This window comes from Rhineura floridana, chromosome 3 (genome assembly GCF_030035675.1).
Source record: "Rhineura floridana isolate rRhiFlo1 chromosome 3, rRhiFlo1.hap2, whole genome shotgun sequence".
NCBI classification, from domain to species: domain Eukaryota; kingdom Metazoa; phylum Chordata; class Lepidosauria; order Squamata; family Rhineuridae; genus Rhineura; species Rhineura floridana.
Window position 1 is genome coordinate 144,772,173 of NC_084482.1, and position 576,716 is coordinate 145,348,888.

Here is a 576,716-nt window from a genome sequence, read left to right on the forward strand (position 1 = left end):
CTTTTCCTGCTGATTTGCAGCCAATCAGAGTGAAAGGAGGTGAGTCAGCTACTGAGAAGTCTCTCTTCAGTAGCTAACACTCTCTCCTTTCATGCTTATTGGCTCCTATCAACGCCTGTTGATGTGGGAGGAGGCATTAACAAGAATCTCATTCTCAACCCAGAAGCAAAAGAAAAAAAAGGAGGGTGTGTGGCTGTGACTATCATGAAGGAACCCTGCACTTCTGAATTTGCGACTTATGTTACAATGTACCTTCAAGTCGATTTTAACTTATGGCGATCCTATGAATCAGTGACCTCCAATAGCATCTGTTATAAACCACCCTGTTCAGATCTTGTAAGCTCAGGTCTATGGTTTCATTTATGGAATAAATCCATCTCTTGTTTGGCCTTCCTCCTTTTTTACTCCCTTCTGTATATATGTATGGACTGATTGATTGAAGGCCTACTGAAGACCTTCCTCTTTCAACAAGCATTTTAAGCAGAGACCCTATCCCAATCTGTTGGAATTGCTTTATAATATATTTTTAAACCTTTTAAAAATGTTTTTAAAGTTTTTAAAAATGTTTTTAAAAATGTTTTGTTTTAATATGCTTTTAATGGTTGTGTTTTAATATATTTTGAAATGTTTTTATGATGTTTTAAAGTTTTTAGTGCTTTTGTTTGCCACCCTGGGCTCCTACTGGGAGAAAAGGTGAGATATAAATAAATAAATACTTTCATCAGCATTCATTTCAAATCATTACGGGTTTCTGCTAGTAGTATGGTATCGTCTGCCTATCTTAAATTATTGATATTTCTCCCTCCAATTTTCACGCCTTCTTCATCTTGGTCCAATCCCGCTTTCCATATGATATCTTCAGTATATAGATTAAACAAGTAGGGTGATAAAATACACCCGTCTCACACCCTTTCCGATCGGTTTCTCCATATTCTGTCCTTATAGTAGCCTCTTATCCAGAGTATAGGCTGTGCATCAGGACAATCTGAGCATTACTGCTAAGGAGACGCTCAACAGCCTGTTTTTTTCTTTTTTGGCATGAGCACGCCACGAAGAGATCACACGCACAGCCAGCTCTTCTAAGAGTAGTCAACCGCGTTTACGCGACGGAAGGCCTAGTTTCCAGGAGGACTTGAACCCTCCCCCGTGCTTTCAAGACACTCAAGGGAAGGAAGAGGTTAAAGCCGCGGCGCGCTTTTTTCTATTTGCAGAGACTAGTCTAGAGCTCGCCTCTCCGCTGCTTACGGTGCGGCTCAGCCTGCATGCCTGCCTGTCTCCTTCGCTGCGTCTGCCTCACCAAGCCTCTTCCTCCCTGAGCAGCAGGTGGCGGCGGCGGCGGCAGCAGGCGCGAGAGAGTTAACCCGTAGCGACGGCTGTGCACTGAGGCAGCGGCTGCGGGAGAAGAGGCGGCGACAACAAGGGGGAAAGAGGGTGCAGCGGCAGCAGCAGCGCCGGGTGGCGGGTTGCTAGGGATGGAGAGCGCCAGTGTCACCCGGATGTGAGTGTCATGTTGGCCCAAACTCGAAGAGATTTGCAAGCAGCGGTGGCGGCAGAGAAGAACCGGCGGCGGTAGCCAGAACGACCCCCCTCCCCAAGTCTTTTCCTCTCGCTAGTTCGCACTACCGCTATGGGGACAGCCGGATAGCGGGCAGCTCAGCGCAGGGCAGGATCAAGACGGAGGGGGGCATCGTCGCGCACCTGGCTTGGAGCGGCGGCAGGCGGGGGGGGGAAAGGAGCGCCCGCGTCTCGGACCCCCCGCAGAAAGTGACCATGATGTCCCAACAGCAGCAGCTGCTGCTTGATGGTAAGAGCTGCTTCCCGAAGCAGCAACAAGGGCAGTACCAGGAGGAGAATGCCTTGGGATTCAACCGCCAGGGAGTTGGGGGATGTTGGGAGAGAGATTAGAGAAGGGAACCGCGGGGGTATTAAGGGCTGGGGAAGGGGAAGGGGAAGGCGAAGGGAGGGATGAGGTCAGGGGGTTATGGTAAGCTGCGGAGGCGAGCCGCCCTGGATGTGCTTGCCTTTTCCCCTACCCTCTCTCTCTCTCCCGCTTCCCCTTCCCGTGGGGGCGCGTTGCATTGATTTCGCACGTCTGCCTTTTGCCTCGAGGTTGGGCTGAGACTGGGAAGGGAGGGCGAGAAGAAGGCGACGTGACGCTTTCGACGGAGCTTTGTCCTGGCGATGACCTGGGGTGTTTGGACGTGCGGGATGGCCAAAGGGGCACGGCGGCGAGGTGAGCCTGGGCGACAGGCTGTGCTCGCCGCTCACCTTTGCCGGCAACCTCTGCCTCGGTGGCTCTCGCCCTCCACCTCCCTCCCCCCTTCCCCAAGCGTCGAGGGAGAGACGACATATGGGGCTCGTGTATGTTAATCGCCTTTGCAAACAGGCTCAGGCAGGCGCTGATGCTGCCGCCGTCGCCCTCCCCTCAGCCCCCTCTCCTTTTCTCCCGGAGCGAGCTGCGTGGAAATGATTCATCTTGCCTGAAATTGACGGGGACTTTGAAATTGTGTGCGCGCGCTTCTTGCGCGCGCCAGACTCGCACATGCGGACGTTCCCCGGTGGAACCCACTTGCTTCACTTTACAGAGGTTCCCTTTGCCAAGGAGAGGGGTTAAGTTAAGAGGTCGGCCGCCTTGTTTTCTGACATCCCATAAAAATAGAAAGAAGAGGAGATGTAGTGCAACTTGGAGGGGGAAATGATGAAACGGTTCTAGGAGAAATAATGGTCCCATGAATCTGACAATGTTCACTGTTGCATCACATGGGTAGGTGAGGCAGGAACTCTTCTCCTTGGGAAACCTAACAATGCACCCAGCTGTTGATGTGACAAGTGCAATCTGATGGGTCACCTACTTGTCACTCACACTGCTTGGTCAGTGGGAAACCATCTACATCCAGGGGTTACTTCCTCCCTACCCCCAAGGGAGCCATCTTAATCTCCCTCCCCCTCCATCTCTGTTTTGCATGTAAATCTGTGTGCACACTTGCACACAGTGCTGGAGTTGACACAAGAAGCTACAACTGGATCCTTGCAAGTGTATTATGCAAAGGAGCACAGGACACGGGTCTTGCCTCAGTAAAGGGGAAAAATGCATTTGTAGGGATTCAAGCCACATCTCTGTCTGATGAGCAGTGATCACAATGTATTACATTCATTCGCAGCCTGGGCAAAGCTTCTCTTTCTCTAATTTCCTGTGCATCCCTCCACCTTTTCGTCCACATATATCCTCAGTTTAAAGCACAATCTGAAAAGGCTCCTTTCTGCAAGTCCCCTTGGTAGTATCAAAGATCCCTTACCCCTAAGATCCCATTTAGACTGTTTCTTCCAAATAAACTTATTTACTTGTAAGCTTTAAGGGAATGCCAATCTCCTTGCCATTATTATTCTATATTCTAGGATCAAAAAGTATTTGATTTAAGAGCTAAGGCATATACAAATTTGTTCATGCATGAAAAAACATTGATAAATGGTGGATAAATAATAAGCTATGGTGGAAACTGAATGACTATGTCAAGCCAATGTGTGGCATTTGTGAAGAAGGTAAATTCCATTCTAGGGATTGTTAGGAAAAGGGATTGAAAATAAAACTGCCCATTTCATAATGCTGCTATACAAATTTATGGTGCAAATATGCATGGAACACTCTGTTTAGTTTTGGTTGCCACAGCTCAAAAAATATATTGTAGAGTTGGGAAGGGTTCAGAACTGGTTGGAGCAACTCTTCTATGAGGAAAGGTTACAACATCTGGGATGTTTTCGTTAAAAAAAAAAAGACAAGGGAGGACGTGATGAAAATGAAATGGACTGCCTTCAAGTCGATCCCGACTTATGGCGACCCTATCAATAGGGTTTTCATGGTAAGCGGTATTCAGAGGGGGTTTACCATTGCCTTCCTCTGAGGCTGAGAGACAGTGACTGGCCCAAGGTCACCCAGTGAGCTTCATGGCTGTGTAGAGATTTGAACCCTGGTCTCCCAGGTCGTAGTCCAACACTCTAACCACTATACCACACTGGTTCTCTCGGAGGACATGATAGGGGTATTTAAAATTATGCATGGAGTGGAGAAATGGGATAAGGAGACATTTTTCTGACCCTCTTATAATATGATCTGGGGTCAAATAATGAAGCTGAACTTTGAAAAATCCCAGACAGACAAAATAAAGTGCTTCTTCACACAGCATATAATTAAACTATAGAACAAGATATATTAAGAAAGATGTAGTAGTGGCCACCAACTGGGATGGCTTCAAAAGAGGATTAGGCAAATTCATGGAGGACAAGGCTATCGGTGGCAACTAGCTTTGGTGGCTGTGTGCTACCTACAGATTTGGAGGCCCTGTGCCACTGAATACAAGTTGCTGTGGAGTACAAGTGGGGAGAGTGCTGCTGTGCTCAGGTCCTGCTTGTAGGCTTCCCATAAGCATCTTATTGGCCACTGTGAGAACAGAATGTTAGGCTAGATGAGTCTTTGCTCTGATCGTACAGGACTCTTCTTACGTTCTTACCTTAACATCTACATCTTGCAAGCAATAAACAAGTCCTGCAGTGTCACATGCTGTGTTTGCTTATAACTTCATCTCTGAGCACCTGTGCTTTCCCTTGGTCTTTCAGTCCCATCTGTCTTCCTTTACAGGTTAAGAGAACACTGAGTTTATAGGGGCAATGACCACTATGGGGATCAGGATACACTAACCCCCTGCTATTCCTATCTGCTTTCATTTGGATTTCTCATTATCTACCTTACTTAATTTACAGCAGGGCTGGGCAGCCTGTGGCTCTCTAGATGGCCAGTGGTCAAGGATGATGAGAGCTGTAGTCCAGTGACACCTGGAGGACCACATATTAGCCACTCCTGGGTTAGAAGGAGTGGTTAGAAGTGACAAGCTACATATGGGTGGGATGACACTGTATGGGGAAAGTGGAGAGATTGAGGATGTAGACAGGGGTATAAGACTGGGGCCAGACAAGCACTGGGATGATAAAGAGGCAATACCTAAAGCAGCAGGAGAAAGGAGGAGGTGGCTGCTGCATATATAAGTAAACAACGAAATTGTGCATTCACCTTGACTTTGCAACAGGTTGGCGCTCTCTGAAATGAATGAATTAAATATTTAGAATGTACAAGCAGAACACAGCTGGTATAGCACAGTGGGGAGGAGAGCCTGGCTGGGAGTCCAGAGTCTGAGTTCAAATCCCCGCTCGTGTCTCCTGAGTGTCAAGGTCCAGCTAAAGATCACCCCCACAGTGAGTGGCTCAGAGTTTACTTGCCACCTGTGCAGCCGTGGGCCAGCTGCATAGTCCCAAAGAGCCCAGTTGCCCAGCTGGCAGTTGCGGACAAGGAAGGGGCTGGCTTGTGCAGCTGTGGCAAGCTGAGCAGGCCCTAGCCAGCTGGGAAGGACTAGCCTCAGAGGGAGGCAATGGTAAACCCCCTCTGAATACCACTTACCATGAAATCCCCATTCATAGGGTCGCCATAAGTCAGGATCAACTTAAAGCAGTCCTTTTCTATTTTTTTCACAAGCAGAACAGAGTCTGGTGTTCCAGTTTTACTTTTGGTTAAACATGCTCACCATAATTTAAGCTTTGCAGAAGGTTGACAGTTAAGAATTAAGACTTTAGTTTTTAAAGACATATAACTTTTTAAAAAGGTTTATTATCACTGACCCCAACATTAGTGTTGCCTCCAACTTGTAGACTCTATGCATTCAGTATATATGTGGGTCTGGGGGTGGGGAGGACTTCTGAAAAAATGCAAGCTGCCTTGATTATACACCTGCACTTGTGACTGAATAAGATCCAAATGTCAGTACCCACAATTCTGTCTGTCATGCCACCATTCTGTCACCTTCTAATTTGACCAAGAAACAGATTTCAGAATGGTTTATTCTTTGTAATATTTATTTATTTATTTTCATTATTTATTCAATTTGTATCCCACCCTTCCTCCCAGCAGGAGCCCAGGGCAGCACACAAAGCACTAAAACACTTTAAAACATCATAAAAACAGATTTTAAAATACATTAAAACAAAACAGCATTAAAAACATTTTAAAAAAACTTTAAAAAAGGGTTAAAAACATTATTAAAAAACATATTAAACAATTCTGACACAGATACAGACTGGGATAGGTCTCAACTTAAAAGGCTTGTTGAAAGAGGAAATTCTTCAAAAGGCTCCGAAAAGCAGCTTTAAGGTTAAAATCTGGACTTTAGATGGGAGAAATCAGGTTTTGTTCCTTGCTCAAAGGTGTCTCTGAGTATGGCCCTTAACTTTCTGACATATATGTCTGCCATTCATTCTAATGGGACACAATAAACTGCTGAACTTGGGACACTATTGTAGTGAGGGCAAAATCTATCTTCTGCCCCAGACACTGGGGGCTCGTATGTATGTATGTATGTATCTCTCTGTCTCTCTCTCCCGCCCTTCCTCCCACTAGGAGTCCAGGGCTTATCTAGCTTGCTAGTTGTTATCAGGTGGTCACAATTTTGGTTGCCACATTGATTACAGTTTCCTCTCCTACTGCTGCAATTATCTCTTCCCTTGTATGTGCCTTCACATTCCCAAAGGAATCTCCAAAATCTGATCTGAAGAAATGCAACATGAACAGATAAGACATACCCATCTCCCAAGCCTGAACTTACTAGAGAGGCAGTGGTGGCCTCTGAATTCATGCTGTGCTTTGAAGGCAATCTGAGTTCCTTCAAAATGTAGCACAAAGCCATAGGCAAGAAACTCCTCCTTCTAATTCCTCTGTACAAGTCAGTAGCCTCAGGAGAGGAGGCAGTTGATAGCAAACAAAAGTAATGCTAGGTAAAATGTATGGATCCATAGTTCTTATTCACTAATAGGCAAACAACCTTGCAGTTTAAGAACGTACCTATAGCCAACAGATATTTCTATCAAACTTTAAAAAGCAGGGAAATTGGGCAGTAATAGTGAATGCACCAGGGGAGCAGGATACCTCATCTCCTCTCTGAGATATAGTACTGCCCTATAAATTTGTCAAAATACAAACACAATTTGGGTTGGTGTTTCACAGTCCAATCCAGTTCTTGTGTAGCTTGGAAGAATTTGGTAATGTGTCTCTGAGCAGGTCTCCTGCTCTCCTGGTGCATTCACTATAGCTGCCCAATTCCCCTCCTTTTTAAAGTTTGATAGAAATGTCTGTGGTCTATAGGTATGTTGCCTAAGTGAATTTCTCTTATTTTTTAAGAGGTAAGAAATGGGATCCTGTGCAAGTTTGCTGAGAATGGATTGATCATTTGTATGCTTATTGAGTTCAGTGGGATTTACTCCCCTGCAATCATGCTTAAGATAGGTGAAACTGACTACAGGGGATCAGGAGGGGGAGGGAGAGAGGCGTAGGCAGGAGGGGGAAGAGGAGGGGAGGTTTGATCATTTGCATGTTTATTGAGTTCAGTGGGATTTAGCAGTCATGCTTAGGATAGGTAAACTCCCATGCAGTCATGGTTAGGATAGGAGGCCCGGAATGGGCAGTGGAGGAGGAAAAAGGGAGGAGAGGAAGAAGGGAGGAGGAAGGGAGAGGAGAGGGGAAGTAAGGGAAAAGCAGCTCTGATCATTTGCATGCTTATTTAGTTCAATGGGATTTACTCCCATGCAATCATGCTTAGCATATGTAAAACTGACCGGGGGGGAGGAGCAGGGGGAGGGGAGAGTAGAGGGAAAGAGGAAGGGGGGAGAGGGGGGCAGAAGTAAGGGGCAGGGGGGATTGGAAGGGGGGAGGGGTGAAGGAAAGGGAGGGAAGGGGCAAAAGGGAGGTGATGGGAGGGAGGAGGAGGGGAGGGCAGGTTTCATCATTTGCATGCTTTTTGAGTTCAGTGGGATTTACTCCCGTGCAATCATGCTTGAAAATGAAATGGACTGCCTTCAAGTCGATTCCAACTTATGGCGACCCCATGAATAGGATTTTCATGGTAAGCAGTATTCAGAGGTGGTTTACCATTGCCTTCCTCTGAAGCTGAGAGGCAGTGACTGGCCCAAGGTCACCCAGTGAGCTTCATGGCTGTGTGGAGATTTAAATCCTGGTCTCCCAGGTAGTAGTCCTAGGATAGGTAAAACTGACTATGGGAGGAGAGGGGAAGGAGGGGATTGGAAGGGGATGAGGGAGGGAGGGGTGAAGGAAGAGGGAGGGAGGGGTGAAGGAAGAGGGGATAGGAGGCAGGGCTGTGGAGTCGGAGTTGTGGAGTCGGAGTCGGAAGCAATTTTGGGTGGAGTCGGAGTCGGTAGAAATATACTGACTCCTGCTTCAAAATAAATTTTGATTGACAATTTAAAAAAAATATACATTCAAAATGTCAAAGAAGCTTCCCATGAAGTCAGCTGTAGTTGAGCATTTTACCATAACTCAAGATGGAAAACATTTTGTGTGTCAGTGTATGACACAGGACCCAGATGAAGACAAATGCTGTGATGCCAAGATCAGCGCATATTCAGGCAGCGATAAGAATGCTCCTATGAGAGCTTCCAATTTAGAAAGAGATTTACAGCCCTTTCCAGGGCTGTGGAGTTGGAAGCAATTTTGGGTGGAGTCGGAGTCGGACAATAGAAAAATAGAGGAGTCGGAGTCGAAGGTTTGGCGTACTGACTCCACAGCCCTGATAGGAGGGAGGAGGAGGAGGGGAGGGCAGGTTGGATCACTTGCATGCTTTTTGAGTTCAGTGGGATTTACTCCTGTACAATGATGCTTAGGATAGGTGAAATTGACCTGGGGGAGGGGCAGGGAGTGGAGGAGGGCAGGAAGGGGAGGGGGAGGAAGGAAGGAAGGAAGGAGGGAGGAGAGGGAGGAGAGGAGATTGGATGGATGGGCACTGGACATAGGAAGACATTGTGAATAGCATTCTTTTTCAGGGTTATTCTACAGCAGGCACATGTAGCGTCCCACCCAAATTTATACCAAAGCTGCCCCTGGCCACATCCACACCAGACCTTTATATCCCTTTAGATAGTCATGGCTCCTCCCAAAGAATCCCGGGAAGTGTAGTTAGTGAAGGGTGCTGAGAGTTGCTAGGAGAGGCCCTGTTACCCTCACAGACCTTCAATCAGCTCGGCGGACTGTTAAACCATTCTGGCCACTGGAGCTCTCTCAGGGGAATAAGAGTCTCCTCTCAGCACCCTTCACAAACTGCACTTCCCAGGATTCTTTGGGAGAAGCCATGACTATCATAAGTGAAATAAAGGTGTGGCCTCCTGATTGGGCCAGCCCAGCAGCTGTTAGTCTGGCTTTTAGAACACTGACAGTTGGTTCTTACTGCGCGTGCCCGATATCATTGAGTTCAATGCTAAATTTCTTAAATTAAATCAGCCATGCATTTTTAAACGTTTAAACTGCAGAAGATGAAGGTCAGAGTATGGGGCAAGGTCACTAATAGGATTACAGGTACTCTTTGAACATGGCTGATTTTTAATGAATTTCAACAGATTATGAGAACTCTGACAGAAGAAAGTCTAAAAGGGGTCTGGTTTTCTCTCTCTTTTTTTACACTTTCAACTCTTGATTCTCTCTGACTGTTTTGTGTATCGCCATGAAAATTTAGAGGGTTGTCAAGCAAGCGTTTCTGAGTACAGAACTATAAGTTTTATAAGGTTTTGTTTTAAAATGAGCTTTTGAAGAGCACCAGAATGGCATGGGGGGTGTTTTCAATTTAACATTGCGGAATGAATGCAAAAAATCCATGCTTTCTATAGTATACATCTACTCTCATGGAAAAGATAATTGTCTTTTGGGGAAAGTGTGTTCAATTGTCACAGAAATAAAGCATTACTATCTTAATCAAGAAGGAATTTGTACTTATATTAGAAAACATATTTGTTTCTTTTGTCAGCAGGGATACATTCCAGTTTTTGTAGTCTGTTGAAGCAAAGTTTCAAGATATTCTTGAAGCAAAGTTTCTAGATATTCTAGATATTCTAGATATTCTAAATGACTATTCCCTAGACCAGTTGGTCATGGAACCGACCAGAGGGACGGCAACCCTGGACTTAATCCTCAGTGGGGACCGGGACCTGGTGCGAGGTGTAAGTGTTGTTGAACCGATTGGGAGCAGTGACCGATTGGGAGCAGTGACCACAGTGCTATTAAATTAAACATACATGTAACTGGCCAATTGCCAAGAAAATCCAACACGGTCACATTTGACTTCAAAAGAGGAAACTTCACAAAAATGAGGGGATTGGTAAAAAGAAAGCTGGAAAACAAAGTCCAGAGGGTCACATCACTCGAAAATGCTTGGAAGTTGTTTAAAAACACTATATTAGAAGCTCAACTGGAGTGCATACCGCAGATCAGAAAAGGTACCGCCAGGGCCAAGAAGATGCCAGCATGGTTAACGAGCAAAGTCAAGGAAGCTCTTAGAGGCAAAAAGTCTTCCTTCAGAAAATGGAAGTCTTGTCCGAATGAAGAAAATAAAAAAGAACACAAACTCTGGCAAAAGAAATGCAAGAAGACAATAAGGGATGCTAAAAAAGAATTTGAGGAGCACATTGCTAAGAACATAAAAACCAACAACAAAAAATTCTATAAATACATTCAAAGCAGGAGACCATCTAGGGAGACGATTGGACCCTTGGATGATAAGGGAGTCAAAGGTGTACTAAAGAACGATAAGGAGATTGCAGAGAAGCTAAATGAATTCTTTGCATCTGTCTTCACAGTGGAAGATATAGGGCAGATCCCTGAACCTGAACTAACATTTGCAGGAAGGGATTCTGAGGAACTGAGACAAATAGTGGTAACGAGAGAGGAAGTTCTAAGCTTAATGGACAATATAAAAACTGACAAATCATCAGGCCCAGATGGCATCCACCCGAGAGTTCTCAAAGAACTCAAATGTGAAATTGCTGATCTGCTAACTAAAATATGTAACTTGTCCCTTGGGTCCTCCTCCGTGCCTGAGGACTGGAAAGTGGCAAATGTAACGCCAATCTTCAAAAAGGGATCCAGAGGGGATCCCGGAAATTATAGGCCAGTTAGCTTAACTTCTGTCCCTGGAAAACTGGTAGAAAGTATTATTAAAGCTAGATTAACTAAGCACATAGAAGAACAAGCCTTGCTGAAGCAGAGCCAGCATGGCTTCTGCAAGGGAAAGTCCTGTCTCAGTAACCTATTAGAATTCTTTGAGAGTGTCAACAAGCATATAGATAGAGGTGATCCAGTGGACATAGTGTACTTAGACTTTCAAAAAGCGTTTGACAAGGTACCTCACCAAAGGCTTCTGAGGAAGCTTAGCAGTCATGGAATAAGAGGAGAGGTCCTCTTGTGGATAAGGAATTGGTTAAGAAGCAGAAAGCAGAGAGTAGGAATAAACGGACAGTTCTCCCAATGGAGGGCTGTAGAAAGTGGAGTCCCTCAAGGATCGGTATTGGGACCTGTACTTTTCAACTTGTTCATTAATGACCTAGAATTGGGAGTGAGCAGTGAAGTGGCCAAGTTTGCTGACGACACTAAATTGTTCAGGGTTGTTAAAACAAAAAGGGATTGCGAAGAGCTCCAAAAAGACCTCTCCCGACTGAGTGAATGGGCGGAAAAATGGCAAATGCAATTCAATATAAACAAGTGTAAAATTATGCATATTGGAGCAAAAAATCTGAATTTCACATATACGCTCATGGGGTCTGAACTGGCGGTGACCAACCAGGAGAGAGACCTCGGGGTTGTAGTGGACAGCACGATGAAAATGTCGACCCAGTGTGCAGCAGCTGTGAAAAAGGCAAATTCCATGCTAGCAATAATTAGGAAAGGTATTGAAAATAAAACAGCCGATATCATAATGTCGTTGTATAAATCTATGGTGCGGCCGCATTTGGAATACTGTGTACAGTTCTGGTCGCCTCATCTCAAAAAGGATATTCTAGAGTTGGAAAAGGTTCAGAAGAGGGCAACCAGAATGATCAAGGGGATGGAGCGACTCCCTTATGAGGAAAGGTTGCAGCATTTGGGGCTTTTTAGTTTAGAGAAAAGGCGGGTCAGAGGAGACATGATAGAAGTGTATAAAATTATGCATGGCATTGAGAAAGTGGATAGAGAAAAGTTCTTCTCCCTCTCTCATAATACTAGAACTCGTGGACATTCAAAGAAGCTGAATGTTGGAAGATTCAGGACAGACAAAAGGAAGTACTTCTTTACTCAGCGCATAGTTAAACTATGGAATTTGCTCCCACAAGATGCAGTAATGGCCACCAGCTTGGATGGCTTTAAAAGAAGATTAGACAAATTTATGGAGGACAGGGCTATCAATGGCTACTAGCCATGATGGCTGTGCTCTGCCACCCTAGTCAGAGGCAGCATGCTTCTGAAAACCAGTTGCCGGAAGCCTCAGGAGGGGAGAGTGTTCTTTCACTCGGGTCCTGCTTGTGGGCTTCCCCCAGGCACCTGGTTGGCCACTGTGAGAACAGGATGCTGGACTAGATGGGCCACTGGCCTGATCCAGCAGGCTCTTCTTATGTTCTTATGTTCTTATGTTCAAAGTCTGTTGAAATGACTTTACATGTTTTGGATTAAAAGAATAGCTGATGTCTGCTGTTTCGTTCACAGCAAGTGAAGACAGTATTACCAAACAATCAAAGGGAATAAGTTTTATTAACAAGAAACTGAACTTTTTTGCCAATTATAAAATTGGCTTGATTGATTTGAATACAGCTTCTTTAATATATCTTGAGGATTCACGATGTGTTAACTTCATGAAGTGGCAAGACATATGCTAATGTTTGTAATGGTGATTCCTACGCCTTTTAATCATGGTAGGAAGCATCTGCTGACTTTTTTTTTTAAAAGAATGCTTCAAAATAAAATGAAATTTAGTGTTTCACAAGTAGTTTAATATGACTGGGTTATTTAAAACCAGGTTAATGCATTTTCTCCCTTTTTCACAGAAGTAAGCTATGCAAATAGCACCAAAATTCCTCTTCCTGGTGACGGACCAACTCTCCAGTCGAACTGCTCAGCACCATCCAGGCAAACTGTACTATCTTGGCAAGCTGCAATTGAAGCTGCTAGACAAGCCAAGGCTGCCCAAAGCATGAGCACCACCCCAACTGAACCTGTAGGATCTCTGTCCCAAAGAAAACGCCAGCAATATGCCAAGAGCAAAAAACAGGGTAATACATCCAACAGTCGGTCAGCCCGTGCCCTTTTCTGTTTATCCCTCAATAACCCAATCCGAAGAGCCTGCATTAGTATAGTAGAATGGAAGTATCCTTTTGATGGAATTTTGTTTTTACCATCTGTTCTCTGAATACTCCAAAGTGTGTCAAAGACATCATGGACTTGGGCTCAAGCTATACATTACACAGAATTCTGTAGTTGTTTTCCTAGGTTGTTTTTTTAAAAAAAGCTAATTAGATTGGGCAGAGAAAAGTTGCTTAATCCTTTCTCCTTTTTCAATTCAAAATCAGTCTCCCCAAGTCACTTTTTTTCATTTGAGGTTATGGTGGCAAAATTTTCTCTTTAGATTTTGGATAATATATGCTTATTTCTCTATGAAATCACTAGGGTTGCCAGGTTCAAGGCCTGAGACTGATCCTGTATCTTTAGGAAAAGAGAAAGTCAGCCAAGTGCAGGTGTTCTTGCAACCCTGTAATGGGAAAAACCACAAGGTGGAATTCTCCCTTCCCCCTGCACAACTTTTAAAGATACAGAAGACCTCTTGGTTGCCAGGCCGCCTCCAAGAGGTCTTTTGTATCTTTAAAAGTTGTGGAGGGGGAAGGGAGAATTCCACCTTGTGGTTTTTCCCATTACAGGGTTGCAAGAACACCTGCACTTGGTTGACTTTCTCTTCTAAAAATACAGGATCAGTCTCAGGCCTTGAACCTGGCAACCCTAGAATCACTCTTGTCATCTCTTTCTCCTAGAGTGATTGCACATATGACAGTGAAGGCATACAAGTATGCTTTAAAGTCTAAACACATGCTGTGATGCAGCTATAGCCAAATATAATTTGCATTATATTTCCAACGTCCAATACAGTCAGTGAGAATTGAGAGTTGATTGGCTCTTGCAGATCACTCCTGTATGTAGTAAGTGTGTGTGTGTGTGTGTGTGAGCTCACTCTTAGGTCAGTGTGATGAGGACTACATCATTCATTTGTTCCATGGTGATTTACATACGCGATCATTTGGTGAATCTGTAGATGAAGCAAATAGAAATTAAGGGGGAAAGCATTTAGATAAATTAGGGGCCCTTAATGCCTGTTTCACCTTGGGATAATTGACCATGCCCTTATGGTCCTTCCTTATATCAAATATTCAGGAGTGGTGAAGCTTTCGTGTTCATCGCACGCATGCAGAGATCCCAAAGCGATCCTAAGTGACTATAATGATTTCAGTAAAGAAAAGAAAAGCAAACTACATGAGACTAAAGTCAAGCCTATTCCTACTTTGACAGACTATGGAACTTGCAAGTAGTAGATATAAACACTGAACATTATTTCTATGGGTCAAGACACCAAGATGTAATTTTTACAGTGGCAAAATCGTAACCTTTTAGAATTAAAATAATTAACGTTCATTTCAGTTAGGAGGAAATACAACTTAAATAGCTACTGCATGGAGAATATAGTGGCTAATGCTCAAGAAGTCTGTTTTTTACTCCTATGAGTTGGGCCTGAAAAATAGGTTTAAATTTTGCTTGAAACAGCACAGAGGCCTCAAATTTAGCTTTTACAAAGATTTCATTTAGTGATGTATATCAGAGTGAATAAAACATGCGGCCCTCCAGGCCTGTCCATTTGGCCCTTGGGACATTTGCTGGTTGGAGCGTGTCCTTGAACTCTGATAAATGCTGCTTGGTTGCCTAGATGGAGGACTCATATGTCAGTTTGTATAGAAACTAGCCAAGTGTTCAAAGGTAAAATTTGCATTCATTGCTTTATCTTCTTTTGTCCCTGGTCCTGCCTGTTACTGGGGGCATGTGGCCTCCAGAAATGCCTAGATAGAAATGCGGCCCTTGGTCTGAAAAAGCTTCCCAACCTCTTATGTATATTTGTAAAATATCTCTGATCAAGTAATAAATCCCAAATGCAGAACGAAGAGACAGATACTTGTGACATTTGGGTAAGGGTTTGTGTATTTTTCTGTACAAAGCCAAGCAATATATATTCATATATCCAAAATTATTTGGAGCGAACGTTTGTTATTGTCTATGAGGGAAAAACACTTCTAATGGCGGAGGCCTGACTTCCTGGTATTGTCATGTGATCTCTTGGGTCAGAGCAGAAGCTGTAGTACCCTTGGACGCCTTCTGCTTGGAAAGGCTGTATTTTAATGGTGGAGCACTTGCTCAGTTTGATGCAACTGCAGAGTCAGTCCTAAGTACTGTACCTCCAATTAAATTATATATATATATATATATATATATATATATATATATATATGTAAATGATCTCTGCCTCAGGCTCTGGAGTACTGTACTGCTAGTGGGTCTCCTCATCTCTCAGAGTTGACTTATATGTCTGTGTGGTATATGCCAGCCCTTTCAAAATGCAGCCATTTTCAACACGCTTTTTAAGTAGGGACCTTATCCCAGTCTGTGTCTGTGTTGGAATTGCTTTTACAGGTATTTCTAAAGTTTTTTAAAGATGTTTTATTTTAAGATGTTTTAAAGTCTTTTGTTTTTAAGATGTTTTAAGGTGCTTTTTAGTGTTTTTGTTTGCCACGCTGTGCTTCTTCTGGGAGGAAGGGTGGGATATACATTTAAATAAATAAATAAATATTGCTTCCTACTTTTGCTAGAAGGGGCAGATTCTCCTTCCATAATGTTAAATATTGGCAAACATCACTGTGATTTTGTTCTACTGCTGTGTGCATATGCAGGTTCCATTAGCAGTAATAGTAGATATAGACTTAGGAGTAAGCGTTTCTCAAATGGTGATTGTAGTGATTCAATATTACGTAATTAGATTTTAAAAATTGTTCATGTAAAACAGACTGTGCAAAAGAATGCCATGTGCAGCTTGTTACCAAAAAAAGAGGGAACTGAAAGGTCATGTGCTGAAAATCACAAACATGTCAGTTTTACTTCAGAAAAGTTTATTGTCCTTTCTATAGAAATTAGCAAGGAGTTAGACTGGGCCTTATATGTATATATTACAACACTGGATGTTCCTTAACAAGATGCTTCAGACCGTTTGACATATTTATATTACTGGCTATTTTTGCCAATTGTGTGGCCTTAGCTGTTTACATCCCATTCCCAGAAGATGATTCTAATTCAACAAATCAGAACTTGGTAAGTATATTTTTTGGGATTTCCTTCCTGTATTTGAGTGGCTGTTGTTTTTAAATAATACACAAATCTTTTTAAAAAAGAAAATTGTAGAATGAATTATATATTTAGTCAGGTGGCGGTATGAATGAGAGTCAACATTTTAAAATGTATTTTACTGCTTTGGTTGCCGGTTCCAATGCATGGTCTGGTTTTTGATAATGTTAAATTCTAAAGGCCGTACAAATACATTGTAAGGAAGACAGAAATTGGATTTATATCTTGTTGATGTTATGTGCTGTTTGCCCTCTCAGTGCTCAGCCTTCATGTGAACTTTTACTTCCCTATTCATTTAGTTTCAGTTCTTTTCATATTTTAATAGAAAAAGCATAGTAACATTGAATCGTTTATAATGTCAATAGAGATGTACATTTTAATATCTTATTCTAGAAGAAGAATTTGTTTGGAAATACTGTACATGATTACATCCCTAACTGCAAGATTGAACTTGGAAAGAATGTCATATGCTGTTGCTTTCAGTGAGATTTTTAGTAGAAACTGGCCCATGTAAATGTTAAGTACTGCAGTAGGTATTGATGCTTATATATTGAAGTAAATGGCCCTGGATCCAAAGGTGACCTTCTGTTAGCAGAAAGTCTCTTCTGCATGTGGAACTACTGTTTCCAATCTAGCAGAAAATGTTTGTGTGAGAAAAGTGATCCCCAAATCCAAAGACATTCTGTTGTGCAAGTTCTTTCTCCGGGCTTTGCATAAGTTGTATGTCAGGATCATTTTATGACCATCTAAAGTTTATATGTGACAGCCTGTATCTTCGTGACCACCCACGTTTCTCATACTATACTAAAATCTCCCCGCCTAATATTATGGCATTGTTTTCTAGTGACTTGGAAAACTGTGACTTAGTGGTTAAGGTAGCAACCACCTCATGTTGGGACTACATAATTACTGTTTCATGTGGGGGAGGTTTTTTTAACCTATCCCCATGTGACAATCATGCCTCATGTGAAAAATTTCCCATGTCAGATAGCAAGCTAGTTTTTAAGCCTTCTGGGTAGTATGTTAAGTTTTTTTATACTGGAGGGAGGGCCTTTGTAATACATCATACATATCCTTTTAAGGCAAAGCTGAGGTGGTCTAAAGATCCTGTGTGAGCACATTATCATCCCAAATAGATGTGAGTAATTATTTAAATTCTGGTAATCTCACTTGCTTGAGTCTGTCATTTTCTCAATGTTTTAAATATACAGTAGGGCCCCACTCATACGGCGGGTTACATTTTGGACCCCCGCTGTAAAGCGAAAACTGCTGTAAAGTGGAACCCATTGAATAGAATGGTGCGCGATGCCTGAAAACTGCCGTAAAAGCCGAACAAGCGCTGTATGAGTGGGGCTTTAGTCTAATTGCGTCTAATTGAGACCACTGTATTAGCGAAGCGCTGTAAAGCGAAGCGCTGTAAAGTGGGGCCCTACTGTAGTAAAATGCAATGTACTGCCTTCAAGTCAATTCCGACTTATGGTGACCCTGTGAATAGGGTTTTCATGGTAAGCAGTATTCAGAGGGGGTTTACCATTGCCTTCCTCTGAGGCTGAGAGGCAGTGACTGGCCCAAGGTCACCCAGTGAGCTTCATGGCTGTGTGGGGATTTGAACCCAGGTCTTAGTCAAACACCTTAACCACTACACCACATTGGCTCTCTTAAATATAGTAGTGCATATCATTCCTAAATTAGTATTTTTAATAGTACTGTGAAGCACTTCCTTGGTATCTATTGAATAAAATATATAAACCAAACTGGAAGAATTCAACATTTCTTGATAATATAGTTTTTGCATGCTTATATCTCAGTTTGAGATTATGTATACAAATAGTGTTGGTTTGTTTTTCTTTTGGAAAATTTTTGTGAGTGCAGTGTTCTCCACAGTGAAGACATTTGTTTGAAGAGCTCTTTTTAAAAACCATTACCTGCTTTCTTATAGAATTGCTTCTGTCTATATGTTTATTCTTATTTTACTAAGCTATGACATTTAATAGCATGAGACAACAAAAACTGGGAAAACACAACATAATTCAGGTCAATGTAAAGAACAATCTATGCAGCAATGTATCTTAGCCAATGAACAGGCTGTTTTTGCTTTCACAAATTTAGGGCACAAATCTCTGCGTTGCTGTCAATCCACTAGGTGGTCTGTGCTAATACAGTAACTAATATCATAAAGGATTACTTGAAGTGGGTAAAGCATTTGTCTGCATCAGAGGCTGGCAATTTTATAGAATTTTAGCTGGGTCAGTTTTATCTGGTTTTTAAACAAAGTGTTAAATTAAATCTTTTTGCCCTATTCAGGAGTGAATTTAAATATTTCATTTTTATATGCCTTGCTTTCCTTTTTAAAAATGTTTCTGAGTGTTTTTTAAACAAAAATATGATGTATATTTATCACAGGGGTTTACATTGGGTTTTGGCAATAGAGCTCTTTTTGGACTGTGTATGCATTGTGCAACAGCACATTTTACATTATATCTTGGCCGTGCACAAATCTTTAATGATTGATTTGAGCAATAAAGAAAAGCTAACTGGGTACAATTTATTTGAATCGATTACTGTATACAAAGTTATTCAGGTGAATGAAGAACATTTTTTAAAAAAAGTCCTGTGATGTGTAATTATACAATATGTAATAGATAGCATCTGTCATCATGAATGGCATATGTTTTGTACAGCAAATTTTACTCAGTGTAAATGGAGTCTGCTGTCCATGGATGGACAGGGCACATTGTGTCCAGACTGTTAGGGCTTCATAGTCCTTTTATTTGACAGCTCTATTCTGAGTTAGCTGAGTATCACCCAGTCTGTGGATTTCAAAGTAAAACAACAACCGGGAAACAGATTGGTAGAGTCCTGAACTTTAGAAGGAGACATTCAGTAGGCCATTTACAAAACAATATACGGCAAGAATATGCCAATGCCATTATTTATGCCTTGGATGTAAATATGAGAAGTACCTCTTTTCTAAAATATATGTTTTAGTTTATGATGATTGCACTCTTTGTCTTCATTAGGAAATGAAGACATTCTGCTGCATATTGTATGAAGTGTAAAAAGGAATCGCAGAGGTCTGGAGCATATTTTTTATCTTTGCCTTTGAAGTGCAGTGCCAGTACTGATAACAGTGCCAGTGAGGAATTCACTTTAGTGGAGAATACTAGTCTGTCAGCTTCTCTTTTAGGTGACTTATATGGCATATTATAAAGTTTAATCCATTTTCTATGAAAGGCAATCAACATAGTATACAAGGCAGAGAAAAAAATTAATTGTACAATCAATTTTTACTTTTTGTTTAAAATTGATTGTCACAGTAAATGTTGGATTAATACAAATTATGACTGAAAACTTTTATAAATAAAATGTACATGAACTCATCTAAGGTATTTTGCAGTAATATACCTTGGAGACCTTTGTAAACTAAATGATGACCATATATTTTTGTAATACAGAAAATGCCAATTTGCTCTCCATTTGCTCTTCATTAGTTCTTTGTTGAGAGATTCTTCAAGAAGAGGAATTTGGGTGGGTGATTTTTTTGGCTGGACCAGTTGTTTGCAAGACTTTTAAGGCTGCAATCCTATACACACTTACCTGGGAGTAAGTCCCATTGAACTCAATGGAGCTTACTTCTGAGTAGACATGCACTGGCTTGCAGACTAAGGCTTAATTGGAGATACACACTTAATTGGAGATAGGTCCCATAGAGGTCAGTGGAACTTATGTCTGAGAAGACATGTATAGTATTGTGCTGTCAGTAATGTAAAGTTTAGATTGCTGTGTTAAAATCCAACTCATGCACCTGTGAATTGATGAAAGCCAACCAGTGAGGGCATAATGGAAAACTACATGTAGCATCACCAGCTTCAGAGCGCTGAACTTCTGCAGTGGGTAGGTGGGGATAGGAATAAAACTACAAATAAAGGAAGCTGATTGCTTATGCAAACGTCAGTCTGTTGTTGATATCCATCTGGACATTTGGATGGCTTATATGTTTAACTTAATTTTCTTCACTTTTTTTCTTGCTTTTTCAAATTTGTATATAAAAATAATTAAAAAGCTGATTGCTAGATGAGAAATAGGAACTTGACTGAAATATGATAATGTCTGCTATAACATAAGCAGAAGGCAGTTTGGCTTTCAAAATCAAATAGGATGTTATATTCACTAATAGGCAAAAAATCTTGCGGTTTAAGAACATAACTATAGCCAACAGATATTTCTATCAAACTTTAAAAAGCAGGGAAATTGGGCAGCTATAGTGAATGCACCAGGGGAGCAGGAGACCTGGCCCTCCTCTCTGAGATATTGTACTGCCCTACATATTTGTCAAAATGCAAACACAATTTCGGTTGGTCTTTCACAGTCCAATCCACTTCCTGTGTAGCTTGGAAGAATTTGGTAACACATGCTTCTGAACATATATCGAGTGGTTTCTCTGCTTTTTAATTGGGGAGGTAAGAGATGGGATCCTGTACAAGTTTGCTGAGAATGGATTGATCATTTGAATGCTTATTGAGTTCAGTGGGCCTTACTTCTCTGCAATCATGCTTAGGATAGGTAAAACTGACAATGGGGAGTGAAGCCTGGAGTGGGCAGGGGAGGAGGAAGAAGGAAGGAGGAAGGGAGAGGAGATAGGAAGGAGGGGAAAGGCAGGTCATCATTTGCATGCTTATTGAGTTCAGTGGGATTTACTCCCATGCAATCATGGCTAGGATAGGTAAAATTGACCAGGGGGAGGGGAGATTAGACGGAAGGAGCAAGGGGGGCAGAGAGGAGGGGAAGGGGGAGGGACGGGATTGGAAGGGGAGGGGTGAAGGAAAGGGGAGGGAAGGGGCAAAAGGGAGGTGATGGGAGGGAGGAGGAGGGGAGGGCAAGTTTGATCATTTGCATGCTTATTGAGTTCAGTGGGATTTACTCCTGTGCAATCATGCTTGAAAATGAATTCGATTGCCTTCAAGTTGATTCTGACTTATGGCGACCCTACGAATAGGGTTTTCATGGTAAGCGTGTTTCAGAGGTGGTTAACAATTGCCTTTCTCTGAGGCTTAGAGTCAGTGATTGGTCCAAGGTCACCCAGTGTCCATGGGGGAGGAGGAGGGAAGGAGGGGATTGTAAGGGCCTGTGGAAGGGGAAGGGAGGGTGAAGGAAGGAGGAGGGAAGGGGCAAGAGGGACGGGGGAGAAAGGAGGAGGAGGGGAGGGCAGGTTTGATCATTTGCATGCTTTTTGACGTAAATGGGATTTACTCCTGTGCAGTCATGCTTAGGATAGGTGAAAATGACCTGGTGGAGGGGCAGGAAGGGGGGGAGGAGGGCAGGAAGGCAGGAAGGGGGAACAGGAGGGAGGGGAGGAGATTGGATGGGTGGGCACTGGGTAGAGGGAAAGCCCCTTTCCTTTCCAAAAGGAAAACATTGTGAACAGTATCATTACTTTTCAGCATTTCCCTTTTTAATCTACAGCAGGCACAAAAAATCTCCCACCCAAACTTAAACCAAAGCTGTACTGGCCACATCCACACTAGACAGTCATGGCTTCTCCCAATTTAACTTTAGGCAGTCATGGTTTCTCCCAAATAATCCTGGGAAGTGTAGTTAGTGAAGGGTGCTGAGAGTTGCTAGCAGATGCCCTGTTCCCCTCACAGAGCTTCAGTCAGAGTGGCTGACTGTTAAACCACTCTCGCCACTGGAACTCTGTCAGGGGAATAGGAGTCTCCTCTCAGCACCCTTCACAAACTACACTTCCCAGGATTCTTTGGGAGAAGCCATGACTGTCTTAAGTGAAATCAAAGTCTGGTGTGGGTGTGGTCCTCTGATTAGGCAAGCCCAGCAGCTGTGAATCTGGCTTTTAGAACACTGACAGTTGGTTCTTACTGAGCATGCCTAACATTATCATTGAGTTCAAGCCAATATTGCTTTAATTAATAAAAAATCAGCCAGGCATTTTTTTAACTTTTAAACCGCAGAAGATGAAGGTCAGAGTATGAGGCAAGGCCAGTATTAGGATTACAGGTACTCTGTGAACATGACTGATTTTTAATGAATTTCAACAGTTTTTGAGAACTCTGACAGAAAAAAGTCCAAAAGGGGTCTGGTTTTTCTCTCTCTTTACACTTTGAACTCTCAATTCTCTCTGACTGTTTTGTGTATTGCCATGAAAATTGAGAGAGTTGTTAAGCAAGCATTTCTGAACTCAGGACTTTAAGTTTTGCAAGGTTTTCTTTTGAAATGAGCTTATGGGAAACATCAGAATGGCATGGGGGTATTTTCAATTTAACATTGTGGAATGCAAAAAATCCATGCTGACTATAGTATACAGCCACTCTTGTGGCTGTATAATGACATTAAGAAAGGTATGATAAAGCCAGGAAATATCATCTCACAGTTTCATAAACCCAAATATGTAAATGCTGTGTGTGCAGCAATGTGTTTTTTATCTTAAGAAGGATACAGTGGATTTGTAGTAGGATAACAAAGATGATGTGAATTTCAGAATACAATTCATATTGGATATGGAATTGTTAGCCTTTCTTGAAGTGTTATTAGTAGTGAACTGATAAAACTAGTAGTCCATTGACCTAATCCAGCTGGGGCAATATGTACATGGAAGGAGGCTTCTGTGATCATATTTTTTGCTACATGAAGAACCATGTGTATAACCTCTTTGATCCGTCAGCTGAGGTGTCACCTTTTTTAAAAAAAAGCCTGGTGATCCGATGTTTTGGAGGAAAAGGTGGGGAGGCTCCCCCTTCCCTACCAAACTACTTATTATTATTTTTTAAAAAGCTCAGTTTGTGCAGTTCCAGCTGCTGTGTGCTTTCTTCATTGGACTAGAACAAGTAGGTTCAGAATTGACAAAAATACTTTTGAACAATATGCTACAGAATTTCCTGTTAATAACCATTGCCATAGAAAATTATTTGCCTTAGAGAATTGCTCCAGCTCTTCTCTTTCCTGAATTCCATGATTTTGTCCTCGCTTCTTATCTTTGGGGTGGAGTGAGATGTTATGGAGGTACCTGAAGAAGTATGAGCTTCTGATTTTATCATATATTTTCTCTGATGTGACTTAGGATATACCTGTATTACAAATTGACTGATTTATTTATATGTTCTCTTTCCACAGTGAGCTGTGCCCAAGCGCATTCACTTATCAAAATACAAAACACTGGGGTAGGGGCAGGAGAAGTCCGTTTACAAAACATATCAATAAACCCAAATAAGACAAATCAACAATTTAGCAAACATGGAAAAAATTCAATACTGCAAAAAGAAACAGTCTAGATTTAAATATAATAATACTTCAGTTAACAAAGTAGATGCGTTCCTGGACATTAATTTTTTAACAAGAACTTTGGTACCAGAGGTAGGAATAACATGGAAAGAATAGGGGTAGGTTCCTACACTACAAAAAACAAGAGCAGTTCAACATGTTTCAGCAAAGTTTTTATTCAAAACTAACAATACGCATGTCTGAAATGAAACAACCAGGTCAGGTAATATAGACCACTTGAAGGCTTCTTCCAAAACGCATCCAGGGATGCCTGCCTTGTCTTTTTTCTTTTATCATGTAGCATCTTGCTACAGCAATCTAAAGCTTTGAGCACAGCTCTCCTCTCCATACGCTTGAGCAGGCAAGGGGCAGCTACCACCACCATGTGCTTGGTTTCTCTCTCTGTGCCATCCTTTCCTACATTCAAGCATATGCGTCTTCAGTAAACATTGATTCTGGGGTACCCAAAACACTGTTTACTGCAGAGGTGCCTGCGCCATCTGGCGAGGAGTGCCATTCCAGCCACGCATGAGAGAGCTGTCTGCAGCAGCCGCAGCCCAGTAGACAAGCCACATTCTGATGTCAGAGTATGTGCTCCCCCTCTGCACCCCAGAAAAAGACTTTGTTAAAAGGAGCTTCTGGAGGATTTGTTAACTACTGTATTACTGTACATAAGAACAAGAAGGAAGTTAACAAACAATAAAGTTCTAACTGCTGATTCAGGTCTTATTGTAGCCTGGCTTAAGTTCAGAAGGGAGGGGGTCCTCTCAACAGGCTAGATGGCTTACAGCTGGCTCCCTCTTCTCTCCTGCAGAGGAGACTAACAGCAGTGAAAGGGAAATGCTGGGGCGGGCAGTGATGGTAAGTCCTCTTCTCTAGCTTGCTGGAAGTTCCGGCTGCTGGTGCAGGTCTATCCTAGTACAGTAGGGCCCCACTCATATGGCGGGTTACGTTCTGGACCCCCGCTGAAAAGTGAAAACCACTGAAAAGCAGAACTCATTGAATAGAATGGCGCGCGACTCCCAATAACTGCCGTAAAAGCGGAACAAGCGCCGTATGAGTGGGGCTTTAGTCTAATTGCATCTAAGTGAGACCGCTGCATTAGCGAAGCGCCGTAATGCGGGGCTCTATTGTATAGTAATCATAACACCTTCCTCCCAAGAGTCCTGGAAATGTTAGTTTGGTGAGTGTGCTGATAATTTTTGTTAGAAATTCTTAGCGTCTCATACAGAACTATAGTCCCCAGAATTCTTTGTAAAAAAAAGTCTTAACTATTAAGAGTGCAATCTAACCCCCCCCTGGCCCTCACAGGCCGGGAGGAGTGCAGATAGGGAATGGGTGTGTGTGTGTGTGTGTGTGTGTGGGAACTGGTGTGATAGCAGACCCAGTTGTATCCAGGTGGACGTAAAGCTACTGCTGGCAGTTTTCCTGATGGTGGTAGCTAAATATCTCTTAGATGCAAAAAAGAAGACAAAACTCACAGGCGTAAGTACATGTGTCACAAACTGGAATAATTTAAATATTGTAGTAGAAATACCTATGCATGGAATACTGTACTATGCAAATAAATGCAATTTTAAATCCAGTTTGCTTTAAAGATGATTCCTTTGCATTGGCTTTTGTGTGAGAAGACATCTCCTTTTCTTTACTCTGCATTGTACTCCCTGATGAATAGACCTTCTGGGATAATTAGTAATATTCATTAGGCCTTATATTGAAAGTCTGTATTGTTTAGGGTTGCCAAGTGTCCAGTTTTCAGCTGGAGACTCTGGTTTTTGGTGGTCCTCTGCAGGTGACTCACCTTAATCTCCGGACCCTTAGCTTTCATTTTTTTAAAAAAATTAAATTTCTAGGTGGTCTGGTTCAAAAGATATAAACCAAAATGTCAGCTTCCCCCCGCAACTTCTGTTAGTACCAGCTGCTCTAGTCCCTGCCCTTTCAGGTTTTTAGCCAATAAGTGACGTCAGGTTTGTGATTGACAATAGCAAGAGCTAACCTCATATCAGGTTCTGGGAACAGTTTTTTTTTCCTGCTTGTCTCACATCAGGAATTCAGTAAATATATAGCTTTTAGCAGCATAAAGAGTACTTTCTCTGTACAGGATTGGGACTTGCTTCTGAGTAAACATGCATAGGATTGCACTACAATAGACGATCACAGCAGGATCTTGGTAGACATAAAAGTGTACATGCAAGATTTTTTAAATTACTTGCAAAAATGGTATATTATACTTTTCAAATGTCAATTTTTCAAATAATTTTTGAACAGAAGTTTAAAAAAGTATACATGCTGCAGTGTTATACTTTTCTAATTAAGGAGTCAAACAAGTTTAAATTTTATTGGACTGTGGAAGAGGGCGATTTACTAGTCTTATTCACAATCTGTTTTGAAAACAATTTGTTTTGAAAACCTTTGCAATACGATTTTTTTCTGGGAGTAAAGCTGCAATGCTAATTCCAGATACCTGGGAGTTAACCCCATTGAATTCAGTAGGACTTACTTTTGTGTAGACTTGGTTAGGATTGTGCTGAAAATCAGTGGGACTTTTGAGTGAACACGGAAAAGATTGTGTTGTAAATCTTTGTCTCCCTCTCAGATCCTTTTTTTTATTATTTAAAAACACAGTTAGGCAGGGCTTACTTAGGTGTCACTGATTTTATTTGGCAGGAAACTAATACTTATTTTAAAAAAAATGTTCTGCAATGGCCAACTGGTTTCGACAACAAACTATTTTATGGGATGTATGTATTTTTACATTTCCAGTGTGTGCATTTATGGAATATTTCCAACAACTCTTTGGGGTAGCGTTGGAAACCAAGGCAGTTTGCAACAAGAAATTAAGCCATTTAAAATCCAATAACCGTAAAACAAATATAAAACAGTTGCAAAACAGCTTAAAGTGGCATGATTCTGAATTTTGGATTGGGTGAGTGAAGTTCCTTATCATTGAATTGCAGTCCCGTGCATGCTTCCCTGTCTGAGTAAGCCCCATTGAATACAGTCTGAGTAAACATGCATAGGGTTGCACTATCCTGTCTTTACGGGTTGTGTAAATAATAAACATCTTTGACATTCATGCTTATATAAATATTTCTTCATACTATGTCTTGATCTGTATGTGATTTCACACTGTGGTTGTAAATTATTATTTACAAATGATTATTTCCTCTACATTTTAAGTGTGCCCTTCTTCCTTGCTGTGATCATGGCCCCCTTTGTTGTTTTCACCCTGCGGGGCAGATTAGGCTGAGAGATGGTGCGTAGCCCATGGTCACCCAGTACACTTTGTGTCTTATTTCCATTTTAAAATTTAATTAAAATGATTTATATGTAGGCAAAGCTTATGAGGTAATGCAGATCCACATAATACATTTAAAGCACATCCAACTTGCCGCCCTGGGCTCCTGCTGGGAGGAAGGGCAGGATATAAATATAATAATAATAAAAATAAAAAATGAATAATAATAATAATAACAACAACAACTTGCATTTAAAGCACATGACTTTCCCTAAAGAATCCTGGGAAGTGAAATTTCCCCCTCACAGTTATAGCTCCCACCACCCTTAACAAGCTACAGTTCCCAGGATTCTGTGGTGGGATTCACATGCTTCAAATATATGTTGAATGTGCTTTAAATGCATGGTGTGGATCTGCCCTAGTATGCTGTGCATTCATTAGTGAATTGAAAAGAACAATAAATAAAATTTAAAAAATATGTTTTTAAACAGGGCTGTAGCTCAGTGGTAGGGCACATGCTTTCATGCAAAGGTCCAAAATTCAATCTCTGGAAGAGACTATTGCCTGGAATCCTGGAGAGCCAATGCTAGTCCATGTCATCAGGACTGAGCTAGATGGTACCAAATGGTGTGACTCGGTATAAAAGAGGAAAAAGACCCAAGGGCCACAGTGACTCTGAAATTTATTTATTTTATTTACAACATTTATATACTGCTTTATACTAAAAAAACCTCAAAGCAGTTTATAGCAGGAATTAAAACAATACAATTATTGGCAAAAACAGATAAAGACAGGTATTTAAAAACATTCAAAATAATAAAACCAACAATGAGTTAAAAGAGATAGAAAAACATAATAGCCTCTACATGTAGGCTTGCCTACAAAAATGTTTTTAACAGGTGCCAAAATGAGTACTATGAATGTGCCTGCCTAATGTAAATAGGCAGGGAGTTTCAAAGCATAGGTACTGCCACACTAAAGGATCCATTTCTTACAAGAGCAGAACAAGCACTATGTGGCACCCGTAACATGGAAAGCACACCTTGAACTTGGCCTGGTAGCAAATCAGCAACCAGTACAGATTTCAGAGCAGAGGTATTATGTGCTGATAGGGTCTCACTCATGTCAGCAATCGTGCCACAGCATTGTGCACTAACTGTAGCCCTCCAGGTCAGGTTGGGCTGCATGGGGATTTCTGTGACCTTGGCTAACTGGCTGTCAGGACTTTTTTAGTTTTAGTTAGGAAGCCTGACTGGTTGTGGGATGCTGAGTTTTCTGCCGTACTCATAGGAATCTTGTTGTGGTTGGTATGGTATTCCATTTAGGAAATCATCACTGTCTTTTGTTTTTGTTTTTCTATTAGCATTTCAGTTAACCCTGATCCGTACTCCCTTACATCCATAGGAGCAACAACAGTGGTTCCATGTGGTCAGCTCAACCCCCTTAAACCCACTGATGATGTACCTTGTTATTTGCATGATGGTTTTTTTCTTGCCCAATAGAGCTAAAAGAGAATTCACATACTGGGAAGTGTGACTTCAATTGCTGTTGTTTCAATCTACTGCTTGTGAAGGTAGACCAAACCATGTGTGTTTTCTCTCTGTCAGTTATTACTCACTGGAATTAGCTTGGCTGTCAAAGTGAGTTTATAGCAGCCCACAGAGTAGGCAGGAAAGAGTAGAGAATCTTCTTAACTCTTACTCATTTCTCACACCTTTCTCTGCAGTGAAGGGTCAAGTCTGTAAAGAGGTTTGGAGCAGCCATGTTAAAAGGCAGGCAGGGCATTCCAGGCGGGGTTGCTAATCCTGCTTTGATATTGATATCATTGCAGAGGATCGCTAGTCAAGTTTTGCCAACAGCACAATCCTAACAATATCTACTCAGAAGTAAGTCCTGTTAAGTTCTATGGGCTTAGTCCCTGAGTAAGTGTATTTAGAATTGCAGCCTTCAGGGGCATCCATCTTTACCCCTGAGAGCTCCCATCTAACATCGCCACAACATTAGGCTTCCTTCTTCCTACAATGGCTTTCTGGTGACTGGCTGGGCCTGAGGGCACAAACCTCCTTGCCAGTAGCAAGTAGGCTACATTAAATGTTCCTTACCCAAGCTCTCTAAGCAGGTGAGAAGGAATGATCCCATCACTTCAGTTGGACCTAGAAACACCCTCATTTACCTAAGATTTCTATCTTAATTTCCAATCAGAGAAATTTTTTTTGTTTGAGTGGTATGCTCCAAGCAACTGTGGTTGATGCTTAATGTATCATGCTTAATGACATCACTAGAGCTGCCCGCTATGACATCACTAGGGCTGCCCCTGAAACCTCAGGGTTTCGGATGCTTCTGACATGGCAACTCTAGTACTGCTTAATTTGGCCTTGCTGTTAGTAAAGATTTATACTGAGTCTGTGGAAGCAGTATTCATACTATCTTAATTAGATTCTCCTGCCATTGAATTCAGTCCCTTTGTGTTGGATTCTATGCAAAAGATAGCTCTGTTTGTACACAACATTGTATTCAGGAACAAAACAGTATGTGAGCTCTTACTTGGAATTTTTCCTGTCCCTCTTTCTGTCTGGAATCTATGTCAGAATCAGATCTTATCTAAGCAGTGCCTCTTAACTCTGCCTTATAAGCATTGTTTTTAGCTTTTCTGACATCTCCCTTGGTTGTCTTCCCAGATTTCCCTTAGCTGTGTTGTTTCAATGTGTGCCTCTTTACTTCTTGTATATCCTTCTGCTTCTCACTCTTGGTCATCTATCCTTCCTCTAGCCATATTATTTATTCTTTCTGTTGTGTTCTGGGGCAGTGTCCTGAATTTTGGCTGCTCAGCAGCGAATCTCTCCTCTGACAGAAGTAAGATTAATTAAATAATGTAAACAATCTGTATAACTGGATTAGCATCTCCTACTATGTTAGTGGAAGCAATATTCTCTATGACACAGCATTTAAGAGGCCATTCCATGTCTTTGAAGGGCAGGGATAGCTAATGAGGTGCCCTCCAGATGTTGTTCGACTACAGCTCCTATCTTCCCTGACCATTGGTCAAGCTGGCTGGGAGTTGTAGTTCTGCAACATCTGAGGGGCACCAGTTGGAGTAGGTTGTGCTAGAATCTCAAATTTGAAACTGAGGTTCATATCCACACTTGCTGATAAAAGTCTTAGATGACCTTAGGCAAGCCTCAGCCTAACCTAGTTCCAAGGATAAATTGTTGCTCAGAGCACCTCCAAAGAAGTACATAGTATAAAGAAAATAAATGAATAGAAGCATGAGATTAGGCAGACGTAGTATGCATTGCTCTTTCTTCTCCAAGTCTGAGTCCTAATGATTATAGGAAAAATATTCACAGCTTTAAAAAGAAAAGAAAAAAGGATAACTGCAGACTGGTAAGACTGGTAGCCTTCCTAATTTCACAGTCGTCTTAGGACTTGGTCCCGGATAATATGCATTTTGCATTCTTCAGGCCATCCATGCCTTCCTTATGGGGCATCAAGACTGACTCGGTCCACCTGTTGCCTTAACTAATAGTGCAACCTTATACATGTCTATTTAGAAGTGTGGGTTGAATATCCAATGCAGCGCTATGTGAATATTCGGTCAGTGCAAGGATTTCTGTTTGCGCAATGGAATGTTCTCCTCCTGGCTTCATGTGCACCCTAAATCTGTTCTACAGGTTTCTCCACCTTCTGGAGCAGATTTGGGGAGGACATGGGTGTGATGTTCTTGCTTGTAGGGTAAATATGGTAAGTGCTGTTTATATAGAAGACATATGGTAAGTGGAGTGAAAGAGGAGGGGGGAGTACATGAGCAGTAGAATGCTGGATGATTGGCTGAGCGTTTGAATGGCTGGGAGTATAAATGGAAGAATGACAGTTGAATCCATATGCTTGTGAAACATTCTAAAACTAATCTTGTTATTTCTGATATTTAATAAATACTTATTTGGTTTACCAAAGGCCTGATCCTTGGCTGGGGGATATACATACCAGAAGGGAGGGCAAGGTAATTACCAAGGCTGAACAGAAACAGTATCTAATGGTGGCAGCGGTAAAGGGAGGATTAATAACAATTCAAGTATCCAGAGCAACCCAGAGTTGTATGCGTTATCTGTAAAGATACAAGGGGGTTGGGAACAGCATAAGCACGCAGTCACAAAAGTAACCAGCTAGAGAGAGACTCAGGCAAAGTCTCTGGAAGTATTGGTTATAGGACGTGACTGGTGGTGCTGCCTAGCAGGGGGATCTAGTGAGATCTGTGCTAGAGCGGAGTGAGAAACCATATAAAGGACGGTCCGGACTGGTGGTATCCCTGGTGGTGCCTAGTGAAAGGCAGTAGCCACAAGCAGGTGGGAACCTGACAGGGAGAACCAGGGAAGGACGTCACAATGGGGCAGGGGGAAAGTCCCATTGTGCAAGTGGAAATCCTTATGCTGTCGTAAGGATGAATGCTACCCTCTGTCTCATTGAGTTCAATGGGGCTTACTCACACTTAAGTGAACACAAACTAAGTGTGATTAACTTCTGAGTAGACATGCATGGTATTGTATTGTAAAGTAGCTATTCTTATATTTTATATGCTTAGATTCACCGTCAATGTCATATAGTGTGAACAATAAGTTGGCAAAATATTAAATACTGATAATTTTTGTTGTGGTAGGCACTAGCAAGGAAAGCTACAAAATAAGATGTTGCTTCCTATTATGCAAAAGTGAAAGCTATGTCTATATTGCAGCAATTTACTGAGATCTAGCATATCCACAGTGAAATTTAGCATTTATATTGCATTGTTTAAAGTTGTTGTTAGATTTATTACCCATCCTTCACCAGAAGGTCCCAGATGGATTACAACAATGTAACATACAACATTAAAAGCAGTTTAAAACAAATTACAATCACAACTAGAGTAGGTCCTAAAACTATATTTTATCTTTGGATCCTCACAGTTTTCCGTATGCCAGTATTACTGCCTCCATATTGGGGGAAGGAGCACTGAGCCCAAAGCTAACAGCTTGCAAAAGGCCAGCCACTGCACTGCTATCAGAGCAGAGATTTGAGCTGGGAATTTACCACTGTTAGCTCTATGATATATTGAGGTATAGTGCCACTGTGGTGTAGCTGTTAATGCTTTGGACTGGGACCAGGGAGACCACAGTCCAAATTCCCACTCAGCTATAAAGCTCATTGGGTGATCTTGGGCCAGTCACAATTGTTCAGCCTACCTTACAGGGTTGTTGTGAGGATGAACCATCTTAAGCTCCTTGGAGGAAAAGTAGGATATAAATGTAATAATAATAAACTAAATTGCCATGATTGCAGTGGGGCTCATTAATTTTTACCATATTTTAACCAACAAATCCCAGCAGATTCACTTGCTTTATGTCTTGATTTGAAACCTATTGGAAGACAAGAGGAAAAAAAGATTTGAAGCAGCAATAGTTTGATGGGATGAGAAAAAAATTCCCTCCCCTTTTCAAAATAGGTTTTTAACAAAATCACAAGGCCTCTTTTTTATCTTCTTTTATCATCTGTATTTGAAATCCTAGAAAATCGTGGTCTAATTCTCGGTGCCTATGCCTATGCCTATGCCTGGGCTATTCAATTTTAGACTGAAGAAGGAGGCTTGCATCACTCAACTTTCCTTCATAGAAAACAATCCACCTGCATAGAAAACTGGCAGGGTTAGGGAGAAGGCCAGCCTTCTTGCTGTTTCTTTTATGGCAAGCATATTTGCCTGGCTTATGTCTTTTCTCATATAAAGCATGTAGCAGCTGTTTGATAAAATCGGCTTATTTTTTTAAAGCCGTGCTTAAAATTCTTATAATTGTATTTATTTGTTTTTAGAATTTATAAATCACTTATCACACCCAAGATGATTTGCAGGATATAAACTCACCCATTTGCAGCATATAAACACGCACACACGATAAAACCTGTATTTTTAAAAAGAGAAATGAGACGAAAGATATTAGCAAGCAATTTTTAATGAAGATACAAAGCATTCTGTTAGGCTAACTTACCTTCTTGTTAGGCTGCAAAGCAGGGGTGATGACAGGGTTACACTTGTGTCCCTATATTTTATTTTCAGACTTTACAAATAAAAGGAGATTGATAATCTCAGCAGTTTGGCCATTTATATAAAGGTTTCCAATTTTTCAAAAAAACCCTCTATACGTGACGTTAATCACGTACTCTTGAGTGTCAGTGTTTTTCTTTTACAGATTTCCAGGACACCTACCCACCCATGATTAGGACCATGGTGTGGTGGTAGAGGAATTTTAACCCTTTCCCCTGCTGATCTGGATCAGGCTGTCCACACTTGAAATTTTTATGTGTGTGTGGGAACTCCCATTGGAATGGGTGGGAGTCTCCCCCTCCCCAAGTGCATATTGCAAGTGTTTGAGTGGGTAGTGCTATGGCTTGAGACTGCACTGGGGGGCTAAGGATTAAAGCCACCTACATCTGATGCCAGGGTCCTGATTTGAATAGGGCTGCCATGGTGGCAACTTGTACAAGAAAAAGCTTGCTTGCATTCAAGGGCAACTTATGTGAACAACAAGGCTATAGGGATGGTTCCTTACATATAGGCAAGATAGAAGAAAAACTATTTAAAAGCATGCTGTCTTCACCACTGGCTCAGTTTATTTTATGTCTTATCTACAACTTGGGGGTGTATCTTAAGTTTCTCAGTAGCAATTTGTACAAACTTCTTTTTTTTAATTAATTTTTATTCAAATTTTCAAAACCAAAACAATACAAAAAGAAAAAACACAAATCCATAACTAATACAATAAAAAGAAAAAAAATATATATAAAAAAATTGACTTCCGATTTGTCATAGTTCAGCTATAAGTCTATAATATATAACAAGCCTGTAACTTATAGATTATAAAATCACCTTCCTCCAGCGGTTATCTTAATTGGTTACAAATCTCATTAACATCATATCATTTTATTCTTCCACAAAAAGTCAAAGAGAAGTTTCCAATCCTTAAGATATATGTCCATCAATTTTTTTTCTAGATAAACATGTCAATTAATCTAACTCATCAAGTCTACTAAGTCCAGTAATTTCAAATCGCTCCTTCCATTATCCGTATTGGTTCCATCTTCCATCTTCCATCTTTATGCGCCCAATAATCTTGCTGTCATAGTCATATAATAAGAGTCTGATAGGAATTTCCTTTTTCACAAATATTTTCTTGCCATCAGTTCCGAACATATCACTGAAGTATTGTTGCAAAGCCGCATCTCTGTTCCTCTTTTTTATATGATACACTAGCACATCTCTTGAAGATTTTTCCATTGACACAAAACAGGGATTAATTCTGTTAGCTTTCTCCATTTCAAGTTCCATCAAATCCTTCCAGTCCAGGAATTTTTTTGAACCGATAATATCTTTATCTCCAATCTCTTCAATTCCTTCAGTGACAGCGCTGAGTTCCAAACCGTAATATTTGTCTCCAGAATCCATCACAGCCAGGAAATCCAAATCTTTTTCCATATCCATATTTAATCCAATCTCCATAGTTTGAACCTTGCCTTTAATTTCTCTTTCATCCTTTTTTGGTTTTCCAGATCTATCTTTATTCTCCTTTCTCATAGAATCCTGAATTTCTTTCAGCTCCTGTCTCATTTCGTCAAATTCAATTCTCCATGCTTGACTATTTTTTCTCAGTTCTTGTTTTATTGAGTTAATCCCATTCATTATTTTCTGAAACATGTCTAAAGATAAAGTCCCTTCTTGTACATCCATGATCTTCTTAATTGTCATTCTTAAAGCCAAAGGAACAAAACTCCTTCAATTTTCAATGTCCCAAGCAAAGAGCAGTTTATTTCTTTATCCAGTTACAAAGGAGTTAATCTTTCAAACCAACTGGCGTCACACTCTAGACAGCCCTTATCTCTTATATGCCCAGAAGTGCAAAAACAGCTTTAGTTCACAGCGTCCAAAAAACTAGTAGCAGAAAAAATGAGCAGATTCGTCAAAAAAAAAAGTAGATCAGAAAAAATAGTCCCAGACATATATTACACCAAAGTCTTATAAGTCAAAAAGAAAACCCTCATCCGTTGTAATCTTTATAATGCTATTTTCCATGTCAGCTTTTTGCAATAAAAAAAAGATAGGCTATTTTTATTTTCTTCCCCCTTAGTTCCGTGAGTAAAAGAGAAGGAAAGTTTTGGCTCACCCAGGTTTTCTTAATTGCTGATTCTTTGACAAATCCCTTTAGCTGTGTAGATAAAAAAGTAATAAGCGTAGACAGGAGGATACTTGCCTGTTAAATCGTTTTCTTTAAAAAAACAACGGGTCACTTTTTCAGCTGAGCTAGCTATAAATCCTCGCTCCATCCGAGCTGCTGGAAGACCTTCTTTCACAGACAATTCTGACGAATTCCAGTCTCCAACAATCACAACAAAGCTGTGTGGAAAATCTCACGTTTCTTCCTTATCCGGAAGAAATTATCCCCAGTCAAAAAAGACCCTTCTGACTGGATTTAAAACTGAAAAAAGTTTCATCCAAGACGGGAGCCGTCTCAGAGGCTGCACAGGCGGAGGGATCCTCCTGGGAAGTCCCTGTACAAACTTCTCAAAAGTTCCTTAGGTTTTTTTTTTTACAGTTTAGCCCTGCAGGTGAAAACTAATGTTTCACAGCCTGTCCTATCTTGCTGAAAGCTGACATTTATAAATCTCCATTATTCTGTTATTTCTGGGTTGGAAAATTGGGAAGGGGAATGAAAGCAAACCTAAGGGGGTAGTAAATTACTTGGCTCTAATCATTTAGTGCTGACTCCTAAAGCTGTGGGTAAGAATTTAGCATGCTTTGATGTGAGAAAAGGATAGCAGAGGCTTATGAATCTTGACATTCTTTCAATTGTCCAGTGTAACAAAAATGCAGCAAGACACATTTATATTTTATTTAATTAAAATATGAAATATTCTGCCCTTCAGGAAACATACCTCTATGGTAGCTAACAATAAAATGAATAAAACAGTGGCATACTCTGAAAAGATGAGCAGCATTAAATACACATATTAAAAAGCCCTGGGCTAGCGAAAATGTATTTGCGTGTCACCAGAAAGACATAAAATTTGGCACCAGGTTAGCCTCTCCAGAGAGAGAATTTCACAAATGACTTGCCAGCATTAGTAAGGCTCTCTCTGTGGTTACCACTCACCAGTTTAAAAGCTTTTCAGTGTGGATCTCAACATTTAGGAAGGTCAGGACTGGCCCTAGACATTTTTCTGCTTGATGTGAAGCAGCAAATTCCCTTCCCCTTCCTACCAAAGTCAAGGTGCATAATGCATAGTACCCATGGCCAGCCACAAGCACATCTCCCATTCCCTAGCAACACAAATTCAATAGTAAATCAAATCTTTCACAATTTGCTACCTTTTCATAACACCCAAAATCAGCTGCCTGAGACAGTTGCTTCACTTTGCCTAATGGTGGGGCCAACTCTGAGAGGTCCTTTCTGAACTTGAGCCACACAATCCCATAGTCTCACCATGCTGGCCAGCAATTTAGCTGTATAGTCAGCCTAACGTAGTTGGTGTAGAGAAAAAGCAGAAAGCATGGAATGAAGCACATTGCCAGCCACACTGCCAACATTCATGGCAATACTGCTGACTTATACCAATCATGGAGTGGCAGACTTCTAATGCTACCATATATCACTTAATATTTCTTGACTCTCCCTTGGGTTCAGTGTGTGGGTTTTGACTTAAACCACCTTTGAAGTTGGTATAACATTATGTCAGTGAAGGGTGGGTTTGGATCCAAAGAAGTGTAGGATATGGTGTATGTCATCGTCTCTCCTGTCACATCTTGCTCTTTCTGCTGGCAGAGTTGTGCAAACAGTATAAATATACCAGCAAGGAGTTGTGCTGGCATGCCCACAATGTTACAGAGGCAGATCTTGACTGGGAAAGGCATAGCCCAAGACAACACCATAATAGCAGAGCTTCCAGCATAATCTAAGCTGCCTCACCTCCAGCCAGTGAATCTGAAGTATGGGACTGCATCTTTACATTTAGTAACTGAATTTGTGAAAAAAAATGCTACTAACAAAGATGATGTTAGAATGTACAGTTGCTTCTAACCACAATGCAATTATACGTGCTTGAATGAAAATTCCTTCACAAGGTGTAAAAGACTACACAAAGCAGTGAACAACACTTGCCAATTATATCTAAAGTACATGTAATTATGTAGTTAGATAGTGGCCTTGCTTTGGCTTTTAAGTTATCTACACCATAAGACCACCTACAAAGACAACTGCACTGTTTAATTTTCCCCTTTGCTCAAAAAGGGAATGGGATTTGTATATTCAAATGCGCCCCAGAAAGCTTAGGCAATTCCAGCACACTGAATAATCATTTAGTGGTTCTTTCTGAGGAGGGATCTATAAAAAATAACCATCTTTGTTGATGCTGAAAGTTTTAAGGTTCTGCAGGAAAATGTAGAATTGTGAGGGAGAGATTAGGCTTCTCATAAATCACAGAAAGAACAGACACACTGATGCTCTTTATCTGAAATGTAAACAGCACAAGGTTATAAAAGCACATTTTGCATGGACATAGAAAAACCAATGCAGCTATCAGTGAAAGTAAATGAAGCATGATGTGATATTAGCACCAGTCTTGCAAGCTTTAGTTCTCAATAAACAAGACACTGCAACAGCTGAATAAGCAACGCATAAACCAAATGTTTCAGAAAAACTGGACTTCCAATAACTTCCGCATTTGGTTGCACTACTAGGCTTCTTGGAAACCCCAGTCAGTGGCACATTTCTTCTTGTTTGATGAAACGATGCTTGCTAAAAGCATGTATCTCACACCTGTAGTCTGTGATTTGCAGTGGCTTTTCATCTGGTTTCCAGGTGCAGCTAAGAGGGTTGAATAAGATTGGACAAATGGTTCCTGCCTTTTTCTGTGTGATACTGAAAGAGCTGAATACAAAATCGTTACTCTTAATGGAATGGTTCAAAGGCCATGAAGGATTTTTTTTATTTGTTGTTGATAGTATGGAAAACAGAAGGAAGCCCTCCTGTTTCCTGCCTCCCCCCCCTCCAGGGTGCTGGAAGAAGTTTGCCCCCTTGCCCAGCCGCTACCATGCCACTTGATCATTGCTGGCAGTTGCTAGAGTCAGGTATTTTGGCAAAACCTTGCAAGACTTGGGGAAGCTCTCTGTGGTGCTAGCAGTAAGTAGTGACCTAGAATTAGGAGTGAGCAGTGAAGTGGCCAAGTTTGCTGATGACACTAAATTGTTCAGGGTTGTTAAAACAAAAAGGGATTGCGAAGAGCTCCAAAAAGACCTCTCCAAACTGAGTGAATGGGCAGAAAAATGGCAAATGCAATTCAATATAAACAAGTGTAAAATTATGCATATTGGAGCAAAAAATCTTAATTTCACATATACACTCATGGGGTCTGAACTGACGGTGACCGACCAGGAGAGAGACCTCGGGGTTGTAGTGGACAGCACAATGAAAATGTTGACCCAGTGTGCGGCAGCTGTGAAAAAGGCAAATTCCATGCTAGCGATAATTAGGAAAGGTATTGAAAATAAAACAGCCGATATCATAATGCCGTTGTATAAATCTATGGTGCGGCCGCATTTGGAATACTGTGTACAGTTCTGGTCGCCTCATCTCAGAAAGGATATTATAGAGTTGGAAAAGGTTCAGAAGAGGGCAACCAGAATGATCAAGGGGATGGAGCGACTCCCTTACGAGGAAAGGTTGCAGCATTTGGGGCTTTTTAGTTTAGAGAAAAGGCGGGTCAGAGGAGACATGATAGAAGTGTATAAAATTATGCATGGCATTGAGAAAGTGGATAGAGAAAAGTTCTTCTCCCTCTCTCATAATACTAGAACTCGTGGACATTCAAAGAAGCTGAATGTTGGAAGATTCAGGACAGACAAAAGGAAGTACTTCTTTACTCAGCGCATAGTTAAACTATGGAATTTGCTCCCACAAGATGCAGTAATGGCCACCAGCTTGGACGGCTTTAAAAGAAGATTAGACAAATTCATGGAGGACAGGGCTATGAATGGCTACTAGCCATGATGGCTGTGCTCTGCCACCCTAGTCAGAGGCAACATGCTTCTGAAAACCAGTTGCCGGAAGCCTCAGGAGGGGAGAGTGTTCTTGCACTCAGGTCCTGCTTGCGGGCTTCCCCCAGGCACCTGGTTGGCCACTGTGAGAACAGGATGCTGGACTAGATGTGCCACTGGCCTGATCCAGCAGGCTCTTCTTATGTTCTTATGACTGCTGGAATTGTGGTAGCAGGTGATGGGGTGTGGTGTCTGTTTTGTCTCAAGCAGCAAAATGGCTTGGGCCAGCCCTTGGCTTTCATTAGAAAGTGCATATTGCACACTTCAGTGGGTTGTTTTTCTTAACTCCTAGCACAACATAAGCCATAACATCAATTCCATTTGTGTTATGTAAAAAGCAAATGCCTGGCTCTATTTATAAAATTTGTGTTCATTTAATGTGGTTTAGTAGTTTGAGAGCTGTATTTTCTGGTGGAAACCATAAAAATTATGAGGCAGAAGGATAGGCTGTCCTTCACCAGTGGTGTAAGTGCTTCAAGCAAGATGGCATTTTTGCCACTCGGTCACTCAGAAAAATATAGTCCTTTCATAGAGCTCATGTTCCCTAGAGGTGCATTATGCTTATCAAGCACATTGTGGTTGCATCTTGCACTCTACCATATCTATGAGGGCACTTTAAAAATACAGATCTGCAGTTAATTTCAATTATGTTGCTTAACATTAGCTATTGTAACCATTAAACTGAAGTGTATATTGACATTGCTCAGGAAAAACTAGAGATTTCAAAGTTAGATTATTTTGATATTGGGAAGACTTGGTTATTTCATACAATACTGAAAGACCTATGGTTAAATAATGTAACAGAGATGTATCTTTTCCAAACAGTATTCACTTTTGTTCCAATTGGTAATGACTGTTTGGCTTATAGAAACTGCTTATCTCAAGCTGAAAATGATGACTTTCTTTGTAGAAGCAGCTGGGAAGAAGTGTTTGCTTTGTAGAAGCACCGTATGCATGCTCTACCCCTCCCTACATTACACAAGACATATGGTAATGATACTGGAAGCTATTGTTCCATGTTGTTTGAGTCATGGATGTTCCAATCACATGAACTGTCTAGATCACATAGTTCACTTTCCACATCAGCATCCATTGATAATGTTGCTGCTGATCATTTCCCAAGTGATCATACGATACCTATTTGAAAGTTTGAAAACATTCTTGTTTACCCAGGCATTTGATGGTTGAAGGAGACTGTTCCTGGTAACCAGGATATCACTGGATGGAAAAATTATTTATCTGCATTCGGGGTTTTTTGTTTTTAGAATGTTTTAACTGTAACTGTTTTCAGAATGTTTTTAGAATGCTTTTTGTTGTTGTTAAATTGTTTTGTTACCTGCCCTGGGCTCCTTTGGAAGGAAGGGTGGGATATAAATTAAATAAATAATGAGGTATGTTAGTAATGCAACATGGAGCCAGATCACAGTATGGCAGTGGTATTTCAGTGGCTATCATGGCACAAATGGAGATATATTGATGGGTTCTCAGTTCCAGTTAGGGATGCTGTTTTCTGGAGGATCCATTCTTCACTACGTATAGGGAAGCTAGCAGTCATGTTAATTCTTTCAGTTTTGCGTTTTGGCACCAAGGCACCACAATTTAGCAAATTCAGAGGTGCACTTCATCTAAATGCTAATACATAAGCCGGCTGGCTGAGGTGGCCTGGGAGACCCAGTGCCTGCAGGAAGAAGAGACCATCGCCCAAGGGAAGGAGAGGCTGTTGCTACTGTGCTGCTGCTGCTGCTGCTGTGGGACCACCACCTCCACCACCCTTCCCTGTGGGACTTCTGCCTGGCAGGACCAGGCCCCAGGTACCCAGCCAGCTAGGACTGATTCTCACCACCTGTCCCTCTTTGGAGGGATACATAAGCCAGCTGGCTGAGGTGGCCTGGGAGACCCAGTGCCTGCAGGAGGAAGAGACCATCGCCCAAGGGAAGGAGAGGCGGCGGCGGCGGCGGCGGCGGCGGCGGCGGCGGCGGCGGCGGCGGCGGCGGCGGCGGCGGCGGCGGCGGCGGCGGCGGCTGCTGCGGCTGCTGCGGCTGCTGCTGCTGCTGCTGCTGCTGCTGCTGCTGCTGCTGCTGCTGCGGAACCACCACCTCCACCACCCTTCCCTGTGGGACTTCTGCCTGGCAGGACCAGGCCCCAGGTACCCAGCCAGCTAGGACTGATTCTCACCACCTGTCCCTCTTTGGAGGGATACATAAGCCGGCTGGCTGAGGTGGCCTGGGAGACCCAGTGCCTGCAGGAGGAAGAGACCATCGCCCAAGGGAAGGAGAGGCTGCTGCTGCTGCTGTTGCTACTGTGCTACTGCTTTTTTTTTTGCTTTTTTTTAAATTAATTGTATTTGTGTGGTTGTTGTTCTGTGTGTTCTGTGTGTGTGGATTAGTGTGGTGTGAATGATTTGTATGATTGTTTTGTGTATGTGTATTTGTGTATTTGTATTATGTGCCTGGGAGAAAGGATTCCATCCTTCGTGGGGGGACTTTCGGGGGCCCCAATTAACGTAGTGACGGGTAATGGGAGGTATGGTGTTAGGAGGAGAACTGGCCAGGTAAGGGGAACTCATCCCAGACAAGTTGTGTCTGTGCCTTGTTCCGGTTCTCCTCTTACCCACAGGATTGCTGGTTGTCCTATCAGCCAGCTCTCGGATCTCCACGTGCTGCTCTTGAATGCCAGGTCGGTACATAATAAAACCTCCCTTGTCCATGATTTAATTCTGGAGGTGAGTGCCGATCTGGCATGTATAACCGAGACCTGGGTGGGTGATCAGGGAGGAGTTGCTCTTTCCCAGCTTTGCCCACCCAGGTATGCGGTTCAGCACTGTGGTAGATCTGAGGGCCGGGGAGGGGGAGTTGCTGTGGTCTATAGGAGTACTTTCCCTCTCACACAGCACCCTGTCCAGGTGGCGGCTGGTCTGGAGTGTCTCCACCTTGTATTGGGCCAGGGAGACAGACTAGGAATACTGTTGGTATACCATCCACCTTGCTGCCCAACAGCGTCCTTAGCTGAGCTGACGGAGATAGTCTCGGAGGTACTATTGAGATCCCCTAGACTTTTGGTACTGGGGGATTTCAATGTCCATGCCGAGGCTGTCTTATCTGGTGCAGCTGAGGACTTCATTGCCTCCATGACAACAATGGGGCTGTCTCAATTTTCTACTGGCCCAACACGTGTCGGGACACACTCTTGATTTGATCTTCGCCACTGGTCATGGAGATGGTGATCTGGAGGTGGGATGTTTTTCATCTACCCCATTGTCATGGACAGATCACCGCTTGTTGAGATTTAGACTTACAGTAGCTCTTCCCCTCTGCAAAGGTGGAGGACCTATTAGGTTGGTCCGTTCCCGGAGTCTAATGGATCCTCTTGGTTTTCAGAGGGCCCTGGGAGATTTTCCGGCTGATAAGACTGGTGCTCCTGTCGAGGCCCTGGTTGCACTGTGGAATACGGAGATGACTCGGGCTATTGACACGATCGCTCCTGCGCGCCCCCTCCAATGTAGAGCTCATACAGCTCCGTGGTATACCCCGGAGCTGAGAGTGATGAAACAAGAGAGGAGGAGGCTGGAGTGCAGATGGAGGCGAACTCCCAATGAATGTAACCATGCTTTGGTAAGTGCCACCAATAAGTTGTATATGAAAGCGGTAAGGACAGCGAAAAAACTTTATTTCGCTGCCTCTACTAGGTCATCCTTATGCCGCCCAGCGGAGCTTTTTAAAGTTGTGCGGGGGCCCTCACGATATTATAGAAACATCTGAAGCCCGCTGCAACGAAATTGCTGGACACTTTCAAAATAAGATTGCTTGCATCCGTAGGGACTTAGACTCCGACGTTGTGACAGATGAATCCAGTGAAGTGTCCGGAGCACGGCCTTGTCCTTTATTATTGGATGAGTTTCAGTTGGTGCAGCTCGAGGAAGTGGACAAGGTGCTTGGAATGGTCCGGGCAACCACGTCTGTTCTGGATCCTTGCCCATCTTGGCTAGTGAAAGCTAGCAGGGCTGGAACCACCGGCTGGGCCAAGGAAGTGGTTAATGCCTCCTTGAGAGAGGGAGTAGTCCCTAGTAGCCTCAAGGAGGCAATAGTGAGACCTCTTTTAAAGAAACCTTCCCTGGACCCAGATAATTTGAACAACTACAGACCGGTGGCGAATGTCCCCTTTTTGGGCAAGGTTTTGGAGCGGGTGGTTGCTAACCAGCTCCAGGTGCTCTTGGATGAAACCGATTATCTGGATCCGTTTCAATCCGGTTTTAGGCCCGGTTTTGGCACTGAAACAGCCTTGGTCGCCCTGTATGATGACCTTTGTCGGGAGAGGGACAGGGGGAGTGTGACTTTGTTGATTCTCCTTGATCTCTCAGAGGCGTTTGATACCATCGACCATGGTATCCTTCTGGGGAGACTCGCGGACTTGGGAGTTGGGGATACTGCTTGGCAGTGGTTCCGCTCCTACTTCGCGGATCGTCGCCAGAAGGTAGTGCTTGGGGAACATTGCTCGACACCCTGGACTCTCCATTGTGGAGTCCCTCAGGGGTCGGTTTTGTCCCCCATGCTTTTTAACATCTACATGAAGCCTCTGGGTGCGGTCATCAGGAGTTTTGGAGTGCGTTGTCATCAGTATGCTGATGACACGCAACTCTATTTCTCCTTTTCATCTTCTTCAGGTGAGTCTGTTGATGTGCTGAACCGTTGCCTGACCGCGATAATGGACTGGATGAGAGCTAATAAACTGAGACTCAATCCAGACAAGACTGAGACACTGTTGGTGAACGCCTTCCCTGCTCAGATGGTGGATGTGCGTCCTGTTCTGGATGGGGTTACACTCCCCCTGAAAGAACAGGTCTGTAGTTTGGGGGTCCTTTTTGACCCTTCCTTGTCTCTTGAGGCTCAAGTGGCCTCGGTGGCACGGAACGCGTTTTACCATCTCCGTTTGGTAGCCCAACTACGGCCCTATCTGGATGGCGACGACCTCGCCTCAGTTGTTCATGCTCTGGTAACTTCGAGATTGGATTACTGTAATGCGCTCTACATAGGGCTGCCCTTGAAGACAGTTCGGAAGCTTCAGCTAGTGCAGAATGCGGCAGCTGGACTATTGACGAGGACCAGTCGGTCTTCGCACATAACTCCTGTTCTGGCTCGCCTGCACTGGCTACCTATTTGCTTCCGGGCGAGATTCAAGGTGCTGGTTATGACCTATAAAGCCTTACATGGCGTGGGACTGCAATACCTGGTGGAATGCCTCTCCTGCTATGAACCTACCCGCTCACTTCATTCAGCATCTAAGGCCCTCCTCCGAGTACCAACCCATCGTGAAGTCCGGACGGTGGTTACTAGATCTAGGGCCTTTTCTGTGGTGGCCCCCGAGTTGTGGAATAGCCTCCCCGAAGAGGTATGCCTGGCGCCTACATTATTATCTTTCCGGCGCCAGGTAAAGACCTTCTTATGCTCCCAGGCATTTTAATCATTTTAATATTTTTATCTTTTTAATCTTGTAATACTAATCCTTTTTATCATCTTATATTTTGTTTAATTGTATTTTGTTTTCATTGTGTCTTATATGTTTTGTGATTTTATTATTATGATGTATGTATTTTATCCTATTCTGTTTACCGCCCTGAGAGCTACTTGCTATGGGCGGTATATAAATGTAACAAAATAAATAAATAAATGTTAAGAACCAGGGATGGGTAGTTTTATCTACTGGCAGTGTTGCGACCGATAATTCTGTAACAGAGCTTTCCTGAACTTTTTTTTGGGGGGGGGTTAGGTAGCAAGCAAGCCCTTGAGCTCCTCTTTAAGTACAAGCGGGGTTGAGATCCTATCTATTTTTTCTTGGGAGAGTACAGTTCATGGGATCTGCTGAGTGACACATGTGGGTGTGTTTCTTAGCTTCTTTGGTGGTCTGGAAGCCATGAACGTGCTTCAAGGAAATGACAACTTTAGCAAGTTCTGAAGTTGTTATCTCAGACTAGAAAAGTGGATGCTGGAAGCAATTTTTTTGTTCTTAGTAGTGGCTCCACAACTGTGGAACTCTGAGATCAGGCACACCTATTTCTGGTGGTCTTTATTTGGGCCTCAAAGATCCATTTTTTTCTTTGGTGTGTAATTGGCTAGAATAAATGGGGTCATAGATTGGAGCTGGAGAATTGGTGATATGGCTATATTTATTAATTTCTGTGCTTATGTTTAAGCTATTGAGATGAACTGAATATTTCAAATGTTTTTATATTGTACTTTGGAATTGTATTTATATATGTGTGTGTATGTGTCATAAGCTGCTTTATGGAGAATGTTTTTGAAACCCAACCATAAATCTATTTGTTTATGTAATGAATAAAATGAAATGCTAATTTCAAAGCATAATATAAGTATCCAGCATTTGATCCAAAAGGGGGCCATGTTCTGGGTTCTTAACAAAATAAACTTATGTGAACTGTTCCAGCTGGTTGGGAATGGTACCACTTCAGCCAAAATTAGAGGGCATACAGATTGCAATGGATATTTTTAGAAGCCCTTTATAGAAATATTACTATTGATCTACCTAAAATTATATTACATATGAGGCAGCTGAAGTAATCACTTATGTACATGTGCAATATGTGACGTGTGTAGGTAGCAATGGAGGAGAATGAGATATTTACTTGCTTGCTCAGGTCCTGCTTTCGGAAGAACAGGATACTGGACTAGATGGGCCACTGGCCTGATCCAGCAGTTAACAGTTGTGAAAAAGGTAACTATCAGGCAGCCTTGAGGCAATGTTTTGCCCTCTCTAAAACACTCCAACTGAAAATATTTGCAAGAGAATATTCTCCATCTCCTCAGAAACACTCTAGCTGAAAATATTCACTGAATAACCACTTTTTCCTGACCTTTATGCAACTGCCAGAACATAATTCTGATAGCCTTTGGCAGATTTGTCAGTAGCAACAAGTTGAGGAACTGATTGCTTGGTCTGAGAAGACATGTAGGAGGGCATGACTGATAAAGAGAAGAAGGATTACAGTTGTCTTCGAGTTCTTTGCTCAATTTCTGCTTTGATGTGAAACCAGTGGCAGTTCTTGTAGGTCTCCCTTTAAGATTGTATCAACTTATCTACAGTTACGGCACTTCGCTTTATGGTGCTTCGCTAATGCTGCGGTCTCAACTAGACACAATTAGACTAAAGCCCCACTCATGCGGCGCTTGTTCCCTTTTTACAGCAGTTTTTGGGCGTCACGCGCCATTCTATTCAATGAGTTCTGCTCTTCAATGGTTTTCGCTTTTCAGCGGGGGTCCGGAACGTAACCCGACGTATGAGTGGGGCCCTACTGTAATAAAATATAGGCAAATATATGTGCTTGTATTTTTTTTGAAATGGAATTTAATTCCTGTGTATTTTTTTTGGGGGGGGGGAATTAGAACCAGAGAGCTAGAGAAGCCCTTGCAGGCCTTGTAGTCCAACTTGCTGCTTGATACAGGAAATCCAGTGCTAGTGCATCCACACCAGATAGCTCTCCAGCTTCTGCTTGAAGACATCCAGCTAGAGAGAGCCCTCCGTCCCAAGATAATTGGTTCTATTGTTGAATCACTCTTACTTTTATCTACCTTAAGTAACTTAAGTCTATTAGATCTAGTACTCCTGCCCTCTGGGACAGGACAGAACAAGTCTTTTTTACTTTTTTAAAAAAAGATAGCCCTTCTCAGTCTTCTGTTCTCCAGGCTAAATGTACCCAGTTGCTTCAACCTTTTCTCACAACACATTTTCCAAACCATTAACCATCAACCATGTCGATCCTGTTCCAATTTGTCTACATCTTTCTTAAAGTGTGGTGTCCAGAACTGAACACAGTACTCCAGATGAGGTCTGACCTCTGCAGAATAAAGTGGGCCTGTTACTTCTCATGACTTGGAAATGATGGTTCACTGTGTTTTAGAGCAGCCTTCCCTCTAGGTGTTTTGGACTACAACTCTCATCAGCCCCCTCAGTGTAGCTGTCCAACAGCTGCAGGTCACTGTGGAGATGTGTAGAAGGTCAGGACATTTCTTTTTTCTGCTCCTTTCAGTGCCAAGTGGCTTGTCCATTATTCAGTGTGGCTTTGACAACTCTTTGATGGTATTGCCTGATGAAATTGCTGAAGTGAAGGAGGTTTGGGTTTGGCCAAAATAAAGATGGGAGTCCTGGAAAATGGTATGTATGTCACTTTACGGTCCCTGAAGAAAAGTTGGGATTTAAGTGACATAATTCATTGGTGGCATCTAACACACAATAAATTGTCTGATCCTTTGAGGTCTGTGAAAAACAGGAGCTAATAGGCCTCATGCGTTCTCTAATTCTTCCCCATGTAAGAATACCGGGGGATGCCTTTTTAATGGAACAGACAAGTTCAAGAATCAAGTACCCCAGGGAAAGCTGAGGAATCTCTTGCTTCAGACATTCTAAAGAAAAAAATTCTTGGGGTGGTTAGAGTAAATGCTTGTTGAGTGCGTTAGATGACCTTTTGAGAGTTTTTTTTTCTGGTTTATATGATATTTAATCTGCTGGCGAGATCTGAGTGTCCTTCCTGCTGCAGAAACAAGGCATTGTGCCAAATCTTCCCTTTGTCATCTTCAAGGACTAAGGCAGAAGTTGGTTGTCTGGGGAGGAAGAAGCATGTTGAAGCTTCATATCTGCCTTCAGGAGGAATTTCCTTTTCACTGAACAAGCAGTCCTGAATGGGCTACTTGCAAATCCAGATGGGTTCTGCAGTGAGGAGCTTACAGCGGCAGAGTTTGCTGTTATACATGATTCCTTCTGAAAAATGTAGAGACAATGAGACAAAAAGATAATTTCAGAAGAAATGTTTCCTTTTTCTGATTATGCTTCCATCATCTTTACTTGCAATCTGTAGAAACACCCAGAGCAATGCTAAAGCTTTAAAGGTGGTTTTAGAATGCGCTTGATTATATCCAGGGCAAAGCAATAATTTGCTGATGTTCAGTTTTAAGTTTATGATATACGTTATTTTCTATCCAAAGGGAAAAGTGAGAATTGCATGGTTGTTCCTTGACTTAACCAAGTGGTGCAGAATAAGTAAAAAGCTTAAATCATTTTGGAAGGTGTTCTTATTTGAAGGTGTTGAGGCTCTCTCTACGTGGAAGTGCAAGACAAATGAAGCTATGTCTGCCTAAAGAGGCTTTCAGCAATTTAACAACCTGAACCTGCCAGCTGAGCAATGAATTTCAAATGGGGAATGCTTGACAGGAATTTTTTTTTCAGCCCAATCAACTCGGGCATGACAGAGAATTCTGTAAAGTGTGTGAAAGAAGAAATGTAGTATCCTGTAAATATTTGAACTGAAAATTGTTGCTGAAATGAAATAGAGAGGCCAACTTTTTTAAAAAATCTATTTTCTCATTTGTATGGTGCTTTTTGCGTAAGGACCACCCAGTTCCTTAATAGATAATTACGTAGTACTCATTTTGCTGTTCTAACATCATACAAGTTGAAATGGACCAAATGACAAAAGTATCCTGAAATATGGGACTGAATGCTTTTCTTCAAACTTGGCTTAGAAAATACTCAGGTTGTAAATTTGCCACTTCTTCCTTACCAGTTGCCAACTTAAAGCTATCAAACAAAATATAAATATTGGGTTGTTTATTTTTGGGGGGGCAGAATCTTTGATGGAGAAGATTCTGACCAGAAACGTGTGTGAGGTTGCCGGCAGGGCTCAACAGATAGCAGGGCAGCAGCTCTATGCTAAGAACACCTTCACCTGTCTCTCGTAGCCTACCTGGGGCAAGTATGTTAATAATCCCACAAAGAGCATCCTAGTCATTGCTGCTAGGTATGGATTGGGCCTCCCTTGTGGTCAGCACAGATGAGAGTGCTTATGAGTCTTTGGCCTGCAGTGGCCATGGGTTGAGTGGAGTACCTGCCTTTGGCAACTAAGAGCTTACTCGTGTGTGAGGATGAATGCCTCCCCATGTGTGTGGGATTCTTACCTTCACTGGTTAGGGGAATGGGGAAAGAAGATTAAAACAATATAGTTCAGACAAGACACAGTATATACCAACAGGGATGAGGCAGGAGACAGGGGAAGGCATTTGCAGCAGTTATACAGTACAATACAGGATGCATTGCCTCTTCCCTTGCCAACCTATGTGGGCTGCTCTGTACTGGCACCCCTAGTTGTTGGAGTGGAGTTTGGTGTTGGGTGTTTGTGTCTGGAGTACCAGCCTTCTCCAGCTTAGTCTCCTCTGGATATTCTTATGCTCCAACTCCTACCAGCCCAAAACTACATGACCAATGCCAGGGATGATGGGAGTTGTAGCCCAAAACATCTGGCACCAGGATACAGAAAACTACCTTATACGAATTACCTTACTAGATTTAGTTGAAAAGGTGAACTAATCTTAAGTCATATTAGTTTGTATTTGTATCTTTAGTAAAGCTTTTCTTGAAGTCATTGGGATTGGCCATTTTATTTTAAGTATTTATCATAGTTTTTATTATAAGAATTGCAGAGCAGTTAACAAGCAATAATATAATGCCTTACCCGCACACCTTGCCCGGCCGCGCCCTGTTTCAACAACCTGGCCGAGGATGAGAGTTTCCTGTGCTGTGTTTTGGGCTGTCAGCGAGGGACCCCTGGGTGCAGCAGCCGCTCTGCCAGGACGTGTTCCCAGAGTCGAGCCTGCCGGCCCCCGCTGACCCCGACCATATGCAGCATCTCCATAGCCTCATGGTGGCTAAGAAACCCGAGCGAGAGGCGAACGAGAGGGGCAGAGTGTAGGGAGAGGAGGGCCCCACGCAACTTGCTCACCAGGATGCCTCATGGCTTCAGCAGCAAAGATGTGTTTTGTTTCCATGCCAAAGCTGATCCATCTGTGAGCTGTTTCATCGCATCTGCTGAGCTACTAGCTGCCCTTGCCCTCTCCAGTAGCCACCGTGCTATCAGGCCACCTGCTTCCATTCCAGCTGGTCATGATAAGCACTGTAATTTGAGAACTGCTGCCTGAGCATGCTTTTCTTTGTTCTTCCCTGTCCCTTTTCCCTCATGTGTCGTGCATCTTATATTGTTAGCCTAAGAGCAGTTATTTAACTTTTGTAAATTGTATTTTGTAAATTGTATTATTTTATTGATGTATTTTATATTGTATTTTTATATTTGTGTTTTTTGTAAGCTGTTTTGAGGGCTTTGGCCGAGAGGCCGGGTATAAACAAACAAACAAACAAATAAATAAATAAATAATGATAACAACTACAAATAAAGTAAGACCCTTAAAATTCAAAGGAACCATTTCATCAAAACTCATCTATTTTAGTTTAAACAATTATTCTAATAGGTACAATTAGTGATTGACACTCACAATTCCTTTCTCTAACTGTAATCAGATCAAAGGAGTGGTAACACTGCTGTATATGACCTTCATTCACTCCAGAGAGGGGTTGAATAGGAACAAGAGATATATACTTTTAAATTTTTTAAAAAATGTATAGGTTGGAAAAGCTGGTAAACTAAGAATGACCAGATGACAGATAGGTAGCAGCAACCAAATATTGATCTCATTGCTGCTGTGGATAGAATACCTGCTTCATTCAAACAAGGATATTTGTTATGTAATCAGCTTTGGAGTGTGATAGGCACCTCATTAATTAGCAAGCAACACCCATACTGGAAAATGTACATATTTGCATTTTGCTAATACGTTTTCCTGATGATGAATATGTAATTGAAAATAAATGAAATAACGTTGCATTTATGTATATTTGCAAAATGAGGTTATGCTGAAAGGAAGTCAGCTGAATCCCCATGTTTGAGCAAAATACAGATCAAGTAGCAGGAAGAGTTAGGTGAGGGGTCACAGGCTTTTGTTGCCTCTAGCTTTTATGCCAGTGCTGTCAAGGCAGTGCAAACATTTACTTTCTTTTGACAGCTTGAAAAGGTCGTAGTTTTCTTCTTTATTTATATGAAAAAATGAAAGTTTGGGTATTGTGGGGGAAATAATAAAAACACTTGTAGACTGACCTTAAAATGCTGAACCCTTCATTACTGTGAATAGAGAAGCCTACTACTGTATAGTTATCATTTCTTTCAGTACAAAGAGAACCTTTCACAGAACCTTTTGTGTGTAAAAATACCTCAGACATATATAGCGATCTGAGAAAAGCTTAAACAAGATTTTTTTGGTACCTCCACATTAATTATTTATCTGTCCCACAGAAATGTTGTGAGATTGTGGGCAGTTCCCATAGGCATTTATATAACTTAGATGGTTAACTACTTGGTCATTCAGCACTTGATGACTTGACATCTGAAAGTGTGAATTGACTTAGTTGAAAAACATTGTGTCTGAGGTGACACTAAGTGATATCAGAGTTCTTATCTGTGACTCATTCATTAATACATGCATACGAATGATGAAAATGCTCATGTAAAACAACCCTTAGTAGTGTTTATAAACTGTTATCGGAACTAAGGTCCAGGTGGCTAGTGCTATTTGTATACCTCTGGTTACACCCGTGTTGCTGCTGCTATTATTACACTGGTCAACACTAATTTTATTGCCAATGATGTTTGATCGATTTTAGGGTAACTTTGTGTTGCTGATTCCGAATATGGCATTGGTTTTGCTAGATTGGCTCTAATTTTTGAGATAATGGATGCCCCCATTGAAAAACATAACAAATTCAAAAAATTTAATGGTCAGGCATAGCCTACCCACAAATGACATGGAAACTGTCTCAAATCATACAAAAGTAAACACATGAAATACCTAATGGTGGTGTATTCAGTACAATAACATTAAAATGAAGTAAGCGGATTCAGATAATCACAATTAATGCATAGAAAAACGCTGCGTGTACGATTTTCTTTTATGTGGGACATCAGGACAATCACGTTGGAGGCTCCAGCAGTAGTCTGCCATCATGTGTCTGTCCCATCTGCCTTGATACCTTTCCTCCATCACCTTTATATCCTGATGGAACCTCTCCCCTTGTTCCTCACTAAAATCACCAAGATTATCCGGAAATCTGTGTAAGTGGCTATGGAGATAGTGTACCTTTATGCTCATATTAGTACCCAAACGTTTAAAGTTAGCGAGCATGTTTTGCACCAATTCTTCATAATTGTCTGCTTTGTGGTTACCCAAGAAGTTCTTGACAACTGAGACATAACTGCACCAGGCAGAAGCTTCAACATCATTCATAAATTTAGTGAAATTCAAATCATTGATGAGTTTATGAATTTTAGGACCATCAAAGATTACTGCTTTTAGTTTTTCCATAGTCGGTCCAAGGAACGATCTACAAACGTATTTGAAGCAATCACCATCTTTGTCCAAGGCCTTAACAAATTGCTTCATCAGTCCAAGCTTGATATGGAGTGGTGGGAGAATGATTTTTTCTCTGACAACCAATGGCTTGTTAATGATGTTCGCTGCACCTAGTCATGTGTTCCCTTGAAGGCCATGTCACTTTTTTCCAATGATCTTGCTTTGCCCTACTATCCCACAAGCAGATGAAACAAGGGTGCTTTGTGTATCCACTTTGCTGCCCAAGCAAGAAGTTCACCATCTTTAGATCAACACAAATAGACCACTGGTGCTCATGATAGCAGAGCTTCTGCAAGACCATTTTGATATTTTCATATTCTTCTTTAAGTTTTGTTGAGTGAGCAATTGGAAGAGATGCATAGCGGTTACCATTGTGCAATAAAACACATTTCAAGCTTCTGGTGGAGCTGTCTATAAAAAGCTGCCAATCTTCTGGTCGATAATCCAGTAGTCCCATTTGGAGAAGAAGTCCAGGAATGTTATTGCAGTATACAAGTTTTTCATCTTTGCTGAAGAATGGAAGAAGTCCCTCCTCTCTTGTCCAATAAGCTGTTATGTTAGCTTCCGGCTGTAGACAGTTCTTTTCCATTAGCCTGGATGCTAAAAGTTCAGATGCTTGCTTTGACAGACTGAGGTCTCGTACCAGATCATTGAGTTCTTTTTGGGAGAACTGCTCAGGTGTTGAAAAGCTTTCTTCATATCCACTTCCAGGGCTACCACCTGTGCTACACTCCACGTCCAGCATTTCTTCAACATCTGACAATGGAAGGTCAGGCAGTGAGGTAAACACTGGTATGGGAACGTCTTCGCTGTGTGGCACAGGTCGCCTTGCTGAGTCCAAATCAGGATACTCCCACTTATGTTTCTTGTAGCGACTGAAGCCTTTCACATTCACAACACAAAAATAACAATCATCGTGATGGTTTTGCGGCTCTCTCCACACCATAGGCACACCAAAGTTTAAACGTTTCCTTTCTCCATTTTTCCACTGTCGTAGGCACTCTACACAGGTTTTGCAAACCTTATAGGGAGCCCAAGACTTACCTTGATCTCCAAGCTTCACTCCAAAATAAGCAAGATATGCTTGTTTTACAAAGTCAGTGATGTTTTTTCTTTGTTTTTGCAGAGTATATTCGCCACCAGGGCCGGCTTCAGGAATGCGGGGGCCCTTGGGCATTAGCCTGCCCTGGGCCCCTCTGCTTCCCTTCCGCGATCCCGCGGATCACAAGATGAGCTTCCGAACCGCCCACCATCCCCCGCCATCCCCCGCGCTTCACCTACCTTTCTCTGCTGTTTGTGCAGGGTTGCCATCAATAAAGATGGCGGCCGAGGTTTCCGTAAAGGACTGAAGCCTTTGCCGCCATCTTGGTTGATGGCATGCAGCACGTGCATTGCTGCCATCAACCAAGATGGCGGCAGAGGCTTCAGTCACTTACGGAAACCTTGGCTGCCATCTTTATTGATGGCAACCCTGCACGAACAGCCGAGAAAGGTAGGTGAAGCGCGGGGGATGGCGGGCGGCTCGGAAGCTCGTCTTGCGATCTGCGGGATCGCGAAAGGGGAGGGGAGGGACCCCCAGGGGCTCCTAGAGCTGCGGGGCCCTCAGACCAGTGCCCAACCTGGCCGCCCTTTGGAACCGCCCTGTTCACCACAAACGTAGCAGAATGCATTAGGATTGTTTAAGCAGCCTCTTTGTGATGAACTCATATTCCTCTTCAAAAAAAAAAGTATCAATATGATATTATATGCAATGGATAAACTTGCAAAACAATGTTCAAGAGTAAAAAGACAGACCAAACCCTGCTGCATATGTCAGCAGCTACAGGTCGTATTGGGGTGCAATCAACATTATCTCAAAAACTAGAGCCAATTCGGCAAAACTAATGTCATTTTTGGATTTAGCACCCCCAAAATACCCTGAAGTCATTCAAACATCCTTGGCAACTAAAACAATTTTTTTTTTTTGGTTGGGCTGTGTTATTATTGTTGTTGTTGTTGTTGTTATTATTATTATTATCAACCACAATTATAAGTTATGGAAAAGCAAAACAGTTCCCAGACAGTGCTATGAGATGAGGAGGGGAATAGAAGTTTACATCTTTGTAAACATGGTCTAGGAAGGCAGAGAGAACCTCGGGGAGAGAGAGAGGTGACGAGACAGAGGTGACAGTTTAGAGTACGGAGATCATAGCATATTTTTCCTGTTTTTCCCCTCTCTTTCCCTTCCTATTTCATTCCTTCTGTGATATGCCGTACTGTGTTCTGCTGCCCTGATACAGTGACATGACAGAATCTCTAAGTGTATTAACAGGCACCTATTCTCAGTTGTTTTGTGCCTAATCAGAAGTGTGAAATCAGCTATTCTTGTTTGTGTATCAGCAAAATTAAAGCAGGTACCTTCAGAATGTTCTCAGGTGGTGCTTTCTGGGCATGTGTCAGTACATGGCATTTCCCCTCCCACCTCTGGTTCTTCCAGGGCGTGCTGCTCTTCTGTTTTTTACTGAAGGGTTACAGTTCAACTTAGCATTATTTCCAAGTTGTGCGGCCAGTTGTAAGCATTACTTGCTAGTTATGTTTTCAGATGTAGATGGTAGCTGTGAAAAGAATGTAAGATTTGCTTGTCATTGCTGAAGTATTCCTCAAAAGCATTACAACAAGAAGGGTGCGAATTCGTGAAGTGGAACAGTATTGGACTTTAGCATGTAGTCTTTCAAGGGAGAGTCAACAGAGACATTTCTGTGTCACTTCATCAGCATTAATGTGTGACTTTTCTAATGTAAAGAATAAGAGTTCTACAAGACTCTTTTATTCACTCATTTATATTGCATGATGTGACAATTTCAGGTGACAACCTGTGCTTGCAAGTAACATTCTTTATATATATATAATTAAGAATTCCTTTAAATGGCTGAAAATAATTAGAAGGAAGCACTCTTTACCAATTATTTTGTGCTATATTAACATTTAGAAAAATAATATAAGAAATAAGATTTTCTTGTGATGCATGTTGGAATCCCAGTTTATGATTTTGAACAAAGTATTTCTAGAATACTTTTCCAGAATGTAGCTTTTTATAAATCACATGGTTGGTGCCTGCAGTGTTTCTTATATAGTATCTAAATACATGTCAACTTTGTATAGCCAGATGTCTGTTTTGCAGTCTCAGAGTCTATTAACTGCAAAGGATGGTTTATTTATTCTGTGACCCTGCTTTCGGGCGATTTACTTATTGTTCCAGCAGGTTTTGACCACATAATGTTTGGTTAGCTATAATCAAAATAATATTTCTTAATTTGTTAATTTTAATTTTGGATATTTGTAATATATAATGAAACTGTTGAAGAGGCAGCAGCAATTCATTTTATTTGACATATTGTTCAGGATATAAATGGAGTATATCGATAAATGTGCATAAAATAAACTTTGTTTCTTTTAAAAATATTGACTTGATTGAGGCCAAAAATTAAGAGGCTATTACTAAGAATATTCAGAAATGTTCTTTCCCACCTTTAAAAAGTCAGACTGGGAACATTCTTCTATGCTATTACAGGAAAGCATAGGAGAATGCATAAAAACAACTGTAATAATATAGATTATGTCTTGTTTTTATGTAGAGAATGAACAGGCTGCAGTGTGGTTCTGTCCAGCCTAAGATGTTTTTTGGGTCTGTCTTCAGGAATATAAATAATGGGGCTTAGCGGATGATAGAAAACCAGTCATAATTCACTTTGTATGTGATATGGATATTTAACGTTTTATGGCATTTGCCCTTAGTTCACTTCCTTCCTTTTGGAGGCTAACAAAATAAAAATTGAATAAATTACTTTAACAAACATAAAAATCAGATAATGACACAAATCATAATAATCTAATAGAAAATATTGGTTGATGCTTTAAGCCTTCTCTCTACAGCTGACCCTTAATATTCTTTCATAATAGTAGCAGCAATGACAAATGAAGGGCCGTATTATAAAGGTACCTAATTAATTTCCAGGTTATTGGAATATTCAATCCATCCAAACCCCCATATTCACTATGGCTGACTCTGGCATAAATAAATGATGCTGTAGGGCAGGTAGACCCACATCTAGCACCTGTTGGCACAGTGTGGATGCAGCTTACCATACCTATTCGCACTCCTGCTGTGGCACTGATGATAATCCAAGGAGAAAATGATCACTGTACTGAGTTGATGGATTCCTTCTCCTGTTTCAGATACCAACAGACTGTCAGGATGTCAAAGCCAGCAATACTGTTCATCTGTTTGAACCAACCAATAGAAATTATGAATAAGTTTAATTGGTAGAATCCAGTTGCAGTAGCAGATGGTAGGATGGGGCAACAGTGCTTATCTGACCTCCCGGCAGTGAGGTTGGTGCTGCTTACTGGGAGCGACAGTGGAAGGGGAAAGGTGGCAGGGAAGTTGGCACTGTGCAAATGTACCACCAGGAGCACTGTGTTGGGCCTGCTGGTGTGTTTGCTCAGTGCTAATCTCTCTGATGTCTTGTCCCTCCAACCCTCCCTCTGTTAAGCAGCAGTGACCCATCTGTCTGCAGGTTAGGTCAGTGTTGCCAACCCACTTCACTATCCACTACTGATCCCATGTGCATCTCTTGGCAAACAATTCTTTTCCTATTAGTAGCAATATTAAATATAATCATGAGCATTCATTGATCCTGTGTACTATTTAGATTTTTCCGGTATTTTGGTATCTAAAATATACAAGCCCTTTTGGAGACTTACCACATCCTGTGTTGAGCATTGATCAAGCTTATACAACTATTTCATTGATTATTTGTTTTAAATTTTGTGAGTATTACATATTTGGTGCTTTAAAATACTGTTAGCTGCCTTGAGAGTCCTTGACAGAAAAACAGGAAAGAAATGTATTAACAACAACAATATGAAAATAGTTGTGAAAGCCATTGGTTAAAATGTTTATCCAGTTCCAAGTGCCATGCACCAGCCCTGGTGTTAGGATGCATTTTGATTCGGTCTGCAGTATCTTCCAACAGAGATTGTGCTAGCTTTTATTGGTTTTATATCTGACATTAAAGGATAATAGTTTATTTTCATATGCTGGTTATGTAAAAGGCACTGTGGAGTGGAGAGGGTGCTGGAGACAGTATTACCTAATAAAAATACCAGAAATGTTCTTCAATTTTCGTCTGAATAGCTTATTTGAGATGTACTTCTCATCCCCAGATTTTAATAGACCATTAACTTTGCAAGGCATATTGACATTTACTGCCAGTATAGTTGTGAAGTGGCTGAGTTGTCTCTACATATGGGTGGAAAGAATAAAAATAACCCTTTTGAGTATTAGAAATCCTGTGTTTTACTAGTTTTCACAATACAAAAGTCATTTATTTTGAGGGTGGGGAAGCTAAGCTATGTGTGTTAGGGGAGAACTCAAATCACGATTTGATAATCTCAGAAACATTGCAAAATCTGTTTGGGTTGTTATTGATGAACAAAGTGGGCAAAGCCTGGGAGTTTTAAAATATTATTTAGGCAAAACTTTATTTTTTTTTATAATGGGGTATTTGAATGGGACTTAACATGTTTTCTTAATTTATTGTTGCCCTGCCTGAGCCTTCAAGAAGTGGCAGGCTGTAAACATATCCCATCGTATTAAGGTTGGGCAAGAATTCTGCTGAATTTAGATTTTGCACATGATTTTTCAATGGTCCGCATATTCTCCTCTTTACAGAGCGAACTTGTCTGCTCCAAACTTCAGCAGTTTTCCCCCAACACCACATTCCCCCCCCCATAAATATTCCCTTGAATATATTGTTCTTTTATTTATTTTATTCATAGCACAGGTTTCCCTCTATCTCTCTTCTCTGCCACCCCCTCTCCTGGAATAATGCAAAATCCAAGCAGATGCAAGCAAGCCATGTTTTCCCCATGTTAAGGACTCAGGGCTTTCCAAGAAGGAGATGTGAGGGGGTGGGCACTCTAAGCTGCTTTCCTCCTTTCCGTTCCAAAAGGAAAACAGCCAGTCTCTGCATGCTAATGTGAAAACTGTCCAGCCTCACTCATAGTGGAAGAGTGGAGGAAATATTGATATTTTGAAAGAAAATGGGAGTTGTATGAACTATCCCATGTCATAACATATAAAATTGATTTAACAGTTGAAGTGCTTTCATGCATGAGGGCTGTATTTCCATTTTCTCTTGCTTCAGTTGCTTTGTGATGTGAATATAAAATCCTAGTCGGCCAGAACCTTATTTGTCTTATAAATCTCTCCCCCTCCATGATCAGACATTAACATAAATAATATGAGAAAAAGTCAAAGGCAATACAAGTCTTACTTTTGAAAAACAGCTCTTAGGCTTCAGTCCTGGGTGGGCTTACTTGAAAGTAACTTCATATGTAAATTAATGGGACTTACACAGTAGTGTAGTGGCAAATTCAGCAGGCAGGGTCCCTTCATGACAGTCACAGCCATGCCCCTCCCCTTTTGGTTGTTGCTGGGTTGAGGGTTATAGTGGTTATATAATGGTATTACGATATCGACAATTTTCAATACCTTTCCTAATGATCCCTAGCATGGAATGTGCCTTTTTCACAGCTGCTGCACACTGGGTCAAAATCTTCATTGAGCTGTCCACTACAAACAAAAACCTTCATTGAACTGTCCACTACAAACACAAGGTCTCATTGCTGGTCATTCATTGCCACTTCAGACCCCATGAGCGTATATGTGAAATTAAGACTTTTTGCTTCAGTATGTATAATTTAGCATTTGTTTACATTGAATTGCATTTGCCATTTTACTGTCCATTCACTCAGTTTGAGAGCTCGTTTTGGAACTCTTCACAATCGCTTTTTGTTTTTACAACCTTGAACAATTTTGTATTATCAGCAAAGTTGGCCACCTCACTGCTCACCCCTAAATCATTTATGAACAAGTTAGAAAGCACAGGTCCCAATACCTATCCTTGGGGGACCACTTTCTATATCCCTCCATTGGGAAAACTGCCAATTGGTTCCTACCCTCTGCTTTCTGTTTCCTAGCCAGTTCTTAATTCACAAGAGGACCTCTCCTCTTGTTTAGCTAACCAAATGCCAGTTTTGAACAACATGGTATCAAGAAAATAAAAAGGGATCCTACTCAGTGGCATTCAAAGGCATTCAAAGATTTGTGGTTGATCCCTGGGCCTCTCACAATTTTGGCCATAAGTGACATGTGAAGTAGCACACTGGTGACCTACTAAATACACCTCTGAGGAAAGTTGCAGACACACTACACACAAGCATTTATTTGTTTGAAAACTACTGGCTTTTTTTAAAACAATGCAAACCTTTAGTGGCTCAACTCTTAATTTGTGTGAGGAATGCAGAACTCTTTGAAATTGGACTAGGATGCCCGCAATGTACTATATGAAACAATTTCTTGCTTTTATTATGTGGACCTAGTGTACCTGTTTCATCCATCTCTGTTTGTTTTTACTAAATAAGATTCCTCACTCTGAATTCACTTCTGGCATGGTTCACCTTGTTCCCTGCTTGAGCCATGGTGTAGATCAGAGGTTCACAAAATGTGGTCCATGGACCCCCAATACTGTGAGCTTCAGTTAGGTGGTCCATGGCAGTAACTGTGCAGATGGGCGTAACTACATGTGCCTGAGGAATGGGGTATGTGTGTGTGAAGAATGGCGGGGGCAGCAGCTGCTCTGTTCTTAGAACCCGGCAGTCTGCTTGGAAGATGAGCTGGGGTGGGGTGTTGAGAGACTCCGCTTTCCTCAGTGGAATAAAGCTGTGGCTGGTGGCAAGACGGGGAAGGTTCCAAGCTGGAAAAAGAGGCTGGTGAGGCACTTGAAAGGAATGAATGATCACTATATGGGCAGATGGAGGATGAATGCTGGTTCTGGTCTAAGACTCAAGCTGACAAATATTGCACCAAACATTGAAGAACGTTGCTTAACACAACAGGCACATCCATATTGATTTTTATTGTGTTTTTATTGGTGCTTTTATTTCTTATGGTATTTTATGGTATTAAAATTTGAATTCCATATGATTTTTTTAAAAAAAAACTTTAGCATATAGCACAGTTCATTACAACTACTGAACAACAGGCAGAAAAATCATTAAGTAGTCCACCAAGACCCTCAGCAATTTTCAAATGGTCCAGGGAGCAAAAGCTTGGGAGCCATTGCTGTAGATTATAGAATCATAAAATTGGAAGGGACCTCAAAGGTTATCTAGTCCAACCCCAGATGCAGGAAATATGTTGCTACACCATTCCTGACAGGTGGCCATCCAGTTTTTGCTTAAAAACAAATCTTGCTGATGTAGGCTTATAATGTACATTTAGCTCTAGCAGATCCTGATATGTGATTATCTTCAGTACCTGTTCCTGCTCCAGTATAACAAGAGCAGTCTGTATTGTATTTCACTGGTAGTAGTGAAGACTCTGATGTGATTTTCTTGATTTGGTGTGATGTTACAGAATGTCCATAATTGTTCCAATTGCTCAGGAAACAAAATAGTGACAAAATAGTTCCCACCTTCTGTGAGAACTCAAGAGAAAGTTATACAATTGCCTGGGATTATAACTTCACACAGGGCCTCAGAGAGAAGGCTCTTTGGAGGACAGATCTAGCAAACTGACTGAGAAATAAACTCAGAAAGTAGGGAACTTGAGGAACCTAGCAGCTGAGTAGCCTGAAGGCACAGGGCAGCCTTTCCCAACCAGTGTGCCTCCAGATGTTGTTGGACCACAACTCCCATCAGCCTCAGCCAGCATTGCCAATGGTCAGGAAAGATGGGAATTGTGGTCCAACAACATCTGGAGGCACACTGGTTGGGAAAGGCTGGCACAGGGGAATGTAAGCAGCTGGCTTTAATTACAGGATCCTGAGGGAAGGGCAGACAGAACAGAAAAAGGTCTGAAGAAAAGGCTCAGGATTGTGCATTAGGATGCCATGGTGGCATAGAAGGAAAGGTTCTCCAGCATTGTGACCTGGGAGTCTTAAGCAGAAAAGAAGTGGGATGGGATAATGTGCAGGATTTCACATATTGATATGAAACTAACTGCCCAATTCTTTAGCTCTAAGCTTCTGGTTAGTAACTAAAATCGCAGATAAGGGCAGAATATCTTCACTTCTCTGCTTTCCTGGTGCTGGCTTTTATGCGTTTAAAAACTGCTGAGACTAACCATGTTTATTATTTACTCATTGAGTTGAATAGAGCTTTTTCAGTTGTGACCCCCACCCTGTGGAACTCCCTCCCAAATGATCTCCGCCATGCCCCTTCCATGATGAGTTTCCGCAGGGCCTTGGAGACCTGGCTCTTCAGGGAGGCTTTTGGGGTGGGCTAGATTTTATCTTCATTGTTTTTAGATTTTTAATGTCTAGGTACTGTATGCCTATTTTGTACGTCGCCCAGAGTGGCTGGACAGCCAGCCAGATGGGCGACTAATAAATTCAATAAATAAATAAATAAATACTTCAGGTAGATATACTAGGATTGCATTTTAATGTAAGCATTTGACCAAGTATATAAATACTTCGTTATTTTTAAAGTCTTTTCTTCATTCTGGTTATTAAACTTATAACATTTCAGTTTCTCTGGGATGCTTAAAATGTTTTTTGTATAAGATGAAGCAAAAATTTCTCAAGCTTTTTAGCTGACTGTTTGCAAGAATATAAACAGTTCTTGACAGTTTGCAAACTTTGAGTGGTACAAAATGATAAAAAAGCCTTTGTGGTTGAGATACTGTCATAAACATGTTTTGTTTACTGTTTTTACTTTTTTTTGTCAAGACTCTTTTAAAGTATTATTTTTGTAAGTATTATAGTAGTCTAAAAAGGTAATGGGAAACATAGCATTAATATTTTTGCCCAAGCTAACAACCACCTTTATCTAGTTAAATTCCATTTTTTTTAAGGAATTGGGTTCATAATGTAGTTTGCTTTCTGGTTGCTCATCTACTGTGCCCACTGGTCTGTGCATGCTGTTGCTTAACACCAGATCAGTGTACAATAAGCCCACTCTTCCATGATTTGATCATGGATGAGGGTGCCAATCTGGTGTGTATTACTGAGACCTGGGTGGGTGAGCTGGAAGGAGTTGGTCTGACCCAGCTTTGCCCACTTGGATACTTGATCATCACAGGCTGCTGGAATGGGGTGGGGTGGGGAGTTGCTGTGGACCACAGAACGTCCATCTCTGTCTTGGACCTGGTGTCAGGCCAAGGAGACAGTAAACTAGGGTTGCTGCTGGTGTACCATCTGCCCTGCTGCTTCTCTCACTGAGCTGACAGAGGCCATCTTGGCTGTGGTGTTGGAGGAGCCCAGAACGATAGTCCTGGGTGATTTCAATATTCATGCTGAGATAGCCTCTGGTGTTCCAACTTGGGACTTCATGGCCTCCATGATGACCATAGGGCTGTCTCAAGTCACTGGTCCAACACATAGGGCAGGGCACACCCTTGATTTTATTTTTGCTCCAAAGGGAGGAAGGGATGGTCTGGAGATAGGGAGGATGGATGTTACCCTGTTGTCATGGTCAGATCACTCCCTGGTGAAGTTTGGACTTGCAGCTCCCCTCCTCCCCCACAGAGGTGGTGGACAGATCAAGGTGGTCTGCCCGTGGAGACTAATGGAATCCAATAGATTTCTGAATGCCAAGGGGAGTTTCCAGTAGATAGAGTAGGTGACCCTGTTGAAGCCCTTCTCATGCTGTAGAATGAGATGCATTGGGCTCTTGACACAGTTGCTCCTGAGTGCCCTCTCTGGTATTGTGGAGTCTGTTTTGCACCTTACTACACCACTGAGCTAAGGGCAATGAAACAGGCCGGACAACAGCTAGAGCACAAATGGCAAAAGACATGCTGTGAGGCTGACTGGGCGTGAATGAAACAACATAACCATGCCTACCGTGTGGCGGTGAGGGCAGTGAAGAAGGCTCACTTCTCTGTCTCCATCACATCCTAAGTAGCCATCCAATTGAGCTTTTTTGTATTGTCTGGGGTCTGGTAACATCTACACCAGGAAATTGAGTTCTAGACCCTTCGAAAGTCTAATTTGAATTGTTTGCAATGCACTTTGAAGGTAAAGTTGCTTACCTCTGTAGCACTCTTGATGCCCCATCCACTTTTACTGTAGTCCTCAGTAAGGTGTCCACTGCATCGTCTGCTGCACCTTCTTGGGATCGGTTTCACTTGATGCATCCTAATTATATGGACAAGATAATTGAGATGATGCGACCACCAATGTGTCTTCTTGGCCCTTGCCCTTCTTGGCTTATTAAAGCTTGCTGAGGAGATATGACTGAGTGGATCCAGGGTGTAGACAGCACTTCTTTGTGGGAGGAAGTGATCTTAGTCATCCTGGAAGGGATGGTGATCCTGAAAAAGCCCCCCTGGACCCATTGATGTGTGACAACTACCGCCAAGTCACAAATACCTTCCTTCTGGGAAGGTGATCGAGAGAGTTGTGGCATGCAATTTCAAGTACTCTTGGATGAAACAGATTATCTTGACCCATTCCAATCTGGGTTCAGGCCTGGTTAAGGGACTGAATTGGCCTTGGTCACCCTGATGGATGACCTTTATCGGGAGATGGACAAGGAGGAGTGCGATCCTGTTATTCTTACTTGATCTCTCGGTGACTTTTCTTACCATTGCCCATGGTATCCTTCTGAACTGACTTGGTGACATGGGTATTGGAGGCATTGTTCTACAGTGTTTCTGATCCGATCTCCAGGGTCGGTTTCAGAGAATAGTATTGGGTGATTGTCTTTCAGCCCCCTGGCAGTTGTGATGTGGGATACCACATCTTGTCTCCATTGCTGATTACCACCTATATGAAACTGTTGAGAGTCAAGTGTCAGCAGTATGCTGATAATACCCAGCTGTATTTCTCTGTAACATCTGAATCAGGAGAGGTCATGCAAGCCCGGGACCAGTGCCTGGATTTGGTTGTAGGCTGGATGAGTGTCAATTAACTGACTATGAATCCTAGCAAGACAGAGATGCTGTTGGTAGGTGGTTCCTGAGTCCAGATAATTGACCAATTGACTGCTTTGGATGGGGTTGTACTCCCTCTGAAAGAGCAGGTTTGTAGTCTGGGGGTGCTCCTGGATCCATCTTTGTCACTAGACCTCGTTAGAAGCAAGGTGACCTCAGTGGCTAGGAGTGCCTTTTGCTGACTTTGGCTGATAAGACAGCTGCAGCCATCCTGGACCACCGTTGTTCATGCACTAGTAACCTCTAGCCTGGATTACTGTAATATTACCACCTTGAGGTTGGTCTGGAAGCTACAGCTGGTGCAAAATGCAGTGGTGCGACTGCTCACTGGGGCATGGTATTGACAGCATGTTACCCTGCTGCTGAAAGAATTGTACTGACTGCCTGTTAGCTACCAGACTATGTTCAAGGTACTGGTTTTGATGCAGAAAGTCCTATACAGCTTGGGACCAGGATACCTGAAAGATCATCTTACTCCTTTTATACCTAGTCGGTCACTGTGCTCTGCATGTGAGAGCCTCCTGCAGATACCATCTCATCAGGAGGTTTGTTCCACATAACACAGGAAGCAGACCTATAGTGTTGTGGCACTTCCCCTTTGGAATTAATTCCCCTTAAATATTAGACAGCCACCATCTCTGTAGTCTTTTCAGTGCCTACTGAAGACCCTTCTCTTTCAACAAGCCTTTTAAGTAGAGACCTTATTCCAGTCTGCATCTGTGCTGGAACTGTTTTTAAGATGTTTTAAATAGTTTAGTGTTTTATCATTTGTTTGCCGCCCTGGGCTCCTTTTCGGAGGAAGGGTGGTATATAACTTTAATAAATAATAATAGTAGTAGTATAGGAACTCATGGCTTTTCACGTGGCTGTTAGTGGACAAAAACAGCGTTTAGCAAATAAAGGGGAGGGGGCAAAGTTCTTGAATCCTAGGAATAGCTGACTATTGATAAGCTGTTTGGAAAGGAGATTTTTACCACTGCTACTTAAATGCATAGGCTTTTATGACTGTTGAAAAATGTATCTGGGCTCAATGGATGAATCTAGAAAACCTGCTTTCAAATTCATTGATGCTGCTGATTTGGAAAATATAAGATCGCTCAGATCTGCATGATTCAATAGCATAATGGTGGGGAAGAATAAATTATTATTTCAATTACATGTACTTTGGCTTGGTTACAATAAGGTAATTTAAAACACAACACAATGCTTCTCAAATGAGTCAGTTCACACATTCAAATGTTTTGAAATTAATTATTGAGAGATCAAATAATGAGTATGACTATTTGAACCAGCCCACAGTTGATTCTTAAAAGAATAATAGCCTTGATGTTGTCATTAATGTTGGTGCAGCACTGCTTGTTTGACAGGTTGTTGTGTTTATATCACTGTTCTTCCCTCTATTGTATATAGTAGTTTTGTCCAATATCGACCAGCTGTAGACACTCGCAACTGCAAGGCAGCTCTGCCCTGAGAGATTTTAAGGCAATTTAAGTTAGTAGATTTCCAGTGTAAAGTTTCTACTATAGAAATTTTTATTTTGGCAAAAAATTCATATTGTGAAATGAGATTGTAATTCAGGGGTCTGAACTCTAAATGTACATTAAACTTGTGTCATTAAGGTTGTTGGCGAGGAAGAGAATGGCCCATTCTAAAATACAGGTGTAAAATCAGGTTTGTTTAGAATCAATACTAATTTCTCCATCATATAGCAACTTAACTGACATTGGTAGAATTACTGCATAAGGAATATCTGTTAACAGAGCAAGCAAGTGACATTTTTAAAAATTCTTTTTTATATATATCAAGTCAAGGGACCATTGGAAAACATTATTTTTGACAATAAAGTTCCTGTTTATGCATAACTTATTAATGATAGTAAAATAACTGCTAGATGTTTTACTACTGTGGTTTTCAACCACTTGTCTGTGGGCTGGTGCCAGTCCACAAAGTACTTTCTCCTGATCCTTGGCAAGGGAGTTTATTCAACGTCCTGATATTTGTGCAACCCTCTTTCCTCTCCAGAAGCATTCAGAGCCCAAGCCTCTTGGCACTAGCAGATTAATTACTGGAAAGGAAGGACACTGCACTGCAAGTGCAGCAGACTCTTAATTTTTTTTATTTTAAAAAAGGTCAAACTTATCTGCATGACATATGCTCCGCCTGCTCATGGAAGCCCAACACTGACTGATTTAGTGTTCTTGACAGCATGATTGGAGCAAACCCAGCTTTGCTTTCACAGGGTTATGCTTGCCTCATCCTGAAATCCTTCACCTTCCCTTTCCCCGTGCTCCCCGTTAACATATTTTGGCAGGAGGAAACCAGGGGAGAAGGTGGGTTTGTGGCAGCTTCAGGAGCTTCAGTCCTCACACAGTATCTTTTCACACTAGAGACTGGAATGGGACTGCAAGTCTCAGAATCCTTAGCGGGGAAAACTGGCATGCTGTTCCTACTGAGGACAAGGGCCGTGTTCACTTGGAATATGTGCAAAGCCTCTTTTTAGGGTGACCTCAGGGATTCTCATGCATCCCTTGAGAGGACAGCACACTGCCTTTTTTTTGTTAACCACACTGTTTATCAACATTGTGCCAATGTGATTGCAGAAATTTTCACTGATAACTTATTTCTGAATCTGTTTTTGATTCTATTCCAGAAAATGTTATATCTGGAGCATCCTGTAAAATATCTCCCTATTCCCGTAAATAAACTTTATCATAATATAGAGATTCAGTATTTTAATTTCAGGTAGTTGCAAATTGAAGGAAAATTATATAGCATAATAAATATTACGTTGATGGGGACTTTCAGATGTAAATTGTTTGAGACTGTTGAGTTGCCAATATCCTGGATAGAAAATGAGGCTTGTGGCTGCATATATGGAATTAGGGAACCCAATGTATTGCAATTAGAGCTTAATGGGAGATGGAGGGGCCATTTTATAAGCTGCTTTACCCCTCAGAGTTGTTCTGCTTTATCCTTGTAACCAAGCTTATAAAATCACACATGGCCAGCTATTTCATATTGGATGGTTTTTAGGTGAATGAGCCTTCCTGGTAAAACAAATATGCTGATAGACTTGCAAAGACATCAGTGCTGTGCAGTTGCCATGATCTTTGCCTTATACTCTTATGCACTGATATGAGGAACTTGAAGCAGTAGTCAGATGGTCTTTATGTAGAACAGTTCTGTATGCAAGATATTTTACATAATTCGTGTGACAATAGTATTATAGTTAAGATTATTTTGAATTTTTGTAATCATCTAGGAGAAGTGTAAGTTTTGCTAAGTCATTTTTAAAGAAAAGGGCTCAGAACCAACTCCTGAAGGCAGTGAAGCATTTTGTAGAAGGTCTGATTACATCACAGAAATTTGTTTTGGTTAAATCTTTTAAAGTTCTGTGTTTATTTGAAGTGTCAGATCACAAAGTACATTCCATGGAAGCCTTCCCTTGCTACTCGTTTATTTTTCAGGGGAAAATGCAGAGCATAATCCACCGAGAACGTCTGTTAAAACATATTCTTGCACAAGTCTAATTCATTTCAATGGGGCTTGTACACAAAAAGTCTTGTAACATCTGCCAGCAACTCCAAAATATAACAAAGAATCTGGTGGCACCTTAAAGACTATTGGATTTATTGGGGCATAACCTTTCATGGACTAGAACTCACTTGATGAGGTACAGTTATGAAGTTGCAATGGTAAACCTGGCTGTAGCTTCAGCCTGTTAACACTTGTGATTTTGAGCATAGCTAGCTGGATCAAACCTGATAATACCAAGGTGATGAAAGCTTGAATATCAGTTGGGTGGGAATTATGAGGGATGTATCTGGTTCCTGTCCAAATGGAACCAAGGAGAAGTAAAAATAAGCCCAAAGGTGTGTGTGTGGGGGGGAAAGTTCTCTTCATAATCTTATTTTTGATGTGTAAAAATACAATTTTTTTAAGTAGGTGGGACCTGTTGAAGGGGTTATAAAATTAAATCACAATTTAAATTAATTCTTAATAGTTACTCTGTTGTCAGGTAAAGACTTAATTTTTTTTGTCTATTTATCAAAACGAGCAGAGGTAGGGGACCTCCAGCCTCTGGGCCAGTCATGGCCCCCAAGGGGCTCAGTTTGGCCTGTAAACCATGCCCACCAGCTGACATCACTAGTGAGGGAGGGTGTTTGAAGACACGCTCCCATCTGCCTATCAGCTGATGACCAATCAGAGAGCTCCTGCAGTCCCCTCTGCACTTCTCCTTCAGACTGCAGAGGTCTGGGGCATTTGAGAGGAGGAGGGGCATTTGAGAACATGCTCCCATGCACCCATCAACTGATGGGCAGATGAGAGTGTTTTTAACCCCCTCTGAGTTTGAAAGCCCCAGGGTTTGCTTTGAAGTCCCAAAACTGAGGCCTCAAAGGGAAGCTGCCCTACCCTTCATTGAACTTTGGCCCGCCTCGGGTTGGGGAGATGAAGATCTGGCCTTCCAACCGGAAAAGGTTCCCCACTCCCGTTCAAGAGTAAAGAATTTATTATAGCATAAGCTTTTGTAGGCTATCATTCATGTCATCAAATGCATGTAATCCTCATTTGGCAGGAATATATGCACAGGGGCATAAAGGAAACAAATGGAGAAGCTGGAGTTAAATGGCAATGCCATGCAAAAAGTGCAGTATGTGAATTTTCAAATATTAGAACTTAAAAGTATTTAAAACAAGCTGGATGACTGTTCACAACAACAGGAACACAGTCATCTTGATCTGGGGTAATTAATCTTTCTTGGGCAGAGGGCCGCATTGACTCATGATCAACCATTTAGAGGCTGCCTGACAAAGTGGTTGTGGCCAGGTCTCGTTTTTTAAAGGAAATATTGGGGGAGATCTTGGGGGACACAAAAGCCTCAGGGGAGAGTAGCCATAAATCCCCCAAACTGAAGGGCTATGGGGCAGTTTACATTTAGAATTTATTTATCCCTGCATTTGTTCTTGGTGGAAACAGTTTTCATTAAGCCAACTCAGGGCCAAACTAAACGATATATTTAAATACATGTATATTATCTAACATATCTGACTATTCAGTTTAAACAGCATCTATGCCCTCCTTCCAACTACAACTTGGGACTATGGCATGCATGGGAGGAAAATTTGTAACTTAGGAGTGGACAGCCTAAGGCCTGGGAGCCAAATGTGGCCTTCCAGCTCTCTCTGTATGGCCCCCAGGACTCTGCCCAGGCCACATCCTCCCAGGTAATCCTCTGCACTGTCCTTGCTCTTTGCCACACTCTTGTGATTTTACCTGGTTGGAATGTGCCCTTGAACTGTGATAACCTTGCCTGGCTGGAGGATGGCGAGTGGTATGTGTCTGACTACACCAGCTTTCGCAATATCTACCAGTAATATGTAGACTTTGGAAGATAGCCCACAAAGCAATGTGCTCCTGAAGCTAAAAAACGTTCCCTATCCTTGGTTTAATTCTTCCTTCCTATGGTGTAGTTTTCATGAAAATCACCTCCCTCTCCCCAGCTGGTATTCACCCTGGGAGGGAAGCTGCTATTGACATAAATGGAAGCTTCTTTTCCTAGGGGAAATAGCAGCTTGGGGGGGAGGCATCAAAGAGAGATTTTTCATACAATGGCCTGGAGGAGAAGAGTTAACCCTCCACGGTGCACGAGGGTTCCAATCCTGAGGCTGCTATTTAAATAACAAAAATCAGGCACATTAAGCACCTACATGCATTTTAACATTTTGTAGAATTTGACTCTCACATGCACTTGTGGGCTTCCATTCTAATTTTTGCATAATATTTGCATTATGTACATCCCCCCCCCTTGGCTAGCTAGTAAAGTGAAATATTGACTTCAACTTTACTTCTTCACAGTTAATACTTTTAAAATCTTCTACTGTTTATCTCTGGTTTTGGCCTCTTACTATGTATTTTTGCTGCAGCTTTTTAGGAGAGGCAATATTATCAAGATGTATGCATGGTAATTTGTTTATTCAAAGCATTTTCTTTTATCCCACTCTTGTTAAAAAGGATGTCAGAGCAGCTTATATGTTACAGTATTGATTTGAAAGTCAGCCCTTTGGAAGTCTTTATGTAGCAAGATACTCCCTCAGTACTAGACTGGGAAAAACAAATAGACCAACAATTGTCCTATTGTCCGACAGGTCTGTACCAAACGTCTTTCTCTCGCCCTCCCTCTGAAGGTCCATGATGTGATGAGTGCTGAATGAAAGCACCATTAGTTATAGATGCTCTTCTCTAGCTGAATGACATTCATTTCTGTCACTGCCTGTGTCCATTGCTTACCTTTGTTGCGCACCACCCCAATCTCCAAGTGGAAGGAGATCTCTAGGGTCTCTCCACTGAGTGTATCTGAGAGGCTGAGACAAGCCACAATCTGAGAATTTTTGCCAGCTAACAGTGCAGTCCTTTGTGGGTTTACTAAAAAATAAGTTCCACTGAATTCAATGAAACTTACTCCTAGGTAAGCATGCATAGGATTGCCGTGAAAGTTCTCATTGTCTTACCTGTTTGTTCTCATAAATCTTAATGCCAGTATCATTTTATATGGTTAATGTCAGTTTAAAGTCAATTTCATATCCACAAGGCTTCATCAGATATTGACCTTGTACTCATAGTCTAGAAATGCCAGTCAGTTTTCCTCTAGGAGGTGCTTGCCTTCAGGTAATTGTGTTGCATCTCCTTCAAGAGGGGAAAAAAGAATTATTGTGTGTATAATATTGTATGAGCTGGGCATGCCATCATAGATGCTTATGCATGAAGGCCTACATTACTTATTTTCCCCCCTTAAAGAAAAGAGGAACATATTGCACAATCAAGCCTACATGTGTTCAAGACCTACACCACACATTACCTTATACATAGAGGGGGTGAACATTCCCACTGTGTCACCACACAGAGATAATCAGTCAGATGAATGTATGAACCAGCTCTTTGCTGCTGTTGATTCTGGCCAATATTCACACACTGCCCAAGGAAAACACAAATTAAGGATAATTTGTCTTTATAAATGCTCTGTTGGAGATCATTCTTTTGTATGTTTGACAGTTCCACAGCTGATTACATTTTTTTTATCTAGAAAAATTACCCTAAAAAGAACATTTCCATTGATTCTAACCAATAGGCACATAGTGCCCCTAGGAAAACATATATTAAAGATGTTTTTTCTTCATAAATGATCTTTGAGGTAGTTCTTTTGCATGCTGTGCCACCTCCGTAACTCATTTTAAAAAAAACAAACCTGGAAGAATTGCCTCAATAAGAGTATTTACATGCCACTAACAATTTATCAGCTTGGATTTTTAATACTGAAAGGAAAATAATATCATAAAGATTATGATGATATATCATGAGTAAAAGAAATATACAATGTGCAGCATTAACACTGATTCAAATGCATTATCAACTGAATTTCAGTATTTAGGCATACTGGATATTAATTATGTATATAACAGATTTTTACAGATTTCAGCTTTGTCCTTTCCCTTTAGGGAAAGCCTAAATTGTTTGGCTCTTTTTAATTCAGGAAAAAAGTGACCAAGAGGGGGACATGTTAGAGGTTCATAAATTGTATGAGTGGCCTGAACAAAGTTGATAGAAATTTTTCTTTCTCTTTCTCATAGTACTAAAACTTAATGCCATCCAATAAAATTGATTGGCAGTAAACTCAGGAGAGACACAAAAACGTATTTTTTATGACATAATGAACCTATGGAACTTCCTGCCATGTGATGTGGTAACAACCACTGGCTTAGATAGGCATCATGGATATATGAATCCTCCAAGTTAATGCCATTTGCTAGGGAGCTACGGGAGAGAGGACTACTGCCTTCATGTCCTGGTTGTAGGCTTCCTGGAAACATCTGGTTCTTGTTATGTGCCTTCAAGTCAACTACGACTTATGGCGACCCTATGAATCAGCGACCAACAGCATCTGTCATGAACCACCCTGTTCAGATCTTGTAAGTTCAGGTCTGTGGCTTCCTTTATGGAATCAATCCATCTCTTGTTTGGCCTTCCTCTTTTTCTACTCCCTTCTGTTTTTCCCAGCATTATTGTCTTTTCTAATGAATCATGTCTTCTCATTATGTGTCCAAAGTATGATAACCTCAGTTTCATCATTTTAGCTTCTAGTGACAGTTCTGGTTTAATTTGTTCTAACACCCAATTATTTGTCTTTTTCGCAGTCCATGGTATCCACAAAGCTCTCCTCCAACACCACATTTCAAATGATTTTTCTCTTATCTGCTTTTTTCACTGTCCAACTTTCACATCCATACATAGAGATCGGGAATACCATGGTCTGAATGATCCTGATTTTAGTGTTCAATGATACATCTTTGCATTTGATGACCTTTTCTAGTTCTCTCACAGCTGCCCTCCCCAGTCCTAGCCTGATTTCTTGACTATTGTCTCCATTTGGTTAATGATTGTGCCGAGGTATTGATAATCCTTGACAAGTTCAATGTCCTCATTGTCAGCTGTAAAGTTACATAAATCTTCTGTTGTCATTACTTTAGTCTTTTTGACGTTCAGCTGTAGTCCTGCTTTTGTGCTTTCCTCTTTAACTTTCATCAGCATTCCCTTCAAATCATTACTGGTTTCTGCTAGTAGTAGGGTATCGTCTGCATATCTTAAATTATTGATATTTCTCCCTCCAATTTTCACACCTTCTTCATCTTGGTCCAATCCCGCTTTTCGTATGATATGTTCTGCATGTAGATTAAACAAATAGAGATAAAATACACACACCCTTTCCGATTGGGAGCCAATTAATTCTCTATATTCTAATAGCCTCTTGTCCACAGTATAGGTTGCTCATCAGGACAATCGGATGCTGTGGCACCCCCATTTCTTTTAAAGCATTCCATAGTTTTTCATCATCTACCCAGTCAAAGGCTTTGCTGTAATCTATAAAGCACACAGTGATTTTCTTCTGAAATTCCTTGGTCCGTCCCATTATCCAACGTATGTTTGCGATATGATTTCTGGTGCCTCTTCCCTTTCGAAATCCAGCTTGGATGTCTGGCATTTCTCACTCCATATATGGTAAGAGTCTTTGTTGTACAATCGTGAGCATTACTTTACTTGCATGGGATATTAAGGCAATAGTTCGATAATTACTGCATTCCCTGGGATCCCCTTTCTTTGGAATTGGGATGTATATGGAACGCTTCCAGTCTGTGGGCCATTGTTTAGTTTTCCATATTTCTTGACAAATTTTTGTCAAAATTTGGACAGATTCAGTCTCAGTAGCTTGTAGCAACTCTGTTGGTATGAATCTGTTCCTGGTGATTTGTTTCTTCCAAGTATTTTAAGAAGAGCTTTTACCTCACATTCTAAAATTTCTGGTTCTTCATCATATGGTTCCTCCATGAATGAATCTGTCATCCTGGCATCTCTTTTATGGAGTTCTTCGGTGTATTGCTTCCATCTTCCTTTTATTTCATCTCGGTCAGTCAGTGTGTTTCCCTGTTGATATTCAACTTCCCTACTCATGGTTTAAATTTCCCTTTCATTTCTCGAATCTTTTGGAATAGGGCTCTTGTTCTTCCCATTTTGTTGTCCTCTTCTGTTTCTATACAATATTTATTGTAATAGTTTTCTTTGTCTCTACATACTAGTCGCTGTATTGTTGCATTTGGTTCTGACGGTGTTTCTATCTCCTTTTGGTTTTGCTTTCCTTCTCTCTTTAACCATTTGAAGAGTTTCTTCAGTCATCCATTGAGGTCTTTCTCTCTTTTTAACTAGAGGTATTGTCTTTTTGTATTCTTCCCTGATAATGTCTCTGACTTCATTCCATAGTTCCTCTGGTTCTCTGCCAACTACATTTAAAGCCTCAAACTTGTTCCTTATTTGATCCTTATATTCTTCTGGGATGTTATTTAAATTGTATTTTGACATTATGATTGCTTTGTTGTTCTTCTTTAACTTTATTCTGATTTTCGATATGATTAGTTCATGATCTGTGCTGCAGTCTGCTCCTGGTCTTGTTTTTGCAGAAAGTATGGAACTTCTCCATCTTCTGCTCCCAATTATATAATCAGTTTGATTCCTACATTGACCATTTGGTGATGTCCACGTGTACAATCATGTTTTCGGTTGCTCAACACTCTCAAACCCCCTCACCATGTTAAGTAGGGGGAAGAATCTGGTTAATTACTGGGATAACAGTAATTAACAGTAATTAAGTCTGTCACAGGTTAGACTGGATGGACTTTGGACTTTTGGTCTAATCAGCAGCGCTATTTTACATTCTTATGGCCTTCTGCATCAAATCCCTCTGAACTGGATTGCCTTTATTGATAAACTGAGGGTGAAAGCTGGCTTGTAAATATTCACTTATCTGACTTCCTCTGCTGAGCAGGAATTGACTCCAGGTGGCAAAGCAGTGTAGCTTTTGTGGATTGGAATTTTCTTTTTTCCATCTCAGGCCACTGATATGCGGCAAATGAATAACACAGGAATGTATGGGATCTGGGCTGCTAATTTTTTAATGATCTAGTAACTTGTTGTGGACTTCTTATATTTACAAGTGTGATCAAAGAATGGTTACTTCTGCATGACCTCCCAGTGGAACCCAGACTCAAAGATCCAAGTCCAAAATAATATCCATTGGGTCTTATTGGCTGTTAGTCACAATGTATAATTATTGTAGAATATTCAGCTTTGGGTATGCATGGGGACAGTCTCAAAGGCATGATGGCTTTCTATGGCTTAATTGAGATAGACACAAAGGTACTCCTTGTTGATGGAACAGCACTCTTTGGTCTAATCAGTTTTCTATGGAGGAAGAAACTGAAGTCTTAAAATATGTTAGCATTTTGGTGAGGCAGCTCCTATTTACAAATATTTCAGCACTGGCATAGTATGTGTGGGAGTACCATGGTACTGATAGTGTGAGCAATTTTCCTTGTAAGACATATTCATCTTTCTATAAACACCAAATTAAAAAAACAACACCCTGCTAGGTTTATAGATTTGCTTCAAGATTTGTTTCTTTGTGTATGAAAGCACCATGACATGAGGTTGGTACTCTAAGGAGAAATGAAAAAGATTAATGTCATTAAGAGAAAGCTTTCAAAACATGCAGCACAATCTTAAGCATGCTTACTAAAAAATAAGTGTCACTTACATGTGCATAGGGTTACAACTGAAGGCTTGGATCCAGTGTTCAGTGGAAGGCTGCTCATGGAATTTTTCCACTGGAGAAAAAAAGGTGATATTCACCAAGTCATCTTTCCCCCTACAGCCTCCTGTGCCCCTAACAAACTGCTGTGGAGGAGGGCTGAAGCACTCTGGAATAGTGTGGGGGGCTGCAAGGGGCTGCAGGGGGAATTGGAAAAAATAATTTTCTTCCCCTCTTTCTTCAGTGGGAGTTCCCACTTGATCTCAGTCTCTTCCATAAATGGAAGGAGTCCTGCTCTCAGAAGGGCACTCTGGATCCAGCTGAAAGTATAAAAGGTATAACTAAAGCTAATTTAAAAATTCTATTGAGCACATTAATCTCTAGAATACTGAATATATTAGATCATTATAGAGTATATATTATGCCATTGATGATCCTTCAAATGAATGGTTTCACATGTCAGGTGTAGGCCAGTCTGGTACAGTAGGGCCCCGCTTATATGGCGGGTTAGGGGCCAGGCCCCTGTCGTAAAGCAGAAATCGCCGTAAAGCGGAACCCATTGACTATAATGGGCTGCGTCACACGAAAATGTCGCAAAATGCCGTAAAATCACAAAATCGGCTTTAAAACAGGGAATTTCCCCTTATTGAAAGCCGCCGCATCCGTGGAACGCTGCAAAACAAAACGCCGGTAAGCAGGGCCCTACTGTATATATTTATTTGGAAGTATGTCTGAATGTTCAACAGAGCTTACTCCTTTGAACTTTTTCAAAGGAGGCTCCATTGAACTTAGTAGGACTTATTTCCAAATTTATTTCTTTATTTCAAGTATGTATACATTGCTTTTCATCAGAAAAGATCACAAAGGAAAACAAAAATTAAAACAAAATACTGTATATAAACATCAAAAGCCATAAAATAAGATTCCACTCATTCAGTACACTTCCTCTCAACAAATTCTATTAAATCTCAAATCTGTTAACACAGCCATACCTAACCATGTGCACGCTCACTCACATTCTCACACTCTCAGCAGTTAAATTTATTTATTTTATTATTGCATTAATATCCCACCTTTCCTCCAAGGAGTTCAAGGTGACATACATGGTTCTCTTCCCTCTCCATTTTGTCCTCACAACAATCCCATGAGGCAGATTAAGCTGAGAGATTGTGACTGGCCCAAGGTCATCCAGCAATTTTCATGGCTGAGTCGGAAGTTGTTGGGTACTAGTCCAGCACTCTAATTACTACACCATATATTACTCAACAATCCGCTGAGAACAAAATACTGCAGTATCACACTGGCAGCCTAACACTGTGAGGCTAAAACTAAATTTAATCTAGGACTCCACTAATGCTAATAATAACCTCATGCCATTCATCCAAACACTCATTTACATTCATATAAAAAAATGGAAATGGATTGCCTTCAAGTCGATCCTGACTTATGGCGAACCTATGAATAGGGTTTTCATGGTAAGCAGTATTCAGAGGGAGTTTGCCATTGCCTCCCTCTGAGGCTCAGAGGCAGTGACTGCCCCAAGGTCACCCAGTGAGCTTCATGGCTCTGTGGAGATTTGAATCCTATTCATATAAGATTATTGTATATGGCTGAAGAATGAAGTTCTCATCCTAGTCTTCAGCCATCAGCTCCCAGCTCTCATTTGAGAAGCAGTCATACTCTAACCCAGGGGTGGGGAACTGTTTTCAGCCCAAGGGCCGCTTTCCCATCTGGGCAACCTCCTGAGGGCCATTTGCCAGTGGCAGGCTGGGCCAGAGGCAAAAGTGGGTGGAACAATTAATGCTAATTTTATTTTTTGTACATTAAGCTAATCTCTACACATGCTTGTACGCCCCTCTCTGTTTTCCATCCAGACATCCTCACACCCAGCCAAAACATAATGATAAACATGCATAAGAGTAGCCATGAGTCTCTTAAACAAAGAGGTCAACAGATGGAAGGCTTTTTGTGCTTTGTCTATACGATACTCTTAAAACTTTCCTCATTTTAGAGCACTTTATTAATTAGTGACATCTCATGGTTTTGCTTTCCTCCATTCCCTATATATGATCAGAAACGTTACCAAAACAAAAAGCAAAAAAACAAATCTAATTCAGAGACTCAGATGTTCCAGTTTTTTGTGCTATGACTATAATGATATTTTTAACCCAGGAATGCTTAAAAAGAGTAGAACAGGATACAGGTAAACAATAGCCCTCCTTAATTATGCCTCCTCTTTCTCCCAAAAAGGAGAGAATGAATTAGCAAATGCAGAAACTGTTCAGTCAGTATCCCTTTTCCCCAGAGGCATTATCATAACATAGTGTGTGTGTGCTTTTTGAGTACTGCAGTTTCAGATGGATACACATGAATTTTTCACATATGGCAGGGTAAACCATAACACATTGCCTTTTCCTATGTTGTGGTGGTGTATTTGTGTAGAATAAAATAGCACCTTGGAAGCAGCCTGGACTGAAACTGGAAAAGAATGTAAAATTTGTATTATTACTTTCTGTTGGTGTGAAGGAGCTGCTCCTTTTGAGAGGCATGGGGGGGATCTTGGAGAATTGCTTTGAAATGACTGCAAGGGGGGCAGCTTCCTTTTTTTCTTTTTCTTTTTTGCTGGATTTAGCCATCTCCAGTGTACACGGGTTATGCTTGCAATGGTCACTTGCGTTTCTCATAGCTTCCTCCCCATGACAAGGAGTGATACTGATGAGTGCTATTTCACTGAATAGACATTAAATCCAGGTCTAAGGCATTCTTAAGGGGCTCGTGTGAAATGAAATAGCTGATCATTGCCTGTTAGTGTAAATATTAGTACTGGACTAGACCACACTGCTGAGTCCAGCTTTAAAGAGATGTGTGATTGCACCAATAGGTCACTCTTTTTAGCTCTTAAGTATATGGCCAAATTCCAGCCCTGCTGGTGTTCTGCATATCTTACTGAGGCTCCATTCCAACAATGGTACCTCAGTTAGCACCTAGTTCCTCCTTTTCTCCTCTGGACAATCATTAATGATGGCTGAATGGAACTCTTTTAGCCAGCTGTCTCTTCCTAAGCTTTAGCTGGTGGATTTGTTTCCCTATTCACTCTTATGGGAGTAGGGTGTGAAGGCATCTCAAAATTCAGAGAGAAATAAAATTCAGAAAAAGAACAGATGGTGATAATTATGTCTTAACAATGGCCAGCCTACATTTCACTTCTCTATAACATCACTTTTAAAATTCCCCCATCCAACCATGTGTATATACATCTGCCAAACCAGGATGCAACTTCATGCATCTGATGAATGGATTGTAGTCCATGAAAGCTTGTGCCATTTTTTTTAGTGTTTAAGGTGCCACTAAACTCTTGGTTTTGCTGTAAAAGACTAACATAGCTACTTCTCCGGAAAACATAAAAATCAAATAACCTAAGAATAACAATTGGTAGATGAATTAGCTAAGTTTGGTTGATAAATTGGGAAGAGCAATTTTTCCTAATTAATATTTTCAGCTTAGCATTGAAAGGATCACTTTTTAGAAACAATTTTGCATTTTATGCAGCATTTTCATTATAGGAAAAGGAAAAATGAAATCTTAAAGAAGGCTGTTATTTGAACATCAAGCTTTCTTTCTAGTGTGCTGCAACTTGGGAATCAACTTCTTAAAAGGCCAACTAGACACCTCATTACTCACATTTAAAATGCTTTTAATTTCTTCATTGTTGTCTTCTGCTTTAATTCACATTGTTGAGTGCTTTGAGTAGGTTTATTTTTAAGTGTAATGTAAATGTAATAATTTTTGTTTGTTATTTTATGATTTATTATTAATCTGCATTTTCTACAAGGAGCTCAAGATGGCATACATAATTGTTCCTCTCTCTATTTTTCCACATAACAACTCTGTTGTGAGGTAGGTTATGCTGAGAGACAGTGATTGGCCCAAGATCTCTCAGTGAGCTTTATGACTGAGTCAGGATTTGAACCCTGGTCTCCCAGGTTCTAGTCTAACACACTAACCATTGTACCACACTAGATCTCTGAGTCTCTCTCATACTGTTAAAATTCTAAGTTCTTGAACATTATCCATTATCAAAAAGGAATCTATAATGACATTTTGGTAATTAGCGAATTATTTTTTCTATTAATATCAACTACAAAAACTTTAACAGATGTCAAATTGATGTTGACATAGGTTCTCTTTAAAAGAGTGACACCCATTCCAATAATGTAAGTTTTCTGAATTCATCATTTGTACCTTACAAATATTATTACTATAGTAAGTTTCAAATTACAGTTTCTAGTTAAATTTACAGAAGCTGCCTTGAAACTAGGTGACCTGTCACTGTGATTGTCAAGGTATTTATTGCACCATTCTCTTCAAAGAAGGTGAGACAGGATTCAATAAAGGGAAGTGCATCTGTATCCATAGCACTTTGACAAATGAAAAGCAACATCAAATATCTTGCAGTGTCTTTTCTTTTGCCATTGTGGTTTTAATCTAGTTTTACCTCTTCTGGTATAGTTCAGTCTCCCTCTCTACCCCTTGCCCCTCTCTGAAGTTAGACAGTGCTATATAACTTATTGACAATATGTTTGCAAAGGAACAGTTTAACTTGACTTGAGTCAAGACACACACTTCACTTCTGGACAGTCACTCAACCTTCAAGAGAGGTTTTTTGGGGAGTGCAGAGGCCTGTATTGGGGTCAGGGACCTGGAAAAGTCCACTGTGTGTATAGAGTTTCAGTCATCCTTCTGTGGATCCTATCCAATTTCCCCCCTACAAATACTACACCAGAGAAAAGGACAAAATTCTCTTTATAACTCGCCCTTCCAGCTTCTAGCATAACAGATTCCCACTGGGTTATGACCATTACCTACTTCATTTCATAAAGACATTAAGTACTTTGATGAGTAAGCATATAATTGTCTGCAATGTTCAGGTGATAGTGTAGGGGGTCTTTGAGCTGCCATAATCACACAAATTGTGGTGGAACAGCGGCAGACGTTTCTGAATGAGACTGATTATCTGGATTAATTTCAGTCTGAGTTCAGACCTGGATTTCGGACTCAATCAGCTTTGGTTGCCTTGATGGATGACCTTTATAGAGAGGACAAGAGGAGTGCAATCCTGCTACCTCTGCTTGAACTCTCAGCGGTTTTCAGTACCACTGGCCATTGTATCCTCATGGACCTGCTCCGTGGGATGTGTATTGGTGTCACCATGCTTCTATGGCTCTGTTCATACCTGCAGGGTCATATCCAGAGAGTAGTATTGGGAGAGTACACCTTGGCCCCCTGGTGTTTACACTGTGGAGTGCCATAGAGTACTATTTTGTCCCCAGTACTTTTCAACATCTACGTGAAGCTGTTGGGAACTTTTGAGCAAGGTGCCAGCAGTGTGCTGATGATACTCGGCTCTATTTCTCCATTATGTCTGAATCAGGAGAGGCTGTGAAAGCCCTGGACCGGTGCCTGGATGCAGTGGTGGACTGGATGAGGGTCAATAAACTCAGCTTGAATCCTGGAAAGATGGATGATTTGTGGGTAGGTGGTTCCTATGTCTGAGAGATAGGTCAATTGCTTGTCCTGGATGGGGTTGCACTCCCTCTGAAGGAGCAGGTACGCAGTTTGGGGGTACTCCATGATCCATCTCTGTCACTAGAGGCTCAAGTGAGCTCTGTGGCTCGAAGTGTTTTCTGCCAGCTCCGGCTACTACACCACCTGCGACCATTTCTGGACTGTGACAGCCTGACCACAGTGGCCCATGCTTTGGTAACCTCATGCCTTGATTACTGTAATGTGCTTTATGTGGGGCTGCCCTTGTATCTGGTCCAGAAGCTGCAAGTAGTACAGAATAGAGATGTAACATTTCCGGAAATTTTGAAGCCATGGAAAAAACCAGTTTTTTTCAGGAAAATAATGGAAATTTTTGGAAAAATTGAAAAAATGCAATATTAGCACTTTTTACAGTTTGAAAGTCACTTTGTTACTTCAGGAACATCAAATGTAATTATGTACAAGATTTGGCATAAAATTATCACATTTGGTATATTAAAAGTACATTTTATTCAAACAATTATTACAAATAGAATTTACTTTTTAAAATTTTTACTTTTTTAAAAATAAATGGATCTACAAGATCCTGAACTGTAAGGAACCTCTTTCGTTTTGCCAGCTTATGAGGAGCAGGCAAAATTTTTTAATAACAAAGAAAATCCGTTAGTTCTCCACAGTGTCAAGCAGTCGTAAAGCATCCATTCCCATAAAAAGAACTGAGAAAAAGGGGAGGGGACCAAGATTCAATGAAACATTTTATTCATCATGCTAAAATAAAACATTCCATAATCAATTTTTCTTCATTTTCTTCATTTTTTTGGGAAAAAACCAAAAAAGGCTTTGGAAAAGAACTTCCCCCCCCAAAATTTTTTCCAGTTTTTTTCCAGGCCTTCACATCTCTAGTGCAGAATGCCACAGCCAGACCTTTCACAGGAGCAGATTATTGGCAACATGTTATCCCACAACTGGAAGAGCTGCACTGGTTGCCGATTTGCTACCAGGCCACATTGAAGGTCATTTGAAATGTGGTGTTGGAGGAGAGCTTTGCGCATACCATGGAACGCACATATCATGGACCGCGAAAAAGACAAAGAATTAATTGGGTGTTAGAACAAATTAATCAGAACTGTCACTAGAAGCTAAAATGACGAAACTGAGGTTATACTTTGAGAAGACTAGAAAAGACAATAATGTTGGGAAAAACAGAAGGGAGTAGAAAAAGAGGAAGGCCAAACAAGATATAATAATAATAATAAAATAAAATTTTATTTTTAGGCCGCCTATCTGGCCGAATGAACGGCCACTCTAGGCGGCGTACATAATTAAAAATACAACATATAATACAGTTTTAACATATAAAACAATTATAATCCACCAACCTACATCTATACACTGTAAACTAAAACTATCTAGGAGACCTGTATGCCCGCTGAAACAACCAAGTTTTCAATCCTTGGCGGAAACCTACCAGGGAGGGAGCATGGTGAAGGTCGTATGGCAGAGAGTTCCAGAGGGTGGGGGCCACAACTGAGAATGCCCTCTCTCTGGTCTGCACCAGCCTAGCTGTCTTAACTGGTGGGACCGAGAGAAGGTCTTGTGAGACAGATCTCGTCAGGCGGCATATTTGGTGATGCTGGAGGCGCTCCTTTAGATAAACTGGACCAACACCGTATAGGGCTTTAAAAGTTAACACAAACACCTTGAATTGGGCTCGGTACACAACTGGTAGCCAGTGCAGATCTTCCAGCACTGGGGTGATATGATGGCGGCGGCTGTTTTTAATCAACCGTGCCGCCACATTCTGTACCAGTTGTAATTTCTGGACCGTCTTCAAGGGTAGCCCCACGTAGAGCGCATTACAGTAGTCTAAGCGAGAGGAGACCAGGGCATGCACCACCCGTGGGAGCAGATGGACCGGAAGGTAGGGTCGCAGCCTCTGTATCAGACGTAATTGATACCAAGCTGCCCGGCTCACCGCTGACACCTGAGCCTCCATGGACAGCTGGGAGTCAAGAATGACCCCGAGGCTGCGAACCTGGTCCTTCAGGGGCAATCTAACCACGTTCAGCGTCAGGTCAATATCTCCTATCCTTCTCTTATCTCCCACAAGCAGTACCTCGGTCTTGTCGGGGTTCAGTTTCAGCCTGTTTCCTCCCATCCATTCACTTACCAACTCCAGGCACTTGGAAATAGTCTCCACAGCCAACTCCGGTGAGAACTTAAATGAGAGATAGAGCTGAGTGTCATCCGCATATTGGTGACACTGCAACCCAAATCTCCTGATGATGGCCCCCAGCGGCTTTACATAGATGTTAAATAGCATGGGAGAGAGGATAGAACCCTGTGGCACACCACAATTGAGAGGCCAAGGGTCTGAAACCTCCTCTCCCAATGCCACCCTCTGGTGCCTGTCAGAGAGATAGGAACGGAACCACCGTAGAACAGTGCCCCCAATTCCCATTCCCTTCAGGCGATCCAGGAGGATACCGTGGTCAACGGTATCGAAAGCCGCTGAGAGATCCAGGAGGATGAGGAAGGAGTGTTCTCCCCTATCCAACGCCCTCCTTAAATCATCCACCAGAGCGACCAAGGCTGTTTCAGTTCCATATCCAGTCCTGAAGCCCGATTGGAATGGATCTAAGTAATCTGTTTCTTCCAAGTGTGTCTGTAGCTGTTTGGCCACCACACGTTCGATCACCTTGCCCAAGAATGGTAAATTAGAGACTGGGCGAAAGTTGTTGAAATCTTGGGGATCCAAGGAGGGTTTTTTCAAGATGGGCTTTATTACCGCCTCCTTGAGGGCGGATGGCAATGCACCCTCTTCCAAGGAAGCATTTACCACCGCCATGATCCCTTTGCTCAGTCTCTCTTTGCAGCCCACAATGAGCCACGTGGGGCAAGGGTCAAACAAACAAGTGGTCGGTCTCACAGTAGAGAGCACCTTGTCCACTTCCTCAGAGGGAAGAGGCTGAAACCGATCCCACCGGACCGGATCGCAACTGATCGCCTCTGGCCCGCTTCCTGTGTCCACGGCATGCGGAATTAAGCTCTTCAGGCGATCGATTTTATCAGCAAAAGGTTTTGCAAATGCGTCACAGGAGGCTTTAGAGTGCTCCATGGATTCCTGGGCAACTGGACTGACCAGGCTTCGGACCACTTGGAACAACCTCCTGGGACAACATTCTGCGGATGCAATAGAGGTAGCAAAGAAGCCCTTCTTTGCTGCCTTTGTTGCCACTTGGTAGGCTGCTATTGCTGCTCTAACCAGTGTCCGATTGTCCTCGGAGCGAGATTTCCGCCACCGGCATTCTAGCCGTCTCACCTCCTGCCTCAAACCCCGCAGTCGTGGTGTATACCATGGTGCGGTCTGAGTTCTATTCAGGGGGAGATGATGTTTTGGAGCCACCCGGTCTATTGCCCTGGTGAGCTCCCTATTCCACTCTGTCACCAGGGTTTCGACCGGGTGGCCTTCAGACAGCTCCAAATCTCCCAGCGCATTCAGGAATCCAATTGGCTCCATCAGGCCTCTGGGGCGGACCATCCGAATTGGTCCCTGTCCCCTGCGGAGGGTGTGTGACAGTAAGAGGTCCATTTTCACCAGATAGTGATCTGACGATGACATGGGGTTCGAAGAGATAGCCCCCATTTTCAGAGCACTACCACCCCCTCCAGAGACAAATACAAGGTCGAGAGCATGACCAGCTACATGGGTAGGCCCACAATTACTAAGGTGCAGTTCCCAGGAAGTCAGGGTTTCCATGAAATCCCGAGGGGCTCCTATGAGATCCGTCTCGGCATGCAGGTTAAAATCCCCCAAAACCAAAAGGTTGGGGGAGAGAACCCGCACAGCCGAGATAACCTCTAGCACCTCGGTCAGGGAGTCAGCTGTGCAGCAGGGTGGGCGGTACACAAGAATCCCTAAACTGCCCTTAGGGCCCAACCTCCAGTACATGCAATCAACAAACTTGGTCTCATGGAGAGGGGGTCTGGCAAAAATCAAGGACCCCCGATAAATAACTGCCACTCCCCCTCCCCGCCTACCAATCCTCAGCTGCTGCGCGTACTGGAAACCGGCTGGACACATGGCCCCAAGCACAGGAGCTGAGGCCTCGTCCAGCCATGTCTCCGTAATGCATATCAGGTCTGCGTTCTCATGATCCATGATCATGTCATGGATGAGAGATGTTTTCTGATTCCATAAAGGAAGCCACAGACCTGAACTTACAAGATCTGAACAGGGTGGTTCATGACAGATGCTCTTGGAGGTCACTGATTCATAGGGTTGCCATAGGTCATAATCGACTTGAAGGCACATAACAACAACAACAACACCAGATAGAAGGTTGTTGTATTAATTCACAAAGCCCTAAACAAGTTTGGCTCAAAGTACCTTCAGGACCACCTGACTCCCTATGTTACATCTTGATCACTGAGGTCTTCTGATGAGGCAATGTTAGTGGTTCCTTGCGCCCCTGAGGTTTGGTTGGCCTGCACAAGGGGCCAAGCCTTTAGCATGGCAGGCCCTGCTCTATGGAACATCCTAACAATAGAGGTTCAGTAGGAACTATTCCTTCTTTCTTCCAGGCATCTCCTGAAAATGGAATTTTTTAAACAGGCCTTTTAATATGAATTTTCTTTTCCAACCAGTGTATTTGTGGATGCTTTTATTGCTGTTCTTAATGATGTTTTATTGGTTTTTCATTCTAACATTATTTTGTAATCCCACCTTGATATACCTTTATGAAAAGTGTGGCTTATAAATATTGTAATAAGTAAATAAATTGTGAGAACGGTGTGTTCATTCCATACATGATTCATGGGCATTTTCACATGATCTCAGCTGGTTCACAAGTCTGCCAACAATCCTAGAAATACCTACAAGCTATCACTGGTGGGAATGTGGGGCATCAGCTGTATGAACTGGCCCTTTGATTCATTATTTAATATTTGTGGGAGCAGTTCTGTCCATATAAAATACGATGATGTTGATGATAACATTGGTGTAGTGCAGCCTTTCCCAACCAGTGTGCCTCCAGATGTTGTTGGACCACAACTCCCATCAGCCTCAGCCAGCATTGCCAATGGCTGAGGCTGATGGGAGTTGTGGTCCAACAACATCTGGAGGCACACCGGTTGAGAAAGGCTGGTGTAGTATATAGCCAGAAACTATTTCATTACACTTTTAAATTTCTTTCATATTCATTGTTTACAGTTTTCAGATGGTTAAAAAGAATCTGAAGTGAGCTGTGTAATGTGGCTGAATATTCCTGAAGGAGGAAGTAGGTGTCTGTTACAATTAATGTGAGCAGCTTCTATAACCCTAGAGATATGACCCCTTGTTACAGTAAATGTGATAAAATGAATTATTTTCAATTATGATGAACTTAATTCTGTTCCATTAATTATGACACACCTCACTGGGAGCTTGCTGCTTTGATGCTGCTAGTAATAAAATAAAACAAAGCTAGAAACTGGGAATTCAGAAGCCTAGTTGAAAAGCAAAAGCACTAGATTTCCAGAGCTGTATGCACTGTCTCACATGTCACATGAGTGTAAGAAGAATCCTGCGAGGTCAGACCAAAAGCACACCTAATCTAACATTCTGTTTCCCACAGCGGCCAACATGAGTCCTATAGTACTCTCCTGCTTGTGTTCTCCAGCAGCCCCAGTATTCAGAGGCATGATGCTTCTGAATCTGCAGAAAGTATATAGCCCTTATGACTGGTAGCAGTTGATAGCATTATTCTCCATGAATTTGTCAATTCCCCTTTTAAAGCTGTCCAAATTGGTGGACCATGTCTTGCGGTGGTGAATGTTGTAGTTCAACTATGCACTGTGAGAAAACTGCTTCCTTTTCTTTCTCTCCTGAATCTCCCACCCTTCAGCTTCATTGAATGACCCTGGGTTGTAATATTATGAGGGAAGGAGGGGGGGGGAAAGGATCTCTATCCACTTTCTCTATGCCATACTTAGCTTTGCACGTGCTATGACTCTGGAGTCTAGCAGTGACCAGGATACCATCAGAGCAGAGCCTACAGTGCCACCGACTGAAGAGCTGGGCCAGGTTCCTGTTTCTGTGTGTGCTATTTCTGACCCGTGGATGGTGGTTTGCCTGGGGCTGGAAGGCAGGAACCTGCTGAACCAGATATCACAGCAATAGGGCCCATAGAACTAGATCTGCAACCCTCACCGGCACTTTCCCTCAGGCCCAAGGAACTCAGCACCTCTGACACTACCTCATCACTCTCAACAGGGCAGTGAGCACCCCAAGTGGGAGACTATGGAGTGAAAGAAGCTTGTTTTTAGGCCAGGAAACTGCCCCTTTTAAGAATTTTTCCTGCTACAACAACGGGGATGCAGCATAGAGGGAAGTGATCAGGAGGCAGAGAGTATAAAGGACGCCAGTTCACCCCTAGATCTTGTTAGAGCAAGTTGCTCACTAAGAGGTCTTCTTGTTGCTGCAGCAACCAGCCTGCTTTGTCCTGTGTGCTCCTCCTCAGGACATGACACCTGTCTTGTCTTGATAGTGCTGCCACTATCAAATCATCAATCTGCCGCCCAGCAGAGCTGTTCAGAATTGTCCGGGGACTATTACACGCTGGCCCCAGGGACATGGTAGATCCATCTGAGGCCCACTGTAATGAATTTGCTAGGCACTTCCAGGATAAAATCTTTAGCATCCGCCAGGACTTAGACTCCAGTGTTATAGCAGGTGGATCAAGCGGGGTATCCAGGGCACAGCCTTGTCCCAATTTCTTGGATGGGTTTCAGTTGGTACAGCTTGAGGACGTTGACAAGGTGCCTGGACAGGTTCATGCAACCACTTCTGTGCTAGATCCTTGTCCTTCTTGGCTAATAAAAGCGAGCAGGGATGGAACAGCCGGCTGGGCCAGGGAAGTGATTAATGCCTCTCTGCGAGAGGAGATGGTCCCTGGCTGCTTGAAAGAGGTGGTAGTGAGACCACTCCTGAAGAGACCCTCCTTGGACCCAGAAAATCTTAATAATTATAGGCCGGTTGCAAACATTCCATTCCTGGGCAAGGTCCTTGAAGGAGTGGTGGCAGGCCAGCTCCAGACACTCTTGGATGAGACCGATTATCTGGATCCATTTCAGCTGGGATTCAGGCCTGGTTTTGGCACGGAAACAGCCTTGGTTGCCCTGTATGATGACCTCTGTCGGGAGAGAGACAGGGGGAGTGTGACTCTGTTGTTTCTCCTTGATCCCTCAGCGGCTTTCGATACCATTGACCATGGTATCCTTCTGGAACGACTGACTGAGTTGGGAGTGGGAGGTACTGCATGGCAGTGGTTCTGCTCCTACTTGGCGGGTCGGCTCCAGAAGGTGGTGCTTGGGGAGCATTGCTCGGCACCCTGGACTCTCCAGTATGGGGTTCTGCGGGGGTCAGTTCTGTCCCCCATGCTCTTCAACATCTACATGAAACCATTGGGTGCGGCCATCCGGAGCTTTGGAGTGCACTGCCATCAGTATGCTGATGACACACAGCTCTATTTCTTCTTTTCATCTTCATCAGATAAGGCTGTCAATGTGCTGAACTAGTGTCTGGCTGCGACAGTGGACTGGATGAGGACTAATAAACTGAGGCTCAATCCAGACAAGACTGAGATGCTGCTAGTGGGTGGTTCTTCTGACCCCATGGTGGATGTTCAACCTGTCCTGGATGGGGTTGCACTCCCCCTGAAGGAGCAGGTTCATAGCTTAGGGGTTCTCCTAGAAGCATCTCTGTCACTTGAGGCTCAGGTAGCCTTGGTGGCACGGAGTGCCTTCTACCACCTTTGGTTGGTGGCCCAGCTACGCCCTTATCTGGACAGGGATAACCTGGCTTCAGTTGTCCATGCTCTCTAACCTCCAAGTTAGATTTCTGCAATGTACTCTATGTGGGGCTACCTTTGAAGATGGTTCAGAAATTGCAGCTTGTGCAAAATACAGTGGCCAGATTGGTAACAGGGACCAGACGGTTCAAACATATAAAACGATTCTGGCCGGTTTGCATTGGCTACCTGTATGTTTCCAAGCTCGATTCAAAGTGCTGGTTTTAACCTATTATGCCTTACACGGCTTGGGACCACAATACCTGATGGAACACCTCTCCCAACACGAACCCACCCGTACACTACGCTCCACATCCAAGGCCCTCCTCTGGGTGCCTACTCTGAGGGAAGCTCGTAGGATGGCAATGAGGGAGAGGGCCTTCTCAGTGGTGGCCCCCAAATTATGAAATGATCTCTCTGACGAGGTGTGCCTGGCGCCAACACTGTTATCTTTTTGGCGCCAGGTCAAGACTTTCCTCTTCTCCCAGGCATTTTAGCATGTGTTTTTAAATTGTTTTTTTTTAAATGTGTTTTTAAATTTGTATATTTGTTTTTAATGTTTTTAATTGTTGTAAACCACCCAGAAAGCTTCGGCTGTGGGACGGTATACAAATGTAATAATAATAATAATAATAATAATTCTTGTGAACAGAGTAGAGGGTTTTTTTTTAAGAATCAAGCAGTAAGTACATTTTGTTAAATAAAATAAATAAATATCATATCCACCCCTGCTTGCTTGTTTTCTAAAATAAATAACCCCAAATATTACAACTTTTTCTCATAGGGGAGTTGCTCCAGGCCCCTTAACATTTTAGTAGCCCTTGTCTGACTCTTTTTCAGCTGTACAATATCCTTTTTGAGGTATATCAACTAGAACTGGGCACAGTATTGCAAATGTGGTTTGACCATAGATTTGCAGAAAAGCATCACAATATTGGTAGTGTTATTTTGGATCCCTTTCCTAAGGGTCCCTAACATGCAGTTTGCTTTTTTCACTGCTCCATGTTTTCATGGAGATATCCACTATAACCCCACTCTGTTTTTTGGTCAGTCACCACCATTTCAGACCTCATCAGTATATATCAGTATATTAGCCAACAAATCCAAGAGTGCATCACTTTCCATTTCATTGCATTTGCCGTTTGAATGCCCATTCCCCGAGTCTAAAGAAATCATTTTGGAGCTCGTCACAATTCCATATAATTTTTACCTCCCTGAATTATTTGGAGTTATCCACACACCCAGCCATCTCACTGCTCACTCAAACTCTAGATCATTTATGAAGAAGCACCAGACAAGATCTGAACAGAGTGGTTTATAACAGATGCTATTGGAGGTCGCTGATTCATAGGGTCGCCATAAGTCGTAATCGACTTGAAGACACGTAATAACATCAGTAGCTGAGCTACCACTGGCATAGCTCTGGGCATCTCTGGAGAACTCTTCTCCTGGAGGTCCCATCATTTCTTGGTACTTTCTTCAATGTAAGTTCTCTTATTCCGTAATTTGTTTGTTGATTACATAGCTATTTAATTCTAAATAACTTTTTGTCACGATATTTACTATTTGGATGAAACAGTTGAGCTGTTAGAATGTGACTATTTTTCACTTCACGTCCAATTGTTATGCTTCATTTCCTATCTTGAAGCTTTCAGTGGAGAATAAAAGATGCCCAAGGCAGGTCAACCTTTCATTTCTGCAAAAAAGAGATGCCATCTGTTTCATGCTGTGTTAAGTATTCCATTGGAATGCATGTAAAATACAGCCTTCAGCATATCCTAATTTTGAAAAGAAAAACAGTAAACAAAAGAAGTAGCATTAATTACCGTATGTTGTTGTTCTATAAATAAGTAAATCCCACAAAGCACTCAGAGTTATCTGTTAACAGTCAGAGCTACTGGGAGATACTTGGTATCTCACAGATTGAGCCCTTAAGGTATTTCTCAAAATAAGATTTGTAATGAACAAAAAAACCAAAAAGGAGAGCTTAATTTTTTTAAAAAAAGAACACAAGCACAACGGACTATAGTTTGAGTTCAGTCAGGGTGATTTTTATTTTATTTTATGCTTTTGGCACATCTGGAAAATTGTGATGATGTAGTGACTAAATATATTTGTATGCAATAAAAATTGTATAGAAAAGGTACAGCTTATGCAATATAAATCATGTTGTCTTCTCTCTTTCTCACACACAAATACGCCATGCTCTCCATGATCTCTCCCTCTTTGCCCAAGTGCATCTCTTCCCCCCTGACTGTACATACTTACACACACACATTCCTTTCTGTGTTTGTTATTAGAAAGAGTGATAAGCGTGTGCACGCACACACAGGTACATCATAAACAGTGAAGTCAAAATGCCAGAAGTACAGGCTGTGACATTTTTATACAAATCTTAAATTTAACAAGAGAAGCTCAGTGATCATTCATAACAGCACTGGTGGCCGATTGTACACTCTTCCTAATTTTGCTTTGCTCAATTTAACACCTCTGGTGATGTTAAATAGTGGTGGTGGGGAAAAGTTGAGTTGGAAGCTATTCATTGACACTGGGGAATCAAACACTAACAATTAGACATCTGAGAGAACAATTATTAATCTTAAAAAGATTTTCCAAAGAAGTATAATAAAAAGATAAATACTACAAAACCTGTACTTGAAAAATTGTATCTTTTCTTTCTCCATTGTATTGGCTAAAGACATCTAAGCAGGGTTAGTGCTATCTCTTTCCTCTGTTTCTGCTAAACCTATTGATATAAACCTGTTGTATTCTGATGCTAAATCCTATTACAGGAAGTATAAACTCCCTGCATCTTTAAAAATAACATATCTAGAACTGCCAGTACCTTACAGAATGAAAATGGAGTGCTCCATTCACATTAGTTTCATATAACAGCATGAATATCAAACTGTAGAACCACCAAGCCTAATTTCAAAAGATGATACAAAAAGCCACTGAAAATTACCATTTTTATAGTGGTGATGTGTTTTTTCAACCTCAGACTTTAAGAAAATAAAGCTGAAGACACCCTGGAAATAGAAGACTAAGTGTGTGCTAAACCTCCTTGAGCAAGGGCTGGTGGTTACCTTATATCTTCCTTTCAGCTTTTAAACGTGTATCACAATTATGGTTGGGATCCACTTGTTGTTGCTGTTTCAACTGCATTCCTTTGAACTGATACGTGATTCCTTTCTGTATTCGTTTATTGCTATCTTGTGAAGGAAAGGAAAGCGACTCTCAGTCCAAAAATCCTCCTTGCCAACAACAACTTGGAGTCTAATCCAGCTGCAGCTATGCCTGCTTCCTTGGAAGTTAGTCCTATTTAACTCATTGAGGCTTACTTCTGAGGAGGCATGTATAGGATTGCAGTATTGAACATACTGGCTCTGGCTGTCAGTCTCTTTCTCTCCTTCTCTCTGCCTTCTCTCTCTCCTGCTAGCTTCTTACTCCTGAATTTTATTTGATCCTCCCCCCACCCCTAGAAAAGCAAAGAGCAGGCTAGTCGGTTTCACTATCATGTTAGTAAAGGAAACTGCAAAGCAAAGCAGTTTAATGTTATATTTGGAATTTGCTGTGCTGTTTTTTTTAAAAGAAATTGGTGCCAGGAACAACTGCGGAAACTTGCAACATTAAAAGTTTGGTCTGCATAGCTGGTGAATCTGTGAGCTGTGGGGAAAATCCTGTACCAAATTTGATTTCAGCAAAATTCTCGCCTATCCCTAATTGCAAAACAAGTAACACTAAAGGAGGGGCAGGCAAGCTGACTGTTTCTGGCCTGGAAAGGGTCTTGCTTCTCACCTGGCATAATACTTTGTTTAACAAGAAAGAAGTTGTAATTACATGATAAATGGATGAACCTTTGTCCATAGAAAGGCTATATGAAGCTTAAATCAGGAGGAGTCATTCCTAATATTTCCAAAATGGCAGCCAGTTTTGGAACTGGTTTTGGGTGTTGTATACTAGGAAGATTTTTCTTCCTGCTATCTCTGGAATGAGTAGCCTATGGATGCACTGCAGTGTAGTGCAGGGCTGCATAAACCAGGGTAAAAGGATAGTTGTGGCCTGTAACTTTTATGCTGTGTCTTCCTGATGTAATGCAAACTGGTGCTCATTAGTATTAGTATTTGGGGAAGAGTATTTTTTTTTAAAAAAATGAAAATAGTTGTAAAGGTGTTAGGGCTTTGTGCAGGGAGTATTGCTAGGCTTGGTTTGTCATCATGCATTTCAATACTTTGTCACATTTGACTGTCATGCAAAATATACCCAAGGATTTTTCATTTTAAAATGCAGCAATTTTTTAAGGCACTTATACCCACCCCTTAGCAAAGGTCTCTCAGAAATCAGTTCTAAGATGGTCCTTGCTCTTATGCTCACATGACATAAAAACACATGACACAGGAGGGGAAAAAATGAATGGGAGAGCGGAGGCTAATTCGTAAGAGTTACAGTTCTTATAATGCAGTTATATAGTTCAGTCTATGCAGATTTTGGCATTCTAGAAGAACAGCAACTTACCAATGTCAGTGGCAGTATGCATGAAATACAGTATTTACTATGAATGTGTTTAAGGAGTTTGGATTAATTGACAGATAAAAATAGCACAAATGGAAAGCTCTCTAGCTTTCACATGATGGGCTCCCTGTGTTATACTAAAGTAGAGAGGCCAGGTGGTGGCATCACGAAGGGTGTGTCCATACTACCAGTGTTAATGCTGATGTAGGTTGCACAGATCTGTTTTTTTCTCTGTGTGGTTCTGTGCATGTTTTGTTATCAGCCCATGGAGAACTCTTGGCAGGATAGGTCTGAGGAGGGGGAGGAGACCTGTGATCCAGCAGTGGAGCTCAGTGGTCTCCGAGTGACAGATGAGGATGCCGGGAAGGGGCAAAGTGATCTGCCCGTTGACAGCCCATTTCCGAGGCGTCAGCAAACAAGGAGGAAGAACATTTATTTATTTAATTATTAATTATTTGATTTATATCCCGCCCTTCCTCCCAGCAGGAGCCCAGGGCAGCAAACAAAAGCGCTAAAAACACATCAAAACATAAAAACAGACCTTAAAATACATTAAAACAAAACAACGTTAAAAACATTTAAAAAAAAAAAGCTTTAAAAACATCTTTTAAAAAAGGGTTAAAAAACATGAGTTGTCAATCCTCCCCATTACCCTCTTTTCAGCAGTTGTTTCACCTCCCCGCCTGCCTCCTGTTGCTGACCCAGCTCCGGCGCTGAAGAGGATGTCGCAGGTGTAGTCGGGGGATGAGGTGGCCAGATTGTGTCTCTCTCTGTTGCCTCTGATGCACTGGAGGCTGTGCAGGCGCAAGCAGAGACAGCCTGTTAACCAGCCCACTTGTAGGAGTGCCTCATTTGCTTGCTCAGTCCTGAGCTGGAAGACAAGCCTGCCCCACCCTGCATTGTGACTACTGGCACAAGTAGGCTCGCGTCCCCCATCCTACATTAGAGGGACTCAGGGAGTGTGTCAAGTGTTGCAACGTCTTTGCTTGAATAGTAGTAGTTCTTTGGAGTGATCTTAACCCTGTGCAAACTATAATCTGATCTATGCTCCAATCATGTGCAAAACTGGATTAAAGCTGAGGGTTCTGCATCTGAGTGTTGGTGGGAACCAGAACTCTATTTCAGTGTTTCCCATCCATGCTAGTGGACAGTACTCGATGGAATGTATTTGCACTGTGTGTTGTTGCTCCTCCCCTCAATTAGTGCGTTACCTAGCACTAATTCAAGAAACCTGAGGTCCGTTGTGTGCACGCATGCAGTTATTTGCTTACTTGTGCACACAGCCAATTTTTTAAATTGATTTTTGAGATACACCAAACTTGAACAAAACTGCAGGTTAAAAAAAAGTATATGTTCTGCCCAGTCCCACCAGTAGCTCACCCTCACTGAGCTCTGAACACCCAAGGTTCCTAGTGGGCACACAGACAGAAACTTGTTCACCTGTGTGTGCAGCCAGTTTTAATTTTTGAGATACAAGTTTTCTGAGTTGCCCAACCAGAATTGCACAACACATTGGGTTAAAAAATGAATGTAAAAATCATTTTATGTCGCAGCTTGCCAGTGGAAGCCAAAAGTCACTACACACATGAACAACCCCCCCCACACACACACACACGATGCACCTCAGTACATCCACATTTGGATAACATGCAATTTTATATTGAATTATTTTTTTATGTAACACTTTATTAGTGGATCAGGAAAATCCAAATTAAATGGGGCAACAGTACAGTCTGCCACGTGAATGAGGACAATGTTGTGTGAATGATGTGAACGAAAAACATGCACACATGGGATGTATCAATCAAATCCTCTGGAGGAAGGGCAATAGCTCAGTGGTAGAGCTCAGTATCTTTCAAGTTTCAGTCCCTGGCATCTCCAGGTAGGGCTGGGAGAGACCCATCTGAAATCTTGAAGAGCTATTGCCAGTCTGTGTAGACAGTACTGAGCTAGATGGACCATGGGTCTCGCTTGGTATAAGGCAGCTTCCTGAGTTCCTATTTTGAACTGCCATGTGTATAGAGCTTTAGAAGCCTATAGTTATCTTGGAACAGGGATGGACAGACTTCAGGCTTGTCGGGTTTGCTTTTTTTTACTAGAATCTGAAGATCTACCATCTAGAGCCAGCTGCAAAAAGCACACAATCAGAACAGGTTGCTTCTGAGCAAATTGCGAGCCTAGGGATTTATTTTCAGAACCAGAACTGAACTGAGCTCACAGACCTTTTGCACAAAGTCCATTCCTGGTTAGCTTTCTTCCTTTCATCAGCCTAATTTAGGTGGGGAAATTAATTTTTGTTGTTGTTATTGTTAAATGAGAGTCTGCACCAATCTACTGGAAACAACCTAGAGATCTTCTAGCAGATCCTGATCGATCTTCTGTCCACCTCTTCCTTAGAACACCACACTTTAAATTTCCTGCAGACTCCAGTTTGTTCCACATCCATAGCTGTGATCATAAGATGAGATGATTTATGAGAACACGAAAAGCACTGGCCAGATCAGAAGCTCTCGACTCACCTCTCACTGTGTAAACAGCAGCAGCGTTGCTATCTCCTGTAAGCCTTGGTGGATGGAACCTGGAGTTTCATAGGGATACACAGAGATCTGTGAATTACCCAAAAGGCATATGTCTATAACTCTCAGCAGTTCCTTGTCCATTTAATCAGGGTCAGATTAACTAGTCTTGAATTCATTATGCAAGTCCTGATATTGTTTTTGTTGTTGTTCTCAGCTTCATACTCCCTCTGCAGTTGTGCAAGCAACTAGACTCTAATGGGAACAGAACTATGCATATGCAGTGTTACATTGTCGAGTCCTTAACTTGTGTACCAAGGCGTTACCATTTAATCAGCACCATTAGAGTCTTATAATAATAATCTCATCTATGAATCACTTCTCATGAGGCACCCTGAAGTAATTTACAATATAATAAAACACATAGAAAACAGTTAAATATATAAAAACAGTTAAAACAATTGCATATATAAAAATAATTTTTAAAAAACCAAATTTGTGTTTGTGTATATGTATTAGGGATGGAAAGATCTGTCAATTTTGGTTCTCTCCATTTCTAATTTTTCCTATCTTAAATTCAGTTCTCTACATTTCTGGAGCATGCTTTGAATTGTTTTTTTTAAATCCTCATGAAAATTCACCAGCATTTTAGTTCAAATTTCTCCTAATAAACACATTTTTGTTGGCAGTTCTGACTGATGTACACATTTTTGCAAGCAATGTCTTGTCATATATTACATTTGTGTGTTCTTTTCACCCAAATCTTCATTTTTATGCATACTTTCATTTTTATGCATACTTTCCCCAAACATGTATTTGCGTAAACATTGGTTGATTGGCAAACTACACTTTCGCCTAAGTGCAAATTTCAAATGATGGCTTTGTTTCTGTTCTCATATTGTTTCGGAAAGTGTGAATTTGATAGATTTAGCTTGAAATGCAAACTGAATCAAATTTCTTGCCCACTCCCACCCCCACAAAACAAGTTGAAAACAACAACAGCACATATATAAAAGCAATTTAAACCTAGTACAGAGCTGGGATAAAGATCTCCATTTAGAAGGCTTGTTGAAAGAGGAAGGTCTTTAGCAGGCACTGGAAAGACAGTAGAGAAGCTGCCTGTCTGATATATAATGGGAGGGAGTTCCAAAGGGTAGGTGCTGCCACACTAAAGGCCCAATTCTGATATTGTGTGGAACAGACCTCCTGAGAGGATGTTATCTGCAGGATGTCTTCATTGGTTGGGTATGTGGAGGGTGAGACCATTTTTAAGGTATCCTAGTCCCAATCTGTATAGGGCTTTGTACACCAATACAGAGCTTGGAAAAGTTACTTTTTTGAACTACAGTTCCCATCAGCCCAATCCAGTGGCCATGCTGGCTGGGGCTGATGGGAGTTGTAGTTCAAAAAAGTAACTTTTCCAAGCTCTGCACCAATATCAGCATTCTGAACCCATTCTGGTAGCTAATTGGCAGCCAGTGCAATTCTTTTTATAGCCGTGTAATATGATTTTGATATTGCACTAGCTACAGCTTCCAGGTGATCCTCAAGGGCAGCCCCACATCAAGTGCATTGCAGTAATCCAGTCTGGAGGTTATCAGTGCATGGACAACAGTGGTTAGTCTATCCTGATCCAGAAATAGTCATAGTTTTCTTACTAGCTGAAACTGATAAAAAACACTCCTAGCTACGGAGGCCTATAGTGACAGAGATGGACTTGAGGAAAAACCCCAGATTATCCAAATCAAGTAATTGACCAATTATCCAGTCAGAAACCACTCATCCACAGTGCCATCATCTTGCAAGGATTCAGAGTCAATTTACTGGCACTCATCCAGCCCACTGGGCCAGGGTTTGTATGGCTTCTCCCAATTCAGACATTACAGAGAAATTGAGCTGGGTATTAGCATATTGATGACATCGCACTCCATATATCCTAACAATTGCCCCAGTGGCTCCATGTAGATATTAAATAGCATTAGAGACAGGATGGTACTCTGCAGCATCCCATAGCTTAACTGTCAGGGGGCTGCCAATCACCCTATGCTATTGTTATGGGTTTTGTGGTTGAGATGGATAATTTCTATGAGTCCCCTTCCAGCCTCTGATTTGGAATCCTGTGCCTGGGGGTGAGAAACTCACTCTGCTGGTCAGATTAGTTTTTTTTGTTAACTAATAGAGTGGTCAGGTGGGTTAATGGGTCTATCAGGTGCCCATCAACTGGTGAATGGGCCAGAGAGATCCTTTTGTCATTGAAACTCTTCAGGAGAGCTGCCCCCCCCCTTCTGGGGCTGAGGAGAGGCTTGTGTTTTTTGTTGTGTCTGAGAACGGCTGGGAACTGGAGGCAGGCAGACTGGCTCTCTGCACCATGGCTTTGGGGTGCCTCCTGTAACCCTGATGGAAAAGCTTGATATTGGACTGCTGATGCCTTGAATCCCTCCATCCTAAGCTCAGGTTGGAATGTGTGTAAATAAATAAACCATATTTCATAAATACACCACAGTCTCCGCTGACCTTCTCCCCAAGGAAACCAAACCCTGGGCAAGCTCAGGGACCCCTAGAAATCTCACTGCTCGGAGATTGGGGTGGTGCGCAACACTATTTTCTGAAACTGATCCTGGAGATAGAACTGGAACCACTGTAAAACAGTGCCCCCAATGATCATCTGTAGAGCCCGTTCAGGAGGATACCATTGTCAATGGTATCAAAGGCTGCTGCAAGATCATGTAACAAAGTCATATTCCCTCTGTCTTTCTCTTAAGAAAGATCATCCATCAGAATGAACAAGGCTGAATGAACATAACCACTCCTGAATCCAGCTTGGAATAGGTCAAGATAATCAGAAGACAACTTCATTGGATACTGCCCCTGGAATTCAAATAACAGTTCACAGCAGCAAAATTATTCCAGAAAGTGGGAAACTATTTTGCAAGACAAAAACAGGAATATGAACAGCATATACAGCACACATCAGAAACATAAATGTTAAGTGATAGGGGATATACCTGTTTAATAACTGCAATTGGAGGAGATTTCTATATTGATATATGTTGTTGAAGTTCACTGCCCTGATTTAAAAGCATGGATTTTTTTTATTAACCACTAAAATGAAATAGACCACTAATGGAAGATTTTGAAAACACAAAGATAAATGATGACTGATGTGCACCATCTGCCTGGGGAAAAAACATTTCTTACTGAGAATTTAATTTCTGCTAAGCTGATTTGCTTATAAGAAGGAAGCAAACCCTTTCCTCTGAGGAAAATGAGGTTTTAATATCTTCTGACAAATTATGAAATAGCAGGATACACAATGAGATAACATTTATTCCATAGATTAGGGTCAGTGGCATCTTTTGCATTGATATAAGAACTTTGGGGGGAATCAAAAAATCCTGGTGTATGATCTGTGAGGCCCTCCAGAGTAGTGCTATGCACACTAGTTGTTGGTGGCATGTACTGGCTTCCTAGAGCTTTCCTGCCAGCTGAATGTATTTGATTGGTACAGTATTGGTTGCCTTTTCATGGACTTGGAGCTTGAATGCTTGGCGGTAGTGGTGGAATTTTGCTGTTTGAGAGAGTGATGCATGCACCTTCATGATGTCATTATTAATAGCATGATGTGTGAACTGCTTCCCCTGAAAAATAGGATGTCTGCAAATGTCATATGACACGAGTGCTGTGTTGGCAATTAACAGCTTCTGATCCACATGTAATTTGTTACAAGGTTTCCTGAGTATTTCTTTCCCCACAGTCTTCATTCTTACACTGGTGAAAAAATAAGGTTGAGAGGGAGTGAGAAACAGTCCAAAACATAAAAACAAGCTGGGATGATTGTTTCCTCAAAGATTGCTTCCTCTGGACATGTCTTCGGTCACCCTGATGCTATACCTTAGATTGATCCATAAATAAATATGTAGGGTTGTATTTATTTAATGTAGCACTAAGGAGATTTTTCTGTCAGCTCAAGTAAATCTGCTTGCCTGATGGAACAGTCTGTCCCTGTACAGTGTTCTGGGAGTTCCTCCTGACCATCCAGAGCAGATTTGGGGAGGGCATGGAGGCAGGAGAGGGAGTGATGTCCCATTGTGCTAGCAGGAATCCTGGCTTCCACTAGTGTAAGGAGTTAGTTGACTACAGACCACAATATTTTCTCTATTTATATACTGCCGGATAAAAGTTATCTGAGCGGTTTACAAGTAACAAATTAAAACCAGTCTAGTTGTTCATCACTACATCAGACTGGGGGATTTTCAGCTTATATCATAGGGCCAAATGAAGGGTAGAAACATGCACTGTTCTGCAGGTTCCAGTGCATCTCCACCTCTTTCTTTTGAATACGGGGGCACACAATGCTAGTCAGACCCCATCCCTATTTATTGTAAAACCTGGTGGGAGCAGCTTGAGTACTCTATTTAAAAAACCTCTGTTTCAAAGAGACTTCGTATCTGATCGATCGATCAACCCGTTCCCCCTCCAGGTGTGGCTAAAGGAAACACTGTGCTCTGGCGACTAGTGTGTTCACAGCCTAATTGTGACACACAAGATCCATGCATACAGTAGGTCTTAAAAACTGTAGCAGCTGGGGGCTAGTCGAATCACGATCACATAGGAAGCTGTCCTATACAGAGTTAGATCACTGGCCCATCTAGCTCAGTATTGTCTACACTGACTGGCAGTGCCTCCCGGATTTCAGACAGGATTCTCTCCCAGCCCTACCAAGAGATGCCGGGATTAAACCTGGGGCCTTCTGAGCGAAAAGCAGATGCTCTACCATTGAGCTATGACCCTTACACTATGGCTCGTCTATGATCCTTGTCACAATTTACCTTCCTAATCTACCTGGAGGATGGGTCTGTTGCACAGTACCCAACTGAAGATGACCTGCCCATGCTATCTGCCCTGTGGGACAAAACATAGCTTTTGTACCACATGCTACTATGGGGCAAATCACAGCTCTGGGTGTGGGATTTGAATAGGGGGGAAGTATGGTGACAGAATAACACTCATCCTGGAACACCACAGCCCTGTTGGAAATGTTTCTCCTAAAGAGACTGTTATAGCAATTATCTTCAGGTATTGTTGGGCAGTGAGGAATGTAGATTAGTACAAAGAGCATAGATTTCTGATTGGAAGAGTGAATGGTTTGACATTGTGCCTTGTGGACCCAATGAGAGCCAGTCCAAAATGTGTAACAGAGATGCTACATCCCTCACACGGTGTAGGTTTCACATGTCATCTGTATCATGCCAAATTTGACATAAGAAGTATCTTCCTATGAAAATCCCCATTTCAGAAATGCAGAATTTCAGAGAGAGAGAGAGAGAGAGAGAGGAAATAATTTAGTATTCTCTCGATGCCATTGCTGCTGAGCTCATTTTTAATATGGGCAGTGATGTTTCAGGTCACTTTTCAAACCAGTGACTTCTTATGTGAAACTGGGGGTTTCAGGCTGGGGCATGATGGTGTAATGCCTAGCCTTTATTCTATTCTACTCAATAATTCTACTCAAATTATTTTGTAATTATATATGTGTAGTCTGGGTTTTGTCCATGCCTCAATGAACACATGTACTGCCTCCCCAACCCCCACAATTTATTCCAGTTCAGTATCACAAAAAAACTTAGTTTTCCACTGAAATCTATATGGAAGCTGTTATGGCTGGGAAGGCTTCTATTTCTGGACCAGAGTGCCAGAACAGACTGTTAATTTGATGAAATGAAAAGGAATCTTACACCTGGTTTCTAAATATTTGTACTGCTGTCATATCTGTTTGCAACACAGTCACGATGGTGCTGCTGTGCTGGTGTGATGTCATATTTTACGAAGTTGTCCTGGCAGTGTGCCCTTATGCTCCATCACAGCACTTGTGTATCAGCAAGCCATGTTTTAACAGGGGTTGTGTCTTTACCAATCATTTACAGAAAGGGTGTCACACTTAACGTTGTTAGACTACAGTCCCCATAATCCGTGGCCGTGGTGGCTGAGTCTAATGGGAGATGGAACCCCGTAACATCTGGAGGGCCCTAGGTTCTGCACTCCTGGCCTACAGGCTGATGGGCTGAGGAGAGGTCACTGTAATGTTAATTATTTCAGCTCAGCATATTTGTTATTTTATATATCAGCAGATTGGAAGGAAAGTTAACTTGCGCAACATTAGTGTCTATATAGTATGTGTATTGTTTTACTGCATTTAAATAGAATAACTATTAACTTAAAATGCACTCAAAGTTTATTCATATATATGTGTGTGTTTATAACAGCTGGTATAGCTCAGTGGGGAGGAGAGCCTGGCTGGGAGTCCAGAGTCTGTGAGTTCAAATCCCCGCTCGTTTCACCTGGGTGTCAAGGGCCAGCTAAAGATCACCCTCACAGTGAGTGGCTCAGAGATTATGTGCCCTGCCACCTGTGCAGCCGTGGGCATGCTGCATAGTCCCAAGGAGCCCAGTTGCCCCCCAGCTGGCAGTTGCGGACAAGGAAGAGGCTGGCTTGTGCAGCTGTGGCAAGCTGAGCAGGCCCTAGCCAGCTGGGGAGGACTAACCTCAAAGGGAGGCAATGGTAAATCCCCTCTGAATACCACTTACCATGAAAACCCTATTCACAGTGTAGCCATAAATCGGGATCAACTTGGAGGCAGTCCATTTTTCATGTATGTGTTAATGGTGCTGAGGGTTGCATTTGGTCCTCTTACTGGTATGTAGTGATCTAAAGTTAGATGGATATTATTGGACTGTTTATTATTTGTTAGTATGCCTCAAGCATTTTGGCGAGACAGCCCATACATTTTTTAAACACAAAAACAATACTTTGGTTCTGTTGATGATTACTCTGTTATAATTCATTTCTTTTGCAGGAAAAAGTAGAATATGCCTTCCTGATAATTTTTACAATTGAAACATTTTTGAAGATTATAGCATATGGATTATTATTACATCCCAATGCATATGTTAGAAATGGATGGAATTTACTGGATTTTGTAATAGTAATTGTAGGGTAAGTCTGATTTTTAATATTTCAGGAAATTAAAATGGCTTGACAATGGTTCTGTATTTATATGCTTATTTCTAAATTAGTGACATAATAAATAATTCTCTTCAGTTTTGCTCGACTTCAGTGTTGATGTCAAATGCTGGGATGAATTTTGGGTAATATGATTTGAGTTGTTCTTTTGTGTGGAAGCTGTTGGTATATGATTTGAACTTGTCACCCAGCAAAATACAACAGGTCCAATTTTCTGACTCAGCAGCATCTGTAACAGTCTGTGCAGGCCATTGACATCGTAGGAGGTGAGCAATAGTTCAATAAGAAAGATGTGCATAAAGCCATGTGAATTCTTCTGTGGTACAACCCCACAAACATGTTTCTTCCTAGATACAAAGAAAGGAATTGGGTGGTGGTAGCTTGACACCAGTGTGAAATCTGATGTATTTGTTTGTGTTGAAAGCTATCTTGTAGTGCTTCAGAGAGTGAAGCATGTGAGTCACCCTGAGCAGTCTCTCAAACTGTGACAGAAGCTTTTTACCATTGAATCATTTCTTTTTACAATTTAATATACAAATAAAAATTTCACATTGACAGCTGTATAATTCAGATGTTTTTTTAATTAGTTATAAGGATTTTAAAAAAACTTGTAGTTTCTTGCAAAACAGAAGATGATAAAACATCTTAATTTCCCCCCACCAGATTGTTTAGCGTAATTTTGGAACAATTAACCAAAGAAGCAGAAGAGGGAAGCCATTCGAGTGGTAAATCAGGTGGCTTTGATGTAAAAGCCCTAAGAGCCTTTCGTGTGTTGCGACCTCTCCGGCTTGTGTCAGGAGTGCCCAGTAAGTCATAATCTATTTAATCATTTTATTGCAATTATTTTGTTGCACTTGTAAGGTCCCCGCTTATTTTCTCTGAAGAGTGAAATATGATGATATAGTAAATGTTGCCTTTCCTATCTGATTAATTAGATAAAGCCTGTTTTGAGATTGAAAAAAGTTTCCGAATTATATGTATGACTATTATAAAGGTTTGCTAAGGAGGAAAAGGAATCAGCATTTACTTCATCTTGTGGCCTAATCCTTTAAATTAGGTTCCAAGCTAGATGCTACAATAAAAATGCAGCAGCCTCTGAAAATGGCAGTCATGTGCATAGTTCCCCTCTGTAAGGCCTTGCAGAAGTTACCTGTTTCCTGACATCATATTGTTCTCCATTTCTTTCTTCTGGCTTCACATTGTTACCTGCTACTGCTGTGATGTGCAGAAACACAAAATGCTATGACATAAGAATATGGTAAACTCTACTAGACCATACTAAACAGATTGGGAGAACTAGACACATGGCTGCTATTTTTGGTGTTAATGAATATGTTTCACATCTCTTTTGGACTTTAGGCAGGTCCATATGGGAGTCTCTCAAGGCCCCACTTTGATGTCAGAGCAGCAGAATGATCCCCTCAGAAAATTAAGCCAGTGAAATGACCACAGTCAGTGAACCACGTTGATTCTGTCCCACTTTCCCTTTAACTCCTAACCTTGATAATTCATGTGCATGAATTTTCACACTTCCTTCCCTCTGGCAAACATTTCCAAATGCATTTGTCTTCCAAGGGGTCCTGTATAGCTTCTGCAAATCCCAGCCCTTCTAGCAATTCTGAGGTGTGTGGTAGGGCACATACTCAGTGTGTGCAGAGTGATGGTTGAGATTGTTGGGCCTAACTGTAATCCTGCGTGAACTGTAGAATGTGCCTAACACTGCCCTTCCCTGGGTCTGCACTGCAGGGAAATATTGGGCAGCTTTTCCACCACTTGATATTTTCATAGTATTTGGAGGGACCTTGGAGGTTGTCTATTCCAGCCCCCTACTCAGTGCAAGATCTGCAGTGCAGGATGTAACTACAGCATGCATGACAGATGGTTGTCCAGTCTCTGCTTAAATACCTCCAGTGGAGAGCCCACCACCACTTGAGGTAGTCTGTTCCACAGTTAAATACCTCTTACTATTAGGAAATTTCTTCTAATGTTTAGCAGACCCACCAATATGCTTCTGAGGAGGCCCCCCCTCCCGGCTTCCCAGGAAAATAGTGGGCAACTGAAATTTGCTCTCAGGACTGAAAGCTGGACCGCTAAAACTGTGAAGACTGCTAAAACAAGCAATTCAACAAAATGACAAGCATATAATGCTTTCCGTTTTATTGCCATTCATTGGTGCCTTTTTTTTAGAATGTTTTGGATTGAATGAAACCTATCTTCTTCTCATCTTTTGCTTTTAACATTTGATCCAGAAGCAAGGTTATAATGCTATTTATTAGACCATAATCTGTTGCCATGGAAATTATGGTAATTGGTACAGATTTAGAAAAAATTACTTCAATGGAGGATAAAGCTATTGTAGGAAATATGCTTTGAGTGGGAGAGAGCCTTTTGGTCAGATGTAAAATCCTGTCTGCCAACAGACCGATACCTCTAAATTTGTATGTGTACTTCTCTCAAACCACTCAAGGGCTGACCTTCCCCACTTTCTAAAGTGACACTAATTTAATTAAAATGTGTGTGTGTGTGTGTGTTTAAAAAAACTCAGCTTGTATTACCGTGCTCAAGGGTGTCCATGCTTACTGTGCATACCTTTTTAGAAATGATGTATACACTTCTTCTAGATTAGGGACAAACTCCACCCTCTTAGACCAAGTAGTCATCAAGACACCAATCCAAAGCCCTGGCTGGATCCACTTCCACATCTGAAAACCTGCTGCTTGTGCCACCCATGGTGAAAGGCGTGTGTGTGTGGAGGTTAGTTTTTTTTTTTAGTGGTGTCAGCTTCAGGCAGGCATAGTAGAGTGGCCTGGATCATGTCACTTTCCAGGAAATGGGATAGGTTTGAATCCATCATCTAGCTTTGTTCTGCCTCTGTAACACCCTGTTTTACAGTCTTACGATAGCTACCCCTGGGGGAAACAGTATCTGCAGTAGCATGCAGTCCATTCCACTTTTGATGGATTCAGCACATGGAAGAACACCTCTGCAAGCACATCCTGGCAGAGGAAAACCTCCTCCTCCTCCTCCCTCCCAACAGTGCATCTCAGGGGCTAGAATTGCTCTGCAAGTATGGATTCTCTCTCTCCCACCCCCTTTTTCCAAGATTACCCAGGGGTTGCAAATTTATACCGCAACCTAAGTGTCACTAAGTGTTAAGTGTCAGTTTTCCAAAATAATTCCATTTTACTTGGCTAATTGAAAGTGAAATCAAGCCACCAAAAATAAGTTACAGTAGAAGCTCATTATAATGCAGAGGTTGAAGGACAAAGGACATACCCGTGTTATAGGGTTTCCATGTTATAACGAAATCCATGTTCTGTAAACAGTATTTTACATGGGGGACATTGTCATCCCGTGGTACAGTTGAATATGTGGTGCAACAAACCGCTTTATAATGAGCTTCTCCTGAATTTCTACATACTTGAAGAACGATTTATTTCCTTACTTTTCTAGACCATCCATCAACCAAAGTCCTCTGGACTGATCACATAAATAAATAAAATACACAAATATAATTCAATCAGTAAAGCAGTCTCAGTACAAATAATACGTAAACTCCAAACCATACCAAAAACTACATAAAACTGATCAACATAAAAGTAATATAAACAGCCTAATCAAACAAACAGAGGTGTGCAAAGGTCTAAATGCACTGAAATACATCATTAATATCAAAATGCCTGGGAGCTTGTAGGGCATATGGAATATTGAGGTGTCAGTTAAGGTAGGAAAAAGAAATGGGGGAGGTGGAGAAAGAGGAATTAGCAATTTCAAGTCACGTGTGTCATGAGATTAAAAAACAACAGCGTCCCCTCCCTGGACTATACAGGGATGTTTCAGGAGGAAGAAAAGGAAAAAGACCACATTTCATACTGTTCAGACCCCCTCCCCTTTATGTAGCTGGAAAATGCTCAGGGTTGTATCCGCTGAAATTATCTCAAGAAGTTCTGCCTGTGCAAGGGAACTTTCTCTCCCCATGCTTCCCCCAAATCTGTTCTGTGGTCCCTCCAACTGTCCAGAGCAGGGGGAGGTTTTTGGGGGGGAACGTTTGCGTGTTTGTGTGTGTGTGTGTGTGAGAGAGAGAGATAGACACACAGACAAAGGGCAGGCAGAAGTCCTTGAGCTAATGGGACAACTTGGATGGCTACAACCCTCAGCTTCTGGGCTGGTAGCCCCAAACCTTAGTTCTCTTACACTATCACATCAGAAGCTACATTATACCTAGCCCACTGGGAGCATCTTTGCAAGGTCCCAGGTAGAGATATTTTACATCACTGGCTACCTGATCTTTTTAGCAGAGAAGAGGAAGGCCTCATGGGATTTGAGGGGGAAAGAGGTGTCTTTTTTCTCTTCCCTCCTCATGAAACTACCCCCTCCCCAGTCCTGAACAGAACTGCAAGGCTCCTTGCTGGTTGGAGCCCTGAACAGGAGCATTCCTCTTAGGGACTGGGGAAACATTACAGTGCTTTGCTATTATTTATTATTTAATCAATGTATAGGCTGCTTACTATATAGGAAAATATGTAGGTCAACTTGTTAATTTGTATTACAGAGAGGCAGGTGAATGTTTTGCTAGACTTTTGAAACCGAACCCAAAGTTTTAAGAACTCATGCTGAAGTTTCTGGACTTCAACAATTCTGTTAATGGAGTACCTCCAAACCTTTGTCTATGAGTGGTAGGATTTTGTACTGAGGCAGCCAAGTGTTTTTTTTATGAACATGGCCTTCTATTTGCCCCCTTGTATAAGTTGTTTCTAGATGGATTGATTCCCTAAAGGAAGCCACAGACCTGAACTACAAGATCTGAACAGGGTGGTCCATGACAGATGCTATTGGAGGTTGCTGATTCATAGGGGCGCCATAAGTCATAATCGACTTGGAGGCACATAACAACAACGTATGTTGTTTCTAGTTATGTGACTTTACAAAACAGCATTACTTCTTGTGTGTGCTTCTTGTGTTTTACAGGTTTACAGGTTGTCCTGAACTCCATTATAAAAGCCATGGTCCCTTTGCTCCATATTGCCCTTTTGGTATTATTTGTAATCATAATCTATGCTATTATAGGATTGGAACTTTTTATTGGGAAAATGCACAAATCATGTTACTTTGAAGATTCAGGTGAGTAAAATACGCTGATACTTCTAACTGAAACAGAATTGTTTTATTTTAAATCATGGGCTGAAAAAGAAATGATGCTCCCAAATGTTAAAAATACTGTTAACCCTGATTTTCACTTTTATGGAGGATTCAAAAGTAAGGGTAGTCAGGGCTAGTTTGTACATTACACAGAAACAAGGAAAACTGGGACACTTTTAGCTTGCTGAAATGCACGAAGTAGGACTCATGGATATTGCTCTGGAAGAGATTCATGTAGTCTCAAGGGCTCCCTACTTCACATGCCACAATAGATACTGGGAAAGCAGATGTATGTATTATTCCCACTGCCTCTGTCCCTTTTCACTGCAGAGTATGAACCCCCATTATCAACCTCAGACTGAAGTACAAGGAAGCTACTACTTTATTAAGATAAGTTCATGTTAAAACCATTGGCCAGTTGGTCTTGTGTAGAGTTAATTTTCACATTAGACTGATGCAGCTTTTTGTTACCAAAAGTAGGAAGCAATACTGAGGTGATTAATAGAAACACTAGACAATTAGAGATGCTACAGAGCCAGGGATGCTACAGGGCATCCTAAATCTGAATGCTACCCGCCAGAGTCCAGTAGATCAATATTGCTATTTGCAGTGGAAGAAGAGTAAGTTCTGGAAATCTAATTCTCAGTCCATAGGCTCTATATGACACAGTTTGCAGTTGTTGTCTTTCACATTAACTCTAGAGCAGATAATCGCAAACCTGTTCAGAATTAGTTTACATCATTCATAGTTTCACTGAATAGATGTTTGCGTCATTCTCCTAGGTTCAAATAGGTATGAAAAAATAAGGTCTACTGACCAGTGGTGGCTAGTGCTCATTGGGACAGGTAGGGTGGAAGGAAGTCAACAGTAGGTGGAGCCAGAGCCAATGACAGGTGAAACCAGAGCCCAAGGAAGCCAAGTCCTTCCAGTTTTGTCCTCATCCTTCTCCCAGCTGAGTACTGTAAGGCATCTCTGAGGCTAAGGAAGGGGAAGCTGACAGCCAGTGCCACCCCCTGGACTAATTGTAAGTAAGAAGGCAGGCAGGTGGGGTTGGCTGATGGCAAACTGAGATTGATGGGGCAGTGCCCTCTTCACCCTAATGGGTAAGTCTACTGACATAGATGTAGGGAGTCACTAATGTATAGCAGTGTAATATTGTATAAGGTGAGTTTCTACCAGGAGTCTACATAGTGCAGATTTAAAATAGACCAAGGATGTATCCAAGAACTGTTTCGTATGTAACACTGAGAAGGAAGTGACATGGTCCACACACATTTTGTGATCAGTCACTGATTATACTGCTGTCTGCTAATTTCTTTCAGTAGGAGCTGAGCCTGTTTTATAATCTCAGAGCTCAACTGCTTCAGGACTCCAGCTCAAAACATCTCTGCTTTCTCCAAGTCAGATGTTGAGAACTTCGTATACTGAAATGTTTTTGATCCATTTTTAGATATATTAGCTGAAGATGATCCTGCACCTTGTGCATTCTCAGGGAGTGGACGTCAGTGTCCCATTAATGGCTCTGAATGTAGGGGTGGCTGGCCAGGACCAAACGGAGGCATAACCAACTTTGATAATTTTGGCTATGCAATGTTAACTGTGTTCCAGTGTATAACTATGGAAGGATGGACTGATGTCCTATATTGGGTAAGTAACCAGTGACACTTTGTATGTATTTGGAAACAAGCTTCTGTGTGTAAAGGAAAATTACTGTGCTTTGAAGTATCTTGTCAGTCATAAATGTTTGTGAACCAGCCCCATGAAAGAAACACGGCTGTAGTCTTCTTCCTGTCATGGGATTTTCTTGGATTCCTCAGGTTAAAATGTCATATTGAAATGTGTTCTCTGTACATTTAATTTAAAGCAAATTCCAAATGTGCAATTTGAATCTTGTGTTTCTGTGCTTTTGAATAATATGTTTCATACAAAGCTCTACTTTTATGAAGGGATTTTCTGATTTTTTTTAAAAAAGCTGACATTTAGTATTTTTTTGCAGTTACAATTACGTATCAGCATGTTCTCAAATGGATTTATATAATTTTAAGTTTATAAGCCATTTAGTAAAGATACAGCATATGAAATATAATCAAAACCAGAGATTAAATTACTTCACTTTCCTTAAGAGGACAATGAATCATGTCCCAGGTTTCTAGAGCGGCTTGCTATGAGAAGATGTAACATAAGGAGTGCTAGTTAACAATTATGTCTACAGACTTTTAATGCTAGGTGCTATATTTTTATGTAGCTACACATATGTATTCATACTAAGCATACTAATGCTACTCAGTATTTTTTACTATGCAAGTATGCATTCCAAAGACCACTAACCTGGAGGTCCCACTGAAAACACCAGGATTAATAAACATACTTTCGACCAGTACATCAGAATCAGTTGAGGCCTTGAAAAGGTTGGGACCCTAATATTCAAAGTTATGGAGAAGTTATGTTTAATTTTGCAGAAGTGTGCTTTAGTGTTAGAGTAATTATACTGTAAGTCTAGGTAATAGAAAATCCTGTGACAAAACGTTATACAAAATGTTAATAGCACAAGCCTATGCATAGTTATGTAGAAATATGTCCCACTGTGTGTAGTGGGGTTTACTCCCTTGTGAGTTTATTTAGGATTTCATCATAAATCTAGGAATTCTGATTGGTGGTTGCATTGAGAATGGGATGGCCTGTAGGTATATCACCAGTCAAGTCTAGCCTAGCACACCATACTGTCCCCTAGCCACAAACATCATTATGGGCCCACTCATCACTCCCCCTGTCTTGTTTCTGACCAAGATGCATCTGGACTCTCAGCCTCTTCTAGAACACTACACAAAGAGGGTGGGGAATGAACTATAAATACTAACACACCCTGTCACCCAGCTAACACAATGTGTTGCCTTGTATTGACATGTTAAAAGCAGGCACTCATGTATAGGGTGACAAAGAAGGCATGAGTAGATGCCACCTCAAATATGACATCTAAGGTAATTTTCAAGGTCATGTATCACTGCATAGCATAGCTTAGGCTACTTTCGGGAGAACTGTTACAGCTCTTAAAGTAATGGACCGATTTAGACACACTATACACCAAATTAAAGGTAAGAAGCTGGCCAATCCTATAGTAGTAGAGCTCTGTCATTATGAGTGAATTGCTGTAAGGGTTAAGCAGCAAAAAAGCTGGAAATTATGGTAAAGACATGGATTCAGACTATAGAGCTATACAGTTGTTTGAAACTTGGTAGCCAACTTTTCTATAACATAATGCATGAAATGTCCAAATTGGATTGATAATTAAAGCAATTTGCCTGTACCTGTTAATGTTACAGTTCCACTGCTATTATATATTTGGTGGCCTATCTCTTTCCCTTCATTTTGGTGTATAACGGTTGGGGAACTTCAGGCCCAGGGGTCAAATGTGGCCCTCTAGGCCACTCTGTCCACCTTTTGGGACTAGGGTTGCCAGGTTCAGGGCCTGATCCTGATCCTGTATCTTTAGGAGAAGAGAAAGTCAGCCAAGTGCAGGTGTTCTTGCAACTCTGTAATGGGAAAAACCACAAGGTAGAATTCTCCCTTCCCTGCACAACTTTTAAAGATACAGAAGACCTCTTGGTTGCCGGGCCCAGCCTCCAAGAGGTCGTCTGTATCTTTAAAAGTTGTGCAGGGGGAAGGGAGAATTCCACCTTGTGGTTTTCCTCATCACAATGTTGCAAGAAGACCTGCACTTGGCTGACTTTCTCTTCTCCTAAAAATACAGGATCAGTCTCAGGCCCTGAACCTGGCAACCCTGTTTAGGACCCTCCTTAGGCCATGCTTTCTCCTCAGGCCACACCCCTTCCTGGCCCTACTTATATCCTCCTTGAATGGTTTGCCTTGCAGGGAATGTGTTCTTGAACTGTAATAATTCATCTTGCTTGCCTGTGTGGAAGATGGAAAGATGCATGTGTTCATGTCAGTGTGGAACACTTTGACATTTTGTGTGTAGCTGGAATGTAGCTTACTGTACAAAGGTAAGAGCCACACTATTGCTCCACCCACTCTTGCCTCTGGGCCCACCCATCACTGGGATGCAGCCTTGGAAAGTTCCCTTCAAGAGAATGTGGTTCTCAGGCTGCAAAAGGTTCCCTGTTCCTCAAGTATAGTGTGTCCAATCAATCCATTACCTTCAGCACTGCAACAGTTTTTGAGGAAGTAGCCCAAGTCATGTATTGCAGTGGTATGTGGCCTCGAAAATGACCATGGCCATATTTGAGGGTGCAACCAACTCACATCTTCTTTGTCACCCTATGCACAATTTATTTGGCATGGGTACCTGCTTTTAACATGCCAGTGATGGTACAAGTTAAAAAAAAATCACATTGTGTTTGGCCTGTTATAATATATGTAATATTTGGGTGGTGAGAATAATTAACTGAATATGTATTTTATTATTTCATAGCACCTGAAATAATAAAATACATATTCAGTTTATTATTCTGAAGCAAAATATTGATTAACCTATAATGTCATTTTCAATATATTTTATTTCTACTTTTTCTGATTGGCACAAGTTTAGCAAAATGATGTCACATATTTCGATGAGATACCCTGTCCTCATGTACAGAATTGTTTTGTTTAAAATACAGCTGCCCAGTATGCACGTGTGCAAATATCAAGGCAGCTGGCAACTGTCATTAAGGTAGAAGCTGTTGTGATATATGGAGGATTGTTTTTGTGACCAAAGACAGTCTCCTACTGAAGGTGACAGAAGAACAGCCCTAATTCTAAGTGTTTATGCAACCCACAGGGATTTAATTAAGTAATGCCATTATTCCCCATGTGGCATTAACTTCTAAAGTAGATTCTGCCACCCATGGAAACAGAAAATAACTATTCTCTGTGTTTACATATTCAGCAACAAAAACAATTGGCACTGATGCTATTCTTGTCTGCTGCTGCCATTTAGTTATAGACTAGTGAAATATCTGCTATTAGGTGGAAGGGCCTTTATATTAGAGGGAATTTTGAGAGGAAAGCGTACAGTGTATCTTCATGCTTGGTACTCAGAAGTACATTACATCACCTCACGCCCCAGTTCCAGGTCCTCACTATAACATAAGTGTAGAATTGTATTTTTTTTTTTTGCCATAGCAAAATAGACAGTCATTTACTTATGTGAGAGAAAGTAAAATGAATGGGGACTAAACCCACCATTTGCCTCTAGGGCCCCCAAACTGAGGTAAATAGCAAGTTTTGCTTCCTTGTGCCCTCTGTCCCAGATTGCAGCCCATTTCTTTTGAGAACTACGGTTGTCCTCTCAGATACAATGTATGAAATGCAGAGACATGGGGGTAGAACAGAAGCTGAAGCTAGGCTATACTCAGGAGAACTAAAATTAGAATAACAGAACTATTAACAAATCTGAAGTAAAGTAGTTACTCTGGATATTGTTTAATTTTATTATTGTGATACAGGAAATCTGAGAACCATTCACTCTTCCTCTGATTTTTCCTAACCAGCTCGAGTCTAAATGTGTGTACGCTATAGCCCCCACTTGATGTGTTACTCACACGAAGGGTTACTCACGTGATTATGGGTCAGTAGAACTGCATCATTTGCCCTGCACTTGAGGCTGAACAACTTCTCACCCTGCCTCCATCATTCACAAGTTAGGCATAGATGGAAAGCCTAAGCTCATAGATCTCTATACACGGAAGTGTTCCCCATGCAGATGTCCATGCCTAATGCGTGGATGTTGGGGGAAGCCATACAACCTTGGAATGGATTCAGTGGCATGCTCCTTGATTGCATGAGCACCCCTTCACATGAGTAATGTGTGAAGGGGGGGATTTGTGTACTTTATCATCTTCCATCTAGTATGAAATTTGAGAAAGCACAATATACATGTTCTGCCTTCATTTGGAGGCTTAAAATTAAATCTGTGCAGCAAAATTAAGAAATCCAAGTGTGCTGAAGTTCCATGTACATATTTTAAATAAATTTAAAATATGGTCCAGTAACAAATACAGTAAAGCAATATGTTTCAGTCCTTATTTTTAGGCGGAAAAACCCAACTTGGTATTTTATAGTGTTCAGATTTCTGAATGACAATACAATAACTAAAATTTCCAAATAGTGTGTAGTACTATTCAAAATTAAATGTAAGCCAGTTTCGTGTAAATAAGATTACAGAAAATATGTTAGTTGTTGTTTCTGGACACAGTAAGAAATGTGAAGGCCTGGAAAACAACCCAGAAAAATTCGGGGGGGGGGGAAACCCTTACTTTCCCCATCTTTTCAGGAAAAAAAACCCAGACAAATTTGGGAAAAAATTGAAAAAGTGTTTTTTTCTGAATTTTCCCAGTTTTTCTCCAGGCCTTCACATCTCTAGACACAGTTCACTGCAAAGTTATCGTGTGCAAGCTGCACTGAAATGCAGTGAAAGAGCATTTACTTGAGTGAAGCTGCTGGCCAGCAGGTAAAGACACCAAAGGTAGAGGGAACCCACTAGAGAATTCTAGGTGGTCACCACCCTGAAATTCTAAATAAGAAAGCACTATTCAGCTATCTCAGTAGGAACTACAGAAGCATACAGAATAAGTATGTGAGACAGAGACTACTGTGGATAGCTTAGTAACATTCAAACATGCAGATGATATATTACCAGAGGAAAAAGAATAAATATTAAGAAGTCTACTACTTAGAAGAGAGCATTGAGGTATGATGATTAAAATACCAGAGTTTCAAATAAACACTCTAGCATGTTGAGCCCTCCTGGACAGAAATGTGTTTAAACTGCTTTACAAGGAAATATCTATCCCAACAAGAACCGAATGTTATGACATGATTCCTTGTATCTTAGGTTTATGAGACACCTAACAGTGTCAGAGAAGCATGGAACTACTATCTTGTAAGAAATCACTGTGCATCTTCCCAAATATGTACTGACTCAAAATGCCATGAACTGTGTTTGGCTTCAGATGCCCTGCTTTCTTACTACAAGAGGGCTTTCTACAATATCTTATGTGACTGGATGCCACCCATGTGAACTTGTGTTACTTGAAATAGTCCTGGGGCTCTGTGGCCAATCTGCTTTTGGAAGGTTTCCAAAGTGTGTTTATTAACTAGTGTTGGTGCCACTCCCTGGCATCTCTGGACAGTTTTAGAGCCCCAACTTCCTAACAGGGCCCACCATTAATGCCTCCCTTAAGCCACCCATTGAATATTTTCTGGTGCTTTGATCAGCTGCCATTTTAATTTCCCACAGTGCCCCAAGTGACACTACATCAGGGCCATTGTGGGAACTTGAAATGGCAACTCATCCCAGAAGGTCAATGTGTCTAGGAGAACTGTTGCCTGCCACAAGGTAAAGACACAAATGGAGGAGATCCACAAGAGGTTGCTTTGCCCAGGGGGTCCCTGCAAACCCAGAGTTAGCTTTGGTGATTAAGTGGCTACAGAGCCCTTTGCAGAGGATGCAGATACATTAGGTCCCGTTGCGGTATTTGCTTGATGCATAGGTAATCTTGCATAATGTCTGTTTGAGTGAATTCTGCTTTGTTCAGCTAAATTTTATTTTTGCTGTGCTTTTGATCAACAATCAAAAGAGAGGACTTGCAATGTGGAAATGGAGAGTTTTAGGTGACTTTTTACTGAGCACAGGATAACAAGAATTTCCTATTAATGGCATTTAAAAAATAGGCCTGTAATACGTATGCAAGAAAGTGAAAATTAACAAAACCAAACAAAGGGAACACACAACGTCTAGCAACATGTCAAGTCCAGGGGTACAGAACCAAAGTGATCTGTTAATTATAGCCACCATATAGTATGGTCTTTTGCATACTGATCCCAGTGATTTAATAGCTAATGCACTAAGGCCTGGGGCTGGATGAGAAGATGAATTATGGTTTATTCTATTTGCTATAGCTTATGTCTCAGGTTGAAAGCCCTTGATACAGTTTAATCAATGGTTAGCTGGCTGCAATAAAATTGTGGACTCAGTAGGTAACTGGGTAACCTGATCTGAGTGTGGACTATAACAGCCTGTCACAATACCTTTGTGGCATATTTAAAAATCAGTATCTCACTTAATTACTTAAGTTTTCTAGAAATGATTTATAAAACTTAATGTAATATATGTGTGGTAATTAAAATAGCATCTAAGCAGAGCAGATGGTCATTGCAATACTGGGCTGCCATAATTGATTAGGAATATAAAAAGTCAGTGTGACATCCAAAATTTTAGTGGGTGCACAGCATCTGACTGATGTCATTTTGTTTGTATATGATGAGTTGAGTTTGCCAGGTTATTAATGGCTTCTGCTTTCACTCTGCAGAATTGCAATTTCCCACAGATTTGCCATACAGTACACATTAAGGCAACACTAGATGTTTCAATGCTCCCTGCCTCTCCCCACACCTCTTCCTAGAAGTGTGGAATATAATACAATGTGTGAGCTACGTGTTATGTTAAACCTGTACTTTTGTGCCAAGGGCAACTTCCCCTGCCAAATAGCAGCTTCACGGGATGATTATTCTTAAAACAGTGGCACAGAAGGAAAGGGCTTTAAAAAAAACAAACCTCCCTGCTTACCATAGACCAGATCCTGATTCCACTCCCCTTGCTGCTATTTAAAGAGAAAAAAACTAATGCGCAATGCCAGACAATGTGTTTAATGTCACAATAAACATTAGAAAGCCAGTGCAGTGTAGTGGTTAGAGCATTAGACCTAAGAGATTGTATTCAAATACCCACTCAGCCGTGAAGCTCACTTGGTGATCTTCAGCCAATCACTGTCTCTTAGCGTAGCCTCCCTCACAAGGTTGTGGTGAGGATAAAATAAGGAGTGGGAGAACTCCTTGGAGGAAAGGTGGTATATAAATGTAATAAATACAGAAATAATATAAATATAAGTTTAGCTAGTACATTATTAACTGTTGGAGGTAGGGATTAGAGAACACACAGTGTGGTGATGATGATATATTGTGCGCATATTATCAGGAAGAGGAGAGAAGGAGACGTGAAGTGGTGACAATGCTATGAATTTTTTTTTGTAATATCTGCTTCCTCCCTCATTGCACTAGCATAGGGTACAGATGAGAGAGAACTTGTGGTCTGGTTGTGTTCTGAAGTCCAAGGAGCCATAGGGAAGATGCTAGGCCAGTTTTGCTGGCTGATAAGCTGTTGGTGAGCTGTTAGTTTTGAAAGGCATTCCCTTTTAAACAAGCTTGATAGGTGAGCCTCTGGGATCCCAGGAGCAGAGCCCTTTGAAATCAGCAAGGTTTTCAGAAACTGGCTGTCATCCTCCAAAGAGTGAGGAGCTGGCCGGAAGGCTTTGAAGTCTGTGTTCTAGGGTTAGCTGACCTACTGTGCAGACATCAAAGCTTGCTGGAACAGCTTGCACTATTTCAGAAAACCGTGATTTCCAAGGCTATTCTAGATGCTGCCAGAAGAACCAGCAACTTAAATGCCAATTGAAATGTTGCAAAACCAAGTAAGAAAGATATAGTTTCTACTCATGCAAAGGTTGTAAAAAGTGGTTGAGGTGGAAAGATACTTAATCAGGCATTTAGTAAAATATTGATATAATTCTTAGAAAGCTTAGAGGCAGTCAGAAATGTCAATCAGCTGCCCTCTGTCTGAAGCAGTTGCTCTTAAAGATGAGTGTCTGTATAGTAATGGAAATGAATGGTTAGAATCCAGTTTACAAATAACATAAAGGGAGGAGCATAGAAAGCTGCCTTCTACTGAGCCAGACCACTGGTCATCTAGCTCAGTATTGTCTACCCTGGCTAGTAGTGGCCCTCTAGAGTTTCAGGGAGCAGAAAGCCCCAGTTCTATCTGAAGATGCTGGGAATGGAACCTGGGACCTTCTGCATGCAAAGCAGATGCTCTACCTTTGAGCTGTGGTCTTAGGCAACCATTGCAAAACACTATATTATATGAAATGAAATGGACTGCCTTCAAGTCGATTCTGACTTATGGCAACCTTGTGAATAGGGTTTTCATGGTAAGCGGTATTCAGAGGGGGTTTACCATTGCCTTCCTCTGAGGTTGAGAGGCAGTGACTGGCCCAAGGTCACCCAGTGAGCTTCATGCTGTTTGGGGATTTAAACACTGGTCTCCCAGGTTGTAGTCCAACATCTTAACCACACTGGCTCTATATATCTGTTTTTAAGATGTTTTATCACTTGTTTGCTGCCTGGCTTCTTTGGAAGGAAAGGCAAGAGATATAGAGATGTAAAGCGGCAAATAGGCATACGACTGAAGATCACTTTGATGGTGACTATAAATTTAATTGGAATGACAAAAACATTCTGTCTGTAATTTTTTAACAACATGCGGAAATTATTCTCCATAAATTTTGCATACATATTAAAAATGACTTTTTACTAGATTTTTTAAAAAATGCTAAAATTGGATATAGATAGAATTCCTCCATTATAAAGGGGGTTTGTTACCATTATTGGTAGCTGTGAAAACTTCTTATAGGTTTCTAGACATTCTAAGAAAGAGCAAAGAATAGCTGTTGTTTATAGCGAAATATTACATTATTAAAAGATTGGCAAAATTGTGTTAGCATGGAGGAGGAATGTGTCAGCTGTGATGTTATGAGCAGTGGTGTCTGGTGCCCATTGGGACCAATAGGTCCGAAGGTAGGGAGACCAACAGTAGGTAAAGCCAGAGCCAATGGTAGGCAGAACCAACTATTTCTAGTTTTAATCCTGTCCTCCCTGCTGAGTCCTACACAGGATCTAAGAAGGAGAATGCTAATACAGTGCTGGTCTGGTTGCATATTAGAAAGCAGGCAGGTGGGGGCTGGCTGAGGTCTGTTATGGCTGAGCCTGCACTGGTTATGAGCATTTTGCAGTGGATTCCTGTGGCTAGTGCAGGGGTGTAGTCGTCCAGGGAGTCTTAGACCCCTTACTTTTTTGGGAGCAGGGTCTCAGCAGTGTCCCTATGTCTCCAGCATCCTGTGATCCAATCATCATGAAAGGGGAGTGTGTTAGCCACTGAGAAGAGTTTTCTAACATGCTTCATTATCCTTTCCTGCTGATTGGAGTCAATCAGAGTGAAAGGAGGTGAGTCAGCCATTGAGAAGACTCTTCTTAGCAGCTAACACTCTTCTCTTTCATGCTGATTGGCTCCTAGGAACGTTTGTGATTGTAGGAAAAGAATTCACCAGGATCTAATTCCCAACCCAGCAACAAAAAAGGGGGGACAGGAGGGGGAGGGGCTGTAACTATCAGGAAGGGACCCTGCACTTCTGAATTTGCCACTGCACTACTGGGCTAGTGCAATCATGTTCCATGCCAAACTCCAAATAGAAGAGTGCATTCTAACTTCTGGAAAGACCACCTTTTGCTAGAATCAAAATATCACAGATTGGGTGCTGGGAAATGCAACTGCTCATCAACAAAGTTGTCACATAGGATATTCTACAGTATGGCTGCAATGTTATACACATTTACTGTACCTGGGAGTAAGCCTCATTAAACTCATTGGAACTTTCTTCTCAGTAGATAAGTATAGGTTTACACTGTAAATGAGCAATAGTGATGTATTTTATTGCACAATGGACTTGTTCTGTCAGTGCAAGGAGTTCTGGTTGCGCAACAGAACTTCCCCTCCTTTTCCTTCTGTCATGCCCCCCATCCCCTAAATCTGTTCTGGGGATTCTTCTAACTCTCTGGATCAGATTTGGGAAGGGTGTGGGGCATGCACAAGGGAGGAGGGGGAAGTTCCACTGTGCAAGGGGAAATCTGTTGGATTTCACCCATTTGCTTCATTTTAGGGGGGGTCTGGGTTTCAGCTTCTAAATTCCTTGATTCAGTTATTTATATGTCTAGAAGACCAAAAAGGCTGAACCATTAAATAGAATTTTGAACTTTTAAAGTTAGAGTTAAATAACAATGCAGTGTTAAACAATTAAAAAAAAAGACAAACCCAAACCTGTTTCCCATGCTGTAATCCTTGATAAACTAACCCTGTGCTTTACTTGTACCCTTTCTTGCCTTGCAAGAGCCACAGTACAGCCAAAGTGTCTCTTGGTTAACATTTAGTAACTACTTTCCACATATTGACACTTATGTCTTCTAAACTAGACTTTAAAATGTTGATATGTAAGAGAATAAGTTTTCTCAAATAAGATCCATATGCTGAGTTCTAACATTTTCTACTGTTTTATAATAATTTTTGACTGTGCCTTTGGAGTGTGGATGAAATGTGGCTGACACTTTGCTCCTCTTTCTCCAGTTATGTCCCATCATTGGGAGTTCATTTCTCTCATATGTGTTGCTTCCCCACTAACTGTTTGCTTTTACAAAATGAAGTTAAACTGTTTCTATAAGATCATATTATCTCTTACAGATGAATGATGCTATGGGATTTGAATTGCCATGGGTGTATTTTGTCAGTCTCGTCATCTTTGGGTCTTTTTTCGTTCTAAATCTTGTTCTTGGTGTATTGAGCGGGTAAGCATACACCTTTTTCATCCTAGAAGCAGAGTCCTGCGTTTGGTTGCCATGAACACATAGGTATATTATGAGATCAAGAAAATTGGGAATAAGATTTTTAAAATGAAACATAAGGATTTTATTTTTAGAGCAGCATCTATCCCTCAAAGGTAAATACAGCGTACTATAGGCAGGGCAATTTTATGAAAAATAATAGGCAGATGTAAAAAGAAAAGAAATAGGAAAATACCTGTAAATAGCAATTAATTAATCACTATCTTAAATTCCAATTAAAAAATCCAAACCTTTATACAATTATCTACTCCCATAGGGCATAGATTCAGAAACGTGTGAATTGCTGTGGTTAAATAGAATCTAGATATTTTAAAGTTGTTTAAAAAACTTAAAGGCTCTATTACATCATTTCTTCTTACAAAAAGTAGCAAATACATGTTTTCATAGTATTTCCAATATTGATAATGGTGAATTGCAGTGTAAAATGCAGAAATGGTATTGGTACATTGAATACCTATGTGATCTGTCAATTGCAAAAGGACTCTGCTGTGTAGTAAATAGCTGAATCATAATGTATTTCCTTACATTTTACAGGTAAATGATGCAATAGGATGTGAATGGCCATGGATCTATTTTGTTAGTCTTATCATTCTTGGCTCATTTTTCGTACTTAACCTGGTTCTTGGTGTACTTAGTGGGTAAGCAGTTAGATTAACCTTGTATATTCCACCACAGTGTGTAAACTGGCCTATGCATTTGCTCAAGCTTCACAGTGATGGCTTTTCTGCATGTGCCTTGGACGGATACGTCATTTTACCAGCATTTGCTTTTCTGAATGTCTGAACTTTGCATTTCTGTGTGTCTATGACACCCTGTGTTTGCAGTGCTTTCCAACACCCCCACCCCGGAAGAGTAACTAAATGAAGTAATAACTTCCTTATATGACTTCCAGTAGCTAGATTATATCATTTTGCACACAAGTGATTGATAACACATGTGTAAGCATAGATATATTTAAATACTGGTAAAGGCTTTTGTTCATTCTGAAAGCCTAGATTCTGCATTTGAAAAGTTTATCTAAACAAACACATCCTTTGTGTAATTACTAATAAGATATGCCTGCTAGCAGGTGCTTTATGTTTTCTATTTCTATTGACATGCATTTCAAAGCCTTTGATACCTCCTGTGTATTGGTGGAGATGTCCTACTTAAAGAGAGTGAATGTAATCCAGAGCACTAGACGTGCAGTCGGGTTTCATTGTTGGCTATTAAGGTTACAAGCAGTGCAAGCCACTATATTTCTGAAGCTTTTTGCCTGTATTGTAAGAAGAGCATGGCATGGTGGCGGCTTCTTCAGGATGGTGTCTGCATAACTGTGTAAAGGAAGATGTAGTTGTGTCGGCACAGTAAAGACCATTGCCTTTCATCTTGCAGCTTCAGCACCCCAAGCCACTATGATCAACAACACTGGCAGAAGAATAGGCCTGTCTAACTGTATCAAACAGAGTCCAAAGTTCTGGTATTTAAACTGAATGAGATCACTACTCAAATTGCTAATAGCTATTATTATTATTATTATTATTATTATATCCTGCCCTCCCTCCCAGTAGAAGCCCAGGGTGGCAAACAAAAACACTAAAAACATCTTAAAAATAGACTTTAAAATATGTTAAACCAAAACATCTTTTAAAACATCTTTTTAAAAAAGCTTAAAAAAAATCTTAAAAAGCAGTTCCAAATAGGATTTATATGATATAGACGTAGGGCTAGAGAAACACCGCTGTCTGCATCCATAATGCATCATGGCCAATGAAGGTTTTCAATTCAGAAACACAGGGCTGCTCTAGTAATTTTATTCACTTTAATAACTTCTCTATTGCTGGTTCTTCTAGATGAAGGGAGCTTGTTCATGCATTCTGCCTTGGCTTTAGCCTCTTCAGGCCTTTGTGGCAAATGTGTGCGAGGTTTGGCCCTTCCTCCAACTTCCCTGCACATGTTGTCTCCACTTCAGACCCTTCCCCTTAGAGCAGGGAGGTCTGAAGGGGGAAGTTAAGCTCAACACAGGAAAGTTTGAAGTGGCACCTGCATACTTAGGTATGTTGGAGGTGGGGCCTGCATAGACAGTCCTACTCTTAGAGTCCACAGGCATTTTGCCTGAACACCTGAAAAGAGCTTTAGTGGAACTATCTATTGGAATATATGACAGTAGGCAGGAAGTTTGAATTTCATAGTCGTCTGTGCACCAGCAATTATCATAAAATTATGTTTCATGTACTTTGCTTTCAGCCTACTGAGATTAAAAAGCTTTCCATCTGTTTGATATATGATTTCCACACCAGTAGGAAGTTTTCCCTCAATAAGGTGTAGAATCATAGCAATGAAGATAGCAAATAAGGTAGGAGGAATGATGCATCCCTGTTTTACACCTGATCTGACTCTGAATGGATCACTCTGAAAGCCATTGTTGTCCAAAATTGTTGCTGTCATGTTGTCATGAAGGAGTCGCAAAATATTCACAAATTTATCAGGGCATCCAGGTTTCAGAAGGATGGTCCAGAGCGGCGTTTCGATTCACAGCATCAAAGGCCTTAGTCAGATCAATAAACGCAATATATAAAGGTCGATTCTGCTCCCGGCATTTTTCTTGAAGGTGTCGTGCAGTGAATATCATGCCCAGTGTCCCCCTGGAAGGGCGGAAACCATTTTGAGATTCGGGGAGAACATCCTCTGAGATCGGCAGGAGGTGATTTGTGAGGATCCTTGCAAGGATTTTACCTGCAGTAGCAACAAGAGAGATACCTCGATAGTTCCTGAAATCTCTTCTATCACCCTTCTTAAAAAGGGCGATAATTATGGTGTCCCTAACGTCTTCCAGGATCTCCTCCCTCATCCAGATTTTTTCTATGAGCTTATGAAGTTGTTGTGTAAATTCAGGCCCACCTTCTTTAAAGACTTCAGCAGGAATCCCATCAGGTCCACTAACTTTGTTGTTCTTCATTTGATTGATGGCTTTACTGACTTCATCCAAATCAGGAGATACTGCAAGCTCGTCTCTAGTTTGTTGTTGTGGAATTTGCAAGAAGACCTCATCAGCCATGATAGAGTTACGATTAAGGTGGTTGTGGTAATGCTCTTTCCAGCGCAGTGCAATAGACTCTTTATCCTTTAGAAGTTTGCTACCATCCACTGAACATAAGGGATTTGTACCGTAATTTGTTGGTCCATAGATGGCCTTTGTGGCATTAAAAAAGCCCCATGCATCGTGAGCATCTGCAAAATGCTGGATTTCTTGAGCTTTCTTTATCCACCAGCCATTCTTAAGTTCTCTAGTTCTTCTTTGGACCTCAGCCTTTGCACTGATATAGATTTTTTTCTTAGCACAGTTAATTTATTTATTTATTTGTTTATTATTTAATTTGTATCCCGCCCTTCCTCCCAGCAGGAGCCCAGGGTGGCAAACGAAGTGCTAAAAACACTTTAAAACATCATAAAAACAGATCTTAAAATACATTAAAACAAAACAGCGTTAAAAACATTTTTAAAAAACAAATTTAAAAAGGTTAAAGACATTATTAAAAAACATATTAAGCAATTCTAACGCAGATGCAGACTGGCATAGGTCTCAACCTAAAAGGCTTGTTGAAAGAGGAAAGTCTTCAAAAGGCGCCGAAAAGATAGTAGAGATGGTGCTTTCTGCCATATCTGGAAGGCTTTCCTTTTCTTGTCAATGATATGTTCAATCTCACTATCATTCTCATCAAACCAATCCTGATGTTTCTTAGTTTGGTTATCCAATAGTTTGTTCACATGCTGCAATAATGGATGTCTTCAGTTTAATCCAGTGTTCCTTGATATTTTCAGGGAGTTCCGTCGGTAGATGTTCCTTGAGAGTTGTTTGAAAGCAGGCTCTCTTAATAGGATCTTGAAGGGCGTGGATGTTCATTTTATGCCTTGGTTTTCTTCCTTTGAGACTACGTTGAGGAACAATATTAATGGCCATAGTGGATCGAATTAATTGGTGATCTGTCCAGCAGTCATCAGCACTCGTCATGGCCCTAGTGAGGCGTACATCACAACGATCTCTGGCATGGACAATTAGGTAATCCAGGAGATGCCAGTGTTTTGACCGAGGGTGCTTCCATGATGTTTTAAATTTATTTTTCTGACAAAACTGTGTGTTTGTAATAAAAAGATTATGCTCTGCACATTTAGTCAGAAGTAGAATTCCACTCAGGTTGCAATTGTCAACTCCTTCTTTCCCAATGGTTTCTGGCCATAAATCGAAATCACCCTGAACTCTTGCATTGATATCACCCAAGAGGATAATTTTATCCTCCTTAGGTATCTCTGATAAGATGGTGTCCAGCTGGTTATAAAAATTTTCCTTGATGTCTTCATCAACATCTGATGTTGGTACATAAGCACTTACAATAGTTGCCTGCTGGTTTTTGGCAAGTTTTAACTGGAGAGTTGAGAATCATTCATTAATGCCAATAGGAACTTCTGACAAGAGCTTCACAAGCTTATTTTTAATAGCAAAGCCTACTCGATGTATTTGTTGTTCTTGTTCAGGCAGTTCTTTCCAGAAGAAGGTATAACCTCCTTTTTCTTTCTTCAGTTGTCCTCCTGCTCTTCATGTTTCTTGGAGTGCTGCTATGTCAATATTAAAATGTCTCAGCTCTTTCGCGATGATGGCAGTCCTGCATTCAGGACATTCACTATCTGTATTGTCCAGCAATGTCCGTATATTCCATGTTCCAAAATTCAATTGTCTTTTGCGACCGCTAAGTGGTGACCCCACTGGATGCGGTAATCCAGTCAGGGAGAGAGATGAGGTAGACTATGTTTAGGGCACCTTTTCTAGCCCCCTCCCCATATGGGCTGAGCAGAGTGGATCCTGAATAGGACTGCTCAGTCGTGGATATAGCTGCCAAACAACTCAACTGCCTTGGTCCTTGAGCCAGGACGACTGAGTCTGTATCCACTGCCCATGTGCCGGTCCATGACTAGGGGCTTCCAGATTTCACAGTCCTGCCCCCATTGCCATTCGCCGATCACCATGGGATTTTGTTTTGGTTTGCTTGGAAGATGCCTGTGTGCAAATTTGTTTTATGTGGGGAGATCGGCGCACAACGATCAACACACAATGTTGACAGAAAAAGGCTTTGATCCAATGGCATGGATACCATGACAATTGGAAGTCTTTTATCGGCTGCAGCCTTCATCCGCCTTCACAGCCGTTGTAACATACACATTGTTATCCTCCGCCTGTTCTACCGTTGAGGACTTTCTTGGATCGTTCTTTGTCTGGTTCCTCTCCCTTGACCTTACCGCCATGGGTGACCCTGCTGGGAGTACATGACTCCCGATGGCATCGCTCACAGGGTTCATTGGAACGCACAAGCCCATTATCTAGTCTTGAGCAAAGTGCTTTCCACCTTGCTGTAGTGACATGTTTCATTCCTAGTGTAACAGAATATTTATTTATTTATTCCATTTTTATACCGCTTATATTTAAATAAAACTCTAAGCATTGTGCAGCATAAGTCAAAACATCTTAAAACAGCAGACACAAAAATCCACAATTGATAAAATACAATTAACTGAACAAAACATCCTCTTTAGTATCAATATATTATAAACATTGCATATAAAATTAAGTTCAAGAAAGACAAGAAAAAATCAAAACGTAGGCTAAACAAAATATCCTCTAGCCTTCAAGAAAAAAATAAAAATAAGTTAAAAATTCAAGCTTAGTTTTAAACATAGTAGATTAAACAAAATCAGCTCATTTCTTAATCACAATGTTATAAAGCAAAACAATTAAAACAGTCAGCCCCCTTATAACAAAATTTCATCTAACTACAGTTGAAAATAGATATCATTTAGTTTACTCAAACACACCCTTACAAGATCAACATTCGTGTTCAAAAATATCAACATTCTAAACTAACATACACAAGCTTACAATTTTAGCACACCTCAAATCACACTCTGCAAGCATTCGCATAATTCAACCTCACATCCTAAAAACAGCACACTCACATATCCATACCATGAGAACCACCATGACAACCACTCAAATCAACATACATACAGCCAAACATTCATACCAAACACTTTCTCTCATTCAACGGGGCAGAAACTATCCCCACCAGGCGCTCAACCTGGGGGTATAGAAACTATTTCCAACATAGTAGGCAGTGACACTTTTCTCATCTCTCAACTGAGGAAGAAACATTCAAATATCAACTTTTCACCCTGAAGAGGGGCAGGCTTTCAATCATAACAATTTCTCGATCTGCCCATCTGTCTCCAGCACTTGTGGCAATGATTTTCCTTGGTGGGGGATGGATTCCAAACTGACTCCAGGATGACTCCAAGTGTGATGCTAAGTGCACACTTAATGTTGCACTTTGTGTGATGCTGAGGCAGTGCACTGAGGGGCTGTCTCAGGTAGCCCCTATCCTTTATATACCTGGAGCAGAAGAAAATATTTTATTTATTTATTTATTTATTTATTTGATTTATATCCTGCCCTTCCTCCCAGCAGAAGCCCAGGGCGGCAAACAGAAGCGCTAAAAACACTTTAAAACATCATAAAAACAGACCTTAAATACATTAAAACAAAACAATGTTATTTTTTTTTTAAAAAAGCTTTAAAACATCTTTTTAAAAAGGGTAAAAATACACATTAACAAGCAATTCTAACACAGATGCAGACTGGGATAGGTCTCAACCTAAAAGGCTTGTTGAAAGGGGAAAGTCTTCAAAAGGTGCCGAAAAGATAGCAAAAAGATAGAAAAGATGCCTAATATTCAAAGGGAGGGAATTCCATAGGGTAGGTGCCGCCACACTAAAGGTCCGTTTCCTATGTTGTGCAGAACGAAACTCTTGATAAGATGGTATCTGCAGGAGGCCCTCACCTGCAGTGATCGAATTGGTATATAAGGGATAAGACGGTCTTTCAGGTATCCTGGTCCCAAGCTGTATAGGGCTTTGTACACCAAAACTAGAACCTTGACCTTGGCCCGGTAGCTAACAGGCACCCAGTGCAATTATTTCAGCAGCGGGGTGACATGTTGGCGATACCCTGCCCCAGTGAGCAGTCTCACCATCGCATTTTGCACCAGCTGCAGCTTCCGGACCAACCTCAAGGGCAGCCCCACATAGAGTGCATTGCAGTAATCCAGCCTGGAGGTTACCAGTGTGTGGACAACAGTGGTCAGGCTATCCCAGTCCAGAAACGGCCGCAGCTGTCTTACCAGCCGAAGCTGGTAAAAGGCACTCCTAGCCATGGAGGTCACCTGGGTGTCTAACGACAAAGATGGATCCAGGAGCACCCCCAGACTACGGACCTGCTGTTTCAGAGGGAGTACAACCCCATCCAAAGCAGGCAATTGACCAATTATCCGAACTCGGGAACCACCAACCCACAGTGCCTCCGTCTTGCTAGGATTCAGACTTAATTTATTGGCCCTTATCCAGCCCCCCACCGAGTCCAGGCAGTGGTCCAGAGCTTGTACGGCCTCTCCCGATTCAGATGTTACAGAGAAATAGAGCTGGGTATCATCAGCATACTGCTGACACCTCTTCCCAAATCTCCCGATGACTGTTCCCAAGGGCTTCATATAGATGTTAAACAGCATAGGGGACAAGATAGTACCCTGCGGCAAATATTCTTAACCCTACAGTGCTATAGCCTCTTATCTTGGAGTAAGCCCCGCTGAGTTCAACGGGACCTACTTTTTTGGTAGAGATGTGTAGGATTGCACAGTAAATGAGCAGTCCCATTGGTTTCAGTGTGTTAGTTAACTTTATTGGGATTTGACTTATTTGATTTGTATTCTCCTGGCAGTGTATGTTTATACACACAACAGCCCTATATAGCAGGTCAGGCTGAGAGATAGTGACTTGCCTAAGATGGCCATGGATTTGAACCTATTCCAAGACCAACATTTTCAAGGCTCTCCCATTCGTAGAACTACTCGCAGAGCACAACCCAAATCCACAAATATAACTGCACTTTCCCATTAATTCAAGTGAGCTGTATGCACTAGCTAACCATGAACAATATAAGCCTTTGCATGTCCTAACTCACCTAAGAAGAGAACACGAGACTTAACATGTTATTATTAAAAGAACTGCAGAGGATATGAAGTAAACTCTATGGCTCTTGCAATGTATATTAAAGGACATTTATTAATTGTCCTACATGTAACCAGTAGATATGACATAAGATACTATAGTATTTTGCCTCTGCTCTAAGTCAATTATATACTATTTATTAATTGTGTATTTTTTTTAAAAAAAAAGAGTTATGTTCTAGACAAAAACAACATTTAGATGTAATTAAACGATAAATAGAACAATTCCCTGGAAACTTTTCCTGGGCAAGCCCTGTTGAAATCACTGTGCCAGCTGCATCTTTTGTGTTCTGCCTGTTAAACTGAGCTTGCTCTGGGGAAACCCTGATTGTTGCCAAAGTTGATGCTATTTTGTTTTTGGTTTGGAATACAATTTAAAATATTGGGTAATGATAAAAATGTTCCAAGTGTAGGTCAACCAGTCAGAATGCTATATTTCACTATTTTACCATATAATTGTAATTGCCAACAAAAAGTGAAATCCAACATAGTACACTTACGTAACAAGGTTTCTTCTTCCTCTTCTGTCCCCTGCATGCCCTCAAAATTGTGTGTGAGAGAGAGGCTGGAGAGGGGAGAAGAGAACTTGGAAGATACATTGTACAAGTGGATTTCCATTGTGCACATGGGCAGACATCACTGGATGTCATCTATTAATTTCACTGTATATGCCAAAAAATAGGATATGACCTTAACGTTTCTGTTGTCATTTTCTGTGAAGGCTTCAAGGCAAACCCAGGCTCGAAATGTATAAAGGGCATCTCTCATACTGATAGCATAGATGCAGGGATAAGGCTTTCCTCATAACTATAGAAATAAACATAATTCTCCCTGAAGTAACAGAATCTCTTTCAAACTGTTTTTGTTCCTCCGCCTCCAAGGGAAATGATGCAAGTGCATTGTAAAATATGCTTCCTGCATCTCAGTATTAAATTGCAAAAATATTGATGTTACCAAAATTTTGGAGATACAGTTTTGTTTTTTAAATTGGGAATGACTTTTAGGAGAGATTTTCATGAGACATACATGTAGAAAGCCATGATGATATAAGCAAATACGTTTGCTTGTAATATCATTTATATTGTCATATATAATGTTTTATAAACACATGTCTACATAAAAACATATATATTATTCAGTTTTATAAAACACAACTAGACTTCCACAATGTAAAGTGATGACGACGACGATTTGAACAGTAAAAGCTCTCCAAAATAATCCCTGTGCCTTAAAAACATGGCTGCATTTAGTTCTCTGGATTTTAGGAACTAAAATCTGGAATCTGTGCTAAGGATGTTTCCATATGACTATTTCTTGTTACATTGATTTGTTCTTAGTGTTTTGAAATGTGTCTAATGTTTTGTTCCCTGTATTTCTTTGTTGTCTTTGTGAACTGCATGATAGATGTGTTGTTAGAATGATGCACATGTAGATAAGATGTAATTTGGGAAACCTTTTGTTTTACATCTAGCCTTCTCTAAAGGTGAGTATGTGAGAATGGAATGTTGAAATTGCTTTTAAAAAATCCAAGAAGATTATTTTAAACTGGTTATTTCTCATCATTATAGTGTAATTTTAAAATAACATAGATAGCAATGGGAGGGCATGTCCTCAGGAAATATCTTAAATTAAGGAACCTGTTGACAGGTGAGGATATTTTACAAGCATTTGAAGGACACAAATGTTAGATGGCTATCATCCATTTAATTCATTTTCTCAGCAACCACACATTTCTTTTTTCATTATCGCATAGTGGTTCTAAGCATAATTTTAATTATGGGAATTAATTAATTAGGGAAAATTCTGGCTTTGGAGTAGATTTTCATTTGCAAAAGTGTAAGTGCTTAGGAATATCGTACATATGCTAATGCATAGACTTAAGCCATTTGGAAATACTATTTTACGTCCGTTGAATTTGTCCCCTGCAGGTCATATTTAAGATGAAAATCTTGCTGTGTCAACTCAAGATTCTTTCTGTGGTTCCTTCTGTAGCATGCTTGATATTTTTACCATTTCAATCTAAGGCCTCATTCTATTTGCAGAACTTTCCTTATAAAATTGAATATCAACAAAACATTATTTTATGCCCGCAAGTCCCAGTTCAAGACACATTTATGGGGCCTCATTCCAGACACAGTCCTCTGAACAGAAATCAGTGCAAAGGATTTTCATCACCATACACCTATGTATGATACTCCCTCCCCCTTTTTTCAAGTACTGTAATATTATTATGAGGACATTTTCCTCTATATAATTTATATAAAATTCCAAACAACTGTGAAGGGTGTTTTCAAGTCTTGATCTCATTTACTCTAAAAATGCCCTTATGAGGCACTCTTCTGAGTTTACAGAGTCAAGGCCACCCAGTGAGTCTACAACTATGGTGGGATATGAACCTAAATCTTAACATTCAGTTGAACATAAGGCACTGATGCAGCTAGCATGAGGAAGGGAAAACTTCTCCTGGGCTGGGCTATAAGTGTAAAACTGGGGCCATTACTAAGCATATGGAATGTATACCAAAGGCACAGAGCATTGCAGTATCTGTATATGCATGTTTATTCCAATGGTTAATTTAAAAACCAGCATATTAATTGGCTAAAGATCTTTTAATTAGTTGACAAAAATTATCCTATCTTTCTATGAATATAATTTGCAAATCTAAACTGAAAGCTGCTTCAGACTTAAGTGTTAATGTTTAAGCACTCAATAGAGCAGAGACAGGCTTTCTTTTCTCCCTGTTACAATAATTAAACCTTAGATCACCAATTAATTGATGGCATTCACTGCCACACAGTTGTGGTGGCAGCAAATAGCTTCAATAGCTTCAAAAAGGTGGGGAAGGAAACAAATTAATGGAGGCTAAGTGTCTTAATGGCTATTGTCATGATAGCCAAAGATTCAGCATCTATATTAAGAAACAATACAGTATATCTCTAGTTCCCAGATGCTGGGTGGAGGTGGGTGGGGGCAAGCAACAGGAATTGTCACTGTTGGGCCAGACTTGTGGGGTTTTCAGGAATATTTGGTTTGCCACTTTTTGACGGCATTCCCACCCTTTTGTTGACTGCAATTCTCTGTTCAAAACTTGAGTAAGTAGTGTGGGGATTTTTGTCTTAGTAATATAAAACTAGCTCACATGATAATTATTTGTAAATTGAATTAATATATTTTTATGCAGAAATAATCTTTAAATGGCATACTTAGAATGCAATATATAATGAATTACTGACATATCTGCTTAAACCATTTTACAGTTAAACAAAGAAAATCGGGAGTTGTAAAAATAATGTCTATTTACAAGTGGAACAGCATGATCATCTGTTTCTCAAGAACAGTCTTAACCACTAGAGGATGTTTTCTGCTAGAGACAGATTCTGCTGAAGGCATTACTATTTCTTTGGGTAGCCATGGGGACAAATAAGATATTTTCTAACACACTTTAAGAAATATCTGTAAGTTGCATTTACTTTCTTGCTCGAGGACAGTAAGGAGTATATATGGATGCATCCTTATGTAGATGTTGGTTAGAGTAATATTTTTATTCATTCAGCATTATTTTTCTGACACTTCTTGCACTCTCGAACAGTAATCTTACTGTTCTTCCAGTAGATTACTATAATGAAAAATAGTGCTGTTTATTCTGTTTGCCAATACACACACCTATACCTAAGAACGTTTATCTAAATGGCACATGGAGGATTAATAGGAAAAGGCATTTACATAATGATGCACAAAATAGAAGACGGCAATGACCTGTCAGCTGCGGCTTTCTAGCAAAGGCAAATGAACATGTCTTGACAGTACTCCTTTTCTCAGCAGAGTCAAGGATTAATAGAGACAAAAAGCAAAATGAGATGATAAAAGTGTCTTTTTGTCACACAAGTCAGTTAAGCAAGAATAAAAAATGAAAGTAGTAGCATTTCTCTTTAAAACTGAGCCTTGATGTGGGGTAACCCAACATTTCTAGCCCATGTTTTAATTACATTTCTGTGATCCAGTCAGCTGTTTGATGAGGTATTTATTCCCTTAAAAAGCAGAAAAACATTTCACTGTCTCATACTGGGTTAAGCTGTAATAAAACTTGCATAATAAATTTAGTATTTTTGAGAATATAAATATAACCCAATGTTGTAGTATGCAAAATGACTTGGCTTCAACATGGAATTAAAATATGGCTCAAACCAGGGCATTTTTAAAGAATTGTTACTGGGTGTCCATTTTTTCATTCATATGACTTGCATGTGGAAGCCTGTCTACCATGTATAAGCCCTGACATTTGGATTGAGGTGAAAGCGGTTCAGACTTAAAAAAAAGAAAAGAAAAGAAGGGAGTGAATGCAGCCTTACAAATGCATTTAAACAAGTTACCAACTTAGCAAAACTCTTACTAGCCTGCCCACCCACCCCCAGTAAATACATGAATTAAAAAGCAAATTAAAATTTAAAACTGCTGTTTATGATCCATGCCCTGCTGTAGCAGAATTCTTACAAAACAAGGATGAATATAAAGAGAACCAGCACAGTGTACAGGGAGAAAGGTTTTGTTAAGGCGCTTTTCAGAAAGACTGGTGGTTTGAAATAACCCTAAGAATTATTATGTCATGTGCCCTATGTTCTACTGTCTGTAATTTCACTAAATTTTCATACCTCTAATCAGTGTTTCAGTGGCTTCCAACCTGCATTTGTATTCTTGGGTCATTTATTAAATTTAATGTGCCCATTTGTGTCCATTGGGTGTCCATTTGGACACACAACTATTACTTTAAAAATGCTTTTGCTCAAGCCTCTGTCTAAAGTGCTTTGTTTCTTCACACACTTTATAAAAAATAAATATAAAAGTCACTTAGATTGTAAAGATAGTTTGAAGTTCAGTTAAGATAGAAATTATTTTCCTAGAATTCATTCAAATAATACTAGCATATATCAACATAAATCCACAGTCCTAACTCTTTTACAATAGACCCTGAGATCAGAAGGTAAAGGCAATTCAAATAAGGTATCCAATAATTTTATGCTGAATATGAGTGAAATCCAAGGTAGCCTGTGAAAGATTCTACAGTTACCATCAACAAGGTTGTATAATATTCCACAGAGGAAAAGGGAAACATTTTTTTTTTAGTCTTGACCTGAGTTGGTAGCGTTGTTCACAGCAAGTCTTACTTAGGGACTCTGGCAACTGTACATCACATCCAAACAGCTTTTGTCTGAGGACTATTAGATGTGAAGATGGCACCAGCTCCCTTGCAGAGAGTGAATTATCTCTCTGCTTACACCACACAGGCTGAGGGGATCCCTTCATCTTTGGAAATATGTGGGTAAAAACTGCCTTACACACAGTCTGATCCCTCAGAGAAGCCATTTAATTGCCAGTTCATCTATGACCCACACTTGAAAATTCCACCTTGTCAGATAGAATTTTTCCAGATTGTGGTGCTTGCAGTGGCCTGGTTTTCCCCAGGTAGCATGCCATCATGTGGGTAGTCATATCGCCATCTAGCGTCCGAAGGCAAGAATGTACTGGAGTCAAGATCTGTAGTGAGCAAGCCCCTCCCACTCTAGTTTCATTCTTGCCTTCATCTGAGGCTGTTCATGTTTCCAGTAGCGTAAGGCTAGAGTAGGATTTAGTGCTGTCAGTGTGTGTGTTTGTATAATGTGTGTGAGAGAGTGTGGTGAGGCTTCTGCTGGTTCCCAGCCTGCTAGGGCCCTTTGTCCTGGGGTCTTGCCCCCTTCCTCTACCTGCCTCAGTGGGGTGGTGCTTGGCTTCCCCCCTCCTTCCCCTCCTTGTTCCCTTTTTAGGTTTTGGGACCACAGGCTGCGCTGAGGGTCCTCTTGCCCACCTTCAGCGGCAGCGTCTCCCCCCCACTCTTAAGGCGGGAAAGAGCCCAGTGCTATTGTGCCTGGCTCTCCCACCTTTGATCCCAGCCCCGCAGCACCCTCTGCTCTTGCAGTGTCTGCCTTTCATGACCTGCTTTTTCGGCACCCCCTCCGCTTCAGGCCACAGCATGCAGCTCTCGTTGCCCGCCGGCTGCTGCCGCAGCTCGTCCCTACAGCCGTTTGCTGCCTCAGCTGCCGGCCGGTTCTCAACCGTCCCGTTTCTGAACCATGGCTCCTGTGCGCCATCAGGTGTTGCTCGCCGCACTCCTGCACCCTCCTCTTTGCCTCAGTTTTCTACAGCGACTTGCATGGGAGACCTGCGGTTGCTGCCTCTACCTGGCTATTAGCCTTTGGGGGCTCGCGGGCAGCTGCTTAGTGGTGATACCCGTCTCCCCCCCAGGCTGTTTAAGTGTGCCCGACCAGCAGCAAGATCCACGACTGCCATTTTTGTTCAGGTCCTCTCCAAGTTAAATTTCCCGCCCTTTTTTGAATTTGAATTTCCCGCCCTTTTTTTATTCCTCTTATTTGATTGAATTAACAGTTAGTAATAGGATCTTTCCAGAGAATTTATTCCTATTCAGGGTATACAGGCTACTGAATCTACAGTACTGAGGATAGTACCACCACCCCCTCACTGTGGGCGTGTACTACCACTTCTTTACCTGCTATAGTGCACAGCAGCAGTACTGCACCCCCCAGTGAGCGTGTACTGAGATATATTTCCTCATCTAGTGCACAGGACCAGTACCGCACCCCCCTCCACCTGTGGGCGTGTACTGCGATCCATTGTCTCATATAGTGCACAGGAGCAGTATTGTGCCTCTCTCTGTGTGTGTGTCTGTCCATGGAGACACATCTAAGCCTGGCCCCCTCAGATTGCATCTCAACTACTGCATATACCAGCACATGAATGGGGCTGCTAGCCATCTGCCTTGTTGCGTGTTATAATGGCAGATCAGCGACCCGAGACAGATCTGCAGACAGGTGATAACCAGCATTGCAAGCTTCAGTCGCATCACAAGGCTTCAAAGTGCAAGCATTCCAAGCTCCACTCCAAGGCTGTCGCCAAAACTAAACACCTCCCTACCCATAGTGCCTCCAAGTGAGCTCGATATGTTTCAGTTTCTGATGTGGAGGACACTGGTCAGCAGCCATTGTCCGCTCTTTTCCACTCACCTACTGGTTCGTCAGGTGACAGGTTTGAGGGGTTCCTTAGCCAACCAAATTTGGACTGCCCATCTCAGTCGATGGCGATGACATCTCACCAATCAGTTCATCCTCACCTGACCCAACAAGGGCAAGCCCTGCCCTCGGAGCCTCAGGCGGCCATATCTGATCCTCTCCTAGGCCTGCAACTGACCCCTGCGTTTCTTTCCCAGATGAAGGATATACTGGGGTTCTTTTCTCAGTTACAGTCAGTTTCCCAGCAGCAAGTACCTCAGCGGCAGCCCGGCGTGATGGGTCATCATGTTCACAATGATGCTGTGCCACCTCCTTCTTCTCCAGATCCTTTTGATGTTGCCAGAGGCAGAACTGGAGGTGATGACGCTGGATCGGAGGACCCTTTGGCCTTTCCTCAGGCCGAAGACTATGAGTGGAGTGAACATTCAGTATTGGAGGAGGACTCTTCCTATTGTCTGTTTGACTCAGCTGACTATCTTCTGCTGTCCCGAAGAGTTTTGGACACAGTGGGACTCCAGTCCGTGCCAACCCAATCTCTTGCCCCTCCCGTGAAGGGGGGCAGGGTCCTCAAATCTCCCAGATCAGCGGATCACTTCATTCTGGTTCCATATCCCATTGACAAGCTGGCCAAAGAGGAATAGGCTCGGCCACTGCGCCCACATCGCTTTTCTGCCATGGCCAAGAGACATTACGCTTTAGCTCCTGAGTTCATGACTCACCTGAACATCCCAGGAGTAGATCAGCCAATCTCTAACTTGGTGTCCAGGTCTTTCCTCCCAAAAGGAGACTCCCAGCTTAAGGACCCATCAGAACAGCAGCTAGACTTCACCCTGCGAAAGAACCACGAAACCACCGCCTATTCCATTCGAGCCTCTGTAGCGGCCTCCATCTTTTCAAGAGCCTCGATGATGTGGCTGGACAAGCTCTTGGAAGACCCAAATCCGGATCCGCCCAAACTCAGAAGGGGTCTGATCAAACTACAAAAAGCGGTGGCATTCGTAGCTGACGCTACTTTGGACGTGTCGCATCAAGGAGCATGAGCAATGGCTGCAGAAGTAGTGGCGCGATGAAGTTTCTGGCTTCGTCACTGGGACGCGGATATCACAGCTAGAGTCAATTTATCCACAGCCCCAAGCTCTGGAGCATTGCTGTTCAGCGAAGAAGCCCTTAAAGCAGTCATGGTAGATCCTAAAGACAACAGAAAGCCTGCTTTAGCCACTTCCAAAAAAGACGACCGCAGGCTGTTTAGGAGGTTTGCTTCATACCGATCTTTTCAGCCCTTTCGAGGAGCGTGGCCTGGGGGGCGAGGCCGCGATCCCCATTTTACAGGCTTCTGTGCCTCCAAGGGAACTTGGCACAAACAGCGGTTCCAGGGCAAGGCTTAGTACCAGGGACGTCAGAGCCCTTCCACTTCATCATACGGGTGGGGAGCGCATCAGCGTCGGCAATTCTGACGCCATCCCTATCGAAGGCAGGCTACTCCACTATGCAGGATTCTGGCTGGAGCTAACACAAGTTTCTTGGATCAGAGCTCTCTTCTCTCAGGGTTACAGCATAGAGTTTTGGCTACCCCCCTGGACAGATTCCTTCCCTCCCCCATTCCAAAAACCCAGGAATGGCAGAGGGTCATGCAGGAAGCAATCTGACATCTCCTCGACATAGCGGCAGTAGAACCAGTCCCACCAGCAGAGAGATAGTATGGTGTTTACTCCGTCCTGTTTGCAATTCCCAAGAGCGATCTGTCGTGGAGGGCAGTTTTGGACCTCAAGTTCACAAACCGCTTTGTGACATATCGACGGTTCAAAATGGAGTCCCTTGCCTCAATTATACAGGTTCTACAGCAGGGAGACTTTTTGGCTTCCATCAACCTAAAGGAGGCATACCTCCACATACCAATCTGCCCTGCCCACAGACAGTTCCTGAAGTTTGCCTTTGGCCACAATCATTTTCAATCACAGCTCTGCCCTTTGGGCTTGCGTCAGCACCAAGGGTATTCACCAAAGTGATGGTCACCCTGGTGACCCACCTCTGCCTTCAGGGGGTCCATATTTAACCCTACTTGGACAATCTATTGCTTCGGGCGGACTCCAAGGACCACGCACGTGACCGGGTTCTTCACACCCTCGAGGTTCTCAGGACGCACAGTTGGCTTGTCAACATCGACAAGAGTCAGCTACAACCAACTCATCAACTACAGCATCTGGGAGCGATACTGGACACAGTACAGGCCAGGGTGTTCCTATCACTGGAATGCATCGCAACCATCAGAGATATGGCAAGACTCCTGCTACGACTCTCAAAGGCGGATGTGATGTTTCTGGCAAAGGTGCTGGGAATGTTCATGTCCACCATTCACATTGTTCCGTGGGCACTGCACCATACTTGGCCTCTCCAGTGGCCCTATTACTTGTCCAGGCGGACATTGCCAATTCCATTCATTGCGACATTCTCCTGGATTCCCCCCTTCAGATATCTTTCTGATGGTGGGCAAGAACTTGAAACCTCAGCAGGGGAACTCCATTCCGAGAACCGGACAGAACTGTAATTATGACAGATGCCAGCCTAACCAGCTGGGGGGCCCACTGCAAGTCCCGCTTTGTCCAGGGTCTGTGGTCCAGTCTGGAACAACGTCAGAGTATCAACTGGCTAGAATTGCATGCGGCCCATCTGGCTCTCTGACACTTTCAGCCAATCTTCCAGTTGGATCACGTCCTGATCCAGACAGACAACACCTGCGTAAAATTGCATTTGAACCGACAAGGGGGAACCAGATCACAAGCTCTCCAGGCGGAAGTGACCCAGATCTTTGACTGGGCCGAAAGTCATCTGATGTCTCTGCGGGCAGAACATCTCAGTGGGACTCTGAACGTGACAGCAGACTGGCTCAGCAGGCAGCAGGTGGTTCCGGGGGAGTGGAAACTTTACCCAGCAACGTTCGACTTCCTCCAGTGCCAGTTCAGCACCTTCTCAGTGGACCTCTTCGCCTTGAGTCACAATCGGCAGCTGCCCTGGTACTTCTCGAGATATCTAGAACAGACCGTGGAGTCAGTGGATGCACTGGCGACACCTTGGCTGGATGGCCTCCTGTATGCCTTCCCCCGATTCCTCTACTGGGCAGGACATTGAGAAAGCTGAGACGCGAAAGGGCGCAACTGGTTCTGCTAGCTGCATACTGGCCTCGCTGCCCATGGTTCTCAGACCTGATCACATTGTCAGTAACAGAGTCTTGGAGGCTGCCAGTCAGGCCAGACCTTATGGCATCTAGAAGGCCGTCGACGAATCGCATTTACCAGACTACATGGCTTGCCTGGAAGGCGCAGCCCCTTGATTAGATTAAAAGCGGCCAAAAGCTTAAACAGCCCCGCCCCTCGCTCAGGAAGGAAGGAAGCCTGAGAGAATACTAAAGAGTTAAGCCCCAGCTGATAGCCATCAGCCTCAAGTAACACATCATTGGCTGGCAGCAGTAGCTGGGAGGAACCAGCCACACATATAAAGTCAGAGCACCCTAGCGAGGGAGCCTGCTCCATGAGCTAGAGGGAGCCCCAGCTGACGAAGCGTCAAGGCCCCAGCTGACAAAGCGTCAAGGCGAGTTAAGCAGCAGAGCGAGTTCGGCAGCAAGGCGGGGAGGCCAGGGCCCCCCACTCTGCCCGTCTGTTCCCTGACCTCAACTAAACCGCAGTCTCCAACCCACTGACATAATAAACCTTAAACAAAACTATGCAGGTAAGAAGCCAGCAGGGGTGTGGGGGCTTTCCAGTGTTTTGCACCGCCTGCAGCATGTACGACTATCTGCCTGTTGGACAGAAGTCGTGGGTGTGCTCTCGGTGCAATGAGCTCCTGGCTCTCCGGGAACGACTTCATTTCCTTGAGGCCAAGGTGGTGGACCTGGAAAAGCTGAGAGAGGCAGAGAGGTGTGTGGAGGAGGCCTTCAGGGACGTTATAGCTGTGTCCTACTCCAACGATGATAGCTCTCCTGCTATCATGGACAACGATGGTCTTGGGGAAGGAGAGCATCCAGCTGAGGAAGAGGGAAACGATCCCTTAGAAGGGACCCATTCCTTGGGGGATGAGCAGCTATCCTCTCGTGCCGAGGATATATCTCCAGGGGGTGGAGGGATCCTTGTAGTGGGTGATTCGATCATTAGGAACATAGACAGTGGGGTGTGTGATGGGCGTGTAGACCGCAAGGTGTTTTGCCTGCCTGGTGCGAAGGTTGCGGATATCGCCCGTCGTTTAGATAGTTTGGTAGACAGTGCTGGGGAGGAGTCAGTGGTCGTGGTGCACGTTGGCACCAACGACATGGGGAAATGCAGCCGTGAGGTTCTGGAAGCAAAATTTAGGTTGCTAGGTAGGATGCTGAAAGCCAGGACCTCCAAAGTGGCTTTCTCTGAAATGCTACCAGTTCCACGCGCAGGACCAGCCAGACAGGCCCAGCTTCGCAGTCTCAATGTGTGGATGAGACGATGGTGTCGGGTGGAAGGGTTCGGATTTGTTAGGCACTGGGGAACATTTTGGGACAAGCCGGGCCTGTACAAAAGGGACGGGCTCCACTTGAACCAGAATGGAACCAGACTGCTGGCACTTAAAATTAAAAAGGTAGCAGAGCAGCTTTTAAACTGACTGAGGGGGGAAACCCGACAGGAGCTGAGAAAGGTCCGGTTCGGAATAAACCTCCCCCCTGGGATAAAAACCAAAGAAATGATGAAATTTTAAAAGGGGTAGGCCTAGACGTAGGCATTGTGAGAGCAGGGGCACAGGATATCAATTCAGAAGAGCAAAATTACCACAGGCCTAACCACAAGTGCCAAAGACACTTGAAGAGAGACACTGCTTACAAGTGCCTGTACGCTAATGCTAGGAGCCTCCGAACCAAGATGGGAGAACTGGAGTGCTTGGTCTTAGAGGAGAGCATTGATATAGTGAGCATAACGGAGACCTGGTGGAATGGAGAAAACCAGTGGGATACGGTTATCCCTGGATATAAACTATATCGGAAGGACAGGGCAGGACGTATTGGTGGCGGAGTCGCTCTATACGTGAAAGAAGGCATTGAATCCAGCAAGCTCGAAACCCCAAAAGAGGCAGACTCCTCCACAGAATTGTTGTGGGTGGTGATACCGTGCCCCAGGAGGGACTTAATACTGGGAACGATCTCTCGTCCCCCTGATCAAAATGCTCAGGGAGACCTTGAGATGAGATATGAAATTGAGGAAGCATCCAAACTAGGAAATGTGGTAGTAATGGGTGACTTCAACTACCCGGACATAGACTGGCTGCATATGTGTTCCAGTCATGACAAAGAAGCAAAGTTTCTAGATATTCTAAATGACTATTCCCTAGACCAGTTGGTCATGGAACCGACCAGAGGGACGGCAACCCTGGACTTAATCCTCAGTGGGGACCGGGACCTGGTGCGAGATGTAAGTGTTGTTGAACCGATTGGGAGCAGTGACCACAGTGCTATTAAATTAAACATACATGTAACTGGCCAATTGCCACGAAAATCCAACACGGTCACATTTGACTTCAAAAGAGGAAACTTCACAAAAATGAGGGGATTGGTAAAAAGAAAGCTGAAAAACAAAGTCCAGAGGGTCACATCACTCGAAAATGCTTGGAAGTTGTTTAAAAACACTATATTAGAAGCTCAACTGGAGTGCATACCGCAGATCAGAAAAGGTAGCGCCAGGGCCAAGAAGATGCCAGCATGGTTAACGAGCAAAGTCACGGAAGCTCTTAGAGGCAAAAAGTCTTCCTTCAGAAAATGGAAGTCTTGTCTGAATGAAGAAAATAAAAAAGAACACAAACTCTGGCAAAATAAATGCAAGAAGACAATAAGGGATGCTAAAAAAGAATCTGAGGAGCACATTGCTAAGAACATAAAAACCAACAACAAAAAATTCTATAAATACATTCAAAGCACGAGACCATCTAGGGAGACAATTGGACCCTTGGATGATAAGGGAGTCAAAGGTGTACTAAAGAACGATAAGGAGATTGCAGAGAAGCTAAATGAATTCTTTGCATCTGTCTTCACAGTGGAAGATATAGGGCAGATCCCTGAACCTGAACTAACATTTGCAGGAAGGGATTCTGAGGAACTGAGACAAATAGTGGTAACGAGAGAGGAAGTTCTAAGCTTAATGGACAATATAAAAACTGACAAATCACTGGGCCCGGATGGCATCCACCCGAGAGTTCTCAAAGAACTCAAAGGTGAAATTGCTGATCTGCTAACTAAAATATGTAACTTGTCCCTTGGGTCCTCCTCCGTGCCTGAGGACTGGGAAGTGGCAAATGTAACACCAATCTTCAAAAAGGGATCCAGAGGGGATCCCGGAAATTACAGGCCAGTTAGCTTAACTTCTGTCCCTGGAAAACTGGTAGAAAGTATTATTAAAGCTAGATTAACTAAGCACATAGAAGAACAAGCCTTGCTGAAGCAGAGCCAGCATGGCTTCTGCAAGGGAAAGTCCTGTCTCAGTAACCTATTAGAATTCTTTGAGAGTGTCAACAAGCATATAGATAGAGGTGATCCAGTGGACATAGTGTACTTAGACTTTCAAAAAGCGTTTGACAAGGTACCTCACCAAAGGCTTCTGAGGAAGCTTAGCAGTCATGGAATAAGAGGAGAGGTCCTCTTGTGTATAAGGAATTGGTTAAGAAGCAGAAAGCAGAGAGTAGGAATAAACTGACAGTTCTCCCAATGGAGGGCTGTAGAAAGTGGAGTCCCTGAAGGATCGGTATTGGGACCTGTACTTTTCAACTTGTTCATTAATGACCTAGAATTAGGAGTGAGCAGTGAAGTGGCCAAGTTTGCTGACGACACTAAATTGTTCAGGGTTGTTAAAACAAAAAGGGATTGCGAAGAGCTCCAAAAAGACCTCTCCAAACTGAGTGAATGGGCAGAAAAATGGCAAATGCAATTCAATATAAACAAGTGTAAAATTATGCATATTGGAGCAAAAAATCTTAATTTCACATATACGCTCATGGGGTCTGAACTGGCGGTGACCGACCAGGAGGGAGACCTCGGGGTTGTAGTGGACAGCACGATGAAAATGTCGACCCAGTGTGCGGCAGCTGTGAAAAAGGCAAATTCCATGCTAGCAATAATTAGGAAAGGTATTGAAAATAAAACAGCCGATATCATAATGCCGTTGTATAAATCTATGGTGCGGCCGCATTTGGAATACTGTGTACAGTTCTGGTCGCCTCATCTCAGAAAGGATATTATAGAGTTGGAAAAGGTTCAGAAGAGGGCAACCAGAATGATCAAGGGGATGGAGCGACTCCCTTACGAGGAAAGGTTGCAGCATTTGGGGCTTTTTAGTTTAGAGAAAAGGCGGGTCAGAGGAGACATGATAGAAGTGTATAAAATTATGCATGGCATTGAGAAAGTGGATAGAGAAAAGTTCTTCTCCCTCTCTCATAATATTAGAACTCGTGGACATTCAAAGAAGCTGAATGTTGGAAGATTCAGGACAGACAAAAGGAAGTACTTCTTTACTCAGCGCATAGTTAAACTATGGAATTTGCTCCCACAAGATGCAGTAATGGCCACCAGCTTGGATGGCTTTAAAAGAAGATTAGACAAATTCATGGAGGACAGGGCTATCAATGGCTACTAGCCATGATGGCTGTGCTGTACCACCCTAGTCAGAGGCAGCATGCTTCTGAAAACCAGTTGCCGGAAGCCTCAGGAGGGGAGAGTGTTCTTGCACTCGGGTCCTGCTTGCGGGCTTCCCCCAGGCACCTGGTTGGCCACTGTGAGAACAGGATGCTGGACTAGATGGGCCACTGGCCTGATCCAGCAGGCTCTTCTTATGTTCTTAAGTTCTTATGCCTTCTCTAAGTGGTGTGCAGGGCAAGGTTGCCGACCTTCTCAAGCTACTGTACAACAAGTTCTGCAGTTCCTCTATAGAGGCCTGAAAATGGGACTCAAAGCTAACACCTTGCGTCATCACGCCTCCCCGATCTCGTCAATCCGGTCCGCCTCCCCCTCTGATGTTTCTGTGGGTTCTCATCTGCTCATCAGGCGCTTTTTGAAGGGAGCTGCCCTCCTCTCACCAGCTGTGTGCCATCATTTTCCTTCCTGGAGTCTACCTAAGTTCCTGCAAGCTCTTCAGGGCCCTCCCTTTGAACCTCTGGGATCAGTGCCTCTGCGACTGTTATCCTTCAAGGTCCTGTTCTTGGTGGCAATCACCTCAGCGAGAAGAGTCTCTGAACTGGGAGCATTGTCATCGGTGCGTCATCTCTGCATTTTCCACAAGGAAGAATGTTGCGTCCAGATCCATCCTTTTGTCCCAAAGTCAGCTCAACTTTCCACTGTAACCAGGACATTGTTCTTCCGTCATTTTGCCCTAAGCCCGCTCATCCAATGGAGAAGGCCTGGCACTCGCTTGATGTCTGACGGACCCTCAAGATATACCTCTCTCGGACCCAGGACATAAGCTTGACGGAGTCATTATTTGTATCCTTTCACCCAAGGACTCTGGGGAAAAAGGTCTCTAAATCTACCCTGTCTTGTTGGTTGAGCGCCTGCATTGCCCTGGCGTATGAGTTACTGAAATTGCTAGTGCCTAGTAAAATAACGGCACATTCCACCAGGTCAGCTGCCACTATGGCCACTTTTGCAACCAATGCACCTCTTGCAGACATCTGTAGAACAGTGGTATGGTCTACTCCAGACTCCTTTATCAAACATTATAAGATAGACCGCTATGCTTCTGCCAAGGCTTCCTTTGGAAGGCATGTTCTATAACAGGCCCTTTCTCATGAGTAAGCACTGAGCAAACAGTGGGTGGTCCCTCCCTTCTGGGGCTGCTTTGGGACATCCCACGTGATGGCATGCTACCTGGGGAAAACGGGCCATTGGCCTCACCTGAAGGGTGGTTTTCCCAGGTATCATGCCATCACGGCCCTCCCGTTTGGAGGATTTTTGAATGTGGATGTTACCTACTACAGTATATTGTTCAAGTTTATCATCTAGGCAATAGAGTTAAGTCAGGATCTCCATGTTCATTAGAAATGTTTGCCCTACTGGGCCAGTTTTGTATTTTCCTTGCTGGCAAGCCTGTTGGCCATTGCATTTCTCTCAAGATGTCTCACGCTAGACTTGTCACGAATGAAACTGGAGTGGGAGGGGCTCGCTCAGTACAGATCTTGACTCCAGTACATTCTTGCCTTCGGACGCTAGATGGCGCTATGACTACCCACGTGATGACATGATTCCTGGGGAAAACCACCCTTCAGGTGAGGCCAGTGCCCCGTTCACACAACAAGCAAATGTGCAAGCTCCTAGAAAGCTGCTTCTAGCCGTTTTGCTCCTCCCCAGTCCTTTTTGCTGTTGCACTGGGCTAAGCTAAGCCAGCGTATGGCTTAGTGTGCTATCTGAATGGGGCCTTGTGGTTAAGCCCTCTTCTCAGTAGCCACAAGCAGAATTTTTAAATAAATAAATAAAATAACCTTTCAAAAGAGAGAAAAATATGGGATAATCAATATTGCAGTTGCCATAACGGGGTTTCATTTTTTAGTATTGCAGTGTTGCAAAGCCATCCCAAGCAGTAGGATACTATAAGCCATGACTAAATTGCCACTATTATTTCAAATCTGTATTATGTTCAGTATCTGCAATCCTGTATAATTACGGCCAGACTAGATGACATTATTAAAGTTTGTTTTTATGATGGTTTAATGTTTTTGGTGCTTTTGTTTGCCGCCCTGGGCTCCTGCTGGGAGGAAGGGCGGGATATAAATCAAATAATAATGATAACGATATGTGAAATGCATGATTGCATTTCACTTTTTTTTTTCTTGCTGCTGTTAAATAGCAGCCACTGGGGGTCCACTCAGGATCAGAATGGTTGTGTGCAAGGAAGATGAATATTAAATCCTTCCCCCATACCATGGCTTCAATAAAGATCGGCTCACCAAAGCTGTTGCTGGACAACATGGGCTGCGGATGCCAAGGTCAGTTTCTCTTCCATCGCAAATGACAGCTTTGTGGAGTGATCTTTGGTTCAGGATGGAATGATTAAAAAATCTTATATGCTGTGGTCCTAATCCTGATTGCACCCTGTCCTCTGCTGCTGCTATTTAACAACCACAAAAATAGATACTTGAAATGCCATCATGTATTTCATGCATTGTCTAGATCAGTTCTTCAACCTTGACTCCCCAGCTCTTGTCAAACTACAATTTCCTTCAACCCCAGCTAGCTTAGCCAATGTCCAAGGATGATGGGAGTTGTAGTCCGACAGCATCTGGGACTCAAGGTTGAAGAACAGTGGTCTAGATTAGAACTTAGATGCCACTTTCAGATGTTCTAATGAATGTGTGGTGGAGTAATGGTATTGTGGTAGCAGCCATAACTACATAGCTTTCATGAATTTATAAGGATAAGTAAGTTAATGTCAACCAGTTTTGATATTATTTAATGGAAGTGATGAAGGCAGGATGAAGGTTCTGGAGGAACATCTGGGCAAGGCCCATTGAAATGAATGGCACCTGCAACAAAATGTTGCAGGATATCCTCATCCCATAACAGGAGTTCTCCTGTTCTGAGTTCCAGATAACCATGCTTTCCTCTAGGATACTTTGGATTTCTCTTTTTCTTTTCCAATCAGTGGCTCCTGATGACCACTGAGCATGCTGAGTTCTTATTGGGACTGGCGAGTTTATATATCATCTTCATAATAAATGCAACATCTGGGTTCTAACATTACTTTGTTTAACAGTACAAACCTATACATGTCTATTCAGAAGTAAGTCCAATTGAATTCAATGGTAAGTTCACTGAGTTCAGTGAGGCTTACTCCCAGGTATGCATAGGAGTGCAACTTAAGGGCACAATCCAAACCTCCCTCCCCTTGCTGGCAGGGCTTTACTGAGGGGCAGGGCTGCCACCATATTCACGTCTGGCTACTGCTGACAGGCATCCTACTAATGGCACTCCCCTTACCCACATGTTCAGTAGGGAGAAGGTGGGAGTGCCACACTGATGGAGTAACACTTGCATCATCACCTCTGCTGAATTCAACGTACACCACAGTCGGGTGCAAGGGGGAGAGGGTTGGCTTGCTCTCCCAATCTCTTGTTCCAATAGATAATGAAACATTTCCAGTTTGAGAGCATATGTTGTCATGTACCTTCCACTCATTTAAAGGAGTCTAATGCAGGAAAATGTGTACGGCTATACTACCCTGAACACATCCAATCTCGTCTGATCTTGGAAGCTAAGCAGGGTCAGGCCTGATTAGCACTTGGATGGGAGACCGCCTGGGAATACCAGGTGCTGTAGACTTAGAGGAAGGCAGTGGTAAACCACCTCTGAATACCTCTTACCATGAAAACCCTATGATTACATCCAAGGGATTCATAGGGGTGCCATAAGTTGTAATCGACTTGAAGGCATATAACAACAACAATGCAGGAAAATATATCGGTGATTTCTGTAGGTCATTTTCTTTTGATCAGGAAGCTTCTGTTAGGTTATATGAACTCCCTCTCAGCTGAGATTAGATAGATACTGTCCTTGCTGAGCTTTAGGTGCATGACTAAGATTTTCTTGCTCCAGCAGGAGTGTTAAGGTAGTGTTTGGATTTATGATACATTTTTATTGTTTTATTGGGAGGGAGAGTTGTATGGTTTACTTGTACATTCACCACTTAGAAATGGTAATGATTAAGCGGTATATAAATGTCCTATATAAATAAGAAATTAAAGCTGTCTTATTCTGAGCCAGATGATTGATTCATCCTGCCCAGTCCTGTCCACTCTGCCTGGCAATAGCTCTCTAGGGTCTCAGGTAGGAGTCCTTCCCAGCCCGGTTCCCTGAGATCTAGGGATTGAATCTGCAACCTTCCCCTTGCAAGGTGTGTGTTCTGTCATATTGCTGTGGCCACTTTCCTGGGGAAGTGGATCTCCTCCCATTCAGATTAAGTTTAGATTGAGTTTTGAGGGCCTTTGTTTTTTAATCAAGCTGGCCATATTGTTTACTCTCCTTCCTCGCATTCACCCTGAGGACAATTTGCAGCATTGATGAACAGACTCAGGAGTCTGTCATTATATTCTCTCCACTATCCATCATGGCTTTCCTCAATTCATAATGGTTTGAGATAGTTTGCAAATGACTACATAGGAACCATAATTCTGTTGGAATATTCCAGGTAAAGGAGTGGGTCATGTGGACAAATCCTGCTTCTAGCTTTGAAATGAGCTGCCTTTTCCTCAAATATATGTTCACCCTTACATTTCATTGATATATGCCATTTCCCCCCAATCTAATCCTATGAAGCCATTATGCCTTCAAAACTTGGTTCTGGGAAGGGCAAGGTACTACTTTAGAATCATAATTATATATTGGTACTGTTAACATTTTCAAAAGTGGAAGGAAAGATCCAGCATGATGTCAGCATAGTTATGGTAACCAAATTTTTGTAAGCTGTATTTTTAAAAATCCGTACATAAAAATGTAATACACGTATAAGGAATGCAGCATGGAGTGTCAGTGTTGTGATGTGTGGAAACTGTTCACATTTCCATAGTTTCTTTATTTTGTTTAACTGTGTCAAGAGGAAATACTGGGGTCTGAATTCTTTCCTCAGAAAGCCATGCAGCTTCATAAATCAATATTTCTGTTCTGTTTTATCTGAACCCAATAGGGAATTTTCCAAGGAACGAGAAAAAGCCAAAGCCAGGGGAGATTTTCAGAAGCTGCGGGAAAAGCAGCAGCTCGAGGAAGATCTCAAGGGCTATTTGGATTGGATTACACAAGCGGAAGATATTGACCCTGAGAATGAAGAGGAAGGTGACGGAGAAGGCAAACGGAATAGTATGTCATGTCTTCTCACTTTATTACTACTGACAAAAGCATGTGGTGTGCTTTAAAAAATAGTTTGCAGCATGGGAGAGATTGTGGCCCATGTAAACCACCCAGAGGGCTTCTGCTATGGGGCGGTATATAAATACAATCAATCAATCAATGTTATTATACTCTGGTTTTTGTCTGTAATGTAATTTTTTAACAACTGTTTCTGCCCTAAACTGCTACTTTATTAAACTTATTTTTTCAGTCCCTAAAACAAGAAAATTTTATGATCACTTTTTAAAAATTGTGGTTTTTAAAAACCCTCCCATGTGTAACAAGAATTGCTTCCATTTTAACCATTGCAGAATAATTGATAGTAAATTGATCAATCCATTTTTAGTCCTTTTTAAAATAGCATATTTTGACAACAGAGGTTAATGAAAAATGAACAATGCATTAGTGGTTGTACCCCAGTGTTGCAAGGACAGAAGGCAGCTCACACAATGGAATTTTGCTTTCCTCTCTTTCTGGTGTCTCCCTGTATCCACCAAGAAGTGTCTCCAGGCATTTGGGGGGAACCTACCAGACATTGTGGTCAATGTCATACAGACCTGCAATGGGAGAGAGGAATCACTTGAAATCTGGTGGAAAGATCTGCGCTCCACTGGTGCAAGATTCCTCCTTCCAGTTTCAGGCATTCTCATCCTCTCCCTGCAGTCCCATACAGCAACAGCCTGCAATGTTCAGTTTTATTGAACTGTTGAAAGATGCAAGCTTCAAGTGGTAATTTATGAAGATGGCTTGTTTCCCTAAACATAATTAAGATTAATCATAGGTTATGGTTTGGACATAATGATAAACAGTGCTTAATTAAAAACAAGTAATTACTTCCTATCTCATCCTCGTAGCCATGCTGAAGGAGGATAGGGGAAAGGCAGTGCATACGCCCAAAGTTCATGCACATAAAACTAAACCACGTTTCAGCATTACTTCATAGCATAATCCTATACATGCCTACCCAGTCCAATTGAGTTCAGTGGGCTTATTCCCAGATAAGAGAGTATGAGATTGCAGCCTTAGGTGTGTCCTGTAACCATTCAACATGTATGTTGAAAATGTACATGCACATATATTGGGGATGGGGGTTGGGATGTGCAGATGTACAGAACCTGCATCTCTGGGATCTAGCAATGAGTTGTTATAGCCATTTTTAGGCCCTAAGATGTTAGGCTGCATTTTGTGTTACTTTAATTGTTCCTGATGATTGCCCGCACTGTGTGTTATTGTTGTATTTTAACAGAGTGCCATTTGTGGGGTTTGTGTCAGGGCAGGGGGATGTATTATAGCAAGTTCTTTAAAGATTGCAATAATTTTTGGAAGACTAATTTTGCTAAGCCAAAGTATTAAATATTCACGGATTGGGCTAGAAATTGCTAACCTGACAGCTACTTTTGCATTAGTTCAAAATTCCTCTTTACAATTTAGGTTTTCTGTATTTCCACTGGCTGATTTTAGCTGCTTGGGTAGCAGAACTGGCAAGCTGGAAAGTTCCTTGGCTTTTTCATCTTCTTCCTGAAGCTAGTGATAGCTGTAGAACAACCCCAAAATTGCCTATATCTTGTGGATGTGGAGAAAATTGGTCCATCTGGAGATCAAGCCCGTGGTGCTTGTAAAAAGGAAACTGCAATTTTAGCCACTTGCTCAGCTAATTTTAGAGTCAAGGATGTCAGTCTCAGACAGTGTCCCTGCTATTATCATCTTCTGCAGAGATGTTCTTTGCTCTGATCAAGCATCCAGTGTGTCTTCACTGGCTTATTGTTAATGGCATCGTAAAGCAGCAGTCTGTGCCATATCAAATAACATCCTGTAATGGAACAGTTAATATGATAACAATAATGCTGGGGAATATATTTCAGACTAAGCTGTTTAGAGCAACTGAATATTGCTATGGAAAATAAATAATGTAGCTGTTAACACAGAAAAATAACTTAAGTTGCTTAAGATTGTTTGTTGGCCTATATTATTATTATTTGGCCTGCTTTAATAAACCTACCTTTCCCAAAACACAATCTAGAGTGTCTTGTGATATCTCCTTTAATTGTTGTGAAGACTCTGCCACTTAAAATGCCATTGTGTGATATTGTAGTTAGATTACAGAAAGTTAAGCACTTGCTATCTTATGTGAGAATGACATGCACTTTGTCAACTGATTTCTTCAATGAGTGTAATCGGAGTGATGCTGACTGGCCATAGTGATGAGATTTTTTTGGCACTTTTGCTGCAGCCACATGTTTGTTTTCCTTGGTATAGAATGCCATGGTGTGGAAATGGTTAGTTTGAATGCAAAACCCACTTAAATTAACTGCCTTGCAAGATTCTAATCTACCATCCTGCAGGGTGGTTTACAGTCTTCCTAGTCTTTGCAATAACTCTGCAAGACCATTGTTAATTCCCAGGGTTTTGTTCCCTGGGAATTGGATATGATCAGGGCCATGGACCGAGAATCTATAGATATCTGCATGTGCAGACCAATACTATGCATAGTTACTTGGAAGAAAGTCCTACTGTGTTCAGTAATGCTTATACCCAGGTTAACGTTAATAGAATTGTAGCCTTTATTTTTCAAATATTCTTTTAGAATAGACTACACTGAGTAACAAGAATAGCGGTGGCTTTTTCAACATGTGCTAAGGTAGCCTTCCCCCAGTGTTGGACCCCCAGCTGCCATCAATCCTCGGCCATTATAATAGTCAGGGATTATGAGAGTTGTAGTCCGACAGCATTGGGGGATCCAAGGTTGGGGAGAGCTATTTGCCTGCAACACAAGTTTCAGGTATCAGTCCCTGTGGTGAGCTGTGTGCTAACATCTACATACAATTTATGTTTGTAGGAGTTGGCACATTCAACCCAAGCATGCAAAACAACTTGAGTTGAAAGACAAGCCTATTTGTGATTCTGTGAATCAGCACTTAATCTTTATGCCCTATGTGATGCCCTTGTAAAGCTATCTGGATGCTAATTAATAATAATTGCATCGAAGGCATTGAATGATCTGTGCAACTGTTAGAAATGACTCACTCCTATTCTCTCGGAACCTGTTGTGAACCCTCCCTCAGGCTGGTCAGCAGTTACTGTCAGGAGTAAATTAATTTAGACAAGGCTGTATTGACTCTGTACTTTAAAAATAATCAGAATTCTGTGGACATAGGACGATGCCTTGCCAGTCCATTGGTCTGTCTATCTCAGTGTTGTTACTGACTGGCAGGGGTTCTCCAGGGTGTCAGATAGGAGGCTTTCCTGGACATGCTGGGGATTAAACCTGGGACCTTCAGCATGCATGTTTCACCACTGAGCTACAGCCCTTCAACCTGTATCAATTACAGAAATTGTATTTGCACACGTGCTTCATTTTCTATAATTCTGCTTCTGACAGGCGGAGGAAGAGGCAGGAAACTACAGAGGACTACACTGTAGCCTCACTCCAGACTTGCACATACAGATAGCCTCCTCCACCACCACCACAAACACATTCTTTGGCTTCTGAGATTTCACCCAGTGTTCAAATTATGAGGGAGAAGATGGTGGGGTGCTCTTAATGAAATCCAGAAGCTTCACTCTTTTCAGTTTTACATAGTCTTAGATTTAGGTTGCCTTTGCTGAGAATAGAACCAATATAGTCATTCTGTATCATATTGCATCTCAACTGGCTTTGCACTGAATGTAGATCCTTTATTGTCTTCTGTGCTGCTGCTGCCGCCACCTACTGTTTTATTGATTGGATTGCATACGTTTAACATGAAGGGGTTACGCTGGCTGATTTATTAGAGGACAAGAAGAAAAGCAGATTTAGCTGTTGTCGTGGGTCCAACAAACATGGTAAAATGTGTTCTGCTTTGCGGTGGGGTGTTTCAGACTAGGCAATGAGTTTTGAGTGCTGTTATTTTAAACACACACACACACACACCTGGGAATAAATGTATTCCCTAAAGTGCATGTGAACACGCATTTTGCATGGAATTGTTCTGCTGTTTGAATGCATGCTTCAAAGTGATTGTTGCTGCAATACTTTAATGTGCTGAAATTTCATTTATACTCATTTAAATTTCCATAGAATAGATCTCAATCAAGCTAAAGCATATCATCTACAAAGGCAAATGAATCAGATATGAGTACATCACTTTAGTTCCAATGTGATGAAAACCGTAAAGCATTTAAAAGCTCTGAGAATATGTTGGAGCATAGGCCAAGAACAATTTATTGCAGAACAGCTCAATTTTATTGTTTTGGTGTTTTTATCCTTTAATGACATATTGAGCTCACTAGTTCAAATGTTACAAATGCAGGAAATTATTTCCATTTACTGTCTCAAAGTGCATTTTTAATATAATTTTTGAAGGAGCAGAGTGTTTAAAAAACCCACCACTCCCAGCAATGCCCATTTTGCATATCTAAGCAATGGTAAACATTGGCAACATACCACAGTGATGTTGGAACTTGTTGCAACAATTTGGAACTTACAGCAGAATGTTCTGTTATTGGGCTTGAGCCTGATAAAATACAAGCAGTAAAGAGCTTGGCACAGCTGACCCAATTACTTTATACCACGAACATCAAGCCACATGGAAATTGAAAACTGGGAAGAAAGCATAAATCTCATCAGTAAAGTATATAACAGAGAGAAGAAAAGATGTGCCTATTCAGGGGCTGATCTAGTCTCCTGTCACATCCTTTATGCCTCTGTTATGTGCCCTTCTCTTGGTATTCCCTTGCCACCTACCCCCTTACCCTGGACAGCCGCTCATGGGTGGAGAACCGCATGGAAAATTGGAGGGTGTGTATGGCTTTTGATGCCTGTTGAGATCACAAAGGACTGACCCTTGAATAAATAAATGGGTGTATTTAATCTATAGGATATTTAGCACAGGGCCTTGTGCTTGTTTATTTGGTTTGACATTAATTTTTTCTTGAGCTGTTTTGCTTATGGCACATGAAAGGTGGAATGAAGAAAATTCAAGTCTGACTTTCTAATTCACAATCATACTGTCTCGCGGAGTCTCATAGTGGATTTTGTTTTAACCTGGTTGTGAGTACAGTTGCCTTGCTATTGGAAGAATGGGTGAAAGACAGATTGGGTGTCAAGAAAGAAATGTCGTCTGCACTAGGCTGGCATTGCAAATAAGTGGACAGCCATCTGTCGGGAATGCTTTGATTTGAATTCCTGCATTGAGCAGGGGGTTGGACTCAATGGCCTTATAGGCCCCTTCCAACTCTACTATTCTGTGATTCTATGATTCTAAGTGCATAACAAGTTGTTAGCTCACATAAATGTTGGATGGGAGGCAATATGCAGTGCAGAAGAGTCAGGCCTTCCCCTGTTCCACCACCCAGTGAAAAACTGGTTCTCCTCAGCAGTTTTTCTCCTAATGGGAATTACTTCTGGTCTCTGAGCCCCACCAAGAGAAAAAACTGGTGGAAAGAAGCTTTTGTGGGGGAAGTGCCAGAACTTTAGTACGTGTAGCCTGATAGGTTTAAGTAACTGGATTACATTATATTCATAAAATTTAAAAATAATTGCCAGCACTTACCAATCAGTCCAGGATTTTTGCACACAGTGGTCAGAATACCTGAAAGGCAGAAGTTGGTTTACTTCTTTCTGAACAGCTAGATAACATGCTTGATGCCTGCTTTTTCATTGTTTAAAAGAACGAAAGACTTAACAAAGAAGAAGAAGCTGAGCTTTCAGGATAGGGGCATGGAATCTCCCTGAGGACCAGGCCCCTGAGGCCACCCTGGGGCTATGACACTGGAGCAACATACCCACTCTAGATTAAGGAAACAAAGCAAGTTAGCAGGGCCAGCGTCAAGGATCAGCATGGTTGGGCATCTGCCAAGGCCCAACACCCCAGCAGAAGGGCCACTGACAAGAGCCCTGTGACCCTGCTGCAATGAGGAGGTAGACTTACTGAGGTAGGTGGGCCATGGAGGGTATCTGGACAAAGAGCTCTATAAAAGCTGGACTCTGCAAGATAGGGGATACCTTTATTGGAAGTTAATGCTTAAACTACTAGAAGCAAGCATTATTTAAAAACAAGGGAATCTGGTAGTTCTGCCAATGGCAGAAATGTATGTTTGCAGTGTTGTGCAGTGTTGATAAAATTAACTGATTCCTTCCTTTCTTACATGCGCATGTATATATTGGAACTTGTTTCTTTACTTTGCAGGACAATTCAGAGTTTGGGTGGCTTTTCTTGCAAATAAATTTAAGGACATTTCTGAATAACTTTTCCTTCATCAGAATTATCCTTTGCTAGGCCCAGATCAGTGTTGGTAGCATATGATCTTGTACCCATGTAACTGAGGGTAGCCTTGTTGATGTGGTGGGGGTGGGAGGGATAGGGTGTTTTTTGTTTTTTTTGGAAGACTAGTCATTCACATGTTCTGTTTTTAAAAACTCAGGGAGGCACATACTTCAACATTAGAGGGGGAGACACAGTTCCTAGAAATTAACTGGGGTTAGAGACTAGCCTTTCAAGTGTTCACCCATTTTTCTTAAAATCGTTATTATTATGAACACTGCATAGAAATGATTATTAAAAAAAACCCAGAAAGGTACAAGTCATTGCTTAGAGGCTTACACAGTAATGTTTAGCAATTATCAGGTTCTATATTTAATATTTGTTTTTCTTCTCCATCCTGAGTTTGCCTGGCATCATTTCTGCATTGTTCAGGTTTGCAGTGCATGGATAGGCAGTCCCTCTTTAAGACTGATAACCAAGACCATCCTTAATTTAGTCTTTCTTCCACAGTTGAATAAAGGTTTTATTGTTGACAGTCCTTTTCACTTGTGTAGGTTATGCCATTCAGCCATGCCATATAGCATAGAAATCTAAATTATCTATCATTGGCTTGTCTGAAATGTTCACCTTTTTTTTTTTTAAATGAGCTACATGAACAGTCCTGTGGTTAAACAATAGTGTGGAAAAGTGGTTGCTTTCCAGTGAATCTTAAAAAATAAAATAAAAGGTGCCACTATTCATAATTAGTAGTGATGTCACAGGCATTATGCAGTGGTGGTTGGTGACACTCTCGTGCCACATTCCACAGAGCACTTGGGATAAGAACAGATACTGTAACTACCTTGTTAGGAAAAAGGTCAAATTTGCAGCAACACAATACTAGCATTTTGAATACTGGAAAAGTGTGATAGGTAACAGAATTGGTACCTTGACGGAAGAAGTCTGAATCTTGTGCAACAGATGACTGATGGATCAATCCTAGGCATGTTTACTCTGAAGTAAGTTCCAATATGATCAGTGGAGCTTACTCCCGCGTAGGTATGCACCAGATTGCAGCCTTAGATTTATACTGATTGCTTGGAAAGCAACTAAATTAAATGGAGTAACTCATAATGTGTACTGTGCAACAGCATCCCATAAGGACTGAATTGGCCTGATTTAGGGTGCCGGGTCTTGGCTCTGAAACTGAATATGTTTCCAAAGATGTTTCTGGGATTCAGAGTCCTCCAGTGACTGCTATGTCCCTGAGGCTCATCAACCTTCACTCTTGCCAGTTGTCCTACACTCACTCATTTTCAATGGTTCATGTGTGGGCACATTATTTCTTTAAATGGCAAGACAGGCATGATAAGGGCCAAGAGTGAAGCAGCAAAGTCTGGGCAGTGCACAGGTTTGTGGCTAGGACTATGGGGTTATTATTATTATTATTATTTAAACTTCTCTCCCGCTCTTCCTCCCAGAAGGGGCCCAGGGCGGCAAACAAAGAACCAACAATAAAAACATCTTAAAACTTCTAAAAAAAAATCTTTAAAATATTTTTAAAAATAAAATATCTTAAAAACATATTTTTAAAAAATCTTTAAAAACATCTTAAAAAGCATTCCAAAACAGACACAAACTGGGATAAGGTCTCTACTTAAAAGGCTTGTTGAAAGATGAGGCGTTTTAGTAGGTGCCAAAAAGATAATAAAGATGGTGCCTGCCTAATATTTAAGGGGAAGGAATTCCAACACTAAAGAACCACTTTCTATGTTGTGCGAAATGGACTTCCTGATCTGATGGTATCTGCTGGAGGCCCTCACCTGCAGAGCACAGTGATCGACTGGGTATATAAGGGGTAAGATGGTCTTTCAGGTATGATTATGGCATGGGGGATTAAGCCCTGACCTCCAAAACTCATTGGGTCAACTATGAATCTGAATGACATCCCCAGTACATTAATTCTAACATTGTTTGAGTTTCTGGGCTATATTATGATTCTTCATGGCCGCAGAACAAGTTTAATCTAGCACCACTAGCCATGCATCCTCACCCACTAAGGGTGCATGAGGCTCTTGTATTTGCTACCTGCCTAGGATTAAAACGGGAAGGCATCTCAGCTCTGGCCGATTGCAACACATGGTAGGTGGGATTGCATTAGGCATGGTGGAACACAGAAGCTGGGGCGAGCTGTAGACCAGAGCTTGGAAGATTACTTTTAAAAAGTAATAAATTACAGTTACAGTGACATGGCCCCAAAAAGTAGTAATTACCGTTACAATTACAAGTGCTCTGAAAGTAACTGATTACTTTACTTTTCCTTCAAAGTAATCACTACAATTACATTTCAGTTACTTTTTAAAAAACCGCCTACAAGGTGCTGGCCTTGGCTGCTGCACATCTAAGTAGCCTAAAACAACATTAAAAATAAACACACACATACAGAGGTAGTAGAATAATTATTTTTATTCATAAGATAGCAATGGTGGTCTCTCCGCTGGTAAGGGTGGTAGGGAGGGAGGCTGAGGCCACTACTCAGATCTTTGCACGTCAAACCAAGTGCAAACTCCCCCCCACTCAGACAGACAGCATAATCTCTCTCACTTAACCACCTCCCAAACCCTGCCCTGCCACCAACTAAAGGACACTCACTCAAGCAAACATTTTCCCCTGAGATGCAAAAAAGTTAAAATACTGCAAATGCAGCACAGTAGCCCGAGAGGGTGGTGGAGGCCACTTTGTGTGCTAAGTGCAAACACAGAATTCACACACACACATGTTGTCATCTTTCATCTCCACAGTTATTTATCTCCATTCTGCTGCTGCCTCCTTATCCTCCTTTATCCATGTTCTTGACCTCCAGATCCTTTTCCCCTCCGCTCCATTCTTCACCACCACTATCCGTTTTTTTAAATAATTGTTTTCTGCACTCCACCCCATCTCACTCTCCGCCTCCTCACTTGTCGCCTCCTACCCACCCACAGAGCATGAGGAAAGAGCTACACTGCACAGAAGCCCAGTTTGAGGCACATGATTTTCATCCACAAATCAGAGGAGCAGAAGACTTCCCCTGCTCCCCCCCCAAGTAATGCCCAAAAGTAATTCTGGAAACGTTACAATTACTCCAGAAAAGTAATAAAATTACTCCTAGTTCTATTACAATCAAAATGTAAAGGAATTACCCACTCGTTACTCAAAACAGTAATGAATTACAAGTAATTCGTTACTTGTAACTAGTTACTTCCAAGCTCTGCTGTAGACAATGCATGTTCAATCCAACTTCTTCAGAAACTTCTTCAGAACTTTCACAGGGACAAATCTTGTACAAAACATTGACATCTGAGGAGATGGCTTAGTTAGAACAAGTATAAAGATAATCAAAGCTGTTGGAATTGTCCCTGGCAAAACTTGCTAAGATGTTAAAAACAGAAATTTTACTAGTACTTGGTCCTGGTAATTTAAAAGCCCCTCCATTGTTTGTTTGTTTGTTTGTTCTGCTTTAGTCTGTTTCTGTAGACTGGCAAGAAATGACCTTTATATTCTTTGTGCTATGGCAATCCTTTAATCTCAACTGCCATGTGAAGCCACAGTAGTGATGTGTTAGCTTGTAATAGTTGTATTTGTTTAATCTTCCCTACTGGTAGAAATATCCTTAATCTTCTAGCCCTGTGCAGATATTCTTAAAATATGTACAGCCAGTGTGTTATTTCTACCCTTAACCTCCATGCACAGACTGGACTTGGTTGCCAGAGCCTTCACTTGTGAATGCTGCACTATATGAGCTGTGTGAAAGAGTTGAGCTCATGGCAGAGGCAAGATTAATACCAGGAACTTTGTGGAGTTTGTAGTTAATTCTGTTAGCTGCTACCATACCAACGTAAGCCTGGGTGGACACGCTGGGTCATAGAAAAATGTAAACAGTTGCACTCTGCCTTATAGGAGCATCATTTCCCCCTGCTGGATCATAATCCAGTGTTCTGTTTCCCCCAGTGGCCATGCAGATGCCTATGGGGAGCCCACAAGCAAGACATGAGCACAACAGCGCTCTCACTACCCTGATTATAACTGGGAAGATCATGGGTGCCCAAGGCACACATACATTTTTCCAGTTGTGCAGTAGCAGCCTGTTTGTGCTAAACTTTCAGAAGACAGACAGGATCTAATTAGAGCCTTTCAGGTGAAACTTGTTCTGTACTTCACCATTCTAACCATACACAATGGGCTAACCTGGCTACAAAAACGGCTTAGAAATGGCCAAGGTTGTAACTTGCCTTTCTGTAAGCCATTTCAATCCAAACTAGATTTTTTGGGGGCAGTTTTCTTCAAGGCAGGTTTCAGTCTTAAATAGTGGGTCACAGTTAATTTGCACAGAAGAAAGTCGGTCAGCTATCATGAACCAATTCACTATTGTGAACATTGCCGCCCTTATTCTGCTTTTTCAGTCTTTTAAAGAAATGCCGAGAAACACACAGGTTTTTTATGCAATACACACAAAGCAGAGTGTACCTGGCTTCATTCAACTAAAAATCTATATCTTATATCCCACAACAGCAAGCATGCAAGCGAGTGAAACTGAATCTGTGAATACTGAAAATGTTGGTGGAGAAGGGGACAGCCCAGCATGTTGTGGAAATTTGTGGTGAGTACAAAACAGCATGGTTGGAGTGTCAGTTTTTGTCTTTTCAACCAGTGGAGGTTGGTGGTTCCAATGTCAGTGGGGCAGTGAATCCACTCTGGGTTTTAGTCCGAACTTTCAAGGAGCTATCCAAGGTGCCATTGTTTCCAACAGTCCTTGGACAAAGGAGCAATTTTCTTCATCTGAATGTTCTATATATATTTAAAAGTCTCAGCACTGTCGGTGATGTTAATCTTAGATCTTTTTTATTAAATGAAAATTCTGATGAACACTTTCTTTGAACAAAAATTGAGTTCTCTGAAGTGTGAAATGATTAAAAAGGTGTAAATACACTTTATTACATGCCTCTTTGCAGTTTATGTTATTGCTAGAATTCCGCCCAATTCAGATTTGGTACCAAATTTTCCATTAATTCACTTATTCGCTGTTGTTTCAGATGAGATTTTTATGTAAGGATTTTCTGCAGCGATTTTTGGAAATGGATCTTTTAAACAAAAAAAGGTCTAAAATACTGATATTAATATTGATATTTTTATCTATAGTTCCTTCAGTTTACTGACGTTTCCTTTAATCGACATTTTCTTTCAAAATATCAGTATATTTCCTTTTAAAGATTTGATATTAATATCAATATTCTTTCTGAGGGGGAAAATGGATTGTAAAAGGAGTGGCTAGCGGACAAAGAATGAACTTGGATCGATACCAGCCTGTTAGGTCAATCAATCCCATCCCTCGTATTGACTTGTTTACTGCCCTGGGGTCCTTTGGAGGAAGGTGCAGGATATAAATCTAATAAATAAATAAAATTAAGCTGGTAGTCCTTTACCACTTATTTTATAAGTAAAAATTCTGTACTGAGTGTTCAGCTGGTAGCAGTTGTAAAGGATATGGATGTTGTTACTATGAGAAGTCACCTAACAATGTGACTTTGTTGTCTACAAATCCCTGTTCTTACTAAGTACATTAGAACTTTGTCTTTTTACTAGTGTGGTATAGTGGCTAGATTGCTGGGTTTAGACCTTGGAAACCCAAGTTCAAATTCCTGCCCATTTCTCAAGTTCACTGGATGGTGTTGGACAAGTGCTCTCTCCCAGCTTACTTTGCAGGGTTGTTGTGAGGGGAAAAAGTACTTTAAGTACTTTGGAGGAGTGGTGGGATACAGCCATATCATTGTTTGCATCATAATATTTTGATTCTAATCTCTTTCTGAATTGCTCTGTGTCTATGAAAATTATTCTTGATATGATGGGGTAAAAGATCAATTTTAAAAGGTATCATTTCTTTTGCAGATAAAATATGCAGGCTTATTATGTCGTTCCAGCAAAAGCAGTAAAAAGATTACATTGTTCAGCAATTTACATTGATGGAACATCTCTGTATCAAGCAGACATTCAAGATTAAAATAATTTAAAATGCTTTTAATTTCCAGTATAGGTTTCAAGGGAGAAGGAGTTGTGTGAATTATTGTTTCTATATTTTCTTTAAAAATGTGTTTTCCTTTCTTTTTAGTCAAATTATCTCAAAATCCAAGCTCAGGTCAGTATTCTTCTCTCTCTTTTTCCACTACTCCCCCCCTGTGCCACAACCATTTCCTGTTAATCTATACATATTGTGGTTGAATATGACTGAATTTAAAAATTGTGTTAGTAAATGCAGAAAAAAATATTTGGGCATCATATGCAATCCAACAAACCAACCCCTCTCTTTTTTTTAATTCAACCACTGATGCTTGAACAGGTAGGGTTTTTTTTTTAAAAAAAATCAGTAACATTTTTGCAGGAAAAAATATGATCTGAGGGCCAAGCTGCATGTGCATTGCAAATGTGTATAGCCCAATGGCTGCCCTTTTTTCTCACTTTGCAAGAGGTTGATGGGGACTTGAAAAGTGGCAGGGCAGAGGATAATTCGCCTTTTCTTCTGCCCACTGTTTTCTTACGCCAAATCATGTCTCCCAAGAAGCTTTTTCCCAATTAAGTTCAAAATATGGGTTTGCGAGGATTTGATATGCATTTGAAAATCCACAAGGGAAAAAGGCACATGGGGAACAATTTGAAGTGGGGAAGTGGCGCATAGGGAAAGGATTAAGCATACCCTCCTCATGCTTCCCTACTCTGATTATGCTGTTCCCATGTGACTTTTTCTTGAAAAGACCATCAGACTATTGTTATATGTATTTTCGTGCAGCGTATAGTTGGGCTGAGAGAGCAGAGCATCATCAGGCAGGAGGAAAGGATTTAAAAAATTGCACTGGTGGAGCAAGGCAAGAAGAGGTCATGACATAGCTTGCAGAAGAGGCAGGATGTGTTGAATCTCAGTTGTGTGCAATCCTGTACATGTGATACGATGCAATGCTCTCAAGATTTCAACAGCTTTTTCTCCCTTGACTTTTTTCATATGAGAAGCTGTCAGATGACAACTGAGATGAGGATCACAAGGCCTTAGGGAGTCTCTGGCATGATAAATATTTCAACAATATTGCTTCTGTTCTTGCCACTATGAGAAAAAATGATTAATATAGTAGCTTGTTTCATAGTTAACATTTTCCTCTGGATTTTGACAGAGATAAATGTAATATTACCCATCAAGAAGAATCAGATGCACAAATACAGAATGGGTGATGCCACAGAACTTTTTCACATGTAACGCTATGAAGCCAGGTATGGGTATTAGTAGACAACAAGCTAAGTATGAATCAGCATTGTGATGTGGCAGCTAAAAAGGCTAATGCAATTCTCGGTTGCCTCAACAGATTATGTTGTCTAGATTATGAAAACTAATGGTACCACTCTTTTTGGCATTGGTCAGACCTTACATGGAATACTGTGTCTGTTTCTGGGCACTGCAATTTAAGAAAGATATTGACAAACTGGAAAATGTCCAGATAAGAGAACATAGATGGTGAGATGCCTAGAAACCAAGTCCCATGAAGAAAGGTTAAGGAACTGGATAAGTTTGGCCTGGAAGAGAGACAATTAAGTGTTGATATGATAGCCATCTTCAAATAGTTGAAAGGCTGTCATATGGATCATGATTCATGAAATAAATTTGTTTTCTTTTGCTGCAAAGGGTAGCACCCAAACTAATGGGTTCAAATGAGAAGAAAAGCGATTTCTACTGAACTGCCTGATGGTATGAGCTGTTCAACGGTGGAACAGACTGCCTCAGGAAGTGGTGGGCTCTCCTTCATTAGAGGTTTTTAAGTAGAGATGCAATTGCCACCTATCAAGGATGCTGTAGTAGAGCATTCCATTCATCAACTAGATGAATTCACCAACTGGTTTGGCTACATAACTTTGGAGGTACCTTCCAAATTTATGATCCTGTATGTGAAAACAATTGGGGGGGGCAAGAATTCTATCTAGTACATGCACTGAAGTTATCAATCACAATTTAAAGAGGTATGTTATCTGAAAGTTACTAGCCAAGGGTTTTATTTAACTAAGTCCTATGCAGAGTAGACCCATTGTTGTTATTAACTCAAGGGGAACCAGTGCAAAATGAGTTGGTGGGAATGTCTGTGGCATCTAATTGGCATTTGGAAGCCTCCGGGCCAGCTGAATGCTGGCTCAACCAGGAGCTGCACGCAGGAACCAGAAAGTAAAAGCGGGCTCTCATGAATACTCTTGCTGGGGAGTAAGCGCTCTCCATTGTTGCAATTATTTTTTAAATATCTCCTTATTTTTTCAGAGCGTAACTTTTGCCTAGATTAGGACCTGCAGGAGCTCTCTGAACACAAGTCCTCTGCTTGGCCTCTCCTTTGACACACCCTGGAGCGCCCCTTTTTTGGGCTCTCTGCCGGCTTCTGCTGGCTTTCCTGGTGGACCCCTGGCTGAGCTGGCTGGGTCCCAGCTCTGCCATGGCTGAACCGGGATGAGGGGCTTCTGCCAGCATAGCCTGGCAGAGCCGAGACCCAGCCCGCTCAGCTAGGGGTCAGCCATATCCAACTCCCCTCAGCCTGGTGTATTTAGCAGTTGGATTGCACCCTGACTAACCAAGAAATGTTTCCTCACTATATCAACATTTAATGAGGAGGCTTCATTGATTTTCAGTGGTTGTGGCTTCACCACTCTCTCTGTAATTTTTATTGAGTGCATGGGGTATAAGCATAGTTCTCATTATGCAGCCACAATAGTGGCTGTATACTATAGTCAGCATGGATTTTTTGCATTCCGCAGTGTTAAATCGAAAATACCCCCATGCCATTCTGATGCTTCCCATAAGCTCATTTCAAAAGAAAACCTTACAAAACCTATAGTCCTGAACTCAGAAACGCTTATTTAACAACCCTCTAAGTTTTAATGGAGAGAAAAAAATCTAGATCCCTGTTGCACTTTTTTCTGTCATAGTTCTCATAATTTGTTGAAATTAATTAAAAATCAGCCATGTTCACAGAGTACCTGTAATCCTATGACTGACCTTTCTCCTTACTCTGACCTTCATCTTCTATAGTTTAAAAGTTTAAAAAATCCCTGGCTGATTTTTGATTAATTTAAGAAATGTTACATTGAACTCAATGATAATGTCGGGCATGCTCAGTAAGAACCAACTGTCAGTGTCCTAAAAGCCAAACTCACAGCTGCTTGCCTTGCCTAATCAGGGGGCCACACACACGCCAGACCTTTATTTCACTTTAGACAGTCATGGCTTTCCCCAAATAATCCTGGGAAGTGTAGTATGTGAAGTGTGCTGAGAGGAGTCTCCTATTCCCCCGACAGAGTTCCAGTGGCCAAAGTGGTTTAACTATCCTAGCAACTCTCAGCACCCTTCACTAACTACACTTCCCAGGATTCTTTGGGATAAGCCATGACTGTCTAAAGTGAAACAAAGGTCTGGTGTGGATGTGGCCAGTGACAGCTTTGGTTTAAACTTGGGTGGGAGGCTACATGTGCCTGCTGTAGAATAAAAAGGTGGGGGAAACCCTGAAAAAGAATGATACTGTTCATAATGTTTTCCTTTTGGAAAGGAAAGGGGCTTCCCCTCTCTAGTGCCCACCCACCCAATCTCCTCCCCTTCCTCTGCCCCTTCCCTCTGCCTCCTTCCTCCCTCCCTCCCCCTTCCCATCCTGTCCTCCTGCTCCCCTCCCTGCCCCTCCCCAGGTCAGTTTCACCTATCCTAAGTATGATTGTATGGGGACAAATTCCACTGAACTCAATAAGCATGCAAATGATCAGACCTGCCTTTCCCCTCCTTCCCCTCTCCCCTCTTCCCTTCTTCGTCTCCTCTCTTCCTTCTTCCTCCTTCCCTGCCCACTCCATATTATTTGATGTATGTCCCGCCTGTCCTCCCAGCAGGAGCCGGCAGCAAACAAAAGCATTAAAAACACTTTAAAACATCATAAAAACAGACTTTAAAATGTATTAAAACAAAACATCTTTAAAAACATTTGAAAACATCTTTAAAACAAGGTTTTATCAATTCAGAAGGGCATAATTACCACAGGCCAAACCAAAAGTGCCAAAGACACTTGAAGAGAGACACTGCTTACAAGTGTTTGTACGCTAATGCTAGGAGCCTCCAAACCAAGATGGGAGAACTGGAGTGCTTGGTCTTAGAGGAGAGCATTGATATAGTGAGCATAACCGAGACCTGATGGAATGGAGAAAACCAGTGGGATACGGTTATCCCTGGATATAAACTATATTGGAAGGACAGGGAAGGACGTATTGGTAGTGGTGGCGCCCTATACGTGAAAGAAGGCATTGAATCCAGCAAGCTCGAAACCCCAAAAGAGGCAGACTCCTCCACAGAATCGTTGTGGGTGGTGATACCGTGCCCCAGGAGGGACTTAATACTGGGAATGATCTATCGTCCCCCTGATCAAAATGCTCAGGGAGACTTGGAGATGAGATATGAAATTGAGGAAGCATCCAAACTAGGAAATGTGTGACTTCAACTACCCGGACATAGACTGGCCACATATATGTTCCAGTCACGACAAAGAAGCAAAATTTCTAGATATTCTAAATGACTATGCCCTAGACCAGTTGGTCATGGAATATACATACATGTAACTGGCCAATTGCCAAGAAAATCCAACACGGTCACATTTGACTTCAAAAGAGGAAACTTCACAAAAATGAGGGGATTGGTAAAAAGAAAGCTGAAAAACAAAGTCCAGAGGGTCACGTCACTCAAAAATGCTTGGAAGTTGTTTAAAAACACTATATTAGAAGCTCAACTGGAGTGCAAAATAAAAAAGAACACAAACTCTGGCAAAAGAAATGCAAGAAGACAATAAGGGATGCCAAAAAAGGATTTGAGGAGCACATTGCTAAGAACATAAAAACCAACAACAAAAAATTCTATAAATACATTCAAAGCAGGAGACCATCTAGGGAGGCGATTGGACCCTTGGATGATAAGGGAGTCAAAGGTGTACTAAAGAACGATAAGGAGATTGCACAGAAGCTTAATGAATTCTTTGCATCTGTCTTCACAGTGGAAAATATAGGGCAGATCCCTGAACCTGAACTAACATTTGCAGGAAGGGATTCTGAGGAACTGAGACAAATAGTGGTAATGAGAGAGGAAGTTCTAGGCTTAATGGACAATATAAAAACTGACAAATCCACCCGAGAGTTCTCAAAGAACTCAAATGTGAAATTGCTGATCTGCTAACTAAAATATGTAACTTGTCCCTTGGGTCCTCCTCCGTGCCTGAGGACTGGAAAGTGGCAAATGTAACACCAATCTTCAAAAAGGGATCCAGGGGGGATCCCAGAAAATACAGGCCAGTTAACTTAACTTCTATCCCTGCAAAACTGGTAGAAATAATTATTAAAGCTAGATTAACTAAGCACATAGAAGAACAAGCCTTGCTGAAGCAGAGCCAGCATGGCTCCTGCAAGGGAAAGTCCTGTCTCAGTAACCTATTAGAATTCTTTGAGAGTGTCAACAAGCATATAGATAGAGGTGATCCAGTGGACATAGTGTACTTAGACTTTCAAAAAGCGTTTGACAAGGTACCTCACCAAAGACTTCTGAGGAAGCTTAGCAGTCATGGAATAAGAGGAGAGGTCCTCTTGTAGATAATAATAATAATAATAATAATAATAATAATAATAATAATAATAATAATAATAATAATAATAATAAAACTTTATTTTTACCCCGCCCTTTTCCAATAGGACTCAGAGCGGCTTACAACTAAAAACAACATCATTAAAATATACAGAGTATATTATTAAAAAAGAATTAAACTATAAGGGAAAATTAAAAACTATAAGATAAAAGTTAAAACAGCGAACAATTTAAAATAATAATCATATAATATGATCACCAAGCCTATAAGACATTAATCCTGGTCGTTCTCTGTCCCAAATGCCCGCTGAAATAAAACAGTCTTTACTTGTCGCCGAAAAGACGGCAAGGAGGGAGCTGATCGTACCTCACTCGGGAGGGAGTTCCACAACCTAGGGGCGACCACCAAAAAGGCCCTATCTCATGTCCGCGTCAAATGTGCTTGCGAAGGTGTAGGGAACACAAGAAGGGCCTCACCTAAAGATCTCAAGTCCCGGGCAGGTTCATGTAGGGAGATGCGATCTGTCAAATAGTCTGGACCTGAGCCGTATAGGGCTTTGTAGGTCAAAACCAGCACTTTGAATTGTGACCAGAAACAAATTGGCAGCCAGTGGAGCTGTTGTAACAGGGGAGATAAGGAATTGGTTAAGAAGCAGAAAGCAGAGAGTAGGAATAAATGGACAGTTCTCCCAATGGAGGGCTGTAGAAAGTGGAGTCCCTCAAGGATCGGTATTGGGACCTGTACTTTTCAACTTGTTCATTAATGACCTAGAGTTAGGAGTGAGCAGTGAAGTGGCCAAGTTTGCTGACGACACTAAATTGTTCAGGGTTGTTAAAACAAAAAGGGATTGCGAAGAGCTCCAAAAAGACCTCTCCAAACTGAGTGAATGGGCGGAAAAATGGCAAATGCAATTCAATATAAACAAGTGTAAAATTATGCATATTGGAGCAAAAAATCTGAATTTCACATATACGCTCATGGGGTCTGAACTGGCGGTGACCGACCAGGAGAGAGACCTCAGGGTTGTGGTGGACAGCACGAAGAGCTGTGAAGAGCTCCAAAAAGACCTCTTGAAACTGAGTGAATGGGTGGGAAAATGGCAAATGCAATTCAATATAAACAAGTGTAAAATTATGCATATTGGAGCAAAAAATCTTAATTTCACATATACGCTCATGGGGTCTGAACTGGCGGTGACCAACCAGGACAGAGACCTCGCGGTTGTAGTGCACAGCACGATGAAAATGTCGACCCAGTGTGCGGCAGCTGTGAAAAAATTCCATGCTAGGGATAATTAGGAAAGGCATTGAAAATAAAACAGCTGATATCATAATGCCGTTGTATAAATCTATGGTGCGGCCACATTTGGAATACTGTGCACAGTTCTGGTCGCCTCATCTCAAAAAGGATATTCTAGAGTTGGAAAAGGTTCAGAAGAGGGCAACCAGAATGATCAAGGGGATGGAGCGACTCCCTTACGAGGAAAGGTTGCAGCATTTAGGGCTTTTTAGTTTAGAGAAAAGGCGTGTCAGAAGAGACATGATAGAAGTGTATAAAATTATGCATGGCATTGAGAAAGTGGATAGAGAAAAGTTTTTCTCCCTCTCTCATAATACTAGAACTCGTGGACATTCAAAGAAGCTGAATGTTGGAAGATTCAGGACAGACAAAAGGAAGTACTTCTTTACTCAGCGCATAGTTAAACTATGGAATTTGCTCCCACAAAATGCAGTAACGGCCACCAGCTTGGATGGCTTTAAAAGAAGATTAGACAAATTCATGGAGGACAGGGCTATCAATGGCTACTAGCCGTGATGGCTGTGCTGTGCCACCCTAGTCAGAGGCAGCATGCTTCTGAAAACCAGTTGCCGGAAGCCTCAGGAGGGGAGAGTGTTCTTGCACTCGGGTCCTGCTTGTGGGCTTCCCCCAGGCACCTGGTTGGCCACTGTGAGAACAGGATGCTGGACTAGATGGGCCACTGGCCTGATCCAGCAGGCTCTTCTTATGTTCTTAAGGTTTAAAAACATATTTTTTATAAAAGTTTAAAAGCGTATTAAACAGCAATTAGCAATACTTGCCATTAGGGCTGTGCGCAGAACCCCTTATCTGCCTGTGGCTCCAGTCTGGAGTTGGGGGTGGGCATTAGGTAGACCCAGCCTGGGTTGGACCAGGGATCACCCATCCTGGCTTGGAGTCACTCCTGCATACGTTTGGGGGTGGGGTTCATGTTTAAAAAGCATTAAAAAACCCTAATTAAACTTATGGAGGGGGAAGGAGATGTTGTGTCTCATTCCCCCCCCCCCCGACTGAGAGTGGAGTCAATTTGTCTTGCACGATCTGTTTTGCAAGTGGCTTATGAGCAGAGGGAGAGATCCTGCACGATGCTGTTTTGCAGAACAGCACCCACAGTCTTGGAGGATCGCTGGCTCTGCCCATCAGGCAGGAAGGAGAGCTGCCGCTTCCTCTTCTTCCTGTCTGATGCTTGGGCCTCATCCAAATCCAATGCACAGCCCTACTTGCCATGGCCCTACTCCTTGCTATTTTGTTGCTGTACATAGGAGCTAATAATGCCTTTATAGGGCGATGATGTCTGATATATTTGAATACCGCCAAACAGTTTTGGGAAGAAGCTTGTGTACTTCAAGATAATTGCTCTCAGGATTTTCTGCCATTTTGTTTCCAAATGGGATTTGGATTAGGAAATAAGTTTCAAAAGCAGTAAATGACTTGTGATTCATTTTACCAGAAAGGTGATATAATTTCTGAATGCATGGGCTGACATCACTTCAATGCATCGAGGCTTTTCATTTCAGACTCATAAGTTTTAATGGGAAGGATCATATGTTTGAATGTACTTCTTGAAGGACTAGATAGACAGACTGGATTTTTTTTCCAAATCCAAAAGATGATATTTTGAATGACTAAATCTTCTAGAAATATGTCAGTGTTCACTGTGTTCTTGCAACTTGTATACAGTTGGCTTTGCTGAAATAGTATTATGTGTGGATATTATTATGTGGTTGTTGGATATATATGGTCAAATTTTATTTGAGCTGATAACTTTCATCATTGCAACATTTTATGCAACATTTTAAGGATGCTGCTTTGTAATAAGGTGTCAAAATCACAACAGAAATATTTTGATTTCTTTTTAAGTTCACCCAGACAAACTTTCATGGTTTATTAATAACTTGAGTAATAAAGTTATTTTCCTTTTTCTTCAGGCAGAAATTTACAAGCACAATAAAAAAAAATCAGTCATATTCTCAATATGGGACTTTGCTTTGTTTCCTAACTTTGTCTTTGTTTGCGCTAACACCTGAAAATGCAAATACAAGTTACTGATATTCTTTTCTAATGTTTCTTACCTTTTACCAAAACTTTCCAAAAATATCACAGAGGTGTTGTTTCTTTATCTGCTTCTTTTTCTGTAGTAACTTTTTATCAAATAGTCTGTACAACTCAGACATTTATACTTGATCTTAAACCTCTTAAACTATCAATATCACTTTCATTGGATTTTGGATTTGTCCTGGCAGGAATCCCTGAACAACTTTTTTCCTCCCTACACTCAGAAAGTGACAATAACTATGGCTAAATCTATGGCCATAGCCAAATACAACTATAGCTAGATGTATTGAAAGATCTATAGTTCAGGATTTCTAAAGCCACAAGAGGAATTCTATATTTTTCTGGTTGCAGAAAATCTGTTATGTGTCCAGGTCCATGTAGGCTTACAATCTTCCCTGCTTTCTCAATTCTTTACTTTAATTTGGAGATATTTTTGCTTAAGGTCACACAGCTTCATGCATTTGATAGACTTCAGACTGTCTGAACAGTTGTTGTTACACATGCTTATTTTACTCAAGGTTTCACTACATAATATGGTATCTTAATCTGGCAAATACAGTTCTTGCACAGTTTCAACCAAGTCTTCATCTTTTTCGTGTGTGTAAAGGGCGATATTTTATGCATGGATATCAGCTGAAGTATGCTGGGAAGTCTTTCAGAATTTCAAATGGGCACTTCATGCAAACAGGCAATTTCAGGAGAGTAGTCGAGATTGCAGAATGTGAGAGCATAAACACACAGAATCCTATTTGCAAAAGAGCTGAAAGCACTAAACTACTTTCTGTTACCATCTTAGAGGGATAGGGGTTGGCATGAATTGCACTGAGACCTGAATTCTTCTAACCCTGGTTCCTGACCAGTAAATTCTAAAAGTCTCGGGGGGTCTCAGCTGGTATCCACTTCGCCCTACTCACCTGTAGTACTCCATCTGAAGGCTGGTGTAGTTGCTGACCTGGGGTGGATTACCTGCCTGTGAAATGTGTGAAATGGGGATACACAGAAGCTTGTAGTGGCTACTTCCACAATTAGAAATAAATATGCATTTTTTCTAGTCATGGAACTAGTCCCTTTGCCTCTTGAGGAGAGAACATTTATAAAGCCTTAAGGCAGTGTAACCTTGTGTTATCTTGGTGAGCGAGTCAATCTCGTGCTGCCCTGATATTCCATCCCATGCAGTGAACCACATTGAATGGGGGAGGAAAGGCCAGCACTTTGTGTGTGTGTGTGGGTTCCCTTGCATTGGAGCTCTGCTGTCGCTAGGGTACAAACTGGCTAGAGGACAAAGAAAAAACAGTTTGGCCTGCAGATGACTTTCTAATAGAGGCTTAATATACAGACATCAGTTGGTGAAGCTTTTTATGTCATGCAGTTAAACATGATCACCTATGCAGTACTAATTGCTATAGATGAAATTGTTGTTCAAGGGCCAGCTACAGAAAAAGGTTCAAAGCTTAGTGAGTGTAGCTGCCACTGCAGCTATGAGAGATGCTTTCTGATGTGGGGCCTACTTGGGCCTATATCTTCTGCCACCAAACCAGCTCACCTCTGCCTGGGCTCCTCAGGTAGTAGCCCCTTTCACAAGCCCTCTTACCATGGGTGCTTTAGGCATCTTGACTGGTGTGGGGAGTTGAAGCAAGCCCAGAGGTGCACCTCACCCCATTCCTCAAGAAACTGTACTGAACTTTGTGGACAGCTACAGAGGGCTGTGCGATTGGAGTGCATGTGCTTGTGCACATGAGAAATTCCTTTGGCTTTTGTCCCAGGTCTTTAGAAAGCATCCTCAGCATCCTGTCAAAGTCAAAATATTAAGTCCCAAATGTGGCCTTTTGTCTTCAGCAATGGGAGATGGAATAATATGGTCATTAAGGATATGTATAACTCTGAAATAATGAGTTACCCACATGACTAGAGGTAGCCATAATATTACCATGTAGATAATGTGTGTGAGGTATTTTCTCATTTTCTGTGATCATTTCCCTCTCCTCTTTGTAAATTCCACATACATTCACATTTCCAGGAGTAATTGCTTGACAGTTTATCTATGGAAGGGAACATGTTTGCTCCCATAATTCAGCAATGCACCCCAGTCCTTGGAGGTTTTTATTTGCCCTCTTGAGTCAGAGGTAACATGTAGTATATTTTCAAATTATTTTTTATATATTGGAAACTTAATGAAACGTTGGTATTTCTGAGATAGTGGACTAAAGGGTAAAATGTTGCAGGCACCAACAAACATGTAAAAGCTTTATAATTATTGGCAGCAGTATGAAAACAGCATATCCTGACACCACTTCATTTCAATATTTCTTTCTTTTTAAAACTGTGTAAATAATATGTCTAATATGTCCTAATTTTAACTGTAAACTAATCTTAAAGCGTAATCTTTACTCAAGCATATTTTTTTGCCTATCAGATGCAGAGATCTCTATGTGCAACAGTGGGATGAACACTCACTGCTGCATGTTGGGCTCTCAAAACATACAATTGATGATGTTCCCTACTGAGGACTGGGGAAAGGGTGTATGAAATCCATCTCCCTGCTCAGGTACATGATTGGTGCTGGCATAATGGAAGGTGACAACCATCTTGTTCAGTGCTGCAGAATCCACGCCTGTATAGATCTGACTGTGATGATTCAATTCCTGCCCACTTCCTCAGTGGATAAGCATAATGCACTCTTTGTAGGTTGCCTTTGAAGACCATTCAGAAACTTCAGGTGACCCAGAATACAACAGTTGGAATGTTTATTGTATCTGACAGACTGGATCTGGACCTAACTCCAATACTTTATACCTGTGGCTGCCAACTTGTTTCTGGGATCTGTTCAAAGTGATGGTTCTGATTTCTAAAGCCCTAAATAGCCTGGGACCAGAGTGTTTTAAGAATTGCCTGCATCCCTCACATCTGCCTGACCCTTGAGATGAATCTCCTGAGTGTCCACTGTGTCCCTCAGCTCTCTGAGTTATGGTGTGTAGGCATGAAAGCAGAGCCTTTTCTGTGGTGGCACCAAGACAGTTGACCACAATGTCTTTACCCAGCAGAAATTTTCTTCACACTTAATTTTCATAATTTTATTCTGTGTTGTAATACTTCCATTGTTTTAAATTTTAGTCGACGTTGGCGTCGATGGAACCGATTCAATAGAAGAAGATGCAGAGCTGCTGTAAAATCTGTTTCATTTTATTGGTTAGTTATTGTACTGGTCTTCCTGAACACATTAACTATCTCATCTGAGCATTACAACCAGCCTGATTGGTTGACACAAATACAAGGTAAAATGAAAGATTATTTTATGAGACTGTTTTCTTTCATTCAGTAACCAACAGAAAACTGTTATAGGCTTCATACTGAGCTTTTAAAAAAATACAATATACAGCTTTCTAGCTAGAGTATATATAGAGTATATCCAAGTTGGGTGCGTTGTAATTCACAGTATTACTCTAAGCAAATTTGAAGTTAATAATACTACTCTGTGGTCAAATGGGCTGTGGACTTTGACTGTGTGTGCTGTTATGAAATCTGACTGTGCCATCAAAAGGATTTTCCAAGTCTAGTACAAAATTTGTTTTCAGTGAGAGAGTTTGGACACATGCACAGGGGTTCCCTATGAACTCCCAGCAATGTCCTTAAGCCTGTCTGACTCTAGTTCACAAGAAGGAGTTCCACTTACTGTACATACAAAGCTCTCCATGGAGGGGCTGGCCTGTTCTCTTCTATCAGTTGAGTATGGTCAGTGTATATATAGGATTCCCTATTATTCCTAACTCACAGGACTAACTCATAACAATAAGACAAGCCCTGAACATACCAAGCTTGGTGCATATATTAGAATCCCACTGAGCTTTGAATCATTTCTATATTAAAGGCAAAGCTGCAATGCATTTTAAATGAAGAAAATGAAAATGCACTTTGAAATACTATTACCTAAACTCCTTTGTTTCTGATCTATTGGTTGGTGGGAACAGGTTGCATTATCTGAACTTGAGAGAAATGTGGCGTGAAGGATTATGTTTGCCCAAAGAGGGCAAAATAGAAATAATCATTGTTTGTTTTCTGCACAATACGTGCAACTGAATCGGAAGCATATAAATCAATATAATTTTCTGAATATTTTCCCCCAGATATTGCTAATAAAGTTCTTCTGGCTTTATTCACCTGTGAAATGTTAGTAAAAATGTACAGCCTGGGCCTGCAGTCTTACTTTGTGTCCCTTTTTAATCGTTTTGACTGCTTCGTGGTATGTGGCGGCATTGTTGAAACCATCTTGGTGGAGTTGGAAATTATGTCACCCCTTGGAATTTCAGTATTCCGCTGTGTTCGTCTCCTCCGTATTTTTAAAGTAACCAGGTAAGATAAAATCAAAGGTGATGCTTTTTAAAAACTTGTTGCTAAGTTTTACTGACACTTGTATGATGCGCAGCTCTTTTGTAATATTTCATCACGCACTGTTCTTTTACGGTTTTTTTTTGTTAACACACGCATTTTAATTTATAGGCACTGGACATCCCTGAGCAACTTGGTAGCATCCTTGTTAAACTCAATGAAGTCCATTGCTTCACTGTTGCTTCTGCTTTTCCTCTTCATCATAATCTTCTCATTGCTTGGAATGCAGCTGTTTGGAGGCAAATTTAATTTTGATGAAACTCAAACAAAACGGAGCACCTTCGATAATTTCCCACAAGCTCTTTTAACTGTATTCCAGGTAACTTTCTTTCACCCACTATAAAACATTTTATCTTTGAACAAGAAAAACTGTCTAAATAATCCTGTCTCCTAAAAAAAATCCCCTTCACAACTATTAATTCTGTTTGTGTTAAATAGCATTCTGCTCATTAAAGTCAATATTCTGGTAATTTTGCATCATTTTGTACCATTCGTTCATATCATGTAGTCTATCTATGCAGCATAGCTTTTATGTTAACATCATTAAATATTAAGTTGTCTTTGTTCATCCAAAATATAGCTTAAAAATGTAAAGTCATTTAATGTAAAAATCTTTTATTAGTCTTTTTTAAAAAAAAATATTTCACAAGTTTACACCTGTATCTTGGTCAATTATCTCAGTCTTGGGCTACAATCAATCATATGAAGTACTGAGGGAAGAGAGAGAGAGAGAAAGAGTCCTCCTTTTCAGAACGAAAAGGGAAGAAGAAAGGAAGGCCCAGTAATTTACGCGAGTCCTTAGATACAAGTTAAGGGGCTAACTAACTAAAGGGACTACTGCCTCTGAAGTAGTGATGTGACTAGTTCAGGGCTCTTGGTTTTTGTTTCCATTTCTGGGTCCCTAAAAACAGAGATTTATCTGCCTAGCAACTCCAAGACTTGCCCTCCACCCTCTCAGCTGTGAGGTGGGCATTTAGAGATTCCTGACACGTGCCCCAGATAACACTAAATCACAGGGATCTGACTAAATACATCTTCCAAAATATGTTTGATTTGATGTGAGATACTAGTGAATGATACTAATAATACTAGCCAGGTTAAAACAGGAATGGAGAACAATAACAAGGAGGACAAATGAAGGGAGGATCATATCACTGATGAGGGAGCGAAGAAGAAGAAGAAGAAATTAAGAAGCCCATTTTAACATGGAGAGATGGGGACCAGCTGGGGGGGAGGAAAGATTTGTGACTGCTCATGATTGGCCAGGAACGAGGCCTTGGGGTCCTCGTGGATAGTTCCATAAAGATGTTGACTCAGTTTTATTTATCTACCTGTGGTGCCAAAATAATGTCACTGCACTGCTGGCATATCTTCAAGGCTTGGCACAGCAATTAGTGTATCTCTTATGTTCCTATGCAACGTTGTTTTGTTTTAATGTATTTTAAGGTCTGTTTTTATGATGTTTTAAAATGTTTTTAGTGTTTCTGTTTGCCTCCCTGGGCTCTTGCTGGGAGGAAGGGCGGGATATAAATCAAATAATAAATAAATAAAATAAATAAGATTACTTACATTGAAATCCTATGAATGTTTACTCAGAACCAAATTCCATTGGGTTCCATAGGGCTTACTCCCAAGTATATATAAATAGGATTGCAGCCTTAGTTGAAGTTGTTACAGAGAAGTCTTTTTGAAATGTTTGGTGTCAACATAAGTAACTTTTGGCGCACAGATGCTGGAGTGAGGAAGCTGATAATTGTAGAAGCTTCCTGACTTCTCAATGGGATTTTTTAAAAAAACATTCATTCAGACATTATAAATGATATGCCTTTTCTACCATAGAGATTGGTCTCCATGTTGGAAAAAGTAATATGTGAAGTGGCCTTTGGGGTAGAGCTCTACATTTATTACCTGTTTGTACTCATTCTTGTACTCTGATTAAAGTACGTTTGCACAGTGCTGAGATTCCACTGTATGTGATTGTGTCAGTTGAGTGTAGAGGTGTGGGGAATCTTTGGCCCTCCAGATGTTCCTGAACTACAACTCCCATCATCCCTGCCCATTGGCCATGCTTGCTGGGCTGACAGGAGTTGTAGTTCAGTAATATCAGTAAGGCCACAGGTTCCCTACACCCTAAACATTACTAAGTACATGCTGCTATGTACAAAGTGTGAACCAGGAGCTGTTGTTGCTGGTCTACAACTTAAAATACCAGACAGACTCCAGTGACTGCCCATTTCAGAGCTGGTTAACTCTTTTCCTATGCTGGGAAGGCTGGAGTTCGGAAGAGAACTATTGCTTGTGTAGGAGCTGGAGGCTCTACCCCTTCCAGGTTCTCAACCAAGCAGGTGTTTTCATGCACTTCTTCCTCCCGAGTACCCTAATCTGCAGCTTGCTGGGTACTTTGCCAGAGGCTCTGAAGTTCCTGCCTGGCTCACTATACTCTCTGCTCCTGTGGCCCTGGGGGAGATGGGTAGGTGGGTCTGGGAACCAGCCAGGAACCTAGGCAGCTGGTGTGGGAACCTCCTGTCCTGAGGCAGGGATGTCCAGATTCATTTGCTCATTGGGATCATTGCCAGTGTGGAGATCTGCTGGAGGGATCTTCTCCTCTTAGTTCGCATCTGAGGAGATGAGAACTAAGGTCTGGGCAGGGCTGAACCCTCACACTGGTATGTGTCTAATAGCTGACAGTGTGAGTTGTGAGCCAGGTAGTCTTCTGTTAAAAGGTCATGTCAGCCTATATTCATTTTGTGGCTTTCGACAATCCACTATTATCTCAGCATCACATACTATGTTTTCAATATGGGAATAATAATTCTAGATTATTTTATATGGAGTGTTGTAAGAATTGCTAAGGTAATGTATGTGAAGAGCTTTAAACACTTAAAATGCAGTGCATAAATTCTAAGTATTTATACTAGATCCATGTGTTTCATTTTCATATGTGGACTTGTACTCAGGGATAGCTGGGATAATTTGTGCAGATAGAAAATAAAATGTCCCTAAATGTTCACATAGGCGGTAAATAAGCAGTCATTTAAAAAAGATTACTCCAAAACCTATATGCAATTTATTGGCAAAGGTGTATGGTAGCTCTAAAATGGGTAGATCTAAACGTCAGTTTTCAGCGTATCTTTTTTTTTATAGGAGCATAAAACAATGAGAGAAGAATTTAGAATATTGTTGGTCATGTAAAGTTAATCACAGCTAATGGAGTGTTTCTTTCTATGCTGTGAACTAAAGAAGAAGATTTTTTTAATGTGCTGTGCTCATTCAGTAATAAGGAATCAATTTCTTAGATTCTAACAGGTGAAGACTGGAATGCTGTTATGTATGATGGCATTATGGCATATGGTGGCCCATCATCATCAGGAATGGTAGTTTGTATATACTTCATTATCCTCTTCATCTGTGGTAACTGTATCCTTTCATTTTTAGAACTGCATCTTAATTCTGCAATTTAAAGAATATAAAAGATTTAAGTTAGAGATTTCCATGTTCTGACTCCCTATTTCAAAATTCTCTGCGGTTTAAAAGTTAAAAAAAATGCCTGACTGATTTTTAATTAATTTAAGAAATTTAGTATTGAACTCAATGATAAGACTGGGCATGCTCAGTAAGAACCTACTGTCAGTGTTCTAAAAGCCAAACTCACAGCTGCTGTGCTTGGCTAATTAAGGGGCCACACTCACGCCAGACCTTTATTCCACTTTAGAGAGTCATGGCTTCCCCAAAAAATACAAACACAATTTGGGTTGGTCTTTCACAGTCCAATCCACTTCCTGTGTAGCCTGGAAGAATTTGGTAACATGTGCCTCAGCATATGGTGACTGGTGGCAACACCTGCAATCAGCCCAAAGAGTAGAAAGAAGACATGTGCTGTACTGATCTTGTTTTAGCAGAGAGGAAGCAACATTATTAAGACAGTTGACATAGTTCAGATAGTCACTTTAAATATGTTTGATTTACTTTGCAATTTTAGTGAAGTTTCCTATAGTAAATCATTTTCTTTTGCTTCTGTTTCTGTGAATATGTGAAGTACAGCAACACTTTACAACACTAAAAAAAAAGCTCCAAAAACAATTGTGGAATAATGGCACAGACTATTCTGCAGAATAGTTTCCAATGGACATGAGGAGTGTCTCAGTTTGCACAAGATAAAACAGTGGGAGGTGAAATATATTCTAGCAAAATTCTAGGTGTGCTCTATGTTTTTAATTGACCATGCCCGCCTTTCCTTAAGTGGAGTAGTTTAAGCATAGTAGGCTGAAAACATGCATCTTGGACAGGCCAAGTTTGTTTTTTCCAACAGCTAGAGTTATTGCTTAAGTAGCAACATATTGTAATCCATCTGATTTTACATCAAACTGCATTTTCAGATTCAACTGTTAATGCGCCCCAAATATAAATAGAGCATAACCTCCAGTTTGAAACACAAAAGGCTGTCTTCACCATCATATGATGTCAACCAATCAAAAGGCTTTGAAATTAATAAAAATAAATTTGACACAGACTTCTAGGATGAATACTGAGAGAAATATAATTTTCTAGGTTAGATTCTCTGTAGAAACAGTAGTAACACAGAAAAGAAGCAGAGTAAGAAGAACACCAACAAACATACAAAAATGTAATTCTCCATCTTTGGAGGTGGCAGGTGTTGCCACCATTTACCATATGCTCAGAGGCACGTTACCAAATCCCAGCTACGTAGGAAGTGGACTGGACTGTGAAAGACCAACCAAATTGTGTTTGCATTTTGACAAATTTGTAGGGCAGTCCGGTATCTCAGAGAGGAGGTCTCCTGCTCCCCTGGTGCATTCACTATAGCTGCCCAATTTCCCTGCTTTTTAAAGTTTGATAGAAATATCTGTGGGCTATAGGTACGTTCTTAAACCGCAAGGTTTTTTGCTTATTTGTGAATACACTTAAAGTCCTTACCTTGATTGGGAACCCTAACTGATTGTACAGGGTCCCCAATCACAGGGAGGATTCTAAGTGTTCAGCTAATGCATGAAGAACCCCCCCCATGTGTTGTCAACCCATATGTTGACATTTTGCTCACCGAATGAAGATTGGGGATGGAGCTGGCAGGAGCAGGAACATTGGAGATGGGAATAATGTATGCAGCCCCCTTGTCAACATGTTTTTAAGTGAATGCCTGAATATGGCTCAAGTCATATAGAAATTTGCTATGGTAGACTTGTAAATCTATGTAAGTGAAGCCTGGGATTTAATTTATCCCAATAGAAAGTGATTTTTATAAACACTTTACCAGCTTGCTAATGCTCCACAGGGGTATGCATTTCCTATGTTTCCCAGTTAACAAAGAACTAGGTTGCAATACCTATGTAGTATCCTTAAAACTGTGTGAATTAGATATCTTGTTGAATGTCTTCTTGGCCATTGCAGTCGATAACCTGGCAGATGCTGAAAGTCTGAACACAGCTCAGAAAGAAGAAGCAGAGGAAAAGGAGAGGAAAAAGACTGCCAGGTACAGAAGAAATGGCGTACTACAAATGTGAACCTTTTGCAGCTTTCTTGATTTTCTTCTATGACTCCTTTGAAAAGATCCTTGAAGAATCAGGGACCCTATAAGCACTGCGGAAGGTTGGTGTGAACTGTGGTGGTCCACTCCAGTCACTATTAAAACAGTACATTTAACATTACAAGTAAGTTGTAGACATGGATGAAGATGTCCTTTCAGTTCTGGCAGTGTTCAACTCTTGTTAAATGACTCCACCACAGTCATTTAACCTGTGAAAATTTGTCACATGTAAATTCACAAGCATAGTTTACCTTGAGTTACGCAAGAGGCTGTGGGTTGTGTTCAGCTAAGTCATTTTGCATGCGGAAAGACTTCCATGAGCACAACAGAACCTCCTCTCTCTCCAGTGTAGACAGAAAGTTCCATTGTGCTTATGGAAGTTTTTCTACTTGTGCTGTGACTTAGTTGGATTCAACCCTGTCTTTATTTTAAAGACTGAGACTCAGACAGGCTAAAAAAAGTCCCTCCCAAGTGCTACCAGGATTACCAGGTTACATACCTAGGTATACACTTGTAGCACTTGATAGGGATTTTTTCAGCCTGAAGTCACCATCTTGGAACTGAGTCTACAACAACAACTAATTTTTAAACTACTTTGTTTCCCCCTCCCACCCCTGCTTTGTGTAATATTTTGCTTGTTGAGTTCAGGAGAACTCTAAAACTTGCTACACTTTTGTGACCTTTTGGTTAGTCCCAATAAATTGGGGTGGAGAACCTTTGGCCCTACAGATGTTGCTGAACTATAGCTCCCATCTTCCCTGGCCCATGGCCATGCTAGCTGGGGCTGATGGGAGTTGTACATGAGCGACTTCTAGAGGGCCAATGGTTTGCCAGCCCTGCAATAAAGCTATTACCCGACAGTGCATTTTCTGCCTGGATGATGGGAAAAAATGTACTCCTTCATGTGTGAAGATAACGTGCATGTCATTTTAAACAATGTAATTGATTACTACCATGTGTACAGACAGTAAAATAGGTCCATATACTATCTCAGCAATGGCTGCACTTTTCCAGCAATGGCAGAGATGGGGTGGAGCTAGGCAGTAGTGAAGCTCGGGGAACTTTGGGTAGCTGCAGGCATGCAGGTGCCTCACATGGCATTTGCCTTTTTTCTCAGCTACCCCATATGAGCTACTTTATTTTCCCCTATTTTCTTTTTTATAGAAAAGAAACTTTGGATACTAAAAAGGGAGACAAACCAGAAGGTGAACAGAAAAAGGCCAAGGATGCTAAGGTATCTTGTTTCTTTTCACATTTGTGTGCTGTATTTACTTTAAGTTGCTGGATCGTCACCTTGTAGTGGTGAGTGGGCTTGTGTGTTCCAATGAACCCTGTGAGCGATGCCGTCTGGAGTCATGCACTCCCAGCAGGGTCACCCATGGTGGTAAGGTCAAGGGAGAGGAACCAGACAAAGAACGATCCAAGAATGTCCTCAACGGTAGAACTGGCGGAGGATAACAATGTGTATGTTACAACGGCTGTGAACGCTGATGAAGGCTGCAGCAGATAAAAGACTTCCCATCTTCGTGGTATCCATGCCATTGGATCAAAGCCTTTTTCTGTCAACATTGTGTGTTGATCGTCATGCACCGATCTCCCTACATAAAACAAATTCACGCACAGGTGTCTTCCAACCAAACAAAACCAAAAGCCCCATGGCGATCGGCGAATGGTGACGGGGGCAGGACTGTGAAATCCGGAAGCCCCTAGTCATGGACCGGCACATGGGCAGTGGATACAGACTCAGTTGTCCTGTCTCAAGGACCGAGGCAGTTGAGTAGTTTGGCACCTATATCCACGACTGAGCAGTCCTATTCAGGATCCACTCTGCTCAGCCCATATGGGGAGGGAGCTAGAAAAAGTGCCCTAAACATAGTCTGCCTCATCTCTCTCCCTGACTGGATTACCGCATCCAGTGGGGTCACCACTTAGCGGTCGAAAAAGACAAATGAACTTTGGAACATGGAATATATGGACATTGCTGGACAATACAGATAGTGAACGTCCTGAATGCAGGACTGCCATCATTGCAAGGGAGTTGAGATGTTTTAATATTGACATAGCAGCACTCCAAGAAACTCAAAGAGCAGGAGAGGGACAATTGAAGGAAGAAAAAGGAGGTTACACCTTCTTCTGGAAAGAACTGCCTGAACAAGGACGAATACATGGAGTAGGCTTTCCTATTAAAAATGATCTTGTGAAGCTCTTGTCAGAAGTTCCTACTGGCATTAATGAACGACTCTGAACTCTCCGATTAAAACTCGCCAAAAACCAGCAGGCAACTATTCTAAGTGCTTATGCACCAACATTAGATGCTGATGAAGACATCAAGGAAAATTTTTATACCCAGCAGGACACCATCTTATCAGAGATACCTGAGGAGGATAAAATTATCCTCCTGGGCGATTTCAATGCATTTCAATGCAAGGGTTGGGCATGCTTATGATTTATGGCCAGAAACCATTGGGAAAGAAGGAGTTGGCAATAGCAACTTGAATGGAATTCTACTTCTGACTAAATGTACAGAGCATAATCTTGTTATTACACACACACTCTTTCACCAGAAAGATAAATTTAAAACATCATGGAAGCACCTTTGGTCGAAGCACTGGCATCTCCTGGATTACGTAATTGTCCTTGCCAGAGATCATCGTGATGTACTCCTCACCAGGGCCATGACGAGTGCCGATGACTGCTGGACAGATCACCGATTAATTCGATCCACTATGGCCATTAATATTGCTCCTCAACGTAGGCTCCAAGGAAGAAAACCAAGGCATAAAATGAACATCCACGCTGTTCAAGATCCTATTAAATGAGCCTGCTTTCAAACAACTCTCAAGAAACATCTACCAACGGAACTCCCTGAAAATGTTGAGGAACACTGGATTAAACTGAAGACTTCCATTATTGCAGCATGTGAACAAACTATTGGATACCAAACTAAGAAACATCAGGACTGGTTTGATGAGAATGATAGTGAGATTGAACATATCATTGACAAGAAAAGGAAAGCCTTCCAGATATGGCAAAAAGTCATTAACTGTGCTGCTACGAAAAAAATCTATGCCAGTGCAAAGACTGAGGTCCAAAGAAGAACTAGAGAACTTAAGAAGGCCTGGTGGATAAAGGAAGGTCAAGAAATCCAGCATTTTGGAGATGCTCATGATGCACGGGGCTTTTTTAATGCCACAAAGGCCATCTACGGACCAACAAATTATGGTACAAATCCCTTACGTTCAATAGATGGTACCAAACTTCTAAAGGACAAAAAGTCTATTGCATTGCATTGGAAAGAGCATTACCACGACCTCCTTAATCGTAACTCTATTGTGGCTGATGAGGTCTTCTCGCAAATCCCACAACAACACATTAGAGATGAGCTTGCAGTATCCCCTGATTTGGATGACGTCAGTAAAGCCATTAATCAAATGAAGAATAACAAAGCTAGTGGACCTGATGGGATTCCTGCTGAAGTCTTTAAAGAAGGTGGGCCTGAATTTACACAACAACTTCATAAGCTCATTGAAAAAATCTGGATGAGGGAGGAGATCCTGGAAGACTTTAGGGATGCCATAATTATCACTCTTTTCAAGAAGGGTGATAGAATAGATTGTGGGTACTACCGAGGCATCTCTCTTCTAGCTACCACAGGTAAAATCCTTGCAAGGATCCTTGCAAATCGCCTCCTACCTATCTCAGAAGACATCCTCCCTGAATCCCAAAATGGTTTCCGCCCTTCCAGGGGGACAGTGGACATGATCTTCACTGCACGACAGCTTCAAGAAAAATGCAGGGAGCATGACCAACCTCTGTATATGGTGTTTATTGATCTGAGTAAGGCCTTTGATACTGTAAATAGAACTGCTCTGTGGACCATCCTTCTGAAAATTGGATGCCCTGATAAATTTGTGAATATTTTGCGACTCCCCCATGACAACATGATGGCAACAATTTTGGATAACAATGGCTCTCAAAGTGATCCGTTCAAAGTGGGATCAGGTGTCAAACGGATGCATCATTGCTCCGACCTTATTTGCTATTTTCATTACCATGATTCTACACCTTGTTGAGGGGAGACTTCCCACTGGCGTGGAAATCACATATCGAACAGATGGAAAACTTTTTAATCTCAGTAGGCTGAAAGCAAAGACTAAGGTAATTACAACCTCCATCGTAGAACTTCAATATGCCAATGATAATGTAGTCTCCGCACATTCAGAGGAAGATCTTCAAACTATCCTAAATGTCTTTGCAGAAGCATATGAAAAGCTTGGCCTCTCGCTTAACATCAAAAAAACCAAAGTGCTTCATCAGCAAGTGCGAACCAATCCTGCTGTAGCACCATCAGTCCAACTTAATGGTGCGACGCTGGAGAATGTTGATCACTTTTTTTATCTTGGCAGCCATCTCTCTGTAAAAGCTGACATCGACACTGAAATTCAGGATTGTCTGAGCTCTGTGAGTGCCACATTCTCCCAAATGAAGTGTAGAGTGTTCGAGGATCGGGATATTTGCAGGGAGACCAAACTGCTTATTTACAAAGCCATTGTACTACCAACCTTACTGTATGCCTGTGAAACATGGACCATCTATAAACGCCACTCCCAACTTCTTGAAAGATTCTACCAACGCTGCCTCCGGAAAATTCTGCAAATTACTTGGTAAGATAGGCGGACTAATGTTAGCGTATTGGAAGAAGCAAGGACCACCAGTGTTGAAACAATGATCTTCCAACATCAACTTCGCTGGACTGCCCATGTTGTTTGAATGCCTGATCACCATCTTCCAAATCAGCTACTTTGCTCCCAACTTAAGGATGGAAAATGGAATATTGGTGGACAGCAAAAGAGGTTTAAAGATGTTCTTAAAGCTAATCTAAAAAATGTAACATGAGCATCAAGAACCGAGAAGCCTTGGCCCATGAACGTCCCAATTGGAGGTCGGCGATTATCAAAGCTCTTATGGACTTTGAAGAAGCACGAGTACAGGGCGAAAGGGACAAACGAGCTAAGCGGAAGGCACATCAAGCAAATCCTCATTGTGACCATCTTCCATCTGGAAACCTATGTCCTCACTGTGGGAGCCTGTGTGGATCCACTTGGCCTCCACAGTCACTTACGGACCCACTGTTAAAGACCTTATATTGGAAGACAATCTTACTCAGCCACGAGTGATCACCAATGAATGAATGAAGTCAGAAATGCACAGACACCTGCCTACCACCTATCTAATGCTTTGAACTGACCAGTCTCCATCCATGCCTGTGGGTTAACAGACAAATAGATAATATTTACAATTTGTCCCTGTATGTATCATCGATTAGATTTTCATAGACTTTATACAGCATTATTTAAATAATAGATCAGGCAGAAGGTTTCTTTTCTAAAAGTTTGGATTCATGACAAATATCCCCCTCTGCAAGGGCGGGGAACCAATTAAGATCGTCCGTCCCCAGAGACTTATGGCTCCTGATGGGTTCCTGAATATTCTGCAGGGCTTTTCAGTGGATAGAACAGATGATCCTGTCAAGGCTCTCATCTCACTGTGGAATGGTGAGATGTGGAGGGCTATTGACCCAATCCCTCCTGAGTGCCCTCTCTGGCACTGTGGAGCCTGTAATGCCCCTGGTACTCTAGGGAGCTGTGCCCGATTAAATAGGCTGGATGACCGCTAGAGGGCTGATGGCATAGAGTTTGCTGTGAGGCTGACCAAGCACTGGTTAGAGAGCATAATCGCAAATGCCATGCTGCAATAAGGGCAGCGAAGAAGGCTTACTTTGCAACCCCTATTGTGTTCTCAAGTAGACATCCAGCAGAGTTCTTCCAGGTCATGTGGAATAGGTCTCATCTTGGAGATGGGCCTATGGAGGCAATGAAAGCCTACTGACTGTTTGACCCATCATTTTGAGCAGAGCTTGGAAAAGTTACTTTTTTGAACTACAACTCCCATCAGCCCAATCCAGTGGCCATGCTGGCTGGGGCTGAAGGGAGTTGTAGTTTAAAAAAGTAACTTTTCCAAGCTCTGATTTTGAGGATAAAGTTGCTTGACTCCACAGCGATTTAGATGCTCCATGATGGCTACAGTTCCAGCTGAGGTGTCCAATGTGACTTTGTGTGATCAGTTTCAGCTTATGAGTCGTCATAATGTGGACAGGCATCTTTTAAAAACTGGAATTTTTAAACAGGCCGTTTAACTTGATCCCCCTCCTTCCAGCTTTTATTCCTGTTTTTCTTAATATTTTTATTGTTTTTAATTTTTTATGATTTTGTATGTTGTACACCACCTTGATATACTCTTTGAAAAGTGTGGCCTATAAATACTTTAATAAATAATACATAAAATAAATAAATAAGTAAAAGAATAAATATTTGGTTTTTAATCATGTATTTATATTCAGATTGTTAAAAGATAAATAATTTGTGTTAATGTTTAAGTCATTGAAATGCTAATCTCTGACCTATGCCAAGCCGCATAGGCTCTTTGAAACAGTCCAGATCTAAGCACATGGTTGACTTCCTAGAGTTATTTATTCAACCAGAAATCTTGAATTAAAAATAGTAATGTTGAGCCTTTTTAAGTGTAGGGCGGGGGCAAGGGGGGAGAGAGGCATTGGCTTGGTTTAATGTGTTGCATCAGATTACAGCTCCTGCTTACTTTCTTTCTGAATTTTGTTTTTATTTTAAAAGGTTACCATTAATGAATATGGAGAAGGAGAAGACGAAGACAAAGATCCCTATCCTCCATGTGATGTTCCAGGTACTCATTCACTTAAACTCATTCACTTAACATACACTGAGAGGGAAAAATATTGGGTCAAATTTACCACATATTATTTATTAATCTGGATAAAAAGAAATAGCATAGATATCTCATAGCTTTTATAAAATACAGAGGTTGATGCAGTTACAATACAATATATATATTTGTAGTTGCAAAGCATTTTAACATCAAGGGTCACAGCCTGTTGGAGTTTTCCATAACAGCAATAGAGATGCCAGCAGATCCAGCAGCATTGACCAAAAGGAAGAACTTTTGGATTTACTCTCTGGACACATTGGCACCACATGGCCTGAACCTGGAGGACAGTACCACCACTACTTAGCTTCTGCAAATGAAGCCCCTCTGAGCATTCCATCCTCAAAGCTCTATAACTGCCACCTTGGTAACAGCATTTGTATGTTAGCAGCTGATGAAGGCGGAAGCTGAAACGTTATGTTAACATAATAAAAATCTCTGTTTGGTTAATCACAATTACGTATATATATATATATATGTCTATTGTGCCCTTTTCCACTCTGTGACTTGTGTGAAATGCTTCCACCTGAATTTGGGAAATTCCCCCTGTTGCCGTGCAGCCCCCTCATCACAACGCACGCTGTTAAGGAGTGTATTCCCTGTCTCTTTAGAGAGATGTGATTCAGTATGCACATAATAGGAAGGGAGCAAGCAACCTAGAAAGCACATTTTCATCCAAAAGCTGCAGAAAGAGTTGAGTCGATACACTATCTACCTGTGCAATTTCTTATACATGGGCACATGAGAACAGCTGTGCCAAACGCCCATCTAGTCCAGCATCCTGTTCTGACAGTGGCCAACCAGTTGCCTATGGGAAGCCTGCAAGCAGGATCTGAGTGCAAGAGCCCTCTCCCCACTTCTGATTCCGTGCAACCGGCATTCAGAGGCATACTGACAGTGACATACTCTGACAGAGGAGGTAGCAAACTTTATTAATGAGAACTCCAGGCATGTTCTTATATTAATTAGCATTTCTTTTAAATATCTGGTGGCTAGCTATATAATCTTATTTCAAGTAAACATAGTTGATAGTATTAGAGATTTTTTAAATTCTTTATAATAAATAAAATATTTAATTTAAAGTAGGTGAAGAGGAAGAGGAGGAGGAGGAAGAGGAAGAAGAACCTGAAGTGCCAGCTGGCCCTCGACCCCGGAGGATATCCGAACTTAATATGAAGGAGAAGATGACACCAATTCCTGAAGGAAGCTCCTTCTTCATTTTCAGCAATACAAACCCGTAAATAACCATTTTATATATTTCACTTGAACTGTTTGTTATTAAATAATAATACCACATTGATGCTTCCTCATAAAGAGCAACAGCTTTGCTGGCTGCAACTAAAACTGAACAAAATAACTATATGAAATTGTTTTTTGAATATGTCATTTCTTTGCAAGCCAAACTCCTAGTAGGTCATTAAAACGCCAAATGGTGATGATATATTGCTTGAATAACACGGTCTGAATGGAAGTGATAGCCAATTATTTTCTAATTTTGTCCAAGTTATAAAATTTGGCCACTTTCCACAGGATAGTAGTGTATGATGTCCTATATCAGTGGTTCCCAACCTGGGGGCCGGGACCCCCAGGGGGGCTGCGAACTAATCCAGAGGGAGCCGCAAACAGTAAAGAAATGAATTATTTATTATTTTTTTTAAAAAAGTCTTTACTCCTTCTACACTGTCTGCTTTCCACTGCTACTGCAGATGACACCTCCCCCTTGCTCCAAACAAGAGGGGAGGCCTTTTGCTGAAGCTCCAGAGCCTCTTTCAGGTGCACTAAGGGCAGGCATCTGCCTATAAAATACATGGCAGATGCCAAAGGAGGCTGAAGGTGGAGCTACCAGGAAGAAGAGGGGATTACTGTCACCGACTCCCATCTCCTTGCACTGCCGCTACTGGCAACACCCTTACTTAGAATGAGAGGGGAGGGCTTTTTGTGAAGCAAAGAGAAGCAAGCCTGCAAAGAAAGGCTGCTTTCCCCCTTCCTTCCTGGCAGCCAGCCTGCCTCCCTGGGGGGAGGGGGTCACAATTTTTTTTCAGCTTATAAAGGGGGTCCCGTGCTCATAAAGGTTGGGAACCACTGTCCTATATGATACATACAGATTTACATTTTCTTGAAATATCAGCATAGTTAACAAGGCAACCTGACTGCTTTCTTTCTATATGAACAGATGTTGTTTTTTTTTTAAATAAAAACCTTGCCAATTAGATAGCTTAGTTGATGCTTCAGGAGCAATTAACTTGCCACTTGTAATGATAGTGTTCCATTTTGTCATTTTGTTCTTCAGGATTCGAGTGGGATGTCACAGGCTAATCAACCATCATATTTTTACCAACCTCATCCTCGTCTTCATCATGCTTAGCAGTGCTTCCCTTGCAGCAGAAGACCCCATTAGCAACCATTCTTTTCGAAATAATGTAAGACAAATAATAGACTCCGCAAAAGAATCTGCATGCTGGATCTTCTTTAAATATGCCCTTCAAAATGGGTATAAATCATGAATATGATAAAGGACAAATAAGCATAGCTTCTTGAAATTAAACAGCATATGGCAATTTCTTTGAGGTTCAATAGGATGTTGGAACCAACTAATAGGGATCTGATTACAAAATAGTGGAGAGTTTCACTGTGGTTCAGAATTATTATTTTGTTGTTGACAGTCCTGAGTATTGTTTCCTCCAAGTAACCCAATGATAATTTTTTACGGTGAAGGCATCTTCATAAGATCACCGTTACAACACTAATAAAATTTAGGATGTGGTAATTCCCAGGTAGCACTGGGAATGTTGCTGGCTGAAACCTTAGAGAGTCACTGCCAGTCAGAGTGGAACAATACTGTGCTAGATGGACCAGGTCTTACAATGGTGTAATACAGTTTTCCATGTTCCTAAATTGCAGTCTTGCCACTTGGTGCTCTCCAAATGTTTTTGTACTACAAATCTCGTAATTCCTGACCTTTAGCCATGTTGGTTGGGGTTGATGGGAGTTGTAGTCCAACAACATCTGGAGGACCCCATGTTAACTATTCTTGAAGTAGACATTTCTCCATATGGAAATTCAGCTGGAGAATTTGCCTTCCCCCCACCCCCGAAAATATATATCAATTATATGTTATGTGAGCAAAGGTGACTGGATATACTCTCTTTGTTGACTATGAAGAAATCCTAAGATTAGCATGACTTTTGTAATGCTAATTCCAGCATATGTTTTTATGCCAGTGAAGGTAGTAAGAGTGCTAAAGGTGATGAGTAGTTTAAATAGCCTCAGACAGCATTCAGACCTGCACGTTAAATGTCCATATATATACTCTAATATGCTTTCCCATTAATTTCTGGGTAAGCTATACCATTATAATGTTAACTATCCTTACCATGACTCTAAAATTTCATATGAACATATAAAGCCATGTTATACTGAGTCAAACCACTTGCCAATATTTCTTGATTCTGCCTTCTCTGACTGGCTCTTCCAAGTTGTTCTTCATAGTCTCTTACAGTCACACCTATGGAATTTGCACCTGCACAGAGACAGTTTCATAAACGTCTAGAGGTTTGGCCAGGGAAGTAGTGCTCACCTCTTCCTCCCCAAAGCAAGTGACACCTAAATTCCTCATGGCCTAAGAGAAGCAGTGAACATCTTCCCACTCAGTTCTGTTATAACTGCTGTCCTTGCAGAAACTACAGAGCACACATATGTAGTGCAACTCTTTGCTCTGGCTTTAGTCAATCCTTTTATTTAACTTCTCTCACCTTTTCTGTAACAGTTCCTTTCTCCCTTGTTTGAGACCAGTTGCCCACGGGCATCCATGGAGGTGGACAAGGAAGAGCCTTAATCCACATATTTCCAGTTTTCTTTCTGTTTTAAATAAACAGAATCACCCAAGATTCAAAGCCAGATGTTCAGGCACTATTCTGCCCATTTGTTTTGTGAGAAACTAGCCTGTATGCACCTTTCAGTATTTTAGCCAATGAATGAAGTCATACCAAAGGTTGACATCAAGGAAAACAGATCTAGCGAATTAAACAAAGAAATTCAGAATGACACACCAATTATCTGGAGACAGAATGTCCTGGTTCATTTTAAAGCAATTTTTTGACCCCCAGCAGGGTCACAGAAAAGCAGTATGGTCTAGGGAAGCCACAAGCATGGAGTTCATAGGCAAGTGGCTGAAGAGGAAGGAGCAGGTGGTCAATTGCACTTCATACATATTTTTCAAGCTACATTGGTACATAGATGAAGGCTTGGCCTGTAAGCCATTGACAACCTTCAAGAGAACTGGGAACATTAGAAGGGCTATTCCTCAGTTAAGCAACATGTTTGGATGGACAAATAAGCCCTATTCAGTCATTCTCCTACCCACATGTGAGCAGGGGGGCAGGGAGCAGGGACGAATCTGTTAGCTGTTCACCCTACCCCTTTCTGATGTCCCCATTCTCATCCCTGCAGCCCCCTCCCCCCATGCGATGGGCCTGAATGTCTGCAGTGGAGAGACTATACTCAAGTAGGCTCCCCATGCAATTTAGATTCCTGTTCTTTCAGGGTTCTTAATTGCATGGAAAGCCTTCTTGAGCAGGGCAAGCTCCACACTTCAAACATTCTGCCCCCAGCACATGGGAATGTGCTTAGATGGGAACATGTTACCGGGAGGACATGGGGGGGGCGGGAAGCAACTGGCTTGTGCCTGCTCTGTCCTATGTGTGATGGAACTGCATGCAGGGGGGGAGAATGAGTCTATAGTGCTTATCTGTGACCTTCTATGAGGCACCTATCAGTGCCAAACACCACTTACAGGTAAGCAACCTATCTGTCTTAAGTTTTTCTTATCCTTTCTACCTGAGGCCTTTGCTCTGCTGCAAAACTATGGCTCCACTAAGACAGTTTCTGCTGGCTGATTTGTCTTTATGCATATTTTGCACTGAGGAAAATAATTGATGGTTATCCCAGAGAGGACTTATGGGAAAGTGGCAATTATGACGCTATCAGTGTTTCTCTCCAGGCAGGCAGTTATTGAACTAATTCTAACATTCAGATAATTCTAACATTCACGTAACTCTAAGCTTAGCATTAACGACCAAACATGCGGGTTCCCAGATCAGAGATCACAGCTGCTGAGCTCCTCCCACAGTCCTGCTGCTGCTGCTCTACCCAGGGTAAAGCCATGATTTTGCTTAGTGTTACATCCAAACCTGGACTCCTGTTTTGTCATATCATGAGCTGTAACCAAGGTTTGCTGTTCCTTTACTGCTCTTAGTTTGTTTGAGGGAGACAAACTGTGAGCCCCGGTTAGCAAGTAATGCTAAGCTCAGCAGCTGTGATCTTTGGTCTAGGAACCCACGTTTGGTCGTTCTGGCTAAGCCATGGTTTGGATTAATGTTACATGTCAACAGGGTTCTGCCCTGGGCTCCTACTGGGAAGAACTGGGATATAAATCAAATAAATAAATAAATAAATAAAAACAGGGTCTCAGAAAAAACCGATAGTAAAGCCCTTATGGGAATGTATCATCTCAGAATACAGGCAGGGGATCACATGTTTCTAGGCTCCCTTGAGTCATTAGCTCCCTGAATGTGGGAAGTTAGCATTTAAATCAGTTAGCAATTGAACAATACTGTATGTCTAACGTGGCAACATCTATGCTTTGGAACTCTGTCTATTATCATTGAGCAGACATCCTCGCTATATTGTTTTAGATGCCTGCTTAAAAATGTTTTATTTCAGGAAGTCTACCCAGATATGTAACTTAGTTTTTTAATTTTTGCTGATTTTAACTGTATTGTTGATAATTATTTTGTATTATTATATACACACTGCTTATATTTCTTTAATTAAGTGGTTTATTTTTCTAAATAAATAAATAAATAAAAATCAGGGATGAGGGAACCTGTGGCCCTCCAGATGTTCCTGGACTCCAGCTCCTATCAGACCCAGCCCACACAGCCAACCACCAGGGATGATGCGAACTATAGTCTAACAACATCTAGAAGGTCACAGGTACCCCATCCCTCATTTAAAGAAATCAGCCCTGAATCATAGTGTCCTAGAGGTTGGTTCAGTGGCAAGGAGCATCCACAGACCTAACAATGTTTACTACTGCCTTGCAGTCAGTTACTTTTCCTTTCACCCTGTGCATTCATTGGCGTGCAGGAGGAGTTGCCTCTTAATTTGGACACTTGCAAAGTTACTTCCAATGTGGCAGTAGTGGATGGCATGATGGGTTGGTGGTGCTCACCTGACGTCCTGACAGCTAAATTACTGCTGCTTTCCAGGAAGGGGAGGGGTGAGGTGATGGTAAGGTTAAGGCCAGCACAGTGCAAATGCACTGGCAGGAGCACCAGATTGTCTTTGCTACTGCATTTGCATAGCAGTGACCTCCACCTGGCCTTGTCCCTCCCCTCTATTTCCTGGGAAGCAGCAGTGATGCAGGTGTTGGGAGGTCAGATGAGCACCGTCACCCCATTCTGTCATCCACTACTGCAGTGGGGCAACCTTAACTTGAAAATGAGGTGATCTATAAGGATAAGCAAATCAAACTGTAGTTTGCAAAACATTTAAAAATTCCTGCCTTAGTACAAAAGGGTCCACACTGAGAGTTTGCTTCTATTTAAAATGGTTGTATAACATGCTGGATACCACTGTTGTGTGCAAATGCTATTGTAAATATTGTCTCTAGCTTTCTTTTTGTATTTCTAATGAGCACTATTAGAAATATTCTACGAAAGAATGCATTCTACAAATGGGTAATTTTGAATCAGATGTGATCCAAGTTCCGTTTGTTTTAGAACTATGTCTGCACGTGTGTGTTAAAATCCAATTAACATGTTTTAAGGGTTGATATGTATATATGGAGGCAAGTAATTTACATCTTTTTTGTACTTGTAGCAGAAATATTTGGTCAAATGATAAAGTATGCTTCCTCAGCTTTTTAAAGCAATTCTTCAGTTTCTTTATAATTCCTCTGTATGTTTATTTGTTTACCTTCCATTTAAACATGAAAACAAATGAGAAAACCTCTCTAATGCCATACTAGTAGAAACACTTTTTTCTTTAAAAAGTCATCTTAGAAATATTGATATGTATACAGAGGAGAAGAAAAAAATTCTAAGAATGGCATTAGAATAATTCTGTCCGTTCAAGGCTGGTATGATTTCTATTGTAAGTAATCACCAAGATACCTAGTTGTAACAGTGTAATGGTGGTGCTAAAGAAGATACGTTTTTTGCACTAGGTTCAATCAGCTGCTATTCTCTATTCCAGCCCTTTGCCTGAAATGGCAGACACCGCAACCCAGCATGTGTATGCCAAGCTTAATTGGGAACTGTATGAGCAGAAGAATATTGTGCAAGTGGTTCCAGAAACTGACTCAGGAACTACACATGTAGGGTTGAATAGATGGCTGATGCGATCTGCTTTGACAGTACTGATCACCTCTTTGGGGAAGGAATCAGAATCCATTCCTCTGCTTCCCCTTCCCCTTTAATGGAGTAGAGGAAGAGGGGACTTGGGCTACTGGTTCCTCATGTTTCCAAAAAGGTGAGTGGCATACTCAAAGCTGATTGTACATCTTCGGAGTGGTTTAATGTTTTTCCAAAATAGCTTTCTATACTGAAATGAGTCTTCTAGAGTTTATAAGAAACTGTGCTTCATATATAGATATTATGGTAACTAAACATATTAAGCACACAAATTAGAAGTGTCTTACATTGTATATCTCAAGTGGCATGAAAAAATGGAAACGGACTGCCTTCAAGTCAATTCCGACTTATGGCGACCCTGTGAATAGGGTTTTCATGGTAAGCGGTATTCAGAGGGAGTTTGCCATTGCCTTCCTCTGAGACTGAGAGGCAGGGACTGGCCCAAGGTCACCCAGTGGGCTTCATGGCTATGTGGGGATTTGAACCCTGGTCTCCCAAGTCGCAGTCCAACACCTTAACCACTACACCACACTGGCTCTCTATCTCAAGTGGCATAAACACATGTTATTCCAGATGCTAGAAATTGTTCAAATGTCTATCAGTCACACCTGCAACTGTTAGTTGTTGTTTTGAAGAGAAATTCAAGATGCAACATAATGACACAATAAAGCCGGATTGAAATGTTTTTAATGGGCATAAATGGGTATCTCTATTAAAACACAATAACATACAGAAATATATTTAAATGGTTGCTCTGTGATCTATGCAAAAGCTATTCTGTGCTGTTTAGAGAATCTCTGAAGGCTCTACCCATGGAGTCAGGCTGGCTTAGCAATGTATTCCCATTCAGAAGCTCTGAAGTCAATATTACCTAACAGATAAGAATCAAAACTAAACAATGCAGAGATTGTTTCATTAGTATGTTTATATGGTGTTCCCAGAACTACTTGCCTCTGATATTTTCAATAGTCAACAGTGTTGTGTGTTTACCCCTCTTATAAGAACACTGTGATGACTAAAACTTAGTGCACTGGATCCAGCAGAGATAAAATCATGCCAGCAGAGGGGAGGTGACTTTTGCCAATGTCCCCCTCCACCTGTATCCCACCAGCACTTCCTCACACACTGTTCTGGAGGATTGGGGAAGCCCTCTGGAACAGTGTGGGAGATGGTTCTGGGGGCTATAGGGGAGGGAGATCTACAAAAATCACCTCTCTGCCAATGGGATCCCTTTGCTGGGCCAAAAGCTTTCCATGGATGGAAGGAGCCTTTCCATCCACAGAAGCCAAAGTCTGGGTACAATGCAGTAATTACTATAGGGAAAACAATTTGTTAAATCCTTGGGTGACATCTGTATTTGGGGTGGTGGTGGTGGTTAAAGGATGAAATGGTAGCTTTACAAGAAGTATACAGGCGTACCCCGCTTAACGTTGCTTCACTTAACATCGCCTCGCTATAACGTACATGCTCCATACGTCCCCATACCCCGCTTAACGTTCTCGCACTTCACAATAACATACACTTTATTGGCATGATGCTGCTGCCATCTAGTGGTGATTGCGTGCAGTACAAGTGAAGACAATTACTTCACTTAAAGTATATTTTCGCTTAAAGTATACTCTCCGGTCCCATTGCGAATTTTAAAGCGGGGTATGCCTGTAATGCACATTTGTGAATTAGGGCAACTCCGAAGGAATTTTCAGTGAAACAAAGAATTGTTGTATGGTCACTATATATTTATCTTGCTCTGTTTCTCTAAATTCACACATGTTCTTAAAGTACGCATTTCTCTGCATGTGAACAAAGTTGTAAATTCTGGTATAGCATTTGTAGATAAATTTCTTACTGTGGCACATGTTATACCTTGCAGATACTTGGTTACTTTGACTATGCTTTCACAGCCATCTTTACTGTTGAAATCCTGTTAAAGGTAATTAACTGTTAATTGATCCTTGTTAGATACAGCTTTAGCAATAATGTTTGTAACTTTTTGTTTACCTTCCAGATCCTAGGGTATGCAGATTATGTCTTCACTAGTATGTTTACATTTGAGATCATTTTGAAGGTAACAGGTTTACAAAGAAGTTTACTTAAAAATATTTTTTTCTGTGTGTCACCTGCCAAGAAAAGGCACTTGAAGTGTTCTCTGCCTTTTCACTCAAAATCTAATTTAAACTTTTTGAAACCAAAGGATATTTTATTCATGGTTTTTATTAGTTCTTTTTAACCTTTGGGTGCATGTAGAAGCTACTTTTTATTTTTGCATTAATATGACAGCTCATTTTATCCTTTTTTTCTATTTCTGGTTTGTCAGAAGAAGGAAAACTATTTTGCTGCGCATGAACTTTCCTCCTCCCTTTTTTAGCACTTCAAAAAGAAAGATCTTAAATCTTTTAAAGGAGGAGCATGTGATTTTTCATTTCTTTCTCTGAACTATATTATCACAGAGCTAAAAATAGTAGATCACTATTTTCTTGCAAAAGGACTTGCAAGATACTCTGCCCTTTCTAAAACCTACTAAGTTGCTTTATCTTGGGTATACATTTAAAAACATGAAGAGGCATAAATATGCTTGCTTAAATGTATTGCCCATGCATGAGTTTAGAACTGGTATTTTAATGTATAGTTTGTGATTACCAAGAACATCCACCAGGGGTGCTCAGAATTCTGACATATAGATTAGCCTGGCATACCAATATAAATACTCTTTGAGATATAGTTGATGATGAAGTTAAGCCAGTGCACCGTTGGATAATAAGGAGGAACGTGTAAAACTTGTGAATATATATTTTGATGGCTTCAGGATGGATCATATAATGCAGCCACATCTGTCTCAACTTACTTATCGAATAGACCTGGCATGTGACACTGGACCGTCTGGTATTATGAGAATCAGTACATAAACTTTGCAGTTCCAATTGAGGACGATACATCACAAATCTATTTCCTGCTTTATTATTACTCTTTTTACCATGGATTAATACTTGTTAATAACACTAATTTGGGCTGTTTACAAGATATGGTTAGTTTGATATGGGATAAGGTTTTTGTTTTCTGCTGCTGTAACTTATAGCCAATTTTTTTGTGGACATGCATTGCATTTAAAAAAAATGATTTAGATGAATAGACACAGTGGGCTTATGCTAAGTCTAAAACATGCTGATTGTATTTTTATGTGTACCAGGGTGGAGTTCTAGAACATGCTCCCTATTTTGAGTAAGGGTACATTTCTTTATCTTAGTCCTTCTGTTGGCATCTTTTTCCAGGAAAGTGGGACACTAATTTAGCAAGGTATTAGGGGGATGTAAATAATGGAACATCTTGAACAAAGAATAACGCAGCTCTTTCTCATTTTAGTGCAGGGATAGCTAACCTTGTTTTGACTGAATTCACCCTTGGCCAACCCTCTGGGTACTATATAGCAGTGGTGGGTGTGTCCCCTCCCCTCATTCACATACATGCACAGAGGACACTTCCTGTTCATTGAATGATCTATCTGACAACTGGGGATGAGATTATTTGCATCCCTGCAGGATACTGGGCTGGCCAGTAAGGTTTATCCTAGCACTACATTTTTTTTCTTTTTGCCACTGCAACCGAAACTGGTGCGGTGTTGAGGGGGGGTGGAAACATTTGTAGCGGAGGGTCACATCTGCGCCCTGGGCTGGGGTTAGCCACCCCTGTTCTAGTGGGTGCAAATTGTGCAACAGCTACTTGAAATGGATTGTGCCCTAAAATTAGAATACATGGCAAAACCAAGAACCTAGCTTTTTAGCGTTCATTGTAACCAATGAATCATGATTTTATTGAAAATAGAATTTCAAGTAGCTTTTATTTTTGACTGTGTACATTTTTTTTTCAACCCACTGTATTTTATTTATCAGTACTTTATTACTGATTTCCGTTGCATTAATATCCATTGATGTAGTGTCAATCAAATTCTTTAATTTTAATATTGGGGTCTCTTTTATTTTTCATTGCTCTAATTAGCAAGATTCATTCACTGCAAACATCTTGTAAATAGCCCATACGTGAATCAAGCAGAGGTGAAACAAAAGAGTTTACTGTGACTATTCTGTTTTTAGCTGACAGTGTTTGGAGCATTTCTTCATAAAGGATCTTTCTGCCGGAATTACTTTAACTTGCTGGACATATTGGTAGTGGGTGTCTCTCTTGTATCATTTGGCATTCAGTAAGTATTGCAATAAACCATGTTCCTTGTTATATGTCTTTGTGGTCTGCTACATAAGCGCTACTCATTTATGTATTCCACAGCAGGAAGACAGACAGAAAACCAGAGATCATCAACAAATTGTTCTTCTTTTAGCTATACTTAAAGAAAATGAGGAAGTGTACCTTTTTTGCAGTGCCTAAATTTATAGTTGTTTGATAACTAGAAAAATGCTAACACACAAGGTCATACTGGAGAGGTGCAACACATTGGAGTTCCCTGAATCATAGGTTGTAGGCAGGTTTTGCTTCACACTTAACTGTTATTCTTAAGGGCTGTGCTTGATTTAATGTGCCCCTCAGGAATGAATGACATCATGGGGCTGAAGGCTAAATCTATTACCTTCACCTAGTGACTGCCATTGGGAATCAACCCTGCCCCTTTTTGCATTGCCATGACCTACATCTGCATACCTCATCCTGAGTTCTGTTTCTTGGTCACAGGTGTGTGACAAAATGTTGGGAACTGCCCTTTACCTACTGAGAACTTGCATTGAGTGATTAGGCCATAAGGCTACGATGATGATAAGCTTGAAAGTGTGTGGGTCATACTTCTAATAGAGAACGCAGACTTTGAAACTGGTATGCTGCCTGGCTTCTTTTCTTTCTTTTTAAAAAATCTCAGTGGAACAGGGGAAGAAAAGAAGGTCCACACAGGACTAGTTAGAAAGTTACAGGTCGCAAAAGGGGTGGCACTTGTGTTTGTTCGCAATTCCTGTGCTGGATGCATAGTGTTTTCGGCCCACCTTCCTCTTCCTCATCTCCACCCCTGGGAATGAGAGAGCCAAAGATCAGTAGAAGCTGCAACTAGTTACCATGGAACCATTGTTTTACAAGTGTCACATACACTCAGTCCTGTCTAGGATAGGCAAATGATTCCAAGTTGCTGAAAACACACTATGAATGTTGGGTCTGGCATCTCTGTAATATATGTGTTCTCACTGTATTGTGCTTACTCAGTTTCATTGTATATATCTATTTTTTCATCATTTTAATCTTAGTATTTAAACTATTGTGAACCCTTCTGAGTCACAAAATAGAGAATATCATGTACAGCCATGAAATAGAGCCAGACCAAAAAAAAAAGACAGGAAGATATGATTCCTACTGCATTTTGAGAAATCTCTTTAGCAAGGGTCTGCTTAGGCATGCTGCAGGAAAAAAGCTTGTACCAAGCAGTTTTTAGTAAGAAATATTAAAAAAACCTGGCTAAAGAGTTTCCTTGAAATGCATTGGGAACCATATCTACCTGTGCAGCTGTCTTCTTTATCTTGAACTCCCTTGAGAACCCTGTTGTGTTAAAATAGAAGTGGGAGAAGAGGAGGAGAAAGAACACTGGAAATAACTTGTACATTAATAATTATTTACTCCTAGCAGTAAATAACTTTATTTCAAAAGTGATGAGTTGTTGCGCATGAAAATGACCTAATTTTTCATAGTTGATAAAACAGATTAAGGCATAACAAGTTAATACTTTTTTTTCTTTTCATCTAGATCAAGCGCTATCTCAGTTGTGAAGATTCTGAGAGTTTTAAGAGTCTTAAGGCCATTAAGGGCTATAAACAGAGCAAAAGGACTTAAGGTTTTTATTTGAATTTTCTTATCTGAATTACAGACAAATAAATATTAGAAACATTAATTCCCCTGAAGCAGATTCACTTTAAAATGTCATAGGGGCTTTGAGACCAATATTTATGCCGTCTAGAATAAAACTGCTTTTCAGTATTATTTACAGGCATACACCTCTTTAACGTATGCAATGGGACTGGAGAGTATACTTTAAGCGAAAATAACCTTTAAGTGAAGCAATTGTCTTTACTTGTACTGCACACAATCACCACTAGATGGCAGCAGCGTCATGCCAATAAAGTGTATGTTATTAAGAACATAAGAACATAAGAAGAGCCTGCTGGATCAGGCCAGTGGCCCATCTAGTCCAGCATCCTGTTCTCACAGTGGCCAACCAGGTGCCTGGGGGAAGCCCACAAGCAGGACCCGAGTGCAAGAACACTCTCCCCTCCTGAGGCTTCCGGCAACTGGTTTTCAGAAGCATGCTGCCTCTGACTAGGGTGGCAGAGCACAGCCATCATGGCTAGTAGCCATTGATAGCCCTGTCCTCCATGAATTTGTCTAATCTTCTTTTAAAGCCATCCAAGCTGGTGGCCATTACTGCATCTTGTGGGAGCAAATTCCATAGTTTAACTATGCGCTGAGTAAAGAAGTACTTCCTTTTGTCTGTCCTGAATCTTCCAACATTCAGCTTCTTTGAATGTCCACGAGTTCTAGTATTATGAGAGAGGGAGAAGAACTTTTCTCTATCCACTCTCTCAATGCCATGCATAATTTTATACACTTCTATCATGTCTCCTCTGACCCGCCTTTTCTCTAAACTAAAAAGCCCCAAATGCTGCAACCTTTCCTCATAAGGGAGTCGCTCCATCCCCTTGATCATTCTGGTTGCCCTCTTCTGAACCTTTTCCAACTCTATAATATCCTTTTTGAGGATATTGCGAAGTGCGCGAACGTTAAGCGGGGTATGGGGACGAATGGAGCATGTACGTTATAGCGAGGCAACGTTAAGCGGGGCAACGTTAAGCGGGGTATGCCTGTATTTCTTTAAAATATTTGAAATGGAAATGGACTGCCTTCAAGTTGATTCCGACTTATGGCGACCCTATGAATAGAGTTTTCATGGTAAATGGTATTCAGAGGTGGTTTTACCATTGCCTTCCTCTGAGGCTGAGAGGCAGTGACTGGCCCAAGGTCACCCAGTGAGCTTCATGGCTGTGTAGAGATTTGAACCCTGGTCTCCCAGGTCATACGCCACACTCTAACCTCTATGCCACACTGGCTCTCTTAAAATACTTATATACCATATACATTCCAGGGCATTACACCACAGTTTGTATTGATACAAACAACAGTAACAAAGCAATAGATAAAAGATCAATAAATCAACTAAAACCTCCTAGGTAATTAAAAATGTTTTTGCCTGGCGCCAAAAAGATTGCAATGCAGGTACCAGGCGAGCATCTTTAGGGAAGATATTCTATAACCTGGGTGCCAGTGCTGAAAAGGTTCTTTTTCCATAGGAGGTGGGCCATCACTGCGGGAAATAGTTCCACCTATCGTACGAAGGCAAGAATGTTTTTGAAGTCAAGACTAGGGGCGTCAGGCCCCTCCCACTCTCCAGTTCATTCTTGCCTTTGTACGAACAAGATTGAAATCCTATCATTGAGATCCTATAGCGTAGCATTTAGCTAAGTTGTTTTCGTATTTGTTTATTTGTTTTGACTGGGTGCGAATCCAGCGTCACTTGTGTGTCTCCCCAGTCCTTCTTTCCCTACTTTGTGTTTAATTGTCATTTATCTCTGTTGCTTGTTTGAGGTTTTTTCCTCAGAGACCGCGGCTGCGGTTCTCCCTGATTTGGCTTTAACCTTTTATTTTTCGTTTATTCTCCTCCTTGTCTGATGACCCCCACAGAGACCGCGGCTGCAGTGTTCTGTGTTTTCTGGCCGTTTTGAGCTTTGGGAGATCGCAGCTCCTTCTCTCCCGTAGCGGTTTCTCCCTAAATCAACCCGCGCTCTGTGGAGCCCTTGGAGAGACCGCGGCTACGGTTCTCTCCCAGGCGGGAGCCTGCGGCTGCGGCTCACTGCCTTTTTTCCAACCCATTTTTACCTGCCGGGGTTCTGCCTCCCTGGAGCGTGGTGATCCGTCTCTCTCTCCGCAACTTTAATTTCGCCGTGGAGAGCCCTGCTCCCGGCGGCGGCAGCGGCTTGCCTCCTGCTGCCTCATCCCTCACAGGCTCCTCTCGGCACTTTAATTTCGCCACGGAGAGCCCTGCTCCCGGCGGCGGCAGCGGCTTGCCTACTGCTGCCTTATCCCGCACAGACTTCTATCTGCTCTTCTTCTTGGGGGTTTTCTTGGAACCGCTAGTGCGGCTATCGGCCCCGCGGCTCCCCCTGCTAGACTGTGCTAAGCATCCCTTCCCCCACTTCGTCCCCAGACGGCCGCCATTGCTCCTTCTCTCTCTGCCATTTTTGATCACTTTTTCCCGCTCTTTTTCCGGGCGCCATTTTTTTGCTGAATTCAAATTTCCCGCCTTTTTTGTTTGCCTTATTAACCAGCGGATACCTTCCCTGCAAGCTATCTGTCTGGGTGTTGTATGTGTGTTGTAGACAGACTTTCACAGGGCTGACTTGCACACAGATTTACTGTGGCTGTATCATTAAGTCTGAAGCTTTAATTCCTGTGGCTGACTCACACAAATCTACTGTGATTGTATTATCAAGGCTGGAGCTTTAATCCTAGTGGCTGGATTGTATTTTCAAGGCTGGAACTTTAATCTTAGTGGCTGACTTGTACTAAATCTGATTTATATTCGGTATATCCTGCCCCCTCTGTGGCCGTGTACCACGCCTGTAATCCAGCCTACAGCACTAATCTGACTGTACCAAGTCTAAAATACAGTCTATATTAAAACTAACGCTGATACCATTGTGCATCCTGCCCCCTCTGTGGCAGTGCATTTAGCCATCTGCCAGTGTATCCTACCCCCTCCGTGGTCGTACGCTGTGCCAGTTCGGGTCTTTACATCCTGCTCCCTCCGTGGCCGTGTACTGCACCCAAGTTAATATAAGATGGCAGAACAGCCAGGCATGTCGCAATCAGCCAATATGATGCCAGATCAGCCAGGCATATCACAAACAGCCAAGCCACAACATTCTAAGGCGACTAAGACCAGACATGTTAAAGCCCTGGCTAAGACAAAACATCTTTCCAGCCATAGCAAACCAAAGCGCCCACGTTATGGCTCTGTGCCAACCACAGCAACTCAGGCACACATAAGCGATATTCTTCATTCCCCTGCTGCTTCCTCTGACGAGGAAGAATTTGCTGGCTTTCCCACTCAGTGTTCGCCTAACGAGCCTCCCTCCGTTTTACCACTCCAAACATCTGTTCCAATAGCTACTCAGGCACAAACATCTGCCACATCCGGGCTGCAGCTGTCTCCTGATTTCCTCTCCCAACTTCAAGCCATGCTGGCATTCTTCACCCAAATACAGTCACTACCACAAGTTCCTGCCATACCTCAACTCAACATGGACCAACGTGCATGTCATGAAGTTCTTCCTTCCTGTTCACCAAATCCCTTCGATGTAGCCAGAGGCAGATGTATTGACGAAGCCTCATATGAGGAGGAGCCAACCTTCACTGACCATCCTGAAGAAGGCGACTGGAGCGACTATTCAGATCATGAGGAGGATACATCGTATCGTTTGTTTAATGCCTCAGACTATCAGCCCCTGGCATGCAGGGTAATTAATACCCTTGGTCTCCAGACTGCGCCTTCAACTTCTTCCACTCCATCTATCAAAGGGGCCAAGGTTCTCAAATCCCCAGCACCTACTGAACGCTACATCCCGGTGCCGGACCCAATTGCCAAATTGGCCTCTGAAGAATGGGCCCACCCATTCCAATCTTGACGCTTCAAGAACCTGGCTGACAGGCTTTACGCCCTAGCTCTGGACTTTGCCACCAAGTTAGACGTCCCTGGCATAGACGAACCAATCGCTCGCCTCGTTTCACGATCTCTTTTGCCCAGGGAAGGGGAATCCCAACTAAAGGATTCTACTGAGCGACGATTAGACTTTGCCCTCCGCAAGAATCACGAGGCCACTGCCTTCTCCATGCGTGCCTCCGCTTCAGCCTCCATTTTCGCCAGAGCATCTATGTTGTGGCTGGATGATCTTCTAGAGGACACTAATCCTGATCCTGTCGCCCTCAGAAGGTCACTGTTAAAATTACGTAAGACAGCAGCCTTTGTGGCCGATGCCACCTTGGATGCCACTCAATTGGGAGCACGAGCCATGACGGCTCAAATAGTCGCTCGACGGACCCTCTGGCTTCGCCACTGGCAAGCTGATTCAGCGGCCAGAATGAATCTGTCCAGGGCTCCTTACTGCGGATCGCTACTCTTCGGCAGTGCTGGTTGATCCAAAAGACGCCCACGAACCGGTTCTGGCCACTGTCAAAAACATCGACCACAGGCCTTTCAGGCGATTCCCTTCCTTCCGTACTAACCAGCCCTTTCGTGGAACGCGGCCAGGAGGACGAGGCCGCGACTTCAGATCCTATGACCCCACTTCATTCAGGGGCTCCTGGAACCGACGCTTCCAGGGCAGAGGTCAGTATCAAGGGCGCAGGGGCAACTCATCGTCCTCATATAGGGGAGGTCCTCGCCAACGCAAGCAGTATTAACACACTGCCCATAGGTGGCAGATTACTTCATTTTGGAGACCGATGGCTGCGCCTCACTACGGTCTCCTGGATCAGGGAGCTCTTCAGTCAGGGCTATGCCATAGAGTTTTGGGCAATCCCATCAGACAGATTCCATCCGTCCCCTTGCCCAAGGGCACGAGCCAGGCGCAGAATCATGCAGACAGCTATACAACACCTCTTGGACATAGCGGCAATAGAGCCAGTCCCCACAACTGAGAGGTCGGAGGGGTGTACTCCCTCCTATTTGCTGTGCCAAAACGAGATTTATCATGGAGGGCGGTTTTGGACCTCAAGTTTGTCAACCGTTTTGTAACATATCACAGGTTCAAAATGGAATCTCTACACTCCATTACGGAAAGCCTGCATGAAGGAGACTTCCTGGCTTCTATCGACCTTAAGGAAGCATATCTCCATGTGCCCATTTGCATAGCCCACAGAAAGTTTCTTCGGTTTGCTTTTGGCCACCAGCACTTTCAATATAGAGCGATGCCATTCGGCCTCTCCTCTGCTCCAAGAGTGTTTACCAAAGTGCTACTCATCCTAGTGGCTTATCTCCGGACCCAAGGGGTTCATCTCTACCCATATCTGGATGATCTGCTAATACGGGCCAAGTCTGAGGAGCTGGCTCATCATCATTTAACGATCACCCTCAATGTTTTGCAGGCCTACGGCTGGCTTGTCAACTTCGACAAAAGCCATCTCCAACCAACCCAACGCCTACTACATCTAGGGGCAATGTTGGACACCCTGCAGGCAATGGTTTTCTTGGCTCCAGATCGCATCACTGCCATCACAAGCATCGCAAGGTCTCTGATGCAACAAACATCCGCAGACGTCATGCTTCTCGCCAGAGCGCTCGGGATGTTCATCTCTACAATCCACATTGTGCCATGGGCTCGAGCCCACTCTCAGCACCTTCAATGGACTCTGTTACCATTTCAACAGGACATTGCCAGCTCCAACCATCGCAAAGTTCATTTGAGCCCCGCACTGCGCCTCTCCTTCCGCTGGTGGACCAAGGTTCAACACCTCTCCAAGGGCACGTCGTTCAGAGAACCCCGCAGAACCGTTGTAACCACAGATGCCAGCCTCATTGGCTGGGGAGCCCACTGCAACTCCCAGTACGTTCAGGGGGTTTGGTCCACCGCAGAGCAAACTCAAAGCATCAACTGGCTGGAGCTAAAGGCTGTACACTTAGCTCTACGTCATTTTCAGTCTCTGTTCCCTTTGGACCATGTGCTCATTCGAACAGACAACACGTGTGTAAAATCACATTTGAACAGACAGGGGGGCACCAGGTCTCGTCCTCTGCAGGACTTAGCCTCCCTCATCTTTGTCTGGGCAGAACAACATCTACAATCCCTGAAAGCAGAACATCTCAGAGGGATTTGGAATGTGACAGCAGACTGGCTCAGCAGACAACAGGTCTTTCCGGGAGAATGGAAACTTCATCCAGCCATTTTCCATCGTCTCCAGTGTCGGTTCGGCGCCCTCTCAGTCGACCTGTTTGCGTCCAGTCGCAATTGCCAGCTTCCCAGGTACTTTGCCCGATACCTGGACTCAACAGCAGAAGCAGTGGATGCTCTGACAACACCGTGGCCAGACGGTCTATTGTACACCTTTCCTCCCATACCATTGTTAGCCAAAACCTTGAGGAAGGCGCGAACCGAGAGGGCACAGCTGGTTCTGATAGCACCATTTTGGCCACGCCGACCGTGGTTCTCAGATCTTCTGGCAATGTCAATGATGGATCCTTGGACACTTCCAGTAAGGCCAGACCTCCTATCCCAGGGTCCAGTACTGCACCAGGACCCTACTTGGCTCAATCTAACAGCGTGGCGTTTGAACGGGGACATTTGAGGTCAGCTGGACTGTCTGACGCTGTGATTGATATTATTTTGGCCTTGAGAAGACCATCTACCACTCGTATTTATCAACATACCTGGGTGGCTTTCTCCAAGTGGTGTCAGTCCCACCACCATGATCCATCCCAGGCCACTGTGCATCAGGTGCTGCAATTTCTCCATAGCGGCTTTATGATGGGACTTCGACCTAACACTCTACGTCGGCATGCGTCCACTCTGTCGTCCATTCTCTCAGTGTCCTCTCCTGGAGCTCCTATTTCCTCACATCCGTTCATCAAACATTTTTTGAGGGGAGTCGCCCTCCGCTCTCCGGCTGTTGTCCATCGGTTTCCCTCATGGAGTTTGCCGAAAGTTCTGCAGGCTTTGCAACGCCCTCCGTTTGAACCCATCAGGACTGTGCCCCTACGTATGCTGTCCTTCAAGGTCTTGTTTCTGATCGCAATCACATCTGCCAGACGCGTTTTGGAGTTGGGCGCACTGTCTTCTGCTCGACACCTCTGCGTCTTCCATAAGGACTCTGTTGTGCTGAAGACTGATCCTTCCTTCCGTCCCAAGGTCGATTCAGTTTTTCATTGCAACCAGGACATTGTTTTGCCTTCCTTTTGCCCGAATCCTACCCATCCTCTCGAGAAGGCTTGGCATTCGTTAGATGTCCGGAGGGCTCTCAAGACCTACCTGTCCAGGACCCAAGAGATTCGACGAACGGAGTCTCTGTTTGTATCCTTTCATCCAAGGTCCATGGGGCATAAAGTATCCAATTCTACCTTATCCCGTTGGTAAAGGGCATGCATTACTTTAGCATATGAGTCCCTGAAGCTGTCAGTTCCAGCTAGTATAACGGCTCATTCTACCAGGTCAGCTGCCACCTCGGCTGCTTTTGCCACTAATGCTCCTGTTGCCGATATTTGTAGGGCTGCTGTCTGGTCTACCCCACACTCGTTTATAAGGCATTATAAAATTGATCGTTATGCCTCTGCTGATGCATCTTTTGGCAGACGAGTGTTGCAACAGGTTCTTAATGAGGATTAACATGTGGGTGGTCCCTCCCTGTATGGGCTGCTTTGGTACATCCCGCAGTGATGGCCCACCTCCTATGGAAAATGTACCATTGGTCTCACCTGAAAGGTGATTTTCATAGGAGTGGGCCATCACGACCCTCCCAGTTGGAGGATGACTAGAGATTTTATCAATGGGTTACATGTTATTGTTACGCTATTATATTTAAATGTAAGAGTGAAGTCAAAACTCTTAGTTCTGTTATGTTATGTTGTTATCTTAGAGTTATATTGTTATGCATGTGACTATTATGTTATTTTCCTGGCGGACCTGTTGGCCTTGTTCTTGTATTTTTAGATATCTCTTTTTAGACTCGCTACGAATGAACTGGAGAGTGGGAGGGGCCTGACGCCCCTAGTCTTGACTTCAAAAACATTCTTGCCTTCGCACGATAGGTGGAACTATTTTCCGCAGTGATGGCCCACTCCTATGAAAATCACCTTTCAGGTGAGACCAATGGTACATTCCTTTGTTGTAAAATACTCTAACTCTGATAAGGGGTTCATCTCTGTTCTCATTTTTGCTTTTGGTGCTGCCCTCCTTTCCCCCAAAACCCTAATGGGGCCTCTTTTGTAACCATCATGCACCATGGAGGATTTCTTGCTTCCCTCCTAAGTTTCTGCCTGAAACCAATTCTGGGTCCCTAATGGTGTGCTGCTTGCCTATCTACATTTCCCATGGTTCTGGTACTATCAAACTCCTGGCACTTCTTTTCTTTCTGTACTATCAGGCTTTCTGTTTTTCCTGCCCCTTCTATTGCAGAGCAACAGAAATATTCAGACTGAGACACCTCAGAGAAAAGAAAGTGTCTTCCATCTGCTCTAGAAGAAAAAAGACTGAGACTGCAATCCAGTTTCAATGAAGTAAGTCCCATTGAACTTCATGGGACTTACTTTTGACTAGGCATATATAGGATAGTGCTGCTGGTTTCTGAGGAAGCTGATTCAGATAGCCTAGTAGTGAGACTAACCCCGTGAATGGTTGTATTATCACCCTTTAAGATACTGTTTCTTACTGCTTCAAATTCTGAGTATGAAATTGGCAAAGCATCATTTGGAATGTCAAATGAGGCCTCTAATTCATATTTTTCTGCGAGCAAGCTTAATTTAATGTAAGGGGATTCACTTCTGAGTAGATGTGCCTAGGAATACACTGTACAAAAATAATTTATAGAATACGAATTCATTAAGAAGGATGATCAAACACCCAACTAGAATTGTACTGACCCTTCTTTTTCTTTCCTTTCTCACAGCATGTTGTTCAGTGTGTCTTTGTTGCTATTCGAACTATTGGTAATATCATGATTGTTACAACTCTGCTGCAGTTCATGTTTGCATGTATTGGTGTCCAGCTCTTCAAGGTAAGAAGAAGAGAATCCTACCCTCTCCACCCCCAAACTTAGTAATACCACAGTCCTGCAAAGAGAACTGCATTGGCAAACTGTGAGCCTTATTGAACTCCTGTAGAGATGTTTGAAAAATTAAGACAGGAATGTTTAATAGCTATATGCCATAGATTCTACCTCTATTCTATTTTATCCATAGGGAAAATTCTATCGGTGCACAGATGAAGCAAAACAAAACCCTGTGGAGTGCCGGTACGAACGTTTTCCTCTTGAATCCAGTTGGTGGTTTTTTTTAAAAAAAGTATTCAATTGCTGCAGTAGCTGTTATTTTCTCTCCTGTAGAGGAATATTTATTGTTTATAAAGATGGAGATGTGGAGAGTCCAATGGTGAGAGAGAGAATATGGCAGAACAGTGACTTCAACTTCGACAACGTGCTTACTGCTATGATGGCTCTTTTTACTGTTTCTACATTTGAAGGCTGGCCTGCGTAAGTGTACCATTTTATAAAGATTTTTGCTGCTATTTTTAAAAAGTAAGCAGCTGCTTATGCTGGGCATCATCATTATCTTCCTTTGGGCATGATCCTTTTGGCAGTATTGACAACTTTGACTCTCATTGAAGATAATGAAGTGAAGCAAATCTTTTTTTTACCCTGGTTTTTCTTCCCCAAGGAAGATTGGTGAAATTTCCTGATGATTTTCCAAAGAAATCATTTGTATTTTGTAAATAAAATATAATTTTTGAAACTTTGAAAAGGTGAAACTTTTACAAAATATGTAAATACAGTAGTCTTGCTTCATAGTTTCCATTTGCTTATTGCAACTAGAATTAGAAAATTTGGTCGTCTTTACTTTAAAACATCTTTCTTTTTTTAAATATGCAGGCTTCTATATAAAGCTATAGACTCGAATGGAGAGAACGTAGGTCCAATCTACAATTACAGAGTGGAGATCTCTATTTTCTTTATTATCTACATCATCATTATTGCTTTCTTCATGATGAACATATTTGTTGGTTTTGTAATTGTTACATTCCAAGAACAGGGAGAAAAAGAATACAAGAACTGTGAACTGGACAAAAATCAGGTAATAAATAATACCCTTTAAAAATGTTATTTACATGAAAGCCAATATCTGGTTTCTATTGTTTCAGAAGAGGTCACTCTTCATTTGCTTTGCTTCCATTACCAAGCAAACTTTGTCATCAACAACAATAGCCTACTGGTAAAATGCAGCATGCAGTCATAGGAAAAAAGAGAACCATTTATGGCTGAATGGTTAAAGAACATAAGCAGAGTATAGGGTAAGGGACAGTTCTTGAAATGGAGGGAAGTAAGTAGTAGGATCTTCCAAGAATTTGTAGACGAGTGTTGTTTAACATTCATAAATGATCTGTAGATAGGGGTAAACAGTGAGATGGTCATTTGTGGATGACAGCAAATTATTCAGGCTAGGAAAAAATCTGTTGACTGGGAAGAGATCCAAACGTATCTCTCCGTATTGGGCAGTAAAATGGCAAATGAGACAGGGATCACCAACCTTTTTGGACCCAAGGGGAGAATTGGAATTTTGAGAGAGTGATGTGGGCAACAGCTCCTCTGTCTGCTTCTCTACTCCCCTCCCCAGGGCTATTCCCACCCAACCCCAGACAGGCAGACAGAAAGCACACATGCACACCGGCTTCTCCATGGAGTCTGGGTAAAGTTGGAAGAATTAAAATAGTAGAATTAAAATGGATCCTCTTGAGTTTGCTTGATTTTATACAGCATCCTAAAAAAAATATATGATACCATCAAATTTATAAAATCATAGAATAATAGAGGTGGAAGGGGCCTATAAGGCCACTGAGTCCAACCCCCTTCTCAATGCAGGACTCCAGCTTAAAGCATACCTGACAGATGGTTGTCCAGTTACTTCTTGAAAGCCTCCAGTTGGAGAGCCCACCACCTCCGCAGGTAATTGGTTCCATTGTCGTACAGCTCTAACAGTTAGGAAGTTTTTCCTGATGTTCAGGCGAAATCTGGCTTCGAATAACTTGAGCCCATTATTCCATGTCCTGCGCTCTGGGATGATTGAGATGAGATCATGGCCTTCCTTTGTGTGACAACCTTTCAAGTACTTGAAGAGTACTACCACATCTCCCCTCAGTCTTCTCAAGACTAAACATGTCCAGTTTTTCCAGTCTTCTTTAAGTCAGACCGTCAAAAAAAAAATCACAAAACATGTGACTTATGATTTGATGGGTTTTTTTAGGGTGATTTCTTATAAAAAATGTGAGGATCTATAAGGATCCTGCCTTGGATCAGTGTTTTTGTGCCATGCCAGAGCTGGAAAGTGCTATATCTAAGGCAGATGTGACCTGTGATTTCATGGCAGTTGGAGTGGGAAACCTATGAAAAAATTAAGCAATTTCAAGAGGATCCAATTTACTGGATCCAACTTTGTGTATGTGTGCGTGTGCGCATGGGGGCACAAGTTCCTTCTCTCTATCTAATGCTCCACTCTTTTTCTCTTCTCTGACTCCTGCTGCACTCTACACTCTGTCCTCTTCCAGTTACTCTGTTCATCTTCCCCCAGTCTTCCAGATCTTCCAGAAGGCTCTCCTTTCATTCCTACCCTCTCAGTTGCTCCACTTTCTGTTCAACTGCTCAGGTGCTGATCTGAGCCTTGAAAAGCACATAGAACTGAAAGTGGGAAAAAGCATCACTCTTTTGTCTTACTTGTTTAACTGTATGTACTTTTCAAGGGGAAAAGAGTTATCACCCTTGCCATCAAATGACAAATGGAGTAGAGGGGTGTGGGAGCAGACTTCGTGGGCACTAGGAGAAGTCCTCAAGGGCATCGTTATACCGTTGGGTGCCACATTGGCAACCACAGAGTTAAACCCATGGCCACACTCCCAATTTATGTTCTTTTCATAAATAAAATTGTTTCAGAAATAAGAAGACCCTCTACATGTGAGGTACCATGCATATAAGGGAGGTGTCTTAGATTATTTTTGAACAATAAAGCTTTTGTCATTATTTTCCAGCGAAGTTGTGACTCTCACTGTTGTATTTGAAATTTCTACCTTTTATAGCGTCAGTGTGTGGAATATGCTTTGAAAGCTCGACCGTTACGTAGATACATTCCAAAAAATCCATACCAGTACAAATTTTGGTATATGGTGAACTCTGCCGTCTTTGAATACATCATGTTTGTCCTCATCATGCTGAACACACTTTGTTTGGCTGTGCAGGTAGGAATGGAGCAAACTGCCAATTACTTATGGACAGAATACCAATGGAAATTGCAATATGGACTAATGTTAGGCCAGTTTACACTAGATTTAATTATAATTTAGGATTATAATTAAAGGTATAATTAAGGATAAAGAAGTTACCTGGGATTTAAATTTACTTAAGATTGAGATTTTATATGATCTGTTTTTAAAGTAATTAATCTCTGTTTACTTAAGAAAAGTCCTTGGAAAAGAGAAGAATGGAAATACAGTTAAATTGAAAGGGACAATATTAGCAATCACCATTTCTTATGGGACACTTTTCAATGTGGTAGCAATTATGGTTATAATCGTATTCTTTTTTTAAAAAAAACAGCTTTGATTAGGCTTTCCTATAGTTGCTCAAAGGATCTTTTGAGAGAATTTTGAGTCTATGGCAATGCCTTTTTCTCCACTTAGAACACTTCATTCCATTTAGAACAAATTTTCACATTACCCTGCCGCCCTGGGCTCCTACTGGGAGGAAGGGCAGGGTATAAATCTAATAAATTATTATTGTTATTGTTGTTGTTGTTACTGCTTTAACTAAAGACATACATGGGCCATGTCCACATGTAACACTAAGGCAAACCACAGCTTATTGCGAATGTGCTGGCTCTCAAGGAGAAGAATGCAGCTCTACCTCCCTGGTTCTTTGAGATCAGTGCAGCGTAGCAGCTAAGCCAAGGGTTGGCTTACCGTGTTGTCTGAACCCAGGATCATGGTTAAGCTGTCTCCTCCGTAACCATGATATGTAGCCAGAGTTTGTTCTTGGCTTAAAATCATGGTTAAGGAGGAGCAGTGTAAACATAATCCTGGGTTTGGATGACACAGTAAGCCAAACCTTGGCTTAGCCATGCCGTATCAATCTGAAAGCATCAGGGAGGGACTGATGGGAGAGCCTGAGCCTGTTTTTACGCTTTTTCTTTTTCTATTCCCTTTAGTACCACTCCCATATATATGAATGAGAGAGAGAGAGAGAACTTCACCCAAGCTTGCTCTGGATCCCTATAAGGATTCCGTTAATCACCTAAAAATATATGCACGCAACTGTGGTTAACAAAACAGTTTTGTTAATCACAGTTATGTGTATATATGTGTGCGTATATACATTGTATTTTATGTATTTTAATTATATTTTATGTATTTTAATTTAATGTTTTTGTGTTTTTTATTGTGAACACTTTTATTGAGTATGTGTGCAATTTTATTGTAAGCTGCCCTGAGTGCCCTATTATAGGGTTGAAGGGTGGGATAGAAATATTTTAAATAAATAAATAAATAAATTACTAGCTTCTCTCTGTGAGCCAAGACATTTGCATGGTCCCAGGAAGCTATATGTGCAAACCAGGCCATTATTAGCATTAACCTGTGGATAATGCTGCCCATCTCGCTTTTAACATTTTGCTAATCTACTTCGAATCCTGATTAAGAGCAAAACCTCATTAGCCTTAACCACACTTAGAAGCAATGCTGACTGATCCTCAAGCCATGGTGGTGGCAAAGAAGAATTTGCTGTTGGGAAGGGTATCACAACACAGATAAGAGAGAGTCAAAATTCCATGTCTGCACTGACCCTGTATATGACTTGGGAACATAATATTAAGTGGCATTTTGTGTTTTCATTTGCCCAGTTGAAATTCTGCAAAATAAACCCAGTTTCCAGCAAGTGTAGACAGAATATTATGCATTTGTGAACATATAACTTCGTATAGTGCCTCATAGCAAAGTGCTCATGTCACTGGGATTGATAACTTACTACAGAGTCAACCTTAAATGTGCAGACGTTCAGCAGCAAATAATAACAGCTTAACCAAATGCATAGCTATATAGCAAGGCATTGTCTCTTGTCATTGTTTCACAAGTCCTGGGGAAGCTGCCTTTTCCAAACTTTTTGTGTTGTGCAGGCATTAAAAGCAGGAACATTACATGGTTGAAGACTTGGAAAGCAACAGATTTTTTTTAACTGCCTACAAATATTTTAAATGTTTTTCTTATCTGTTTCATTTGCAGCACTATGGGCAGTCTAAACCGTTTAATGATGCAATGGATATTCTGAATATGGTTTTTACCGCAGTGTTTACTGTTGAAATGGTTCTGAAACTTATTGCATTTAAGCCCAAGGTAAGATATTTTGTATGGTTTAGTTAGGGTTAACTTTGGGTCAGTCCTCTTTAAACCACATGTTTCTCCGATTAAAGAGTCAAATATCAAAACAAGTATCTGCAAGCTTTTCGTGGTAAAGTATCAGAGAAATCTTCACAGAATTGTGAAATCTGATAATGCTATATATGCAACTGGAGGAAATGAGATGCAGAAATGTTTTTAAAATTATTGCTGAGTAATAGATGAGGTCAGGAGTATATTAATGCCATGAAATCCCCTTTTTCTAAACCATTCTTTTATAGAATTGACATTTTGTTCCCCTGTATTTTAATATCAGCTTTAATAGTACAAAAACAAATAGTTGAACTTTTGACATAATCCTAAGAATCAGTAAATGCTATGGATCAGAGAGCACATCTGACAAATGTGGTAGCATCATATCACAGACCATGCCAGTATCTGTGTTTCAGGTGTTTGTAGGGTAAGAATGCTGGATACCCTGTCATATGAAATGTAATAATTTAAGCTGGTTGAATATACAAATATTTGTAAGTGAGCCCTTACAAATTTGTTAGTTTGGCAGCTGTTAGTAGCAATTTTCAAAGAAGCAAATGGGTTTGAGCAATTGTGTACATTTTACATAAACCTGAATTTTGAACCAAAACTGTTTTTTTTAATTCACAATTTTAAATTAAATATACTGTTAAGGTATAAATTAGTGATTTCTATAATTTTGATGTGGATCTCTTATATATGATCCTATTTCTGCCATTTTCTTATGTGTGTGGCCTTATAGCAGAGGGTGGGGAAACTTCTTTGGCCTGAGGGCCACAGTCCCTCTTAACCCAACGCTCCGGGAGCCACATTCTAGCACTGGTTGTGGCCAAGGCCACAGGCACACACAAAACACGCCCTTTCAATCTCTCTCTCTCTTACTCTCACACACACCCCGATTCATTCTCTCATGCAGACATCCAGTCTCTCCCTCTTAACTCCCCTCCCTGCTGCATTTAGACTTGAAAAAACCTTCTATCGCCTCTAATAGGAGTTCCCCACCCCAGCCTGCAAGCCTAATTGTGGGGTGAAGGGCAATTTCAGTAGGGAGTCATAGTGCATGGGGAGGCTTAACTGTTCCTTCCCCAACTGTGAACCCCCTGAAAACACCCCCTCCCCACAGCAAATGGGAGGAGAGGAGGCTGTGGGCTGGATGTGGAGGTCCCACAGGCTGCATCTGGTCTGTGGTTTCCCACCTCTGCCTTGGAGTACGGATGTTCTTTGAAGACAAAAAAAGCAACTCCCTTTTTATGGAGAGCAATAATATGCTATATCCCTGAGAAGACACTGAGAGTCAAACTATATGTGATGTGGAACTTCCACTATTGGAACATAAGCAGTTGTAGGGGAGGGGCATTTGGACTGGGGCTGGGTTTAGTCCCACACTGTTTACCAACAGATATCCCCCTTCTCCCAAGGTGCCGTTAGCTAATGAGGGAAAATGTATGGATTAAGCTCTTAAATCTGTAAGTTTTTCCCTCCACAGCTGATAGCAGCTTTGGAAGAGGGATTTAGATGGGCACAGTGGCGCAAAGGTGAGATTTAATGCCCTTTGCTGCAGCCCAAATCTAAACAAGGGGAGCATGGCTCATTTTTGGAAAATTAAACAGTGTCAGGAGCAGGGGTTGGTCCTACCACTAGGAAGAATGAGATGGCCACCTCAGGCAGCAAATGCTGGGGGCAGAGAGTGGCGATGAAGTGTTGGAGGGCAAATCCATGAAGCGTCATCTGCACCAGTTAAGCTAATCTGCTGCCTCAGATGCAGTGGAGGATGCTACCCTGTTGCTAGCGCTCAAGTAAGATTCAGTCCAGTTGGCTTTTTTACGTGAAATGAGAAGGAGGGTGCCATCTTGTCCTTCACCTCAGGCAGCAAAATGTCTTGGGCTGATTCTGGTCAGGCATTCCAATCACAGAACTTCCATGTCATGTGTAGCATTTGGCCTTTAAATCCAGTCTGATTTTCTTTTCCCCAGGAAAACTCAGATTTTAAATAGAATTACAGAACAAATGTTTTGAGTAACAGATATTCAGGAAGAAATGTTTTATAGCTCATGGTGTGTGGAGAAGATACTCCCCAGGATTTGTTTCTATGCATAGTAACATCTACATAAACACAGACAATGCCAGTATCTGCTTTACAAATAAAAACATTTTAATGCCATCTAAAACATAACATTAGATGTTCATAATAACTTCATGAAAGACAACTGTTGCATAATTAAATATGGAATTATTTCCCCTTGCCATTTTGAATCAGATTTGTGTGCCAAAAAAGAAAAGATATCTAGTAAGTAGATTGATACCAAGTTGTTGCAGTGATGAAAGCTGTGAGATGTGTGATGCAAGTTTACTTGCTGTGACTTGTCCATATATTGCATTCTCCCTTTTCCAGAATCATCTTTATTTATTTTTACTTAGCGTTATTTATTTATGTTTGCTTGCTTTGGCTTTGCGCATTGCTGGGAACAATATTTGTACATACTGATAGGAAAGGTTTGCCTTATAGGAATAAATATGTGACATGCTATTTTAATATTTTAGAGGATCCCATAGTATCCCTATAAGACACATTCCTTACAAATGAAATATTCTCACAAGACTCACAAACCACTTCAGTAGTGTCTTACACTTCCATCTGTTCAGTGGTCTGTGTTCTGTTTGAAGGGAAGAATGTTAGTCCATCAGCATTTCTTTAGGGGCATCTGTTTCCTGTTTATGGCTAATCTTCAAATATTTGAAGGCTATAACATAAATGATAGGATCCAAACCAATGGGTTCAAATTACACAAAAAAGATTTAGACTGGACGTTGGGAGTGACTTTCTGACAGTACAAACTGTTTAACTGTGGAACAAACTGCCTCATGAAGTGGTGGACTCTCATTAGAGGTGTTCAAGAGGATGTTGGAGGGCCATCTTTCAGGGGTGCTGTAGAAGTAGATTTCCTGCCTCAGTAGAAGGTTGGACTAGATTATCTTTGAGGTCTCTTTCAGCTCTATAATTCTAATTAAAACATGGCTAGCAAGGCTTTATATTGCTGGAAATTCTTTTTTTAAAATGGTATTGTAAGTGCAGAAAGTAAAATAAAGAAAAATGAAGACAATATTTACGGGATACTCTCTTCATGGAATAAGGTGTTCTCGGAAAGGGGTTTGTGTAAAACTGTATACTTGAGAAATTCTAGGAAACAAGGGAGTCTTCAGAAATCATATGTGATAGTTTGGAATAATCCAGTTAATAAAAACTGTGGCTTACAGTGCCATTTTACACCTGTCTGCTCAAAAGTAAGTCCTGCAGAGTTCAAAGAACCTTACTCCTAGTAAAAGGATTTTTAGTCCTTTTTGTAACACCAGAGCTGTTCAAAATGGTTTCTGTATCTTTTTTAATGGGACCTGGCTATAATTCAATATAATTGAATCTTCTTTTCTCCTGGATATTCTTTCCAACACAGTCTGTTTCTGTGTTGGAACTGATTTTTACTACGTTTTAAAGCTTTTTTTTTTTAAGGTGTTTTGTTTTAATATATTTTTAAGGATGTTTTGTTGTAATATCTTTTAAAGTCTGTTTTTATGATATTTTAGAGTGTTTTTAGTGCTTTTGTTTGCCACCCTGGGCTCCTAGTGGGAGGAAGGGCAGGATATAAATATCATAAATAAATAAATAAGGTAATAAATTAATTAAGCCCATGCCATTTCCTTATTCACTATGGACAAATAGTCAAAAGCATGTTGCTGGGGCCATATAACTGTAGAGGCTATACAGGCTGCTGCATTTCTCTACTTTTTGTTTATTATTTTGGGTCAGGGCAATTACCATGTACCATATCAAAGGTACTGTGAATCAGAGGACTCTACTAATGCCCTTTTGTTACTATATCCCATTCACATAATCTGTAATTTACATTAATGGGTTTCATCTGTGGCTGTGGCTCAGGGATGTGTAGCAGTTTCAAGTGTGAGCCTTGAAGATAATCATCAGCAAGCTAAGGCATTCTAATAAGCAGATAACAGTGCCCCTTGTTAATACAGTAAATCTAGCTATATCACAAACGGTAAATGTGCCCCTGTGTTTCATCAAGCTCCAAACTCAGTTCTTCCAGTTAAGTGTGCTAAATTCTCTCAGATTGCACCCAAAGGAACATTGGGTGTTTTCTGATAGCTGAACAGAAAGTGGAGGATCGGTGTGTCCTGGAAGAAGTACCAACTCGTGCAGGGATTTGGTGCTCTTGTCTTTTTTGGACCACAGCTGCTGAACCACCCAGCCCTGATCCTGCTAGACTTCTTGGAGCCATCTGAAAGGGAGTTACTACAGTATCCATGTACAAAGAGGGTCACACACGCTTACTCATCAAGACGGACTCTCAGAAAAACCTATCTGAAAGTGTCAGTTACGCTGGCTTATTTTTATTTTCCTTCTCCGTTTTTGGTTTTAAAGGCATATTAATAGCACATAACAGGTTTTTCTAAAAAGACTACTGCCAAAGGGCCTGAATGCTTTATGCTGTCGTCCCTTCCTTTCACCATTATGCTGCAATCTTCCTTTTCTGGACACCATCTTTTTCCATTTCCAATTGACTTGGTTCATTTTCAAATGTTTCTTGAGGAGTATTAATCATACAGTAGTCAAAAATTGACAGCATCTGAGTAGTCCAATTTTGGGTCAATTGCCCTACTTTATTACATGCATATGTTTCAACACTACTGATTTTTTGATTTTCAACATGATGTTGGTTTGTTAACTCATGGAAGCACACATTTACATCTGCATTTTAGGATTCTCCCTGAATCTTCTGAGTGCTTTAATTTAAGCTTTTCCACAGTTCATGCCTACAGGCAATTATTTCATAAATAAAAGGGGGATGCATCAAAGGACATCCTGTACAAAGACCTCTGGAAAGCAACTTATAACTGACTGATCTTAGAGCCTGTTTCCCAACTGGGACTGCTTGAAGAATTTGATTACTGTGAATTCCCATTCAAACTGACCCGAACAACATCTCCTGGACTAGTGTGTGGATGGAAATGTAATTATTATTCAGATTTTGCACTTATCCAAATTTTGTAATACAGTACTTTGTTCAAGAACCATACCAAAATATTTTTGAAAAATGCATATTTGGGGTAAAAATCATTTATAAATGCGTACATTGAGATAAAAATACCATATAAGTGCATATTTTGTGAATGAACACATACGAAATTGCCATTGCCTGGAAATAAGCTGATCTGCCCATCCTTAGATCCAATAGTTTAGGGGAACAGAATAGCCACCCTAAGTTATAGTGTAGTTTCAGACATTTCACCATTTGAACAGGGTTGGAAGGCAGATATCACCTAGGCCTAGGTGTTGGAAACCTCTGGCCCATAATTAGGCCCATTTGGCCTGTGAGGCTGTTTCTACCAAGCCACACTCACCTGCCTACACCTGACATTATATATGACATCAGATTTGTGGCATGTAAAGATATGGTTGGATGAAATAGGCTTTGCAGGCATCACCAGTCAGCTGATTGATGGTGCCTCCAAAGCCCCTTGTAGTTGGTGCTTGGGAAGTGGTGTGCACAGAATTTCCAAATGCCAACAACTTTGGAAGCCTTGTGCAGAATGCCTGTGTGGTTTGATTGCTTGTCCACCTGCCAAACTTTGCCCACTAGGGTGTGCATGAGGATCTGGCCCACTGGCTGGATCCAGTTCCCCACCCCTGTCCTATGTAAACCTACTCATACTGCTGGTGCCCTTTGCCGTTACTCAGACCTTCTGCTTCGGATTCCTGTTGCATGTGGTGGTCAAATCATGTCACATATAAGCCTTTCCTTCAGTAGACGATATTGTTTGGTTTTTCTCATGATACCACAAATTTTCGTTTGAAGTAATTTCTGTTTATGACAAAACTAAACAGAAGTATGCAAATATTTTGACATTTCATATGTAATCACAAACATTTGCACCCTGCCTGCTCTGTTCAGGGCTATTTTAGTGATGCCTGGAACTCGTTTGACTCCCTCGTCGTTCTTGGCAGCATAGTAGACATCGTTCTCAGTGAAGCTGATGTGAGTATACCCCAGCCCCAAACTCCCTTAACTCCACTTCTCTTTTTCTGTCTCCCTACTTATATCTGTTATCTGGACAAGTCACAGTATTTGGATATATTTCTAAACTGTTCATAGTTCAGTTATGTCAATTTGGGGGGAAAACTAGTTGCTTTTTCCTTCCCACTTTCTCAGACTTGAGGTGGAAAGATGCAGTACAGGAGCATTGCAGAAGCTTAGACTGTTTCCATGTTATAACACTGTCCTTTTTCTTCTCTTTTTTTTTCTGTTTCTGTTTTCTCGTGCTACTGAATGCTTGTCCTAACAGCACTATTTCACTGATGCATGGAACACTTTTGATGCCTTAATTGTTGTTGGTAGCATCGTTGATATTGCTATAACAGAAGTTAATGTAAGTAACCACTGTTCACCCCACTACAAAGTAATTGCTCTCCATCTAGTGTCAGAGTAGAATAGAATTAATGACCCATAAATCCCACCACCTTTTTTTTTTGAGAAATGAATTGTTATAATACTGTGTTAAAGCTATGGTTCTGTCATTCAATGAGTAGTATCCACTGGTGGATGCACAAAACAATTACATAGGTAGAATTAATTCAAGACTCTCCTAAATTACAAAGGTGTCTAAAGCAAGTTCAGACCTCATACATAGGTGTCTGTTTAGTTCAGACTTTCACAACCTGTGGCTTCCCAAGTGTAACCGTTGTCCGACTATAAACTGTAGCCGGATTGGGGGTGGGGCAGAATGAACATTCTGCTTTGTTGCCTGCCTGGGAGTAAAAATAGATGGCTAAGAGGCTGAATTTGACTTTATGAGTCACAAGCTGCCTAGACCTGATTAGTTTAAGCAACTGGGGAATCTCCATCCCTTTTGGAGAATTGACTTTGTTGGCCATGTCTTTGGTGCATGGTCTCACTTTCCATTATCCCTAAGTTACTTTGCTAGAGTTGTCACTCAGAGCTGCTGCTTGCTGCCCTATTTCCTAATACCTTCTTTCTCTCATCCCAGAAGAAACAGGCTCCAGATTTCGATAAGGAGATTGATAGTAACTGTTTCCTGAGTGTTATACTCCAGGACAGATCTTATTCAAGACCAACAGTATTCAGGAATTTTCCAACTTCATTGTTTTTTTTTATTGGATGCTCACATTCACAAATAAATAACTACTGTCATCCACCTTTCCTGAGTTGGGTGTTCTGGAGATTTGTTGTAGTCTTAAGCTTTCTTCAGGCATTCTGATTCAGTATTAAATGAACACATGGGGGGAGGGCTAAGGAGAAGAACACTAGCTCTGCCCCTTCACTGTTCTCGTTGCCCTCCATGAGTTGGAAGGCAGAGGTCTGAAGTGGGGACCCTCCTCTAATATTGTAGTTTCTCTGCAAAATTTAGAACTAAAATGCATGCAGAACCTCCACAAGTACAGGAGGGTCCCCACTTCAAACACTCACTCCTCAACACATGGGAGAGGGTGTAAGACTCTCAGAATTGATTCTTGTGTCTTAATACCTGGCAGACATCATGTGTAATATACCAAAATTGTTCCCCTGGAAACTGTCCTCTGGCTTTCTGGAGTACAATATTAATTAGGAAGCAAGTTTCACAATTACTTACAAGTTAAACTTTCATACATATAACTCACAAGTGAGGATTTCTTACCTGAATGACCATTTCATTGGAAATGTTTTCATGCTTGTTTGCCCTTAAGATATACATTGATCTTGAGGCCCCTAAAAATTGATGAGAAGGGAATAGTGAAAAATGAGGCCATAGTAGGCATGGATGAAGAGGATAACTCTCACCAAGTTGCTTGGGATCTTGAAATCTCTTAAAGGATCCTGTCTCACTCATTAATAATAATTACAGTGTAAATCTTTAACCTGTTTGATGGTATGAGGGTGCCATCTATACCAGTGGCAGGAACCTAAAAATCGCGAGCCCAATGTGACCTGCAAGGCCCAATTTTTCCCCAAACCATGCCCACCTGCCCCACATCTGACGATACATGTGACATCAGGTGAGGAGCAAGTGGAGATGTGGCTGCCAGTACACAACAGAGGGTCTTGCTGCCAATAATGCACTGGCAAGGGAGGCTTGCTCTTACCACCAATCAGCCGTTTGGTGATGAGAACAAGCCAGCTGGATCCCCCATGGGGAACTCCATAGTGCAACCAATCCCAGCAGAAAGTAGAGTTTTCCTTGAACACAGAGCCTGTCAGCTGATAAGTGCTGACTTCTTTGCAAGGCCTGCATGGTGCTTTAAAGTCCCAACGATCACCCTGCCCACCTGTCCAAGAGGTAGGGGACATAAGGATCTGGCCCACCATACAGCTTTAGTGCCTGATCTAAACTAAGCTGTAAGTATAAATAATTGTTTCATACACTGTCCGGGATTTTCCTGGTCCCTCGGCCTCATTTCATGTAAAACAGGCTTCCTTAATTCTTTGCTGCCACCAATTCACACAGAATACCTTTTTAAACCCTCAAGTAGCATGTGTAGAAGACTTTAGGCATCAGATGACACCACCACTGAGAGACAGTATAAATCTTAAACTATGTTTAATAAACTAGGTTTATTAAAGGGGTACTATTTATAAAAGGGAATACTGTTACTTATTTTGGCACCTTACAGGTGCTTGCTGACAAGTTCTAAAGACTCCAGAGACATTGTTGTTGTCACCAGCCTTTAACTGGCTCTTCCTTCAGGCCAGTTTCCCTAAACCTCCACCCCAGCCAATCACCTCCACAACCCAGTCCAGCTACATGGGCCAATCTGCCTTTGTGCCCTCATGCTCCTCTGGTTGTGCCCCTCGCTGCTTTGACAGGTTAGCCAGCATTTTAAAAAAACCTTGCCAACCTTTGGCAAGATCTTTCTTCAGGGCAGCCTCTCAGACACTCTCAGTCACCGGCTTCCTTCTGATCTTCACCAGACAGCTGTTAATAACATCCTCGGTATATATCTATATATAGGCCTCAGTTCTTCCCTCAGCTATTCTCTCCAACCAACTCCTCGCCAACCCCAGCTGCTCTCTCTAACTGCTCTGTAACTGCTAACTCCTGACTGACAGTTAATTCCCTACTGCTTGGAACTTCCAGCCAATTAGAAAGATTTCTCCTGCTCAGCCCCCACCTACTAGAATCTTAAAGTGATCGCGTCTCTCCTCTCAAAACCTGTCACCAGCAACCAAGCAGGCTTGCAACAATGTACCAAAACAAGGCCTTATGGCAGCCACAAAGGTCATACAACACTTCCCCAAACACAAACACACACATACATAGCGTTTCTCCAATGACTGCATTTTAAGAATGGGCAGAAAATACCTTGCCTACCATTCCCATCCCCGCAACAGGATACTATATACATTTATATTCCACCTTTTTTCCAACATGCCCACGTGGTCTCTCATCCAGTCACTGGCCAGACACAGACCTAATTAATTTTAGCACAGTAGCTGAATCATGAGCCCTGAGACCATGCCATGGTTAGTTAAGCATCTACACCACTTTTGCATGGGTTGCCTTTGGAAATACCAGTAAATTTTCTCAAGTGCTCTTCTTCCAAAAGGCAGCACTTTCATGTGAGACCAACTGTTACTCCTGTTTATTTTTTTTCTCTATCATATTTGCCCCTCCACACCCATATTCTGCCTACTGAAGTCTTGTAACAGCTATTGTTGTAAATTCAAAAGAACTACCTGATGACGACAGCTTGATAAAACTTTTGGATAGTTTCATTTCAGAAAGAAAAAATGGCTAATATTACATACAGGATAGGATCAGCTTATGTTCCTTTTAAGACCATTGCACAAGGGAATGAAAGATGCATTGATGGCAGGCAAGCCAGAAAAGATGGCTGTTTTCTTTTCATGTTTCCCTTTTTGCACATTCCACATTTAAAAGAAACGTTGCTCCAGTTTCAAAATCTAGACTTCTAGGTGCAATAAAATTAGATGTTTATGATTTTTGGAAACACAGTGTTTCTGCATTCAGGAGACATATAAATGCTTGTTCACCAAGCAACACTTTTGCCAAAATCATAACTTATTCTGGATAGCAGATACTTCACAATCAACAGTATGCAGAAAATGTTTTCCTTGATAAGGTATTTAAGAACTGAACTGCTTACTGTAAACAGAGCTGACAGCTTAAGGTTCCTGTAATTTACACATTTGGCTTATATTAAAAAAAAATCACATTGTGTATCAATACATTTTATGCAACAATTTGGTGTTTTTCTTTTAAAGATAATGATTTCAGGTTATTTATAATCCTAGCAAAGCTCCAATTTTGGGAGTACTGAGAGAGCTCCTTTCAAATTAAAAGTTTACTGTTTTCAACCTTTTCTCCCCACTCTGATTAACTTTTACACTACTTTAAAATGTAAATTTGTAGAAATGCTAGAACATTATAGCTTTATCTGTACTGAGTTTTCAGCCCTGTGGCTTTAGGATGGACAATATTTTGAATGAGCAATACAGCTTCTCTTTGATCCATTCTTAATCCAATAGTGTAAATGCAAAAGAACCACCTGAAGATGACAGCAGTGTTCCCTGTAGGGTTGCCAGGTCAGAGGCATCCGAAACCCTGAGATTTCAGGGGCAGGCCCTAGTGATGTCATTAAGCATCCACCACAGTTGCTTGGAGCATACCACTCAAACAAAAAAAATTATCTGATTGGAAATTTAGATAGAAATCTTAGCTAATAAGTGTGTTTCCAGGTCCAGCTGAAGTGATGGGATCATTCCTTCTCATCTGCTTTGAGAGCCTGGGTAAGGAACATTTAATCTAGCCTACTTGCTTCTGGCAAGAAGGGTTTAAGTGCCTTAGGCCAGCCCAGTCACCAGAAAGCCATTGTAGGAAGAAGGGAGCCTAATGTTGTGGAGATGTTAGATGGGAGCACTCAGGAATAAAGATGGATGCCCCTGAAGGCTGCAATTCTAAACACACTTACTAAGGGACTAAGCCCCATAGACTTACTTCTGAGTAGATATTGTTAGGATTGTGCTGTTGGTAAGGCTTGACTAGGGATCCTTTGCAATGATATCCATATCAAAGCAGGGTTGGCAACCCCCTGCCTGGAATGCCCTGTCTGCCTTTTAACGTGGCTGCTCCAAACTTCTTTACAGACGTGACCCTTCACTGCAGAAAGAGATTTGAGAAATGAGTAAGAGTTAAGAAGATTCACTACTTTTTCCTGTCTGTTCTGTGGGCTGCTATAAACTCACTTTGACAGTCAACCCCATTCCAGTGAGTAATAATTAACAGAGAGAAAACACACATGGTTTGGTCTACCTTCACAGGCAGTAGATTAGAAACAACAGCAGTTGAAGCCACACTTCCCAGTATGTGAATTCTCTTTTACCACTATCGGGCAAGAAACAAACCATCATGCAAATAACAAGGTGCATCATCAGTGGGTTTAAGGGGGTTGAGCTGACCATATGGAACCACTGTTGTTGCTTCTATGGATATTAGGGAGTAAGGTCAGAGGTAAATGAAATGCAAATAGAAAAAGAAAAGATGGCGATGATTTCCTAATTGCAATACCATACCAACCACAACAAGATTCCTATGAGTAAGGCAGAAAACTCAGCATCCCACAGCCAGTCAGGGTTCCTAACCAATACTAAAAAAATCCTGGCAGCCAGTTAGCCAAGGTCACAGAAATCCCCATGTAGCCCAACCTGACCCTGGGGCTGCAGTTAGTGCAGAATGCTGCGGCACAATTGCTGACATGAGTGAGACCCTATCAGCACATAATATCTTTGCTCTGAAATCTGCACTGGTTGCTGATTTGCTACCAAGCCAAGTTCAAGGTGTGCTTTCCATATTATGGGTGTCACATAGTACTTGTTCTGTTCCTGTAAGAAATCAGTCCTTTGATGTGCAACTCACTTTGACAGTCAACCCAATTCCAGTGAATAATAACTGGCAGAGAGAAAACACACATGGTTTGGTCTATCTTCACAGGCAGTAGATTGGGAACAACAACAATTGAAGCCACACTTGCCAGAGTGTGAATTCTCTTTTAGCAGTATTGGGCAAGAAACAAACCATCATGCACATAATAAGGTGCATCATTGGGTTTAAGGGGGTTGAGCTGACCACATGGAACCACTGTTGTTGCTTCTATGGATATAAGGGATTAAGGTCAGAGGTAACTGAAATGCAAATAGAAAAAGAGAACCAAAAGACAGTGATGATTTCTTAAATGCAATACCATACCAACCACAACAAGATTCCTATGAGTAACCAGTTAGGCTTCCTAACTAAAACTAAAAAATCGTAGCAGCCTGTCACAGAAATCCCCATGCAGCACAACCTAACATGAGGGCTGCAGTTAGTGCAGAATGTTGCGGCACGATTGCTGACATGAAGGAGACCCTATCAGCACATAATACCTCTGCTCTGAAATCTGCACTGATTATCAATTTGCTACCAGACCAAGTTCAAGGTGTGCTTTCCATGTTGCAGGTTCCACATAGTACTTGTTCTGCTCTTGTAAGAAATCGATCCTTTAGTGTGGTAGTACTTACACTTTGGAACTCCCTGCCTATTTACACTAGGCAGTCGCCTTTATTGTACTCATTTTGGCACCTGTTAAAAATGTTTTTGTTTAGGCAAGCCTACCCAGGCATGTAGAAGCTATTGCGTTTTTTATCAGTTTTTAACTCAATGTTGGTTTTATTATTTTGAATGTTTTTAAATATCTGTCTTTAATTGTTCTTGCCAATAATTTTATGTTTTGATTCCTTCTATAAACCGTTTTCAGGTTTTTTTTTTTTACAATAAAGCAATATATAAAAGTTGTAAATAAAATACATAAATAAATTTTGGAGTCACTATGGCCCTTGGGTCTCTTTCCTCTTTTATACAGAGTGAGCCCAATTGGTACCATCTAGCTCAGTACTCCTGACATGGACTAGCATTGGCTCTCAAGGATTCCAGGCAACAGTTTCTTCCAGAGATTGAATTTTGGACCTTTGCATGCAAAACATGTGCCCTACCACTGAGCTATAGCTCTGTTTTAAAAAGTATCTTTTAAAACTGTTCCTTTCAATTCACTACTGAATACTAGGGCAGATCCACACCATGCATTTAAAGCACATTCAACACACATTTGAAGCACATGAATCACAGGAACTGTAGTTTGTTAAGGGTTGTGGCAGCTATAACTGTGAGGGGGAAACTACACTTCCCAGGATTCTTTGGGGGAAATCATGCACTTTAAATGTGATTTGGATGTGCTTTTAATGTATTATATGGATCTGCATTACAACATAAACTTTGCCTGCATATAAATCATTTTAATTTATTTTTCAAATGGAAATAAGCTACAAAGTTTAGCCTAATGTGCCCCTTAAGGTAAAAACAACAGAGGGGGACCACTACCATCCCAGGAAGAAGGGTACACTTAAAATGTAGAGGAAATAATTTGTAAATAATAATTTACAACCATAGTGTGAAATCAGATACATATCAAGACATAATATGAAGAAATATTTATATAAGCATGAATGTCGACGATTATTATTATTTATACAACCTGTAAAGATATTTATAGTGCAATCCTGTGCATGTTTACTCAGAAGCAAGTCCCAATGTATTCAGTGGGGTTTACTCAGACTGGGAAGCATCATCATCAAGTTTATTGTACAGTCAAGGACCGTTACACATGAAAATGAAATTAAAACAGACAATCATATAAAATAGGAGTAACAGAATATGCAAAAATTACATCTGTCGTCACATGGAATTAGTGGTATTTTCACAGCGTAGGGATTGAGCCATGTGAAGAAACTTGGCGACCCCAAGCGATATGAATTTGTCAGTGCCACTTAAAAGGAATTGCAATTTGTCCAAGGTTGTACTAGATTGTGACAGGTTTGCAATCAGAGGGTTTAGAAACTTGACGCGTGCAATGGAATAAAAAGGACAGGTAAAAAGCACATGAGAAAGGGATTCGATTTCATTAAATCGGCAAGGGCAAAGACGGTTGGCATGCGGGATACCCGGAAAGCGGCCTTCGAGGAGGGCTGACGTTAAACAGTTAAACCTGGCCCTGGTGAAGGCTAATCTATAACATGGGAGGTCAAGGAATTCAAGTTACGGGGCGGGGAAGGGGGAGGAAAACCTCAGACCAGAATATATAGGGGAACAGGTTGTGGCAGCATTGGCTGTGTCCCGCTGGAGATCTATATCCTTTAATCGCCTATTGATGGACACTTTAATTGAGCTTGGGTCAGGAGAGGTTAAGGACTCCAGTGGAAGACCAAGGGAAGAAAATTTATGCTGCACCGCTTTGGCCCAGGAACTGCTGAAGCAGTCGAACTGGATGGCAGAAAGGTATCACAACGCAGGGTTGAGAGAGGCCATCTTGGACCAGAAACACAGTGTTCGGGACCAAGACAGGCATTCTAGAGAAGACAACCCGGCCTCAAGTCTTAAGACTGCATTAGGGACGCAGCGGGGGACACCAAAGATGGAACGAAGAAAATTGGAGAGAGTGGCCTCAATTTTGGAGCAGAAGTTCATAATCCATATTGGGCTTCCGTATAGGAGTTGGGGAGCGATCTTAGCGGCGAAAACTCTGACAGCAGCAGGAATAAATTGTCCACCTTTAGAAAGAAAGTAACGAAGTAGCGCTTTGGCCATGATCCTGGCCGAGGCAACAGAGGAGCGGATGTGGGAGGTCCAAGATAGTGAGGAATGAAACGTGATCCCCAAGTATTTATATTCCCGAACCTGGGAGATCCTCTGACCATTAATTCTCCAGACTGGGGTGGAAAGTTGTGAGGAAAAAAACAAAATATTTGTTTTTGAAAAGTTAATGGTCAGGAGATTTAAATCACAGTAGGCCATATAGGCACAAAGGAGCCTTCTAAGGCCTATTCTGGATAAGGACAGAAGAGCCGTATCATCGGCATAGAGTAATAAGGGGCAGGCGTGGTCTGCTATTTTAGGAGGATGAAAATTAATGGAATGGCAGTATGAACTGAGGTTGTTTAGATAGAGATTAAAAAGGGTAGACTGGGAAGCATGCACAGGATTGCAGTTCAATGATAAGGAACCCAAAATTCAGAATTAAGCCACTTTAAGCTGTTTTGAAACTGGTTTATGTTTGTTTTATGGTTATTGGATTTTAAATGGCTGTATTTCTCATTGTGAGCTGTCTTGGTTTCCAACCGTACGTCACAGGGTTTTTGAAAATATTCAATATACACACACACTAGAGATGTAAAAATACATACACCCCGTATAATAATTTATTGTCAAAACCTGTTGGCCATTGCAGAACATTTTTTAAAAAATTAGTTTCCTGCTAAATAAAAGCAGTGACACCTAAGTGCCTAATTGCTTTTTAAAAAAGTATTGGAGGGGGAAAGATTTACAACACAATCCTTTTCTACGTTCACTGAAATCAATAGGGTTAGCTCCCAGGTATGTGGAATTAGCATTACAGCTTTACTCCCAGAAAAACTTCATATTGGGAAGGTTTTCAAAACAGGTTATGAATAAGAGAAATAAACTGACCTCTTCAACAATCCAGTAAAATTTAAACTTGTTTCACTCTTTAATTAGAAAAGTATAACACTGCAGCATGTACACTTTTTAAAACTTGTGTTCAAAAATTATTTGAAAGATAGAAAGTATAATATGCCATTTTTGCAAGTAATTAAAAAAACCTTGCATGTACACTTTTATGCCTACCAAGATCCTGGTGTGATCTTCTGTTGTAGTGCAATCCTATGCATGTTTACTCAGAAGCAAGTCCCAATCCTGTACAGAGAAAGTACTCTTTATGCTGCTGAAAGCTATATATTTAGTGAATTACAGATGTGAGACAAGCAGGAAAAGGAAATGGGGTTTAGGCAGTGTGGTGTAGTGGTTAGAGTGCGGGACTACAACCTGGGAGACCAGGGTTCGAATCCCTACACATGAAGCTCTCTGGGTGACCTTGGGCCAGTCACTGCCTCTCAGCCTCAGAGGAAGGCAATGGTAAACCACCTCTGAATACCACTTGGAAAAGTTACTTTTTTGAACTACAACTCTCAGCAGCTCAATCCAGTGGTCATGCTGGCTGGGGCTGATGGGAGTTGTAGTTCAAAAAAGTAACTTTTCCAAGTTCTGCCACTTACCATGAAAACCCTACTCATAGGGTCGCCGTAAGTCAGAATTGACTTGAAGGCAGTCCATTTCCATTTTATTGTCAGTCACAACCCTGGCTTCCCTTATTGGCTAAAAACCTGAAAGGGCAGGGATGAGAGCAGCTGGTACTAACAGAAGTTGCGTGGGGAGGGGAGCTGACATTTTGGTTTATATCTTTTGAACCAGACCACCTAGAAACTTAATTTGTAAAAAATGAAGCTAAGAGTCTGGAGATTAAGGTGACTCACCCAGAGACCTGGAGAGGACCCCCCTAAAACCGGAGTCTCTGGGCAAAAGCCCAACACCTGGTAGTTTCCTGCAATGAAAGCCTAAAAGCTTTGCGGACGGCTCAGATATATCTGGACTGAGGCATGCTAAATACAGGAATCAATTTATACTTCTAACTGGAGAAATAAACAGGCCCAGCTCTAATAAATGTTGACCCTCTCCTTATTTCTTACATTGTTTTAGAGACAGGGAAGCTGGTTAGACATTAGTTTTGGAACCCAGTGTGGAGTATGGGGCTCATGCCCACCCATACACTGTCTTCCCTGGGTATTTATTACATTTTTATCCTATCATCCTTCCGAGGAACTCGGAGTGGTATAAATGGTTTGCCTTTTCCTGTCTTATTCTCACACAGCAACCTTATAGGTAATCTGATAGATGATGATTGGCCCAAAGTCAGCCAATAAGAACGTAAGCGAGGTGTCGCTGGATCTCAAGAAGCATTGGCCATCTTGGCTAAATACCATGTTAATCTGGACCAGGTTAACTTGTTTTGAATCCCTCTGTTTAAAGAGAGGGCCAAATAGTGGATTCAGGGAAATCCAGGACACAGATCAATGTGCTTTTCTAGTGAGACCAAAATTACAAGGGGCTAAGGAGAGTGGGTTAGGCTGAGGAGGCATGGGCATGAATGACCCCAAGACATGTACCTGTTTTCATAAGGTACCATTTGACCAAACCGTTTGAGTTTCCTTTCAGTATGTAGAGCACCAGCTGTCATCTTTTAATTCTTGTCTAAAGGCACACTTCTGATGTGAAAACAATACCTCCGTAGTAGTGCATTCTTGGAAATGGATTTAGCTCTAAGGTACAATAACTCAGTGTTATTTGTTGCATTTGTTTCAAGGAACTCAGGGAGGTCACAATAACTCTGTCAGGTAGGCTGAGAGATAGCAACTTGCCCTACAGTGAACTTCAAATTCAGTCAGGGATTTGATACTGAGTTTCCAACATCTAAGCCTAGTACTTTAGCCACTACTCCACTTGGGATCAAAGATATAAGTATTTTACATGGGTGTATAATTCAAATATTGTATTGCATTAGACGGGGGGGAGTGTTTATTTTATTTAATTTATCATGCAATAATGCTGAATTTCATGCATTTCTGTTGTGTTGTTTTAACTGGCTTTCATGTTCATTTTATTTTTAGAAATATTTAAAGGCAAGTGAATATATACGGTATAAGAATTTACAGATTGAAAGGTCTATTAAAGGCCATAACATATCTTTGTATCTTGGTCACATTTTGTCTAAAGGGAATGTCACATTTTACACAAAAACCCTGGCTGACTCTAGTCATCGAAATGGTTCCATCTAAATTTTATATGTCTATATGTGTTATATCTCAATTGGACACATGGTTGTGAGTTATTTGTGAACATTACATTCTGAAGACCAATTACATAATTATCAATCAAGGGGCCTTTTTCATACCACTTTACCTTGACTCTAACCTAATAGCTTCAATAGTGCTTCATCTATATATATGTACTATAAATAATCACCAAATGTGCACTTCACTTAGGACAAATCGCTCAAAGATTTCTGAAATGGCCATGATGGGATACAGACACCTTGGCTGTATAAGAATTGTTATGTTCCCTTGTTTAGCATGTCATAGCCAAGAAAAAGTTTGGATGACTATTGCAGGGTGCCTCAAGAGCATGTTCACTTTGTGTTACACTGGTTAATTTTAAAAAACTTCAAAGTCATGGTGGTGTGGAAGAGAGAGCAGACTCATTTATTTAAAAGCCATTTATTTTGCCCATTTGATGGACTGTTAACATTTCAGGAAGCACTCGAGGGGTTTCACTCGCTGTCAGAATTTGTTAATTTTAGGGCAGGATTAAGACTGTCTATACCCAGCCAAGAGCGGAGCCTTTGAGTTGTTTCAGGATAGCAAAGAAACATACCCAAAAGCCTTTCCCAGGTTCAGGAAGTATCAGCTGACCTGTACTAGTATATAGATATAAAGAGACTTTCTGCAATTGTGGCTCATCTCCCTTCAGTGATAATTTGGGTGATAGTGCTCAGTCTACATTGCTGCCTACTCTTCCACAAGTCTTGACAACTATCTGCCCTCTTTTATTTCATATCTAGTGGGCTTCATAGTAGTTAGCTTGGCAGTAAATATGTTTGCAGTGAAACGGGGGGCTCACCTACACAGTGGTTTAGTGTGTATTTGGTGCTACCACATCTCATTTTAATTCTCATGGTTCAGATGACATTACCAGCAAACAGAAACTATCACAGAGTTTCCCCCCTGTAAATCTGTACTAACCCAATCCATTGATAATATGAAAAGTTTAGAACGATACAGTTCAACTCTACTGTACTCGCCTTTGAAGACGGTTTGCTTTGATAGCTTTTAGTGGGCGGGTGAATCATCACTTTAAGTTATTCCCCTTTCTCTGCCCACTAACCCTCCCATGAATTCCATGTTGTTTCCGGTGGCTTATCCAGCAACTTCCGACTGCTCTGTCCTCCCCTCTTCACAGTTTGCTACAGCCCTCCTTTCCTTCTTTTCTCTCTGACTAAACTTCCTTCACTCCTTGTGACTAGCGATGGGAACTGCAATTGGATTTTATCATTCTCATATTTCTATTTTTGCGGAGATAATTTTGAAGTAACCTCTCTGCACCTGGTTTCCAATTTTTATCTAAAGTGGATTTTTTAAAAAAGTTGCCTCAAAGATATCAATATCAATGATATTTTCTCAAAATATCAATACTGAAACTGATATTTTATTTAAAATATCGATATTATATTGATTTGTTTTTCCAGCAGGGAAAAATTAACTCAGAAAAAGCAAAGAGCTGTGGAGAAAGGGGGGCAGATGACCTCACTTATTTTCAACCGCCATCCTTCAGGAAACAGTAGGGGCAGGAGGGAGTGGAAATACTGTGCAGGTTAAAAATATTTGCATGTGCCCAGTAACTGAGCAACTGGAGGGAGTAAAAATGTAAAATTAGAGGGCGGGGCCACAAGGAAACAGCGACACTAATCCTTCCCAGAGGAATGCCTACTTGTGTGAATGGAGAACAATGGATTTGAAGCTACCAATGAGCACCAAGTGTGGACCTTGCAAATCTATTATGATGGTAAAAGGAGTGTATTTGCTACAAATAAATGCTCCCATGTGGATAAGCCCAGGGTCTCAATTAAACTGATGGAATTTCCTTAAGGAACCTAATAATCTTGTTTGACCTGAAAATTTACAAGACATTGTTAATTTGTTATTTATTTCCTATCCATCCCCCAAAGCTTACAGGGTTACAATAATAGGCGACATGAACAAACTTTGTTGATCACTCTTCTTGCCTATGGCTGGTGGTTTTAGAGAGGTTCAGAAGTAGATTCAGTACTCCTACAATCTTCATATGCCAGTAAACAAATAGATTAATTTGATTTAATTTAACCAGCATTTTTAATACTGCTGCTCTGATGCCCAAAGTGGTGAAGTATGCTTAGATGTTAACCTGGTCCTTGACTTGTCCCTATTTGCCTACAGTGAATTGGGAAGAGGACTACTGGACCAGTGCCATTTTTAATGTTCACCGCCCAGAGAGCTGTTGCTAGTCGGGCGGTATATAAGCTTAATTAATTTTTTTAAAAAATTGTGTAATCTGGAGGGCAAGATTCATGCTTTTTTGGCATAGGGGAAAAGTAACTGGCTTTGTTCATTTCCTGCACTGCCAGTTTTGCACTATAGCCCCAAACTAGTCATGTTGGATATAGGATGTTCTTCCTGAGAAGCACTTGGTGCACTTTGGTACTAAATAACTCTTAAGCAGAAGCTGTAGTAGGTCTGAAGAAATGCATCTTTTCCTATTTAAAACCTTCCCTGGCACAAGTGTCGCTTGATCATAAGGCTGGACCACATTGTAGTGTTTGTGTCATTTTTATAAAGAAATACATGATACTGACTAGGAACAGCTAAAGCTGGGTTTTACTTAGTTTGTGCATCTTATTCTCAATCGCTTTGTAGTATTTTCATTGATGTAACTCTCCTGTATTAGCTTCTTTCAGTTTCTATTGTTTTATTTGATGAGGTTATTTTTTTGAAAATATATATATTATTTTTAACACCTGTGAATACACACTTGAGCACTTTGTGGAAGGGAGGAATGTTAACAATCTGAAATAAGCAAATGAACAAATACAGTATTCACCCATGTAGGATTTAGTGATGAATGATCATTGTGTGAAATGAGATTAAACAGGGAGATGAACATGACTCAGTATGATTAAATGCCTCTTTAGAAAAGGTATTTTCCCTGCAGTTACAAAATTGTTGCATATAATCCAGTTTTTCCCAACAAGCAGTTCAGTTGTGGAGAAATTGCCTTTTTCAGTACTCAGATTGCTATGGAAATATGATAATTCCCTTAGAAAGCAAATCCTTTTATGTTAGTAGTGTTATTTGGATTGTAGTTGTGCCTCAACTATAAAATGGCATAATCATTCTCTCTAATGCGAAACTCAGATCATGGTTGAATACCATCACTTTAGAAGTAAAAGTAGATAATCCCAAAATATTAGTAGTTTCCACATACCCAGGTGATTCCTGAGGTGCATTAGTTAGTTAATTAAAAGAAAAATACATTTTTAACAATACCAAAGTGGTTTGATGAGAACCTGTGAGGTTCCAGGTTTTATAGAATATTTATAACAGTTGAACCCATAGAGACAGGCAATTCTAAAGTAATTCACACCATGGTATGGAGATGGAATTTCCAGGTTCACATTGAATGCCAATGACTGGAGCACCTGTCTTTGTTGCTGTTTGGAGGGTAGGGGGTTCTGCTATATATTCCTGGATGTCTCCATTGTTTTCTATTGACAGCTCCCAGTTCTTTCCCAAGGGAGAGAAAATGAAGGTCTGAAAGAGAGAGCTTCGGCTATGGGACGATATATAAATGTAATCAATCAAAGAGAATTATACTAACACTGGATGATCCTGGCTCATGCTACTCAGATTTCAGTCAGTTGTTACCATCATCTGTAAAGACCCCAATAGCCAAATTTGAAGATTAGATACACCAGCAGGATGTCTAGAATGAGGCATGCTTAAGCACAATAGTAGCAGTAGCACTCTCATTTGGTTGCCATCTGCTGGGCTTCTGTGGGCAGGGGTGCCTCAAAAGGCCCTGTGTCCATAACCCCTGGCCCTTCTCTTCCTTCACACAAATAGCTGGATTGTTTGATTCACCATCACTTTATTAGGGACAGGGTATTACATAACACTCTGCTTCCCCACTGCATACAATCCGGCAGTGCCTTGTTTGGGGTGTTAGTTAACTGTAGTCTGAAGCCTGCCAGTCCCTCAAGTTCCTGCTCAGCACTTTCTCCCTGCTGGGCTTTGGTTTGGCTGGCTCTCTCAACCCCACCCCTTCCCTTCCAAATCAGTGGGAAGGAACTCTGAAGCTTTACTGTCAACAGCTCTTTCTCCCCATCCTCAGCCTCTCCTAATCTCTCTTATCATGTCCCTTCTTTGTCTGCAGGCTTATCTCCCAGCCATTCTCCATGAGTAAGGTCTGCTAATCAGGTACTGATCCTGTAGCAGAGAAATGCAGGGGGCAATGGAGTAGTCCCTGGTGGTCTTTCACACTCTCAAGTTCTCAACAAACAATCTCATGTCTGTGGCAGCATAACACTCTCCACAGCAGGACACAAATGATTAAGGCTGTTTAGTTTAAAGAGAAGGAGATACATGATGACAGGAAGTACGTTGCCAGCTCAGAAGCATCCTAAACTCTGTTTCAGGGGCAGACCCTAGTGATGTCATGGGGTGAGTCCTGGAGCCGGCTGCATCCCATCAGGGGGACAAGAAGGAATTTCCTCCTCCCCCCATGGCATGCAGCCAGTTCTGAAGCTGTGGGGGCATGACAGTGAGTCTAAATCTGGGGAAAGGAGATTTGGGCCCATTGATGTACCCCCGCTGACCAGAAACCAGAGATTGGGGTGCCTCACCCAGAGACCCAAGGAGGATCCCCCCAAAAAACGGTCTCTGGGTGAAACCTGGAGACCTGGCAGTGCTAACAGGAAGGGACAGAGAACTGCCCTTCCTTTAGGCAGGAAAACAAAGAGGTTTTTCTCTTGAATAGCTGCGCCATTGGGTGTTGGAGGGTTACAAATTTATCAAATATTTATTTTGCTCTTAATGATAGAACAGCAAGTATTCTTCAAAATGCATTCAGAATTAAAATGTAAAGAGTACATTCAAGTATGTTGGCCTCCCCTGCTGTAGGCCAACTGAAGAAATGAATACAGAGACATGAGATACATGTATGAATTATGAAAAATATCTATAGATGCAAAATAGGTGGAGAGAGGTAAGAAGAAAGGTACACTATCCATGAGACGGGGATCCTGCTCAGGCATTGTAGTGCAGTGTTCTTCAAACTTGGATTCTCAGATGTTGTTGGACTACAATACCCATCATCCTCAGCCAGTTTAGTTGTCACAGATGATGGGAGGTGTCCAACAGTATCTGGGAACCCAAGATTGAAATACAGATAGGTTAGGGATGGGGCTGCTACCACTGTACCTTTCGTAGAACGGACACCTGAAAAGGTCTATTGTCTATTCATTACTTAGGCTGCTATCTTATGCATACTTACCAAGGAGTACTATTGAACATGGTGAGGCTGTCTTCTGAGTAAGCATGCATAGGATTGCATTGTTAATATTCAAGGTTTTTTTAAAAAATTAAAAGTACTTAAAAGTAAGTAAAACGGAACTTTTAAAATATGATTTAGTAACTCATTTGTTTCATAAGCAGAAATGTTAGGAGCCAGTTCCTCATGTACGTCAGCCAGTATTCGCTGGCTTTTAGAAAATAATAAAGCAATATTTTGACAGTCTGTGCGTCTGCTCAAATAATATGGGTGATTGATGTTTTGTTGTTGTTATGTGCCTCCAAGTCGACTACGACTTATGGCGACCCTATGAATCAGTGACCTCCAAGAGCATCTGTCATGAACCACCCTGTTCAGATCTTGTAAGTTCAGTCTGTGGCTTCCTTGATGGAATCAATCCATCTCTTGTTTGGCCTTCCTCTTTTTCTGCTCCCTTCTGTTTTCCCCAGCATTATTATCTTTTCTAACAAATCAGGTCTTCTCATTATGTGTCCAAAGTATGATAACCTCAGTTGGTAGGTCATAATGTAACTTCTTAATTATTTGAAGCCTTTGGAAGAGTCAGTCTTTATCTTCAGGTGGCTGAAAATGCTGAGTTACTTCTTTTTTTAATCTTAACTGTCTCTGTCTTGTGGCTCGTACCCTCTCCACTCTCTGGGTTCCATATAAATGGTTATGCAGTCTGTGGTTCTCTGTCCTAATTGCTTATCTTGCCTTTGTGACCTCAAGATCTAACTCTCGTTCTCCAGCTATCCTGTTGTTAGCAATAAGTAATGGCATAGCAATCTCTCATAAATCTCTTTTGACACTTGAGATGTATATCTTATGACCCTCTCCAGTTGTGAATGTAATTTGTTTTAAACTGTTTTTAATAATGTATTTTATATTGTTGTGACCCACCCTCAGACCTACTGGTGAAGGGTGGGTAATAACAACCACCACAACAAAGAGCCCTGCTGGATCAGACCAAAACAGCATATTTCCCACAGTGACTAACTGGATGCCTGTTTGTTTTATTTTACCAATAAAATTCATTAAAACTCTGAAATATCATTTAAAATCACCACAATGCACAAAAACTACAATAAAACAACATGCCAACAGTATGAAGTAAACAGTGGCCCTAGTGCCAAAAGGTCTAAACAAACAGCCAAGTTTAAAGCCAGCATCTAAATGCCAGCAGTGAGGGTATCGAATGGATTTTGGAGGAGAGGCATTCCAGAGCCTATGGGGAAGCCCACAAGCAGGCAATGAGCACAATCTGTGCGCAGTTCATAGGAATGTTGCCTCTGATTCTAGAGGTAGTATACAACCCTCATGGCTAGTAACTATTGGTAGCTTTATTCCTTATGAATCTACTTGCATGCTCTGCATCAGACTGTATCATAGTGATGTGCTGTCAACATTTCAGTTATTTCTTTGACCAATGTTCCATTCATTTGTCACAGCATGCAAATTACCTTATGTAAATAATTTCTTTCCTTTTCTGTTCCTGTTCCATCTGTGGTCTCTCCTTTCTTTCTCTTAAAAATATTATAGTTCAGCTATAACAAGGATCTCATTCTCAACCCAGCAGCAAAAAAGGGGGGAGGGGTATGGCAATGAGTATCATGAAAAGACCCTGCACTTCTGAATTTGTCACTGCACTACTGAGTAGAAGTTGGGCATTTAGTGTCACTGGTCCCATGCTGTGGAATACTCTTCCAGCAGAGATGTTTGGAAGGCATTCTCACTGCTAATGGCTGCTAATGAACAGTACCAGACTATGGTCTGAAGGCACATACTTCCACCTTGCCGAACCACATTTATGCCTCTTTGGGTTTCAACAATGAAAGACAAGTTGGGTATAAATGTAAGAAATAATAATAATAATAATTTTCAGGCATCTCTTTGAAGACATTTTTATGCCAACAGGCATATTCAGTTGTGTACGCTTTTTCAAGATCAGCCCATCATTTTTATAATTTCGTATGGTATTATATGTTTTGATGTACTTGCATATACACTGCTTGATTTTTTTTATATGATGGAGTGGTCTATAAAGTGACCTCACAACAACCCTTCAAGGTAGGTTAGGCTGATATAGTGACTAGCCCAAGATCATCCAGTGAGTTTGATGGCTAAATGGAGTTTTGAACATAGGTCTCTCCAATTCTAGTCTGACACACTAACCACCACATCACATTATCTTCCTTTATAATCTACAAAGAAGTTATATATAATGCATTTGAATAGTATACATTCTGCTAAAGATTTGGCGCATGATTCAGTCAATCACAAGCACATCCCCTACATGTGGAAGTCTAAATAGGCTCAAAGGAGCCCTGTTTTTCCCTCCTCCAGCTTACATATGTGCATGGGCATGTGTGTTGATGTGTGCTACCTATATCTACATCCAGCCCTTTCCTTCTGCTCAGTGCAATTTACCATGGAGCTGGAGCCAAAGTAACCCAAGAACATAGGAAAAGCTCTTCTGGATTAGACCAAAGGTCTATGTAGTCCAGCATTCTGTATCCCACAGTGGCCAGCTGGAAGCCTATAAGAAGCAGGACATGAGGGCAATGGACCAATCCCACTACAGTATTGTTCCTCAACACCAGCTGCGTCATTAGTCACAGTGCTACTCGTACTTGTCCTTTGTTCTTCCCCAGTAACTCGGTGAGTGCCTTCTGACCTGGGATCTCATCTTCCAGCACTATCTCGTGTTGCATTTTGGATGCTCTGTTCATAGAGTTTTCATGGTATGTCTGTGCCTATGCTTAAACATAGTCTGCAGGAGCAGGGGAGAAAAGAGATCTATTGATCTTACAGGAATCCATCACTTGTGGGCATTGTGTCCATGGTGGATGTATTATGCCTTTCCTCTTGTTTATGTCCTACATTGCAATTAATCACTGAATTCAATCATAACATGAAACACTGCAGATTAGTTCATATGTAGTGTAAAATCATCAACGCAATGTAATATTAACAACTCAAAAAGAAGAAATTGGACAAAGGTTGGATTACTTTTCCACCAATTGCAAATCCCCATAATTAAAAATCGCATTCTAATTTAACTAGACTCTATTCAGTACCATTGTGTAATGCATCCCTAACTTTTTTGAGCAATGAAGAGTTTTACCCAGATGACTTGAAAGTTTCTGGGTTATTCCTATTAGTGAGGCTTGTCTTTATACTGCACCAGCTGTGGAGGCCATTATGGACCTATATGGAATAAAGAAATCTATCAAGGATTTTTCTTCGAGCATCACTCCTCCTTAAAAGTCATTCACTTCCAGCACCTCTCTCTCATTCCTGGGGATGTTCCTTTAGATTATGTTTTCCCAACCTGGTGCCTTCCTTTGCACTACGGCTTCCATCAGCCCCAATCAGCATAGCTGGCTGGGGCAGATGGGTTGTAGTCCAAAACAGCTGGAGGGCATAAGGTTGGGGAAGTCTGCTCTAGTTGTTTGCCCTCCTCACTGTTGGCAGGCTCATAGAAAATGGTTTGTTTCTCATGCAACTCTAAGCCAAAGTATGGCTAAGTGTTAATGTGCAAGTGTGAAAGTTCCCAGATTGGAGGTTGCGTGCACAACACTCCTCTCCTGGTCCTGCTGTGCTATTGGGAGTTAAGTCGTAATTTGGCTGAGCTTGTCGTCCAAACCTAGGCTTCTGGTTTGTTTCCTTCCAGTCCAAGAATAAACATTGGTTACAGCGTGTGGTTTGTCTGGAGCAAGACAAATGAGTCAAATGATACACTAAGCCAAACTATGGCTTTGATCACAGCAGTGCAACAGCAGCAGTACTGGAAAAGAAGCAAAGTGGCTGTGATCTCCTCTCTGGGAGCTGGCAATTTGCACATTCACCCTAAACCGTTGTTTGGGTTAGTGTTGCCTATGAACAAGCGTAGTGCCTCTTGATTCTTGGTTACAGCTGACTATAACAGTTATCGCTGACTGTAACAGTCAGCTGCTCACCTGCTTCATGGACCTTCCTAGGCCACCCTCAACTGCAGCTGCACTGCTGGGTCAGCTTTAAACCCTTTGTAGTTGTTGATCTGATGAGGTTGTCACCTGTCCCTGCACTCCAGACTTCAGGGTTGCTTTAATGTCCTTGAAATATTGCTACTGTGAAGCCTTTGTTTCTTCATCAAAATTACTGCTGTCAGGTTTTGTGTTGGGACCCGTTGTCCTCTGTCTGGAGTGGCATTAGTTGCTGAATTTTGGCTCACTCATCAGCTCACAGTTTCTCCCAAGGAAACAATATCCCCCAAACAAGTGTTACACCTTCTTCACTTCTCCAAAAGGCAAGAAATCTGCTCACATCAAATTCCCAGAGGAACTCTGACAACTCACAGCTCTCTCACTCTGCCTTTGACTCCGTGGCATGGTTCAATCATAAAAATATGGTTTAAAAATAACTATGGTTTAGTATTATGTGGATAATCTTCGGTTTATAAGTACCCCCTCCCCTCTTCACCACAGCTTCAAGGAGATAGGAAGCTTTTGCTTCCATTTTCAGTTAACCACAGTTTAGCATTATGTCTAAACTCTCAACTGGTTCATCTTCATGGTGGTTTATTGGAATAAGCCAGTTTCATAACAGCAGTTTGAAGTTGGCTCATTTGAATAAACTATAGTTAAGACTAACCAATTTTTGTCCACATTTGGACATAATGCTAAACTGTGATTAGTTAATAATGGAACTAAAAGCTTCCGATCCCTCATGGCCATGCTGGAGGTCAAGAGGCTTCTTCACTAGTAGTCTAGTAGTCTTCTCAGATTCCATCACTGCATGTGAATTGCCCATTCAGGGAATCATCCACAGCCATTAAGTAACTTTAACATTGTTTTGTCAAATCTTGGCCTGTATTCAAACCTCACTTTAAGCAAAACCAAAATGAAAGATATTCACTGTAATTAGACAGCAAATACGCAACATTTGGTTTAGAGCAGCCTTCTCCAACCTGGCTATGCTAGCAGGGGCTGACAGCAGTTGTAGTCCAAAATACCTGGAGGGCACCATGTTCAGGAAGGCTAGTTTAGAGCACTGGCCTTCCACCTTTCTGGGCAACCTAGCCAGTTTTTGTTATGTTCTATATTATTTTACCCATTACTATATATTTAAAGACATTTGTCCTCTTTTGTCTGTCTGTCTCCTTCCTCCTTTTTCTCTTCTTCTGAAAGATGGTTGTCTTGTTTCTGCTGCTGTTACCTTACATCACACCGTGACCCAATTGTGGGTCACAGTGTACTAACTGAAAAGCAATGGTTTAGGGAAGTCAAACATAATTCTCTTTACATCATTCAATTATAATAATACTTTTGAACGAATCATAGCAGGCATGGAATATTTGACACAGCTCAGCCAGAGATGTAATTTGCAATGGTAAATCCATATGTTAAACAGAACTTTTCATGTGTTTTTCCCTCTCCAATCAGCATTAATATAAACTGCTCTTGCTCCCTCTTTATGGCTGTTGAATTGTTTTTAAAGGTCTTTGCTTTGATTTTAATATATAATGTTCTTAATTTTTTAAAGCCAAAGCCTACTGAAACTGTCACAACTGATGAGTCTGGGGTAAGATTAGTAAACTGACCCCAGTGACTGTATCTCTACTTGAGTTTATTCTTTTTACCATGTCTCTTTTCTCCACTGGTTTTTCTGTATTTTTTCATAATTGTCCTACTAGCAAGGTGTATGCAGTGATTTGGTTTTGTTGTCAGTGTGCCTATCAAACTCTACTACAGACAAACCCAACATCACCCTATTAACAGACTGGAAAACTTGGAAATGCATGCGTTGTGTGAAGCATTTCTACAGGTCCCGTGTGGTAGCATGTACTTTTCCCTGTCATACTATGTTTATAAAGCTGATAAGGCCCCAGAAACACATTTTCAAATCTTACCTCTTTCACCTCTGCATTTATTGTTGTTTTTCTTTTCCTGAAATGTTGCATGTTCAGCATTTTGCTTGGGCTGATGTCTCTGTCATACTCTTTCAGAACAATGAAGACAGTGCTAGAATCTCCATCACCTTTTTCCGCCTTTTTCGAGTGATGCGACTGGTGAAGCTCCTCAGCAGGGGCGAAGGGATAAGAACTTTGTTGTGGACTTTTATTAAGTCATTTCAGGTAAGTGTAATGGTTAAACTGTTACGGGTCAAAACAATAATTTTGAATAGCAGTGGTCCAGAGCCAGCTATAATCATGGCCAACTAGTCTTGTGAAACAGCAGGAGGCCCCAGGAACATGTACACATTCCCCTTTCTATCAAAGCACACAGCCACTGGATGGGTATATATATTTGTGTTGAGAACGCATGTACATAGAGAGCACATCCAGACTCATGCACATAATAATGATCTATGTGGCACTTAAATTGTGCAATTGTTTTGAGTCATTCATTTTTACAACAATTTATTGAGGCAGACCATCTGAATCGAAGGCAGGGATGCATTGCCAATAGTCCAGGATGATGGGAGTTGTAGTCTAGCAATACCTGAAGGGCTATAGGTTCCCCAGCCTAAAGGATAGTGACTTGGCTGAACAAGTCTCATACATGGAGCTAATGATGTGACTTTCATTCTAGCAGGGTTAATTCTTCATTCAAATCGTCTGCCTTCATGTCCTCCAGCCGCCCCCGCAAAAAAACACACACCTATTATTAAACAGGTTGGAAATGAGAACTTTCCAAAGCAATTAGATTTCAATCACTTTAAAGGGCACTTGAAACATTTCAGCTTGTACCATAATACCTTCAGAAGTATTATTAGCCATAAAGCCCAATTCTTTATAGGTTTAATCAAAAACAAGTTTCACCGAGTTCAAAGGGTCTTACTCAGAAGTAAGTGTTCCAAGAATTGACGTTTTAGCATAATGTATCATTTCAAGTGTTAGCTATTTCACTAATGTTTATGCATAGAATTTTTTCTTAGTCTGGCTCCACAAGTCCATGTTACTAGCTGACTGAGAACTCTGGATGTGCAAGGAAATGTTAATCTGATATAACATGTCATATCCTGTTGCTACCAGCTATCTTCATGCTACTTGATGTAGAATAATGGTAAAAATGGAAACATGAAGTATGATTGCAATCTGCCAGTTATGATGTGAATATGTCCCCAAAAGGATTCATGAACAGCTGATGTAATCTCGAACAGTTTTTACACAATAGCACCACAGCTAGAGGCTTGTGACATCTTTAGGAATAGGAAGTGATTGAAGTTTCCCCATTTGCTCTTCTCTTCAAAGTGCAGAATTAAAACTAGGTCATACATTCTCATTCTTTGACATTCAAAGCACAGATATTTGTTTTGAAAACAGCTGGTCATTTTTTTTAAAAAATGAAATGTACAAGAGAGGAGCAGCATCCCATATTATTATTATTATTTGCCTTTCATCATAAGGGTGGGTTACAAAAATGTAAAAATACGCTATTAAAAATAGTAAAAACAAATTACAGTTAAAACAAATTAATGGAATGGTAGAATATCTGGCTGCAGATTAAGTAGTTCTAAACATCATGTATTCTCAGGACCTTGTTGCCACAGGTCTCTGTGGTTCATCAGACCAGTCTATTTATCTGCCTGCAGGTGGGATACCTAGTTCAAGCCTACCTAGAGGCTGCTGTGTGGTGTGCCTGTACCTAGCCTTCAGGTAGTTTCCTCAGTGATGAAGATGTGGATTGGCATCATTCATTCAGATGTTCATTCATCTGAATTCCACCCATGCCAGCTCTTTAAGGTGGACGACTCACAGCTCAGTGGTTACATGCTCCTCATGGAAAAGATCCCCTGCCCAATTCCCAGCATCTCTGCTGTTGCAGAAACAGCCCTGGGGGGAGAGCGGCACCTGAGACCCTTGAGAGTCACCGCCAAACAGAGCAGACAGCACTAGACTAAAAGGACAAATTGCGTGATTTAGCATGGTTTCCATTCCCAAGCTGCCAATTGCAGAACAGTCCAGCTGATTTCAGGGAATAAATAAAATATTTGGGAATAAATATTTTGAAAACTGCAATCAAATTGTATTGGTAAAATGCATTTAAAAACAAAGAAACAAGTTATTATTTTTAAAAATCTATTTTTTTTCCATTTTAGGCTCTGCCATATGTTGCTCTTTTGATAGCAATGTTGTTTTTCATCTACGCGGTTATTGGAATGCAGGTAATTAATAAAAACATTTCCTCTGAGATAAAGAGGTTGTCATTGATCATTTTGTAAAGTATAGCAACTGCCTATCTCAACATTCCATCCTATGTGTATGCTATAAAAGAGGGATGAGGACCCAGTTTGCTCCATGAGGCCGTTTTCCTCGCACCACAGCCACCTGCCCCACACCTGATGTCATATGTGATGTCAGGTGTGGGGCAGATAGACATGGCTAGAGAAACTTGAATGCACAGCTGATCCCTGCAGAAAGCAGTGCTGAATCCACTGTCCATCAAACTGCCATCAAGTTCTTCATGGGGAACTTAACCATGCAGCCGATCCAGAAAACAGCTTTGTTAGCCCTATGCTTGGTGCTTTGCAGAGGGTTGACAAAACCATTTTCGCTGTAGTTTCTAAGTGCCCAACAACCAGCTGGGTGTTTGGTGTTTGGGAAGCACTGCACAAGGGACTTTGACAGGTGGGTGAGACACCCACCTCTCAATCTTCTGATGTCATAATGACATCAGAGTGAGGTAGCCAAGTTTGCAGATTTTCATTGGCGTGGTGAAAATTCAAGTAGATTTGATTTGATTTTTCAAGTAGACTGCAAAGAGCTCCCCAAAGATCTTTCCATACTGAGTGAATGGGCAACAAAATGGTAAATAGCATTCAGTATACGAGTAAAGTAATGCTCATTTCACATATACACCAGTGGTGATGATTAACCAGCAGAGCTTGGGAAAGTTACTTTTTTGAACTACAACTCCCATCAGCCCCAGCCAGCATGGCCACTGGATTGGTCTGATGGGAGTTGTAGTTCAAAAAAGTAACTTTTCCAAGCTCTGTTAACCAGTATATGGCAGCTGTGAAAAAGTCAAGCACCATGTTGGGGATTGTTAGGAAACGGATTGGAAATGAAACTGCCACAATCATAAACCTTTGTATAAATATTCGCAACATCTACAGTCATACAATATATTGAGACCAACCAAAATGTCACAAAAGAATGGCAAGCTTTCATGTCGCCAGTACTCTTCATCAGACAATATGCTACACAAAGCAGGGGGTTGCAAGATGGAGATTACAGGCTGGTACTACAAATATCCAATTACACAGCCAGGACGAAGCATTAGCTGCTCTCTGTTTCTGACAAAGTCACCCAGATCTGTCCCAAGCCTTAAACAAAACGCACAGGTCCTTGGTATATGTTGTGGGCACATTCAGCATACTGTGTACAATTCTTGTCACCCTATCTCAAGAAATGTGTTGCATAACTAGAACAGGTACAGGGAATGGCAAGTGAAACAAGAGGTTGGAGTCTCTTCCTTCAGAGGAAAAGGTAAACTGTTTGGGGGCTTTTTAAAGAAGAAATATAACCAAGGGGGCATTAAGAGAGATTTATAAAATTACAAAATGCTTCTTGGTGGTAGTGGGAGGTCGTTCCGCTCCATAGTTTATCCTCTCTCCTGCTTTCATGCTCTTTCCTGCTGTACCACTTCCTTGGCTTTCCCCTGACTCTTACTCACCCTTCACGCCCACACTACCTTCCTCACTGCTTGTAGGTGCAACCTTCTGAAAACTTGCCCCTGCTGTACTTCCCATCAGCTGTTTGGGAATGGGGGTGTTGCTGCCCTTTGGATTCTCTGAGCAAGGTTTTGGGGGGCTTGCTAGGAATATGGAAAGTGCGGCCTGAGCATCGGCTGATGCTCAGGTAAACTGCTTTGCTGGGCTTTTGTTTCTGCACATGAGTGCATGGATGCACTGTCCATTTTCTCCTGCTTTGATATTCCCCTTCCCTCTTTTATAACACTAGAAGTCAGTCACCCCATTAAAATTGATAGGTAGTAGACCTGAATGAACAAAAGAAAGGCTTTCTTCATCCAGCACATCCAATCTTTCACATTAGAGTTGGGGTAATTTCCTCAATCCCCTCCTCCATGTGCAACCCTTGCTTTATATCTCATACCATTTCTAAGGTTGCCCTAACCCTCGGAGAAGATTTTCAGGAAAGGCACACAGAAGAGAGAGGAAAGCCCTGTTCCATTAAAAAGAATCTGTTCAATTCAGGGAAGAAGAGTTTCGCTCCGAGACATAGTAATTTATGGAAATTGATTCCCAAGGGATGTGGAAATGAACACTGACTTAGATGGCTTAGAAGGAGATTGGACAAATTCATGTCATGTCAGTGGCTATTGACCATGATAGCTAAATGTAACTTATATATTCAGTATGCCACTGAATCCCAGTTGCTGGGATCAAACAATGTGAGGAGGGCTTTTTCCTTCAGGATCTGTGGGCTTCCCAGAAGCATCTTGCAGACCATTTTTTGGAAACCGTATGTTGGACCAGATCAGTCTTCCCCAACTTGGCGCTCCAGCTTTTTTGGACACCAGTTTCTATCAGCCCCAGCCATCACAGCCAGTGTCCAGGGCTGACTTATTTATGTATTTAACAAAATGTATATACCTCTTACTAGAACAGAAGACCTTTTAGCAGTTTACTATAAACAGTCCAAAAAGGCATTAAAATAACTATAAAGACAAACATTAAAATAAATTATGTTAAAATAAAATAAATAATTATAAAATACTTATTAAAATCACATTAAAACTGCATGTTAAAGTTATATGCCCAGGTAGGCTTGCTGGAACAAAAAAGGTTTTAGCAGACAGTGATGATGAGAGCTGTAGTCTCACACCTGAAGGGTGCCACGTTGGGGAAGATTTGATGAACACTTGCTCTTATCCAGCAGGACATTTCTTATGTTCTTATCATTAAAATTGTCGAAGGATAAAACAGAATAACATTGGATAAACATTTCTCTTTGTGTGTCTTTTTTTAGGTGTTTGGTAAAGTCGCTCTGAAAGATGGTACTCAAATTAACCGGAACAATAACTTTCAGACTTTTCCCCAAGCGGTGCTGCTTCTCTTCCGGTAGATTTTATTTGTTGTTTTGTTAACACTGCTATTTGAATTATTAAACTATCTGGAATGGTTTTCCCATGGCTAGACTTTAGAGAATGTAAAATTCTGTCTTAAAGTTTAAACTAGGCATAATATAACAATTGCATCATTCCTTCAAGTGTATAATTAATGCTCATTTTCAGATGTCATAAATATTTGAAAAATGACCAAGAAGTGAACCTTGATCTAAGATGGTTCATCAGGTGGCTCCATCTGGTCTTCTGCTGATGCCCTTTGACAGCCACTTAAGGCTGCAGAATGAAGAAGGCTTGTCTATTGAGGTGCTAGCATGACTCTAATTCACTCTCACCCCAGGAAACTCATTGGTTCTTCCTGACCTAGCCTTGCCCCCTCCCCTCAAATTTCCAAATAGTACTGGATCTTTATCTTGACAACAGCCAGATTCTGGCTTTTCTTATGTGGTGGTTTCTCTTTGCCTGTCAGGCTGCCTGTTCCTCCTGTACCATTCCGCCCTTCCACCATGTTAACTTTGCTATCCTCCAGCCTGTCGGAGAGTGGCAAAACTGGGAATGGAGAGACTGAGTGAGCCTTCATGTGTGTTTGAATCTTTGCTAAAGATTATCTTCCCTGCATATTAGTCAGACAGAGACTTTAAGCTTTAAAATAAGAAATAACTACTTTATTTTGGAAATACATACTTGATAGGAAAGAGTTCTACATCTAGCTAACTAGCTAAGTTGGAGATGCAAACCCTAAGCCTAGTGTTTGCCCTCATGCTTGGAGGAGAGGGAGAGACAAAGAGAAGATGTCTGCTCTCCCTCTCAAGAGAAAGGAGGAGGAAGGAGATGTGGTGAACATCCTTTGCATATCAGTCTAGCAGGAAGGGAGAGTCAGCAGGAGATCAAAGGATAGGTATTAGTCTAGCAGCCAGGAGGTCTCCTCTCTAGCTACCCTTTTTAACCCCATGCAGCCTCAACCCACAGGTTGGAGTTGAGCCACATATTCCAACACAGCCTGCATATAACACCACACATCAAGACAGCTAAATGCCTACAAAACTGAGTGTATGAGCTTTCTGTCATTTATCATTTTCCTAAAGCTTTCCTAATGTTTTGTTCTTGTATGACTGGCCAGACTACTCCAGCTCTTCTACAAATGCCAGCTACACCCAGTGGTTGTGTTCCGAAAGCAGCACATGGTTAGGATGTGCTCACAGGGTTCAGCACAAGAATAGGGTCCATATACTTCAAAACATTCTCAGACACTGAAGAAAATATGTTAGCTCCTGCTTCTGTGGAGCTCCCTGAGTGCATTAAAACTGGTGGACTGGGCTCATCTCTATATGTATGAATAGCGACGTAGGTTCTGCTGGAATACTTGGCTGGTGTAGCTTAGGAATGGGGGTCCTGTGAGTAATTTTCTTGCCACAAGTTATCCCAAAGTAGTGTGGTTAAAAATAACAAATCATTTTTTATAATTTGGGAGTTACCAAACTTTTAGGTTTATGTTTTTGATGTCATTTGATTAGCTGTGTACCTTGTGGATGATTCTTCATGTTCAAGATATATGATATATCTATATCTGCATCAGATTAGGCAGTTAAGTTCTGAGTTTAGGAATAATGAATGCTGTTGTGGCTGTTGTTCAATCACTACTAAGATATGTCAGGTAAAAAAAACAAATTGGCCTCATTTGATTGTGGTTGCGCAGGCAGTTAGACAGTAACATACACCTGTTTTCACTTGATGACTATACAAGCAAGGAAGCAGGATGCTGTAGGCACTGTTTTTACAGCCTGCATTCTCAAAATAGCAAAACAGGAATGTGACACCTTTACAATACTGTTCCATAAAACAGTGTTGTTGTGGCGGATGTTCCAAAATAAATTATTCTAAGTTAAACATTAAGCACTCATTTTAGAAGGAAAATTTTCAGAAGGTGCAGCTCTTTTAGTCTCAATGGTGCAATGACAGGAAAGTGCAATTGTTGGGATTTTATGTTCTATGCACTATTTAAAGTAGTGGTGGGCAGTGTGTTTTCTGTCAAGGGGCACATTCGCTTGAGGTAATCTTTTGGCGGCTGCATGCCAGTGGTGGGCAGAGCCAGAGCTAATGATGAATGGAGTCAAAGATAAAAATGTTGTGGATTAACTGATCTGGAATAAAAACTATCCTTCAATTTTCCACATTAGAATTCCCAATCATATGCAGATCTATGCAGATATAAGCCCCATTGTGTTTCATTACTCTCGAATAAGTACACAGAGGGTTTTTTAATCTATAGACCTACTTAAGTCTTTCCTCTTTCAATAAACCTTATACGTAGAGACCATATCCCAGTCTCCATCTGTGGTAGACTTATCTTTAAAGATGTTTTTAAAGATTGTTTAAAAGATGTCTTGTTTTCAAGATGTTTTATAGATGTTTTTAATGTTTTATTGCTTGTTTGCTGCCCTGGGCTCCTTTTAGAAGGGAGGGTGGGATATAAATTTAATAAATAGAACAAATATTGTACAACAGACCAATATAGCTATTGGGAAGCATTTCCTTTCTGAATTTAGTGTGAGATATATATACACAAACATACATACATGGCAGAAGTTTGCCAATCTGTTCTCAGGTAACGGGGGAAATTCTGTTCACCGGGCCATGCAACCAGAAAAAAAGTTTTTAAAATTGTTGGTTTATTTTTGTCAAATAAAACACTGCCCCTTCCACTTGTACTGCAACTACATTTAAAAAACACTTCAAAACAGGGGAAACACTGCAAACCGGGAAAAATAAGGAATTAACAGAAGGAAAGGAAGTCTGATTGGATGGAAGAGTGGGGCAGCTTCAAGAGGCATTGGGGACCACATGTGGCACTCAGTTTCTCACCTGTGAATTAAAAGTACTGGAGCCTTCAAGATCTGAACGTGACAACCTTAGTTCTGGAGTGGAAAAAATGTGGGTTTACTCACAAAGGAGTTTTGTTCTGCATGTTCAGTTGAGACATGTCTGAATAGCTCTATCTACAAATGTCCAGTTTTCCCAGTAAGTTAAAAGTGAAGGAAACAAGCCAACCCTACCATTATACAGAGTGATGTGACTGCCTGAGGATGGAGGGGCAGGGAGCAGTAGCAAGGTCACTTTTGGGATCATCATCATCATCATGTTTTTATGATTTTTAAAGTGTTTTCAGTGCTTTCGTTTGCTGTCCTGGGCTCCTGCTGGGAGGAAGGGCGGGATATAAATCAAATAAACAAATAATGATACAGTCATTCTAATTGAAACAATATCATTTGATTCATTTTGTCTTGCTTTATTCCATGTTAAAGGTGTGCAACAGGAGAGGCTTGGCAAGATATCATGTTGGCCTGCATGCCAGGAAAACAATGTGATCCAGAATCTGATTTTAATCCAGGAGAAGAATTCACATGTGGAAGCAATTTTGCCATTATTTATTTCATCACTTTCTATATGTTGTGTGCTTTTTTGGTGAGTCCAGAAACTTGAACATTCTTAAACATCATGACTGGGCAATGTTATAGCATAAAAAGACACTAAAAATAATTGTGGGTCCAAAAACCATTGTTACTTTTTAAATTAAATAATCCTATATTCTGTAGTCAGAATCAAACACATATTACTACCAGTAAATACTTATATCTCATGGCATGGAGTTCTACTGAGGAAATTTACAGGAGCTACTTGCTGCAAAATCAAATCCAAGGTTTCACATCTGTTCAGTCTGTCCTGTTTTCTGTTGATTATTTTTTTAAAACAAAATCACAAAAAGATCTCACATTTTGGAAACAAATGGCATCACAAAATTTGGAGAAGTGCACAGTTCAAATGACCACTGCATTCCAATCTGTGAATTAGCCTGAGAACTCCAAATTAGGCTGGCATAGCTCAACTCTGAGGCCAGCTCAGCCCTGCCCTCGGAATGCCCTATTTTGGGGCTTTCCACTGAGCTCTGCTGGTCTCCCAAAGATCCATGTGCTTGGCAGGCAGAAGGGAGAGGTCAGCACTGACGGTGGAAGGCTGGCTAAACCAGGAGAGTTCTTTGCTCCTCCTTTCACAGTACAAGTCATCAAAACAGGAAGTCTTCAATTAACTATGGTTAATAGCTTTGGATAAGAGAAAAATCAAGTCATTTGAAATGTGGTGTTGAAGGAGAGCTTTGCACATACCATGGACTGCGAAAAAGACAAATAATTGGGTGTTAGAATAAATTAAACCAGAACTATCACTAGAAGCTAAAATGATGAAACTGAGGTTATCATACTTTGGACACATCATGAGAAGACATGATTCACTAGAAAAGACAATAATGCTGGGAAAAACAGAAGAGGGTAGAAAAAGAGGAAGGCCAAACAAGAGATGGATTGATTCCATAAAGGAAGCCACAGACCTGAACTCACAAGATCTGAACAGGGTGGTTCACAACAGACGCTGTTGGAGGTCACTGATTCATAGGTTTGCCATAAGTCATAATCGACTTGAAGGCCTATAACAACAACAAAAATAGCTTTGGAACAAGCTAGTTTGCAGTTGATTTAATATTCTGGGTTGTTCGAAAGCTAGTAACTGTAGTTTCCCAATGGCAGCAGCCATTCCATCAGACCGCCTCTGTGGGAGAAACGGGAAGCAGGGCTTATTCCATCAGCTGTGCTGAAAGACCACCTCCATCAGGCATACTCCTACCCCTGAACTGTTTCTATGATGGCTGGTCATTATAACATCTACTGTTTAAGAACTGGTGCCTGAGTTTGCTTTTTTCCTCTTCCCTCCCTGCCCCTTTCCCCTTGTGTGTTGTTTTTTTCTAGATTGTTAGCCTGTGTGTGGGGATGGTCTTGTATTGATTGATTGTAAGCCACTCTGGGAGCCTTTGTGGCTGAAGACTGTGGTACAAATACAATAAACAGACAAAAAATAATTTAGATAAAATGAGAAACTATAGTTAAGAAAAGACTTCCTGATTTGTTTGCTGATGTGCATAAAGGGAGATTCAAAGAGGCTGCATGCACAGACGAAAGGCGTATTCATATCTCAGTTTGTACCTTGAGTATATTTTGGAAAGGTGGGATAGAAGTACTAGAAATAAATAAATAGTTCAGACCATCGATCCATCTGACTGGCAGCTGCTCCCCAAGGTCCCTCACTGAGGGGTCCTTTAACTGGAGACACTGGGGCTTCAAGCATTGAGCTTTGGTCCCTCCAGTGATGAGGAGGTCAGGAGAGTGCTGCAGGCTCACAAGCACCATCACCTCTGATGCATAAATTCCACTCTCCCTTTTTTGGAGCTAAGCATTGTTTTGTCTGCTCTGATGTCAATACTAACTGTGGTTAGATTTCACAAAAGTTTGAAGGTGATTTGCAAACTCTGGTTAAAAGCTAACTATGGTTAGCCTTATCATCAGCGCAGGCAAAACCTTTCACTGTGCTTAGCTGTGAAAAGAGAAGGAATTTGTATATGAGAGGCAGGAAGGGAAAATTAGAGCCTATGGCACAGTTCTGATCTCTTCATTATAGTTAGGAGATTGGAAAGATGATTGCACAGGGCACATGTCGGGGGGGGAAACTAGGAAAACAAGTTATCTTGTTCAGGGTAGTAATGATACTGTTTACATCAACTTAAATATTTTATATAGATATCACATATAGGTCTGGCCCTGCTGTACAAGGAAGAAGCAACCTTCTTTAGGTGGCATTGGGGGTGGGGAGAGACAGATAAAGGCATGAACTGGTATCTGACAACATTTTTAAAGTGTTAGATTTTGTGGGGGAGAGCTCCATATGGGCTCCACTTTTGGTAGCAAAATATCTTGGACTGGTGCTGATCACATTGTGACTCTTCAAAAGATTATAATTTGATGTATGTATTTAAAAATCTCACATATTTCTGTCACATATTCTGGGGTAACATTGAACATTTGCATTTTTTCCATATTAATATAAATCTAAATAATTCCTTCAATTCTTTTTAAGATTATCAACCTATTTGTGGCTGTCATCATGGACAACTTTGATTATCTAACACGTGATTGGTCTATTCTTGGCCCACATCATCTAGATGAATTTAAAAGAATATGGTCAGAATATGATCCTGAAGCAAAGTAAGTTAGACATCATTGTGTTACAGTATGTGCCTGTGCTTCAGTACGTGTCAAAATACCAAAAACAGAGGGTAATTGAAAGGCAAATGAAACTTCCTGATTAATACTTTCCTTCTTTTCTAGGGGGAGGATAAAACACCTTGATGTTGTTACCTTGTTGAGACGCATACAACCACCTCTTGGGTTTGGTAAATTATGTCCTCACAGAGTTGCATGCAAGGTAGGCTTTTTCAGTCTTTCAGAAGATTCTCTTTATTGTATCTAATGTCATTTGCTAGTGAAGAGATTGCTGTAAATTCAAGGAGCTTCATTCATAAAAGTTACAACCACAGGCTCCTTTTGATCTAACAAAAAACATCTGCCTCCTGTTGTCTTGACTCGCTGATTTAGAATATGTGGGTATGAGTGGTTGCAAAAGGGAATTATGGAGAGTCTAGGTACAGCTTAGCTTTATAGTCATTCCTTACTCACCACTTTGAAAAGGAAGTAAACGAGCCCCATCTCTACCTGTTCAACCAGAGCTCTGTGATGCATGTAGAACCTTCCAACCCGTTTTCATGAATATATCATTAACAGTGCTGGCTTGTGTCTCTTGGAGGAAGGCAGTATACCACGTTCATTTGGTCATGATATCATTAAGCTTCCGCATAATGTTTTTCTTGTCATAATGGGCTGGTTCAGACATAATGCTGCATGGTGATTTGGTGCTACATCAAGAAGCCTTGCACTTACAGACCCCTTTCTCCGTGTGCTCCAATTCATTTAGTTACTTCCTTTTCAGAGGAAACAATCATTAGCAATCTATACCTTGCCGTTTCAGATATAATAGCAAACTATGGCTTGCGCTACATAAGTAGAGAGTAATTCATATCAGAGTGCATGAGAGAACTGGGGAGCATATGGGCACAAAAACCACATTCACATAGTGCCCAAACATGGAATGGCATTAAATCTGAAGCAGCCCATTATGTCTTATCTTAGGACTATTATTAGTTTCTAACATGCTGTAACCTGCTATAAGTTGCACACAGTTTTAAATTGCATGGGGAAACTCCATTCGTAGAGCAGTCTCCCTGCTTCAGTTAATACTACAGGGGTAGGAGGGAGTGGGGGAATGTGACCCAACAGCCCCTATTACTGTACTTGCCCCCTTCACACGAATTAAACTTGAAGAGGGATTTTCTGCTTCAGCAGCTAAAACCCTAAACATTGCCTTGCTGAGTCAGTCCAAAAGTTCTTGTAAAAGAGCATTCTGCCCCCAGCGGAGACAAGCCAAATGGCCCTAAACTGCCCACAAGGAGGGCATGACAAAGAGAACTATTCCCTCTTGGTTGAACCCAGCATCTGTTAAGTAAGAAGGTTATGGGAAAAGCAAGGCAAAGGTCTGCTTGATTAGTTGGGGCTAATTGGAGAAAGGATGGGCATTTCAAGCAGAAGCATCCAGTCATCATTATGAAGTCTCCTTTTTGTCTTTACTTCAGATGCAAATATTTGTATTTTGGGAATTTGGTTATAGGTAAGTATCAGTGGGCTTAATCCACCCAAAATTCATCAGAGTGCTTGTACAGCCCATTGATTTCATTGCAAGAGTTAAAAATGAACCTGAGCTAAATAAAGTGAAAATGTTGGGGACTTAAAAGTGCTTAATGTTGACTGTATCATGCCAAATATATGCCCACCACCACCAAAAAAGGGTGAATTAAATACATAGAACACTTACCAGTTAGCTTAATATTCTAGGTTTCTGTCATAAGTCACATACTATCTACAAGAGATTTTGATTTTGTATCAGGCAGAAGTTCTTTCTTCTAGAGACACAACCAAAGAATAAGCCTCTGGTAGACTTTGCCCGGTTAAGGTCCAGTTTCATGTTCACTGTGACAACATCCCCCATGCATTTTATTTGATTTTCATATTGTTTTATATCTGATCTTCATATATACATGTCTGTTATTAATGTCTCACAAATATGAACTGAGATTTCTTTGTATTTGTTTATTTCTTAAACATCTACAGAGGTTGGTAGCCATGAACATGCCCCTAAACAGTGATGGAACGGTTATGTTTAATGCTACTTTATTTGCTTTAGTGAGAACAGCCCTGAAGATCAAAACAGAAGGTAAGAGAATAAGATACACATTTCCAAAACAGTTTTTGTTTTTCCTTCTTAAATTTTTATGTGACCAGAAAATCTTGTATACATAATGGCCACCTCTGTAAAACTTTTGAAGTGTGAAAAGTTGCATACACAGTTATTTCTAATTATTCTCAAGTGAGTTATTTTGTATATATCCCAGGCTTGGGGGGTGGGGGGATATTTTCTTTTACTGTCAAAATCATTATAAGGAAAACCTTCTGAAATTGTCAAATTTGGCAGTATTAGTCCCGAGCCATCCAGTACTGCTGATTGCAATCCTGTACCATCTGTCTTGTCTGGGTCCTAGACTGTGCATTTTCTGTCTTCTGCAAATGTAAACTTTCTTTACAAGAGTCAGCCCTCTGTCTTTTTTTTTAATCTTTAAGCACTGCTCTCTCAATAATTCAGAAGCAAACTGCATCTGAAGCCATATCTGAAGCCAAGCCCGTTTTTCAAACACAACTGCAATTAGGACATCATAGCTTCATGTGTATGAAAATCATGTGGTGTTGGGCCAAGGAGACAGTAAACTAGAGTTGGTGCTGGTGTACCATCCACCCTGCTGCCCGGCATCTTCTCTGAGCAAGGTGCGGAGGCCATCTTGGCTGTGGTATTAGAGGAGCCCAGAACAATAGCCCTGGGTGATTTCAGTGTCCATGCTGAGACTGCCTGTAGTGTTCCGGCTTGGGACTTCATGGTCTCCATGACGACCATGGGGCTGTCTCAAGTTGTCACAGGCCCGACGCATAGGGCAGGACATACCCTTGACTTCGTTTTTGCTCCAGATGGAGGAGGGGGTGGTCTGGAGATGGGGGGGTGGACAGCAGACTGTCAGATTGAGTCAAAAACCGGTGCTAAGGCCAATTTAGCAAATATTCTCCCCCAATGCTTTTCACAGGAAGTTTTTGTGGAACCCTTGTCCCCATTTGTCAGCCTTAGTGATCACAGTGTGAAGTGAAATTTCTATTCCTAAAATAAAATATAATCTTCCTGATTTGTCCTGACCCCCTATCCACTTCTCCCTCTCTTCCCTGCTTTTTTCAGGAAACTTAGAGCAAGCAAATGAAGAACTCAGGGCAGTTATAAAGAAAATCTGGAAGAAAACCAGCATGAAGCTTCTTGACCAAGTTGTTCCCCCCGCTGGTGGTTAGTGAGATAATCTCATATGCTTTCTACATTTTAAATGTTTACATATTGATAAGGTTTTGAACAAAAATGGGACTCAAATCAGAATGTTAGTGTTAAGTGATAAAATACATGCTGAAGCATATATTAGATAATTTAAATGTGTATTTTGCTATTAGTATTAGGTAAACATGCCTCTATTAAATGTGTACTCATTCCAGTTACAGGGCCTCAAAAGAGTCCTGTATTGTTATTTTTCATCACTACCTCCCCAGGTTGGGAGTGGGTAATTTGCACACCTGCTGCCTGCCTTGGATGTGGCTTCTCAGGCTCCCGGTCCGGAATCGAACCCTGATTCCCCATCTCGTTAAAGGATTTAAAGTGTAATTTCAATTACAGGGCCTCGAAAGAGTCCTGTATTGTTATTTTGCTATTAAATGTGTGCCATATATAATTTTCCAGTGTACAGTGAATACAGGCTAAATATAGTTCATCTTTCCCCCGAAAGAAAAAAGTTAAACATAACCAAGTTAGAATGTAGAGAGTACAGAATCAGTCCATTGATTTTAATACATTACCTTGACCTACCTGAGTTATTAGTAATCCACATTAGCTGACATGTCCAATATTTTATAGGACCTAACATGCAAATGTATATATTGCATATGTACAGAGATTTATTTCTCTTCAGTATAAAATAATGATAAACTATTGATCGTCAGTGGTGTTTTGATTTGCTTTTAAAAGTGCAGGATCTGTTGCATGGTGTAATCCGTATCAGTCCCATACTAGACATCCAAGAGATCTGTCCATTTCAGTTCATTAAGTGGTGTTTTTTATAAGTTACTGTACTTTTATAGTGTTTCTGCAGCTTTCAAGATGGTTGGGAAGTAACCCCAAGATCTCATTTCTGATGGTGGCAAAAACTGATCTCTCTCCAAAGGTGACATTCTCAGTCTGTAGGGGAGAGTCAGCATGCTGGCTGTCTGACTCTTCAGCATGGTCCACGAAGTATTGGCTTTGTTGCTCCAAGAGCCACTTGCAACTGGCAGCTCAGACTGAGGATGGGATGATGCCAAATAATATCTAGGAAAATCCAGCTGTCAAGAGAGAACTGATACTGCACATTTAAAACAACATCTCTGTGTTCAACTCTGCTCTCTTCTAACCTTACAACTGAGTGCTTGCTTGGCCTAGATGAATTGCTTTGTTATTGTTGTAACTATGTGCTTGAGCTTTTTCTGCAGCCTCTATTCCTTTCAACTATCAGTCTTTTCAGAATATTCTGAAGCAATTCTGTTTTAGGGTGGTGGCATGGAATTAGTGTTGCCTCTGGCCAACTTGATTCCCCTTCTTTTTATTGAAATACAGACGCATGCTTCAGAATAGCAAGGCGTACATTCCTAAATTAAGCACATGGAGAGCCTTTATTGAGTATGCATCTAGAATAATTAATTATACAGTTTCCTCTGCAGAGTGCAATTAAAGGTTCAGCTTCATTTCATTACTGCTTTCAAAATGAATATTGATTTTCAGCTGTGCTAATATCCATTTGCATAGACAACAAAGTGCAATGAACTTCTCTAGAACGAAAGAATAGATACCATTGAAATGTAGAAAATGAAACACTGCCAAATTATATAGCACAATGTAGAAAGTATGTCATAGCTTTAGGCAAATTACAGTGAAAAACGAATGGACATTGGTATTCATTTATGTATGTAAGGGAGTTGAAATACAGAAACACATACCTGCTGGTTCTTACAGAAATGTAATATATTTTATCAAAAACACAAGATCTGAAAGTTGCAGGGTAAGCAACAGCATAACTGAGGACTTTAAGGATTGGATTCTTGAATTTTTAATATCCAATATAGGTTCCAGAATTATAATGAAATTCTATGTATATGTGACAGATAGGTCAGATTCTTGCATTCACTTAAGTACATATCAAATCTCTCAAACAGGATCTGATCAAAATAAATTTTACAGATAACAAAAAGCCAAATCTTTGTGATGTAGACTTAATAAAGAAATAATGAATCTAGTATATTAACTCATTAATATCTCTGAACCCATTTCCTTAATGTACTAATAATTGGCAAGAGATTTTAAATGTCAAATTATATTGCAAAACCTAAAGTGCAGTTTAACATGGATTAATTAACACTGCTAATATATGATGACAAGAGGACAGAAAGATCACTTTCGTCCATGTTCCTTTTTTTTACCGGTTTCCTCTAAATTCCCCATCCTTTACCCTTCAAAGCAACTGAAGCACATCTGCAACCATCTGTCTTCTTCCAAAACTTGTTTTGAGAAAATTCATTCCCTTGAATTTCCCTTTCATGTTGATTTCAACCCTGTTTAATCACTTTTGCTTAGCTGCTTTCCTTCACAGACAGTATATAGTTATGTGTGCCATTCTCAGAGTTTGGACAGATTCTGTATCTGTGTCTGTCCATGAAATATACTGTTGGTATGTCCCCTTTGCACACAGATATTTAACTATGACAAAGGATTTGCAAGCAAAGGTAGCTGCTTTGCAGATGTGAATTGTGTATATGTCCACATTTATGTATGCATATGTGGACCCAATGACAGATGCTCTTGGAGGTCACTGATTCATAGGGTTGCCATAAGTCGTAATCGATTTGAAGGCACATAACAACAACAAATATGGACCCAAACCAAAAATGTGTACAGTATGAGAGGCCAACTTAAGGCATGCCATAAGTTTATCCATTGCTGTGGTAGAAAACGTTTTGTTCCATTCTGTTTGTTTGTTTGTTTTCCAGAAACCATTTTACATATTATTTCCTTATTAAAGTTGTTCATATATTGCAGAGGTAATAATAACAAGGATGGGAGGGGGGAACCTTTGGAGAAGGAGCTCAGTCACAACCACATTGCAACACTTATCTTACTTTATTCTGAAACATTTAGATATGCTCTCCAGGTTCAAACATTTCAGATTTGCATGCACAGAAAAGCCCCCATCTTTTAAAAACTTTTGCCACATAAAAGCTACCGCAGCAGCCATCAAAATGTTTGTTATATCCAAGAAAATCCTGTGTGGATGCTCTCGATCTTTTGGATGCATGCACTATATCACCTTTGACATGGCTACTATGTGAATACAAGTTCCATTGATTGGAATGAAACACATAGGCAGCCAGTTCAGTCTAGAGCCAGTTTCTGATTCCAGCAGTTCCTATGTGCACAAGGATGTCCTTATAGATCCACACATCTCCACTGCTGGCATGATTTACTTCTGACATAGAAGTTCTGAAGAATCCTGTTCACACAGAGCCTTTATGTGCGCAGTTGAGCATACATGGAGTTTTCCACTTAACTGTTTCATTTAGTATTTATTTATATATCATTCAGATATATTCTCAGCAAAAAGAGGAATCCGTTAAAAGAATCATAATCCAAGACAAGTTACAAATGTAAAGTCAAATAAATGCTTTCCTCCTTCCCAATGTAGCCAAATAACTATGACGTTAACAAAAAAAGTTGTCGGTTCCTCAGCCCCCATGCTTTTAAGACTTGATCCTGAGGTACTAAAGCCACTAAACTTGCACTGTATTCAATTATGATTATAGAGCAGGCTCAGTGATGCTGTTTAAGAGATGGCATGAACAGACTGGGCTCCCAACCAAGCTACTTTAAATCTTTTTGTTGTATTCCTTCATGAGATATCCTTTATCTCTGCTAATGGTGCATAACACCACATACCAAGCCAAATCCATTCATGCTCTATCTGTACTGCTATTTTTCCAGTCATGAATGTGGCCCATTGTAGGCTTTATTGTTCAAACAATCTACAATGGAATTCTTTGGAATTGCAAATAATGTAAAATTACTTGTTTTGACAGAGACCTCTTTTAAGTATAAAATGCATCATTAATGGATATAGATAAATGAAGCTAACATTTTAAAAACACATATTCCAGTGAATCGCTGTACAATTATATACGCACTTATCTGGGAGTAAGTCCCAGCGAATTAAATTGAACTTACTTCAGAGTAGACACATATAGGATTGCACTACCCCTGATTTTTTTCCCTACCTCCTGGAACCAGAAAAGTACAAGGGGAAAACCACAGTGCTCTGTTGTGGAACTGTATTAACAGAAGGGATCTACTAAAAGATACTTAGTTAAATTGGCAAAAATGGCAATAAAATGCAAGAATGAACAATGTCCATGCACCATGCTTTGTCATATTTTTTACAAGAAACCTAGTAATCTAATACTGTCAGATAAATATAAAGGTTAACCCATGTGGAAAAGCATCTCTGGTAGCACTTAGTCTTGATGCGTTTTTCAATTTACCTGCATTATTAATGGTCAAATACAGAGTTATGTTGTTATTATTATTATTATTATTAAATTTATTAGTTGCCCATCTGACTGGTTATCCAGCCACTCTGGGCGACGTACAAAATAAAAGGTACAAATACATTAAACATTAAAAATCTGAAGCAATAATAGTAAAACCTAGCCCACCCCAAAAGCCTGCCTAAAGAGCCAGGTCTTCAAGGCTCGGCAGAAACTCATTATAGAAGGGGCATGGCGGAGATCATTTGGGAGGGAGTTCCACAGGGTAGGGGCCAGAATTGAAAAAGCCCTCTCCCTAGTCATCACCAGTCTAGCTGTTTTAACTGGTGGGATGGAGAGAAGGTCTTTTGAGGCTGATCTTGTTGGGCAGCATCGCTGATGATGCTGGAGGCGCTCCTTCAGATAGACTGGGCCGAAACCATGTAGGGATTTAAAGGTCAAAACCAACACCTTGAATTGGGCCCGGCAAGCAACTGGTAACCAGTGCAACTCTTTTAGCACTGGAGTGATATGATCTCGTCGTCGGCTGCCTTTAAGCAGGCGCGCTGCCGCATTCTGTACCAGTTGCAACTTCTGGACCATTTTCAAGGGTAACCCCACGTAGAGCACATTACAGTAGTCTAGGCGAGAGGAGACCAGGGCATGTACCACCGATGGGAGCAGATGATTGGGAAGGTAGGGGCGCAGCCTCCGTATCAGATGGAGTTGATACAGCACCGCCCGGCTTACAGCCAAGACCTGAGCTTCCATGGACAGTTGGGAGTCAAGAATGACCCCCAGGCTGCGGACCTGGTCTGTCAGGGGCAATTGTACCCCATTGAGCACCAGCTCCCCCAATCTTCTGTTGTCTCCCACGAACAGTACCTCGGTTTTGTCGGGGTTCAGCTTCAGCTTATTTCTTCCCATCCAGCCACTCATCGTCTCCAGGCACTTGGACAGGGTTTCTACAGCCACTCTCGGTGAAGATTTAAATGAGAGATAGAGCTGCATGTCATCCGCATATTGGTGACATTGCAACCCAAATCTCCTGATGATAGCTCCCAGCGGCTTTATATAGATGTTAAATAGCATCGGGGAGAGGATGGAGCCCTGTGGCACCCCACAAGTGAGAGGCCAAGGGTCTGAAACCTCATCTCCCAATGCCACTCTCTGGTGCCTACCAGAGAGGAAGGAATGGAACCACTGCAGTACAGTGCCCCCTATGCCTAACTTCCCAAGGCGGTCCAGAAGGATACTGTGGTCAATGGTATCAAAAGCCACTGAGAGATCCAGGAGGATGAGGAAGGTACATTCACCCCTATCCAACACTCTCCTCATATCATCGACCAAGGCTGTTTCAGTCCCGTGTCCAGGCCTGAAGCCTGACTGTTCTATCTATACCACTATTTTCGGAATCAATTACTGCTAAAAAAGAGTATTAAATGGAGTCCTAAAAGAAAAAACATCAAACAGGACTCCAATTGAAAGTTGACCTATTTTAGCCTGCAGGGTTTCCCCCCAGACTCTAGTTTCTAATGCCTCATATGTTACTTAATATGAATATTACCTGTTGGGTCTTCAGGGAGTCAGAAAAAGTGCCAGTTTAATAGATCAGATAGAAGTAATAATAGTTGGATATATTTGAATTCATGATGGTGATAACTGACTTGAAAAAAACCAAAAGGCCCTCCAGTTATAGCTTTTATTGTTACACTTTGGTTCAAACTGATCAAAGTTTGCATTTTCAGAGTCATTTAGATATTGGCATTTTAAAAGATATTGTTATCTCTTTCAACTTCAGTAAAATAAGATATTTTGCTTTCTTAAAAAGTAGCTCATCTGTCTACTGTTTAATCTAGTTTGCCTGCTAAAATTGCTTTACACTAGATTTACACTGCTTTGTTATAAGCAAAACCCCTAGTGCCAATGGCACTGTCACTTTTTGTCCTGATTTGGATAAGAGTATATATTGGCTATTAATGAAATGTGCTGACTTGGGAGAGATCTGTCTGGTCTGTTCATTTAGATGATGAGGTAACCGTGGGGAAGTTCTATGCCACCTTCCTGATACAGGACTACTTTAGGAAATTCAAGAAACGGAAAGAACAAGGACTGGTGGGGAAACAACCTGCAAAGAACACTACAGTTGCACTACAGGTGACTTTGTTTTCTACACTTCAACTAACCATGTTGCCAGTTTATTGATAACAACAGGTAAACACTGTGGGTGGCTCAAGGACTGTTTTTTATTGAGACATTTTGTGGTCTTCTGCCGTTAAAAGAAGTAACCGTATTGTTCAGTATATTACAAGGTAAGTGTGCAGTGCCTTTTTTTGGTAAAAGAAGCAGCAAGTGGTAGCAGAATCTCTATCATGTTTTCATGTAGAAAATGTAGATTTTTTTAAAAGTGGCTATTAAAACTGCAAGCTTTGGGTTGTCTGTTTTGCTTCACAGTAGTGACTCCTAAGAGCCTGCTGGATCAGGCCAGTGGCCCATCTAGTCCAGCATCCTGTTCTCACAGTGGCCAACCAGAAGCCCATGGGAACCCACAAGCAGGACCTGAGTGCAAGAGCCCTCTCCCCTCCTGTGGCTTCTGGCAGCTGAAACTCAAAATCAATTATTGTAAGGTGACATTTGGTTTTATGTTGGGAAATGTTTGTAAGAAACATAAAAAACTGAAATATGTTGCTTGCATAAGTATTCAACCCCTGTGCTGTGGAAGCTCCCAGTTTACACCGATGAAAGAAATTGCCCTATGGAGGACACAGTTACCTTACCATTGGCCTCCACCTGTGAACCATTAAAGTTGCTGTCACATTGTCTGGATAATACCCCCATGTTGAAGGATCATTAGTCAGGCTATGGATTTGAAGGAAAATGAAGACCAAAGAGCATTCTACAGAAGTGAGAAATAATGTAATACAAATTCATAATTAGGAAAAGAGTACAAAATAATATCCAAGTATTTGGATATCTCAGTGAGCACAATTGGATCAATAATCAGGAAGTGGAAGCTGCATTACTCCACCCAGTCACTGTCAAGAAAAGGCCGTCCCTCAAAACTCAGTGCTTGAACAAGAAGGGAACTTGTGAGAGAAGCTACAGAGAGGCCAGCTATCACTTTGAAGGAGCTACAGAGTTCAATGGCTGGGAGTGGAGTAATGGTGCACCAATCAACCATATCAAGAGCTCTGCATAACACTGGCCTGTATGGGAGGGTGGCAAGAAAGAAGCCATTACTCAAAAAGTACCATCTGAAAGCACATTTGGAGTTTGCTAGAAAGTCTGAGAGTGCCCCAGTTGAAATGTGGGAAAAGGGTTTGTGATCAGATGAGACCAAGATAGAGCTTTTTGGCCCAAACTCAGAGTGCCATGTGTGGCGCAAACCTAACACTGCCCATGCCTCAAGACACACCATCCCTACAGTGAAGTGTGGTGGCAGCATCACGCTGTGGGGATGCTTCTCATCAGCAGGGACTGGGCTTCAGTTCACTAAAAAATTGAAGCTTGGGAGGAAATTCACTTTTCAGCAGGACAATGATCCCAAACACAAGGCCACAGCAACACTGGAGTGGCTCAAAAACAAAAAGGTGAATGTCCTACAGTGGCCCAGTCCAAGTCCTGATCTCAATCCCGTTGAGAATCTTTGGTGCTCTTTGAAAATTGCTGTCCACAAGTGATGTCCAACCAACCTGAACGACCTGGAGTGAATCTGCCAAGAATGGGCTCAGATTCCTCCGATACTGTGTTCAAAGCTGATACCTACCCCAAAAGACCTAAAGCTGTTATTGTATCGAAAAGTGGCTCTACCAAATTTTAATGTGTGGTGGTTAAATACTTATGCAAGCAACATGTTTCAGTTTTTTGTTTCTTACAAACCTTTCCCAACATAAAGCCAATGTCAACTTACAATAATTGATTTTGAGCTTCAGTGTTTCAAAATAAAATGTCATACAGAACGAAATTACTATGTGCCATTTGTAATTCAGTAATATGAGATCATTGGTCAGGGGTCTGATTACTTTTGCAAGGCACTGTAAATAATGCTGTTTGGAAAACTGCTTTCTTTTATTTTCTCTGACTAGCTCTGCAGCAGCATCATTGGGTACTATTTTACATAATGTGAAAAACTACAAATAACAGTTCCCTGATCTGTTTATCTACCTTGCTATTATTATTATTATTATTAAAAAGATTTATATCTTGCCCTTCCTCCCAGTAGCAGCCCAGGGCAGCAGTCCTGTCACACTACTCAGATGCCTTTTTTCTCTCTGTCAAAGCATGCTAACTGCTTTAGCTTTTCCCTACAGTGCTGTTTTTGCACATAAACACACAGACAGTATGTTTTTGTTGCTACAACCTTCACACACACCCCGATTCGGTCTATCCTTTTTCTGATGTGCTCTCCTCACATCCTCCAGCCAGTGCAAGAAAGGAAGAAGATTGGGTGTGCACTTCAGCATGCTGGGTTTATGTGTATGTATGTGTGGAGGAGTTCTTTCTTGGCTTCTTTTGGAAATCCTTTGCTGAGGAGTCTTAAAGCATGCTGGGAGTCTACTTAGCTCCTTTTCTAACAAAGATAATGCTGCCAGCTGAGCAGTTTGTTTTGTCATGTTTATGTTTGCAGGGGCTTTATTTTGTTTGATTTAGGGAAGTCACTATGACTGAGTTGTAGAATTGTTGCTACAGATCAAACCTACTTACATTTCTTCCACCACCCCTACCTCGGGTCATGCTGATCTGCAGGACCATGTGGATATTAAATGTTATTTTGATGTAAATGCTTTGAGTAATACTTATTCATGCAAACATGAGCTAAATTGAGGATTTCACAGTGGATCTTAGGAAGAACCTTGATTGGATGACTGAATTTAATCACTAACACCCCACCTACTCTCAGCCTCAAGCGCAGTGGCTGATTGCCAAACTGTTCCATTTTAAAAGTAGCAATGACTTTGGTAACAGAAAGATTTCAAATGTCGTATATAGGATATTTCATATATAAAGATCTCCACTGGCTGTTAAACAGTTCTTTACTAATGTGAAGGAATGTGCATTACCAAGCTAGTTATAATTCCTGAAGTGCACATAAAAGGATTTTCTATGGCAAATACCACTCAGGTAACTCTTGTAAGGGAATAACATGTTCTAAGTCTTTTGTACAACCCATGGGGCTTAATTAGCTCTAATGGGGTTAATTCCTATGCCTACAATTTAGTTAGAATTATTTGAGAAAATAGCTGTTCTACAAGCAGCCAAGAAAAAATAGCATTAGATATATTCTCTTTGCACCAATAATATTTGATCATGTATATGGTCCCAAATCTAAGTTTGACTTTAGGTTTATAGAATCCCTAGTCATTTACAAACTGCGGTCCTCAGTTACAAGGAAGTAGTGGTTATACAACCTATACTATATGGCACAGTATAAATCAAACAAAAATCATGTATAATTTTTACATAACTGAAATTTTGAGGATTTGTATGAAAATATACTTACCCAAATTAATTTTATTACGAGTTGGAATGTTACAATAAATGGCAAATTATACTGTTATAGCTGTTTTTATAATTATTTTATTTCCTAGAATATATGGTGGTTAAGATCAAATAATATTTATACTTGTGTTTCAAAAAGCTGTGTCCATTGTTGAGATTTACATTTTGTTGTCAAAATGTTAGTGCTAACACTGATTCTCACCTGTCTCCCAAATATTACATTTGGAGTTCAAGAACACACAAATATAAGCTAGGACCCAGAGCTTGTTTTTTTCCACTAAGAGATATCCTGAAACCTTGAAACATTTTATCTATTATGGGTGTTGGTGTTTTTAATTAGTAGCCAAATTCACATGTCATGGTAAGCCATAAATCATGGCTCCCCACCCTTCCCCATGTGAAACAAACCATGACCCCTAGTTTAGTGTTACACCCAAAACTACAATCTACAGCCAATATTTCTTCTTGGATGACTGTTCATTGTTTGTTGGACCAAAAAACCCGCATGATCTTTGTTAAGCCAGGATTTGTGGTTTATTTTGTCCATGTGCCAACTGGGAGAAGACAAGGGTTCTAAAACACATAGCCAGCCTCCAGAAGTACAAGAGGCTCACCACTTCCAATATTTGCCCTCCAACTCATGAAAGACAACTGAAACAATGGGGAGCAGAGCTGGCATGCTCATCCCCAGAGCCTCCCCCATGTGTTTACTGAACGTGGTGTCAAGACACCTGGAGAGGGCTCATCACTAGATTGAAAAACTGTCTTTCATCTTGTACTGTTACTGCCCATGCACACATTCAATAATATCTGTGGGGTTCTCATTAAATATGTATGCCTCTTAGTGTTTGTTTCTGTGTTATACTGATTACAAGATATGTTTCAGTGTATTGCTGCTAGTAGTAGTAAACTATTGCCTTTATCAGCACTGTGAATCAGCTGTTGCCTATGGCAGCAGACTGATCAAGATCAGAGACTCATGAGTCTGGTGCTCTTTATGCTGTGGGAAGACTCAACCTGGGAAACTCAGGGGAAATGCCCAAAGCCCATAAGGAGACCAAGCCACTGTGAACTCAGGGACATTTATTTATTTATTTATTAAATTTATATCCCGCCTCATAGCCGAAGCTCTCTGGGTGGTTCACAACAGATAAACATCCAATATACAATTAAAACATATATTAAACAAATTAAAAACAACGTAATTAAACACATAAGCAACTACAAAACTCAATACTAAATATTAAATGTTAAAAAAGTATTAAATTGATTGAAATATTAAGATGTTAAGAAGTTAAAATATGAAATATTAAAATGTTAAAATGCCTGAGAGAAGAGGAAGGTTTTTACCTGGCGCCGAAAAGATAACAATGTTGGCACCAGGCATACCTCATCAGGGAGAGAATTCCATAATTCGGGGGCCACCACTGAGAAAGTCCGTTTTCTCGTTGTCACCTTCTGGGCTTCTCTCTGAGTAGGCCCCCGTAAGAGGGCCTTTGATGTTGATCGCAGCGAACGGGTAGGTTCATATTGGGAGAGGCGTTCCATCAGGTATTGTGGTCCCAGGCCGTGTAAGGCTTTATAAGTTAAAACCAGCACCTCGAATCGAGCCCGGAAGCATATAGGCAGCCAGTGCAAGCGGGCCAGAATAGGTGTTATATGTTCAGACCTCTGAGTCCCTGTTAACAGTCTGGCCGCTGCATTTTGCACGAGCTGTAGCTTCCGAACTGTCTTCAAAGGCAGCCCCACGTAGAGTGCATTGCAGTAGTCCAATTTAGAGGTTACCAGTGCATGGACAACTGAAGCAAGGTTTTCCCTGTCCAGATAGGGGTGTAGTTGGGCCACCAACCGAAGTTGATAGAAAGCACTCCGTGCCACCAAGGCTACCTGTGCCTCTAGTGACAGGGATGGTTCTAAAAGAACTCCCAAACTACGGACCTGCTCCTTCAGGGGGAGTGCAACCCCATCCAGGACAGGTTGAACGTCCACCATCTGGTCAGGAGAACCACCTACTAACAGCATCTCAGTCTTGTCTTGTCTTGTCTTGTCTTGTCTTGTCTTGGACATGCCAAGAGTCTTAGAGAAATGCAGGTTGTGGCACTCTCAAGAAATTGACAGAACCTCAGGAAGAATCAGCCCACAGGAGAGATGGATTTCTCAACCAAGCTTTATGAGAGTTGGGGAATTACCACACCTGTACTGGTTTGTGGTGAAGTACCATTCTTAAAGCACTTCCCTATTCTATGAACTATAATTGCAAAAACCTTTAACATACATTACAATTAGGGCTGTGCACCAGATTTGTACAAATCGCAAACCAAATCAGGCCAATTTGGGCTGATTTGTATCCTGTCCAGATTGGGCTGAAGCAGCTGCAGATCTCTGCAGAGCGGATAGGCCGGTCCTGAATCAGTTTCTAGACATCAGTTTGTACAGATCTGTAGCTCAAAACGGTCTCAATGTACCCAGATAAGACGTCTCTAAAATGGAGCAATTCCAACACCATATAAGGAGAACACAGTGAGGAGAGAGGGAGGAACCCTAGAACGTTATCACCCCACCCAGAACTCTTCAATCACAGTGCTTGGAAGGGGTCAAGTCTTAAAATGGAGAAATCTTTTGAAAGTTCTGTTTCTTAGAAATGTTTGGTGGGGACCGGGTGGCATTTGTTCAACTTGTGTATGTTTTCTATTCTTTCCCAATCAATCCCAGTCCCAGTCTTATTTACATATATTTTAAATGTTTGCTGCCTGTTATTTTTTAATTCTGTTCTCATTGCTAAGAATTATTATTAAACCTTGTGGGCATATTTAGCTATAGCTTTCTGAATTCAGCAGCACTGTTGTTGTTGTTTTCCAGTTGCTACCCACAAAGAATAAGAAGCAGCCAGTTTACACATTTTTTATTATTATTAGCTAGCCAGCAAGCCAAACCTTATGGGCATTTTAGCCAGCATTCTGAGTTAAGAATTACATTCATTAATAGGCAAAAAAACCTTGTGGTTTAAGAACATACCTATAGCCAACATATATTTCTATCAAGCTTTAAAAAGCAGGGAAATTGGGCAGCTATACTGAATGCACCAGGGGAGCAGGAGACCTGACTCCTCTCAGAGATATTGTACTGCCCTACAAATATGTCAAAATGCAAACACAATTTGGGTTGGTCTTCCACAGTCCAATCCACTTGCTGTGTAGCTTGGAAGAATTTGGTAACACCTCTGAGCATGCAGGTGGCAACACCTGCAATCAGCCCAAATAACAGAAACAACACATGTTGTGCTGATCTTGTTTTAGCAGGGAAGAAGAAACAATAAGACAGTTGATAAAGTTCAGGTGCTGTTACGTGCCTTCAAGTCGATTTTGACTTATGGTGACCCTATGAATCAGTGACCTCCAATAGCATGTCATGAACCACCCTGTTCAGATCTTGTAAGTTCTGTTGGCTATAGGTAAGTTCTTAAACAGCAAAGTTTTTTGCCTATTAGTGAATTTCTCTGCTTTTTAATCCAGGAGGTAAGAAATGGGTTCCTGTGCAAGTTGCATGCTTATGGAGTTCAGTGGGATTTACTCCCCTGCAATCATGCTTAGGATAGGTAAAACTGACCATGGGGAGGGAAGCCTGAAGTGGGCAGAGGAGGAGGAAGAAGGAAGAGGGGAGGAGAAGAAGAAGGGAAAAGGGAGAGGAGAGGGGAAGGAGGGGAAAGGCAGGTCTGATCATTTGCATGCATATTGAGTTCAGTGGGATTTACTCCTGTGGAATCATGTTTGGGATAGGTAAAACTGACTATGGGGGAGGAGAGAGTAGAGGGAAGGAACAAGGGGGAGTGGGGAGCAGAAGGAGTGGGAGGGGTAAGGAGGGAATTGGAAAGGGAGGGTAAGGAGGGGATTGGTAGGGGAGGGGGAGGGGTTAAGGAAGAGGGAGGGAAAGGGCAAAAGGGAGGTGATGGGAGAGAGGAGGAGGGAAGGGTTTGATCATTTTCATGCTTACTGAGCTCAATAGGACTTACTCCCGTGAAATTATCCTTGAAAATGAATTGGATTCAAGTTGATTCTGAGTTATGGCGACCCTATGAATAGGGTTTTCATGGTAAGCGGTATTCAGAGGTGGTTTCCCATTGCCTTCCTCTGAGGCTGAGAGGCAGTGATTGGCCCAAGGTCACCCACTGAGCTTCATGGCTGTGTGGGGATTTGAACCCTGGTCTCCAGGTCATAGTCTTAGGATAGGTAAAACTGACCATTGGGGAGGAGGAGGGGGAAGAGGGGAGGAGTAGGAGGAGTAGGGGGAGGGGATTGGAAGAGATGGGGAGGGGAAAGGAAGGGTGAGGGAAGGGGCAAGAGGGAGGGGATAGGAGGAGGGGAGGGCAGGTTTGATAATTTGCATGCTTTTTGAGTTCAGTGGGATTTACTCCTGTGCAATCATGCTTGGGATAGGTGAAACTGACCTGGGGGGGGAGGGGACAGAGGGGAGGGGAGGAGATTGGGTGGGTGGGCACTGGACAGAGGGGAAGCCCCTTTCCTTTCCAAAAGGAAATGATTGTGAACAGTATCATTGTTTTCCAGGGTTTCCCCCACCTTTTTATTCTACAGCAAGCACATGTAGTCTCCCATCCAAATTTAAACCAAAGCTGTCCCTGGCCACATCCACACCAGGCCTTTATTTCAATTTGGACAGTCATGGCTTCTCCTGTGGGAATCGGAACCACACCTGCACCAGAGTTTGATTTCACTTGAGACAGTCATGGCTTCCCCCAAAGAATCCTGGACATCAGTTAAACCACTCTGGCCACTGGAGATCTGCCAGGAGAGTAGTTACGAAGCTACACAGGAAGTGGATTGGACTGTAAAAGACCAACCCAAATTGTGTTTGCATTTTTACAAATTTGTAGGGCATGACAGCCAGTGTGGTGTAGTGGTTAAGGTGTTGGACTGTTTTATTTATTTATTTATTTGTTAAATTTTTATATCGCCCCACTAGCATAGCTCTCTGGGCGGTGTACAACAAAGAAATACAAATATATACAATAAAATCCCATAATAAAATACAACAAAAATATAAGAGAGTAAGAAAACTAAAAACAGTTACAGCACATGTTAAAACTAGATTAAGTTAGATTAAAATGCCTTAGAAAAGAGGAAGGTTTTGACTTGGCGCCGAAAAGATAGTAACGTCAGCGCCAAGCGCACCTCATCAGGAAGACTGTTCCACAGTTCGGGCGCCACCACTATGACCTGGGAGACCAGGGTTCGAATCCCCACACAGCCATGAAGCTCACTGGGTGACCTTGGGCCAGTCGTTGCCTCTCAGCCTCATGAAAACCCTATTGATAGGGTCACCATAAGTCGGAATCAACTTGAAGGCAAGTACATTTACATTTTTACAATATCTCAGACAGGAGGTGAGGTTTCCTGCTCCCCTGATGCATTCAATATAGCTGCCCAATTTCCCTGCTTTTTAAAGTTTGATAGAAATATCTGTGAGCTATAGGTACGTTCTTAAACCGGAAGGTGTTTTTGCCTATTAGTGAATTATCATTGAGTTCAAGCCAAAATTTCTGAAATTAAATAAAATCAGCCAGGTATTTTTTTTTAACTTTTAAACTGCAGAAGATGAAGGTCAGAGTATGGAACAAGGTCAGTAATAAGATTCCAGGTACTCTGTGAACATAGCTGATTTTGAATTAATTTCAACAGATTGTGAGAACTCTGACAGAAAAAAGTCCAAAAGGGGTCTGATTTTTCTCTCTCTTTTTACACTTTGAACTCTTGATTCTCTCTGTTTTGTGTATCACCATGAAAATTTAAAGGGTTGTTAAGCAAGCGTTTCTGAGTTCAGGACTATAAGTTTGGCAAGGTTTTATTTTGAAATGAGCTTATGGGAAGCATCAGAATGGCATGCGGGGGTATTTTCAATTTAACATTGCAGAATGCAAAAATACATGCTGACTATAGTATACAGCCACTCTCATGGCTGTATAATTATTATAATTATTATTATTATTTGCAATTGCTAACTACAGTGAATATTATCAGTATTGAATAGTATTTTTATTTTTGCCTCACTTAATACTGTTGCTGTTGGCAATCTCCCCCCCCCCAACCACACACACGAAAGGGTCTTGTGTAAAAAAATCTTTCTTGGGAAGAGCAAATTTTAAAGGTGGATAGCGTAAAAAAAAAATGCTAGTGCTACTCACCTGAAATTTGGCAGGGTTAATCCCCTCTATAAGGGCTACCATTTCACAAAATTTCATGTTTCTGTGTGAAAAACCCAAACTCTTATGGTATTTCAAGTTTTAAAACATTTTAAAGTTAAAACATGGGTAACAAGGAAAACCCCAGAGCCATCCTCCAGCAACTTGACAGGTTTAATTGCCTATATAGTGGCTACCATTTCTCCAAATATTATGTCCCTAGGTCAAAAACCAAGAAAGCTATGGCCAGTTGGTTTTGCAATGTAAGTCAATGGGATTTCTGGAGATTTGTAATAATCAGATTGTGATCCGAATTGGGTCGGATTGGGCCTGATCTGTATTTAGAAATTTAGAAATTGGAGCCACAAATTGGATCAGGGGGTTCATGCACAGCCCTGCTCACAGTGACATATGCAAAAATCCATTCCTTTCAACACAACAATGAAGTTTCAGATAGCTTACTGTCAAATAACAAACTTGTACTTCTGAAGCAAATATCACCATAACGACAACCACCTACCATAGATCAACTGACAATGACTACATAGATCAAGCTAACAAGAAATATGAAAGAAACAGGTATAAGGAAAACCCTGACAGAAAGTATATAATGGATGGTTCTGTGAACTTCCTTCCTCCCCTTTCATTCAAGTAGAGCTTTTCATCTCTAAAGAAGCCACAGGAATCCATTAAATCAAAAACCAACATAAATACCTTTCAAAGCAAAACTTAAGTTGCAACATATCAAACTGTTCTGAGTAGCAACTTGATCTACAACAACCTTTAAATATAAATTGATTTTAGGAATCTCTCACATACAAAAAATGAAAAATCATCCTCCAACTCACGGAGAATGATGGGGATGGGGTGCAGCTAAGATACTTGTCCCTTCAAGCCCCACCACCACCACATGTTTTTCCTGGTTTCTAGAACACCTGAATAAGGCTTGTGTTTAAGATATTTCCTTACCCTTCCATTATCTCTGCTAGTAAGATGATAGGCAGGTATTGCTGGGGCAATGCTTAACTCAGCAAGTTAAGCCATGGAGTCACTTTATGTATGAGATCTTAACCCCAGTATTAAGGGAATAAATCATGGTCATGTTTAACTATGGCTAAGCATTTATGTCTATGCTAGCTTGTAACCATAAATGTAGTTGTGGAGGAGAATGGAAGGTAGCTAAACCACTACATCCAACAGCCTGCAGGATGGGACAGCAGGGCTGTCGCAAGCTTCCATCCTTTTCCATCCTTTGCCCCCGAGTAAATATTACACTAAGGGAACTCCATGGATGGTGCAGTTTCCTCCCTGGTTTGGGGACATATCAAGGAAATGAGGCTTTGGATGTTTTTGGTCAATGCCTTCCCCCAATCCACCCAGGGCATGCTCCCTTTTTTGGCCCTACTGTCTGAGCTCCAACAACAGTAGGACAAGAGCTACAGAAGTGTCTGTGGTGGTAGGGAGAGGGCATCCAATTCCTTCTCCAAGGTTGGACCTCTCTACTTTCTGACAAGGAGATCTGATGCTTGTTATGGCACTTTGGATGCCCTTCCACAAATCATAGGGTTGCAGGGCCCGTAGCATTAAACATTTGAATGAAAGTTAGTAGCAATCACAGAGAGATCTTGTAAACTGTTAAATCTTTTTCAGTGTCAAGATAAGGGTAATAATTAGGTAAGGGTTGAAAAGCACTTGATGGCTATATTTTCCTTTTAAAAACATCTGTTACAGTCGGAGCATGTTAAAATTAGTTTTGGTTAAATTATTTACTTGATGGAGCCTTTCTGAAGAGATTTTTGTTTTCTGAATAAACCTGAATTGCTCTGTATGGTTCAGAATTTATTGATTTCTATGTATAAAAGTTGGTAATATTCACAAACAGACACACACAATCTTCAGCTGTGAGATAAAAGTTTCTCAGATAGTCAACTAAAAACTGAAACAGCATGGAAATTTGCCATTTGCAATACAAGGAGTCTAGACCTCTAGAATAACTGCAATTTAGCCCACAACATAATACAAATGTTATATTATGGCTTATTAAACCACCAAAAAAAAATAACCACTGATCTACATAAAAAGCTTTTAAAGACTTTGCCAAATGGAAACCATCTGTTTTGATGCTGTGTGCATGAGCCATTATGTTCCTCTGCCACTAGTTTAATGTTTTCCCAAAGTACAAAGAATTTAAACAGCTTTCAATATTTTATGGTTGATATCACATTAATCTTTTTACAGAACTATGACATTATGTTCTTTCTTGAGAACACAATAAAAAATAGGGTTTACTGTCAGATCACTATTTTATTAGATTTATACCTTTCATAAGGTGACTTTCATACATCCAAACTGTACCATAACATCAATACAAACAAATTAACATTAAAATACATTACAAAACCCAAAATACAAACTGGTAGGCCACAAGCAAATAAAGCCCAAGTATGTTCTTTAAGATTTTACTAATACTTTTATGTCCCACAAATTGTCCCACAACAATTGATAGGATAAGATGATAGAATCTTGATCATCTTGCATTGGGAGCCAGACTCCAGCACTACTGCAGTGTTTGTCTATTTTATATGAACCCTAAGGAACAAAAAAGGTGGTTCTGATAAATTTTATTAGACCTGGTTCCTGCACTCACCTAAAACCAGGGTATGGTCCCAGGGCCCCAGGCTATGGTCTGAAGGCCTATGAGACCACGACCTTGCTGAAGCTAAGCAAGTTTGGGTGTGGTCAGTGCCTGGATAGGAGACCATCTGGGAACCACATGCATGCCGCATTGGGTTCCTTGATGAAAGAAAGGCGGGATATAAATGTATGAAAAATAATACTCCTTTCATGGGTGTTGTGGTGAAGTGTTAATGTTTGTATTCTCCTATCCCTAGACTGCCCTGGGTGAGATAGAAATGTAATAATAAATAAATGTAATACTGAATCACCCCTTAGCTATGATATGTAATGCAGACTCTTCATACAATTCTTCCCACTCATAAGGTGACATAGCTTAGATCAGCCTTTCCCAACCTTTGGGTCCCCAGATGTTGCAAGACTACAACTCCCATTAGCCCCAGCTAACATGGCCAATGGTCAGGAATGATGGGAACTGTAGTCCAGCAACATCTGGGGTCCCAAAGGTTGGGAAAGGCTGCCTTAGATGATGTGTGAAATTAGGCCTTAGAGAAGATTTCCCCTAATTAAACTTTGACCATGTCCTCATTTTACCCTGCCTGGTCTCATTAAGAAAACAAATAGCGACAGAATCACCTAGTACTGCAGGAGCAAAGCTTCAGTTAACTATCAGTAGTAACAAAATAAGGGTTTAACAGAGCATAAATGACTTGAATTATTCATATCTAATACTTAGTATAGAGGTTGCCTGTTCATTATATTTCTCCTGGAGAAAATGCATATGGATTATCTATTCCTGTATGATTAATCATTTAAAGTTATATAAAACAATATCTAACACCACAAAAGAGAAAGTGATGCCTCTGTTTGTAATCTAAAAAAACAAACTAGTTCTATTGAAGAAACCTATGCTATTTTTGTGAAATGTCTATAACCCTCAATTAGCTCCCATTATAGTAATAAACATGCAGCGATGGAAATTTAGGGAAGATTATCAAGGGCTGGCAGATGCAAATGGGGTTGGTACGTCACTCTGCTTCGACTTCATCGCTCTGCCATATTCATACTGGACTCACACCAAAGCTCAGCTGAACAGCACCTGGATTTGACAACAGATCACAGAGCCCTTTGTATAGGGAAAGTGAAGGGAAGACATTTTCAGGGGGCTGAAATAGGATGGGCTCTACGAAGATAAATGGTTCAGAGGATTGCAGGCTTGACTACTATGTTTCTTATATCCACTGCTACAGTGTAGGTGCCCTGTGGTTTATTTTATTTTATTTTTTGCATTGTTTTGGATGTTCTGGGTGGTCTAATCAATTTAGTATTGCATTTTATTTCATTAGGTACTGATTACTTGTAAAACTATCAGAATAAGTACGCATTTCGTTCCCTTTGCTTTGAATCAGTGCAGGTAAGTGAGACCAGAAATCTAGCAGCTATGGTTCAAAACTTTATCAAAAATGTTTGTATTTCCTCTCATGGTATTTGCAAGTCTTTAACATTTTGGGTTATTTGTTGGGCTTCCCATTCTTATCTACTTTGTTTCTAGACAGTTTCATAGAGAACAGTATAAAAAGTGAACCAATGACTGAATATTATTACTATTAATACTGAATATTTATACTAATAGTGGTATTAAATGTTGTTTGCATTTCCTACTGTAACTTTAATGGATTTTCTTTTATAAAACAAGCAGTACATTTTTAAAGGTACACTTTTATAGAAATTAGGGTATAAGAGTTCAGATATAAAATCTGCAAGCTCAAAAATATATAATCTTTTTATTTTTTGTTTATAGACTAGCATTTCTGTAGGAATACAACCAGTTTCACTTACAGCTGAGCTAAAGTTGTAAGATAGAAGAAGAATTGTATGGCAAAGCACTGCAATGTATATTTCATTATAAGAGATTTGTGTGTTTGTGTAACAGTTTTTATTATAAATATATGAACAAGCATTACCTTTTTAAATCTAAAAATTTTTATCTCCAAAATGATGGGAGAGGAAAAGTATTGCTATTAATTAAACTTTTCTAATTATACGCCTTTTTCATATTTAGGATGTATTATGAAAAGATTGCTGTTTGTATATTTTTAAATCCCTGTAAAGGTTTATGTGGTTATTTATTAATAAGAAATTGGTTGTAATAATAAGGCAACATTCTAACATTTGAAATATTTCTATATTATACAGCTACAAGAGTGGCTGTATACTATAGCCTGCATGGATTTTTTGCATTCTGCAATGTTAAATTGAAAATACCCCCTCATACCATTCTGATGCTTCTCATAAGCCAATTTCAAAACAAAACCTTACCAAACTTATAGTCCTGAACTCAGAAACGCTTGCTTAACAACCCTCTAAATTTTCATGGCAATACACAAAACAGTCAGAGAGAATCAAGAGCTCACAGTGTAAAAAGAGAGAGAAAAAAACCCCAGAGCCCTTTTGGACTTCTCTCTGTTAGAATTCTCATAATTTGTTGAAATTAATTAAAAATCAGCTATGTTCACAGAGTACCTGTAATCCTATTAGTGACCCTGCCCCATACTCTGACCTTCATCTTCTGCAGTTTAAAAGTTAAAAAAATGCCTGCCTGATTTTTAATTAATTTAAGAAATTTAGCATTATACCCAATGATAAGCCTGGGCATGTTCAGTAAGAATGTGAGGGGAGGGGAACAGGGCGTCTCCTAGCAACTCTCAGCACACTTCACTAACTACACTTCCCAGGATTTTTTGGGAGAAGCCATGACTGTCTAAAGTGAAATAAAGGTCTGGTGTGAATGTGGCCAGTGACAGCTTTGGTTTAAATTTGGATGGGAGACTACATGTGCCTGCTGTAGAATAAAAAGGTGGGGGAAACCCTAAAAAGGAATGATACTGTTCACAATGTTTTTCTTTTGGAATGGAAAGGGGCTTCCCCTCTGTCCAGTGCCCACCCACCCAATCTCCTCCCCTTCCTCTGCCCTCCCCCTCCCCTCCCTGCCCCTCCCCAGGTCAGTTTCACCTGTCCTAAGTATGATTGTATGGGGACAAATTCCACTGAACTCAATAAGCATACAAATGATCAGGCCTACGTTCTCCTCCTTCCCCTTTCATCTCCCTTCCCCTCACATCTCCCTTCCCTCTCTCTTCTTTCTCCCCTCCCCTCTTCCTTTTTTCCTGCTACCCTGCCCACCCCAGCCTTCGCCCCTCCCCCCATGATCAGTTTTGCCTATCCTAAGCATGATTGCATGGGAGTAAATCCCACTGAACTCAAACATGCAAATGATCAAACCTCTCCTCCCCTCCCCCTGCTTCCTGTTCCCATCCCCCTCCTCCCCTCTGCCCTTCCTCCCCTCCCCATCCCTTGTTGTCAATTTCACCTATCCTAAGCATGATTGCAGGGAAGTAAATCCCACTGAGCTCCATAAGCATGCAAATGATCAATCCATTCTCAGCAAACTTGCACAGGATCCCTTTTTGTTACCTCCCAGATTAAAAAGCAGAGAAATACCGTCAGGAGTCTAGACCAACTGTTTTAATATTGTTGCTTCCTCCCTGCTAAAACAAGATCAGCACAGCTCATGTCTTGTTTCTGTTATTTGGGCTGATTGCAGGTGTTGCCACCACTCACCATATGCTCAGAGGCGTGTCACCAAATTCTTCCAATCTACACAGAAAGTGGATTAGACCGTGAAAGACTAACCCAAACTGTGTTTGCATTTTGACAAATTTGTAGGGCAGTACAATATCTCAGAGAGGAGGTCCCGGTGCATTCAGTATAGCTGCCCAATTTCCCTGCTTTTAAAAGTTTGATAGAAATATATGTTGGCTATAGGTATGTTCTTAAACCACATGGTTTTTTGCCTATTATTATTATTATTATTATTATATTATTATTATTATTATTATTATTATTATTATATTATTATTATATTTATTAGTCGCCCATCTGGCTGGTTATCCAGCCACTCTGGGCGACGTACACAATAAGATACATTCAACATTAAAATATTAAAATATAAAAACCACAACAGTAAAAGCTTAACCCAACCCAAAGGCTTGCCTGAAAAACCAGGTCTTTAAAGTCCGGCGGAAGCTCATCATTGAAGGGGCATGGCGGAGATCATTTGGGAGAGAATTCCACAGGGTGGGGGCCACTATTGAAAAGGCCCTCCCTCTGGTCCTCACCAGTCTAGCTGTTTTAACCGGTGGGATCGAGAGAAGGTCTTCTGAGGCTGATCTTGTTGAGCGGCATCCCTGACGATGCTGGAGGCGCTCCTTCAGATAGACTGGTCCGAAACCGTATAGGGATTTAAAGGTCAGAACCAACACCTTGAATTGGGCTCGGTAAGCAACCGGTAGCCAGTGCAACTCCTTTAGCACTGGGGTGATGTGATCCTGCCGGCGGCTGCCTTTAATCAGAGCCGCTGCATTCTGTACCAGTTGCAACTTCCGGACCGTTTTCAAGGGTAACCCCACGTAGAGCGCATTACAGTAGTCTAGGCGAGAGGTGGCCAGGGTATGTACTACTGGTGGGAGCAGATGGTTGGGAAGGTAGGGGCGCAGCCTCCGTATCAGATGGAGTTGATACAGCACCGCCCAGCTCACAGCCGAAACCTGAGCCTCCATGGACAGCTGGGAATCAAGAATGACCCCCAGGCTGCGGACCTGGTCTTTCAGGGGCAAACGTACCCCATTGAGCACCAGGTCTATATCCCCTAACCCTCCCTTGTCTCCCACAAACAGTACTTCGGTTTTGTCTGGATTCAGCTTCAGCTTGTTCCTTCCCATCCAGCCACTCACCGACCTCAGGCACTTGGACAGGGTTTCTACAGCCAACCTCGGTGAAGATTTAAATGAGAGATAGAGCTGCGTGTCATCTGCATATTGATGACACCGCAGCCCAAAACTCCTGATGATTGCCCCCAGCAGCTTTATATAGATGTTAAACAGCATCAGAGAGAGGATGAAACCCTGTGGCACCCCACAAGTGAGAGGCCAAGGATCCGACACCTCCTCCTCCAATGCTACTCTTTGGTACCTACCAGAGAGGAAGGAGCGGAACCACTGCAATACAGTGCCCCCTACGCCTGACCTCTCAAGGCGGTCCAAGAGGATAGCGTGGTCAACGGTATCAAAAGCCGCCGAGAGATCAAGGAGGACAAGGAAGGTGCCTTCGCCCCTATCCCATGCCCTCCTCATATCATCCACCAAGGCGACCAAGGCTGTTTCAGTTCCATGTCCAGGCCTGAAGCCCGGTTGATATGGATCCAGATAATCTGCTTCCTCCAAGTGCACTTGCAATTGCTTTGCCACCACACACTCAATCGCCTTGCCTAAGAATGGTAAATTTGAAACTGGGCGGAAGTTGTTCAAATTTCGAGGGTCCAAGGAGGGCTTCTTTAAAACTGGTTTTATTATTGCCTCCTTGAGCGCTGATGGCATTACTCCCTTATGTGGCTGCGCATGAGTTTTTAAAAGAACCAATGTGTGTTCGTTCCATTAAACTGTTTTATTTTTCAAAAGGAAGGCTGTTATTTGTGTGTTCAGATGTTGTGTAGCGTACAGTGTGGGTGTATTAATGATTAATGGCATCTTGAAAAATTAGCTACATTATGCCTCCTTAAGCACAGCTGCATTGAATTATCATGTCAATTTGAAGTTATAAACTTGTGTGTCAAGGAACAACCTACTGAAGAGACAGCCCAAATTTGATTAAGAATTAAAGCCACCCTGTTAAGATTAAGTCCTTAAAAGTCACAGTGCCTCAATTTAGGGTTGTTTAGTAGTTTCCTTGGGTTTCTTTTCTGACCACTGAGCCTTGAGTTGCTTTCTCTGATATTTGGTACAACCTTTCCCCCAATGTCCTTTATTTTAAAGTTTTGATGTAGGAACCCTTCTATACTTTATTCCTCTCTGAATTCTTGGGGATCCTCTGAAATTGGAGGCTTCTTCTACACTTCCTGTTCTCCAGATACATAATTTTAAGCTGCATATTTTTTAAGCAGTGTAGCTGGTTGGAATGCTGGATCCAAAGATCCATTGCCATTGCTGTGACCTCGGTGAGTTAAGAATCCAGGGAGATCAATTTTGTTTCTAAGGGCTTCAAACTCTGTGACCATTCTTCAGACAAATCTTTAGCCTGCTGTTGAAATTGCACAGCTAATTCTCCTTCTGACTTCCCTGGTTTTCCAGCCTTAGCAGCCATATTTGCTGTTATGTAAAGCTGACACACTGCCACCTGAGAATAGGCAGTGAGAGGTTGCTCACCTGCCAGAGATGATCCATTTGATCTCCCTAACTGGCAGCTCTCAAAAGTTTTGTGATTCATTAATTTGTAATGAGGCTACAAAATGATGAATCGTGGCAAGGGATGGAGTTCCTGGGTTAAGCAGCCATTCAGCAATTGTGGCATAATTCCTCTCCAATAAATCATCCCAATGTCAGCCATGCTTTATTCCTGATCTTCCCTCACCCTAGTTTAGCAGGATGATAGAAGTATAAAATGCTGCAGGTTCTGGGGCTGGAGACCCAATCTGCTAAATGACTTAGGCTTGAATACTGGTAAGGGGACAATAATCAAACTCAAAACTTTAAAAAGTAAAGCTGAACTGCAGGTCTGGGAGTCCCAAAGACTTTTCCTGATGCACACCCTCTGTCTATGTCCCACCACAAGCTTTAGGAATCATGTTTCACAGACCTGTGTCATACAGTAAATTAACCCCCCGACAACCAGAAGTACCTGGGAAATAGGCAGAACACGATGCAAAGTGATAAAAGGGGGAGGAAAGTACACAGAGCTTAAGGCTAGGGTTGCCAGGTTCCTGCCCTGAGACTGATCTTTAGGAGAAGAGAAAGTCAGTCAAGTGCAGGTGTTCTTGCAACCCTGTAGTAATGTGAAAAACCACAAGGTAGAATTCTCTCTTTCCCCTCCACAACTTTTAAAGATACAGAAGATCTCTTGGAGGCTGGGCCTGGCAACCAAGAGGTCTTCTGTATCTTTAAAAGTTGTGCAGGGGGAAGGGAGAATTCCATCTTGTGGTTTTTCCCATTACAGGGTTGCAAGAACACCTGCACTTGGCTAACTTTCTCTTCTAAAGATACAGGATCAGTCTCAGGCCAAGAACATGGCAACCCTGCTTAAGGCCATTATTTATGACTCTTCATATAGAATTCTTCAGAGGCAGAACTGTAATATACGGAGTCCCTGTGTGTTATTACTTTAGAAGCAAGTCCTACAGTTCAGTAGGGTGGAGTTTATTTTGAAGTAAGTATGTGTATGATTGCAATCTTAGATTTCATTGTTAAATATAGGATACACCATTATTCTTCAATCTTTAACCCAAACATGCATTTGGGGACCAGGGGTGTTGTTGTCCAGGGTCACGGGGAGTCGTCGTTCCAGCCAGGTCCCTATGTATGAGCCAATCAGCACGAAAAGGGAATGTGTTAGCCACTGAGAAGAGTTCTTGTCCTTTCATACTGATTGGAGCCAATCAGACTGAAAGGAGGTGAGTCAGCCTGTTCCCAGTAGCTAACACACAGCCTCCCCTTTCATGCTGATTGGCTCCTAGGGATGTCTGTTGTGGTGGATTGTGGACTCGTGAGATGACAGAGAGAGCAAGGGAGGTGAGGGCAAATGGAAAAGGGGGCATGGCTGTGATGGGGTGTGATATAACTATCATGAAGGGACCTTGCACTTCTGAATTTGCCACTACACTACTGTTGGGAACCCACTTCTTAATTTTATTATATATATTTTTATATATTATTTATTATATATTTTATTATATATTTGTATGGTGATATATTTGTATGGTGTGACCTTCATCTGAGTTATTGGTCTCAAATTATCAGTTTAAGACCAATGGGCTGGATAAGCCTTTTGTTTCTCAAATATTTTGGTGTACTGCTTTTGAGTTACTGATCTGAGCATTTGACATAGGTTGAGAACCACTGAACTAAACAGTTTTCTCTGAGAGGGAGTTACTAGATTGTGTGGATTAGACTGCTCATTCTTCATCCTGTACGTGTTACAGTGTACTGACTAATCCAGCAGGCATTATCATGTCAGATAGAGTTTAACGAAAGGTTTCAAGATGGGATCTAGAATTGAAAGTAATAAAAACAAATGGCTTTTCTGGTGATAATTACTCATTTTATAATGTGCCATATTAAAAGGTTTGGATACAAAATAAGAATAAAACTAATTGCTTGCCAGTAAGAATAAATCAAAGACTCTTTCATTTAAAGAAAACCCTAGATTTTGTCTTGTAATACATAACTGAGAGCAATTTGATTACTTGATTATAATGTGTATGATCCCAGTGGAAACTTGGCAGGTGACTGATTCTCTGCAACAAAGTTTATTACCATGTTATCTTATTTTATTATTATATGCAGGAAAGAGCAGCACACATAATACATTGATATGGATCAGTGGGCATAAATAGGTTCGGATTTGCAAAAAAAATAATAGAATCATAGAAAAGGGGGAAAGGGGGGAGAAAGAGCAGAAGAAGCCAATGTGGCTTCACAAAAAGCTTAGAGATGACCTGAAAACAAAAAAGGACACATACAGGAAGTGGAAAGAAGGCCAGGAGGCCACAAAGGAAGAGTACAGGCAGGTATCACGGAATTGAAGGGATGGTGTCAGGAAGGCTAAAGCTGAGAATGAGCTGAGGTTAGCAAGGGATGCTAAAAGCAACAAAAAAGCTTTCTTCAGGTACGTCCATAATAAAAGAGAAAAGAAATGGTGCCACAGCTACTCAATGAGGATGGCAAAATGATAACAGATGACAAAGAAAAGGCAGAAGTGCTCAATTCCTACTTTGGCTCAGTCTTCTCCCAAAAAAGGGCCTATGATCCTCCCAGGTAACATGAAGTAGAAGGGGCAGGATTGGAGGTTGAGATTGATGGACAAACGGTCAAGGAATACCTACTCACTTTGAACAAGTTCAAATCGGCAGGGCCCGATAAACTGCATCCTAGAGTATTGAAGGAGCTGGCTGAAGAACTCTCAGAACCGCTGTCTATTATCTTTGCAAAATCATGGAGGACTGGTGAAGTGCCGGATGACTGGAGGAGAGCTAATGTTGTCCTATCTTCAAAAAGGGCAAAAAGGAGGAACCGGGGAACTACAGACCAGTCAGCCTAACAGCAACCCCTTGAAAAACTCTGGAGCAGATTATAAAACAGTCAGTCTGCAAGCACCTTGAAAACAATGCAGTGATTAGTAGGAGCCAATATGGATTTATGAGGAACAAATTCTGCCAGACTAATCTTATCTTGTTTTTTGATCGGATAACCTCCCTTGTAGACTGTGGGAATGCTGTGGACATAATATATCTCGACTTCAGCAAAGCTTTTGACAAAGTGCCCCATGAAATTCTGATTGGCAAGCTAGCTAAATGTGGGCTGGATGGAACAACTATCAGGTGGATCCACAGTTGGCTCCATAATCATACTCAAAGAGTGCTTATCAATGGTTCCTTCTCAAACTGGGTGGAAGGAACGAGTGGGGTACCACAGGGCTCGGTCTTGGGCCCAGTGCTCTTCAACATTTTTATTAACGACTTGGATGAAGAGGTACAGAGCATGCTTATCAAATTTGCAGATGATACAAAATTTGGGGGACACAGCTAATACCATGGAAGACAGAAACAAAATTCAAAGGGACCTTGATAGGCTGGAGCATTGGGCTGAAAACAACAGAATGGAATTCAACAGGGATAAATGCAAAGTTCTACACTTAGGAAAAAGAAACCAAATGCACAGTTATAAGATGGGGGATACTTGGCTCAGCAATATGACATGTGAGAAGGATCTTGGAATTGTTGATCACAAACAAGATGAGCCAACAGTGTGATGTGGGTGCAAAAAAGGCAAATGCTATATTAGGCTGCATTAACAGAAGTATGGTTTCCAAATCGCGTGAAGTATTCTCTATTCAGCACTGGTTAGGCCTCATCTTGAGTACTGCATCCAGTTCTGGTCTCCGCACTTCAAAAAGGATGCAGACAAACTGGAACAGGTGGAGGACAACAAGGATTATCAGGTGACTGGAAACAAAGCCCTATGAGGAGAGAATGAAAGAACTAGGCATGCTTAGCCTGGAGAAGAGAAGACTGAGGGGAGATATGATAGCACCCTTCAAGTACATGAAAGGTTGTCACACGGAGGAGGGCCGGGATCTCTTTTTGACTGTCCCAGAGTGCAGGACATGGAATAATGGGCTCAAGTTGCAGGAAGCAAGATTTCGACTGAACATCAGGAAAAACTTCCTAACTGTTAGAGCCATACAACAATGGAACCAATTACCTAGACCAACACTGAAGGCATTCAATAGGCAGCTGTCGGGAATGCTTTGATTTGGATTCCTGCATTGAGCAGGGGGTTGGACTTGATGGCTTTATAGGACCCTTCCAACTCTGCTATTCTATAATTCTATGATAAACTGCTTAGAGGTCATTATATATAAGGGATATATAACTTTTGTTAAATAAATAAAATAATAAAATGTGATTTACAAGTTTTCTTAAATAAATGCACCAGTAGGCCAGAGCAGTCCAGGTGATACTTCCTGATCCCTATTAGGCTTTCCAGGTCAGTCTTTGTCTCTAATCTGAGCAACACAAGAGTTTATTCAGCTTCTAGCTAAAGGCTAATTTTCTATTCTTGAATATTTTGGAGGGGTATGTTTCCTTTGAGCCTTGTAGCATTTTTTTCTCTACTGACTTTATCAGCCCTGTAGCCAGGGAGGGGTATGGGGGCACCACCTCCCTAGAGCTATACTTAAACTCCTAGGATTTTTGGGGGAGACTGTCTTCTTTTTAACTTGGGACATGACAGACAATGACAACCTCCTTTTAAAGAACGACATCTTGTTTTAAGAGCAGGACCAATTTCAGAATAGGATCCTCTGAAAAATTCAGTGAATAAGGCAGGGCGATTACACAACAAAAGCCTCATCTGGAAGAACTCCCAAAAGTCTGCTCACTCAAGACTTTCCCCGAAAGAGGGTGGATTTTTCATGATGATAATCATCCTATAATAATTACTTGAGTGATCCTGAACAAAACAGTCTATATAGTAACATGACCCTTAAAGAGTTAAAGATTAGAACTTTGTATGTGACCCATGGATGAGTTCTTGGTTGCTCATCGGCTATGCCCACTGGCCTGTGTGTGCTATTATTTAGCACCAGATTGGTATGCAATAAGACCACATCCATGATTTGATCATGGATAAGGGTGCCAATTTGATGTGCATTGCCAAGACCTGAGTGAGTGAACTGGGAGGAGTTGATCCGACTCAGCTTTTCCCACCTGGATATTCCGTGCAACATCAGCACAGACTGCAGAGATGGAGGGGTTGCTGTGGTCTACAGAACTTGTATCTCTGCCACCAGGAAACCACTCGGACTTGGCTGTGAGGGCCTGCATCTGGTGTTGGGCTGAGGAGAGAGTAAACTAGGGTTGCTGCTGGTGTACTGTCTACTCTGCTGCCCAGCAGCTTCTCTCTCCAAATTCGGCTGTGGTATTGGAGGAGCCCAGAGTGATAGTCCTAGGTGATTTCAATGTCCACGCTGAGGCCTCCATGGCAACCATTGGACTGTCTCAAATTGTCACTGGACTGACACATAGGGCAGGGAACACCCTCGATTTGGTTTGCGTTCCAGATGGATGAAAGGGTGATCTGGAGAAAGGAGGGGTGGATGTTGCCCTATTGTCATGGTCAGACTGCTTCCTGGTGAAGTTTAGACGTATGGTTCCAATCCTCGCCTGCAGGGGTGGTGGACAGATTAAGATGTTCTGCCCCCAGTAACTAATGGAATCCACTGGATTCCTGAATGCCCTGGGGGAGTTTCCAGTAGATAGAGCAGATGACCCTGTTGAAGCCCATATCACGCTGTGGAACAATGAGGAACATTGAGCTCTTGACAGGTTGGGTTGCCTCTGAGCGCCTTCTCTGGCATTGTGGACCCCGGTTTGCCTCTTGGTGCACCAGTGAACTAAGAGCAATGAAACAGTTTGGTTGATGGCAAGAGCACTTGTGGCAAAAGATGTGTTGTGTGGCTGATTGGGCATGACTAAAATATAATAGTGTCTACTGTGTGGTGATGAGGCTGGCGAACAAGGTCCACTTTTCAGTGTTGAAATTGCTTAGTAGATATAAATAATGCAAGGCAGCAGAAAGAAACGAGTAGTAGTAAAGAATGCTGAACAGTCTATGTACTTTTGATTTTTTTGGTGTAAACATGATGAAATAAAGAGGCAAGGCCCGACCATAGCCAAGGGGCTAGGCCTAAAATACAGTCTCATCAGTTATAGGGAATAAGGGGTTGGATTTGACCCTGTCCGGTTTATGATGTCAAAATGGTTATAAGAAGCTGTGCTTTTCCTGCGATCGGCAGAGTTTGGGTTGCACCTGCTCTCCCATTAGCGCTTTTGGTTTTTGTCTTAATAAACTCTGTTCCTTGGAGCACCTCTCTTTGTCTGGAAAGTTTTTCCTTCCACACCTCCACAGCAATCATGATACCCCATCCACATCTACTGTAGTCCCCAGTGAGGTGTCTCATGCAACATCTGCTGCAGCTTCTTGGGATCAGTTTCAGTTGATGCGGCCTGTTGACATGGACAAGGTGCTTGCAACAATGTGGCCAGCAATGTGTCTTCTCGAGCCTTGCCCTTCTTGTCTTATTAAAGTTTGCCGAGGTGGTATGACTGAGTGGATCCAGAGTGTGGTCAAGAAGTCTTTGCAGGAGGGAGTGGTCCCAGCCTCCCTGAAAGAGGCGGTAAACTGACCACTCCTGAAAAAGCTCACTCTGGACCCATTGCTTTGTAACAACTATTGCCCGGTTGCAAATACCTCCTTTTTAGGGAATGTGATCAAGACAGTTATGGCGCAGCAATTGCAAGTACTCTTGGACGAAACAGATTATCTTCACCCATCCCTATCTGGGTTCAGGCCAGTTATGGGACTGAATCGGCCTCGGTCACCCTGATGGATGACTTTTATTGGGAGGACAGGGGGAGTGTGACTCTGTTATGCTTACTTGATCTCTCAGTGGTTTTTGATACTCTTGATTATGGTATTCTTCTGCGCCAACTTGGTGAGATGGGTATCAATGCACTGTTTACAGTGGTTTCAATCCTATCCCTGGAGTCAGTTGCAGAGAATAGCATTGGGTGATTGTCTTTTGCCCCCCTGGCAGTTGTGCTATGTACCATTTTGTCCCCATGCCATCTATATCAAGCCCTTGGGAGCAGTCATCAGGAGTTTTGGGGCAATGTGTAAGCAGGACGCTGATGACACCCAGCTCTATTTCTCTGTAACATTGGGAGAGGCCATGCAAGTCCTGGACCAGTGCCTGGACTCAGTGGTGGGCTGGATGAGGGTCAATAAAGTGAGTCTGAATCTTTTCAAGACAGAGGCCCTGTGGGTTGGTGATGGGGTCATACACTGTCTGAAAGAGCAGTTTCATAGTCTGGGATGCTCCTGGATCCATCTTTGTTGCTAGAGGCCCAGGTGACCTTTTATCGGCTTTGGCTGATAAGACAGCTGCAGCCGTTTCTGGACCAGGATTGCCTGACCACTGTTGTGCATCCGCTAGTAACCTCCAGGCTGGATTAATGTGATCTATGTGGGGCTGCCCTTCAGGTCGGTCTGGAAGTTGCAGCTGGTACAAAATGTGGCGGTATGACTGCTCGCTGGGGCAGGGTACTGCCAACATGTTTCCCCCCTGCTGAAAGAATGGCACTGGCTGCCCATTAGCTACTGGGCCAAGTTCAAGGTTCTGGTTTTGGTGTACAAAGTCCTATGCAGCTTGGGACCAGGATACCTGAAAGATCATCTTACCCCTATATATACCCAGTCAATCTCTGCGCTCTGCAAGTGAGGGCCTCCTGCAGATACTATGTTATCAGGAGGTCTATTCTGCACAACATAGGAAGTGGACCTTTAGTGTTGTGACACCAGCACTTTGGAATTCCCTCCCGTTAAATATTAGACAGGCACCATCTCTGTTGTCTTTTTGGTGTCTTCTGAAAACCTTCCTCTTTTAACAAGCCTTTTAAGTAGAGACCTTATTCCAGTCTGCATCTGTGCTGGAATTGCTTTTTAATATGTTTTTAAAGCAGTTTTTAAAAATGTTTTGTTTTAATTTGTTTTAAAGCCTTTTTTTTAAAGATATTTTCGTGTGCTTATAGTATTTTTGTTTCCTGCCCTGGGGTCCTTCTGGGAGGAACGGTGGGATATAAGTTTAGTAAATAAATATGAGCAAGAGTTAGACTCCACCACTTGGACTTTCCTTTGCTCTGCTTTTCATTTTCATTTTCAGTTGTGCTGTCTATCCAGCCAGCAATAAAGAAGCATGTTTGTTTGCCTGTGGTAAGAAGTAAGAGTTTGTTTATTCTGCAGTTACTATAATGTGTAGAGCAGGATTTGGCACTTATTGCTAAATAATGAAATAAAGAGGTAAATTAAAGTAATCTGGAAAAATGGCTACCTGGTGTTACCCTTTACTCTTTTAAAGTGCTCACTATACTCACAATCATAGCGGCCATTTTTTCTTGAGTACTTGATGGCAAAGGATTAAAATAGCCATAGAGGAATAGAAATATTGCTGTGTACACTTCAGGTAGTTAGCTGGTTGGCTGGCCACCTAGGCTGTAACTCAGGCCTAATTTCTGATTTTCCCAATATGTGCAGCTCTGGACAGAAAAATCAACCCAGGAACCAGTAACAAAGATTCCAATTGTTTTCCACAATTAGTCCAGTTGGTTAGTTAGTCCTTTATATATCAGCCAGTTATTTTTTTCCCCCTTGGTCGTCCAACAGAAAGGAAAATCTAAAGGTCAGGAACAAGAGTAGAAGGAGGGACTCTCACAGAGGATTTAACAAACACACCCTAAAGTATTTATTTTCTCTCTGCCCTTGCCTAAACTTGTAGTATGGACAAGTTTGTTTTTCAGATGAATATAAAAGCCAAGCACAGGCACTCACTATCATAACCAAAGCAGTTCAGTTTATGAAGAATCAGAACATGGGGAAATCCACAGGTGAAAGAGGACTATAGTTATAGACAAAGTTAAGCTTTTCAGTCTGGTATTCCTGGGGATCTGTCAAACAGGGTGACATAATTCAACAGATCAAACGTAATTCATGTAAGTGAATACACTCTCTGGATGGAGGAGGAATGAGGGGGAGGGTCACTGCCTTGGTCCTTACATCCTTTCCACCAGTGGGGGGGGTGTTGGCTGGCACTGTGTGCCCTCGCCCCCCATGCCCAATCTAGAAATGTGGCTCACCCCCCCAACAAAGAAGGCTGTCTACAGGGCTGGACTTCACCTCTTTTTCACCTTGGCCTACTTCAAGTTCACTGCAGTCAGGTTTGATGAGGGCTGATACATATTCAGTAAGCTTTCTGTGAATCTTATACCTTCTCTGCAGAGCCTTAAAATGCTACCTCCAAACTTGGAACAATTTGACAACCCTTCTTTGACATTTTGTGGAAAGCTGCTGTTAAGGAAAATTAATGAATAACCTTGATACCCACACACGAGGTATAGGATGATACGAAGCGACCTTAAGCCAAGATCAAACTATTAGTTCATCCATTCCAGTATTGTCTACCCAGACTGGCAGTGTCTCCAGGTTTTCAGGCAGACGTATGTATGATTATTTGCTCAGTGATCATTGCAATCAGAGTGACCAGAGATTAAATCTGGGACTTTTATCATGCAAAGGAGATGGTCTCCCACCGTTAGTTTTCTATGACTGCTTGTGTAGTGGGGCAAGTGTCTTGGAGTAAGGAAGGCAGTTTCTTTTTAGCCTTGCCCTGGATCCTATATAGGACAAGGAATAGAACGGAATAGAACTAGGAATACCTGTTGTGAATGGAGTTTTCCCTCACATTTCTTTCCTGCCATGGACTCGGCCAAAAGGGTCTAACGTCTTTGGGACTAATCGAAGAACTTTGATTCAGTGATCAGACAGTATGGATCAGTCCAAAGACAACGGGGGGGGGGACGACACACATGAGAAATAGATGTTTTGACTGCAGCCCTTGAGCTGTCTCTAGAAAGGCTCATTTATCTGCTTTTTTGACAAAACAATTTAGAGATTTAGGAGTGGAGTAATTAATGTGATGGTTTTATTCATTAGTTAGTTAATTAGTTACATTTGTAGCCCTTTTATCCATCATGGAACACAAGGCAGTTTTTACTTATATGTTTGACTGGTTTCCCGACTATGCTGGCTGGTTTATTATTGCTTAAATTATTTTATTACACTTGTTTTAATGCATGTTGTGAGCTGCTTTGAGGATCATTCAACAAAAAGGTGGGATATTCATGTTTTAATAAATAAAACTTGAATCTGTGTGAAAATGATTCATTGCCCGGTTTTATATGCTGCTGGAGTTGTGAAACAATTCAAGGCGCTACTCAGTGGCTACCTTGCAGTACAGATCTTTATTTCTGTCGTACTTAGTTGGCTTACAGAATTTATATCCCACCTTTCACCACAAATAGCTTCAATGTAGCTAACAAAATAATAAGCACAATAAAATGCAATCATAACCTACAGCAAATAGCAATATTCTCGATCTTGGGTTAAGAACGTTTTGCAGCCCAAGGGGCCCATTCCCTTCTGGACAACTTTCTTGGGAATACATGCCAGTGGTGGGTAGTTCCAGAGGCAAAAGTATAAGTGGTCAGAATGTCTATATTATTTTTATACAGTAGGCTAGTTTCTGCATACACTCACAGATCCTTCTCAGTCCTTCATACTGGCAAGCAAGAAGTACCATCATTTATTTTATTTATTTATTTATTAGATTTATTAGTCGCCCATCTGGCTGGTTGTCCAGCCACCATCAGAGTTCAAGGACACATTCCAAGCAGGTAAAAACCTTAAACAATGGTGCAAAGGAGGCCTAGGGGTAGGGGGGTGTAGCTGGAGAGAGTCCAAAGGGCCAGGGAGAGACCCAGACTACATTTTGTCCCTGGGCCTGAGGTTCCTCATCCATATTCTATATCTCGATGGTAAGGGGCCTTTCAGGAATGGCTTGGGACAAAGGCCACAGCATTTGAGCATCAATTACTGACTTAATTTTCACAGCGATTATCTAGCTCTCAGCTACATCAGCTTTGACAGAATTGGCTGCCTCTCAACTGAAGGTTGAATTGAGAAAAAAACATAGTGAAGCTGGGATATGGGTCCAGAGATCAAATTGTGGCTCACAAGTGTGCCTCCTACTGGAACGGGTCTGTAGGCCAATCCTTGAAGTGGTATTTGTATAAATAAATGTGTATAAGAGAAGCACAAATCCAAAGTTCAGCCATTCTCTGAAAGCTTAAAACCACCTAATAAGCCTGGAGAAACAGGACAGTTTGGGCAAGTGACCATAGATGCTCTCCAGTCTTTTAAAAAAGGGAAACAACAACATTCTTCCTGAGCCTATTTGTCACTATTTCACATAAAACTTATGTCCTTGGATAAGCTCCATGCATACATTCAGTGAAGCTGTGGTGGGGGAACAGGCTTGTGTTTGCTGGCTTTGGCCCCTAATCTTCAGTGAGAACTGGCTGTACATTCATACAGATATAAATGCATAGGGCATGTTCTTACAGCCTAACCCCTTCAAGCCTTCATTCTGTGCTTGGATGTTACATAAGATATTACAGCTTTTGAGAGACATCGATTTTGGATCCTGGGTGTTGGATACAGTTTCCCACATTTGCTCTCTGATGCAAGACAAGTTTGTTGCATCGCTGTTATCAAAAAGCCACTGGAAACATAAATATCTTACTACAAACCAACATCTGCTGAACGTAAGGCCTGAAAGTACTTCAGGTTTTATACACCTAAGAAAAATAGGGATCTGCGGACCAGATAAATGGCTCATTCAAACAATATGCTTTCAATGAGTTATTGAAGATGTGCTTTTGTATTCTGATTTGGCCCAGTTGTTGGAAGTATTTCAGATTTGCCTACAATCATTGGCACTTTTAGTGTATGAAGACCCTGTCATTTATCCTGATGCCAGTGGTCCAAGGGTTCATGAAAATAATTTGTTTCCTTATTAGTACCTCTGCACAGAGGATATTAGTCTACCTATATCTCAGCAACCCCCTAACCAAATTTCCCTCCTTGAAGAAAAGTGAGCAGGATGGCCAGGTCATTCACATCTGTTTCATGCAACATACCATAGATCCCTGGTGCTGGCACAGTGAATTAAACATCTGGGAGCAGCATAGGGCATAATAGAGGACAGGTTAGTCCTCTCCACGGAAAGAAAACAAATCCAAAGATAGGCAAATGAGACACAAAGGTCAGTTTAGGAAGATCTTGTGGTCTGGGCTAAATTGCTGAAAATGATAGTGTCATGCCAGGACATGGCAATGTGCTCATGGTTCCATACTGTACAATAATGAGGTTTAGTTAAGGCATGCACTCATATTTAAAACTGGTGAACCTTTCAAACCTTGAGTTTAATTTTTAGAGATGTGGATTCCTACATGTTTATATTCTTGTGCAAAAATGCCCTCAGTTAGTATCTTCAGTCACTCTGGCCTTCTTGCCTCTTATTTTGCAGTTTAGTTTTATCAATGATTAGGAATAGATTGACCCATTGCAGTGGGTCCATCCCAGTTCTCAGATGAGAAAGAACTAAATCTGTCCCATGCAGCTTTCAGGCAGATTTTAAAGGGGAAATCCTTCAAACTTGCCAGGAAACCACCACCACTCTTAAAAAACAACTTACGAGGTAAGTTGAAAATTGAATATGCAACTGAGAAATATGCAATTGAGAAAATGGAAAACAACAAAGTATTCCTACCCCAATCTTGTTATTAAATAAGTGGCAGAAGGGGGGCTTCCAACAGTTCCTTTAGGGATGCAAACCTGCAGAAGATTTTGTGGACCATAGTCCAATCACTCACATAAATTGTAGGATGAAGCCCTAGGTGCTTGCTTGTCAGTACTATGAAGGGAGGACAAATAATTATGTCTGAACTATGTCCCATAAGGACAAATGCAAATAAATATATCTGACACAGATGTTGTATCTATGTCTGATATTTGAATAGGCATAGGAACATCTATCTGTGAGTAGGATTAAAAGTTAATGATTTTGCGTGAGAAGTAGGGATGGGATCTGTTGGCCAGTGTGGTTCAAAGGCATTTTGTCAACTTAACAGGCCAGTATCGATTTCAGTTCATTCTTGGTCTACAGTAGGGCCCCACTCATACGGCAGGTTAGGTTCCAGACCCCCGCCAAAACCCCAAACCGCCAAAAAGCAGATTAGATGTAGCGTGGGGATCTGTAACCTAACCCGCTGATCACACCAGAGGAGGAGAAGATCAGCTGTAGTGCGCTACAGCTGATCTTCCCCTCCTCCGGCGCGATCAGCTGGAGTGCAGAAGTCTGATCGCCCTGAGGAGGAGAAGATCCAGCGCGGAAGTCTGATAGCGCCAGAAGAGGGGGAGATCAGCTGTAGCGCTCTACAGCTGATCTTCCCCTCCTCCGGCGAGACTAGCTGGAGAGCGGGGAGCTCCAGCTGCCCCTCCTGATCGCCTCACTAGCGCCGTATTGGCAGAACACTGCAATGGGTCAATCTATTCCTAGTCATTGATAAAACTAAACTGCAAAATAAGAGGCAAGAAGGCCAGAGTGACTGAAGATAACTGAGGGCGTTTTCGCACAAGAATATAAACATGTAGGAATCCACATCTCATGTTGGAAAGAACACATGCACGTATTGAATGGTGGCTTGGGTGCTGTTTTTTCAGTCTACGCTGCATGCGTAGGGAAGGTGATACATCATCTGGCAGCTAGCTTCATAACGTGAGAATGAAAAACATTTGGATCGCCATTCACTTGTTTACTTTTCTCACAATTGAGACCTCTTCATATATTACTTTTTCATACACAGAAATTTAATCTTTGTATAGGAAAAAGTATTTTGTAAAATGTGAAGGGCAATGGCTGCCCAGTCAGTATAACCACTGTACAAGATCTACTCAGCCACTGTAATTACCTTTTTGTTTTGAGTGCCCTGTTTTCTGGTTCTTGGTTCAGGTATGTATCCAACTTTGATGTGCTTATGGAAGGGGTGTGCAAGTAGTGCCCCCCCCCCAAGTGTGCAGGCTTGGACAAACATTGTGTTACGGAAAACCAAAGTCTGTGTGAAAGTACATATTTGGGAATGCCATCAGTGTAATCCTAAACACACTTAATAAATAATATCGAACTTGCACGTCACAAAATATTTTACAGTCACGTCTATAAGCACCAGGAGGGTAGTCGCCCAGGGGGTCTTGGTCCCTCTGCTTTTTTGGGAGCAGGGTCCCTATGTCTCCAAGCATCCTACAGTCAGCATGAAAAGGGAGTGTGTTAGTCACTGAGAAGAGTCTTCTAATATGCTTCCTTGCCTTTCCTGCTGATTGGAGCCAATCAGAGTGAAAGGAGGTGAGTCAGCCACTGAGAAGACTGTTCTCAGTTGCTTACGCTCTCCACTTACATGGTGATTGGCTCCTGGAGATGTTTGTTGTTGTGAGGGAATGCATTAGCAAAGATCTCATTCTTAATCCAGGAGCAAAAAAGGGTATATGTGGCTGCAACTATCATGAAGGGACTCTGCACTTCTGAATTTTCTGCTAAACAAGTGATAAATAGCTATGTAACTTTGTGTCTGGAGACTTATTATTAAGAATCACCTTTCATAATTGTAAGGAGGTATGTCCACACGCATGCATCCCAGGCACCTAAATGAGGGGTGAGAGCAGCATAGGGACATAAGCAGATGTCTTATACCAGGGGTTCCCAAACTTTTCTTCTACACAGACCACTTGAAAATTGCTGAGAGTCTTGAAAGTATCTGAAAATTTACTATGGGCATATGCAAGATAATTAACTCCCATTAGTGATAAGAGCAAGAATTTATAATTATTATTTTAATTGAAACAAGAGGCTTATCAGTACTTTGAAGAGGTTGTTGTTATGTGCCTCCAAGTCGACTATGACTTATGGTGACTCTATGAATCAGCGACCTCCAAGAGCATCTGTTATAAACCACCCTGTCCAGATCTTGTAAGTTCAGGTCTGTGCCTTCCTTTATGGAATCGATCCATCTCTTGTTTGGCCTTCCTCTTTTTCTACTCCCTTGTTTTTCTGTATTGTCTTTTCTAATGAATCATGTCTTCTCATTATGTGCCCAAAGTATGATAACCTCAGTTTCATCATTTTAGCTTCTAGTGACAGTTCTGGTTTAATTTGTTCTAACACCCAATTATTTGTCTTTTTCGCAGTCCATGGTATGCACAAAGCACTCCTCGAACACCACATTTCAAAGGAGTTGATTTTTCTCTTATCCGCTTTTTTCACTGTCCAACTTTCATATCCACACATAGAGATTGGGAATACCATGGTCTGAATGATCCTGACTTTAGCGTTCAGTGATACATCTTTGCATTTGAGGACCTTTTCTAGTTCTCTCATAACTGCCCTCCCCAGTCCTAGCCTTCTTCTGATTTCTTGACTATTGTCTCCATTTTGGTTAATGACTGTGCCAAGGTATTGATAATCCTTGACAAGTTCAATGTCCTCATTATCAACTTTGAAGTTACATAAATCTTCTGTTCTCATTACTTTAGTCTTCTTGACGTTCAGCTGTAGTCCTGCTTTTGTGCTTTTCTCTTTAACTTTCAGCAGCATTCGTTTCAGATCATTACTGGTTTCTGCTAGAAGTATGGTATCGTCTGCATGTCTTAAACTACTGATATTTCTCCCTCAATTTTCACACCTCCTCATCTTGGGCCAATCCCGCTTTCCATATGATGTGTTCTGCATATAGATTAAACAAATAGGATGATAAAATACACCCTTGCCTCACACCCTTTCTGATGGGGAACCAATTGGTTTCGCCATATTCTGTCCTTACACTAGCCTCTTGTCCAGAGTATAGGTTGTGCATCAGAACAGTCAGATACTGTGGTACCCCCATTTCTTTTAAAACCGTTCCATAGTTTTTTGTTATCTACACAATCAAAGACTTTGCTGTAATCTGTAAAGCACAGGGTGATTTTCTTCTGAAATACCTTGGTCCATTCCATTATCCAGAGTATGCTTGCAATATGATCTCTGGTGCCTTTTCCCTTTCTAAATCCAGCTTGGATTTTTTTTGTCCCGGAGAGCTGGTTGTTAAATATTTATCAGCACACCACTGGCTATTTCTCAACTAATAATTAGTTGATCTTAAGTCTGAAGCACATACAAACTCAAAATCAGCCTGATTCTGGTCTGTGATACCAGAGATACTTTTTTTCTGATGGTATGCTCCAGTACTTTGTACCAGGACCTTTTTTTAGAGCAACATTGTGTGTCTTCAAGAAAAAAGACCTCCAGTCCGCTTACAACTATTCCTGGAACTCTCATCTGGGGTGGGGAAGGAAGAGCAGGTCAGTCTATTGCTGTCTACCAAGCAAGGTGGGCCTGGCTGTGGGTGGGGCCTGGTTGCTGTTGTTAAAGTTGATGCAGGGAGGCAAAGCAGCTCATTCGTTGCTGCATGCCAGCCAGGTGGAGCTGGCTGCAGAGCTTCCTTCACCCCTTGTAGGGGCTTGTTTAAAAAGGGGCAGAAGGAAAGCAACAGAGAGATGTGTTGCTGCCCTGCAACCAGGTGGAGCTGGCTGCAGTCATTTCCTTCACACTGTGTAGGGGCTGGTTTTTTAAAAAAAAAATGGGGGGAGATGAAGCAGCAGCAGAGACCATCCCATTTGCTTGACTGTTAGTTGCTCAAGTACTATGTACAGCTCACAGTGGGCGCCTGACTGCACATGGAAGAGAGAGAAAGAAATGAAGGAATGTATGTGTTGTCTGTGTGCATGGGTGTGAGAGAAAGGGGGGGTATGTATGTATGTGTGGTCTGTGCAAGAGAGATTGAAATGGGATATGTAGGTGGGTATGTATGTGTGTGTGTCCGGTGTGTGTTTGGTGTGTGTGTGTGTGTGTGAAAGGGGAAATATATGTGATCTGTGTGTGAAAGTAGATCGATCTGTGTGAGAGGGGCTAAGTATGTATGTCTGTGTGTGTGACAGAAAGACATGTTTGTGTGTGTATTTGTGGTCTGTGAGAGATGCACTTGGGCAGAGAGAGAGAAATGTTTGTGTGGTTGTGTATATGTGGTGTGTGAGAAAGGTGCATATGTTCTGTGAGCTGTATGTGTATAGGTGAGTGCTTGTTAGTGCGGAATATGTATGTACAAGAGAGAATGTGGAACAGCCCCCTTGTTTAGTTTTCCTAGAACGGGAATGTTCCTTGTTAAGACAGCAACAGCATTATGGGGGGGATGGGATCAGTAGTGTGATCTCCACAGTCAAAGCGCAGGAAGAGGGGAGAAGTGGGAGAGTCATTGTACAATTTATCAATAATATCAGGACCAGCACCTCATTTTTTATAAAAAAGGCACTGTGTAGGTTAATAATAATAATAATAATAATAAAATAACTTTACTAGTATTGTGGCACAGCCTTTGTGGTTGCTCTCACACTAGTCTATATGGTCAAGAGTTTTGCATGTATAGGAGGGTTTCCTGGTATGTTTACAAACCATGCAAACAATGTTTGATCTCTAAGAAGGGTCATCACACTGTGTATATCTATACCAAGAAGCAGTAAGGTGGATGTATTTACATATACGTTGACTGGCCTGGGAGTAACAGTAGAGGCAGCAGCAACCACAACAGTAAAGATACATGTTAGATAGAAACAAATATTCTGAAATCAACAAAAGCAAGCATGGTACTTAATCTGAGAGTATAACAAAAATTCTACTACAGGAATGCAGTCTTCACTTAAGTTCCTTAACTGTGATGAATTTGAAAGGAATAAAGCTAGTTGTTTTTAATGCAGTATGATTATGTTTTACCCATTTAGGCTGGATTAAGGACACTTCATGACATTGGACCTGAAATTCGGCGAGCAATATCCTGTGATTTGCAAGAAGATGAGCCTGAGCAAAATCACCATGAGGAAGAGGAAGTATATAAAGTAAATGGCCATATGACAAATTGGTTGGCTCAACCTTGTGAAACTTACAAAATCTATTTATGCTGCAATCCTATGTATACTTGCTCGGGAGTAAATCCTGTTGAATTCAATGGGTCTTACTTCTCAGTAAATATGCATAGACTTGCACTGATAGTAAACATTTTTGTTCAACATGCAATTTTTTTTCAGGGGGTTCAGTGCATTTCATTTATGCTTACTGTAGAATGTGTCTAATGCGAACCAGAAAATGAAACAATTTACAGTTCTGATACCCTTACATTATGTGAAAGTAAGGCCTACTGCTATCAAGATTTCCATTCACATAATGTCTTTGGGCAAAAAGTGCTTATTACGCTACTTAAGACAACAGTTCATCCAATGATGTATGGAAAGAGTACATCATAATACAAAATGTGTCAGGGGACAATAACACTTTAATAATCATGACAGAATTAAATTTTATGATATTTCTTGCAGCCATGTCACCTGATATAATATTCAAATGAAGTTAGAATTAAACTACATTGGATTGAAGTCCAGAAACAAAGGTTCTCCAAAACATGTAAAAAGATTCCCAAGTCAATAAAGAGATTGGAAGTAAAAGCTACTCAGCTGACCTCTCATGTTTCAATACAGAATGGAAAAAAGAAGGAACTTAGGATACAACTAACTAACTTTGTTAATTTTGGAAATTGGATGTGCTCATACAACATATATAATACCTACAGTTCACATGTGCAAGGGGTTTGGGCCTGAATTGCTCCTTCACATGTCTGGCCAGCAAATGGGGACCATTGCAATACGAACACAGCCTTTGAAATGCCAACCCCCCAAAATCTCCTATAATCACATGTACAATGGAGATTTCAAATATACAAAGGCATGTTGGGGACAAACAACAGGACATTACCATCACTTTTGTGCTTAGTCTGTGGGTTTTGACAGACATCTGGGTGGCTGGGGAACAAAAAGGTGGACTGATCCAGCAGTGCAGTTCTTACAACTGAACAAAGCTTACTTGAGACTGACAGTAAAAATGGGAAGTGTAAAACTGGCAGATTCCTCACCAGATGTTTTCTTCTGCAAATTGTCATTGCTTCTGTCTTCTCTAGAGTGAACTTCAAGAGATCTCCTATCTCCTTCTTAGTTCTGGCTAGACTGCACCATCTGGATTAGGTGTAAAAGAATTATAAAGTTGCATGTCATTCATTCTTTTCATAAGAAACAGAGCCTTCACTGTATGATCCACCATCCAAGCATATAGGCTGAGCTGCATGGATGGTCAATTTGAGCCAGAGTTGACAGATGTCATGGAGCACAACTTGCTCTTCCGCCTGTATGAGAACAGAAACACAGAACTCTGATATTATCTGCAACACCATGATAGTTGTGGCATGGCTTTAAGTCATAGCTGTAATAAGCAGATATGACAGGTTTTATGCTGGCTATAGTATAGCTTGTAAACTCTATAGTTACATTCTTTGGTGGATTTATTTTGCTTGGCTATCAACTGCAGACACTGTAGTGTGGGTATCTATGGCATAATGCTTCTTCATAAGTTAATATAACAATCACTTCTTGGCATTGCTTGCAGATATTAAATCTGGCATTATGATATAGCTGCCATGATCATGGGCACCCCCGTATCACTACAGAAGACCCCCATATAAAATAAGGCATTGCAACTGTGTAATGACCAGCCCTCAGAACGTTGGATGTACCACATAGAGTATACACGTATAATGATGCAAGTTTTGTTTCAGCAATGTGTTATATTAATTAATTGATTATTAATTTCTGTGTTACAGAGAAATGGTGCCCTGTTTGGAAACCATATAAACCACGTTAGCAATGATGCAAGAGATTCATTTCAGCAGATCAATACCACGCACCGTCCCCTGCATGTCCAAAGGCCTTCAATTCCATCTGCGGGTGAGATTACGGAGAAAAATGTGCCTCCTTCAGCAGGAAACTCTTTATTCCACAACCATCATAGTCACCATAACCATCAGAACCACAACTCAATAGGGAAGCAAATTCCAAACTCTACAAATGCTAACCTCAATAATGCCAATATGTCTAAAGTGGCTAATGGAAGACACACAAGCACTGGAAGTCATGAGCATATATCTGAAACTGGGCACCATTCACACTCTAGAAGTGATCATCATGAGAAACACGGAAGATCTGCCAACAGGAGGTAAATCTGAAATATGTGTTTGGGTCCAGTGCATTCTGTATCCATTTTTTTGTACATAATGCTAATATCTATGCTTAAGAACTATAATTAAATACTTTTTTATTATGCATACCATTTCCAATCCTTTGATTAACTTTTGGATAAAAAATTGTCTCCTTTTTGATCGCTTATCCTTAAATATCTCACTTGCCTGGATTCATTTTCTAGGTTAATGGGAACTTTTATTTCAGTTCATAGTTTGCATTTAGCTTTTCATCCAGCTGCTTATTCTGATTGACTTGGCTATCTGATCCAGTAAATGCCCATCAGAACTTCAAAGACTGTGAAATCAAAGCAAGCTTTATGACCTGACCATTGTCAGTAGAACCAGATCAATTTAACAGATATAAGCATGAATAGCATGTTCTCTTCTACAGTACATAAGTCAAGAAGTAAAAGCAAATTGGTGTTTCTGCTTTGTTGAACTAACACAGTTTAGAATATATTTGGGGTTTTCTGTAGATAATTCATTAACTTATTTATCAATCCTAATTGTACTTTTCCCCCTCTCCTCATTATTTCCTATCTTGGATAGATCTCGCTATTATGAAACTTATATTAGGTAAGTACATACAGTGCGAAGCTCTTGGAGTGACAAAGAATATGAACATGCCTAGATAAAACTGAGCATACTTTTAAAATAAATTGGGTCCTATGCGTACTATGAGTACTGTGTGATAATCACATTGGGGTAATTATAAACTGTGAAGCCCACAGTAATTTCTCAGAACGTTGTGGCCATTCTGTAATGAGATTAAAACCAATAATTATTATAGCTTCCTCTGTTCAGGAGTTCAGTATCTGTGGGTACCAAACATGTAAAGGGAGTTACAAGAATGCGCCTGCCAATGATCCTTCTTTGACACTGGCTTATGCACTAGCCACATACCCTGACTCCTGCTTGTTCAGCATTGGGCCGAAGGAGGCCTATGCAAGTATTCTGTGTGCATTTCTTGTACCTAGAGCAGGAATGAGAAACCAGCAGCAAGAGTGTCGCATGCAGCCCACAGCCAAATTTCATTCAGGTGGGGAGAGAAAAATTGGGAGGGAAAGAGAGAGGAAGGGGTTGTCCCACCCACTTTTGGCTCTGGCCCCATCCCTAACTGCCTTCTGATCTACTTATTGCCATCATGCAGCTCTTGGCAGATTTCCCCCAAGTGAATTGTGGCCCTGAACAGAAAAAAACAGTTGTCTAGCCTTGAGCTAAAGAAACATACCAGGGGCTTATGATTTATTCTGGAACCAAATGAAAATAAAGTGGTTGCAGTTATAACCTTAACTGCTTTTTATTACAGAAGTAGGATCATTGACACCCAGTATTTGTACAGCCTGTGTCACAGTCATATTTGCTTCATCCTAAGAATAGCTTTCTTGTAATGAATACTATGTTATGTTTGTCTGATGGAAATAGTCATTTTAAGTGAACTTAGCCCAGGTAGCAAAGAAGCAAAGAGAACCTATTGTTTTTTGACTTTGCTAAATCCTACACTTTGAGAAGTAATAAAGCCATTGGTGTTTTTTTTAATGACAGTGGAAAGGCATATCGGAAGAGAAAGTCCATGGTGATATTATACCACATTGTTGCTGCCATAATATATGCATAGGTGTAAAGACAAGATAGCAGTGCTTCCACAGTAGAGAAATTTCTGAAAAGCAAGCTACAAATATTTGTCAGTGTTGTTTTTTTCAAGAAATGAAGTTACATTACTGAATACAATGGCATCCCCAAATATCTATGTCCTACCTGTAGGTCAGAATCAGGGGACAGGCATCTACCCACAATTTGCAGAGAAGATCATGAAATTCGAGATTATTATAATGAGGATTGCTACTTGGATGATCAGGAATATTTTAGTGGTGAAGAATATGAAGAAGACAGTATGCTGTCAGGAAGCAGGTAAGATTACTAGTCTTTACTGAGAAAACAGTTTTGTATGTACCTAAATGGGTTATGAAGGGAATTTTATATTCTACAAAGAAAAGAAAAACTCTCTTCATTGGCTGCTTGTGTAAATGCCTGGAAATTCAGGGTTCTGAATTGTTCAGGAAGCCTACACAGATGGAAAAGACTCCCTTAGCCCTGGAGGAGCCAGATGATCACACAGCCTCTTTGTTTCTATGTTGTTCTTTCATGCAAGTAATGCATGAAGAGCGCTACAGAAGGGCAGACATCCAGGTCCAGGAAATTTGGTTTAACAGAGAATACTAGACAGAAAATTTGTGACAAAACACGAGAATTAATTTAGCATGTGACCCTAAGCAAGTTATCACAGGCCTGAATGTATAACACAAATACTTGATTGTTTGTATTTTTGCTAATTGCTCTTCCATTTCTTGCATACATTTCCATATCTATAATACTCCCGTTCCATGAATTCAATTGCAGTACAGTGAAGAGAGAGAAGCAGAGACAGACTTTGCTGGAAACTGGTCCCTTGCATAACTGCTACTAGAAATGTGCTAACATTGTAGCCCAGTTCAGATATTTTAGCCCTCACATGTTTAGAATTGTGTAAGAGAAGATCAGGGGCATACTTGCTACCTCCGCCTCCTCCATCATAGACCAGTCCTGCTGCCCTCCACACACTGGCAGGCAAAAGACTGCAGCAGGTAGCTCGCTCTATGTGTTTAGACTCCCCAACTTAATTTTGAAAATCCTGTGTGATGTGGGTACTAAATTATACAGGGATTCTATATGGATGGAGTAGGCTCCTTGCTGCAGATCTTCACCCTTTAATGCATGGAGGGTGGCATGGCCAAGAGAGAGGGATATGACAAAGTGGGGCGGGGACAATGAGGACATCCCTGCTTACTCCTCATCATACGCTGGCTAGAACCTGCAAGATTCAGACTCAGCCCAATAGGGCTTCTCCTTCAAAGAGAGCATTTGGGATAGAATAAAACAGAAACCTCAAATGATGAAAAACACCAGAGATAACAGGCCATGGAATGGTGTATTTAAGTAAGGTATATATTCGATCAATCCTAATGCTCAGGATAGTTAAGAATTGATTCATATGTTTTCTTGGGGTACGGTTGACCCATGTTCTTCATTAGGTCATTTCATTAGGCTATTGAGATTTTCTCTCTTCCCATTATTTTTGCCTCTGCAACGTTCTCTGCTTCCTTAGTGGCGAATGACTTTCCATTCTGATTAATGATATTGTGCATACAAAGGCAATGTTAAAAACAGTCATCATATATGACAGACCAAGTGGCCACAGTACACACACACACAGATATATACGTGATTGTACTTAGGAAATAGGGTGGTTGGGAATAAAGAATCTTGTAGTGACCAGAAGAAGTGGATGCTTGGGACAAGAGGATTGCAGGTCAGAAGGTAGAATAGGTACACTGAAAAGGTAATTGAGTAACTTTGGAGTAGAGAACTGCTGTGAGAACGAATGTGTTGTTTTATTTTTTTAAACACCTGTGAGATCCTTTCATCTGTGTTTATGAGAAGAACAATAACCCAAAGCAAAAGAGGAGAACCTATGATTCTCTAGATGCTGATGAACTACAATTCTCATCATCCTAGATCTTTAGCCATGCTGGCTTGGACTGATGACAGTTAGTGTCTAATAACATCTGGGGATTTCCCATCTCTAAATTGGATTCAGGTTTAAAACTAGGAATTAACCAAACATAATTAAATGTAGGGTAAGGAGTAAACAAATCAGCATTATCTATTTCGGCATCAGCAGACATTGAAAACCGCATATGATATAGCGAGCCCCATGTTATCTCAGTATTGGATAAGCCTGTATATGGCACAATAAATCTGGACTTAAATCAGTGGGATCTAGGTTCGTATTCATACTCTTGTTTCTTCAGGACGTATTGTAGGTTTAGTCACCAATTCTGTCTAACCAAATACATAGGGTCATTGTGAGGAAAGATAAAGGGGAAATATTTGTATTTCATCTTGAGCTCCTTGGAGGAACGATGGGACAAAAATGAAATGGGTGTAGGTCCCAAAACCTTTAAAGAGCTAGAAATACTTTGTTTGGGCAGCTTGTTTGGGGTCTCATGAAAAATCAGCAAATTGTTGTTATTTGATTTATTATTGTTGTATTTTTACTGCCAGGGGGTGGGGAGGCAGTTGTGGGATAATCTGCTTTAAGTGCCATAATAACGTGACTGTCCTTAAATACTCTGCACTTTGATTTGGGGGGTGGGCACTATTTGATGTTCTGCCCCTGGCAGCAAAATGTCTTGGGCTGACCCTGTTTCTCTGCTGCAGGTATACACATGACTATCACAACAGATATCACTGCAATGATTTAGATTTTGAACGGCCAAAGGGTTACCATCACCCACATGGCTTTTTTGAGGAAGATGAGTCACAGATGTGTTATGATTCAAAAAGATCTCCTAGGAGACGGTTGCTACCTCCAACACCTACATGTGAGTACACTAGGAAAGTTGGCTTCATTATATGGACATATGTTTGGTTTGCTGCAGGACATGGATGTCTCTTGCCCCCATGGTACCAACATTATTCTACTTACCATAAACAACTAGAGTACCAGAGGCACCTCATTCACAGAATGCCACTGGAGCATGATAGTTAACAGAAACAATAGCGAGCTAACTAGCTTTGCACTGGAATTTCTTAGGGGAGCTGCTGCCACCATCCAGTCCCTTAATTGAAAATCAATTGGAAATAGGTTGCTGAAGTTCTACAATAGTCAGAACTAGAATTGATCAAGTTCTATGTATATCATCCTTACTTAGTTTACAAAGTTTTCCAAATTAGCATATACTGAACATTCCTCTCTTTGTTACCAAAATAACATTAATTTATTGATTTCTGGTATTCTTACCTATCCCTTCAACCTAAGGTCCCAGGACAGGTTACATAAATGAAAATACAATCACAAAATAATACAGTCAACAAACCATAAAACAATGACAATAAAAGCATAAAACAGATACATCTAATAACATCACTCAAAGGGAGGACAACTAAAAACTTGTATTTGACTTCCAAAGACCAGAGTAAACAGGCATGTCTTAAGTATCTGACAAAAGAAAAGGGAGTACCACAGTCTGGGGGCCATTACAGAGAAGGCCCTGTCAAAAGCCACTGCCTTAAAGGGCTACCTCTGCTGATCACAGTATGTGAACTGGCACATACGGGAGGAGGCACTCCTTCAGATATTTAGGGCTTAAGTCAGTGCTTCAGGACAGGTGTAATGTGAATCCTCAAAGTCCTATCAGACTGGCTTCCACATTGTACACCAAACATCTTCAAGGGCAGTCTCACATAGAGTGCATTGCAATAATCCAGTCAGGAGCTTACCAAAGTAGTAGTAGTAGTAACAGCAGCAGCAGCAACAACAACAATAATAATATGCATTGGTCTCTTAATACCCGAAGGTCTCCAAGTGAATTACAACAATGTTAAAACAAAAACAAATATACTATAAAAACACAACACCCCATGCAGCCAAAGGAAGCTTTGGCAGCATATAAGTAATAGATAACTTCATCTCAGTCTATCAAATGCCTGGGAGAAAATGTATGTCTTTACTTGGCACAGAAAAGATGTCAATGAAGGCGCCAGGCAGACCTCACTGAAAAGGCCCTTACCCAATCACTATCCTTTGAGCCTCTCTCGGAAGGGGAACATGGAGAAGGGCCTCAGAAGAAGATCTAAAGTCTGGGTAGGTTCATTAGCATGGAGCACAGTGGCCAAGTTATCTCTTCAGGAGGGGCGGTAGTTGGCAAACCAGTCATAGCTGGAAATAAGCACTGCTAGCCATCAAGGCCACATAGGCCTCTAGTGACAGCACTGCATCAACAGAACCTCCAACTTCACACTTGGCTATTCCAGAGGAGTGCAACTTCATTCAGGAAACGTTGTTTCATCACCTCCCAGACTTCGGAACCTGGAGCACACAACTCCTCTGTCTTCTCTGGATTCAGTTTCAAATTTTTGGCTTACATTGAGCCCATTACTGCATCCAGGCACTGTTCTAGCTCTTGAACTGCATCTCCTAATTCAGATGTTACAAAGAGAGAGCGAGAAGTTGATGACATCTCACTCCAAAACCCCTGATTAGTTTTCCAAGCAGCTTCACACAGATATTAAAAAAGCATGGGGCACAGAATAGAAAGGGCCAGCGTTTGCAAACGCGGGGCCTGATTGAGAACCTGCAGAGCCCCTGCACTCCCCTTCCGCAATCCGCGGCAGCATTCCTGCCGCGGATAGCAGGGCAGGAGCTTCAGAGCCGCCTGCCATTCCCCCACTTCACCTACCTTTCTCTGTGCTGTTTTTTGCGGCTGTGCGCACAGGTTTGCCATCAATCAAGATGGTGGCTGAGGTTTCCCTAAGGGGCTGAAGCCTCTGCTGCCATCTTGGTTGATGGCATGCATGCGATTGCTGCCATCAACCAAGATGGCGGCAGAGGCTTCAGCCCCTTAGGGAAACCTCAGCCACCATCTTGATTGATGGCAAACCTGTGTGTGCAGCCAAAAAAAGAGCACAGAGAAAGGTAAGTAGAGCGGGGGAGTGGCAGGCAGCTTGGGATCTCCCACCCTGTGATCTGCGGTACCAATCCTGCCGCAAATTGCAGAAGGAGAGTGCTGGGGCCCGGGGCAGGCTGGTGTCCAAGGGCCCCGGCATGCCTGGAGCCGGCCCTGGCCCCCACTAAGCCTTTAAGGCACAATTCCCCCACAAGCACAGGCCACCCGCTAAGCACGGGGCTCAATTGGGCCCAATCGGTATTTTGCCGGCCCCGAGAATAGACCCCTGTTGAATGCTATGGGTCAATTCCCATGGCACCTCCACATTGCTACTCTATAGAAATAAACCCAAAGATAGGAATGGAACGACTGTAAAATGGTGTGTCCCCACCTCACGGGGCTAGTGCAGGAGTATACCACAGTCAACAGTATCAAAAGCCCCAGAATAAGGAGAATGAGTAGGTTTGCACTCTCTCCCAACAACTGTCATCAGCCAGGGCAACCAAGGCACTTTTGGTACCATGACCAGGCCTGACTTAATACACTACCCAAACATAGATACGAAAGTTTGGAAATAAGAGCCTAAAGCTTAAAGCTTTCTATAGAAAATTGATACACCTTATTTAGAAAATTGATACACCTTCCCTTTTCAAGGGATAAAATTAAGCGATTCTTTGTCACTCTTAAAGTGTCATGGATATATGCATTTGGATCATTTGCTTTAGTTTGTACTTTAGCCACGATGTCATTTAGCTTCCCTTGGTTAGTTGTGAAATAAACTTGCCAGGCAAGTTACTGTATATGTAATTCTGTTCCAAGGCTTAGTGCTACAAGAATGAGCCACAACCAAACCTTAGGCTCGCTCACTTGCACCTCCCCTGTCTGACTTAACACAAGGGGGAAAGATGGAAAGCTTTGAATAAACAGCAGTTTCTCATTACATTTGAACTCGGGGAACCTGCTGTTTATTCAAACTTTGGTTAGTTAGAAAACCAGGCTCTGAAACCACCATTTGATCTTACTGCCCATAATATGAAGTCTACAGACATGGGTCAGACACAAGACAGTCTGAGATAATACTGATTCCAACCTTAAATTTGAAAAGATGCAATATACACACCTCCAATATCTATGGCTACTCATAAACAGATAGATCTACCAGCATCAGAAAAGAGGCTCTGTCTTTTCCCCCACACAGAATGCAAAAGATTAAGACATATTTGCATATTCATCTGATCCAAGATAGAAAACCTCTGACTAATATACTTTTGCATGCACATAGGCTATATTTGCATGTAACACCAAATGATGGTTTAGCATTATGCAAACAAACTTTAATAAGCTGGAGCCAAGGCATCAAGCTTGCACGCTCCCCCCTTCCCTATTCTCCTCCTGCACAGCTGGGAAGAGGAGTTCAGCTGAGCTTAGTTTCCCTTTTAAAGACTCTTGGTTAGTGTTATGTTTGAATAAAGGATCCTGGCTTAAAACAAACTCTGGTCAGTTTAATAATAAACCAACTTGAAATATCGGGTTGTGGAGCAAACTTATTAAACTAGCCAGAATTTATGTAAAAGCAGGAACCTTGGTTCCAATGTAACACTAAGCTTTATGCTTCAGTTGTTGAGACTCATCCACGTATGGTGGTTTCAGACTGTTTCTGGGTGGGATTCAAATAATATACTGGCAGATTCGGGTTACATAATTAAAGTTGTTTTGGAGCTCTTTTGCTTCCCCCCCCCCAAACAAAAGCATAGTTTTGCATTAAGGAAATAGATGGGAAAATACATTGGAAAGTGTGAGATAACAATCACTTGACACAACAAACTGGGATGAAATGCTGATTAAACTCATCATCTGAAAGCAGCCACAGTGTTAAACCTTGGTTTAGTTACATGCAAACTAGATAATAGATAAGCCCTCCATCTTTGTTTCTAACCTGTCTCCCTCATCCTTGCGCTAACATAATCATCTTAGGTTCTCTGTGGAAAGAATTACGGTTGCTATGTACTGCAAGTAAACATTGTCAGAAGCATCTGTGCATGTGGCAGGGAAGAACTCAATTTTGGATCACAATAAAGTGGATTAGTGTTGCTTGTTCCTGCAGAAGCAAAGTTTTCCTCACGTACACAGGCTTATAATATTGATATAAATTAAATAAATAGCACTGTTACCATTTCAGTGACTCACTCACTGGCACATTTCCTGTCCCTTTCATCATAGATACTCCAATTGCAGCTTTTATGCAGTGGTTATTTGTTGACAGAAAGCAACTTAAAACCTCCCCAATACTAGGAATTTCTTTTACTGGTATTTCATGAAATATTTTTGCTAATTAAAACCTAGACTCTTTTTATAAACATGAGAGTGAATAGTTAGTGTGATGGGCTTCTTGAAGGGAAAAGATGAAACCAAGGGTAGAAACACTCACTCTTCTGCCGGTTCCAGTGCATCTCCACCTCTCTCTCCTGAAAATGGGGGCACATCACACCCCCTTTTACTGTAAAACCTGGTGGGAGCAGCTTTAGTGCATTTTTTAAAATTCAGCTTCAAAGGGATTTCGCAACTGATTGGCAGATCAGCCCATTCCCCCTCCAGGTGTGGTTAATGGAAGTGCTTTACTCTGGCGACTACTGTGTTCCCTGAGCCTAACTCAGGGAAAAATCAGTTGTAAAGAATTATAAGAGGTTTCCTAAAGATTTCTTATTCCACACCCAACACAACATAGTAACTGATTCACTAATAGGCAAAAAAACCCTTGCAATTTAATAACGTAACTATAGTCAACAAATATTTCTATCACACTTTAACAAGCTGGGAAATTGTAGAGCTATAGTGAATGTACCAGGGGGAAGGAGACTTAATCTCCTCTTGGAGCTTTTGTACTGCCCTACAAATTTATAAAAATGCAAACATAGTTTGGGTTTGTGTTTCATAGTCCAATCCACTTCCTGTGTAGCTTGGAAGAATTTGGTAACATGTGCTTCTGAGCGTCTTGTGGTTGTATAATTTTATATTGGTTATTTTATATTTGCACGTCAGGAGAGGGACTTGGGGTTTTGCCTGCACTTTTGAGGTATAATTGGGCTTTCAATATATTTTCTTCAAAGTGACTAGAAAAAAAGTTGTTTTTATTGATTTTAATGTAATTTTGTATCATCACACCTTGGCAGTTATAAGAGCTGTGATTTTTATGCATTATTGCTTTTGCACTATGATGCTTTGTGGATCAGTCTGTATGCCCTAACTGTAATACCACAAAATGCTCTTAATTGTAGCTAGGGCATTGCCGTACAGAAAAAGTGACATGATGCAATGCTCTTGATGAGCATTCAGCACCCATTCTCCTGCATGTAATTCTTCCAGCTGCACCCTGCAACTGCAACACAATGACTACTGGTAAAGATGGCCCACCCCCAGTGCCCTCCATCCTGCTTCATGATAACTTTTATTGGTTTACCAAGTTGTTTAAAAGTTCTGTAAGCATCACAAAATTCAGTAAAATATCCCTTCAAAATTCCTGGAAAATAAATACCATATACAAGCCATTAAAGTATTTACTCCTGAAACAGGGAAATGTTTAACTCATATCTGAGAACCTAAGTGTATCCATAAAGATATGGGTTAAACACTTTCCTGTTCAGGAGAGAATAAAATACCTACCTCTTTAAACAAGATGGTTGGGAGCCAAATAGTGCTGCAAAGTTGCAAAAAGTTTACATCTATCTATCTATCTATCTATCTATCTATCTATCTATCTATCTATCTATCTATCTATCTATCTATCTATCTATCTATCTATCTATCTATCTATCTATCTATCTATCTATCTATCTATCTATCTATCTATCTATCTATCTATCTATCTAATCTATCTATCTATCTATCTATCTATCTATCATCGGTCTTTTAGGTGAGGACCATCCTTTTCACAAGCTGAGATTAAAAGATAAAATAGCCCATATCCTGAGAGCAGAGATGTCCAGGGCAAATAAGAAGTGCAGCAGGAAAAAAAAATGCCTCTTGTATTTGCCTACAGTTCTTTCTTACAGTAAATGCTGCAATTAATTGCTCTTTACGGTAACACAAAACTATTTGCCATCTTTCTTGCAACTTAGTAGTTACTTCTTTTGAAACCGTCTTCAAAGAATAGTAATCACCAATTCAATTTTTTCATGTTTCAGCAAATCGCCGCTCTTCCTTTAATTTTGAATGTCTCCGCAGACAGAGCAGTCAAGATGAAATCCCATTCTCTCCTACTTTTCACCACCGCACTGCTTTACCCCTGCATTTAATGCAGCAGCAGGTAAATTAAAACAAAATGTACATCTAGCTTTAAATGCAAAATTATATGTGGGCTATGTAATTTTATACCAGTGCTTTAGAACATGCCTGTACTGGCTAAGATGAGTGAAAGATAATAAGCCCTATCCAGGTGCTCTGAATAGGACTTAATATGTTAAGAGGGAAGAATGTGCACAAGCATGCTAACTCCACATCCCATCCCTGTTGCCCTCTGTGTGTTCCAGGGCAACTATTTACAGGTGGGAAGCTTTCTTTACTCATGGAGGCTCCTGCATTTTTTGAAACTGGAAAATCAGAATTCCAAAGTGCATGAAAGCCTCCACAAGTAGAGGCTTCTTTATTGCAGGCATTTTCCCTGGAACACATGGAGAGTGATTGTGATGAGGAGTGGGGCTGGGAGGAACAAGCATGCTCATGCAGTCTCCCATCCATGTGTGTTTATTTAAGCCCTATTCAAAATGCCCTGGTGAGAGCCAGTGTGGTGTAGTGGTTAAGGTGTTGGACTATGACCTGGGAGACCAGGGTTCAAATCCCCACACAGCCATGAAGCTCACTGGGTGACCTTGGGCCAGTCACTGCCTCTCAGCCTCAGAGGAAGGCAATGGTAAACCCCCTCTGAATACCGCTTACCATGAAAACCCTATTCATACGGTCGCCATAAGTCAGAATCGACTTAAAGACAGTCCATTTCCATTTCCAAAATGCCCCAGTAGGACTAATGCGAGGCTATCAATTCATGTTAGGCTACTGAGAACTCAGCTTTCTGGCTCTTATCCTCAATTTTGGAGAGAAAAACATGATTGCAGTTGAAAGTTTTAAGTTTTCAAAATGTTACCATGCCACCATTACTGCCAATAATCACCCCTGGGGTGGGGGTGCTCCTGTATTTCTAGACTATTTGTGAACAAGTTTTTTTTCACCAAGTCCAATAATCTTGAGGAATAATGGTCTCAATGGGCAAGACATGGATATGCCTTGCCAACTACCAGTGGAAAGAGGCAGCCTGGAATGCTGAAGCAGAATCGGCAAGGCAGGGTCCCATACATCAGAAAGATCTAAGAAAGTAGGATGTGTGAAAAGTAGACTACATTGAGTTATCTGGGAGTTCATTTCATTAGGAGACATTCCAAGTACTGTTCAATTTGTAACTCATTTTAAAGCAGCCAGGCAGCCCAACCTTTCAGTCATTCCCTCCAATAGCAAATTCACTGAGGACTTCTAGAAATGGACCCAAAATGCAAGGTCACAGAGAAACGACAGGGGGGTATCAGCATGCCTAATGGGGACTGAACATGCTCAATAGCCACATAATGTTGAATGTCTGTTGAATGTCAGTTGGAAAAGAAAAATGGAAAACTAGAATGGAGTGGGGCAGGGAGGATGAAATGTCCTGCTGCAGCTCCTAGTAGCATATAATATCTTGGAAGAGGGCTTTTCTGCCTGATACCATGATGAGGAATACTCCTATTGGGGATAAGGATATACTGCAATATTTTTTTTGCTGGTCCCACTTATCCAACAGGAGGGCAGGTCACATGTAATTTAAAATGCATATTTGGATACATCTAAACATTTAGACTGTATTCAGACATAACATCCAATCATCGTTTTATATTGTGTGAATGAGCAGTGATGAACCTTGGGCTGAAGTGCTCCCTCCTTACTCATGTGCAGTGTGATTTCTTAAAAAGGATTTCTAGTTCCTCAGCAAAGAATGGTTTACTCTTGTGTCTGTACATGGTAAACTATGGTGTGCTTAAACCAGGGGTGGGGAACCTGCGGCCCTGCAGATCTGAATTTGTGGTCAAATGATGGTTTACTCAAACCATAGCTTGCCAAGGTCACATGTAATGGCAAACCATAGTTCACTGAGAAACTAGAAGTCCTTTAGAAAACTGCAGAGTGTGAGGAGAAAATGGAGAAAGGAATGCGTGAGCCTTTGCGTGAGATTTGACATTCACATAATGTCAAATCATGGTTTCACATTTCATCTAAATGCAACCTTTGTTCAGAGAAGGAAGTAATTCCTTCCTTGGCTTGAGATGACAACTAAGTTTGGTTACTGGCTGCAATTCTCAAATGATCTGCTACTGCCTCCATAAATCTGTGAATGCATTTTTAATCTCTTCTTCAGGTCATGGCTGTTGCAGGTCTGGATGCCACTAAAGCTCACAGACATTCTCCCAGTCGTTCAACACGCTCCTGGGCCACACCACCAGCTACCCCACCAAACCGGGACCATACTCCTTATTATACACCTCTTATCCAAGTTGACCGAGCAGAATCGACAGAGCATATGAATGGTAGCCTACCATCTTTGCATAGGAGCTCCTGGTACACAGATGATCCTGATATTGCCTATCGGACATTTACACCAACTAATTTGACTGTACCAAGCGACTTTAGGTATAAGCATAGTGACAAACAGAGAAGTGCAGACAGTTTGGTAGAAGCGGTAAGTGCTTTGAGCTCTTGTTTTGAGCTATGTGATGTTACTGAAGTCATTTTAGAAAATGAAGGATGACCAGCCATTACACATATTTCATTTTACTTAAATTGCTAGAGATGCTACATTGTACAAAGTTGTTTTCAGTTCTTAAGTTATTAATCTCCATTATCTGAGGCAAGTTGTTACTATTTTCCTTGTTAGAGATGGAAACAGTGAGGCTAAAATACCAGTTTGCCAAGTCAGCTAGGATTTGAGTCCAAGCATATTTGTTGCATGAACACAAGAACAATCCTTCAGAACATCCCTGTGCAATAGATACTTAAAGGACAGTGTATCCTGTAAACAGCATTAAATGTTTTTCAGAGTTTATCCCTCAGAAGAGTTAGAAAGACTTCTGGGAGCATGCACAACTTGTAGTGCCTATTTAAAAGGCTGGGTGGTGGGGCTGATGAGAAATTTTTTTCACTGGCTCTGCCTTTGGCAGTGGCGGAGTTCGGAAAAGAGGAGCATGAAAGTACTGCTACTCCCTGCCCCTCTGTACCTGAAATTGATGGGAAGGCAGAGTTGATGCAGAACCTGACAACTAGTAGATTACAATTACAAGGAGATGTTATCAGGGATTTGTTGCTAATTTGGTTACAGAAGAATCTGATATGTTAAACAAAGAAACAGAAGGTTTTTATTTTATTTGAGAAGGCTGTTTTGTGAGTTTTGCCCGATAAAGAAGGAACACTGATACAGTAACAGCAGTGTTGCTTAGGAAATTTTGAAGGCAGCAAAATTACACAAGCACAAGAGCAGTTGTAGATTTTCTGCTATTGTACCCTGCAATGCCATAATTATTCTTAATTATGATAGAAAATAATTAAGTGGGTAATTTGCTGGGCATCCCCTTTATACTGTGTCTTTGTTAAATTAAAAGATAATTTAGGCTATGTACCCCCTGATGCTTTTTTTGGGAGCAATTTTGCTTCACCTGCTACCTATTCCACATAGACGAGAGCCCAAGGCAGAGGGACAACGGAAGGATTTTAGCTATATTCTCCCTACTAAATGCCATACAGTTAAATGCTAACTTTTGACCCCATGTCTCTGTATCAGGCCAGAAGGTGAAACCAACTGATACTAACTGGACACCATAGTATAACTGCACTCTTTATCACAGTCTTACAGGAAGGTGAAGAATTTCTAATTGAGCTTTGTAAGACAGAATGACTTTGTTTACAACTATGGAATCCAGAAGTTCTCCAAAAACAGGAATGTATCCTGTTGGCCCTCAGCTCCATTCATTAGCTTATTCTGTCTCCTAGCTTCATCAAAATACACTTGCAAGCTGGACTGGGGGAACTTACATAGTTGTGGAACAATTCAATATTCAGATGATGATGATATCATCATCTCAGCATACAAGGCTTTGCACCCTATAAAATGAAAGTACAGAAGCTTTTCCACTATTTGATTTTGATTTCTTAACCTTAATGCTGAACTAATGTTTATGCTATTACTTTTTCAGGTACTTATATCTGAAGGTTTAGGACGGTATGCAAAAGACCCGAAATTTGTTTCTGCTACAAAACATGAGATTGCAGATGCTTGTGACATGACTATTGATGAAATGGAAAGTGCTGCAAGTAATCTTCTCAATGGAAACATTAGCAATGGAACCAATGGTGACATGTTCCCAATTTTAAATAGACAAGATTATGAACTTCAAGATTTTGGTCCTGGCTATAGTGATGAAGAACCAGATACTGGTAAATATGAAGAAGACTTAGCTGACGAAATGATATGCATTACAACCTTATAGTATTTTGCAAGAAAAATTGTTTGATTTTAAATAAACAAAAGTGCCTCATAGTTACAAGATGCTAGGCACTAGTTGGAATAAGGAATCAAGTTTTGCCCGAGTGATGATGTCACATCACAAGGAAGCCATACTTTTATTTATTCTTAAATGTCTCCAGTGTGCTGAAGCAAGATCGGAGTGGAAGGATGTTTACAAGTCCTTTGCTATAGAATCTTGAGCTCATCAGGGAGTGAAGGTTGGCTTTTAGACGGAAGTGGATTCTAACCAGCCTGTTAGATGGTTAGATGATTCTAACATTTTCTTCAAATGTTGAAGAAACAATTGAAAGATTGCTGCCTTTCAGGTTTGCGCTGCTGCCCTTCAGAGTGTAAAAAGTTCTGTGGAAAAAGGGTTGGCACAAAAAAAAAGTCTACAGGAGGATATGGTGATGACAATCAAAAATGTCATTACTTCTGATAACATAGCATATCAAATGTCCACTACGTTCAGCATATCCATTTCAGATATTATTTTCAAATTTGCCTCCTATGTCTTTTTAAGTATTTGTCTAATACAGTTTGTCAAGCACTATCTACAAGAGATTGTTGTATCGGACTGATGCTGAAAAGCGTTTCTCTCATATGTAACACCAGTTTACATAGCAAAATATCATTAAAGATAGTCTGTTTTATGACTATCTCATTAAGGGCAAAATATACTGGAATAATTGCATTTCTACCAATGCACTTGCAACCAGGTTAAAGTAGAATTAGATAAGACAGTTTGTTAAAACTTATATAGCAGAGTTTATTGTAAATAAATTGTAATCTACAAACATTTGTATTTGTAAAGAGATGTTCTATATTTTGTAATTATTGTACCGTAATTGAACTGCAGCAATATTTATGGAGCCTAATTATTGTAATTCTCCACAGAATTCTAGATAGTATTTTTACTTGGATTGTATAGAGCTATAGGATTAAATATTTAAATAGAGCCACTTCTTATTTCTTCACTGTAAAACACTTTTGAAGTAAAGATTTGGGAAACTTGATGCTACAGAGATTTTATAAAATATTTTGAGTCAATAGGAATCTCACTTTATTTAAAACTTGGAAAAGGACTATTTACAGTCTTATATTTGGAAAGTTAAGAGATTTGGAATTATCTGTTATCTTTTTGATTAAAAGCCTCTGCTTTTTATTTATACAGCTCCTGCAATAACAGGTATATAAAAAGAAATGAATCAAATTAGGCCTTGTCTAACAAGGTTTTCTTTTAACCTTGAAATATATATAACTATTTAACAGATTAATTGACCAAGTATTCTTCTTGGTAGAGAATTCTTATGAAGAAATAATTTAGCTGGTGGATGCAACAAGTTACTCTGCTTGAAGTGGAATGTGTGACAAAACTATCATTTACAGATATTGGGAGTATGGCATGGTCACCTCACCTTTTGTTGTTCTATGTGTAGTGTTTCCAGGATTTATTTTTATGCAATCAAAGGAGGGCTTAGATATTTGCTCATGATGCAGTAAAATCCTGATATTGAGGCTAATACAGTTTTGGAGACCAATAAATGTCAAAAGTCTATTTTATTAACACTGGATAAATTGACTTGCTCTGCCAAGTAACCTTATCAGGGTTTATCTGTATTAACAAAATAGGTAGCAATTAAAGTCACATTTTTAAAAGTGTGACATATACAAACTATGAATATAACCATTTTGTACACAGTGGCAATTTGCTATGGATACCTTACAGACCTCTTCTTGAATCATCATTCTTTCAAATACCAGGAGAGAATTTAAGGATTTGTAAATTGTTTCATTTTGTATGAAAAGAAATTCAAAATGTTCTTCAGAATAAAAATGTGTAATAATTTTATTATACTTGGGACTCTTTTTACTGGCAGCTTCCGCAAATGGAATATCCTGAATGTGGTTTCTGAATGTGATAAAATGCAAAGGAATGTTTGGGGGCCATTTCCCCTGATAGCCACAGGCATAATCTATGAGTAAATTCTCTCGCACAAGCATCACTGTAATAAATTGGAATTGTGGAATTTGCTTCAATGGAAGTAGCTCCCAGTAGATTATGTGCTATGGAGTAAACAGTTTTAAAAAAGGTTCTCCTTTCCCAAATTGTTAGCCGTCTTCTGCTTTCAAGCAAACCAATCCCAGAAAAAAACAAGTTTTACTACAGTATGTCACAGCGAGTTACATGGAAAAGGAATGGGTAGGAAGAAGCTCTCAGCCTCAGCAAGGGACTTTTCAGGGCTAAATAAGCGTAAGCATCAGAAACCAATGCACCCAAGAGTTCATCAGATTGCTCTTTACATTCAGCCTTTGCCTCCAGCTTCAACAAAATTAGTCCAGAATGACTTTCCCAGGTAGGTCTCTATATAGACCCCTCCATATGGTTTACTCACATCTCCCATGTGTACATTCTACCAGCAAGCATAGCATAGGAGCCAGCCTTGGGACTATATGCCACAGGATCTATAGCATAAACTGTGGGTTGCAGATGCAAGCACCTACATGAATAGACCCTAATCTGTTTGCCAGAAAAAACATATGAATGATGATGTCACTGGGACCTTCACGTATATTCAGATTACAGGTTCCACTCAGGGTGATGAAAGACAGGTAAGTCCAGGACTTGGTTCTGGTCCCAGCCATAAGGAGGCCACCTTATATGGAGGAGAGGAGTGGAGATGCCACCACTAGGCTCAACGACTTTTGATGTTTCTATGCCAGCCTTCCCTAATCTGGATTCCTCCAGATGCTGTTGGAGTCAAACTTCCATCATCCCCAGCTAGAATAGCCAATAGTCAGGGATGGGGGAGTTGTAGGACCAATATCTGGAAGGCACTAGGTTGTGAAAGGCTGCTTAATACTGTATCTGATTACTGTTGAATTGACTTAAATTAGTCATGCAACTTGACAAATAGCACATTCAAAAACCCAGTGGCGGTTGGTTTCCATTGGGCAGGGAGACCAGCAGTAGGCAGAGTTGGAGCCAATGACAGACAGAGCTTACTTCTGACTGTTTTTAAGTAAGAAGGCAGACAGGTGGAGGCAGGCTGAGGTTGGTGGAATAGCACCCCATTCACCCTAGTAGATCAACCTCCAATGCAAAAACCCTCTGCTAAATGCCCAAGTGTCTGCTGTCTAACGAAAACTGCTGTAAAAGTACAAGCCACAGAAATGACAGGGGGAAATGTACTTTATAAAGTACTGTGTAAATTATTGATGATATTAATAACAGAATAGTAACCCATGATAAATTACACAATATGAGTAGATCCCTACAAAGATGCAGAAACTAGGGTTTCCAAACTCTGCCAGAGAAAATACATAACAGAGGAGGGAATTAATTTCTCTCCCGCTATGCTAGGCAGGGAATAGAGTTACTGTTGGCGCGTGCGTGTGTAGGTCAGACGTGGTTTGAATCCAAAAGCCGTTTAGAACAGGAATAAGAAAGGCCAGGCAAGTTTCATGTAAGAGTCTTTACTAGGCAAAGACATTAGAGACATCTCTCTCCATTGACATTTCTTCCCCCACTCTGAGTTCCTGCCAGTTCCCACCTTATCACACTCTCAGTCAGCCACACTGACCTTGATTGTCTGGAACTCTGTTCTCACAGCTTAACCCTTCTGCTTCAGGTTTCTCTCTCTCTGCTAAAAACCTTGTCTGTGAGTCTCACAACCTGCGTCATTGACCAACAGTTACCCCCTTCCCTTCTTTCAATCCTGCTAAAAATACCACAAGGCCATTTCATCTCCACTCCTGCTCCCACCTGTATCTACAGAATTCTTGTAGAAAGTCATAATCTAAGTGAATGACAAGACAATTCAGGGTGCTTCAGAGATGTACCTACACACTCAAATTGCCCTCAATTGAATATGCCCTTGTTATACTGATCTTATTTCCAGCAACTCTTCTTTTTCATACGCAGGCTCAGATAGCTCTCAGCTCTATCAAGAAATTTTCAACAACATACGCCCTGAATCAAGGGAAAATAGTTTCTCTTCTTACAATGCTACTAGCATGTTGCCAATAGGATATAGACGGAGAGTTACAAATGAGGTTGTTTTAAGTACCAACTGCTTCCAAACATTTTAACTGGTGATCCCTTACTTATGGTAAGTTCAGACACATCAGTGAATCAGGACCATATCTGTCATAATAGTAAAACCATGCTAAATAAAACATGAGGAAAACAAACACAAACCAGAAAAGCAATGGAATGCAGGGTTTAAGCAATGCTGTTCTGGCAACATGAGAAACAGTTGTTTATATTGGAGGACTCTTAATGGCCATCAGGTTCATATATATTATACAATAACATAAATGGAGAATCATCAATTATTTTCCAACATAGCAGCGTTTAGTAATATGCAGTATTTTTAAATGGAGCTCTATATCAATCACATCAATAGTGGGATAATAAATCATACGATTTGGAAGATCTTTGTATCTTAAAAGCCCTGAGTGTCCCAAATACAATACTGCACACTAAAATTGCCTAAGTCTCTACATTGAAACCACACAGATCTGCATCACATTGATCTATGAGTTTTATCTTAATGAGTAAATCATTTTGGTCTCAATTTAATGACAACATTTAGCACAGAAATTATTTACCTGATTCCTTATGGGACATTGCTCATGGCAGTCACATTTTCTCTTCGGCACTCTTATTCCAACATGCCATTCCTTTCCCTAGTTAATTACAATGCTCCAGTTTTACTGCTTTGCAGCAGCACCAAATAGCAGCACCTGCTTAGAGCATCTGCAGTAGTCCCTCTAATCAGCATTTGAACCAGCAGTTTTTTAAAAACCGTTTCCACGTTTCTCAAGTGGATGCTGTTGCCCTGCAAGCCGCAAGGAATTTATTATGAAATTATTTATTTACTGTTGGAATGTTTTGAGTTTACTGAAATGTAATCCGCTTTTAATATTAGGTTAATCAGAGTAAAAATGTTTGATTGTTCCACTTGTATGCTGCTCACATGCTGAAAAACAGCTTGGTTCAGCTCACCCCATAAACATCCCAAGATCTCTGCAGTATAGACTGTCAACTAATTCCATAATGAACATGTATTTGACTTTATAAAACCAATATAAAAATAAACAGAGAACATTGTTTCAGTCTCTCTGATCCTGCAAGGATAATTCTTATGAACAAATTGGCTTCCTGCCCTATCATGTGCTTGACTTAGAAGGGTTGGTTCACCTATGCATATTCTTAACTTGAGGTTTGCAACAGTGTGAATAATCAAACATAACAGATCAAACATCACCTCACACCAACTCAAACTCAAAAGCTTTCAACAATAAGTTCACATTCAGTTGCCAGACATCAAGTGTAAATAAGTGTACAGAAACTATGCAATGTACATGCATATGTGCACCAATCATATGGCCCATTGAATTAAATAAGGTTGCATGCAACGCCCCTGCTGGATAAAAACAAAAGTAAAACAGCCACACACCATTAAGCACTTAAAGCCACAGTGATTTATGCTAGAACAAGTCCACATGTGCTACCCCCTTACAGATGGTTGCTTCACTAGTAATTGTTTCTGGGAGCAAGAATCTTGCCTAATCAAAACTGACTGTGCTGACTATTTGTTCCACAGCTTTGTGTACTGCTGTGTATGTGCTCTGTATTCAGATCTGTACACTGCACACACAATTAAATCTATACTTTGTATTTCAATAGCCCAGAGCATAGTTCTACTATTGCCTCACAAAGGAGCAAATGGTACATTTTAGGGAAGTTCTTTTTACTGTTTTTTTTAAAAGACCCCAGAGAGGGCATTCATCAGTCTCTTAATCTGCCTCAACAATAGTGCAAAAATAAATCACAGAAATATGTGAGTCTGTGTGAGTGTTCTTGAAAGAACACTAAAAAAGGTTAAAAAGCATGTGATCACATTAGCTGTGTTTTAAACAAGGACTGAGAACATGTAATAATTACTCTATTGTAACTATTTAAAAATATCAGAAAATCATCTTCTACAGTTGCTTTTTAATGTTATATACAAAGAGCACAATCCAGCAGAAGTTAATTCTGATTAAGTCCAAATGAAATCAATGTGACTCAAATTACTTAGAACATTATTCATTACTTACTTTGCAGGATTGTGCCAAAAATGTACAGAGTGTGCAACACTGATCCAAGAAATTTAACATGGGACAAAATCCTGATTCACTTTGAAGAAATATTTGAGAAAAGTGCACCGAGTAAGGTTCAACCATAACTATGTCATGAATGGTGATTTTAGTCCACTCTGTGATTTCAAATGCTGCGTGGCACTATTGGATAACACAGTGCTGGTATCTTCTCTTACCTTTAGATCCTATGTGGAAAATGTACAAGGAGGATTTCTTTGATAAATCAACATGGGATTACCCTTAAGCAAACATCCACAGCAAAGTTTGGATAGTACGTGATCTCCCTCAATGATAAGCAGTTCTTTCTGGAAACAGCTAAGATGTAAAAATGATCAAGTCAGCAGAACAAAAGCAACCAACAGCAAGCTACTATTAGAAAATTTGTTTTAAAGCCAGATCATTAAAAACAAGTGTCACAATGAAATATTCACAGCTATAAACAATTAAAATATTTTCATGGCAACCTTTGTTACAGTCAGTATCAAGTAAGTTACATATAAGACTGAATTCAAGCAAGTTATAAAATATAATTATTATATTGGGTTTGTACAAATCTATTAGTATGAGGTATTTCATTTTCTGGTTCTGATGAAATCTGAAATGGTATAATTTGGATTTATTGTCACAAAAGTAACAACCCTCAGCTTTATTTCATCATCGTGTCAGATTCTGAGACTGCGGTGGCCCAAGGACTCTCCTCTTGTTGCAGGGGTGGGGACCCTCTGGTCTGCAGGCCAATCTTGACCCACAAGGCCTTTTCTCCCAAACCAGACCCACCAGCTGACATCACTCATATCATCATCTGATAGGCATGAGGGCAGGGTTAAATCCTGTATTAGCTGCACATCCAGCCAACTGAATAGGATTTCCCCCCCATCAGTTGACTAGCTGTGGCTAAATCCTGCTCAGTTCGGAAGGATTCCATGTAAACTCCTTCCTGACTCAGGAAGGAGTGTGCATCAGAATCTTTTGCTCAAAGGGATGTTTTTGCTTTGTTTTAGCAGGGGATTCCATGCAAACCTGCTAAAATGGGTGGATGGGGGGAACTTCCATTCACCAGTGCCTTGCAAGGTGCTTTGAAGTACTGACTTCATTATGATGTCATGTGATTGATAGATTTGCTCCCTGATCCTGATAAGGATCTGGCCCATGGAACCAAGAGAAACCCAGAGTCTTCTGTCCCCTTTAGCCATGGCAAAGTTGATTGGGTATCTGGGTGGAATCCCCAGTCTTCTTTGGCATGTGACTACTTCTGGGGATTTCCTTTATTTATTTATTTATTTATTTATTTATTTCGTTTCATTTCTAGACCGCCCATAGCTAGTAGCTCTCTGGGCGGTGTACAAAACTGGATTAAAATACAATAATATAATAAAATCAATAACACATAGCAGCAAGTTAACTAACAAAATTAAACGTAAAAACATTAAAATGCCTGGGAGTATAGCCAGGTCTTAACCTGGCGCCTAAAAGAAAGTACCGTAGGTGCCAGGCGTATCTCCTCAGGTAAGCTGTTCCAGAGTTCGGGGGTCACCACCTGGCAGGCAGGGAGGAGCTCTATTACATGGAGTAAAAACAGCAATACCATCCCTCCACCTAATGAGTAGAACTGGGTTACTGTACAAGATGATAAGGAATGTGTCCAGGTGTCTTTTCCTGCATTCAGTTGCTTATCCTTGAATTTTCTGACATGTGTAGCTTCCTTAAAAGAAAATTAGGCTGAAATCCTAAAGTAGCCAGGGGGTGACATGCTCTCAGCAGCACGGCAGAAGTGAGAGCAGAGAAGCGCTCTTTCATTCTTATCCTTTTCTGTTTTTTTTTTTTTTTAATTTCCCTTCTGTTACAATGAGAGAATAACAAATGGGAAGAAGCTACACCACATCCAACGCTAGCATAGCTTACTCCCTGCTTTAGGGAATTGGGAAGGCTATGAATTATTCTGGTATAGATTCAGTCTGTTCCTGGCACCCCTCTTTCAGCCCTACTGATGTCAGAACCATCACATTAATAGGGAAGACTGTGGAAGCTGTCATGGTGATGAGAAGGGTGAATCCAACATTAGATCTTCCTCTCTGAGGTCAGAACTCTCTTCCCATACTTGGAGAGGAAGATCTGATGCTTTCTATGGCCCCTTCTGGTGGCAACAGAATTGCTGGGCATAGGGAATATTTTATTTCTTACCCAAATGACTGAATTACTAAAACTTATTCAGAAAATTTCACACATAGACCTGAATATGTGAGCCTGCGAACCTAGGCTGTACAAGAATAACCATGTCCTCCACAGATGATTTGATGCTCATTATGCAACCATTATATAACCTACTGTACCTGTAATTCATTGACATTAACAAAAACTGTTGGAGATATTTTCCTATTCTTTTGTATTATTATCTTCTGTGCACTTGTTAAATTTGTCAGTTGCATTCGAGTGCACAATCATGACATCAAAAAATGTTCAGCTGCATTTACAATTCCCAAATATCTGAAAACATTTGCCTAAAATAAGTAATACAGTATGCATGGTCTGAAGATGATTCTGTAATATGCAGAAAACAATTGAGTTATCATTAGTGCTGGGCACAAGTATCTGGGCCAACCAAATTTTGTTAGTTTGGGGGTTGGGCCCAAAAAGCACTCTGAAGTTTTATTTATCTCTGAGGTTGCCCTGAATTTATAGTAGTCTTGGGGGAGAGGATAAAGTTTAAGAATATCAGGATTGGTTTTACTTAAAAATGAGAGGTGCCCAAGGGATTCCCTCCCTTTTTTCTACCCATGCCTTCCCAAGTGCCTTGCTGCTGCTAAATTTGCAAGCATAGTTGCTCAACAGAATGCCCCTGGAAACAATGCCATGTCATTATTTGCAGGTATATTGAGGGGGGAAACTAGCTACAATGGACCAGGCATCTTTTCCCCAAAGAATTCCCCCCCTTTTTTAGTAAAAGAGGAAAAGGAGGAAAGAAAGCTGCAGCCACCTTGAATTTTAAGGTAAGACTTCCCCCTTAAAAAAAATAAGCTTCCCACAGCCACCACTAAAGTCTCCAAACACTCACCCACCCACCCAGACACTTTCACAGTTTAGTTGGGGCTAAGAACTGCAAGAGGGCATCAGTTAAGATAAATCCCATTCCAAAGCTTTCAATGAAACTATGTTGTGACTACATTTCTCTGGAGTATACTGTTAGTACTGGACCAACTACAGAGTGCATTGTTAATACTGGACCCTTTAATGTGCTGGCACAATTTTCTACCCTGTATTTAGGTTAGGTCTGAGGAAATCTCCACTTGTTATAGTAGGGGGATTCTGCCAAAAGGCCATAAACTACATCCTAGCTTTGTTTACAACTGTTTCTCTAGATACTTGAAGAACTAGTTAAGATCTGATAGCAATTCTATCATAACAGCCTACTATATGAAGTAACAAATACCTAGCCATACTAGCCATGTTACTCAGTAGTTTCTTATACTATGTTTACCTGTTCTTACTAGAGGATGCAGCTGACTATTTTCTGAACAATATCTATTACACATCTAATATCTTTTTTTTTTATTGAAATAGAAAAAAATGATTTTGAATTCAATATTGAAATACATGCTGGCAAACTTCTGCTTACTGGAGAGAATGCCATAGGTACTTCATTGCTGAGTTTCTAAAGTTTGGGGCTTATATACAGGAACATTTTTCTCTTGAAGTGATGGCAGTCCTTTGATTATATCAGCGGCTTTCTCTGCTACCATGATGGTTGGAGCATTTAAATTTCCACTAACAATACTAGGCATTATTGAGGCATCAACAACTCTCAAGTTTTCTGTCCCTATAACTTTGGTCTGGGGATCAACAACAGTAGTACTATCAGAACTCTGTCCCATTTTACACGTGCACGAAGGATGGTAGGCACTATCTGCCTTTTGTCTTATGAAAGCATCTATTTCTCCATCAGACTGAATGTGACTTCCTGGTAGAATTTCAGGTCCACGGAATTTTCCAAAGGCTTCCTGTGAAAATATCTCTCTAGCTAACTTCACACACTGACGAAACTCCCAAACATCGATTTCTGTAAAAAAAGAAAGAAAAGGGCAACACTAAGCAATACTACTGCCTACTTACTATATGCAGGCATTGTCCTAACAATGCAAGTAAAACATGGCAACTCAAGGAACAGGAAAGACAGGGAAAGTGGATGCTGCCTTATAGTTTAATTCACTAATAGGCAAAAAACCCCCCCCCCCCCAAACCCTTGCACTTTAAGAATGTACCTATAGCCAACAGGTATTTCTATCAAAATTTAAAAAGCAGGGAAATTGGGCAACTATAGTGAATGCACCAGGAAAGCAGGAGACCTGGTCTCCTCTGAGATATTGTACTGCCCTACAAATTTGTAAAAATGCAAACACAATTTGGGTTGGTCTTTCACACGTTCCTGTGTAGCCTGGAAGAATTGCGTTATGTGTGCCTCTGAGCATATGGCGAGTGGTGGCAACACCTGTAATCAGCCCAGATAACAGAATCATATGCTGTGCTGATCTTGTTTTAGCAAGGAGGAAGCAACAATATTAAGACAATTGATGTAGTTAAGACATTTGCTTTAAATATATTTGATTTCCTTTGCAATGTTGATGATGTTTCCTATGTTAAATTATTGCTTTTGCTTCTGTTCTGTGCATATGTGAAGCACTGCAATAACTTGCATAATTTACACTAAAAAACTCCAAAAACAATTGTGGAATAATGGCACTGACTATTCTACAGAATAGTCTTCAGAGGACATGTGGAGTGTCTTAGTTTGCACAAGATAAAACAGTGAAATATATTCTAGCAAATTTCTAAGTGTGCTCTATGTTTTTAATTGACTATGCCAATCATTCCTTAAATGGAGTGGTTTAAGCATAGCAGGCTGAACACATGTATCTTGGGCAGGGCAGGTTTCTTTTTTCCAATAGCTAGATATATTGATTAAACAGCAATATATTGTAATCATTCTGATTTCACATCAAAGCTGCAGTTTCAGATTCAACTGTTAATGCACTCAAAACAGAAATGAAATATAACCTCCAGTTTGACACACAAAAAGCTATCTTCACCATCATATGACATTGACCAATAAAAAGGCTTTGAAAATAATAAAAATACATTTGACACAGATTTCTCGGATGAATAATGAGAGAAATATAATTTTCCAGGTTAGATTCTCTGTAGCACAGGAAAGAATTAAAGTAAGAAGAACACCAACAAACATACAAAAAATGTAATTCTCCATCTTTTGACATGCAGTCCTGATTAGAGGTGTTGCCACCACTCATATGCTCAGAGGCACACATTACCAAATTCTTCCAAGCTACACAGCAAGTGGATTGGACTGTGAAAGACCAACCCAAATTGTGTTTGCATTTTGACAAATTTGTAGGGCAGTACAATATCTCAGAGAGGAGGTCAAGTCTCCTGCTCCCCTGGTGCATTCACTATAGCTGCCCAATTTCCCTGCTTTTTAAAGTTTGATAGGAATATCTTTTGGCTATAGGGACATTCTTAAACAGCAAGGAATTTTTTGCCTATTAGTGACTTTCTCTGCTTTTTAATCCAGGAGGTAAGAAATGGGATCCTATGTAAGTTTGCTGAGAATGGTTTGATCATGTGCATGCTTATTGAGTGCAATGGGATTTACTCCTGTGCAATCATGCTTAGGAAAGGTGAAACTGACCACAGAGGCAGAGGATAAAGGAGAGGGAAGAAGGGCTGGAGTGGAGAGAGGAGAAGGGAAGGAGGGAAAGAGGGGAGAGGCAGAAGAGAGGGGAGAGGCAGAAGAGAGGGGAGGGGGAGAAAGGAGGGGAGAGGGAGTGGAGAGAGGAGGTATGGGGATGGGGAGGGCAGGTTTGATCATTTGCATGCTTATTGAATTGAACGGTTTTTACTCCTGCATAATCGCACTTAGGATATGTGAAACTGATGTGAGGGAAGGGCGGGGAGAGGGAGGAGGAGGGAAGGAAGGGTAGGGAGGAAGATGGAGAGGACAGGAAGTAGAGTTAGGGTAAGGAGGAGTTGGGGGGCACTGGCCAAGTGAAAGCCCCTTTCCTTTCCGAAAACACTGTAAACAGTATCATTATTTTTAAGGGTTTTCTCCACCTTTTTATTCTACAGCAGATACATGTCATCTCCCACCCTAATTTAAACGAAAGCTAACCCTGGCCACATCCACACCAAATATTTATTCAACTTTACACAGTCATGGCTTCCTCCAAAGAATCCTGGGAAGTGTAGTTTGTGAACAGTGCTGAGAATTGTTTATGAGACCATTATTCCCCTCAGAGCTCCAATTCCCAGAATTCTCTGGGAAGAGGGGCTGACTATTAAACCACCCTAGACACTGGAGCTCTGTCAGGAGGAGTCTCCTGATTAGCCAAGCAAAACAGCTTTGAGTCTGGCTTTTAGAACACTGAGAGTTGGTTCTTTTTGAGCATGCCTGTGCTTATCATTGACTCCAATGTTACATTTCTTAAATTAATTAAATTGCAGAAGATAAAGGTCAGAGTATGGAGCAAGGTCAGTAATAGGATTACAGGTACTCTGTGAACATAGCTGAGTTTTAATTAATTCAACAAATTATGAGACCACTGACAAAAAAAAGTCCAACAGGGATCTGGATTTTTTTACTCTTGCTTTGGACTTCAAACTGATTATTCTCTCTGAATGTTTTGTTTATTACCATGAAAATTTAGAGGGTTGTTAAGCAAGCATTTCTGAATTCAGAACTATAAGTTTTGTAAAATTGTGTTTTGAAATGAGCTTATGGGAAGCAGCAGAATGGCATAGGAGGTATTTTCAATTTAACATGGCGGAATGCAAAAAATCCATGCTGGCTATAGCATACAGCCACTGTAATGGCTGTATAATTCCTTTTTCCTAACCAAAAGAGACAGGCTTATTCCCCAAAATGTGTAAAAATGACAACTAGTGTTTGTGGAACTGCAATTTTAAAATGCTTCTTCTCATAGCTTATTTAGAATCAGAAAAGTCTTGCTGGCTTGGGAAGAGCCCCAACACTAGATTTCCCAGCACGTGGATCACTGTTGTTTATTAGGAAGGGGAGGGGTGAGGCAGCATGGAGGTTGATGTAGTATAAATACATTGGCAGGCATACCAGAGTGGTTCTGCCACTGCATTTGCACCACACTACCATCCCTGCTGACTTGACCCTCTCCTTCCCATTAAGCAACGATGACCCACCTGCAAAGAAGCCAGCATAGCAGCTCCACCTCATCCGGTGATCCAATTCTATTTAGTTTCATTCATTTAATACTTCACAATATAGATATTGTATGATAACTGTTATAACTGAATTCAGACTACACTCTCTTCTATATGAAAAATGCAATGATCCAACAATTTCTTATAGATGTGGGAGCGTGCATGCGTATGCAAACACACACACACACACATCTTCCACTGAAATCAATGGGGCATCTTGCAGGCACAAAACTTTGTGTGCACAGCAGAACACACATGAAATTTTGAACTGTGATTGACAAAGGATTTGTTGACCACCAGGCAATAGCTAGAACCCATTGCAAGGCCAGAAAACTGTTTTTTTCCTGCTTGTCTGAAAATCTCATAATTGAGTAAGTGTATTGCTTTCAGCAACAGCAAAAGTCTTTTTCCTCTTGGGTGCAGAACTAAATGCCATTTCAATGTGTTATGCTTTTCTAATTATGAGGAGTCAAACAAGTTTAAATTGTCCTAGGCTTTTGAAGAGGGCAGTTCATTTGTCTAATTCATAGCGTGTTTTGAAAAACTCGCTTTTGTGGGAGTAAAGCTGCAATGATAATCCCACATATTGGGAGTAAAACCTACTGAATATAATAGGACCTACTTTTGAGTAGACATGGTTAGGATTCTGCTGTAAATTAATGGAACTTTTGAGTGAACATAGCTAAGGATTGTGTTTGTGTTGTAAATCTTTCCCTCCCCTTCCAATCCTATTTTTAAAGCAATTAGGCAGGGCTTACTTAGTTATCACTGCTTTTATTATGTAGAAAATGAATACTGATTCTTTTTTTAAAAAATGTTCTGTAATGACCAACTGGTTTGGCAATAAACTATTATATGGGGTATATGTATTTTACATCTCCAGTGTGTGTGTATATGGAGTCTGTCCAACATCCCTGTAAGGTAGGGTTACCAACTAGAAACCAAGGCAGCTCACAACAAGAAATAAATCCCTTTAAAATCCAATAACCATCAAAAAGTATAAAACAGTTGCAAAACAGCTTAAAGCAGCATGATTCTGAATTTTTGGTTTAATGAGTGAAGTTCATAATCACTTGAGGCTGCAGTTCTATACACCCTTCCCTATTTGAGTAAGCCCCATTGAATACATTGGGACTTGCTTCTTAATAAACATGCATAGGATCAGAGCTTAGAAGTAAACTGAAAATGTACTTAAAGTGAAGCACTACCTTTTTTCACTAATTGATGCATGTACTGCACTGCATTCGTCATATACGGGCATAACTGATGTAAATAACGCATTTATAACTAAAATAAACATAAAATAAAATAAAATACTGTAAACCCTTTAAGAAAAAGGGTAAGCTTACCTTTAATGTCAGCTGGCAAATGCGAAATGGATGAAAGAAAATTTACATGTATTGTAGGAAGGATGAAGGAGAGGGCATATCTTCTATTTTATAAGTCGAGTCATTAAGGGCTAGACACTTTCTTGCTGATTTGGATGGACTACTTGAAGTAGGAGTAGGGCTTAGGGCTGATGTCGATGCTAGAGATGGACTTTCAGTGGATGTTGACGGTCTGGGAGATTGACAGGGTCCTGCTGGCCTTTTATGAAAGTAAGTGTCTAAGGAGGTTTGAACTGTAGCTCTTTTCTTTTCCCTGTAGATTTCTTTGTAACAGACATAAGCCCCCGAAATGATAGCATTAACTTTGGAACTTCTTTCAAAGTCCCTATCATGCTGTTCAAAAAGAGCCATGGTGCTATCAAGATGATGGAAAGCTTCCAAGAGAATTTTTGAAGTTAGGCCTTCAGGCTGTTCGATGGTCTCATACTCATCCTGCACATTTTCTTCTTCTCTCTCCTCTTCAAGTTCCAGAAGATCTTCATTGCTGAGGGGTTCAGTATGGGATGCCAGAAGTTCAGCGACATCTTCTGGCTCCACTTCCAGCTCTAACTGCTTTGCCATCTCTACAATATTTTCAGTAACATTAGCTACATGATCTTCAAAGCCTTCGGAATCATCAACTAACTGTGGGCATAATTTTTTCCAGGCCTCTTTCATTGTTGTTTCCTTTATGTCATTCCAAGCATCTCTTATAGTTTTGATGCAATCCAAGATGTCGTAGCTTTTCCAGAATTTCTTTAGGACTTCTTGCCCTGTCCTCTCTTGTCTATTGTCTATTGCTGCAATACACATACTGAATGTTCTTTTCAAGTAGTTCAACTTGAAGGTGGCTATGACAAATTGATCCATGGGCTGCAGTAGTGAGGTGGTATTCGGTGGTAGGAATTCCACTCGAATGTTTGGGTTCAGCTCATCTAACGTTCGAGGGTGGCCAGGAGCATTGTCTACAAGAAGCAAAATTTTAAAAGAGATATTGTTGTCCTGGCAATAGGCTTTCACCTCTGGTACAAAACAGGTGTCAAACCATTCTTCGAAAAAGGCTGCAGTCACCCATGCTTTTCTATTAGACCTCCAATGCACTGGAAGTCTAGTTTTAACGTAGTTCTTCAAAGCTCTAGGGTTTTGCCAATCATTAATTAGCATAGGCTTTAGCTTTAAGGTACCAGAAGCATTGCCACCTAACAGAAGGGTTATTCTATCTTTAGCTGCCTTGTAGCCTGGCACTGTTTTCTCCTCTCTTGTGATGAAGGTTCTTGCAGGCATCTTTTTCCAGAACAGGCCAGTTTCATCCACATCAAAAATTTGTTCCTTGGAGTAGCCTCCCTCTTCAATAATTTTGGCAAGGTCACATGGATAGCTTTCTGCAGCCTCAGTATCTGCAGCAGCTGCCTCTCCTTACACTTTGATGTTATGTAGGTTAGATCTCTTCTTGAACCTATCAAACCATCCACGGCTTGCAACAAATTCGGCATCCTTCGCTGCCTCACCTTTCGTAGTAGCCTTCAGGTCACTGAATAGGCTTAAGGCTTTGTTTTGAATCATTGCCTGGCTTACAGGAACCTGGCGTGCAGTCTGATTTTCTATCCAAACTATTAAGAGTCTCTCCATGTCTGCAACAATGCTATCCCTTTTTCTAATTGTTGTTGTGTTAACTGGCGTAGCACTCTTAACTTCCGCAAGAATTTTTTCTTTACTCTTCATGACCGTGTTAACTGTAGTTCGAGTGGAGCCTAGCCTTCGGCCTATCTCAGTTTGAGATACACCTTCATCAGACAGTTTAATCATTTTAAGCTTCATATCTAAGGTAATAGATTTATGACTTTTCTTTTTATCTGCCATTACTGTATGTACTGTACTACTGTACTGAACTGTACTGTAGTACTGTACTGTATGAAATTGTGAAGCCAAACAATTGAAGACAAGGGAAAACAATACCAAGAGGCACCCACACACACGCAAAACCACCCTGTCAAGGATTGCAGTTTCTATTGGGAGTCACAAGCCAGCAGTGGCAAAAGCCAGAACTAATGATGGGCAGAGACACAGAGAAAAGTATTCTGGATTAATTAATTCAGAATAAAGACTGCCCTGCTTCAATTTTCACTAGGGTAAAATTCCCAATCCTATGCAAGAAGTGAACACAATTGCTTTTTTACTGTACTTTAGTGTGCTACAGAGAGAGGAGAGAGCAAGAGCGCACTTCTGCTATTTTGTTCTCAACTAGCTGGGGGGAGGGAAGCCTTTTCCTCAAGTCATAAAACTAGAATTTTTTTAAAATTATTTTTTAATTTTTTTAAATTGTATCACAATGAAATAAAGCAGGAAAGGAAGAACTCTGATATAAAATGAAATCAGTGGGCCCGTGTAACTCCTGGACTTCAGGTTGTACTTACTGTACTGTAAGCACGAGGTGCCCCCCCACACACACACGCAGGCAGAGTCAGCAGCTGCTCTAGGCTCGGATCGCTATGGCTTGCACCAAGGGACTGTACAGTACAATTGAACTTAAATGTAAAGGAGTCACTTAGCCTTCAGGTCAAGAGTCGCTCAGAGTCGCTCAGATCCCAAAGGAGAAGATGACGCTAACGCTGCTGCCGCAAAGCACAAAGCACGTGCTGTACAGAACGCAAGTTCGGGCGGTTGCGTCAGTGTCTGTAAGTGCGAAGCAAGCGTCCGTAAACAGGGGAATGGTGGAGTAAAGAGTATGTCTGTACTCGCGAGTGTATGTAAAATGAAGGTCCGTAAAGCTGGGTATTCCTGTATTTTAACTTTTTTGTATCTCCGGGGAAAATGTTTGCTTGGGTGAGTGTCCCTTAGTTGGTGGCAGGGCAGGGTCCGGGAGGTGGTTAAGTGAGAGAGATTATGCTTGCTGGCTGGGGGGGGGAGTGGCACTTGGTTTGACATGCAAAGATCTGAGTAGTGGCCTCTGCCTCCCTCCCTCCCTCCCTTATCAGTGGAGAGACCACCATTGCTATCTTACGGATAACAAGAATTATTCTACTACCTCTTTATGTGTGTGTTTATTTTTAATGTTGTTTTAGGTTACTTAGATGTGTAGCAGCCAAGGCCAGCACCTTGTAGGCTTTTTTAAAAAAAAGTAACTGAAATGTAATTGTAGCTATTACTTCTGAGAAAAAGTAATCAGTTACTTTCAGAGCAATTGTAACAGTAATTACTACTTTTGGGCCATGTAATTGTAACTGTAATTTATTACTTTTTAAAAGTAATCTTCCAAGCTCTGTATAGGATTGCACTATAAATATCTTTACAGGTTGCGTAAATAATAAACTTTTTTGACACTCATGCTTACATACATATTTCTTCATACTATGTCTCAATAAGTATCTGACTTCACACTATGCTTGTACATTATGATTTCCTCTATATTTTAAGTGTGTTCTTCCTCGGCATGGTCACGGTTCCCATCTGTGGATTTTATCCTGAAGCACAGATTACGCTGAGATGGAGAGTAGCTCATGGTCACCCAATTTCCATTTTAAAAAATTAATTAAAACTATTGACCTGCAGGCAAAGTTTATGAAGTAGATCCACACAACACATTTAAAGCACATCCAATTTGCGTGACTTCTCCCAAAGAATCCTGGGAAGTGTAGGTTACTCCTCAGTTATAGTTCTCACCACTCTAACAAACTACAGTTCCCATGATTTTGTGGTGGGATTCATGTGCTTCAAATGTGTGTTGAATGTGCTTTAGATGAATGGTGTGGATTTGCCATAGGCATGCTGTGCATTCATTAGTGAATTGAAAAGAACAATTTTAAAAGATACTTTTTAAGACAGGGGAAGGGTTGTAGCTCAGTGGTAGGGCATATGCTTTGCATGCAAAGGTCCAAAATTCAATTTCTGGAAAAGGCTATTGCCTAGAATCCTGGAGAGCCAATGGTAGTCCATGTCATCAATAGTGAGTTAGATAGTACCAACTGGCCTGAGTTGCTATAAAGTAAATTCCTTTGTTCCTAACAGTGGAAAGAGACCCAAGGACCACAGTGACTCCAAAGTATCCAGAGCACAGCCTTGTCCCGATTTCTTGGATGAGTTTCAGTGGGTACAGCCTGAGTACGTCGACAAGGTGCTTGGACAGGTTCATGCAACCACTTCGGTGCTGGATCCTTGCCCTCCTTGGCTAATAAAAGCTAGCAGGGATGGAACAGCCGGCTGGGCCAGGGAGGTGATTAATGCCTCTCTGCGAGAGGGGGTGGTCCCTGGCTGCCTGAAAGAGGCGGTAGTCAGACCACTCCTGAACAGACCCTCCCTTGACCCAGAAAATCTTAATAACTATAGGCCGGTAGCAAATGTTTCATTCCTGGGCAAGGTCCTTGAACGAGTGGTGGCAGGCCAGCTCCAGACACTCTTGGATGAGACCGATTATCTGGATCCATTTCAGGCGGGTTTCAGGCCTGGTTTTGGCATGGAAACAGCCTTGGTCGCCCTGTATGATGACCTTTGTCGGGAGAGAGACAGGGGGAATGTGACTCTGTTGATTCTCCTTGATCTCTCAGCGGCTTTCGATACCATCAACCATCTTATCCTTCTGGGACGACTGGCTGAGTTGGGAGTGGGAGGGACTGCATGGCGGTGGTTCCGCTCCTACTTGGCAGGTTGGCTCCAGAAGGCAGTGCTTGCGGAACATTGCTCGGCATCCTGGACTCTCCAGTATGGGGTTCCACAGGGGTCAGTTGTCCCCCATGCTGTTCAGCATCTACATGAAACCATTGGGTGCAGTCATCCAGAACCTTGGTGTGCGTTGCCATCAGTATGCTGATTACACGCAGCTCTATTTCTCCTTTTCATCTTCTTCAGGTGAGGCTGTCAAAGCGCTGAACCGGTGCCTGGCTGCGACAATGGACTGGATGAGGGCTAATAAACTGAGGCTCAATCCAGACAAGACTGAGATGCTGCTAGTGGGTGGTTCTTCTGACCGGATGGTGGATGTCCAACCTGTCCTGGATGGGGTTGCACTCCCCCTGAAGGAGCAGGTTCGTAGCTTAGGGCATGGGTTCTCAACAAGGGGGGAATTCCCCCCTGGGGGGAATTTTAGGGTTCCAGGGGGGGAATTGGGACCATTATTCAGCAAAGTGTGATGTCCTGTAGATTATGTACAATCTGTAAAATTGTAGTTTGTTTTTAATTTAATCTGCGACATTCAATAAAGTTTATTGAATGTCACAGATTAAAATCGATTCTTGAACATGCAGCATTATTTTCATTTGCAAAATTAAATTATTATTTAAAGACCAGAAAGTGCTCCAAGAAATTCTGTTATAATATAAACTAAGAATTTTTTCTCTCACGAGAAACACCACCGTCACTCGCGAAACGTCAACACGCTATGAGAGACTATCTTGGGAAGGGGGGAATTATATTCTGAACAATGGTGAAAGGGGGGAATGGAGCAAAAAAGGTTGAGAACCACTGGCTTAGGGGTTCTCCTAGAACCATCTCTGTCACTTGAGGCTCAGGTAGCCTTGGTGGCACCCAGTGCCTTCTACCAACTTCGGTTGGTGGCCCAGCTACACCCCTGTCTGGACAGGGATCACCTGGCTTCAGTTGTCTATGCTCTGGTAACCTCCAAGCTAGATTACTGCAATGCACTCTATGTGGGGCTGCCTTTCAAGATGGTTCAGAAGCTGCAGCTTGTGCAAAATGCAGCAGCCAGATTGGTAACAGGACCAGACAGTTCAAACATATAAAACCGATTGTGGCCCGCTTGCATTGGCTGCCTGTATGTTTCCAAGCTTGATTCAAGGTGCTGGTTTTAACCTTATAAAGCCTTACACGGCTTAGGATCACAATACCTTAATATGTTTTTTAATAATGTTTTTAACCCTTTTTAAAAGTTTTTTAAAAAAATGTTTTTAACGCTGTTTTGTTTTAATGTATTTTAAGATCTGTTTTTATAATGTTTTAAAGTGTTTTTGGCGCTTTGTTTGCCACCGTGGGCTCCTGCTGGGAGGAAGGGTGGGATATAAATTAAATAATAAATAAATAAATACCTGATGGACCGCCTCTCCCGACATGAACCCACCCATACACTGCGCTCAACATCTAAGGCCCTCCTCCGAGTGCCTACTCCGAGGGAAGCTTGTAGGATGGAAACAAGGGAGAGGGCCTTCTCAGTGGTGGCCCCCAAATTGTGGAATGATCTTTTTGACGAGGTGCGCCTGGCACCAACACTGTTATCTTTTCAGCGCCAGGTCAAGACTTTCCTCTTCTCCCAGGCATTTTAGTATGTGTTTTAAATTGGTTTTTTTTAAGTGTTTTTAAATTGTTTTTTGCGTTTTAAAATTTGTTTTTATTGTTTTAATTGCTGTAAACCACCCAGAGAGCTTCAGATATGGGGCGGTATATAAACATAATAAATAAATAAAACGTATTTATGCATTTAATTTACGTCTATATACCACTTTATTGTAAAAAAAATCCTCAAAGCGGTTTACGGAAGGAATTAAAACAACAAAATAATTGGTGAAGAGACAGGTATTTAAAAACATTCAAAATAATAAAATCAACAATGAGATTGATGTAAAACATAATTGCTTCTACATGCTTGGGTAGACTTGACTAAACAAAAATGTTTTTAGCAGGTGCCAAAAAGAGTATAATGAAGGTCCCTGCCTAATGTCAGTAGACAGGGAGTACCAAAGCGTAGGTGCTGCCACACTAAAGGAATGATTTCTTATAAGACCAGAACAAGTACTGTGTGGCACCCATAATACAGAAAGCACACACTGAACTTGCCTGGTAGCAAATCAGCAACCAGTACAGATTTCAGAGCAGAGGTATTATGTGCTGACAGGGTTTTACTCAAATCAGCAATCATGCCACAGCATTCTGCACTAACTGCAGCCCCTGGGTCAGGCTGTACTACATGGGGATTTCTGTGACCTTGGCTAACTGGCTGCCAGGAATTTTTAGTTGTTCGGTTAGGAACCCAGACTGGTTATGAGATGCTGAGTTTTCTGCCTTGCTCACAGGAATCTTGTTGTGGTTGGTATGGTATTGCATCTAGGAAATCATCACTGTCTTTTCTTTTTTCTACTTGCATTACATTTACCTTTAACTGCACTCCCTTACATCCACAAAAGCAACAACAGTGGTTTCATGTCCTCAACCCCCTTATACCCACAGATGATGCACCTTGTTTGCATGACATTCTGTTTCTTGCCCAATAGTGGGAAAAAAGAATTCACATACTGGGAAGTGTGGCTGCAATTGCTGTTGTTCCCAATCTACTGCCTATGAAGGTAGACCAATCCATGTGTATTTTCTCTCTGTCAATTATTATTCACTGGAATTGGGTTGACTGTCAAAGTGAGTTTATAGCAGCCCACAGGATAGACAGAAAGCAGCAGAGAATCTTCTTAACTCTTACTCATTTGTCAAACCTCTCTCTGCAGTGAAGGGTCAAGTCTGTAAAGAAGTTTGGAGCAGCCATGATAGAAGGTAGAGACAGGGCATTCCAGACAGGGGATTGCCAAACCTGTTTGGATATGCAGAGGATCCCTTGTCAAGCTTTACTAACAGCACAATCCAAACAATATCTACTCAGAAGTAAGTCCTATTGAGTTGTATGGGGCTTCGTCCCTTAGTAAGTGTGTTTAGAATTGCAGCCTTCAGGAATATCCCTCTCTACTCCTTAGTATTCCCATCTAATATCTCCACAACGTTAGGCTCCTTTCTTCCTACAATGGCCTTCTAGTGATTGGCCTGGCCTGAGGGCACTTAAACCCTTTTTGCCAGAAGCAAGTAGGCTAGATTAAATGTTCCCTACCCAGGTCCCCTAAGCAGGTGAGAATGGACCATTGGTCTCATCTGAAGGATGGTCTCCCCAGATATCATATCATCAGGTGGGTAGTAGTGCCTTTTAGTGTCCAAAGGCAGGAATGTAGGAGACAAGACTTCTGCTGCTCCATCCAGTTTGACCCCATTCCATTCTGGATGAACTGTACGCTGGATCCAGACATCTTTCTTCAGACAGAACGTGCTCAGAGAAAAGTGCACGGAGCAGCAAACATAGTAATGCACATCGTGACTCCAAACAGAAGATATGCATAAACAGTAAGAACATCAAGAACAGCTTTAGCAGTAACGTAACTTATGTGGTAAGTAACACAGGTGATGAACCTAAAAATAGGTTCTAGAGAAATTAGAGAACAGTAAACAATTATCTGCAGACTAGCTAGGCAGCCGTCCTCAGCAGGGAGGGCCCTGATGATATGATACCTGGGGAAACCACCCTTCAGGCGAGACCAATGGTCCATTCCCCCCAGGTAGCATACCATCAGGTGGGATGTACCAAAGCAGTCCCAGTAGGGTGGGCCCAGGCTGCCTAAGATAATGGTAGTACCTGCTGCAGAACTCACCTACTAAACAAGGCCTGCTGAGGCCAAATGATGTACTTTATAGTGTCTAATAACCTGCCAGTTTGGCCTCCCATACAGCAGCAGGAGATAATTACCCTGGTTAACAACTTAAAAACAGGTAAGGCCCTGGGAATTGACATCATACCCCCAGAATTAATCAAGGCACATACTGATTGGTGGGCTCCACTACTGGCAAATCTTTTTACCCAGATAAATCTTACTGGCAAACTCCCCCTAGATTGGCTTAAAGCGGTTGTTATTCCAGTGTTCAAGAAAGGGGACAGGGACGATCCCTCAAATTATAGACCGATCAGCCTTTTATCTGTTGTGGGAAAGCTATATGCTAGCCTACTAAATGAGAGACTGAAATCTTGGATAGAGGAGGAGGATATCTTGGGCTGGGAGCAGGCGGGTTTTAGGAAAAATAAACTGACCATTGCCTAGTTCTTAGTCATCTGGCGGAGAAATATAAGAGCTCCTATGGTAAAGGCCTTTTTGTTGCCTTTATTGATCTTAAGGCTGCCTTCGACTCTATTCCGAGAGAACTATTATGGGTTAAGCTATCCCAGACATCAATGGACAAGCGACTTCTGTCCTTGATTAAATGCCTCTATCAAAGTACAACACTTCGGGTACGCTGTGGAGCTGATGGCAGCTTAACAAATTCCATCCCCGCTACTAAAGCAGTACGACAGGGATGTATTTTGGCCCCCACTTTATTTAATTTGTTTCTAAATGATCTGATTAAGCACTGTCTCGCCGATAATTTTCATTCTCCAAAGCTGGCTGGTATCAAGTGTCCGCTACTGCTATATGCAGATGATGCTGTGTTAATGTCCTTTTCGAAGGTTGGCCTTAAACGGCTGCTACGGGCCTTTATGACTTATTGTGATAAAAATTCCCTTACTATCAACTTCAATAAGACTAAAATTATGGTTTTCTCCCATCGGTCTTTGTTGCATCCATGGTTAATAAACGGCCAAAAGACAGACCAGGTCAGACAGTACAGATACTTAGGGATCTTGTTCTGTGCTTCACTCTCCTGGTCTACACATATTCGGGCTACCATTCAATCTGTAAATAATAATCTAACGGCCATCCTTTGTTTTTTTCTCGTAAAGGGCGGTCAGTATATTCCGGCTGCTCTTCAAATTTTTAAAACTAAAATCCTTCCGCAACTTTTATATGGAATTCCAATTTGGGTACTGTGTTTTAATGCCAAGATCGAATCGGTACTTTCGGGCTTCCTGAGATCAATATTTAGAATGCCATGCTGTGTTTCCGTGGCTGGTTTACGTCTTGAAGCGGGATTTACCTCAATTGAGTGTTCTGCCTGGCTCCAAGCTTTTAGATCTTGGACCAAAATAACCTATGCAAACCCTCCTTCAGGACTCCCAAACTTAATCTGGAGTGACTCATATACCAGCTCCTGGTCTAAAAGCTTCAATGAGAAAATAAAGATTCTTGGCCTTTCAATGGATCTTCTATCCACTATGGATATTGGCACAGCTAACCATATTATTGGCCGGCGTATTAAGGACATTGACCTTCAATATTCTATGGCCAACGCTCGTAAAACCTGCTCTCCATCCTATTTTGGCTTAAATTACCTTTTTCCCAACCATGCGACCTATTTGGATGATTTGTTCATTCCTCGCTATCGGAACTCATATGCCAAGGCAAGATTTAATTGCCTTCCGTCGGTGATGTTAGAAGGCCGCTTTAATGGTGTCCCATATGAAAGCCGTTTTTGTATTTGTACATTGAGAGAGATTGCAACAATTGCACATATTCTTTTCGCCTGTGATATGTATAAGGATGCCTGAACTAGGCTTATTTTACCAATTATTAAAACTTTTCCTGGTAGATCTACCGATTGGTTTTTAAAACATTTTCTATCTGATACAGATAAAGCCATTACTAAATCTGTTGCAAAATTTTTATATGTAGCTCAGCCCATACGTAAAAGGATATTAGTTTGCCTGTTTTAGAAGGACTGACAAATTCCTAATAATGTATCGAATTGTTTTTAGTTGGGTTTTTTCCCCCCGTTTTTAAATCTGACTGTCTAACCAACTGTATATTGGGTCTATGACTGTAAATAAACATTTATGCTTATGCTAGTGTCTAATAAAGGTATTAGGAGAGGACCACACAGCCACCTTACAAATGTCTGCAATGGGTGCGTTGGTTGTGAAGGCAGCCATAGTGGCTGCCGACCAGGTAGAATGGCTGTGACGTTCTGAGACTCATAGGCCATATTAATGCAAGCTGGCAGATGATGAGAGAGCATTGTACTGGTAACCTTCTTCCTAACGCCCTCAGATGCAACAAGACAAAAAGAGTCTCAGATAGATGAATTTTCCGGGTCCTGGTCAAGGCATGGTGTACGTCCACAGATTGCCAGGCCGTCTCAAGGGGATGGGTCAGCTGAGGGCAGAAGGAATACAAGACCATATCCTGACTACAATGAAGACGAAAGAAGCCTCAGGTCGAAAGGTAGGATCTGAACACCACATTACTGAATCCTTGTAGAAGAGACAGAGAAGATGAGTGTGATGCCCCTGTATTTATAATACTGTAAATATGGTAAGTGTGCATCTATTAGAGTAAATGAGGTAAGTGGACTGAGTGAGAGGGGGGAGTACATGGGTTGGAATGTTGATGCGTGTTGTATTATGGTTGGCTGAGCGCTTGAGGGTCCGAAGGTATAAATGAGAGGATGACAGTTGAGAGTGAATTGGGTCGGTTGGTTTTAGTTGGTGGGTTTAGGAGTTTGTTGGTTGGTTCTGGGTTTTGGAGGGTGGATTGAATTAGGCGGGTAGTGAGGCAGGTTATTGACGGCTAGAAACATAAAGAGTAATGCACCTTATGAAACCACACGCTTGTTGACAATACCTTTAAGTAATCTTGTTATTCCCGGTGTATATAAATAAATATTTCTTGGTTTACCTAATGCCTGATCCTTGGCTGGGTTTGCACAGACCAGAAGGGTGGGCAGGGCATATACCAAGGTTGGGAAATAGTATAAATGGTGGCAGCCATGAAGAGATAGTGTAACATCATCAGGTATCGAGAGCAACCCAGGGCTGTATTCTTTATAGGCACAAAGATACAGGGGGGTTGCGGCCGGCAAGTGCACCAAGACACAAAGTAGCAATAAGCCAGGAGGAGACTAAGGCACAGTCTCAAGGCAGTATTGTTTTACAGGGAGTGTCTGGTGGTGCTGCCTAGCAGTGAGAGATCTTTGCTAGAGCTGGTGAGAGAACTGTTTACAGACCAGGACCCTGAGGTGGGACCGTGACAAGGCGGTGACCACAGGTGGGATCCTAGCAGGTGGCGCCTGAGGTGGGATCCTGACAGGAGGGGTCCTGACAGGTGGTGGCTGTGGCTGTAGCGGTGGGATACGAACAAGAGAGAGTCCCTAGAAAGTAGTGTGATTGTGAAGGGAATAACTAATAAAGATAACTTGTGAGTGTGTGGTAAAGTGTGTGAGCTCTGAGAAGCATGGCTGAGTTCTTAAAAATGAAGACAGAAGAGCTGGTGGAGAAATGTATAGCTTTTCATTTACCTCATGAGGGTAAAGGGGTAGATGAATTGCGGGTAGCACTAATCACTAATACATCGGTCCAAACCCAAGAGCCTGTAAGAGAAGAGGCCCCAGAAGGGTGCTCAAGTAATCCTGCCTATGTGGAGTATTTAAGAGAGAAGTTAAAATGGGAGGCTGAAAGATTTAAAATGGAGGCTGTGGATAAGGAAAAGCAGCAAGTGTTGGAGACTGAGAGATGTAAAATGGAGACTGAAAGATTTAAAATGGAGGCTGTGGATAAGGAAAAGCAGCGACTCTTGGAGGCTGAAAGATTTAAAAGGGAGGCTGAAAGATTTAAAATGGAGGCTGAGGAAAAAGAGAAGCAGTGGGTCTTGGACGCTGAAAGATTGAGAATGGAGACTGAGATAGAAGTGGAAAGGTTAAAATTAGAAAGAGAGAAGTTTCATTCTGAGGAGACAAGAAAAGAGAGAGATGAAGCAAAAATAAAAGTCACTCCAAAACATTTTGCTGTGTATGAGCCTGAACAGGATCCACAAATTTACCTCACAACATTTGAAAAGGCAGCTCAGATGTGGGGGCAACCTGAAGATAAATATCGGCAATATTGATCAAATTTAATTAAAGGGGAATTGGCTGAGGTGTATCAATATTTCCCCTCAGACAGGCCAGTGACATATGCTGAATTTAAAGAAGCAGTGTTCAAAAGATTTAGACTGGGGCCTGATTATTTTAGAAAACTTTTCAGAAATTGCCAGATACAGACAGGGAGGTCTTTTGTGGAGTTGGGGGCAAAATTGATGGATATATTTGAGAAATGGATGACGAGTGTGAAAGCTCAGTCTGTGGAAGAGGTGAAAAGCCACATGACATTAGACCAGTTATACCATCAACTGCCACCAGAAATTAGGTTGCTGGTTAACGATCGTTCCCCTAAGTCTGTGCAGGAGGCAGCAGAGCTGGCAGATCATTTTACCTCAAACCGAACTGATTGGATGGGAAAAACACAGAGATTTTAAAATGAGACCCAATACTAATGGCAGAAGGGATGTGGCACCACAGAGAGTAAACCTTCTAATAAAATCAGAAGGACACAGGACACCTCAAATTGGGGCTGTGTATTCTAAACTGGAGGAAAAAATATGTTTTAAATGTGGTAGGCCAGGTCATCTACGTTCTCATTGTGAAGCTACAAACTCCATCAGTACAGTAGGGCCCCACTTATATGGCGGGTTAGGGACCAGCCCCCGCCGTAAAGCGGAAATTGCCGTAAAGTGGAACCCATAGACTATAATGGGGCCATGGCGCAAAAGTGCCGCAAAAATGTCACAAAATGCCGCAAAATCGGCTTTAAAAAGGGGAATTTCCCGCCACCACATTAGCGGAACGCCGGAATGCGAAGCACTGGTAAGTGGGGCCCTACTGTAATCCTGTTCAAGGGATAACAGTGAAAAATGAGCTGAGAGAAGGGGAAACTAAGAAAATACAATTCTGTCAAATAAGCTGGTCAAATGTGCAGGATTTTGACTCAAGCTTAAGAGAAGAGGTGTGTGTCCAAGGGGTGAAATATTGGGCTTTGCTGGACACTGGTGCTGCTCAGACTTTGTTGAGGCCAGATTTGGTGAAAGCTGAGGAAATTTTACCTCAGGAAAAACTAGTTATACAAGGTGTGAGAGGTGAGCCAGAGAGCATTCCCATGGCCTTAATAAAATTGAACTGGAGAGGAAAAAAGGAGTCTTATAAAGTCGGTATCAATGCCCATCAGCATGAACCCATAATATTGGGCAGAGATGTAATGGGATCACAGGGACAGATTTATGTGGTGACAAGGCAAAAGCTTGGCAAAGCTGCAGAAGCCATTTTGTCTGACGCTGAACAGAACAGGGTGGAGCCTGTAAGTGAGCCTGAGGTCACCATAGCAACCCCTAGCAAGCCTGGAGAGAATTTGTTACAAAGTATGAATGTGTTATTTACTGCAGAGGCACAGCCGTTCAGGGATGAGTTAGAAATAAGGAGCCCACTGTTCTTAGATTATGTATCTTAGGCACAGCTTGAGTTGGTGGTGGTTGCAAAGGAAGTAATGGCTGTGGCTGCTGTTCTGTAATTAATTCTCTAGGTGCAGTGGAAGGGAGTTCAGCCATGGTAAACACGCACACGGTAGAGGGGAGCGGTACCAGGCACGGTTGTCCAATGAAGGCGATCAATCACGTCACACACGCACAGACTGCAGGGTGTGGTGAGACAGCAATCAACTCATGCACAGGTAGAGGGGTGTGGTGGATTGAGGGAGGCAAGTAGAACATGCCCACGGTAGAGGAGAGTGGTATGACCTCAAGCAGCCAATTCCTTAATTATTCAACACACACACAGGTAGGGGGGTGTGGTGGATTGATGAAGGCCAGTAGAACACACCCACGGTAGAGGGGAGCACTATGACCTCAATTATTTAATCCTTCCACAAGCAGCCACTTCTTATATTTTCTTTCCCCCCCTCTTTCGCTTCTTTTTTCTTTTTCCCTTTATTTTTATATTCTTCCATTTTATATATTTGTTTTTATTAAATATATATATACATATACATATATATATATACATATGTACACACACATATATATATATATGTATGTATGTATGTATGTATATCATATATATCTATAAATGGGAATATCCTCAAACTTCTTCCTCCTTCTTCACTGTCTCCTGCTTATTCACTATGCGGGGGGGGGGGGAGAATCAGGTACAGAGCAGCAACAGACAGGCACTGGTGACACGGGAGAAGAAAAAGAGCAGGATAAATGACAGCTAAAATGGTGGACAGATGAGGGAAAAGCGGGGAAACACAAAACAGCCTATGCTGAAGAGACGGAAAAATGGTGAGCAACAAGGCGAGAACCTTATCAGCAAAGCAGAAGTATTGCTGGCCCTAGTGCCACTGAGTGAAGCGAACTGCCATACACTACGAGCCAGAGACGGGAAAGCGCTGATGGAATCACCGCCACAAGATCTGAGGCAGGTGAAAGTGACTGTTGCCTGCAGCCGCGAGCTCCAAGGAACCTGTCAAGCTGCCGTGAGCCGCCACGGGCAGGAGTGATCAGAGCCACAGTAGCGGGCTCCAGAGGGGAGGCCAGGAGAGCTGCCGTGAACTGCCACAAGCTCTGAGGGAGGGAAAGGCACAAGGCTCAGAGCAACCCGAGCTGCAGTTGCGGGCTCCGGAGGGGAGGCTAGATTGGAGCTGCTGCTTTGAGCTCCAAAGAGAAGGACACAGCCGCGGGGCCAGGCCCAATAACAAATGGAGCTGCAGGTGTGAGTTCCAAGAATGGGGGGGAATCAGGTCTGAGAAACGGGCGGGAACGGGAAGGAAAGGCCGGGATGGGGGTACACACCAACCCTACCAGAGGCCCAACCCAGGGACAACCACCCCCAAAAATACAACTCTTGTTTTTTTAACACATAAAAAGCACAAGCACAAAAGAAACAACCGATACTAAAGAGGTGCTAACAAGAACAACAAAGAACAAACTCACAGAGCTAAGGCTAAAGGATCCAACCTAGGACAAAGGCAGGAATGGAATGGGGTCAAACCGGATGGAGCAGCCGAAGTCTTCAATCCTGCATTCCTGCCTTTGGACACTAGGAGGCATTACTACCCACCTGATGGTATGCTACCTGGGGGAAAGGAATGATTCCATCACTTCACCTGAACCTGGGAACACCATCTTTTAGCTATGATCTCTATCTTAATTTCCAATCAGACAAATGTTTGTTGGAATTGTATGCTTCAAGCAACTGTGGCTGATGCTTAATGTATCATGCTTAATGACATCACTAGGGCCTGCCCCCATAACATCACTAGGGCCCACCCCTGAAATCTCAGGGTTTGGGATGCTTCTGACCTGGCAATCCTACTTTCTTGCCATATAGGATTCTGAAGACTTTTAATGTAAAGGAACACAAGAACATTATACAGATTAGAACTTAGTAAATGGAAGCAGCAAAGTAACATCGAGTATGAGGTCCCTTCTCTATAGCTGTAATGAAATAACTGTCGTTTCAATATTTTTTCAATTGCCCTTCAAGCTGCTGCTTCTTTTTTCTCTTCTGACATCCACTTTCAAAAGTTCTCTTCGTCGTTAAATGTTTTGTTTAGCCAATGATACTGTAAAAATAGTCTTTAAAATGGTCTTCAGATTAGATAAATAGGCCTCTGGCCCCCTGTGGTACTGTAGTGGGTGAGTTGCATGCTGGGAGTTGTAGTTAGAGGCATGGAGCAAAGCTAGGAGAAAGAGGAAGTAAGATGGCAGAGCCAGAGTTGTTGGAGTGTGGCCTCGTAAATTAGTTTTCAGTTTTCTAAGATCCTGAAATAAAGAGGCTTCAAGTCCTTATCTGTGGTAGTTTGTAATTCCTAAAATACAACATCACTCACCCCTCTATATTTTTGTTGCTCACCCAGAACACCAAGTCTGGCTACAGCCCTGAGTAGTGATATATGGAGAGCTGGGGGTGGGAAAGTGGTGAGAAGAGGATTAGCAGAGATTATGCCTGGTGTGGAACAAGGACTTTAAAATGCGTTGGTAGGCTAGCTCCCATTGTCTGCTCATGAGGTTGGGTAACCTGGTAACTGCAGATTTACTCATAATGCAGGAAAACATACGTTGTCTGAGAGAATACAGCACTCAGCAGATGATGTGTGACCATTGTGCCATGTCCTTCATAAATTGGGATGAATGAAAAGGGATACAAAAAGGAAATACAGAACAGTGCTCTCATTAAAACAGTGTGCTACTGTCTCTAGAAGGTTATATCTTCACTGATATTGAGTTCTGGACCACAAACTGAAAGGGACAACAAACAGAAAACAGGTGACTCTGCATTTACCTGTCGACAAATAGTTGGGTTCAATGATGGGATGCTCTCTTGGGTCTGTACTTTTCAGCTTTAGCCATCCTATGCTGGTACTCCGCATGGGTCCAACATGAACCTGCAACCCCCAAAGAAGATCTGAAATATGCTATCTGGATGTTCTGTTTAAATTAATAGAATTTGTAAAGCTGGATTCTCATTGTAAGTTGTTCACAGTATATTTGATTACAAGAGTAAGAAAATCCACAACTTAAAACATGTTCCATTTTAACTGTGTCTGCTGTAATAAAACATTGTACAAAAACACTAAAAATAAACTACATTGTCAAAAAGAGATTCAAAATAAAGTTACTTTAACTTTAAACTGTTGGGGTTCTTTTTGGGCCTGGGAGCACATTGGAAATCTGAAAAACTGTCATGGAGACCACCCAAAAAAAATCACATAAGAAAAACTGGCAGTGCTCAAATTGATGAAACACGGGCACATCCTAGACACAATCAAAACAGGCAACTCCCACTTCCCAAAAAACATGCAACACACACAAACCAACTCAAATAAAAAAATCAGACAGAACACCCCCACCCTGAAACAACCACACCCAACCCCCCGAGGCAAAACACTATCTCCCCAAACAACCAACTTGAAACAAATGCAGACACAACATCACCACTACCAAACAAGCATACACAAAAAGCAGACATTTCATATTCAATTCAATTCAACAACAGAATCTCCAGAAATTCAAAAACAGAACCTCCAGAAATACCCCCATAGTCACTCCTCCATCCCCCAATCTTAACAGAGAGTGACAGGGTCCCTTTTTTGTCTTTTCTGATGAGTTTTGAAGGAGGCAGGAAGACCAGGCACTGCCACCTAGCTTCCCCACCTTCTTTCTTAAGAAAAATGCCTCTGAGCCTACCTTTGGCCTAAAAACATTCTGGGGAGTGGAGACCTGTGCTTTTCTTTCCAACTGTCCCAGCCAGAGCCAAAGGTAAAAGAAAAGGGAGGGGGGGACTCTGCAAAAATGGTTTGCATCTGTGTTGGAATTGCTTTTTAATATGTTTTCAACCTTTTTTTTAAGATGTCTTGAAAGCTTTTTTAAAAAAAATGTTTTTAAAGATGTTTTCTTTTAATGTATTTTAAAGTCTGTTTTCATGGTGTTTTAAAGTGTTTTTAGTGCTTTTGTTTGCCACCCTGGGCTTCTACTGGAGGAAGGGCGAGATATAAATAAATAAATACATGTTTTTTAAAAAGTAAAACAAGCAGGAAGAAGGCAAGAAGCACCACAATAAGTCCGATGGAGAGGAGACAAGCTCCGGTACTTACTGAAATAATACACATCTTATTTCAATACAGCCTCATCTCAATCTAACACAATCAAAAATGAGGAGCAGCAGCAGCAGACCAAGGAAAATATCTGGGGATGCAATGGCACCTGTGGGTGTCACATTGGCAGCTCCATAAATGAGAAATTGTCTGGTTTAATTGCCTTCCTACTGTTTAATGATAGAGAGTAACAAGGATTTCCAAGGACGCAATATGACTTTTCTATTACATGCTACAGATAAAGTAATATTATGCCAGCATAGTTTGTGAACAACTCTTCTGTTTTTTTGTAATTGGCATTGTTGCACACCACCCCAATCTCCAAGCGGCGCAAGCCTTCCAGGGGTCCCTGAGCTTGTCCAGGGTTCAGTTTCCTTGGAAAGAAGGTCAGTGGAGACTATGGTATCCTTATGATATATGGTTTATTTACACACATTCACAGCCTGAGCATAAAATTGAGGGGTTCAAAGCATCAGCACTCCAATAGATCTTGCTTTTCCATTGTGCAGAGTGCAGGCCTCTCTGCGTGGCTCCAGTTTCCAGCCTTTCCTCAGACACACAAGCCTCTCTTTGGCTCCAGGAAAGGGGGGGGGGCTCTCCTGAAGAGTTTCAATAACAACAGGATCTCCCTGGCCCATTTGCCAGTTAATGGGCACTTGACCATTAGCCCACCTGGCTACTCTATTAGATTACCAAGAGAAACTCATCTGACCAGCGGAGCAGGTTTCTCAGCTGCAGAGCCCACCTCCAGGTACAGGGTTCCAAATCAGAGGCTGGAAAGGGACTCAGAGAAATCATCTATCTCAACCCACAAACCCATAACACTATTCTTGTACTACTCACTTGGTAAGCTTCCAGTTGAGAAGCAACACGTCCATGGTCAATCACCTGAGAAGGGAGGAAGTGGAACTGAATATCTGGGTGAGAAACTCCAGGTCGACTTCTGATAAATCCACCAGACTCCAGGTGGCCAGTTGCTCCATCACCTGCAAAGTGGAAATACCATAGAGCCGATTCAGAAATTGTGCAAAAGGGAAGACAGCTTTGATTATATATATCCTTTTCCATGGAGGGAAATCAAATTGCTGACAATATTCTCTCTGAGGTTCTGAGAGTTGACTCCTGTGTATGGAGGCAGAAGATGTGGTTGGAGAAGAATGCACTGAAGAAACTGTGACTTATGTTGATGCTAACTTGTCAATAGTAGATGCATAAGCCTTCTCAGAAGCTAATCCCATTAAATTCAATAGGATTTACTCACAGGTTAAAATCCCATTGAATTCAGTGGGAATTAACTTCTGAGCAGACACTCATACGATAGCGCTTTCCCAGAAAAGGTTCATTTATGCAGTATGTCTACCTCCATTACAACACAGATATATCTACTGATAGATGAATCATCTAATATATAGATATACAGATCATCTTTACTAGTCAAACATTCTCCCCGTTCACAGTGCTCAGAGGTATGTTAGTTCATGTGGATAAGCCCTTTTTATTTTAAAAGTGAATTTGATACCCCTATCTACGTAGAAGCATCACATGACATAATTAAGTCATACCTGTACATTTCCAGAACCATTCAAGCCCAATCTTGATCATCTGAAGAGGCTTTTGTGCTTTATACAATGTTATAGGTTGAGTGCACTTCTGTTGTACATACACTTCTAAATGATCTTGAAGATTCTGGCCAACTCCTAGTAGAAATGACCAAAAGAAAATATCAACATTATATAAGTATGAATTGGATCCTAAGATAAGTTTAATTTAAGGAACTACAGTAGGGCCCCCGTTTTTGGCGTTCCGCTAATACGGCAGCTTTCAATTAGAGTAAGGCCCCACTCATACGGCGCTTGTTCCACTTTTACGGTGTTTTTTGGGCGTCGGGTGCCATTTTATTGACATTCTGCTTTTTGGCAGGTTTTGCTTTTAGGTGGGGGTCTGGAACGTAACCCACCGTATGAGTAGGGCCCTACTGTACATGGAAGTAATGTTTCCTGTGCCCTCCTGCCCTCTGTAGCCCCATACTAGGGATGAAAAGTTCTCTCAATTATGGTACTCTCAGTTTCTCATTTTTTCTAATCTTAAATTGTTTTCCACATTTCTGCAGCAATTTGCATTTTTTTTAAAAAAAATCCTCATGAAAATTCTCCAGCATTTTATTGCAAATTTCTCCTAACACATTTTTGTAGGTAGCTTTGACAAACGTGCACATTTTTGAAAGCAATTTCTCATTTTATAATGCATTTTTGTATATTTTCATTCACATGTTCATTTCCATATGCACTTTCCTCTAACATAAACATTTTATAAACATTGGTTGAAAAACTGCATTGCAAAATTTGAATAAGTACAAATTTCAGAGGACTGTGTTTCAGTCCTCATATTGTTTCAGAAAATGTGGATTTGATAGATTTGGCTTCAAATGTGAACTGAATCAAATTTCCCGCCTATCCCCACCCCACAGCCTACAAAAGTCCTCTCCAGAGGGCTAGAGAACCATCCTAAAAATGTGGAATGGGGCATGGAGTGGTGCTAAGGAAATGAGGAAGAAATAGCCCCAAATCAGTTGAAACGATAGGACAAGTTAAGTTAAGGAAGTTGTTGGAAAAAAAAGCTTTCCCTCTCCTCCTCTTACCACATCTCCCCATCCCACATTATTTAGGAGGGCCTCTCAACCCTCTAAAGAGGGCTTTTGGGGGTGCAAGTGGCTGTAGCAGAGGGAAGAGGGGATGACAAGCTTTTCTTCCATGAACTTCCTTTAGTTAACTAATCTTACGAGTCCAAGGCTATGTCTATAAGCAAGCATTTGATCAATGTACTAAACACAATATTATATACAAACCTGAAAGATGGCAGACAAGAGGAATTCCTAATTTTTTTAGGTCATCTGCATTTCCAACTCCAGACAGCATAAGTAGCTGTGGGGAATTTATGGCACCTCCACTTAAAATAACTTCCTTATGAGCAAAAACCTGAAACAAAAGAAAGCTAATTGTAAACAAACAATTTTGATAGAACAAAATCAGTATTTAAAATAACCTTTCAGAGAACAGCTGGGTCGTATTTGTGGCTGTCAATTTCTATACTACTTGTGTTAGGCCCTGAGATTTTGGAGTTCAGACAGCTAGGCTGAGATTATTGTAACATTCATTTATCATTTAATTTGGAATAAGCCACCCCATCATAGGTAACAGTGATACTGGTCTTTCCTGAAGACCCAAACTAATCTGATTTCCTAATTTTTTTGTGGCACCTGCACAAACTATTTTCCAAAGTTTAGTCTTAAACCAAAAACTTCAACTGATTATAAACCACATAGTTTGTGGTGTTATTTATTATCTCCAAACCTCAAGAGAGCTTTTTCCTCATCAGTCATTTGCTAGCTGAATGGCCAATGATTAGTTGTGCTAAGTAGGCCCTTTATTTTAAGGAACTTAGTCGCAGTGAAGGTAAAATAAAATGTACTGCCTTCAAGTCAATTCCGACTTATGGCGACCCTATGAATAGGGTTTTCATGAGGCTGAGAGGCAGTAACTGGCCCAAGGTCACCCAGTGAGCTTCATGGCTATGTTGGGATTCAAATCATGGTCTCCCAGGTCGTAGTCCAACACCTTAACCACTTTATTCTTCACAAGTAATGAAGTAAAATGGGCACTGTAAATTAAAGCAATTAAATGAGAGCTATCAGCTGGGGAGTCCCCTGTTCAAAACTCCACTGCCACACATCTAGAGTATAGAGATAAAAATATTAGCCTCCCTTCCAGGACTGGAATGCACATGAAGTATTCTGAACATGAATTGTGTTATATAAATATTATTATTAAATATATTGCCTTCTGTTTTTAGTCTACTCCACATAAACTAGAATACTCTTTTAGTGAGGGTTTTTTTATATGGCAGAATTTATGTCTCATTTTTCCTGGGAAAAACAAAACCCCTTTTTCTCAATTTCATAATGGGGATGCAGGCTAGACCAAACTAAGCCTCTATCCGCTTTGTTCTATGCATGCAGCGCAGAGACTTTAAAAGACTATAAAGTCCTGTGCTAAAAATGAAAACGATTTCAGATCTTTCAGATAAATCTCTCAGATACAGTAGGGTCCCGCTTTTCGGTGTTCCGCTAATACGGCGGCTAAAATTAGAGTAAGGCCCCACTCATACAGTGCTTGTTCCGCTTTTATGGTGTTTTTCGGGGGTCGGGTGCCATTTTATTGAAAGAGTTCCACTTTTAGGCAGGTTTCGCTTTTAGGTGGGGGTCTGGAACGTAACCCGCCATATGAGTGGGGCCCTACTGTATATAAATTTCAGATCAACTTCTGTTTGTGTCAGCCAGGTATCTTTATATTCCAGGATATTAGTATTTTGTGATGTAATATAATGTATTAGATGCCAATATAAAAGCCTGAAAGCCTGTTCCTGCTATGTGTGTTTAAAATTACTCCAGAGCTGCCCCCTCCTTTGGGAACCGCACCAAAATTCAAGCTTTAATAACATTTGGAAGATTCAAAGAACTTTGAGGACTTGTGTTTAGGGCTCAGGATTAGATTAGAGAGGGATGAGTTTTAACACTGTTTTAACTGTTGAATGGTCTTGTCATATTTTTCTATGTATTTTATATCTTTTTTTAACCGATTGTTCTTTTGAGCTGGAGCGCACAATAAATGTAAGTAATCTTAAAAACAACAACAAAATTGTAACAAGACTATAAAACCATATTCTCCATGTTTTTGTTTGCTTGAGATTTGGGTAATGAGAGTTTTGAGAGCTGTCCACACTTTACTGAAATTAAGGAAAACATTTACATACACCTGTCCAAAGTCAAAGTGATACACAGGCAGCCAAGACAAGGGGGCTATTCTGGATCAAGTAATATAAGAATTAAAACCTAACAACATACTTCTATGAGCCATTGTGTTAATAACTGTTTAGGAAGGGCAAACTATTTAAAAGATGGGGAAGAAATTCTTACAGATAACTAGAGGCCCGAGCAGGAGTGTTTGGTCGGAGCTCTACAAACTTCTATATTTTATTTCACTTATTGATAAGAAGTTGATTAGGAGAGCATGTATGTATTTTCTTTTTACTTCTTTTTAAACTTAACTTTTACTTTTTAATTTTTTTAAACTTTTACTCCAGTTATTTTAACTTCATCTGAGCTCAACGTGATTCATATCTGGTATACTGCAGCCTTTTTATATTCTTATATTTGTTATTTGTACTCACCTCTGTACTGCAAGAACGAGCTCTGCTAGCTTTGCTAGCTTAATAAGAAAAAAACAGGGTTTTTTATTATTTTTGTAAATACAATGATTTGAGCAGAAGAAGAAAAGAAACAAGAGATAAGGTGTCCTTCCAGCAGCAAGTAACCCCATGTTACAAACAACAGTGAGCAGTGAACAGAGTAAATTGGGGCAGATGTATTTATACTGCTGAAAACAGTTTAAACAGCTCAAACTTCATTCTGGGAAGCCAGTGTCAGAAACTGCATTAAAAGATATGGTGCTCACCAGAAAAGGCTACAGGACTCAGGGGATTGCCCCCTTGAAGGGTATGCCCCTATAAACAAAGCGAAAAAACGCAAATCACTCAATTTTTTTACGAATGGAGAAGATATAACATATGCCCTCAAAGATTGAACATATGCCCTCAAATGCCCAAAATTCCATCTTAGATTGGACTTTAGACTGTAAAGGAAATACTCAAAATCATAGTGAGACCGTACCCTGCGCAAACCTAGCAGCTGACCTGGCATTTGCTGAGCACAAGGCAGGGTGAACATAGTCATTTGCAAAGAACAATTAGTCAAATAATCAATTAAAACGATCTAATGCTTCAGCAGATTAAGGAGGTGGCCATCAATGAGGAAAAAATAAATCAAAATGAACCCTCAACTCAAAATGAGTCACCACATGGTGATTGTTTACCAATTGAGGGCTGGATTTATTTGCTCATGAAAGAGATTTAACATATTAAATCCTTTTCATCTGTGAGCAACAGTCTTTTAACAATTCTGGTGGAAACACATAAAAGAATGAAGAGGAGAGGGGAAGGTTTGAAAAAGGACTCGTGCTATACTAGGGCCCCACTCATACGGCAGGTTAGGGACCAGACCCCCGCCGAAAAGCAAAAAACACCGAATAGCGGAACATAGCATGATGGGGAGCCAAAAAGGCCGCATCAAAATGGTCGTGCAGGCTCTAGACATGTTGTCAGCCTTCCACACACACACAGAGTTGACTGGAGCAGCAACCGCAAGTTCCGGAGAGATCGCTTGGACCACAGAGCCAGATCAAAGCTTCCCCCCCGCCAGTCGACCGGAGCCGCAGCAGTGAGCTCCAGTATGATATTTTGGGCAGCCGCTGCAAGCTCCAGGTGGGCTGCTGTAGCAGGTGCTGCCGATCCAACCCTAGACCAGGGGAAGGAACCCACAGTTGACCGGAGCTGCAGCCGCAAGCTCCGGAGTGATCCTAAAAGCAGCTGCTGCGAACTCCAGACAGGGCCGCTGTAGCAGGCGCCGCCAATCCAACCAAGAAGGACATAAGCCACCACTGTAAGTTGCAGGCAGGTGCAGCAACAAGCAGGCCATGCTAGAGTGAACTCCCACTCTAGCAGCCTCCGCTGTCCCCCCAAAAACAGAACAGGGCTAGGTAGGTAGAAATGGGGAAGTGGGGGGGAACCAAGTAGGCAACTACTGTACCCCAAACTACCTTAAAGGGCAAGGGAGCCTGCCGTGGATCGCAGGGAGGGAGCTGCCCACTGACCTGCCTACGCCCGCTCGCTCCCTCGGTCCAGACATGTGCCCGCAGTCCCCCAACCCTGAAGAAAACTGCTGGATCAGCAGAACGCCGAGAAGCAGAACGCTGAGAAGCGGAACCCTACTGTACATATAATTCCAGGTTTCAAACAAATGGACTAACTGTGCTGAACAGAAAAGCGTGCAGGAGAATGTCTAACACAAAAAAGCCCAGCATTTCAAAGAAGGGGGTTAAAAACTTTAAAAAGAGCAAAAATATTAAAAATACAAAGCCAACACATTATAAGAAAATGGATTTTGAAAAACTTTTCAAATAATTATCAGAAAAAAGTCCTAAGCAAAAAGTTGAACAAAATACCAGGAAAAGTCCTAAACAGAACGCTGAGCAAAATATCAGCAAGAGAATTAAAAGGAACTTGTGGACGTCAACGATAAGTTCCTTTTTGAAACTAAATTTGTCTCCTCCACACAGCATACTATACCAATGCAATCTCAGGACCAGGTGTGTAAGACTGATATACAAGTTCCTTGGACATATCCTGTCGACAACAAATTCACTTCAAAAGCAGACCCAAAACTGGCAAAAATTGGAATTTAGTGCTGAATTGCCAAAAGTTAGTTTTAAACAACCACCCTAAACATCATGGGTTACTAACTCAGCACGAATGTAAACTGCATCTTTTGGAAATTCTGCAGAAAGTCCTCCAGGGCTTATTTTCTTTAGCCGATATAGTACACGTGGAGTACCTATTTTATAACTACACGTATGCTTGTGCAGTGGCTACTTTTAGAGATACAGTTTAGTCAGTGTTGTCTTTGCTTCTAGAAATGCCTGCACTGAGAGCAACATCTCAATTTCAATATTTTTTTAGAACCTAGCCCCCCCCCTCGGCTCTGGATACATACTGCAAAATAAGCCCAGAAAGCACCTCAGTTGTAAAGACTAGTCACCCCAAAAATCTAATTGATTTTGATACTTTTAATGAAATATCTAACAATAATGAAGTCCTGCACACTTGTGAGCACAATGAGCATGAAGATGCTTGGGTTCATGCAGCAAGGCAACCCCTCTGAGAAGAAAGAATTTGTTAACGGGGGGGAAAAGTTATTGGACTCCTTTTGTGCATTACCTCCAGAGGCCCAAGATAAAATCAGGATCAGACTAGACCTTTTAAAATCATATTTGGTAGATAAGCAGATAAGGAAAAATGGTTGCCCAAACAAAGCAAGGGAACACAATGATCTAGCACAACTGCTTGAAAACCTGAAAAGGTGATAAGAAGCTGCTCTAGGGCCCATATGGGTGCAGAGATGCCCCTTGAGTTTTCAAATTACTGCAGAACTCAATTTACCACTAAAGGACAGTCCCATTAGTAACTACTTAATCATCACAATACTAACTACAAACACTCAGAATAACAAGTCTACACCTGGCTTGAAATGAGATTCCTACAGGAGGAGGAACATGGTTCACTGGTGAAGTCAACTAATCCTGCTGGTTGCTTAATAAATCAAGCAGCCCGGGTGAATTCAAATGTCATCAAGCTGAGCTCTAGTACTGAAGCAATTGAGTACCTGGAGGAGGAATCTGGAACCATTGAGATGTCCCCTGCAAAGAATCTTAAACAGAGAAATAATTACTTTCCCTCAGAAAATATGGGTGGGCAGTGCCGTCAAAGGGAGGAATATATGAATGAAGACCAAATAGCACAGAATGTGAAGACCCAGAAAAATCCTCAGTGGTCCATTGCAGGCCCGGAGTGACAAAAATCACAGCAGCCCAGGAACCATCTGACATTTCTGTTCTGGAACACTGCAGGCTGGCAGTGTAAAGTTGCTGACTCTTCCTTTTTGGACTTTATAAATAAACATGATATTATACTGCTTCAAGAAACTTGGGCAAAGGAGGGCCTGGTTTTAAATGGCTTCGCTGCATATTGTCTTGATGCAGACCCCAGTTCTAGGGGAGGTCGCCCTAAGGGAGGTCTTGGGGTGCTGGTATCTACTGCCATTCAAGTGGTCACTAGTAAACCAGTCTCCTTAGCTGATCTTGCAACTCCTTGGTTATCAAGCATTGGTCAATCAGCCTATAGATAATAAATGTTTACCTGCCCCCTTAGAGATATAAACAAAGAAAATTGGTCCAAATTAGAAGAGTATATTACCAAATTGGCCACTTTGTATCCAGAATCCTTTGTGATTATGGCAGGTGATCCAAATGCTAGAATAGGACAGAATGACCATGCATTGTATTCCCATTCTCACAAATGCCTGCCCGATCATGAGGAGGCCCATATGGTTCCCATTAGACAGTCCAAAGGGCTGTAACTATGCTGGCATTTGTCTAATGCAAATGGTTAACAGACTGGATCTAGTAATTCTGAAAGGGAGTGTGGAAGATGACTGTAATGGTGAATTTACATTTCTTTCAGGGTTAGGAGCCTCTACAACTGATTACTTTATTGTTTCATATGATTTATTAAATTTAGTGTCTTGTTGTAAGGTGGGCAAACGTATTGAGAAGTGAGCACCTACCCATGGTTTTATCCTTGAATTAAGAGCTCAACATTTTTACAAAGATTATGAATTGATGTTGAACTGAGGCAGAGATAAGAGCTTCACGTGTCAAGTGGTCAACTACAATAGGAAACATTTCAACAGAGTCGTTGTACTTGGAAGGTAGTCTATGCCACTGTGAAGCTATGTTAACAGCAGATTCCCTGAGAACAGTACTAATCTTGTTTCAAGAATTGATTTTCTCTCTACAAAATTGTTTGAAAGCTAAAATCCCGGCAAGACTAAATTCTAGTAAATCCAAACACTGGTTCAGTCATGAATGCATTGACATGAAAAAAATCCCTAATTGAAAAATACCAGTTATATAAGGAAGAAATTATGCCAGTATTACCTCCTGAATGGTTTCAATTAAAGAGGAGATATAAGGCTTTAATTAAAGTAAAAAAGAAGCAGGCCACAAAAGAGATATGGCAAAACTTACTTAGTGACAAGATCAAATGATTCTGCAACTTTTTGGAGAGTGGTCTCAAGGGGCTACCCAAAAACAACAGTTAACAGGGACAGCCATATTTCCGTGAACTCTTGGGAATTATACTGTAGTGCCATCTATGCAACGGGGCAAAGTTGTCACCAGATATCAAAAGCAAATATAAACAGTTTCCCCAAGTGGCCACTGGTCACCTCCTATGAAGTTAGAAATCTTATTTCTAAATTGAAAGCTAGCAATGCACCAGGGAGCGATAATAACTCACCAGAACTCCTTAAGACAAATACAGAGGGGTGGGTTCCTATCCTAGCGTCATTATTTACATGCATTGATCACACGGAATGCATCGCAGAGGATTGGGGGCTGGCCATCATTATTCCAATATACAAAAAAGGAAAAGGTCCTGGAAATTATAGACTAATTAGCTTGCTGAGTATAATCAGCAAGTTATATGCTTCTCATTTGCATGAGAAACTATTAAACTGGCTAGAGCAGGAAAATATACTTGAAGACGAACAGGCCAGTTTTAGGACGGGACGGTCCACAGCTGATCAAGGACTTGTTCTTCAACATCTTGCTGAAAAGTATGCTTTATCAACGAAGAGCGGTCACACAGCTTTTATTGATTTTAAACCAGCATTTGATTCGATTTCAAGAGATAGACCATGGGGAAAATCTGAGGCCACAAATATTGACAGGAGACTCCTTATATTAATGCATAGTCTTTATAAAAACACACGCTTGAGGGTTAAATGTGATCATGTTGGTCATTTGACAGGACCCATTCCCATTTTTAATGGAGTTAAACAGGGAAGTATTTTGGCTCCCACTCTGTTTAACTTCTGTATATACTCTTTGATCAAATCCTTAACGAAGGTAAATTCACATCCTCCCAAGTTGGCAAACAGACTCCTGTCAATCCATCTCTATGCAGATTATATGATACTTCTATCTTTGTCAAGCATCAGTCTGAGAAGACTTTTAAGTGCTTTAACCTCATATTGTAAAGAAGAACGGCTGGCAATTAACTATGATAAGACTAAGGTCCTAATTTTTAATAGGAGGACGACTAAGCATCGATGGCAGATTAACGACCATCAAATCGAGCAGGTTATTATCTATAGATATCTAGGTGTAACCTTTCATTCAACAGGCTCATGGAAAGTTCAAACAAAAAATCCCATTGCAAATGCTCAGAGAAGCGTAAAGGCACTATTTGTTTCTTTTTTACACCAAAGGTGGTCAATATATCCCTGCAGCCATACACATTTTTGTCGCCAATGTTATAGCCCAGATGTTGTATGGCTCCAAGCTATGTGCTTTTGATGATTCTGCCCCCTTTGAGGGCGTACAAACTAAATTTATAAGAGCTGTATTAGGAACCCTGACATGTATCCCTAATATAATTTTGTGGTTGGAGGTGGGCCAAATCTCTGTAAATATATAAGATAAACTTCTGCCTAAAGCTGATGTTTTTTCCAGTGGTACTATTAACGACTTGGATGAGGAGGTACAGAGCATACTTATCAAATTTGCAGATAATACAAAATTGGGGGGCATAGCTAATACCGTGGAAGACAGAAACAAAATTCAAAGGGACCTTGATGGGCTGGAGGATTGGGCTGAAAACAACAGAATGAAATTCAACAGGGATAAATGCAAAGTTCTACACTTAGGAAAAAGAAACCAAATGCACAGTTATAAGACGGGGGATACTTGGCTCAGCGGTACGACATGTGAGAAGGATCTTGGAACTGTCATTGATCACAAGCTGAATATGAGCCAACAGTGTGATGGGCTGCAAAAAAGGCAAATGCTATATTAGGCTGCATTAACAGAAGTATAGTTTTCAAATCGCGTGAAGTATTAGTTCCCCTCTATTCAGCACTGGTTAGGCCTCATCTTGAATACTGCGTCCAGTTCTGGTCTCCGCACTTCAAGAAGGATGCAGACAAACTGGAACAGGTTCAGAGGAGGGCAACAAAGATGATCAGGGAACTAGAAACCAAGCCCTATGAGGAAAGACTGAAAGAACTGGGCATGTTTAGCCTGGAGAAGAGAAGACTGAGGGGAGGTATGATAGCACTCTTCAAGTACATGAAAGGTTGTCACACAGAGGAGGGCCCGGATCTCTTCTCAATCGTCCCAGAGTGCAGAACACTGAATAATGGGCTCAAGTTGCAGATTTCAAGCCAGATTTCGACTGGACATCAGGAAAAGCTTCCTAACTGTTAGAGCCATACAACAATGGAACCAATTACCTAGAGAGGTAGTGGGCTCTCCGACATTGGAGGCATTCCAGAGGCAGCTGGACAGCCATCTGTCAGGAATGCTTTGATTTGGATTCCTGCATTGCGCAGGGGGTTGGACTTGATGGCCTTATAGGCCCCTTCCAACTCTACTATTCTATGATATGGCTGTATTTGGGTTTTTCTACTGCCACTATTATGGCATTAGGCTATACCAAAAATAAAACTGCTGTCTCCCAGCAAATTATGGATATTGTCCTACAAAATCATTTGAGCTTGGCAGCACTTCACACTAACTATGGAGATTATGTGAGAATGTTTACAACAACAAATTATATGACATATTTGTCAATCCCCACATATACAAATGCTTTCACACTTGCTAGGCTCAATGTTTTACCTTCTGTGCTTTTAGAAGGCAGATTTAACAAGGTTCCTGTTCAAGAGTACTTATGCCCCTGTTATACAGGAGATGTGGAAACTGTTGCTCATATGTTGCTGTATCGTTCTTTTTATTGGGACTCCTGATTTTATCTTATCACCCCAATTCTTCAAAAACTCCCAGGGAGGTCTGATGCATTTTATTCAGAATATTTACTCTCAGACTGGAACCTGCAAGTCACATATAATGTGGCAAGATTTTGTGCATTAGCTGTTACCTGTAAGAGAGCGATGGAAAAATAATAATAGCTAATCTTTTGGGGGCTTTTTGCCCATTGGTGTATTTATTCAACACCATTAGTTATATTATCTTATGTTGCAGCTGTTTCTTTCTTTCTCTGTATAACGTTGATATGTTTTTATAGTTTTAATATTTTATAGTGCTAGTCTTTGAGCATAATAAACGATTGATTGATTACTAGATTGGTGACAGACAGCCAACATAATGCCTTAAACCCCAGTAAAGTCAACTTTTGCTAAACATGATGGGGGGAAAACAGTTAACTGACAAAGAGAACATACATATGCAGATCAAACAAGATACTTGTTACCACCTTTTGATGTTTAACCATCACTTAGTGACATAACTCTGTAAATGACTAATGGTTTCTTTTGTCCGCCTGAAACGAGACATCCCAGCAGGGTGCTCTCTTCCATTTTGACATCTGATTATCAACATTATCCTTCTAATTTAAACTCTGATTAAACTTTACAATATTTTATGGATATCTATATTGTATTGGTATCTACTAGTGAAAAGGACTGCAAAGTTTATCAGGAGGTTTTTGCCAGTGAAACAGAGCTATCCCCATGGAACAGATACAGTAAAAATAATGCAACTTAGTTTCTTAGCTGGGTTTATCAATCTGCAGCATTACTAATTGCAAGGCACAACTTCAACCACAGAATACATTCAATGACAAAGTCCTACACAAGATTACTAAGAAAACATAGCTGAATAGGATAACAGAGCAGGTCCTCTTATGAATCAGTAACTGAGTAGGAATAAACAGTTTTCACTGTGATGGAAAGTATACTAGGTATTAGAACCAATGCATATGAACTTATTCATAAATGAACTGGAGTCAGTGTGGTAGCCAAGTTTGCAGATGATACCAAATTATTCAGGATAAGTGTAATCCCAGGTCAACTGTGAAGAATTTCAAAATAAACTGAGTGAATGATTATCCAAAGCAGAAATTAGATTCAAGATGGGAAAAGGCAAATTTATAAATTATTAGGGAAGGGATTTAAAATTAAACATGTATTATAATGCTAACATATAAATCTAGGTTACAGGCACCTTTGGGAAACATTTGCAGCCATATAGAATCATAGAATAGTAGAGTTGGAAGGGGCCTACAAGGCCATCAAGTCCAACCCCCTGCGCAATGCAGGAATCCAAATCAAAGCATTCCCGACAGATGGCTGTCCAGCTGCCTCTGGAATGCCTCCAGTGTCGGAGAGCCCACTACCTCTCTAGGTAATTGGTTCCATTGTTGTATGGCTCTAACAGTTAGGAAGCTTTTCCTGATGTCCAGTCGAAATCTGGCTTCCTGTAGCTTGAGCCCATTATTCAGTGTCCTGCACTCTGGGACGATTGAGAAGAGATCCGAGCCCTCCTCCATGTGACAACCTTTCATGTACTTGAAGAGTGCTATCATATCTCCCCTCAGTCTTCTCTTCTCCAGGCTAAACATGCCCAGTTCTTTCAGTCTCTCCTCATAGGGCTTGGTTTCTAGTTCCCTGATCATCTTTGTTGCCCTCCTCTGAACCCGTTCCAGTTTGTCTGCATCCTTCTTGAAGTGCGGAGACCAGAACTGGACGCAGTATTCAAGATGAGGCCTAACCAGTGCTGAATAGAGGGGAACTAGTACTTCACGCAATTTGAAAACTATACTTCTGTTATTGCAGCCTAATATAGCATTTGCCTTTTTTGCAGCCACATCACACTGTTGACTCATATTCAGCTTGTGATAAAAGACAGTTCCAAGATCCTTCTCACATGTCGTACCGCTGAGCCAAGTATCCCCCATCTTATAACTGTGCATTTGGTTTCTTTTTCCTAAGTGTAGAACTTTCCATTTATCCCTGTTGAATTTCATTCTGTTGCTTTCAGCCCAATGCTCCAGCCTATCAAGGTCCCTTTGAATTTTGTTTCTGTCTTCCACGGTATTAGCTATGCCCCCCAATTTTGTATCATCTGCAAATTTGATAAGCATGCTTTGTACCTCCTCATCCAAGTTGTTAATAAAAATGTCAAAGAGCACTGGGCCCAGGACCGAGCCCTGTGGTACCCCACTCGTTACTTCCACCCAGTTTGAGAAGGAACCATTGATAAGCACTCTTTGAGTATCTGAGGCTTGGGCGCTGTAAAGACACAGAAAAGATTAACTAAAATGATTAATGTAATGGCGGTTCTTCCTTATAAGAAAAGGCTAACGAGGCTGGGGAGATAATTGTTAAGAATTTATAAATTATGAAGCATGGAAAGGATGAAAAGACGTAATTTTCTCTCTTGCCTCATATTAGAATTCAGGTTTTTGTAATTAAAGGTTCAATTAAAAGGGCTGATGCTAATCCTTAAAGCCCTAAAAAGGTGTGGGATGTGGGTACTGTTGCTGGTGCTAAATTTGTTTAAGCAGCACAGCAGAGAGTAACAGCGGACTGAAATGCGAGCATGCCAGTGTGTGCGTGCATTTACCTAAGAAAGCAGGCTTTGACCCTGCATCAGGATCACTGAGACTTAAGACTTAGTAAAATAAGAAAAGCTACTTTATTTATAGAAATACATTGTAGATAGAAAGGCATACTTAGTTCTAACTAACTAACTAAGTTGGAGGTGCAACTCCCAGGCATGGGAGTTGACCTCATGGCTAGGAGAGAGAGAGCAGAGACAAAGGTGTCTCCTCTCTCCTGGACAGTCAAAGAAGAGAAGAGAGGAAAGGGCGGAAGGAGGAGGAGCAGATAAGCTTCCCTTAAGATGTTATCAGTCTAGCGATGGAAGGAAGGAAGGAAGTCTGAGCATCACAGGTAAAGGTAATCAAGCCTATGGAGGACCCTAACTCTATCTCCCTTCTGGAATATAAACAAAAGAACAAAACAGGAGTTGCTCTTGCCCCACTTCCAACACCCCTTCTCAACGAGTGTTTGGTTCAGCCCACAAGGTTCATCTTGTCTTGCAGCTTGCAATGTCTGACTTTGCCCAACGCCTCCGTGAGAGCGTCTGCAGTCATGTCTTCTGTTGGACAATACTCTATCTTGAGTAGTCCTCTGTGGTAGGTATCTCTAATGAAATGGTGCTTCACGTCTATGTGCTTGGTCCGTGAACTCACCCCTTCTGACTCCATGAGTCTGATGCATCCTTGATTGTCCTCATGCATCACAACAGGCCCAGGTATAGAGATACCTAAATCTTTGAACAGTTCAAGCAGCCACATCAACTGTCTGCTTGCTTCAGAAGCTGACACATACTCTGCTTCTGTGGAAGAGAGTGCTATAGTCTCTTGTTTCTTACTTGCCCAGCTGATCACTGAATTTCATAAGAACATAAGAACATAAGAAGAGCCTGCTGGATCAGGCCAGTGGCCCATCTAGTCCAGCATCCTGTTCTCACAGTGGCCGACCAGGTGCCTGGGGGAAGCCCGCAAGCAGGACCCGAGTGCAAGAACACTCTCCCCTCCTGAGGCTTCCATAGTAGAAGATGTTTCCACTTGTGGATTTTCGATCTGTAGTGTCTTCAGCCCAATCAGCATCTGCATATCCCACTAGTTTAAGATCCTGGGTAGCTGCTAACTTCAATTTCTTGGTTGCAGTGCCCTTTAGCTATCTCGCCATTCTCTTTATTGCTTCCCAGTCCTTTTTGGTTGGCAAGCTGGTTTTTCTGCACAAGTATCCCACTGCTACTGCCACATCTGGCCTGCTAACAGTGCTGATATACATAAGTTTTCCAATGGCTTGTCTGTAGCTCTCATGGTCTTCCCATGGTTGTTTGTTCTGGTCTGGTTTCAGATATCCTACTTCCATTGGAGTAGGTGCTGGATGTGCATCCTTCAGTCCTAGACTCTCGAGAAGGTCTTGGATCTTTTGTATTTGATTCAGCAAGAAGGATCCATCATCTTCTTTCAATTTGTATTCCAAGGTAGTGAGTGACATCACTCAGGCACTTCACTTCAACCTCCTTGTTGAGATGATTTACTAGCTGTTGCTTGTCCATTGGGTCTTGATAAGCCAACAGTAGATCATCAACATAAATCAGTACATCAGTCCATCCATTGTTCTTGAATCTGCTGTACAAGCATGGCTCTGCTCTGCCTTGTACAAAACCTTCAAGAGCATTTTGCTCAGTTTCTCATTCCAGGCTCTGACAGCCTGTTTAAGTCCATAGATGGATTTTTGAAGTTTACACACTAGGGTTTCCTTTCCTGGAACTTCAAACCCTTGTGGTTGCTGCATGTAGATTTCTTCTTCTATTTCTCCATGCAAGAATGCTGTCTTTATATCCATGTGCTCCACCTGCATTTTCTTGTTGGCAACAACACTCAGAAGAGTTCTGATAGTTGCGTATTTGACTACAGGAGCAAATGTTCAATGGTAGTCTTGTCCATATTTTTGAGAGTATCCTTTGGCTACTAGTCTTGCCTTGTATCTCTCAACATTTCCTTCTGCATCTGACTTCTTTTTGAATACCCACTTGCAGCCTACAGCTCTCCTTCCTTGAGGAAGCTTGGTCAGTGTCCAAGTTTTATTTTTGTGTAGAGCTTCCAGCTCTTCCTTGGTTGGCTGCCTCCACCTCTCAGCTTCAGCTTTGGGTAAGGCTTCAATCTCTTTCCAGGTCTCTGGTTCTGGAAGTTCATCTCTCACGAGGTAAGCAAATCTGTCTGGTGGTACACCTCTGTTGGTGCGTTCAGAGCGTCTGGGTGCTGGCGCTTTGGCTGCCCCTTCTGGCTCTGTTGCCTGTTCTGGCTCTGTTGCCTCTTGTGGCTCAGACTCCTCGCCTTCCTCTGCAGGTATATTATTGTTATACCTTCTGTGGTGGAAGGATAACTCAACTTCTTCTTCCATTTTGCTGTCATCTGTTTGGTGTTGTGCCCCTTCTGGTCGGTGTGTGCACTTTCCTTCTTCAAAGTGGACAGCTCTGCATACTTCAACTTTGCCAGTTTTGGGATCTATGACTCGGTATCCCTTCTGTGTTGGAGAATATCCAATGGATATTACTTCCCTGGCAGTGTTGTCAAGTTTTGACCTCTTTTGTTTTGGGATGTGCACAAAGGCCTTGCACCTGAATACATGAAGGTGAGACACGCTTGGTGTCCTATCATGCCATAGTTCAAATGGTGTTTTGTTGGTTGCAGATGCAGGAAGTCGGTTCTGCAGGTAGGTGGCAGTAACCGCAGCTTCTCCCCAGTACTTCTTTGGTAACTGTGCATCTGCAAACAAGGAACGAATCATTTGTCCAAGGGTCCTGTTCATTCTCTCCATGACCCCATTCTGTTCTGGGTTGTACACAACTGTAGTCTGGTGCTCTATGCTTTCCTCACAGAGAAAGTCTTGCATAGTCATGGACACATATTCCCCTGTACTGTCAGATCTTATTATCTGTGGCTTTCTGCCAAATTTGTTGCATAGTCCTTCAGTTTTTGAAGTACTTGATTTTTCTACTTTAGCAGGTACATTGTAGTATACCTAGAGTATACTACCTTGGACTCTCCATTGTGGAGTCCCTCAGGGGTCGGTTTTGTCCCCCATGCTTTTCAACATCTACATGCAGCCTCTGGGTGCCGTCATCAGGAGTTTTGGAGTGCGTTGCCACCAGTACGCTGATGACATGCAGCTCTATTTCTCCTTTTCATCTTCTGCAGGTGAGTCTGTGGATGTGCTGAACCATTGCCTGACCGCGATAATGGACTGGATGAGCTAATAAACTGAGACTCAATCCAGACAAGGCTGAGACACTGTTGGTGAATGCCTTCCCTGCCCAGATGGTGGATGTTTACCCTGTTCTAGATGGGGTTACACTCCCCTTGAAGGAACAGGTTTGTAGTCTGGGGGTTCTTTTCGATCCTTCGTTGTCTCTTGAGGCGCAAGTGGCCTCGGTGGCAAGGAACGCGTTCTACTACTTTCGGCTGGTAGCCCAGCTACGCCCCTATCTGGACAGGGATGACCTCGCCTCAGTTGTTCATGCTCTGGTAACTTCTAGGCTGGATTACTGTAATGCGCTCTACATAGGACTGCCCTTGAAGACAGTTCGGAAGCTCCAGCTAGTGCAAAACGCAGCAGCCAGACTGCTGACGAGGACCAGCCGGTCAGCGCATATAACACCTGTTCTGGCCCGTTTGCACTGGCTACCTATCTGTTTCCGAGCCAGATTCAAGGTGCTGGTTTTGACCTATAAAGCCTTACACGGCGTGGGACCGCAATATCTTGTGGAACGCCTCTCCCGCTATGAACCTACCCGGTCACTTCGCTCAGCATCTAAGGCCCTCCTCCGGGAAGCCCGGAGGACAGTTACTAGATCTAGGGGCTTTTCTGTAGTGGCCCCCGAACTGTGGAGCAGCCACCCCGAAGAAGTACGCCTGGCGCCTACGCTTCTATCTTACCGGCGCCAGGTTAAGACCTGGCTATGCTCCCAGGCATTTTAAGCGTTTAATTTTATAATTTTAAATTTCCTACTTTCTTTTGTTGCTGCTTGTGTTCATTGTTTGTAGGCTGATTTTATTGTGATATATTGTATTTTAACTTTTTTGTACACCGCCCAGAGAGCTACTCGCTATGGGCGGTTTATAAATGAAACAAATAAATAAATAAAATAAATAGAGTAGTCATCTATAAAAGTCAGCAAGTATAAATTTCCAACCTGGGATGGCACTTTCATTGGCCCACAAAGATAAGTGTGAATCAATTCTAGAGGCTTTTTGGTTTTCCTCTCACTTTTCTTAGGAAATTTTGGTTTCACACTCTTTGTCTTTAATACAGCATTCACATGTCTGTGTACATTTGCACTGTCCCATTTTAATGCCTCTTGCCAAATTCTCCTTTTCTAGAGCTGTGACTCTAGCTAAGCTGGCATGTCCCATCCTTTTATGCCAGATATGCAAACATTCAGAATTACTGGTTTCCTTGACCACATTTGCATGCATAATTTCAAGATATTCTAAACGTAAAAGTACATCTTTCAATTTTACAGTGCAACATAATTCTCCTTCATCTAAAACATGACAAAATTCTCCACTCATATAAAGTTCACCTCCTAATTCCATTATCTTAGTAGCACTTATTAAGTTGTCTTTAAAATCTGGAACATAGAGGCAGTTCTTAAGTTCAAGTTGTCTTTGGCCATCTGGCATTTTGCAAAGCAATTCTACTGTACCTATTCCTTCACAAAAGGATATTTGTCCAGATGTTGTCAATATGTTTTGCTTGTGATTTTTAAAACTTTTAAACAGGTTTTTATCAATTACAAGATGTGAGGTGGATCCTGAATCAATTAAAAATCTGTTTTTGCAATCATCTTTCCTCTCATCAGACACATGGTAACCTGAAGCCTCTCTTTTCGGCTTTTCAGTCTGCCTAGGGGCTTCTCTCACTTCAGTTTGCCTTTGTTAACGTCAGGCCTCACTGTTGTCTGCCACCTATTGCATTCTCTTTGAGGATGTTTTGGAGAGCCGCATTTAAAACAGAACTTCCGTCTGTGTCCTTTTGTGGATTTGGGCGATGACTCATGTTGCTACCCTTTGTTTGTTTGTTTCTCCCCACAGTAAAGTTTGCTTGCTCCAACACAGTCTCCAGTTCCCGTCTTTCTTTAAAATCCTGGTCTTTTAAATATGATATAATCTGACTCATGCTTTGGTGCAGCTTGAGGACGTTGACAAGGTGATTGGACAAGTGGGTGCAACCACTTCTGTGCTGGATCCTTGCCCCTCTTGGCTAATAAAAGCTAGCGGGGATGGAACAGCTGGCTGGGCCAGGGAAGTGATAAATGCCTCCCTGCGCGAGGAAGAGGTCCCTGCCTGCCTTAAGGCAGCGGTAGTGAGACCACTTTTGAAGAAATCTTCCCTGGACCCAGAAAATCTTAATAATTACAGACCGGTAGCAAATGTCCCATTCCTGGGCAAGGTCCTAGAAAGAGTGGTTGCGGACCAGCTCCACACACTCTTGGATGAGACTGATTATCTGGATCCATTTCAATCGGGTTTCTGGCCCGGTTTTGGCACGGAGACGGCCTTGGTCGCCCTGTATGATGACCTCTGTCGGGAGAAAGACAGGGGGAGTGTAACTCTGTTGATTCTCCTTGATCTCTCAGCGGCTTTTGATACCATCGACCATGGTATCCTTCTGGGGAGACTTGTGGATTTGGGAGTTGGAGGTACTGCCTGGCAGTGGTTCTACTCCTACTTGGCGGGTTGTCTTCAGAAGGTAGTGCTTGGGGAGCATTGCTCGACACCCTGGGCTCTCCAATATGGAGTCCCGCAGGGGTCAGTTCTGTCCCCCATGCTCTTTAACATCTACATGAAGCCGCTGGGTGCTGTCATCAGGAGTTTTGGAGTGCGTTGTCACCAGTATGCTGATGACACGCAGCTTTACTTCTCCTTTTCATCTTCATCAGGTGAGGCTGTCAAGGTGCTGAACCGATGCCTGGCTGCGATAATGGACGGGATGAGAGCGAATAAATTGAAGCTCAATCCAGACAAGACTGAGATGCTGTTAGTGGGTGGTTCCCCTGACCAGATGGTGGATGTTCAACCTGTCCTGGATGGGGTTGCACTCCCCCTGAAGGAGCAGGTTCGTAGTTTGGGAGTCTTATTAGAACCATCCCTGTCACTGGAGGCTCAGGTAGCCTCGGTGGCACAGAGTGCTTTCTACCAGCTTCGGCTGGTGGCCCAGCTACGCCACTATCTGGACAGGGATAACCTGGCTTCAGTTGTCCATGCTCTGGTGACCTCTAAATTAGACTACTGCAATGCACTCTATGTGGGGCTGCCCTTGAAGACGGCTCGGAAGCTGCAGCTCGTGCAAAATGCGGCGGCCAGACTGATAACTGGGACCAGGCGGTCCGAACATATAACACCGATTCTGGCCCGCTTGCACTGGTTGCCTATATGTTTCCAGGCTCGATTCAAGGTGCTGGTTTTAACCTATAAAGACTTGTACGGCATGGGGCCACAATACCTGATGGAACGCCTCTCCCGATATGAACCTACCCGTACACTGCGCTCAGCATCGAAGGCCCTTCTCTGGGTGCCTACTCAGAGAGAAGCCTGGAAGGTGACAATAAGAAAAAGGGCCTTCTCAGTGGTGGCCCCCGAACTATGGAATACCCTTCCTGATGAGGTCCACTTGGCGCCAACATTACTATCTTTTCGGCGCCTGGTAAAAACCTTCCTCTTCTCCCAGGCATTTTAGTATTTAATATGTATTATAGTATGTATTTTATTATGTTTTTAATTTTTTGATATAATTAATTTATTTTAAACTGCTTGATACATGCGGTTTTAATTGTATGTCAGATGTCTTGTCTGTTGTAAACCGCCCAGAGAGCTTCGGCTATGGGGCGGTATATAAATTTAATAAATAAATAAATTGGTCAGAATTTTCTAGTGCACAGCAAATTAATCTATGATTGTCACTGAGAGAGCTCAGAAGCAGTGGCTTTTTCATATCATCATCTAGATCTTTCCCACATCTCTGGAGTTTAGCGAGTAGCCCTGTAAACTTTTGAACATATACACTCAGGCTCCCTCTCACAGCAGTCTGCTTCAGAGAAAACAACTCCTAAAGATACATTATGTGGTTCTTTGATCTCCTATCATATACTTCTTGTAGTTTCTCCCACACGTTTTACATTGTTACATCCTATGCAAACATTTAGTGCCTCATCTGATAGTGCAGAAATAAGCAGAGACTTCACTTTTGCATGCTTATGTCTCCAGGATGCCGTAGCAGTCTCATCCTCCACCAAGGGTTCAGGATCAGTCAGAATTCCGTTGAAATCTTCCCCTTCCAGCAGCGCTGTGAACCTCAAATTCCACAATCCGTAGTTGTCCTTTTCAAGCCTTGGGATGCATCTCTCAAATGTTGATTGTTCAGCCATCCTTTCCTATCGTTCTGCTTTTCCTTTTAACTTAAAGTCTCGCTTGTAAATCACACACAGCACTTAGCCTTTTTATAGCTTCAGGCACAACTTGCAATTCAATTTAGTTTGCTGGGTCCATAACCCTTGCTGCTGGTGCTAAATTTGTTTAAGCAGCACAGCAGAGAGTAACAGCGGACTGAAATGCGAGCGTGCCAGTGTGTGTGTGAGTTTACCTAAGAAGGCAGGCTTTTACCCTGCATCAGGATCACTGAGACTTAAGACTTAATAAAATAAGAAAAGCTACTTTATTTATAGAAATACACTGTAGATAGAAAGGCATACCTAGTTCTAACTAACTAACTAAGTTGGAGGTACAAAGCCCAGGTGTGGGAGTTGACCTCATGGCTAGGAGAGAGCAGAGACAAAGGTATCTCCTCCCTCCCGGACAGTTGAAGAAGAGAGGAAAGGGCGGAAGGAGGAGGGGCAGATAAGCTTCCCTTAAGACATTATCAGTCTAGCGACATAAGGAAGTCAGAGCATCACAGGTAAAGGTAATCAAGCCTATCCATCTGGAGGACCCTAACTCTATCTCCCTTCTGGAACATAAACAAAAGAACAAAACAGGAGTTGCTCTTGCCCCACTTCCAACAAGTACCTTAAGGACTGTCTCCTTCTGTATGTCCCTCTTCACATACTCTGAACATCTTCTGAGGCTCTGTTCCAGATCCTTCAACCTTGCAAGGCACACCTGCTGGGAATCAGTCCTAGGGCATTTGTGGTGGCACTCAATCTGTAGAATGCTTTACCAATCAAGTTGCACCAGGCCTTGATTTCAGGCTGCTGGTAAATGCATTCCTATTCAAAAGCCTTCAGCTTATTATTTTCTGTCTGGTGCTTGGCTATGTTAAAATTATTACTGTGATTTATTTTATTTTGTTAAGATGGGAGTTTAACTTGAGGGTTCCTAGATATTTTAAAATATTGTCTTTGTATTGAGACATGGTAGCCACCTTAAGTTCCTCAGAAAGTAGATGGCATATAAGTTTTTAAAAGAATAATAACAAGCTCTAGCTGGCTGATATCTACATGGACTCTCATAAAAGGACTGCAGTGGATGAGAGGGATGATACAAACCAAGCAGGCCTTAGTATAACTGGGTGCTCATACATACTGCTCCATTACCACACTGTTTCAGAGTTGCCCATGGTTAATTGTATAAATTAGGGGGTTCACATGAACTTCATTTTTCCTAATTTAACTACTTCAAAGCAGAGTAGCCTCACTATAACTCTGCTCTAGTAATAATTTGTTTTTATCACATCTAAAAATCTAACATTTTCAGACATTTCTTTCTGGATAGGAAATTGTAAAAGATCTTACCTTTTTCTTTTCTCCATTTTTAACATACTCTATGCCAATGGCTTTGGTCCCTTTGAACAAAATTTTTATTACAAGTGTACTGTCTTCTGCTGATAGGTTTGGACGTGATAATGCAGGACGAAGGTAAGCACTAGCTGTGCTCCATCTTTGACCTACAAAATATAAATTTTCATTTAACAGCAGCAGTAATCAAAACAATGTGTACCTTTTCAGTGCTACATAAATGTATTTCTTGTTGTTTTGTTATTCTATATTCTCTTTTAAAATAGTTGCTCCAATCCAGCAACTGGTGATCCATTAACATGTCCACTGAAACAGGTTTACCAACACACCTCCCATATATAATAAGCCAAAAAAAGAGAAAAAAACTGCTATAGGGCGGGAGGGACTGGGTAGAAAGCTGTGTGAATTGAGCATATTCTTGAAGTTCTGCCCCAATCTGCAGAATCAAAAAAACAACAGAACACTCTATGTCTACTGCTATACTCTTAGAATTCAGTACAAGCATCCTATTCCATTCCAACAGCTGACAGTGCTGATCATCTATGCAGGATATGAAGGAAGGGTCATGAGCAGTTGTAGTTTTGAGGACTGGGTGCACAGTACCTTGCCAAAAGGGGGGGGGGAAGTACGTATCTACATGTAAGAATTAAACACAAACTAGGTGCTTAAAAGGACTGTCAAAGTTTATTCTAGAGTTTATTTATTGCACATGAATGCTGGCTATTAGCTAGCATACACTCTCAGCCAGTAAGTTGTTTACCAGAAGGGAACTAAAATAGATACAATCAAACTTATTTCTGCTACCCTAAACTGACCCAGTAGCAACCCCTGCTTCAGCCTTGAACATTACTGTAATGTTCAGCTTCATCCCTGAATGCCTACCCTCATGGCACAGATTCTGGGAGGGAAAGAAAAGAGGAAGTGTTGGGGTGAGCCAATGAGAACTTTTCAATTATTTAGGCTCCTCTGATATTACTGCAGATGGGAACTTCAGGACCCTACATTAATTTACACAATTTTAATCCTGCCCATTTGGTCACATATAAAGACCCCATGCCACATCCCTTCCATGCCAAGAAAGGGTACACTTGGAAATACAGTGCATTAGGCTACCTATACACAAGATTGCTGTTTCCATAGTCACACATGCATTGACATAAAAATCATGCTTAAAAATCATGCTCAAATGGACAACTGTTTCCTTCATTTAAAAGAAAAGTGCTGTGGCATTCTGGTAGGTCAGTGGTTTCAAACTTTATTCACTTTGGGAACCCTTTCTATATCATCTTTTCTGTTATGGAACCCCTATGAGTTGCAACAGATTCCAGAATATTTAGTATGGTACAGTCAGTTGAGGCCTACAATTGTCCTGCTTGAACTGGGAGTATGACCAGGACCAGTATGCCCTGATATAGGCATACAGTGCAGAGAAAGATCTGCAGTAGTGGGCAAGCAGTCTTTTGGTCAAGCTTGTTCATCAATACTGATCTTACTGAGAAATCCTTGATAAACGTCTAAGGCAGCCTTTCCCAACCACTGTGCCTCCAGATGTTGTTGGACCACAATTCCCATCTTTCCTGACCATTGGCAATGCTGGCTGAGGTTGATGGGAGTTGTGGTCCAACAACATCTGGAGGCACACTGGTTGGGAAAGGCTGGTCTAAGGAATCCCTGGACTTTTCAGTGCAGTTTCAAAAACATTGTGATAGTCTATATAGAAGACTACATTACTGTTTGGTAACTAGATGATTACAAACAGAACATTTTAAGGCTAACCTTTGTGTATTGTCATATCCATCCAACCAAAACCTTCTTGTTGAAAGCCATTCATGTCCTCTGTGAAAGGGTACCCAGCTTGCTGAGCTGCATCCAAGAATGCACGATGAAGAGGATTTTTTGTTTTTCCCCTTGACACATGAAGTGGGCCATTCCCACCTCGATACAGATCAGCACCCAGCTCATGAGTCTGCGCTTTCTTAAAATAAGGCAAACAAAATTCATAGTCCCATCCAACAGCCCCCTCCTTACTCCACCTGTTGTAATCTTCTGCATGGCCCCGAATGTACACCATAGCATTGAGGGATGAGGATCCACCCCACACTCTTCCTCTGGGCCAGTACATAATTCGATTATCCATGTGCTTCTGTGGGGTTGTGTGGTAATACCAGTTGTATTTCTCATCACAAAGATTGTAGGTTAGAGCAGCAGGCATATGAATCTTCCACAGTAATAGTTTGCTATCTAAAATAGTATCTTTAGGCCCTGCTTCCAGCAGTTTAACAGTGCTGTCAGGATCTTCAGTCAATCGGTTGGCTAACACACATCCTGCAGATCCGGCTCCAACAATTACATAACTGAAAGACTCCACGTTCTTGGAACTAACTTGAGATAAAGCCCGTGCAGTGTTCACTTTTTGTACACCGAAAGCTTCAGAATTTTTCAGTACATGTTTTTTAATTAATAATGTTCCTATTCGATGCATTTGACTAGCAAAACCGCATTTTAGAACATCTTTGATTACATAAGGCATACTTTCTTGTGTGTGTCTTCTGGTATACAGGGTACCTAGTAAAAGAGAAAAGTGATCTTAATAATTAAAAGAAGTATAACTCAAAAGGATGAATCTAAATAAATGGTTACGTAAATATATGATCTGAACCAAAATTTTATGTCTTAATTCTGTAGTAGTAGAAGCAAAACCATGACCAGTTTCAGGGCTACCGGGCTGATAACTTTCCAGAGGAGTAACTACCCCTCTGCTGCAGCAAAAATAACAGGGTCTTGTGGCAGCTTAAAGACTAACAAATTTATTATGGCATAAGCTTTCTGGACTAGAGTCCATTTCATCAAATCCAAGACTATTGTTTTCAGCGCTAGGATGTCTGTGTTATCACCAACAACTGTTTTGTGAATAGCCACAATAGTGTAATTATCTCTGTCTGTACTTCCTGCACTTTATTTTCTTCTGACCTCACTGTTTGCAATCCCACCCTCCATGATGTGCCTGTAGTTGTAATTCAGGATAACAGTTCATACACCTATTGATAAAAGTAACATTAGCTTTTACTTTCTGATTCTTTTGTGCCTGCTCAGTGTTGCTGTATTATATTATTTTAGAACATTTCTATGCTGTTTTTCCAGGCCTGGCCTGCCAAATGCACCTTACAACAATTAAAAACTGCAATTATTTTAAAAATGGTGTTAGAAAAACAAACAAATTATTCAAAACCTCCATAACATAGTATTTTAGCCTCAACACAGCAACATGACATAATTACTCAGGGAAAACTGATTGGAACAAATAGGTTTTTAAGGCCTTCTAAGAACCCTGGAGTGTAGCCACCTACTGCAACTCTACTGGCAGGTAGTTTCAAAGATGCGAAGCCAGTACAAAGAAAACCCTCACAGACCTACAGGGCAGACAAAACAAGAGAGACTCCAACTGAGATATCAGAGTGTGGGCAAGATGGTACAGGTACAGGTAGCCCAACAAATAGGTGTTGCCCAAACCATTTAGAGCTTTAAAGGTTAAAACCAGCATTTTAAATTCAGCTGAAAACACACTGGAAGTCAGCGCAGCTGATGTATCAGGTGTTACTGAAGCTAATCACCATACTCGCATCAGGACTCTGGCAGCTGCATTTTGAACTAGCTGAAGTTTCCAGACCATATTTAAATATAGAATGCCTTACAGAAGTTTAATGCAAGCTAGAGCACAGATCACTGTGGCTAGGTATGTCTTTTCCAGATAGGGCCACAGTTGGTGTACCAGCAGAAGCGGATAAAATGCACTCCTGATCCACCTAGGCTCCCTCAGACAGTGCTGAGTCCATGAGCACTCCCAAACTACAGGCTTGGTCTTTTAGTGGAAGTACTACCCCATTCCGTAGCACCAGTTGTAATCCTTCTGGAGCAAGGGACCTCCCAATGCAAAGGTGCTTCTGCTTGCCCAGATTTAACCTCAGTTTGTTTTCTCTAATCAATCTCTGAACTGCCCCCAGACACTGGTTTAGCACTTCCACAGCCTCCCTGGAATCAAAAGATGGAAAAGGTAGAGCTATGTGCCATCACCATACTAGTGACTTTGCAGCTCAGACCTTCAGATGATTTCCCCCAGCAGTTTCATGTAGGTGTTAAAAATCATGAGAAAACCCTATAAACCAGGGGTAACTTTTTTACAGCCTGAGGGCTGAATTCTCTTTGGGGCAACCCACCGAGGGCCACATGCCAGCGGTGTGTGGGGCCAAAGGCAAAAGTGGGCAAAACAATTAAATTTTACCTCTGTACTAGTATCTACACACACTCGCATCCCCTCTCTGTCCTCTATCCAAAAAAGCAAGAAAAGCATTATCAGAGTTCAAGAACACATTCTTGCCAGGCAAAAACACTTATTTTATTTATTTATTTATTAGATTTATATCCCGCCCTTCCTCCCAGTAGGAGCCCAGGGCAGCAAACAAAAGCACTAAAACACTTTAAAACATCATAAAAACAGATTTTAAGATATATTAAAAATAAAACATCCTTGGACTTCCGGGAAGGGTGACTTAGCCTGTGCCTGCTTTTGAGACGGGCTCCTGCCTCAAAAGAAGCTTATTCAGATATATCAGTCAGTTTTTTCTTTTTTTTTTGACTGATTAAACTTCTCCCGGGTAGGGAGAAACGAAGAGATTAACCTCAAAGCCTATTTTTGTTGGGACGACCAGATCTCATTAATTTATGGGACGAGGTCCAGCCGACGAAGGTGGGACGGATTTTCAACAGCAAGCTCTATCTGATAAAGCGAACGTTCACCTTATCTTCTAAGAGAGAACGCACTAACAGGCAAGCACCCTTCTTTCTATATTTTTCTTTTACTTGACTTAAATTGTTGCTGTTTAAAAGAGATTTGCCAGATTGATCGGTTTTTGACATCTCACTGGGGAGCCGTAACTTCTCTCTGCTACGCACTAATTAATAGCTTATCTCTGTTTTTGTTGCAAAAAGCTGTCCTGGATTTGCATTCTAAAGATACACACAGAAGAGGGATTTCTATTCCAGATTTTTATTTTGAAAAATATTATACTGTTTTGAGACTACTCTCTTTTTGGTCTATTTTATTTTGACGAATCTGTTTCTTGACGATTGCCATTAATTGCTTCGATCCTGGGAACTGCATTTTGTTTACTTAACTATTGGAGAGATAAGGCTGTCTGCTCTGTTTATACTGTGATGTCACCAAGTTTGGAGTATTAACCCAATTGTTGCTGAAATAAGAAGTGGTTTTCCTATATTTTTCTTTTAAAATGGCAATTAAGAAAGTGGCTGAGAATCTGGAAATAACTATGTTTCAGAGAATAATGAATGAGATTGAGATAACGAAAATTGAATTGAGTAAAATGAAGCAGGAGATTAAAGATATAAAGGTCCCTGTGAGAGAGGTGACCCTGGAAGGGGTCCCTGTGAGAGAGGAGACCCCGGAGATTGGAATAGGGGTCCCTGTGAGAGAGGAGACCCTGGAGACTGGAATAGGGGTCCCTGTGAGAGAGGAGATCCCGGAGATTGGAACAAACGTGGAACAGGAACAAGATTTGGAGTCTATGGACTTTAGAAATAAAATCTATTGTTTGGAACTCAATGTTATCTCTGAAGAAATTAATGAAGACTCTAGAGATAAAGTTATCAATGGCATGGATTATCTTCTGGACTGGAATGATGTGATGGAGCCCAATATAGAGAAAATCTATGGAATTAACTGCAGCCATGTGACAATGGAAAAACTTTTAAGAGATGACCCAGTGTATTTTGAAAAAAAGAACAGAGATATGATTTTACAGCAGTATTTCAGCAACTTATTCAGAATGGATGGCAAGAAAATATTTGGGATAGAGGTAATTCCCATCAGACTCTTATTATACGACTATGGCTTTGACAGCAAGATTATTATGGAATACTGATAATGGAAGATTGGATATCGAAATTACTGGACTTAACAAGACTACTGAAGATGGAAGATGGAAAATGGAACTAATAGAGATAATAGAACAATGGCTACTGAAATTACTGAACCTAACAGATTCTGATGTGATGGATTAATTGAAATGTTTATTTTGACTATGGTTATGACAATAAGATTATCATAATTAGTAATGAGATGGATTAATCGATATGCTTATCTGGAAAAAAAATTGATAGATATATTTCTTAAAGAATTGAAACCTCTCTTTGACTTTTTGTGGAAAGAATAAAGTAATGTTTATGAGATTTGATGATTAAGTAAGATAACTACTGGAGGAAAGTGATTTTATAATATGACTTAAGAGACAGGATTGCTATATATTATAGACTTATAACTGATTTGATCTTTGACAAATGGGAAGTCAATATTTTACTCTTTATTTTTTATTTTTGTTTTTTTTTTTTTCTTCTTTTCTTTTTTTCTTTTTGTTTAACTATTTTTGATTTTGTTTTTTGTCTTTGAATGTTTTATGATTTTGTCTTGTATGTTTTATGAAAATCTGAATAAAAATTATTGAAAAAAAATAAAAAATAAAAATAAAACATCCTTAAAACATATTAAAACAAAACATCTTTAAAAACATTATTTAAAAAAGCATGAAAAACATCTTTTTTAAAAAAGAACCATTAAAAACATATTAAAAAACAATTCCAACACAGTCGCAGACTAGGATAAGATCTCTTACTTAAAAGGGTTGTTGAAAGTGGAAGATCTTCAGTAGGCACCAAAAACATAACAGAGATGGAGCCTGTCTAATATTTAAGGGAGGGAAGTGCAAAGGGTAGGTGCCACTACACTCAAGGTCCACTTCCTATGTTGTGCAGAATGGACCTCCTGATACGATGGTATCTGCAGGAGGCCTTCATCTGCAGAGCATAGTGATCAACTGGGTAAATAAGGGATAAGATGGTCTTTCAGGTATCCTGGTCCCAAGCTGGGCTCCTGCTGGGAGGAAGGGCGGGATATAGATCAAATAAATAAATAAATAAGCTGTATAGGGCTTTGTACACCAAAACTAGAACCTTGAATTTAGTTCTGTAACTAATAGGTACCTAGTGCAATTCTTTCCGCAGCGTGGTGACATGTTGGTGATACGCTGCTCCAGTGAGCAGTCTCGCTCCAGCATTTTGCACCAGCTGCAACTTCCAGACGAACCTCAAGGGCAGCCCCACATAGAGCGCATTAAAGGGCAGCCCCACATAGAGCGCATTACAGTAATCTACCCTGGAAGTTACCAGTGTGTGGACAACAGTGGTTAGGCTATCCCGGTCCAGAAACAGCCGTAGCTGTCTTACCAGCTGAAGCTGGTAAAAGGCATTCCTAGCCACAGAGGTCACCGGGGCCTCTAGCAACAAAGATGGATCCAGGAGTACCCCCAGGTCTGAAAGACCTGCTCTTTCAGAGGGAGTACAACCCCATCCAAAGCAGGCAACTCACCAATTATCTGAACTCAGGAACCACCAACCCAGAGTGCCTCCGTCTTGCTAGGATTCAAAACAGTGCCTCCAATACCCATCTCACCAAGTTGGCCCAGAAGGTATCAAAAGCCGCCGAGAGATCAAGGAAGAATAACAGGGTCACACTCCCCCTGTCCTTCTCCCAATAAAGGTCATCCATCAGGGTAACCAAAGCAGATTCAGTCCCATAACCAGGCCTGAACCCAGACTGGAATGGGTCAAGATAATCTGTTTCATCCAAGAGTACTTGCAATTGCTGCGCCACAACCCTCTCAATAACCTTCTCTAAAAAGGAGGTATTTGCGACGGGGCGGTAGTTGTCACAAACCAATGGGTCCAGGGTATGAAGCAGGGCCAGTGATATGTAGAGGGGTGGTCTACCCTGGAAAAGTACTGAGGCTCAAACAGAGAACAGCATACGGCACTGAGGTTCCCCACCCCAGCCATAAGTCAAAGGAGCCAGTGAAGAGCAAGAGTCCCTCAGCATCACCATCTGGGTATGCCCATCCAGGAAATCTGGAACCACTGAAAAACAATATTCCCTAAACCCAACCCTAACATGCAATCCAGAAGGATACCATGGCCGATCATACTGAAATCTGCTAAGAGGTCTAAAAGAACTAACATGATACCATTCCCCATGTCCATTCTCTGGTGTAAATCATCCTTCAGAACAAACAAGGACCATTTTTGTTCCATAACTGGGCCTGAAGCCATACTGAAATTGACCCAAATAATCAATAATTCCAAACTGTCTGGAGTTGGAAGACCACCACTCGCTCTAATACCTTGCCCCCAAATAGCAAATTAGAGACTGGGTGGTAACTGTCCAGTACCACAGGATCTAAATTTGGCTATTTTAGGAGTGGATTAACAGATTATTTTAAGGTATGCAAATTAGTCAGACTCTTGCAAAATCCTCCAGAATACAATTTGGTATTAAGCACAAGATTCCACAATTTTCAACATAGGTGGGATGTTTCTGTAGTTTTGTCAGCACTAGACACTTCGTGCATCATCTCAGATCATGTCTATTTTACAGAACAATTTTTTTCTGAAATAAACTACATTCCCTAATACCTATGCACTGACTAAAAATGATTGTACAGAATTTGTGTATGGTGAAGGAGTACAGGATAATTCTGAAGTCAAAAAAATAAATTTAAAAAATCATGACGCTGGTTGGTTTCATAATAACGATGAAAAACTGAGTTTATTTTAATGTGTACAAGTTACTGCAACTATCATGGAACTTGATTGTCATGCTTTCTTCTTCAAAATAATCTAGATAATGAAGTTTTTTGAGGGGCTAGGGATCTCTTAGGGAGAACTCTCAGCACCCTCACAAAGCTGTAAGTTCCTCTTTTCCTAGACAGGAAACATTTTCAATTTGAAATACCAAACTGAGGAAAGCTGTGAAGAAGCTTTCAAAAATCTTAATTTGGCAGGAATCACATCCAGGTTACCTTGCATGCATAAGATGCAGAGCCATTTTCAACATTACTTCTTATTCAGTGCTCCAAGTTAAGTGGGATGGGGTGGGATGCTATCCTACTTCTTTCCAAGCAGACGTACAGTAATTGAATCTAGCTTAATCTTCCCACTCCCTTTTTCCTCACATTTTGATAGCTGTTAGCCCCAGTCCTGGTGTCTGACACATCACTGACCCCACTCCCTTAGTGTCCACACATTAGCATGTGTGTGACTTCTGCAGGAAGAGTATGGAAATAGGCAAATCCATTTGAACACAATAAGAATTAGAGGCTTGCAAAGCTGTCAAGGGGCAATTTAAAAATGAGTTTAGGTTAGGGACATCCCTCAGAATTAATGGCACTTGAGAAGAGAAAGGTTCCAGATGCAAACTGAGAGCCAGAGCAAGCAATGTATTAGCTATTTCTTTTGTGCACATTGCAAAAGGGGCATAAGAGGGCTATCTACAGCAGGAATGAGGCACAAAAAAGACACCAGTTTTTATCAGCCTCTCCCTACATATGTTTCCTACTTTCAAGGATCTTACCCACATTAAGGAGAATGGTCCCTGCTTTGAGAACCCCCAAATAATCTGAGTGGGATATGCTGAGGGAAACCTGCTGTGTCAGGCAGAATGTCGCTGTGATTGGGATCATAAGGAGCAGAAGATTTTCTTGTCCTTTTCCAGCCCGTGGCTTATTTTTAGGACCGGCTGACGTTGCGGCTTGAGCGCTGACAGAAGACCTTTGAAGCAAGGTGGTGGACGGGGGAAAGGGCTTGTTACTGTGGTAACTCTCCATTCACACACACCCGCGCGCTCATTCGTCACGTCCTCGTATGTTTGGCTATCTCCACCCCCATCCCGCTGCAGCCTGTCCCCTTTTCCCGCCTTAGCGACTGTAGCACTCAGGCTGTAGTTCGGACAGGCTCTTTTTCAGCGCAACAGCACTTAGTACAACCCTCCCCCACGCGCCTCCATTCACTCACACAAACTAAGGCCGTCGCGCGCTTTCCAGTTCCCGAGGGCACCTGCGCCTCTTCTGCCGTTTCCCGACCCTTCCGTGCTCTCACACGCATTCACACGCCCATTCCTCTTCTCCCGTGGTCCAATGCGTAACTTTTTCGAAGGGTTAGCTGATGGGCAGTTCACCAGTCCAAAGAGCAAACAGTCAGGCACTGGAAATAGGCGGGTTCCCGAGGGGGCTGGCCTGAACCCTTGTACCCAATAAATAAATAATAAAAAATCCTTCTCTATTTCGGGTCGTGCTCTGCAATGATTCAAGTGCCCCCTGGAATCCTGTGGGGAGAGGAGTGTGGCCTTCTTCGTCGCTCTGCGTGAGGGGAGGAACAAAGGCGAGCGTTGCGCCGAATGAATAACAAAATTGTGTCCCGAGTTGCACTTCACCCGCACCGAAATGCCTCAAAATACAAGATTTTCCGGCTGGCCTCAGTGGTTTCTTTAGTGATTGTATGTGTTCGTCTCACCTACCTCGCCTTCTACATTCTTGAGGCGGGTGAGGGTGAGATCACTACAGCCGATTCCTAGGAAAGAGTAATTTACTAGTTCCACAGAAAGGAAGCATTGTTGAATTACAACTTGAAAAAGCTTTATGTAAATCATGCCCTGCTGTACTGCACAAATTGTTCCTGTATGTTTTCTACCTTAAAACTATGCAGGGTGGGACAGAATAAGTGTTTTCCCCAGTGGCTTTATCCTTTATCATAGTAGAGCAACTGCTTAGAGTGGCTTCAGGGCCTGAGGCCGAGGTGAATCTCTGTAACTCTTTCCTTCGCAGCTTACCCCGGCTCCGCGTTCTCCTATCCAAAAAGTACACTACCCGTATCCTGCTTTTGAAGCCACCAGCAGCTGCTTTGCATGCTAAAAACTATTGGGTAAAACACTTGAGTTATACCTTCCCAGCATTTCCAAAACTCCTGTGTTTCGTTTGCCCATGGACTTGAAAATGTATGGAGAGCATTATGAACAACAAATGAATGAACTTCATATGTGCATTACAAAGCATTTAATATAGGGGCTCCTCAAACTGACTAAAAGGAACACCTTTGTACTGTAACGCAAAAATATTGGCGCTCGCATTCTCTTAGTGTATTCTGTTTGGCTCCCTTAGCTATGATTTGGGAAGATTTACATACAGGGTTGGATCTAAGCAAATTGCATTTAGATTCCATTGAGATCAGTAGAATTAACTTTTCACAACGGTTGCGATGGGTTTTAAATTCAACTAACAGTCTGGATCTCATCCAACTGGTAGTATTAGTGCCAGTAAACAAAATCCATATATATTTATTTGGTTGAATATGTATATATGTATATGTATATAAATGTATATAACTGTAACATATAAAGGCACCCCTTTCCTCATTTCACATACGGAAGCTGACTGGACTGGCACATGAACCTTATTTCAACAGGCATGAGGCTAGTTTAGGGGACCCAGGACAGATCCAGCCTTTAACAGAGAGTAATGTCTGGGGAGCTCAGGAGGAATAGCCAGGCATAGCCAAAAACTGGGGAGGGGGGGCTGTGAGGCTCAAGCCCCCTCTGGATTCTTTGGGGGGGGTTCAGCACCCACCCACCCCCAGTAGCCAGTGCCAGGTAGTATTGACATACTCACATTATGGACTTGGCTACAACAGTAGCTGTAGCACAGAACTGCCCCACCTTTCTGTTGTGTCATACTGCAGTTTCCATATTCTTTGGGGCTTTGTTCCTGTTTTCCAATATTTATTTGTTTGTGTATTTATTTATTAAGAATGTATACCCTGCCTTAAAGGGCCTATGGCTGTCACAAGGTGGCATAGCCCTTAACCCCGGCTCAGTCTACTTTCTTTCTTTGAAGCAACAGACTGCAAGGCCTCAGTTGGGCCCAACAAACTGAAAAGCTGTAAAAACCAAACTAGGAAAGTCGAGAGCCTCCATAATATTAAATATAAATAAAATCTTCAACATATATTACAGGGACAGTAACCATTTTGTCACAATTGGGGGGGGGGAGTCTCTCAGTCTCCATGAAGAATAAAAACAAAGAGTCCTTGGTACTTTACTGTATTCACAACTGTTGTTATAAGCTTTTGTAGGCCACAGTCTATGTTCTTTGACAGAGAGAGAGAGAGAGAGAGACTGGTATTATTTATATATACAGTAGGGCCCCGCTTTTCGGCATTCCGCTAATATGGCGGCTAAAATTAGAGTAAGGCCTCACTCATACGGTGCTTGTTCCACTTTTATGGCGTTTTTCGGGCGTTGGCTGCATTTTATTGAAGGAGTTCTGCTTTTCAGCAGGTTTCGCTTTTAGGCAGAGATCTGCAACTTAACCAGCCTTATTTATGTATGTATGTATGTATGTATGTACGTTCCACCCTTCCAGCAGAAGCCCAGGGCAGCAAACAGAAGCGCTAAAAACACTTTAAAACATCATAAAAACAGACTTTAAAATACATTAAAACAAAACAATGTTAAAAACATTTTTTTAAAAAAAGCTTTAAAAACATCTTTAAAAAAGGGTTTAAAACATTATTAAAAAAAATTAACAAGCAATTCTAACACAGACGCAGACAAGGATAGGTCTAATCTTACAAGGCTTGTTGAAAGGAGAAAGTCTTCAAAAGGCACGGAAAAGATAGCAGAGATGGCACCTGCTTAATATTCAAGGATAGGTCTAATCTTACAAGGCTTGTTGAAAGGAGAAAGTCTTCAAAAGGCACGGAAAAGATAGCAGAGATGGCACCTGCTTAATATTCAAGGGGAGGGATTTCCACAGGGTAGGTGCCGCCACACTAAAGGTTCGTTTCCTTTGTTGTGCAGAACGAACCTCCTGATAAGATGGTATCCACAGGAGGCCCTCACCTGCAGAGTGCAGTGATCGGCTGGGTATATAAGGGGTAAGACAATCTTTCAGGTATCCTGTCCCAAGCTGTATAGGGCTTTGTGCACGAAAACTAGAACCTTGATGTTGGTGCGGTAGCAAATGGGCAGCCAATGCAATTCTTTCAGCAGCAGGGTGACATTTTGGCAATACCCTGCCCCAGTGAGCAGTCTCGCACCAGCTGCAGCTTCCGGACCAACCTCAAGGGCAGCCCCACATAGAGCGCATTACAGTAATCTACCCTGGAAGTTACCAGTGTGTGGACAACAGTGGTTAGGCTATCCCGGTCCAGAAACAGCCGTAGCTGTCTTACCAGCTGAAGCTGGTAAAAGGCATTCCTAGCCACAGAGGACACCTGGGCCTCTAGCAACAAAGATGGATCCAGGAGTACCCCCAGACTACAGACCTCCTCTTTCAGAGAGAGTACAACCCCATCCAAAGCAGGCAACTCACCAATTATCTGAACTCAGGAACCACCAACCCACAGTGCCTCTGTCTTGCTAGGATTCAGACTCAGTTTATTGGCCCTCATCCAGCCCACCACCGAGTCCAGGCAATGGTTCAGAGCTTGCACGACCTCTCCTGATTCAGATGTTACGGAGAAATAGAGCTGGGTATCATCAGCATACTGCTGACATCTCTCCCCAAAGCTCCTGATGACTGCTCCCAAGGGCTTCATATAGATGTTAAACAGCATGGGAGACAAGATGGTACCCTGCAGCACCCCACAGTACAGCTGCCAGGGGCCCGAAAGACAGTCACCCAATGCTATTCTCTGAGAGTGACCCTGGAGATAGGATCGGAACCACTGTAAAACAGTGCCTCCAATGCCCATCTCACCAAGTCGGCCCAGAAGGATGCCATGGTCAATGGTATCAAAAGCCGCTGAGAGATCAAGTAAGATAATAGGATCACACTCCCCCTGTCCTTCTCCCGATAAAGGTCATCCATCAGGGTGACCAAGGCTGATGCAGTCCCATAACCAGGCCTGAACCCAGACTGGGATGGGTCAAGATAATCTTTTTCATCCGAGAGTACTTGCAGTTGCTGCGCCACAACCCTCTCAATCAATCACCTTCCCTAAAAAAGGGATATTTGCAACCGGTCTGTAGTTGTCACAAACCAATGGGTCCAGGGTGGGCTTTTTCAGGAGTTGTTGGATCACTATCTCTTTCAAGGCAGCTGGAACCATTCTCTCCTGCAATGATGAGTTGACTACATCCTGGAACCACTCAGTCAGACCCCCTCGGCAAGCTTTAATAAGCCAAGAAAGGCAAGGGTCGAAAGGACACGTTGCTGGCTGCATCGTCGCAAGCACCTTGTCCACGTCATCAGGCTGCATCAACTGAAACGGTTCCCAAGAAGTTGCAGCAGTCATTGCACTGTAGAATGAACTTGCGAGCAACTTTACCCTCAAAGCACCCTTCACTAACTACACTTCCCAGGATTCTGTGAGAGAAGCCATGACTCTCCAAAGGCCTGGTGTGGATGTGGCCAGGGACAGCTTTGGTTTAAATTTGGGTGGGAGGCTACATGTGCCTGCTGTAGAATAAAAAGGTGGGGGAAACCCTGAAAAGAATGATACTGTTCACAATGTTTTCCTTTTGGAAAGGAAAGGGTTTTCCCCTCTGCCAAGTGCCCACCCACCCAATCTCCCCCTCCCCCTCCCCGCCCCTCCCCCAGGTCAGTATTGGACTAGGACCTGGGAGACCAGGGTTCAAATCCCCACACAGCCATGAAGCTCACTGGGTGACCTTGGGCCAGTCACTGCCTCTCAGCCTCAGGGGAAGGCAATGGTAAAAGACTACTGCAATGCACTGTACGTGGGGCTGCCTTTGAAGACGGTTCGGAAGCTACAGCTCATGCAAAATGCAGCGGCCAGAATGTTAACAAGGACTCGGAGGTCCGATCACATAACACCGATTCTGGCCCACTTGCACTGGCTGCCTATATGCTTCCGGGCTCGATTCAAAGTGCTGGTTTTAACCTATAAAGCCTTACATGGCCTGGGACCACAATACCTGGTGGAACGCCTCTCCCGATACGAACCTACCTGTACGCTGCGATCAACATCAAAGGCCCTCCTCCAGGTACCGACTCAGAGAGAAGCCCGGAAGGTGACAACGAGAAAAAGGGCCTTCTCAGTGGTGGCCCCCGAACTATGGAATTCTCTCCCTGATGAGGTACGCCTGGTGCCAACGTTACTATCTTTTCGGTGTCAGGTAAAAACCTTCCTCTTCTCCCAGGCATTTTAACATTTTAACATCTTAACATTTAATATTGTAACATTGTAACATTTTAACATTTTAATATATAACTATTTAATATTCAACATCTTAACATCTTAATATTTCAACTAGTTTAATACTTTTTTAACAGTTAATATTTAGTATTGAGTTTGTATTTGTCTATGTGTTTAATTATGTTTGGGTTTTTGGTATAATTTGTTTTGCATTTTTAGTTGCTTAATAATGTTTTAATTGTATTGGATGTTTATATGTTGTGAACCACCCAGAGAGCTTCGGCTATGGGGCGGTATAAAAATCTAATAAATAAATAAATAAAATAAATAAATGGTAAAACCACCTCTGAATACCATTTACCATGAAAACCCAATTCAAAGGGTCGCCATAAGTCTGGTCTTCTTGAAGGCAGTCCATTTTCATTTTCAAACATGATTGCACAGAAATAAATCCCATTGAACTCAAAAAGTATGCAAAAAATCAAACTAGGGTTGCCAGGCCCAGCCTCCAAGAGGTCTTCTGTATCTTTAAAAGTTGTGCAGGGGGAAGGGAGAATTTCACCTTGTGGTTTTTCCCCTTACAGTGTTGCAAGAACATCTGTATTTGGCTGAATTTTCTCTTCTCTTAGATATACAGAATCATTCTCAGACCCTGAGCCTGCCAACCCTAGATCAAACCCACCCTCCCTTCTCCCTCCTATCCCCTCCCACTTGCCCCTTCCCTCCCCCTTCCTTTGCCCCTCCCTTGCCATCCCCTTCCAATCCCCTCCTACCCCTTCCACCTCCTCCCCATGGTCAGTTTTACCTATCTTAAGCATGATTACACGGAAGTAAATACCATTGGACTCTATAAGCATGCAAATGATCAAACCTGCCCTCCCCTCCCCCTTCCTTTGCCCCCTCCAATGCACTCCTTCCCCCCTCCAATACGCTCCTTCCCCTCCCCCCTCCTCCTCCCCCATGGTCAGTTTTTCCTATCCTAACCATGATTACATAAGAGTAAATCCCATTGAACTCAATAAGCATGCAAATGATCATTTCCCCTCCTTCCTCTGCTTTTCCCCTCCTTCCCCTCTCCTCTCCTCTCCCTTCCTCCTCCCCCCTCTTCCTTCTTCCTCCTCCCCTGCCCACTCCAGCCCTCCCTCCCTCCCCCCAGTCAGTTTTACGTATCCTAAGCATGATTGCACAGGAGTAAATCCCACTGAACTCAATAAACATGCAAATGGTCAAACCTGTCCTTCTCCTCCTCTCCCCCTCCTGCCTGCCCCAATCCCAGTCCTCCCCTCTGCGTTTCCTCTCCTCCCTCCTCCTCCCCTCCCGATGCCCTGTGGTCAGTTTTACCTATCCTAAGCATGATTGCAGGGGAGTAAATCCCACTGAACTCAATAAGCATGCAAATGATCCATCCATTCTCAGCAAGCTTGACAGGATCCCATTTCTTACCTCTCAGATTAAAAAGCAGGGAAATTCACTAATAGGCAAAAAACTTTGCAAGTTAAGAATGTACCTATAGCCCACAGATATTTCTATCAAACTTTAAAAAGCAGGGAAATTGGGCAGCTATAGTGAATGCACCAGGGGAGCAGGAGACCTGACCTCCTCTCTGAGATATTATACTGCCCTACAAATGTGTCAAAATGCAAACACAATTTCGGTTGGTCTTTCACAGTCCAATCCACTTGTTGTATAGCTTGGAAGAATTTGGTAACATGTGCCTCTGAGCATATGGTGAGGACTTTTTATTTATGGGAAGAATCCATACCTCAGTGGTAGGGTATCTGCTTTGTATGAAGAAAGTTCCAAGTTGTCGTTGGCATCTCCTGTTAAAAGGATCAGGTAGCACTAGCAAATAGTGGACAAGATCTCTGCCTCACCTCGAATGGCTGCTAGTCAGAGTAAGTATATGGCAGTTTCCTATGTTCCTGTGATATATTGTAATTAAATAAGTATACTAGAGTACAAAATATGTGCACCTCTCATCATTTCTAAATAGTGCAGTGGTATTTTTAAAATTGCCACTTTTCTTGGTAAAATACATGGAAGCAAGATCCCTCTATTGTATTCCATGTATTACACCACGAAAATTGCACATGTGCCAGTGATGTAAGGCCCAAGTACTCTGTATGTGCATACAAAATGACAACTGAGAAGTGGCTCATAGGAGAGTTGCCAACTAGACTGACTTTTAAAAAGGGAAGTTCGGGACCTGTGATGACTCTTTTATTATACAGAGATAAAGCATATAAGAAATAATCAGAGAAGGTAATTCTCAAGGCCTGTAATGTCTAAACATTAATAATATGACCGGGGGGGGGCATGCTAGTCTCTTATAGCAAACACAGCCTAAAAAGCATCTTGTGGCACCTTAAAGATTTAACAGATTTATTGTGGCATAGACTTTTATGGAGTAACCACGCTACAACAGATGTATTGAGTATTTTTCTCCATACAGTATTCACTATTTATGTATTTATTTGCTGTGGAATAAAAAAGTTAATGTATTATGTATTACATTTTTATGCCACCCTTCTTTCAAGGAGCTCAGGATCAAATACTCTTTTTTACCTTGTGAGCAATCCTCACAGCAAGGTTAGGTTGAGAGAAAGCAACTGGCCCAGTAGAGATTTGCAGTCAAGCAGATATTTAAACTCCAGTCTCCCCAGCCTAAGGCTAACTTGCTATCCAAGTACCCTACACTGGCATTTTTATGATAAGTGGTTGAAGGAATCCTCTAATGAAACATAATTTCGTAGAATTTCAAAAATGGAACTTGAGGCAGGCTTCTGACCAATGGCAGCAGATTAATATTGTGACTTTTCCCCTGCTGGGACCTCAGATAGAGCAACAAAGAGGTTTACATATGAAAATAATTTTAGCCACTTTATTTTAATTAACTCTGCAGCTTTTCAGTCCTGCACAAGGGGGTTATGGTGGAGGTTAGTCATACCATCCAGGTGCTACTTTGCTGTTGCTGCTATCACCAGCCACCTGCCCAAACCCGTAGTCACGGGGCACCCCCCTAAAATTTTCCTGCCCCCCTAATTTTTGTTTACAAAAACCAATTAAGTTTATTACAGAAGATACTCTCCCCCTGCTTTTTATTGTGCCCCCCTGAACATTTAGGCTGGCTACGGGCCTGCACATACGTAGCAGTCTCAGTAGGGAGGCGCTTTAACAACAATAACACCGGGCTGTTTTTTCCAGGAAGGCTGCGTGCGACGCCCCCTTTTTTGTTTACTTATGTCCCTGCAGTAAAGACACCTAAGAATTTCGTACTCGTTCCTGGCTGCTTATAAGCAGTCGGGTATTGACTGACAGGTTGGTCTCGGACGAGTGAAGGGGGGGGGGGAGATGAGATATAAATTGGCGCGGAGGGCAAGAGAAGAACTTTTTCTAAACAAAGCCAAACGCAAACTAGGAGGCGGTAGTGGAGGCGCTGCTCAAAGAAGCAAAAGAAGATGAACGAGGCGACGTGGATGTGGCTAAGCGCAGTGCTCGTCGGGTGTAGCTCTGAGGTAGAACCTCAGCCGGTAAGGGAGGATGAAGATCTAAGGTTCCCTTTATTCTTTTTCTGCGGCGTGTTGTGGTTCTGGGTTATTGCTACTCCTCCAGGCAGGAAGAAGTTCAAAAGCTTTAGAAGAAAGGCTGTAGCAGCCGTCGAATTTCTGCCTGTAATAATATAACAATTAAAAGGCTTTTGTCTATTAAAGGTTGTAACTCTTAATGTCGTGAGATAACTCTTTCAAAACTAGCCTCTAGGGATGGAAGCGAAACTTTCATGGCACACAGTATCTTATCGTCTCCTTTTCCCGGAGAGCTGAGATTGCGTGAGGTGCTCAGTGGTAAAGGTAGAAGTGCATGGTCCCTTTTCAAACTATGGGCTACCAATAAAAACGCCTAGTAGGATGCATTATGTTTAACATCTGGGTCTCGAACGACAACCTGCTGCTTCCAGGGACATGAGAACTCAAAACACATAATACCTGTCTTTTCAGGATTTACTTTAGGTAAAATTGATAACAATCGATTGATTTTAAAAAATGGTTTTTTAAAATTTGGATTTTAAAAATTTAAATAGGATTTCAAATTTTTCTTAAAACAATTAGTGAAAAAGAGCCTAGGTCAAAGATATCATCATAAATACTAATTATACAACTTCTAATTATATTCTATGAATATGTTAACAGCAGTTTATGGAGACGGAATTGGGATCAGTCCTGCAGGTGGTGTACATGAAGTTTTCTCTCTTTTCTTCAAGGTCTTGCCTCTTTCTAAGTGCAAAGATATGAATAGAGAATTTGGGGAGATGAAGTAGATCTGAACAAGGAATAGAGAATTTGGGGAGATGAAGTAGATCTGAACAAGGAATAGAGAATTTGGGGAGATGAAGTAGATTTGAACAAGGAAGAGACCACTGCAGTGGTAATCCAGTTTTTAACAGCAGTAGCCTCTTCTGCAGGTGTAGAGAGAATTTTTTCTTCCTGTGGACGAAGGCTGCAATCCAATGCATGTCTACTCAGAAGAAAGCTCCATTGGGTTCAGTGGGACTTACTCCCAGGTGTGTGTTGGATTGCAGCCTAATTCATTCTAAATTGAGAAATAAGTTGGTAACTTAACAAACGGGAAAGCCTGTGTTTCTTTTCCAAACAAGGAAGACAAAGGTGAAGAAGACTGAGTTAACTGTACCAACCAATATTTTATCATGTTGACTCAGTTGAAATTGCCTAAATTTTATTTTTTAAATAATTTTACATTTATCAAAAAACTGAAATTCAAAAATCCATGTGCATGTTTTCTTAATGTTTTCTGAAGAAGAAAACTAAGCAGAAGAATAAACAATCTTGTTAGTATAATTAGTATAAACAGGTCTTTAGTGGTGGTCATTCTGGCACATAATGACAAATATCATGATTAATTGAACAGTTGGAGCTGATTCATCTGCTGAATGACTTTACACGTTTATTCTGCTTTAATACTAAAATGACCAAATTATCGTCCCTTTTTTGATGAAAATTAATCTGAAAACAATTCAGAATAATTACTAAGTGTGTACCTACCTTCTAATGAAACCTACATCTCTGAATACATATTATGGTTATATTAAACAATAATGTACTTCTACTAAAAATGATGATTAATGGAATCTTCGTCACTAGTGATTTAAAGTGAGTTTAAATAATTAAAATTGAGTCCTTCAAAGCGATTTAAATCAGTTTGATTTAAATCAAATCACCCTGGTTTGTTGGCCCACATCTAGCCCATCACTGCCTCCAAATACCTGTCTAGCATCTCAGCCACCTTTCCCCATTCAGAGGAACAAAGATAGAGCTGGGTGACAGGTGCATATTAGTGATGCTTTGCTCCAAAACTCCTGATTGTGGTTAAGGAGATTAAGTTAAGGCTACAGATTGTGGCTGCAATCCAATACACTCTTACCTGAGAGTAAGTACCACTGAGCCCAATGGAGTTTACTTCTGAGTAGACAAGTATTGGATTGCGGCCTGTGTTAAGAAGAGAGAGCCTTGGTTTCGGAAAACTTTGTAAACCATGCCTTGTTGGTGTGCCACACTGAGCTAAAAGGACCAGGAAGGAGCAGAGTGGGTGCAATCTCCTCCCCAAAAGTCAACACATTTGTGCTAAGCCACAGTTTGGCTTAGCATAACATGTGAACACAGCCAATGATGTGGGAAAATGCATCAATGTATTTAGTGCCTCTAAGGTTGCTTCCAGACAGCCAGTGTGGTGTAGTGGTTAAGGTGTTGGACTACGACCTGGGAGACCAGGGTTAGAATCTCCACACAGCCAAGAAGCTCCCTGGGTGACCTTGGGCCAGTCACTGCCTCTCAGCCACAGAGGAAGGCAATGGTAAACCCCTTCTGAATACCGCTTACCATGAAAACCCTATTAATAGGGTTGCCATAAGAGGAATCAACTTGAAGGCAGTCCATTTCATTTCAAGGTTGCTTCCAGATGACCTTTTTAATGAGCATTCAGCTGGTTTGTGGAGATATTGTACTATGGCAGCTATTTAATGAGCATTCAGCCTGCTTTTAGTGGGGAGATTGGACAACATTGTGTCAAGCAAGTGTTATCCCACAGGTTTGTTTCACTAGATCCAAATCAGTTTTAATGGTGCAGCCTGAATTTGCTGGGTCATCAATGAATCCTACCTGAAACTATAGCCTGGAAGTGTCCCAAGGCCTTTTCATATAAAAACTTTGTTAAACTGAATACTGAAAAGGTCTCCTAACAGAAGGCCAAAATCTTGCAGGTCAGAGAGAGGCATACCCAATAATTTAGACTCAACTCCCTTATTCAAAACTTGGTGACCTGTGAATTTCCTTTACAAAAAAATGGCTGTCTGTTTGTTTATTACTTGATTTATATCCTGCCTTTCCTCCCAGCAGGAGCCCATAACAGAGCATAACAGATATAGTGACCCAGGACCGGCTCCAGGCATGCGGGGGCCCTTGGGCATCAGCTTGCCCTGGCCCCCCGGTGGGTGGGTGGGTATGCATGTGCGTGCATACATGCGTGCCCCCCTACCTGTCTAGTCTTTACCATTGCCCTTAATGAAGATGGCAGCCGCGGTTTCCCTAAGGGGAATGAAGCCTCTGCCGCCATCTTTGTTGATGGCACACATATGTGCTATGCGCGCACATCTCTGCCATCAACTAAGATGGCGGCAGCGGCTTCAGTACCTTAGGGAAGCTGCAGCCGCCATCTTCATTAAGGGCAATGCTAAAAAAAACGGCTGACAGGTAAGTGGGGAGCGTGGGGGGGGCGCGGATCGCGGAAGGGGAGCGGAGGGCCCCTCAGGGGCTCCTGTAGCTCCAGGGCCCTCGGGTCAGTGCCCAACCAGGCCGCCCTTTAGAACCGGCCCTGTAGTGACCAGTAAAGAAAACTAGATCTGGTCCACTTTCTTGTTTATATGAGATTTTGCCATGGTATTGCCTGTTTAAACCAGAATAGTTTCCCTCACAAAATGACCAAGGCTAGCAAAGCCAGACCAGTAATTCTCATTAACTGGAATGGCTGCTATGACTGGATTATGAAGTTGTTCATGCCAAAATGGGTAGACCAGACCAGGGTTCTCACACTTGTGGGGCCTGGGGGTACATTTGATAATCTCAAACTCTTGTGGGCACCACAAAATACCCATTTAACAGAAGAAAAGCTGGCAATGCTCAAACACCCCCTTCAACAACAGGCAGAATACTCACCACCACACCTCAAAACCAAACGTAGGCAAAAAATGCAAGCAAAAACGCCCCCAAACAAAGCAGAGTATCCCCACCAAGAATTAAAGTTATTCAACGAGATTAATAGTACGGGTATAGTACCAGAGGGTTGGAAGCAGAGTATAGTCATCCCTATATACAAAAATGGAGACAAAAGCGACCCCAAAAACTACCGCCCAATTAGTCTTTTGGACATAGGATCTAAACCATACTCTAAATACCTTCTGAACAAGCTAGAAGATTGGGAATCGGCTAATCAAATAATTTCTCCAGAACAAGTCGGCTTTAGGAAAGGTAATAGCCCCGTTGACCATTGCATGACCCTTCACTACTTAGCCAGACATTGCATAGCCGGCCCTACTAAACACCTATTTGTAGCCTTCGTTGATCTTGCCACGGCTTTTGATTCGATAGATAGGAGTTTAATGTGGGCCAATTAACAAAAACCAACTTAGACAGACGACTCTTGGCCCTGATAAGAGAACTGCACACCAATGCCCGAGTTAGGGTGGGATTATCTGGCTCTCTAACAGACCCTATTGTCGCAAATAAGGGGGTGAAGCAGGGATGTCTACTGGCCCCATTCCTCTTTAATCTTTATTTAAATGATATAGTTTTAGAACTATCGGATCCAGCCTTCTTTCCTCCTTCAGTCGGATCCAGGAAAATATCTATATTACTATATGCGGATGATATGGTATTACTTTCTATTACCCGCAACGGATTAAAGAGGATGTTGTTAAGACGCAGTGATTATTGCACTAGGGGAAAGTTGCAGATCAACTATAAGAAGACAAAGGTGATGGTCTTTGGTAAAAGGCATGCTAAATTTAAATGGTCAATAGCAGGCAATACAATTGAACAATGCCGAGTCTTTAAATATTTGGGCATATACTTCTCTGACAATCTTTCCTGGAAGGTCCAACCTACTGTTTGAGAGACACTGACTTAGATGGTCTTAAGAAACAGAAAGAAGCATAAAAGGCTAAAATGTGCATATCTTCTCCACACTTTCTGCTCCATTTCCATGCAAGCATCCCACTCCTCTTCTTTTTTTTGGAGGACAGAGTTGAATTAATGTATTTTAAGGTCTGTTTTTATGATGTTTTAGAGTGTTTTTAGCGCTTCTGTTTGCCACCCTGGGCTCCTGCTGGGAGGAAGGGCGGGATATAAATCAAATAATAAATAAATAAAAATACTGTAGGCTGCAGATTTTCAGTTGGCCTCCTTTGCAACTAGAAATTCAATAATCTGCTTCCCTCATTTTCTTTCTTTTGGCAGCGGTTGGGGCATTTGTATTTTCTTTATTTATTACATTTAAACCCTGCCTTTTTCTTTTCATGATAGAAACCCAAGATGGCTTACTTATGGTTCCCAAGCAGTCTCCCATCCAGTCACTGACTAGACCTGATCCTGCTTAGGACTGGCCTTGTGTGCCTTCAGACCATAACCTGGCACTTAGGATTTGTGGAGGAGTAACAGTGGTCAGGGAAGGCAGCAGTGAAGGCTTTAAACCCTTCTCACACTTGCCCTGCAAATCCTCCTTCCCTTCAGCTTTTTTTGCCTTCAGCTGAGCTCTAAAATTGTAAGTTAGCCAGCCAGCTGTGGAAAAAAATGGGGGGAGGTATTTGGGAGGGGAGAATTGTCAGGTTTATGAATATTAAGTACCTCTCCCGTTTAAGTTCCCCTGTTCTCTTATAACTGTCCCCCATAAGTAGTTGGGAGGACTAAAAATTTGCTGAGGCTGCCTAGTTTTGCCAATTTAATAGCTTTTCTGAGACAAAGGGGATGGCATGAATTGTGAAGTTTCTTTGCAATGCTTGTCAATTTATTGTACAATTACAATGGTGTGAGGTAGATAGACCAAAAAGCTTCCATTTAGTTCTTTACTTTGTTAAGCATGCGTTGGTACTTCTTTTGAAAGTCCTTGGATTTATTTATTCCTACTTTGGTGGGTGATAATTGTTTATTAAATACAGTTTCTATCCCAATAACCAGAGTTTTATGATCTTATGCATTCTAAGTAGTGCTGAACAATGAGGTGCATTGTTGTTCCAGTAAGTGTCTAGACAGTCGCATATAAAAGAGTTGTTGTAAGACCTGGCTTTCAGAAATCCACATTTTCCAAGTTCCCTACCAAACTTCATGCAGCTCTACAACTGAAAATATATTTTTAGTAAAAAAAACCATTCTACTTATTCTTCCTTTTCTTCTAATCCCAATTTTCTTTGTTCATTACAGTTCATTAAGTGTTACGAAGAAAGTGGTATGTATAAATAAAACATGTATTTTAAGACTTAAATTTATCAGTGTAATACGTGTTGGATCCCATTGCTAACTACCTTTTTTGTAGGCTGCATGATTTAATCTATACATGAATTGTTTATGGCCAATTTTGATCAATGTATATCAAGACTGTTAAGAACTTACTTTTTTTAGACTGTTTTTGTTTCTGCAATAAGGATTGAAAACAGAGTATCAAAAATGGCCTGTCTTTTTAGCAGTGAGTGGTAACTTCTGTGTATTAGTGTATGTTTTCTTCAACATCTTAAAAAGAATCTTTCATTTGAGTCATAGGCATTTTTAAAACAAAAAAGGGCAGGTGATTCATCAGCTAACAATTGAGAAATCAGTTGGCAATCCTAACCTTTTTTTACTGATCCAATAATATGTCAGGGAAGAAAAGCAGCAGCTTAATGAATGGGGTGGAGTGGAGGGCAGCATTGTCTGAGGTCTATAATTAAAATCCAAGCACATCACCTCAACATTTGAAATAAATGTGTCAGAACTAGATCATTCTGTACAGTTCTGATTTTTTTATGTATTAAAAATGTATTGTGTACTATTCAGATGCTGTAACATTCTTCACATAGGCATAGACTCGCGGAGGAACATTAGTCTGAAGTAGAAAGTCTACAAATTTTCAGGCCCTGCTTGTGGTTGTAATACATGTTAGCATGATGGTTGGAAAATGTGTTGCCCCTTCATGTCCATAGTTGGCTGTCTAACTGTGGACTTAACCAGGTCCAGTTTAATTTCTTCCATAGAACTGCATTCATGGGGCTGTTCCACATGAAAGATTTTCAGCCTTTGTACGAGCGTAAAGAAGCTGAGAGTCTTCTTTTTTTTTTGTAATAATTTTTATTATTCAAATTTTCATAAAACACACACAACAAAATCAAACAACAAAAACAATACAACAAAAATAAAAAGAAGAACTTGACTTCCTATTTGTTACAGATCAGCTATAAGTACATAATATATATCAAACCTGTCCCCTAAAACATACGAAATTCACTTTTTTCCATAGTCTATCTTAATTAATCGTCAAATCCCATTATCATCATTTCATTTTTTTCTTTCAACAAAAAGTCCAAAAGAGGCTTCCATTCCTTAAGAAATGTATCTGTCGTTTTTTCTCTGAGAAGGCATGTCAATTTGTCCATCTCAACTAAATCCATTAATTTCAATAGCCATTCTTCCATTGTTGGTATTAATTCCATTTTCCACTTTTGTGCATATAATAATCTTGCTGCCGTAATCATATATAATATTATTCTTCCATATTTCTTTTCCTTTTGTTTATCCATAAAACCCAATAAAAAAAATTCTGGCTTTGACTGAATATTTATCTTTAAGATTTTTTGCATCATCCTACCTATCTGTGCCCAAAATAATTTTGCCTGTTTACACGACCACCACATATGATAAAAAGATCCTTCTTGTTGTTTACATTTCCAACATACATTAGAAACATTACTATACATTTTTGACAACTTTTCTGGAGTCATGTACCAACGATACATCATTTTATAAAAATTTTCTTTAAGATTATAGCATAATGTAAATTTCAAACCTTTTTTCCACATATTTTCCCATTGATCCATTTGTATATTATAACCAAATTTTTTTGCCCACTTGACCATACATTCTTTTACTTGGTCTTCTTCCATGTCAATAAAAAATTATACATTTTTGCAATTATACATTCATCATTTGTACACAAACCTATTTCAAAATCAGATTTATTTATTTCAAACCCATACATTTTCTTATCCAATTTGTATCTTTCTAACAATTGTAAATAGGCAAACCATTGAGAACTATATCCTTCCTTTATTAGTTGTTCTCTCTCTTTCATTATATATTCTCCATGCACATTTTCTAATAGTTCTTGGTAAGTTAACCATTTCTCTTTTCCAGCCATTTCTCTTCTATAAAATGCTTCTTGACTTGAAACACATAGTGGTATTTTCGGAAAAAACCTTGTTTTGTATTTATTCCATATTTTCAACAAAGGACGTCTTATAAAATGATTATTAAAATCCACATTAACTTTTACTTTATCATACCATAGATATCCATGCCATCCCCACTTCAGGTTGTGACCCTCCAAATCCAATAATCTTTTGTTCCTCAATACAATCCATTCCTTTATCCACACTAAGCAACAAGCAGCAAAATAAAGTCTCAAATTTGGTAATCCCAGTCCTCCTCTTTCTTTGGCGTCTTGTAATAATTTAAATTTAACTCTTGGTTTTTTCCCCTGCCAAACAAATTTAGAAATATCTTTTTGCCATTGTTTAAAAGGTAAATCAGAGGATATGACAGGTATTGTTTGAAATAGAAACATCATTCTCGGCAATACATTCATTTTTATTACAGATATTCTACCCATTAATGACAACTGTAATTTATCCCATCTTAACAAATCTTTCTTAATCTCTGTCCATAATTTTTCATAATTATTATGAAACAACTTTGAATTTTTATTTGTCATAATAATACCTAAATATTTCACCTTTTCTTCTATTTTAAAATCTGTCTTCTCCATTAACTCTTTTTGATCCCTTAAAGATACATTCTTCACCAACATCTTTGTTTTTTGGTTATTGATCTTAAATCCTGCTAATGGTCCAAATTCTTTTAATTTATCCATCAATTCCTTCCAAGGGATTTTCTAATACAATTATCAAGTCGTCAGCGAATGCTCTCAGTTTATATTCCTCTTTTTTTATCTTTATTCCCGAAATCCTTTTGTCTTGCCTTATGTCTCTAAGCAGCACTTCTAGAACCAAAATAAATAAAAGAGGGGACAGTGGACATCCCTGTCTTGTACCCTTTTGTATTTCACATGAGTCCGTTAAATCCCCATTGACAATTATCTGTGCCTTCTGTGATGTATAAATCGATCTGATCCATTTTATAAAATTATCTCCAAAATCCATTTGCTCTAGAACCTTAAACAGAAGCTGAGAGTCTTCTAAAGACCTGGAGATGTGACTAATTCAGGGCATCTGGGCAGAGTCACAAAATACACTTGTACAAGTCATTTTATATTTGTAAGACACAAGTAATTCCCTAACCCCCCATACTCTGACATACACATCCCAGGCAATAATTTATCAGACTATGTCACTTTCTAGTAGATAATATTTCATTATCTTGATGCTGTTTCTTGGAATGAATCCAAGTGGGAATTAATTGCTGGCTACTCCCAAACAGAATAATTGCACTTCAGTGTTCTTTTCCATCACTGCATAGAATTTTATGTTCTGAAAGAAGTTGCCTTCTGCTTAATGATGTGAGTGATCTAATAAGTACATAAATGGGAGGATCAGAACTACTCTGTAGATACATGAGAAGCAACTGAGAAGGAAAGCACTGCATTCAAAAAGTTCATTAGCAGAGTTGTACAGAATTTAAAAAGAAAACGAGTGATGTAAACTTAGCTTAATTTAATTAAACTATATTAATTAAAGTTAAATCTAATGAAATGGTTATGATTGTAAAATATTTGTTTCACTTTTTTCTGTTGTCATACAGCCTGAGTGCACTTTTGAAAAGGGTAAACCATACTGATTGACAGTGTAGCAAATTGTGCCATCATGATGACAACCATGCTGTCAGTCTCTGCCAGCTGCATCGAGGTGACATATGCTGCTGTAAAACAATTAGATGGCAGCTGCCTATGTAGGGGCTTGGTTGTAAAGCAGATAAGCAAGGGAGAGGGTCAAGGGGTGTTCAGTGCTTGTACTAGGTCATCTTCCAAAAGGCAAAGTCAGTGAACAAAGCAAGATCCGATATTCTAGCGAAGGTAATCTGGGTTTCAATGCACGGATGGCGAGGGTTTAATGCTGGCGTCTTGACGTTGCTTCCAGCAAAGGGCAAATGGTGTCTCACTGCCTTTTAAGCTCCCCTCCCTGGTTCAGGTGCTAGCAACCAGTCCTCTGACTCGCAGGAGCTTGTAGCCTTAAACAGCCAGAACGCCTGCGTGGCTTTGCTACTCGCAGGCGTCTTTGCTCTGCAGGAGGGAAGTGATCTCCTGTTCACTCTCTGAGTCTGACTGAGGAGCCCCAGCTGTATCCTGAACATCTTCTAGTAGTGAGGAGTCTGGAGATGCTTCTGGGGTGGGTCTGCTTGTTCCTTCTCCTGGGTCTGCTGTGCCAGTCCCCTGCTCATCCTCCTCTGAGGATTCATCCGATGGAGGCATGACACATAGCGTTTAACAATATAATCAGTAGTATCGGATGTCACTATACATTATAGATGGTTGCATAGTAGTAATTATGGAATTCTTGCTATACTCACTTTTTGTAATACTCAAAGTCAGTACTCATTTTGGCATGTTTTGAAGTTCTAAAATTTAAATAGAGAACCTGTTTTGGAAGCTGCCAAACTCTGGCAAGCAACTAAGGTCATAGTCAACACAGGAAAGCAATGGTGATAGAATAAAAGCATCCTGAGAAAGTGGTAAAAACACCGGAACATTGCCATGATTTTTCACCCTATATATTTATACTGCTTTCCTTTATTATTCCTGCCAGTTAATTCCTAGACCTTTTTTTGTAAAGCCCTGTTTTCTTTCTGAGGAAAGGTAGTTGTCAGCCGGATATGTGTCTTCCCTGTGGAATCACCATAAATTTCTTTCTTTTTTTCTGCTTTGCCCACACATCTGCATTTTATCCCCTTCAGACATGAACAGGAACAGAATTACATGATATCGCATGATTCCATCTGATAGTGTTTTCCTGGGCCCTGGCCATAACTATTAAGACTGCATGCTAAATGATGCAAATTGTATTAAAGATCCTGGACTTCTGGACCATTCCCTGGAGATAGCAATGTCTATTTTAAATGAACATGCAACATTTCAAATAGATCTGGATGCACTAATTTCTGATTTCTTGTCTTTCCAAGGACCTTCTCCCGAGTTGTCGAAAGAGCACAGATTCACACCATCAGATCTTTTGAGCCTTAATGCCCAGATCATTAACATACAAGGAAAGTGTCAGTTTAATATAACTTGGATCCTGAATGCAGACGGTAGGTCTCATAGTTAGGGTAATGGCCTGATTTTGAAACTCCTTATTTATTTAGAAGCTTATTTATAGGTTGCCTTTTTCAGCATAGCCCACACATAATCTTCCTGGTTGCTCCTCTGCCAACCCCAACCCCAGGATCACTCCACCACCAAGACGGAGAAAGAGGAAACTCGTACTTCTTTGCTTTTCCGAGTGGTCTGGGTAAATGTGTTGTCATGATGAATCTAGCACCGATCTGGACACTGAGTCGGAGGCTACAGGAGTACCAGATGGGGAGCTGGGTCAGGTTCAGGGTTCAGAGCCGACTGCTAGAACATAGGGAGACTAGTGCACTTGAGTCTGTTGGGCAGGAACCCCCAGAGGAACCTGCCCTGACCCATCAGGGCCTATAAGCCCCAAACCAGGCCTGAACCCAGACAGAAACAATTCAAGATAATGGGTTTTCTCCAAGAGTGTCTACACCTGACCTGTCACCACCCTCTCAAGCACCTGGGCCCCAAAAAGGGTATTAGTGACTGGGCAGTAAACATCATAAAACCTCCATATTCTGGAAGTTTTTTTCCAGGAGTGTACACACCAATGTCTCATTAATGGCAGCGAGCACCACGCCCTGGGCCCACCTACTTAGTTGGAAATCCCACTTTAATTTACATGTAGATTTAGAGTATTAATCAAGCCACAATTAAGACTACAAGCCTACTTCTCTTACATAATCTTTTCCCAGTTGCGATGTTCAGCAGTGGCAGCAGCCTTGCAGCCACCCTTCCTTGTTAGGTGAGCTGCCCAAGCTATAGCTTCTGTTAAAGCTGGGTTAAATGTACATAGCAAATGCTTAGAACACAAACAGAAGCAAGATGCTATAAAAGAAACTGCTGACTGTTTCATAATCAGCGAGATACCTTGCCTGTCAGGGCAGTGCAGTATGCAGCCATCTTGAGAAAGGGTTTTTAAACAATGTGATAGGAAACCAAGATATATAAAATCCAAGTGGCATGATGCTGGATTTTCCTTGGGGGGCATTGCTATGGGGGTTGTCATGAGGCACTTCACAAGAGTTAGGAATTGCCCCAAAATGTGCTTGCACTCATTTATAGGTTACTTAGATAAGAATCTGAAATGAAAAGAAGGTTGATACTACTTTGAACTCTGTGCATTGCTCAGAAACTGAGTGCACAGCAACTGTTTTGCACTCTGGAGTGGCTCAGAGACTACAACCATGCTTTTGCCAAATAAAGGCACATATGATGCTATAATTTTGTCAATTTCATATTGCTAAATCACCCTTCTGAATGAAAGAGAAACAAGTTTCTTGCAACTAAATGGCCAGGAAGATTGTTCCCCTACAGGCTTTCTGCCCATTTATTCTGTTGCATAAAGACTGTCCATTTTGTCCTATGTACCTGCAGGTACATTTGCAGGTCTTGAAGTGACCATCCTAAAAGTGCATTTCAAAGACAGGACACAGCAGGAGACTGCTGACATACTACTATAACCACTGGCCTGCAGTCCCACCTTTTCCTATGTTTGGCCCAGCCCCACCTCCTCACCAGGTAGGATTGCCAGGTCAGAAACATCCCAACCCCTGAGATCTCAGGGGTGGACCTTAGTGGTGTCATTAAGCATGATACATTAAGTATCATCCACAGTTGCTTGGAGCATACCACTCAAACAAAAAAAATTATTTGATTGGAAATTAAGATAGAAATCTTAGCTAAATGAGGGTGTTTCCAGGTGCATCTTAAGTGATGGGATAATTCCTTCTCACCTGCTTAGAGAGCCTGGGTACAGTTCATTTAATCTAGCCTACTTGGTTCTGGCAAGAAGGGTTTAAGTACCTTCAGACCAGGCCAGTCACTAGAAGGCCATTGTAGGGAGAAAGCCTAGTGTAGTGCAGATGTTAGAGGGGAACACTCAGGAGTAAAGATGGATGCCCCTGAAGGCAGCAACTCTAAACACACTTACTAAGGGACTAAGCCCTATAGAACTCAACATGGCTTACTTCTGAGTAGATATTGTTAGGATTGTGCTGTTGGTAAGGCTCGATTAGGGATCATCTCCAACGATATCCATATCAAAGCAGGGCTGGCAACCCCCCACCTGGAATGCCCTGCCTGCCTTTTAATGTGGCTGCTCCAAACCTCTGTACAGACACGACCCTCCACTGCAGAAAGTTAAATGAGTAAGAGTTAAGAAGATTCTCTACTCCTTCCTGCCAACTCTGTGGGCTGCTATAAACTCACTTTGACAGCCAACCCAATTCCAGTGAGTAATAATTGACAAAGAGAAAACACACATAGTTTGGCATACCTTCACAGGCAATAGATTGGGAGCAACAGCAATTGAAGCCACACTTTCCAGTATGTGAATTCTCTTTTACCACTATTGGACAAGAAACAAACCATCATACAAGTTAATTTATTTATTTAATTTGTATCCCTCCCTTCCTCCCAGCAGGAGCCCAGGGTAGCAAACAAACCACTAAAACACTTTAAAACATCATAAAAACAGATCTTAAAATACATTAACACAAAACAGCATTAAAAACATTTTAAAAAATAACCTTAAAAGGGATAAAAACAAATAAAGCGAATCATCTGTGGATTTAAGGGGATTGAGCTAACCTCATGGAACCACTGTTGTTGCTTCTATGGATGTGAGGGAGTGAGGTCAGAGGTAAAAGAAATGCAAATAGAAAAAGGAAAACAAAAAAGTGATGATTTCCTAAACGCAATACCATACCAACTACAACAAGATTCCTATGATTAAGGCAGAAAACGCAGCATCCCACAACCAGTTAGGGTTCCTAACCAAAACTAAAAAAATCCTGGCAGTCAGTCAGCCAAGATCACAGAAATCCCCATGAAGCACAACCTGACCCAGGGACTACAGTTAGTGCCAGAATGCTGCAGCACACTTGCCGACATTTGTGAGATCAGCACATAATACCTCTGCTCTGAAATCTGCACTAGTTGCTGATTTGCTACCAGGCCAAATTCAATGTGTGCTTTCCATGTTATGGGTTCCACATAGTACTTGTTCTGCTCTTGTAAGAAATGGATCCTTTAGTGTGGCAGTATCTACGCTTTGGAACTCCCTGCCTATTGACAATAGGCAGGCCCTCATTGTAATTTTGACACCTGCTAAAAACATTTTTGTTTAGGCAAACCTACCCAGGCAGGTAGAAGCTATTATGTTTTTTACCTGTTTTTAACTCATTGTTGGTTTTATTATTTTGAATGTTTTTAAATACCTGTCTTCAACTGTTTTTGGAATTAATTGTATTGTTTTAATTCCTTCTATAAACCGTGTTGAGGTTTTTTGCAATGAAGTGGTATATAAATATAGTAAATAAAATACATAAATAAATTTTGGAGTCACTGTGGCACCTGGGTCTCTTTCCTCTTTTAGGCACAAAGGAATCTGCCTTATACTGAGTCAGGCCATTTGATACCATCTAGCTCAGTACTGATGACATGGACTAGCGTTGGCTCTCCAGGATTCCAGGCAATAATCTCTTCCACAGATTGAATTTTGGACCTTTGCATGCAAAACAACGTGCAGTGCCTAACACTGAGCTACAGTCCTGTTTTAAAACGTATCTTTTAACATTGTTCTTTTCAATTCACTAATGAATGCACAGCATACTAGGGCAGATCCACACCATGCATTTAAAGCTCATTCAACACACATTTGAAGCACATGAATCCCACCACAGAATCCTGTGAACTGTAGTTTGTCAAGGGTGATGGCAACTATAACTGTGAGGGGAAAACTACACTTTCCAGGATTCTTTGGGGGAAGTCAGGCACTTTAAATGTGAATTGGATGTGCTTTTAATGTATTATATGGATCTGCATTACTTCATAAACTTTGCCTGCATACAAATCATTTTAATTAAATTTTAAAATAGATGTTTATGCATGTTTACTCAAAAGCAAATCCCAATGTATTCAATGGGGCTTATTCAGACAGGGAAGCATGCACAGGACTGCAGTTTGGTGATAAGCAACTTCACTCACCCAATCCAAAATTCAGAATCATGCCATTTTAAGCTGTTTTGCAGCTGTTTTATACTTATTTTATGGTTATTGGATTTTAAATGGCTTTATTCCTTGGTTTCCAACCCAACCACACAGGGTTGTTGGAAATATTCCATATATACACACACTGGAGATGTAAAAATACATACACCCCATATAATAGTGTGTTGTCAAAACCAGTCGGCTATTGCAAAACATTTTTTTAAATATTAGTTTCCTGCCAAATAAAAGCAGTGATGCCTAAGTAAGCCCTGCCTAACTGCTTAAAAAAAAAAGAGATCAGAGAGGGAGAGAAAGAGTTACAATGCAATCCTTTTCTATGTTCACTGAAAAGTCCCACTGGTTTTCAGCACAATCCTAACCGTGTCTACTCAAAAGTAAATCCTACTGAATTCAACGGGGTTAACTCTCAGGTATGTGGAATTAGAATTGCGGCTTTACTCCCAGAAAAGCTTCATATTGGGAAGGTTTCCAAAACAGGTTATGAATAAGACAAACTGCCCCCTTCAACAGTCCGGTAAAATTTAAACTTGTTTGACTCCTTAATTAGAAAAGTATAATACTGTAGCATGTATAGTTTTTGAAACTTCTGTTCAAAAATTATTTGAAAGATAATATGTATCATATGCCACTTTCCCCCAGTAATTAAAAAAAACCTGCATGTACATTTTTATGCCTACCAAGATCTTGGCAATCCTATGCGTGTTTATTCAGAAGCAAGTCCCAATCCTGTACAGATAAAGTACTCTTTATGCTGCTGAAAGCTATATATTGACAACTCCTGATGTGAGACAAGCAGGTAAAGGAAACAGTTTGTTTAGGTATTGCCCAGGGGTCAACAAATCTTGTCAATCACAACCCTGACTTCACTTATTGGCTAAAAACCTGAAAGGGCAGGGATTAGAGTAGCCAGTGCTAACAGCAGTTGTGGGGGGGTGGCTGCTGCTGCTGACAGTTTTGTTTATAGCTTTTGAGCCAGACCACCTTGAAACTTAATTTTTTTTAAATGAAAGCTAAATGAAAGAGTCTGGAAATTAAGGTGACCCACCTGGAGAGGACCCCCCAAAACCGGAATTTCTTGGCAAAAACCAGAGGTCAGGCAACCCTACCACTGGGTGATATTAGAAAGTCTATGCCGCTGAAAGAATAGGGCCCTCTGAAAATTTCAGTAAATAAGGCAAAGCTAGTGCACAACAAAAGCCTCATCTGGAAGAGCCCGCAAAGTATGCTCACTCAAGACTTTCCCTGACTGAGGGTGGATTTTTCCACCATATGATTACACCATATACGTGATCCTGAAACAAAAAAAACAGCCTATATATTAACATGACCCTGAATAGTTAAGACCCACTGCCTGCAAGGGGAAGAGGACCATCACTGCCCAGGGAGGGAGAGCCATTTGCCTGCTTATGCTGCTGCTGCTGCTGAGCTCCTGCTTGGATAACATCTCTGCTCTCCTTGGGCTTCTGCTCTGCACGTGGGCACCTTGCAGGACCAGGCCTCAGGTACTCGGCCAGCTGTGGCTGATACTGTTCCACCTGTCCCTTCTTTGGAGGGGATATATAAGCCGGCTGGCTGAGGGGGCTTGGGAGACCCACTGCCTGCAAGGGGAAGAGGACCATCACCGCCCAGGGAGGGAGAGCCATCTGCCTGCGCTGCTGCTTAGTTAACGTCTCTCCCCAGCAAGACGGGGGCAATTTTTTAAATTTTTAATTTTAATTTTTGGGGTGGGGGGCCTGCCTGATTGGCAGATGGGGAGGAGGTCATGTGCAGGTCGGAAGGGAATATTGTGGGAGTGGTAGGGAGCCGTGGCAATATGAGGCTTGGCGGCAGATCCTGGAAGGGCGCGGGTGGCAGGCCACGCCAATTTAGGGGAACAAGGGATAGATGTATTATACCCATCCCTTGTTCCGGGCCTGCCCAAAACCAGAAGATAACTGGGGGATGTAAGACTCCATCCAACCTTCGACTGCTGTTATGTAACGCCAGGTCTGTTGTTCAGAAAACATCGCTCATCCACGATCTTATCCTGGATGAGAACGCGGACCTGGTGTGCATTACGGAGACCTGGCTGGATGAGGCCTCAGCTCCCATACTTGAGGCCATGTGTCCAGCGGGTTTCCAATATGCACAGCAGCCGAGGATTGGTAGGCGGGGAGGGGGGGTGGCAGTTATTTATCGGGAGTCCTTGGTTCTCACCAGACCTCCTCTCCACGAGACCAAGTTTGTTGATTGTATGTACTGGAGGTTGGGACCAAAGGGCAGTTTAGGAATTCTGCTTGTGTACCGCCCACCCCGCTGCACAGCAGACTCCCTGACCGAGGTGCTTGAGGTGGTCTCGGCTGTGCAGTTGTTTACCCCAAATCTATTGGTTTTGGGGGATTTCAACGTGCATGCCGAGGCCGCTCTCACTGGAGCCCCTCGGGATTTCATTGAGACCATGACTTCATGGGAACTGCACCTAAGTAATATAGGTCCCACCCATGCAGCCGGCCATACTATTGACCTTGTGTTTGTCTTGGGAGAGGAGGGAAGTGATCTGAAAATGGGGAATGTTTTTTCTAGCCCTGTGTCATGGTCAGATCACTACCTGGTGAATATGGATCTCTCACTGCCGCATACCCTCCGCAGGGGACAAGGACCTACTAGGATGGTCCGCCCCAGACGCCTGATGGAGCCCAAAGGATTCCTGAATGCGCTGGGTGATTTGGAGCTTACTGAAGGACACCCGGTCGAAACCCTGGTGATGGAGTGGAATGAGGAGATCACTAGGGCAATAGACCGGGTGGCACCGAAACATCCTCTTCCCCTGAACAGAACTCAGACTGCACCCTGGTACACACCACGGTTACGCGGTCTGAGACAGGAGGTGAGACGACTAGAACGCCGATGGCGGAAGTCGCGCGCTGAAGGCGATCGAACACTGGTTAGAGCGGCAATAGCGGCCTACCAGCGGGCAACAAAGGCAGCAAAGAGGCATTTTTTTGCTGCCTCTATTGCGTCGGCAGAGTGCTGTCCCAGGAGGTTGTTCCAAGTGGTCCGAAGCCTGGTTGGTCCAGTTGCGCAGGAACCTATGGAACATTCAAAAGCCTCCTGTGACACATTTGTAAAACACTTTGCCGATAAAGTCGAGCGCCTAAAGGGCAAGATTCCGTACGTCGTGGTTACAAGTAGTGGTCCAGAGGTGGCCAGTTGCAATCCGGTCTGCTGGGATCGGTTTCAGCTTCTTCTCTCTGATGACGTGGACAAGGTGCTCTCTACTGTGAAACCAACCACTTGCTTGCTTGATCCTTGCCCTTCATGGCTCATTGTAAGCTGTAAAGAGAGACTGGGCAAAGGGATCAGGGCAATGGTAAATGCATCCTTGGAGGAGGGTGCAATGCCATTAGCCCTCAAGGAGGCAGTGATAAGACCTATTTTGAAAAAGCCCTCCTTGGACCCCCAAGATTTAAACAACTTTCGCCCAGTCTCCAATTTACCATTCTTGGGCAAGGTGATTGAGCGTGTGGTGGCTAAACAGTTACAGACACACTTGGAGGAAGCAGATTATTTAGATCCTTTCCAATCGGGCTTCAGGACTGGACACGGAACTGAAACAGCCTTGGTCGCTCTGGTGGATGATATGAGGAGGGAGTTGGATAGGGGAGAACATACTTTCCTCGTCCTCCTGGATCTCTCAGCGGCTTTCGATACCGTTGACCACGGTATCCTGTTAAATCGCTTGGAGGGATTGGGAATGGGAGGCACTGTTTTACGGTGGTTCCGTTCCTATCTCTCCAACAGATATCAACGAGTAGCGTTGGGGGATGAGGTTTCAGACCCTTGGCCCCTTAATTGTGGTGTGCCACAGGGCTCTATCCTCGCCCCCATGCTATTCAACATTTATATGAAACTGCTGGGAGCTATCATCAGGAGTTTTGGGCTGCAGTGTCACCAGTATGCGGATGACACGCAGCTCTATCTCTCATTTAAATCCTCACCAGAGTTGGCTGTGGAAACCTTGTCCAAGTGCCTGGAGTCCGTAAGTGGATGGATGGGAGAGAACAGGCTGAAGCTGAACCCCGACAAGACCGAGGTGTTACTGGTGGGGGATAAGGGAAGGTTGGGAAACTTTGACCTGGTGTTTAATGGGGTGAGATTGCCCCTAAAGGACCAGGTCCGCAGCCTGGGGGTCATTTTGGACTCTCAATTGTCCATGGAGCCCCAGGTATCTGCAGTAAGTCGGGCAGCCTGGTACCAACTTCATCTGGTACAGAGGCTGCAACCCTACCTTCCTATACATCTGCTTCCACTAGTGATACATGCCCTGGTCTCCTCTCGATTAGACTACTGTAATGCGCTCTACGTGGGGTTACCCTTGAAGACGGTCCGGAAATTGCAGCTGGTACAGAATGTGGCGGCACGCTTAATAAAGCAAAGCCGTCGCCGGGATCATGTCACCCCAGTGTTGATGGAGCTACACTGGTTGCCAGTTGTATACCGGGCCCAATTCAAGGTGTTGGTATTAACCTTTAAAACCCTATACGGTTCCGGCCCAGTTTATCTGAAGGAACGCCTCCAGTATCACCAAATATGCCGCCAAACAAGATCGACCTCACAAGACCTTCTCTCGGTCCCACCGGTGAAAACAGCTAGGCTGGTGCGGACCAGAGAGAGGGCCTTCTCGGTCGTGGCCCCCACCCTCTGGAACTTGCTTCCTTTTGACCTTCGACATGCCTCCTCCCTGATGGCTTTTTGTCGAGCCTTAAAGACCTTGTTATTCAGGCAGGCCTACGGGATTTCTGGGGTGGGTTAGGCTATTATGTTGTATTACTAACGGGTGGTTTAGATGTATTGTTGTTTAATATGGTGACTGTTGTATGAATATGTTTTAAATTGTATTTTATATTGTGTAAGTCGCCCAGAGTGTCTGTTAAGTCAGACAGATGGGCGACTAACAAATAAAATTTTATTTATTATTATTATTATTATTAGAACTTTGTATAATGGGATAGAGTTAGACTCCACTCCTTGGACTTTCCTTTGCTCTACTTTTCTATTTCAGTTGTGTTCTCTCCCCAGGCAGCAATAAAGAAGTGTGTTTGTTTGCCAGCAGTAAGAAGTAAGAGTTTGTTTATTTTCCAGTTATAATGAGTAGAGCAGGTTTAGGTGCTTATTGCTAAAGGGTGAAATGATGAAATAATTAAAGTGATCTGGAAAACTGGCTATCCTAAGTTACCCTTTACTATTTGAAAGCACTCACTAACTATCGTAGTGGCTATTTTGTCTTCTTTTTCTTGAGTACTTGATGGCAAAGGATGGAAACTGCCCTAGAGGAGTAGAAATATTGCTATGTAAATGACAACTGGCTGGCTGGCTGGCCACCTAGGCTATAACTCAGGCCTAATTTCTGATTTTTCCCAATATGTGCAGCTCTGCATGGGGCATTTTCAGGGTTTCTGGTCAGAGCAACCAGTAAAAAATTCCATTTGATTTCCACAATTAGTTTCTAATTGCTTAGTTAGGTCTTTGTATTGTTTTTGAAAAGTTTTCTTTTGATTGTCCAATTGGAAGGAAAATCTAAAGGTTATGAACAAAACTAGAAGGAAGGATTCTCAAGGAGGAGTTAACATACCCTAAAGTATTCATTTTCTCTCTGTCCTTCCCTAAACTTGTAGTATGGACAAGTTTGTTTTTTGGGTGAATCTAAATCTGAGATACCTAATCCAGCATCAAACCCAAGCTCAGAAGTTCACAGTTATTAGCAAAGTATTTCATTTCCTGAAGAATCAGAATTCAGGGACAGACTACAAGGGCAAGAAGACTAGCTATAGGCAAAGTCAAGCTTTTGAGTCTGGTATTCCTGGGGATCTCTCAAAAAAGGTGAGACAATGCAACAGATTAAACTTCATTCATATAAGTTAACACACTCTCTGCATGGTGGAGGAGGGAGGGACAAGGTCACAGCCTTTTCTTTCCCCTGGCCTGGCCCTCATGTCCTCTCCAGTGAGGGGAGGGGGACTGGCTGGTGCTATGCTCTTCTCCACACACACCCCATGCCCCTTCTAGAAATGTGGCTGCCCCACTTAACAAGGAAGGCTGGCCACAGGGCTGATCTAGAGGACCACAAAGTTCCCCTCCCATGATTTAGGACATTTACTCTATATTTGGAAACTTGTTTGTTTGCTTGCTATGCTTTTGGACATCTCTTAATATATCTTAAGCAAATTTTGCGTGATGGTTCCTGAGATCAAGGAACAGGTTTTCATCTTTGTTTGGATACAATTGGATGCCATTTTTGGTTGCCATTCTGAATCAAGATGACGGATTGAACCTTTCAAAACAGCACTGATTTTAACCACTGATTTCAAAATTTTACTTTTTTAATTTTGTCAAATTCCCAAGAAACATCAGCTACAAGTTTGCTAGTCTTTCTATAACAGTTTGAGAACAAACAAGATAACCTGAGTAAAACAATTTTTGTTCTGTTTCCAGCCAGCATCAGATACCTGAATGCCTCCAAGATATGTTTATCTACAGGTGGAGGAAGCCCAAGCTGTATTAGATGTGATTACACAAAAAAGTTTCAAAGCCAAACCATGCTTGGTAATCAAAAAGTAAGAAACTTTTTTTTTTAAGTTATTGTATTGTGCTGCTGTGGGGTAATGGAGGGGAATGTGGATTTAATATACTAAATGTTAGGATTTATGGCCAGAAAGGTAGATAAGAGTCTACAATTGAAATTGTTATGGAACAGGTAGGGAATTGAACATTGCAAACTTTTACAAAATTGCAAGAATGGAAGAAGTTTTAAAGCTACTGCATTATAACCTCCTGCCAGAGCTTGGAAAAGTTACTTTTTTTGAACTACAACTCCCATTAGCCCCAGCCAGCATGGCCACTGGATTGGGCTGATGGGAGTTATAGTTTAAAAATGTAACTTTTCCAAGCTCTGCTTCTTGCACTGAAACACAGAATCCTGTACTTAACACATTTTAACAAATCTGCCTATACCCTTCAGATAGCTATGCTCAGAGAGCATGTACAAGCTTGATGGTTAAGATCCAATGTTGGTCATACTCAGAATAAATTACTGGAGATCAGTGACATAAGTCACTATGAGTATGATTTAGCTGGATATCACCCATTATCTGATAAATGAAGTTCAGCAAAATACACCCATGTGGCTGATGCTACTATGGCCTATATTTAATGAATTTACCTTTTTTTGGTCAGGGTGTTGAGGATCCCCTAGTCTTCAGGAACATCAACATATGTGCCAAGGTTACCTTGTAGGGATGACATTATTTATTGTTAACATTATGACATTATTTATTTGAATTTATTTAAACATTTATAAAAAGGCAGTATACAACAATCATGGGGCTGTCCAAAAGTATAATTGGCCCATTGCCAATAGGTCACATTTTGGCTTTGGTGCTCATGTCAAAGCAGGAGAATGGTGCTTGGATGTGGGGAATTTTTCTTTAATTCCTGACATGGTCAGATCAGTTCCTGGTGAGTAGCTTAGGCTTGCAGCAGCTTTGTCCTTCTGCAGGATTTGTGGGTCAGTAAGAATCATCCGCCACTGAATATTGACGTATCCAAATATATATTCCTTGGAGCCCTTGGGAACTTTGTGGTTGGCATGGCTGGTGTTCCTGTTGATGTCCTGATTATACTTTGTAGGATGCAGAATGTGTTGCATCAGTTGTGAGCCAGACCAGAAATTGGTATCATGTAAGGTAGCAAAATCTCATTCTGTTTTTTTCTGAAAAGTGTTTGTGTATGAAAGTTTTTGCTCTATAAGCAGTTCTGAATGATAGCTTGTAGTTCTTTATGACATCAAGATGGCTAAAGCATCCTTTTCTCATTTAAGCTCCCAGTCTTCTGTGCCTGTAATTTTAGTATTTTCTATCCAAATGCCACAAAATTTGCAGGCATTTAACATCAGTGTTCACAGAGAACAAAAATAGTCCTCATTTTTTAAAGACAAAGTACACATCCTATAAGCTTAAGTACTCATCTGCTTGTAATTGTTGTCTGTTCCATCCTAAATCCTTGATTAAATAACTTGGAATCGTATCTGACCCATCCTTTCATTTTGGTGCAAGACACTGCCAAGCATGGTGGATCCACAACAACAATTGCTAGTGTACTTGTGAATGAATAAGTAATAGAGGGTATGCACCCAAACTAAGCTTTGGAGCACCAAAAATCATACACTGATACAACCAAGAGACCATCTCCTGTGAGATACCCTAGCATCATGTACATCCCAATGCTTCATTGTGGCTCAAGTTGCACTTGACCTTTTATTTATTAAATTTATATCCAGCCCTTGCTACTCCTGTGTTAATATTCCTGTATCCACACTACAGGAGAATGTCTGGTACATTTGTGGAAAATGGTAAAATGGAGAAAGAAATGCACTTTTGCTTTGCTTGTGTTTGAGCATCATCATTTCTTGTTGCAAAAAGAGAAAGGGAGTAGGCTTGCTCAAATCTGAGGATAATATGACTTTCAAAACTTGTTTTATTTCAGTGGCAGTTCCACTATATTGGATACCCCATAGAAGAAAATACTGTTTACTTCATTGACGCTTACAACCTACCACCAGCAAATATCGATGGAGATTATTCTGAACGACTCATAGAGTTAAGTTCTCCAGGTAACTGAACAGTAGGTTCACCTGAAAGTACCTGCTATGAGTTTAGATTGATGGGCTTTCAAATTAAATAAGCAGCTAAAATAGGAGAACCACAGCAGAAAAGGAGGTTGGGGTTCTCAGTTGATTCAAATCACCATATTTTCATTAATGAATTCTGACCTAAAAAAATAATGGGTTGGCATTGAATCCAGAGGAGTTTCCTTTGATGTAGGAAGCCTTTCTGGATCAAACCCACTTTATGAATGCAACTAACATTGATGTATAAATACATGAATTGGCCAAGGCATCCATCTGATAATACATGTGGTGGCAAACCCACCTTTCTCTAAAATGGTCTTTTCTCTAAAATGGTCTTTTCTCTAAATTTTTAAATACTTTCTTAACTCTCTAAAGCAAGTCTGGTCATGAAAATATATTTATTTCTTGTTGGGGAGACTGAAACATTTAAAAAAGAAGAAAAGGAGCATAGAGAACTGCCTTATACCAAGCAGGTGATTGGTCCATCTAGCTCAGTATTGTCTTTACTAACTGGTAGCACCTATGCAGTTTCAGACAGGAGTATTACTACTTAGAGATGCCAGGGGTTGAACCCGAGGCCTTCTGTGTGCAAAGTATGTGATTAGCTGCTGAGCTACAGTTGCTTCCTCTGATAATTACTAAAAGTACATGGTGGATCCATGTCAGGGGGGCACTCTGGGATTTAGTCCAAACTTTCAAAGAGCTGTAAAAGAATCCATTCTGAAATATAGTTGTGCAAGTATTCTTCAGTTAGAAAATCTTGATATAAAAAGTTTTCCCAATTTCTAAATAAAAAACCTCTTTGTTTCAATTCAGACTGTGAAGACAGTGTGTTAAAATATTGTGAACATTGCATAGAGAAAGGTAAGTGCAAGCTATTACTCATTCGATATCTTTAGTGATGTTGAAAAGTATTTTCATTCTAACTCAAATGATGTTTCAAAAAATTGTTTGTATTCAGCTAAGTCGCATTTGCACAATGGGAGAGATGGGAAATTCATTGCATAAGCAGAAATCCTTGTATGAATGAGATTACTTTCTTGGATACAACCCAAAGAAACTTAATCGTAGACTTTGGCCTACGATACAACATGCCGTGTAATCCAGTGACTGCAGGAGGCTAAAAGTCTGTGGTCAGGTGACAGGGCACTTGGAACAAGTCCTGTGCCTGCTTATTCCACATTGTCTCTGTGTAGCCCCACATAAAATTTCTCTTTATGAGATTTCAGCTAGATGTTATCATCTATTTCTGTAATTTTATTTCACTTTCTTCCTGTCTGTCCTGCATTTTTCCTTCTTCTTTGTGTTTGGTGCTTATTTCCTCCAAGGTTTCTTTGCACTTTGTCTGCGCCCCTCTTTAAAAAAATGCTGGGGCTGCAGGGGTAAACTCCTTCATGTGGATCGACACAATCGTTGCCTTTTCTGCTTTGGGGAGGAGCATATTGACCCCATTGTCAAAAATTCACCAAGTAGTACACTTACCAACACAGATTTCCTCCCCTGTGAGCCTTGGCCGTTATGGTCCAATCTTGCCATACTCGTGAGCCAAGCCTATCTTTGATCCTGATGTATGTCTCAGGGTGAACTTAAATTTGTTCTCTCCTGCAGTTGCAACCTCAGTTGCTTCCCACCCCATTGTGCCTGTTTGCCAACATGTAGCATGATTTCCTAAGCATGAAAACTTTAGTTAGAGCTTGAAAAGATGCATATGTGAGGTTATGTGTCCAAATAATGAAACTGCTAGTACAATACCAGTCTGCATCTGTGTTGGAATTATTACTAAGATGTTTTTAAATATGTTTTATTTTTATGATGTTTTATAGATGTTTTTAGTGTTTTGTCATTCATTTGCTGTCCTAGGTTCCTTCCGAGAGGAAGGGTAGGATGTAAATTTAATAATGCTAATACTACAAGTTTTTGAGAAATAGAGAAAGTGACATAGCTCCATATATGCCATCTTGAGTTTCTTGGAGGAAAAGTGGCATACAAATATGATAAATATATAGAAAACAAAATGCAATGGCTCAGGGCTATTTATTTTTTATTTAAAACTTGTGCTTCCTTTCAACCCCAACATCTGCAAGGTAGTTTACAATCTGAAGTAAAACAATTTCAATATCAGTGTTACATCAGTTCTTTAGCTGAATTGCAGTATTTATGTAGGATTTTTGTATGGTTATGGGTACAGTGCCTTAGCAATCATTATGTGTCTCCCTTTTATATGTCGTTGGACTATAGTTTCCATCATGGCTGACCATTGGCCATGCTGATGGAATTGGGAGTCCAACAACATCTGAAGGCTAGCCCTGCTTTAAGGACTATTAAAATTTCAATACAAATAATTTTGGAGGAAGATTTTAACCTAGTATGTCTGTATTTTACAGGAAGTTTATGGTATCCAAATATAACTGTATGCTACAAGAAGTCAGAAGTAGAAGTGAATTTTACGCCTAGCATCTTTTGCTTTAAATATGTAATACGCCTTTGTAAGTCTAATCCATGCACTGATCCATATGATCATACAGTGAATACCACCAAGGTATATTTTTCTTCTTCTTCTTCATTATTATTATTATTAATTATTACATTTGTATACCCCCCATAGTTGAAGCTCTCTGGGCGGTTTACAACAGTTAAAAACATTAAAAACAAATACACAAATATACAAATTTAAAAACTTTTTTTTTTAAAAAAAATTAAAAACACATGCTAAAATGTCAGGGAGAAGAGGAAAGTGTTGACCTGGCGCTGAAAAGATAACAGTGTTGGCGCCAGGCATACCTCATCAAGAAGATCATTCCATAATTTGGGGGCCACCACTGAGAAAGCCCTCTCCCTTGTTGCCATCAAGCTTCCCTCGGAGTAGGCACCTGGAGGAGGGCCTTTGATGTTAAGTGTGGTGTACGGGTGGGTTCGTGTCGGGAGAGGCATTCCATTGGGTATTGTGATCCCAAGCCTTTATAGGTTAAAACCAGCACTTTGAATCGAGCTCGGAAACATACAGGCAGCCAATGCAAGCGGGCCAGAATCGGTTTTATATGTTCGAACCATCTGGTCCCTATTACCAATCTGGCTGCTGCATTTTGTACAAGCTGCAGTTTCCGAACCGTCTTCAAAGGCAGCCCCACATAGAGCGCATTGCAGTAATCTAACTTGGAGGTTACCAGAGCATGGTGATCCCCTTACTCCTGCAGGCACAGCATACATCTAAGCTCAGTATTTGAAGTCTGAACCCAGGACTACCAAAGAGCTGCATCCCCTCCCTTGCACATAAATGGACCACTATCCTGATTCAACAGACTCTTCTTATGTTATGTACATACAAAACCCAAAGAGTGATGTAACATTAACAGGTTGATGAACTTTCTCTCTCTCTCACACACACACACCCTTTGAAACCTATTTTATTATATTTTCCTTAGTAGTGAAACTCTGGGCAAAATTATTGCAACACCTTGATTAACATTTATGGCTTTCAGGAGACAAATAAAATTGCTTTAGAAGCTAGACAGAGCCTGTGTCAACTGGGCATCCCTGGCATAGATGAACTTTAATAACAGTAGGTTGTGATGTTTTTGTTTTTCCTGACAGTGACTAATACCAAACAGTCCAGCTATGTGGCTCCTCTGATGGGATTCCTCACCTTTTATCATCACACCAAGGTTTAGGAAGGCATAGAGCAGTCCTTCTCAGGCCTTATTATCTCTAATATTAATGCAGGCCTCCACATGCTAACAATATCTGTTTATTTATTTATTTATTATTTCTATCCCGCCCTTCTACCCTACAATAGGGCACTCAGGGCGGCTACAATAAAATCACACACACATATATACACAATATACAATATACAAAATCGCACACATATATACACAATAAAATACACAATAAAACGTTAAAAAATACAGTAAATTAAAATGTATAAAATACTATTAAAATACATAAAATGCATTGTGCATACACATACAAACATAAAACACGTATATATGTGCATACACATATAAGAAGGTGAGAATAAAAGAACTTAAAAGATAAAAATAAAAGGTAAAAAACTTAAAACAGTGTCAGGCTGACCCATCAGTCCCAACCAAAGGCTCTCTGGAACAAAACAGTTTTTACAAGTTTCCAGAAGACCATCAGGGAGGGAGCAAAGTGGGCTTCTTGGGGCAGGGAATTCCGAAGTCTAGGAGCCACAATTGAAAAGGCTCTCTCCCACATGCCTGTCAATCTAACTTCTTTCATTCCAGGCACACAGAGGAGACAAGAGGTAGAAGATCTTAAATCCAGGCTAGGAACATATGGGCGTAAGCAGTCTCTTAGGTACACTGGTTCAAGGCCGTTTAGGGCTTTAAAGGTCAAAAACAGCACTTTGAATTGGGCTCGGAAACAAATTGGGAGCCAGTGGAGTCGATAAAGCACAGGGGTGATATGCTCCCTGCGCCATGCTCCAGTTAACATTCTGGCTGCTGCGTTTTGGACCAACTGTAGTTTCCAAATCGTTTTCAAAGGCAGCCCCACGTAGAGTGCGTTACAATAATCAAGCCTCGATGTCACCAATGCATGTGTCACTGTGGCCAAGTCAGCTGCTTCCAGGAACGGACACAGCTGGTAGAACATTTTGAGATGACCAAAAGCATCCCTGGCTACCGCAGCCACCTGATATTCCAACAGCCGGGCAGGATCCAGAAGAACTCCCAGACTGCAGACCTGCTCTTTCAAGGGGAGTGCAACACCATCCAGAACAGGTTGCATCCCTATCCCTGGGGCAGTTTTTCCCTTGGCCAGCAACACTTCCGTCTTGTCTGGATTAAGTTTCAGTTTGTTAGCCCACATCCAGCCCTTCACAGCCTCCAGGCACCGGTTTAGGATGAGCAGTCCCACCTTGCCATCAGATGGAAGGGAGAGATAGAGTGTCATCAGCATATTGATGACATTGCACTCATCTCCGGATGACTTCTCCCAGTGGTTTCATATAAATGTTAAAGAGCATGGGAGACAGAATGGAACCCTGAGGTACCCCGTAGGCCAATGGCCAGGGGGTCAAGCAGAAGTCTCCCAGTACCACTTTCTGGGCCCTGTCCATTAGGAACGGAACCACTGTAGAACAGTGCCTCCTAGACCCATCCCAGCGAGACGGCTCAGAAGGATACCATGATCGATGGTATCAAAGGCCGCCGAGAGGTCTAGCAACACCAACAGGGAAGCGCTCCCCCGTCTGATGTCCAGCGTAGGTCATCAAGCAGGGCAGTCTCTGTCCCATGGCCAGGCCTGAAGCCTGATTGAAAAGGGTCTAGATAATCTGATTCATCCAGGAAAACTTGGAGTTGAGCCGCCATCACCCTCTCAATCACCTTGCCAATAAAGGGGAGATTAGAGACTGATACTAGATCCACAATGATACCTCTTGCAACTCATGAATTCTGGCTAGACATATTTACAAATCAATGTTATGTAATAGTAAGAAGACATTAAGGTGGCACTTTTAGGACAAACGCATTTACTATGGCATAAGCTTTCACTTATAAGATATGAGAAAAATCAACTAATTTGAGAAATGTGGTGTTTTGAGGAGAGCTTTGCGGATACCATGGGCTGCAAAAAAGACAAATAATTGGGTATTAGAACAAATTAAATCAGAACTAACATTAGAAGCTAAAATGATGAAACTGAGGTTTATTATTTATTTATTGTACTTATATACCGCCCCATAGCCGAAGCTCTCTGGGCGGTTTACAGTAACTAAAAACATTAATTGTGGAATGATCTTCCTGACGAGGCACACCTGGCGCCAACATTACTATCCTTTCGGTGCCAGGTTAAAACTTTCCTCTTCTTCCAGGCATTTTAGCATTTTAGTATTTTAGTACTTAGTATTTTAATATGTGCTTTCGTCTGTCTTAAAATGTTTACAATTTTGAAATTTGGATGTAGTTTTAAAATTGTTTAAATATGTGTTGTAATTGTAGATGGAAGTTTTAGTTTGTGCACCGCCCAGAGAGCTTCGGCTATGGGGTGGTATAGAAATTTAATTAAATAAATAAATCAATTAATTAAAACAAATATACAAATTTAAAAACACATCTTTTAAAAACAATTTAAAACACAATTTAAAAATTTAAAACATACTGATCATACTTTGGATACATCATGAGAAGACATGATTCACTAGAAAAGACAACAATGCTGGGAAAAACAGAAGGGAGTAGAAAAAAAGGAAGGCCAAACAAGGGATGGATTGATTCCATAAAGGAAGCCACAGACCTGAACTTACAAGATCTGAACAGGGTGGTTCATGACAGATGATGTTGGAGGTCACTGATTCATAGGGTCGCCATAAGTCGTAGTCGACTTGAAGGCACATAACAACAACAACAACAAGCATTCACTGACTATCTCCCACTCCATCAGAAGCATCCATGAAGACTTACACCATAATAAAATTGTCAGTCTTCAAAGTGCCACAAGACTCTTTGTTGTTTTTGCTGCAACACTGCTGCCCTACTACAAATTGTTATGTAACTTAAAAGTGGATTAAGGAAAAACAAGGGTTTAGGAAATAATTTAAATTTCTGGCAATGCAAATTCTGAGTCATTTTTTATATTACTTCAAGTTGGATGTGCTCTAGGAGCAAAAATCTGTAAAAGTTATATATTCTCAAGAGTACTAGGCATCCACCAACTCCTACATCTCCAACCACATCCCAGTTCTCAGGGCCTGAGGTAAACTGGAGCCTGATTCTTAAACATGAATCTAAGTCTAACCCTTTCAACTCCAGGGAAGAAAGGAAATCAAAAGCCAATCTAAGTACGTGCGCAACCTGAGATAGCTGGTAAACTCTCAACATATGAAGTTAGGACATATTCGCAACACAACAGACAAGCATGGAGATGGACATGGAGACACAGGCTTTAAGGCCAACCTCTCCACCCTCCCACCTCTACAAGGTGTTTTTTCAAGAACTCACTCCAGGAAAGATGGGGAAAGAACAAATGGTGTGTGCGTATGAGCCTGTGCAATCTCATTTTATCAGAGTCAAGTATAACCCTGAACAGGAATATACAGTTTTAACAGGATATGCTTAAAATGCGAGAGCCAGTGTGATGTAGTGGGAGACCAGGGTTACTTAATATACTTAATCAAACTGAAAACAATGAGGCAGACAGGAAATTGAGTTACTTGTGAAATACTGTATACTATACACTTTCTAAATATACAGTGTTTTCAGTGTTCTAAGGAAACCTCTGTCTCTTTTTATGGGACATGTTTTGCATCTTGCTCTACTTCAAATGCTTCATCTTGAGATTACCTCTTGCCAACGGCCTAGTTCTCAATGAAGTGTAAACCGGAGTCTGGGCTGTTATAACTTCAGAACTAGGGGTATGATGGAATGCTCCTCCATTAAAGCAAAGAGATAGTTGTGTCAGGCTACAGCCCTTCTCCCTGACAACTAGTTTTCTATGAACACAACCTTTTTCCGTCTATGAAATGACATTCAATGAAAGTTGAAGAGAATGACAAGCATTAGTGTAAAATACTGATTTTTTAGAAATATAATCAAGAATTTTACAAATAATAAGAAAAAAAGATCAAAAGTATATATATATATTAATGTATGTAATAATTAGCCATATAATATATTTTTCTTGTGTTTTTCTTTGGACTAGAGGAATGATACTAGAATTTCTGAAAGAATATCGATGACTAATCAAAGCAGCACAACTTTTAAAGAGGTAACGTTTAACTTCACCTAAAAAGGAAAAACAAAATCAATCAATCGTGAATTCTACACACTGTTTCTAATTAACATTTAGCATGCACTTTCTTCCTCTAGTTAGTGCATAAGGCTGTAATCCAATACATGTATGCTCAGAAGTAAACTCCATTGGGTTCAATGGGACTCACTCCCAGGTAAGTGTGTATTGGATTGCAGCCCTAGTCTAATAAAGGGCTTGTTCAGAATAGGGATGGGGAGAAATTCAATTCAGTTCACATTTAAAGCTGAATCTATCAAATTCACACTTTCAATATGAGAACCTAAACACAGCCATCCTTAAAAATTCCCAGTTATCTGAATTTTGTGATCCAGTTTGCCAACCAAACAGTTTACAAACATGCATATAATAGGGAAAATGTGCATGAAAACGAATGTATTAGTGAAAATACAAACATACAAAAATGCATTATATTTGGAGAATAGTTGCCAGGGTGGTGTGGAGGAACTGGATTAGCGTATTACTCCAAGGTAAGTGTCAGTTCTGCTGAACTTAATGTGACTTACTTTTGAGTAAACATATACAGGATTGTACTTGGCTACATTTTCTTTTTTGTTTTAAGTTTTAAAAAAACCACAGATATTTTTAGGAAGTGCTGGGTTGTATCCAAAAGTTCCCTTCTCTGCTGGAGGAAGATTTCTTTTGCTGGAGGGATGGAACCTTGGGATGCAATCCAGTGTTTCAGATTTGTATTTTATGTACCCTTTTAAGAAACTGGAACAGGTAATCAGGGATGCAAGGTTGTTAAGAAAAATAAGAAAATATTTTTGAGAGCACTGAATTTAGCTACATCATGTTTTCTTTCCCTTCTTCCAGCTAATTCCTCATTTTCCAGGATGCAACAACGATTGCCGAAGATACTCAAGGCATTGGCGACTGTGTACTGAAGAACCTACAGAAGGCTAGTTGAAACCTCCTAAAATTTGCTTTAGTGTAGGCAACAGCAAGCCAGACTGGTGCAGCGGTGGGACTAAGACTAGGAAAACTCCAGAATTAAATCTCCACTTGGAAATGAAACACTGGGGTTGTCACTATCTCTCACTCTAACCTACTTCACTGGGTATTTGTGAGGATAAAAGTCAGAGGGAAGAACCATGTGTCTTGCTGTTAGTTCCTGGGAGGAAGAGAAGGAAGCAAAATCGCAACTATGCTGTTGGATTAGCCTCAAAGTCTGCCACTCTGTTTCTAGCAATAGCCTAACCTATCTCACAGGGTTGCTGAGGATAAAATCGGGAGGGGGAGAAACATGGAAGAAACCTTGGAAGAAAAGTGGGATATAAATCTCATAGATAAAACTTGTTAAAGTCTTCCTGTGCAAAAAGCACAGTGTAGCTATCAAGATGCATGTTCAAATACTTTAAGAATGGATTTCACTTACAATTACCCACAAGTGTTTATATGAGGAACAGCAAAAACAAGTTCACAGTAAAATGAAGTCTGGAATGAATGCAATTGGAACTAGTAATCTCCTAAAACCATTCCTTCCACTCTCTTCAAACACTCACCAACTTCCATTCCATGCTTCCTTCAACTCCTTCCTCTCATTTAAGATTTCATGTTCAAAGCAAACTACCCTTCAAACTCAACCCCCAAACATGGTTTGTTCTTTACAATAGCATCTGAGGAGTAAAGTCATAACCATTAAGAGTTCTCACGCATTTAGATGGACCAGGTTTAGCTTTTTCATATACCTTGCAAAAGTATTCAAACCCCTGATGAATGCTTTCATATTGTTGTTATATGCCTTCAAGTCAGTTACGACTTATGTCCGTCCCTCAAAACTCAGTGCTTGAACAAGAAGGAGACTTGTGAGAGAAGCCACAGAGAGGCCAACAATCCCTTTGAAGGAGCTACGGAGTTCAGTGGCTGAGAGTGGAGTAATGGTGCACCAGTCAACCATATCAAGAGCTCTGCATAATACTGGCCTGTATGGGAGGGTGGCAAGAAAGAAGCTGTTACTCGAAAAGTACCATCTGAAAGCACATCTGGAGCTTGCCAGAAAGCCTGAGAGTGCCCCAGCTGCAATGTGGGAAAAGGTTTCGGGGTCAGATGAGACCAAGACAGAGCTTTTTGGCCAAAACCAAAGACCTATGTGTAGTGCAAACCTAAGACTGCCCATGCCTCAAGACACACCATCCCTACAGTGAAGTATGATAGTGGCAGCATCATGCTGCGGGGATGCTTCTCATCAGCAGGGACTGGTCATCTCGTTAAAATGGAAGGAAGAATGGATAGAGCAAAATACAGGGAAATACTGCAAGAGAACCTGCTTCAGTCCACTAAAAACTGAGCTTTGGGAGGAAATTCACTTTTCAGCAGGACAATGATCCCAAGCACAAGGCCAAAGCAACACTGGAGTGGCTCAAGAATAAAAAGGTGAATGTCCTACAGTGGCCCAGTCAAAGTCCTGATCTCAATCCCATTGAGAATCTGTGGTGCTGTTTGAAAATTGTGGTCCACAAGCGACATCCAACCAACCTGAATGACCTGGAGCGAATCTGGCAAGAAGAATGGACCAATATCCCTCCGACACTGTGCAAAGCTGGTACATACCTACCCCAAAAGACTTAAAGCTGTTATTGCAGCAAAAGATGGCTCTACCAAATATTAATGTTTGGGCAGGGCCAGTTCTAAAGGGCAGCCAGGTGGGGCACTTAATGAAGATGGAGGCCAAGGTTTCCCTAAGGTGCTGAAGCCTTTGCTGCTATCTTGGTTGATGGCAGAGATGCGTGCGCGTAGCATGCATGTGTGCCATCAACCAAGATGGTGGCGGAGGGTTCAGCACCTTAGGGAAACTGTGTCTGCCATCTTGGTTAATGGCAATGCTAAAAGACAGGAGACAGGTAGGTGGGGCGAGGGAATGGTGGGCAGGCGGAAGCTCCTGCCCTGCGATCCGCAGCTGTTGCTGCGGATCGCGGAAGGGGAGCGGAGGGCCCCCTGAGGGGCCCCTGTAGCTACGGGGGAAGCGGAGACAGGTAGGTGGGGGGCATGGGGAGCCACGTGCATGCACACACATGTGCACATGCCGGGGCAAGCTGATGCCCTGTGTGTGTGGGTTGAATATTTAATGCAAGCAATGTTAATCCTTCAACAGTGGGGTTTTTATCCTGACAACGTGACAGCAACTTTAATGATTCACAGGTGGAGGCCAATGGTAAGGTAACTGTGTCCTCAATAGGGAATGCCTTTCATCGGTGTAAACTGGGAGCTTCCACAGCACAGGGGTTGAATACTTATGCAAGCAACATGTTTCAGTTTTTTAGGTTTCTTGCAAACATTTCCCAACATAAAACCAATGTGACCTTACAATAATTGATTTTGAGTTTCAGTGTTTCAAAATAAGATATCATACAGAATGAAATTACAATGTACCATTTGTAATTTGGTAATATGAGAGCATTGATCAGGGGTCTGAGTACTTTTGCAGGGCACTGTATATATACTAGGCCTTTACTTAAAATATTAAAAGATTCTTCAAATGGTTTCTTATGCCTCTGACAGGTTCTTTTTCTCTTTTAGGGATAACTGCAACAGACTTAGTAGGCAGTGACACATATATTTGCATACTAGCTTCTTTATTTCTGATAGTATGCATGATTGCTGCTGTACTGTACTTCAAGAGGAAGCATGGTAAGTTTCTGACTTTCTACAGAGAAAGCCATTGGGATTTTTTAGAAGCTGTCTTTTCCTTTGAGCAAGCTACCCTCATACATGTTGATCTCCACAAAAAGAAATGTGTTTACCATGTGTGGAGATTGGTGTATGTGCTGTTGTTTTGCTGTGACGACACAGGCTGCAAAGCTGATGTCCTTCTGGAAATAGCATGGGAGAGACAAAGATCTGAGCATGTATCAGAGGTGGAATTTTCTTGCTTATGCAATTCCTTCTCTACTTCCTTGGCATATTCCCTCCAAAGAGGGTACCAGCGGCGTCACTAGCGGGGTGTGGGTGGTGCGGACCGCACCCGGGTGACACCATGAGGGGGGTGACACCCAGAGCCGCCCTGTCACGGGGCAGGGCTCCCGCGCCGTTGCCCAGCAAAGGAGCCGAGAAGCGCTCTGGGTTGGCATCGGAGCAGCCAACTCCTCCTCGGAGGCAGGCAGGCAGGTGGGTGAGACCAGCTGGAGCAGCGTCGGCAGGGCGAGGGAGGCACGCTGGCATTCCCAGGCCTGCTTCTCCGGCTGGGTGCCCCTCTGGCGCGTGCCCTCCCAGGGGGCATGGATGGGGTTGGCTGGCCTCGCATGCGTGCACGCGCTCAGCAGGAGATTTGGGGGCTTGCCAAGGGCCCCCCCGGCACAATTGCTGTTTGCAAAGTCCTATTGTGTTGAATTAAACAAAAACACCATTGTGTTGAATTGTTCTTACTTGACCAGCAACTCATTTTGTTAGTTTAGGTGGGGGAAAGAGACATGCAAGGAAAGGAGTGAGTCACTTGGCTCTGTTCCTAAGGTGAGTTGTTTATATTGAAGTATGATTTGTAGAGATTTGAGACTGGAGGAGGGAGAGAGATGCAAAATATGTAGGCATCTTAATGTAAGGAACAATGCTTCCATCCTTTTGCAAACTTATCTGCTGTGATAAATCTCACTATGTTCAACAGGGCTTGAGTTGCAAAGGATCATACCCCTCAGCTAGCATGTCTTCCAGGGGTGGGAAACTTGTGTCCCTCTAGATGTTGTTGGAGTCCAGTTCTCATCAGCCCCAGCATGGCCAATAGTCAGAGATAATGGAGTTGCAGTCTGACCACATTTCAGAGGGCCACAAGTTACCTGCTCCTGGCATGTGCATATTCAGTGCAATAAGTTGTGGACCTTGAAAAACAAATGGATAAACCTAAACAAATGGATAAACCTAAACAAATAGATGGAAATGGGAAGCTAAAATTAGTTACAGACTGTAGTACTTGCCATAGTACAGAACAAAATGACCTGCCAAACCATGCTGCCACAATGAACACTGCAAAACTAATGTGTATAAAAGCAGGTTTGCACTGGAGATGTAAAAAGACCCACACTTCCAACCTTCTAAATTCACATGTACCATAGATTTTGATAAATTGTACCTGAAGTTCCCCTTTTATGCTCTTCATAATGTTAAAGATGCTAGTCCACAGCTTGTGATACATTGAGATTTAAAGTGTGCTTTATGTTTTTACTCTTCTTATTTTGGTGTAAGACCTATTGAACTTTGTGAAATTTACTTCTGCCTAATATATGCTGAAGGTCAGGCTGCTTGTGCAAACTGGATCTCTGTTGGATGTGGTACTTCAAGCAAGAATACTCTGGATACAAGAAAACTGAGCCCAAAATGTCAAAACATAAATTCCTTTGGAAATGGCAATGTATTACTGCCATGGGGCTGCAAAATATGCAAAGGATTGGATCTAAATTGAACTTTGCCTAGTAATTTAATCATATTTATTCCACAAAAGGCCTTGCTGTTAAATAAGCTGCCTGTTACAAATTTGGAGTACTGTAGTTGAGGGTTTAGATAGAGGGGCATTCAGCAGAGGCTAAAATAAAGAGCTTTGTTCTCTATTGTCCTCAACAATAGGAAGGTGAATGTGAAAGATATAGCTTTGTTAATAAACAGAACTGCAAAAATGCACTGTGGGGTGAAAAATATGGCAATATATGTTGTATGGTGGTCTGTCCCTAGGTAGGTCATATACACTGGAACTATTATTGGACATGGGCTATACATATATATTCTGCCTGCTGGGTTAATTTTACTCTATGGAAAGAATATTTCTGTTCTTTATACTTTGGCAATGCTGTAAAACTTGTTTTGCCAATATGCTATGTGGTGTTAAAATAATCTCACATACACATAAATGCCTCAATAATTATCAGAGGTGCTGCAATTCTAATCAGGCATGGTCAGCATCGTCCGGCTCAGGCCCTCGCGGACTTACAAAGGCAAGCTGGTGGGCGCCCTCCTGCTGCTCATCTGGGCCTCCTCGGCTCTAGTCACCCTCCCCCTCTGCCTCTTCTTCACGGTCCAGCCGTTGCCCGTCAAGGACCAGGTGAGTCGACCGTGGTATTGAGCCCAGACAACTACTGGCAATATAAAAAGAGCAAGGCGATCGTTTTTGTTGGAGGCATGAAAAAGGTGCAGCTTTTTTAATGTTCAGATCTTAACAGCCATTTGCTCCAAAGTAAGCCTACTGACTCTTGTAAGATTTATTTTCAATTATGTATGTATCCAAAAAAAATTCACAGGGTCGCCATAAGTCATAATCGACTTGAAGGCATATAACAACAATGCTCGTTTCGCAGAGTTCCCCCACCCAGCCCAATAAGAAGTGGACTAATAAAGTTGGGCTGCAGTCTTGGGCATATTTCACTTAGGCAAATGAACTTATGTCTGGCTAAATGTTGTAGAATGGGACTGCACATTGCTATTTGGTATTTCTTAAGGCACATATACACAATCCTTAAATTTATTTATTTTATTTGGAATAGGAAACTCTCCAGATATTATCCTGACTTGCAAGAATGCTCCACAGTCTCCCAGATTCACCCCTAATTATATATTGAAAGTGTAGGGGGAAATCTAACTTGATTGTACAACAGAATGGTGAAATAAGTATTAACCTGATCCATGTTTAGTTTAGTGGATATGCTTAATTGGTGTTTTGCCTTTGAAATGGACTGGATGGGAGCCAAGAAACTGAAGCTTAATCCAGGATAGACAGAGGCACTGTTAGCTGATGGGTCTCTAGACCTGATGGATGGGTGGTGGCCTGCTCCGGATGGAGTTTCACTCCCCCTGAAGGTGCAGGTACTTACCCTGGGGGTACTCCTGGATCCATTACTGCTGCTTGAGGCCCAAGTGACCTTGGTGCAGAGTGCCTTCCACCACCGTTGACTGGACAGGGATAGCTTAACTTCTGTTGTCTATTCTCTGGTAACCTCTAGGTTAGACTACTGCGATGAGTTATATGTGGGGCTGCCTTTGAACACAGTTTGGAAACTTCAGCTAGTACAGAACTCAGTGGCCATAATGCTGACCGGGACTGGTTAGTTCAGACATAAAATACCAAGTCTGGCACGGTTACTTTCTGCGCTCAGTCAAAGTGCTTATGCAGCTCAGGACCTCAGTATCTCAAGGACTGCCTTTCTTTGTATGAACTGCCCCGGACTCTGTGTTCATCATCTGAAGCCCTTCTTTGTGTGCCCCCTCCACGGGAGGCTCGACAGGTGGCAACATGAGAATGGGCCTTTTCAGTGGTGGTCCCCTGGCTGTGGAATGCTCTCTCCAGGAAGGCACACCTGGCACCTTTTCCATCCATCTTTAGGCACCAGGCAAAAACCTTTCTTTTCACTCAGGCCTTTGGTATGTTGTCTTGGTCCTTTTCGTTTGGGTTTTAAATTTTGTATATTGTATTGTATGTTTTTAAAATGTGTTGTAAGGCACCTAGAGACCACTGGACATGAGATGACTAAGAAATTAAATAAATAGATTAATAAATAAAAATAAATTCCCACAGGATATAGGTCTGTTGATTTTAGATTAATGATCCACCCCTCCTGCCTAAAGGTTTGGGTTGAATAACAATTGAAAGCTTAAATATCTTATTAAAAATACCATTCGGAATACCATTAAAAGTGCCCATCCTGCTCATAGCTTAACTGAAACCCCCAAAGCCAAATTGCCAAACTACATAGATAATTCATACTTCTGGAAGATGTTTGAGCTTGTATTGTGGTGAATCTCTAGAAGAGATGGAGAGGAGATAGTTTCAAATTGCTCCCATTGAAAAAGGAGCTGCTAGATGTCTGACTTTGCTTACCTTCCGAGCTATAAACACTCTATAGGGCCTGTTGTTTGGATTTGCCAAATTATCCAGTGCAAACCCCTCCACATTTATCTGACGCTATAGCATCAGATAGCGGATAAGAGAAAAATCAACTCATTGGAAATGTGGTGTTGGAGAAGAGCTTTGTGGATACCATGGACTGCAAAAAAGACAAATAATTGGGTGTTAGAACTAATTAAACCAGAACTATCACTAGAAGCTAAAATGATGAAGCTGAGGTTATCATACTTTGGACACATAATGAGAAGACACGATTCATTAGAAAAGATAATAATGCTTGGAAAAACAGCAGGGAGTAGAAAAAGAGGAAGGCCAAACAAGAGATGGATTGATTCCATAAAGGAAGCCACAGACCTGGACTTACAGGATCTGAACAGGGTAGTTCATGACAGATGCTCTTGGAGGTCACTGATTCATAAGGTCGCCATAAGTCGTAGTCGACTTGGAGGCACATAACAACAACAACAAATACCATCAGATATTTATAATTTGAAAATGCCATCCACTGATGCTTATTAAGACGCACCCCTCTTGAAGGCCTCCAGGGTTGGAGAGCCCACCAGCTCACCAGTTCATTGGTCCCATTGTCACGTCGCTCTAACAGTTAGGAAGTTTTTCCTGACGTTCAGTCTCTGGCTTCCTGCAACTTGAGCCCATTATTCTGTGTCCTGCACTCTGGGATGATCGAGAAGAGATCCCAGCCCACCTTTCAAGTACTTGAAGAATGCTATCATACCTTGTACGGGAGGAGGTCCATGGGGGTGACACCATGAGTTACCACACCGGGTGACACCAACCCTAGTGACGCCACTGGAGGGTACAAGGGAAGCCTGATTGAGGTATTATGTGCTGATCTCTCCTTTCCTGCCGTTAGCCCCTGTATCCAGCTCAGAGGGAACAATAAGAGTAAAACATTTGGGAACAGTAATAACTGGGCAGCAGTGGCTCTCCAACTTCTATTCAAATTGTTCCACCAATAAAGCTAATTTACAACTGGGGCAAAAAAAAGTAGAAGTATATGATGCTCTTCATTCCATGATAGTCGCTAAAGCATTGCATTCATATTTGAATATCTGCTTTGGATTGTGTTCTCTTTAGGAATGTACAGCCATTGTTGTACCATTTTTAATACCAGGTTTATTCAACGTATGATCCTCCAAGTTAAGTGTAACTCATCAGATGTGTATTGTAGCATGGCAGATGTTTCACAAGTACAACTTTTCCAGTTCCATACTATGCAGGCAGTAAAACCAGGCTTATTAGAGTAAGAAAATAAGCTCTGTGGCATTCAGTGAGACTTGCCTATTGGGAATGAGAGTATAAGAGTTCACCTTAGGACAATTGAACTCAATGGTGTTTGCTTTCAAGTTAATGTGTAAGCCTGAAATGCATGTCTGGCACTTAGCAGTAGCAAAAACTGGGAAAGCTCTAAGATAAAACATTTCTGTGCCTTCACATAAAGAATTATTAAAATTTGGAAAATAACTCATTACCAAATTATGGACTATATATTACTTGAGGGATGGTAGATAGTAAAGCTTTATTACTAGCTTCCATTTATACTATGAAAAATAGATACATGATCAGTATTAAACTTTTTTCCTATTGTGATGTATCTTTCTCTTGTCCTTCCCTTGCTGATATGTTACATTTTCTGTATTAGGTGTAGCTTCTATATGAATGTTTAATATATTTTGTATATGTTAAATATGTATATTGTACTGCTTTATATGTTCAAGAAAACAAATACAATTTTAAAACTACTTAAAATGAACGTTGCTTGCTCCAAAAGGTTTGCTTTAACAGTGGGTTTTAATTTTGTTAACAGGTGCAGTCAGAAACTGGGTTCTTTTTCCACCAATGCAACACCTACCTGCTACAATTCTGGTTGTGTATTCCCAGGAAGTATGTTTTCAGCATACTGTCCTCATTTTTGCTGAATTTCTACATGAATGCTGTCAAAGTGATGTTATTATTGATGTCTGGCAAAAACGGAGAATTGCTGAAATGGGACCAGTAATGTGGCTTGCTACCCAGAAACAAATTGCTGATAAAATTGTTTTTCTCATCCCAAGCCGTACAAATCCTGCATGCAATTCAGCTTGTAAAAGAACTGTAGAAAGCCAAAATGGGAGCTCTGAATGTATGTTCACTCTTGCATTTAATCTTTTTTGCAGTGACTGGAACAATCAGTCTTCTCTGCAGAAATACATGGTAGTTTCTTTCAGTGAAACAAATTCAACTAAAAGTCTCCCAAGTCCTTTGAATATTTGTCCAACATATTTCCTAATGAAGGATATTGACTCCTTTTGTAGAGACCTCTATCTTTTACAAAGTCCAAAGCATAGTGAAAGCACAAAGTTGAAGTGCAGCTGGAGACTTAAGATGAAACCTAAATTAGAAGTATAGGGACTAAAACGTAGGATTATAGAAACAGGCAAACCTCAAATCCAGCCTCTGAAGGTGGTTTCTTTTTCATTCCTCTACTCCTAAGAATGAGTTAATTTTGTATATTGATGATTTTCACACATGCCATAAGTCGTAATCGACTTGAAGGCACATAAGAACATGCATAAGGTTGACTTACGGCAACTGTCCCATGGCAAGAAGATATCAATACATTCTAAAATGATTTCTGTGTGCTGGTGTTCTCCTTCTAGAGTACATAGAATTAAAAGGAGAGCTGTTTTCAGCAGTAAGTGTACAATTGTATTTTTGCACTGTTGCTGAAATATGTTACCTGTAGCAATGGCAGCAGCAGTAAGCTGAGCTGCCCTCCAATAGCAATGGAGGGAAAGGAGAAAACTATTGAAGAGAATACAATAGTTTTACCTTGCTTGCAGCTGAATCAGGATCCTGTGCAACAACCATGTAATGTTTTCTGCTGCTGCAACTATACTGTATATTAAACATCAGGCTTTCAGTTACTGATGGAGATACTCATAAGACTGGGACTCCTGCTTAGGTCAAGGACCACCAAGAAATAGGGGTTCAACTTGAATGGGGACTGTGATGTTCCTGCTTATATTGTAAATATGGTAAGTGCTGGTTATATAGGGTTTTAGGCCCGGTTTTAGCACCGAGACAGCCTTGGTCGCCCTGTACGATGACTTATGTCGGGAGAGGGACGGAGGGAGTGTAACTCTGTTGATTCTCCTTGATCTCTCAGCGGCTTTTGATACCATCGACCATGATATCCTTCTGGAGAGGCTCGTGGAGTTGGGAGTTGGGGGCAATGCTTGGCAGTGGTTCCGCTCCTACCTGGCGGGTCGTCTCCAGAAGGTAGTGCTTGGGGAACATTGCTCGACACCGTGGGCTCTCCAATGTGGAGTCCCGCAGGGGTCAGTTCTGTCCCCCATGCTTTTTAACATCTACATGAAGCCGCTGAGTGCGGTCATCAGGAGTTTTGGAGTGCGTTGCCACCAGTACGCTGATGACACGCAGCTCTATTTCTCCTTTTCATCTTCTTCAGGTGAGGCTGTCAATGTGCTGAACCGTTGCCTGGCTGCGATAATGGACTGGATGAGAGCTAATAAACAGGCTTAATCCAGACAAGACTGAGATGCTGTTGGTGGGTGATTTCTCTGATCAGATGGTGGATATGCACCCTGTTCTGGACTGGGTTACACTCCCCCTGAAGGAGCGGGTTCGTAGTCTGGGAGTACTCTTAGATCCTTCCCTGTCACTTGAGGCTCAAGTAGCCTTGGTGGCACGGAATGCATTCTACCAACTTCGGTTGGTAGCCCAGCGATGTCCCTATCTGGACAGGGAGGACCTCACCTCAGTTGTCCATGCTCTGGTAACCTCTCGATTGGATTACTGCAATGCGCTGTACGTAGGGCTGCCTTTGAAGACGGTCCGGAAACTACAGCTAGTGCAAAATGTGGCGGCCAGGCTAATAACGAGGACCAGGCGGTCTGAACATATTACACCTGTTCTGGCCCGCTTGCGCTGGCTACCTATATGTTTCCGGGCCAGATTCAAAGTGTTGGTTTTAACCTATAAAGCCTTATATGGTGCGGGACCACAATACCTTCTGGAACACCTCTCCCGATATGAACCTGCCTGTACACTATGTTCAACATCGAAGGCCCTCCTCCAAGTTCCGACTTATAGAGAGGCTCGGAGGATGGTTACCAGAACCAGGGCCTTCTCAGTGGTGGCCCCTGAATTGTGGAATAGTGTTCCCATTGAGGTGCGCTTGGCGCCGACATTGCTATCTTTTCGGCGCCAAGTTAAAACCTTTCTCTTTGCTCAGGCATTTTAGTTTAATATGTTCAATTTCGTTTTAGATTTGTGGATTTTTATATATATGTTTTTGTACCGATTTATGTGATTTTATTGTATATACTTTCTGTTGTACACCGCCCAGAGAGATATGCTAGTGAGGCGGTATAAAAATTTAACAAATAAATAAATAAATATAGAAGACATATGGTAAGTGGAGTGAAAGAGGAGGGGGAGTACATGAGCAGTAGAATGCTGGATGATTGGCTGAGCGTTTGAATGGCTGGGAGTATAAATGGAAGAATGACAGTTGAATCAGAGGTGGATGTTGGAGGTTTAGAGAGGTGAAAGAGAGGTTTTGGTGGTGTTTGGAGGTTGGTGTAGTGAGTCGGAGTTCTGAGGCAATTAATGAGAAGTAAAGTACATGTCAGAACATATATGAAATCATAAGCTTGTCAACAAAGTAATTAAGTAATCTTATTTTTAGTGTTCAATAAATATTTCTTGGTTTGCAAAAAGCCTGATTCTTCAGCTGGGATACACAATCCAGGGGGAATGGCAGAGTAACCAAGGCTGAACAGTAATTGTATCAAACGATGGCAGCGGCGGAAGAAAAGATATTGTATCCAGTACCACAGAGAAACCCAGGGCTGTAAGCTTCAGTGCAAGAGGCTGCAGGGGGGTTTGGGAATTACCTATACCCATAGACACAAGGTATCGAGATAGCCTGGCAGAGACTAAGGCACAGTCTAAAGGTTATAAGAGATGTTGGGTAGTAAGGCCTAGCAGGGGGATCTTCTGAGAACTGTGCTAGAGCTGTAAAGGGTAAGAAGAAAACCTGACGTTCCTGTCTGCTGGTAGCCACAAGTGAGAGCTTCACAGGTGGTGCCGGGGAAGGATGTCACAGGGACATTCACTTGAAAATGAGGTTCATAATGTGGGAATCCTCCTAGGCCAAGTTTTCTTTCTAGAATGCCCCAACAGCTGGGGTGCTTTTTCTCCATATAGGCTACTTTGCCATCTGCACTCAGTCCTGCAGACACCTTGATCAAGCCATGGTGACATTTTCCTTAGTTATATCCATTATGGATTAATGCAACGTGCTCTTGCCTTTCGAAAGTCTTAGTTGGTCAAGAATGTGGCAATAGAGGCTAAGGAAAGACTAGCTAGTATGTGCAAGAAAGCCTTCTGTGTGGCTGCATGTGAACTATGGAACTCCCTTGATAGGGTAAAAACTAGGCTGTTGAAAACTTAGGAGCCAATGAAGGGGGCAAGTTCCTAAGTTCTCTAGCAATTCCCCACAAGGAGTAGGTGCAGAGTGACAGCGAACCTTATTACCAGATTAACTAACACAGAGATAATATTTTAAAATATTTATTGATTAGCAAAAGAATTTATTAGAGGAAAAACACACACCCTTGCACACAGCAAGCATTAAGCACTATTCTTACTAACTCAGAGGCAAGAGTTTTCAAACAAAGCTTTTCACAGGTGGGCCCCTCTGCTAAGATTGCGGCTGATTCTGCTCAGAATGAGGCACCCAACAAAACTCAGTCTTTGCTTTTATACCCTTATGTTTATTAATTCTGTGTCATAGCTTATCACATCCTATGTAAAATCTGTTAATCTAATTGGTTAATAACAATGTTACAACCTTAAAAGGGTCATGTCTGATTAATCTATCTCTATTCCAAAAAAAGATAAACTACCTGGCTAATTGGTTAAATGAGCTCCCTGTTCTATAAAAGGTAATACGAAGACCCCCAGAATACTGTTTTCTTGCATCTGTACCCCTCCATAGGGTCTGACACGTTCTTTGGTCACAAAATGTTTTAGCACATACTTGCTACACCTGAGTGTAGCCTTCTACACTTGTTTGCAACTCCAATTCTTTGCAGCTTTGTAACTTTGGATCCATTGTAAATGGTATCTCCTATACTCTCATTTCCTTCTGTCACATTTGTCTAAAAGCATTTGTCTGCCTTTTCCCTTTTGCAAGCACTTACCCATTTCTATCCATAATCTTTTGGACAATTCAGTCAGACATGGATACCTTTGCCGAAGCATAAAATCCTTAATTCCAAAATTCCCTAATACCATATACCAGGAGCCCCCCCTTATCATTTCCTGACTCAATACTTTTTTATTGAGTCAGACATTTATCTGCCAGCTTGAGGTTTCTAGTGGTTCTATCCCCCTTTTTTAGACTGTTTCATTTCCTTGTATCAGGATTTTATGGCAGTTATCTCTATGTTTGGATATTTGAAATTGTAATCAAGCCCGAGTACACAGCAGAAGGATGGGACATGGTCTCAAATGAATAAAACAAATGTCACCACTCTTTCTTAAAGCAAACCAGTCTGGGGTTGCATACACCCACATGAATTTCCTGGCTGTGTCAGCACTATGGTACAATGTTAGGACTACATGAACATTAACTGTGGTTTATGTTAATACTGACCAGGCCTTACAAACACTGGTTTACGGCAATAGAGACATAGCATAGATAAGCCTATGCATGTTTACTCATAAGTACCACTGTTTTCAATATGAAATACTCCCTGCTACATGTGCCTAGGATTCTAGCTCTAATGCTACACCACTGTTAACAATGACAAAGGAGAGGGAGTTAGTGCACCTGCTAATCCAACACATACTAGTTTTTCTTGGTCTGGAACTAACCCCTAAGTGAAATTAAACCTGAATTTTAGGATCTCTGTGCAACTGATCTTCAACCAACATCCTGAATATTCTCTTTGATGCTAAAGTCTCAGTGAAAGGACTAGGACTTTGTTCCATTGGTTTCAAAGGCTTAGTGCAGTCTAAACTTCTTTGAATTGCTGGTCTCCTCTGAGACTCTTCTTCTAGAACACTTGAGAACAGTGATTTTCCTAAAAGCCAGTACCTAGTTACTTTTGTTAGACTAATTTAAACTTATACACAATATTAGACGAGCCCAGAATATCCACAGGGCAGTGACCCAAATATGGGCATTTTCTGCCATTGCCCCTGTATTACAGAATGCCCTTTTCTCTGCCATTTTGCCCAGGTTTTCCCTGACCCCTAAGACTGGACCCTATTTTATGTGTTTGAATCTCCTACACCACACCGACTTTCTAAGATGGAAATAGTTTCAGGAAAAGAGCACAAAATCATTAAAAAGGAACAATCTGTGGTTATGGACCACTTCAGGTAGGTTGTCCTCAATCCACACCCCTTCCCAACCTTGTGCAACCTTAAGGGAGCACAGACTGTGGGAGGCAACTTGCAGGTATGATAGAGGTCAGGGGAAGTCATCCTCAAATTCCTCCAAGGAATTCCTCATCAGTTTGCATACAATTCAACTTAGCTTGCTGAGACTTCTTCCCAGATTTATGGAATGTCTTAAAGATGCTTGCCCACTAGACTTTACAGCGTGGGGGCATACACAGGACTTTAGTCTAGAGAAAAAGCAAGTCAGAATGACACGATAGATGTGTATAAAATTATGCATGGCATGGAGAAAGTGGATACAGAAACATTTTTCTCCTTCATAACAGTGGAACTTGTGGACATTCAGTGAAGCTGAATATTGGAAGATTCAGGACAGACAAAAGAAAGTACTTCTTCACACAGTGCATAATTAAACTATGGAATTTGCTCCCACAAGAGGCGGTGATGGTCACCAACTTGGATGGCTTTAAAAGATTAGACAAATTCATGGAGGACAAGGCTATCAATGGTTACTAAGAAGAGAGACAGGCTCTGGTGTTAAATGTAGATTTATTGTAATGCTCTACATGTTTTGGAAATGCTTTCCTTCCTCAGGAGCTAAAAACATTTACACAAACTCAAATTAGTGTTGTGGAGACAACACAATGGTCATAAATGTAAGCATAATATTTTTAAAGACCACATTCAGTTAAAAACATTTAGAAATGTTTTTCAATGATTCACAATTATGTTAGTTTAACAGTGATCAGCGATGTATAATTGTGAATTATTGGGGGGGAAATTTCTTCGTTTGGTGCTTTTCCCCTTTTTGTTCCTATCATTGGCTACTAACCATGATGCCTGCTCTGCCACCATAGTCAGAGGCAGTATGCTTCTGAAAACCAGTTGCTGGAAGCTTCAGGAGGGGAGTGATCTTGCACTCAGATCCCGCTTGCGCACTTCCCGTGAGCATCTAGTTGGCTGCTGTGAAAACAGAATCCTGGACTAGATGGGCCACTGGCCTAATCCAGAAGGCTCTTATGTACACCTTTATTAGATTAATTGCCCCTTTGCTTAAATTGCAGAGAAGGGGAGAATCTGAGGTAGAACCTAGTAGCCCACTTTTGTGGGTATGGCAACCTATCCTTTGGCTCCAACACTGGAGACATTCAAGAGGCAGCTAGACAGCCACCTATCAGGTATGCTTTAATTTGGATTCCTGCATTGAGTAGGGGGTTGGGCTTTTTGATCTTATAGGCCCCTTCCAAGTCTATGAAGCTTTTCCTTTAGGCAGACTAGCTTATGTAATATGCTGAACATGATAAATCAACCAGGAGGGGGGCACAGCAACCCACCATCAAGGTAGAAGAGTTAGAAGCCGCCTTTACAGCACAAGCAGATACCATAAAGGACTGCTGACCATGGGAAACTAGACTGATGTTGCTGCGATTCTCACCCAAAAGAATAGCTGCACCCTCTGTTGACCATGAGGCACTAAGAATTCAACATCCAGAAGATAAGATGGCAGCACTTCGAGATAGTGCAAAGAGCTGTTGGGGCTCTGAGAACCATCCCCACCTGTCACGATCTTACCAATCTCAGCATCAAAGGAATAGCCTCCCAAACAGGTTTACAAACCCATATGGCAGCAGCATCCAGCATTAGTGGGCTGATTTGGAAGCAGAACGGAAGTGTCTCCTCTTTCCAGGAGCAGTGTGGCATGGAAGTGGTCATGTCTCTCTTGTTCTGGAGATGATGTGCCTTGAGACCTCTCATCTGGGGAGCCAGCAGTCCCTGCTAACTATCCAGTTTTACGAGACTCTAACCAAATGAACATGCTTATTTTATTTTTATCAGCTTTGCCATGACCTTTCTCCACTGGCCCCATTTCAAGGTGGAGAAAGAGATGTCAACAGAAAGGAATAAGTAAATGTTGAGTAGGAATAGTGCTGAAATGGAGATTAATTAAGTTCTGGGAGAAAATGCTGAAAATGAGTTGCAGTTGAATTCTAAAAGAAAATGTTGAGGGAAAATAAGCTCTGATCCTGAATGAGGCAAGACAGGAACTAGGAAGTGAGCCAGACAACTCACATGACCCTGCCTGTGCTAGGTAATAGGTGGAGACAACCCAGATTTGGAGGCTTCCCTCACACTGGCTGATAATCAGTCCAAAGTATACAACTAGAAGAACATTTAAGGAAAATCTCAGGTACAGTTCACATCATTTTTTAAATAATCCAGAGAAAACATGATACATTTATACTTCTTTTATTAAAAAACAAATATCAAGACCATGAGTTTGTCTTGAGTTATAAAAAGTTTATATTCAACATTTTATATTCAGCATTTCATCCTATCTAAAACTGCACTAGATCACCACACAAAAGCAGCTCTTTCACGTAACATACGGGCACCAAAGCGCTGCCATTCTCGTTGATATATCCAAAGCTCCTGTGTTGTATCCAGACAGGCTAGAACAGCACCCCCTTTCCACGCAATCAAACGAGGATCCATGTCCTAAGATTAAAACAAATGAAAAGAATGGACAAGGTAACCAGTGAGGAATGAGATTTCTGATTTATTGTACAGATTTCTGTTTATTGCTATTTATCAATTTCTAATGGATCATTTCATTTTTGTGTGTTTGATTTTGAGCAAAGTAAAATCCAAAGCAGTGTTTTAGCGTGGAAAATGTTTTTAAGGAAGTATGCTTGACTAGAATCTAAACTAGCAGCTGCTGGTATTTCAGTGTTGAAATTGCTTAGTAGATATAAATAATGCAAGGCAGCAGAAAGAAACGAGTAGTTAAGAATGCTGAACAGTCTATGTACTTTTGATGTTTTTGGTGTAAACATGATGAAATAAAGAGGCAAGGCCCGACCATAGCCAAGGGGCTAGGCCTAAAATACAGTCTCATCAGTTGTAGGGGATAAGGGGTTGGAATTGACCCTGTCCGGTTTATGATGTCAAAATGGTTATAAGAAGCTGTGCTTTTCCTGTGATTGGCAGAGTTTGGGTTGCACCTGCTCTCCCATTAGCGCTTTTGGTTTTTGTCTTAATAAACTCTGTTCCTTGGAGCACCTCTCTTTGTCTGGAAAGTTTTTCCTTCCACACTAGTGAAAGCTAAACACCACAAACCCACTTACATTTACTTTAATGCTATTCCTATTTTTAAAATGTGGCTATAATTACTGCAAAATGTTGTGTACGCTGCTTAAAATCTCCTTTACCAGCCCAAATCAGCACAAAAAGCACCATTTACTTTTTGGCTAAGAAAGATAATTTTTGTCATTCTAATGAATTTTAGGGAGATGGGGATGACTTTTATCTGTTAGTCAAACATCTTGCTCAAAAGCTGCAGTGCATGTTCTTTGCTATAAACTATACCATTTTAACATATAATAACTCTCTGTACTGTACATTTAATTGCAATTTGTAATTAACTATCTCTAAAAAGTGTGCTTTGCTGGAAGATTCATAGCATTGTGCATACTAATGCTACTTTTACCCATTCTACCATCATCAAAAGCAGGGATGGGGAGGATCTGACCCCTAGCACCTCTTGATCTGGCTTCTTCTCTGAGCCCTGCCTCCTTGGCCTTGCTGCTGTGCACAGTCTCCCTACAGTGGGTGTGGCCCATGGTCAACATTTATCTTGCCTGCAGTTTCATCCTGCTCACTGGATGTTACCAGCCCACTTTTGCTGCCTTCTTTCAATTCATGTGTGTGAGATAGAAAGAAGTGTGCATGTAGAATGTCACAGCATGGTGAGGCCAGAGAAACTGAGAGATCATACTGAAAGGAGATGAGAAGCAGATAAAAAGGCAAAATGGATACAGAGAAATCCTGTTGAGAAAAGGCAAAATGGACTGAGAAGGGGGTAAGGGGACCACCATAGGATTCTTTTGATTGGAGAGAACTGAAAATGCCTTTTCTTCTTTAAATACTAACTTTATATTTCCAATATGTTCCCTCCCCTTCCCCCCCCAGTTGTGCAAAATGAATTTTTGTCCTCAATTCCCTTGCTGAGCAAAGGCTGAGAAGTGAATCCTTTGAACAATAGAAGAAGACATGAGCAGCTGTAGCAAGAGACTAACAGAGAGCAAATGAATGAAAAGGGGATGGCTCTTTTGGTTCTAACCCCACCCCCTGCCATCATGTGGTCCCTGACAGAAAAAAGGGTCCCTGCCCCAATCTAAAAGTGCATATAGATTCATACGTAAATACCTTTGGTCTTGTAATAACTTCTACATTTTCAACAACTCTTCTGAAAGAAGGAGGCATTTTGTTGAGAATTCTGTGCTGAAGAAACTCTTGGGCTTTATGGAACATCAGACCACCTCCTACTACCAGGATGGAACTGTACATTTTCTTTTTGGTGTCATCTGATGCTGGAAAAATGCAAACGAGAACTGTAAGCCATGAAGACTGAATTAAAAAGTTGTATAGAATAAGCGAACAAGTTACTTTAAAATAGATTGAACTTGGCAACTAACAGCAGATGGATAAGAGCAAGGGGAAATATTTAGTTTCTGCAAACTTATGAATACTCCATGTACTAGAATGGATCTTGCCAAAAGTATTAACATTAATAATGAAACAAATGCATATAGTTTTCTTACCACAACAATCAATGCTGTGCAAAATTGCTTTGTCAAGGCCTAATGCTTTCCCTTCAAACTGAGATATAGCAGTTTTTCTGGACATGTGAGCTGTTAGCGGTTCTTCAGACTCATTTCCACCTATAATACAGTCACTGTGAGAAGTGCCTAACTCCATTTCTGGAGGATAGAGATTTTCAGCAATGCTTGCAGATTGGCCACGCAGATCTCCCTCAAATCCACCAGGCTTGGACATGGACTTCCGATCGGCTGTTGCTTTTGCAGTCTTCAAAAAGCAAAACAGTAATGGCAATTTATAATTTAAAAAGATCAAAATATGTTAAATGTGAAATGCATTCCAAAATATATTTGAGCAGTGTGTCAGCTAAGATATGCCCACATACCTCATCTGTAACTAAGTGGCTGGCCAGCACATAAAGCCACACTGCTGTTTCTGGCCTTTCCCCCCACAATGTTTTCATGTACTGCAGGCCAAGTTATTAATGAACAAGGATTAGAAAAACACCACATGTTGTCCTATCCAAGTCTTCCATTTCTAATGGTTTAGACAGCACAGTGGAACAAACATTCCATACACAGCATACCATTGTAGCCACACTTCTGGAAGCTACTGTGTGTGCCATTCAAACTACCGTACATGCAGCTGTAGGATCAGGGTACTAGCTGAAAAACACTGCAGAACTTTTGCTTTTATTCTTTTGTAAAATAATTTTATATCCTCCCTTATTTTTACATAAGGTGGATGACATATGACAGCAATAACATCAAGCAGAATAAAGTAACATGAACAAAGCCAGTAATATTTACTGGCCATGTTATGTCTGAACTAGGGATCATGGTTGGTTTCATTCCACCTAACAACAAACCTTGGCTTTGCCCCATGGTTTGTTTGGAGTGAAACAAATCACGATCCCTGGTTCATATGTAATGCTAAACCAGGCACTGTGGTTTGCTGTTCATGCTAGGGGAGGAGCAAAACGGGAGTCATCTGTGCATTTCATAGCCACTGATCTATTTCAAAGATTTCTCTCTATATTGAGTGTACGCAAGGTGGCTAGCATTTATATCCATTCAATTCTAGAATCCAACTTTCAGCTTCCTGATCTCAGTAAAGATAGAGAGCAACAAATCCCTATGGTGATAGCTCTTCAGAGCCTCAAAATTACTACTAAGAAAGGTCTGCCTTGACATCTTGTAGCCTTCCTTGCAGAAGGCACTTAAAGCAGGACTCCCACAGATGATCTTAATAAAAAGATTTGTATGTGGAGGTAATGAAGTAATGAAAGCATCACTCTCAGTTAAATCAGGGGTGGAGAACCTTTTCACCCTGGCGGGTTAGATCCTCAGGCCCACCACCACCAGTGGGCCTCTTTGAGAGATGTCCTCTTAACACCAGGTGACCCATTTTTGCTCTGTAGCATGGCTTGAACTCAAGCCATCTTCAAGCCCTGCTGTTGGCAGGGTTTGGTTCCCCTTGGGAGCTCTAACTGAGAACCCCCAAGTAGAACCAATCGCAGCAGGGCTTGCATTTGGCACCAAATGTAAAAGGCACTGAATACAAGCCCCACTTGCCAAGCAACGATCAAGAGTGCATTTTAAGGTTCACAATTATTCCTTTGCAGCCACGTCTTTTCCTTTGCACCTGCAACTTTACTAGCCCCACATGACACCATATATGGGCTGAAGCTTCCCCACCACTGGGTTAAATAAAAGAAAGCCATTTGCCTTTGCATGTGTGTGCATGCACACACAGAGACTATGGCTGTGGTTTAGCTTCACAAGAGAGCCTCGGCAAATCTTCAGCTTGCATGCTCCCATCCAGCACAGCAATGAGAAGATCAGAAGCTTCCACTTCTGTTTTAGATTAATTGCTGTTTAGTATATTGTCCAAACCATAAACTGTGATTAATTTATATTATGCTTAGCTGGAACAAGCCAACTTCATAAACTGTGGTTTTAAGTCCACTTCTTTAAACTAATTACGGCTGAGATTAACCACTGTTTATCTAGGTTCAAATAACAAAGCAAGTTGCTGTTATTCTAAAATGAAAGCAAAAGCTTCCAAACGCCTCCTCACAGCCATGCCAGAAGAATGCACAAGGCTAAGGCACACTGCAGCACCTTTAGTGTTACATCTTAACCAGCCCTATTAGTGTGATCTTTCTATCTATTTTCTGGAAGGAAAGCTTTAATTGTATAATTAGATCTATGCAGAAAATAGGTCTCCTAGGAAGAGAAAAAAGAAAAAAGACACACACACACCTGCTCCTGCTTACTTTGAGTAGCTAAGAGATAATGTTCGTCATGTGGGTCCTCAGGGTCACCTTGTGATCGTTGTTGCAAAGAAGTCATTTTCTGCCCCACGATTCCAAATGTTGCTGGATAAAATAACACCATAGGAGCCTAATCATGAGAGGTGGGGAAGTTTCAGATTCTCTTTCTAATTCCATCCATGCTTGCTTGTACTTGCTTTATAATTAAGCAACCAGTTTAGAGAAGCCAATAAACATCTTGGTCCAAATGACATGATGCTTATCAGCAGCATGTGTACACAGAAATACTTTATTTGATGTTTATTTAATTTAATGTTTCAGCATTCAAAAGCTGAAGGCTAGTTATGTCATATTTGTATTAATGTATATCTCTTGAAGACTGTAACATTAAATGAGATGGTTAGAAGAGGAACATATAGATAGAATTGTTGAAAACTAAGGAACATCCCACCCTTTTCTATTGTCTTCTGCAGCTTAGGTCTGCATCCCAAAGAATACTCATCCCAATCTTTACCTGTAACTTTTCATCTCCTAAGCGCAATTGATACAATAAAGCTGGAGAATCTGGGTGACGGACTTGGAACTCATGATCTTTCAGTCCAGATAGATCCTGATAATAAAACATAGAAAATGAATGTTTAGTTCTCTCAAACTAAACGAATAACAAGTGAGCTATATATGTGAATTTTCAGTATTCTCCAAATACTTGTATGTCTCCCCACTGCTGGTAACTTTATAAACCTTTATCACCATTAATCATACATCTAAAAATCTTGTGTCACGCTAGACTATGACAAAGAAATTGGCCAGAGGAAACACAAAGCAAAAGTGTAGGGCTCGATGTCTGAACTTACCTGGTCTAAATGGCAAAATGTTTCTTTTAAGTGCTGGAGGAGAAGACAGTCTGTCTTTTTAGCTAGCTGGCACTCTCTGTAAGGAAATCCTGCTCGCTGCATAAGCCAATAAAAGCATCTTGACACATCAGAACCTCCATATGCAAGACATAACCTAAAACAAAAACTTTTTAAAACCAGTTGGAAGGCTTACATCTTTTTAACAATCTATTATATCTTGAGACAGGATATTTCAATAATACAGAAATATTTGTTCATGATTACTGCTACAGTCATGCCTTTGCTCCAAGACAAAAGCTTACTGTACCAGTAAGTGAGTGTTTCACAGGCTGCACCAATCTTTATCAATACAGGGTCACAATCACAAAGTTTAGACAGTGTTTAAAAGAACTGACTACCAATCCAGTATCAGGGTCAGATATAGCATAAGAAAGTAAAATAAATAAAATACCTGGTGTGAGTTATTTAAGCTTGACACCATTAAAGCAATCATGTTTTCACTGAGACTGTCCTTTTCCCAGTAAAACAATATAGTTACATATTTATAAACCAGCCATATTTATAGTTATAGCACATGGGTCTAAAGACACATGAGACAATGACCTTGCTGAAAACTAAATGGGTCTGGTCAGTGTCTGGATGGATGACTGCCTCAGAACCACAGGTATGGCGATTTGGGCTCCACGAGAGAAGAAACACCATATATAGATGTAAGAAAATAAAATGAAAAACAAAAATATCCCAATATGCAAAACCCCTTCACTATAGTGTGTAGGATCTAACTAACCCGTTTTTAAACATAAAAAGCATATTGTTCCATAACTATAACACTGGCACAAGTATAACAGTACAATAAACGAGTCATGAATTACCTGAACAACAGCAACAATCTCACAGACCTTGCTACCATAGAACATGCTACTTGATCAGTCTATGCACAATCCCTTCAATTGTACAGATGACACCTTCCCCCATTCTTGTGTGCAAAGGGGAAAGCTTCTCTCTCATGTTGATAGTTTGACACTAAAGGCAAGAAATCTAAGGACTTTCTGGATTCTTTTGAAAGGAGGCTACTGACATTGTGTTCCAAGTGTATTGCGGTCAATCCTCAACATTACATGAACAGAGAAAAGTTTCCATGAACAGAGGAAAGTGATCATCTAAAAGTCTTTGTGTGAAAGTTGTTATTATGTCTGCCCACTTGCTGAAGTGAGGGTGTTGGCAAACATTTGCAGACACAATAAGGGTTTCACTGCCCCCAAAAGCCGGATGAGTAAGTTTTGTGCAAAATAATAACTATGACAAAAAAACCCACAGTTTTACTGGGTCACAAGAAAGGTTTTAAATGGAAAAAGTGTTTGAATAATTCAAGTCTGAAAAGGGCTTTTGTAAACTTCTGAGGTACTACTGACCTGTGATGCCATTTGTGGTGACATTAAAGGAATCGTCTATTTTTTTTCATTCTCTGCACTCTTTTCTCACACAGAATGGACAGAAGATGATGAGTAACTAACTTTAAACAATATTTTGCAAGGGTACTTTCACTCCTAGCAACTTATGTGCATATTTTTTCAGTAATTCTAACAGGGACAGAACTGACCCAAAAGGTGGCAAGAGTAAAAATGTTTTCAAAAAACTAAATTAATGCGGGGGTGTGATGCTTTTATGTACATATATTATACTATATTATACTATATATGGTAGAGGTTGGTATTAGGTTGCATATGGTAAGTGGTTAGTGAAGGGAGGGGGAATGAGTGAGATGAGAATCTTATAAATGCTGTGTATGACTGTTTGAGAGAATGGGGGATGGTTGTTTATATTTGAGTAAATGACAGTTGGATAGGGTTTGGTTTTTGGGAGAGTTAGTTCGGGCTGAGTTTATGAGATACAGAGTGTTTGGCCTCGGACTAGATAAGCAGGGTTTTACTTGTATTTGAAGCAAACTTAGTGTAACATGAGAGAAACAAAAGAATGTTAATCTGTAACCACATGCTAGAGAATCTGAGTTAAAAGTGATCTTGTTTATATGTATGCTTTTTGTTGAATATTCCTGTTCAGTGTTAATCACATGCCTGTTCACTGCCAGCTATCTGAGGACACATATTGGTACAGAGGAAAGGGTTGTAACAATATCGAATGGCGGAGTTATCCTAGAGTGAGAGAACAACAGTTACAGGTATAGGAAGTCAGCCCATAGCTGTAGTTTTTTAGGGGCACAAAGATACACAGGAGGGTTGAGGCTTTCCTAGTGCCTAAAGAGTAATAAGCAGATGCATTGCTTAGCTATAGTGTGTGCAGCAAAACGTATCCCTTCCTGCTAAAGCCAAGGTGATAGCAGGGGGGATACAACAGGGGGCTCCCTGAAACATGCATGGCAATTCACACCTTGTCATGGTTGAGGGCTATTTGGAATATGGAGTTGTGGAAAACTTGAGACAAACTTTTATGATTCCCCCTCCCCCACAGTGTTGATGGGGTCATTTAACCCTATCTGTCAATGGAGGGTTCAGAACACTTTACAACCCTTTCAGGAAGATATTGTGTAGCCGTAGCAGCATGTGTGACGGGGTAGAGCCACCTTCCTGATACCAGCGTCACTGCTGCCTACTTAGGCAGGGCTGGGTGGTAGCAAGGTAAGCATCATACATTGGTGCAACTGTGTGGTTTCCTTCTTACTGCCTCCCAGCCCCAACAGAAACATAATCATAGAATAGTAGAGTTGGAAGGGGCCTATAAGGCCATCAAGTCCAACCCCCTATATTAGGAGGGCAGCCCCACTCCATTACATGTGCTGTTACTGTTATGTCTTAAGATATTTTCAGAGGCCCTTACTCCGAGTAGCACTCTCTGGCATGGACTGAACCATACTGTCACAAAATGTTACAATCTTTACCCCCGCTTTATGATAGTTACCTGGTGTTACGATGTGAAACACCATCTTCAACACAGCAGACACTTGTCTTCTGATCTCCCACATCAACAACACATGCACTACCTAAACCACTTCCAAAAGTAGCACAAACAGATTCCTGATGCACCACTATTCCTAAAAACAAAATTGTAGGAAATCTGTTATATACACTACTTTGCTAGCTTATTGAGAACAATTTTTCATATGTACACCTTTACTGAACACTTCCCATTGCAAGCCCTCTTCTATACAAATCTGAAGATGTATTTACTGGGAAGTGTTTTCAACAAAAGAGAGAGTAAGATGTGCTTATTACTACCCATACATTTTGTAAATAGGTTGACTTGTCACCATGGTAATATTTTCACGTCACAGCTTCTTTGTTTAATATTTAATTTCTTATCAGTGTTTCATGCATTTCCCAACTAACTTTAGTTTTTTCTATAAATCTTGTTTGCAATGAAAAAAGCCATTAAAAACACTCCTGTCGCTATATTTCACCTTTCCTCTCAGATACCAAGCAAGCTAATGCCTTCATACAAACACTAAGCCACACAAGAGTTGCTCTCTCATTGTGCTATCCCACATAGTTATGCTATGTCTGTAAATGTGAATGTACCACTCAGTGAGAAAGACAAACACCATCAGCCCTGCACACATGAATGTGGTATTCACAATATATCGCACCTGTATAAGACAGCACCATGGGGAAGCAGCTCCCATGTGCCTTAGTGCCTCTGACGAAAGGCTAAGGTGACAGCAATTCCTATTTTTATCAGTGCATAGCCTAACTACCACTATGCCATAAATCCCCCTTATCATAATAGCTCAGTTCACAATAATGTTTTTCTCATATTTTGTAGAACAGGCCCTGACTGCAAGGAAAAAGGACTGGAAACCAGCAGTAATCAGAGGTTTTTTAAAAAATGCAAATAGCACTGTTGGTGAGTTGAGAATGACTATTTGGAGCAGGAGCCATTTGCCTTCTTGAGCAGCCCATTGCAGCTGTCTTTAAGAGATTGTTGGGACTTACTATAGAAGAAGCTCTGGACCTCAGTAGTGTTACATCCAGAAAAACAAAATTATTGACTGTCCTTTGGTGGGAGCTAGATAATTATACCTCTGAAACTCCATTTACAACTTAAGGAAGTACATAAGTATACTAGACGGTTTTGACTCAGCAAATCAGGTTTGTATTCACCAAACACTGGAGTAATTTCTTTGAAATCTGGCTACAAAGTTGCAATTTATTAATTTCATGATATCTCACTCTTTGGCAGCATATATTTATCACCTGGTTAAAATGACTATAAATGAGGGCCACAAGTATTGTGGAAAATACTGATTCCAATTTAGAAACAAAAGGTAACTTTAAAAGCCTTGCATTAAACATATGGCCATAGATGCTGCTTTATTACCTGAGAATCCCATCTTCATTAAGATCATATTTACTATTTCTTTCACATGTTGCTTGTTATAGATGTCTGGTATTAGTAAAATACATCTGTAATACTGGAAAAGAAAAGAACAAAATCAGAGTTCGCTTTCCAATGTGTTAATCTTCAACAGTACTATGGGTGTTGCCATGAGATATCTAAGTAATTCAGACTATTTGAGGAAGCAAAAATACTGGTTAAAAGCTAATGACAATTTCATCATTTTAATATTTTAGTTCAGGGCCGTGGCAAATCTAAGCTTTAGATCTTGGCTGCGTTGTGCCAAATTTCCTCCTGGATGTTTAACCAATTCCTGTAATGCAAAAGTGGCTAGCCTTTTTTGCCCCAAAGGCTGCATTCTCCCTTGAACAATTATCCAGGGCCACATACCAGTGGGGATGTGGCTGCTCCCACAGGCACACTGGGTTATATTCAAGGACTTCTGCCTGTGCGACAGAGCTTCCACTCCTTCTCCTGAAGCCAACAGGAACCATTAGTTTATTATGTAACTTAACAGGGAGGAAACCAACATTCTGATATCTGTTCTTTCAATTATTTTAGATATTCATGTTTATATTTTGGATTTTATTCTTCGGTTTAATTGGAAGGTGGTTATTTGTTTTTTTACTATCTGATTTTTATGCCTGCCTGCCTTTGGGAAATTAGGTGTAGATTTTTTTAAACAAAATAATATATAATAAAATTGACCAGAGCTCTCTTGTCATGGAATTGCAAAGAGGGAACACCATAAAGGCTCTGTTCTGAACCTTCTTAGCTCTGATCCTAAAGGGTTCAAAACAGTATGGCATCAGATGATCCTGGGAGGGTGTTAGCAAGGGCTGTGGGACCCAGGCTGCAAATGGCTTTAACAGTCAAGCTCTTTTGTAGAAATCATGATGAAATGTTGGCAGTCACTGTCATGTTCAGCTGAAGTCAGCTCACCTTCAAATCCTTCAGAGGTATTTCTAAATATTTCTGAATTGCATATGACCATATAACTTCAACATCAGCTAGGACTGCAGTAAGGGAGCCACCAGGCCCCGAGTGAAGGTTCAACTGTCCTCGACGAATAGGCCCATGAACATTGTAACAGTCCAAAGGGTTAACATACAACGCCTGAAAAGAAAAATTCAGCATACTTATCTCATTCAAAGTTTAATTGTGAACACTTGGAATGTCCATACATTTACTAGTTTGTAAAACATCAACACAGAAAAGCATTTAAAAGCATATCAAAACATACAACACTGTTCAGGCTTTAGTGTTAACAGAAAACTAGCAATTTGTCTTGCCACACTGCCAAATTGCCAGCCTGTTCCAGAACCCATAATACAGCAGCATGGAGTAGACAAAAAGCCCACCTAACAAGCAATCTGGCATCTCCTCCAGGTGACCAGGTAGGGAATTCTGTGTATGCTGCAAGAGGGTTGTTACTGCTGCTGCTTTTTTAAACTTCAGGAGATCCATGTGCTACAAACAACTGTTGTAGACATATGTGGGCTGGTAAAACTCCTTCTGGGCAAGTATATTCGGCTGACATAACTACATGTGATCCAAATATATTTTTAAAAATAGACATGGTTGTGCAGCTGTTAAAAGTGAGATCTGAGAGGAAGATTAGTACTTTTAATGAAATGAGACAAGGTGTTCCTACCTCTTCTCCAATGACATATTCTGGATGATGGGCAGTGTTCGTCCATTTTATTCCAGAGCTATGATCTAAAATAGCAGGTCGCATCTGTCTATTGTAAGACCGAGCCTGAGATGTAAATTTAAAACAAGAAATGGGTTGGGGTTGGGGGGGACTGTTAGACTTGAAAGGAAGCTTTTCTTCAAAGTCTATCTTAAGAACACAACTTTTTCTTCACAGGATGTTGTGAACATAGGTATTGTCATGTGTTATATGAATTGCTTAAATATTATCCTAAAGAATACATTACTCAATTGAACTATCATACCAAAGAAATAAAATTCCAGAGGGAACACAGGAAATTGCTTTAGACCAGATTATTTGTCTGTCTAGCCACGTAGTTTAAGCTGACTGGCAGTGGCTCACAAGGGCCTCAGGCAGAGGTCTTTCACCTCACCTCACCAGATCCTTTTACTTGCAGATGCATGGATTAGACTTGAGATCTTCTGAATGTCAAGCACTAATCTATGGTTCAACCCTGCCTTTAAATAATTTAAAGACTAGTTTTGTTACTATTTAAACTGCTAGCCAGCTTTTCATTCCTTTTGCACCAAAAAGAAAAAGAAAAAAAGGAGGGGGGAAGCAATTTCCATTAATCAGTGTATAAACTGGATACCTGATCAGGTGACACAGGTATACGTCTGACACCATTTGACATCTTTTTGGACCATATTGCTTGGTCAACCATTTTAAGGCCATTTTGTCTTTGTTCAGTACTTTCAGGTTTCTAAATAAAAGCAAACAATAAATTACTTTTCATCTAAACACAGAAATAAGTCTTTTGAATTTATTTACCAAAATATTTACATACTGTCAACTCTTCTACAATATCAAGGGGGTTTACAATATATTCAATACTGAATATATTCAATGGCAAATCAAGAAAGTTTAAATAGTTGCATAGGCTAGTTGACATTTTTCCCCTGAAGCTCAGAATCAAGTTGATAGTCCTTAGCAATACTACTATGATTTATCTCATAACGTCTCAGGACATTTGTTTTTTTTGAGACCACAACGGTTGAAATGCATTTTCCATTCAAATGCACAAAACTATAACTCTCTTCACACTCCTTGTTGGAAAAGTCTGTTTTTTAAAACCATCAGGTCACTCACTACGACAATAGTTTAGCTTTTTAATCCCCCCATTTTCCTTGGATTGTGATTTGATGTGTCACCATCCTCAGACTGAGGGAATTTATTATAGAAGCAAGGGATTTGTTACTGAAGCCAGAGAGACTATACTACCTATTACTCTGCAGAAAATTCCTGTATAAATTAAAGAATAGCTGATGTCTCTGTATACACGGACGTGTGCGCAAAATATTACATAGTACAAGCATTTGTTTTCTGTACAGAAGTGACATCTACATAAAAAAGAATCTTGTGTGATGTGGGTCTCAATGCTAGGTGCAAAATTTGTCCCTCTTCAATCTTGTGCAATTTATAGCATGGTTAATGTCATAGCCTGTGTAGCTGGTACAGATGATGCAAGCCAAATGTACTTTACTAGAGACCAGGTGCTATCGTGCAATCCAGGGATACTCTACGAAAAGTAGGGATCACTATACATATTTAGCAAACCAGAAGAGTTTGAACTAAGTAATAGTATAATACTAATATGCATAAGACTTACATTGAGTCCTTCTCTGAGAAGCCAACTGTCTTTATATGTGGGTTGTCCTTGCTGTTTGTGTCTTCTTGCAATGATGTGAGGAATGCTAACAGGAAGCGTGTCTGTTGCTCTTCCAATCCTTAAGGTCATTGAGCCAGGATGTATTACAACAATGAAGTTGCTCTGTATTTGCTAAAAGGAAAATATTCTATGAAAGCCTGTAGCTATACCTCATTTTGAAAACCTACTTCCTTTTCAAATATTATAACTTGATGCCATTTTACCCTGAGCTACCACCAGCTAAATATAATGCAGTTGTATGTTCTACTATTTGAATAACAGTGATTTCTTCTCCTACAAAGGACATTTATATAAGAACTTCTTGCACATCTAAAATAGCTTTTTAGTATTCCAAGCCAAAAGTTAAGAAGAGGTACAAAAAGGTTCATGGTACCTAGGGTTTTATTTGTTCTTTTCCCATGGAGATTGTTCTACCTGCACTGACTTCTTAATTCTCATTCACCAGAAGTCACTGCTGGTGCACAGGTGCAATCTGGCATTTGGACAGCAGGTAGGTAAGTCAATGCATCAGAGTCTTTATCTCCACCCACCCCTCCCTGAAAAAACACAATCCTGTAAGGACAGAAATGATGTAACGTCATTCACATAGCAGTAGTGAACCCAAGGGCTAACAATAACCAGCATCATTAGGCTTAACACTGACAGGGGAAGACACTATTATATGACCACTAGAAACAAAAGATTAATATCTTTTCCTAGGATGTTATACTAGATATGGGTATGCACCATGAAATGCATTTTAATGCATTTACACACTGAAACAGCGGCAGCTTGCCCTAGAATGTAATTAGTTCACTTCTATACTGTTTGCATTACCAACTCAAGTTTTTTCTCAGAATACATTGCAACACCCCTGCTAAGCTGATAATGTGGCTGGCACATAAGTGCTTTAAAATGAAAATTAAAGGTAAACTACTGCTTGTGAGTGTAGGTGTAAATATACCATGAGATTTATAATATTATTTAATACATATTCATGCTGTGTTTCTGTACCACATATCAGAAAACAATATGCACTCAAAGCATCTGCTCAGAATGACAGGTTCAGTAGTCCACTGCCAACTGAGAGACTGCTGTACTGTATCAACTCTTGAAGAAGGCTATCGTATAGTCAAGAAACCAAGGGAGAAATAACACTGCTATTCACCCCATCTCTTAGCCAGAACACCAAAGGCCACTAGGAGATTGTAACCCCTACCTCCCAGAAAGAACATCATGGCAGGGGGAAGACTAGCTAAGAAAAAGGAAGGCTGCACCACCAATTGCAAAAAATAAAAAGGGGGGGGAAGAGTGGAAAACCAGTTGTAGAATAAATATTTTAATAATATAAAGTAGAAAATGTCTAAAAGAATATGGAATAAGGTATTACAATCCCAATGTATTTTGAGTATCACACTTTTTTAGCGGATCAACTATAACTATTCTCTTTTAAAATATAAGGCTGAGATGAACTTTTCCCTCAAAAAACTTATAGGGGAAAGACCAAGCTGGTCCCATCCATTTAGCTGCAGAGCACTTGTTTCCCCTCACCTGCTAGGAAAACTACTTGGATACAACCACCAATTGTCCTCAGACTGCAGAAGCACACAATGCCTGACCCATTGATTAAGGGATGCTGGTTTCTATGTGCGCGCATCGTTTTACATTATTTGCAATATCTTGTCAGCCACTTGCAGAGTAATCTGATTGATTTACAGGGTATCAATCTTCAAATTACATGACAGAAATAAAACTCTCAGTGGTTAAAAGGGACTGTGACCAGGATCCAACCTATCTGGAAGGTACGCATATTCTGATTGGAAGCCCTGTCTCCTAATCCCCAGGTGGATATGGCAGGTTGTGATTATTCCCTGGCAACATTCATGCACAGGAGTACTGTCTTCCAGTTGTTACTATTTCACCTACTGCAAGGCTTAAAGCAAGTCTAGTGTACAATAAGGGAAGTAAGTAATCAGTGTTGAAGTGTTTTTGAAACAAAGAGTTTATTGTGGAATAAAAAACAAAACAGAAAGGATAGGATTGTAATATTCATAAAATACTTTGAAGCTGAGTGCTGGTCCACAGATGTCAGCCTGATCTTTGGTATGTTGACAAAAATTTCGATTTGATTTCAGGGGAATATAGATCCGATTATAGCCGGAGGATATAACCCTATGCACACTTACCTGAAAATTGAACACCTTAAGAGTTGCAGCGTTTGGTTGCCTCCCACACCCAGCAGCCCAGCAGCAGCCTCTAGCCTACAGATCGGCGTTAAGAACAGTTGGGAGGGGAGAGAGAACTACAACACTCCATTTGCCTTCTACTTAGAGCTCTGTAAGCCGCTTTTTTAACATCAAGTTTATCCCCCTTTAACACCTTTTGGGACTATAAGAGGGGGGTAGTGTTGAGCTGAGAAGCCCACCCCCTTCATGGCCATCCCCCCTACCTTAGGGTCTGGTTTTGGTGGCAGTGAGAGAGCAGTGTGACGGACGGCCAGAACATCAGCCAGGTGGTGGTGGGAGAGCGCCTAGCCTGCTCCCCCTGCCTGTGGTGTGGAGGGCTGTAGAGAGTAACGGCCTGGCGGTGGTGAGAGCGCCGCAGAAAACAGCCAGGCCCTGGACTCGGCGTGAGGCGCCAGGAGAACGGTCGGGGCGGCAGCGTAGAAGAGCCGTGGAGGACATCAGCCCGGCGGCGGTGGGAGCGCCGCGGAGGGCAACCAGGCTCTGGGTGCGGCCCAGCAACCGAAGGAAGATTGTCATCTTTATTATTGCCACCACTGCCAAGACTAGGGCTACTTGTGTTGATTTTGGGCTGATTTTGACTGTGGGGATGTATGGATGTGTGGTTGTGGGGGAATTGTAATGATTTTTAATTTTAATTTAAATTTAATTTAGCAGTATCAGAGTGTTAGAGGCGGGTCTCCGGCTCATTATTGTTTTAGGGTGGGTGGCCTGTCTGATTGGCGAACAGGGACATGGGCATGTGCAAGTCAGGGGGGGATGTGACAGGGAGGGTGAGGGGCCAAACTATAGAAAGAGTGGGCGGCAGACGCTGGAATGGTACTGTTGGCAGACCATGCCAGATGAGGGGAACACGGGATAGATGTGTAATACCCATCCCATGTTCCGGGTCTGTTCAGAACCAGACGACAACTGGGGGATGCAGGATTCCTACCGACCTTCGATTGTTGTTGTGTAATGCCAGGTCTGTAGTACAAAAAACATAGCATATCCATGATATAATCTTGGATGGGCAAGCAGACCTGGCATGTATTACGGAGACCTGGCTGGATGAGGCCTCAGCTCCCATTCTTGAGGCCATGTGTCCACCGGGTTTCCGTTATGCACAACAACCAAGGGTGGGAAGGCGGGGAGGGGGTGTGGCAGTCATCTATCGGGAGTCTCTAGTTTTTACCAGACCTCCTCTTCATAGGACTAAGTTTGTTGACTGCATGTACTGGAGGTTGGGCCCGAAGGGCAGTTTGGGGATCCTATTGTGTACCGCCCACCCCGCTGCACAGCAGACTCCCTGGCCGAGGTGCTAGAGATGGTCTCGGCTGTACGTGCGTTGTCCCCAGAGCTGTTAATTCTCGGGGACTTCAGTGTACATGCTGAGGCCACTCTCGTAGGAGCCCCTCGGGATTTCCTGGAAACCATGGCTTCCTGGGAACTGCACCTTAGTAATATTGGGCCCACCCATGTAGCCGGTCATGCTCTCGACCTTATATTTGTCCTGGGAGGGGAGGGAAGTGTTCTGAAGTTGGGGGTGGCTTCTTCCAACCCTGTGTCATGGTCAGACCACTATCTGGTAAATATAGACTTCTCGATACCACACACCCTCCGTAGGGGAAAAGGACCTATTAGAATGGTGCGTCCCAGACGCCTAATGGATCCAGAAGGATTCCTGACTGTGCTTGGGGGATTGGAACCTGCTGAAGGCCGCACGGTCGATACCCTGGTGATGGAGTGGAATGAGGGGATCACCAGGGCTCTGGACCGCGTGGCGCCGAAACGTCTTCTCCCCCTGAACAGAACTCAGTTAGCACCTTGGTATACTCCACGGTTGCGAAATCTGAGACAGGAGGTGAGACGACTAGAACGCCGGTGGCGGAAATCCCGTTCCGAAGATGTCCGGACACAGGTTAGAGCAGCAGTAACTGCCTACCAAGTGGCAATAAAGGCAGAAAAGAAGAGGTTCTTTGCTGCCTCTATTGCGTCCGCAGAGTGCTGTCCCAGGAGGTTGTTCCAAGTGGTCTGAAGCCTGGTCGGTCCAGTTGCTCAGGAACCCTTGGAACAGTCTAAGGCCTCCTGTGACAAATTAGCAAAGCACTTTGCCGACAAAATCGAACATTTACGGAGCTCAATTCCGTACGACATGGACACAGTAAATGAAACAGAGTTGGCCAGTTGCAATCCGGTCAAATGGGATCGGTTTCGACCTCTTCCTTCTGAGGATGTGGACAAGGTGCTCTCGACTGTGAAGCCTACCACCCGTCTAACTAATCCTTGCCCATCGTGGCTCCTTGTGAGCTGCAAAGAGAAATTGGGCGAGGGGATTAAGGCGGTGGTCAATGCATCCTTGGAGGAGGGTGTAATCCCATTAGCACTCAAGGAGGCAATTGTAAAGCCCATCTTAAAGAAGTCCTCCTTGGATCCTCAAGTTTTGAATAACTTTCGCCCAATTTCGAACCTACCATTCCTGGGCAAGATCATTGAGCGAGTGGTGGCTAATCAGTTGTCGACACACTTGGATGAAACGGATTATTTGGATCCATACCAATCGGGTTTCAGGACTGGACATGGAACTGAAACAGCATTGGTCGCTCTGGTTGATGATATGAGGAGGGCATTAGATAGGGGAGAATTCACCTTTCTTGTCCTCCTCGATCTCTCAGCGGCTTTTGATACTGTCGACCACAGTATCCTTTTACATCGCCTGGAGGAATCGGGAATAGGAGGCACGTAACTACAGTGGTTCCATTCCTTTCTTTCCGACAGGCATCAACAGGTAGCATTGGGGGAGGAGGTTTCAGACCCTTGGCCTCTCAATTGTGGTGTGCCACAGGGCTCTATCCTCTCTCCCATGCTATTTAATATCTATATGAAGCCGCTGGGGACAATCATCAGGAGATTTGGGCTGCAGTGTCACCAATATGCGGATGACACTCAGCTCTATCTCTCGTTTAAATCTTCACCAGAGTCTGCTGTGGAGACCATGTCCAAGTGCCTGGAATCCGTGAGTGGATGGATGGGAAGGAACAGGCTGAAGTTGAATCCTGATAAGACTGAGGTGCTACTCGTGGGAGACAAGGGAAGGTTGGGAGATGTTGACCTGGTGTTCGACGGGGTGAAATTGCCCCTGAAGGACCAGGTCCGCAGCCTTGGGGTTGTTCTTGATTCCAAGCTGTCCATGGAGGCTCAGATTTCGGCAGTGAGCCGGGCAGCTTGGTATCAATTACACCTCATTCGTAGACTGCAGCCCTACCTTCCTGCTCATCAGCTCCCACTGGTGGTACATCCCTGGTCACCTCTCAGTTGGATTACTGTAATGCGCTCTACGTGGGGTTACCCTTGAAAACGGTCCGGAAATTACAACTTATACAAAATGCTGCGGCTCGACTACTTACAAACTGTCGCCGCCGGGAACACATCACCCCAGTGTTGTTTGACCTACACTGGCTTCCAGTTATTTTCCGGGCCCAATTCAAGGTGTTGGTATTAACCTTTAAATCCCTATACGGTCTCGGCCCAGTTTATCTGATGGAGCGCCTCCAGCGCCACCAACCATGCCGCCCAACAAGATCAGCCACACAGGACCTTCTCTCAATCCCGCCAACTAAAACAGCTAGGTTGGCGGGGACAAGAGAGAGGGCATTTTCAGTGGCGGCCCCCACTCTCTGGAACTCCCTCCCGTATGACCTTCGACATGCCCCTTCCCTGAATGTATTCCGCCAAGCTTTGAAGACCTGGCTCTTCAGACAGGCCTTTGGGACTTACGGGGAGGGTTAAATTTTTACGACCAATAGCCTACTACTCTGTACTGGAACTGTTTTATTGTTATATTGTATTTTATGATGTATTTTATTATGACGTAATGTATTGTTGTTAAATTGTACGTCGCCTAGAGTGGCCATCGGCCAGATAGGCAACCCACAAATTAAATTATTATTATTATTATTATTAAGGCTTACTTCTATCTATGTAAGAATTGCACTACAGAACTGCACAGTTAGGGCAGAATTTTGCATTAAGAGGGATTGCTAACCCCGCATCCTCCCAATGCAAGTTCAGGCAGATTTGCAGAGGAGAATCCGTGGGCGGTAAAGGAGTTAAGTGCTCCTTCCTCCAACCCATCAATTTCCCCTTGTGAATGACCCCTACCGCATATTATCACAGCAAACAAGAATTTGACATCACGCGTTTGCTGAGTAGTTCCAGCCTTACACGGGAAAAAAAATCACACTGGTCTCGGTGGGGTTTGCTTCGACATAGGAAGCTGTAAAACAAACCATACAGTCCCCAGAATCAAGTGGTAAAGCATTCCTTTGATTGTACCACTTCGGACTACAGACAGGGAGCCTGCATGGTCGAAAGCATCCCCATGAAAGAAACAATTCCTGCCTAAGGGAAAAAAACCGCACGGCACGATTCAAGAAGGCTAAGCCGACCCTTTGACCACGCTGACGTGCCCAGCGTTGTGAGCGCCATGAGTTTTTTTAAAAGGCAAGCCAAGACTGGGTACTGCTGGAACATGGGATGCCTAATTTGGGTGATAACAGGAGAGGAAAAGCTTTACCACTTGATTCCGCGGAGCATATAAAAGTGGGCCTACGCTGTTAAGCCATGATCCCACTCTGCAGCGGCTGCTGTGTAAGAATTGTTGTTATGTGCCTTCGGAGGCGGGGAAATAACTCCCTTCAGAGCGCAGCGCTTCCTGGCCCTCGTCGTATCAGAGCCAAGAGCGACCTCCAAGGGCCTCTGGGGCCGGAAGAGACCTCGGCTCGGGCGTGGGTTGCTAGTCTAGCGGAAGGAGCCTCTCGGTCTAAGCCTGAGCGTTGTCTCACTGGACGAGGCTCACCTCCTGAAGCGAATCAGGCACCGCGGCAGGGACGATGGGCCTCTTGGCGCCGCGCTGCTCTTTCTCCTTGTCCCTCTCCTTGTCCTTCCCATTCTCCGCCGCTGTCTCCCCTTTCTCTGCTTGAGTCATGCCCTGCTCGTTCCTGGCTGCCGCTGAGTTCTCTCCGCCGCCGAGTAAGAGCGAGACGGGCTCCGGAGAGCCTGGAGGCGGAGACAGCGACTTCTCCTCCCCAAAAAAGGTTGTGACAAGAGCAGGCGCCTGCCTCCTTCCGCAGCTCGCTCTCACCTCATCCCACCCAACCAGCGCTCTTCGCTGCCCTTTTTCGGCTGTGTGGGTGACGCAGAGACGCGACGGCCTTTCCAGGCGGAGGGACAGAAAACTACAAGGCGGCTCAGGTTTTACTTTAGTGCTTTTGCGAAACTCTGTTCAAAATAACCCCTTTCCCTCCTCCCTCGCTATTTTCTATAGGCATGTATGTGTGTGTTATTTCTTGCATCCCTATCCCACCTTTCTTCCAGGAAACTTCAGATGGTTTACATGGTTTTTATCCTCACAGCAGCCCTGTGAGGTAGGTTAGGCTGAGAGACAGTGACTGGCCCAAGGTCACGCAGTGTGCTTTATGCTTTAGTGGGGATTCGAACCCCAGTCTGGCAGGTCATAGTCCAACACCGTAACCATTACACCACATTTATGTAGAAATGGCAAAGCCTCTCAGGGGGAGCAGGTGTAGGCTGGCCACTAGGAACACAGGGAGCTACCTTATACCTCAAACCAGGGGCCCATCTAGCTCCGTATTATCTACACCAGCCTTCCCCAACCTGGTGCCCGCCAGGCAGTGCCAGCTGGGGCTAATGGAAGTTGGAAGTCCAAAATGTCTAAAGGGTACTAGCCTCGGAGAGGCTAGCAACTATCCATACAGGAATCTTACCTAGTGCCTCCTGGAGATGCCAGGGATTGGATATGGTAGAGCCACTAACCTACATAGTTCCACTAAGGATACCATCAAACTATATGAATTTTGCACTTCTAAATTCTAACACATCACTTTCATTAACACAGATAGTGCTAGATGGGAAATTTGTTTCTGTAATGATAATAGGAGTAAAAGCATTTCATGAGCAAGTATGACTTTCTCAGCAATAGTTTTAAGAACATAAGAAGAGCCTGCTGGATCAGGCCAGTGGCCCATCTAGTCCAGCATCCTGTTCTCACAGTGGCCTACCAGGTGCCTGGGGGAAGCCCGCAAGCAGGACCCGAGTGCAAGAACACTCTCCCCTCCTGAGGCTTCCGGCAACTGGTTTTCAGAAGCATGCTGCCTCTGACTAGGGTGGCACAGCACAGCCATCATGGCTAGTAGCCATTGATAGCCCTGTTCTCCATGAATTTGTCTAATCTTCTTTTAAAGCCATCCAAGCTGGTGGCCATTACTGCATCTTGTGGGAGCAAATTCCATAGTTTAACTATGCGCTGAGTAAAGAAGTACTTCCTTTTGTCTGTCCTGAATCTTCCAACATTCAGCTTCTTTGAATGTCCACGAGTTCTAGTATTATGAGAGAGGGAGAAGAACTTTTCTCTATCCACTTTCTCAATGCCATGCATAATTTTATACACTTCTATCATGTCTCCTCTGACCCGCCTTTTCTCTAAACTAAAAAGCCCCAAATGCTGCAACCTTTCCTCGTAAGGGAGTCGCTCCATCCCCTTGATCATTCTGGTTGCCCTCTTCTGAACCTTTTCCAACTCTATAATATCCTTTCTGAGATGAGGCGACCAGAACTGTACACAGTATTCCAAATGCGGCCGCACCATAGATTTATACAACGGCATTATGATATCGGCTGTTTTATTTTCAATACCGTTCCTAATTATTGCTAGCATGGAATTTGCCTTTTTCACAGCTGCCGCACACTGGGTCGACATTTTCATCGTGCTGTCCACCGCAACCCCAAGGTCTCTCTCCTGGTCGGTCACCGCCAGTTCAGACCCCATGAGCGTATATGTGAAATTAAGATTTTTTGCTCCAATATGCATAATTTTACACTTGTTTATATTGAATTGCATTTGCCATTTTTCCGCCCATTCACTCAGTTTGAAGAGGTCTTTTTGGAGCTCTTCGCAATCCCTTTTTGTTTTAACAACCCTGAACAATTTAGTGTCGTCAGCAAACTTGGCCACTTCACTGCTCACTCCTAATTCTAGGTCATTAATGAACAAGTTGAAAAGTACAGGTCCCAATACCGATCCTTGAGTGACTCCACTTTCTACAGCCCTCCATTGGGAGAACTGTCCGTTTATTCCTACTCTCTGCTTTCTGCTTCTTAACCAATTCCTTATCCACAAGAGGACCTCTCCTCTTATTCCATGACTGCTAAGCTTCCTCAGAAGCCTTTGGTGAGGTACCTTGTCAAACGCTTTTTGAAAGTCTAAGTACACTATGTCCACTGGATCACCTCTATCTATATGCTTGTTGACACTCTCCAAGAATTCTAATAGGTTACTGAGACAGGACTTTCCCTTGCAGAAGCCATGCTGGCTCTGCTTCAGCAAGGCTTGTTCTTCTATGTGCTTAGTTAATCTAGCTTTAATCATACTTTCTACCAGTTTTCCAGGGACAGAAGTTAAGCTAACTGGCCTGTAATTTCCGGGATCCCCTCTGGATCCCTTTTTGAAGATTGGCGTTACATTTGCCACTTTCCAGTCCTCAGGCACGGAGGAGGACCCGAGGGACAAGTTACATATTTTAGTTAGCAGATCAGCAATTTCACCTTTGAGTTCTTTGAGAACTCTCGGGTGGATGCCATCCGGGCCCGGTGATTTGTCAGTTTTTATATTGTCCATTAAGCTTAGAACTTCCTCTCTCGTTACCACTATTTGTCTTAGTTCCTCAGAATCCCTTCCTGCAAATGTTAGTTCAGGTTCAGGGATCTGCCCTATATCTTCCACTGTGAAGACAGGTGCAAAGAATTCATTTAGCTTGTCTGCAATCTCCTTATCGTTCTTTAGTACACCTTGGACTCCCTTATCATCCAAGGGTCCAATTGTCTCCCTAGATGGTCTCCTGCTTTGAATGTATTTATAGAATTTTTTGTTGTTGATTTTTATGTTCTTAGCAATGTGCTCCTCAAATTCTTTTTTAGCATCCCTTATTGTCTTCTTGCATTTCTTTTGCCAGAGTTTGTGTTCTTTTTTATTTTCTTCATTTGGACAAGACTTCCATTTTCTGAAGGAAGACTTTTTGCCTCTAAGAGCTTCCTTGACTTTGCTCGTTAACCATGCTGGCATCTTCTTGGCCCTGGCAGTACCTTTTCTGATCTGCGGTATGCACTCCAGTTGAGCTTCTAATATAGTGTTTTTAAACAACTTCCAAGCATTTTCGAGTGATGTGACCCTCTGGACTTTGTTTTTCAGCTTTCTTTTTACCAATCCCCTCATTTTTGTGAAGTTTCCTCTTTTGAAGTCAAATGTGACCGTGTTGGATTTTCGTGGCAATTGGCCAGTTACATGTATGTTTAATAGCACTGTGGTCACTGCTCCCAATCGGTTCAACAACACTTACATCTCGCACCAGGTCCCGGTCCCCACTGAGGATTAAGTCCAGGGTTGCCGTCCCTCTGGTTGGTTCCATGACCAACTGGTCTAGGGAATAGTCATTTAGAATATCTAGAAACTTTGCTTCTTTGTCATGACTGGAACACATATGCAGCCAGTCTATGTGCGGGTAGTTGAAGTCACCCATTACTACCACATTTCCTAGTTTGGATGCTTCCTCAATTTCATATCTCATCTCAAGGTCTCCCTGAGCATTTTGATCAGGGGGACGATAGATCGTTCCCAGTATTAAGTCCCTCCTGGGGCATGGTATCACCACCCACAACAATTCTGTGGAGGAGTCTGCCTCTTTTGGGGTTTCGAGCTTGCTGGATTCAATGCCTTCTTTCACGTATAGAGCGACTCCGCCACCAATACGTCCTTCCCTGTCCTTCCGATATAGTTTATGTCCAGGGATAACTGTATCCCACTGGTTTTCTCCATTCCACCAGGTCTCGGTTATGCTCACTATATCAATGCTCTCCTCTAAGACCAAGCACTCCAGTTCTCCCATCTTGGTTCGCAGGCTCCTAGCATTAGCGTACAGGCACTTGTAAGCAGTGTCTCTCTTCAAGTGTCTTTGGGAATCGACGTGGGGTGTCCCACAGCAGTTTTTCAAGAACAAACTTGGAATTGTACTATTAGTTGTACAAACAGCACAATCCTATATGTGTCTACTCTGGAGTAAGTCCTACTGTGTTCAGTGGTGCTTACTCCCAGATAAGTGTGTAGAGGATTGCAACCCAAGTTCCTTCCTCAACCCTCTTCTGTTGTAGAAGGTATCTCAGAGCAAATGGGGAAAGAAGATAGTCAAGGGGAGGGGGGCAACAGCATTCACTCCCTATTTTTTATTATTTTTATTCTTCCCTTATTATCACAGAACTAAAGATAGGGGCACTCTAGCCAGGTTCTAAAAGGACAACCCTCTTTACCACTGAGAGCGAGTTTGTATACTACAAATAAACAGGTACACTGCAAGTCAAGCTTCTGCTGGAAATGTGAAGTGCAGATTTATAATCGGTGTGATTGGTGAGGTCAAGCCAGATGGCTCATTGATAGCCACAGTAGTATTGAATGTGGTACTTGGAGGACATACAGTATATTTCCAGGCATCCAATGTTAAATGCTCAGAAAATGCAAAACCACCCTTATATTAAAGTGTGAGCTGTGTGCAAGAACTGAGAATATGTATTTATTTGTCCAAAACACTGCATAAAGGCCCTCTAAATTCTTTGGGTCCCAGAGCACCTTTCATAGCAGAAAGACAATGTGGCTGGGTTGGTACCTAGAAGTTACTTGATAAAATTAGTAACATATCATTTGAAAGACTTTAAGTTTAAATGAATTCTTAAGTTTCTTAAGAAATAAAAAATTCTAGATTACTCTGTAGAAACATTAGTAACACAGGAAAGAAGCAAAGTAAGAACACCAACAAACATACAAAAATATAATTCTTCATCTTTGGAGATGGCAGGTGTTGCCACCACTCACCATATGTTCAGAGGCACCTTACTAAATTCTTCCAAGCTACACAGGAAGTGGATTGGACTGTGAAAGACCAACCCAAATGGTGTTTGCATTTTGACAAATTTGTATGGCAGTACAATATCTTAGAGAGGAGGTCAGGCCTCCTGCTCCCCTGGTGCATTCACTATAGCTGCCCAAGTTCCCTGCTTTTTAAAGTTTGATAGAAATATCTGTGGGCTATAGGTACGTTCTTAAACAGCAAGGTTTTTTGCCTATTCGTGAATTTCAATTAAGGACACTAGCAGGGGAGCAAACTGTGACTACTATAAGAGCTGCAGTGCCCACTGAGGATCAGTCATTGGCATTAGTACGTGGTTTCACAGGAAATTCAATTTTTAGATGCGTGCTGGGTTGGGTATCTGTTTCTTCTCTCTTCCTTGATTTATGTATTCTGAAGTTATCTTTAAGATGTCTTTTCATAGACATGATTTTTGAACCTTTAAAATAGTTTCCTTTCTAAAAACAAAGAATTCAAAGTCAATATTTTGCAAAGCCATATATATTTCTTATAACTTTACAGCTACAATGAAATGTTCACGAACTATACAAAAACGCTTAAAACAGACAGTAAACAGGTGCTTTTAATTTAATAGAACTGCATTTCAGTTACACTGGATCCTGGAAGACGGAATTCCCAGCACAACTTCATTGTTCTGCTAATCCACAGAGCAGTGAAATCATTTAGACACACACACAATCCTCAAACCAATTTGGTCCATCCCCTGGCAGGTCCTTTCAGTCTTGCAAATATGTGTGTCCAGTTGTCTGCCTCTTAAAAGAGGCGTTTACCTAAAGGGAAAAGTGAGATAGATTAGAGTTTTTGCTATGTTATGATTGCATACATTGGCTACAAAACAGAGGAACTTGTTCCAGGAGTTTATGAGATCATTCAGTGTGTTTTTTCAGATGTGACAAAACTGCTTTTGAAGCCAGAAAATTTTCAAATGTAGTTTGCGATGTGGCATAGAGCACAGAAGGATTTACACGAATCTTAAGTACTGTAGCTCTTAATCTAAGATCTTAGTTACTGAATAAAGTATATACACTTATAGAATATTAATACAGGATTTCTTTTAAACAAATATTCTTTGTCACAATCAAAGCATACAACATATTATCCTAAATATAAAGAACTTCTGTATTGGGGAAGGATTCAAATGACTGATTCTAATTAGAGAATTTTTTACTGAACTAGCTGGCTCTCTACAAATATTTTTCCATAGGATCTGGACTAACAATTGACATGCATATGCTGAAGAATTTTAAGAAATCCAAAGTGATTGATGTTTTAATGTGCTGAAGAACAGCAATGAAATCTGAGCACAATAGCACTCTCTCCACCTGCGATTCCTAGCATGTAGTATTCACAAGCACACTGCCTCCCAACAGTGGAGGTAGAATATATCCATTAGGGTTAACCATCCAAGTTGGTGACCATCACTGCCTCTTGTGGGGTAAATATGTCTGTTGGGGAAATAAATGGAAAGCCAGGCAGAGAGAATGGAATGGAAAACAATACAGATAACTAGAAGCCTGGCCAGGAGCACTCCACACTGCAATATTTTATAGCAGGTCTCACTTGTATATTACTAGTAAGTATCAGGTTATAACTTCTTGATACATTATTAGCTATCTGACTGAAAACCACTATTCAAAAGCTTAGGACACTGCAGATCTGGACATATTTAATCGCACAATCCTAACTGAGAAGTAAATCCTATTGAATTCAATGGGTCTTACTCCAAGATAAGTGGGGTTAGGGTTGTGGTCTAAGCTATTTACTCAAAAAGGGGAACATTCGTTTTTCCATTCACAGGTCTTTCCTAATTTCAAAGCACATACAGTGCCTTGCAAAAGTAATCAGACCCCTGCCCTGACCAATGCTCTCCTATTACTAAATTACAAATGGTATATTGTAATTTCATTCTGTATATTTTATTTTGAAACGCTGAAACTCAAAATCAATTATTGTAAGATGACATTGGTTTTATGTTGGGAAATGTTTGTAAGAAACATACTGAATCATGTTGCTTGCATAAGTATTCAACCCACACACATTAGTATTTGGCAGAGTCACCTTTTGCTGCAATAACAGGTTTAAGTCTTTTGGGGTAGGTATGTACCAGCTTTGCACACAATGTAGGAAGGATTTTGGCTCATTCTTGCCAGATTCGCTCCAGGTCATTCAGGTTGATTGGATGTCACTGGTGGACCACAATTTTCAAACAGTGCCACAGATTCTCAATGGGATTGAGATCAGGACTTTGACTGGGCCACTGTAGGAGATTCACCTCTTTGTCCTTGAGCCACTCCAGTGTTGCTTTGGCCTTGTGCTTGGGATCACTGTCCCGCTGAAAAGTGAATTTCCTCCCAAAGCTCAGTTTTTTAGTGGACTGAAGCAGGTTCTCTTGCAGTGTTTTCCTGTATTTTGCTCTATCCATTTTTCCTTCCATTTTAACGAGATGCCCAGTCCCTGCTGATGAGAAGCATCCCCACAGCTTGATACTGCCACTATCATACTTCAATGTAGGGATGGTGTGTCTTGATACATGGGCAGTCTTAGGTTTGCACCACACATAGCTCTTTGAGTTTTGGCCAAAAAGCTCTATCTTGTTCTCATCTGACCACAAAACCTTTTCCCACATCGCAGCTGGGGCACTATGCTTTCTCGAAGCTCCACACACGCTTTCAGATGGTACTTTTCAAGAGCTCTGCATAACAATGGCTTGTATGGGAGGGTGGCAAGAAAGAAGCTGTTACAGTAGGTCCCCACTCATGGCGGGTTACGTTCCAGACTCCCACTGAAAAGCGAAAACTGCTGGAAAGTGGGGCCCTACTGTATTATATAATACACTCAGAAACACACACCAGGCAATCCAGGCAATCTAGCTATCAGCTGGAGCACGGGGAGCTTGCACACTACAGCTGATCACTATCAGCTGGAGTGCGGGGAGCTCTCGCACTACAGCTGATGGCTGTTAGCTGGAGCTCCCTGCGCTACAGCTGATCGCTGTCAGCTGGAGAGCGGGGAGCTCTCGCACTATAGCTGATTGCTCCGCTGGCGCCGCCGTATTAGCGGAATGCCAAAAAGAAGGGCCCTACTGTAACAGCTTCTTTCTTGCCACCCTCCCATACAGGCCAGTGTCATGCAGAGCTCTTGATATTGTTGATTGGTGCACCATTACTCCACTCCCAGCCACTGAACTCTGTAGCTCCTTCAAAGGGATTGTTGGCCTCTCTGTGGCTTCTCTCACAAGTCTCCTTCTTGTTCAAGTGCTGAGTTTTGAGGGATGGCCTTTTCTTGGCAGTGCCTGGGTGGTGTGATGCAGCTTCCACTTCCTGATTATTGACCCTACTGTGCTCACTGGGATTTCCAAACACGTGGATATTATTTTGTATCTTTTCCTAATCTATGCATTTGTAGTACATTATTTCTCACTTCTGTAGAATGCTCTTTGGTCTTCATTTTGTTCAGATCCACAGACTGACCAACAATCTTTCAACAGTGGGGTTTTCATCCTGACAATGTGACAGCAACTTTAATGGTTCACAGGTGGAGGCCAGTGGTAAGGTAAATATGTCCTCGATAGGGCAATTTCTTTCATCTGTGGAAACTGGGAGCTTCCACGGCACAGGGGCTGAATACTTATGCAAGCAACCTGTTTCAGTTTTTTACATTTCTTACCAACATTTCCCTACATAAAACCAATGTCATCTCACAATAATTTATTTTGAGTTTCAGTGTTTCAAAATAAAGTACCATACAGAAAGAAACTACAATGTACCATTTGTAATTCAGTAATATGAGAGCATTGGTCAGGGGTCTGATAACTTTTGCAAGGCACTGTATAGCATAAACCTTCCCTTTCTGAGTAAGGGTGGGGTTACCTACAGTCTTCATTGAAAGCTCATCCATCCAACTACTTAAAAGTTATTTATTTTGTACCCACCAAATACTATTTTTTCCCTCTGTTTGCAAAAGGAAGAATAATGTTCTTGAGCCAAACTAAAGCACTTATATATATATATATATATACATACATACATACATATATACATACACACATATATACATATATATACATACATACATATATATATATACATACATACACATATATACATATATATATACATATATATATATATATATATACACACACACATACACACACACACTGGATGCAAGCAACAAGAGATGATACGTTACCTTCCTCATCCACCTCCAGCCATTGGTGGAGGATTTGGACCTCCACCAAAGTGTTTTATTCGACCCATTCTACGACGAGGAAACCATGGAGGCCTAAAAGAATACAAAAGAAGTCTAATACAAAAGCCTCCACAACAACTCCATTTCCATAAGTGTTTAAGTCATAATCTGATCAAAACCACAGTATGTTGTCTTCTCCTTCAAAGCAGCAACTTGCCTAGTCAGTGAACAATCAAAGGAATAGAATAAGAGAAAATACATAGTCCAAAGAAACTATTTAGCAGATTCTGGGAATTCTGTGATCTGTAAAATAGTCTTCCTTTCAAGTCTTAGGGTCTCTTGAATTTTTGGGAGCCTATCAACACATAGTGAAATATTTTTTAAAGGCCACATTGTAAAATTACTATTTTGATCAGAAAAAGTGAGGATGACCTAAACCTGAAATAAATAAATAATAATAATTTATTTGTCACTCAAAAAAGGCTCAAAGAGACTTACAGTAATGCAACCTCTCTCTCTTACTCTTTGGAAGACAGTAAAACTCTGAAGTTAGGATTTGGTTCACATGAGTTCTCTGCAAGTAGTTTTGCATCCAGTGGGGCACCAGGATAAACTTTAGGATTACAAGTCTTCCAAAAAAAATTACCCAAAGAACTTTCAGCATGGAACAAGGCTTATACAAACAGACCCCACAGGATGGCATCTGTCAGCTGTGAACACAACTTTGTTGCTAAGGCTTACTTGAATAGGGATTTTCATGCATAGGCCCTGGCTCACAATGCGGATTTTACTTAAGAGACTCTGCCTTGCTCCTGTTCTTCATCATGCGCAAGACCCACATACCTGTGTGTGAACCAGACCAAACTATCTGCTATTTCCATCCAATATATCAGATATTATTTACAAATACGTGTATGTTTCAGTAAAACACAGACATTTTCATGCAGGATTTTGTGAACCATCTAAAATTTGACTGGGTTGCTGGATTACTACTCCCTAACCTTGGCAAGGCTGACGGGAGTTGGAATCCAAGAGGTTCCGCGCCTTGATCTAAATAAAGTAAAAAAGCAGTACCCTTTTCCATCATCATATCTTGAAGAGGAAGAAGATGCGTTGTCTCTCCTTCTCAAGTCTGGGCGAATAATGCTCTGGAAACTAAAATAAAAGGAGACAAGATTTCCATTATCCTACTGCCAAAAATTGAAGGGTGCAGCCATATTAAATTTTGTTCAAAATTCACACTTGTGCCGATTCATTGAGGCTCAAGAACAGTTGAGTAATAGTAAAATTTAAATGAACTGTAAAATAGTGTTTCTATAAAAAAAAAACATTTGCTTTTCTATAAAAAAAACTTTTGCTTTGAGGTCAACTGAAAGTTGCCAAAATCTAAACCTGAAACAAGCCTAATTTTAAATGGTATATATCTGGACTGGGAAGAATGTGTTTCGCCACAGCATGGAAAAGTTCATTAGGAGGGCTTTAAACCTAAGGAGGATAGAGACGTAAACTTGGTGGTAACGACTGATAAAGCCTTGTGCATAGTAACGGGAACAGAGAGATCGGCTCTAATAGGGCCCAGTAACAGTTCTCAGAAAAATGTAGTAAGGAAGCCAAGCCATAAATCACATGGTCTTTGATGTCTGTATACTAATGCCAGAGCATGGGAAACAAGCAGGACAAACTTGAACTCTTAATGCAGGAGGGTAATTATGACATGATAGGTATAACTGAAACTTGGTGGGCTAACTCCCATGACTGGAATACAGCAATTGAAAGATATAACTTGTTTAAAAAGAACAGAAGGAATAAAAAGGGAGGTGGAGTCACACTGTATGTTAAAAATATATATCTCTGCACAGAAATACAGGAAGAAGAGCTTGGTAGCTCCACCGAGAGTATCTGGATTAAAGTTAATGGGGCAAGTAATAGAAGGAATGTGGTGCTTGGAGTCTACTACCGACCACCCAATCAAGGAGAAGACGACAATGTAACTTTTGAGAAGCAAATTGCCAATGTTTTGAGGAGGCATGATGTAGTAGTAATGGGGGATTTCAATTATCCTGATATCTGGTGGGAGACAAATTCTGCCAAACACAGCCCCTCCAAGAAATTTCTGACTTGTGTTGGAGATAACTTTCTCCTACAGAAAGTGGAGGAAGCAACCAGAGGATCAGCTATCCTGGACTTCATTCTAACAAATAGAGATGATTTGGTGGATGAAGTGGCAGTTATGGGAACTCTGGGGGAAAGTGACCACACCATACCTGAACTGATTTTAAAAGAAGCAAAAGCTGAGAGTAGCCATATGTGTACCCTGGACTTCAGGAAAGCTGATTTTAATAAACTCAGAACAATTGTAAGTACGGTTCCATGGCAAGCCACCCTAATGAGAAAAGGAGTCCAAGATAGGTGGGAGTTTCTAAAAAAGGAAATTCTAAAAGAGCAATGGCAAGCAATTCCAACAAGGAAAAAAGGGGGGAAACAGCAGAAGCCAATGTGGCTTCACATAAAGCTTAGAGATGACCTGAAAACAAAAAAGGACACACACAGGAAGTGGAAAGGCCAGGCCACAAAGGAAGAGTACAGGCAGGTATCACGGAATTGCAGGGATGGTGTCAGGAAGGCTAAAGCTGAGAATGAGCTGAGGTTAGCGAGGGATGCTAAAAGCAACAAAAAAGGTTTCTTCAGGTACGTCCATAGTAAAAGACAGAGAAAAGAAATGGTGGCACAGCTACTCAATGAGGATGGCAAAATGACAACAGATGACAAAGAAGAGGCAGAAGTCCTCAATTCCTACTTTGGCTCAGTCTTCTCCCAAAAAGGATCTATGACCCTACCGGGAAACATGAAGTTGAAGGGGCAGGACTGGAGTTTGAGATTGATAGACTAATGGGCAAGGAATATGTATTCACTTTGAACGAGTTCAAATAGGCAGGGCCCAATAAACTGCATCCTAGAGCAGTGGTTCCCAACCTGGGGGCCGAGTCCCCCAGGGGCCCCGCGAAGTAATCCAGAGGAGGCCGTGAACAGTAAAGAAATGAATTATTTATTATTATTTTTTAAAAGTCTTCACTCCTTCTACACTGTCTGCTTTCCACTGCCGCTGCAGATGACACCTCTCCCTTGCTCCAAACGAGAGGGGAGGCCTTTTGCTGAAGCGCCAGAGCGTCTTTCAGGCGCACTAAGGGCAGGCATCTGCCTATAAAATACATGGCAGATGCCAAAGAAGGCTGAGGGTGGAGCTAGCAGGAAGAAGAGGGGATTACTATCACTGATTCCTGTCACCTTGCACTGCCACTACTGGCAACGCCCTTACTTAGAATGAGAGGAGAGGGCTTCTTGTGAAGCAAAAAGAAGCAAGCCTGCAAAGAAAGGCTGCTTTCCCCCTTCCTTCCTGGCAGCCAGGGGTCCCGTGCTCATAAAGGTTGGGAACCACTGTCCTAGAGTATTGAAGGAGCTGGCTGAAGAACTCTCAGAACCACTGTCTGTTATCTTTGCAAAATCATGGAGGACTGGTGAAGTGCCGGATGACTGAAGGAGAGCTAATGTTGTCCTATCTTCAAGAAGGGAACTACAGACCACTCAGCCTAACGTCAATCCCTGGAAAAACTCTAGAGCAGATTATAAAGCAATCTGTAGGCACCTTGAAAACAATGTAGTAATTACTAGAAGCCAACATGGATTTATGAGGAACAAATCCTGCCAAACTAATCTTATCTCGTTGTTTGATCGGATAACGTCCCTTGTAGACTGTGAGAATGCTATGGACATAATATATCTTGACTTCAGCAAAGCTTTTGACAAAGTGCCCCATGATCTTCTGATTAGCAAGCTAGCTAAATTTTTTTTTTTAATTAGATTTGTTAGTCGCCCATCTGGCTGGTTGTCCAGTCACTCTGAGCGACATACAGAAAAAGCATACAAATACATTAAAACAGTAAAAGCTCAAGCACGAATAATAAAAACCTAACCCTCCCCAAAGGCCTGCCTAAAAAGCCAGGCCCAGCAGAAGTTCATCATAGCGGGGGCATGGTGGAGTTAACAGTCCCCAAGCACCACCCTTTGAAAATAACTATTGACTAGGACTGGAACCACTGCAAACCAATGCCAACAGAAGAATACTATGGATGATGGTATCAAAAGCCGCTGAGAGGTCAAAGAGGATTAACAGGGACACAGTCCCCCCATCTCTCTCCCAAGAAAGGCCATCATACAGGGCGACCAAGGCAGTTTCCGCCTACAAATTGGAACAACTATCAAGTGGATCCACAGCTGGCTTCAGAATCGTACTCAAAGAGTGCTTATCAATGGTTCCTTCTCAAACTGGGTGGAAGTAACGAGTGGGGTACCACAGGGCTTGGTCCTGGGCCCAGTGCTCTTTGACATTTTTATTAACAACTTGGATGAGGAGGTAAAGAGCATGCTTACCAAATTTGCAGATGATACAAAATTGGGGGGCATAGCTAATACCGTGGAAGACAGAAACAAAATTCAAAGGGACCTTGATAGGCTGGAGCATTGGGCTGAAAACAACAGAATGAAATTCAACAGGGATAAATGCAACATTCTACACTTAGGAAAAGTAAACCAAATGTACAGTAATAAGATGGGGAATACTTGGCTCAGCAATACGACATGTGAGAAGGATCTTCGAATTGTCATTGATCACAAGCGGAATATTAGTCAACAGTGTGATGTGGCTGCAAAAAAGGCAAATGCTATATTAGGCTGCATTAACAGAAGTATAGTTTCTAAATCGCGTGTATTAGTTCCCCTCTATTCAGTACTGGTTAGGCCTCATCTTGAGTACTGCTTCCAGTTCTGGTCTCCGCACTTCAAGAAGGATGCAGACAAACTGGAACAGGTTCAGAGGAGGGCAACAAGGATGATCAGGGGACTGGAAACAAAGCCCTATGAGGAAAGAATGAACAAACTGAACATGTTTAGCCTTGAGAAGACTGAGGGGAGATATGATAGCATTCTTCAAGTACATAAAAAGATGTCACACAGAGAAGTGTCCCAGAGTGCAGGACATGAAATAATGGGCTCAAGTTGCAGGAAACACAGTGAACTTCTTTAAAAAAGATGTTTCTGAGGTCTGCAAAAAGAAATCAGGCATTCTAGACTTCTGAGCACATCTGGAAAATATTTTGAAGTCTCATAAAAGATCATAGAAGTCATAGAATAGTAGAGGTGGAAGGGGCCTATAAGACCATCAAGTCCAACCCCCTGCTCAATGCAGGAATCCAAATGAAAGCATTCCCAACTGATGGCTGTCCAGCTGCCTCTTGAATGCCTCCAGAGTCGGAGAGCCCACTACCTCTCTAGGTAATTGATTCCATTGTCGTATGGCTCTAACAGTTAGGACGTTTTTCCTGATGTTCAGGAATCTTGTTTCCTATTTATCAATTTAATTTTAATCAACAATTTCTTTTTCTTGGTGGCTTTGTAGAGTATTGTCAGCTCATGTCTCTGAAAGAAGACCAAAGTATATTTTATCAAATGTCTTCATAATGCAAGGTTTAAGAGCTAGGTCTATTACACTGCAGAAGAGTTGTTCTGCCAATCTGTTAAATTAACTCTTGATTACATCCTATCATTTATTTCTTGTTTTATACTCTGCCATATGGCTAGATTTAGGTGGTTTCCAAGGCAAGTTACAGAATTCAAGATTTTAAGTAAGACAACAGTTCTACTTACAACATAACTACAAAGTCTGCTATGCCCCAAAAGAAGTCTGTTATAGATGACAAGCTCCAAGGAGCCCGACTCCGGCTATCCAACACTTGTCCTATAACATAAGGAACAATAATGAATACCATCTCAAAATAATAAGTATACATTATTATGACTGAGGAAGCAGCATTGTTCACAAATACAGATATTTGACAAGTAAAAACATGGTATCTTTTCCCTTCATCATATGCCATTGGGAGCTACTGCTTGAAAAATCTAAATACTGGGTATGTGGCCACAAAATGTTCTTTACTAGTTATATGCTTTTTAAATATCATTTATTGCTGAGATGGGGAATCTGTGACCCTCCAGATATTGCTGTACTATAACTCCCATAATCCCTAACCAATAGCTATGTTAGCTGGGGTTGATGGGAGTTGGAGTCCAACAACCTCTGGAGGGCCACAGGTTTCCCACCATGGTTTTTTAGGAACAGCATTTTCACTGACATTAAAATAGTCACCGAAATAGTTCTAACTGGAGATATACAATAGATTCTAACTGTGAATTTCTAAATGTATTCAGATCTAGAAATTTACTTTGTCATTCCTTCAACACACATTTTTGTGTAACAAGTGAAGTGGAAACGTCTCTCACCTAATAATGCTAGTTTTCACATCACAGTTGCAATGCTTCTAGTTGGGGTAGCAGCTATCGTCACCGTGGTTTACATTGTCCCTGGGTAGATTTGAGATGAGGGGCAGGCATACCAATTCAGTGCATCCAGCACTAAGAAATCTTTCTACCTAAAAGGTCTCTTATAGCGTAGTCCTATGTACGTTTTACTTACAAGTAAAATGTGCACAGGATAAGAGCCCTAGTCTCTGTACTACTGCACTTTTTTGCTACTAGAAACTGGTACAAATTATAAACAAGATGCATTAAGTCTTCAGCTGAAACGGCAACTTGCAGTTAATTTCTCAATTCTTCTAGTGCTAATCCATCATGCATTTAACAACTCACCTAGTTGCCATAAGTGACCAGGAATTCCAGGCAGGCAAGTGAAAACGCTGGTGGAAGAGGGAAAGACTGCTCCACCCCTCCACTGCCAGCCTACCTGATTAGCTACTGAGAAAGGAAAATGTCTTCCTTCACAACCTGAGAACTCAGTAAGGGAGGGGGAGGGAGAGATGATCCCATCTCTTCAGCAGGCCCTTTGATAGAGGACATTTTTTAAACCAGATTGCTAAGGAACTAGTAGCCTGCATTTCAGTGCTGCCCATGAAGAAGGTGAACTGTAAATTTTCAACCAATATCTTAATAGGAGGTTTTTTTATATCTTATCAACCAATATCTTAATAGGAGGTTTTTTTAAACATTAGGCTGCTATTTATAATTATTGGCTGTCTCCTTCTCTACAAAGACACTAATCAAAACATACCTCACTAGTGGCAGCACTGAGAGTGTGAATCAGTGACTATTTGAAACATGTATAAAATGTAAATGTACTGCCTTCAAGTCGATTCCGACTTATGGCAACCCTATGAATAGGGTTTTCATGAGGCTGAGAGGCAGTGACTGGCCCAAGGTCACCCAGTGAGCTTCATGGCTCGGTGGGGATTCGAACCCTGTCTCCCAGGTCGTAGTCCAACACCTTAACCACTACACCACACTGGCTTGAAACATGTATACTACTATTTAAAAATGTATGGAGCTTTACACTTTACTGAGCGAAGTACAGACATACGTTAGACAAATAGACTAATACTATCATTGAGAACTCTGAAATGCCATTTGTATAGCTTCATCCTATCCATGCTTACTCCAAGTTCAACAGGGTTTAAGATTATTACCTATTGCTAATATGAAGCAAAGGAGGCAAAAGTTACTTCATCCCAGATTTATATGGTAAGAGGTATGAACAATTTACTTCTCAGAAGCACTTTCTTCAGATGTGAAAGTCCAAATTACGAAGCATAAGAATGGTTTGAGATGGTAAACTTAAGCCAGAAAATTATGAATTTAAATGTGAAAACTGCATTAGTCACGGGCCATAGGTTCATACAAGATGAACATTATTCAGACTGGCACTTCCAGTTATAATTGTCTCTCTGTTTCCTATGTTAAAAGGGGAGGTACAATGGCATGTGCAACAACTCAAAGTGCATACAAAATTTCTTAACTGCAGGTTAATTACCCTTCTCGACCCCTTTTTAAGAACAAATACATAAAATAGGTTATTCCATATGAAGTGACTCACCCAGGCTCTTTGAGAGCTACCTTTTGAAAGACAACCTGAAACCTTGTTATACAAAGAGGGGACTTTCCCCATCCTTTCAGTGCATATTTATAGGCTCGGCAGACACATTTATTTATTAATCGTTAAGGTAATACTGGTTGCGTCTGCCATTCTTCCAGATATGTCGGGGACAAAAGCGTGATCTTGCGTATTTGCATGCAACTATCCTCCGTCGCGCGCGCGCACACATACACACTCCTTTCAATTCCTTTTGAGGTACAAGGCAGGAAAAGGGACATCTCTCTGACTCAGGCATTACCCCCACACCCAAAGGATTCCTTCCCAGCACGGAATCTCTGCCTCTCACCGTTCGAAATATAAACCATCGCTTCGTTCCGCTCAGCGAGCGCCCTACGGATCCGAGCACACAGGGATCTCTCCTGCTCCGCCTCTTCACCAAGGAACTCGGAGCTGGGAAGACTCGATAGGCCCAGAGCTCCCGGGAAGGGCTATTGCGTCACTATTTTCTTATTGGTTTGGAGGGCGAATTCCCTATCCGCAACCGCCCCTTCCGCCTTGCCTACCGGTTTGATGTCTCTACTGGCCAAAGGACCACAGAGATAGGAAAAAAATTGAATAGCACACTCCATCCTTGATAGGTGGAAAACAGAAATTAGACAGTTTTTTATATTTACAATGCTGGAGAGTAATATTGGATAGTGTACTGAAGCGGTCTTTAACTGGAGGAAATTAGTTTTATACCACTTAACACGGGATCTTCTATTCCCTGAGGTACATTCTCTTTAACTAGTAGCCAAATATGCCCAGTTTGGCTTCCCTCTCACCAACAAATCCTTTGGTCAATTTCATGCAAAAGTAATATGTGCCACTGACTTGCATGCAAACATGTTGCACTTCTAAATATTTTAAAACTAAATAAACTAAACTAAAAACAGTATAAAATCCTGGATTTCTCCATTGTTTTCTGGAGTAGCTCCCCTCCGTCGGCACTTTTGTAAATCTATATTCACAATAGCATCTCTGTCTGCAATCTTTCGTCAGCTTTGGTTGATAAGACACCTAGCCGCTCCTGGACCGAGATACCTTTATCACACGATGCTGAAGTTGGTTCCTAGTTCCGAGTTCCTTATTTGCGTGAAAGTTCAAAACACTAAAAAACAAGAAAAGTTGACAGCTACAGCAACTTCAAGCCAAACTTCACGTCTGAATCAAAATCATCAGGCGTCTGATATCATAAATATATAATGATGTCATAAAATCATAAAAAATAAGTAACTGGGGGTGCCCACCCCAAAATCTGCTCTGGGCTAGGACAAATCATACACCCCAGGAAAGGGAAGGGTGTCCTCTACAAGATGCCACTGCGTCCCGCCTGGCCCAGAGCTTCTGCTGGGCGCCGGGCATGGAGGAGGACATCTACGCAAAAGCAAAGCGAAGAAAAACATACAGGGAAAAATAAGTAACTGGGGGTGCCCACCCCAAAATCTGCTCTGGGCCAGGACAACTCATATACCCCAGGAAAGGGGAGGGTGTCCTCTACGAGACACCACTGTGTCCTGCCTGGCCCAGAGCTTCTGTTGGGTGCAGGGCACCCAGGGGAGCATCTATGCAACATCAAAATAGACAAAAACACGCAGAAAAAAATAAGTAACTGGGTGTGCCCACCCCAAAATCTGCTCTGGGCCAGGACAAATCATACACCCCAGGAAAGAGGAGGGTGTCCTCTATGAGATGCCAGTACATCCCACCTGGCCCAGAGCTTCTGCTGGGCGCAGGGCACGGAGGAGGACATCTATGCAAAATCAAAGCAGACAAAAACATACAGGAAAAAATAAGTAACTGGGTGTGCCCACCCCAAAATTTGCTCTGGGCCAGGACAAATCATACACCCCAGCTAAGGGGAGGGTATCTTCTACGAGATGCCACTGCGTCCCACCTGGCCCAATGCTTCTACTGGGCTCAGGGCACGGAGGAGGGCATCTATGCAAAAGAAGATAGACAAAAAAAGGAAGGGAAGGGTAAGTAACTGGGGTGCCCACCCCAAAATCTGCTCTGAGCCAGGACAAATCATGCACTACAGGAAATGGGTGGCCTGGCCCAGAGCTTCTGTGGGGCGCGGATGAAGGCATCTGCACACAACCAAAATGGACAAAAATGGACAAGAACATCATCTATGAGAATCCATGGCTTCCTGACTGGCCCAGAGTTCTTGTGGGCAGAAGGAGTGGATATGAGCAACTATACACATCAAGATATTTAAATAAGGTGTGTGTGTGGGGGGGAAAGGATCTGGTGATGCCCACCCCAAAACTTTCTTCAAAGTACCATAAATCATACACATATTCATACAGGACAAGTTCCTCTGCAAGATGGCATTGGTTCCAACCCAGTTACCCAGGTCAGAGCTTTTTGTCCAGTCATGGCACAGACAAGATCTTTATCATTTCTGATTTTAGAGTGTTTTTAACTGTATTGATTTATGCATTTTTAAACTTTTGTGATCCACCCTGGAACGTTTTAGTTAACTGCAGGGAATAAATCTAAACAACACCAACAACATTAATCTATGTATCAGAAGAATAGCCAAAATCTATGAGAAACATTATAAGGAACTTGGATGCCCATTCCAAAATATGATTTGGCACCACAAATCATAGTTGCACACATCAGGGATACTGTCTTCTATTAGATGCTGTCCATGCATAGTTTAGAGTCTCATCTATGAAATTACATCTTTATTCTTCTTGAGTGAATCATTGTCTGGTGATCCAGCCAAGTTTCCTTCTGCCAGATAACATACATTGTGCATTTGATTTATTATATCTCTAAATAACTTACTACATATATATATTATATTTCTCCAACATGTAACAACCAAGTATACAAATGAACAGATAAACAAGTGCAGACTTAATTTAAAAAAAGAGAGAGAAAGAAATAAGGAAGTCATTATCAGAACTGGTAGAACAGTAAAAAAAATTTTTCTTAGAAATATATTAGAACATTTTTGCAGTTCACAAAATCAACACCGTTTCACATGGGCTGGAATTAAACAATTTCACCCATTCAAAATAATCTCCTGGTTTTCAATCATCTCTGAAATAGTAGGAGATTTAGAAGAGCACCTTCTAAATTGCACATTGCACATCATCGTTATTATTTGGCCTTTATAGGCTCATTGCTATAATATGACTTGGAGTACTATTTTTCTTTGTGAAGTCTTGGAACAACTCATCTGTTGCACAAACATCGCTACATCCTGTGTTTTGAAGTTCCCTAATTCCATCGTAGAAGTTCCAATCACTTGCATTTCCCAAATTGTGGAAAGAAACAAAGTGATTTCCAGTGTTGAAAGTTATCCCTACCACTTTGTACCTGGGCTGGACGGGATGCACTGGCATCTTGTAGAGGACACCCTCCCCTTTCCTGGGGTATATGATTTGTCCTGGCCCAGAGCAGAGTTTGGGGTGGGCACCCCCAGTTACTTATTTTTCCCTTCATGTTTTTCTCTATTTTTGTTTTGCGTAGATGCACTTGTCCATGCTCTGCACCCAGCAGAAGCTCTGGGCCAGGCGGGACACAGTGGCATCTCGTAGAGGACACCCTCCCCTTTCCTGGGGTGTATGATTTGTCCTGGCCCAGAGCAGATTTTGGGGCGAGCACCCCCAGTTACTTATTTTTTATGATTTTATGTCACCATTATGTATTTATGATCAGAAGCCTGATGATTTTGATTGCATAAATGTATTATTATTATTGACGGGGAGAGTCTCCCGATCACAGTGATATATCATACAGGTTACCCCAAACATATATTGTGGTGTTCAGAGACATGTTAATTTTGGCTTGAAGTTGCTATAGCTGTCAACTTTTCTCCTTTTTTAGTGTTTTGAACTTTCAAGCAAATAAGGAGCTGGGAACTGGGAACTAGGAACCAATGTCAGCGTCGTCTTAATCACTGTGCTCCTGGCATTGCTAACCACAATACTGAGTTACTGTGGTGTACTCTATGTGGGGCTTTCCTTGGGCTTAACTCTGAAGTTGCAGATGGTACAGAAGGCAGCAGCTAGGTTGCTAACTGGGGTATCCCATCAGTATATAATACTTCTGCTAAGAAAGCTGCCCTGGCTGCCAATACGCTGCAGAGTACAGTTCTAGGTTTTACATTTAGTGTTTAAAACCCTAAACAACATGGGATCAGATTATTTAAGAGACTACCTCACCTTACCTCACCCAAGCAAACATATTCCCGAGATTCAAAAAAGTTAAAATACTCTCTCTCTCTCTCTCTCTCTCTCTCTCTCACTCACTCACACACACACACACACACACACACACACACACACACACACAGAGAGTCATCTTTCACCTCCACAGTTCTTTATCTCCATTCTGCTGCTGCCTCCTTCTCCTCCTTTATCCACGTTCTTGCCCTCTGGCTCCTTTTCCCCTCCACTCCATTCTTCACCACCACCATCCATTTTTTTAAACAATTGTTTTCTCCAATCCACCCCGTCTTACTCTCCACCTCCTCCCTCATCGCCTCCTACCCACCCACAGAGCATGAGGGAAGAGTGACGCTGTACAGAAGCCCAGTTTGAGGCACATGATTTCCATCCATAAATCAGAGGAGCAGAAGATTTTGCTTGTTCCCTCCTCCCCAAGTAATACCCAAAAGTAATGCTTGGAGACATTACAATTACTCCACAAATGTAATAAAATTATTCCTAGTTCTATTACAATCAAAATGTAAAGGAATTATCCACTCGTTTCTCAAAATAGTAATGAATTACAAGTAATTCATTACTTGTAACTAATTACTTCCAAGCTCTGCTTTTAGGCTATGTACATACTGCATGATAATGTACATTCAGTGCCTGATGCAAGTGTACACACAACATCATCCCCATGTCATCCCTGCCCCATGCTACTTGTCAATCTAAAGCACATTCTGCTGGAATGGTCATAATCCATTTTGTGTCAAGGATGCACCCCCGTGACTTCTCAACCACTTGCTGCATACATGTGTACACGGAGAGCACTTTCTCTGGTCACCTCCTCTTAGTGCAGACCTAACATTGCCATGCCCCCTCACCATGTTTAACTAGTCTAGGAATGAAATAGGCAAAACAGGGTTGTGAACACGCTAGTTGCCAGAGCAAAATGTTTCCATTAGCCACACCTGGAGGGGGAACATGTTGATCTGCCTATCAGTTGCAAAATCTCTTTAAAGCTGATTTTTTTTAAAAAAAATGAACTCAAGCTGCTCCCACCAGGTTTTACAGTAAAAAAAGGCTTTGACTAGCATTGTGTGCCCAGTTTTCAGAAGAGAGAGGTGGAGACGCAGTGGAAACAGCAGAACACTGAGTGTATTTCATGCTTAGGAAGCAGTACAGTACTGTAACTTAGGTGCCAGCCTTTGTATACTGATATATATCCCTGTAGATCAGTATATCAGCATTCCAGTTTCCAATCCAGTTTCCAGCCCTTTGCTTTGGAAAGACTGCAAAAATTAAAAAGGTCTGTGGAAACTCTGAGGGGAGTTTGAAAATACACTCACCTGTGTGTACAGACGAAATGGATAGTAGCTTCCACATGAGATGACGTTATCGCACAAAGGTGTGTACAGTTGCAAACCACTATGTATAAAAATGTACTCTGAAAAAACAACCTGTGTACTACGCTAGGTGTGGAGAGCTGTAACCACACCAATTACCTACAGCAAAGCATTTCCATTGGTCACACCTGGAGGGGCAACAGGTTGATCTGCTGATCAGTTGTGAAGTCTGTTTAAAGCTGAATTTTTAAAAAATGCACTTGAGCTGATCTCACCAAGTTTTATAGTAAAACGGGGAGGGTTTGACTAGTGTCATGTTCCTCCATTTTCAGAAAAGAGTGTAGAGACACAGGACAACTGGCAGGACAGTGAGTGTCTCTACTCTTAGTGTTGTTGCTCTAGTCCTCTGGAAATTGTTACAAGCTGAAACTAGACAAGTGTCTAGCACCTTGATGTTTAGGTGGCTACTGAAGACATTTTTGTTTAAGATGGCTTCCAGTCATTTATGTGTTTTAATGTTTTGTCTGTTGCTGTTTTTATTTTTAAAATGTTTTAATTACTTGTTTTTAACTGTTTTATTGATCATCTTAATATCTTTTGGAAACTGTTTAGAGATTTTTTTACGATCAAGTGGTATATAAATTTTAATAAATAAATAAAGGAATATTAATTGAACAAATTTTAGAAAAGCTTTTCTTGTTTTTAGAGTCTTTTTTGTATGTTATTTTGTTGTTAGAATCTATCTTTGGTGTTTTATTCCATTTTATCTTATTGTACCTCACCTGTAGCTGTGAAGAGGTTTACAAATCTGTAAAAAAAAAAAAAAATCTTGGAGTAAGACCCATGTAATGCAGCAAGACTTACTTCTGTATAAGCATGTATAGAATTGCTGTACTGGAATGCATCACATTGTAGATTCCTAATATTGATTCACCATAAACATGTAGGAGGTGCTTGCTGCAACTGCAACATTAAAAACGGGAGTAGCAATAATTAGATAAATTCCAATAGCTTTTAAAAGGCATGGATTTCACCCTTTCTCACAGTGGTGGCAGTAGCAGTAAGGGAAAATACCAACTTTATCAGGGCTCAGCTCTGAAACCCTAATAACAACAACAATTAGTGCAAAGAGCCTTTGCCTCACAACCAGCTCCTTGCCACATAAAAGGAAAAGATTAAGACAGAAGCGCATGCTGTCACATGACATAACAACATGCTGACAAAAATTGCCTTCCTTTATGGTACTGTTCCACACAAAGTCTGTAATATTTTGGCTGGTCCCCATATTCAGTTTTGCCTCTGTGTGATGTTGCCCCCTGAAACACATTGGCTCAACTGGAAGAGCACATGCTTTGAATGCAAAATACCTCAGATTCAGGCTGTAAACGCACTAGTCGCTGGATCAAAGCCACACCCAGAGGGGAAACAGGTTTATCTGCTGATCAGTTGTGAAATCTCTTAGAAGTGGTTTAAAAAACCCCACAACCCTCTCAAGTGGTTCCCACCAGGTTTTACAGGAAAAAGGGGCAAGGTGCAGAGCTTGGAAGATTACTTTTAAAAAGTAATAAATTACAGTTACAGTTACATGGCCCAAAAAGTAGTAATTATCGTTACAATTACAATTGCTCTGAAAGTAACTGATTACTTTACTTTTCCTCCAAAGTAATCACTACAATTACATTTCAGTTACTTAAAAAAAACCGCCTACAAGGTGCTGGCCTTGGCTGCTCCACATCTAAGTAGCCTAAAACAACATTAAAAATAAACAAACACATACAGAGGTAGTAGAATAATTATTTTTATCCATAAGATAGCAATGGTGGTCTCTCCGCTGGTAAGGGTGGTGGGGAGGGAGGCAGAGGCCACTACTCAGATTTTTGCACGCCACACCAAGTGCAACCCCCCCCCCTCAGCCAGCAAGCATAATCTCTCTCATTTAACCACCTCCCGGATCCTGCCCTGCCACCAACTAAGGGACACTCACTCAAGCAAACATTTTCCCCTGAGATGCAAAAAAGTTAAAATACTGCAAATGCAGCACAGTAGCGAGAGAGGGTGGTGGAGGCCACTTTGTGTGCCAAGTGCACACACACGCACACTCACATACACGTTGCCATCTTTCACCTCCACAGTTCTTTATCTCCATTCTGCTGCTGCCTCCTTCTCCTCCTTTATCCATGTTCTTGACCTCTGGATCCTTTTTCCCTCCATTCCATTCTTCACCACCACTATCCGTTTTTTAAAATAATTGTTTTCTTCCCTCCACCCCGTCTCACTCTCCACCTCCTCCCTCATCGCCTCCTGCCCATCCACAGAGCATGAGGAAAGAGCGACACTGCACAGAAGCCCAGTTTTAGGAACATGATTTTTATCCACAAATCAGAGGAGCAGAAGAGTTCCCCTGCTCCCCCCCGAAGTAATGCCCAAAAGTAATTCTGGAAAAGTTACAATTACTCAGCAAAAGTAGTAAAATTACTCCTAGTTCTATTACAATCAAAATGTAAAGGAATTACTCACTCGTTACTCAAAAAAGTAATGAATTACAAGTAATTCGTTACTTGTAACTAGTTACTTCCAAGCTCTGGCAAGGTGTGAGTAGCATTGTGTGCCCAGGTTTTCAGAAGAGATGCACTGGAACCGGCAGAACAGTGAGTGTGTTTCTACCCCCAATTCCTAGCATTTCTCATTGAAGGATCTCAGCCGGCAGCAGACTATAGAAGGTAAAGGCATGTCACCCGCTGCTGAAAGAATTGCACTGCTGCCCATTTGCTATGGGGCCAAGTTCAAGGTTCTAGTTTTGGTGTACAAAGCCCTATACAGCTCAGGACCAGGATACCTGAAAGACCGTCTTACCCCTTATATACCCAGTCGATCACTGCGCTCTGCAGGTGAGGGCCTCCTGCAGATACCATCTTATCAGGAGGTTCATTCTGCACTATATAGGAAATGGACCTTTAGTGTGGCGGCACCTTTGTATATTAGGCAGGCGCCATCTCTGCTATCTTTTCGGTGCCTTTTGAAGACTTTCCTCTTTCAACAAGCCTTTTAAGTTGAGACCTATCCCAGTCTGCATCTGTGTCAGAATTGTTTAATATGTTTTTAATGATGTTTTTAACCCTTTTTTAAGGTTGTTTTTAAAAATGTTTTTAATGCTGTTTTGTTTTAATGTATTTTAAGATCTGTTTTTATGATGTTTTAAAGTGTTTTAGTGCTTTGTTTGCCACCCTGGGCTCCTGCTGGGAGGAAGGGCAGGATACAAAATAAATAAATAAATAAATAGATAGATAGATAGATAGATAGATAGATAGATAGATAGATAGATAGATAGATAGATAGATAGATAGATAGATAGATAGATAGATAGATAGATAGATAGTGACAGTTCTGGTTTAATTTGTTCTAACGCCCAATTATTTGTCTTTTTCGCAGTCCAGTCCAAATGTTAATACCCAGTGAGAATGGTACACTGGAGCATTTTTTGTTGGCTGCCTTTATGGTGCTGTAGCTAGACAGAATACAACTCAGAATGAAAAAATGACAAAGAAGAAAGAGGAATAGGATTAAAAGGTAGACATTAGAGAAGGACCATGGCTTAGTGATAGAGCATCTGCCTTGCATGCAGAAGGTCCCAGGTTCAATCCCTGGCAACTCCGGATAGGGTTGGGAAAGACTCCTGCCTGAAATCCTGGAGAGCTACTGCCAGTCAGTGCAGACAATACTGAGCTAGATGGACCAATGGTTTGACTTGCTATTAGGCAGCTTCCTATGATCCTATACTAAGCAGTTCAATCTGAGCAAAACCAATTCCTTGATTTCCTGTCAACAGAGCGGATCATTGGATAAGGGGATACCTTTTCCTCAGAATTTCAGAAAGACCCTTTACTCTTCCCTCATGCAGATCAATGTCAGTATCTGGCTCACCATTAGAGATGTAAGGCATTGTCGTCTTTGCCTCCCAGGTGTTGTTTTTGTTCTTGCCTGCCTCCCCCCCCCACCCTCCCCCCCCCACACCTCATAGGAAATCTCCTTCTTGTCCTCATAGAAGAAAGCTCTAGCTGAAGAGAGATTACTGGCTGAGAGCAGATAATAGATTGCCTCACAACTGTTGCCATGCCAACAGCATGTAAAGCTTGAACGGTACTTACAGCTGAATCTTTTGGGACCTCCAAATAAGTGTGTTGAAGACTGCCACCTTGAAGCCTGACCCCGGGCAGAGTTAAGTGTACCTAAACCCATTGAAGCCAATGGGTTTAGGCCCACCTAGGTCTGCAGAGGAGTGGACTACAACTATATTAACTCTTAATAAAATAAAAAATTAAAAGTGCCAGTTGCCCAAGTGTTTGTTAATCATTCAAGTGCCTTTGTACTCAGTGGCCAGAACTCCAGAAGGCAGGAGCAGATTTGCAGTCCAGACCTATGCAGATTTAGACGTCCTCAGCCCTATTGTTTTAAAAGGGTTTAGAGCTGCCTCTGTATAGCACAGATGGAGAACTTCAGGCCTGCGGACCGTACGTGGCCATGAGTGGGCCTTTGGACCCAATCTATTCCTTGGTCCCCCTCCCCTGCAGCAATTAAGCTTAGGAAAAAAGCTCCCATTGCTGTCAACAGAAGTTTATTTCTAAGTGTAATTGCTGCTTTAGCGGCCAGGAAGGGTGGTAGGTTGTAGCCCAGAAAGGAAAGAGAATGTAGGATATGGCTTGAATTGTGAGTTTGACTAAAGGTAATGGGAGTTAGGTGTGTCTAACTCATTGTGGGATTAGGTTTAAGTAAAAACTGCCCATCAGGGCTGACACTATTTCATCTACAGTAGGGACCCGCTTCCTGGCGCTTCGCTTCCCGGCGTTCCGCTAATGCGGCGGCTTTCATTTTCCATTTTAAAGCTGATTTTTGCTCTTTTGCGATGTTTTGCGATGTTTTCGCGTCATTTTTGCGAGACAGCCCCATTATAGTCTATGGGTTCCGCTTTACGGCGATTTCTGCTTTACGACGGGGGCCTGGTCCCTAACCCACCATATAAGCGGGGCCCTACTGTACTTAACTGTTGGTGGTCCTTACATGCAGGTTGATCTACAGCAAAAGTGGATTATAAACATAACTTTCTTTATATTAGGATCCTAAGCCTGCAGTAACCTCTCTCTTCAGTATACAGGGAGCAGAGGACAGAAAATATGATTGGAGATAAATTGATATTTAAAGGTCTTTTGAGATCACTGCAGGAGGGTCTGCATCCCATTGATAGTTGGTGAATTAGTAGGACATGTCCTTCTTCATAGTGGTATCCAGATTCTAGAACCGTCTTCCTTAGGAGATATGTCTTGCTTCCTCTCTCACCTTTTCCCAACAGCTATTGAGAACAGTTTTACTCTCTGGGGCTTTAAACAATTAGTTTTTCCTCTCACTCCCTATGGGCTTTTACTGTTTGCATCTGATTTGATTCCTTATTTGCTTTTGAGTTCTGTCTGCATTTGATTTATGTTTGTTTTTTATAGTTGCTCTTAATCATTGGATTGTTCTGTTGCTGAGTGTTTGTTTTTTGGAGTGTTTTATTATCATATTTTGGTTTTCTTTTTAACCATTGTATGTTACCTTGGGTGCCTTAAAGCAGAAAGGAGATTATTAATTCATTAATACTAGTAACAACACTATTAAACACTGTAATTACTTCCAGGATGTTTTATACACCATAAAACACCACCTTACACAAAAATTCAAAAAAGACTGAGAAAAAGTTGTCAGGGCTTCAGATTTTTGTACCAGACAATAATTGAAAAAGATTAAAATTAGATAAGCTGCAATGCTAAACACACTTACAAAGGAGTAGGCCTCACTGAATCTGAGAAAACATGTATAATATTTTGCTGTAAATATATTATACAGCCACAAGAGTGGCTGTGTATTATAGCCAGCATGGATTTTTTGCATTCTGGAGCGTTAAACTGAAAATACCCCCCATGCCATTCTGATGCTTCCCATAAGCTCATTTCAATACAAAACTTATAGTCCTGAATTCAGAAATGCTTCATGGCAATACACAAAACATTCAGAGAGAATAGAGAGTACAAAGTCTAAAGAGGGGGGGGGGAAACCCAGAGTCCTTTTGGACTTTTTTCTGTCAGTGGTCTCATAATTTGTTGAAGTTTATTAAAAATCAGCCATGTTCACAGAGTACCCGTAATCCTATTACTGGCCTTGCCCCAGTATTACTGGCCTTCATCTTCTGCAGTTTAAAAGTTTAAAAACTGCCTGTTTGGCTTGGCTAATCAAGGGGCCACACCCATGCCAGACCTTTATTCCACTTTAGACAGTCATGGCTTCCCCCAGAGAATCCTGGGAAGTGTAGTTTGTGAAGGGTGCTGAGAGTTGTTAGGAGACGGCTATTCCCCTGACAGAGCTCCAGTGGCCAGAATGGTTTAACAGTCAGACCCTCTTCTGGGGATTGTAGCTCTGTGAGGGGAATAGGGCCTCTCCTAGCAACTGTCAGCACCCTTCACAAACTACACTTCCCAGGATTCTTTGGGGGAAGCCATGACTGTCAAAAATGAAATAAAGGTCTGATGTGGATGTGGCCAGGGACAGCTTTGGTTTAAATTTGGGTGGGAGACTACGTGTGCCTTCTGCAGAATAAAAAGGTGGGGGAAACTAGGGTTGCCAGGTTCAGGCCCTGAGACTGATCCTGTATCTTTAGGAGAAGAGAAAGTCAGCTAAGTGCAGGTGTTCTTGCAACACTGTAATGGGAAAAACCACAAGGTGGAATTCTCCCTTCCCCCTGCACAACTTTTAAACATACAGAAAACCTCTTGGAGGCTGTGATGTTCCTATATTAATGTATATATGGTAAGTGTTGGTTGTTTAGAAGATACATGGTAAGTGGAGTGAAAGAGGGGGAGTGAATGGGCAGTAGAATGCGAGATGATTGGCTGAGTGTTTAAAATGGCTGAATGTATAAAAGGAAGAGTGAGAGTGGAATCAAGGGGGGAGAAGAGAACTGAGTGGGTTGCTTGGTGGGGTTTAGAGAGTTGTTTACCAGGAGGGAGGTGGAGTTCGGATTAGTATTGAGTAAAACCATATGCTTAAGTGCCTTAAGAAGAAATCTTGTTAATCTTGTTAGCTTTGTTATCTGTAATAAATACTTAATTTGGTTTACCAAAGGCCTGATCCTTGGCTGGGGTTTCACAGACCAGAAGGGAGGGTAAGGTAATGACCAAGGCTGAAGGGGAACTGTAACAAATGGTGGCAGCGGTGAAGAGAATAACAATACCAGTATTCAGAGTCTCTGGGAATACTAGTATTGGGACGTTACTGGTGGTTGCCTAGCAGGGGGATCTGTTGAGATCTGTGCTAGAGCGGATAGGTAAACCATAAGAGAGTGCGGTCCGGACTGGTGGAGTCCCTGGGGGTGCCTAGAGACAGGCAGTAACCACGAGCAGGTAGGAACCTGACAGGGAGAGCCAGGGAAGGACGCATCACATGTGGTGGCAGTAGCGGTGGGATACAAACAACAGAGAATCCAGATACGAACCAAAGAGAGTCCCAAAGACACGTGGTGACAAAGGAGACTACGTCACAGGTGTTGGCTGTAGCAGTGAGATACGAATACTAGACAATCCCTAATAGTTGTGTGGCAAACAGAAATAACAAAACAAGATTACTTGTGAGAGTGACTGGCAAAGAGTGTGTGGCAAAGAGTGAGTGAACTCAAACACCATGGCTGAATGCATAAAAATGAAAAGAGAGGAGCTGGTGGAGAAGTGCATAACATTCAATTTACCTCACGAGGGTAAAAGGGTAGATGAATTCAGGGTAGCACTTATAGGATTTGCAACTGCCCAGCAAAAACAACCTGTCAGGGAAGAGACCCCAGAAGGATATTTAAGCAATCCCGCTTATATAGAGTACTTGAGAGAGAAGTTAAGATGGGAGGCTGAGGAAAAAGACAAGCAGAGGGAGTTGGAAGCTGAGAGATTGAGGGTGGAAACTGAGAGAATGAGGATGGAGGCTGAGGAAAAAGACAAACAGCGGGTCTTTGAGGCTGAGGAAAAAGACAAGCAGAGGGAGTTGGAAACTGAGAAGTTGAGAATGGGGTTTGAGGAGAGGGAGAAGCAACGAGCAGTGGATGCCGAATTACAAGTAGAAAAGTTAAAATTTGAAAGAGAGAAGTTTCATTCTGATGAAACAAGAAAGGACAGAGATGGAGCAAAAATAAAAATTACTCCAAAGGACTTTGCTGTCTATGAGCCTGGTCAAGATCCTCAAATTTACCTCAGCACCTTTGAAAAAGCAGCTCAGTTGTGGGGGCTACCTGAAGATAAATACATGCAGTATTTATCAAACCTGATTAAAGGGGAATTGGCTGAGGTATACCAATATTTCCCCTCAGATAGGCCCGTCACCTATGCTGAATTCAAAGAAGCAGTGTTTAAAAGATTCAGACTGGGGCCTGATTATTTTAGAAAGCTTTTCAGAAATTGCCAGATACAGACAGGGAGGTCTTTTGTGGAGCTGGGGGCAAAACTGATGGACATATTTGGGAAATGGCTGACAAGTGCAAAAGCTCAGTCTGTGGAGGAGGTGAAAAACCTCATGATATTGGATCAATTATACCATCAGTTACCACCAGAAATAAGGCTCCTGGTCAAAGACCGTTCCCCTACATCGGTGCAGGAGGCCGCAGAGATGGCGGATCACTTCGCCTCCAACAGAACTGGCTGGGTGGGGAAAACATCAAGAGATTTTAAACCCAGACCATATAACGCTGGCAGAAGGGATGTGGTACCACGGAGAGTGAGTCCTCCAGTAAAATCTGAAGGGCACAGGACACACCAGAGTGGATCTGTGTACCCTAAAAGTGAGGAGAAATTATGCTACAAATGTGGTAGACTGGGGCACCTACGTTTTCAATGTGAGGTTGCCAACCCCAGTAGTAATCCTGCTCAGACAAGGGCAGTGAAAACAGAGCCCAAGGCTTTAGAAACAGCGAAAAAGGTTCAGTTCTGCCAGATAAACTGGACAGAAGTAACAGACCTTGATTCAAGTCTGAGAGAGGAAGTGAGTGTACAAGGGGCAAATTATTGGGCATTGCTTGATACTGGTGCCGCTCAGACATTACTGAGGCCAGATTTAATAAAATCTAAGGTAATATTACCTCAGGAAACTGACTATCCAAGGAGTGAGGGGTCAACCAGAAAGTTTGCCTGTGGCCCTGGTGGATATGACTTGGAGAGGCCGAGAGGGCCGATATAAAGTAGGCATTAATGCCCAGCAACAAGAACCAGTAATACTGGGAAGAGATGTAATGGGCGCCCAAGGAAAGATCTATGTAGTGACCAGACAGCAAATTGGCAGAGAAAAAGAAGCCATATTAAGGGGGGCTGAAACAAACAGGGTGGAATCTGTTAACCAGCCTCAGGTCACCATAGCAACCACTAGCAGCCCTGCTGAAGGAGACAAACTGTATCAAGTGGTCTCTGATAATGATGAGGCAGATCAATTCAGGGAAGAGCTACAAAAAGATATAAGTTTGAAGCAGATAAAGGAACAAGCTCTGACCCAACAGATTCCTTTCACTGACAAACTGAGGAATCAAGTTGTGTGTGAGAATGGGATTTTATATAGACTGTGGATGCCTGCTGAGAGAAAGGGTGAATGTGAACCAGTGAAACAAATGATGGAAGTGGTGAAAGAGAATTTGAGTCAAGCTCAGCAGAAGTAACGTTACTGGTATGACAGAACAGCCAGGGAACATGTGTATGATGTGGGAGATATGGTTATGGCGTTCATACCCAGGAAACATGACAAATTACAGGCTAACTGGGAAGGACCATATACCATCAGAGAAAGGCTTGACACAGTGACGTATGTAATCACCACAGACCAATTAAACAAAAGCAAAGTGGTTCATGTAAATATGTTGAAGCCTTACCATACCAGGGATGCACAGGTGTTGCAAGTTACCTTATTCCCTGAGGGAAGTGGGCCTGAATTTCCAGATTTGGTACAGGAAAGCAAAGACAAAGGAGGGGTAGATCAAGTGGAATGGTCAGAGGAGGTGAAGGAGGAAGTAAAAGAGGAGATTCTGAGAGTTTTGAAAACCTATAGGAATCTCTTTAGCAACAAACCTGGCCGAACCAGTATAGTTATACATTCCATTGATACTGGAGATCATGCCCCAATCAGATCTGTTCCGTACCGTGTGAATGGGAAAGTTTTGAATGAGATCAAAAAGGAGGTGGAAGATATGCTGGAATTAGGAGTGATCAGGGAATCCATCAGTCCCTGGGCCTCAAGTATTGTCCTGGTTCCGAAAAAAGATGGAACGACAAGGTTTTGCATTGATTATCGGCTAATCAATAAAATTACTGTCCCAGATGCGTATCCTATGCCTAGGGTAGATGCAATGTTAGAGTTATTGGGGGCAGCAACCATTATCTCTACACTAGATCTCTGTAAAGGATTTTGGCAAATGGAACTAGACGAACAATCCAGAGCCAAAACTGCCTTCAGTACACCAGATGGGTTATATGAGTTTGTGACCTTACCCATGGGACTAAGGAATTCACCAAGTTCATTTCAGAGGCTAATCAATACTGTGTTGCGAGGCATGTCAGATTTTGCAGTGGCCTATATCGATGACGTGGCCATTTTTAGCAAGTCGGTGCCTGAGCATGTCCAACACCTGACAACAGTATTGAAGGCCTTAAGAAAAGCAGGCCTCACAATAAAAGCTAAGAAATGCCAGTTTGGACTAAAGGAAGTAATTTATTTAGGATATAAGGTGGGGAGTGGGAAAATCACCCCCTTATGGAGCAAGGTGGAGGCAATACAAGCGTGGTCGATCCCCTTAACCAAAAAACAAGTAAGGGCATTTCTGGGTGTGGCTGGATTTTATAGGAAGTTTGTGAGAAATTTTGGGGAAATAGCAACCCCCTTGCATGAATTAACAAAGAAGAAGTGTTCTGAGCGTGTGGTATGGACGGATGAATGTCAGAAGGCTTTTGATCTACTGAAGCAAGCCTTGTGCCAAGGACCCATATTAATAGCACCAGACTATGAGCAACCATTCATTGTGGCTACAGATGCGTCGGACCTGGCGCTGGGAGTCGTCTTGCTACAGGAGAGAGAAGGCACCAGACATCCAGTGGCGTACCTGAGTCACAAGCTGACGCCGAGGGAGAAAAACTATTCGTCGGTCCAGAAGGAGTGCCTAGCGGTCATGTGGGGACTGAACAAGTTGCGCCCATACGTGTGGGGACGAAGATTCACAGTGACTACGGATCATCGGGCCTTGTTATGGTTGCAGACTATGAAAAACCATAACACTATGCTGCAGAGGTGGTCCTGGGCCCTACAGGACTATCAAGTGGACTTCCAGTTCATCAAAGGCAAGGACAATGTACTGGCCGATGGACTTTCCAGGCAAGTGGCTGGGACTGCAGTGACGTGACCAGACAGAGGAACAAAGAAAGACATTTTCCCCATAGAGATTTTTATTTGTTAACGCGACGTATAAATCCTGGAACAGGAATAATACTCTGCTGTTGTTTAAGGGAGGAGAAATGTGATGTTCCTATATTAATGTATATATGGTAAGTGTTGGTTGTTTAGAAGATACATGGTAAGTGGAGTGAAAGAGGGGGAGTGAATGGGCAGTAGAATGCGAGATGATTGGCTGAGTGTTTAAAATGGCTGAATGTATAAAAGGAAGAGTGAGAGTGGAATCAGGGGGGGAGAAGAGAACTGAGTGGGTTGCTTGGTGGGGTTTAGAGAGTTGTTTACCAGGAGGGAGGTGGAGTTCAGATTAGTATTGAGTAAAACCATATGCTTATGTGCCTTAAGAAGAAATCTTGTTAATCTTGTTAGCTTTGTTATCTGTAATAAATACTTAATTTGGTTTACCAAAGGCCTGATCCTTGGCTGGGGTTTCACAGACCAGAAGGGAGGGTAAGGTAATGACCAAGGCTGAAGGGGAACTGTAACAAATGGTGGCAACGGTGAAGAGAATAACAATACCAGTATTCAGAGTCTCTGGGAATACTAGTATTGGGACGTTACTGGTGGTTGCCTAGAAGGGGGATCTGTTGAGATCTGTGCTAGAGCGGATAGGTAAACCATAAGAGAGTGCGGTCCGGACTGGTGGAGTCCCTGGGGGTGCCTAGAGACAGGCAGTAACCACGAGCAGGTAGGAACCTGACAGGGAGAGCCAGGGAAGGACGCCTCACAGAGGCCAGGCCTGGTTCAGAGTAGGGAAATTTATTTATTTATTTATTACATTTATATACCGCCCCACAGCCAAAGCTTTCTGGGCAGTTTACAGCAAATGACTTCTTGTTGTTATGTGCCTTCAAGTCGATTATGACTTATGGCGACCCTATGAATCAGCGGCCTCCAATACCATCTGTCGTTAACCACCCTGCTCAGATCTTGTACGTTCAGTTCTGTGGCTTCCTTTATGGAATCAATCCATCTCTTGTTTGGCCTTCCTCTTTTTCTATTCCCTTCTGTTTTCCCCAGCATTATTGTCTTTTCTAGTGAATCATGTCTTCTTATTATGTGTCCAAAGTATAATAACCTCAGTTTCATCATTTTAGCTTCTAGTGATAGTTCTGGTTTAATTTGTTCTAACACCCAATTATTTGTCTTTTTTGCAGTCCATGGTATGCGCAAAGCTCTCCTCCAACACCACATTTCACATGAGTTGATTTTTCTCTTATCTGCTTTTTTCACTGTCCAACTTTCACATCCATACATAGAGATTGGGAATACCATGGTCTGAATGATCCTGACTTTAGTGTTTAGTGATAGATCTTTACATTTGAGGACCTTTTCTAGTTCTCTCACACCTACCCTACCCAGTCCTAGCCTTCTTCTGATTTCTTGACTATTGTCTCCATTTTGGTTAATGACTGTGTCAAGGTATTGATAATCCTTGACAAGTTCAATGTCCTCGCTGTCAGCTTTAAAGTTACATAAATCTTCTGTTGTCATTACTTTAGTCTTCTTGATGTTCAGCTGTAACTCAGCTGGGAATTGACTTAGAGAAAGAAAAAGTTTAAAAAAGTAAATTAAGCAGAACACAAAGCAATTGATTTTGAGTTTAGGCCAACCTTTTTGCAAGCTATGTGTTTAGAAAACAGATTCTTCCTAATTGTTAATAGCTGGAGTAGGCTATTTTCCTTTCTCCAAATATAGCATGTTACTATGTATATTTCAACATACATTTCTAAACAGTGAATATTTGTCTTCTTCAAAAATGACACATTTATCTTTAAGAAGATACTTAAGTCTAAATCCAACACAGAGTTAGGCATGCTTAACCCCACTGAAATCACTCTGTTGGAATTTTTTCAGCCATAATTTGTATAACAGTGTACACTGTTTTTTATACACTGATGAACATCAAAGTAATTTTTGTATAATGTAATAGATTAAAATTTTATTTTGTTTAGCAGAAAAATGCTGAATGTTAATATATATAATATGCAGAATAAACAAGTGCCTGAAGAAAACAGTTTATCCATGATCAGTCTGTCATATATAACTTTAAAAAACTAATTTATTTCGCCACAAGGTGGCAGCATAGAAAATAACTTTGCACACTCAGCAAGTAGCTTTAAGTCAACCTTGGGACAAGCCAGCAAGAACATTATGTTAGATTCTTTGTGTACAATAATATTTTGTATTGCTTGATTTACTTCCTGAATTGCAAAGAGGCAGACAGCAATGTGCATTTGATCTGTTGTGCAATCTGAAAAGCAGATCAAGCACATACAAAGTTCTTGGTTAGAGTTTCCCTTCTTGCAGTGAGGACAATCCCTGTGACCCTGTTATGAAAGTTTGTATACATGGATAGATATAAAAGCTATGTAAGCAATTTTATTTACTTGGGAAAGTCAAAATCTACATATAGGTGACTTGTAATATACTGTGCATATCATACTGGTGGTGGAAATTAAGTTCAGAATAGTGGGTTTTGTTTTTGCAGTTTTCTTCAAAGGAGAGACAGCAAAGGGATGTTAAAATTTGGGTGGTAAAATTTACTTTTTTTTTAAAGACTCTCGATGGATGTTGAGTCTATACAGTATTTACACTTGTGATTTCCATGCTCCACAGGTCATACTGGGTTTAAACTCGCTTGTTCATAAAAATGTAGATGATTGGATTATAGAATGTGCTGGGTTTTGCCATGTATGTAGGGACAGTGGATATAATAGGATTACTGTAGATTTGAGGATTACCCACAACCACCAAAGCAAAAGTTGCATAAAGAAGCCAGCACATCAAGAATGCCATAACCATTACGATCACCATCTGTGACACTTGAGGTCTGCTTTAGTTGTTGAGCCTCATTGAGATATTCCAACTTCAGCAACCTAGTTAAAAATAGCATATTAGATAGCCATCAAAAATAGGACATACATCAATGTGATTACATTTCATTGTATGTAAAAGAATAGGATGACAGCTCATGTGGGAAGTGCTTAAGAAAGTATTGTTTTGCTTGAGCTTCCTTGAGCAGCAGGAAGTTCAGACCAGCCTTGTTTAAAGAGTAAATTTATTTTGGAAAAGAGAGAACTGGAGGCTTTTGTAATCTGCTAATTTACAAATATCTAGACTGAACAGGTTTTGAGGGATGCAGAAACTAGCTCATGGGCTATACTGGCAATCTGTTTAATAATGTGGAAGCGGTGACAATAGTGCCCTTGACACCCATTGGCTGAGCTGGGTGTAGAACAGGGGTTAACCAACGTGGTTCTCTACAGGTATTCTAGACTACAAGGTAATTTACAACATACCATGAAAACAGCTAAAATAGTTTTGAAAACAGCTAAAATAGTTTTAAAAACAGTACAAAAGTTAACTAAAAATAAAAGTTCACTTTGAATTGTTTTTAAAGTAAAGGCATGGACTTTTCATCCAGCTGGAGAAGCTTGTCAATATGAAAATATTTTCAATTGTTTCTGGAAAGTACAGATAGTGGTTGCCTGTCATATCTCAACAGGGATGCTGTTCCACAGTCACACTGAAAGCCCCTCTCTGGGCTACTGTGGAGTGGCCTTCTGATATTTTAGGGACTTGGAAGAAGCACTGTCCTGCAGAATGCAATGACCTGGGTATGTAGGCGATAAGCAGACTCTTGGGTAACCTGGTCTTGAGCTACAGTATATGCTAGTACCAAAATGCTGACCTTGGCCTAGGAACAGATTGGCAACCAGTGCAAATCCTGCAATCAAGATGCTTGTTATATGCTGGTGGTAATTTCCCCCCACAATCAACCTAGTTGCTGTGTCCTGCACTAGCTGCAAGCTCTTGGACCAACATCAAGGGAAGCTCCACATAGAGCATATTGCAATAAAACAGCCTTGAGGTTACCAATGCATTGACAACTGCGGTCAAGCTATCCTAATTCACAAATGGCTATAGCTATCTTTCCAGCTGAAATTGGTAAAAGGTACTCCTAGCCACCGAGGATATCTGTGCCTCCGATGAAAGAGCTGGATCTTGGAGCACCTAGATTATATTAGGTTGCACCAGGCCTGGCACCAGCAGGTGGCCAAGTTGGGCAGTGGCCGAGGGTTCCTGCAGCCTAGAAGGGCCCCTTAGGGGCCAGTCCTTAGGCTGGAAGGGGAAGATTCCACCCTGTAATCTGCAGCAGTGTTGGGTTGCGGGGCTAGAAACCCGACACTGTTGCGGATCACACAGCAGGAGCTCCACCCTTCCAGGAAACACCCCCAATGCAGGCAGCATGGGCCTAAACAGGCCCACCCCACCCACCTCCTGTGTCACCACATCTGTAAGGGGTTGACCTGCCACCATTTTGGGTGTTGAAAGAAGTGAGCGCACAGCATGGTAGTGCACTGATATGCAATGCAGGAGGTAGGTGGTGTGGGTGGGCCTATTTTAGCCCACACTGCCTATATTGGGAGGGGGTGTTGGAGCATGATGACTCAGGCCTGGGGCAGACTGGTGCCCACAGGCCTAGTCATGCCTGGTGCCAGGCCTGTGTTGCACATATGAATGTATGTATGTGCAGCCCTGCTGTAATGTGTGAATCACAGATAAATCATTACTGAAATTATGATTTCATATGGAAAATATGTAAGATATGAACACCCATGTTGAGTGAAGTCTAAGTACACCAGTTTAAGATTTGCCCAAATTCAGGCTATGTTTCAATGTGCTCAGATTCCTTGGATGTTATGCAGCATAAATTAGCCTATATTTATCCACTAAAACATGTAGCTCAAGACTTTGGGTCAGATTGTATTTTGAATAAATCAGTACATTTTAACTGAGCTGATCCTCCATTTTGGATGCTAATGTAAGCTAACTTTGGATTAAAATATTGTGCTAAAATGCATATAAACTTAACAAATTAAGCAAAGCATAATATGGAAAACAGCACGATGTGGCATAGAGTCCCTAGCAGATATCTATAGCAAACCAATATAGTAACAATTATTATTATTATTATTATTATTATTATTTATTTATTTATTATTTAATTTATATACCGCCCTAAGCCCAAGGGCTCTCTGGGCGGTGTACATAAAATAAAGCAATCAGGAATATATAAATACAATAATACAATAGAATCAAACCAACAAAGGTAAACAAAAATCAAACAGTGGCAAAATACAACAATACATATAATAATACGCATTAAAATGCCTGGGAATATAAAAAGGTTTTCACCTGGCGCCGAAAAGATAGCAGCGTCGGCGCCAGGCGCACCTCATCGGGGAGACCATTCCATAGTTCGGGAGCCACAACCGAAAAGGCCCTATTTCTAGTCACCACCCTCCGAGCTTCTCGATGGGATGGTACTCGGAGGAGGGCCTTAGATGTTGAGTGCAGTGTCCGGGTAGTTTCATATTGGGAGAGGCGCTCCACCAGGTATTGGTATTTACAATACAGGTATTTACAAATGGAATTGTAAAGCAGAACAGAAAGTAGCAAATAACGTAGGAAACCTTAATAGGGTCACTGTTGTATAGGGTTGCCATATTGCCCAGTTAGCCAGGTTTTACCCAGATTCTATGCATGCCACCTGGTGCCCATTTAGTCCATTAGGTGGCCCGGATTCTCAGCGTTCATTTTTTTTAAAAGCTAGTCTGTAGCCCTTGTGGATCCAGAGATAGAAGGCAAAATGTGGAGGCAGTTTTCTGCCCATTTTGCCCAGACTTCCAATGCCAAGTATTTAGAATTTTCACCATAGAGATGACCAGGGCTTTAGAGCAACGCCGGTCTCCATCCATAAGCCCATAAGCCTACGTCACTTCCTTGCCTTTTCTTTTAGAGCTTTGGTGGGCACACGTGCTGCCCACAAATAATTTTTTGTTGTTATCACAGCCTCCCTTTGCTTGGTAAGGTTGCTATGGTAAGCCCAGGGGATGGTGTTTCTCACGTGTGAGCCAAGTCGTGCCTCGGGCCCTCGGGGAGGGGAGACTGGCGGCTCCTGAGTGCCAGGCAATGTTCAACCCAAAGGGATTGTTAGGTCCAAACCCAACACGCGAGCCGTCACTGTCTACCCCAGCTCACATCCACCCGGGAAGGGTGCGGAGTTGAGTGCAATTACCCACTACCAGAGACCAAGCAAGACAAACACTGATCCTTTGCAAAGGGGAACCCGATACTTATAAGCCAAAAGCCTTTCAGAATGGGAACCCCGTTTATTGATAGAACAGAGAATATATAGCTTTTCCCCGGAGGTTACAATATTGGGGAGCAGCGTCATAAACCATAAAAACATTATTTGTCACAATAACCTCAAAGATATGTAGAAAAGGAGGTGAAGGGGTGCAGGGGAGGAACATTAGCAGGGACATCAGAATCTCTTTCAGACTTGGGTCTGCATATTTTACATGTCCTTGAGATAAGCACTCTGTAGCTAGAAACAAAAGAATAGATATGGGATGGGGCATCAGTTGCAACCGGGCGCCCCTTGAGCGGTGACAACCTTAATATTGCCAGGCTTGCATTTCAAAGACTTACATGTCAAGGTTTATAGGGCAATAGGGAAACTTTAACATTTCTTTCATGATACACTTTGCAACTATATGCGAGGCAATAGGATTGGGAATGATACAGGAAAGAGGGAGAGAGGAACATTTCCAGCTTAAACCGGCTTTTATTCATTGAGCCTCTGGAATGTGAAAAGGTCAGGTAACCAGGAAATAAACCGGTGTGTTTTATATCAAGATCAATTTAATATTTCATCCCAACAGGATCAATGTAAGAGCATACTTTAGTCATAGAGGAGGTCCTGCTAATATTTTGTATAATCTACAAAATCAAGTCTAAAATCCTTTCACAATCTCTGTAAAAGATTTAAAACCTTTTATCTTGGGTACCCCCTTTAGGATGCACACCTTAATGTGGTGAGGAGGTTTGAGAGTATTGAAGAAGCTGAGAGCAATGCCGTCAGGAGTCTAGACCAGAAAGCTAAACTCCTAGCAGGGGCACCCAAGGCGGAATGGTTAAAGCTGAGACACCAGACTAAGATGCATCCAAACTCAGAGGAAGGCAATGGTAAACCACCTCTGAATATCTCTTACTACGAAAACCCTGAACAGAGTGTCCAAAATGCAACATGAGATAGTGCTGGAAGATGAGACTCCCAGGTCAGAAGGCACTCACCGAGCTACTGGGGAAGAACAAAGGACAAGTACGAGTAGCACTGTGACTAATGACATGGACTGTAATGGGTCATTTTCAGTCAGGCAACTACAAAATATTTTATGCAGGAAATGAGAAATTAAGAAGAAACGGGGTTGCTTTAATAGTGAGAAGTGATATAGCAAAAGCCATTAGGAGCTACAACACAAGGTCTAAGTGAGTGATATCAATGAGATTGGAAACCTATTAACATAACCATCATCCAAGTCTATGCTCCAACAGCAAACACAGAAGAAGAGGAATTGGAGAGATTTTATGCAGAAGTACAGGAAGAAATTGATCACACACCAAAACAAGATGTGCTGATAATCATGGGGGACTGGAATGCAAAAGTAGGGAACAGAGAAGAATTGGAAAGATTTTATGCAGAAGTATTTATTTATTTATTATTTGATTTATATCCTGCCCTTCCTCCCCGCAGGAGCCCAGGGTGGCAAGCAAAACCACTAAAAACTCTTTAAAACATCATAAAAACAGACCTTAAAACACATTAAAATAAAACATCTTTAAAAACATTTTTTTAAAAAGCTTTCAAGACATCTTTTAAAAAAAGGTTAAAAACATTTTAAAAAAGGGTTAAAACATATTAAAAAGCAATTCCAACACAGATGCAGACTGGGATAAGGTCTCAACTGAAAAGGCTTGTTGAAAGAGGAAAGTCTTCTTTTTTTTTTTTTTTTTTTTTTTTCAATAATTTTTATTCAGATTTTCATAAAACATACAAGACAAAATCATAAAACATTCAAAGACAAAAAACAAAATCAAAAATAGTTAAACAAAAAGAAAAAAAGAAAAGAAGAAAAAAAAAAACAAAAATAAAAAATAAAGAGTAAAATATTGACTTCCCATTTGTCAAAGATCAAATCAGTTATAAGTCTATAATATATAGCAATCCTGTCTCTTAAGTCATATTATAAAATCACTTTCCTCCAGTAGTTATCTTACTTAATCATCAAATCTCATAAACATTACTTTATTCTTTCCACAAAAAGTCAAAGAGAGGTTTCAATTCTTTAAGAAATATATCTATCAATTTTTTTTTCCAGATAAGCATATCGATTAATCCATCTCATTACTAATTATGATAATCTTATTGTCATAACCATAGTCAAAATAAACATTTCAATTAATCCATCACATCAGAATCTGTTAGGTTCAGTAATTTCAGTAGCCATTGTTCTATTATCTCTATTAGTTCCATTTTCCATCTTCCATCTTCAGTAGTCTTGTTAAGTCCAGTAATTTCAATATCCAATCTTCCATTATCAGTATTCCATAATAATCTTGCTGTCAAAGCCATAGTCATATAATAAGAGTCTGATGGGAATTACCTCTATCCCAAATATTTTCTTGCCATCCATTCTGAATAAGTTGCTGAAATACTGCTGTAAAATCATATCTCTGTTCTTTTTTTCAAAATACACTGGGTCATCTCTTAAAAGTTTTTCCATTGTCACATGGCTGCAGTTAATTCCATAGATTTTCTCTATATTGGGCTCCATCACATCATTCCAGTCCAGAAGATAATCCATGCCATTGATAACTTTATCTCTAGAATCTTCATTAATTTCTTCAGAGATAACATTGAGTTCCAAACAATAGATTTTATTTCTAAAGTCCATAGACTCCAAATCTTGTTCCTGTTCCACGTTTGTTCCAATCTCCGGGATCTCCTCTCTCACAGGGACCCCTATTCCAGTCTCCAGGGTCTCCTCTCTCACAGGGACCCCTATTCCAATCTCCGGGGTCTCCTCTCTCACAGGGACCCCTTCCAGGGTCACCTCTCTCACAGGGACCCTTATATCTTTAATCTCCTGCTTCATTTTACTCAATTCAATTTTCGTTATCTCAATCTCATTCATTATTCTCTGAAACATAGTTATTTCCAGATTCTCAGCCACTTTCTTAATTGCCATTTTAAAAGAAAAATATAGGAAAACCACTTCTTATTTCAGCAACAATTGGGTTAATACTCCAAACTTGGTGACATCACAGTATAAACAGAGCAGACAGCCTTATCTCTCCAATAGTTAAGTAAACAAAATGCAGTTCCCAGGATCGAAGCAATTAATGGCAATCGTCAAGAAACAGATTCGTCAAAATAAAATAGACCAAAAAGAGAGTAGTCTCAAAACAGTATAATATTTTTCAAAATAAAAATCTGGAATAGAAATCCCTCTTCTGTGTGTATCTTTAGAATGCAAATCCAGGACAGCTTTTTGCAACAAAAACAGAGATAAGCTATTAATTAGTGCGTAGCAGAGAGAAGTTACGGCTCCCCAGTGAGATGTCAAAAACCGATCAATCTGGCAAATCTCTTTTAAACAGCAACAATTTAAGTCAAGTAAAAGAAAAATATAGAAAGAAGGGTGCTTGCCTGTTAGTGCGTTCTCTCTTAGAAGATAAGATGAACGTTCGCTTTAACAGATAGAGCTTGCTGTTGAAAATCCGTCCCACCTTCGTCGGCTGGACCTCGTCCCATAAATTAATGAGATCTGGTCGTCCCAACAAAAATAGGCTTTGAGGTTAATCTCTTCGTTTCTCCCTACCCGGGAGAAGTTTAATCAGCCAAAAAAAAAAGAAAAAACTGACTGATATATCTGAATAAGCTTCTTTTGAGGCAGGAGCCCGTCTCAAAAGCAGGCACAGGCTAAGTCACCCTTCCCGGAAGTCCGAAAGAGGAAAGTCTTCAATAGGCGCCAAAAAGATAACAGAGATGACACCTGTCTAATATTTAAGGGGAGGGAATTCCACAGGGTAGGTGCCGCCACACTAAAGGTTCATTTCCTACGTTGTGTGAAATTGACTTCCTGATAAGATGGTATCTGCAGGAGGCCCTTGTCAGGACCCCTCCTGTGGTCACCGCCTTGTCACAGTCCCACCTCAGGGTCCTGCTCTCTTAACTGTTCTCTCATCGGCTCTAGCAAAGATCTCTCAGGATCCCCCTGCTAGGCAGCACCACCAGACACTCCCTGTAAACAATATTGCCTTGAGACTGTGCCTTCATCTCCTCCTGGTTTATTGCTACATTGTGTCTGGGTGCACTTACAGGCTTCAATCCCCTCTATCTTTGTGCCTATAAAGATTACAGCCCTGGGTTGCTCTGGATACCTGATGATGTTACACTATCTCTTCACCGCTGCCACCATTGATACTGTTTCCCAACCTTGGTATGTGCCCTGCCCACCCTTCTGGTCTGTGAAAACCCAGCCAAGGATCAGGTGTTTTGGTAAACCAAGAACTATTTATATGTAAACACAGGGAATAACAAGATTACTTAAAGGTTTAGTCAACAAGTGTGTGGTTTCATAAGATGCGTTACTCTTTATGTTTCTTAGTCATCAATATCCTGCCTCACTACCTGCCTAATCCAATCCACCCTACAACCCTCTCCAAAACCAACAAACCCTCCAGAACCCTCCGAACCAACCAAACCCCCTCAACTGTCATCCTCTCATTTATACCTTCAGACACTCAAACACTCAGCCAATCATCATACAACACTCTTCAACATTCCAACCCATGTACTCCCCCCTCTCACTCAGTCTACTTACCTCATTATACAGCCACAAGAGTGGCTGTATACTATAGCCAGCATGGATTTTTCACATTCTGCAATGTTAAATTGAAAATACCCCTATGCCATTCTGATGCTTCCCATAAGCTCATTTCAAAACAAAACCTTACAAAACATATAGTCCTGAACTCAGAAACGCTTGCTTAACAACCCTCTCAATTTTCATGGCGATACACAAAACAGAGAGAATAGAGAGTTCAAAGTCTAAAAAGAGAGAAAAAAACCTCAGAGCCCTTTTGGACTTTTTTCTCTGAGAGTTCTCATAATCTGTTGAAATTCATTAAAAATCAGCCATGTTCACAGAGTACCTGTAATCCTAATACTGACCTTGCCCCACACTCTGACCTTCATCTTCTGCAGTTTAAAAGTTAAAAAAATGCCTGGCTGATTTTTAATTAATTTAAGAAATGTTGGCTGGAAGCCTATGATAACATGGGGCATGCTCAGTAAGAACCAACTGTCAGTGTTCTAAAAGCCTCACAGCTGCTGGGCTTGGCTAATCAGGGCCCCCCACCCACACCAGACTTTGATTTCACTTGAGACAGTCATGGCTTCCCTCAGAGAATCCTAGGAAGTGTAGTTTGTGAAGGGTGCTGAGAGGAGACTCCTATTCCATTGACAGAACTCCAGTGGCCAGACTGGTTTAACAGTCAGCCACTCTGATTGAAGGTCTGTAAGGGGAACAAGGCGTCTCCTAGCAACTCTCAGCACCCTTCACTAACTACACTTCCCAGGATTCTTTGAGAGAAGCCATGACTGTCCAAAGTGAAATAAAGACCTGGTGTGGATGTGGCCAGGGACAGCTTTGGTTTAAATTTGGGTGGGAGGCTACATGTGCCTGCTGTAGAATAAAAAGGTGGGGGAAACCTTGTAAAGCAATGATACTGTTCACAATCTTTTCCTTTTGCTCTCTGCTATCTTTTTGGCACCTTTTGAACACTTTCCCTCTTTTAACAAGCCTTTTAATTTGAGACATATCCCAGTCTGCTTCTGTGTTAGAATTGCTTTTAATATGTTTTCTTTAATAATGTTTTAAACCCTTTTTTAAAAAAAAGATGTTTTTAACGCTTTAAAAAAAAAGTTTTTAACGCTATTTTGTTTTAATGTATTTTAAGTGTTTTTATCATTTCAGTTTGCTGCCCTGGGTTACTGCTGGGAGGAAGGGCGGGATATAAATCAAATAATAAATAAATAAATAAAGGAAAGGGGCTTTCCTTCTGCCCAGTACCCACCCACCCAATCTCCTCCCCCTCCCTTCCCTGCCCCTTCCCCAGGTCAGTGTTGGACTACAACCTGGGAGATGAGGGTTCGAATCCCCACACAGCCATGAAGCTCACTGGGCGACCTTGGGCCAGTCACTGCCTCTCAGCCTCAGAGGAAGGCAATGGTAAAACCACCTCTGAATATCGTTTACCATGAAAACCCTATTCAAAGGTCGCCATAAGTCAGGATTGACTTGAAGGCAGTCCATTTCCATTTTCAAACATGATTGCACAGAAATAAATCCCATTGAACTCAAAAAGTATGCAAACAATCAAACCCACCCTCCCTTCTCCTCCCTCCTATTCCCTCCCTCTTGCCTCTTCCCTCCCCCTTCCTTTGCCCCCCCTCCCCATGCCCAACCCCTTCCAATCCCCTCCTTCCCCTCCCCTTTCTCTTCCCCATGGTCAGTTTTACCTATCTTAAGCATGATTGCACAGAAGTAAATACCATTGAACTCTATAAGCCTGCAAATGATCAAACCTGCCCCCCTCCCCCTTCCTTTGCCCCCTCCAATATGGTCCTTCCCCCTCCCCCTCCTCCTCTCCCATGGTCAGTTTTACCTATCCTAACCAAGATTGCATAGGAGAAAATCCCATTGAACTCAATAAGCATGTGAATGATCATACCTGCTTTTTTCCCTCCTTCCCCTCTCCTCTACCTTCCTCCTCCCCTCCCCTTTTCCTTCCTCCTCCTCCCCTGCCCACTCCTCCTCCCTCCCTCCCCCCTGGTCAGTTTTACCTATCCTAACCTAGATTGCATAGGAGTAAATCCCATTGAACTCAAGAAGCATGCAAATGATCAGACCTGCTTTTTTCCCTCCTTCTCCTCTGCTCTACCTTCCTCCTCCCCTCCTCTTTTCCTTCTTCCTCCTCCCCTGCCCACTTCCCCCTCCCTCCCTCCCCCCTGGTCAGTTTTACCTATTCTGATTGCACAGGAGTAAATCGCACTGAATTCAATAAACATGCAAATGATCAAACCTGTCCTTCTCCCCTCCCCGTCCTGCCTGCTCCCATCCCAGTCCTCCCCTCTGTGTTTCCTCCCCTCATCCCCTGTGGTCAGTTTCACCTATCCTAAGCATGATTGCAGGGGAGTAAATCCCACTGAACTCAATAAGCATGCAAATGATCAATCCATTCTCAGCAAACTTGCACAGGATCCCATTTCTTACCTCCCGGATTAAAAAGCAGGAAAATTCACTAATAGGCAAAAAAACCTTGCGGTTTAAGAATGTACCTATAGTCCACAGATATTTCTATCAAAATTTAAAAAGCAGAGAAATTGGGCAGCTACTGTATAGTGAATGCACCAGGGAAGCAGGAGACCTGACCTCCTCTCTGAGATATTGGACTGCCCTACAAATTTGTCAGAATGCAAACATAATTTGGGTTGGTCTTTCACAGTCCAATCCACTTGCTGTGTAGCTTGCAAGAATTTGGTAACATGTGCCTCTGAGCATATGGTGAGTGGTGGCAACACCTGCAATCAGCCCAAATCATAGAAAGAAGACATGTGCTGTGCTGATCTTGTTTTAGCAGGGAGGAAGCAACATCATTAAGAGAGTTGATATAGTTCAGATAGTCACTTTAAATATGTCTGATTTACTTTGCAATTTTAGTGAAGTTTCCTATAAGAAATCATTTTCTTTTGTTTCTATTTCTGTGAATATGTGAAGTAGAGCAAAATTTGCACTAAAAAAACTCCAAACATAATTGTGGAATAATGGCACTGACTTCTGCAGAATAGTCTCCAGTGGACCTCAGAAGTGTCTCAATTTGCACAAGATAAAACAGTGGGAGGTGAAATATATTCTAGCAAAAGTCTAGGAGTTTTTAATTGACAGTGCCTACCTGGCCTTAAATGAAGTGGTTTAAACATAGCAGGCTGAAAACATGCCTCCTCTTTTTCCCCACAGCTAAGAGTCAGACTGATTTTACATCGAACTGCAGTTTCAGATTCAACTGTTAATGCACCCAAAATAGAAATAGAACATAACCTCCAATTTGAAACACAAAAGGCTGTCTTCACCATCATATGACATTGACCAATAAAAAGGCTTTGAAATTAATAAAATAAATTTGACACAGATTTCTCGGAGGAATAATGAGGGAAATAAAATTTTCTAGTTTAGATTCTCTGTAGAAACGTTAGTAACACAGGAAAGAAGCAAAGTAAGAAGAACACCAACAAACATACACAAATATAATTCTCTATCTTTGGAGATGGCAGTCCAACCCATGTACTCCCCCCTCTCACTCAGTCTACTTACCTCATATACTCTAATAAACCCACACTTACCATATTTACAGTATTATATATATACAGGGACATCACAACCCTCACCTGCAGAGCACGGTGATCAACTGGGTATATAAGGGATAAGACAGGATTTCAGGTATCCTGGTCCCAAGCTGTATAGGGCGTTGTACACCAAAACTAGAACCTTGAACTTGGCCCAGTAGCAAATGGTCAGCCAGTGCAATTCTTTCAGCAGCGGGGTGACATGTTGGTGATACCCTGCCCCAGTGAGCAGTCTCTCTGCCGCATTTTGCACTAGCTGCAGCTTCGGGACCACCCTCAAGAGCAGCCCCACATAGAGCGCATTACAGTAATAGAGCCTAGAGGTTACCAGTGCATGGACAACAGTGGTCAGGCTATCCCGGTCCAGAAACAGCTGCAGCTGTCTTACCAGCCGAAGCTGGTAAAAGGCACTCCTAGCCACGGAGGTAACCTGGGCCTCTAGCAACAAAGATGGATCCAAGAGCACCCCCAGACTATGGACCTGCTCTTTCAGAGGCAGTACGACCGCATCCAAAGCAGGCAACTGACCAATTATCTGAACTCGGGAACCACCAACCCACAGCACCTCTGTCTTGCTAGGATTCAGACTCAGTTTATTGGTCCTCATTCAGCCCACCACCGAGTCCAGGCAGCGGTCCAGGGCTTGCACAGCCTCTCCCGATTCAGATGTTAGAGAGAAACAGAGCTGGGTATCATCAGCATGCTGCTGACACCTCGCCCCAAAACTCCTGATGACTGTTCCCAAGGGCTTCATATAGATGTTAAACAGCATGGGGGACAAATGGTACCCTGTGGCACCCACAGTACAACTGCCAGGGGGCCGAAAGACAATCACCCAATGCTATTCTCTGAAAACAACCTTGAAGATAGGATCGGAAGCACTGTAAAACAGTGCCTCCAATACCCATCTCACCAAATTGGCCCAGAAGGATACCATGGTCAATGGTATCAAAAGTTGCTGAGAGATCAAGTAAGAATAACAGGGTCGCACTCCCCCTGTCCTTCTCCCAATAAAGGTTATCTATCAAGGCAACCAAGGCTGATTCAGTCCTATAACAAGGCCTGAACCCAGACTAGAATGGCTCAAGATAATCTGTTTCATCCAAGAGTACTTGCAATTGCTGCACCACAACCCTCTCAATCACCTTCCCTGAAAACGGGGTATTTGCAACCGGTCAGTAGTAGTCACAAAGTGCTATAAGAATTAGAGTTCTCTAAGGACAGCCCATATGAAGCTGAGCTCCTATGCTGAACAATGGAATGTAAGTAAAAGAACTGATGAGATAATAAAATGACTTCTTAAGCCATCCCAGGAACATTGAGTCATGTTTTAATTATTACACCATAAAAAAGACAGTGTAGCAAGCTCAAAAACAGCAATAAAGATTTATTTTTGAGAAATGATGCTGGGTGCTTGATAAAAAGAAAATATGCATTGTGGAGGTATATGAGAAATAAAGTATTTCATTGAAATAAACATAAAATGTTGTATGGTTTTAAAACTGAGCCATGTCCCTCTAAATAGGTGAATTTATTCTGCAGATGCTCAATGGTCAAGCATCTGCAGAAGGTCTACTCCCACGTTCCATCCCTGGTGTCTTCAGGTAGGGCTGGGGGAGACTCCTGCCTGAAACTCTGGAGAACCACTTAGTCAGTGTAGACAATACTGAGCTAGATGGACCAATGGTCTAACTCAGTAGAACGCAGCTTCCTGTGTTCCTGAATAGGAAGTTTGCAAGCATCCTATATGGACACATGAATCTGCCTCATACTGAAGCCCTATCCACTCATTCCCCCCCCCCCGAATTGCCATTGCACAAGCGGGAGAGTGGAAATGAGTTGCATTAGCCTCATCCCCTCCTGCATGTCTCAGTTCCGCAGTCTCTCTCTCCCTTCCTCCCCACACCTGTGTTCGGGGACTGAATGTCTGCAACCGGGGGGCTGCTTTGCTCAAATTGGCTATCTGCTCAATTAAGGACCCTGGAAGTTCAGGGCTCTACATCATGCAGGGAGCCTACTTGGGTACAGCAGGCTCATTGCTAGAAACATGCAACTCCAATACGGAGGAGCCCCCAAGACTATAACTAGGAAGCTTTGGCTCTCTGCAGCCACTCTATTGTGGTACACTACAAGAACTACAGTTCAGAGCTGTTTAGACCTGAGCAACAATGGACTTCTTGGCTCTGATGCATGTTAGTGCGTTCTTCAGCTTCAGCTCCTGGCTTGGTTTCTTGGCTCTGACTTCTGGGCACAACTCATGGATCCTGGCTCCTGACAGCTGCTTGCAGTTCAGCCCTGACACTGTAAGAATCTGGGAGCAGTGGCCAGTATAAAGTGGCACAACATCCCAAGTACAACGAAAACTGGGCCACAGTGATTGGCATTGTCAATCAAAGACATCTTCTAGTCCAAAGTCCAAACCCAATACTCCATTCCAGTGGTATGAACTTCTTACCATGACGGATGATATTCTCAAAAATAATATACTTACTCAAAGCCTTCAAGACTTTATTTGACAAAGCAGCACCTAGAAATGTGCTCAGCAGAAGGTATGTGCAGGAAAGCACAATTGCCAGTGTCTGAACCATCACCCCAACGCCAGGCTGTAGGGGTGAAACTGTGCTGGGACCATCAAGGGGCAAGTTTTTCCACCTGCCTTGCTCCACTCCTCTGCCTGGACCATATCAGGAGGAGCTACAGAGTGAGAGGTACTGCTGCTGGGGTGAGACTGTGCTGGGACGATCAAGGGGCATGCTTTTCCACCTGCTTTGCCTCCCACCCCTGCTCTTAGTGACATTTTAATGGGGACTGTCCCTTACCAGGAAGATGAATGCTTTTGGATAGCTGTTGATGCTTTTTAGAAATGCTATAATTTTGTTCGTTTCATTTTTTGTAAATTGTATTGTTTTTATTTGTCTTTTGTATTTGTGTTTTTTATTTGTGTGTAAGCCGCCTTGGGGGCCACTTTGGCCAAAAGGTGGCCTAGAAATAAAACATAACATGCCTTGAATTGCCATAATCTTCCCCAGCTTTTAATAGCCACACATAGAATGTGTTGCATAGGAATCTTAGGTCTAGGTTGCAAAAGTGTGAATGATGCTCACTTGGTCAGCTACACCTTTCTAAGAACAACATTGTATTATAAACTACATGGCCAAGAACTGGCAATTAATCTGTTTTTGGGGAGGGGGGCACGATTCCACAAAACTTCACAGAGATGAATATATCTCTGATGTCAATGACTGCTTAACATGAGAGAGGAAGAGACAACACGTCCAGTTACAATACAATATGAGGGTCTTGGTATAAATGAAGAAACATGAGGTGAATAAGTGATTTGGCTGTTTTTATTAAGGTTTTAGCCTCCTCTCCCATTCTGTCTGTATTAGATATGAATGGTGGTTTGGAAGGTTCAGGTCACTCAGTTCTCAGGCAAAGGAGAAACTTGGTATGTATCACCAAAAGTATTTTGGGCATCTCAAAAGCTCTTGACAAACATGATAGTATTATTGAACTATACAGTACTAAACTATTGTTGATGTTATAATGTTATACTATTTATGGTGGACAGCTGAGGCTCCATTATGCTGCTTAGTCTTTTAAAATAGCAATATGAATAGGCCTGGGAAGAGATGGGAATACCATTGGTGGCTTGGGCAGGAAGTTGGATTTTATCTCCTTTCGCCCCAAGTGGGCAGCTTGTGAAGCCCCTGACCTCATTCTTTTATGCAGGCCTGATGCCTCATGACACTGCCCTATTCTTCCATCCCATCAGAGTTCTTTCTCTCCTGTTCCATTCCTCCTGATTTTCCCTGTTTTTTTAATGAAGTTTCAGGATAATTGAAAGGAGAAGTATTTTATTAGATGAAAAATAAATTGATTTTTTAAAATCAGTTTGGTTGTACGGCTTGGGGAAAAGAGCAAATTGATAGGCTTCTACTGTGTGTTTGTGCATGTGCGGGTGTGTGTGTGGCGCAGTAAAGTCAGAAAAGAATTATTCTCACTTGCTTTCCGGAACAGTAGCTGTATTGGTCTTTTTTACATGTATTTTCATTTTTTTTAACCTCATCAAACCCAGAGGGGCTTACTTCTGAAAATACCTGCATAGGATTGGGATTGTAATCTGAGGCAGCCATGGTGAAAACTGAAGCAGGGTAGTTGTTCTTATTTATTAGTTAATCCAGGACACATTTGCCTCTGGCTCTACCCATCATAGACTCTGGCTCCACCCACTGCCGACATGCAGCCTCTGACAGATTTCCCCTGAGGGAATGTGGCCCTCAAACTACCTCTGCACCGCATTGACTGCAATGGCTCCCTCTGTTTGCCCATGTGGTGCAAAACACCTGCAATCCTTATATCATTTTGACACTTAGAACCTGGCCACTTTTCAGTCCTGTAAGCAAAAATCATATCTAAGGCTTAACTTAAATTAATCACAGCTTGGCTGTATTGGTATTATACATATTGTTAATAAACAAAAGAATCTAAGAGCCTTACTGGATCAAACCAAAGGCTATTCTAAACCAGCTTCCTGTTTCCCATAGTGGCTGACGCCTATGGGAAGCCCACAAGCAGGACATGACAGCAATAGCCCTCTTCTGCTTTTGTTCTCCAGAGACCAGCAAGAAACATGATCAAATTAAGATACCAGCCTTCAAGTGCTGGGCTCTTTGGCCTGGAGCTTTGCTATTCACACATGTACACAGTCCATCCATGAAGAAGGTTGAGAAAGAATAGGGAGTTAGATTCTTGAGGTTGTACAAACTAAGCAACTGTCCTGTCAGTGCAAGGATTTCTGCTTGCGCAATGGGACTTCCTCCCTTTCCTCTCCCTATGCGTGTCCTGCACACTCTCCAACTGTTCTATGGGGGGTTCAAGGAACCCCTAGAACAGATATGGGGGTGCACATGGGGAGAAGGGAAGTCCCATTGTGCAAGCAGAAACTGATGAGATGTTTATTTAGTGCTACATTGGGCATAACCTTTGGTGCCATGGGCCCTCATTCTGAACTCCTAGTCCCGGGGAATCATGCTTCAGTTTCCAGAGGGAGTTTACAAGGCTAACTTCATTTCATAATCTTCATTGAAGAAATAGGCCCTTCAGAAATGTTTCTTAAAACAACTCCTCTCACCCCTGCCAATGTTTGGGTCACTGCACTTCCATCCAAGAGAGTGACACCTCATGCTTTCACATGTCAAGTATTTTTTTTCCAGGTTTTGAGCATTACTATGAAAACCCATTTCTTTTCTGAAACACATTGAAGCTGCTATTTTTGATTTGCTTGCCTGGAGCCAAATTTCTGTCACAAATGTTCTCAAGAAATGCTCCTCTGTTGTGAAAACCTCTTTTATATGTAGACACAAATCCTTGATTTTTTTTAAAGCAATAGCCCTTGGTATTGCAACAGCTAACTGAATATGTGCTTTCTAGGTTAGCAATTATTTCAGCTGAGTCCTTTGGCAAGGGACATAGAATTTTTGACAATGGGGTAGATGATATTTCATCTCAAAAGTCAGGAATGTTTTAGAAGAAATGCAGCATTTAAAAAACAAACAATGTGACAGTATCTTAGTTAGTAAATTTTAAACATAAAAACATATTAGCTTGAACATATATGTTCCTTGAGCATATTCTATTGCCTGGTCAATTAAAACCTAAGTTCAATTATGACTGTTTTATTTCTTTGTTTGTTACTGTTGTAAGCATGCAGTATGAGCCAGAAAGTCCCTGCATCAAATTTTAGCAATGAACTCATTCAGTGGCCTCTATTACTCATCCTCGGCAAAATCTCCCACCCTGTTCTATGTAACATGAGGATAATAATAATAATGACATACTTTATAGGGCTGTTTTTATGCTTTTAAATAAAACTTTGAGTGTTGATCCCATAAATAATCCATTGTCTATCATATTGTCTTAAGCACATTTAAGATTTCCTGAAAGATGGTACGTGAGGGGCTCTGAGCTTTTAGGGAAAATGTGATTTAGTGTGATTTCTAAGGATTGTACTTTTTAAAAGATGGAGGAAAGACAGGGCTCGATAAAGAAGTAGTGAAGATTGAGGATATGACAGTTGTTTGGTTAAAGTTAACCCATGGGCAAAGCAATCCAAACCGAGGCGGGGTGTGTGTGTTACATGGAGTCATGTATTCACCCATAGCCCTATGACTCCTGCTGAACAGGGCAGAAGATAGGGGGTGGTAATCTTTTTTTTTTTCTGTGCCAGTTTTAGCTTTAGACTGGCACAGCAGAGGAGTCCATGGCTGGCTGTAGTTCCAGTAGATCCATCAGCAGTCCTGCTTTGCCTTACTCCCATAATGCCTGTCTCAGAGCCTTGCCATAGCTACCACCATCAGGAACTGTGGCACCCTTTAGGTGAGTGCATCAGGGGCCTTTGTGGTGACAAAGCCCCCCCCCCCGGAGAGTGCAGCAGAGGGAACCATCCAGCATCTCCCAGCCCCCTCCAGCTTTGTGGATGGGAGGTTAGGACTGCTGAGTTTATCAGAATGTTAGCATATCTTTGGTTGTTTGAAAAAAAGAGAAAAACTAACTTAGCCAAATGCCTTGGCAAGTTGTATTCTTGTAGCTAAGTATGCAGCCCTGTTACCTTCTATATTATTATTAAAGTAATGGAAACCAGGACACAAAGGAAGTGGTGTTATCCTATGAGTTGCCAAATTGTCATAGAAATAATAAAAGAAACCCTTTACGATCCACAATACCTTTGTATCAGGATCATTTTAAAGTTGGCATCCCATTACAAAGCCTCCAACATCTTAGAGATGAGAATAGAGGTACTGCTGTGTATTTATCCCTCTCCTCCTTACACATTGGGGCTGGTTCTTCTATTTCTGCTGTATGTTGTACTCCTTTACTCTGCAACAGTTCCATCCTGTCCAGGCTTCTGAAGCAGCTGTGTTGGCATTTGGCAATTGATAAAAAGTTTCCTTTAAACAAAACTATTGAAGCATATTTAATAGAATATTCCATCTTGCAATAGAACCAGTTGTACTTATTGTAAAAGAGTTGTATGGCTTGGTGGAAGTGCAGTGGCATTACGTACATGATGATGATGATGTAATATGTGTACCCCAATCACTGAACAGCGAGAGATTTCCAGGGGTTCCAGCACTTACGCAGGGTGCAGTTTCCTTGAAATGATGGTCAGCAGAAACTAGGGATGTGTTAGAATTCCACCAGTTTGGATTTGGTGCTGAATGTTCAATTAATTTGCGTATTTGCTATTGTGGATTGGAGTTTTATGTAGTGATTTTCTGTGTCTATTTCAGGAAACTGATTTTTTAAAAAAGATCTGCATCTAAAATATTGATATTAATATCAATATTTTATTGACATTTCCTATTTATTGATATTTCCTTTAATTTATCATCATTTCCTTTCAAAATATAGATATTTACTTTAAACATATAAATATTTTTTCCAAAGGGAAAAAAACCAGATTGGTAAAAGCAGCTGCTTGCCAAACTTGAATGGATACCAGCTTATTCGGTCGATGGAATGCTTTTGAACCGGCACCAGCCAATGGATCCCATCCCTAGAAGACTGTGGTGCATCTTTAGGATATGTGGTTCTATTTACATACATGTATATATACAAACTGAACATAAGATGGAAGGGCTCACAACAGTAATACTTCAACAGATCTTATTTCCCCATTAAACTTTCAGGGAGGCACTCCAAAGCCATGACTTTGGATTTAGGCAGAGAGAACAGTACAGCTTTTTTGTGTATTCCCAGCTCCACATCAGGCTAAAACACACACACACGGTATATTTTGGCCCCAGGATGGGGGAGGGGGAAGGCCTCCCCTTCTTGGAAGAGTATCATCAGCCAGTTATTCCTATGGCAACACATCCTCTCTTGACCAAGTCTTTAGATATGTTAAATCAGGTACTTAACAGGCCCATCAACTGGCCTGACCAGTTCAGCAGGTTTCCTTATTGCCAAATTTCCAGATACAGAATTACAGGCTTGGAGGGGACCCATAGACATCATCCATACCCCCCCAATTCTATAACATCATCATCATGCATTTCTGTAAGTGGTGGGGAACCTGTGGCCCTCCAAATGTTGTTGAACACCTCCCACCAGCCAACATGGCCAATTGTCAGTGATGATGGGAGTTGTAATTCAGCAATGTCTGGTGGGCTACAAGTTCCCATCCCTGATTTACATGCAAGAACTGAGGTGCATCTATTGCCTCTCCCATTCAGAGAGAGATCTGAGGGAGGGGGCTGAAACTTTAATCACCAGTCCATATGTGCACATATTTGCATATTTTAAAAGGCAAAACTGGAACAGTGATTTATCTTGAACAGGTGTCAGAAAACATGGCCTGCCCTTGGTAAATGCTGTTAATAGCTATGAGAAGTTAATATGCCAATACTATTTCAGGATAAACAATTTGTAAAATAGTTGCCATACACCAGGTATATAAAGTCAAAGTTGGGATACCTGTTTGGTACATGATGCAAAGAGAAGCAAAGGAGGCACTTGTTTCCTAGAGTTGACCAACTGATTCAACAGCAAACAGTGATGTCATCAGGGCAGGAGACTTCCCACACAGGAGAATGAGCAGGAGACCACCACCAAATGCAACACATTTTGAAGTAATACACATTGCCATCTAAAGATGGGGTCCCCCATAAGTCTATTAAATTAATTACTGAACTGCACCACCATTAGCAAAGTGTTCCCATTTTTCTGATTTCGTCACTGCAAAGCTAAGGCAGATGTAATTTTATTTTTAAGCATAATTCTGCTAAAAAGATCATGATGAAGAAGATGCAAGATATTAAAGCAACAATAAACCTTAAGCTGTAAGCATTGTTTGCTGCAATATGGAGAAATGTAAATACGAGGCCACTGTTATGATTGTTGAAATACCTACACATCTAGGAATCTTGTTGAAATCTATTCTTCCTACCACACAGAGATGATTTAATTGATTGCACTACCTTTTAGCAATTCGGTGGATGACTCCTGTCTAATTCTTCAATACAACAAATGAACTTTAGACATGTACTCACCAAAAAATGCCGTAGCAAAACCTTTGGTGACACAGCCAACTCTACCCACACAGGAGGGCAGAGCATTGGTTTCTACATTCAGACTTCCTCCCAGCCAGGCTGCTCCAAGGTTTGCTATGGCTAAATAGACCATGGAATAGTTAATTGGCTGACAAAGCTGTCTGTAAATCATTACTGCAATAATGGTCTGATAGTCTGTCCTTTAATCCTGATCCACCATTTTTTTGTTCCCACTTGCTCTCGCACTTGCCGGTTCAATCTGCTGTGCGTGGTTTTTGGTGATTCGATTCGCAGTTTATTATTTTTTTTGGTGGCCAAAATTTCTTAGTTATCAACATCAGGAGCCATGGAGGTCTCAAGGTATTATATGTTAAATGTCTGTATATGTGCTGTTTGTTCATCTATTCTTTACCAAAGAAGGGTGGATCCCAAAGGACCCTCTGGGAACAGAGGAACAGTTTCCCCTTCCTCTTCCAACTGCTTTCCAGATTCCAAGGCAAAAGCCTCGGATGTTACCTGATTGGAGCCAAATGGTGTCAGGCATATGAACGGGTTACCCTTTACCATTAGGACAATCTAGATTCTAAATTGGCTTCATTGGGAACATTTCTGTAAAATACTAAGGTTCCTAAAATTTGGGGAAGTGAGGGGGTGTGAGAGCAGCCAAAAACGGGGCTAAAAAACGAACCCAGGAGGCTTCGAGGCATGAGTATTTTGCAAGTGTAATGAAACCCAGTTTTAAATGAACTAACTGAAGCTGCTGTTCCTTGTTAGCAACGGCCAAGGCTTGGTGAGCAGTTGATTGACAAGTGACAGAGGTTACAAGGGCATGAAATGCTGGCTTCTTAATGGAAATGCACCATTGATGGAGCGTTATGAAAATAATTCAACATAAAATAGGGGGGAAAGTTCAAAAGAATAAATTCTTGCCGATTTGCAGCTAGGGCAGTAAAAACCATGCTGATTACAGCTGCGGCCCACAGAAGGAAATCGGTTCCGGTCTGAAAGGATGGCGAACTATCAAATTCAGCTGGAATCCTTTGCCAGGTCCAATGTGGTGGCTATTCTTCCCCATCCATAATAACTAATACAAAGTATCAAGTCCAGTCTTCCCATGCTAACATTCACTGACAAGGGGATGGTATCCAGAGAATCCATTTGTTGTTAGTTGACCATACTGAAATAAAAGGCTATTTGAGCTTCTTTGGTTTGTGCTACCTGTCAGTCTTCAGTCTTTCGTTTCTCCAGATGTTTGATGTTTCCAGGAGCACAATGTTCCATGGATTACACAACATTTAAAGCAAATTCTTAGATCTGGGTTTCTTTGATCATAATTCTCCCCTCTTCATTCATTTTCTAATTAATCTAGCACTACACTCATCATAATTACTGCAGCAGAGAAATATGTCTTGCACAGAACTTTGTGTTTTTCCTAGGGCATAATTCATTTTAAGAGTGAACCGGTGCAATCTGAATGCAGTTGGGAAAGCAGTGTCTTTAATAAGAATAATCAATTACATTTTTTTCCTCCCTGACATGCTGAGTGAATCTTTCCACCTGGGTTCCCCATGTCAACTGCAAATGCAGAATGAAAGGGGACAGAAAGGAGATTGCAGACCTTTCTGTTTCATTCCCTAAACTCTCTCTTCACTCTCTGCAGATGGTACCCTTGACATAGCTGCCTATAAATTGGCTCCAAATTTATTTACTCTCAGAAAAGGACCTCAATATATGAGTGAAGGCTTTGACAAGCAAACAGCTTGCAAACAGCACTACTGCCCTGTGTGTCATCAGTTCTCTGTCAAGTGTGCTTTGGGCAGCTTCTGCTATGTGTTTGTCATGGCACAAAACCACCACTTTTCAATATGTATGTGGTTCTCACTGCTAAGCATACAAGGTTAGGCCCAAAGTGCATTCTTTTTGTGGTCACTTTTTAATACATTATTATGGGAAATTGGTGCTTTGGATGTGTCCTTATACCAGAGCCTGGAAAAGTTACTTTTTTGAACTACAACTCCCATCAGTCCAATCCAGTGGCCATGCTGGCTGGGGCTGATGGGACTTGTAGTTCAAAAAAAGTAACTTTTCCAAGCTCTGCCTTATACCATGCAAAACCCAGAGACTTCAGTGCCTTCAAAGGAAGGAAGCCTGAGATAATCCTAAGGAGTTAAGCCCCAGCTGATTGTTGAGCCATCAGCCTCAATTAACACATCACTGGCTGGCAGCAGTAGCTGGGAGGGACCAGCCACACATATAAATTCACAGCACCCTAGTGAGAGAGCCTGTTCCATGAGCTAGAGGGAGCCCCAGCTGACGAAGCGTCAAGGCCCCAGCTGACAAAGCATCAAGGCCCCAGCTGACAAAGCATCAAGGCGAGTTAAGCAGCAGAGCAAGTTCAGCAGCAGGGCGAGGAGGCCAGGCCCCCCCATCTGTTCCCTGACCTCAACTAAACCGCAGTCTCCAACCCATTGACGTAATAAACCTTAAACAAAACTGTGCAGGTAAGAAGCCAGCAGGCGTGTGGGGGCTTTCCAGTGTTTTGCACTGCCTGCAGCATGTACGACTATCTGCCTGTTGGACAGAAGTCGTGGGTGTGCTCTCGGTGCAATGAGCTCCTGGCTCTCCGGGAACGACTTCATTTCCTTTAGGCCAAGGTGTCTGACCTGGAAAAGCTGAGGGAGGCAGAGAGGTGTGTGGAGGAGGCCTTCAGGGACGTTATAGCTGTGTCCCACTCCAAGGATGATAGCTCTTCTGCTATCATGGAGAACGATGGTCTCAGGGAAGTAGAGCATCCAGCTGAGGGAGAGGGAAATGATCCCTTAGAAGGGACCCATTCCTTGGGGGATGAGCAGCTATCCTCTTGTGCCGAGGATATATCTCTGGGAGGTGGAGGGATCCTTGTAGTGGGTGATTCGATCATTAGGAACATAGACAGTGGGGTGTGTGATGGGCGTGCAGACCGCAAGGTGATTTGTCTGCCTGGTGCAAAGGTTGTGGATATCGCCCATCGTTTAGATAGTTTGGTAGACAGTGCTGGGGAGGAGTCAGTGGTCGTGGTGCACGTTGGCACCAACGACATGGGGAAATGCAGCTGTGAGGTCCTGGAAGCAAAATTTAGGTTGCTAGGTAGGATGCTGAAAGCCAGGACCTCCAAGGTGGCTTTCTCTGAAATGCTACCGGTTCCATGCGCAGGACCAGCCAGACAGGCACAGCTTTGCAGTCTCAATGCGTGGATGAGACAATGGTGTCGGGTGGAAGGGTTTGGATTTGTTAGGCACTGGGGAACATTTTGGGACAAGCCCCACTTGAACCAGAATGGAACCAGACTGCTGGCACTTAAAATTAAAAAGGTGGCAGAGCAGCTTTTAAACTCACTGAGGGGGGAAACCCGACAGGAGCTGAGGAAGGTCCAGTTTGGAATAAACCTCCCCCCTGGGATAAAGACCAAAGAAATGATGAAATTTTAAAAGGGGTAGGCCTAGAAGTAGGCATTGTGAGAGCAGGGGCACAGGATATAAGTTCAGAAGAGCAAAATTACCACAGGCCAAACCACAAGTGCCAAAGACACTTGAAGAGAGACACTGCTTACAAGTATTTGTACGCTAATGCTAGGAGCCTGCGAACCAAGATGGGAGAACTGGAGTTCTTGGTCTTAGAGGAGAGCATTGATATAGTGAGCATAACGGAGACCTGGTGGAATGGAGAAAACCAGTGGGATACGGTTATCCCTGGATATAAACTATATCGGAAGGACAGGGAAGGACGTATTGGTGGGGGTGTCGCTCTATACGTGAAAGAAGGCATTGAATCCAGCAAGCTCAAAACCCCCAAAGAGGCGGACTCCTCCACAGAATCGTTGTGGGTGGTGATACCATGCCCCAGGAGGGATTTAATACTGGGAACGATCTATCGTCCCCCTGATCAAAATGCTCAGGGAGACCTTGAGATGAGATATGAAATTGAGGAAGCATCCAAACTAGGAAATGTGGTAGTAATGGGTGACTTCAACTACCCGGACATAGACTGGCCACATATGTGTTCCAGTCATGACAAAGAAGCAAAATTTCTAGATATTCTAAATGACTATGCCCTAGACCAGTTGGTCATGGAACCGACCAGAGGGATGGCAACCCTGGACTTAATCCTCAGTGGGGACTGGGACCTGGTGCGAGATGTAACTGTTGTTGAACCGACTGGGAGCAGTGACCATAGTGCTATTAAATTAAACATGCATGTAAATGGCCAATTGCCAAGAAAATCCAACACGGTCACATTTGACTTCAAAAGAGGAAACTTCACAAAAATGAGGGGATTGGTAAAAAGAAAGCTGAAAAACAAAGTCCAGAGGGTCACATCACTCGAAAATGCTTGGAAGTTGTTTAAAAACACTATATTAGAAGCTCAACTGGAGTGCATACCGCAGATCAGAAAAGGTACCGCCAGGGCCAAGAAGATGCCAGCATGGTTAACGAGCAAAGTCAAGGAAGCTCTTAGAGGCAAAAAGTCTTCCTTCAGAAAATGGAAGTCTTGTCTGAATGAAGAAAATAAAAAAGAACACAAATTCTGGCAAAAGAAATGCAAGAAGACAATAAGGGATGCTAAAAAAGAATTTGAGGAGCACATTGCTAAGAACATTAAAACCAACAACAAAAAATTCTATAAATACATTCAAAGCAGGAGACCATCTAGGGAGGCGATTGGACCCTTGGATGATAAGGGAGTCAAAGGTGTACTAAAGAACAATAAGGAGATTGCAGAGAAGCTAAATGAATTCTTTGCATCTGTCTTCACAGTGGAAGATATAGGGCAGATCCCTGAACCTGAACTAACATTTGCAGGAAGGGATTCTGAGGAACTGAGACAAATAGTGGTAACGAGAGAGGAAGTTCTAAGCTTAATGGACAATATAAAAACTGACAAATCACCGGGCCTGGATGGCATCCACCTGAGAGTTCTCAAAGAACTCAAAGGTGAAATTGCTGATCTGCTAACTAAAATATGTAACTTGTCCCTTGGGTCCTCCTCCATGCCTGAGCACTGGAAAGTGGCAAATGTAACACCAATATTCAAAAAGGGATCCAGGGGGGATCCCGGAAATTACAGGCCAGTTAGCTTAACTTCTGTCCCTGGAAAACCGGTAGAAAGTATTATTAAAGTTAGATTAACTAAGCACATAGAAGAACAAGCCTTGATGAAGCAGAGCCAGCATGGCTTCTGCAAGGGAAAGTCCTGCCTCAGTAACCTATTAGAATTCTTGGAGAGTGTCAACAAGCATATAGATAGAGGTGATCCAGTGGACATAGTGTACTTAGACTTTCAAAAAGCGTTTGACAAGGTATCTCACCAAAGACTTCTGAGGAAGCTTAGCAGTCATGGAATAAGAGGAGAGGTCCTCTTGTGGATAAGGAACTGGTTAAGAAGCAGAAAGCAGAGAGTAGGAATAAACGGACAGTTCTCCCAATGGAGGGCTGTAGAAAGTGGAGTCCCTCAAGGATCGGTATTGGGACCTGTACTTTTCAACTTGTTCATTAATGACCTAGAATTAGGAGTGAGCAGTGAAGTGGCCAAGTTTGCTGACGACACTAAATTGTTCAGGGTTGTTAAAACAAAAAGGGATTGCGCTCAAAAAAGACCTCTCCAAACTGAGTGAATGGGCAGAAAAATGGCAAATGCAATTCAATATAAACAAGTGTAAAATTATGCATATTGGAGCAAAAAATCTTAATTTCACATATACGCTCATGGGGTCTGAACTGGCGGTGACCGACCAGGAGAGAGACCTCGGGGTTGTAGTGGACAGCACAATGAAAATGTCGACCCAGTGTGCAGCAGCTGTGAAAAAGGCAGATTCCATGCAAGGGATAATTTGGAAAGGTATTGAAAATGAAACAGCCGATATCATAATGCCGTTGTATAAATCTATGGTGCGGCCGCATTTGGAATACTGTGTACAGTTCTGGTCGTCTCATCTCAAAAAGGATATTCTTAGGGTTGCCAAATCTCCGGTTTTCTGCCGGAGTCTCCGGCAAAAGGGGGCCGTCTCTGGCCTCCGGCCATATTTACACTAAATAGTTAGATCTCCGGTTTTCAAGTGCCTCCCCCAGCCACGCATGCGTGATTCATGCATGCGTATGCTGCTGAAGGCTCTTCCCGCCCACCCGCCTTTTCCCAGGCAGGCGCAGGCGCAGGAGGAGGAAGCAGCGTCTTCCCGCCCGCCTGCCTTTTCCCAGTGACCTAGCAACCGCTCCGGAGACAGCGTCTGAGCGGCCTGGCAGCCTCAGCAGCAGCCATGAAGAGGCGGTGGCAGTGGAGGCCAGGCTGGGCCGGCTCCTTCTTAGCCCCGGAGCCGGTTCCCCTCCTCCGGAAACGACGCCCACTTCACTCCTCATGCTGTGGGTGCCGCTGGGCGGGAGTGGCCGCGATGGAGCTCAGCAGTGGCAGTGGTGGCAGCAGCGTCTCTGCCTGGGGGGCAGTGAGAGGTGCTGTGGGCCGATTGCCCTCCTCAAACGATGATGTGCTTTGGTCACCGCTGGCCGACAGCGGCCACGATGGGGCTCAGCAATCTCTGGGTGGGGGGCCCCATCACGGCCGCTGCTGCCCAGCGGCGCCCACAGCATGAGGGGTGAAGCAGCTGGCCGTCCTTTCTGGAGCAGGGGAACTGGCTCCGGGGCTAAGAAGGAGCCAGCCCTGGCCGGCCTCCACTCCTGCTGAGGCTGGCAGGCTGCTCGGACACCGTCTCCTAGCAACCGCTGCCGAGACGGGACCCATGCGGCCTGGCAGCCTGAGCAGGAGGCATGAAGAGGCAGTGGCAGTGGAGGCCAGGCTGGGCTGGCTCCTTCTTAGTCCCGGAGCTGGTTCCCCTGCTCCGGAAAGGACGGCCGGCCGCTTCACCCCTCCTGCTGTGGGCGCCGCTGGGTGGGAGTGGCCGTGATGGAGCTTGGCAGTGGTGGCGGCGGCCACAGTGTCTCTGGCTGGGGGGGCCCATTGCGGCCACTGCCACCCAGTGGCGCCCACAGCAGGAGGGGTGAAGCAGCCGGGCATCCTCGGGGCTAAGAAGGAGCTGGCCCCGTCCGGCGTCCACTGCTGCTGTGGGTGGCAGGCTGGAGAGAGAGAGAGAAAGAGAGAGAGGCTGGAGAGAGAGAGAGAGAGAGGCTGGAGAGAGAGAGAGAAAGAGAGAGAGGCTGGAGAGAGAAAGAGAGAGGCTGGAGAGAGAGAAAGAGAGAGAGGCTGGAGAGAGAGAGAGAGAGAGAGAGGCTGGAGAGAGAGAGAGGCTGGAGAGAGAGAGAGGCTGGAGAGAGAGAGAGAGGCTGGAGAGAGAGAGAGAGAGAGAGGCTGGAGAGAGAGAAAGAGAGAGGCTGGAGAGAGAAAGAGAGAGAGGCTGGAGAGAGAGAGAGAGAGGCTGGAGAGAGAGAGAGAGGCTAGAGAGAGAGAGAGAGGCTGGAAGAGAGAGAGGCTGGAGAGAGAGAGAGAAAGAGAGAGGCTGGAGAGAGAGAGAAAGAGAGAGGCTGGAGAGAGAAAGGCTGGAGAGAGAGAGAGGCTGGAGAGAGAGAAAGAAAGGCTGGAGAGAGAGAGAGGCTAAATAATAAATAAATAATATTCTGCTGTTATGCCCATTTACCCAGGAGTAAGCCCCACTGAAACTCCGTGCAGATGCATATAGGATTGAACTCTTGGCTGTTTATTTTTATATGGTGCTGGCTCTTGGGATGTCAGATATGATCGTGTTTTCTTGGAATTATATGATATCCTTTTAAAGTAAATCAGCTTGTGAGGGCTTTGAGCTACAAGGTGGTCTATTATTATTATTATTATTTATTTGATTTATATCCTACCCTTCCTCCCAGCAGGAAACACCTACCAAAAAAAAAAAACCCACCAGAGTTCCTGTAAGCAAAGCAGAATGCAAATGTTTGAAACTTGTGACCACAATGTGCAGCCAGCTGGTGAAGAGGGGGCTGTTCCGCAGCAGCAACCCTTCGTATGATATTTGGGGATGTTCCAAGTGTGTTGTTGGTGCAGCATTTTGCAGTTTGATGTCGGAGCAAGAGGGGAAGTTGCACATATCAGCGCTCTGTGGTTTGCACCACTGAATGTGCATGACTTGGTTTCAGGCACCTTTATTATTTTCCAGATGCCTCTGCTTGCTTTCTTCCGCCTCCTGACCTCCAGCGGCATGAGTAGACTTCGCACAAGTAATGTACTCAACAGGAAAATAAAATTAAACCCTTCCCAAACTCTGGCTGGGCTGTGTTACTTAACATCTCAGACCACAGCGCCTTTCTTCTCCCTCCTAGCGTCAGCTTCTGGGCACAGAAGTGACTCAATCCATACCTGTCCCTTTCTCACAGGCTTGTTGAGGACATAATATGAGTTGCACAACTTCCCAGGCCGCATGGATGAATCTGGGACACAGAGAAATGGGGTGGCCAGAGGCGCAGGCAGGAAAAAGGTTCCCGGATTTTTAAATGGCTGTGTAGCTTACGTCACTCTGGCATGACAGGATGTGCCTGTCCAAAAATTATGCAGAACGTTCTGGCCTAGTGGTGCAAAATGGCGGGGGCTCCTGTACTTTTAATTAATAGCTGTGCGGAAAAGGGAACATCAACAAGTACAGCTTTTCTCACGCTGCAAAGGAAATATCCACAAGTGCCTTCTGCTCTTTCTTAAGGGTATTCTACCTTTTTTTCTTTTTTTGCAGCTCTTTCAGGAAATAGCAAACATTTTCTTATTTTCTGTGGCTTTCTCTTTTGGACAAGTTGCAAAAACATATAAAACAAACAGATAACCTTGAGAAAGAGCTGAAGAAGTTAAAAAATGCATCGGGTCAAGGCCAAATGAGATATGCTGTTGGAGATCTGTAATCACAGTCTCATACTTATATTGTCCAGGTGACAGGAGGAGCCACCCACCTGCCCAATGTCACTACCCTAATCAGCTGTTTAAAAACTTGTGAGTTTTGTACATTGTTCTGTACCTGTCGTCTTTTGATCACACTATCATTACCCAAACTCAGTCTGTTGTGATTCGTGTTTTGTTACATTTGTATGATCTCAGCTCAGTAAGGCAATTTATTAAAATAATGTTACTGTTTTCAGTTCTTCTGCTGGTGGTAGATGTTTAAAGTCACTGAAAGGCAAAGGAATGCCTGAAAGGCAAACAGTGGCAGAGGGGAGGAGCGGGGCAAAACTTTGCCCAAAGAGAATGCGTTTCAGTTAGGTAAGCCTGAAGAATGAAGGCTGAGTGTTAATTTCTAAGGCTGCAATCCAAGACTCACTTTTGTTGTTAGGTGCCTTCAAGTCGATTACAACTTATGGCAACCCTATGAATCAGTGACCTCCAATAGCATCTGTTATAAACCACCCTGTTCAGATCTTGTAAGTTAGGTCTTTGGTTCCTTTGTGGAATCAATCCATCTCTTGTTTGGCCTTCCTCTTTTTCTACTCCCTTCTGTTTTCCCCAGCATTGTTGTCTTTTCTAGTGAATCACGTCTTGTCATGATGTGTCCAAAGTAAGATAACCTCAGTTTCATCATTTTAGCTTCTAGTGATAGTTCTGGTTTAATTTAACATGGCTGCAACCATATCTACTCAGAAGTAACTCCTATTGAGTTCTATGGGGCTTAGTTCCTTAATAAGCATGTTTACAGTTGCTGCCTTCAGGGGCATCCATCTGTGCTCCCATCTAACATCTCTGCAACACTAGTCTCCTTTCTTCCAATAATGGCCTGGCCTGAGGGCACGTAAACCCTTCTTGCCAGAAGCAAGTAAGCGAGATTAAATGTTCCCTAAAGGCATTGAACTGTGACCTGGCAGACCAGGGTTCGAATCCTCACACAGCCATGAAGCTCACCTTGGGCCAGTCATAAGAACATAAGAACATAAGAAGAGCCTGCTGGATCAGGCCAGTGGCCCATCTAGTCCAGCATCCTGTTCCCACAGTGCCCAACCAGGTGCCTGGGGGAAGCCCGCAAGCAGGACCCGAGTGCAAGAACACTCTCCCCTCCTGAGGCTTCCGGCAACTGGTTTTCAGAAGCATGCTGCCTCTGACTAGGGTGGCACAGCACAGCCATCATGGCTAGTAGCCATTGATAGCCCTGTCCTCCATGAATTTGTCTAATCTTCTTTTAAAGCCATCCAAGCTGGTGGCCATTACTGCATCTTGTGGGAGCAAATTCCATAGTTTAACTATGCGCTGAGTAAAGAAGTACTTCCTTTTGTCTGTCCTGAATCTTCCAACATTCAGCTTCTTTGAATGTCCACGAGTTCTAGTATTATGAGAGAGGGAGAAGAACTTTTCTCTATCCACTTTCTCAATGCCATGCATAATTTTATACACTTCTATCATGTCTCTTCTGACCCGCCTTTTCTCTAAACTAAAAAGCCCCAAATGCTGCAACCTTTCCTCGTTGAATCCTCCCCCAAGTAACGCTGAAAGGTAACACCGGAAATGTTACTGTTGCTGCTGAAAAGAAAGGAAATTACTAGTTGTTTTATTACTAGCAAAATGTAATGAAGTTACCCACTTGTTACTTTAAAAAGTAATAAATTACAAGTAACTCGTTATTTGTAGTGAGTTATTTCCAAGCTCTGGCAGAGTGTTTGCTTTAGTGTTGTTTTAGATATTTATTTATTTGTTTGTTTATTTATTAAGTTTATATCCCATCCTTCCTCTCAGTAGGAATCGAGGATGTGCCCCACCCCTTAATAACTTTTTGGTAAAAGTCATGACCTGTAGAATGCTAAACCAATTGATTCGGAGACCACATAGTTTATCTCTCAAAGAGGTTTCAGTTATTGGGCGACCCCTCTCCATTAGGTCTCTGATCCTGAACAAGCCTCTCCCTTTCCAGTCTCGAAACTGTTGGTATTTTTCAGGAGAGGAGAATTCTGGGTAGTCAAGAAAGGGGATTAGGGGAGAGTTCCTTGGAGCTAATAATTTCTCTCATCTTTTCCAAACCACCAGGGTGACATGAGTAACAGGATTTGCTATTTTATGGATGGCCGCCCAAGACACATGTAGAAAGGGGACTGCTTGAAGAGAGGCATGCCCTGGGGTTAATTTGATTTGGACCCATGGAATATTTCCATTTCCATTAATGATATGTATCATTTGCTTTAATTGAAACACATCATAGTATAGCTGTAGATTAGGCATAGCTAAGCCACCTTTATGTTTCAGTCTATATAATGCAGACTTAATGAGCCTGCTTCTCTTTCCCCTATGGACAAATTCATTAAGTATCTTTTGCCAAGCGTTTACATTTTTAGCTTTTAAGTGGATAGGTAGGGTTTGGAACAGAAATAATTTTTTTGGAAGAAGAGACATCTTAACAGCCGCTATCCTTCCTAACCAGGAGAGATTAAGGTGTTTCCAAGAATGTAGCTCATTTAATACTGAATTGCAAAGGCTGCTGAAATTTCTTCTATATAATTGGTTGAGTTGTTTTGGGATAATTACTCCCAGATAGTGAAAGCCCCCATAGCATGGAGTCCCAATCGATGATCTAAAAATTTGATCTCTCTCTCATTGAGGCATATTTAGTGGAAGGACTAGTGACTTAGAATAATTAACTTCGAGGCCCGCCACTTTGTGGAAATCTGCCAGGATTGTCTTAAGGGGTGACAGGGCCTTCAGTGGGTATCTCAGCATTAAAAGCATGTCATCAGCAAATAGATTGATTCTGTGTTCTACTCTCCTGATGCTTACTCCATTTATTTGTGGATGAGATCTGATGTTATTTGCCAGTACTTCTATAACAAGTGGAAACAGCAGGGGTGACAATGCTTTGTGCCTCTGCAGAGCTTAATACTTAAGGAGTCAAGCCCATTAATGCCTATTGTCGCTTTTGACTCTGAATAGTACTGGTGAATAAGATGTAAAAATTTCTCCCCAAAATTCATTTTATGTAGTAGACATTTTAGGAAGCTCCATTTGATTCTATCAAATGCCTTGAAGGCATCTAGTGATATCAGGGCTGCCTTCATTTTTTTATTGGTAGTCTCATAGACTATGTTTAACACTCTTCGAATGGAGTCCGCTATGTTACATTGTGGAATGAAACCTGTCTGGTCTGTGGAGATATATTTCCCAATAAACACATTTAAACGGGCTACCATAACAACAGATAGTATCTATATTGATTAGGGATATCGGCCTATACAAGCCTACTACAGTGGGGTCTTTCCGTGGTTTCAATATAACCGCAAGCCTGGAGTGCTGCCATGTTTCTGGTATTCTCCCCCCCGATAATAATGAACAATTTAGTGAGCCATGGTGTTAGCTCATTACTGAAGGCTTTGTAGAAGTCCCCAGAGAACCCATCAGGCCCCAGAGACTTCCCAGTTTTGAGGGTATTTTTACAATGCCTCTCACTTCATCTTCAGAAACTGGGCCTTGCAAAAACTCCCTGTGCTCTTCTGACAGTCGACCTATCTTAGTAGCATTTAAGTAGTTTTCTATAGCACTAACGTCAGGTCTGTCTGAGGAGTATAGGGAGGTATAGAAATTTGTGAACTCCTGCATGATGTCTCTAGAGTTTGAGAGTAGATCCCTCTGTTCATTGTATATACCTAATATGATATTTCTTGAGCGCTTCCTTTGGAACTCATGGGCCAGCAATTTAGAGGATCAATCACCAAACTCATAGTACTTACTTTTGGTGTAAGCCATTTGAGCATAGATTTCCCCCATCTCCAGGCATTGTAAATCTGAGCATTTTGCTACTAATTTACTATACTATAGACCTTCTTGGATAATTTTAAAAAAAATCATCAGGCATGTCTACATCTTTTATTAACACTTCCCTTTTGCTTTCTCGTATTTGTTTCAATCTGACCCTCTCATTAATGCAATGGCCACGTGCCACTGACTTCATCACGTCCCATAGTACATATGTTCCCATACCTGGCATATCATTCTCCTGGAAGTAATGCTGAATGGCCTGTGTAATGTTGGTCCGAGATATCGCATCAGCTAGTATCTTTGTACTACCTTTGAGATCTTTTGGGACAATCTGCCAAGCAAAAGTCTAGCAGAACAGGGGCATGATCAGACACTGTGATGGTATCGATGGCTGAATGTGAAATCATGGGGTATAGGTCTGTTGTTGCGAATAGGTAATCAATGTGTGAAAAAGACTGAAACCTGGAAGAGAAGAATGTGTAATCACGTGTGGTAGAGTGTTGCTCCCTTCATATATCTATCAGGCCATAATTGTTGAAAAGAGTTTTCAGTCTTGATCCTTGTTTTGTAGATTCTGCTATGGAAGTGCTCCTATTGATGGTTTCATCTAAGCATGCATTCATATCACCTCTCAGGTGATCGCTCCTTGACTAAAATGTTGCAAATGAGACAATGTGTCTTATATAAACCATTCTTGTCCTGCGTTGGGGCCATAAATGGAGCCTAACATTAGTTGAAGCGGACCGAGTGAGCCTCTGACAAATATATAGTGCCCTTGTGGGTCTGCCAGAGTGTTGGATGCCAAAAAAGGGCACGTCTTGGCCAACAGTATAGCTACGCCCCAAGCCTTGGAAGTGCCTGGAGCATAATACTGGTCACCTATCCAGGGGCTCTTCAGCAATTTGGCTTTGGGCTTGTGATGTTGATGAGTTTCTTGCAATAGTACTCTGTCTGGTCGTTTTTGTTTGAGCAGTGTTTCTATTCGGGCCCATTTCACTACATTGCCAAGGCCATTGACATTAAGCAGCAAGACTCACATGTCCAGAGATTCTTGCCTAAAAATCATAATTCCTGGATCTGGTGAGCGCTTTCATTCAGAGTAACAAAAAATGCTACATCTCTCCACACTGCATCAAAAACAAAGATGAACCGACTTCCGGGAAGGGTGACTTAGCCTGTGCCTGCTTTTGAGACGGGCTCCTGCCTCAAAAGAAGCTTATTCAGATATATCAGTCAGTTTTTTCTTTTTTTTTTGACTGATTAAACTTCTCCCGGGTAGGGAGAAACGAAGAGATTAACCTCAAAGCCTATTTTTGTTGGGACGACCAGATCTCATTAATTTATGGGACGAGGTCCAGCCGACGAAGGTGGGACGGATTTTCAACAGCAAGCTCTATCTGTTAAAGCGAACGTTCATCTTATCTTCTAAGAGAGAACGCACTAACAGGCAAGCACCCTTCTTTCTATATTTTTCTTTTACTTGACTTAAATTGTTGCTGTTTAAAAGAGATTTGCCAGATTGATCAGTTTTTGACATCTCACTGGGGAGCCATAACTTCTCTCTGCTACGCACTAATTAATAGCTTATCTCTGTTTTTGTTGCAAAAAGCTGTCCTGGATTTGCATTCTAAAGATATACACAGAAGAGGGATTTCTATTCCAGATTTTTATTTTGAAAAATATTATACTGTTTTGAGACTACTCTCTTTTTGGTCTATTTTATTTTGACGAATCTGTTTCTTGACGATTGCCATTAATTGTTTCGATCCTGGGAACTGCATTTTGTTTACTTAACTATTGGAGAGATAAGGCTGTCTGCTCTGTTTATACTGTGATGTCACCAAGTTTGGAGAATTAACCCAATTGTTGCTGAAATAAGAAGTGGTTTTCCTATATTTTTCTTTTAAAATGGCAATTAAGAAAGTGGCTGAAAATCTGGAAATAACTATGTTTCAGAAAATAATGGATGAGATTGAGATAATGAAAATTGAATTGAGTAAAATGAAGCAGGAGATTAAAGATATAAGGGTCCCTGTGAGAGAGGTGACCCTGGAAGGGGTCCCTGTGAGAGAGGAGACCCCGGAGATTGGAACAGGGGTCCCTGTGAGAGAGGAGACCCTGGAGACTGGAATAGGGGTCCCTGTGAGAGAGGAGATCCCGGAGATTGGAACCAACGTGGAACAGGAACAAGATTTGGAGTCTATGGACTTTAGAAATAAAATCTATTGTTTGGAACTCAATGTTATCTCTGAAGAAATGAATGAAGATTCTAGAGATAAAGTTATCAATGGCATGGATAATCTTCTGGACTGGAATGATGTGATGGAGCCCAATATAGAGAAAATCTATGGAATTAACTGCAGCCATGTGACAATGGAAAAACTTTTAAGAGATGACCCAGTGTATTTTGAAAAAAAGAACAGAGATATGATTTTACAGCAGTATTTCAGCAACCTATTCAGAATGGATGGCAAGAAAATATTTGGGATAGAGGTAATTCCCATCAGACTCTTACTATATGACTATGGCTTTGACAGCAAGATTATTATGGAATACTGATAATGGAAGATTGGATATTGAAATTACTGGACTTAACAAGACTACTGAAGATGGAAGATGGAAAATGGAACTAATAGAGATAATAGAACAATGGCTACTGAAATTATTGAACCTAACAGATTCTGATGTGATGGATTAATTGAAATGTTTATTTTGACTATGGTTATGACAATAAGATTATCATAATTAGTAATGAGATGGATTAATCGATATGCTTATCTGGAAAAAAAAATTGATAGATATATTTCTTAAAGAATTGAAACCTCTCTTTGACTTTTTGTGGAAAGAATAAAGTAATGTTTATGAGATTTGATGATTAAGTAAGATAACTACTGGAGGAAAGTGATTTTATAATATGACTTAAGAGACAGGATTGTTATATATTATAGACTTATAACTGATTTGATCTTTGACAAATGGGAAGTCAATATTTTACTCTTTATTTTTTATTTTTGTTTTTTTTTCTTTTTTTCTTTTTGTTTAACTATTTTTGATTTTGTTTTTTGTCTTTGAATGTTTTATGATTTTGTCTTGTATGTTTTATGAAAATCTGAATAAAAATTATTGAAAAAAAAAAAAAAAACAAAGATGAACCGAAGAACCACTAAACTCAGTTCTGAACTAAACTTGCTATGGCTAGCAAGATGATACCTGCCTTTTGAGCAGATATCACGGGCCTAGTTGGGGACTCGACCCTCATCTCTAAGCCTCTCCCAGAATGATGGGGGTTGCATGTTTACTTTTATTACTTTTATTTATTTATTTTTAAAAGAAAAAACTCAATAAATTTCTCCCAACTATTGGACAGTTGGAATCTATGGTTATAAATTGTCACATGAAGGCAGCTTTATGATATAGATGCAATATGCCTATGTTGGAAATAAAATGTATCAGTAAGGGCCACTGTATATAGATGGCGCTATCAGTTCTTATTTTTTTCCTCCTCATTTCCTTTGAACCTGTCATGTAAGGCTCTTATCTCTGTTGTCCTTGCTTCCCGCCCTTGGATTAACCATTTTGGTATAGCTACTTTTAGCTCTGTGAGCAGGCGCTTGGCTTGGGTGCCGTCTGAGGCTGATAAAAACTTTCCTTTGTGCTGGATGATCAATGTAAAGGGGAACCCCCATCTATAAGGGATTCCTGCCTCTCTCAGAGTTGCTGAGTATGGGTGGAAAGCACAACGAATTGCACTGGCTGCCCATTTGCTACCAGGCCAAGTTCAAGGTTCTAGTTTTGGCATACAAAGCCCTATACAGCTTGGGACCAGGATACCTGAAAGACCTTCTTACCCCTTACATGCCCAGTCAATCACTGCACTCTGCAAGTGAGGGCCTCCTGCAGATACCATCTTATCAGGAGGTCTGTTCTGCATAACATAGGAAACAGACCTTTAGTGTGGTGGCACCTACCCTGTGGAATTCCCTCCCTTTGAATATTAGGCAGGCGCCATCCCAGCTATCTTTTCGGCGCCTTTTGAAGACTTTCCTCTTTCAAAAAGCCTTTTAAGTTGAGACCTATCCCAGACTACATCTGTGTCAGAATTGTTTAATATGTTTTCTAATAATGTTTTTAACCCTTTTAAAGGTTATTTTTAAAAATGTTTTTAATGCTGTTTTGTTTTAATGTATTTTAATATCTGTTTTTATGACGTTTTAAAGTTTTTTAGTGCTTTGTTTGCACCCTGGGCTCCTGCTGGGAGGAAGGGCAGGATACAAATTAATTAATTAATAAATTAATAATAAATAACGTCTTTTTAGGGTTTCCGGGCAAATGTCCTAGAATACTTCTATGGGAGTTTCTCTGTATTTAACTTCCTTTAAATTCTGTAAGGCCTTAAATACTGCTTCTTTAATGTGGTATTTCTTGAATCGTATTATTATGTCTCTAGGGAGGTCGTCAGGCCTTGATCTTTGTCTAGTTACATGGTGAGCCCATTCAATATTTTCTAGTGATATAGTAATTCCAAAGTCAATTGAGTCAATCCATTTTACTAAGAAACTAGGCACATCCACCCCTTCCTCTTTTTTGGGGATCCCATGTACCCAAAAATTCTTTCTACGCTCCCTATTTTCCTGTTCTTCCTGACGGAGCTCTATGTCAGCCGTCACCATTTTGACAAGTTGGAGCTCAGTATGGTTGTCAAGGCCCATTTGTGTTGCCTCACAATGGCATTTTAGCAATGTCCAAAATCTGGGCAGACATAGCTTCTATTTTAGTCTCTAATGGTTGCAGAGCTGCCCCCCAATCCGCCATTAAAGCCTGTCTGAGTTTGCCAATTTGATCATCGACATTGTTACTGTCTGTCAAAAGGCTTGTCAGTTTTGTACCCTTCTGTGTTTTAGTGCTGCCTTTCACCTTGTTATCCCTGTCCTTGTCTGGTAAGGAAGGCAAAAATGCAGTATTTTCCCCACTCTCACTCAGCTTTGGAATTTTTGAATGCTGCCAAAGCATGCTCTGCAGCATTCTCTATATGTGATTTACTTTTAAACGTTTGATCACTAAATTCTGCTGCCTTTTATCGCCTTTATCATCCCATAGCTGTAGGAGCTAATCTATCTTGCTTCCATTCAGCTCTAGGCCAAGCCACGCCCCCCCAAATAAAATTTCTTGAGATGAAATATAAGGCCATTGGAGGAAGAAGTTTTAAACTCCTGGTAGGAAAAAGCAGAATTATACATATTAAGTATAGGTAAAATATATAAGACTATGGTATGTCTGAGCCAGTGTGGTGTAGTAGTTAAGGTGTTGGACTATGACCTGGGAGACCAGGGTTCAAATTCCCACATATGAAGCTCACTGGGTGACCTTGGGCCAGTCACTGCCTCTCAGCCTCATGAAAACCCTATTCATAGGGTCGCCATAAGTCAGAATCAACTTGAAGGCAGTACATTTACATATTTTATGATATATCTAGATCAGAAGTATTAATTATTTATTAAAAATTATATGCCTCTCTTGGGGGCATAGCTCACCCAAGGCATCTTAAAATATATTAAAAATGCAATCTAAAAATTAAAATGCAGCCCAAGTGGTGAGTTCATTGATAGGAACTGTGACATTAACATAAGAAAAGCCCTGTTGGATCAGACCAAAGGCCCATCTAGTCCAGCATCTTATTCTTTCAGTGGCCGACCAGATGCCTGTGGGAAGCCCACAAGCAGGACCTGAGCACAACAGCACTCTTCCACTTGTGATTGTCAGTTTTCAGAGACAGAGTGTCTCCTTCTCCTCCCTCTCCTCACTGCTGACTGCATATTTAATTAGGATTTAAAACTACCCCCTCTTTTGACAGCCCCAGATCACTTCAGGTGGAGCTGACATGGGGCAATCCAGGGCTTCCTCAGCCTGCTCTGGGCAAATCCTGGATTGACTCAAATCGGCCTCATTCAGTTCAGGATCTGGGATTTGTCTGAAGCCAGTGCACAGCCCTAGTAAATAGTAAATATTATATTCAGTGGGGCTTACCCAGAGGTAAGTGTGCTTAGGATCACTGCAGACTTGGCTGGATGAAATCCTGGCTTTCTTGTCATTCCTCAGTCCTGCAATTATGTCATCAATACATCAGATCTCAGAGGTATGTGTGTCATGTTCCCATGCAGTATCATCTGAACCCCACCAACAGACAGAGAAAGGTGAATCACCTAGTATGAATGCACACATACAGATTTTTGTAGTCAGAGTGTATACATTCTAGATATAGTCACCAAAAAGCAAGCAATTGAAATATTAGGTCCTCTCTGCTCTAAGATTAAAAATGCACAATTTCCCAGTTCATTCATTCATTCATCATTGGCGATTACTCGTGGCTGAGTAAGATTGTCTTCCAGGGTAAAGTGGGTCCGTAAGTGACTATGGAGGCCAATTCTGGATCCACACAGCCTCCCACAGTGAGGACATAGGTTTCCAGATGGAAGATGGTCACGATGAGGATTTGCTTGATGTGCCTTCTGCTTAGCTCGTTTGTTCCTTTCGCCCTGTACACGTGCTTCTTCAAAGTCCATAGTACCTTTGATAATGGCTCACCTCCAATTGGGACGCTCATGGGCCAAGGCTTCCCAGTTCTTGATGCTCATGTTACATTTTTTAAGATTAGCTTTGAGAACATCTTTAAACCTCTTTTGCTGTCCACCAATATTCCATTTTCCATCCTTAAGTAGGGAGTAAAGTAGCTGCTTTGGAAGACTGTGATCAGGCATTCGAACAACATGGCCGGTCCAGTGAAGTTGATGTTGGAGGATCATTGTTTCAACACGGGTGGTCTTTGCTTCTTCCAATACGCTAACATTAGTCCTCCTATCTTCCCAGGTAATTTGCAGAATTTTCCGGAGGCAGCGTTGGTAGAATCTTTCAAGAAGTTGGGAGTGGTGTTTATAGATGGTCCATGTTTCACAGGCGTACAGTAAGGTTGATAGTACAATGGCTTTGTAAATAAGCATTTTGGTCTCCCTGTGAATATCCCGATCCTTGAACACTCTACTCTTCACTTGGGAGAATGCGGCACTCGCAGAGCTCAGATGGTGCTGAATTTCAGCGTTGATGTCAGCTTTTACAGAGATGGCTGCCAAGATAAGAAAAGTGATCGACATTCTCCAGCGTCGCACCATGAAGCTGGATTGATGGTGTTACAGAGGGATTGGTTCGCACTTGCTAATGAAGCACTTTGGTTTTTTTGATGTTAAGCGAGAGGCCAAGCTTTTTATATACTTCTGCAAAGACATTTAGTATAGTTTGAAGATCTTCCTCTGAATGTGCGGAGACTACATTATCATCAGCATACTGAAGTGTTGGTGTTTGCGGATGTTTGCGTGATCAGCGCAGCTTACACTTGAGATTGAGACGGTCAAGAAACTCCAGAGGCAAGAGATAGTTTAAGAGTCCTTTACTTGGACATTAAGGCATGAACGCTTACAGGCTACAAAACAAACGGTTTCACTTCTCCCTCACGACACCTCCTTCTCCACACAGAATCAAAACCCCCACACACCAGGCTGGCAGAAGCGCTCCAGCCTATATCTCGATCGGTTGCCTTGACAGCAGGTGCTGGCCTTGAGGCTGTGCCAGGCCTCTTGCCAAGGCTCTCCAAGGACCTTCAAGAAACTTAACTCCTGCTAATGCTCATCCTTGTTCCAGGCTTTCAGGCTTGATGAAAATAACCAGAGGTAGTACTGCCTATGGGTCAACAGTTCCCACCTTTTCATCAAGACTGCAACCTACATTTATATTTCAGCAGTACATGTCTACAGTACATTTTTACATACATATGCATCCAGTAATACATTTTAGTCTCCAGTTACATTTCAGTACATTGCATACATTACATTTTCAATTTACAGTTCACACAGCTCAAACTTTATTAACATTGTACATCAGACCACTCCAAGCCTTGTCACCAGTTTGTCGAACTTCTCATCACACAAAGGCTTGGTCATGATGTCAGCAACCATGTTGTTAGTGTCACAAAACGTCAGGTTAATAAACCCTTTTTGTATGTGGTCCCTTACATGACAGTACCTGACACTAATGTGTTTCGTTCGTTTCGTATGAGCCTCTGAAGTGGCTATGTTAATACAGGTCTGATTGTCCTCATATACAGTGATTGGTAGTTGTATGTCTATGCCTATATCATGCATGAGCATTGTGAACCATTGCAGTTCATTGCAGGCATGGGAAAGAGCAACATACTCTGCTTCTGCGCTTGATGTGGCAACCACTGTTTGTTTTCTGCTGCTCCAGTCAATGCAAGATCCGTGCCACATCACAACTATGCCTGAGGTTGACTTACGGCTGCTCAGCTCACCAGCATGATCTGCATCCACGTAACATTCTAGACCTCCCACCTTTGCTCCTGACAATACCAAACCCTTTGTTTTTGTGCCTTGGAGATAACGAACAACTCTTTTAACTCCCTGCCAGTCAGCCTCTGATGGATGCTCTACCTTCCGGCTTAAAATGCTGACGGCATTGCTGATGTCTGGGCGAGACACCTTCACCAAATATTGTAATTTCCCTATTATGCGCCTGTATTTTTCAGGTTCTGCTCAAGGTGTCTCTTGTACGTTCTGTTGGAATGTCACAACCATGGGAGTCTTAACAGCATTGCATTCTGTCATGTTACATTCCTCTAGGAGCTGATTTATCTTTCCTTCTTGACTCAATGTTATGCTCCCATCTGCTTCATGCACAATATCTGTGCCCAAATAATGAGTGACCGGCCCCAAATTCTTTGTGTCCACCTGCCTGTTGGCATTAGGCCGTACTGCCTAAGGATGTTTTCATCAGGTCTGGAAAGTTACAAGCATGTGTTTTGAGAAGCAGTCTTATCTGCCATGTCTGGCCTGAGAGAGCAGACTTGAAGGTCAGACAGGTTGTCATAATAACGGGAGATAACAGCTGGGAAAGTTGTAACAGAGTCTATGTGAGTTGTTGCTCTTCTGAATTATGCCTCTGAGCTGAGAGGCTGTCTTTTGTGTTTTATCTATGGAGAGAGATGTACCCAGAAGGGGGGTGACTGAAGAATCTCTACATGTATTTACTCTTAAGCCTCTGGCCTTAATGTCTTAATAAAGACTCTTAACATGCTCTGAAGACATTTTCTTGCTCAACTTAACTCCAACATAATGTATGCTGTTTCACACAACAACACACACAAGCCAACAGTGGTAGCAAAGGATGGTTATGCTCCACAGCGCATTACACCGGAGTAAGTTGCTGGTCTGAACGGCAGACGGAGTTCCAGAGAGGGCAGCTTGATTGATTGAACCAGACGGAGGTGAGCAACATGGCTGTAAACCTGTCTGGGGGAGGCTTGCCGATGGAACGACTTAATGAAAAGAATTTTGGCAGCTGGAAGCCAAGGATGAGGGCTTTGCTGACAAAAGAGGATTTATGGGACACAATAGATGGACCCACTCCGGTGGTACTGACTGCGGTTTGGACGCGTAGAGATCAGAAGGCACAGGCTTTTATACTTCTGGCTCTATCTGACTCTCAACTGCTACACGTGAGAGATGTTACAAACGCCAAGGAGATGTGGGACCGGTTGGAAGGCATTCATGTGCAACAGACCGCGGGATCTAGATTGTGTTTGGCACGGAAGCTTTATCAAATGCGCTTCACGGGTGAGTGCGACATGAGTGAGCATCTCACGGAATTCAGACGCCTGTTTGCTGAGTTGACAGACCAAGGCGTCGAACACTCTGAACTTCAGAAGACCTATCTGATCCTGGCTTCACTTGATGGGACTTGGACTAATATGGTGATGGCTTTCGAAGCCATGCCTGATGGAGGTTTGAACGTTGCGTTTATTGAGGAAAAACTGACCCAAGAATGGCAGCGGAGACAGGAGGCGAAAAGAGCCGAGTCGATGGAGGCTGTCAGGAAGCAAGAGGTGAAAAATGCCGTGCCGAAGGATAATAAACAGGAGCAGCAGCAGAGGCTGAAGTCTTGTTTTGTGTGCGGAGATCATTGACATCTCCAGCGGGATTGCCCAGTCAAGCGAAACTCCAGGGACGGAGGCTTGAAGCAAGGCAGTGTGAACTTTGTTTGTAAACAGAACTCTCAAGATTTACGACCTGTGAACTGGTTGCTCGATAGCGGAGCAAGCCATATACTAATTAAAGACAGGAGCCTGTTTTACACGTCTACAGATGAGCAGGACTTTGTTTTACTTGCTGATGGATCAGGGAAATCTGTAAAAGCTAAAGGTCTGATTAAATTTGACAAGCTTGGCATTATGACAAACTGTTTGTTCGTCCCGGATTTGGCTCATAATATTTTATCAGTTAGCAAACTGGTAAGTTGTAATTATTCAATTTTGTTCCACAAAGACCAATGTTTTATAATGAGGGGGGATGAAGTGTGCATGCAGGGAAGCGTTAATGATTCACAGTTTGTAATAAAGAGCAGTCAAGCAGGGTGTGCTGTGTTAAACACTGAGGCACAGGTACATCAGGGCTGCTTCCATGAATGGCATCAAAGGCTGGGGCATGCAAACCTTGACACTATAAGGAAAACCCCTTTGCACAGTGAAGACATGCGTTTGAAAGATTGCGGGCAGATAATGGATTGCGATTCTTGTAATCAAGCTAAAATGACTATTGCACCAATAAACCGGGAGGCTGAGAGAACCACAACAGCTCCCTACCAGCTAGTACATGTTGATTTAGCAGGGCCAATAAATGCTTCACGAGGAGGTGCGAAATTCTACATGGTACTGGTAGATGATTTTTCAAGATTTTGTCATGTTTTTCTGTTAAAGCATAAAAGTGAAGCTGAGCAGAAGCTGAAACTGTTCATTAAGAGAATCGAAACTCAACACTTGGTCACGGTGGGGGCTTTACGCTCAGACCAAGGTGGGGAATTTACGAACAAAGCATTGAGTGACTTTCTGGAGAGTAAGGGAATAAACCAGAATTTCACTGCTCCACACAGCCCGTTTTCCAATGGAACTGCTGAGAGAAAAAATAGGGTGCTTGGGGAAGCAATGAGAGCCATGCTGCTGGATTGCAGTTTAGGGAATTCTTTCTGGGCAGAGGCAATTCTTTATGCGAATTACATTCACAACAGGGGGTTACATAGTGCTATTGGAATGTCTCCTTATGAGAAACTTACTGGCAGAAAGCCTAGAATACAACACATTCAAAAATTCGGGGCAAGGTGCTGGATCCACATTCCACAGGGAAAAAGGAGGGGCAAGCTTGCGCCCAGAGCACAGCAAGGTTTTGTTTTGGGATTTCAGAATGCATATTTCAGAGTTTGGTGTCCAGAAACACAGCAGTTAATTCTGAGCAGAAGCATTAAAGTCTCAGAAAAGCCTTGGGATCAAAGGGAGACAGTCCTTCTTACAGGAACAAATGACACACAAACACGAACACAATTTAAGCCAGATGTTGACATTAAAGTGGAAGGTACACAAATACCTCTCAGAGATGCTTTGAATGAGCTCATTTCTGGAAAACGCAGATCAAAGAAACGAAAAGCTGAGGAAATGGAAGCTCCTGCGCAGGTTGTGCCAAGCACAAGCACAAATGGGGGGGGGGCAGAGAGAGCCGAGGCTCTGGTTCCTTTAAGACGCTCCACGAGAGCGAATTTAGGCAAACCGCCTGACAGATTTACTGTGGGATTAATAACAAGTCCTGGCATGAATAAAGTTGTAGACATGGATCCTGAGACACTTTATTTGACATGTGTTGAACCAAAGTTTGATTGAACAACGTTTTAGCTAAATGTACAGAGAGGTTCTGAAATGTACTGCTATGTACTGAGATATACTTTTGAACTGTACTGAACTGAAAATGCAATGTACTGAAATGTATTGCAAGATGTATTGTAGAAATGTGTTATTGTTGCAATGGATTTACAGACATGATGAAAAAGGGGGGCTGTTGGCATTAGGCCGTACTGCCTAAGGATGTTTTCATCAGGTCTGGAAAGTTACAAGCATGTGTTTTGAGAAGCAGTCTTATCTGCCATGTCTGGCCTGAGAGACCAGACTTGAAGGTCAGACAGGTTGTCATAGTAACGGGAGATAACTGCTGGGAAAGTTGTAACAGAGTCTATGTGAGTTGTTGCTCTTCTGAATTATGCCTCTGAGCTGAGAGGCTGTCTTTTGTGTTTTATCTATGGAGAGAGATGTACCCAGAAGGGGGGTGACTGAAGAATCTCTACATGTATTTACTCTTAAGCCTCTGGCCTTAATGTCTTAATAAAGACTCTTAACATGCTCTGAAGACGTTTTTCTTGCTCAACTTAACTCCAACGTAATGTATGCTGTTTCACACAACAACACACAAGCCAACAGTGGTAGCAGTGCCTGCCCAGTTGCTCACTAAATTCTCGTTCCTCCTGCTCCGCATGATATATGTACATGATGTCATCAACATAAACTGCACAGAAATTGGTATTCGTTCCCTTTCTTTGTATGTACACGCATGGATCTGCCTTGCATGTTTGGAATCCCATCTCCTGCAACACTCTGTCTAATTTCTCATTCCAGCAGCGTGCACTTTGCCGCAATCCATATATAGACTTATGCAGTTTACACACAAACCCTTCCTGTGACACAGAACCTGGAGGCAGCTCCATATATATCTCCTCTCTTAAATCACCATGCAGGAATGCTGTCCCTATATCGTAGTGATTTACGCTCATGTTCTGCATCGCTGCTAGCTTCAACAGAACACGAATGGACTCGTGTTTCACAACTGGGGCGAATACAGCATCAAAATCTGTCCCATGCTGCTGGGTGAATCCCTTGGCTACCAAACGTGCCCTATACCTCTGTACTTCCCCTGAACTTGCTTTCTTCTTCTTAAACACCCATCTGCAACCTATGGCCTTTTTACCCATGGGAAGCTTTACTAACGTCCACGTGCCATTCTGTTCCATAGCTTTCAATTCCTCCTGCGTGGCCTGCTGCCATTTGTTCTGTTCTGCCTCAGGCATTAGCCTTAATTCATTAAATGAGGATGGTTCCTCCAGCTCCTCCATTTGGGCAGTAAACACCGACGGTGGGCTTTCAACGGCAGTCTTCTTGCAGCCCTGACCGTCATTCCCTTTCCGCCCCATTGAACTCAAGCCATTAGCACACTTCACACCCATGGTCATTCTAAACAACCCCTGCTCCATAAATCCCCTGCAGGTGACCTCGCCTCCTTTTGTCACAAAACATTTGTCCTTTTCAAACACCACATTAAACCCAATACTGGTTAATTTTCTGACTGACAGGATATTGTTGGACAATTCAGGGACATACAAAACATCTGTAATAATGCCAATCTTACGTAATTTCAACGTCCCTCGTGCCTTCACGGTTCTCCTCGATCCATCTGCTAATAGAACAGAGTCCTGCACAGCTATAGATGTGTGAAACAAACTCTTGTCCTTAACGAGTGCACCACTGTCAAGCACCCAATCTGTCTCAACTTGAGGCTTTTCTGTGCTAACAAAGTTCACGCTGCTCTGCTTCCAGCCTCCGTCTCTGGTTTTTCGCTTGACTGCACAGTACCTTTGAATGTGCCCACATGCTCCACAAAAATGACACGCTTTAGTGCCCTGCTCTCTTTGAAGCTTGCCTGCTTACTTTTGACAGCTTGCAGCTCAGTCTTTTTCTTCTCTTGTCGTCTCTGCCATTCCTGGTTCAATTTTTCTTCGATAAAGTCCAAATTTAATCCGCCATCGGGCATGGCTTCCATGGCCATCACGAAATTGTTCCAAGACTCATCCAGGGACGCCAGGACAATATAGATTTTTTGAAGAATACTATGATCCATCCCTCTATCCTCTAACTCAGTGAATAAGCGCCGGAATTCTGTGAGATGCTCAGTCATAGTGCACTCATCTGTTAAGCGCATCTGGTACAGCTTCCTTGCCAGACACAATTTGGATCCCGCTGTCTGTTGCACATGAAGGGCCTGCAACACGTCCCACATCCGTCTGGCTGAGGGTTCATCTCTCACGTACAGAAGTTGAGAATCGGATAGAACCAGGGTAATAAACGCCTGCGCCTTCTCATCTTTGCGCCTCCAGGCCTCTTGAGGTGGTGCAGGTGGGGTCCCTTCTATCACCTCAAATAAATCCTCTTTTATCAGGAAAGCTCTCATCCTCAGCTTCCAGCTGGCGTAATTAGATTCTGTAAGCCTTTCCATCGGCAAGCCTCCAGACATGTTGACAGCCATCTCCGCTCACCTCTGTCTGGCACGATCAATCAAGCTGCCCTCTGGAACACTGCCTTCAGCTCAGACCAGCCTCTTACTCTCGTGTAGCATGCGCTGGATCTGGGCCCATAACCCTGTTGGTGTTTGCGGATGTTTGCGTGATCAGCGCAGCTTACACTTGAGATTGAGACGGTCAAGAAACTCCAGAGGCAAGAGATAGTTTAAGAGTCCTTTACTTGGACATTAAGGCATGAACACTTACAGGCTACAAAACAAACGGTTTCACTTCTCCCTCACGACACCTCCTTCTCCACACAGAATCAAAACCCCCACACACCAGGCTGGCAGAAGCGCTCCAGCCTATATCTCGATCGGTTGCCTTGACAGCAGGTGCTGGCCTTGAGGCTGTGCCAGGCCTCTTGCCAAGGCTCTCCAAGGACCTTCAAGAAACTTAACTCCTGCTAATGCCCATCCTTGTTCCAGGCTTTCAGGCTTGATGAAAATAACCAGAGGTAGTACTGCCTATGGGTCAACATGAAGTTCTACGACGGAGGTTATAATTACCTTAGTTTTTGCTTTTATCCTACTGAGATTAAAAAGCTTTCTATCTGTTTGATATGTGATTTCTACGCCAGTTGGAAGTTTCCCCTCAACAAGGTGTAGAATCATGGCAATGAAAATAGCAAATGAGGTTGGAGCAATGACGCATCCCTGTTTGATGCCTGATCCCACTTTGAATGGATCACTTTGAGAGCCATTGTTATCCAAAATAGTCGCCATCATGTTGTCATGGAGGAGTTGCAAAATATTCACAAATTTATCAGGGCATCCAATTTTCAGAAGGATGGTCCAGAGAGCGGTTCGATTGACAGTATCAGCCTTAGTCAGATCAATACACGCCATAAATAAAGGTTGATTCAGCTCCCTGCATTTTTCTTGAAGCTGCCATGCAGTGAAGATCATGTCCATTGTCCCCCTGGAAGGGCAGAAACCATTTTGAGATTCGTGGAAGACATCCTCTGAGATCAGCAGGAGGCGATTTGTGAGGATCCTTGCAAGGATTTTACCTGCGGTAGCTAGACGAGAGAGGCCTCGGTAGTTCCCACAATCTGTTCTATCACCCTTCTTGAAAAGAGTTATAATTATGGCATCCCTAAAGTCTTCCAGGATCTCCTCCCTCACCCAGATTTTTTGAATGAGCTTATGAAGTTGTTGTGTAACTTCAGGCCCGCCTTCTTTAAAGACTTCAGCGGGGATCCCATCAAGTCCACTAGCTTTGGTATTCTTCATTTGATTAATGGCTTTACTGACTTCATCTAAATTAGGGGATACTGCAAGCTCATCTCTGATTTGTTGTTGTGGGATTTGCAAGAAGACCTCACCAGCCACATAAGAGTTAAGATTAAGGAGGTTGTGGTAATGCTCTTTCCAACGCAGTGCAATAGATTCTTTGTCCTTTAGAAGTTTGGTACCATGTATTGAACGTAGGGGACTTGTACCATAATTTGTTGGTCCGTAGCTGGCCTTTGTGGCATTAAAAGCCCCGTGCATCATGAGCATCTGCAAAATGCTGGATTTCTTGAGCTTTCTTTATCCACCAGGTGTTCTTAAGTTCTCTAGTTCTTCTTTGGACCTCAGCCTTTGCACTGGTATAGATTTTAATGTCTTACGTTAATGTCTTTTTGCCATGTCTGGAAGGCTTTCGTTTTCTTGTCAATGATATGTTCAATCTCACTATCATTCTCATCAAACCAGTCCTGATGTTTCTTAGTTTGGTATCCAATAGTTTGTTCACATGCTGCAATAATGGAAGTCTTCAGTTTAATCCAGTGTTGCTCAACGTTTTGAGGGAGTTCCGTAGGTAGATGTTTCTTGAGAGTTGTTTGAAAGCAGGCTCGCTTAATAGGATCTTGAAGGGCGTGGATGTTCATTTTATGCCTTGGTTTTCTTCCTTGGAGCCTACAACGAGGAACAATATTAATATATACAATTTCCCAGTATTCTACAGCTCTCTACAGTATACTATGCACAGTATACATGTGCAAATTAAAAAAGTTCAAATTGAATGTATACATTACTGTCCTGATGCTATCTTCCTTTCTTCATACAAATGGAAATGTATACATTCAATTTGAACTTTTTTATTGGCACACACATAATTAATAAAAGGTAGTGCCTTAGGTTCTTATAATATTGAAACAGGATGATGTCAAGTTTAATTTTTTATTTAATGTAATACTTCAGCTTTCACCTTGTACATCTGTAAAATAGGAATAAAAGAACAGAATAAGGAAATATGTTTGGTGTTGAGAAGGGTAAAACTGTCATTATCAAGAAAGAGTATCAGGAGCTTCAAAATACATTCTGGACACATCTGCACTGTACATTTAAAACATTATTATTCCACTTTAAACAGTCATGGCATCTCCAAAGGAATTCTGGGAACTGTTGTTTGTTAAGGGTGCTGAGGATTTAGGAGACCCCTGTTCCCCCCACAGAGCTGCAGTCTCCAGAGTGGTTTAACAATCGATCTCTCTTCCCAGGGAACTCAGGGGATTCCCAGGGAACTCAGGGAATTGTAGCTCTATGAGGAGAACAGAGGTCTCCTAAAAATTCTCTGCACCCTTAAACTACAGTCCCCAGAATTCTTTGGGAAAAGCTATCACCATTAAAGTGGTATAATACTGCTTCAAATGTAAGGTGCAGATGTGGCCTCCATTAGTCTTGCATCCACTGAGACTATGGGATGAGGGATAAGGCGAAGTTCATCAATATTCCTCTCAGAATGGATAGTAAACGCTCAGAGTGTTATGTGTTTTCCTTTTCACTTTCAGATCCACTCTTGTACGTCTTCAATAGTTCCACTAGGTGTCAGCATACTACATGGTAAATGAGATAAATTCCTCTTGGCTACGGATAAAAACTAATCTTTGGAACTGAGGAAATGGTGTGAATATTAATGTACATCTTGTTTAATACTCTTCTGCTGTAAATTATGCATAATCGAGTCACTTAATAAACCTCGGCTTAAAGAGAGCTTAAGAATGTACTAGCTGGGCTCTCTTTCTCTCTCTCTCTCTGCTGCTCAGAAAAAATAAAGTTATTTGACACTGCTTTAAAAAACACATTTTTCCTCTTTTCATAGCTGGGTCAAGACGTCTTCTGACATATCATGCAACTGATCCACTCAAAAGTCCCTTTCCTTGGTGCTACCTGCCCAATTCAGATTCAGTTTGGTAAGTCTTTACAAATGTCAGTTCTCATTTGCTATCTTACCCTGCTTAAGCTTTGTTTGGTAGTGACTGTTATTCCTTCTCCAAAATATACATTATCTCTTAACTGCAGATTCATCATCCCATTGATTGTTCCAGCCATCATGATTTTGAAATAGAGATAACCAGGGCTGGCCCAATGCCTTTTTTTTTCTACTTGAGAGGAAAGACAAGAGGGCACCTCCCCACCATTCCCTGTACAAAAGCAGATCAGACTAGCAACTGAATCTTACTTCAACAGTGCCTGCCACCTAAGGGCAGCACAGTAGCTTAGGGGCAGTGCTAGCTCTAGGTTTCTCAGGGCCCCTTGTAGGGTTGCCATATTGCCTGGTTAGCCAGGTTTTACCCGGATTCTGTGCATGCCACCCAGCGCTCGGCTAGCGCCTTAGGTGGCCTGGATTCTCACCTTTAATTTAAAAAAAAATTAAGTTTCTAGGTGGTCCGGTTCTCGAGATATACAGAAAAACATCAGCCACCCCCCGACTGTTAAATCTTTCTTTAAACAGTACTGTATACAGTACTATAGCACTTTGTAGCTTTAACCCCGCCCGTTCAGCATTGCAGCCAATCAGGGAAGCCAGGATTGTTTCAGTTTCATTGACCTGAGGCAGTGTCTAGAAAACAAAATGGTGGTTCCCCCCCATTTATTATTTATTTTTTATTTATTTATTAATTGTGCTTTTATACCGCCCTTTAGCAATAAGCTCTCAGGGCGGTGTACAACAATAAAAACAGGTTAAAATACAAGTGAGTATAAATAAAATGCACTATAAAACATATGTGAAAACAAGATTGCAACAAAAAAAAATTAAAATTAACATTTGAAATTTAAAATTTAAATTTAAAAAGCCTGGGCAAAGAGGTAGGTCTTTACCTGGCGCCGAAAAGATAACAAAGAAGGCGCCAGGCGTATCTCGTCAGGGAGGTCGTTCCATAATTCGGGGGCCACTACTGAGAAGGCCCTAGTTCTAGTTATTGCTCACTGGGCCTCGCTATGCGTTGGAACCCGGAGAAGGGCCTTTGACGTCAAGCGCAGCGAGCGGGTAGATACATAGCGGGAGAGGCATTCCGCCAGGTATTGCGGTCCGATGCCATTAAGGGCTTTATAGGTAAGAACCAACACTTTGAATCTGGCCCGGAAACATATTGGTAGCCAGTGCAGTTGGGCCAGAATAGGTGTTATATGGTTAAATTTCTTTGTCCCAGTAAGAACTCTGGCCGCAGCATTCTGCACCAGCTGAAGTTTCCGAACCGTCTTCAAAGGTAGCCCTACGTAGAGTGCATTACAGTAATCCAATCTAGAGGTTACCAGAGCATGGATAACTGTGGCGAGGTTCTCCCTGTCCAGGTAGGGTCGTAGTTGGGCCACCAGCCGAAGCTGGTAGAACGCATTCCGTGCCACCGAGGCTACCTGAGCCTCCAGTGACAGGAGCGGATCTAATAAGACCCCCAAACTACGGACCTGCTCCTTTAGGGGGAGTGTAACCCCGTCTAGGGCAGGTCGGACGTCAACCATCTGGGCAGAGAGCCCCTCCACCAACAGCATCTCAGTCTTGTCAGGATTGAGTCTCAGTTTGTTAGCTCTCATCCAGTCCATTATCGCGGCCAGGCAGCGGTTTAGTACATCAACAGCCTTACCTGAAGAAGATGAAAAGGAGAAGTAGAGTTGCGTATCATCAGCATATTGCTGGAAACGCACTCCAAATCTCCTAATAACCTCACCCAGCGGCTTCATATAGATATTAAAGAGCATGGGGGACAGAACTGAACCCTACGGGACCCCATATTGGAGTACCCAGGGATTCGAGTAATGCTCCCCAAGCACCAACTTCTGGAGACGATTCTCGAGATAGGAGCGCAGCCACTGCCAAGCAGTGCCTCCAACTCCCAAATCCGCAAGACGCCCCAGAAGGATACCATGGTCGATGGTATCAAAAGCCGCTGAGAGATCCAGGAGAACCAACAGAGTTACACTCCCTCTGTCTTTCTCCCGGCACAGGTCATCATACAGGGAGACCAAGGCTGTTTCTGTACCAAACCCCGGCCGAAAGCCGGATTGAAATGGATCTAGATAATCAGTTTTGTCCAAGAGAGCCTGGAGCTGGCGAGCGACCACACGCTCTAAAACGTTGCCCAGGAATGGAACATTTGCTACCGGTCTATAGTTGTCAAGGTTTTCAGGGTCCAAGGAGGATTTTTTTAGGAGCAGTTTCACCACCGCCTGTTTCAGGCAAGGTGGTACTGTTGGCTTGTGTGCCTTGTTGTGTGAAACAGCATACATTACGTTGGAGTTAAGTTGAGCAAAAAACTTCTTCAGAGCATGTTAAGAGTCTTTATTGAAAGACATTAAGGCCAGAGGCTTAAGAGTAAATACATGTAGAGATTCTTCAGTCACCCCCCTTCTGGTACATCTCTCTCCATAGATAAACACAAAAGACAGCCTCTAAGCTCAGAGGCATAATTCAGAAGAACGACAACACATAGACTCTGTTAGAACTTTCCCAGTCGCTATCAGATGGCTACCATAGCAACGGCCCTGGCTGTCCGTTCCCAGACAGGGCATAGACATAACTCCCCCTTAACCACAGTTACGTCTTCACACTTGCAGGCTTCATGGAAAACTACTAGAGACAGTAATGCCTACTGGTCACCAGCCCAACAGCCTCCCTTTTTTCCATTAAGACTGCAAAATACACAGGAAATACACCTCCATAATACATAGTCATACAGTCATACATTTCTACAATACCTCTTGCAATACATTTCAGTACATTGTATTTTCAGTTCAGTACAGTTCAAACTTACATCTCAGTACAGTTCAAAACTTTATTCACTCAAACTTTGGTTCATTCCAAGCCTTGTCACCAGTTTGCCAAATTTCTCTTCACACAAAGGCTTGGTCATTATGTCAGCCACCATGTTGTTAGTGTCACAAAATGTTAGGTTAACAAACCCCTGCTGCACACAATCCCTTACGTGAAAGTATCTGACACTAATATGTTTTGTTCTCTTGGTATGAGCTTCTGATGTGGCTATCTTAATGCAGGTCTGATTGTCTTCATATACAGTAATCAGAAATTGCATATCAATGCCTATCTCCTGCATGAGCATTGCGAACCATTGTAGCTCATTACAGGCCTGTGATAGGGCCACATACTCGGCTTCTGCACTTGATGTTGCAACCACATTTTGTTTCTTGCTGCTCCAGTCAATGCATGACCCGTGCCACATCACAACTATGCCAGAGGTTGACTTACGACTGCTCAGCTCCCCTGCATGATCTGCATCCACAAAACATTCAAGACCTCCTGTCTTTGCTCCTGACAAAACCAGACTCTTTGTCTTCGTGCCTTTCAGATAACGCACTATCCTTTTAATCCCTTGCCAGTCAGCCTCTGAAGGACGCTCTACCTTCCGGCTTAAAATACTGACTGCATTACATATGTCTGGGCGAGACACCTTCACCAAATATTGCAATTGCCCTATTATGCACCTGTACTTCTCAGGATCTGTACAAGGCGTCTCCTGCACATTCTGTTGGAAAGCCACAACCATTGGAGTCTTCACAACATTGCATTCTGTCATGTTGCATTCTTCTATGATCTGATTTATTTTACTTTCCTGACTCAATGTTATGCTTCCGTCTTCTGCACGCACAATATCCGTGCCTAAATAGTGCGTGACAGGCCCCAAATTCTTTGTGTCCACCTGCCTGCCCAGTTGCTCATTAAATTCTTGTTCCTCTTGCTGCTCATGATAAAAATACATGATGTCATCAACGTAAACTGCACAGAACGTGGTTTTCATCCCCTGTCTCTTTATATACACATGGATCTGCCTTGCATCTTTGGAATCCCATTCCATGAAACACTCTGTCCAATTTCTCATTCCAGCAGCGTGCACTTTGCCGCAGTCCATATATTGATTTATGCAGTTTACACATGAACCCTTCCTTTGACACAGAACCCGGAGGCAGTTCCATATATATCTCCTCTCTTAAATCACCATGTAGGAATGCCGTCCCTATATCGTAGTGATTTACACTCATGTTCTGCATCGCTGCCAGCTTCAGCAGCACACGAATGGACTCATGTTTCACAACCGGGGCGAAAACAGCATCATAATCTGTCCCATGCTGCTGGGTGAATCCCTTGGCAACCAAACGTGCCCTGTATCTCTGTACTTCCCCGGAACTTGCTTTCTTCTTCTTAAACACCCATCTGCAACCTATGGCCTTTTTACCCATGGGTAACTTTACTAATGTCCATGTGCCATTCTTTTGCATGGCTTGTAATTCTTCCTGCATGGCCTGCTGCCATTTGTGCTGCTCTGCCTCAGGCATCAGCCTGATTGCTTGAAATGATGCTGGCTCTCCTAGTTCTCTGTGAACTTCCTCCATCTGGGCAGTGAATATCGACGGCATGCCTTTTACGGCTGTCTGTTTACAGCCCTGACCGTCATTCCCTTTCCACCCCATTGAACTCAAGGCATCAGCACACTTCACACCCATGGACATTTTAAACTGTGAATCATTAAGGCTTCCCTGCAAACACACTTGATCTCCCCTCATTACAAAACATTGGTATTTGTGAAACAAAATTGAATAATTACAACTCACCAGTTTTCTAACTGATAAAATATTATGAGCCAATTCCGGAACAAACAAACAGTCTGACATTAGTCCAAGTTTGTCAAATTTCACCAGACCTTTAGCTTTTACAGATTTCCGTGATCCATCAGCAAGTAAAACAAAGTCTTTCACTTCTTCTGAAACGTAAAACAAATGTCTGTCTTTAATTAATATATGGCTTGCTCCGCTGTCGACAATAGAGTTAATTTGTTCCAAGTCTTTAGACTTCTGTTTACAAACAAAGTTCACACTTCCCTGCTTCAAGCCTCCGTCCCTGGAGTTTCGCTTGATTGCACAATCTTTACGGAGATGCCCACGGGCCCCACAGGCAAAACAAGACTTCAGCCGCTGCTGCTCCCGCTTGTTTTCCTGTCTGCTTTCGGCAGCCTCCATCGACTCGGGTCTTTTCGCCTCCTGTCTCCGCTGCCATTCTTGGGTCAATTTTTCCTCAGTTAGAAATACTTCTGGCTCTATCTGACTCTCAACTGCTACACGTGAGAGATGTTACAAACGCCAAGGAGATGTGGGACCGGTTGGAAGGCATTCATGTGCAACAGACCGCGGGATCTAGATTGTGTTTGGCACGGAAGCTTTATCAAATGCGCTTCACGGGTGAGTGCGACATGAGTGAGCATCTCACGGAATTCAGACGCCTGTTTGCTGAGTTGACAGACCAAGGCGTCGAACACTCTGAACTTCAGAAGACCTATCTGATTCTGGCTTCACTTGATGGGACTTGGACTAATATGGTGATGGCTTTCGAAGCCATGCCTGACGGAGGTTTGAACGTTGCGTTTATTGAGGAAAAATTGACCCAAGAATGGCAGCGGAGACAGGAGGCGAAAAGAGCCGAGTCGATGGAGGCTGTCAGAAGCAAGGAGGAGAAATGTGCCGAACCGGAGCAGGCTGCCGAAAGCAGACAGGAAAACAAGCGGGTGCAGCAGCGGCTGAAGTCTTGTTTTGCCTGTGGGGCTCGTGGGCATCTCCGTAAATATTGTGCAATCAAGCGAAACTCCAGGGACGGAGGCTTGAAGCAGGGAAGTGTGAACTTTGTTTGTAAACAGAAGTCTAAAGACTTGGAACAAGACAGACGTTTGTTTTACGTTTCAGAAGAAGTGAAAGACTTTGTTTTACTTGCTGATGGATCACGGAAATCCGTAAAAGCTAAAGGGCTGGTGAAATTTGACAAACTTGGACTAATGACAGACTGTTTGTTTGTTCCGCAATTGGCTCATAATATTTTATCAGTTAGCAAACTGGTAAGTTGTAATTATTCAATTTTGTTCCACAAAGACCAATGTTTTATAATGAGGGGAGATGCCTCGTAAAGAGGCATTGATCACCTCCTTGGCCCATCCAGCTGTTCCATTCCTGCTAGCTTTTATTAGCCACGAGGGGCAAGGGTCCAGAGCAGAAGTGGCCGCCCGCACCTGGCCAAGCACCTTGTCCACATCCTCGAGCTGTACCAACTGAAATTCATCCAATAAAACAGGACAAGACTGTGCTCTGGACACCTTATTAGGTTCAACTGTTACAATATTGGAGTCAAGGTCCTGGCGGATGTTCATGATCTTGTCTTGGAAATGTCTCGCAAACTCATTACAGCGGGCTATTGATGGTATTATTGCGTTCTGAGGACCAGAGTGTAAAAGTCCCCGAACAACTTTATAAAGTTCCGCTGGGTGGTTAGAAGATGACTGAATGGAGGCAGCAAAGTACTGCTTCTTCGCTGCCCTCACCGCTTTCACATAGAGCTTGGTAGAGGCCCTCACAAGTGCAAGATTACATCCGTCGGGAGTTCGTCTCCATTTGCACTCAAGCCGTCTCCTTTCTTGCTTCATCACTCTTAGCTCCGGGGTAAACCACGGAGCCACTTGAGCTCTACAAAGGAGAGGGCGCACTGGGGCGATTGTGTCAGCTGCCCGGGTCATTTCTGTATTCCACAGATTGACCAGGGTTTCGACAGGAGCGTCAGTTTTATCAGCCGGAAAACTCCCCAGAGCCTTCTGAAAACCCTCAGGATTCATTAGTCTCCGGGGGCGGACCATCTTAATTGGTCCTCCACCCTTGCAGAGGGAAGAAAACATTGTGAGTCTAAACCTCAAGAGGCGGTGATCTGTCCATGACAAAGGAATAGATGTAAAATCCCTCACTCCCAGATCACCATCCCCCAATCCAGTGGCAAAAATCAAGTCTAGAGTGTGCCCCAAAATGTGCGTAGGGCCAGTAGCAAATTGAGACAGCCCCATGGCTGTCATGGAGGCCATGAAGTCCTGAGCCGCCCCAGACAAAGTGGTCTCGGCATGAATGTTGAGATCCCCCAATAGCAAAAATTTGGGGGATCGCAACACCAAACCCGCGACCACCTCTGTCAGCTCAGTTAGGGAAACTGTTGGGCAGCAGGGAGGACGGTACACCAACAGTATTCCCAGTCTGTCTCGCTGACCCAACGCAATATGAAGACACTCCAGACCATTAGTCACCTGGATAGGGTGCCTAACAAGAGGGATCAAACTTCTATAGACCACAGCGATTCCCCCTCCTCGACCCTCGGATCTACCCAGATGCTGAACCGAGTACCCAGGTGGGCACAGCTGGGAGAGATTAATGCCTCCCAGATCGCTCACCCAGGTCTCGGTAATAAACACCAGATCAGCCGCCTCATCCACAATTAAATCATGGATGAGGGAGGTTTTATTATTTACCGATCTGGCATTAAGAAGCAGCAACTGGAGATCTGAGAGTTGGCTGATAGAACTACCAGCAATCCTGTGGGTGTGGGGAGGACCGGAACACGGCACAGCCACCAGTTGTCTGGGCCGAGTTCCTCTAAACTGGCATGTCCTCCTCACAATGCCATACCTCCCATTACCCGTCACTACGCTAATAGGGGCCCCCTCTGGTCCTCCCTCCCTGTACCCTAATCTCCCGCCCAGGCACATGATAAAAATAAAAATAAAATAAACAACAAAACTCATAATCTTTACACAGTCACACCCTCACTCATACAACCACTCATACAACTAGACAGTAACAGCGGCAGCAACGGCGATTGACAAACAGTAGTAATGGTAGCCGTCACAACAGGGTCCAAGAACAATAAATAGGCCCAGAAGCGCTAGATGGATGGATGGAGCCGACCCAGAAAACAACGCCAAGTCCAAACCCCACTCGAGGCCGTGGCTCCAGGGGCCAGAGATGGAACCCAACTCTGCAGCGCTCTCACCGCCACCAAGTCGCTCCTTCACAGTACTCTGTCGCCGCGGCTCTTGTCGTCGGGCACTCCCCCCACGGCGCTCTCACCACCGCCGGGCGCTCCTCTGCAGCGCTCTCACCGCTGCTGCACGGTGCTCAAAACACTCGAGGCCGCGGCGCCAGAGGCCTGAGATGGAACACAACTTCTTCACGGCACTCTCTCACCGCCGCTCTCGCTGTCGGGCGCTCCCCCCCAACGCTCTTACCGCCACCAGGCACTCCTCTGCAGCGCTCTCACTGCTGCTTCACAATGCTCTCTCGTCGTCGGGCGCTCCCTCTGCGATGCTCTCACCACTGCCAGGCGCCTCCGGAGTTTTTCGCGGCGCTGCCACCGCTGCCAGGCCCAGCCAAGATCCTCCGTGATCCCCTCGCGCCCGGCCACTCTCCTGCACGCCTCAAGCTCGGCGCTCTCACCACCGTCGGGGCTGATATTCTCGGCGCCAGAGGGGGAGGCAGAAAGGTAAGAAAGGGCCAGCCTCCACAACGTTCTCTCACTCCTCACTTCTTCGGGGCATCTCGTGTGGCCCTGCCACCACCACCAGGGTGCCCAACCGCTCACCCTAGCACCCCAAAAACTTGGCGCTCTCACCACTGGGTTCTCGGCGCCGGAGGCAGGAGACAGGAGAGAGGCAGGTCGCGTCCAGCGTTCAGACGGCCCCCCACAACGTTCTCCCACCGCTGTAGTAAAAGGGGGAGGCAGGGCAGCTCTCGTACGAGTCCCCCAAAAGGTTTTAAAGTGCCCTAAAGTGTTTTAAAGTGGCAAATTTAGATGTTAAAGTACGGCTTCCGGAGCTCTGACTAAAGCGTCAGCCTCCTATGCCGCCATATTAACTGCAATTTATCTGAAAATCTCATAAATTAGGTAAGTATATACATTTCAGTTTCTTTTCCTCTTGTGTACAGGAGTCACATCTTGGGCAGTGTTTTGAAAACCTTCCCAATACTTGCTTTTTGTAAAAGCAATGCTAATCCCATATGTTGCTTATCACTTGAGGTTGCATTTCTGTCCCTGTTTGAGTAAGCCCCACTGAATACGCTGGGACTTGCTTCTGAATAAATAAACCTAGGATTGCACTATAAATATCTTTACAGTTTGTGTAAATAATAAATATATTTGATAGTCATGCTTATATAAATATTTCTTCATTTATCATATTTTTGGTTTTTGGTTAGGAATCCTGACTGGTTGTGAGATGCTTAGTTTTCTGCCTTACTCATAGGAATCTTGTGGTTCATATGGTATTACATTTAGGAAAGTGATACTGCTTTTTGTGTTGTTCTTTTCCTATTTGCATTTCACTTATCTTTAATAATAATAATAATAAACTTTAATTTATAGGCCGCCTATCTGGCCAATGGCCACTCTAGGCGGCTTACAGTAAAATATGATAAAATACAATAAGTAAGATATAGTCAATACATTACATACAAGTTCAGTATAATAAATTATCAGCATTTCAATACAAGGCTAATTTACCCTAGAAGTCTCAGAGGTTGTAAAGGCCTGGTTAAAGAGCCAAGTCTTCAGGCCCCGGCGAAATATTTCTAGGGAAGGGGCATGTCGAAGATCTATTGGGAGGGAGTTCCAGATCGAGGGGGCCGCCACAGAGAAAGGTCTCTCCGTTACAGCCATAGAAGCAACAGCAGCATATGCAAGATAATTAACTCCCATTAGTGATAAGAGCAAGAATTTATAATTATTATTTCAATTAAAACAAGAGGCTTATCAATACTTTGAAGAGGACCAGATATTTATTTTCTTTCTGAACCCAGGACTGGGTCTTTCATGATGCCTGGTGGGGGGGGGAGCAGGAGAGTAGTCGATAAGACAGACATCCTGGCATTGGTAATCTAATTAGCAAGGTATGTGTGGGGTTGTTGCACACTTCCAGGTCCAGTTTTATTTTGAGTATGGAGGTGGAACCTGTGTAGATGTGGTTGCTCAAAGGGAGAAGAAATTTTGAGTTAAGCAAAGCTCTGCTTTTATAAAACCTAAGAAACATACAGATACTTTGAATGTCTGAGTGCCTGCACCAGTGGAATACTGGAGGAACTTGTAAAACTTGCTGCAACAGTATTTAGAACTGAGCATGTGGTGTGAAAGACTCCCTTTCCTAACATTTTGGCTTCTTGTTTTTCTCCACCCACCACATCTTTGAAATATATTGTATATGGTTAACCATACTGCTGCCCTGACTTACTTTATGTTTGTTGCTATTTTGTGTTTTTATTATGTTTTTATATTGATTGTGTATTTTTATTGTTTTTATTATATTTGTAAGCTTTTGCTGAGCTCTGTTTTTAACAGCAGAAGGGCAGGATATAAATCCTCTTAATCAATCAATAAATACTCCATAGTGTTGGAAACTAGTCTAGGCATTTAAGGCTGAAAATGTTGCTTTTAAAAAAAAGATTTCTCACATCTTTCCCCAGTTTTTGGTGGTAATTCCTAGGCACAAAAACAAAACAACTGGACAATCCAAATATTAATAAGCAAATAATAGGCACAATATGCAAATAATATTCATAATATGCAAATAATTTACATAATATGCAAATTGGCCTGCCTGGATTTGTGGAACTGGAATATGGCAACCCTAGCCCCTTGTCTCCTCCCTTTCCTCCTCAAACCACACCCCTCCTCATTCCCCACCACTTATCTTTTCCTGCCTGCTCATGCCTTCTTCCATGTTCTCAAATATTTGTATCCTTTCTTTTTTCTCACCTTCTTCTACTTCCTTTCAATTGTTGGTATTGTTGTTTTTTAAAACTCCTTCTCACCTTCCTTTTCATTGTGATCACTTTTTTCCACCTCATGTCACCTTAATGATTGCACCTTACTGATTATACCAGTAGTGCTTCTGTCCTGATTTCTAACATTCCTTTCACACTGCAGTACCTGTTGCATTATGGCACTGTGGTTTTTTCACGGATATACCTCCATATTATGCCAAATTTCATTCACACCAGTGGGCATTGTGTGACACAGTGATGAATGTCATTGAACATGTCGCTACTCCCCCACCCTTTCTTCACATACACACTTCTATTCTTCCATGATTCCCCCATGAAGGTGGTGTGAAAGAACTGTATGTTGGTATATCCTCCCCAATTTTTTTGTGTCATTTTGCTCTCACTATTTTCTGGGTTAATGGGGTTGCCAATGGATTGTTTTCCTGGAAGCAATTGACATGGATATGAGTGCTAAGCTTCCACTCTATTCTTTTAGATTTCCAGAAGTGGCTTCTATGTTGTGTGAAAGATCAAATAAAATGCAGAAATTAGCAGGTAAGGAAATGTCGGAAGAACAGAATAAACTGCTGTCTGAATGCAGCCTAAGTCTCTTCTTGAGATTGCAGGTAACCAGAATGAACACTACTGAGATGGAGGGATACATAATTTGACCTCGTATAAGGCAGCTTCCTATGGCTCTAAGTGGGTCTCTGTTATGGGCTCTCATTTTACTAAAGTTAGGGAGGTGGTTGGGGGAAATGGATCTAAGCATTATTTAGTACCTTTGGGAAGAGTGTGGTTAATTGATTCTGTGGTAAATTGCTGTGAATGCGCTACTCAGGCCCCATAATAATCCCAGTCTGGCCTCTTAATAGAGTAATTATCAGTACCTCTGAACATGAAATTGTAGCAGCTTTTTGTGTGCTGTCCCCTAGAAGTTTTCTGTGTACTTAACCAATTCTACAATCTCCCTACAATCATTTTGCCATTTTCTGCTATTATAGAGCTGGGTGTAATTTTTTAACCCATTGATTTTCTTCAACAGAGTGAATTTGCCTGCCAGTTTCTATTTATGACCTCAATTTACTCCTTCCTTAATATTTCAGCCATATCAGCTTGTCGTGTGCAACTGCTAAGAGAGGTTGAATTGCAACAACAGCAAGTTCCTGTACAGCTGTGGCTGGTTAGTCAGCATTTTACACGTGGTTGTCATTGTATGGCAGCAGAAGTGATGCACTATATCATACATATTTAATAACTGCAAAGAGAGAGAGAGAGAGAGAGCACACATTTTGGAATAATGTAAGTGAAGTCTTTTAACTAATGAGATTATGCTTATTTTGTGTATTTATTTCTTGTGTAAGACTCACTTTACCATCTATGATTTGCAAGAAGTATAGAATAGAAAGCAGAATTCCACTACAAAAACACAGATGTGCATGGACATGTACCTTTCTCTTATAGAAAAGGATTCTATTTTTTTCTTACATCGAGTAACAATGAATTGTTGTTACATCTAGACTTTTAGCACATTCTGATTCCATCCGTTAGAATGTACTGTGGCATTGTGATTGACATTGAAAGCTACTTGACCCTGATCCTCAGTCGTGCTGAAGATTCCTTTTCACAATACCGGCATTTAAAGATTAAAGTCAGATTTAAATGTCACAAGCAACTGCCACACACAGCCCACTTAAAAGCACTTATCCAGATAGGTATTTCTTGGGGCTAGCATGAGGTTTAAAAGGCTCTTTACTCCATACACTGGTACATTAATGAACAGCATCTGTGCAACATCTGCCAGGACTACAGTGCAAACACTTGCACATATATGTGCTGCTGCATGGGTAAGAGATAGCCATGTGGAGTACCTATGTGAGTAAGGTTGTTGTTTTTCCTCCTCTCAATGCCTATTGCATGACAATCATATTGTAGTTATCTTAATATTGTTTGATTGTTTTATATGTATGTTTATTGTAGTGCATGATTGATTCAGTGTGTGTGTGTCTGTGTGTGAATTTTAGTGTGTATTGGTGTGAATGTGCATTGTGTGGGTGACTGTGATTTGGTGAGTGTGTATTGTGTGTTTTATTAGTTTTAATATGTGCCTGGGAGAGAGTATTATACATTGACGGGGAGACTTTCGGGGGCCCCAATTAGCGTAGTGATGGGTAATGGGAGGTATGGCGTTGTGAGGAGAACGTGCCAGATAAGGGGAACTTGTCCCAGACAAGTAGTGTCTGTGACTTGTTCCGGTTCTCCTCACATCCCCAGGACTGCTGGTTGTCCTATCAGTCAGCCTTCGGATCTCCATGTGCTGTTGTTAAACGCCAGGTCGGTTCACCATAAGATCTCCCTTGTTCATGATTTAATTGTGGAGGAGGCGGCTGACCTGGCGTGCATAACTGAGACCTGGGTGGACGATCAGGGAGGAGTTGCTCTTTCTCAGCTTTGCCCACCTGGGTATACGGTTCAGCATCATGGTAGAACCGAAGGACGGGGAGGTGGGGTTGCTGTGGTCTATAGGAGTTCTTTCTCACTCACCAAGCACCCTGTCCAGGTGTCGACTGGTTTGGAGTGTCTCCACCTTGTGCTGGGCCAGAGAGACAGACTGGGAATTTTGTTGGTGTACCGCCCACCCTGCTGCCCAACAAATTCCCTAACTGAGCTGACAGAGGTAGTCTCGGAGGTATTGCTGCGGTCCCCTAGACTATTGGTACTGGGGGACTTCAACATCCATGCCGAGACTGCTTTATCTGGGGCGGCTCAGGACTTCATGGCCTCCATGACAACCATGGGGCTGTCTCAGGTTGTTACTGGCCCAACGCATGTGTCGAGACATACTCTTGATTTGATCTTCGCTACTGGACATGGAGATGGTGATCTGGTGGTTGGGGGTTTTTCATCTACCCCATTGTCATGGACAGATCACCGCTTGCTGAAGTTTAGGCTCACGGCGACCCTTTCCCTCTGCAAGGGTGGGGGACCTATTAAATTGGTCCGCCCCCGGAGACTAATGGATCCTGAGGGTCTCCAAAGGGCTCTGGGGGATTTCCCGACTGAAAAGACTGGCACTCCTGTCGAAGCCCTGGTTGGATTGTGGAATACGGAGATGACCCGGGCGGTTGACACAATCGCTCCCATGCGCCCCCTCCTATGTAGAGCTCATACAGCTCCATGGTATACCGTGGAGCTGAGAGTGATGAAGCAAGAGAGGAGGAGGCTTGAGTGCAGATGGAGGCGAACTCCTGACGAATGCAATTATGCCTTGGTAAGTGCCTCTTCTAAGCGGTATATAGTAGCGGTGAGGGCAGCAAAAAAGAGATATTTTGCTGCCACAATTAAGGCATCTCTCTCCCGCCCGGCGGAGCTCTTTAAAATCGTTCGAGGGCTTTTACATTCTGGCCCTCGGGATATTATGGATTCATCTGTAGCCCGCTGTGATGAGTTCGCGAGGCACTTCCAGGATAAGATCGCATGCATTCGCCGGGACTTAGACTCCAATGTTATGACAGTGAGTTCCAACGAAGCATCCAGAACGTGGTCTTGTCCTTGTTTATTGGATGAGTTTCAGTCTGTACAGCTTGAGGATGTTGACAAGATCCTTGGACTGGTGCGGGCGACCACATCTGTGCTGGACCCTTGCCCCTCTTGGCTGGTGAAAGCTGGCAGGACCGGAACCGCTGGCTGGGCCAAGGAGATAATAAACGCCTCTCTGAGAGAGGGAGTGGTCCCTGACTGCCTGAAAGAGGCGGTTGTGAGACCGCTCCTGAAGAAACCCTCTTTGGACCCAGATAACCTGAACAACTATAGACCTGTGGCGAATGTTCCGTTCCTGGGCAAGGTGCTAGAATGGGTGGTTGCCGGCCAGCTCCAGGGGCTCTTGGATGACACTGATTATCTTGATCCATTTCAATCCGGTTTCAGGCCCGGTTTTGGCACCGAAACAGCCTTGGTCGCCCTGTATGATGACCTTTGTCGGGAGAGGGACAGGGGGAGTGTGACTCTGTTGATTCTCCTTGATCTCTCAGCTGCTTTTGATACCATCGACCATGGTATCCTTCTGGGAAGACTCACGGAGTTGGGAGTTGGGGGTACTGCTTGGCAGTGGCTCCGCTCCTACTTGGTGGGTCGCCACCAGAAGGTAGTGCTTGGGGAACATTGCTCGATGCCCTGGACTCTCCATTGTGGAGTCCCGCAGGGATCGGTACTGTCCCCCATGCTTTCCAACATCTACATGAAGCCGCTGGGTGCGGTCATCAGGAGTTTTGGGGTGCATTGTCATCAGTACGCTGATGACACGCAGCTCTATTTCTCCTTTTCATCCTCTTCAGGTGAGGCTGTTAACGTGCTAAACCGCTGTCTGGCCGCGATAATGGACTGGATGGGAGCTAACAGACTGAAGCTCAATCCAGACAAGACCGAGACGCTGTTGGTGAGTGCCTTCTCTGCCCAGATGGAGGATGTTCATCCTGTTCTTGATGGGGTTACACTCCCCTTGAAGGAACAGGTGCGTAGCTTGGGTATTCTTTTTGATCCTTCCTTGTCACTTGAGGCCCAGGTGGCCTCGGTGGCAAGGAATGCTTTCTACCATCTTCGCCTGGTAGCCCAGCTACGTCCCTATCTGGACAGTGACAACCTCGCCTCAGTTGTTCATGCTTTGGTAACTTCTAGACTGGACTACTGCAATGCGCTCTACGTTGGGCTACCCTTGAAGACTGTTCGGAAACTACAACTAGTCCAGAATGCAGCGGCCAGATTGCTGACGCGGACCAGAAGGTCCGTTCATATAACACCTGTTCTGGCCCGTCTGCACTAGCTTCCTGTTTGTTTCCGGGCTAGATTCAAAGTGCTGGTTTTGACCTATAAAGCCCTACACGGCATGGGACCGCAATACCTGGTGGAACGCCTCTCCCAATATGAACCTACCCGGACACTGCGCTCAACATCTAAGGCCCTCCTCCGAGTGCCATCCCATCGAGAAGCTTGGAGGGTGGTGACTAGAACCAGGGCCTTTTCTGTGGTGGCCCCCGAACTGTGGAACAGCCTACCCGATGAGGTGCGCCTGGCGCCGACGCTACTATCTTTTCGGCGCCAGGTGAAAACCTTTTTATACTCCCAGGCATTTTAAAGTGTGTTTTAATAGCGTTTTCATCATTATTTGTATTTTGGATGTTGTTTGGTTCTTTTATTGTTTGTTTGTTTTGTTTTCTTGATTTATTGTATTTATTGTATTTATACATTGCTTGTTTTTTTATCTTTTTGTACACCGCCCAGAGAGCCTTCGGGCTTAGGGCGGTATATAAATTAAATTAAATAAATAAATAAAATAAAATTGTTGTAAACCACTTTGGGGTTTTTTTTAAATGAAAAGTGGTACAGAAATAATTTCAAATAATCCACTCACCAAATTTAAGCAAACACAGAGATCTTGCATATGCTACCTTAAATTGCTCTGAATGTTCTTGTGTTTCTTTCACTACCCAAAAACAAATAGTGGCTATTGATAAGAATTTTCACCTGAATATTTCTAGTTCATGCTGTTTAAAAAAATTATTTAACAAAATTTGTATACTGTTTACTTAATAAAAATACAACAATCTCTAAGTGGGTTATAAAGGACAAGTTAAAACAAGCTTTTATGGTTAGGACATTTCTCACGATGTTTTGTTGAAATCTGCTTTCCTGCAATATCCACCGATGCATCCTAGTCCCAACAGAGAACAAGTCTGTTCCATCTTCTGTATGACTACCTTCAGATATTTGAAAGCAAGTGCCATGGGGTTCATGATCAAGACCTTAACATTGTCTTCTCCAGGCTAAGCATACCCAGCTATTCCAACCATTCATCATATGACTTGGTTTCCAGACTTCTCATCATCCTAGTCACCGTCCTCTGAACATGCTCCCGTTTGTCAATGTTTCTTCTTAAGACACGACCTACCAAGGCTGGACACTGAACACCAGGTACAGCCTCACCAGAGAATTTGGATGTTGTGTTTCTGTTTATGTAGCCTAAGATTGCATTAGCTTTTTTAGCAGTTGCATTGCATAGCTGGCTCATGTTCAGCTGGTGATCCACTAAGACTTTAAATCCTTTTCACATGTATTGCCCTATACTTGTATTTTTGATTCCTCCCCACCACATACACACACCATGCAAGACATGCATACTTAAATGTCATCTGTTTCATATTTGGCACAGTTATCATGAACATTCAGAATGTATTCCTCTGTCATAGCTGTGACAAATAAAGGAAGCATCATCTTCAAGTTCCTCACACACAGAAATTTCCCCTTACATTTCTTTCAGTGATCAAGGCTGGTTTCTCCATTGTAGTGGGACAACCTTTTCCTAGATAATCAGTGTGTGACAAGACATACTCAACAGTTACTTGCTGGCTGACTTCAGTCCTGGCTTTGCCAGCCACTTTGGGGTGGCAAACAATGACTAAGACTGTGAGTCAGTTACATAGTGATCTATGGTTGCTGTGATTTTTTTGGTCATCCTGTTTCCTGTCATCCCATAGGATAATCATTGCTGATGAGCACCTGTTGAGCTCATTCTGGATTAACTCTGCACTCAGTTACAACTGTTCAAGGCCCCAAAACTAAGCTATCCTTGGTCAGGTTTCACATCACCTTTTGTGCCCATGACACTTTGCCCAAGATGATTGAAAACAACAACTGCAGCTACCAAGCACTCAGATTCATGAGAATGAACTCTGGGATAGAGGGATGACGGGATGCATAAGTCTGTCCAAATTTATGGTGATCCACATACCTAGAGTTGGTCAGTGAAAGAGAGTTATTAGGAATGAAATCTGCTGTCCCAAGTTTAGTGTTCTCCCTAGTCAACTGACATGATTTAAGAGGAGACAAAAATCAGAAAAAGTATTTAAAACCATATACAAGACCATTCACTGGAGTGAAGGAAGTATTAAAGATTAGTTTTGTTATTCATTTATATATTTCAAGTCAACTATGATTTTCCAGACTTTAAAACATATGTTGTTTTTTTAACACATGTCAAAGAATAGCTGCATTTTCACATTTTAATGATTTATCTACTGCTGTAAAAGATGTTAAAGGAATCAAACATCTCTTTAAGGAAAGCAAAACGCTGGTGCTAACTGGTGAAAGCAGGTTCCAAAGCAGCCTTACATCTTCTGGAAGTGGGAGGAAGGTCCCAGCAGAGCATCCCTGGCTGTTATAGAACTGAAATAGGGTGGGGCAGTAAACATATTAGGCTATGAGCTTATGAGTTCATTACAGTTTGGGGACAACGTTGTAATGCTAAACAGAGGGCAGCTCTATCAGCAATGATCCATGCACATTAAAGGATAGAGGGAGAATATTTTTCAGGACTCATTTTTATGTGAACCAACCTAGTTTGTACCTCTTGGACTAATACCCAATCAGAGCATAATTACCCTCCAGATTTTGCCTTTCTCCAAATTTTGTGATACAGTCATTAGCTCAAAAATGTCCAAAAAGCATAGAAATGTATATTTGAGGATAAAATGTTATTGTGTGCCACCCCAATCTCCAAGCAGTGCAAGACTTCCAGGCGTTCCTGCAATTACCCAGCGTTTGGTTTCCTTGGAAAGATCAGTGGAGACTATGGTGTCTTATAGGATATATGGTTTTTATTCACACATATTCGCAACCTGAGCTTAAGATGGAGGAGTTCACAGCATTAGCAGACCAATAGATCTTGCTTTTCCATCAGGCTTTTGGGAGGAACCCCAGAGCCATGGTGCAGAGAGCAAGCCTTTCTGGGTCTCCCTAGTTCAGCCTTTCCCAACTAGTGGGCCACCAGATGTTGTTGGACCACAACTCCCATCAGCCTCGGCCAGCATTGCCAATGGTCAGGAAAGATGGGAATTGTGGTCCAACAACATCTGGTGGCCCACTAGTTGGGAAAGGCCGCCCTAGTTCCTAGCTCCTCCAGACTAGACCAAAAACACAAGCCTCTCCTTGGTTCCAGGAGGGGGAGGAGCCTCCAGCCAAGTGATGAGGGGAGGAGGGCCTCTCTCCTGAAAGAATTCTAAATGGACCACATTGCCTCTCTGGCAGATTCTTACACTTGTTAATGAGGGCACTTGGCAGGCCCATTAGCCACTCTAGTAGATTAACAGAGGAAATTAGTCTGACCAGTGGAGCAGGTTTCTTCCTTTGCAGGTTGTATCTCTGGCTGGAGGTGGAGGGCTCACATGATAACATTCTACCACATGAAGTAGAAAAATAAATTCCTCTACACGGAAAACCAGAATATTTGGGAGAAGGCTAGGCTGGAACCCTTCCCCCTGACATTTACATGGAGAGGGTTTTTTGTTTTGTTTTTTATTTGTATGGAAGAACATTCAGTCATGTTGTGATACTGGACTTTATTTGTTTAAGTTAAAATGCATTTTAACTTACTCTGGCTTGCACAGTAAACTTACAGTTAATTTACTTGTTTGTGTGTTTAACAGAAATGCTAATTTGCTGACTGGTATTGTTTGTAGAAAGCTGTGTTTGCAAAATAGCTGGGAAAATCAGGCTTTGTTGCAATATCCAGCTGTGCTAAAGAAAAGTATCAAACTTTGTTGCAACGTCCAAGGTGAAAATGGGAAAAACAAGTTGTGAATAACAACTCCAAATATGGAACTAGGAAGAGAGGGGAAGGTACCAGTGGGCATGGTTAAAGTGATGTAAGGAAAATGAAAGTGATGTAGTTATGATGATAATGATGCTAATGTAATTAACATAACAAAGCTGATAAAAAGGCCAGCAATGCTTGTTTTTGCCAGAACTGGCCAGGCTACTTCTCCATGTGCACGTGCTAGCAATAAAGATACTCCTTCTCCATCATTGTTTCGTCGTTTCTGAGACTCTATTGGGGTGAGTATTGGGAGCGAACTCAAGCCACCAGGACCCCTAAAAGGGACTGGGGCGTTTTGTTGGTAACAATGTGAATCCTTAACCCCAGTCTGAAGTGGTACAGTCCACATTTCTCATCTTGATAAGAACTAGACTGGTGTCTTAAGTTAATACAATCAGTTGCAAGAAAGAATACTCCAAAAAATGGAAACCAGAGCAATGTAGGATTGCTCTCTCCCCCCCCCCTCTCTCTCTCTCTGTATGTATGTATGTATGTATGTATGTATGTATGTATGTATGTATGTATGTACGTTTTGTAATCATTTGTTCAGTAAAACTCAGTGTCTGATGAGAAGCAACAGGTGGCTAAGCCATAGGTTAAGCTTTCTAATGGTATTATTCCAAAAGTATCTCTAGGGAGGTTTACTTGAATCCCTTCATACACTCAAAGAAGGCGTAAGGGGGTTGCACTTCATAGCTTCTTAACGAGGCACCATTATGCACAGAAATGGTTCTCTGTCCAAACAGGCTTGCAGTTCTAATGGCTGATGCAGGCAGCAGCAGAGATCCCTCCTAATCTACATTTTGTCCAGCTTTCTTGAAACATCACTGTTGTTGGTCACTTAATTTTGAAGAAGCTCCAACTTTTCCTTGCCATAATAAGCAAATCACCGCATACGCTGTTTTCATCTTCCCTCACCATCTGATGGCAGCTAATTCCCCTGTTCTTCCCCCACCCAAATGCAGGAAAGAGCAGCTGCTGCCAGTTAAAGAAAATGAAAAATAGTCAGTGTAATGGTTTTCTTATTTCTTTCTTTGACTTGAGGTTGGTGCAGTCTCTAGCAGCAGCAGCAGCAACAGTGGTTGTTCTCCATTTTCCAGGAGCCAAAGCTAAGGAGTACTGGAAGGGGCCCACCTAGCTACAGGCACTGCAATGGCTGATATAACTGGTGGTCAGGTCAGGGAGAAATTTATTTAAACATGCTTTCTCAGGGTAATAGGTGAACTTTTGGCACCCCAGTTGTTGCAGAACTACAACTCCCATCAGCCCCAGCCATGATGGCCAATACATAGGGATGATGGGAGTTGTAGTTCAGCAATGTCTGGGGCCAAAGGTTCCCATAGCTTTTCTGGAGGAATTCTAAACTCCTTGGAGTACCGCTGGCCCTTACCAACCAGTAAATCAGGAAGAAGACCTGCTGTGGGACAGCGCATCGCTACTGGCAGGCTGACACGGAAGGGACTGACATCAAAGGGGAATTACTGTTTGGGTCACCCCTTTAGGATACCATGAGGGAAAGACATCAGTCCCATTAGTTTGATTTTGTGGGGTGTGAGCTAAGGGTACCCAGTGGGTGGGTATTGATTGTGAAAAGGATGAAAGCTAGACTTAGCCAATGAGCATCCAGGTAGGGTGAGAGCCTTGTTGGTGGCCAGCGGGTGGGAACCCCTAAGTAAGAGTCAGGGGGTTGGAGGCTGGGTAACACCAGGTGAGAAATGAGGTAGAGTGGTTGGTAGATATTTGTCATCCGGTGCCTGGGATCCTTTATGAGGAAAGCTGTCTTCATAGTCCTGTGAGCTTATGAGGGCAATGGATGTTTTATAAGTGGGAGGGTCTGGGCAATCACATGTAGTCAGTAGCTTATTGGCTGCGTAACAACGGGAGGGTGAGTGTGCATAGAATATGAGTGTGTGTGTGTGAGAGGTGATTTTATGTGTGTGTGTGTAATTGTGTGGTGAGTGCATAAGTGTGTGGGGAATGGCTGAGGGGGTGAGTGTATATTGTGCTTGGGTGACTATGGCACGGGGAGGATAGCGAAGGCACTTATTGCATGGCAGTGGAAGCATTGAAGAAAGCATACTTCCACACCTCCATTGTGTCCTTGAGCAGCTGTCTTGGTCGTACAGGGTTTAATTACATCTGCTCTGGGAAATGGTGGCATGGTGGAACCCTCAGAAGCCTGCTGTGACAAGTTTACAAGACACTTTTAGGATAGTCTAAATGAGGTGTCTTATGCACCTTCTGGTATGGTTTTATGGGACCAGTTTCAACTTTTTGAGGCCTGAGGATGTGCACAAGGTGGTTGCAGTGGCCTAGCTGACCACATGCTCTCTTGAGCCTTGCTCATTGTGGCTACTTTGAGAGAACCTGGGTGTGGGAGTGGAGGGTGTTGACTGGGTGGGTCCAGAGTATAGTAAACGTATATTTGCATTTGAAACCACCCTTACATTTTTAATGAACGCCAGTACAGAAATGTTTTATATAATAAATAAACAAACTCAATTATAGGGCTATAAAGAATATAAAAGAATCCTTGTTCACAAAGTTTAAAAACAACCTCCAAGAAGTTCCAAGAACTGTGCATGAATTTATGAGTGCCCCTAGCATCACTGTGCTGTATTTTAACTAAGGCTGCAATCCTAATCCCTGGAAGTTAGCCCCATTGAATTCAGTAGGACTTGCTTCTAAGTATAAATGGCAAGGATCGTACCGTTAGTAACTTTTGTCTCTAATAATAAATGCATAGTAAAATATAATAGAGTAAATATATGTGTATGACTTTTTATTAGCTTCTTAATTTTATTTGATGTTCAGTTTTATTTTCACTGATATCCTAGTGTCTGCTTTTTCCATACTGCTGCCATTTGTAGATAATCTCATCCTGTTTACTTTATTCTATGATAAGATAATGTTTGCTTTTCCAATAAATTTTATTCCTTCAGATCCTGCCAGCAACTACTAACACGTTCCAAAAAAACATGAAAACACAAACTACTTGGAATTTAGTCCCTTTGGTTTCCATGGAACTTAGTTTTATGTAATAACTTTATGACTGGAGTGCAGTTCCCTCCTGGCACCCTGTAACATATGCTTCAGCATAAGCGAATTACTCTTAATAATAAATTAATAGTAGTTATAGTTTTCAGTTCTGCACTTGTAATACACATAGGCATGTGTAGTGATCGTGTTACAGCTGGGAAACACATATGCTACTTTGCACAGTAAATGTATTAGTTTTTCCGTGAGTTTCAATTTAAAGTAGGTATGGGGAAGAAATTAGATTCAGTTTGCATTTAAAGCTGAATCTATCAAATTCACACTTTCCAAAAACAATATGAGAACTAGGGCAGTGCACTGGATTCAGCCAAGGCCCAAGCCAAATCAGGCCCATTCGGATGTTTTTGGGCCTCAGCTCTGTTGGGTACTGACAGCAATGGATTGCTATGGGTTGGATCTCTGAGGATCTGAAGAAAAGATGAAAAATCAAGAGAATGGATTGTTACTCTCCTACTATGTATGTGTCAAAGCATGAAAAAACTAGAAACTATCTGACCTGCACGTCTGTCATTTCTTTGTTTTAGAGGCTAGAGTGTTTTCTTCACAGATGCCTTCTCTCCCAACAGGCAAACTATCATACTGCCTGAATCCCCAAATAATCTTTAGACCAAGTACAGTTACTGGTAATCTCAACACAAGGACAAAAAGGATGACTGGGTTGTATATAGTGACAGGGTGTTTTACAGAATTTTCTAACAAGGCAGTGGAGAACATTATAGATTTCCCCCCAATTTCTCAGTATTCACACCATGGATTGTCAACTACAGTCATGGGTGACATAAATTTTATTTATTTATTTATTTATTAGATTTATTAGTCGCCCATCTGGCTGGTTGACACAGACAACGTGGGTTGGGAATTGTGACTAGGGATGGATGACTGACCATTTTGGTTTCTCTCAGTTTCTCAGTTTCCAGTCTTAAATTCAGTTCTCATTTTCCAGTCTTAAATTTTCACATCAGATTGCATTTTTTTAAAAGTCTTCATGAAAATTCATTAGCATTCTAGGGCAAATTTCTCCTAATATACACATATTTGTACGGCATTTTTCCTTATCTACACATTTTTAGAAATTTATTTATTTATTCAGTTTTTCATGTGCAAAAACAACAGAGAAACAATCAGGAAATCCCTTACCCCCCCCACCTTCCTCCCCCATTCCCCTATGCTCATTTCATTCACATTAGCCTTGAGCTCCTCCAGAGAGATACATATATGTAACCACCCCCTGGTCCATAACTCCTAATATCATCCCAGCCATAACAATTTAAAGAGGGGGGAAACTGATCTATCATTGTCTGCAGTTGTCGTATACAAGATGAAAAGCCACCATATTTCTGCAAAAATTTCTTTATTCCTTTTTCCTTTCGCCAGGCATAGGCTTTGAGTCAACTTTTCCAGCAAAGCTATTTTCCATAGCTTCCTGTACCAACAGTCAAGACTCAAACCCCTCAAGTCTCTCCAGAAGAGTGTGATCTGGTCACTGCTAACATGAATCCTATCAGTTCATTATACAACAGATCCACATTATCTCCTATGAACATGTTCAGTAAAACTAGTTCTGGTGTAACACATAACCTTCTCCCCAAAACCAGTAATCAACCCATAGTCCCACCACATATGTATGTAGAAGTCTCCACACCCTCGCTAGCATTGCACTGAAGTTGTTTTGGTGATATGCCCCAATCTGAGTGAGGTCATGTTCCAGCTTTGAACTATTTTCAACGCTGTTTCTCTGAATGAAGTGGTAATCTATATGGGTTCTATAAATTGAGATCCTTGTCCAAGGCTGTGTGCACACTGGTTGCTTAAGAAGCAGCCAGAATGGTTTTTCTGGCTGCATTTTGAACTGTCTACCCTCTGCTAGCCACACCTCCCTTCCCCATTGCTGACTTCAGACCTTTAAGAAGCGCTCACAGCAAAATGTTGAGCCAATCACTGTCTCTGCCTGAGCCTGAAGCAAAGTGTTTCTGTTGGCCACACTTGGAAGACAAATTGATTGATCTACCAATTGAAGCTGGATTTTTTGGATCTACCAATTTGAAGCTGACAAATTGAAGCTGGATTTTTTTAAAAAAAATGCAATGAAGCTGATCTGACCACGGTTTTAGCGTAAAAAAAATGTGGAGTTTGACTAGCATTGTGTGCCCCCATTTTCAGAAAATAGAGATGGAGACGCATTGGAACCAGCACAACAGTAAGTCTGTCTCTACCCCATGTCTCCTGTTTATCCTGTTTTGGGTCTAGCAGCAGAGACTCAACAGATCAGCCAGTAGATAGCAGGGATAGTTTAGACCGACTGTTTTTTATTTCTTTAGATTATTCAAATACCACTCTTTGCACAAGCCACAAGATGGTTTACAACAGAGCAAATTGATAAAATCTGCAAAAATAACACTAAAAACATATAACAACATATCCCTGAATGACAATTACAGATAGCAGCAGCAGCAGCAGCAGCAGCAGGAGGTATTATAGAATTTGGATCTGCTCATAGTTGCTTCTGATCTATGTTGTTGTTATGTGCCTCCAAGTCAACCACGACTTATGGCAACCCCATGAATCAGCGACCTCCAAGAGTATCTGTCATGAACCACCCTGTTCAGATCTTGTAAGTTCAGGTCTGTGGCTTCCTTTATGGAATCAATCTCTTGTTTGGCCTTCCTCTTTTTCTACTCCCTTTTGTTTTTCCCAGCATTATTCTCTTTTCTAGTGAATCAGGTCTTCTCATTATGTGTCCAAAGTAGAAGATATTTGAAGGAGCAGAGACTTTGCTTGGAGTTAACCACTCCAATCCAGATCCAGGCAATGGAGGTGAAGAGAAAGAGTCAACCATTGCTTCACTTCTCCAACTGAAGTCAAGAAGGTTACATTTTTGTCTTTCACAACTGCTGACACCAGATTCGTTTGGGAATCAAATAAATGTCTGGAGATATGACTTTCATAAGGGTGCTGATTCTCAGGGAATTATGAATGGAGTTTATTAATTAATTATTTATTTAAAGTATTTTTAGCCTGCTGTTCAAATGAAAAATGCTCCCAGAGTGGCTTACAAATATAAGTGATAAGACAGTCCTTGTCCTCAGACTTATAATTTAAAACACACAGCACAAAAAGACAAGGGAGTGGAAGGGAGGAGATGAAAAACAAGTTCAGGCACTAGATTTTAGCTACAGACTTCCAAACTCAAGCTCATCACCAGTTGGCATTGACATGATTGTGGGGCTGGGTCATGACAATCTTCAAAACCTCTATTAACCTCCTTAGGCAATTGTGTCCCCATACGCATCCATTCTCACAACTGGGATGTTTTTCCTAAGCTTTCCTAATTCTATTTTTTTTAAATGGTTAACCAATACTTTTGTTGTGTTGCCAACATTACAGTTTTTAAAAACTGATACCGAAGACCTTTATTGACCATGAGTTGTTTCTTTTCCAAATATATCCAATTGGTATTCTATAAATACATTCAAAGCAGGAAACCATCTATGGAGACAATTGGACCCTTGGATGATAAGGGAGTCAAAGGTGTACTAAAGAACGATAAGGAGATTGCAGAGAAGCTAAATAAATTCTTTGCATCTGTCTTCACAGTGGAAGATATAGGGCAGATCCCTGAACCTGAACTAACATTTGCAGGAAGGGATTCTGAGGAACTAAGACAAATAGTGGTAACGAGAGAGGAAGTTCTAAGCTTAATGGACAATATAAAAACTGACAAATCACCGGGCCCAGATGGCATCCACCCGAGAGTTCTCAAAGAACTCAAAGGTGAAATTGCTGATCTGCTAACTAAAATATGTAATTTGTCCCTCGGGTCCTCCTCCGTGCCTGAGGACTGGATAGTGGCAAATGTAACGCCAATCTTCAAAAATGGATTCAGAGGGGATCCCGGAAATTACAGGCCAGTTAGCTTAACTTCTGTCCCTGGAAAACTGGTAGAAAGTATGATTAAAGCTAGATTAACTAAGCACATAGAAGAACAAGCCTTGCTGAAGCAGAGCCAGCATGGCTTCTGCAAGGGAAAGTCCTGTCTCAGTAACCTATTAGAATTCTTGGAGAGTGTCAACAAGCATATAGATAGAGGTGATCCAGTGGACATAGTGTACTTAGACTTTCAAAAAGCGTTTGACAAGGTACCTCACCAAAGGCTTCTGAGGAAGCTTAGCAGTCATGGAATAAGAGGAGAAGTCCTCTTGTGGATAAGGAATTGGTTAAGAAGCAGAAAGCAGAGAGTAGGAATAAACGGACAGTTCTCCCAATGGAGGGCTGTAGAAAGTGGAGTCCCTCAAGGATCGGTATTGGGACCTGTACTTTTCAACTTGTTCATTAATGACCTAGAATTAGGAGTGAGCAGTGAAGTGGCCAAGTTTGCTGATGACACTAAATTGTT

At 41.8% G+C, this 576,716-nt stretch overlaps 6 protein-coding genes and 1 non-coding gene across 29 annotated transcripts; 3 read left to right on the forward strand and 4 right to left on the reverse strand.

Annotated features, from left to right (window-relative positions):
* Positions 1 to 1,452: 1,452 nt before the first annotated feature.
* CACNA1D (calcium voltage-gated channel subunit alpha1 D) lies at positions 1,453 to 318,203 on the forward strand. Its single transcript, XM_061618220.1, has 48 exons — positions 1,453 to 1,804; positions 12,892 to 13,210; positions 16,138 to 16,243; positions 102,559 to 102,698; positions 103,389 to 103,531; positions 107,694 to 107,846; positions 109,315 to 109,511; positions 120,208 to 120,311; positions 148,179 to 148,348; positions 159,151 to 159,238; positions 160,745 to 160,771; positions 172,719 to 172,879; positions 173,729 to 173,954; positions 174,102 to 174,309; positions 177,287 to 177,407; positions 179,364 to 179,478; positions 180,697 to 180,766; positions 186,222 to 186,291; positions 187,414 to 187,567; positions 188,621 to 188,750; positions 195,616 to 195,675; positions 197,831 to 197,937; positions 199,470 to 199,557; positions 208,431 to 208,538; positions 208,723 to 208,775; positions 208,866 to 209,012; positions 209,409 to 209,610; positions 211,604 to 211,762; positions 213,797 to 213,907; positions 219,907 to 219,990; positions 220,298 to 220,381; positions 243,054 to 243,182; positions 245,150 to 245,215; positions 248,043 to 248,134; positions 251,442 to 251,601; positions 254,098 to 254,225; positions 254,349 to 254,445; positions 256,242 to 256,344; positions 257,407 to 257,508; positions 263,839 to 263,969; positions 300,066 to 300,179; positions 301,988 to 302,379; positions 302,954 to 302,980; positions 304,169 to 304,315; positions 306,665 to 306,828; positions 313,074 to 313,195; positions 315,329 to 315,649; positions 317,157 to 318,203. The coding sequence occupies exons 1-48, from the start codon at positions 1,771 to 1,773 to the stop codon at positions 317,448 to 317,450; spliced, it is 6,528 nt and encodes a 2,175-aa protein (XP_061474204.1). The 5' UTR covers positions 1,453 to 1,770; the 3' UTR covers positions 317,451 to 318,203.
* On the forward strand, positions 146,700 to 146,818 carry LOC133382602 (5S ribosomal RNA). Its single transcript, XR_009761999.1, has one exon. It is a non-coding gene; the product is annotated as a 5S ribosomal RNA (ribosomal RNA).
* CHDH (choline dehydrogenase) lies at positions 300,647 to 384,875 on the reverse strand. Of its 13 annotated transcripts, XR_009761482.1 has the most exons (12): positions 383,744 to 383,961; positions 376,048 to 376,836; positions 374,269 to 374,420; positions 373,544 to 373,639; positions 353,211 to 353,340; positions 351,928 to 352,062; positions 351,209 to 351,351; positions 349,054 to 349,156; positions 327,231 to 327,671; positions 325,098 to 325,154; positions 323,794 to 323,932; positions 300,647 to 301,513 (listed from the first exon to the last, which is right to left on the reverse strand). XR_009761482.1 is itself a non-coding variant. In XM_061618229.1 (9 exons), exons 2-9 carry the CDS (start codon positions 376,799 to 376,801, stop codon positions 327,253 to 327,255), a joined length of 1,932 nt encoding a protein of 643 aa, XP_061474213.1. In that variant the 5' UTR covers positions 376,802 to 376,836; positions 384,859 to 384,875; the 3' UTR covers positions 324,014 to 327,252. The 13 variants fall into 13 exon arrangements, 9 of the variants coding, with proteins under 9 accessions (XP_061474213.1, XP_061474208.1, XP_061474206.1 ...); XR_009761483.1 differs by lacking the exon at positions 325,098 to 325,154; XR_009761480.1 differs by having other exon boundaries at positions 325,098 to 327,671.
* Positions 384,876 to 392,600: 7,725 nt separating this feature from the next.
* On the forward strand, positions 392,601 to 436,944 carry IL17RB (interleukin 17 receptor B). 9 transcript variants are annotated; one of them, XM_061618236.1, is made up of 15 exons: positions 392,601 to 392,855; positions 398,808 to 398,832; positions 403,767 to 403,892; positions 412,976 to 413,032; positions 414,406 to 414,527; positions 416,455 to 416,581; positions 417,416 to 417,463; positions 418,984 to 419,138; positions 424,265 to 424,330; positions 425,189 to 425,273; positions 427,892 to 428,002; positions 428,767 to 428,821; positions 430,225 to 430,397; positions 431,566 to 431,710; positions 434,023 to 434,099. In XM_061618236.1, the coding sequence occupies exons 1-14, from the start codon at positions 392,784 to 392,786 to the stop codon at positions 431,670 to 431,672; spliced, it is 1,329 nt and encodes a 442-aa protein (XP_061474220.1). In that variant the 5' UTR covers positions 392,601 to 392,783; the 3' UTR covers positions 431,673 to 431,710; positions 434,023 to 434,099. The 9 variants fall into 9 exon arrangements, with proteins under 9 accessions (XP_061474220.1, XP_061474221.1, XP_061474222.1 ...); XM_061618237.1 differs by having other exon boundaries at positions 431,575 to 431,710; XM_061618238.1 differs by lacking the exons at positions 431,566 to 431,710; positions 434,023 to 434,099 and adding an exon at positions 431,293 to 431,396 and having other exon boundaries at positions 392,602 to 392,855.
* Positions 436,945 to 441,865: 4,921 nt separating this feature from the next.
* On the reverse strand, positions 441,866 to 462,435 carry ACTR8 (actin related protein 8). 2 transcript variants are annotated; one of them, XM_061618241.1, is made up of 13 exons: positions 462,155 to 462,435; positions 455,036 to 455,206; positions 454,019 to 454,129; positions 453,367 to 453,471; positions 452,655 to 452,828; positions 451,695 to 451,788; positions 450,279 to 450,411; positions 447,363 to 447,528; positions 447,023 to 447,118; positions 446,498 to 446,638; positions 444,236 to 444,500; positions 443,841 to 444,004; positions 441,866 to 442,130 (listed from the first exon to the last, which is right to left on the reverse strand). In XM_061618241.1, exons 1-13 carry the CDS (start codon positions 462,281 to 462,283, stop codon positions 441,987 to 441,989), a joined length of 1,893 nt encoding a protein of 630 aa, XP_061474225.1. In that variant the 5' UTR covers positions 462,284 to 462,435; the 3' UTR covers positions 441,866 to 441,986. The 2 variants fall into 2 exon arrangements, with proteins under 2 accessions (XP_061474225.1, XP_061474226.1); XM_061618242.1 differs by having other exon boundaries at positions 447,363 to 447,516; positions 462,155 to 462,434.
* A 9,040-nt stretch (positions 462,436 to 471,475) lies between these two features.
* On the reverse strand, positions 471,476 to 479,913 carry SELENOK (selenoprotein K). Of its 2 annotated transcripts, none has more exons than XM_061622013.1 (4): positions 479,762 to 479,913; positions 477,180 to 477,270; positions 472,554 to 472,634; positions 471,476 to 471,572 (listed from the first exon to the last, which is right to left on the reverse strand). In XM_061622013.1, the coding sequence occupies exons 1-4, from the start codon at positions 479,778 to 479,780 to the stop codon at positions 471,476 to 471,478; spliced, it is 288 nt and encodes a 95-aa protein (XP_061477997.1). In that variant the 5' UTR covers positions 479,781 to 479,913. The 2 variants fall into 2 exon arrangements, with proteins under 2 accessions (XP_061477997.1, XP_061477998.1); XM_061622014.1 differs by having other exon boundaries at positions 471,485 to 471,572.
* A 19,177-nt stretch (positions 479,914 to 499,090) lies between these two features.
* LOC133378802 (parapinopsin-like) lies at positions 499,091 to 520,402 on the reverse strand. Its single transcript, XM_061613421.1, is given in 6 exon segments — positions 499,091 to 499,290; positions 499,293 to 499,338; positions 501,372 to 501,424; positions 501,894 to 501,962; positions 519,836 to 520,035; positions 520,248 to 520,402. Coding segments are annotated over 6 exon segments (723 nt in total).
* Positions 520,403 to 576,716: the final 56,314 nt, after the last annotated feature.

Coding starts and splice junctions, on each gene's coding strand:
- IL17RB (XM_061618231.1), top strand. CDS start 392,784: ATGAACGAGGCGACGTGGATGTGGCTAAGCGCAGTGCTCGTCGGGTGT. Junction 392,856..398,807: donor CTGAGGTAGAACCTCAGCCG/GTAAGGGAGGAT, acceptor TGTTCATTACAG/TTCATTAAGTGTTACGAAGA. Junction 417,464..418,983: donor TGAACATTGCATAGAGAAAG/GTAAGTGCAAGC, acceptor TGTATTTTACAG/GAAGTTTATGGTATCCAAAT.
- SELENOK (XM_061622014.1), bottom strand. Junction 472,635..477,179: donor GCAGACTTTGTAGTTATGTT/GTAAGTAGAACT, acceptor CTTTTATTTTAG/TTTCCAGAGCATTATTCGCC. Junction 471,573..472,553: donor AGATATGATGATGGAAAAGG/GTACTGCTTTTT, acceptor GTATTCTTTTAG/GCCTCCATGGTTTCCTCGTC.
- CACNA1D (XM_061618220.1), top strand. CDS start 1,771: ATGATGTCCCAACAGCAGCAGCTGCTGCTTGATG. Junction 209,013..209,408: donor ACATTTGAAGGCTGGCCTGC/GTAAGTGTACCA, acceptor TTAAATATGCAG/GCTTCTATATAAAGCTATAG. Junction 211,763..213,796: donor CACTTTGTTTGGCTGTGCAG/GTAGGAATGGAG, acceptor TTTCATTTGCAG/CACTATGGGCAGTCTAAACC.
- ACTR8 (XM_061618241.1), bottom strand. CDS start 462,283: ATGACTCAAGCAGAGAAAGGGGAGACAGCGGCGGAGAATGGGAAGGAC. Junction 450,412..451,694: donor AATGAAGATGGGATTCTCAG/GTAATAAAGCAG, acceptor TTTTGTTTTTAG/GAATAGTGGTGCATCAGGAA. Junction 447,119..447,362: donor CATTTTGCCATTTAGACCAG/GTAAGTTCAGAC, acceptor TTTTATTATCAG/GATCTATCTGGACTGAAAGA.
- CHDH (XM_061618221.1), bottom strand. CDS start 383,852: ATGATCCCAATCACAGCGACATTCTGCCTGACACAGCAGGTTTCCCTC. Junction 353,341..373,543: donor AGAAGGAGACAGTCCTTAAG/GTACTTGTTGGA, acceptor CTTTTGTTTCAG/GTTTTTGCTCATAAGGAAGT. Junction 352,063..353,210: donor TCTTGTCTGCCATCTTTCAG/GTTTGTATATAA, acceptor CATTTCTACTAG/GAGTTGGCCAGAATCTTCAA.